The 450,191-nt window shown below is 46.6% G+C and overlaps 3 protein-coding genes, 1 long non-coding RNA gene and 1 pseudogene across 13 annotated transcripts; 2 read left to right on the top strand and 3 right to left on the bottom strand.

The window, feature by feature from the left end:
- Nucleotides 1–2,194: 2,194 nt before the first annotated feature.
- On the bottom strand, nucleotides 2,195–13,228 carry LOC135902482 (uncharacterized). Of its 2 annotated transcripts, none has more exons than XR_010564529.2 (5): nucleotides 11,824–13,228; nucleotides 11,013–11,103; nucleotides 8,077–8,262; nucleotides 6,101–6,262; nucleotides 2,195–2,300 (listed from the first exon to the last, which is right to left on the bottom strand). It is a non-coding gene; the product is annotated as an uncharacterized lncRNA (long non-coding RNA). The 2 variants fall into 2 exon arrangements; XR_010564531.2 differs by having other exon boundaries at nucleotides 2,195–2,297.
- A 6,874-nt stretch (nucleotides 13,229–20,102) lies between these two features.
- LOC139059860 (uncharacterized) lies at nucleotides 20,103–438,900 on the bottom strand. Of its 9 annotated transcripts, XM_070538324.1 has the most exons (13): nucleotides 438,794–438,900; nucleotides 435,414–435,511; nucleotides 428,290–428,387; nucleotides 426,447–426,544; nucleotides 425,291–425,388; nucleotides 368,105–368,207; nucleotides 352,941–353,060; nucleotides 286,919–287,019; nucleotides 214,131–214,332; nucleotides 116,670–116,876; nucleotides 115,324–115,439; nucleotides 56,640–56,874; nucleotides 20,103–20,278 (listed from the first exon to the last, which is right to left on the bottom strand). In XM_070538324.1, the coding sequence occupies exons 7-13, from the start codon at nucleotides 353,040–353,042 to the stop codon at nucleotides 20,243–20,245; spliced, it is 999 nt and encodes a 332-aa protein (XP_070394425.1). In that variant the 5' UTR covers nucleotides 353,043–353,060; nucleotides 368,105–368,207; nucleotides 425,291–425,388; nucleotides 426,447–426,544; nucleotides 428,290–428,387; nucleotides 435,414–435,511; nucleotides 438,794–438,900; the 3' UTR covers nucleotides 20,103–20,242. The 9 variants fall into 9 exon arrangements, with proteins under 9 accessions (XP_070394425.1, XP_070394426.1, XP_070394431.1 ...); XM_070538325.1 differs by lacking the exon at nucleotides 426,447–426,544; XM_070538330.1 differs by lacking the exons at nucleotides 425,291–425,388; nucleotides 426,447–426,544.
- On the top strand, nucleotides 152,541–158,356 carry LOC139059859 (putative nuclease HARBI1). The gene is made up of 3 exons (XM_070538323.1): nucleotides 152,541–153,006; nucleotides 154,027–154,238; nucleotides 154,578–158,356. The coding sequence occupies exons 1-3, from the start codon at nucleotides 152,554–152,556 to the stop codon at nucleotides 154,891–154,893; spliced, it is 981 nt and encodes a 326-aa protein (XP_070394424.1). The 5' UTR covers nucleotides 152,541–152,553; the 3' UTR covers nucleotides 154,894–158,356.
- LOC139060408 (MAP7 domain-containing protein 1-like) lies at nucleotides 161,286–164,342 on the bottom strand. Its single transcript, XM_070539518.1, has 2 exons — nucleotides 164,212–164,342; nucleotides 161,286–163,022 (listed from the first exon to the last, which is right to left on the bottom strand). The coding sequence occupies exons 1-2, from the start codon at nucleotides 164,330–164,332 to the stop codon at nucleotides 162,538–162,540; spliced, it is 606 nt and encodes a 201-aa protein (XP_070395619.1). The 5' UTR covers nucleotides 164,333–164,342; the 3' UTR covers nucleotides 161,286–162,537.
- On the top strand, nucleotides 393,242–397,368 carry LOC135916470 (uncharacterized; annotated as a pseudogene).
- Nucleotides 438,901–450,191: the final 11,291 nt, after the last annotated feature.

Raw genomic sequence — 450,191 nt, 5'->3', positions numbered from 1 at the left:
CTAGGCAATGAATCTTTGGAACGTTTGAGCTGCGTTGCTTATCCCAAAGGGCAGGAGCATACTCGATCAGGTCGAAGGGTGTAGTAATGATCTTCGGGATATCGGTAGGCTCAACGGGGATTTGGTGACAGCCTTTATCAACGCCCGCTTTACTAAAGATTTTGCATCCTTCAATGTGGCCTGTGAAATCATCGATGTGTGGAAGGGGATAGCTACCCAGGACCATGTGAGCATTAAACGCTTGGTAGTCGCCGCACGGACGCCAGTAACCCGATTCTTTCTTGGCCCCACGTTGAGAGGGGAAGCAAAGTACTGGACGAAGGACGAATGAATGCCAACCTGGAGCATGTGATTGATTTCCAGTTTACAAATGGTCAGACGCTCATCGAAGCGGTGGCATGGACGAGCTGTGACGGGTGGACCAAGTGTGAAAATGTGGTGGGTTACGTTGTACTTAGGTGGCTTAGGTGGCTGGAGTCACAGAACTCCAAGAATGGGGAGTCGCGTCTTGCTGTCAATCAGGTGACGGCGGCGCGTGCCGGCTGAAGTCAAGAGTGAGGGACCGTAGACCATATGTGCCGCTAGAATTTGCGGCTCGTAGTGTAATGTCAGGTGACTTAGAAGCGCGGTCGCACTTGAAGGATGGCAGCTCGTTGACCTAGGCCCCAGCGTGTTTAACGTAGCGAAGACCTGAAATATGATTCCTGGCGATAAAAAGGCGGCCATGTTTAGAAGGCGCTGTTTCGTGCCGTGGTTAGTGTCCATTGGACCATAAATATCTTTCGGACATCCCGACTGGAACCTAACATCCAAGTCCCGGTTAGGACGTCCAGTGGATGACATGAGGATATTATTTCAGGACGTCCTAATCAAGACATCCTTCGGACATTCACATGACTGAGGTCCTGGGATCTAAACAAATTCCAATACATCAACCCTATGGATGTCCGAATGGTGTTTTGAACTGGATTTTCCATACCGGGCACATGTGGGAGCAACACACAGAATCCAATACGTACTACAAAATCATATTGACACGTGGACTTGTTTATCTTTATCAGGTGACCAAGTTTCACCGCCTAACAAATGTCATCGCATAGCACAGAGTGCGCCAGTATGTATCGGACGTTTCCGGAATCCACCAATACCTTGGTTTGGGCGAGTTGGTTCATCTTCACAGTTTTCATAAAGAAGCGCTAAAGACGAAGACGGAGTGGAAGCATCGTCTGGCGTTTGCGTTTGCTTTTCGATTGCAAGAGTAATCGGAAAACCACGTAAGGCTCGAATAACGGAACTTTTGTAGGCGTTTGTTTCTCAGTCGCAGCACCTCTTACACATGGGATGGCCAATCGAGCTGCTTGAGTTTTATTTCACATTGCATTTGCTATCATTTCGCCAGCATACGTCCTGACATGTGTGCGGCGTACTGCACAAGATTACGGGATCGCTGCACCCCCATATTGAAAATGTATCCTTAGTGAAGCTATAGTGGACATTCGCCAGATGTTTTTTTTTAGTGTGATAGAAATTGTTGGGACAATCCAGGCGAAATTCTGCTGATGCGTCGTACGCACACTGTAAAAAAAATTTGCCTTACTTTACAGAAAATTTGCTGGTAATTTGTGACCGAACACTCTTCCGTAAATTAAGAACGGTCATTTCCGTAGAACGGACAACTGTAAAAAAGGAGACCGTAATACAAGATACGAGTGCTTCTGTATCTAGAAAACGGAAGATTCTGTATTCTGAATCTGTACTATAACCGTTAAAGTACAGATGCTTCCCGTATTTCATCTTGCAGAGCATATCCATTCGAAGAATGTGCCATCGGGCACAAAATTGCCCAGGACGTGCGAGAGTCGACCGAATTTCATTGGTGTGCTATTTGCTGGGATCAGCCGTGCCACCATCTGCGTTCAGCATGTGCATACGTGACCCACTGTTTTCAGCGGTCTTGAGCAGAAATGCAATTTGGTCAACGCTCGCACTTCCAGGGTACTTTTGTCCACGATAGTACATCTCCTTTAATGCAAATGTCATGAAGGCAGCTCATAGTCAAAGCAGCAGGTCACCATTGAGAAAATTGTCTTGCCAACACACTGACATGGCTGCAGAGATAAAACACTTTGCACTTTGTGATATGAATGCACTGCATAGCATATACACAAAAAGGTGCAACATTTCAGTCCTCAAGTTCTTAGATCACAGAAGCAACTTTATTTTCTTCAATCACTCGTCTTGCACTTCTTCCTGGTGAAAGTTGTTCTTGACTCCAAACACTTGCAAGGATAAACTTGCTGCTGTTAGGAGAAACAAATAGTCTTCGTGAATATCCATCCTAAAGAAAGCGGCAAAAAAGTTTAATCACAGAACACGAGAAAGCAGTAACTTCTGTGTTAGAAAAACATGTAAGTAGATCAACATTGCTGGCACAAGGGATGTTGCTGTAGCCAACATTTCGACATAGGTGCTTGTCATTAGGGTAGCAAATGTTTTCCTTGGCTGTGTTGTGGGATTGTGCATATCTCACTGGCCCCTAGCCTCATTGGGGGAGAAGTAACTGGTGCATATAATAGGTCAAGAGAAGCCAAAGTGTTGAAATAAAGGAAGGAAGGGTGTGCTTAGCAGTGGTGATCGTGATGGAGCGGGTATGAGCAATGCTGTCAGTACTTGCCAAGAGTAGGGGTGACCAAAACAGAAAACGATGTACACATGTATGCAGTCATTAATCCAGTAGAACCAATCTTCCCAGAAGACAAAATAGGTATCAAGATAAACAGTTTGCACTTTTGAAAAAGGAAAACGAAGAATTAAGGAAAATAAATTTTGTATCAAGATGCATCTGGTTAAGATCACTGCAAATGGTAAATGAAGGCACATTATGAATATATATTTTGTTGCAAGCCGATGAAGAAAGTATATATTAACCAAATATTAAAAAATAGGGACATTAAAATTAAACTGGATATGACCATAAAACAGTAAAGAACAGCCTGTGGAAAAAAATGGGATGGATAATATAACCAGGTGCAAGATTGCAAAACGTCGAGTGCTGTTTATATTCATGCTGCTGTTGACGGCTTCAAGTTTCTGTCTTCCTGTGGAACCTTTGTCTTACTTGAACAAGGAAATGGGTCATTTTTTAAACAAGCCAGTTCAAATGCAGTTCAAAGCTTCAGCGGTGTTATAATGAAAGAAAATATTATGGTCAGTTCTCCTGCTCATCTTGAAACTTATTGTGCGCAACAAACAGGGACGAAGAATAGAAGAAACACAATGTTAAGCGCTCGTCCTTGTGTTTCTTCTAATCTTCGTCCCTGTTTGTTGCGCACAATAAGTTTCAAGATGAATTTGTTCCAACTAGGCCGACTCGCAGTCTTGCTTCAGTTCTCCTGGGTGTGCTTTCATTCACCAGTTATTTCCACCGGTGTAAGTTCAAAATTTAATGGTCTAAATGGACCTTAGCTCCTGGCAAACCATTAGCTGGTCTTTTTTTCAACACAGATGCCTGCACATTATATGTGTTGGCAGGAGTGCTAGCGAACTACATTATACTTGTTGCCACAACCAAAGTGAAACTAGGTAACAGTGATTGAAAAAAAAACCAGCATTCCACAATACTGATTCAAGTCGTCTGGAAAAGTTGCTTAAGTTAACGTACACCCCCTACTCCACCAGACAATTATTCACCACACTGACTCTCATGGTGTCAACCATGCTATTACAACACTAGGCATCAAGTGAGGAGAATTAGGGGATAAGAGGGCACAATGCTTTTTGTTAGAACATCAAATGTGCTTTACATAAATGCTACATTCCAACTAACAAAGGAGCAACCGGTTTGTGAGATAGTGACCAATGCATACAAAAGCTAATGACATTCTGTGCAGCAGAATGTTGACGATGAGGTGTTATGCGCACAAGTGTACTCTTTCACACAAAATGACATCCTGCACTCAAACCTTGTGCCAATATTAGAGTTTGAAAAACACCGTAGTGGAAAGCAAAGAGTGCTAAATTTGTTGAAAATTACTAAAAATTATTCGATTATTCATTATCGTTACTGTTCGTTAAAGATTCACAGATTGTTCCCTATGGGTGCTGTAAACAGGCACCCTGCTTTTACAGTGGTAGCAACAATGATCTGTGGCACAGACGAGAATAAATGCTCATTAAGTTTATGCAAGAGTATATCCTACAAATTACACCCCATTTCACATTCCAATATGGTAGAAGAGGAAGACGAAAAAAACTACTTTCTGGTGGAGGATGCATACCCCAGAATAGAAGAAACAAGTGTACTCTAACCATTGCTGCTGCCTATGCCTGTGCACTAGCAGTTACATATAATATGGCAGTTACAATTGTTTTTCCACAAGCACTGCAAGCTGCGGCCAGTTTACCAGTACACAGCTGTAATAAATTTAGGGCAAGCTAAAGCTCTCTAATGGATTTATCTCATATGACACAATTGGAATGCAATATTCTGCAAATAAGTGAAGCGCGATGTGCCATCCCATACAATGAAACACCTTTGAAGAATCTGAATCACCACCTGCACTCTTAGGCAAAGTTACACCCTTTGGAGTGCCGCTTCTGCCACACAACAATAATCGTTATTTGCCTCGATGCGTTTCCTTTCTTGAAGACGCCACGCCCGCTACTTTGTTGTCGGGAATGCTATCATGCTGATAACGCGCATGCCGTTCGTTACTGGAAAGCACAGGGCTCGCAGCGTTAAAGAAAGAAAATGCATAAAGGCAGATGACAATTATCGTTGTGTGGAAGAAGGGGCACTTCAAAGGGTGTAACTCTGCCTAAGAGTGTGAGCTGTGACGAGGGAAAAGAGTGTGTTCTGTGTAAAGTAGTGCACCTGTATAACCTAAAGCTTTGGAGAATGCATTTAGTATGAGCTGGGAAGGTTCCTAATTTTATATGCACACAGTGAAAACCTCCATGCAGTTTTGCAAAATGCAAACCCCCAACCTTTTTGTTGTTCAAACGTAATGACACGTAGGGCCATAACATGTACATTATGGGTTTCGTTCCCAAACAATCAAAGTGAATAGCACCACCCTAAGTGTTATGTGCCTTCTTGTTAGTGTCGAATGCTGCGATCGGCAGAGAAACGGATTTCTGGAGCAATATAAAGTATTAGGTACTGTGATATCAGTTCTTTCACTGCTGTTTTAGCATTATCGGGTCCTAAAGTAAAGAAACGAGAAATAAATACATGCATATTTTACGCTACAACCCTCATAAGTATTTAGTAGTCTGGATTATAAAGGATTCCAGATTTGCAATGCAGGACAGATTTTATTCCACTGAAAGAATGGCATCATGCCAATGATTCTGCATTTGGTGCTATATTTATTTGCATTTAGTTCAGTTGGAATGTGTGTGTGTATCGCCAGCGATATCGCTTGACATTTTTTATATTGGCTGTTTTCTAAATTTAGGCACATTCGTATTCGCAAATAACCTTGTATGACACCAAGAACTTGCTTAGCAGGAGTATTTCTAACATTTGCAAGATATGAGGCCCTTGAAAGCGGCCTGGGGTACACACCGCCCCCTAATCTCATCAGCAAGTTTCTGGAACTCATCTACGAGGTTTCTTATGATCAATGTAAAGTTGCTTGAATGGGGGAAATAGGGAATTTATAACAGGTGAATTATGCAGCATAAGAATGATGTCAGCAAGAAGCAAGTATCAAGAACTATAAAATGAAGACTATAAAATGCAAGAATTATTTGGGATGATTTAAAATTCTGGCATTGGAACGAAATGTCTTTCAATCTGTATATAAACTCTGATTATTCACTCTACTACCACTGCCTTCATTAGAAACATTCATAATCATTATCCTATCTATGCCACATCATCCTAGCTAATATTCAAGCCTTCATAAGCTGCTTTTTTTACTGCTAATTCTCTGTGGGAAAGAGGTGTCCGTATGAAGACCATATCATATACTTATTACCCGTTTTTTTGATAAATGATAAGGGAAAAACTTCACACCAAAAATGCATTGAGCTTGAGCAAGTTCTGCGTTTGATGCTGTTGATTCTTTTTTTCCCTTTGCCATCATTGACCCACCTGGTTAGCTAAGTAGACAGAAAAGCTGCAGGAGAAAGGTGGGGGTGCCAAACCAGACTTGTGCCCCAGGGGACCTTTTCACGGTCACTGGAGGAACTGCCTGTGGCCTCGGCATCTTCCTTGAGGGCCACGGCCATGTCTAAGAAACCTTGTCTCCACAGGCTGCACAAAGAAAGATAATTTGCTGAGCTAAGTCTTTTTCTTAAAAGAACCCATTTAAGTTGTATTCGTTGCTTTGCACCACAAAACTGACACATGACTGGCCACTCAAGACACTTTATGTGTATTCGCAGGCTTATTCCTTGGAAAAACACTTTTATGTAGCACACAATGAGTAACAGTAACAAAAAAGTGTATCAGGAGGCTTTCATATTGCTCTACAACTTTTCATTGACACATTTCATTTATTTATTTGAGATATTTAATAAATAATTAAGAATTATGTAATTAGGCAGAATGCACAATATAATCAGAGTATTTCCAGGCGATGGCAAACATTACCTTCATTTTGTCTAGTTACATCGCATTTACATATTTCTGAATCTTGGTGCACGATAGTTAAGACACCCTGTAGATCAAAAAACAATATTAAAATTTTCATAATCATCTCTTGCGTGTTATTGGTGGCTATGGCTGCTTCAAGTTATTCTTTCAGTGTGGTACAAGCAGTTTTGAAGTGAAATTGTTTTGCATCGAGGGCATGTAATCTAGGCAATCAAGCAAAAGGTCAAGTTGTGTTCACTATTCAGATGTTTAACTAAGAAGCTGCAGGAAAAGGAAACAAGACACAACACCTAATAAACAATGCAAAATTCGAAAATTTAAACTGAACAAGAAACCAGTTTTTGAAAACACAGAAAAAAAGCCAGCAGCTTACATTGAATACACCCTTGCTATGTACTCCAAGTGAAGTTGTTACCGCAATGCTTGGGCACCATATGAACGTAACAATCAACAACTTCGAGCAGAATATTAACACCACTAAATGAACTGGCCTTTGAAGATTCTTGATCTGAAATCCTCAACGACTTGTTCTGGCGTTTAATCTGTCAAGCTCAATCTGTATTCTCAAAAGCTGGCTCTCGGCCATAATTTCTCTAAACGCAACATCAGCTTAAATCTCAAGATAGGGTTGACCTGTAAATAAACTGGATAATGCATGGCAAACATCATGAACTCTCTTACATGTTAACCAGAGGGTTCACTCATGCAGCCATGAAATTGTGATGCAGACACGATATATTGAAGCTGGTTTTGTGAAGTGTTTCATGCTTCCAAGGCTTCTTCAGTTGTGAAAGCTGTCTCCGTTAGCTAAATAAGCGATGAGAATAAAAAAAGAACTTCAACATGCTCACAATACGTTGGCCATTTGCAAGTAAACAGTAGCCTTTTTGGGAACCCAGGTTGCCTGGTGCAAATCTACTATGCCACAGTACTTGCGTTACCCAGTACCAGCCACTTTAAAATGCAATGTGTTCAGAACCCTTTCCTTCTGTTTGTCTGCTTTGGAAACAGTTTAACATGTGTTCAGTAGGCGTCGAGAAAGGGGACAGAAAACACTGTGCACCACTGATTTCTAACATGTTTCGCTGGGTGCAGCACACCGCACCGGATGCAGGTGAAGCCAGTGGAAATGCGATGTCATGCAGTCGCTTGTCCTGGAAGCAGGGCATATGGTGGACTAACTAGTGCGTGCGATCAGATAATATTGCTGCCGAAAAACTTTTCTTTGTGGTTTTTCACATTTTAGGAGGTCTCTACATGTCTGGTAAGCACTTTTATGACAATCTGAACCCGTATACGATAGTGTTCTTTTACATCAAGTTTTTTCTGATTTACCAGTGTTTCCATTGCACGCCACTTATGTTAGCGACACTGTAGACACTACAATGGAAAAATTCTGGACACCTCGAAACACTGCTTGGGTAGTTTATGGCACATCAGGCAGGCATGTTAGGGGAAGAAATGCTACACACCCGTGCAACAAAGTGCTGCCGCAAAGTTGTCAAGCACCAACTTCCGGGACAAGGCCGGCTTCAGTCGAGGGCGCTCGATGTGCTGTTCATCCCCTGTAGTAGAGATCAGTGGCGTGGACCCTTTTATACTGGCTGTCTTTTCTGGTCGGAACCTTGGCAACAGCTTCCACCATACTTTTTTTTAACCTGCAACATGTGCAGAGAAAGTCACATCACTGTGCGTTGATTGTATGGCTTTATTGTGCTACACATTCTATCAAATCATTAAAAAATACAGTTCACACATTTTTACTTCTGTATATAGACAGTCTAGTTGCTATACACGCGAAACATTATCATTCCTCTGACAGAATACAACAATAGAAGCGTACACTGTAAAGCTACACTAAAATTTAAATTGATGTGACACCATATGAGCATACAGTATGCTTACTGTATGCTTTAGCCCTGTGTCAAGTAAAAGTTAATTGTCAATCATTTATGGTGTATTCCTACTTATTCTGGGTCATCAAACTGTACAATCAATGTTCCAAGTTTACACAATGTTGGCTTTTGATTGCCTATGTGATCCGTTTCCTACTTACGCATGCAGTAATCCCACTGTATTAAGGAAAAAGAGAATAGGAAATGCCGTGATAATCTTCTACATTTGATGAGGGCAGGAGCAATGACCAATAGCATGTGGTTGAAGCTACATATATACTCAGTTTTCACACAGCTTAATTATTCAGCAAGTAATAAAGAGCTATCCTGTGTACCTCTGCATGACCAATAAAATCTGACTACTTGACACTGCACTAAGGCTGCCGCTTGGTACTGTTCGGCAGTTCAGCTTTGGTTTTCTGATATACAGATCTGTTTAGGTACCAGTAGTTTACTTGCGATAAAATGGAGCTCGGAGCACTGGTCATTTGCACATAAATAATGCGACAGCAAATACAACACAAGGATAGGAATATGGGTCTCTTGGAAAAAGTACATACACATTATGATTATAATGTGATGTCATGCCACAATGAAACAGAAAGCAACGCATAGAAGTGGACGGCGCTTCTATGCCACCAAGGTTATTGGACAGACAGTACTTCAGAAGTGCCCGCAACACAATGTGTTGGCGGGCTAGTTGGTGTGAATCCATAAATACTTTGTTAAGTGCAAAACAATGGACACAAGAAAGACGACCAGCACAAGGCGCTACACTCAACTGACATCACTTTATTGCGTCGCTCCTTTATAAATAGTAGAATCTAGAAGAACATCCGCAGTTAGCACCATGTGCAGAGACCACCAACAACCAATCACAAGAGCGTACTCATGCGACGGGATCCAAAAAACCATATTGAGCACTGCACAAGGTTAAAGAAGGCACACTAATGCACTGTGACCCCAATGACTGTATGAAGAAAGCTTCCGATAACTCTCAGGCGGTGGTATCACAGCACTTTTTCAAAATCGTAGTATCACGAAACATGGCTTTGCACTTCCATATTTTACAATGTTGAGCCAAATGGGAACCTGTGCCTGTTGGTATGGATCGCTTAGGTTCGCAATGTTTCGTGATGCTACGATTTTGAAAAAAGGGCCGTGATACCACCGCCAGAGAGTTATCAGAAGTTTTCTTCATACAGTCACTGGGGTCACAGTGCATTAGTGTGCTTTCTTTAACCTTGTAAAGTGCTCAATATGTTTCTTTTTTGGATTCTGTCGCATGAGTGTGCTTTTTTGATCAGATGTTGGTGGTTCCTGCACTTGGTGTTCACAGCAAATGTTCTTCTAGATTCTGCTGTCTACAAAGGAGGGATGCAATATAGTGATGTCAGTTGAGAGTAGCGCCTTGTTCTGTCGTCTTTCTTGTGTCCGTTATTTTGTGCTAAAAAGCAATGATGTATTCCTTGTGTGTGTTTGAAGACAGCTCCACACGCAGTAGCGTATCCAGTATTGCTGCCCAGTGGTTTAGCTCGCCGCAGTTTGAAGTGCCACAAAACATAAGGAGAGAAACCTGCATTTATAGTCTTGTTGCAAACAAGAATATAACGTGAAGTGCATTCTGAGGCCAGAAACTATAAAAAAAAATTTCACGATGCACCGCTGTGCAAGGTTTTATAGCAAAGTCAAATACATTTAGTGTAAATATGACACTATGATGGTGCACAATGGTGGTAATCTGTAATAATATAAAAGGTGCCTTAATGTTACAACAAAAGCTGACATTACTTAATAATAGCCCTGTAAAATTTAGCATGCAGGGGCACCGCTTGGTTAAACAATAGTGATGTATTGTCTATGTACACAAGTATTACCCACGCATTTCTGCCATTGTCTAAATGGCATAAATGAATGGGTAATACTTGTATACATAGATATTACATCTCTATTGTTTAACCAAATGGGTAAACTATGTCTGCCTGACACAAGACTAGAATTAAACCATAAATTATATATAGTCACCCTAACAGTAACACCTCACTTGAACTTCACAGTAAGTAGACGCCTGTTGATGCCAGCCTCCCCCAATGCTAAACTGTGCTGCATGCTCTACAGAGAAATTATAGTGGTATCACTCAACTCTGAAGCCATTCAGGACTGCAGCACTGTAGAAGACATCTACAAATGTCCCATTTCATGTATAACAGCCTGAATTGCTTGCACATCTTACCAAGTGCAAATTAAAATTTCTTTTTGTTTAGCATTTTTGCCTGCTAGACCACAATCCAATGTCATCAATATATTAACATATTACCTCAAAGAACCTAATTTGGCTTGTAGATTAACACCTTTGCATACTGCCACAGCTGCACTCTGTCATATGCGTTGCAATCATAAAGGAGTGCTGGTCCACCAGCACTCCAATGTCACTAACAGTGATCACCTACACAGCTAAGTAAACGGTCCTGATTCAGGTGGCAAATAGCTATGAGAAAAAAAAATCCACTCACCTTGAGAGCTATAATACTGCAATAACTTGAGAGAGATGGACCCATTGCAGGCAGCAGACCTCTTCTCAGCTCCAGCACAACAGCAACTTGCCTTTCAGTAAAAGAAAAGGATTGATTAGTAATGATAAGTTACCTTGTTTTTGCTTAGTATCAATACAATCTGACTTTCATGCATATCCACTCTCCGCTTTAGTAATACAACTGAATTATTCGTCAAATAAAAGAGTCTATGGTGATACCATTCGCTTCTCTTGTATGTCCAAATGTTTTCGCACTGATACCCCGTTTACTGCTTGCTTAGTGGCACGAATGCCTTGACTGCCCAGACATCATTCGAAGGAACACGTCTTGCTGCACCGCAAACGGTGCAGCAAGACGTTTTTTTCCGGTCACAATTAAAACGTGCACCCAAGCAAGAAAGTAACGATCACAGGTAGTGAGCGACTGCTATTGCCTCGAACGTTTATTTCCGTATTTTAACAGAAGTTCTTGTATCGGATACAGTATGCTCTCAAGCCAATACAAGCGTCAATACAAGAGCTCAACTGAACGCAGTTTTATTCTACGCTTTTAACGCGAGTGAACAAAAGGTTAGAAGTACCTCACGGAAATTGCGATCGAGCCAATCGCGCTACGACTGGAATCGATCTGAAGAGATAGGTTTTATCCTTTCCCCATTCATGCGTGATTTTTGCCCTAAGACGTTGCATAGTGGTCTTTTGAAACAATATTTCTGTTCGCGACACCGGCTTGCCACACATCGTTTTAGCACCTACGTTATGCAAACCAAATAAGATTAAAATAGGCTTACCTCATGTGCAAGTTACGAGCGCGCGTAGACTGTTGAACACCCGTTGAGAGCAAGCAGGCTATCCGTGTCCAAGCGCATACGTGCACCCAAACACAGGACAACTTCTTCGATGCCGCAGCGAGCAGAGTTTTGTACACGAAGTGAAAGACATCCAGCGCAAATATCTCCGCGCGATGACGGCAAATGACGAGCGCACAAGCGTACACAACACAGCGACAAATTCGGAACTTTGCCAATTCGAACGTGCCGAGACCCAAGCAGCGTAGCCATCCATCGTTTCTGTTCTTCGCTCCCGATGCGTCAATCTCTCTTCCTTGGGGTCTTGCGCCACCCTTGAGTACAAATCAAGAGATATTTACGGCGAATTAACAACATTTAAAACACGACTCGAAAAATGCCGGCTGACTAGACATGTGCATCTCCGTCTGCCACTCCAACGGACGCGCAGCGCGCCCTGCCCCCTGGTGCCGCACTCTGAGCGCGGAGAACCGAAGAGAATCGGTTTCGTTTTCGCATTTGTGCTCTAGTTACTGGAACTGCAATATAATTGCTTGACAATTAATTGAATTCTAAAAGAGGAGAATGCTTTCTCTCCCACAAGTTAGTGCGTTTTATACAAAGGGAGAGAGAATTCAAAAGGAAGAAAGGCAGGGAGGTCAACCAAAGCATTCGCTACTGGCGATAGCAAACCCCTGTGCTACAATGAAGTGCAAAGCAGTGCACTGCGATGCGTCCATAAGCTCGAGTACAGTGATAATTTGGGCGGGTTGGTGCATGTAATGAACGGTTAAATAATGAGTTGTGTCATAACATTACCCATGCATAAAGCACGTGGAACTAGTGGTGTTGCATTCTATAGGTCAAAAAGAAATAAAGCTTGAATCGTTACATCTCGACACTGGGCATTCTTTCTTTCCGAAATATTTTTTTCTTCTTTTTGACAGTATACACAGTACTAGCACGGTAATAGGTCCTTCATCTTCAGTCACCTTCCAGTAGTTTACATACATGTCGGTGCATGTTCGCGTTCTTGATTCTACCGTACAAGAACGAGCGCGCTTACCGGTCTTGTTTCAAGATGAAGCACCAAATGTTTGCGATTACATCTTACCGCAAGAATTAACACATGAACAGTGAAGATTATGCGTAATCGATTTGTCTCAATGAATGGGCAGTTATTGTCAGAGACGAGATATTTTGTAAATATCATGGGAATGAGTTCAACCAACTACATTGCAGTTCAGCAGTGCTCTTTGACACTTGGGTTAATTGCTTGCCGCATTCGAAAATTTCCTCCGACCGTTGTACTTGGATCTATAGGCCGCCAGTCCCCTTCGAGACCATTTATTGCCAAATGTAAACGCAGTTACGGTCATTATACCACTCCCTGCGTTTCGGTACTGATTTAGAGTGCGCACAATTTTTGGCGTATACAGAGCACCAATGTCATTCCCAGTGTACCAGCACCTGAGTGCCGCAAGCTTGTTTACGTATGCACGTATGTCCCCGGCTCTTCATTCACTTAAACATATATGCTGCGTTATTAACTACAAAGCGCTTAATTTGAGAACATTGCGAGAACACGCATATATTTGCGCATATGATCAGCGTTACTAAGCCCATATGCATATGCTATGCCCGAAAGAAAAATACAGGTGTACAGAAAAGACGACGAGCAACAAACCGAAAAACGAGTTGTGGCCGCGCTATTGATGATCGTGAACGACCACGGATGTTCCATTGATGAAAAGAGTGAGATCGCGCCTTCAATGTTGGACCATCGCTTTGAATCGAGACGTTGAAATAATTAATTTTGGCCGCCCGATCCACAAAGACGCTCGCCTGGTGTTGATGAGCACACACACACACACACACACACACACACACACACACACACACACACACACACACACACACACACACACACACACACACATATATATATATATATATATATATATATATATATATATATATATATATATATATATATATATATATATATATATATATATATATATATGCACATACAGCGCCGATGTCATTGTCAGCGCACCATGCAGCAGCTGAGCGGTGCAAGTTTGTTTTCATTGGAGATTGGAACGTGTATCCACACTTCGTCCACTTACACATATATGTTGTATTATAATCTGCACAGCGTTTACACCGAATAATATATATATATATATATGGAGAGAGAGAGAGTGCGCGTCAATGTATATCTATACGATCTGTTATTGAAGCTTTCGGTAGAAGGCTGAGTCTGCACGTGTCTTCATAATGTGTACAGTTCGCCTGTTCAATAAATTGTTCTTGGATGGAACTCTGCGAGTACAAGTGCATGCTCATTTAGACAGCATGCGGGTATAGTTTTCGTCGCGAAAATACGGATGTTCGCATAATAATAATACGGAATTCCGTCTGTTTCGTGCAAAACAGGGCAGTTACCGTAATAATACGTGCAAAATGTCCGTTAAGCTGAAAACGGAGAGCACTTTCCGTATTTTAACGGCAGTTTTTGCAGTTTTTTGTGACAATGACCGATTTTCCGTTTTTTTACTTGCAGTCCTCCGTATAATGACGGAAATCCCCCGTATAATTACGGAAATTTTTTACAGTGCAGGGTACGTGCACCGCAGTGCACTGTTCCCCCCTTAGCACTGCTTCCGCGCAGGTATATTGTCCAAGTTCGCGTAAACCTAGCTCAGCGAGGTCCGCAAACGCATTTTGGCTCAAAGCTGCAAGAAACGATCGCGTGTCGCTGCTCCTTCGCTTCAGCACACCAGCGCTCCGACAGCGAATTTCGCCTGTCGTTGAGTGAGATGTGTTCATGATTGTTTTTGCGCACGACATCAAGGTTGTTAATTTATTATGTAAGGGAAGGTTTGCTATAATAAATGCGGCAACAACCCATACAGGTGACTAATTTACTTAATATAGCTGTCTGCTGATTTTTTATCGCAATCACTGCATCGTAATTCGGGAGATATTGCGCTATTATTACTGTTATCAGCTAGTTTGACAAAGCCATGCTGATGTAGAGGCATTAGAATAATTCATTTTTTCTTTGCACAGAGTTAGAATGATTACTTATTTTCTGGTGACTGTGAGTACAGCTAGTTTGTATAGAACCACAAGGAAAGGAAGTTGCTTTCAGAAAGGCTTTTAGGAACAAAAAATAGTACGCGGACAACAGAATAAAAGTATTGCTGCATAACGGAAAGTTTGGGGACCAGTACATCAGCGTTCCGTCATTGTGTCTTGACGAGAATGAGGTTAGTTTCCTGGCTGAGAGAATATGATTAGGTTTGGTTGTTTATCTAATGTGATCTCAACCGTGTATGCTCCTGTTCGCATGCCTGAGGGTATATAAGGGAAGCATTGAAGAAAATAAAATGAGTTACGAGTGTCGCTGGCCCATCACTTTTATTATGTTTTCCGCGTCTTATCTTTTGCGCCTAAAACCACTTCTAAAAGCCATGTACCAACTAGTCCGGAGCCGATGTTACTAAAAGGAAAGTTGCTGTCAGAACCAGCATATTGCTGTTCTATTACTATAAATGCTGTATTTTTAATGAGATTGTCAAATGATTAGGAGCCTGCAGAACATAGATATGTAGCTCCGTTTCGCTTAAAATAAAAAAGTGTAGTTCGCTTCTCCTGACTGATTGTAGGTTATGCTATATGTTTCGATTTATTGCATCCTAATCAAGTTCTATGTAATGTATTACCGCAGCATATAATTATATGCACAATGCTTAGCTACACTGCAGCCTTCTTTAGAATGCATATTGAGATGCGATGGGCTGTATTCCTGGCCTGTCTCCTGGTACTTCAGCTTCTAGATGACAAAAATGTTTGGTCGCCTTATTCGACTGCTGGGATGGATCTTCAAGAGCCACATAGTTCTTTTTAATCATTAAATGTAACACAAAACCAGGAGAAGCTTACCTTTTTAATGGTATGTTAAAAGCAGCAGGCTTGCTGCTCTGCTAGGGCGTATTCTGAGAAACGTCCCTATATATAATCAATATGACACCCTGTGGATACCGTAATTCTACAACCAAGTGTCCAAAAACGTCCTTTGGACCCGTGGTAACACAAGATGTCCTAAAAGCGTCGTACATCCTGACAAAAAGCTAATTAGGATGTAGCTGCGATGATGCATAAGAATAACCCATATTTAGATGTCTAAACATTGAATATGGACGTCCGAATATGGACGTCCGAATATCCTATTGTCGCGTTCGTGGGACGTTTCTAGGAACTTCAGTTCACGTGCGTGGGACGATCCCATGGGCATCCAAAAATGATCAACATGATTTTTGAATATGTCCTAGGGACGTTTGAATGTCTCGTTCCGGACATCTGTTGGACATCTATAGGACTTTGATGGTCCAATGGGTGAGCTCGCATGCATTGCATTTCCAGACCACTGCTGTTTGGGACATGGAATAGCGGACGCAGTGCTGAAAACTATGATGGTACCAGGAAATAGGACAACATAGAAGAGTGCGGGAGTGGGGATTGCTCGGGGAAGCGGGACGGCAGCTGGGGCACGAGGAGGAGTCACGCTAATCATGAGAAGACGTCTGAAGTGCGTCGTAGGAGACGGCGAGTTCATCGATCCGCAACTCTAAGCGGGCCATAATAGAGGACTCTGGTGTTGAAGAGAGAGTGGCGACAGCAAAGTCCCGTCATGTACTCAATCAGCGAGCTGCGCGAGGAGGCCGAGGGCCAAGTCTACTGCAGCGGCCAAGGCGGGTGGATGGTGGCAAGCGCTGCAGGAAGATCTCCTTGAACAGTTCACCGTTCGCGTCAACATCCATTGAGTTCAGGAGCCGTCACATGCTGTTGAGCAGCTGGTAAGGGTAGTGATCTGCAAGCATCTCAGAGGTGAGCAGGTGCTGGAGGCGCGATCTCAGACATCGTAGTGTGGTACAAATTACTCTGCTTCACTTGCTGGTACGGGGCATACCAAATAGGGGCAGCGAGAACATCCGCCATCTCGTTCGCAACCTTATGAGACAGGTTGGCAAGTAAGTGGTGATACTGAGAAGTCTCCGAGGCATGCACAACCAAGGGAAACCGAACCAAACCAGTGTGTCCTTGCACCAGAACGTGGGCGGGCGAAGCCGTAGAGCTGCGACGCTCTGTGGCCGCGAGGTAACGTCAGGCGGAAGGTTGGCTGAGGGTGGTAGGTAGCTAGGGTCCGTCATCTCGTAGTCCGGAATCGCCACTGTCGCGCATCAAGTGGTCGCAGTGAAGCGCCAGAATCACAGGACCATCCTAGCAGGCTGTTATAACGGGCTAGCGCGTGCCGTAAGCGCCACGAGCACACGCCGCCCGCCATTATTTTCCTTCTTTCTTGCAGTGTCGACCGCAAGTGCCGACCTTTAGCGTCCGCGCGTTGCGGCGTTGGTGTGTCTACAGAGTAAAACGTTGCGTAGCAGAAGTGGCCGGGTAACGAAGTATACCAAAAGGACACTGCTACTAGCTGCCGCATCAAGAATTAGGCAAGCACAGCGCAAGAGAATTTATAGGAGACGATCAAGGATATTTATGTGTGGTAAGGAAGCCTATAAGGACAGGGAATGTCGTGAGAATACACAATGGTCGCCTACATCAAAGCCGGTCAACATACAATGAAAGACATCGTGCTGCCAATGTGGGCGACTGCTACCAAGCCGATTGTACACCGCAATTCTCCCAAGCACCACATAACTTTTAATCGGTGCCTATCGGTTCATACTTTTAAACAAACGAAACAATTCAACTGTGCCGTTAACATGCCGGCAGGAGGCGAACGCCAATCTCAACAGAGACACACGCTCCTTTTGCCCGAAGTAGCATCCGTAAGCGGTGTTCTTTTCCCGCCTTTACCACGCCGAAGCCCCGCCTCTATTATTTTCTCCTATTCCTTTTTGTGAGCAACGCATTTAGAGAGGCGGCACTGCGAACTGAAGTAACGTGTCAAGGTGTTGGAGTCACTTTTATTTCACCGCATTCGTGTGCACCAACTTGAATCTCTTGCTCGGAACGAAGTTTCGTCGAGAGCGAGAGCATGCGGTGTTTTATTTATTTTTTTAATTTCCGCCGTTTTCAGTGGCGTCACGTAGCGCTTTAATACTTAGGAGCCACGAGCACCAGTCCGTAATGCATACGCTGAGCTTGTCTCTTTAACACACACAATCCTAGTAAGACGCTGTATTCGGGTTTTTAAAGATCGGCGTAGGCCTTGTGCAACGTACCATCGACCCAAACTGATGTCATAGAGGTTCAGTGAAGAGGACATTTACCGTATTTTCGCGATTCTAAGCACCCCCCGATTCTAAGCACCCCCCTCTATTTTCGCGAAAGAATTGAGGAAAAAGTTTGAATGCGAATCTAAGCACCCCCATATTTTTTTAGGAAGCGCGCGTAGCCAAGGCAGCAGGGCGCTTGCTCACTCTGTCATCGAGCCGGAGCCGTTGGAGTCCCGAGGTGGCACGGCGTCCGCGGCGCGAGTACGCCTTACAGCCTGACTATATATGGATGTATGGCAAAAGCTACAGAAAGCGTCCCCATCAACTATCGCAAAGAGTGTTTCGGACGCTTGGAAACGGGTCCAAGTGGACTTTGTGGTCAAATCATTTTGGAACTGCTCGATCACAAACCACTTCGACGGAACGGAAGACGACCTGCTGTGGGATACTGAGAGCGGCGGTTCAAGCAGTGCGACGAACTCGAGTGGCAGTGATAGTAACTGAGCATCCGACACAAGCGGTGGGTTCACTGTGTGCACCGATTTGTCTTTTGAATGTTTGCAAAATAAGATGTTGTTTCTCGCACCCGTGTCGTCGTGATGTCACAGCGGAAAGAGGGAGGGGGGGGTCATTCTATATTTTTCGAATCTGAGCCCCCCCCCCTCACTTTGGGCATCGCGATCGTAAAAAAAAGGGGGTGCTTAGAATCGAGTAAATACGGTACATAACTGCACATACCTAGTTACACATACCTGCGACTTATGCTGGCGTCAAAGAGATTCATTGAAGATGGTGCCTATCCAGTAGCACATACCTTGGGACCCAAGCTGACGTCAAGGACATTTATTGGAGACAGCACGTACGCACTGGCAAATACGCAGTGACCAAAGTTAGTCCAAAAGTTGTTTCTGAACCCTCTTCCCTCGTAGCGTTTTCTGCACCAGCGTTATTATGGCAGTGGAACAGCTGGCTTAAAGCAATAGAGGGCACACCGGTTCAGGAAAAATCACTTGACGATTTCATGATGTAGAGGGAAACGCATCATTTGTTAAACATGCCACAAGCTGTACTGCTTTGGCGGAACCGTCTACTAGGGACCTTGGCTGAAAAACCAACACACAATCTGTGAACAGGTGCACCGTATTCAACGATTGAAATGAACAGAGTCAACAGCGTGGTATAAGAAAAAAGAATTGCGACGGTTTACGTGCCAAAAGCACGATATTATTATGAGGCTCGCCTCAGTCCACGAGTTCGGTTGATCTTGATCCCGTCGAGTTCCTTAGCATACACTCCTAGCAGTGTACACACCAGTTTTGGCATTTCACCTCTACAGAAATTCTGCCGCCGTGGCCTGGATTTGATCTCGCGTCCTGGTGCATAGCAGAACAAGAAGAAAACGAGTGCACAATCGCGGTGAGTTGCGCGAGTTATCCGCAATGTAGAGAAAAGCACGGGCCGTGATAATGTACAGCTATGTTTTATGTACCAGGAATAGGGCTGGTGGTGCAATGCAATTAGTCGTAAACCTTGACACACGAAGCGTATGAGTGGTGCCGCGTCCAGGCAAATGCGTACCCACGCGTACGGTTAAAAAATGCCGTACACCCCATCGCACGCGTCGGCACTTGGCCGTGGTGCGCAGGCCACGCCCAACTCTCGCCCACATTACGTTGGAATGCGAGCTCAGGCCATCAAAAATATTTATGCCTCCGATTCCGGCACAAAAATTCTGAACGGAGGATTGGAAAATCAGGCTCGTCAGCGAGGAAAAGGAGACCCAAGAGGCATTCCTCCGCCAAGCGCGGCGTGCTGCTTAGGCCAATGGAACCCTGGACTGGGGGCCCCACCCACCTGCTTCCACAGCCCTGCCTCTATATAATGAATGTTTTTCAATTGAATTCAACTCCCTTTCGTCCCGCTGCGAAAAACGCAGGCACTCTGCGCCTGGCATTTAAATCGTGACATACATCGCCGCAATAAAAAAAAAAAACTAATACTTCAGGAAAATGACACACAAAATATGAACACATGTGCTTTGGTCCCTGCAATGCAGTGAGGATATGAAATTACGTTTTATTAGTAATGAGGCAGAGTATCTGGGATAACAGGCGTTTAACCAGTTGTTTATGAAAGTTGCTCTGGTGCAGCTCGTTGCACCAAAGTCATGTCGTTTACGGGGCGCTTTCAAAAATCTCACCCATTGTTTCCTGAAACAGGAGAAAAAGAAGGTAATAATCAGGCACATACAGCCAGAACATGCCGATATACTGTATTTACGCGTTACTGTAACATGACCTTCCAGCTTTGTTCTAAAAACTAAAAAATAACTTCTACGCCTCTGCATGTTAAAAGAACCATCTGATTTTAATGCATACAGTGGCAGGGGGATCCAGATAAATTTGAACCTCCTGTGGTTCTTTAACATGCAGAGAATGTGCTGTATTGGAACATTTTTTTCTAAAATTCGCACCCATCGAAATGCAGCCGCCATGGCTGGGATTGAATGATAATCAATTTGGTGTTCTGTGCCATAGGCGCCATGTAAGGTTAGTAAGTAAACATGAGGTCAGTGTTATTGAGTTTACAACGGAGCAATTATATGAGAGTCAGATGCGTAGTCAGTGCAAATGAACCTGAAACAGTCGCCGCAGAGCTCGCAACATGTATGTAATAAAATATGGCTATGGCCAATGGTGTTCACTATGAACACAAAAGCTACATTGCGAAATGATGATGTCTTAAAACATGGCAGTGGTAAAATTCATGGAAAAACTAAAAGGGGGTTGTCTAAGGATGCGTAGGCATTGTGCCTCTTGCTCACCTCCACGAAGCCTGGATTCATTATCAACGTTGTCAAACTTGATCGGATCAGTATAAACACTTATCAACTCTTATTTTATTTATTATTATTTATTTATTCATTTATTTTGTGATACTGTCAATCCCATCAGGGATTTTTACAGGAGTGGGTTAGAAGGGTTTGTAGACATTGTAGTACAAGTATTTACATAAAAATACAAAAGGGTACTTGGTAAGTGTAGAGTTTCATGGACCTATGTTAACAGCAATAAGAATGGCAAGAACATAACGCACAAAGAGCTTATTTCAATTACATATGATGTTTTGCAAAGAGACAAAAAGGAAGAAGGATAAGCATATGGTTATACAATTGATAGCATCATACATCATTTCATATCACACATTTCCAAAAACATGCGGTAATTAATACAATGATAAAGACAATGTTGATAACGTCATTTATTTGTGATTGACAGTACTGTTGTGTTGTGGTCATTACTAACCTTATCGGACTAGATCCCATCCTCATGAAGCCTTATCGGCTGTGCTGCCTCGCGTCCATTTCAAGTTTCCCGCCCGGGCGCCGCCTCCGCCTGCGAACATTGGACTCCTCTCCCGTGCCTTGTTCTTCCTTCTCAACGTGCGCCCTCACTCTCGCTTTCTCCCTCTCGGAGTGCCTTGTTTACGCGACCTGCGCCTTCTTTGTTCTTTCGCGCTGCACGACTGTGGCAGCACCGCGTTTTTACGAGTATGTAAATACACAGGATAAAGTTTTAATTTTCTTGGTGTTTGCGACTCGTTAACTATCTGAGGAGTGGCCGCAGCCCCAACGCGCGCCACGGAATCAGAACAGTAAAAAGGCGATGAACGCCGAGTCGGCGTCTCACGCGTATCTCCAAAGCACCTAGGCTTAGGCGGCTCGGCTCGCTGGCTCCGCGCTTCGAAGCTCCATTTTCGCCTCGCAGCCACACACGGCATGGCGTCGCAAGACCGCAAGTCGCCTGCTGCTCAAGTGAGTCTGGACCAATCTCGTCTCGCATGCTCTGAGAAAATGGCAAGCTCTGTGCAGTCACGGTATTCGTCGCGCTCAGCCCGTTCGGAGCGTTCGACCGCCTCGACAACGTCAAGCATGCTCGCCGCCAGAGCAAGAGCGGAGGCCGCCGCGGCGCGAGTTTATGAAGAAGCCGCGGCGAAACTGGAAAAGGCCAAACTCGAAGAACAAGAGCAAAATGTGGCCGCGGAGATCGAACGCAAGAAAGTCGAGCTAGACACTGAGTTACATGTGTTGCAGTTGGATAGAGAAGCGGCCGCCGCGGAAGCGCAAGCAGAGATCCTGGAGGCTGCCGTAGATCAGCACGGCGGGGAGCATCACATCGGTCGGACTGTCGAGGAGGCATCCGAAGACCGCGCTCAACGTACCTTTGACTACGTGCTTGACCAGGCTCACGTGCGTATTGGCCCGCGCCAGCAATCGCAGCGGCATGACGGCGGAGAGCATTACGTCTTTCAGAACGTTCATGAAGCACCTGAAGACCACGGTCCATGCCCTCCTAGCGCTCACAACCAAGGAATCGCCCAGAACATTGCTCGTCAGCAGGGAGATGAAGCTAACGCCCCAGAACTGACCGCCATGGCAAAGTATCTGATTCGACGCGACCTTGTGAGTACCTCACTTACGAAGTTTGATGAGTGCCCTGAGAACTACCGGGCGTGGAAATCTACATTCAAGGGAATGACACGGACTCTCGAGGTCACGGCAAGCGACGAACTTGACCTTCTCGTAAAATCGCTTGGTACCGAGTCGTCGAGCTATGCAAAGCAGCTGCGTTCCGTGCACGTCGACAGCCCCGAAGCCGGGTTAGAGGTTGTTTGGGAAAGACTTGAGGAATGCTATGGTCGTCCGGAAATTATAGAAGAGGCCATCTTCAGGAGAATCGCAAGTTTCCCCAGACTGTCCGACAAGGACACCGAGAAACTGAGAGAGCTGGGAGACCTGCTTCTTGAAGTTGAGGCTGCAAAATGTGACCCTCACCTGACTGGGCTTTCCTATCTGGACACGGCAAGAGGGGTAAACCCCATTGTAGAAAAACTGCCGCAGCGCTTGCAAGACATGTGGATAGCGAATGGCTCGAAGTACAAACAAGATAATCGGGTCGCATTTCCCCCTTTTTCGTTCTATGCCAGCTTTTTCAGGGACCAAGCAAAAACGAGAAACGATCCTAGCTTCAAACTGAACACCGCAAGTGGCACCCCTTCAAGGCTCCCAAGAGCAGACAGATAGGCAGCGAATGACGGCACGAGAAGAACGCCCATCTCAGTGCAACTGACGGACGTGGAGGCAGGCACCGACCATCCGCCCTCGAACGCACCAAAGTGGCAATATACAACCAAGTATTGTCCTCTGCACAGGAAGCCTCACCCCCTCCGGAAGTGTCGTACTTTCAGAGAAAAACCGCTGGATGAACAAAAATCTCTGCTGAAAAATTATGGGATATGCTTCAGGTGCTGCACTTCAACAGGCCACTTTGCAAGAGGCTGCAAAACAGTTCTCAAATGTGACGATTGTGGTAGCGAGAGGCATGCCACAGCACTTCATGCCGGAAATGTCAACCATAAGTCTACTGTGGCTCATCACTACTCTGAAGATGTAAGCCTAGACGAAGATTCCGCACTTGAGGTGTCATCCAAGTGTACAGAGGTCTGCGGTCAAAGCAGCGGTGGCAAATCCTCCTTTAAGATCTGCTTGGTGAAAGTTAGTCACTCGGCTCAGCCTCACAACACTGAAAAAATGTATGCCATCTTAGACGACCAGAGCAACAGGTCTCTTGCAAGAACAGAGTTCTTCGACATTTTCGGGCTCAATGGTGACAGTTCCCCCTACACACTAAGGACATGTGCTGGGACTACAGAGGCGATAGGTAGAAGAGCATCCGGCTTTCTCATTGAGGACATTCATGGCTCCGTGAAGCTACCCTTGCCAACACTCATCGAGTGCAACGAGATGCCTAACAACAGGAACGAGATTCCAACACTGGAAGTGGCATCGCATCATCCTCATTTCAGAGCTGTAGCTAAATTCATTCCTTGTTTGGACACAGAGGCCAAGATTCTGCTTCTCATCGGGAGAGACATCCTCAGAGTACACAAGGTTCGACAACAGCGCAACGGACCGGCTGATGCTCCATTTCCTCAGAGACTGGATCTGGGATGGGTCATCGTGGGGAATGTCTGCATAAGTCGAAGTCGCACACCGGACTCTGTGAGCAACCTCAAAACAAACGTCCTTGAAAATGGACGTCCTTCCCTTTTCGAGCCATGCCAGAATCATTTTCTGGTCAAGGAGAAGCTCGCTGACACGCAAGGGTCGACACAATGCTTCCAACCAGCTCAGAACGCTGCTAGGAATGACCACTGTGACGATAGGGTCGCTGAAACGCTGTTCCAACAACGAAGGATGACAACAGACCTTCCCTTTCCGTCGAGGACAGGAAGTTCTTGAAGCTGATGGACGACAAGTTCTCAAGGGACGAATCCAACAGTTGGGTAGCACCTCTTCCCTTTCGTTCTCCAAGACCTTGGCTTCCGAATAACAAGTGCTTGGCCGAGTCACGCCTCACTGCTGTCCAATGGACCTTGAAGAGAAAGCCAGAACTGAGGGAACAATTCGCGAGCTTCATGGACAAGATGTTCAAGAACGGCCACGCCGAGGAAGCTCCATCGGTTCGAGAAGGAGAAGAATGTTGGTACCTCCCCATCTTTGGTGTTTGCCACCCACGAAAGCCCAGGGAAATGCGAGTCGTGTTCGACTCCAGTGCACAGTTTAAGGGCGTGTCTCTAAACAGTGTGCTGCTTACCGGTCCAGACATGATCAACAGCCTGCTGGGAGTGCTCATCCGATTCCGGAAAGAGCCCGTGGCCATTACTGTGGACATTAGGCACATGTTCTACTGCTTCCAGGTACGAGACGACCACCGAAATTATCTGAGATTACTGTGGTTCCGCAACAACAACATGTATAGTGACGTGGTGGAGTACCGAATGAAGGTACATGTGTTTGGAAACAGCCCTTCACCAGCAGTCGCAACGTACGGGCTGCCGAGAACAGCACGAGAAGGAGAGGAAGAATTTGGCAGTGACGTCAGGCAGTTCATCGAGGGGGATTTCTATGTCGATGATGGCTTGAAGTCTCCACAACGACAAGAACGCCATCAGCCTAATACGCCGCACGCAACAGATGTTGGCCGCATCAAACCTCAAGCTCCACAAGATATCCTCTAACTGCCCTACAGTGTTGGAAGCCTTTCCAGAAGAAGACCGTACCAAGGATTTGAAGAATCTTGACTTGAGCAATGGCTCACAGCCGATCCAACGCAGTCTGGGAGTTTCTTGGAATCTGAAGAAGGATGTCTTCACATTTACGACTCCAATCCAAGAAAAGCCATTCACTCGGCGCGGTGTCTTGTCAGTGGTGAACAGCCTGTATGACCCACTTGGGTTTGTTGCTCCAGTCATCGTTCAAGGAAAGTCCCTCCTCGGAGAGCTAGTCGCTGAGACATGCGACTGGGACTGCCCACTTCCTGACGAAAAGAAAGCCGCCTGGGAGGCGTGGAAAGACTTCTTGCAAGGACTCGAGGAGCTGGACATACCTCGCACCTATGCCCCTGCCTCACTTACTACCGCAGAGAAGAAGGAACTGCACATATTCTCCGACGCATCCACCAAAGCTGTGGCTGCAGTGGCGTACCTCAGAGTGACATATCCAGATGGTGCGTGTCATGTCGGGTTCGTCATAGGAAAGGCTAAGCTAGCACCGCATCCGTTACACACCATCCCAAGGCTTGAACTGTGCGGCGCGGTGTTGGCAGTGGAGCTAGCAGAGCTTATAAGTCGTGATATAGATATGGAACTTGATGCTGTGAACTTCTATACTGACAGCAAGGTCGTCCTAGGCTACATACATAATGAGACGCGAAGGTTTTTTGTGTATGTCAGTAACAGGGTGGAACGCATAAGGAGCTCTACACGGCCAGACCAATGGCACTATGTTCCTTCTGACATCAACCCTGCGGATCTCAGAACCAGGTCTGTGCCAGCAGCCCAAATGGCAGGATCGACCTGGCTGACAGGCCCGGACATTTTGTATCTTCAAGAACGTTGCTCGCAGGTATTGAAGGGCAAGTTCGACTTGGTCGATGCGTATTCCGACACGGAGGTGCGGCCCCAGGCAAATGTTCTCGCAACCAGTGAGTGTGGACGTGAAACAACTCGGCAGCAAGTGGTTCGAGCGCTTCTCAAGTTAGATTACGCTGACTCGCGCAGTTAATAATATAATATAATATTTGGGGTTTTACGTGGCAAAACCACTTTCTGATTATGAGGCACGCCGTAGTGGAGGACTCCGGAAATTTTGACCACCTGGGGTTCTTTAACGTGCACCTAAATCTAAGCACACGGGTGCTTTCGCATGCGCCCCCATCGAAATGCGGCCGCCGTGGCCGGGATTCGATCCCACCACCTCGTGCTCAGCAGCCCAACACCATAGCCACTGAGCAACCACGGCGGGTTCACTCGCGCAGTTGCAACGCTTGTACGGCTAGTGGACAAAATTCGGGGCACTTCTGAAAACGTGTCAAACTGCCCACATAACAGCTCATCTCACCAACTGCGACCTTCTGCAGAACACCTAGCCCGAGCAAAGGCAGTCGTCATTCTATCTGTCCAGAAGGAAGCCTTTTCAGAGGAGTTGAAAAGCTTGTAACGAGGAAAGCGACTACCGAAGTCAAGCCTTCTGTGGAGACTGGATCCATGGGTTGATTCCGACGGTCTTTTGAGAATCGGTGGCCGACTAGGCAGGGCCAACCATTTCGACCAGCAAGAGCAGAAGCCCATCATCATGCCAGGGCGACATCATGTCACCACCCTGGCTGTGCGGCACTATCACGAACAGGTCAAACATCGAGGACGCCGCTACACTGAGGGAGCAGTCAGGGCAGCTGGGTTCTGGATCGTTGGAGTTGCGCGTAGCATCGCCTCATATATACACAGTTGTGTTACATGTCGCAAGCTCAGAGGAAGGCAGCTACAGCAGATGATGGCAGACCTGCCCGCATAAAGACTAAGCACCGAGCCACCTTTCACTTATGTCGGACTAGATGTATTCGGCCCGTGGCAAGTCACGTCTCGTCGAACCAGAGGCGGTGAGGCCAACAGTAAACGGTGGGCCGTGCTCTTCACTTGCATGAGTATCCGTGCTGTTAATATGGAAGTAATCGAGAGCATGGATACCTCAAGTTTTATTAATGCGCTCCGCAGATTCTTTGCCAAAAGAGGCCCGGCAAAGCAAATGTACCGAACTAAAGGTGAGCACCAGTGGCCCAGACCGCGAGAAGCTAGGAACATTCCTGTCAGACCATGAATGCACTTGGGTGTTCAATCCCCCTCATGCTTCTCACATGGGAGGAGTGTGGGAAAGGATGATAGGAGTCACACGGCGAATTTTGGACTCCATGCTTCTTGAGAATACCTCTCGTCACCTTACTCACGAAGTCTTGGTAACCCTCTTGGCAGAAGTCTCAGGGATCGTAAATTCGCGACCCCTCGTTCCTGTTTCAACGGACCCCGAGTGCTGGGCAGTGCTGACTCCGGCAACGCTTCTGACCCAGAAGGTCGGCGGCAACACAGTGCCACCAGTCTTTAATGACAAAGATATATGTCGGCGACAGTGGCGGCAGGTTCAGTGGCTGGCCGACGCCTTTTGGTGCCGCTGGCGACGCGAGTTTCTTACCACCCTGCAGAGTCGTCGCAAGTGGCAGGGCCCAACGCGGAGTCTCAAGGCAGGTGACCTCGTCCTCCTGAGAGACAGCCATGTTCACCGCAACGAGTGGCCCATGGGACTCATTGTGAACGTTATTGCGAGTGGGGACGGCAAGGTGGGAAAGGTGGAAATCAAGACGGCAACACGGGGAGTGATCAAGACGATTCTCCGTCCTGTGACTGAGACAGTCCTGTTTATTCCTTGTGAGGACTGAAAACATCATATAGTGGTTATATGTGTAACCAGACGGGGAGTGTGCTGCCACGCGTCCATTTCAAGTTTCCCGCCCGGGCGCCGCCTTCGCATGCCAACATTGGACTCCTCTCCTGTCCCTTATTCTTCCTTCGCCCCGTGCGCCCTCGCTCTCGCTTTCTCCCTCTCGGAGTGCCTTGTTTACGCGACCTGCGCCTTTTTTGTTCTTTCGCGCTGCACTACTGTGGCAGCACCGCGTTTTTACGAGTATGTTAATGCACAGGATAAAGTTTTAATTTTCTTGGTGTTTGCGACTCGTTAACTATCTGAGGAGTGGCCGCAGCCCCAACGCGTGCCACGGAATCAGAACATCGGCTGTTATCAACTTCATCGCGCTTTATCCGACACTTATGAGCCCTTGTTGGTCGGTATCAAGCTTATCGCAATCGATAGGATCCTAATCAACCTTATCAAATATTATCCGACACTTATCAGCGCTTATCAATACTTATTAACCATATCAGAATTGATACGACTATTATGAGCCCTTATTGTTTTTAGAGCGCAGTCCTGCCTTGAGTGACGGCGGAGTTATACGTCGTAACCGAGCAAAAGCGTAGCGCAGCCTTAGATGAAAAAAGAGCGAGGAGAAAAGTGGAGGAAGAGCGAAAGAACAACGGCCTCTGCATGCGCTGCATCGCCACCACCACACCTGCAGCCGCATGGGCGATCTCGTCTGCGCTTCGGGGGAGGGGTGGAGTGAGGTAGAGTGGGCTACGCCAAAGCCACCTAGAAAAAAATCTAAGGCCTCCGCATCACCTCCTCTCCCCTGTCAATACGTCACGAGAGTCGGATGGTAGCCGTGGATGGGGGAGCACCGCGTTTCTAGAACGCGCGCGCGTTCTGAAAACAAATTTTCTCTGTGGCTGCAACGCTACAGTGGCAACGCGTGGAGCATTTGCTTGGTGGCTTGGGTGGGGCATGCTGCACCGTAAACGCGATTGCTTTTCTTCGATTGTGCGTGGTTCGTCGTACACGGAAGCGCAACGATGCCTGGCTGTTGTTGCGCACCAAACTGCAAGTCCAATTATGACGGAGGACAAAGTGTCCGAGTGCACAAGTTCCCATCTGACCGAGCCACTCGGGAAGCATGGACGAGAGCAGTTCCTCGGAAGGACTTCTCGCCGACGAAGTACACAGTGGTAAGTATTTCTTCTCTCTGTGGTTATTCTGGGTTTCCAGACGAATGGGTTTCGTCAGCATAGTGCGCGATGTATTCGTGCACGCGTGCACAATAGATGGGTCTCTGCACCTGTCGACGCGCTTGTAAATTCAACATTTTCTTCGAGCTTCATACCTTTAACGGCTTGTTTTTTTTTATTTCAGCTCTGTGAAAAGCATTTCTTGCCATCGGATTACTTGAAGACGACATCTTACACGGACGTCAAGACAGGAAAAGTGTCGAAGTTGCCACGAAAAACATCCGTCTGAAGAAAACTGCAGTTCCGAGCTTGTTTCCCAATTGCCCTGCCTATTTATCGCGTCCGCAAGTGTGCGTTAGAGAAGCGCCGGCTGCCAAAAGAGCGCGCTTGGAAGCCATATATTTGCAAAAAGCAATGATGCTTTCTCAGCAAACCCAAGCAGAAGAGGACGGCAAAAATCTGGTTGGTAGCTTTGCGGACTTGCTGAAGGCCTTGCCAAGCTTTCAGTGTTCGGACTTCTGGACAGTTTTGAACAAGGGCTCCAAGGTTTTCTTTTTGGACTTGTCACTCAATCTGCTCCTGCAGTCCGTACTTCGGTGATCGTGTCCACAGACCTGCGCGTCGAAGTATTTTTTGGTGAAAGGCGTGTGAGGAAGTGTGGTAATGTGTTAGTTCCTGAAAAGCTGTGCGACTTGAGAGATTTGAAAAGTGTGTTACACATGATCGAACATACACATAAGGATATCAGCACTGAGCGTTCCGAAAAGGCCCGTCACCTACTGACACTGGTTTCGATATTGCTTGAGGAAGTAAGTGGAAAACATTTTTCACGCGAGTTGCAAGAATGGTATTTGGAAGTGCTTAAATTCTTGAAGAGTCAAGTTGATATTGTTTTGAATAATGCTAGCTGATATCCCCCCGATTTATTGGTTTTTGCTAGCCTTTTGTTCACAAATTCACCTCATGCATACAGATTCCTGAGAAGTTCGATGAAGCTTAAAATGCCGCATCCTGATACGATCAGAAGACTGTGTTCATCGTACGATGTACGCCCTGAAACGGAGCAGCAAGAATGTAGCTTTCTTTCCTGTGCATAGCGTATTGTAAGCACATATAAAGAGCATGCAAAGACTGTAACGTTAATGATTGATGAGATTCACCTTCAATAATTTTTTTATTACAAGGCTGGCTTTGTTACTGGTTCTGCGGTAAATTCATCGACTGCAGGAAAAACTGCCCACGTATTTATGATACAGAGCCTGCTTTCTTCAAACAAGGATGTTGTACACATTCTTCCTGTGGCACAAATCGATGCTAAGGCGCTGCACGACTTCCCTCGGAAGATTGTTCTTGAGCTAGAGGCACCTGGTTTTAGAATAATCGCAGTGATCTCGGACAATAACTCTATAATCAGAAAAGCCATGTCCTACTTCGCTAAGACGGCAAGTGTCAGCATTGTTTACCAGCATCCTGCTGACCCATCACGACCCCTGTTTTTCGTGGTGGACCCAGTTCACATAATAAAGTGTATAAGAAATAACTGACTGATCAAAGAAACATTGGCAATGCATGTACTTTCCTGAACCAAAGAGTGATGAGGCTGAACCAAAGGTACTTACAGCATCTTTCTAGGTATTATGCCAGTTGCACGAAGCTGAAAAGCATGAGCTCATGAAGCTAGCGCCAACGCTCACTTTGAAGGCACTGAACCCCTCGAGCATAAAACGGCAGAACGTTAAACTGGCCTTAAAGATTGTAAAGTCACCTACTGTTGCTGCTCTGAGTGTCGCAACGTTCCAGCATGCAAAGGAAACATCTCAATATGTCGACACCATTTTGACTTGGTGGATATTAACGTCAAGACGCAAAAAAAAGGACAGCGGTTGCGAGATCAGTTGCAAGGTCTAATAGTTTCATCGTCATGTCCTCAACTAGAATTCTTAGAGAGAATAGTTCAGTGGCTTGATCACTGGGGAAGCCTCAAACATGACAATGGCCGCCTGACACGTGAAACGCACACAGCTTTCAGCCACACTACCCACGCCTTGCACGAACTTGCCATATACTGTCTCGAAGACCTTCATTTAGAGTATGTTCTTTTGGGCAAATTTCAAACTGATAGCTTGGAGGATCGCTTTGGAAAGTATCGGTGCCAATTACCACGTGTCTATAAGGCAGATATATGAAGCTGAAAACAAATAGCGTTTGCAGAAGGTTCTGGACCTGCCAGATTTGGACATGCTACTACCACCGAGCGCGAGCACGTTGGACACAAGTGTAAATTCAGGAAACGGCCAGTTTCACGTCACTGTGACTGACTCTGACATTGATAAAAAAACGTCAAGGCTACCGGCACTAACATATGTTGCCGGCTATTGTGCCCATGCAGCTCTAAAAAAGTTGACATGCGCATCTTGCAGTGAAAGCCTTGTGATGTAAGACGTCGATCTAGATGACCCTGAGAATGCATTAATCGCGAAGATGACGAGGGGTGGCCTGAAGTTTCCACGAGCAGTTGTAGTTAATGCTGTACTCTTTACTAAAATTATATTGGACAAGCTCAGGACACCAGAATATGCCGTACGATTTTTCTGCCTTCTTAGACAGAAAGATATTCTTGTCGGCCTCGTGTTCGCTACGCTTCATGACTTTGAGGATGTAGATGCGTGTGATTTCGGTCATCCTGCAAAGGAGGTGCAGAACGACCGAAAATTGCAGACCTTGAAGGCCTGAGATATGTTTCTCATTATTTATTTTTTATTCATTTAGCTCTGTTTTGTTGAACATCTACGTATGTTTGTGTTGACATCTACATTGTTTGGTTAAAAAGAAACCTGTGGCGTAGCTAGGACTCATTTGCCTACATTATCAAAATTTAAACCCCGCATTTTGGCGAGTTCAAATGTTAGCGTTTGAGTGTATTGTGCTACCTGTTTATGATTCCAACTCCCCATGCTACCGCAATCCGTTAATTGTATGTTTTCCTTCAGGACTGAGGGTAGGCCTCTCGTTTTGTACTTACTTTTCACCATTATCTCAGTATTTTATGAAGACCAATAAGGCCTGCAAACAAGGCGGGTGGAAATAAAAGAACCGCAAGAAATGGTACGACAAAGACGGAAGTTTGTTCTATGTGACAATTAGTTGTGCGTGACCGTACAATAATAAAATTTTCACACTAAAATGAACCTGGATATACGTGTGTCCAGCGAGGAGTGTTTTACGCAATGCAAGAGTGTGAATGATAATTGTATAAGGAAGATTTAAAATGTTTGTTTCTGAATGCAGTTCTTATCATTTGTGAATAAAGTATATTCTGTGTCTTCAATATGCAGTTTTCCTCTTTCTTGCTTTCCGTCTAAGGTTAAAGTGACTAAGCAGCATGCAGTTTGCTTGTCTTAGTCTCGACCAAACATCACAAGCACAATAAGGCCGGTCGTGTTGCGATACACGCAAAAAGAAAAAAAATGTCGCCAGTCAAGTAATAAAAGGAAAGTATGAAATAATGTTGCTTTCTATGGTGGTGTTGACTGCAGTGAACCAGCGGCTCCCCCTTATTTTCGCGTGTCTTGCTTTGAAACCGAAGCATATGCATTTATAGGTTGCTGTCACTTTAAGCACAGCGCTAATTTTCCCATGCCATAGTATCCGCGACGCGCAAAGAGACGCCCTGCAAGCGCAACGAACCTAGGTGCGGAGACGCCGACGGCGTCGACTGTCCGGCCCATCCGACTAGCGTGACGTCACACCGGCGTGCGGAGGCCTCACATTTTTTTTCTAGGTGGCTTTGGCTACGCTCGCCCGCGGCGTCAGCTGCTGAGGTCAGTCCACGGCGCCAGCGTGTGCGACGGGAATCACTGCTCCTGCAAGGGGCGATGGCGAGCGGCTACTAGTGAGGCTCGGTGCGACAGTCCTTTGGATGTTGTCGCAGCTGACATTGGAGGCACGATCAGCCGTTTTCTACCACTGGCCTATGCCAAGGAGGAAAGAGAATTCGCTGGAGCCATTAGGTGATGTTCGAGCAATGGGTCGTCCATTTACTAGCCAAATCCCCTAACACGCAGCGAGGAGGGCTGTCCCACTGAGGTTCGGTTATCGAATAGAGAAGCACAAGTCAATTATTAGCGGTTGAATAACAATGATACTGACGGCTAGAGCCTACTTTCAGGACATGTGGGTAGGCATTCAGGCTACTTGCAGGTGGACTGACCAGTCATTACCTAGAGGCTTTGTATAGGCTGGTGCTAAAAGTACCCTAGGCAGGCATGAGTGACCGGCGGAATCCAGAACCACCAAGGCGCTCGGAGTAGCCGAGTGATAAACTATTTAAGTGCTAACGTATGAGGCTCATGTTCACGTTAATGATGCTCTTGTCACTGCCCCATGGTGTGTATGAAATGCGTTTCAGCAGGTTTATCAATATTACAAATTTACCTTGGGGTGCCTAATGTGAGGAATGAATCTCGGTTTTGAACCTAGAATGACGCCAGAAAGCTTGTGCTCCGTAATCCAATGAATTAGTGGTTCATGCAGTTCGACATTTGGATTGGGAACCACTCCTGTCTTTCTTAGGAAAAGAAAAAGAGCTTTTTATTTGTTGAGCTTGAAGTGTTCGTGTAGTCCCATTTAGACACATTCTTCTAACAGCGCTGTGCTCGTCGCTCGCAGTCTACAATTCTACTTGATTTGAAAGCTAGTTTCTTTATTAGGATAAAAACTTTTCTTAAGTGACGTAATACAAATTGTCTATTTGGACACTGAAAGTCCGAATGCACAAGCAATATTACGTTACGTTTAGCACGTTTCCAAGGGTGCCCAGTCCCAATATGTCTCGCAAGATGCCATAGGCGACGTTGTGTCGTTGGCCCTTTTTCTATCAAAGAATATAGATTAAAAAACGATTTTTAGACAACCGTGTCGAGGATCTAAATGCAGATGAGGTGTTTTGTTCTGGGTGGCTCCCTCTGAGGCTACAATGATATAGATCAAGGTCTTTTTTTTTAATTGCAGGAAGTGTAAAAAGCGATGGTCTGTCACTTTTAATATTGTTTTGAGAGACAAGTTCTGAGTGCTGTTTGGCGGTAACTTATTACTAATGAGGATTTTGACCGTGTTTCAAAACCAGAAAGAAAATAGCTTTTTTCGGTGGGGATGAAAAATATCCAGCTAAATAGATATTCTTCAAATGAGCGAGTAGCATGATTTCTGTGTCTGCGTGACGGTGCTTAATCGTGCCGTACATGATAGTATCAAGTTCCGGTGCACAGCTCTGACAAGCGGTCAAGAAAGCTCTTTGCTTGGTCATACTCCAATGACAATTATAAGTTTGTTGCGGTCTATATTTATGATTGAGTGCCTTCAGTTCTGCTAATTTCTTGTAACGCATAAATGACCACGAATAATGGATGGAGCTCAACAAGCGCTTAGCGTTCACCTGGGGCGTAAGCATGATCTCCCAAACTATTTCCTTGACCGTTACCAACAGGAAACGTATATATTTGCTGCCCCAGCCTTCTGAAGCTGTTCCGCAAGTTTGTTTCTTGCGTATATGAGTGTACTCCATAAAAGAACCTCTCCTGGCTTGTTCTCCTAGCCTGCCGTTGTGTCTACCTGCCCTCCGATTCGGAGTGTTTATATTTAAGAATATCTTTTTTTTGCAGTCGGCGACCAACGCAGTCTGCCTTATACATTTGTTTGTTTGTTTGTTTTTACGCCTGTCTGCGCTCTTCACTCATCGACGGTTCCCGTATTTTACATGAGCGACTAGTTCTTTTGGAATAACTTTTTCTGTTGCCTTAACAAAAAAGCTGAAAAATACTTTAATGCATAATCTATAATAATCTCTTGGATAAAACCACGTGATAGCAAAGTTGGTTGCTTAAATCCCTTTCAGTCAGTGGATGCTAGCTTCCGTTCAGGGATTTCTATTCCGGATCCTTGCCCGGACCCCTGCTATGTCAGGTCAAGAGAAACCTGGCGTTCATAAAGCAGCACTGGTGCTGCTGTTGTCTATTTGCCACCTGGGAGGCACTGGGTGCCCGATCCTGCCGACGGTTTCGCTGCGTTTTAAGTAGTTTCTCCTCGTTCTCCAGCGACTCCTGGGCTGGACGACCCACGAGTCGCCGGGCTTTGTTGCACAGCTGGTGGAGCAGTCTCCCTTACTAGCACCATGGAGGCAGGAGCCACAACCGACGGCTCAGTGCACGTGGGCTGGGCAAGAGGCGGAGGACGATGCAGCGCCGCACGTTTGCACGCTGCATTAACGGAAGTTCAACTGGGAAAGGCCAAACTCCGTCGTCGTGCTTCGTTAGATGAGATATTTTGAGTCTCTTTCAGCATGGTATTCTCATTTTCCTTTTTTCTGCTCGGCCAAGACCACGAATATGCTATCTAGGCCCCATCACAGTAGGCACAGTCATGTGCTGCTGCCCATTTCTCGGAGCAACGGTCTTCGTCTCCGCACTTTGCACATTCAGCCGGCTTCACCAGGATTACGAGCCGTGGCCTCTGCTCTGCCAATTGAAACATAGTCCTTGGTTTAGAATGTATTGTCTAGCGCGAGGTTCGTTGTAGCTTGTCGCGAGGCATTCCGATAATTCACTGGTGATCAGATGACTGTTTGGTGTTTCACTGCAGCCTCTTGTTTTTCTTGTCGCTGTTGTATGCTGTCGCTCTTCAATAACATTGTCAGATTTGACTGATTTATAGATGTTATTTTACTGCAAACAATGCACAAAATAAAATTGCATATAAAATATGGCTGGAAAAGAGGGAAAAAAGCTACATACGTGCAGCGTGACTGGCCCCACCTCCCAGTAACCAACTGCAGACACTTTAGCAGAAGTTAATAATAGAATTACACAGAGACTGTGAGAGAGCAAACATGCCCCGCGTCGGTTCCGTCATTTTGAATGATGCTGGACGGACTCGTGGCAACACCATGCACTAAAGCACATCCTCGGATTCGTGAGGTTAACGCGAATCGGTGGATACTTTTCGACACGGTGGGCCAGCGTATTTTGGAATTTAATCACCTTTTAAGGCTGGACATCTAGAGACCCAAGGAGAGGATGAGGAATATATATTCACTCAGAAGCCGAAAGCGCTACAACACTCCCTCGAGTGGTAGGTGGTACTTTCAACAGAACAGTGACAGGAGGTAGCAAGTCAGGGGGTAACGGCAATAATAATGGATAGCAGAAAGAGACTTAATGTGTGGTAGTGGAACTGCAGACGATTTTAACAAAAAAGAGCGTCACTCCACAGATAATAAAAATGATTGAAAATAGGCCCAAAATAATAATGCTGCAGGAAACTCTAGCCGAGGGGATCGGCCGTTCTGGCTTCAACTCGGTCTGGAAAGGCAAGCAATCCGGCAGAGGAATTGCTATCATAATTGACGAGAAAATTCCCTACAAAGAGCATGATTTCAAATAAGGGGCGACTAAAATTGAATACATATTGATAGAAATGGCACTAAAACGGCACAGAGGCAAAGCGCAAAGCTTGTTCTGCCGCCACATATATTGCAGTCCCAGAGAGATGAGACAGAGCTTCAGAGCAATTTTTATAAGGCCATGTCAGTGGGGACAACGTCGAAACGATGATCAGGTCAGAGAAACTGGCGTGCGGGGGGAACAGATTATCCTTGAACTTTTTCACGTTGGCAGGGTGCGCATGCACGAACACAGTCGCGTGCAGCGGCGTCCACCCGGGGCCGTACGCAGCGCAGTGGGATAAGGGGTTGTGTGGCACGGACACCGAGGTGAGTGAGCAGGTGCAGTGTCTCCCAGAGCTGCTTGCTTAACATGCTGGGGACAAACAAACGCAATGTTCCTGTTGAAGTGTCGTAGACGAATGTCACACCATCAAGGAGGATATCGCCCCACCGCAGTGCTGTTTCGCATGTGCGCAGTTGAAGGAGCTCGGGATCATTAACGTGATGATGTGTTGCGCGTGTCTGTGCATCGAGTGACGCAGAACGTGCTGGTGGTCTCACAGCGTTCAGGTACCTTCTGCTACCACCCCGCTCATGGCATCGCCTGACTTTCTCTTCTTTCCAAGGGAGATCGCCTCCATATCACTGGCACCACATTCTATCAGTCTAATAAAGCGTCTTCCGTCGTTGCCGTAGCTTCAGAGCAGCGAGCACACGCTTCTTCTTCTTTCTTGTAACTCACCTTATAAGAGCGTGTTCTAAGGCTCCCTGCTCTCGCTTCGGAAAATAAAGAGCTTCCTGTTGAGTTATCAATTGTTTCTCGTCTGATTTGGTTTTTACCTCTTAGGTAGTTACGCTATAGAGGTTTCAATTTTTTACCGCATACACATTCGCACAGGCGGCTCCACTAATTGCAACAGCTCTATCGGACCAGGGGTTTTTCCATCGAACTCTGTCTCTTTGCAATTCAAATACTCTAACAATACCACACCGACAACAGCAAAACTTGTGCCTCTTGAAGGAGCACTCAATTACGTGTTCCAGTAGGTGCCAAATCGTCAGGTCATTTTCTGTGATTCGAACGAAAGCCTACAAACACTGCAGTTTGCCCTACGTCATGGGTCACCCGAGCTGCTAGTGTACAAATTAGGGCAGATTCATCACCACGCGCTCGAGAAAGGACACCATATTTTTTTTTGTTGTTTCCGAGCCACAGCGGAATTATCGTCAACGGCATCGCAGATCAAGTTGCTCGCTCGGCATATGAAGAAAATCAGCGGGTGCCTTCACCCCTCTCAAAAACGAATTCTGCGCGGCAATTTCAATCAGTTGCTCGCTACATCACACTTCTACGATGGAATCAATCAGGTTTCGCCAACTCACTCGCGACTCTAGCTCGTGAATTCGGCTGCCACCTGAACCCTACCGCCGCGAAACAACTTTACTGCATCGCGTATGCTTGGGCATCGCATTTACAAAATCCTACAGATCTTTAATATTAATGACCACCAGTTCGGTGTGGAATTTCTGCGGGTGTGATGAGACTCTAGCACACCTTCTGTGTCACTGCCCATCCTTTGGCACTCAACGACGTGCTCTACAAACTAAACTCTGCTTGCTTGTAACACAGAGCTCTCGGAGCATAACATCATGGGACCATGGCCCATGCATTATTGCATGCGAAAGATCACAAAAGCTCTTCTGCAGTTCTTGAAGGCAGAATAGCTGTACGAGTGATTCGGACAGTGGACATTCCTCCGCGACTGACTCTGAGAATGACTGAGTATTATTTTTACTTCCTCTCCTTTTTATCTGTTCTTGCCCTTTGCCCTTCCCGAAGTATAGGATATATAGGCAGTCGGGCACGTCCTTATATAACCTCCCTACCTTTCCTTTTTTTATCTCTCTAACTCCAGTTTTTTTGTCATTGCCCCAACTCAAGAAATTATTTCAGCCTATATGAGTTTGGTTTTGGGTTGCTTCTTAGGATGTTGCTTAATACATCGGCCGCATACTTGCTGGTAAGTTTCCCAGTTGTTTTCCTCCAAGGTGCGTCAATATTGTCACAGCACTGCGCGATTGATGCAGAGAAAGAAGTAGAGTGCGAGCGCGTGATCTCGGGGTACTCTGCATTGGCCAGGCCTTGCCTGTGGCTTCCTCCAGGACCTCGTTTCACCCTTTAAATAAACATTATTCGTAACATATTTATTGGAGGTGCGGGGTACACGTCTTTCTTTGTGACGGTGTTTAGGCGTAGATAGTCCAAGCAGAATGTCCTTGAGTTATCTTTTTCATTGACTAGGGTCACAGGAGCAGCCCAGGGGCTACATGATTCCTGGATCACTTCTTTCCGTAACATTTCTTCGACCTGCTAAGAGATGACTTTTCTATCAGAAAGTGAAACGCGAAAAGGCTTCTGACGAATTGGCGTCGCTTGCCCTGTATGGATGCGTTGTGACATACGATACGCCGGTGGTATATGGGACGTTCGTTGGTCTTGAGCAAAGTCGAACACTGCGGCGCAGCGAGCGAGCACTCGTTGAAGCAAACACTGCTCACAAAAAGACAGCGACTTGTTAATCACGCGCTTAAAGTCAGCACAATTACCATTGCTGCACTCTGGGTTGTATTTTTTCCGGCAGTTGACATTTCGACCGTTCCGACGCTGACAATGGCTAGTTCGTCAAAACTTGCCAGGTTAAGTCCTAGCGGCAATGTTATGGATTGGGTTGAAACGTTTTCTGTCCGCAAAAAAGCACAACCATCATTGGTGACAACGAGAGAGCGGGGGTCTATCGCATTTTTCTTGAGCACGTTGTTATAATCGGGCTCGGCTAAAGCACAAGAGTACGTACGAGGGAAGTTATGACAGGTACAAACATTGAAGTCTGAGGAGGGAAACACATGTCTTGCGACACTTGCGACACAGAGAGAACGTCCGCGACATCATTGGTGTTATATGTTACTGAAGTTCGTGCGTCATGGCGAAGAGAAATCGTGCCGGTGCCACAATCCAAAGTTGCCCCCGCCCCCACTCACGCAAGAAATTAATTCCTAAAATAATTTGAGGCGTTGTACGTGCAAGGACAGTAAATTCAATTCGAAATGTCTCGTCCCCTATCATAACTGGAACAGAACAGACCCCAAGTGAGCATAACATTTCGCCGCCAATTCCGCGAAAGGTAGCGTTCCGATCGCGAGAAAACATAACTTATGTCTAGAACAAATTTTGAAGGGCAGGCTCACAGCAGAAAGTGCAGCCCCGGTATCCACTAAAGCAAAAGCACTCACATTGTCAACTGAAAAACTACTTTCTTTTTAAACAAGTTTGCACAAGGGGGGGCTTGCTGAAGCTGAATATATTGCGCCCTCCCCCCGTCGGTCGCACCAGCTAGTTTCCCAGTGGTGGTGGTGAAAACGAGCGACGACGAGGTGTCGGAGGGCGCCGTTGTCAGGTGGTGGTGTAAGGCTGCGCTCAGAAACGGGGAGTCACTGCGATCCGCGCGTCACTGCTGCAGCCGGTGGAAAGAACTGGGAAACGGCCAGGGCTCGTCAGCGGGCACGTGGCGTGTATAGGCACTAAATCGCGGTGCACACTGCCGGCAGCGGTGGCATTACCTAGCAATCTGTCCAGGCACACCGCAGCTGTAGCAAATGCGGGAGTCACGGCTTGTCGCGGGCGACACCGGTGATATAGGTGTCGGGAATAGAAACGAACTCTCAGGCTGGTTGTAGGAGGCAAGAGCACGCGGAAGAAATCGTTGTGGTGCATCTTGCCGGCGCCCTATACTTGTCGGTTGCGGTGGGAAGTTGCTGCGCTGCAAACGATCTGGATATGCCCTGCGAAGCTCTGGGTAACTGTGACGTGCTCAGGTGGCCGGTGGCACACGAGAGCGATCATCAAACGCACACTGATGACACACATGAGCGTCTTCAGGAACCTTAAGGCACTCAATCTCTTCTTTAACCACTCGTCGAATTACCGAGGAGATGTCGTCATGGGCTGGGAAGGACAGACTTGCAATAGTAGTGACATTGTTCAAGCGTCTGAGCTTTTGTCCAACGCCCGGCAGTGTTTCTTCAGATCAGACGGAGCACTAAGATCTTCTGTTGTTGTAAGAAAATTATAAACATACCTTGAGCGGTTCCCTTAAGCAGATGTCCTACTTTGTCTTCGTCTGTCATGGTGACGCTCACGATACCACATATTTTCAAAACAGCCTCTATGTACGTTGTATAAGTTTCGCCAGGTAACTTAGCTCATCCGGAAAGCGTCTGCTCAGTCTTTTTTTTCTTAGAGATCGGGTACCCGAAGCACCTGGTGAATTCTTGTACAAGATCATTCCAGCTTGTCAGAACGTTCTCATAGTTTTCAAACCAGAGGAGTGCGGTTGCAGCGAGAGAGAAAAAAAAACACGTTATCTAGCTGCTTCGTAGTGCTCCAGTGATTGTGGCGACTCACTGTGTTGTAGTGTTTCAGCCAGTCGTCGACATCTTCGTTCACCTTCCCCGAAAATGTGGGTGGCTCTCGCAGCGGTGTCCAGTAGCCAGCCTGCCTTGTGTGTGATTGCTGTCTGGTTCGCCTCAAGTGGGGTCGTCATTGCTTTATCCGGAATCGGCCAGGTCCGCTGCTTGTCATGGTAAGCCGGCCATGCGTCCTATCCATCGGACAGTTTTGGTAGAGCTGGGTCAATCAGAGTCGTCCAGGATTTCCCCGCGCTTCCACCAAAGATGCTACGAACTATGTTTATTTGCAGAGTGAAACTAGGTTCAGGAGGAATCCACAGGCAAGGCCCATCCGGCGCACAGTGCCCAAAGATCACGCGCGCGCACTCTACATCTTTCTCTACCTGAGTCGTGCTGTGCTGCGACATTCTTCCCGGGGGCAGTCGAAAATTTTTCAACTAAAAATAATTCAACAATGTCGCAATTCATCTTTTTTGTCATATTCCTCAGCCTTTCTTTGAAATTAATTATATTCCAAGCTTCATCCACTACAAAACTTGCCCAATCCATATCACTTTGTTCAACTTCGTTGGTAGACTTTCTTCAGCGCCCAATGCGAGGCGTCCCACTCACCATTGGTTGCCATCGAGTCCTGATTATAGCCGTCATTTTAAACAAGCAATCTCATTCGCAAATGTAAGTCCTGGAAACATTAAACCTTTCCAGAAACCTCGGAGAACCTTAAACCTATTGTACCCCCATAGAGCTGCGTGTTTCATTACGGCAGCATTTCTCTTCCCCATTCCTGCTATTATTTTTCCAGTGTCCCCACATATCTATTGCCTACGTTTATCCAGATACCAAGGTATTTGTATTCTTTTACATAAAGTAATTCCGGCACTGTATTCACACTGTCTATTGTTTTCATTGAACACCATAATAGTTGACTTTTTAACGCTAAACATCAGTCTTAAATTTTCACCTTTCTGTGGACAGATATTGGCCTGACATTGGATATCGCTTTGCTTGTTAGCAAGCAACACAATTTTCTCCGCATAAAAGAAACCTAGAAGCTACTGGTCTACTTTTGTGCCCGCCTGTTCTTATGAGGGATTAAACCCGATATTGCTTCTCTTTGGCATTTTTTGCATCCTTACCGTGTATGTCATACACCGCAGCGGGGATAAAGGGCATTTACTAAATGATGATGATGATGATGATTTACTGGCATGCCCTTTGACAGGCAGGCCAGTTGACATAAATCAACTGGCCTGCTTGATCTAATCAGGTGAGTGAGTGAGGGAGTCAATAAACTTTTATTTGGTCTAGCAAGGCGCGATAAAACGCGCACCCGGCTAATCCCACGACGGGACTGACAGATCTAGTGTCCCGGCCCGATCGCGGGCGTGCTGCACGGCCAGGATTTGGTCCTGAAAGACGGGACTTCACAGGAGCGCGTCCCATTCTTCCTTGGTGAACTTCGGGCCCAGGGACCCGCACTCCCAGAGCATATGAGGCAACGTAGCTACCTCACCAAAGGCCAGGCAAGAACAATTCGGATACATCTCGGGATATATACTATTAAGGGACGCCGGATTTGGGTAGGGGTTCGTTTGCAGAAGTCTTAGTGTGACCACCTGCGGTCTGCTTAGCTTGGAGTGAGGCGGGGGGAAAACCCTTGTCTCTAAGTAAAGGAATTTAGTGATTTCGTTGTGTGTGAGAGGAGCGTCTCTGTGTCCGGGGAGAGAGCCGCCCGATCCGAGGGCAGCGCGGTCGTAAAGCCACGCGCAGCCTCGTGGGCAGACTTGTTGAGGTTCAGAGGAACCCCCTCAATCGCCCCGTAGTGTACAGGGAACCCAAGGGTCGAGTGTATGGAGTTGTTGCCGTGTTTGGCACCTTTCAGAATTTGAACTACCTGCCGGATAACCCGGCCTTTCTGGAATGCCCTGATGGCGGCTTTCGAATCGCTATACACCCTGTCACTCCGACCGTCTTGCATGGCGAGTGCAATGGCCACTTGCTCGGCCACCTCTGGGTTCGTCGTCCGGACGGGAGCACAGTTGATGACTTTGCCGAGTGTGTCAACGACGGAAACCGCAAAAGCCTTGCCGTCTCGGTATCGAGCTTCGTCCACGAAGCTTGCTGCGATTTTGTCTTTGTTTGTTTGCTTTAGTATATTCAATGCTCTGTCCTTGCGACGACCTGCCTTGTGAACGGGATGAACGTTGTGGGGCAAAGGGGCGACCACGATCTTCTCCCCTATTTCTCTGGGGATTTGGGTGTCTTCAGCCAAGTTCTTGGTGGGTGCGAGTCCAATCTCCTCGATGATACGCCTGTCGGCCTGCGTGGTGGACAGCCGAGTTAGCTGGGCCCGTTCCTGAGCCTCGGCTATCTCCTCCATAGTGTTGTGTATGCCGAGCCGAAGGAGGTCCTGTGTATGCGTTCTGACCGGCAGCCTGATGGCTCTCTTGAAGAATTTTTTAATGAGGGCTCTTCCCGAATTTTCTAATGAAGCTTTTCCCGCTCGGCTCTGAGCCAGTTGTGCATGGCCACCGTGTAGGGGAAGTAACACAGCACAAAGGCGTTGATGAGCCGAAGCAGGTTGTCCTCCTTGAGGCCACGATGTCTGTTCGTGACCCTTCGGACGAGGCGAAAAGCATTGTCGGTTTTCGCAATTATCTTGCGTAACGCAGTGCTGTTGCCGCCGCGTGATTCTATGAACATACCCAGGACTCTGATGGTGTGGACCCTGGGTATCGGGTCACCGCTCCGACTGAACAGGTGAATGTCACTTTCCGAGACCGGTTTCCAGCCCTTGGGTCTGCGGCCTTTTTCTTTTCTATAAAGCAGAAGCTCAGATTTGGTCCGGGAGCATCCGAGTCCTGTGGGTAGGAGGTACTGCTCCGTGACGTCTACTGCCTCTTGCATGGCACTTTCCACTTGCCCTTCGCTACCGCCGGTGCACCAGATGGTGATGACGTCTGCATAGGTGGTGTGTTTGATACCTTCAGCTTGGGCCAGATTCCTCGAGAGGCCGATCATGCAGATGTTGAAGAGAGCAGGCGAAATGACTGAGCCTCGCGGCCTGCACCGTGGGCCCAGGAGCACCTCGTCAGAGACAAAGTCGCCGATCCTCAGCTTCGCTTTCCTCCCCGTCAGGAACGAACGGACGTAGTTATATATTCTGGGGCCCAGCTCGAGCTCTGCCACGGAGGCCAGAATGTATTCGTGGAGAACGTTGTCATACGCTTTCTCGAGGTCCAGTCCGAGCAGGGCCCTGGTTTCTCTGATACTGCCGTCGATGGTTTGATGTTTGATCATCTTCATGGCGTCCTGCGACAAGAGGCCGGCACGAAAGCCAGTCATGTTGTGAGTATAGATGTTGTTCTCTTCGAGATATCTGTTTAGTCTGTTGAGGACGACGTGCTCCGCCACTTTTCCGACGCAGGAGGTGAGAGAGATCGGTCGGAGGTTGTCCACGTTCGGAGCCTTGCCGGGTTTGGGGATCAGGACGACGTTGTCGGTCTTCCATTGCTCTGGGACGCTGCCGTTTTTCGACGTCTCGTTGATCTTCTCGATGAGGTATGCGATCAAATTGTCGTCAAGGTTCCGCAGCATCTTGTTGGTGATTCTATCGGCACCTGGCGCACACTTCCCATTGAGCGCGAAAATGGCTTGCCTAGTTTCCCCCATGGTGAAGTTGAACCACGTTCAAGCTAGTCTTCCTCGTCTCCGTGCTTTATGGGAAGGTGTTTCTCCATGAGCTTGGCAACCAGCTCGTCCCCGGAACAGGATGTGGTAGCTTCGTGAAGGGCTCTGGCGAGCGTGTGTCTCTGACTGGATCTGGTGCTGCCCTCGTGGAGGAAATCTTTTAGCATGCCCCAGGACTTGCCGTTACGCATCTGCCCGTTGATCGAGTCACAGACCTCGTCCCAGTGCTGCTTTCCGAGGGTCCGACAGTGATCTTCAATGGCCTTGTTAAGCTCGGAGATCTTTTTCCTCAATCTTCGGTTAAACCTTTGTCCCTTGCATCTTCGAAGCAGCGCCTGCTTGGCCTCGATCAGATGGGCCAGTCTACTGTCCATCTTTTCTACCTCCAGGTCGCTGACGTCTTCTTAGTGGATGTCTCGGCGTCACCCATGATTCGCTCGCACCAATATTCGAGGTCTTTGGGGACGGGTGCGCTGTCGTTGCCGCGGAGCATGTGAAAAAGGTCCCAGTCCGTGACAGTGAATTCTCTGGATTTACATCGGGTGACTTCAAAGCGGGTCTCGATCACATAATGGTCGCTACCAAAATTTATTGCGGTGTTACTCCACTCGGCTCCCTCGAAGTTCTTCACGAACGCCAGATCGTTGGTGGTGTCCCAGCTCACCGAGTTGCCGATTCGGGTGGGGAACGCCTCGTCCGTGATGAGTGTGAGGTCCATTTCGTTGGCATTCTGCCACAGACCCCGGCCCTTGCTCGTGTCGTAGACGTACCCCCACACGCCGTTGGGTGCGTTGAAATCTCCGACGAAGACCAGGGGATGGGTGCCGGCCAGGTCGACGGACGTCTTGAGTATCGTTTTGAACTGCCTTTGCGAGTTCCTAGGATTGCTGTAGATGTTGAGTTTAAACACGCTGTTTCTCCGCTGGTTGCGTTGTCTCGTGTTGAGCAGAACCTCCGCCATGACGTATTCGACCTTGCAACTCGAAAGCTTCAGGTCGTGAGACAAGTGTGTAAGCCTCCTGTTAATTAACGTGCACACTCCCCGACCTTCGGCCTGCACGGAAGCGGCACGATAACCAGAGAGGGATGCGGCAGAGATGAGGGCTTCCTGTAATGCTATTACTTGTGGTTTGTTGGGTAGCGATCTTAAATATTGCTGCAACGGAGCCCTCTTATTGGAGTACCCCCTGCTGTTCCACTGCGAAATTTTTAACTCCTCTTTGGAACTATACATGATTATATAAATTGTCTGGGGTACCCGCTGTAAGCACAGGTGCACGCAAGAAGTTCCCCCCACTCTGACGTGCCGATGTGCTCGTAGCCCTGATTTAGTCCCCGACGCGTTCGGAACAACGACCTGCATAGGAGTTACGGACGTATTATTTGGGATCACCAGATGCTCGAGGGCGTCCATGCGATTGGCCAGCACACCTAGGCCTCTCCTCGGGCCTCCTAGGGCGACTTGCAGCTGTGCTAGGCCTTGTTGTAACTGCTGCACGCTCTTAGACAGCGTGGCCAGCATGCCTTTGATCTCAGAAGTTTGCGAATCTGAATTGTCGTTACTGGAAACTGCCCAACGCTTGGCGGCCCCGGCCGAGTAGCAGGCCGGAACTGGTGCTTCTGTGGCGGTCGGTGTCGAGGCGTTGGATGTAGCACTTTTACTGATTACCAATTTCTTAATCTCTATCATTTCGCTAGCCATCTTTCTGATCATTTCCTTTAAGTCCGCGTTTTCCTTCATGAGGCGCGCTACCTCCTCGGCGTCCCTTGCTTGCTCTGGAAGCGGGTTGCGTGGGCCCCGGGTACGCAATACGTTTTTTGCGCACTACTTTTGTATACATCTCCTTAATTGTTTTTCTTCAAAATTTACCTGGTACAGCTACCTATGCCTGTAACGTGTCAGGTCGTGTCAATCTCTTCCCTGCTTTCTTTATCTGCCAATGCTCTACACGTCTGTTGCTTATCACCGCTGTTAGCCGTTTGATGCTTCCGGCTATATTAAACCTAAGCGCTTCTGGAAGGTGTACATTACCTATGGGTCTCACTGGCTGAATCTCTTTGCATTCAATTAGGATGTGCTGAGTGGCCTCCAGATTTTCGCTGCCATCATACGCATGCTTATTCTATTTCCAAACATTTGTTCAGCTATTTTCTTGTCCTTAGGCGGCCGCTCGAGCCTCAAATTGCTAGTGCACAGAGATTGCCGCGTGCGTATGCCAGCAGGTTCAATTCTTCGTAGCATTGGATAAATTTAAACGTTGATACTCGCTGTCGAGCGGCTCAAATCCAGTGGCGCATTGTTAATTATACGATTTAGCGTCAAGGTGGTTCACTAAGGAGTGGCCGAAACCTCCTGGCACGTACCCAGTTAGTCAAGTTGGTATAAAGCGATTATTTGAAGAGCTGCAGAAAATTACTGCAAGATACTCGGTGGTCGAAGTCGACGTCCGTGAGCTTCGCTGAACAGTGGTAGATAGCGAATATCACATGCAATGCACCACATCGCCAGTGACTCATTTCTGCGGCGGAGAAGTTAGTTCAAAGGGACCCACTGGTAGGGCGCGACGCATACTCTACGACCCATGTTTGTCTAACGGTTCATTTGGAACCCTCTTTCTTCAGTATCGCCTCCCCATGCACTACCCATTGGACCAAAGACCACACAATGAACCTCATCGCGGGGGAAATGGTTAGAGACATAGATTGATAGACAAGCAGCCACCGGAAAGTGCGACACGTAGCCTATGGAAGCAAATCGAATTAATAATCATTGTAAAAAATGTAACAACGACAATTACCCATCGACCATAAGATTAGAAGAACTTCTTACTGGGTAAGTTGATACATGGCTGTATTAGGAAGAGTTGCACATATGAAAGCACGAACACACAAAAAATAAGGTAGGCATACTTCGTTTTTTTTCCTGTATTCGTCCTTTCATAGCGCAACCCTTCCTAACATATACATGAGATAAGTTCCTAATAGCATTACTGTCGCCGACCATCTCTAATGGATCGATGCACAGCCAACTTTGACGAGATTGGCGATATTAGGCTACTTAAGAAACACTCCTGGTGCTATCTATCTATCTATCTATCTATCTATCTATCTATCTATCTATCTATCTATCTATCTATCTATCTATCTATCTATCTATCTATCTATCTATCTATCTATCTATCTATCTATCTATCTATCTATCTATCTATCTATCTATCTATCTATCTATCTATCTATCTATCTATCTATCTATCTATCTATCTATCTATCTATCTATCTAACCCTGTTTTCGCTAACTTTATTCCCTGTATAGTCCAGTGAACAAGGTTCAAAACCAACCATCGGAACAACACGGCAGATTTGGTGAGTGATAACGGGCATGTGCCGCCATTCACGAAGCTCTTTGACTGCAACTTGGCAAGTGGCAGCAATGCGCAACTATTTTTGTGTCAAATCCGAACGAACCTCTTTGACGTTAATTATCGCCACTAGGTGCGTGTAACACGGTATATGTCATTCAACATCTTTGATGCCAACTTCGGCCAATGGGTGTGTGCCACTGGTTATGTGTCGCTCTTCTGTGAACCTCGTCCACGTGAACTTGGTTTACTGGGTATGTGCCACTTTTCAATAACCATCCTTGATGCCAACATGGGTTGCTTCGGGCCCTATAACGTAAAACTTGTCCAATTTGTTCTTATTCAGATCTCATGACCAGTGGCGTAGCTAGGTCGTCTGGCACCCGGGTCCATAGGTCTTCTGTCACCCCCCCCCCCCACCCCTGATGTAGTCGAGGAAGGCGAGGATATCGACAATTTCCGGGTCTCAGCTCCAGAACAGCCACCTTGGATACCGCGCACGTTCCCCGGGTCCCCCTCTCCTTCGCTTTCTTTCCGAGAGATCGCGAATGCAGCAAATATACACGCTGTTTTTCCTGCGCCAAATAACACAGGGTGCTGGACTGATAACGTGTGATAAGCCCATGTGCCCATCTTCTGTCAGACTGTAAGGCTTGGCAGCCAATACAATAGCGGCATCGTGGAAAATATGGCTCACGTCACGAGTAAAAAAAAATATCTTTATAATAATATTTTAATTACCAATTTTAGCGGCAATATTGCTTTTGGAAGATTGAAGCCCGACATTCCTATCTTTCCCAACAACAACTTCACAAAAATCATATTAGGTACTATGGCACGCAGTATTTTGTCTGTGGGCAGCCCTGAACGAAAACGAAAATTAAATTGCTTGTCAGGGACGCTGATCTCCCCACCCTATTAGAAAACGCTACCTGCCTCCCCACTGCGCGGGCGCCGATGCTAGGACAATTACGAGTTCTCTTCATTCTGATCAATAAAGCCTTGTTTTCATTTGCTGCTATACGGACAAACGCGATTATCCGAGCTGCGGTACCACCGCAAGATTGGGAACAGAATAGAGCACGCTTCGCGTCGAATTTTGGCGTCACCATAAAAAAAGAAAGAAAAAGCCGCGATGAAGCCCGTGCCAGCGAAAGTTTGCACTAATGTTGGTCTGCACTCGCAGTGGAGAGGACTAAGGGATCAACGTCACCGGTCCACTATTTCATATTTCTTTCGCTGCTGCCATATACTGGGCGCCGTCCGCAGTGCCAAAGTACTGTAGGTTGTAGAACCCAAAACGATATTGTTTCAGAAGTTTTGGTTGAATTAATAATATGACTTTGAGTCCTAAATTCTCCAATTGAAGTGCTTCCTCTATAAGTACTAATTACGGGATTATTAAGGATATGGTTATTACTTATCTGCCATATTTTTCGTGCTACCGAGTTCCTAGTAATCACAAAAAGACATAACTTCATAGAATCTCGATCGGGAAATATCCTTACAAAATTCACCTTTTCTTTTGTAAAATTCTGTGGAGCTGATACAAACACTGTACTTGTGACATGAAGTCACACAACAACAGTTTTCTGAAACTTTTGAGGGTAAGAAGGAAAGCGTGAAACATAACGGCAGGTTTCGCAGCGGCTTCTCGGAGCGAGCGGAAGAGGGGAAGTAAAAGCGAGCCGGACATCGCGGCGGGCCCGTGACTACAGCCTGTCGAGTCATTCGCCGCCAAACTCTGCGGCCGAACCGAGCCTGAAGACGATCCAGAGAATCCCATTCGCGACTTTTGGCGGCCCCACTCATGGAACGTCGCTTTCAACAAACGCTTCGCCGTAAACGCGAAGCGTTTACGGCGAAGCGGTTGTTGAACACCCTCTTGCTGCTGTCTTTGTTCGTCTTCACTGCGCGTTCTGAACGGAAGAGGGACCCAAGTGCCCCATGCCTTACAACGCCTCACTGTATGTTTAGCGACTCCTGCTCCCAGCATAAACGCACAGCGCGAGCGCACCCCACATGAAACGTTCCGCTAAGGCGAGTAGTTTAGCGACCACTTCACGAATAAATTTTTTTAGCCCTCACATTTGTAAAATTATTTCGGGGGGTGTTCATAGAGCTGCAGCCGACAATTCTGCGGCGGAACGCATCGGGTGCATGAGCTCGGGCTACTGGATGCCGGAGCATTCTTTGCAATTTGCGCTCAGTCAAGCCGGCGGAAAGAGGGGTGTCTTCAGGCGTATATGACACCCCCCCCTCCCCCCCATTGGCACCTTGCACCCGGGGCCCACGGCCCCCCGGCCTCCCCTGTTGCTACGCCACTGCTCGTGACGTCAATCTTACGTAACGTCCTACGTATGCATCGTGCGGTGACCCGCCCAGGGTTGTCTCAACAGCCCTATCAAAATCTGACCTGGTTTATATGAGGTCACTTTTGTTTGCTTTCAGAATGAAGGAAATTGCCTACATTGAATGGTTTTTCTTAAGTGGCTGACAAGAGGAGACGAGCATGCCTAAGTGGAGATGGTTTTGATGGAGCCGAGCCAGCGCCGTCAAAATAGATAACCGGATGAGGATGGTGGTGTCCGCCTCTGCGATTGGTCCGCTTCCCATTCCTTAGGTTGGGCTGGCTTGTCAAAAATCACAGCGGCGTTTAGAGGAGGGTAAGAACGCCGCTGAAACTATTGCTCAGCGCTGAAGATTTGGCCAAGTGATGTCACATACGTGCCGAAAGGGCTCGATAATGTTATACTGCCACGCTAGACGGTTATTATCCGCAAATAAATCAATGCTCTCCAGCAGTTGCGAATAGCCAGTGCCTGAGCGATCGGCAGGCAGTAATATTCTATTACTTTCGGAACGGGTCAATCTCGGGCTATACAGAAAAAAAAATTGAGTTTTGTTCGGCATATTAATGCATCTTTAAAGTGTACACGTCGCTTTGACGTGGTGAGTTTTCGCGGTTTTGTGACATCCAGCGGCAGACACGTGAACTAAGCGCAGCCCAAAAGCTTTTGACCAGTTGCAGATAGCTAATGGCCAATCAGCGCGAGTCAATCTTTTCTCTTTTTGGTCTGTTCATGCATAATCAGTGCGTACACGTCATATCAGATGGGGAGTGGTCGCGTGACAGGCCGGCGAAGTGGGGGTGGCCCAAAATTATTTTTACCAATATTGGAGCACTGGTTGCAGAATTGGAATAAAACAGTTTGCGGCAATTTGACGTTTTAATGAAATCTCCAAACATTGCTATCTGGACATAAGAAGCTTTCCACCACCACATAAAAAGCTCCCAAGCCCTGAAGATATAACCCTTAGGATGCTTCAGACTAGCTCTTACGTTAGCCTGGCCTTCATGCACTGTTTGTTTCCGGACGTTTTTAGCTCACAGTGCCCTTGTTGAGGGGGGAAATGCAATTTAGAAGACATGCCCTGGCATTGTGCCTCCTTACGAGATGATAAGAACATCACTGAACAGACGTGGAACTCAGCCATCAAGAGCTCGGAATAATATGGCAGCTCTGGGCTGTCTCGAGAGCCTGCGATGCAGCAGTTAGGTTAGGCCTAATTTTCCCCACGTGGAAGCGGCCCGCGGTGTTGCCCTAAGGGGCGATGCTTCTCAGGATCCATTTAATAAAGTTTTTCGTATCCGTATCCGTATAGCACCCTTGTTACGTGCCACTGTGTATATTGCGGTCTTTAGTGACAAAAAAAAACATCTAGAATTTATCTAATGTCGGGGGAATCCAACCCCCGTCATATATACAGTATTACGATAATTTTTTTCTGAATATATCATAATACAGTGGCGGTGCCGCCACTTGGCACATGTTAAGAGAAGCACGCGAGAGGAGGCAGGCTGCACAAACGCATGACACAAGACGCGTTCTAGCGGTGATATTACAGTGCGTGGGTACGTAGCTCTAGTACTCATCGTTACTTTCTTTTGTCCGTGTCTGTGCGATTTGTTTATTTAGTATTTTCTTTCCTATTTCTTGATTTCCTATCTTCGTCGTCTCGCGTCTTTTCATTCCCTCCTTCCGAAAGAGTACGCAGGCGTTGTGCCTCTCTCGGTGGCACTTGTCAGCTTGCTCCCCACCCCTGTTTCCTTTGTGTGCTTGTATGTTTCAGTAATAATAATAATAATAATAATAATAATAATTGTATTGACGTCATTATCAGGAGATGGGTTATGTCAGAATTTTTGAACGATATTAGCACGCGATGGCAGCTTGACTTCATGTAATTTATTTGTATGTATGTATGTATGTATGTATGTATGTATGTATGTATGTATGTATGTATGTATGTATGTATGTGTGTGTGTGTGTGTGTGTGTATGTATGTATGTATGTATGTATGTATGTATGTATGTATGTATGTATGTATGTATGTATGTATGTATGTATGTATGTATGTATGTATGCATGCAATTCCATGCGCAACCTTTTTCTGACCTATTTGGGTCGTGGGTGTCCATTATTAAACGCTGGAAGCATCGGGCTGCTCTTCTGATACAAGCACGTTCAAAACATACTGTTGAAACATAGTAAGACCTGGTGCGCGCTGCTCTCCAGTGAACCTCGTTGCATCAACGTAGATAACTGGATATGTGCCACTAAGCACGTCCCATTTTTACGGACATTTTTTCGCGCCCGGTTCCATGGCAGGGTTTCTGCCGCTTTACATACGAATCATTATAAATAACACACTAATCATCAATAAGCACTATTGATTTGATACTTTCTGCCAATTCCAGCATAGTGCAGGATGTAGAAGTGATAGGTACAGTGCAGTGACCATAGGTTAGTGAGGAGTAGGATGCACCTCGATTTGAAGAAGTATAGTGTAAAATTTGTCAAGAAGAAACTGGTCAAGCTAGAGGCAGCAAGGATAAAAGCAGACAAATGCATGCTGGTACTTGCAAACAAATATTCAGCCTTAGAACATAAAGATGTTCTAAGGCTGAATACATAGAGGTAATGAATGAAACCGGAACTAGGCTGGCCTGAGAGGCAGGAATTGAAGTGCGAGGAAAGGTGCCAGGAGCAACCAGTAGGAAAGCTCTCCCAAGTAACTAAGGACCTAATAAAAAAGGAGAAAGAATGAAAGTGCCCAACTCAAGAAATGAGGTTGAATTCGGGGAACTGTCAGAATTGATAAACAAGGCAAAAATAAGTGACATTCAAAACTATAACGTGAGAAAGACTGAAGAAGCTGTAAAAATGATTACAGCCTGAAATCAGTGGGAAGGAAATTGGGCATACGACAAGCCAAGACGTGTGCACTGAAAAATAAGCGGGGTATTATCATCACCAATCTCGAAGATATAGTATAAGCAGGGGAAGAATTCTACACTGACCTGTACAGTACCCAACGGACTCAGGATACCTCAGTTAGAAACAGTAATGAACAAGATACAGAAACTCTTAGCTTAATAAGAAACCCATTAAGTTACTCCCAGTATTATATAAAATATTTATCAAGACGTTTTCCAATAAAATAGGGGCAACAGTGGCGTTTAACCAAACAAGGGAACAGGCTGGCTTCAGGAAGCAATACTCTACAAGGGATCACATTCATGTCATTATTCAGGCAATCGAGAAATTCGCAGAGCAGAATAAGCCTCTCTAAATGGCTTTCATATATCACCAAAAGGCATTTGATTCAGTAGAGATACCAGCAGTCATAGAGGCATTACGTAATCAAGGAGCACAGATCGCTTACGTATATATGTTGGAAAATATTTACAGGGATTCTACAGCTACTTCAATTCTACACAAGAAAAGTCGGAAGATACCTACAAAGAAAAGGGTGATACAAAGAGACACAATCTCTCCAATGATATTCATTGTGTGCTTGGAAGAAGTATTCAAGCTATTGAACTGGGAAGGCTTAGGAGTAAAGATCAAGGGCGAATATCTCAGCAACCATCGGTTTGCCGATGACGTTGTTCTGTTGAGCGCTACTGTAGACCAGTTACAACAAATGATTGAGGACCTTAACAGAGAGAGCACAAGAGTGTGGTTGAAGGTTGATATGCTGAAGACAACGATAATGATTAATAGCATGGCAAGGGAACAGGAGTTTAGGATCGCCAGTCAGCGTCTACAGTCTGTCTACAGCCTCTACATTGTGGGGTTTCTGGCTCTCGCGGAGTTTTTCGGGCTCTCGCGGTGGTTGTGTAAAGCTGTTCCGTTGTGTTGCCGGGGGCTCCGTGTCCCTCTCCTCCTTCTCTGGATGGGGTGGCAGCGGGTCATAAAACAGTGTCACTCTGCTGTCATCCCGCCCCCGCCCATGGGAAGGTCAACAGGCTTTCCCCTTTGGCCGACATTTTGGCGGGATTCGGGCCCTGCTTGCGTGCACTCCGGGTAAGCGCGCGCAAGACGGGGCCCGGAGAGACCACATCGGGGCGTCGGAAGGTGCGTAAGTGTTCGTCTCTGCCGGCGGCGGCCCCCTTTGTTCACCGCCGGCCGATTTAAGCCTGTTTCACATGCAAGCGGAAATGCTCGCCAATCCTGCCGCCGCGCCGCAGAAATCTGTTTCGAGCGGCGGCGGCGGCGGCACTAGCAGCGGGAGCGACGAGGTTCGGACAAGTTGGAATTTCATCGCAGCGGCAGAGCGGCAGCACCGCTTCCGAACGGCCCGCCTCGACACGTGACCAGTGGAGGACTAGTGCGGGAAAGCCTGCGCATAGGACGATGTTTATTTACTTGCTACACGGGGTACGGGCAACATGTCCAGAGAGCGTTTCAACGAATTGTTCATTGCAAAGCGCCGGATATATCTTCATAAAATAAAAATTTGTGAGACGGACAAAGCAATGCTTATGTTGGTAGTCGCAAACTACCTAAACTGACTGAAAGTCCCGTGTTTTTTGCCAGCAACATTGCTATTCGCTGCGGCGGAAAACGCGCGGCGGCAATGCATGTGAAACGACACCTCGCGAAAAGCTTCGCAGTGCCGCGCCGCTGTTCGCTCCGTTCGCTCAATCGCTTGCATGTGAAACAGGCTGGCTCGGCGGGGTCCTGGCCTCGGCGGGCGCGCGCACTCTTCCGTTGTCTCGATGTCCTGAGGCAGCGTCTGCCGATCGTGCCCCCGTCTGTTCGTCTGTCGTTTCTTTCTATTTCCCTTTTCTCTGCTGTGGGGCGCGCGATGGCAGGCGCTGACCGAATGATAGGCAACTTCTTACAGCTGGGGTTCTTTGTTCCTTGTTCCTTTGTTCTCTCTCTGTCGCGATGCGCCGTTAATGGCCACCGGCAACCATTCGACCATGTTTTGCGTAACTAGCTTTAGATTCACGCGTGACGTTAAAACTGATGTTTGTATTGAGTCCCAGTTTAATAAATGTACTTTCTGGCTTCTCGAGAGCTTTGCCTAGGGTCTCCCTTGCTGCGCGCGCGGTCTCGCCTTCCCCTAAGCTGGGGGTCGGCGGGGCGCACACGCGCGCAGCTGCATGTCGGCACACGGAGCGGGCCGGAGCAGGCGCGGACGCGCGGTGCCCTGCACGCGTGGCGGCTCGGAGTGCTCGAACCCGCGGTGGTCGTCCGTCGCGCGCGTAATCGGAGCGTGCGCGCCGTGAGCGTCGCGGGGGAGACCACAACATTTACCAAGCTCAATTATTCATACGTAACCCTGATCATAAATTCATAGAAGAATAAAAATGGGCTGGATCGCATACGGCAGTCATTGCCAGCTCCTGACTGGAAGCTTAACATCATCATTGAAAGGGAAGGTGTACAATCAGCGCATTTTGCCTCTGCTGGCACAGGGGGCAGAGACTTGGAGACTGACAAAGAATCTTGAGAACAAGTTAAGGAGCGCGCAGAGAGCGATAGAACGAACAATGCTTAGCATTACTGTTAACAGAGAGAAAGAGAGCGGTTTGGATCATAGAGGAAATTGGTATAGCCGATACTCTAATTCACATTAGGAGAAAAAAATGAAGCTGGGCAGGTCATGCAATGTGCGGGATGGATAACCATTGGGCAATTGGGGTTACTGAATGGGTACCATGAGAGCGGAAGCGTTGTGGAGGACTGAAAAGCGTAGGTGAGGCGATGAAATTATAAAAATCGCGAGTACTATATTTGGAAGCGGTCGGTGCAGGACAGGGGTAGTTGGAGGTCGCAGGGAGAGGCTTTCGTCCTGGCAGTGGACATAAAGTAGGCCGATTATTATTATTATTATTATTATTATTATTATTATTATTATCATCAACAACAATTACGCTCTAATTATTTGTGGATGGCTAATGCATTAATGTCGCCAATTTTCTGAATGATAGATCAATACGCCGGAGACATATTCTATTTCACATTTTGTTTTATTTTCTATGTTGCAACAGATAACTTATTTTTTGTAAGCTTGCCTGCGTTTCATTTTGTGTGGGCTTTAGATGTCAGTGAACGGCAAAATTGGGGCGCCAGTTATCCTCTTAGGTCATATGCCAAATTAAGTTATTTATCTCCTGCGCAGTGTTATTTGGTGTTTGTAGTAACCAGGCAATTGGTTAACTTTCCTGCGGCAAATTACAAATGTTATATCCTTGAAATAGAACAGTTACCTTCTTTTTATGTGCGTTTGCCAACAATGGCTACTTACTATGTAAACACGTATGGGCTTCACATTATTCATAACAAAATAGACACTTCCTTTCGAAGTGCCGCTTGCGAACGGGCCATTTGACATTTCTCTCACTATTGATTTCCAAAATGCAACTGCAGTCCTCTCCATAATATTCAGCCGAAATGTATAAACGGCTGACGGGTCATTGCATTCTGGGAAGTTCAGAACTTTGTACGTGCTTTCGCTTTGTAGACCCACGCCTAAATGGACACTGAAAAAAAGAATTATTTGGAATTAGTAGGGTGCAACTGCACGAAACGGCATAGTGGATTATAAGAGACGCCATACACGCGCGTCCGACTGGTTTATGCAACGCTCTGCTCTTTAACGTGCACCAAATATGAGCAGGCAAACATTCTTGCACCTCGCTTGCATCACCAAGTGTTCACGGCCGCGATGAACCACACCGACGTTCTTAGCATGGACAGTGCGATACCAATAGCGACTATGCCCCGCTTCTGTTCGAGCAAAAAGATTAACATTCTTTATTTAAAGTTCTTAAGAAATCGCTCTCCTGCTTAAAAACATTTCACCTGTTTAGAATAGCTGTGTGCATGCAGACTCAAGGCATTGCCTAAAACCATGAAATCATACTGTATTTCTTCAATGTGTGGCGCCTGGTAACACTTGCTTGTTTGTGGAAAACATCGACATTCTTGAAACACGGGTGTCCCCGTACTAAACATAATCTAATAGTACGCATGAACAATGCGGTTTTTGAACCTAATATATAATAATAATGCCAATGGTGTCAATTCTATTGGTGAAGAACCCAGGTTTAAAAATTTAGCAACCTGGTTTGTATAGAATAGTTAAAAGCGCAGAGAAATAAATTCGCATATTTCTTAAACCTCTACTGTCTTTGGGCTTTTGCAGACGTTGATTAAACCTCGGCCTCAGTGTCCTCCCGCTGCAGCCGCGTTATGATTATAACGCAGCAAGTCGCTCACGCACGTAGGTATGCGTGCGTGCAAAAAATTTGAGGGGGTAATTCAGTGCAGTGGTCCGACTTGACGCACCTTGTTAATGTTGCTAAAGCAGGATGATTTATCGAGAATCTTGGAACATCACAAACACTTAACCTAAAAAAACGACCCTATAACAGACTCACTGCATTTAAATTTCTAGTTCAAACGATAGAAATACAGCGACAAATAATGCCTAACACTGTTACCACTTAGCAGAGTAGGCATTGTTGCTTTACTACACACTTAGGATGGCCTCTCCTAATGGCTCTAGAGTGGAATAGTTAGGATAAATTATAACGGTCGCCAAGCAAAAAATAGAAGCCTACTGGCTTGTCATCAAATCACTTTCATACTGTTCGCATTTGACAGCAGAAAAAAAAAGCCTACCAGCCTTTGAACCCTGTCGTCAACTTGAATTATTCGACCTACGAATCTGGGACTAGAAATTCTCTGTTAAACGCGAATAGTCGTCTTTGGCTCTTTCCACCACTTTCATGGCTAGTGACCGCATTTCCCTTACTGATAGAATGAGTGGGATCGGCACCATAAGGTGGAGGATGGAGCCGACGCGGAGGCGGGGTCAGTGGACATAGAGTAGGCCACCAAGAGAAATAAAATGTTCCCGCGTCTCAGGCGGTGTCTCCCACCAAACAACGAGGTTGGTCAGAGAGGTGCTTGCTTCACACCAGGGGCTGGTAGACATCGTGGACGGCCGAAGCCACGTCCCATTGTGACGCTGCAATGACTGTGAGAGAAAAATAGTGCAAGCTGGAAAAGCGCTTCCTCTCATGTGATTTTGTTCGATTTGATGTAAGACGTGAGAAGGACAGGCCTGTGCAAGCTCCACCAACTTGAATACAAACACGCTATCGTTAATCCATCTAAATTCTGGAGCGTTATGAAACCCAAACAGCGAAATGTCATTCAACTTTCAGATAACGCCGGAAATACTATGAACCTATAAATACTATAAATCGTTTTCTGATTGTTTATTTCATGTGGCCCCATAAGTGTTTAAGCGTGATTTTTTCGCCGTGGATCCCATTGTCGTCGATTTCACAGGTATTGTGACGTTAATACAGGGTCTGAAATTATCCTCATGTTGCGGTGTTGACCACATTATTTCAAAGTTTCAAAATACTGCTGTTTATTCCAGTGTATACTTAGCACACCTTTTCGCCCAGTCCGTTGAACGCTCCCCACCCGACATGTATTCTCAGTAGCTATGGTGTTGGGCTGCTGAGCACGAGGTCGCGGGATCGAATCCGGGCCACGGCGCCCGCATTTTGATAGGGGCGACAACACCCGTGTACTAATATTTAGGTGCACGTCAAAGAGCCCAAAGTTATTAAAATTTCCTCAGTCCTCCACTACGGCGTGCCTGATAATCAGAAAGTGGTTTTGGCACGTAAAACCCCAAAATTTAATTTTTTAAATGAATGTGGACACTCCACAATGCCGGCTCATCTGAAGGTAGTGAGGGTGGTTCCACTCTTCAAACAAGGTAATTCGAATGCTCTTCTTAACTACTGACCTATTTCATTAACAAGCATTCCCTGTAAACTTCTAGAGGAAAATACATTCTAATCTCGTTTCTTTTCTTGAAAGCAACTCGTTCTTCTCTTCTTGTCAAGATGGTTTTTGAAAGAATTTTTCATGGGCGACTCAACTCTTGTTTTTCACTAATATTTTTAGCGTCGTCATTAGCGGTTTGCTAACCGACTGTATCTCGCTAGACCTTGCTAAGGCTTTGTGATAAGGTTTCACATCCATTACTCCTCCTTAAACTAAGTTCCCTGAATATTAACCGTAATCTTTTCAAATAAATTAAATGTTTCTTTACTAACCGCTTTCACTTTGTATCAGCTAACGGCTGGTTATCATCACCATGTGCCGCAGCATCTGCTGTTCCCGAAGGTTTTGTTTTGCATCCACTACTCTTTCTAATTTATATTAATAACCTTCCGACTGCAATAAACTATTCTCCTAAGTTTTTTCTGATGACTGGGTTCTTTCTTGTGCAATAAATGATCCTAACTACAGTCGCGTCCTTCAGTGTGATCTAGAAAACGCATTTAATTGCTGTGAGCGACGGTGTATGGTTTGTAACCCGTCTAAGTGTAAAGTTATGTCCATCTCACGCCAACCTTATCTGTCCAAACCGTTCGATTACGAGAATAACGGAGTTCCACTATAGAGTGTGCTATCTTATTACTGTATTGGTGTTCACAGTAATAACAACACATCATGTACAACGAATATGCCACTAACTATGCGAACCACGCCCTTAGCTTAATGCGGAGAAACTTCTCTCAGGCTCCATCTCATCTAAAGTTACTTATTAATCTATTTATTTAAAAATACCTTACAGGTCCCTAGAGACATTCTCTAAGCGGGGAAAGCACACTCAAAGATTATACAATAATTAAAATACATATGTGAATACATATACCAAGAATACAGCGTACCAAATATTAATATGGCCTAAGCAGTAATATGCATCATCCATATGGCACCGCCTAAACACACTTCAATCGAAGCTATAAAATCTGTTCAGAATAGCTCAACTGGCTTCATTCTTTTAAATAATTCTCGCACAGCTAGTGTCTATTTAATAAAATCAAAACTTCTTCTAACAATTCTTACAGTTCGTAGAGAAATAACACGCCTTCGTTTTTTCCACAACATTTTCTTTCCCAACCAGATAAGAAAACGATTTTTTTCTTCAATCCCATCATATTTATGATCACGTGTAGTTCCTTCCACGGAGCTCCATGTCTCATTAAGGTGCCTGGTGTAGTCTCGTGCGGACGCAATCCTCTCGGTAAGCGCGGAGATTGTCCCATATTCCCCCATCTTTTAACATGTTCAATACTTAGAAGCATTTCTCTAGGAAACAATACTGAGTTCATGGGGATTTTCCATGTCTCATTTCTCTGGTCGTATTCGAGTGCTGATGGCTATGTTATCTATTGATAAGGTAACGTTTTCTCAAGTCTCTAAATTTATTAAGGGAATTTTTCGCCTGCGTACCATGGCCACGCACGCTTATATCTCCTTCCGTTTCTCTACCGCGGGTGCGCTATAGAACCACGGCGCTGCATATATGCTTCAGTAATTATCCTTTTCCTTTCTTTTTTTTCTCCCTTATAATCGCGCTTAACTTCCACACGCAGAAAGAATTCGCTTGCATTCGATCTCATAAATGCGAAATAATGCGCTCTCATAAATGCGAATATATATATATATATATATATATATATATATATATATATATATATATATATATATATATATATATATATATATATATATATATATATATATAGTAATAATACTTTATTGATGACTTGAGAATCATACAGTGGAAGAATCGGGCCTGCCAAAGCCGCAGTGGGCTTGAACGGCAGTGCCTGGCAGACAGCGACAGAGCCATCAGTAACACGTTATTAGACAACAGTGAGAAAAAAACACACGCACACACATGACAGGCTTCCCATCGCGCATTAATGTGTCTGATACCCCTGACACACGGGCACTCTAAAGTCCTTTAAGTAAGGGGACATCTACAGGAAAGGCGTTCAACTGCAGTGACACACGACAAAGGAGTATCTCCTTTACGGCAAAGTTCCTTTTCGGGAAAGGAGATCGTGCAACTACTTTTCGAGCGGAAAAGGGGTTACTCTCGCACACAGCGTGCACAACTCGTCAATAGAAGGAAACCTGCCACACAACTACGGCGCCCATAGGTATTTTTTTTACCTTGCTAACATGTTTTAATTGTTAGCGGTAATACAATTTGTCGAATAGTGGAGATTTCCTCTAGCTATACTCTCAAACGCTCGCATAACGTCGCTAGTGCCGCCATGTTGAATTCCGGCAGTGTCGTCGTCGTTTGCTGCCGCGTGTGGTGTGTTCGCGTCGCGAGATGGAGACTCCACAATCAGCGCGCGCAGGGAATAACCAGAAGAAACCACGCGTCCAGTGGTCCGAAAAGGCGACCTGGATGCTTATAAAGCTGTGGGAGGACCACCTGGACGCTTTACGAGGTGAGAAACACAACGACGGGGTGTATGACAAGATTGCCGAAAGCCTCAGCAGCATGGGCCTTCCCCGCACGCGGGCACAAGTCCACAGCAAAATAAATAACTTGACTCAGACATACAGGTAAGACGTCGATTTATTGTTCTTCTCGCTGTGTATGGTCGCGAGCGCTGTGCTATGTTTAGCGTGTGTTCGTGCTTGACAGAGAACTTTATATTTTATCGCTAAAGTCAAATTTCGAGATCGGTGCCCTACGTGGTGTATGGTAGAGCCATGTTGCGCAATTGAATCAGCTGTGAACGAAAGCGTGCCGACGACAGACATCGGGCAGTAGTGTCAGAACAGCTATGTTCGCATATGAAGTGTACGGCCGCAATGGTGCCGCCAACGCGGCGGCTTCGTACCGTGTGTCTCGTGGTGCTTCTCTTTAGGTCAGCCGGGTGTACTCGAGGTTTACAATTTCCACGTGTCTGATGTCTTGGGAACTGTAACCTTAAATACGCTTTAGTCTACACGAAAAAAAAAAGATTCAAGCCTCGTGAGGTGAAAAATTGTGCCGTCAATGAAAAGGTACGTTGTTGCCTCCTGTGCAAACAATAGCTAGGGATGTTTCCGTCTAGCATTTAATTGGCACGACTTTTATTTACTATGATTCATTACCAAAAAAAGCTGCCGTGGTCAAAAGTACTCGTTTAGTTTGTCATACAGGTGAACTTGCTTTCAGGCAGCAATAAAATTCTGATAAGCTAGCATAGTTTTTTATGTATTTATACGCTGCTCATTGTAATGTCCTTGCTTTTGGTGCTTCACAACTGAAATCGACTGTGATGTTCTTTGTTTTAGAAAACATGAACGAGAGCTAACAACTGGGTCTTCGCCACCGACGTGGCCGTACTTCAATGAAATCAAGAGATTTATTGGTTGTTTACCCATAAACGACTCATCACTCATGGAGGAGAGCTGCTGCAACAGCAGCAGTGACACTGTCGAAAAGGTATGCAATGAATAAAGCACCATTGTGCAACTTCCCTGCAATCAGTAAATGCTCATGCATTTACTTATGTAAATGCATGAGCATTTACGCTTATGTTGTACCACAATTTGACTAACAGAAGTTCACATTTCTTTTGAGAGACTTGTGAAACGTTGTCTCCTCGATTTGGCTGCGCTTTCTTCACAAGTGAAGTCGCTTTCGGCACTGCCAAATTGAAGAGACCTTTGCTTTGCATGATAAATTTGGTTTTGTTACTTTAAGCTTCTTTTTTTTTTGAAGGATGCCCCTAGATTCCCAGAAAGGCTGTCGTGTTTGGTGCAATATTGTACTGCATCATAAAAAATTCTATCCCCATTTGTGCAGTTCATTTCTTCAATGTAATTATCAACAGGTGTGATTGTGGCTATAACGAAGCGGCCGTGTCTGTTACACTTAAGAGGCTGCTATGCGCTTCCTCTAGTGAAATATTTTGCTTGCAATCTGTGTAGCAGTTTTTTCTTAAATGTTTACAGCTGATCTCTGACATGGAGAGCGGTCACACATCAGACATGACCGACAGTGAAGGCACATCGGCGCTAGGAACGCCGGCAGAAGAGCCACCACCACCTTCACCCACTGTGCAGTCTGCTCTGAGATCCGAAGCGAGCACAGCAACGCGCATAAAGAGGAAGCGACGGCGGACCGTGACAACAGCGACGGAAATTCAAGGTGCCATACTTGCCGAACAGAGAATGCTGCGAGAGCAACTTGAATGGGCACAACAAACTGAATTCGAGCTGCGAAGCAAACACCTGCAGCTGCAAGAAAAGCTCGTGAATGCAGTTGTTGGTTTTTTAAATAAAACTTGAGGCAGAAAAATGGTCACTTTGTTTTATTCACGAGTGTGAGCACGTGAATAAAACTTGCATGCAGGCTCCGGTGGCAGCAATTGGAGGAGTTGCCGTCCCACCTCTGATATTGTGCGACCAAGCATTCCGACTAACACCAAATCTCATTGATCCATTTGGACACAACGGTCCACTGAATGAAGACCAGAGAACATGCTGCACTTACATGTTGGGGCCCAATTTCTAGAAGTGAGCTACCAAGGTCTACACCCTCTGTCTGAAGTAGTCCACGAGTGCAGAACGCACACTGGCTGCATTTCCAATTTCAGAATCGCTACTACGCACTGGTTGGGGCAGTTGGTTGTTAGTCTGTTGTACTTCCTGGAGCCACTGAAACTGAACTGCATCATTGAAATGCTCACAAATGTTGTTGAGCACGCAGCATGCGCGAATCACCAGGCGGGCATTGTCAACATCACATTCCATTCTCTTCGACGTGAAGCGAAATCTTGCTTTAAGTCTCCAAAAAGCGTTTTCTACTATATGTCTCACTCGGCTGATGTGGTAATTGAATGTTCTCTGGTCTTCATTCAGTGGACCGTTGTGTCCAAATGGCTTAATGAGATTTGGTGTTAGTGGGAGTGCTTGGTCGCACAATATCAGAGGTGGGACGGCAACTCCTCCAATTGCTGCCACCGGAGCCTTAAAAAGGGGACTTTCAACCATCTGGGAGAGGCTCGACATTCGGTAAACATGAGAGTCGTGGCTTCTTCCAGGGGCACCCACGTTTATATACCTGAAACGGTACTTGTGGTCCACGAGAGCCAGAAGAATAATGCTGTGCCTGCAAAAATGAACATATACACAATAGTCGAGTCAATAAGAATATCTTATTTAATAGCGGTTGCAATATTGATGTTAATAGATTAAGAACAATTCAGGAACGCGTTGACAAGACGTTGGGATGGAAAACTGGACATGTTGGTTTGGCATATTGTGAGGTGAAAGGCACTAGACAATACACATACTATATCTCTTGTTTGTGTCTATGCTCCTTTCACCTCAGAACATTGACATCGGCCTCATATTCAAGTAATTTCCTAACATTAGCCCTATATGTACAATCTCCTAAAGCTCTCCTGATCATATCTTCACTGTGTATCACGCCAAGGAAATAAATTTGAGGCTATGTTCGTCTTGGTTGCCACGACGCTTCGTAGCATTTGACGGCTCCTGCAAGCTACCACTGCCAATTTTTTCAATGGAAACTTTCTCTCGTGATAATGCCTTTAGCTGCTTCAAAGCCTCGAAAGTGAATTGCAACATACTCCTCGTTCTCGTATACTATAGTTACGTAAACACTTATTAAACTTATTTTCTCGGTAGGCTTTGTTTTTGGTAAGCTTGTAGCGAGGATTTTCTTTTGAATCGCTGTAATTGCAAAAAATACGCTTGGTAGTAGTACATCCTAGGAAAACAAGTTGCCGGCCTCCATTTGTGAGGACAATTACGGTGGTTATTCAAGCTAAATGCGGTGCTGTTAAAATGCGCTTCTAATTTGTAACCCGCCCATGCTAAAAGGCACTATAAGCGTATTTGTAAGGTGCATCGAGTACAATGTCTTAGGCACGAAGGTTAATTACTCAAACAGGCGAAATCAACTTACCATCCCTTATAGTTATATTAGTCAGTGGCATGTTCTGGCGGCGATACGGGAAAGTGGCAGCCGTCGAGGGCTCCTACGGCTTTGGGAAAGTCACAGACGGCCATGAATTCGCGAATGTGTTCGTCCATGTCCGCTGGACGCAGCATCTTGAGCCAGTCCTTTTCCAAGACGAAAATGACGGCTTCGCAAAACTCTCGATAAATGCCATTCACCATTGATCGTCCGACGCCAAAGACAGTGGCCACGACTCGGTCCTCTGCCACGGAGCACAGTTTGAATAAGCCGATGGCCACCACTTTTTCCACCGCAATGCACTCGCGCATATTCGTTGTAACCCTCTCCAGCGAAGGGCGCAGACAGTCCACAAGATAACGGAAGGTGGCTGGGCTCACTCGAAAACTTTGCTCAAAGTGGCCGTCACCAAGGCAGGGCACTGTGTCTTCAAACCATCGTTCGTTGCGCACGTAGGTCCACCTTTCGCGGTTGGCGGCTCGAAGGGACAGTGCCGATGCTGTCAACATGAAGCTGTTCATGATGAGTCGACGTTTGATGGTTTCTACTTTCGCCTTTGCGGCGTTTATCTCATCTTCAAGGGATCCGAGAGCGACAAGCATCAGAGCGACCTCAACTCTTGCTTCGTCGCTAGCGCTTCGCTGAGCCATGTTGCAACTGCGCAGTTCTGTCACGCGATCACAGTTGTTGGAATAACATATTGAATAAAACGCGTTACGCCCGCGCGCAAGAAGTAAGGGACGACAGAGACGTGAAAAAGGACGACAGAAACGTGGGCATCACCAGAATGAACAGCACGCACAGCAAAACACCGGCTGCTCATAGTTGCTGGACCAAGTTAAATGGCTGCTAACAACGCAAAAACACACAAAAACACGACTATAAGCATTATTAGCCATCAACAATGAAAAAATATATTTTTAGGTTCTACAGTAGCTAAGTGTAATTAAATACGCAGCTTTTTAAGAATGTTTTCTCTCTTGCGGCTTTAACAGCCGGCGCTATTTTTCTTGCGGCGTTCATCTGAGGAATTACAAAAAGGAAGATTATGTCTCAATTAATAAGGAGCTTGAACTATTCTTGGATGGCTGCATTCCAACATTTTTCGATCGTACAATGGAAGAAAACTGGATTTCCTTTAAAAATACAGTTACAAGTCTCATTAACAAACACATACCATTACAAAAAATTTCAGGTAAACAACGGGCACCTTGGTTTAACACAACCTTAAAGAGGCTACTGTACAAGAAAAAGCGTCTTTTTCGTTTAGCGAAGTCTACAAACAGTCTTGCTCGCTGGCGTGTACATCGTGATAGTCTGTGCTCCTATCGCATTGCTATCAAACAGGCAAAAGATTTTTTTCTAGAGAGCACACTCCCTTCTCTTCTTTCTACCAACCCTTCCAAGTTCTGGAACTTTGTTAAACCTGCACAAAGCCGTGCCATTTCTCTTGTTGACTCTGCTGGGCACGTGCTGCGCAATGAGGAGTGTTGTACGGTCTTGAATGACGTCTTCGCGGGTGTGTTTACAAAGTCACCTGCCGTTGTCACGCCGCAGCTGCATAATCGCGATTTCTTTCCCATGGATGCAATTATAGTGAACTTTGAGGGAATAGCTAAATTAATTGAGAAACTAAAGCTTTCGTCTTCATGTGGTGACGATGAAATTAATGCAAAGTTTCTGAAGAACACGAAAGTTTACTCTTCAGTTTTCCTGTCATACCTCTTCACACAGTCCATTGAATCAGGTATGCTGCCATCAGATTGGAAGGTCGGGAAAGTGGTGCCACTTTTTAAATCCGGGAACACGCATTCTCCTCTTAATTATCGACCAATTTCATTAACTAGTATCCCGTGCAAACTTTTAGAACTTGTAATTTACTCTAATTTAGTCTCATGTCTTGAATCTAATGACTTTTTTAGCTCCTGCCAACATGGATTCCGGAAATACTATTCCTGTGAAACACAGCTTCTCTTATTTACTAATCACATCGCCGCAGCTCTAGACCGAGGCTCGTTTCTTCATAGTGTTTTTCTTGACTTTTCTAAGGCTTTCGACAAAGTACCTCATCAACTACTTCTACTAAAAATCAGCACTTTGAAAATTGACCCAAACATTCTCAAATGGATCGAATGCTTTTTATCTAACCGAACCCAGTATGTTATCGCTAATAATCACGCTTCCTCTCCTTGTCCTGTTGAATCTGGCGTCCCTCAAGGTTCCGTTTTAGGTCCAATACTATTCCTGATCTACATAAATGATCTTCCAGATAACATTAACTCTAGTATAGGGCTATTTGCAGACGACTGCGTTATCTATCGCGAAATAAATAACCCTAATGATACACTTGTCCTTCAATCTGACCTAAATAAAGTATCTGAATGGTGCAATAAATGGTTAATTACCCTTAACATCAGTAAATGCAAGCATATGACATTTTCGCGAAGCACTAACGCCTCAATGTCTTCAGAATACAGAATTAATGACATCGGACTGGAGCGCGTGTCTGCCTACAAGTATCTCGGTGTCTACATATCTGATGACTTGTCATGGCATACTCACATTGACTACATCATAGGTAATGCAAATCGCACTCTCGGTTATTTCCGACGCAATTTTTTCCAAGCTCCACAGCGCCTAAAATTAATGCTTTATCAAACTTTCGTTCGTCCGAAACTCGAATACGCGTGTGCAGTTTGGGATCCGGCACACCGCACTCTCATTCCATCCATAGAATCCCTTCAAAATCGATCAGCTCGTTTTATTATGTCTAACTATTCACGTATCGCTAGTGTCTCGCAGATGAAATCGTCACTTACCCTTCCTGACCTTCAAACTCGGCGCAACATCTCGCGCCTTTGTTTATTCCACAAAGTGTTCCATCAGCATTCATTGAATCAGCAACTCATTTCGCAGCCAGTGTACTTGTCCTCCCGTATCGATCATAGCAATAAGGTAGCTGTTCCTCTTTGTCGCACTGACATGTTCCTGCATTCTTTTATGCCGAAAACATGTTCTGAGTGGAACCGCCTTCCCTCTTCTATCGCCACCTTAGCCGATGCGTCATCATTCAAGACCGCTGTGACAGATCATCTTTTAAAATGACTGGAATTTTGCGGTTTTTTTTTCATTTTTCTGCTCTTACTGTCTATTTATCTTGTCCTTGTGTTATACGCTTGAATGCTTTTTGTTTGTAAGCCATGTACCCACCCCCTCTGTAATGCCCATTGGGCCGTGAGGGTATTATAATAAATAAACTACCTAAAGTAGTTTAGTGCGGTGCCGTGTGTCATCGGCGCAACTCCTTTCTGCAAAGGGTCCTTCAGAGTAGCAAAAGGGGTTTACTGGAAAGGACTTTAGTTTTGCCCGTGTGTCAGGGGTATAAGAGCCTTCCTAAGACTATATTTCGTTTTCATATCTTGTATGCTTTGACGAAGTAAATTAAACATTGCTGGCACATAATAGTTATGGAGTATTCGAACATATCTCCTCTTACAGCGGGGTGTAACGTAAGGATTCTTTGGTCTCAGGGAACGAACAGGCACATAAGGAATTTTGTACTGACTTATCCAAAAATGGTTTAAGATAACAGTTTCTAGCAGGAAAGAATTGAAATCAGGTAAAGGACAAAGTTTTGAACACATCAGATTTGGGGGAGACATCATAAGCAACATGCTTCAGAATGCCACGAAGGACGGAGTTGACCCGGTTTACCAAATATTGAGCGCCATGACCATATGTAGATATCCCATACCAGATTACACTGTAGCATAAGGCATGTACTACAAGCTTTCTCACAGACAATGGCATGTAAAATTTTATATTATACAAAACACAAGACACTGCGCGAAGTTTTTGACAAATATATGCGAAATGAGAGTTCCAGGATAAATCACTGTCAAAAAAGACACCAAAGTATTTAATTGAACGAGCGTATTGCACAGGGGCACACGAACAGGGATTGCAATGTGATGTGTGCAAATATAATGGGGACGATAGGGTAACTTGCTTGACGGGGTTGTGGAAACAGATTAGTTGAGTTTTGGACGTATTGATATGGACTACATTACTCTGAAACCAGTCCATCACTTTTGTTGCCATTTGTAAAGAAGAGATGGCGTCAGTGTAACATCGAGCATGTGAAACAAGCACAGTGTCATCAGCATACTGATATAATTTGACGTTCACAACATTAGATAAATCGTTAAGGTATAAATTAAATAATAACGGACTTCATATTGAACCTTGGGAGACGCCAGCTTTAATTTCGGTCAGGTTGCTACGAAATTTTCCAATATACACAAGTTGGTGCCTATGAGATAAGAAGTTTTTCAGAAGCCTCGAAAACGCACCCCGAAAGCCTAGCAAAGAAAGTTTAGTTAGCAGTATACGATGGCAGACGCTGTCAAACGCTTTGCGGATGTCTAGAAACAGTGCACAAGCAATCTGATTGTGTTCAAACTCAGAGTTTAGTGTATCGGAAAAATCTTCAAGCAGCAAATGCGTACCCCGATTCGGCACAAAACCATACTGACTAGGAGATAACACGCCATGATTGCTTAAAAAGCTGCTCATTGTCTTGAGCAGATGTTTTTCCAATATCTGCCCAATGCATGAAATGATTGAAATAGGCCGGTAGTATTCCATATTGTTGCGCGCGCTACTTTTAAAAAGAGGAATGACCAGCGCATTTTTCACATTATCGGGAATGATAGCAGTGGTAATAATATTGTTCAAAATGAGTAGTAGCACATCTTTTATTTCTTCGAAAGTTCTGCGCAGCTCTAATTTTGAAATACCATCAATTCCTGGAGACTTACTTGGTTTTAGACTGAAAAGGATTGATTTGAGGTCACGTTCCGAAAACATGGGAAGAAGGGCGCATTCTGAAATACTAGCTTGCAATGTGCAAATATCTGGATGAGGTCTGGCTACATCAGGCACTTTTGAAAACTTTTGACATTAGATATTAAAAGGCTAGGCAGGTCCTGTAATGCGAAGATTAGATAACCGTTGATAACCGTTAGGGTGACAGAATGGGTACCAAGACAAGGGAAGCGCAGTAGAGGACGGCAGATGACTAGGTGGTGAGATGGAATTAAGAAATTTGCGGGTGCTAGTTGAAATCGGTTGGCACTGGACAGCGGCAATCGGAGATCGCAGGGAGAGGCCTTCGTCCTCAAGTGGACATAAAATAGGATGATGGTGATGATGATGATGAAGATGATGCGCTCGTACTCCTCGAGCCAGTCTTCTGCATCCTCGTAGGCGTTGTCGTGAAAGCTCCCGGGAGATCGAGGAGTGAAAAAAGTCCCCTGTGCAGTGGCTTGGTCTGCCATGGCTTGCGCACTCGTGGTAACAGGCAGACTTCCTGGTAGGAGAGACTTCCTTCTGGGCTTAGGTCAAGTAGGCAACGGCTGGCGTGGTGAACGGGTCTTTTGACACGCGGAATACGTCGTGGGCTTGATGTCGGGCTGTTGACAGGCGCCTCTTGCATTTGCCTAGCACCTCCACAGTGTCACGATTCACAAGCAGCAGGAACTGATCAAGCAGGACAGGCCACTGTAAATGCAGGCGAACTGAAAAATGATCGCTCAGGGTGATGTCTGCTCCTCCGCAATGCGTGAGGTCTCCGTATCCTTTTACGTGCCACTATATATATATATATATATATATATATATATATATATATATATATATATATATATATATATATATATATATATATTCTGACGAATATATGTTTTTTCTGACGAAGGCCGTGCCACGGCCGAAACGTAACGAACATTAAAGATGCAATTTTCGTAAGTGTGCACCTTCATTTCTAAATCTACTTATGCACCGGACCTACAGAACTTCTCATTGAAATATATATATATATATATATATATATATATATATATATATATATATATATATATATATATATATATATATAAATATATATATATATATATATATATATATATATATATATATATATATATATATATATATATATATATATATATATATATATATATAAAATATATACACGTAAAAGGATACATACGTATCCTTTTACGTGTATATATATATACACGTAAAAGTATACACGTATACACCTTTTATATCTCTATTTTATATATTTTATATCTCTATGGTGGTTATGGTGGAATTCATCGTGGGTATAATGGGTGGATGGTGGGTACAGTGGTAGATGGTGGGATGTATTGGTGGGATACATACTGGGTGACTTGTCTCAATGGTGGGCGGGCTGGGTGAATGATGGGTGTAGTGGGTGGATGGTGGGATGACTGCTGGTGACGTGTGTAAATGGTGGGTGAATGCTGGGCATGCTGGGAGGATGGTGGGTACATACTGGGTGAACTGTGGGAATGGTGGGTGAATGATGGATGTGCTGGGTGAATACTGCATGTACGTAATGGGTGAAATGTAAATGGTGGGTAAATGGTGTGCATGCTGGGTGAATGGTGGGTGTACTCGGTGGTTCGTGAAACACGTAGTGGAAGAAAAATAAGCGAATATATGTGACAGCCAGAACATGACAGGTGTTAGTAAGGTCTTGATGAGGGCTAGTTGGTTCATACTTAGAACTGAGGTGAAACAGCGCGAAAAAGACGAGGACACAAGGAACCAAATACCACAGACAAGCGCTGACTGCCAACTGGAAGTTTATTTGAAAATCACCGGACATTTGTAGCTTTCATCAGCATAGGCATGCGCACATCATTCACAAAAACATCTGCAAATCATCATTTTAATCTAGCTTCCAAAAATGTTGTTTCTTTTCCCGACAAGGCAAGAGAGGGAGTGCTCACACATTTATCGCCTTCCTTTCTTATATGAAAGGCCTCTATTATCTCCCTTTCCTTCTTGCTCTTTCCTTTCCCTATGAATTTAGTCTTTTCAAATATGGGGGTGCATTGACACTTGTTACAGTGTCCAGCTAAATGACTCCCATAGCCATTCTTTAGGTTAGTGCTGTGCTGACGAGCTCTTTCATTGAAGCACTGTCCCGTTTGACCTATATAAGATTTCCCACAGCTTAGCGGTATTTGATAGATGACATTGCTCCTGCCCTCAGTGAAACGTGTCTTATGATTAGTGGTGCACAAGTGCCTTTCGCGCTTGTTCATGCGATTGCATATCGAAGACAACTTGCACGGGGCACTGAAAACCAAATTAATATTATGTCTATTAGAAACTTTCTTCAGATTGTGAGACAGCTTGTGTAGGTATGGCACCACTTGCACTAGTCTTTTGTCTTTGTTTTTTTCTTGGGAAGCATCGGAACTTCTTTTCTCTTTCTGCAAAATGGCTTCGCATACTGAAGTGATCACAGAACTGGGAAAGCCTGCGTTCTGTAGTCGCGATATCTGATTTAAAAAACTATGATCGCCCTCATGCTCACATGACTTACTTAGTGCTGCCTTAATGCACGTTGTCGCTAAGCCTCTCTTAATCAATTTAGAGTGTGCGCTGTCGTACCGCAACAAAGTTTTCTTAGATCTGGGATGATATCGCCAGCATACGTGCTCGTCCAAAGAAAAACAGAGGTTAATATCTAGAAACTGAATACGGTTGTTAATTGGCAATTCATACGTGAACTTAAGTCCTCCCGATGAGTTGATGAACAGGTTCAAAATTTCTTCGACCGCGTCATGAAAATGCATACAGGAATCTTTCTTCATAACAATTAAGTAGTCGTCAACATATCTAAACACTCGCGTTACAGGCATGTCAAACAACTTAGCAGAAATTACATTGTCAACCGAGGATAAAAAAATGTCACATAAAATGGGGGCGATGGCTGATCCTATACAGATGCCAGTGCGTTGGATGTAAAATTGGCCATCATAATTAACAGCAGTCGAATGAAGATAAAAGTCTAAAAGCGCTAAAAAATTGTCGCTGTTGACACATACAGAATTCTGAAAATTAACTTCCCCGAAATCTTCTATCCTTTCGCGCACAGCGCACATCAAACCATCTCGCGGCACAGAATAATACAAGTCCTCTACATCTACTGAAAATGCGGTTAGTGCGGTTCCCTGGTCTTCATTTATGGCCGAGATAACTTCTTCCGAGCTTCTTACCAGGAAAGGGTCATTTATCTGCAACATCTTGAGATGGCCTTGCAGAACTTTTCCTACATGACATTGCCATGACGTCTTCTCGGACACAATAACCCTGAAAGGGTATTCAGGCTTGTGTGTCTTGCAAGTGAAGAAAACATCAAGGAAATCCGTCTCCGCTTTGTTCACAAGCTGCCGTAGCGAGTCTAGGTGCAAGTCTTTGAGTAACTTCAGGGCGGCCTTCTTTTGCTTTTTCGGGTCGAAGGGAACAGCTTTGAAATTCTTAATAATAGCTTGCATGGATTTCTGGTTCATAAGGGTTTTAGGCAGAACAACAAAACCGCCTTCTTTATCTGCCTTTAGTATTTCAAGCTCATCATTCTTTAGCTTCTTTACAATTTTCTCTATGGGAGGCGTACCTGATTTTCCACACGGTGCGTGTTTTAGGACGCAGTCCACGGCTTCACCGACAACTCGTTCACGGTCTTGATCCTCAACCCGGTCTCCTATGCTTCTACCCATGGCTAGGAGCTGTGGAGCAGTAAGTTTTGGCTCAAAACTATATTTCGGGCCTTTTTCCAGGGTCCTCCTAACTTGGTCTGGAATTGTAGCCTCCCCAAGCGTGGTGACTACGTTGGCATTGGTGATCCTGGTGCACGGCTTCGGTAAAGAGATCCTGGTGCGTTGCCACAGGAATTCTGTGGATTGCCCGGCAAGTCTCTTGTAGTCGCGCAGCGTTCGGTCCTTTTTGCAGGGGTCTTTTCTTTCTTCAACGAGTACTTTCAGCCAATCATTGTATAATCGTATTTGGCGCCATTTTTCAGACTTCAGTAATTTGCACATCCTTCTTGCGTGTCCCCAAGAAGGTTCTACGAGGCCAAAAAGGGCTGTGATTTCAGGTGGCGTGATGCGTCTTCTCAGGTAGTAACTCAAGGAACGTGACTGGCAAGTGGTTATGGCGATGAGGTTGGCACATATGTATGCTGGGTCTTGCAAGGCCGGTGATGAGAGGAAGGAGCCCATTGTAGAAGAAATTTGCATTAGTAAGATCTTGATGAGGGCTAGTTGGTTCATACTTAGAACTGAGGTGAAACAGCGCGAAAAAGACGAGGACACAAGGAACCAAATACCACAGACAAGCGCTGACTGCCAACTGGAAGTTTATTTGAAAATCACCGGACATTTGTAGCTTTTATCAGCATAGGCATAACCACTTGCCAGTCACGTTCCTTGAGTTACTACCTGAGAAGACGCATCACGCCACCTGAAATCACAGCCCTTTTTGGCCTCGTAGAACCTTCTTGGGGACACGCAAGAAGGATGTGCAAATTACTGAAGTCTGAAAAATGGCGCCAAATACGATTATACAATGATTGGCTGAAAGTACTCGTTGAAGAAAGAAAAGACCCCTGCAAAAAGGACCGAACGCTGCGCGACTACAAGAGACTTGCCGGGCAATCCACAGAATTCCTGTGGCAACGCACCAGGATCTCTTTAACGAAGCCGTGCACCAGGATCACCAATGCCAACGTAGTCACCACGCTTGGGGAGGCTACAATTCCAGACCAAGTTAGGAGGACCCTGGAAAAAGGCCCGAAATATAGTTTTGAGCCAAAACTTACTGCTCCACAGCTCCTAGCCATGGGTAGAAGCATAGGAGACCGGGTTGAGGATCAAGACCGTGAACGAGTTGTCGGTGAAGCCGTGGACTGCGTCCTAAAACACGCACCGTGTGGAAAATCAGGTACGCCTCCCATAGAGAAAATTGTAAAGAAGCTAAAGAATGATGAGCTTGAAATACTACAGGCAGATAAAGAAGGCGGTTTTGTTGTTCTGCCTAAAACCCTTATGAACCAGAAATCCATGCAAGCTATTATTAAGAATTTCAAAGCTGTTCCCTTCGACCCGAAAAAGCAAAAGAAGGCCGCCCTGAAGTTACTCAAAGACTTGCACCTAGACTCGCTACGGCAGCTTGTGAACAAAGCGGAGACGGATTTCCTTGATGTTTTCTTCACTTGCAAGACACACAAGCCTGAATACCCTTTCAGGGTTATTGTGTCCGAGAAGACGTCATGGCAATGTCATGTAGGAAAAGTTCTGCAAGGCCATCTCAAGATGTTGCAGATAAATGACCCTTTCCTGGTAAGAAGCTCGGAAGAAGTTATCTCGGCCATAAATGAAGACCAGGGAACCGCACTAACCGCATTTTCAGTAGATGTAGAGGACTTGTATTATTCTGTGCCGCGAGATGGTTTGATGTGCGCTGTGCGCGAAAGGATAGAAGATTTCGGGGAAGTTAATTTTCAGAATTCTGTATGTGTCAACAGCGACAATTTTTTAGCGCTTTTAGACTTTTATCTTCATTCGACTGCTGTTAATTATGATGGCCAATTTTACATCCAACGCACTGGCATCTGTATAGGATCAGCCATCGCCCCCATTTTATGTGACATTTTTTTATCCTCGGTTGACAATGTAATTTCTGCTAAGTTGTTTGACATGCCTGTAACGCGAGTGTTTAGATATGTTGACGACTACTTAATTGTTATGAAGAAAGATTCCTGTATGCATTTTCATGACGCGGTCGAAGAAATTTTGAACCTGTTCATCAACTCATCGGGAGGACTTAAGTTCACGTATGAATTGCCAATTAACAACCGTATTCAGTTTCTAGATATTAACCTCTGTTTTTCTTTGGACGAGCACGTATGCTGGCGATATCATCCCAGATCTAAGAAAACTTTGTTGCGGTACGACAGCGCACACTCTAAATTGATTAAGAGAGGCTTAGCGACAACGTGCATTAAGGCAGCACTAAGTAAGTCATGTGAGCATGAGGGCGATCATAGTTTTTTAAATCAGATATCGCGACTACAGAACGCAGGCTTTCCCAGTTCTGTGATCACTTCAGTATGCGAAGCCATTTTGCAGAAAGAGAAAAGAAGTTCCGATGCTTCCCAAGAAAAAAACAAAGACAAAAGACTAGTGCAAGTGGTGCCATACCTACACAAGCTGTCTCACAATCTGAAGAAAGTTTCTAATAGACATAATATTAATTTGGTTTTCAGTGCCTCGTGCAAGTTGTCTTCGATATGCAATCGCATGAACAAGCGCGAAAGGCACTTGTGCACCACTAATCATAAGACACGTTTCACTGAGTGCAGGAGCAATGTCATCTATCAAATACCGCTAAGCTGTGGGAAATCTTATATAGGTCAAACGGGACAGTGCTTCAATGAAAGAGCTCGTCAGCACAGCACTAACCTAAAGAATGGCTATGGGAGTCATTTAGCTGGACACTGTAACAAGTGTCAATGCACCCCCATATTTGAAAAGACTAAATTCATAGGGAAAGGAAAGAGCAAGAAGGAAAGGGAGATAATAGAGGCCTTTCATATAAGAAAGGAAGGCGATAAATGTGTGAGCACTCCCTCTCTTGCCTTGTCGGGAAAAGAAACAACATTTTTGGAAGATAGATTAAAATGATGATTTGCAGATGTTTTTGTGAATGATGTGCGCATGCCTATGCTGATGAAAGCTACAAATGTCCGGTGATTTTCAAATAAACTTCCAGTTGGCAGTCAGCGCTTGTCTGTGGTATTTGGTTCCTTGTGTCCTCGTCTTTTTCGCGCTGTTTCACCTCAGTTCTAAGTATGACAGGTGTGTGTGTCAGTGGTTGTAACATTTATAGTGATAATGGTGGGTGCCTAATGTGTACATGATTATTTGATTTGCCAAAGGGTACCAATGCATGTAGTCCCATTTTTTACGTATATAAACACACATGCACATGTACTTTGCTATTATAACATTTATTCTAATATTTCAGCATATTATTTTATAATGCATGCCTAATATATAATACAAGTAGTTTAAAATATCTTGATGTAATGACTAATGAATGCGTACCGATCCTACACTTCGTAGAAAGGCATGAGAGGAAGTGGTTATGATAATGAAAGGTTCTGCTTGTAGCTTTCATAAAATCAACTTTGAGTGTTGTGCTGAAAGCCAGTAGTTGTGCCTAAAATTTGTGTTACATAATGCTTGATTCTACTTATGTTAAACTATACTAAACATTCCATGAGAACCAGAAAAGAATTCCACATTCTGTTGGGAAGAAAGGATATTTGCTAAACACAAACGCTGTGCTTACAGATGGCTTGGCAGTTCTGTAACTTAGAAAAGCAGACACGTTCGCTCAGTAAATCTGTCATTTTAGCAGTAGCGTGACATAGGAGCTTATTATTTAGGTAGCACATTGTTGCTCTTATCATCTTCTGTGCCGTTGTTCAGACCAATGCATATAAACACCCTACATGCATAACAATTTGGTGGCAAAGTCAATTACCAAATTAACAATATAGTGTAGAATCATACTTGAGCACAAGATGAAATTAATTTCTTGTTTGCTGCATGACATACCAACTACAGGTGATGGTGGAATGAGATCTTGGGTACTGGTATAAAGAAATATATATATATATATATATATATATATATATATATATATATATATATATATATATATATATATATACATACATACATACACTTGAATGGAGTAACTATGGACAGCACAACCTATATTACTGCTGACTTCATGTCGACACAATGTAACAAATAGTGTTGCATAATATCTCCAAATGTCTTCTTAACTCGAAAGGCAACAGTGCACAGATGAGAATTTTGTACTTGGAGCTAATGATATGAAGAAATAACATACACTACTCCAGACAAATAAACAAATATATTTGCTTTAATGTGGTGGAAGGGCGCCAGCACTGGGGACATGCTGAAATTTTGATAAACCAAACTGAGATTCACGTACTGCAACAAGTTTAGATAATTTTGCTTTGTAGTACGATTTCTACAGCTGGATTGCTATGATATTTCAACCCCACTGGAGGCATTTTACTGTCAAGCAGGAACATCTTTAAAAGGGCACTTATTGAAGAAGGCGAACAAGACAAAATTAGTCACAATGAGATGTCATGTCCCACTTTAAAAACACAACCTGATCAATATTTAATTAAACATTGAGTGACATCTTTACGGATATGTAAATTTATTAGTACAAAAAAAACCTTCTCAACCGGGATTCGAACTTGGGACCTAAGGATCACGAGCCTAGCATCTTACCACTGCACCACAGCTTTTTTTTTCTTTATAGCCTGTTCACAAACGCAAACAAAAAGATCAAATACACGACATGTACATATTCTAAAAACACCTGCCACAGCTCGGCCAGTGTAAGGTGTTTAAAAGGGCTTCACAGAAGCCAATTGGTCTAGTACAGGAAGCCATTCCGGGGGTTCACATAGTGCTCTGGACAAGTCTCATGTGTATATAATGCTCTCAACAAAATAGTGTCTTGCTGAGTGAGCCTGCATATGACCATGCCTGATGTCCATTCTCGTCTTCCATACGCTGTGCATGCAAAGCAGCATTAGCATATCACTCGGCGCTTCCCCTGTTTCTGCACGTGGAAGAAACCGGATTCCAAAAGGGCTTATCGGCAATTCTTTTTTAAGTGTTCTTTGTAGGACGTCCCACAGAAATACGGCGTCATGGCAGTCAATAAAGATATGCTCAATTGATTCTGGCTTATTACAGATTAAGCAGTTTACCGACCCAGGTACAAAAAGACCTTTGCTTTGTAACCATATGGCTTTACAGGGAGAGTGTCGGCATGTAATTGAAAAAAGAACGTTTTAGCAGAGGGTCTCGCTGGCATTTTTTTAACGCGCTTTAGCACATCGCGCTGTAGGCAGCTCGGTAAACCGGTAATGGTAAAAATACATCGAGAATATCAGAATACAAACGCTTTTTCGTGAAATCACACAAGTATTCATATGAGAACCTTGCCTTGAGCAGGCGTACAGAAGTAACCACTTCACGCAAATAAGGACTGAGCGGTCCAGCTCCGACAGAAACAGATGACACGACAAAGTCAGATAGATAATCCTGCAATCGTGCTTGGATCACAGTTCTCAAAAACACATCAGTCTGGTCCCGCACAAAGAAGAATCTGCTTACCAGCTGCTTGAAAAACAGGTGTGAGAGCCCTAGCCCACCATTTTTCACCTTGTGAAACAAATTGCGCCGGCTTGTGCGCTCCCATTGCGATCCCTAAATAAAGGTCGCAAACACTCAGTGGATTTTTTGAACCGAAGTTCTTGCCATGGCCATCACTTGCAACACGTAGAACACTTTTGCAATTAAAAACATATTACAAACGGAAGCTCTTGCGAACATTGAAAAGTTATGGCCACCCCATTTATCGGTAGCATTTTTGAGGCGTTTATTTTCCTCAGACCAATATTCATCAGCATTGAGGTAGTTATTTAGCGGGACACCGAGGTACTTTCCGGGGGAGACGGTCCAATTCATATTACAGTACACCTCGGGTGTGCTCTGCCAGTTGCCATGCCAAAATCCAAGGCATTTCGGCCAACTGATCACGCTACCAGTTGCTGTGCAGAACGCCTTAGCAACACTGACAACTTCCTGCACGCTTCCAGCATCAGTGCAAAACACGGCTATGTCGTCCGTGTACGCTAACCTTAACTTCACTGCTGAAAAAAGTGAAGCCTCGAATACATGGTGTTGCAAGGAAACGTAAACAAAACGGCTCCAAGTATATCGCAAAAAGTAAAGGGGACAACGCACATCCTTTTTTCACACTCGACCGCACAGGAATTGACATCTTAATTCTTTGTTGATCACTAATTTGGCTGTGCAATCATGATACACCATTTTAACACCTTCAGTAATTACAGATCCAACATTTACGTGCTCCAGCAATAAAAACAGAACTTCATGTACCACTTCGTCGAACGCTGTATGTAAATCTAGCTGAATCATAGCTACGCGGTCATGCATTGCGTCACAACATTCCAGAATACTCCTTGCTATGTGTATGTTTGTAAAAATTGTTCTACCTTTAATGCCACAGGTTTGATGCGGGCCAACGAGGGACTTAAGAACGTTTTGGAGCCTTCTAGCTAACACTCATGTATATTTTATAATCTGTATAGGTCAAACTAATGGGACGGTAGGACTCAACTGAAAGTAATTTTGCAGGATCGTCAAGTTTTGGGGATCATTACTACGTGCGCTGTCCTGAACGAGAGAGGCGCTTGCTTTTTTTCATAGCATTCAGCGATCACTTGGTGTAAAGCCACTGCCATTTCTGCCTTAAAAAATTTGTATATGGCTGCACCCAGTCCATCTGGCCCAGGTGACTTGCCATTACCCAAGTCTTCGATTGCCGCTTAAATTTCGGCCATGGTAATTTCAGATTCCAGTGATTCTCTAACCGTGTCCTCTAACCTTGGCATAAGAGTTAGAAAGTGGGCTTTGAAGTATTCGGGGTCATAAATTCTTCCTCCAAGAAGTTCGGTATAAAATTCAACAAATGCACGTTTTATCTCTTCGGTTTCTCGTGTAATTTTGTTGTAATATAGAATTTCATTTATCTCCTTATTTGCAGCATGCTTCTTTTCTTCACTTAGCACACGCGTAGTGGGCGTTTCGCCCAGCCACAACTTTTCAGTGCGCGCTCTTATCATTGCGCCGCGGTACTTATCTTCGTCGATCAACTCGAGTTTCGCTTTCACCTCTCCTATTTCTTTTTAACGCGATAGCGTTAAGGAGCTCGTGTCGCAGAAAAGCCGGTGTCGTCGGCGTCGGGTGTCGGCGTCGGCGGCGTTGACCGTGAGCGATAAATCACGGCAGGCGCTTCATAAATAAAAAGCAACTTCCAAGATTGGCCCGGTGGGAATCGAACCCAGGTCTCCGGAGTGTGAGACGGAGACGCTACCACTCAGCCACGAGTTCGATGCTTTCAAGCGGTGCAAACGCGCCTCTAGTGAATGCGGTGTTGCCTTCGAAACGAGCCGTGGAAAGTTATACTGCGGTGTATATCGGTAATTATGAACATGTAACGTACAGAAGTCACAATTGCACGAGTTGCGAAGTGCGTTTCCGCTGCATTTCTTCTGCGCTTTCCGCACACGCAGAGCCATCTTGCGGCAAACACAGAAGACCCCCTCCTCTCAATGTACGGCGCTGCCCCGACAGGAGGCGCGCCGCGCGCGCATTGGGACCGCTGCCAGGCGCGTCGCGGGACTCCCTCTCCCCTGACGACGCTTCGCCGTGCTTCCGGTTTAGATTACTATCTATCTCTCTGCCCGTGCCGATCACGACGTTTGGCTGGCGTAGATCGTTTCCCCTCCGAGACACCGAGTTCTTTGGTTCGTTTCGTTCGCTCAGGCGCACGTTTCGTTGCCGCGCCCAACGCTGCGTTGCTCGACGCTCACCGCGTGATAGGTGGGCGCTAAGTCCGATGCGGGGCGCATCGTAAGTGATTGCTGTGCCGTAGCGCATTGTCTTATACCCCTTGGCGGGTCGACGGGAACGCTGTCGCGTCCCACTCTTGAAGGCGAAGCTTAAGCGTCCTCCAATTTTTTAAACGCTCCAGGCACTTCATGTTCTACCCCTAACATGTACACCAGTTCACTGTGTAACTGTTTCTCTTGTTGCCTTTCCTTGTGACGCAAACGCATGCTCTATCGATGGCAGCAATTTTAATGTCGCATTTAAACTGCTCCCACACTGATATGAAACAGATGGTTTCCGTATGCAGGGCATTTGAAAGATACTCCTTGGCTCTCGTGACAAACAATTCATCTTGCAGCAGTGTTTCATTGAACTTCCACAGGAACCAATTAAACTTGACACTCTTTCGTTTTTCGCCAATCGTAATCGAGACCAAACTATGATCGCTAAAACTGAGATATTGTGTTTCATAAGAGGAACACAGTGGTACAAACTTCGCCGGTACGTATATTCTATCAAGCATCGCCTGGGAATCACCTTGAAAGTGCGTATACCGTGCTTGGCCATCTCGCGTCATTGCATAACCAATGTCCTCAAGCTCTCTCTCAATTACTATCGCGTTCAACAGCTCAGCGCTTCTATCACGTACTTTGAGGCTCGTCGTTTTATCGTCAGCTGTACAGACGCAGTTGAAATCCCCAAGAAACACAACATGTCGTTCTGTTTTCAAAAATCCTTCAGCATACTTAGAAAAAATTTCGCGTTCATGAATTTTGTTCGGTGCGTAGATGCACACAGCGCGCCACAGTAGACCAGCAAAAATAACATCACATGCGACAAGTCTCCCACTTTCGCAGGTGGACACTTTTTCTACAACCGATCACTGCTCTTCCGGCGTACATTTGGCTATGTCAACAGTAAAAATCGATGTCTGCGTTGCTATTTACATTTGTATTTTAAAACCCAAGATGTGCGTTCTCTCCACTACGTCAGCTGCCGCATCTCTAGAAGAGCACAAGTGTTGTTACCATCGACAGGTACATCGTGGAGTGACAGAACATCGATTTTGCTGTACGATATGCATATTAAATAAGAAATTCAGAAATAGACAATGGTGACCGGGAACACTGTTAGGGTTGTTACTGCTAATTTGGATAGTTGTCTCTCGCTCTTTATACTTTTGAGCGCGCACATAATTCGTGTGCTCAACGCAAAATAGCTACATAAACACTCGTGGATGAGTCTTCATTCTGACAGCATACTGGCTTCTCACGGGAGCGCTGTACCAGATTAATGAGACCCGACTGAAACAGGTTTTCAGGCAACCTTGTGCAACAACCCAAAACTTCTTTTCCGCTTCGCATAAGCTTGTGCAATAATTCTGGGAAATTAACTAATGTGTCAGTGTAACCGTACATGTAAGTCCACAGGCTTGTGTGCCACATCTTACCAAATAAAACAAAACGGATACGCAGCCATTCCCGCAGATGGTATGATTTTCATCAGCGGCCGATCTTGCGGAGGCGCGGGTAGGGCGTTGCTGGTGCCTCATCATCACGGCACAATTATAACAATTGGCCACGTCGACTTTAATACCGGTGTCGGTGCTATCAGCATTGCCGGCTTGAGAGAAGCACGATTGAATAACGCGCAAGAGAAAAGTACAGTGCACACCATCGATGCGAAACTGATAAACAATTTTAAAGGGCCGCGACGGAAAGCACTTCTGTTGCGACTTCAGAACTCTTGGCCGTCGCGACCGAATGCTTCTGTTGCGACGTCAGAATGGCTGTCGTAACGTCAGAGTCGCTGTCATGATAGAAAGCTGTTGTTCCGATTTCTGAACTCTTGTTGTCGCGACATAACGTTTCTGTTGCGACTTCAGAGATCTTGGTCTTCGCGACAGAATGCTTCTGTTGCGACATCAGAATTTCTGTCGTAACGTCAGGAATTTCTGTCAACTACGGAAACTTCAGGAACTTCTGTCGTACAACAGAAATTTCTCTAGTTGCGACATGAATTCCTGTTGTCTTTTTCAACTAGGGTACCTTGTGGATTCTATCGCAGACGCAAGTAAATCATAAAGCTAATGAATAAACACTGAATAAAACCGCGCATTAGTAGCCGTGTCTATTCCCTGGAATGCACGGTAGCACTTGGCTGCGAACACATTGTACACCGCCGCACATTTCTGGCACCCACCACATAGGGCACATTCACGCGGCAGAGACGTGCGGTTTTTTCGAGGAATATTTGTGGGCCACACGATAAATAAGAAGGCACCGAAGACAGGAGCGCAATACGCACACATTCACCACACCAACACGAAAGCAATGCGGATGACACGGGTGTAACCCGCGCCACACGAGCGATTAGTCCTCGTAGATTTGATGCTTTCTGACTGAATAAGTTACAATGCGCACGGAAACATCGCGCACTGGACGTGTACCTCCGAGATCATGTCAACAATTCTAATGCTACAGTAGAGGGTGACGACAGCAACAAGTCGTTCAAAACGAAGTGACGGCGCAGGCCGAACGGGCCAATGCGCGGGCAGTAGCGCAAGGCGTCGTGGGTAGGCATGGATGGGCTTCAAAACAGCTGAAGGTAGGCGGCAAACTTTCCGGAAGGGAGCAATGGGAGACTTGGCTCGCCAGCGTCGACCAGGCACGGCGGACCGCACAAGCCAGTGGAGTTCTGGGCTAGGGGCTCCACCCCCTCACTTTCCACACCTATCTTTTTTTCTTTTTTACTAAACCTTTTTATATATATTTGTTCAAATCACAGCCCAGAGAAAGCTTCCTAAGAATGGCATCTGCAAATCTCGAAGGCCATCTTTTTACTGCCCGCATGCGGCGGAAGCTACCGGAAATCGAAAACACGTCATACAATTTCTTTCTGCGCTAAAGTACAGCGCATAATACAAATTGTGCGATGGTTGTTTATGTATTGCAACATCTATATGTAGTTGGGCGCAACAAGGCACAAGGTGCGTGTGTGCTGGTTATTATTTTAGTCATCGCGGAGGCCAAACTCACTCCCAAATTTACAAGTGGTGCCACCCACCGCCCCATTTCAATGAAGTTGCTCATAGTATCCATCCAGCAATCTTGTTCCCTTGTTTACATGTGCTGTCGGTCATACGAGTTGGTACGATGTGTTTGTTTGATCGTGTTTTTGCGTTTGCTGTAATGAATTGTGACTTAGTTCGCGTGCACAAAAGTGCCAGAAGATAGCTTGTGTCTCGCTGCAAACTTGCGGTATAGGTGGTGCGCCAGGCAAACGTGGACCAACGATTTTCATGCCATGGAGTGCGTTCCCTTTGTCCCTGGTTGTTGTGGAGAGTTCGGTGGACGCCGCAAAGAAATGCTGCGCATTATTAGCGTTCCGCAGGTCGTCCACTACGCAACGGCATGTATGCGGGAATAACTTTGCACCTCCGGCAACTTGGAGGGCGCTTTTCGACCACATCGTACCATTTAAAAGGTGAGTACACGCATGCTGTGCTTGCTTCTCGTGTGTGCATAGAGTGCCTTGCGAGCGTAGGAAATCGAACTCCCACGGCGACATTGAGTGTGCCGATGCTTGCTGAGCGTTAGTTGACATATTTTGCTTGCGCAAGTTTATTGGCTTAATGCTAAATTGAAAATCTTGGTGAGCGTTTCCTTCCGGTGAGAGGGATTAGGTTCGGCAACAGTCCTCAATTGCGCGAGCTGCCACTTTTCTGCTGAAGTTGGATAATAAATTCTCATCTGCCTCTTTACCTATTCTTACTGCAATGACGTTTCCTCTCTTACTTATGCTTCGAGGTTGTAAATAATCTCTGTTTACGCGGTTGTCGCTTTGCAAGCAGTTATTGGAAAAAAGTATAAACACCATGCAAGTGATCTTGCGCGCGACGGCGACGCGATGTAGATGGCTGTCGCGCTCGCTTAAGCCCGGAATACATGGAGCGTTTTTGAGGCGATTTTCGCCTCACGGCGCCGATTTGACGCCCGGCGTCGCGAAAAACGCCCGCCGCCGCCGATCAGGACCGGCTAGATTTTGACGCGGCGCGCACGCGTCTGACGCTACCGGAAGTGCTTGTCGGAGTCACTTCCGTCTGTTTACGGCGGGAGCGGCCAGCCGTCTCGCCGTTCCTTGCCGTCCCTTGAACACTTCGTGCGCGTGCGCTGGGCAGCACCATGGCTACGTCGGCGAAAGCATCACGCGTGGAGTTTAACGACAAACTACAGACATGTTAGTGCGGTATTTATTGCATGATTTATTAATTAGAACACAAGCAAACAACATATAAGCATTGTTCGTTCATTTAATGGTAGCCAAAACATTTTTGCCTTGTCTGGCCACACTGCGGCGGCGTTCGCCGCTCGTACACCTCATGTAGCCTGGCCGGCGTCCCGCCAGCGCGTTTATTTTTTGGCGCGCGATAATCGCAGGAGAAAAAATTGGAGGACGCCTAAGCTTCGCCTTCAAGAGTGGGACGCGACAGCGTTCCCGTCGACCCGCCAAGGGGTCGACAATGCGCTACGGCACAGCGATCACTTACGATGCGCCCCGCATCGGACTTAGCGCCCACCTATCACGCGGTGAGCGTCGAGCAACGCAGCGTTCGGCGCGGCAACGAAACGTGCGCCTGAGCGAACGGAACGAACCAAAGAACTCGGTGTCTCGGAGGGGAAACGATCTATGCCAGCCAAACGTCGTGATCGGCACGGGCAGAGAGATAGATAGTGATCTAAACCGGGAGCACGGCGAAGCGTCGTCAGGGGAGAGGGAGTCCCGCGACGCGCCTGGCAGCGGTCCCAATGCGCGCGCGGCGCGCCTCCTGTCGGGGCAGCGCCGTACATTGAGAGGAGGGGGTCTTCTGTGTTTGCCGCAAGATGGCTCTGCGTGTGCGGAAAGCGCAGAAGAAATGCAGCGGAAACGCACTTCGCAACTCGTGTAATTGTGACTTCTGTACGTTACATGTTCATAATTACCGATATACACCGCAGTATAACTTTCCACGGCTCGTTTCGAAGGCAACACCGCATTCACTAGAGGCGCGTTTGCACCGCTTGGAAGCATCGAACTCGTGGCTGAGTGGTAGCGTCTCCGTCTCACACTCCGGAGACCCTGGTTCGATTCCCACCGGGCCAATCTTGGAAGTTGCTTTTTATTTATGAAGCGCCTGCCCTGATTTATCGCTCACGGTCAACGCCGCAAACGCCGACACCGACGCCGACACCCGACGCCGACGACACCGGCTTTTCTGCGACACGAGCTCCTTAACGCTATCGCGTTAAAACGCCCCATGTAGCCCCCGCTTTATTCCCTACATGTCGTACCCCATGCGAGCGATCTTGCGCGTGACAGAGACGCAATGGAGATGGCTGTCGCACTAGCTCGTTACGTACAAGTCGTACCCTATGCCAGCGGCGACATTGAGAGCCGTCTCTCCGGTGTTGCCGGTATGAGGGCAGCAAATACGCGCCAAAAGTGTGCTTTATTAATTTAGGTTGCTGTGTTTTACTCAAAGGAGCAGCGTAAAACATTTCTTTAAAGTCTTGCAGTAGGTTCTTAACCTTGCACGTATCGAAATAGTCGTTTGCTTGTTCCGTGCAACAAGCGGTAGTACTCGACTGATGGACATCCAGTTCCGGTTTTGCGCTATTGTCTGTTCGCTCATAGCACTTCTGGGCGACGAGCGACGAATTCTAGATTTCCAGAACCAGGGGACAAGAACGAGCGATATGTTCGCGCGACGCCCCGTTTTCTCGCTCAAAGCCGTCGCGCACAAAATCTCCCTCATAGGCTTCGGGGAAAAAAAATTTAAGCAATTATGGCTTGCTACTACTACAGCTTACGTTTTGAGACAAGGTGTTTTGACATAACTTTGACATAACTAGACATGATAAGGTAAAGTTGCTTTAACTAAGTGATAGAAAAAAATGAATTGTTACGTAAACAAACATTTGTTTGTAATAGCATTTATAAATGTAATAACAATTGTTTGTAAGAAATGTAAAACAAGTGTAATAACATTTGTTTGCATTTGTACTGTAGCTGTATGTCTTAAAAATTTTATTCGCATGAAGAGATCCCTATTATCACAGTATTCATCAGTAACTTCGACCTTGTGCTCTGTTCCCACCCTGCAGTGGTGCAAACATTGTTTTTGAGACTTTTTAGGTGCTCCTTGCAAGTGTTCACAATGTGACTTCTTTAAAGTTCCACTGCTATAAGTTAATACAGAAGCTATATTGCAGTGGCAAGGCCGTGACCAACAACAGTGTCCACGTCAGGGAGGAGCTATGGCTGCAGCAGCACTGTGTGTAATCGGATGGTCTGGTCAAGTATGACTGAAGTGTATGTGTTTGCAAAAGTAGGATCTCGGTATCATTCGTCAATAAGTTTATGGACATATTACTCAGCAGTGCTTACTAAATAGGGCTAAATATCTGCTGAACTTTATTCAACTTGCTGCTTATTTGTGCTTGTAGACATTGTGTACACATTACCTTGTTCACTTTGAAACAAGACCCAACATGTCTTGAGGTTTATTTTTTCTTGCATCAATCACTTGGCTGCGCGTTACATTTTATTTTACTTAGTACACATTATATCTACCTCTTGTTATTTTGTGTTATTGATTTGAAACTTTCCTGTCTTATACCTTTTATATCCACTTTTTTTTCGTTTAGGCTACACGCTTGTGCAGTTTCTGCACACGTAAGGATTAAAAGTGTAATGGGCCAAGTATGTCACAGGTCCAAGCATGCAGCATGCTTACCATTGTTTAACATTGGTATTTACAATTATTGTCATGGTTACTTGCACGAACAAGACTAACTGAAAAAAGTGGGACAAGACAGTGCACTAGACTTCGACTTACAAGCTTTATTCAGAAAACACGAAATGAGGCCCACCACATGCTCAAAAATATCTGCAGACAGACGCATAAATAAATGTGCCACGTGGGAGGAAACCAAATGCGCAACGAAGCCAATACTGCCCACAATACGCCATTACAAAGCATTCAGCAGGATCTTCTCAAGGTACAACAAACACTCCTTTATCAGTGATTTCCAGTGAAGGAGTGCTTACACGTTCATCAGCAGCCTTTGAAATGCCAAACACCAAATATTTCCTCATCTAACTGCCTGGCAAACCATCTGAGCAATTGCTTGTTGTGAAAGCACAGGTAGCATTTACGAGCACATCTTCGGCAGTGGTCAGCCAAATGGACAGTGCCTGCTAGAGCTTTTACAGCGATCCGGTGCTCCCTAAGCCTCTCATTCAAGAACCCGCCCTTTTGTCCAATAGAGCACTTTCTACAGGAAAGTGAAATCTTGTATACCACCCCCACATTGCAGTTAAAAAAATGGCTGACATGCTCCTTAGTGCATGTACCCTGATTCCCGGCGTTGCTTACTGACCTACACATTCTTGCGAGCTCTAGTGGCGCTGAAGAAAACACCTACACTGCACTAGTTTGCCACTTTGTTTAGGTGGTGGGACACCCCATGTACATATGGCACAGCCACAGGGCGCCCACTGGGACGTGCGTTATTGGACCGAGCAGCTGCCAGATCTGTTTTTACATCTTTAATGAGGCTCCCAGTAATTGACACCGAGGTGTTATCGAGATACCCGGCCCTAAATAAATAGCTCGCTTGTTGCTGAGCGCTGCAGGAAACCTGGTGCACAAGATTTAACCAGAACAGCTCTCGGGAAGCTAAGAGCTATGCATCTTTTTACATGGAGTATGCCAAACGGTAGTCGAGCAAGAGCTTCTTTTCCTAAGAGAGTATATATAATAAACGAAAGTAAGATTTAATATTACACTAGAATATCGAATGATTGCAGGTGATCATCTTCTGGCAACTCATGTGCGAACTTGAGTCCTACTGAACACTGTTCTAAATCACCCACAATGTTTTAACAGGAAAGCTAGCACAACAAGAAAGTCATTGGCACTACCACATTGCCCACTGGACGTGCAGTAACGCATGTCCCAGTGGTAGCTGTGCACCTTTGCCATACATACACAGGGTGTCCCACCGCCCAGAAGAAAGGTGGCGAACAAGTTTGGTGTAGGCATTTTTTCAGCACCGCTAACGCTCACAAGAATATGCTAGTTAGTAAACAATGCCGAGCGTCAAGGTACATGAACTAAGGAGCATGTCAGCCGCTTTGTTAGCTGAAATGTAGTGGTGGTATACTACATTGCACTTCCCTGTGGAAAGTGGTATATTGAACAAACAGGTGCCTGAATGAGTGGCTTGGGGAGTACCGGAACGCTGTAAATGTTCTCACAGGCGCTGGCTACTTGGCTGATCACTGCTGAAGTACCCATAAATGCTCCCCATGTTTTTATAACACACAAGTGCTCAGTCAGTTTGCCAGGCAGTTATATAGGGAAATGTTTGAGGTGTTTTGCATTTCGAAAGCTGCTGATGAATGCATAAGCACTCCATCACTGGTACTACATGATAAATAAGTGTTGTGTCTTCAGAAAAATCTGGTGAATGCTTTGTAATGGCTTCTGGTGGATGCTTATCAGCTTCTGTGAGCATTTGGTTATCCCCTATGTGGCACATTCGTTTATGCATCTGTCTGCACATTAACTGAGGATGTGGTGGCCTGTTGCATGTTTCTTCTGAATAAAGCTTGTCAGTTGAAGTCTACCGCTTTGGCTAGTCCGACCTTTATTCCGTTCGCCTTGTTTGCGCTAGTAACTATGTCACAGGTGCTGTGTCAACGCCAACTAGCCAAACCTTCTGCATTAATTTCACAATTATTTCTCAAGTTGCCAGAACAATGGACACGAGCTTGAATTTCTTTAAATGGTACATGAAGGCCAGTATTCACTGTGCTGTAAGTACTACAGCAGTGAGGAGTTTTCTAGTAAGCTTGCTTTCTTTCTCTACATTTTTTTATATTCTTCTTAAGCTATGCCCATTCATGCAAGTAGGCATTGTGGCAGAGTCTGTGTCCAGTTGCTTCCTTTTTGGCTTTCTGTCTATACTGCATAGACCACATAGTTGGTACATAGTTCAGTCTATTGATGCACTATCAATAAATAAGCATGCAATTTTGCACATGCAAGATTGCCTGCTCGCTATTGCTAAAGCATTTGCTGGTTATTGCTATGTTGCTAATCAAGTGAACTTGATTTGAACAGCACCACACAGAACATCTGCTTGGCAGTGGTGTAATTTTAATAGTGATTATCAGCCAACAAGCTCTAAGTCTACAGCTGTCCAGAAATAATTCTATTACTTTGGGTTTCTCCACATATTTGGTCAGCACAGTGGGCAGTTTTCTATTTATTCTGCTTAGTGCTGTTCAGGTGTGAATATTTTCAACTAGCAAATACAAAGTGTAATGATGTCAAAAGCCTTTGATTACTGGGCAAATGAATTGAAAGCAGTTTACGTAATCCAAAAAGTATTTTTCACAAAATACTAGTGTCAAGAATAAGCATCATATGCACTGCAACTCATGTTTTTATGTCGGTATGGAGGTATCTCAAGCTAAGGGTGCTTGTGCATGTATTTTCCACATATTAGCTAATGCTTTAGCTACATGAAACTGCCTATGTTGTGGCTGCTGAAGTCAAATTTGTGGTTGATAACCATGCTTGTTTTTGCTGTGCACTTAAATTTCTGTTGTGTCTTAAGGTTTGTAGCCATGTGACAACTGATGTATTGCAGCAATGTTAAAGGTAGCTTGCACCCATTATTGCTAAAGTATGCCAACAGACACCTGTCGCTGTATTTGTGCCTTTTCTGAGAACCAGCCGTATCCTCTAGGTGAAATTTGTAGTGTCGCTTTGGTTTGCCAGTCAGTTCATATAAATCTTGGACAAAATTTACGCAGTGAAGGAAGGGAGACCATAAAACATGACCAGTGATGACTGAATATTTTGACAGAAGGAATAAAAATAACACTTAATATGTGCTTATATTGTGCACAAGTTCCTTCAGAATGAAAATGCGAGTTGTAATACAAAGGCAAAAAATCACAATAAAGAGTATTTGCGTAAAAAATGTGAATAGTCAAAGACTAATTTCTATCCCCTGTCATCTAGAAAGGACGCCTTTTTTCATGCATTCATAATAGGGGCTTGCTGACACGTCTTATCTTGTGGTATGCCTCTGATTTCTCTTGTCAATTTTTCACCGTGGGTGGAAACAGATAAACTAATTTAATCTGGCCTAAAGCCCTATCGCGGCAATGCACGGCCAAGTCAGACGAGCATGCTGGTCTTCTCAGTAAAATGTGGTGATTTCTTTGTTACATATTTGGTTTCTGGCCTGTCAGCTTCCTAACATTGGAATGCAGTACACTGCCCCTTACACGCACTAGACATATTCGGTGGTATGTTTAACCAAGCGAACCTCGCTTGCCTGCTTGCTTTTCTCAGTTCACTTGTGGACTGTGCTGCATACCTGCCTACTTTATTTTTTCGCTGCAATTATGTGTGCATAGCATTCCACAAGCACATCGAGAAAGACATCCAGGCAAGAGAGATTTGCATAAATTACCACTAAATATGTCTTGTGTCGGTCATTAGTAGTGTAGTCTATGCCTCTGTTCATGTGTATCTTTGGTCAAATGTACAGGGTCGTCAACTCTTGGCACGAACATGACTCAGCGTGACCACGCCCCGCGGAGTGCCAGCGTGCATGGTGCAGGGGGGGTGTGGAGCTTCGTGTCATTTGTTAAAGTGCAGGAGCACGCCATGCTTTAGCGGATGACACTCGACATGAAGTCCCACCTCTAAGCCTCTGTGCGCCTGCGCCGCTTAGCTCCGTTGCACAGCCATGCCATGCGCGCTGGCAATCAGTGGAGTTCGGCCACTCTGCACCATCTTCGTACTAAGAATGGACGGTTTTCTACATGGGGCAGACTGGCCGGTGCATCAGCATGTACCCAGGATAGCACCGTTATCCACTCAAGGGACAACAAGCATGCTCGTCCCACTTGACAATGCATTGACACAACTGGTGATGCACGCCAGATTTAGATTGTTCATCTGTTTTGTTTACTTAAGGCGTCCGATTGATCAACAATATCACTGAGGCATACCATTTAAAAGAGAGGGACATCTGTCAGCCAGTGCTCATTATAGCATTACAAAGACGAATACTCTCTAAATGACACGGAATAGTGATCACTCCGTGCTTATTTGTTCTATTTTTATGCAAGTATTGTTTATCATGATTTTGTACATTTGTATTGCAACTTGTGCCCTTTGTCTTAAAAGATCGCTTGTGCAGTGCAAGGGCACACGCAGTATAAATATTATCTTTAATTTTTGCATCAAAATTAATGTTGAATTGGAAGCTTTTGTGTGTTGTTGTCTTCTTTCTGTCCCTTGTATCATTCAAAACGTAAACATTAACCTACACCAGCTTTCTTAATTACTTGCCCGTCAGTGTTGATAAATATGAAATGTTCTTTTGATCCAGAATATTCTTACCATTTCTCATTTCCGGTCAGCATAGTGCTACTCCTTTGGCTTTTTATAAAGCGTGCTAATATGTACTTCTGATTAATGCAAAAGTTAGTTCTAGTTGGTGGTAGCTGAACTTGGACATCATGACAAGTGCAAGGGCACACACACACACACACACACACACAAAGAGACACAGACTGAACGGGCACTAGACATCAACTGAAGGGCTTAATGACAAAAAAACAGCAACGCACATATTGCGCAAAAACCTGCAAAAAGATGTAGAAGGTGCAATTGTCGCTAAAGAGAATTCCACTGCCGCTGTACTAGCGCTGCACTGTTACAACAAACATTTCAAACCTGGTCGCAGTGAAAGGGGTATGCACACCGAGTTCTGAAGTTCGAAGTTGTGACGGGACTTGGTGCATTCGTCGCTGCAGTTTAGTCATGACGAAAATATAACTTCTGAGATGAGTGAGTGGTGCGAGTGGTTTTCAGAGACCACAAGGGAATTCACTTGTTTTCAACCATGCAAGGGCAATCATACTTTCAAGGCATGTCTCCAGTGTTCTTTAGAACAAGGCCATGTAGTGAGTGATGGTGGTGGCCTTTGGAGACTGGCGTGCGTAGGTCTCTAGGTAACATGTGCTGCACTGTTCTCCGTGTGACACTGCAATCTTGGAGGCCTTGAAGTCACTCGTTCTTGCAGGGCGTCACCTTCTCTGCATGGCGGTGTGCCTATTTGAATCAGTTGTTTCGCTTTCTCTGTTAATTTCATTATTGCAAGGTTAGACTGTACGAAATATGAGTGTTTGTTGCCCTTAAAATGGGAAAAAGTTTATTAGTTTAATCCTTTACACAAAAATGAATTTCTTGGTGAGGTTGGGTTTATCCCCCTTTTTTTAAACTTGTTTGAGGGGCAGAAATTGGAAATTATAGAGTTGCATCAGAAATTGACGGACCTAATTAACCTATATCATATTGTTTTATACAAGTGTGTTTTAGTGTTAAGAATACTGCTCAGGAAAAAAACACTTCATATCTATTGCAGGTAAAGATTGGTGTGGGATTTGTGATGCCACTCACCAAGTGGCATTACATATTCAAGTCTGCTTCCGACGGAAAGTGCACATTAGAGGTAGCATGGCAGCTGTGGACACCAGTGCAAGCAGGTGAAAGCAGCCTGACTGGTCAGGCCTGCCAGACAATGTGCCGCACATCTGGGAAGCTTCCGGCAACACCGGAGAAAGTGGCTGCTTTGAAGAGTAAGTCAACAGTCACCTCATTTAAGAAACATAACTGCATATGTACAAGTTATCTGAATGAGTTAGCATTGCATGATGTATACAGCGCGACAAGAAATGCCAAAGCAAGAATGAGGCAAGTGCCTATATGTATGTCTTTTTCTTTTGTTGTATATGCACCGTCTCGGCGCACAATTTAGATGTCTCTGTGGGTATGAAAAGCAGCACAAGATAATTTCGGGATATGGGTTTCCGGCGAAAACCGCCCACAAAGTTTCCCCTATAATCAGTTTGAATTAAAAAACAATCAAGAAAGTCGGGTGGCTACACGAGCGGTTAGTTTGACAGGACCTTGATAGCTTGCATGCACCTGCTGCTCATTATCTTAACAGAAGCGAATATTTAAGCACCTCATTGTCTTTGAAATTTTTAATGTAGACTTGGCATGCGTTATTGTAGCTCTTCATGCCGCAGCTTTCATTTCACTTTTTTGAAATAATGCTTCTCAAGAAAATTGGGTTCCGACACAGCTTGGCAAATTGTATGGTGTAAAAGAAGCTTTTTAAACCACTGCCTTCCAAAGTGTTGACTGTGGTCACCTGATGTGCTGCTTTACAATCTGCAGCGTTCACAGCCATGCAATTTCAAAACACTATTCTGATTATTGTGATGTAAAAGATATAAATAGGGATAATGTGCCTCAGAAAGGGTGGCCAACGTTTCGTTAGGCGGACCTGTCTTCTCAAAGGCTGCCTCGTCATCCTCGGCATGTTAGTTTTAAAGCGTTAGTAGAGTAACGTCACATGCGGTTGTCGGGAGTGGCTGGTTGTGAAGGGAGAGACTTGAAGGAGAATGAGCGCGGTCACCTGATGTCTGTAAGCATTATTCCTAAGACGTGGGAACTAGAGTGGGAGTGGGAAGGCGGAGAGAAAAGGAGAAAGAAAGAGACAATGAGAGGGAAAGAAAGAACAAGAAAAAAAAAGAAGGGCATAGGAGAGTGTTGGGGGAGCAAGAGGTTAGGGAGCATTCACGGGTGCCTTTGGCAGCATGTTCTTGTGGCTTTAAAGGAGCCGTTGAGGCGGTCAGTGCTCGAGTAACAAAAAAACCCCAAAAAGACATTAGTTGAAAGAATGACTTGAGTAGCATAGCAGCAATGCGTCGGATAGTTTAGAAGGAGTTAGGATGGCAACAAAGAGTCCGAAATGCAGTGCATAGGGTAGCTGGAAGGCAGTGGCACGGTCTTTCTAGGGACGTTAGTCTTAGTAGCGCAACGTAAGTGTCGTCACAGCGGTATACAGAAGTGGCAATACCCTGTGTGGCTGAGGCACCGAAGAAGGTATCCTGGCGCCTGGGACTTTGAAATGTGTTGCTGAGGGTGTTTCGAAAAAATATAATAAAGAACACACAAATATGGGGGTGAACTGAAACTGGAATAATAAGACGGTGGCATGAGCAAAAGCGGGCGGAAGCAGATGTACATTGGAAAACATATTTATGCGAACATATTTATGGGGATTCTACAGACTTCCTATTGCGCTGCACTGACAGGCCTCACACATACCTACGATACATAGACGACATATTCATAATATGGAGACATGGTCAAGACAGCCTTGATAAATATGGAGGATTTCTAAATTCTTTTCACCCAACAATAAAATTCACATCAAAATCTTCAATGGAGCGCATAAACGTTTTGGACACAACAATACACATTGACACTGGGGCACTAATGACAATGCTGTATGGAAACCTTTTGACAAACAACAGTACCTAGAATATACAAGCCACCGTCAAGCCACATTGCAAAGACGGCATCTTTAAAGGCCAAGCACATGGCTACGTCGCATGTGTCTTGAAAACCAAGACTATACATAGATAGACTTGATCACCTTAAAGAAACCCTATCAAACGGGAACCACCCAAGGAGTGCCCTTCAAAAAGCCTGCACCGATGCAACCAAACTTGACTGAGCCGAGGTGCTGGAGCCCCGCCCTAGGATCACAAGAACAGCGCCTCTTCTTACTACTAAATTCTCAAACACACTCCCAAACATGAACAACATCCTCAATAAGTACTACCCAATTCTCACCATCAACCAGAAACAAGATTTTTCCTACCCTGCCCAGTGTAGTCTTGAGATGCAACACTATAATCTTAAGGATATTCTTGTACGTGCCAAACTAAAAACAAAAACGAAGTTAGGAACCAGTCCCTGTGGCTGCCCGGGTGATCTACATGCAAACATATTTAATCTGCTACTACGGTAATAAGTACAGCATCAAATTACTCCAACAAAGTAACTTCGAGTTTCATCTGCACATCAATCAATGTAGCCTACTGTCTAAAATGCGCCACTTGGAGCAAATAATACATAGGTGAGACAGGACAAAAAATTTATAAAAGACTCAACGATCACCGCGCAGATACAAAACAATTTACCTAAAGCAGTAGCCAGCCACTTCAATGAACATGTCATATATGTGACAAAGCAAGTCTCTGTAGACTACGAATTTCCGCTCACCTCGCTAGAGGAAATATATGATATCACACCTCCTACACAAGTTTAAATGCCTACATCCAATGGGAATCAATTTAACACATAGCAACTTAGAATCTTTAAAAACGTTAAAGCTGTAACTTAAATCGGAAAGCCTCATGTCATCAACCAAGGCAGAAAACACATTTTGCCGCCAGCTAAACTTCATTCTTAACCGCACCTATTCCACCGTTTCCAATTTTTACCTGCTTACTACTCAATTTAATATCTTCTTTCATGCTTCAACGTATATATCAACTGTATGACCCCTTGTCCCATGTACACCTGCGTCCACCCGCTTTTACTCATGTCACCCTCCTATACGTTATTCCACTTTCAGTTCCCCCTTTTTTGTCTGTTTTCTATTATATTTTTTTAACACCCTCACCAACAAAATCCAAAGTCCCAGATGCTAGGATACCTTTTTCTGCGCATCAATCACACGGTATCACCAGCTCTATATACCACCGTGACGACACCTACGTTGAGCTACTGAGGCTGACATCCCTAAAACACCATGCCTCTGCCTGCCAGCTACCACATTCATTGCATTCCAGACTCCTTGTCACCATCTTAACTTCTTCAAAATTACCCGACGCGTTGCTGCTACGCTACTCAAGTCATTCTTTCAACTGATGTCTTTTGGGGTCGTTTTAGAGCGCAGCTCTTTGGCGTCCGTTCCTGGGTTTCGCGTCGTCGTCGTCGTCGGCGTTGTCGTCGTCGTCGTCGGCGTTGTCGTCGGCCTCGTAACCAGCTCGCCGACGAATCTGCTGCTCCGCCGCCGCGCATGCGCGCTGTCGGCTCTCCGGGCGAGGGAGGATGATGGAAGGGAGGAGGAGAGACTGTGGAGGAGGGCTGGCTACACAAATGGCTCTTTGGCGTCCGTTCCTGGGTTTCGCGTCGTCGTCGGCGTCGTCGTCGGCGTTGTCGTCGGCCTCGTAACCAGCTCGCCGACGAATCTGCTCCGCCGCCGCGCATGCGCGCTGTCGGCTCTCCGGGCGAGGGAGGATGATGGAAGGGAGGAGGAGAGACTGTGGAGGAGGGCTGGCTACACAAATGGCTCTTTGGCGTCCGTTCCTGGGTTTCGCGTCGTCGTCGGCGTTATCGTCGGCCTCGTAACCAGCTCCGCCCCCCTTTCATCCCCCCAGCGCTAGCAGCGACCGACTGATACCGCTTTCGTGAGTCCGCTACCGCACTCACGAAAGACGTCGTGCACTTCCTGCAACTCGCATTAACCGTCCATCGATCCACACCGATGTTAGTAGTGGGGGACTTTAATGTTGACATAAAGACAAACAGCAATTTCCTAACACTTATGCGGGAGAACATCCCGTTCCTCTCGCTCGTAACGCGTCCCACGGCTGTGACAACCTCGCGAGGCACTTGTATAGATCTCGTCTTTGAGAATCAAGCATTGGTGTACCAAGTCGAACATATATCAGTCTATTTCTCCGACCACAAAGCTTCCTTCATGACTGTCAAGAACTGTTAGTGGAGTCTTTGTTAAAGGAATACGTGTGAAAAATAAAAAAAAAATTCTGTGATAGCGCATACATGTGTTGCTCGATTTCTTTGCCTCAATCTATCGAAAACGTGAAACAGCTTATTTGCTGCGCTCAAATTTCGCATTAGGAAGTAACGTAATCGTCGGTAATTTTTTGTTACTCGCGCGCTGACCGCCTGACCTGCAGCTCTTCTAAAACGGCAGGAAAATGCCGCCAATGACACTCCTGAATGCTCCCTAACCCCTCACCTTCCCAACACGCTCCCATGCCCTTCTTTTCCTTGTCTTTCTTTTTTTGCCTCTTGGCATCTCTTTTTTTCTCCTTTTCTTTCGTTTCTTTTCTCGCCGCCTTCCTATTCTCACGGTCTTGTGCCCTCGTCTTAGGAACCATGCTTACACACGTCAGACGACAGCACTCATTCTCTTTAAAGTCTCTCGCTTTACAACCAGCTGCCACTGACAACAACCGCGCGTGACGTCACCCTACTAGCCCTTTAAAACTAACATGCCGAGGCTGACCAGGCCGCTTTTGACGAAGATAGCTCCTATCGAAACGTTGGCCAGTCTTTTTGAGGCACCTCATCCATGTTTATAACCTTTATACCACAGTGTGCTATTGCATCTGTCAGCCCCTTTCTTGATTTTGGATGTTCTGATTATTGAAGTTTGTAAGATATGGCCTATCACCACTTTCGGCATACTTTCAGTGGTCTCATTTTATTTAAGCATAAGAATGAGGAAAGAACTGCTACACAAAGAAAGCACCTCGTACATTAGTCGCATGTACGCTCTTATCTGGATAGCTGATCTTGTTCTATGCAAAGCATCCTAAAATTGTCATGCCTCTCGTCGGTGCTAAGAAAAGCAAGGTGCTGGGCATCATGCGGAATTCCAGCGCTTTCTGCCAGCCTGGATTAGAAAGGACAATATAGCGTGGCTGTAACTGGCATTCTTCTGCCAAAATTCAATTCTTTCATGGATCAAAGTACCAGTTACTCTTGTAGTCGCATCAACACGCTGCCGCAGATTTCATTTCCTACAGAAATATGTTTTTTTTTAAACAGACGAGCATGAAAGATTGCTCTGTATTACGTTAACATGCTTCTTTAGGCTTTTTTTTTTATATTGAAGATGTAGGTTAGCTTCGCAAAGTCGCAATACGGAGATTGAAAAGTAGAACACAAAAAAATGGCAGATCCCATGCACTGTGAGAATCGATGTACACGAAGCACACATTGTTTGCTTTGATTGACAATAATTAACGGTGATGCTAGTGGCAAGTTTGTAATTGTTTCAGCGTTTAGTCCAATACGAAAGTGGTGAGTTGACGTTAAGCGTTACCTTGCATGCACCACTTCTGTTTGTCTGCATAGTCCACAGAACACACAGGGAGATGTTTGCTTGAGGCATTGTTGCGAGTCATTGTTCATAATCTCTGAGAGGGAATTGAGCGTTGTCATTGCCTCACATGGCGCACCGCATCAAGGCAGAAATATTAAACTTTAATTGAATTATGAGGCTGTGCATACTTGAATCAGGTATTGTAATTGTATGTATACAATGTATACATAAGTTCGCGGTCTGCACTACATTTCACTGCGTAGCGAAGACGCTCCTGTTCTGTGCTACGCTTCTTTCAAGTCTGGGTGTCCTCGACGTCGAGTGCACGCCTTGCTGGCGCGTGTTAATGGACTCCTTCTACATACATGGCCAACACACTGTTGAGATGCCAGCTTAAAGCGTTCTCTTCACACTAAGGACGATTCTAATGTTTACACTATCACAGCCCAGCATCTGCATTTTTCTCGCATAGAAATTAAAACCAGCACAGCACGTGCAATACACACTAATGGTGAAATGTTGGGGCAGCAGCGCCGGTAAGGATGTGCAGAGGTGAGCGCCATCTGGTAATGTTGCAAGAAATCCAACGGCACGCATGACAAGACCATAGCAGCTGCAGCGCCCGTAATGCTGGGAGAAGAGGCAAGAAAAGCTTCACATTAAAACTTCGGTTGCCATCATTTGCAGCTAAATAAAGCTTGCAAGCCAGCCATTATACAGCTTTTACATGAAATCTTTTATGCCTATATGGCAAATGCTAAAGTTACGACTTCATCACCAACTGCATGAGCAACAAGTAAAGCTAACAAATGATAGAATGGACTAACCAGACAGCTTGCACCTTGCAGCTCTCCTGCATGCATTGGAGGCAGTGTAGCCAAATTGTGGCTCTCCGAATTTGACAGGAATTTGGGTGGTCGAAGAGCAGACAAATTATGCAAAATCAGAAGCCAAATATCCACCCCATAAGGCTTTGAGTACAGCTCCCATGTGTCTAAATTTTGCAGTAAAGCCAACCTCCTGATGAGAAGAGGCGTGGCTTTGGCTTTGGCAAAAAACATACAAAAATTCCATGTAAATCTGCAAAGCAATGTGATGCATGTGTATGTATTCTCACTGCAAATAAACCTGTGCTGGCTTGCGCCCTGGGTAGCATGTTTGTGTGTAACATTTGCTGCATTTTGTTATCTGAAACTTTTGTTGAATTGATCTTTCACTTGAAGTGATTAGAGCAGATTTCCTTCATTCACTCATTGATAGAAATCATTGGAAAAACAATTTACTTATATATTTATTGCACTGTCCTTTTAGACTGCCTGGAGAAATACATAGGTGAACATCCAATGATGCCACCTGCACCACATCCGGAGAACCACCTTGCTTCTCTGCGAAAGCACCTTTGGAGCTTTCTTTTACACAAGCAGGACGCCAGGGCAAGCGAGGGGAAAAGTAAATACAGTACAAGTCTATTGATGCTTTTTCAATAAAGTGTGATGATATGCTACGTAGTACGTTGCTTTACAGATTGATTCTTTATGGCGTGAAAATAGCCACATCTTGGCCACATGTATATACAGAATGTACACTTCACAAGAGTCAACATCACATAAAGATAGCCTGTCATGAGCTTCCGAATAGCAATGGCTGCTCCTTCAATTCATCACACAACTTGCCTTTGACGTGCTGCGCCCACGATGATATCCAACCCAGTGCCCACCGTGCCACCGATCGCCCACTGTGCCACCCAGCACCCACTGTGCCCAGCAACCACCATGCCGCCCAGCACTAGGCGGCAATATGGCCGAAATTTCAGGACGGCCCACACTAGAGCGAGACATTCTTTTTCTGTAGTGGAGTAGTTAGCCTCCGTCCTGGATAGCGTCCTGCTGGCGTAAGCAATCACTCTTTCGGTGCCGTCCTGTCATGAAGAATCGTAGGAGCATCTTCATCAGAGTGCGCGAGGACGGGAGGCGCCTGCAGCCGTTGCCGTAGGTCATCAAAAGCCCGTTGCTGGTCTTCACGCCACACAAAGGGGACATCTTCTCTGGTAAGATGGGTCAATGGCCATGCGATGCGTGAAAATTCTGCAATAAACCAAATAGACCAGACAGGTTTGCCATTTGAGGCCTGAGAGTACAGTGTCCATTAGTCGTTGAAACGTTGCCGGCGCAGAACACAAACCGAAGGGGAGCACCTGAAATTCATAAAGTCCGTCGGGCGTAACAAAAGCGGTCTTCTCACGGTCTCTTTCGTCAACTTCTATTTGCCAGTAGCCGCTTTTCAAATCCATCGACGAAAAGTAACGTGCGTTTCATAGCCTGTTTAGTGAATCGTCGATACGCGGTAGCGGATAAACGTCTTTCTTTGTGATCAGGTTGAGTTTTCGGTAGTCGACGCAGAAGCGCAGGCTACCATCCTTCTTTTTCACCAATACGACAGGCGATGCCCAAGGACTCTTAGATAGCCGAATAACGCCGTCGTCAAGCATCGTCTTCACTTGTGTCTGGATTGCCTCGCGCTCTTTTGGTGCTACACGATAAGGATTCTGCCGAATTGGTCTAGCGTCAGTTTCGGTGACAATACGGTGCTTAGTGAGCGGCGTCTGGTTAACTCGTGACGTGGATGAGAAGCAGCTCTTAAACTCATCGACGAGCTCAAGAAGGCTGCTGCGTTCGACGGGCGATAAGGTGGGACTGATATCGACCACAGGGGCAGGCATAGCCCCGGTGAACGTCGCGTGCTCCACTGAGAGGCAGTCCTGTATTGATGTAAATTCGTCGAAGTAAGCAACAGCCGTGCCTTTAACAATGTGTCGACGTTCCCCGGTAAAATTCGTCAGCAGGAGTTCAGCACGTCCGTCGTGTAAGTTAATTACGGCCCTGGCGATGGAAACACCTTGACTCAGTACCAGTGCGTCGATGTGTTCAGCGACGCCAGTGCCAGTGTTGAAGTTGTCGCAGACTACAGGCACGAGGGAACAGCTTCGCGGCGGAAGCGTGATGTCGTCGTCGGTGATACGTAAGCGGGGTCGCTGGTGCTCCGCGGGGTCGACATCGTCTGAGTTCGTAGAAAATGTGACGACGAGGTCACGGACATTAATCACTGCACCGTACTCTCTCAAGAAATCCATATCCAATATAAGTTCCTTGCAGCACTCAAACAGAATGACGAGGGTGGCGACGAAGGTTTCACCGGCGATTACTATCCTGGCTGTGCATTTTCCGATCGGCGTCATCAACTGGCCGCCGGCAGTTCTGATGTTGGGCCCGGTCCACGGCGTCTTCACTTTTCGCAGCCTGTCGGCCAGCTTTTGACTGATTATCGAAAAATGCGAACCAGTATCGACGAGAGCGGCCACTTGGTGGCCGTCAATGCAAACGACAAGATCGGCGCTGACGGCGTCGGTTACAGGAGGTGTGGTAGGATTCATCGGAGTTGTAGAGTCGTCGATCGTCGGAGATGGGGGCTCTTGGGTAGCTAGCTGGTTTGCCGCCTAACCCCCGGAGGTCGCTGCGTCTAGTTTCCCCGGCGCGGGCTAGGGGACCTGCCCCTAGAGGCGTCAGAAAAATCGCGACGGGTCGGTGGGGTGTAACGAGCTGAATAGGGGGAACGCGATCGAGGCGTCATTGAACCTTCTGGCCGAAAGTTTGTAGAATTTCTGTCGCGGCTACGTGCAGCATCAGACACAGGGTAACTGCAGCTGGAAAATTTTGGATACCCAGCCGCGCGGTAGTGGCACGCGCGGTAAACATGTCCTGCTTCGCCACAATGAAAGCATAGCGGCCGGCGGTCAGTGGTGCGCCACAAATCGGTCTTTCGAAGCGGGTAGCCGGCAGAGGATTCACTGTAGAAACGAGGCGCAGCGATCGACTGGCGGCAATACGGCATAGTTGGCGGCGGCTGTGACTGTCGGAAATAGGGCGTCGAGGGTGGCGGAGCTGGCTGCGTCGTAGTGGTCGACGGTGTCAGTAGCATCGAAGTGGCAGGAGGTGGACGGCAGACAGCTTCCGCGTAGGTCAATCGTCGTGGCACCGCCTGCCAGTCGGGCGACAAAAAGGCCTCTCGAACTTCCTCCCGAACGATATCAGCGACAGAAGCCACCGCTGGTGCCATGGGAGAGATCCCGAGCTGCCGGATCTCCTCTCGCACAATCTCTCTGATGACTTCACGTACAGACGTGCTGCAGCTCTCATGTAGAATGGAAGCATTCACCGGTGAGCTCTTGCGATCATATTGGCGGTACCGTTGCTGTAGTGCCCGTTCTATAGCGGTAGCCTCCTTGGTAAATTCGGCCACTGTCGTCTGTGGGTTCCTCACGAGCCCGGTAAAGAGTTCCTCCTTCACTCCGCGCAAGAGATAGCGCAACTTCTTTTCTTCGGCCATCTCAGGGTCGGCTCTGCAGAAAAGGCGGGCCATATCTTCTGCAAACATGGCAACGCTCTCGTTTGGTTTTTGAATACGGGATTCAAGTAGGCGCTGCGCGTTGTCTCTTCTGTCGCTACTAGTGAACGTGTCTAGCAGCTGGGTGTGGAAGGCATCCCACGTGGTCAAATTTCTCTCCCGGTTCACAAACCACGTCCGCGCACTGTCTTGAAGCGCAAAATAGACATTAGACAGCTTTTGCTGGGAGCCCCAGTCATTATAACTAGCGACACGCTCAAATTGGTCAAGCCAATCTTGGACATCCTCAAAAGCGTCGCCGTGAAAACTTTCTGGTATCTTAGGATTCTGCAGCGTCACCTGCGATGCAGTTGCAGTAGCCATGGCGGAAGTACGTTGACGCGTTCCAGCAGGGTCATGCAAAGTGTTGAACTCGGGCGTCAGGCCTAGCAGGCGGCGACTGTACCGGTGAACAGGAGTTTCGATGAACGAAGGTGATTCCGCTTTCGAGGTATGGCTGCGCGAAGGGGTGCCGAGCATGAGACAATCCTACCCAGCACCTGCACCAGTGTCGCAGCCTATTAGGAGACGGGAAAGCCGGCGTAGAGGACGTGTAAAAGCACTTTTATGAGAGCAGTCAACGCGACGTCGTTGTCGTCTCTGTTTTTTCACTAGCGCCACTTCAGCGTCGTTCTCATCGCCTGGCACATACCCGCGGTGACCATATATGATGTGGCAATATATATATATCGTACTCTAGGTAGGGACACTGCACGGCATCTTCTCGGGGAGCGATCAACCGGACCAGATAATGTAGCAACAGGCCGCGCCCAACCATCCCCTCCTAGAAGGCTTGCGTGTGCACTCTGCTTCATGCCGTCTTGCTACTTCACCCAAAATTTGCACTTTAATTCCAGGCGTGATTAAAACGGTGACTTAAGAATGCCCGCGGCTTGCTAGGGAGCATCCCCGTTAGACCCTATGCCAGTCGGGCAAGGTGGCATGGAGTCATTGATCGAAATGCACAGGCCTTGTGCTATGTAGGAGTCGTTGGCCCATCTCTCCTTTGACAGCATCGGCAATCTATCGATAGGACAACGGAACGCCAAGATCAAAAAACATTTTATCTCTCGTTGCTGTGGCAGCCGCCACTTCGCGGAAAAATTGGAATAATTGAGCCGCGTGGTGAAAGTAGGTTACTAGGGGAGATAAAAAGGCGTCCATGTGACCAGCTAGAGAACCCGTCCAAAGAGAAAAACATTAAAGAAGAGCGGGAACGTGTCTCCTCTTCAATGTCCGCTCTTCTATGCTTGGCTCTATAGGAGTAGCCAAGCGGCCGCAGTGACTGTAGCGCACCAAGCGGCTGGCATTAAAACCTGAACCACATTTCCTGTTTCGTTTCTGGCCCTGAGCCCAAAATTCGGTGGCGGGAGCTGGTTCGTTCGAAGCCCACCACTGCGCTCCCGCCGGAATACAAATAGCGCACAAGCGGCCCCCTACCAGACGCCCGGCTTTCCTTATGGGTGCTTGTTTGGAGAAGCACCGCTACATACGTTGTTCCCATCAGCGGATTAGTTTCGAACAACCCCACAGCCTCCAAGAGTGGTACCCCCGCTCTCCACGGCTCAGATTCGAGTAAGGCATCGATGCGTTGCTAACAGCATGCGCATTCTGGCACGCTGGTTCCCTTCCGAGGGGCCACAGCTCTCGCGCCTGCACAAGGCGCCTCAGCCTTGTTTTGGCCCCAGCTGACGCGATGGTACGCCAACTACATAGAGTTGGCGACAACACAGGCTCCAACCCATGCTAGAGGCCCGCATTTCAAGAAAAATGCTTTGGTGCAAAGCCCGTTTCCAGCCATTCAGAAGACGGAGTATTTAACTTACCAAGTTCCTCGTTTTACTGAGATAACAGTTATATGGACACAAGAGGCTCATTTCTGCCGTTGCCGTGATGTTCGGTATAAAGTACCAACGCCTCCTAGGCGTTGAAAGTACAATGGCGATAGCACCGTCGCCCTATGCGGCTTGTGCGAGTCAAAACCCGCGAGAGAAGCCGATGATCCCGGCTTACCTGGCACGCGAAAAGTAGGAAAGCGGGTAGGCAGGGCGAGAGGGAGGGGGGCGGCTCCGACCTTGTCAACAAGCGTGCACTTTGCACGGCCGCGGGCGCCGCATCGTGAAAGGTATCTTCAGACGGTTCATACGTTTGTGCGCACTGTGCTCTCGCTGCTCCTGCGTTAAAGCAATAAACCGCACGAAGGTGTCTTCACTTGCTGCTGCTGCCGCGCTTGCTCACGCCAACGTTTTCACACCGACTGTCCGCGGTCATCGAGTACGATGTGTTCATGTTCGCTTGTGCGCGCTGACACCGTGCTTGTTAGTTCACTTTGCAAGCGAATTTTCCAAAGTCTATAAAGCCGCCTAAAGTACTATGCTTAGCTCAAATGGCTGTTTTATAATTTGCTTTTGCAATCGATGCTTGACCTTTCGGGCGAATTTGCGAATTTGCGAGCTTCTCGGCGTTATCTTTAGCGTTATCTAGAGGCGGAAGCAACATACGCATATTTTATCACTATTGATAATGATTGCTCCTCTCTTCGAACAGCGCGAATACTGAAAAGGGGTATGCATTGTTGGGAAGGGGGGGGGGGGCTTAAAAAGCTTTACCAACTTGGCCCCGTAATATTCAGTCAACGCAAGTCTAACTGCTTCAAAACGGCCGAGCTGCTTTTCGCTACCTGCGTCTCCACTGCGGATGCGACCAACGCGCCTCAATGGTGCCCCAAAATGTAACATTACTCAAAATAGTATTGAGGCCCAGAGAAAACGTGGCAAACATGTTCTTGTACGATTCAGTGAACGCCAAGACAACTGCGCCACAACGCCCGAGCTGTTTCTGCGGCAAGCCTCATAACGCTTCGTGCCGTGCCGCAAGCCTAAGTTCTTTGAAATCCAGCGCAGGCTAAAACATAATTTACCACCTTCCTTTAGTCTAATAGTGCAGTGGTGCCATGCTGAATTGCAGAAGAACGCAAGAAAAGGCCGAGAGCCTAAAAAACGAGTCTAAATGTAAAGAAAAAAAAAAGGAGACGGATCACAGAACACGCAGACGCGCACATGCGCAGCGGCCCTGGCTCGCTTCCGCGGCTTGTCTGGTGCATGGCGCATTAACATATGCAGCTGCTGCGCGTGGTGTATACCATTTGCTTGTCACTAGGTAACGCAGGAAAAATAAGTCGCAAATTGTTATTTCATGAATACGCAAAACCTTTTTTAGTTTTAGCGTGGAAGAATAAGAAAAAGGCTTCTCTATTAGCTTCATGCGCTTTTTTTTCCGATGCTCGGGCCAGCTGACGGCTGGAATCAATGTTGCGTCACGTAATTCGTGTTTCGAGTTTTGGCCGAGTGTCTGTCCTCATTGAATTTCTTTCTTTATGTGCGGTCAGCCGCTAAATTGGAAGTTTCGTCGCTGCCCTCGTGGCGAATGCTCACGCCGGTGGAGCAGGTCTTCATCGACCGTCGCAGCTCGTGTTAATCCCAGTTCTGCCGTCGATGGCTGCGGACGAGCGCGCACCCTGCTCTATGAATTATGACTGCTGCACAAGCCTGCGGACTGGCGGTTTTTCCTCATCGCGCTCTTGGAGTGGCTCTCCCGCACCTGAGCACATCGGCCAAGGGGTTGGTCAGTGCAGTCATCACCTCGGCGCTCGCTGCCTGCGGACACTTTCCCTTGGCAACCTGGCTTCCTTGGCCAAGATTGTGGTGTTGTGGCCCTTGCCGTATGTAAATCGCAGCCGGACTAGCCTCAGGAAAGAACTGAGCGGTTTTTCAGATGGCCGGTTTGGTAACAACTTTTATTTCATGGCAGCAGCGTACATATATAGAAAACAGTGGTGTGACAAGGAACCTGACTTACAGGCAACGTTTCTGACATCAGGGCCACACTGCCAAAAAACGTGGGCACATGACACGCAACATAGGTGCTATTACCGCAATGATGGCTTCGGCAACGGCTCATTCCCATCGGCTGCCGTGTCTCGCGTCAAAATGCTGAGGCGAGACGTGGCAGCCGATGAGCAAATTTGTTCTTTCGCCTCCCAACGTCGGCACCCAATCGCTTTATATTTATCTGAGTGGGTCCTCCACATATCCCAACGAAAATGTTCGATCACACATCGGCTCTGCAATTGGCTTCCGTATAGCTGAGCACATCGGCCCAGGAACCACACAGAGTTTGCAACACCTCAGTGTTCGCTTGTTTGAGAGTACCCCTCGCCTTGCAGTGTACCCTGTTCCTCTGGCACAGTGTGGGATACCACTGCTCCCTTTCATTCTAACTGTCTTTGAATCCTTACTCCTCTTCGCCTACAGCCGTTGAGCCGTGCCCCCATGCGGGCAACATAAAATAGCGCCAGTTTCCTCTTTCCTGCACCAGAGGATGCATATTGATTTAAGATTTCCAGCGAAGCGACGGTTGCTATAGCAATATGGTATGAAATCATCTGTTTCTTGAAGTTGCGTCCTGCCGCCGAAATATACTAGCTGCCCTCAATGGGCTCACGGCTGCGAGTCGTCAACCTATCTGGTGCATCGCGCCTCTAGAGTTAAAAAACATTATGGAGTTTTACGTGCCAAAATCACGATCTGATTGTGAGGCCCACAGTTGGGGGGGACTCCGGAAATTTAGACGACCTGGGGTTCTTTACCATGCACCAAAATCAAAGTATACAAGTGTTTTCGCATTTCGCCCCACTCGAAATGACGCCACCACGTTCGCGATTTGATACCATGACCTCGTGCTTGACAGACCAAGGCCATAGCCACTAATCATTACGCACTTCGTAAGGCGTAATACCTGCCCGACGACCGTATTACGGTCGTCGGGCTTGTCTTCCACCTAGCGCCGTCGAAGTCTCTAATGTCGGTTCTCAGACATTTAATGTTCTTGATGGCAGGTGGCGGAACTGTCGTGCTGCTTTGACACACAAGAGCTAGGCGGCGACACCAAGATTCTATCCGTAGCTCACTGTAAGCAGCATGGCGTCTAGTGTCGCCACCGGGTTCCTTCCGTAAACCAGCTTGAACGGCATCATGCCAGTTATCTTCTTCACTGTTGTGTTGTAGGCGAAGGTTACTTAAAAAAGGACGTCATCCCACGGTCTTGTGTTCGACACGAACGTACGTTTCTAACATGTCGGTAAGCGACTTGTTCAGGCATTCCGCAAGACCATCCGTCTGCAGGTAGTAGGTCGATATCCGGCGACATGTTTCACTGTATTGCTGAACGGTTTGGGTTTGGGTTTGGGTTTGGGCACAGCACCACCTTTGGGCAGGCATTTCATTTCGGCGTGATGGGGAAGGTGGTCGATAATAATGACATTTCACTTATTGCCGGGGGCTGACCTCTGAAAGCGCCCTACATCTCCATTCCTATATGTTGGAACAGGCGGCAGAGAGACTCGCTTGACTGAAACATTTGCGGTGGTCTTGTGGCTGGCGTCTTGCGTTGCCGACAGTGTCGGCGTGTCTTCACTTAATGGGTGATGTCGACTTTCACGCCACGCCGCCACTAATACTGCTCCAGAATCATTGTGAGCGTAAGGGAGAACACGAGGTGTACTGCCGTTGGATCATCATGAAGGGCCAGCAGTTCCTCTGGTCACATGTCTGAATCCTCTATGGTTTGGGATTGGGCGAGTTGGTGTTACATTCTAAAACTGGTGCATCTCAACACATAAAGGAAAAGACAAGCCCAGCCGGCCAGACGGAAGAACAGAGCGCTGACTTCCAAATGGTTTATTTTAAAGTTGCAGAAAGCATACAGCCACAAGAAAGCATGAGGACATGTGGTCACGACACTTCACGAAAGCTCGCACCAATAGAAGGCTACACCACCATGAGTCACAGAACGTGCAATTCAGTCATGCACGGTTAAACTGATCAAGAAATCTTACCTTCTTTTAAGGCAGGCACAAAGATGGCGCGCAGACACAGGTGCTACACGCCCTTACTATGAGATCAGCTTCAATAATCTCCCGCGTAAGTTGTGATTGGTGCTTTTTTAGCTAAACCGAGCTATACAGGGAGACATAGGAGTTCACTGTCGCGACTGTGAATGTAAGTCGAATATTTATCGGTGTTAATTGCTAAAAAAGCACCGATCACAATCTGATGATGGTGTAGTCTTCTATCGCTGTGACGTTCTGCGAAGTGTCGTGAGGACAAGTCCTGATGCTTTCTTGTAGCCATATATTTTGTGCAATTTGCCAGTAAATCAGTTTTAATTCAGTGCTCTGTTCTTTCATCTGGCTGGCCCGGCTAGTTCCTTTCTTTCTGTGTTGCACTGTACCAGTTTTAGGAGGTCTGAATTCACAAAGAGAAATTATTTGTTATGGACTAGTTAGAAGTTCATTGTGTGTACGTTGTTTTTCAACAAAAACGTAGATAATGTACACCTAAATATTTTAAGGACAAAGTCGACTTTAGCTTCCCCACTGGACAAGGCTTCGTAACTTCTCGTCTGCTCATTGCTGTTCGGCAAAGTTGTCTGCTTATATTGCACGCAGAATGGTGTCCCTATCCTTTTCGTTTTATCGTGGTGTGTGAATAGGGGCTCGGGATTGGCAGTCGGCATCAGAGTCTTCCATCTGGTTTTGGAACGTTGAATGAGAGAAACACACGATGTCCAAGCCTTGCAATCTGAGGCTTCACCGAGCAATGTGATTAGAAGTTACCCTTAAAGCTTCGAGTCAACACAATGCGTAATATACGCTTAACACTTTGAAAGGACTGGCATGCCAGCAAGGGCAAAATCTTGGGGTTGATCAAATGTGTACAAGAAACACTTTTTTCCGTCCTTCAGTTATTGGCTTCCAATTTCAATAGCGACCGGCTAACAAAATTTATGACCCTTTCAAGTGAATCTTTCCTGTTGCCTCGCACGGCACCGAGGTCTACGCTAGTAGCATATGCGTGGATTTTGGTGCCAGCGTCTTCACTGAAGGGGTCGAACTCTGGTGGTGACTGCAGGCTTTGTTTGAGTTTTCCGAATGCTTCGTGCGGCCGCGTTTCGCGTTTAAACTAGAGGTGTGATATTGAGTTGAGTAGGCACACAAACCTAGCAACTACAAAGTGCCTTTTCGTCGACAGGCTGCAAATATTTTGCTATGGTTACTGTCTTCGGGTTGGTACTGACCCTACAATTCTTTGATGACGTGGACTATGAATGGGACATCTTCATGTGTGGAGCAGCACTTTTCGGCTTCAGGGTCAGTTTGGATTACTTGATCGCCTCGAGGACATTTCCACGTTCCCTCTTGTCAATGTCCAAATTTGTCCAAATCACCGTGCGTCCGTGTAGACGAGACATGTCTGCCAATTCAGGCCAGCCAGCATATCGTCCATCAAGCGCTGGAATGTTCCAGGCGCCGAGCGAAGGCCGAATGACATTATTGGGAATTCAAGGACGCTGCTTGGCGTTATAAAGACGTTCTTTTAAAGTACAGCTTTCTTTTTGGCTACCCTTGCATGGTATCGCCTGGGTCGGTTGATCGGTGGTAGTCGCATACTTCTCTTCTGTCAACACCAGTAGTTCTTTGAAATGGTCACCACTGGTTGAATAGGGTGGTGATATCTATGTTATGGCGCATACCCACAACAGTGGATTAGCCAAGAAGCTGGCATTACATTTCGCGCTACCGACTAGATCTATAAGAAGATCGCTACTTATTGATAATGATTATGATTCTTATACTATTCCACGTATCCAGTGTGGGGAATCGGCCAAGGAGTCTTTGAGCGTGCTCATTTTGATTATAATTTCCTTACTATAGCACATACCAGAAACGTCTGGTCAATAAAGAAAATGAAAATGCAATTGAAAAAGTAACGATTGGAGAGAACCAAAAAGCGTGGCCAATGGTAATGGTTAGATGAATGACTGGATGGATGGAAAAGTTTTATTGACATCCATCGGACTAGGGCGTTGCACGCCGCTCTCATGTCGGGATAGACAGACCTGGCCTATCCACCAGGTCACGGGTCCGTTTGACTGCCCCTAGTTAGGCTTCAAAACCAGGATGGCTGGTTGAACCAAAATAATTTCCATGGAATGGCACATACCCACAACGGGTAATCTGCACAGAAGCGGCCCCTAAATTTAAAGAGAGTAAGAAGAAATAAAGCATTAAAAGCCAATATAACATTTTTCACAATGCATTGTACCGCTGCGTGAGAGCTGATGCCCGCGCCATTTTTGTTCACGCCAAAGGCGCAGGAACGAATTGGGAAGATTGATAGGATTTTATGAACCGTTTTAGAAATGCTTCGTTTCAGATGGGTTCCAAAGGGTCCGTGGGATCTAGAAAATTTTTCTCGGTCCCTTTTCTCGACTTCGATTTGCCAGTGGCTAGTCTTGAGATCCAACGACCAAAGAATGTTTTGCAATGCAGAGTGGGTCCGGTACGTCAATAACAATGGGAGGGAATAGACGATCTTCTCAGCCTTTTTAGGCGGCTTGAGGCAAGACAGGCAGAGTTGCAGTTTATTTTTCACTAACACTAGGTGAGGCCCGCACGGGCTTATCGAAGGCTGAAAACTTTCACCGTGCATCATTTCACAGGATAGGATTTTTGCTATTTAGTCTTCGCTCTCTTGTCGAAACTCGGTAGGAGCTCTGCGGCAGTGTTTGAGAGCATTCTTATGTTGTTACGACATTCTTGGTATTATTTTTTCTCGAATCCTAAATGCCGCCAAAAACCAGCAGGGAGACTTCGAAGCTGCTCCTTTTTTTATGCAGAGGAAGATTTTAATGAATGCGACAATTTCTTTCGGGTAATAGGGTCTTCGACGTAGGCGTGGCAGAATCACAGAGAAAAATACACTGACCTGCATCGTCGTGCGTTTCTCAAGGTGTTTGTACTTCCCCCTCAAGTTAGTCAGCAGAACCTTCGCTTTGCCTCGGTACCATGGATTGATTCCATCGGCGCCGCAAATCTGGCCGTCAAGTACCAAAGATTGCTCGACCTGGATGACGCCTTCTACGTCTGCGGATGTTTCGGTGATGGCAGGAATCAGGACACTGGAGCCTGACGTGATGCTGACGACCTTCGAAATCATTCAAGGTGTGGCAACAGCGATTCCTGTCCAGCACCATGGCTTGGTTCATGGACAGTGCTTTTGACTTGCATTTTAGGTCGAGAACGGCCCCGTGATGGCTTAGGAAGTACAACCGAAGATAACGTCCCGTACACAATGCTGCAGGGCGACAATGCTCGCAAGGCACATACGGTTATGAACTGCGACTCCTCTCCACATTACACACGACATTCTTGGGCGGGCACTAGCTGTGAGTATTTCATGGCCGTCACACACAGTCCTAACGACCTTCAGCTTGGCGCCAAACGGCCCACTGACGATCGCGTAGGGGCTCTTGTGCTGGTTAGGGCAGTGAGGTTTGGGTCCTCAATAAATACGGTGAAGTCTGTGGTTCCTCCTTTTTATCATTAAAGTTAGGTCATGGCGTCAGGTGGCGGCTGCGTCGCGTTGTCCCGCAGCTGTTTCGACGCGTTGTCAAATCTTCTTGAGTTGCTTGTTTCTTTGCTTCGAGACGTCGTCTGAATAGCTGCGTTTCACTCCTGTGTATTGCGGAAGGTTTTCGGGTGACGGAAGGTCTTCGGCATTTCGACGAACAGCAATCGCGTCTCCATCAATTGCTGCTTTCTGTTTGCAGGATAAGAGATAACGGACCGGCCACTGTTTGGGCCAGTGCACAATCGGTGCTGCGGTGAGAGGTACCGGTGTGGCAATGGCGAACGGGATGGTTGTCGAGGTTCCCATTGTGTTGCCGCAAAGTAACAATGGTGGGCAGTATCTTAGTACTATCTGAGGTACGCTTTGGTCAACTTGTATCTCTATCATGATACGTCTGGCAAGACGTGTGTCAGTATCTGTATTTCCGGTACATCAATAAGTGTATCGTATGTGTTAAGATACAAGTCAGTGGTATAGCAACATCACCGTGCGAAACCATAAACATTGGCGTAACTCCGCCTGTAAACCTGATACTGGTGGCACTAAGCCACCTCAATTTTCACAGGCACTAAATTTTCTACTGTATGACGTTAGCAGCTACGTTGACAATACTTCATGCTTAAATAGGGACAGTATCGTGCAATGTTTGGTGCCAGTACAATACGTATAAAACTTTATTGGGCTGCATAAATTTCCTTGTAGCAAAAAATCGCTAAAGGATGCACGTAAATATTACGTTACTAACGAACGCTTTACGACAGCAGACATGTAGACTATGAAAGGGCATTGCAACTTTATGATCTCGGTATTCACGATGCCTAAAAAAATGTCGCTACCAGCGTTGTTGCTGCTGTGCGACATGTGTGCTGCTGCTGTAACCCGGTATTGCATAAGTGGTAATACGCTTACGGACAAGAAAAAAACACAACAGCAGTAGTTGCGCCATCGTGCAGATGCTCCTGATGGAAGTTTATGTAATTAGGAGGCGACCCGCTAGCTGTTCGGCAAGCATAGCAGTGACTCCCATCAATTAAAACAGCAAAGAACAAAAACCGCTGACAGCGCAGCGTGTAAAGAGGTTTCATGTTAAGCAGGTAAAGCAAACCCTAAGAATTGTTTCGGAATGAAAATATACTTTGAGCAAGAAAAGAAACATTTTGAGATACTACCAGACATTTCATTCAAAGGAAGAAAGGTTGGCCGGAGTTAAAAAGTTTCCAAGCAAGCGTTTTTGTGAATGCGCATTTGCTGCTTCATATATACATATATAATAGGACATTTGCGAATGTGTCGAAGTATCTTAAGATACAAATTGAAAGTATCATATCGAATACAATAATTGCTGTATTATCTTCTATGTGTATCTCAAATACTTCTTTCTCGAATGTCTTGTGTCATATCATGAAACAATTGCAAGGTATCTTTGCCCAGCTCTGCCAGGTAGTCGGCAATGTGGCGTTGTATTTCACCTTGTGGGAAATTCGGGGCGTTGACGGTGAATCCTCGCAGCCCCGTATCGCGCTATCGGCACCGGCGGTAAATGGGGGCGACACCACGAGATGTTTGGGGGCGCCTCGCTTATTAAGGAGCGACACACAGTAGCAACAAATAACCCTTATACGGGATGCTACAGGATGTGTGGTATTGGAACATGGCAATAAACCATGAACTCTTCACTGTTCGGGCAGTTTCTCCAGTGAATTGCTGCGGCCAGCACTTCAGCCCCTACTGAACTTACCAATTACAGGATGCAGAGATTCTCCTGTCTGGCTGAGTGTTCTGTTGGAACTTCGTAACTATTGTAATCACGCATCCATTTCTTCCGTGAAAGATGTCCATCCACTGGTAGTGGTACTGGAAAGTAAATACAGACTTCATATATGGTATTATCGCGCTGATATTGTGCGGGTTAAAATTCGGCACCCCATTGTGTGGAAAAATAAGAAGTTTCAGATTAGCGTCAGCGATACAGCAAGCCTTGCGACTATCTTATTTTCTATAAATATATATGTACTTATAATTGCATCGCCCCTGTGTAAATAATGGAATGCTCATACAAGTTCATTTCAGTGAAAGATAGAGTTCCTGATTTCAATAATTTGGTCGTCTTGCAGTTACTGGGCAGTATGATAGAAGTAATTTTTTTTTACATCAACAAATAGGGAACACCATCTGTTTTGTTCATCTCTAGCATGCTCTCAGGTTTGAAGAGAAAGTGTTCCTGGGCTCCCTCGAGCGAACAGAGGAGCAAACAAACGGGCCAGCAATTTCAATACTTCTCTACTTCGTAATCTATTAGCAAAATTAGTGCCACATACCGCAATATGCGTACACGTTTTATTGACAGTAATAGTATTACGCTGCATTGAAAAACCAACAATGAAAATCATTTAGCACCATCGCCAGTGAAACGCAGTGTTCACTTGTGTGTGACTGTGGCTCATTGCAGCAGTGTCATAAAACCTGTAACGCCAGGAAGTAATCATTTTTGTCGATTGCATTTTATATGGTAATCCTGACTCGGTACTTCTGCGTTAAATTAAGTAGCTGAGAGGTAGAAATATAGTAGCAAACTAGTCAACCACATACTTCAAACTGAGGAAAGCGCGGTAATGTACGCGTTTCCTTAAAAGTAAAAGACAATCAATGGCCAGTCGGGCGTTGGTGTCACCATTAGCACTGGTCTTTATGAGAGAGCACCTGAATTGCAGATTCCTTCCAAGGTGCACATATTGGTATTGCTGCACAACACATCCAAATGTAAAGGAATGCCTGCTTACCAACTGTAGGCAGTCCTGTACGCGAACTGGCCGGATATGAAGGAAGCATTTCTATTCTCGATGCAAGGCCAGTAAATGTTATTACGTTGTTTATATCGTTAGGCTTTACTCCAATATTCCGACCTGACACTGTCATGTGGTATGCTATTTAGAGTAGAATAGGAGCGAAGCCGCCTAAAGGTTGAATGCTTGGCGCCATGTCAAAGAACAGTGTGGTCAGAGACATTTCTTATAACCGACGTTCATTATTTAGTAAATGAATAAGGAAAAACAGTAGTACGGAGAATGGGAACTTCGCATTTACCTCGCCCCACATATACGGAACAAACAACTTGTCCAACAGGTTGGGGTTCGAACTTCTATTCTCGACGCTGCTCCAGACCACCCAGTGGATTTCCAGGTTCTCTGCTTCGTGATATCCACCCTCGCCGAAAAGTATGTCCGCTGAAGCCTTGTTCACCTCGTACGGATTTGCATTGTCGGATTTCAGGTAGAGATTATTAATAAACCCCTGCAAAGCGGCAATACTGTAAATCTGGTGTGCAAAAAAAAGGAAACTAGCACAAACTGTAGAACTTTCAGAAATTACGAAAATGTACGAATTATGTAAACAGAAAAACTTGTTGCTTTGCGCAACTCTCCACTCCTAGTTCAAGATGTCAGTACTACAGCTTCTGTGTAATGAACATAATCATGCCAAATGTTAAATGTTAATGCCGAATATGGGTACAGTGTAGCGTCTCGTATCGTGTTGCGTTTGCGTGAGTGTGCGGACACAAGAGATTATTCATCAGAGACCGGGCACAAACAGCCTCCACCGTTCCACCCTGTGAAACTGGAGGATGAGCGAAGCTGTTGGCGACGTTAGACAATCACAAACTACTGATATATTGCACGCCGCCATCTATAGGTGCACTCTGTCTAGTGGCGTCAACCCATATACCCCTTACTCCAACAGCCGTTCGAGGTCAGTTTGAGCTGCCGCGCCCGCTAGGCGGCAGTACTGTTTTTGAACAGTGTCAGGCATAATGTCGATTACGCCTGCCACAAGCAAAGGGCAGAGGGCCCATCCAACTAGGATCGATATTGTGTGTGGACAGGTACAAGGGTGGTCAAACGGTTCCAGGCTACAGCTTGCGCGAACGAGTTGACTTCGTGCCTTTGATGTGTCATGTATCAGACTATAAGAGCCGCAAGGCTTTCGTGAAGAAGGTAAGGGACACTTTCTCACCACCCACAGCTTGTGACTGCCACATTACTCCAGGAGCCTTGCCACATGCTCTAAAGTGAACATTGCTGAACGTGTTGTTGCCTGAGAACATTTGATAGGGGACTGAAGGTCACGCGCACAGGCATGTGTGTGGAAGTGCCGTGGAGGTCCTCATTCTTCTAGGCCCACCGCAAAACGCAAGTGCCTTATTGAAATAATTGACTTTTTTCAAAGATAACTGCGCCAGAACATCCCTAAAGTACAACTTACACAGAAGCTGCAGACATGATAGCTTAGGAGTGTAATTCCAAATAACCACAAAACATAATTCCGTTGCGTGGAAACGTAGAGACAAAGTGTTTTTGCAGCTGCCGCTTAAGGTCTGTCTGAGTCGCCGTGGCCACTAGGTGGTGGCACTGTTTTTTGTATGAGCACTAGCCGAAGAAAAATTGCGACCAACCAGACGTTAACAGCTTCGCTGTTAAACAGCGAAACAGGCATATGTACATTGTACGTGCGCTACACTGGTTTAGTTATGCCATGCGGCACATTGCCAAAAGACATTCCAATGGTCTCTGACAACATAATTTGATGACTCAGCAAAAAGTACGCCTCTTTATGCAATTAATGCGGAGGCAAACTTTAGGGCTTCCGTCAGTACACGGCAGGAATATATAAATTATTTTAGCAAATTCTGTTTGATGTGACATCCACCAATCCCCCCCCCCCCCCCACTTCATGCATAAAATTTCCCACACGAAAAAGCAAATGGCCCGATGGGAATCCTGAATCAGTTCCGTAGAATATATGTCGAGAAGTTATACACACCAATCTTATACACACCAATAAACTATCCCGACGTCCACGTGATCCTGCAAGACAATCTTAACATTACCACTAACAAGTGCAACTCGTGGTTGATGACCCTTACTAATAACAAATGTAAAGTTTTTTTGGGGGCTTAAGCATGACGTTTTTAATTTTCGCTATCACATTTGAGGCGACAAGCACTACCGGGCACCATCACATAAATATCTTGTCGTTTACTTTACACCAGGCCTCTCCTAGTTTGATCAAGCCACTGCAGCCTGCGCTAAAGCCTCAAGAATATTAGAATATTTAGGGCGCAACCTCGGTCATTGTCCCTGTAATGTTCGAAAATTATCGTATCCTTTGTGCAACCACAACTTGAATGTGCATCACTCATCTCTTTGCTCCCATTCATATTATGAAATTAACATGCTTGAAGCAGTTCAGAGCAAAGTCGGCCGGTACATTTCAAGGAACTATGACAATCATTGATGTATGGCTAGGCTTAAACTCGATAATTCTCTTCATCCATTAGCCGTTAACCGCCAAATGTCTCTCCTATGCCTGTTTCAGGAATACGTCTGGCGCAATAAAATATCCGGTTGATACCTTGATCCCCCGCTTTACGGTTCAGAGCGGCTACCCAATCCCCTTATCTTCATTCGCATGTTTCCTGAAACGAACACTTTTAACGCATCCGCACTTATAGAAGCCATCCGCACGTGGAATGATCTACCCATTGATGATGATGAAAAACTTTATTTATCTCTCTTTAAAAAAAAAGGGGGGGGCAATGGAATAGAGGGTGGGGGGAGGAACTACTTGAAGTAGGCCTCCTTTATCATCTCGGCCCACTGCAGGATGGCCTCCTGAAGATCGGGCCTGGAGCTGCGCAAGGCAGCCTCCCACTGCTCCTCACTAGATAATAATTGCTTGAGGGAAGAGGGAAGGGGGCGCTTAGGGCACCCCCACATGATGTGGTTTAAGTCTGCTTTGCGAGAGACACAGAATTTACAAGCGGGAGAAACGTAAATGGCGGGATGAATGCGGTGCAGGAGGTAAGGGGACGGAAAGGTGTGAGTCTGCAGCTGTCGCCACAGAACTTCACACCTACGCGGGAATTAACCTATGAGTGGCGGAAAGGTTAAGCGGTCTAAACAGTAGTGTGTGCAGATGTCGTGGTAAGTAATAAGTCAATCCCGCGCTGTAAACGGCGCCTCCTCCGTGGTGAGGTCCGACACATCTGATGCCTGAGCCCGGACTAAATCCTCGGGCACTGGCATGAGCCGCCTCGTTTCCGGCAAAGCCCGCATGCGCGGGAGTCCAGATTAATGCCACAGTTTGATGAAAAGGATGGGCGAAGAGGAGAAAAAGGGCTGGCTTAGAGACCCTACCCGCTCCGAAGTTATGTATGGCTGCTTTCGAGTCGCTAACGATAACTGATGAATTTGGGATTGGGAGGGCCCGGGCTATGGCCGCTTCCTCCGCCTCCTCCGAGAAAGAGCCAGGAATGGAGGCGGCCGCAGCGACCTGGCCGTGAGAGTTAATGACCGATATTGCGTAATGATTTCTGTTCCCATATTTGGCGGCATCAACATAGAGCACGTCGTTTGAGCTGGAGAATGGTTTTTGGAGAGCTTTTGCTCGCTGCCTCCTGCGCTGTTTGTGGTGCACAGGGTGTATGTTTTTAGGAAGGGGGGGATGCAGAGGTTCTCGTGTATGTGATGTGCAATGGTGTATTTAGTCTTGATGATGGGTGCCGGAGTGATACAAAGAGTTTGCAGAATCTGTCCACCTGTTGCGGTGTTAGAAAGACTGCTATATTGGGATGTTAGGTGGCCTTCTGTGAGTTCAGTAAGTGTGTTGAAAGTTCCAGTAAGCATTAGCCTTTCAGTGGAGGTACGTATGGGGACCCCCAGAGCGAATTTAGATATTTTGCGTAAAGAGTGTCGATATTATCTGATTCTGATTTAAGGAAATGTAGATGTGGTGTTGCGAATGTAACCTTACTTATAACGAAGGCCTGGATCAAGCGGAGAATTTCGGCCTCCTTAAGCCCGCCATGTTTATTGGAGACTCGCCCTAGAAGGGGCAGGGTGTGATCGACTGTGGTGTGGAGTGTATGTAGGGTATATGTGTTGAGCCGGTTGCTTTGAATGTGTAATCCGAGCACCCGGAGTCTGTCCACTCTAGTAACAGGGATGTGGTTTAGGAGGATCTGTATACTAGACATGTGTTTTCCAGCGCGCCGGTGGGATGGCAGAAGAAGTAGCTCGGATTTTTGAGGGGAGCATGTAAGATTCATAGCCCCGGCATGAGCCACGACGGCGTCTGCTGCGGCCTGTAGAATGTCTTGAATCTCTCCATCGGAGCCGCCAGTCGTACAAAGAGTGACGTCATCAGCGTAGAGTGAAAACTTGAGATCGGGAATAGACCGCAATGCTTGCGCCATCGGCATCATAGAAAGATTAAAAAGAAAAAGGGACAGCACTGAGCCTCGGGGCGTGCCGTAGCTACCTAAAGCGTACGAAAGGGATTGCTCTGTGCCTATGTGTATCGTTGCGGTACGGTTGGATAAGAAGGTACATATGTAGTCATATGTCTTTCTGCCAAACCCAATGAGATTAAGCTCACGGAGGATGGCGGAATGTGAAACGTTATTGAAGGCTTCGTGTAGATGCAGACTGAGAATTGCTTGCGTATCTAGACTGCTATTGGGTGAAATCATGTCATGCTTCATTCGAAGCATGATGTCTTGGCATGAGAGAGATTTTCAAAAACCTACCATTTCTGATGGATAAAGATTGTTGTCTTCCACGTATTTATTGAGTCAGTTGATGATGACGTGTTCAAGTGTTTTACCTAGACAAGAGGTTAGTGATATAGGCCTGAGATTAGAAGTATTGGGTGGTTTGTTTGGCTTTGGGATAAAAATTACCCTGGCATCTTTCCACGAACTAGGGAGGGTGAAAGTGTCAAAGCAGTGATTGAAGTACGCCGTGACGGCTGTGACAGAGTTGTCGTCTACGTTGCGGAGTATTTTATTGTTAATAAGATCGAGGCCTGGTGCTGACATTGTGCGCAGGGTGGCGAGGGCATGGCGTTCCTCTGTTTCCGTGATAGCGGCGCTAAGTAGCTCGTTGGGTTCGCCAGTATATGTTGGCATATCATACTTCTGAGCGAGAGGCAGATCTTTATGGCGGAGGTCATCGAAGAATCCATTGAGATTGTTTTTGTGTGCATGTAGCAGTTTGTTTATGCTATGGTTCTGGTGTGTGCGCGATGTGGTAGGGTCTAATAAGTGTCGCAAGAGTTGCCATGTGCGCTTGTTATCGATGTTGTCATGCATGCTTTCACATACCTGGCCCCACTGCTGACAGGCCAGTTGTGTGGCGTACTCCTGGATCTGGAGGTCTAATTTGGCAATTCTGGGTCTAAGTTTCCGGTTGAACTGTTTCCTCTTCCACCGTTTGAGAAGAGACTGTTTGGCTTCCCACATGTGTAGAAGCTTGGAATCAATCGTAGTGAGAGCGGTTTCGGTGGCCAGAGTGGTAGTGTGCGTCTGGGCGTCTGAGTGTAGTAGCTGAACCCATTTTTAAATATATTGAATGTTTCTGGGAGCTGATATTTGGCGGGCCTCTCGAAAATTGTCCTAATTGGTAAGGCTGAGGCGTTTGGGGCAAAGGGTTTGTGTTTGAATTGTAGTGTGATGGCAAAGATGTAATGGTCGCGAGTTGCCATGTGACGTGTTGGATTCTGTGTGTAAGCGTAAGATCGGGGGAGGTGTCCTTAGCTGCGCTGCTGCCTAGGCTGGTCGGTGCATTGATGTCGTTATGTAATGTGAGTCTGTGGTCTTGTATGTGGATCCATAGGGCTCTGCCCTTAGGAGTAGAAGCGGAGTGACCCCACAAATGGTTGGGTGCGTTGAAATCTCTAAGAATTAGGAGGGGGTGGTGGCTGGCAGCGGCAATAACTTGAGCGAAAAGGGAGTCAAAGCGATGATGTTTGCCTTGTGGACGACTATACATATTGAGAATGTAAAGGCCAGATGCATTATTCTTGCGAGGAATAATTTCTAGAAAATCGTGCTCTATATCGACGCTGTCGAATTGGGAGTGATTGGCAGTGAGGTGCTTTTGCATAAGAATTGCCGTATGGGGCCGGGAGACCTTATTGGCTTGATAGACATTATAACCTGGGAAGCTGATTAGTCCGTGAGTTTCCTGAAGCGCAATGACAGCTGGGAGATTAGAAGAGGAGGCTAGAAACTGCTGGAGGTGTGCTTTCTTTTTTTGAAACGCCCAACAGTTCCACTGCCACACTTCAAACTCGGAGCATGTCGGGTTCTTGGCCATTGTTAAGCGGAGCTGGTGGGGAGGCGGATCGATCAGCTGCAACTGCCGATCAGAGCAGGATGTTAGGATGGTTCGCGGTGACTCCAGCTATCCAAATTGCAGTTTGTTGGATGTTTGCTTGTATGAATTCAATAAATTTGTTGAGCTTTTCATTCCTGGCTGTGTAATCTGTATTGAGTATTCTCAACTGCAGTGAGTATATTATGGAATTTAGTCTCCAAAGCGGTTAGCCTGTCATTATAATTTAAGGTTCTCTCGTCCAGGGTGTCCTCTGATCGCGGAGTGCTCGGAGTTTTACGTTTGCTGGGGAGAGGGTGAAGCAGTTCCCGTTCCATGGAGGGGCTAGTGTCCATGGGGCGGTGTGAAGAGGTTTCAGGTAGGGCTGATGGATTGTGTGAAAGGGTCGTGTTAGAGAGAGGGGCTTCAGAGGTTGAAGTAGAGGGGTGACGATATTGGAGTTCTAGTTTAAATCTTTGAATTTCAGCTTTTGGAATTGTATTTTCTTCAAGGAGGGATTCATTATTAGCAGTCTGGTTTGAGGAGCAGCTGGAAGAGGCTACCTTAGCCCAGCTTACCTGGGGTGGGTTGCGCGCGGAGTTGACGAGAGTAGGGCTTGATGATAGAGCTGGCCAGGCGACGTCTTGGGTTGCATAGCCAGGCGCGCGGTCCTAGCTTTTGCTGCGACTTCTTCGCCGGCGTGAGTCGCGAGTGCGGCCGAGACTGGGAGTTCAGTTCGTGGGTGACGTGTCTTCTTTATGCCCGGGACGTGTAGGTTGCGGTTTGAACCTTCGTTTGCACAGTGAGGAGCCGGTTTGATGGTTTGCGTTGCACACAACACATATCGGGTCACATTCGTTGTCCATGGGTGCGTCTTTCATTTCACACTTGGGGCAGAGTGTGTCGGTGGCATTAGTGCAGACGTCCTGGCGATGACCAATCCAGCGGCATCGGGTGCAGGCTTCTACCTTCTGCCTGATGGGGCGGAATCGAAGTGAACAGCCGTCGTAGTTGACGTGGAAAGGGATGAGTTTGCCTTGGAATATGACCATGATGGTTTCAGTATTGCCCAGGCGTCGTGCACTCCCAATAATCAATGTTGTGTTGCATGTGCCGAAAGTTGAGACGATGCCATCTTCTGAGTAATATGGGGGCAAGTGAATGCATCCTCTGCAGGTACGGATGGAATCGGTCACATGGGTGGCGACTTAAGGGTTACCATTGCATTTCAGACTCTGGATGTTGTGGTAGAGATCTGCACGTCCCATGTCTGGTGTGCTCATTAGAACGGTATTGTTGATGGTGTTGACACGAATTTGGTCAGAACTGGTGCGGTCGGTGATGGGGAGCCCCGCAGCCTTGAGGAGGACTTGTCTGAGGATGCATGCATGGATTCCAGCGCAGTTGAGGCCCCCACGAACTCAGGATGATTTTATAATCGCTGCGCGGCAGCGGCGGGGGCTTCGGTTATGGTCCTGATTGAGTCCTATGAGCCACTGTGAGGTATGCTGGTGGCGAAGGATGCTGACGCTGTATTGAGAGGTTATCGTGGATCTCGCGCCAGGTGCGCGTGCCATCGATGCCAGCGGCATCGCGCTCCGTTCCTGCGCCCATGCTAGGCGGAGCAAGGCCCAGCAGCGAGACGGTCAGCCGAGAGCCCTAAAAAGGGCTGCGGCTCGCGTAAGGGACGTCGGAGTTGCTAAAAGAACTGCCAAGAAGTGACAGTAACACTCACATAGGTCCAGGCAGGAAATGAGGCGCTTGAAGTTGATATGACTGTTTATAATAACCCGAATACGTGCCTCCACAAGCTCTAGGGGCATTTTAGCTCGCAGTATTTAGGCACCTGTTCCTGCAGCGAGCGACGGCGTCGTGCTTTGTAAGCGATCCAATGAGCACAGCAAAGGATGAGAGCGAACGCGGAGCTGCTGTGAATCACACCCACGCCTTACCCACGCGCTGCCTCTCACGATCTCCGGATTAGCGAGGCAGTCGCGCCAGACTTCTGTCCAACTGGAACGTGCCGCACGATACGATTGTAGGCGCCAGCCAATATATCACCAAACAAAAACACGTTTAACGCGGCGCTCCAATTGTTGCATCAGTATCGCAACCACCCGCAATTGTTTAAGAAGGACGCCTTTAATGGCCCATTGTCAAGGTCACCTGCCGTTAGCAGGAACTGTCACAGCTTTCCAGACTCCTAATTGGTCTCCTCTGTGTCGTGATGGCACTGCCACTAGGCACAGGTGTTCGCCTCCTGATTGGCTCACGTACTTGACGTCACTCGTCAAGTGCGGGTGTCAGGGTGGATCGGCGCCGCGCGGCATGCCTCGTCACATCGGCAGGCGTGGCGGCCATGTGTTCGACGTAGCGCCCTGACGTCACTGTCATCAGGCGTTTTAGGTGGCCTTCCGATTGGGCACTGTGTGGCGTGACGTCACTGTCGCGAGGCGCGCGTGGCGACCGTCTGCTTGGGTATGGTGTGGCGGCGGCGGTGGCGGTCGTGTGCGGTATCATGTGGGAAGGATGCCTCGTCTCGCCAAACCAGTGTATCCCAACAGGCGTCGTGCGGCACTCGCTGAACGCAAGCGGCGCTCAAGAGAGGCTGAGCGTATACGTCGCATGAATCAGGGCCGCGAGGCGCGTCCGACACCACAGAGTCCAGGGACGCGACGGGCCAGCGCAAGAGAGTCAATGTGTTTGAAGCGACTCACTGCATCTCCGGGCACGAAGGCAAATGATGCTCGGAAGCGCCGTGACCGCTGTCTGGCCGCGGCAAGCCGAACAAGTACAAGTTAATCGAGCGAAGTGGATAATGAGGATGGCCAACTACACCCCGGCACCACCACTGAAGATGCGTCTCCGCCTGATCCACAAACGGTGCTGCCACAGTTCCAGGCGGTCACAAACTACTTTGCAAGCTAACATCCTCCCAGGTGGCAGCTTTAAAATGAAGAACTCACAAGATATCGAAAAGATAGATATAGCCGGAAACGACGTTGCAAGCATTTATTAAACAAGCAAACATTCACATAACAGTGTACGTGTTGTGTGCCTCCGTAGTGTTTCGGACGCAACAAATCTACTTTGGCAATGGCGTCAGGCTTCCGCTGTTTCACCCTTTAGTCTAGAGAAAATGTCTTCCGTCTTTCTTTTTTTGCAATGGCGCTGTAACATGCTTCATCATTTAAAATGTTCCTTTGTTTATGTTACGATGTATTGCGTTTCCTTCTTCGCTTGCACTCAAACTCTCTTTTAATGCATAACTGGCAAACGTATTCTGTTGTGTTGCGTCTTTTGTTCACGTGTGTTTGAACCTTCTTGTTTCGTTGTTGGTATTGCAAAATATTTTATTGCTATTTATATTGCTCCATTGCCTGTCATTGTTCACTTGTTTTGCAACCCTGTTACTTGAGGGTTTGCTTCTAATTTTATTGCAAATACCTCTAACCCACTTACTCAGTGCTTTTTGGGCCTGTATGATATTTTTAAATAAAATTAAATAAGAAGAGGCGTTATGCCGCGTGACAATCCAAGCGTTTTAAAAAAATCGTAGTTGCGCCCGAAAGGCGAAGCACCGATGGTGATCGCAAATTAGTAGGTAGCTGCACGAAGTAAGGATAATATTTTCTTAGCCGTATAAACTTGTAAACTTTCGCTTACTAAATAAATTAACAATGATAGGATGTGCAAGCGTGGCTCAGTGAGGACGTAGAAACAGACACAACGAAACAGCGCTATCTTTGTGTGTCTGCCTCTTTCTACGTCCTTGTTCAGTTGCACTTACACAATCTATTATGAATTCAAAGCAACAAGCCTGCCAACGTGTTTGAACTAAACTAACCAGCACTGTTTCAGACGCGCACAGGTAAACAAGAACACATCTCGCTCGATGAGCGCGGAAACATGCTGTAAAAATTCTGGAGTGAGGAATGGTGCCAGCAGCAAGCGAGTTGACCTTCATGCATCTCTCGCTTCACTGCGTACGAAACCTCGAACGCACAGCGCATACGAAGCTACCGGCACTACGCTCACTCTGCAAACATCACAGATCGCCTTGAAGATGGGCCCCGCGCTGGTGCGCACTTTGGCCACGTCGCAGATTGCTTTGAAAGCAGACGAACGCCTGCAACGCGTGCCCAATGTGTCGCCCAACGGCGTCTACTAGGGATTCCGCGATTCGCGTGGCCATCGCAGTAGTAGGCGCGGCGGTCATCTCCACTCTGTACGGAGCGACGGCACAGAAGGACACTGAAGCGCCCTGGCAGCTGGTAGAGAAGGACTCTCCTCCTCCGTCGCCTAACTGCGCTGCCTCCAGCGTGGCAGGAGGCGTCACGCAGAAAGATCGACATAGGAATCGGCCCTCGCTATTCCCGCTTTCAATTACGCAATGGAATAGTCTAGGTGTCTCCAAAGCCAGCATTAAATCATCGCTATAGTTAAGAGGGAAAATATATTTTATAAGAGAAGGAACCTACTACATTCAGGTAAAGGGTCCACGAAGATTGAAATTCTCGAATAGGGTGAAATGCCAAAACCGAATATTGAATATTCGATTTCGATTCAATTATGATGTTTGCGCAGAATTTATTGCGTATGAGAAGCAACAAGGGTCATATACATTGCAACATTTATGTATTACCGTTCACATCTAAGCTTCCGAATATAAGAAGACACTTTAAATTCTAGACAACCGACTACATTATGAGGGTAACGATGTGTTGCACATTACTGAAACAAGAGCACAGCGTGTTGTCAGACCTGCGTGCAACGTTTTCTTCGCTAAAGGAGAAGACTGTGATACTACCGCACCGTACATTGTTCGAGTATGATGCAACTATGGTGACAATGAACAGTTGGCAGAAATTTGTACATACGCTACCTAAAATTGAGCTGTCGCACTTCGAAGTGGTGAATCCGTACGTAGAGTACCATACTGCTGCATTCTTTACAGCACAACAAATACTAAGTACCTACAACCACTGCAGAAGGAAAACAGTAGGCGCAGCTGAGGCTTGGAGCGTGTTTGGTAAAGCGGATTGTACGGTGAGTGGTGGCTTTTCACGGCATGCAGCCTGCTTATATCTGCTGCCGCTATCATTTGGTTCTCAAGCCACTGCCCTGAGCAAACGGTTTCCTCATACGAAGTCCAGGCAGCTGTAGGACTGGCGATTTGTAATTGTGCGTTTTGCCTCAGGTACATACGTGTCGACCGTGGCCAGTCGAAATTTTCCTTCACTTATTTCTTTAGGCTGCTCGTCTTTTTTGCTCTCTTACTAAATACCGTCTTAAAAACGCACATACCGCGGAAAGATACCGTGGAAATTAGATCAAAAGACAAGAAACAAGGAATGTAGATGAGAAAGATAAAAAGTAGATCAAAAGATATAGCTTGGGGCATGTTTGATAGATTGGTTCATTTGGCAAGCAGTGGCTTCTTCATGACATATAGCCTGCTTATATCTGCTGCCGTTATCTAAGTCGGTGGCGTGCGGAGGTGTGGAAGATGTGCCTTGATGGACTTATGATGATGAAAGAAAGGTCTCCAGAGAGTTATGCACGCAGTTCTGGCGATATTGTATCGCCACATAACCCTCCTACCGTGTATAGAGATTTAATGGTTGATAGAAGCCAACAAGCCGCACACGATGTCTAGAGCAGGCTGTGTGTGATGAGGGTGGGCACGTCCACGGTTGGTGGACTGTTGGAGGGGCACCGCGTGTTGGTGGTTAGTCAGAAAAAATATGGGCTTCAGTCTGTCGATGGAGACGCGGACGTTCTTCTCTGTGTTGCGTGTAGGAAAAGTTTTCTGATCGTGATGGATAACATAGTAGGATGCGTTGTACACTGGCTTGAAAGAAGCTCGGAGAGTAGGATGACGAAGAAAGACATGCGTACATGTTGCGAGCACCATGAAGACAAACAGCGTTGGCTGGGAATGGTGCACGGAGTGCGCTCATGTGTGAGCCTTCGCCGCTTAAGAAAATTGGAGGGATCTGAAGTGCCGCATCCCGCGACGTCGAGAGGAATTCGCCTGGAAGGCCCAGTGACGCCCGGCAGAGGAACTCCGCAGGTATCACCCGATAATCAGGTTTCAACGTCACTAAAAGACCCAGAGAGCTTCAAGCACGGCTCAGTGGGGATGGCACATGAAGCTGCGTTGACGTGTCCGCGAAAGAGTTCGATCATATTGTTCGCCCAGGTGGGGTTATTTGTGGTCCTTGGTTGCCCAAAACATTTAGTGAGGCTGGGGGATATTATAATACCATAGCAATCCTGACAGCTGCAGCATGAGCCAGTCCAGATGCACAAGCTTTACTTCATGCAAATCATCGATGAGCAAACCACATAAAGTACCATTTCGTGAGATTGCCAGTGACGCCCCAGCACATCTCAGCCACATTACTTCAGCAGGTGTCAGCGCTGTCATACGCCCGATTCACCTGGCCATCGAGAAGAATCCCCTGCAAGGATAACTGATGTCATCAGTTGATTCTAAAATCATTCACCAGAGCAAGCGATCTCATCATAGTAATTCCAGGTGGCTGTCGGGAGGACCAGTCCCTAATCTTACGTCTTGCTTCAGGCGCAGACGTGTTGAAAATGGCCACATTAAAATGCTTTTCATTTTTAATTACGGCTCCTGAGCCTCCCTGTGAACATATTCCCGTATGGCTGACAAACAACCCCGAACAGTTAGAGCTGGCGAAGCTTTCGCTGACTTAGCGGTTCAAGTTGATGCTATGCCGACCTAAAAAGGAATGGCAGCAATAATTTGAGCAAAATATTCACCCCCTCTAAAAAGAGGGAACACACTTAATGAATGACGACTTGATAGAGTTCACAGCAGAAGCGATTACCTTAAATCACGGGAATGCCGTGGTCAGGGCAGATAATGCTGAAACTAAAAAAATTATGAGTCATTCCACTCTGTGAAGGTGGGTGTCCAGCGAAGCTGTCTAGCGCAAGACACAGAGGTGACCTATAGTATTGAACTAAGGTACGGACATATTTATTCGCCTAATCTGTCGTCATCTCGGCAATCTAGGTACGCACACATATTGGCGTTCACCTCTGTTATTAAATGTATCCCTTATGTGAGGCAATGAATGGCTCACACCCCATTAAAGAATGGGCCATACCCCCGTAGACGCGTGTCTCCCAATTACCCCGGGTCTCCCAATTACGATGACAGAAGAATGTGAATTCTAGGCTGGAATGACGAGCAGCAACAGATCCACTGGTAGCCGACGACGCTTGCGCCATTGCTGCTGATGAAAGTTTTTTGCACAACGGAGCCAGCTGTGGAAGAACACGATGACAAGGAACGCGCGAGGAGTGGCACTAGCGCGCTCGTGCGCATGGCGGCGAGAATTTTCAAGTCCTTGAAAAATTTGTATGAAAATTCTTTTTAAAAAAGGATATGTTCTTATTTGTGTGCCTGGGTCCTCTTTGGGTCACACGTGTGCAAGAATAGTTCAAGGGTGCGCCTCAGGTTCCCAAGCATGGGACCCTTGAGCGTGGGCCCTTTCTGCACTATCACCAGGAACGCGATATTTCCATTTCCAGATGCCGAAAAAACTACGGAAGGTTAGCCACATACAGATTTCGCTGTAAAAATTAGCGGCACCTACCTGTACGCGAATCATCCATGATAAGCGCAGCGTCGCACTCGGATTTGGCTCGGTTCTGCTGCTTTTGAGCCTGTTTTGTGTGCCTGTTGTTCGAAGAGTTTCTGTATGGTGTAACTGAAGACAACTATATATATATATATATATACACTCATGAAGTCTTATTTCCGAATCAACATGCCTTACACATACATACTTGTCTCTTCCTCTTGTGTCGTCTTGTACTGTCGCCCCAGTATACAGAGTACTGATTTGTGACTAAAAAATTATGGAGCTTTATGTGCCATAACCAGCATCCAGCTATTAAGGGCACCGTAGTGGGACCAGCAGAAATTTGGACCACCTGCGGTCCTTTAACGTGCCCGTTATTCTAAGTACATGGGTATTTTCGCGTTTCACCCACAGACACCATAGCCACTAAGCAACCACGGCGGGTTGCTTTTTGTGTGCTTAAGTATAACATCCAGTTTGGTGTTTTCAGTTGATGGATGACATGTACGGATGCGTAATCATTGACTCTTGCTTGTCTTGTGGTAAGCGCGTCGTCTTCCGCACAGGGTGTTAAACTGACGCGTAGACTGTTTTGCACCAATGCATCTAACACTTGTGCCGATAATGAGTCGTTATCACACCACACCTTCCGGCTGTTGTCAAACGCACGCGAAATCTGCTTAAACAGCGCCTTCTTTGCCAGTATTCGGAAAGAGTTCAATACAAGGCCACGGGCGGCCTTTCATTGCACTCTCTGCGGGATCGGCTTCAAGATACTCCAAGACCGAGTTCTCGTATACTGCTACGCAGTAAAAAAAAAAAGGACCACCTTCCGAAAGAGGTGAAAGAAGTCAAGAAACGCCTGACTGATTTTGGCCAGAACAGTGGTAGCAATAACATAGAGAATACAGGAATCCTAATCACATCGGACGAGAAGCTCATTTTAACTATGAAACCAATCTCTAGCTGTCTTCAACCCCATTAGCGGAAACGGATGTTCGAATGATTCTCTGCGTCTACTCTAGACATGCACAGACGCAAGACATTGTGGTAAAATTTGCTTCAAAGGCAGTTATGAATAAAGTTTTGAATGCCAGAACAGCGAATACAGTAAACACTTCTTGCCTAGATTTCAAAAGTGTGAGCAGCCCTATGTTATTTAAAGGAACACTCAAAGCAAATATTAAATCAAGCTAAAGCGATAGATTGGTCCTCTAGAATCCCTAAGGCGCCAATATTATTGCTAAAAGGGCCTCGATAACCGACAAATTGAGATAAATGCAGGACTAGATTACAGACTCCCGTGGGACATTCAAGTATTCTTGCCTGATGACGAAATCACTTCTCAGTTAAATTCTGTCACTTGTATTCAACCACTCGTTGCAAAAAACATCCTTCTATTATATTACAAGACAAAATAAAATGCTACTTGTCCAGTTCTATTTGATTCTTGGAAAAAACACCTAAACGAAATTACCCTTGACAATGGCGCGGGCGGTCGAATGGTTTCCTTTTTGCTCGACTCCGCGCCACCCAAGCTTTCGCGTTTCTGTAGTTTCGTTGTCGCGTAGGCTGCGCTGGTTTTGCTGGCTCCCGAAACTCACACAAACTGCGAGTAGCAGACATTTCAACTTCCATGTGATGTCGCGGGTAGGCCGAACGGTCTACGCCACTTGATCAAAAAGCAGATGCAGCGCCGAATCCACCGCTCTGTCTTAAAGGGATGTACGGTAGCGTGAATAAAAGACGGGACAAAAAAAGATACGCAGGGACACACACAGCGCTACTTTTGTCCCGTCTCTCCATCGCGCTGACGTACACCCGTTCAAGATGCATTACCAACAAGCCAACATTACAACCCTCGTGAGCTCTGTCTTGGCTCGGTACCGCCGTAAGTCGGCTGCCCTTTTACTCACCGACGGCAGCAAATGGTGGTGATGGCGTATGCAACGTAACCACACCCCCGTTTGGGTAGCGGGTGATTTGAATTTCGAAAGGGTATTCAGGCACTTCAGATGCAATTTTCTCTCAAACTAAGTCTTTTCTTGGCTGAAACAAGCTTTGCGAGGTTTCTAGAGCGCTTTGTAAACAGTCCATGTCGACTTAATGTTTGCCTTTCAAGATCATCAGCCTGGCTACGCCCACTGCAGGGCAAAGGCCTCTCCTGTACTTCTCCAACAACCCCGGTCATTTGCTAATTGTGGTCACGTTGTTCCTTCAAACCTTTTAATTTCATCCGCCCACCCAACTTTCTGCCGCCCCCTGCTACGCTTCTCTTCTCTTGGAATCCAGTCGGTAACCCTTAATGACCGTCGCTTATTTTCCCTTCTCATTACAAGCCTTGCCCAAGCCCATTTCTTTTTCTTCACTTTGACTAAGATGTCATTAACTCGCGTTTATTCCCTTATCCAATCTGAACTTTTCTTATCCCCTAACGTTACACCCACATTCTTCTTTACATCGCTCGTTGCGTCGTCCTCAATTTAAGTAGACCCTTTTTCGTAAGCCTCCAAGTTTCTGCCCCGTACGTAAAAACTGGTAAGACACAGCTGTTATACACTTTTCTGCTGAGGGATAATGCCAACCTGCTGTTCTTGATCTGAGAATTTCTGCCAAACGCACTCCAGCCCATTCATATTCTGCTGATTATTTCAGTCTCATGATCCGGATCTGCGGTCCCTACCTGTCCTATGTAGATGTATTCCTTTACCCCTTCCAGAGCCTCGCTACCTATCCTAAACTGCTGTTCTCTTCCCAGACTGTTAAACATTACTTTAGTTTTTTGCCTATTAAATTTGAGACCCACCCTTCTGCTTTGCCTACCCAGGTCAGTGCGCATGCGTCGCAATTGGTCCCCTGAGTTACTAAGCAAGGCATTATCGTCAGCGAATCGCAAGTTACTAAGGTATTCTTCATTAACTCTTATCCCCAAATCTTTCGAGTCCTGGGGTGGTATTCTGGAAGAGTCCACCTAGTGGACTGTCCATTTCGGCCGCCGCTGATTGGATGCAGCTGCGCCAGCAAGGCGGAGACGAGCGGCCCTAGCCAATCAGGAACGGCCGAAATGGACAGTCCACTAGGTGGACTCTTCTAGAATACCTCCACAGGTCTCTGAATACCTCATGTAAACACGCTTGAAATAGCATAGGAGTGATCGTATCTCCCTGCCTGACGCCTTTGTTTATTGGGATTTTGTTGCTTCGTTTATGGAGGACTGCGGTGGCTGTGGAACCGCTATATATATCTTTCACTATTTTTACAAAATGGCTCGTCTACACCCTGATTCCGTAATACCTTCATGACTGCTGAGGTTTGACTGATTCAAACGCCATTGGCGTTCCGTTTCTTTTGGATTAAGATTATGTTGAGGTTCTTCGAAGATTCCGGTATGCTCGATGTCATGAGGCATTGCGTATACAGGGTGGCCAGTTTGTCTATAACAACCTTCCCACCATCCTTCAAGAAATGTGCTGTTACCTGATCCTCCCCAGCTGCCTTCCCCCTTTCCATAGCTCCGGAGGTTTTCTTTACTTCCATCGGTGTTTCTTGTGGAATGTCAAATTCCTCTAGATTATTCTCTCTTCTACTATCTTGGTGGGGGCCACTGGTACTGTATAAATCTCTATAGAACTCCTCAGACACTTGAACTATCTCATGCACATTAGTAATGATATTGCCAGCTTTGTCCCTTAACGCATACATCTGATTCTTGCCTATTCCTAGTTTCTTCTTCACTGCTTTTAGGCTCTTCCATTCCTGAGAACACATTCAATTGTATCCATATTATACTTCCTTATTACAGCTGTCTTACGCTTGTTGATTAACTTCGAAAGTTCAGCCAGTTCTAGCTGTAGGGTTAGAGGCTTTCATACATTGACGTTTCTTAATCAGATCTTTCGTCTCCTGCGATAGCTTGCCGGTATCCAGTCTAACGAAGTTACCCACGACTTGTATTGCAGACACCTTAATGCTGCCCATAAGATTGCCGTTCATTGATTCAACAGTAAGGTCCTCTTCCTGAGTTAAAGCCGAATACCTGTTCTGTAGCTTGATCCGGAATTGCTCTTTTATCCCTCATACTGCTAACTCATTGATCGGCTTCTTATGTACCAGTTTCTTCCGTTTTCTCCTCAAGTCTAGGCTAATTCCAGTTGTTACGATCCTATGGTCACTGCAGCGCACCTTGCCGAGCACGTCCACGTCTTGTATGATGCCAGGGTTAGAGCAGAGTATGAAGTCTATTTCATTTCTTGTCTCGCCATTCTAAGTACAATTAGCACAGGACCGGGAAAGATGGAGAAGTATGGGAGAGGCCTTTGCTCTGCAGTGGGTGTAGCCAGGCTGATGATGGTTATTATTATTATTATAGTTATGATGAAGTGCCTCTGGGATGGCTATGAAGGTAAAGCTAGCAAAAAAAGTCACTTTGATCTCGAAAAGAAAATTTTGTGGGGGAAAGTTATAAATTCGTAAGTGAATCATGCATCCTATACAAGTTAGCTTGCTCATGTGGTACAGTAATTAGCGTTGACTTTCAGATAATCATACACGAAATTATGCGCAATATTTCTTTCTTTTCTCAAACTGACAATGCATGGCGAGAATAATGTCATTTCTCTGTATGATATAAACTTTCGCAGCACTAGAAAGAAATTAGATAACCTGACTAATCAATTTCCCAACATAAACTCACATATCACGTAAAAGGCGTAACAGATTTTGTGTTGAGAGAACGTGGAACCGTAAATTTACCTGGATGCACTATGAAGTCTACGTTTCCACAGTGTTTTTCTTGAGGCGATGGAGCACCGCTATTTACTAAAAATGAAACTGATTTTGACCTTCTCAGGGGCTCTCAAAGTTGGCTTTCAGCTGAATGAATATTTTTTTTATTTTATTGAACCCTCAAGGCCAAAGGCATTAAAGAGGGGAGTGGTTACAAAACAGAAATACATAAATAAATACAATGCATATTACAGAACAAGTATTATCATCTTCCTGTTATACAATGTTAGCTAGTGCAGAACGAAAATGCTGGTTATCAGTTATGTCGACTATATCTGCGGGAAGGCGGTTCCATTCGCGTGATGTGCGAGGCAAGAAAGACTGAAATGCAGTTTTAGTGTTACATGTTTCAATGCCAACTTTGTGACGATGGTCAATGCGATTTGACACGTATCTGGGGAATGAAATGAGGGAATCGCGTAGCATGGGGTGATGGTATAGTTTATGAAAAAGGCTCAAACGAATTGTCTGCCGGCGGGATGCTAGAAGAGGTAAAGAAAGATTAGCTTTCATGCTTGTTACACTTGCGGTACGGTTAAAGTTGGACAGTATAAAACGAGCAGCGTTATTTTGAACCAGCTCAAGTAAAGTTATCAGTTTTTCATCGTGCGGATCCCATATCGCGGCGGCATATTCCAAATTAGAACGTATTAGTGTTTTATAAAGCAGTAATTTCAAAGAACATGGAGTTTTGGAAAAGTTACGGCGCACGTAGCCCAACATGCGGTTAGCTTTGTTAGTAATGTATTCAATATGGCGCGTCCAGTTAAGGTCAGTAGAAATATGAACACCCAGGTATTTATATGAAGTAACCGCTTCTAACGCAACGTTATTTAGGTAGTATACAGGCGGAGAGTTGGCACTTCTTGATATTCGCATAATTTTGCACTTATTAGTATTAAGTTCCATAAGCCATTCATTACTCCAACGAGAAATGTCAGAGAGGTCACGCTGAAGAATGTTAGCATCGTAGGGGGATTTTATTTCGCGGAAAACAACACAGTCATCAGCAAAGAAAAGAATGTTAGATGATACAATGGAAGGGAGATCATTGATGTAAATAAGAAATAAAAGGGGTCCAAGCACTGACCCAATTGTGGCACGCCCGAGTAAACTTCGCTGAAAGTGGAGTTAAAATTATTAGCGTAAACGAACTGCGATCGGTTAAGAAGAAAGTATTCAATCCATTTCAGAACATTGTAGTCGATATTCAGTTGGGTTAGCTTTAAAAATAATAAGCGGTGACATACCTTGTCGAATGCTTTCGAGTAATCTAGGAAAATGCAGTCAGCTTCTGATGCGCGATCTAAAATATGGTGAAGTTTGATAGTGAAACTGGCAAGTTGTGTTTCGCAAGAAAATGACTTACGGAAACCATGCTGTGCGGGTGTAAAAAATGAATTAGACTCGAGAAAGTTCACAAGGTTAGTGAAGATTACATGTTCTAATAGCTTGCAACAAGTACTAGTGAGCGAGATGGGGCGATAATTTATAGGGGATGTTCTACTTCCTGACTTGAATAATGGAACCACCTTCCCGACTTTCCATTGTGTTGGCAGAGTGGAACTATCGAGAGTCTGCTGAAATAACTTTGTTAGTATTAAGGAACTGTAGACAATTGTATTTTTTAAAAATTTAGCATGTATGCAGTCAAAACCGGGCGATGAACGAAATTTAAGGGCATCAATAAGTTTAGCAACACCAGATGAATCGATGAAAATTTGAGGCATAGTTGGGAAATTATACCGGAGTGGAACGGGATGTTTGGTGTTTGATGTGCGCGAGAAGTTGAGAGCAAAGGTTTTGTTAAGTTCTGATGCGCATAAATGAGCCGGAATAGGGTCACCCGACGCGTCAGTTAGGTTAATAGATTCTTCGGTATGCGGGTTGATGACGCGCCAAAATTTTTTAATGTTGGTAGATAGCATCGATGGTAAAGTGTTAGAGAGGAAGTTATCTTTTGCTTGCTTAAGCGCAGTTATATACGCATCAGCGGCAGTCTTGTATGCGTCCCAGTGTGCGTTACATTGTGATAGCCTGGCTGTACGATAACGGCGCTTTTTTCTGTTAGATAGGCGTCTTATATGGGCGGTATACCATGGGGCTTGAGGATTAGAAGTGATGGTGCGTCTTGGAACATATTTTTGAGTTAGTTCGTGAACTTTGGCCGTGAACATATCCCAGTTAGTTTGCACAGAGCGTTCGTTAAAGTTTCTGAAGAAGGTTTGAGTGAAAACTGATAATTCATTGTTAATGGCATTGAAGTCTGCTCTAATATAATCTAGTATGGTCTTTTTCTTTCTTGCAGGTTTAGGACAGGCAGTGTTAATGTTGAAAATGAGCAAAGAGTGATCACTTATGTTAGGTAAATAGGTGATGGCTGAAGCAAAGTCAGCTCGATTGGTTAGGATCAAATCTAAAGTGTTGGCTGTGTTGACAGAGATTCTGGTAGCATTAGTGACTAATTGGGTAAGTGAAAAAACAGAGCATAAATCAAGAAAATCGCTGGCATCGGATGAAAATGGAGATAGGGTGCGAGGCTGGGTAACCCAAGAAATACTCGGAAAGTTAAAATCACCTAGTAAAAACAAGGAAGCCGATGGAAATCTGGTGTGTATTATGTTAAGTTCGTCATGAAGGTCGTTAATAAACGAGCATGGAGAAGAAGGAGGACGATAGCATACGCCGAATATTATTTTCTGATGGTCAAGAGTAACTGATGCCCAGACAGTTTCCAAGACGCTATTAGTGTAGATGCATGATGACGGTAAGTCCTTCGAAATAGCAAGGAGTACGCCACCTCCCCGTTGATTAGTTCGGTCATTGCGATATACTGCGAAGCGGTGTGCGTTGTGAAAGAGTTCATTATCGTGAATTTGAGATGATAGCCAAGTTTCAGTAAGTGCGATGATATGCGTAGAACAGGTGTCGATTGCCGATGAAAGAGAAAGAGAAGTTTTCTTATTCAAGATACTTCTGATGTTAGTATACAGAATCGTAACATCAGATGGCGATGATGAATGACCACTGCCCCTCTCGCGCCCCTAGGACGCCCCATGTGACGAAGCGCTTGATCCTTGGGGCGCGTGTTCGGATGGCTGCTCGATTTCATCGATTGTGTCGTTAGAAGGATTGTACATGAAGCATTTGCCGCGTATGTATAGCTTATTGTAGCGAAGGCGAAATTTGGGTGATCCCGGATGGCCAATTCACAATTCCGTAAGTTTCCGTCTCGCAGTTCGAGTGGCGGGTGAAAAATCTTCGCTTATTGAAATTTTTTGTTCCTTGAAATTATTGCGATGTGATAGGATTAGTTCTTTTACTTTGTAGTTGGTAAACTTCGCAATGATGGGTCTGCATTTATTAGGGGAAAATATCCCTAAACGATGAACACGCTCAAATGGGTCGTTTGGTAGCGAGTTAAGAACCTTTGTTAGTGCATTGGTCAGTGTTCTTTCAGTTTCTTGCCAAGTTTCAGATGAATCTGTTAGTCCATGGAAAATCAAATTATCGCGGCGTGACCTGTCCTCCATATCATCTAGACGCTTTCGTAAAAATTTATTTTGTACAGTTAGGTTTTCAATACATTCTTGCATGCCTGAAAACTTATGGCTGAAGGTATCAAGAACTTTCCCTTTCTCTTCTAGTTCATCCAGACGCTTCTGAACGTTAGTTATTTTTGTTTCGATGCTTTTCTGCCTAGCCCTAATGGATTTAATGTCTGTCGTCAGCTCATGTTGTGCCTTCGAACTTTGTAATGAGCGGGAGTGAACATCTTTGAGCAGTTGAAAATTACGGTCATCTGTTCTGCAGGGTCTTCAGGTAGTGATTCAATTTCTAATAGGGATTCGGATCGAGTGGTGGGGCCAGGGTTCGTTTCTATGTCGCCGGAACACAAGAGTAGGAAAGCCATAGAAAAGCAATCATGCACAGTTTCACACAGCACCCCTGGGCACGGGAACAGCAATAAGCAGATGTCATCGCTTTTTTTAGCGTACAAGGAAAACGTACACACCTGCATCGGAGCAAAGCGAAAATCAGGAGCCATGCTTCTTGCAATGTTCCCGTGCCCACTGAATCCGAGGACGGAGTGGCCACAGCTTAAATTCCCTGCAGGCGATGATGCAGTCGTCGATGGGGTTGAACGGCCGAAGGCGAGCGATTCCATCGGGTGCGCAGGGATTAAATACTTGTTGAAGTGGCCACAGTCAGGCAGTGGCGGTGGTAGCATCTGAGCTGATGGGCATGAGGGAGATAGCGATTCCGGTATCAGCCAGGTGAAGAAGAGCGTCAGCGCAACCTGCATCGGAGCAAAGCGAAAATCAGGAGCCATGCTTCTTGCAATGTTCCCGTGCCCACTGAATCCGAGGACGGAGTGGCCACAGCTTAAATTCCCTGCGGGCGATGATGCAGTCGTCGATGGGGTTGAACGGCCGAAGGCGAGCGATTCCATCGGGTGCGCAGGGATGAAATATTTGTTGAAGTGGCCACAGTCAGGCAGTGGCGGTGGTAGCATCTGAGCTGATGGGCATGAGGGAGATAGCGATTCCGGTATCAGCCAGGTGAAGAAGAGCGTCAGCGCAACCTGCATCGGAGCAAAGCGAAAATCAGGAGCCATGCTTCTTGCAATGTTCCCGTGCCCACTCAAATCCCGCAATGTTCCCGCAATGTTGCCCTGCCCACCTATTTATTTATAGGTTAGGTGTGGCATCATAGTGGATGCTCTCTATCAGCAGTCCTCTTCAAATATTGTTGATTCAGTCTAAACCATTAAATATCTCATGGCACTTCTTACATCCTCTGTTCTATTGATTGATGCAGTGGTTTCGGTATTAATGGATGAAAAAACCTATTTCGGAGTATTTGTGTTCTTGAGTAACCTAACTTTAAAATTTGCATTTCCACTGCGGCCGTGACACTAGCCAATGAAAATTCACCATTGACAGCATGCTATGCAGCGTCGAGTAGCTAGTGCGTGTAGGTCTCTATAAAGTGACTGTCAGTAATGCTAATTAAATAATTCAGTTTTTTTCCTAAATACATAAAACTATTTAGCGTTATATCAGTAAAATGCTAAGTATATGTGTGGATTAAAGTTAATCAAGCCAACTTTTCAACGATGGTAACTTTGCAGTTATGTACGACATTGAAAAGAGTTAATTGTTGGGCTGGTTGGTATTGTCGCGTTGTAGTGATGGTACAGAACACTGTAGCAATACTGTGAATGAAAAAACTAACATTTATTGGGCTAACCTGTGCATACAATAGCCGGCTACAATTAAAGCAGAACGAAAGCTGCGAACATAGTCGGCGATGGTCGAAAATTTGACAAGTGGGTCAAGCGCGTCGGCTTTTTACATGAGTCATCAAAGGTTCCAGAGTAATCGCTCATGACTGACTTGAGGACCATCCACAGCAATCGCTGGTGATTTAGAGATGAGGAGCATCTTGAAATAACGCGCAAAGGGACGGCACGGCAGAAAGAAAGACGAACACAGGCGCCAACCAACGAATGATTTTATTGACGCCAGCCCCACAGGTGCATATATGAATATATATGCACCTGTGTTGATGTGAATACCATAACGGAATACGGTTATACCAAATTGTGAAACCCATCACAGGCTTCAGCCACACTAAATGCGCTGTTCCTGATAGCCTCTCTTCAGATGTTGCTGATGTCATAAATAAGTACTTGACGAGTAGTGCGTATCACCTTGTCAGTAGGTTCCTATATTATTATCTACATATGTTTTCTCCAGGATACCTGACAATGATTTCAACCTTGAAGAAATGCAGCTGCTGAAATGAAATCCAGTCTAGCTAATATGTTCGCAATTAAGGCCACTGGTGACGATGGAATATTAGCTAAACTACTTAGGTTAATACTCTCCGTGCCGGCGTACCAATATGCCTTTTATTTAGCCATGCATTTGTATCTCGTTCTTAAACACCAATTCGGGAAATGGCAAAAGTGTAGCCATTATACAAATGAGAAGATTCAAATAATAGCCCATCTCGGTTTTTAACGCGCTCAACACGATTTCAAGAAGCTCATTGCTGTAGTATTGAAGCGCTTTTTAATGAAGATAATATAATCTGGCCATGGCAGCACGGTTCTGTTGCAGCCTCACCTACAAGCACACTTTTTCGAACCCTCTCGCAAGCCATAAACTCCACACTTCATAATGGCAAAGTATTGTTACGGCGCAACCAAGACTGTCGCCAACGAAAAGGAAGACCATTAAACGAGTATACGTGGAATCGGTGTCGACAGTCATCTTGTTTATGCACCCTTGTCTCTCTTGGGAATATTGCAAATACATCATTATATGTGACTTCCGCAACGTAACAAATTGGCGAGAGGGGCGGGGAACCCACGAGAAACAACAACGGAGCTCCGCAGTGGTCGTCATTTCGGACTGGACAAGATGATGGACCCGATGATGGACCCGATGGACAACATGAAGTAGGACCCGATATCGCGCGGCCCGCATCAACGCCTACAACCCCGACGGTTGGGCTTGGTTCAGCCGCGGGATCCAGGAACGCTCCGCGGCACCGACGACCTCAACGTGGAAGACGGGATCACCACGTATTAGCGTATACGTGCCCACGGCAAGTGGGATCCAACAATTATGTTGGCTATCTTGACTTTCTACTTACAAGGCAGGGCGAAGGTGTGGTATGACAACCACGACGAAGACCTTGACAGGACAGGTGCAATCAGAAGGGGAGGGTCTAGGTCGGCCATCCCTCCGACAGGAAGAGAATTCCTACAAAAGAACTAGCGACCCACGCCCTGATGTCCACGGAATCATACGTCGTTTACGCCCAGGACGTGCTGGTACTGTGCCCTAAGGCCCATAGCGGTATAGCAGAGTCAGACAAGGTTGGGCATGTACTGAAGGTGATCGCTGGCGATCCTTGGAACCTGCTGACGTGCAAACATTGTGAAATAGTAAAGCACAGAACTTCATAAAAGAGTGTCGACTACTTCAGCAGGCCAAAAGTCCCCTCATTGCAACGCCATTCGCACGTCTGCCGAACACAGCTGCAGCATCCTCTTGCGACGACAGGCCAGGAGTGCAGCAACCATCATTATCACATGACCTGACGCGGATAGTGCGGCGAGAACTCGAAGACATCGCTCCTGCAAGGCCTTTTTTCCCGTCCCAACGAGTTGAGCAACTTCCCTACAACATCCTTTGTGCAGGCAATAGAGTTTTACACTTGGGGACGCAAGTGGCTTGGGGCCCGAAAAAAATGCGGGCCGCAAATGCGCATGCGTATAATCCAAGCCAGTTGTGGGTTCTTGCGTTCGTGTTGACCCAAGAACGCAAAACGAAAACTAGCTTGGGTCCCCGAGCCGTCTTGGATCTTCAAACAGCATACTCAGCTCGCAGCACTAACACAGTAATTACTTTTATTGCATCGTATTGTTTGCCCTTTTGGCTGAAAAATGCATTCAGTTTGTGTTCACTGGTAAGAAAAGCTTTTCTTCTTTTTTTTGCTTTCAAGCGCTTTCTTATTTTGCACACTGCGGTGTCCTGAGCGCTCGACCCAACGCTCTCTGCGTGTGAACCCATTCTCAAAGTCTCCTGCTCCTTTAAGCCCGAGAGCAGCTTATGCAACGCGGCTTAGGTGCCCAGAGTTTTCGGTCCCCAATTCAAAAACTGTCTGATAGTCCGCGAAGATCTAGCTAATCTTGGAGTTCATTCTGTGCGTACTGTTGCGCTTCACAGCTGTCTTGTGCTCCAGGTCAAATGGACTGGTCCGCGGTATCCTGCACCCTACGGAAAGCGAGCCGAGTGGTGAACCGAAGACGATTGGCCAATCTGATTTGCCTGACGGCGTATCGGTCACGTTGCTCGCCCTCGTAAGCGTACTGTCTCCTCCACTCTGCGACCGCAATTCACCAGTTACTATCGCCTAGAACAGAGCAAGCGTCATTACCAGCCTCCATTGGCACTACAACAACCAAGGACGCTCGTGCTCCTTGGAACAGTCCTTCGTCCTGTTTCCGATGTCACCAGTCCCGTTATTCACCAGACCATAGACCATCGTCCCTGTCGCCGCATGCCCGTCGCTCATCGTCTCCGATACAGCTCCGGCGCCTGTCTCCGCAAAACTAGGTGATGCAGCTCCCAGAGGTGAGGCTGCATTCACGACTCGACGGGAAAACCCTCTGGTCACCTTGCCGACCAAACAGAACTTCATGGACATTTTAGTCAATGGCGTCAGTGCCTCAGCACTGGTTGACACTGGCGTGTACATATCCGTGATTAGCGCCCAATCGCGCCGACGCCTGAACAATGCTCTCGCAAGCGTTGGGTCACTCCGCCTCCACGTCGGCGATAGAAAAGCGCCAACCGCACTTGGTATATTCAGTGTTCGCATTGAATATACCCCTTCAGCCCTCTTCGGTTGCGCTTCTAGCGTCATTCAGCTTCACAATTCCTACATCTGCTACGGTTCACAAGCCGCATAAGTACGGTTGTGCTCTCCCGAAGGCATCCGCCTATCGTCTCAAACCGTGACTCTACTGTCGTTCCCACTTGTTCCCGACGGCATCTGGGCACTATGCCCCATCGCTGACATACTGTTTGAAAGAAATTTGGCCGTTTCCCATAGCGTGCTCACTGTTATCGGCAATTAGGCTTCGTTGATTCTCCTTGAATTGAACTGCTTGACTCAAATTCTTTCCAGAGGCATGTCTTTTTGGCGACATCTCGCCTGTGAACGGTTACGACATATCGGCTCTTGACAGCGAAATTCCTTCGCCCTCTCCGACTCCGCGACTCTCAAAGACAAACTAAGAAAGATCATTGCACACAGTATTTTATTAATTTATTTATTGAGTACTGCTAGTCTAAATTCCAGGTCTCAAGCAAGAGCGGGTGACAATTTCGGTACAAATGTACCTGAACAACAAAAAGAGCACACATAAAACAAGCGGAACTGGAGAAAAGCGACTGGTGTGTCAAGTACGGCACTGAGTAATATAATTTCAAATGGCAAAATAGTAGATATATGAGCCGACGACATATCGCAATAGCAGATATAAGAACACACATCAAGACGCATTAGACAAGAGCTTTGCTCAACAATTGGCAATGGGAAAAAAAGTATTTGGTTAGAAGCGTTAGACATGTCAATGCGATGAAGAGTACAAAGAAAACATAACTCTGAAACATCAAAATAAAGAACAGCAGGACGAACAACAGGAAGTGCGACGCTTCCATGGAACGTTTTCGGACCATTGGTGATAAGACACTATCATTTCACAGTTTGAAGTGCGGCAGTGAACGCGGCAACAGAAGAGCTCTCGATTACTTTTCTGGCCAAACGATTTCAATCACGGATGGTACGAGCGAAGAAAGTATACATGTAAGTGTTAGTTCTGCAAGAATTTTCGCTAACTTTTTTTAATGGAAAGAACGAGCGGGACGTTGCGTAGGAGGTTTCAAGTATGCGCTTTTGACGTTTCGAAGGTTACCATTGTACATCACGTAGAATGTTTTTAGCCTTTCCCGGTACCGTCTTGTTTGTAGGGATTCTATATTTGCAGAAATTTATAGAGCAGTTGGCGATGTTTTGCTGCTATACGAATTAAAAATGAATCTAGCTACCTTTCGCTGAATATACTTTAGCTTCCTTGTACATTTATTTGTGTGTGGAACCCATACTGCCACAGCGTATTCGAGTGTTGTCCTTATATACGTTTTACAGGCCACAAGTTTCGCATCGCTCGAAGCATTGGGAAGCGTTCGCCGTAAGTAGCCTTGTTGTCTCATGGCTTTCTTGGGTTCGTAGGTGAGGTGATCATTCCATCGAAGATCAGATGTGATAATTACCCCTAGGTATTTGTAACTTGAAACTACAGCCAGATTGTTACCGCTGGTAATATAAGTGAAAGTGAGTGGATTCGTCTTACTCGTAAGTGTCATTATTACCGTTTTGCTGTTGTTTATTTGCATCTGCCACGAAGCACACCAATTTTTTATGCGGGCTAAAGATTAGTTTAGAGAAACCTGGTCATCAGAACTGTGGATTTCGCTATACATGCTGCAAAGGTCTGTAAATAAGCGTATTTTTACCGGTATGTCTTGAGCAATTTCGTTTATGAAGATCAAAAAGAATAACGGCCTAAGAAAAGAAACTTGAGGGATAGCTGAGTGAACGTAGACATAATATGAACTGACATCGTCGATGGGCACTGATTGCTGCCTAAAAAACAAGTATGCTGCGATCCATGCAAGGAGGCAATCGTTTTTAAGTAGAGGTCTTAGTTTCAAATAAAGTTTAGGATGAGATACTCGGTCAAAAGCTTTCTCGAAATCGAGGAATACATCAACCTGACCAGATTTATCCAACGCTACGGCAAAGTTGTTAATGATCTTCTTGCCGCACAAGCTGCTCACCTCCACCGTCTCTTGGAAATTTACAGCGTCATTTTCGGCCTTTACGGCCAAACATGAGCCCAGACACCGGCGGTCACCCATCGTATTTACAACGGAGACGCCCATCCGATACGCTGCCGGCCGTACCGTGTTTAACGTGCTTAGCGACAAGTGATACAAGATGTCGAGCAGGTGTTGACTAAAGTCGTCATCAAGCCATCATGCAGTCCGTTGGCGTCCCCTGTTGTCCTTGTCAAGACGAGGGAAGGCAGTTCGCGCTTTTGTGTGGATTACAGGCAACTCAACAAAATCGCACGCAAGGCTGTCTGCCCCTTGCCACGTATTGAGGACGCCTTCAACTGCTCGCATGGAGCCGCGTACGTTTCATAGGTACCCGATAAGGTTTGTTGGAAAATCTCAGTGGAATAAATGCACCGCGACAAAACTGCTTTCGTACCACCTGACGGCCTCCACTAGTTCAAGAGTACGTAGTTCAGCCTTCGTAATGTCCCGACAACTTTCGAAAGAATGATGAAATCCTTCCTTACTTCGCGGCCATAAATGGACCACATATCTTATCTAGAGGATGTCATAGTCTTTTCACCAACTTTCGCGAGTCACTTACCTTTTGCATCGGCAATTCCTGCAGTTTACGGACGAGCCGGCCTGTGATTGAACTAAAGCAAGTGCCGCTTTGGACATCGTAAAATTACCATTCTTTGCCAAAAGGTCAGTGCCACTGATGTTCAAGCCGACCCCTGAGAAGATTCCTGCTGTCCAGAACTTTCCTGTTCAGTCTTCCGCCGCCTACGTAAGAAGCTTTCTTGGCCTATGCTCCGAATTTCCGAAGCCCGCTGCTGATATGTGCCTACTGAGATGCCCCAATATTGTGATCGACCGAGCGCGTCGTGCACGTTAATATTATATTAAAATCGAGTAGCGGTATGAGCTGCATGTCGCAGATAACCCAGTGGCGGAGTCTTCCCGTTCGTTCGGGAGAGAAAGTTTCCGCGTATATATACGTATGTGCACATATATATACGTATATATATACCGTGTATGTATGTATGCATATTCGTTTTTGCGGGTTTCCGTTTGTACTACTGTAGATCACGGGCATGTATTCGCAACTGCCAAATTGCATGTATTGCAAGTGCGGCGGAAAAAGTGCATGTCAATAGGTTTCCCGCACGAAGTGTATGTACAAACAATGTCTAACTGATCGCAGACGCTTAAGCTGTAGCTTAAAGGAGGCGGCGTATAAGCACTCTCCAAACACAGAGCAAGGTCGCTTCCAAGGTAGCCTCTTTTAGGCGCGGCTCACCACTATCATTTTGAGGCCTGTCACGTCACTGAGGATTTGCCTTTGAGGGAAGGTCTTTGTCTATGCACGCTCCTCTTATCCGACGTCTCAGCCTTACGCGGCACATCAATACCACTTGCGTCTCGTTTGGAAAGACTTCTGCGATGCATGAGACAGGCAGTCGAGACCATGAACTGTTTGGGGTTCCTCCCTCAATACGCGACTAGTGAATTTGCGGTAAGCGCTGCAAGTTTTCTTGGTTTTCTTATTTTATTTTTTTCCACACTACTTCTAAGCGTGGTTCCCATTCGCCAAAAATATATCCTATATCTAGCCGCTTTCATGGCCGCTTGTGTAAAGGAGACTCCGAAACCACTATGTTAGAACCATTGAGAAATACTATGTCGTGCCACCTGCCACGATCAGTAAAGTACGTGTACAGCGGATAATTTAAGCATGTTTCAGGCATTTGAGATATATTAAATTGACTTAAACTTTTTCGACCGACATGCTTCGCGTAGACTTTTCTAAAGGGAGCCCCCCCCCCCCCCCCGCCCCGTCACCCCCACAAACAAATATATACTGTCGCGCTCAAGGAAGAGGAAAAAGTGATGAGAGTGTTTGCATTATCGCGCAAAGAAAGGAAAATCCCTTAACGACAACAGTTGCAATGTTCAAATACAGATTTTCATCAAATAAAGAAAAAGGAAAAGTCCTAGTTTGCGATTACTTATTTTTTCTACGTTTGCACTTACCTTCGTTTTCGCGGGTTTACGTTTGTACTCCTGTAGATCACGAAAATTCATTCGCAATGGCGAGAGATCATCGGTAAGCGACCTCGAAATTCACCTCTTTCACTGCACAACATCTGCAGGTTTTGAGTGACGCCTGCCAATGGCAAAAAATGCCGAGAGCGAGTGGGGCTATTCTAATGCAGGTACACCAAATTACGAAGGCCCACTAAGCTTCAACAAAGACACGCTCTCACCAGAACAGGAATTGGTCTCCTGGTGCAGCATTCGGCCACTACCTCCCAAATGGATCACTCACTTACCCAATGGCCTTCAGTCCCCCGCAGCTGCGGAGCGCCTGACCAAGGCGGCGGTCAGACCTGTAACGCAGCACAGGGTGCTAAGAATATCTGGGTTAGAACAGGCCGCCAGTGCAAACTGACCCTTGCAATGTTTAACACCTGAACCCTCTCGAGTGAGGCTAAGCGTAGGACTCTTTGAGGGACTATCAGGCATTGTTTGGGATATCATCGGCCTTAGCGAGGTTAAAAGAACTGGCGAGGCTTACGCATTGCTGAATAACGGTCATGTCTTCTCTTATAGAGGTCTCCGAGATAAGAAGCAATAGGGGTAGGATTCCTAATCCATAAAAACATTGCGGGCTACACTGACGAATTCTACAGCATTACTGAGAGGGCAGCTGCCGTCGTAACCAAACTTAACACGAGGTATAGATTAAAGGTAGCACAAGCCTACGCTCCAACATCCATTGGCGATGATGAGGAAGTAGATCAGTTTTATGAAGATGTTGAATAATCGATGAGAAAAGTGCAAACTAAGTACACTGTAGTAATGGGCGACTTCAATGCAAAAGTGCGGAAAATGCGGGCTGGTGAACAATCAATTGCCTACTACGGCGTTGAATCTTGGAACGCTAGAGGAGAGATCCGGGTAGAATTCGCAGAAAGGATTAAGATTCGGATAGTAAAAATTTTTCAGGAAGCGTAGCAACAGAAAGTGGATCTACAAAAGCACTAGTGGTTAAACAACAAATGAAATTGATTTTATAATTTCTGACGATCCCAGCATAGCGCAGTATGTAGAAGTCTTAGGTAGGGTAAATTGCAGTGATCAAAGGTTAGTGAGGATTAGGATTCACCACAATTTCAAGAGATAAATAGTAAAGTTGGTAAAGAGAAAATAGGTCAATCTAGTGGCAGTGAGGGTGAAAGCAGACAAATTCAGGGGGGTACATGCAAAGAAAGATGCAGCCTTAGAACAGAGAGATAAAGATGACATAGAGGTAATGAATGAAACCGTAATTAGGCTAGCTTCAGAGGCAGCAGTTGAAGTGCGAGGCAAGGCACCAAGGCAACCAGTAGGCAAGCTCTCCCAAGTAGCTGAGCACCTAATAAAAAAACGACAAAGAATGAAAGTGTCTAACTCAAGAGATAACATAGAATTCGGGGAAGTGTCAAAACTGATCAACAAGGCGAAAACAAGTGATATTCGAAACTGCAACGTGACAAAGACTGTAGAAGCCGTAAAAATGAACGCAGCCTGATATCAGTGAGACGGAAACTTGGCATAGCACAAACCAAAATTTATGCATTAAAGATAAGCAGGGTAATATCATCGGCAATCTCGAAGATTTAGTAAAAGGAGTGGAAGAATTCTATACTGACCTGAACAGTACCCAGGGGAGTCAAGATACCTCAATCAGAAACAGTAATGAAACTGGGATGCAAAAGCTCCTGCTACACCTAGCGATGAGAGCAGAAGGGCCCTACAATACATGAAACGAAGAAGAGCGGCAGGAGAAGATGTAATCACAGTCAATTTAATTAAAGATGGAGGAGACTAATGCTCGGAAAACAGGCGGCTTTTTATACGAAGTGTCTATTGACTGCAAGAGTCCCAGAAAACTGGAAGAATGCAAACATTATACTGATCCACAAAACGAGAGACATTAAAGAATTAAAGAATAATAATAGGCCCATTAGTTTACTCCCAGAATTATACGAAATATTTACCAAAATTATCTCCAATAGAATAAAAGCGACACTGGACTTTAGACAACCCATTGGGCAGGCTGGCATCACAAGGAGATACTCTACAATGGATCACATCCATGTCATTATTGACGTTATCGATAAATCCGCAGAGTGTCAATAAGCCTCTCTATATGGTTTTCATAGATTACGAAAAGGCATTTGATTCAGTTGAAATTCCAGCAGTCATAGATGATTTACGTAAACAAGGAGTACAAAATGCTTACGTAAACTCCAACGAAAATTTCTACAGAGGTTCCACATCTACTTCAATTATACTTACGAAAAGCAGGAAGATACCTCTAAAGAGAGGGGTCTGAAAGGAACACACAATCTCTCCAGTGCTATTTACTGCGTGCTTGGGAGAAGTATTCAAGCTATTAAACTGGGAGGTTTGCGAGTAAGGATCGACGGCGAATATTTCAGCAACCTTCGGTTTGCCGATGGTATTGTTCTATTCAGCAACAATGCAGACGAATTACAACAAATGATTGAGTACCTTAACAGAGAGAGAGTGACAGTGGGATTGAAGAGTAATATGCAGAAGTCAAAGATAACGATGAATAGCCGGGCAAGATAACAAGAGTTCGATATCGCTACTCAGCTTCTAGAGTCGTTGAAGGAGTACGTTTACCAACGTGAATTATTCACACGGAACCCTGACCATGAGAAGGAAATTCATAGAAAAATAAAATGGGTTGGATCACATGCGGCAGACATTGTCCGCTATTGACTAGAAGCTTACCATTATCACTGAAAAGGAAGGAAGCATTTTACAAGTGTTGACTAATGGGGAAGAGACTTGGAGACTGACAAAGAACCTTGAGAAGAAATTAAGGATCAGGCAAAGATTGTGGAACGAAGATTGCTAGGCATAACGTTAACAGACAGAAAAAGAGCGGTTTGGATCAGAGAGGACACGGGTATAGCCGATATTCTAATTGACATTAAGAGAAAAAAAATTGAGCTGGGCAGGTCATGTAATGCCCCGATTAGATAACAGTCGGACCATTAGGGTTACAGAATTGGTACCAAGAGGAGGGAAACGCAGTCGAGGAAGGCAGAATACAAGGTGGAGCGACGAAATTAGGAAATTCGCGGGCACTATTTGGAATGGGTTGGCACAGGACAGGATTGGACAGCACAGGAATTGGGGAAAGCAGGGAGAGGTTTTTGTCTCTTAGTGGACATAAGATAGGCTCATGATAATGATGATGATAAAGATGATGATGATGATGATGATTCTCGTATTTCTGTCATTTTATCGAGGATTTCGCCAAATCCGCTCACCTACTTACCGACTTACTTAAGAAGGACATTGCTTTCACATGGGGCCTTGCTCAAACCAAAGCCTTCTCCGCCCTCGTATGATTCCTCGCAAGTCCGCTTTGCTGGTGCATTATGGTCCATCTGTCGCAACTTCGTACGGAAGACAGGGGCCATGGAATTGGGGCTGTACTTGTTCAATGACAGCGTAACTCAGAGTGCATAATTAGATATGCCAGGCGCCTCCTGTCACCCGCCGAGGGGAATTTTTCAATTACCGAACGGGGGTGCCTGGCCTTAGTTGGTGCAGTCGTCAAATTGCACCCCTACTTGTACGGCCGCCTGTTTTCCGTGGTTACCGATCACCATGCCTTGTGCTGGCTCTTCTCACACAAAGAAAGACCCCACCGGGAAATTTGGTAGATGGGCGGTACGGCTCCGACAATGTTGATTTGATGTTTTCTAGAAGTCAGGCTCTTTGCAGAAGGATGCCGACTACCTCTCCCGTAATCCTGTCGACCCCCTTGAATATTACGCACATGCCGCCGACCCTTGTATCGTGGTGATTTATGATCTGCACGATATCCGCATTGCACTATGGCGTGATAATGATTACGTGTTCTCATCGATTGGGTCAATTCTTGACATTCGGAGCTTACGCTGCGCATGTTCAGGTTCCGCGACGACGTTCTCTACCGTCTAAGCTTACGCCCTCATGGACCAGAACTTTGATTCATCCTGCTACGCCGATACCAGACATCAGTTCTTGAGCAGTTGCGTGGCGCGCCTACTGCAAGCCACCTCGGCGTTTCGTATTCTTACGGCTTCGTACGGCGCCGGTTCTACTTTCCAGGCATGTACCGCTCTCTGCACGGCTACGTTGCAGCCTGTGCGTTCCCTCAGGGCCGTAAAAAACCTGCAGTGCAGCCCTTCGACCTGCCCTCAGAGCCATTCTTTCGCGTCCGTCTCCATCTGCTCGGTAATTTTCCGACGTCAAAATCTGGCAAAAGAGGGTCGTTGTCGCGACGGATTACGGGACCCGCTACGCGATTACGCGAGCTTTGCGCACAAGCTGTGCAACTGAGGTGGCAGATTTCCTTTTACGTGACGTCATCCTCCATCACGGTGCATCCCGGCACCTCCTCACTGATCGCGGCCGCAGCTTCTTGTGCTGAGTAGTTGAAGACCTACTTCACTCCTGTTCTGCGGAGCACAAGCTTTGCACCACCTACCACCCGCAGGCAAGCGGACTGACGGAGCGGCTCAATGACACGTTGGCAGAAATGCTGCATATGTACTTTTCTGACAACCCAACCGATTGGGACAACATGTTACCCTTACCGCCGTATTCACAAACCAAACTTATACTTATGCTTATGACTTAAGTCAGTGAACAGCCCTTAACGCGTTTCAAGAACCAACCTTGTACTTATCGCAGAACTTTTCTCGTACTTATGGTCGTGATAAGTAAGGCTCGGTTAAGGTAGCCTCTGACCTACCTTAACGCTCCCTTGTAAACAAACAAAATGGCGGCGATGGACGACTTCGAGGAGTTTGTGGGCTACCTGGATCGCCACGAAGAAATATCGACTGGAGCAGCCTACGAATACGCATCGCCGCCACGTCGAGTAGTCAGGGATCGTTTAAATCCGATGGAGCTTTACAACGACGACGAGTTTTTGTGCCGATTCCGCTTCAGCAAAAGTGCCGTGCAGCAGCTGCTCGCAATGCTGCCTCTGCGGGAACGCACCGACGGACGTGGGTTCCCTGTGCCGCCTCTCCTGCAGCTCCTTATAACACTGCGGTTCTATGGAGCAGGCACATTTCAAATTGTGACCGGGGACCTCGTAAATGTTTCGCAGCCAACGGTCTCTCGGGTCATCGAGCGCGTATCCACCATGATCGCGAGAAGCCTGTTCACCGCGCTCGTGAAGTTCCCTGCCGCTTCAGAAGTGAGCGGTGTGATGAGCGAATTTTATAAGTTAGGAAAGTTTCCCGGTGTCAGCGGGTGCATTGACTGCACCCATGTGCCGATTAAGAGCCCTGGTGGTGACCACGCCGAGGTTTATCGCAACCGGAAAGGATACTTTTCGATAAATGTTCAGGTGAGTGCCCATTTCAAATACCGTAACGCAAACAGAAGCGGTACAGAATGCCGCTGGTAGTACGACTCTGTATGTAACAGACGTAACACCAAGTAAACCACCAGAATCATTTACGACGCGGTTTCACACCGCCAGTGCAACGACAGTTGTCGATGTTTCGAATTTGCTAACCCGAATCTGCACCAACGTTTTGCCCCTCATTAAAATGCAAGTGCCGTGACCAGCACTTTGAACCGGCAACGTTTTCCTCAGCGTCGTGCCGATGAAATCACAGCGCCGCCAGTATATAACCCTTTACGTTTTCACCCAGTATAATCTCGATTGTGTGTGTATTTTTAGGGACATAAAAAATATCAGTAGGTTATTAACCCCAATGTAACGGAACGTAATGAGAACAAACACGCCTGAAAATTCGGCAAGGGTACATATAATTGCTAAAGTCACCTTTGTCGGAATACAGTGCTGTTATGCGGCGAAGATTGCGTCATGAAATTTGGGGAAGCATATGCACGCGTTCGTTAATTATTCACGCTGCACGCGTTCGTTAATTATTCACGCTCGCACGTACTACCGCAGATCACACGACGACTCGGCTCTTCGGATCACCAAGCGCGTTACAAGCGGTTCGCAAAATCGGAAATTTAGCACGTTGTTAAGCTAATGTACTTGGGCCGGGATGACTCAAAAATTCGTATCGAACATGATCATGTAATCAGATTCCACTGCATAACTCTATCACAGAGCTACACTATTACGAGAACAGGATTATTGGAGCACCCGCTTTTGTTTTACCACTCTGGTTTCAACAAGTGTATTCGCGCATTTTGCACAATCAATATAACCATTACTGTGGGGCTTTACAGTAATGCTCATACTTAACTAATGACAAAAAAAGTCAACCAGTCTGTCGGTTATGAATGTGACGCCACCATAAAATGCTTACCTGTACAGAATTTCCTCTATGTGCAAGTACATTTTGGATACCTACCGCCCTTATTAATGAAAGTTGCTGTTTTGCAGGGCATCACGGGCCCTGACCTACAATTTTATGATGTAGTGGCCAGCTGGCCAGGGTCTGCCCATGATAGCAGAATTTTCGACAGCAGCCGTGCAAGAGTGCTCTACGAGACTGGTGTCGTCCCCGGGATTCTTCTCGGAGATATGGGCTATGCCTGCAGGCCATACCTCATGACTCCACTCAAGGATCCTGACCAAGGCAGCCCAGAGTACAGGCAAGCTAGCTAATTTCTATGAGGCAGTGCTGCAGATTATCACAATTATTTTCAAGAAGAAAGTGTCCTGCAAAAATGGTCGAAAAGCTTCTTGCATGCAAAGCAACATATTTGAACATGCAAGACTAGACAAAAGCCAACACAGAATTGAAACACTTTTTATTTGCTCATTTTCAATAATGTTCCCGCAATTCATTTCAAGAGCTCATCGCCGAAAGGCAAAATGCATCAAACAAAGAAAGACAAAGCACTGTTCATAATACATCAAGAGCAATTGATCGCCTCTGTTTCTGTTAATGTTTTCACGGCAAAGAAAAATAATGCAGCTATTTTTTTCAGGTACAACAAGTCACAAGCAAAAACACGAAACAGTGTGGAACGTGTGTTCGGGATATGGAAGAGGAGATTTCCATGCCTTCAGATGAAGCTGCAACTTCAAACAAACACTACACTTGTAGTTATCACTGCATGTGCGGCACTTCACAACCTCAGCAGAATTCTGCGTGACCCATGCCCTCCCGATGTACAGCCCCTCACTGCACCCAGTGTTCACCAGCCTGGACCAACATTGCCGAATGGACAGCCACAGACCGCAGTACAAGATTCCAGTGGATTTAGAACCCGTGCTCGTATTATTGCCGATTATTTCTCGTAAATCCATATTCATTCACTCCATATGCATTCACTTTAGATTACTCTTTAATTAAAAAGGACAAAAATAGGCAGGTAGGTAGGTTGAACTGGTGGTGCATTCAGCGATTCAGTACGTTCATTTCCGGGCAAACAACTGTAGTGTTATGTTCTTGCATGCCTCCTCGTGGAACGTAAGCGGGGATGCGCTCTTTGTGTGCTGCCCCAAATATATCAGCAATCTACGCAGACGGTTTAAACGGGGGAAAAGTTTCCCGGCTCTTGTAGCATGTGTAGTGAACTTCATCAGCGCAGCATATGCACGCTACTCGTAACCGGACGATCCGTTTCTCTCTGTCCGCGAGAGAAGGGGGAGTGCAGCGTCCTGGCGTGCGCCAGCTTTCCAACACATGCATACTTTAAACTTGCACTGTGTTATGGTGGCTGCATGCAGGCTGTTTCACAACACATGTGCGAATAGAAAATTCATGGTGCTTTGCGACGAAACTGGCATCAAGGGTGGGAGATAAACATGCACCTTCCATTCAGCGTGCTAACACGAAGGAGCTAGCAGTAAATCAAAATCCAGGTTTGGGCAACTTCATGTATTCATACCGTCTTCCAAGACCAGTTACCATCTGTCTATCTGCACCCGTCCCGTCTATGTGTGTTCGTTGCCCCGACCTTCTCGCGCTGCATTTAGAAAGCCTGCTAGCAGCAAGTCATCCTCTCACTCATTCTGTGGCCATATACAGTAACTACGTAGGCCAAACTGCAGGGCTGGCTGTAGCACACGTGCTGCACGCCTATAATATGTATCAAGCTAACCTGCACTTGGTACAGTTGACGACAGGTTTTTTGAACGCTCAAGGGACCGCGAAAATGTTAGAAAAATCAGGCAGTCCGAAAAAACAAATGTGCCCCCCAAAAACTCAATTTATTGCTTACTATTGAGTTAGAGGCTGGAAAAAGTGATTGATCTTCTGAACCATGCTTCGCTTGCGTGCAAGCAGGTCCGCCTGAATTTTGGCAAGAGCTGTCGTGTCGCCATAAGCCGACGAAAGAGTTGCGACCGCTTGCATCAGCTAAGCTTAGGTCGACTGCGCTGCTGTATGCGAGTCATCATCGCTCTCGGACTCTGCAAGCACTTGGCGAATGATTTATTCATCCGTGAGCCCGGCGCACAGTTCCAACTCGCTGTCCACGTCCGTGAACTCCGAAAACGAAACGGTCGAGGGAATTTTGACGCCTGCAGTGCGAAAGTTGTCGATGAGGTGCTCACTGCCAGACAGCTGCTCGACGACACTATCCTCGTCCAAGAAAGCCGAGTTGCCATTCAACACAAATCCCGCGTGGTGGAAGCAGTTGCACAGCGTTGTGGGTGGCCACCGACTTCCACGCATCAGCGAGCATGCTGAGTGCTCCAAACAAATCAACAGAGTAGGCTTTTCCACTGTCGAGGCACAACGCCACACACGAAAGCAAGCGTGACCGATACTTCACCTTCAGGTTACGTATCACGCCTTGGTTCATCGGCTGTAGGATACTTGTCGTGTTTGGGGGTAAGAACTCGACTCACACAGACTTCGAGAGAGAAAAAAAAAATGATTTTTTTTCTCGATATCTCCCACAGACTTTTGTTCTACTAAAACTACGCAAGTTGTTTATGTGCCCGTGTGCAGCCCAGTTGTCGACAAACAACAAAACTTTGCGGCCTTCTAGATCAAATTTATGATCTAGTTTTCTCACATAGCTTTCAAAAAACAGCTGTATTATCCATGCCTTCTTGTTCGCCTCATACAAGACAGACAGGTACTTTACACCTTTAAAGCACCTCGGAACTTTCGACTTGCCGATGATGAGCATTGGCAGCTTTTCTGTCCCTGACATATTGCTGCCGACCAAAATAGTAACTCGTTCCTTACTGTGTTTTCCACCATGGAAAGGGTCTTCTCTGGCATAAGCTTAAAAAAAAAGTCCGGTCTCACCGCAATTGAGTATGTCGTCTGGCGAGTACTCCCGTAAGAACGACTGCAGCTTTTCACAGCGGTAGTTCGCAACAACGCTCAGGTCAACAGCTGCACTTTCGCCACACAGTTTCATAAAACTGAGATCAGCACGCTTTTTGAAGTTTCAGCCAGCGATCGCTGACCTTAAATCCCTCAATGCTCATCTGAAGCGCCATCGTCTTGGCTTTCTGTTTGAGGAGGGCACCGGAGACGGATTTGCTTGCTACTGTTGACTTCAGCCAAACAAGGAGGGCCTCCTCGAGCTTTCGATAGGTGCCTTGGCTTACATTTTTCTGCCAACACCCAGTAGACTTTCCCGCTGCCTCCAAAATCTTTTGCTTGTTTTTCATGTAGTCCGAAAGAGCATGTTTGGAAATTTTAAACTCTTTTGCGACATCTGCCTGTGATCGGCCACCTTCGATGAACTTGGTGATTGCCACTTTCTTCATCGGCATTGTGGCGTACTTGCCTCAGTTCATCGGAATTCTCGAGGCCAACAACATAGATTTCTTCTCCATTGTGAATTAGCATGCTTGGCTAAGCAGTACACACAGCGCAGTTGTCGGGAAGTTGTCACACCGACTTTGTTGAGTGCTGCCACGTTGTACGAAAAAATAAAGTTCCGGAAACAGCGTCTTGAAGCACTGAAGCCGATTCAGTCAAATGCGAGCCACAGTAGCTTGCTACTGCTAAGCTTGTCAACACCCTGCAAACACAAACAGGCAATCGAAGGAACAAAGGAAGAAAAAAAAAGCATTGCGTTACGGCAGTGACGCTGTTGCGGAAGCTGCTAGCATATAGCCTCAACCCAGCATCCGAGTAGCAGAGGAACCGCCATGCAAGACCGGCACCGGTTTCGAGACTACAGGATGAAAATATAAACAAACAAGATGGCGGCGACACAGCTCAAGATGCGCGGCAGTTGGCCTGGCTGACGCTTGGAAAGTCCAAAAAGATCGAACAGCCCTCCCTAGAGTGTCTGAAATTTTAAGCCACGTAATACACTGACTTTGTGAGGTATGTCCTGGGGCTGGGAAAAAGTCAGAAAAATCAAGCATGTCCAAAAAATTAGGCGTCCGAAAAATCAGTCGTCGACTGTGATTTGTTACTATTTCTTTGCATGTGTTCATGAATGCAAAAGCTTTTTTGGCAGATCAGCAATGCCATTGTAAACACACTTCACTTTTAATAGGTTTTCCTGCCATCACTGTTTTCCAAGCACTGTTGTTCTCGAGCGCTTGAATTTATTTCGCTTCACAGCAGACAACATTGTCGCGGCCACTGGTGTTCGTGCAAGCGTAGGCTGCACAGAACGCCGGCATGATTGGCCCACCACTTCAATTGATGCTGCGCACGTTGACTACCGCTCTACATACAAACAAAGGAATGCGGGGTCGAGCGAAGCAGATTATGACGCCACGCACGCAGAAACAAGCACGGTCAGGCATGGTCGCGGTGACTGTGAAGGAACGAAACACTAGTGTTGACATCACTATGCCGCGGTTTCCCGTCTCCGCTGACGTCAGCGTGCAGTTATTGATGGGGGGGGGGGGGGGGGGCGACAGCGCAATTTTAGCCGACAATTACGTCACTCTTAAGTGAAAAGTCCCCCCCCCCCCCAAATTTTACCTGCATGGTTTATAAGGTTCCCGCATCCGTATATGAGCGTCTTATTGAATTCGGCACTCTTCAGCTTCCCTTTAATATGCGGTTGGCAGTTGTGCACCGATTATCATCAGCAACACAGCTTTGCTAGTTGTCGTATGCCTTTTCAACAATCTCCATCAATAGCACCTAACCGTTGCCAAATTCAAGACTGTTTACAACTTTTAAATATGCTGCTTCCCCACAAAGTGATCCTATGCACTTTGGCTGTTACGAATTCAAGGCCAGGAGCAGGAGCTACCTAACGTTGCTTTGTTTTTTACATGTGCAATGACATTCAAATTCCACAATAGAACATTTCAGCGATAAGTTGTCTTGTCCAATGGATTCAATGCAGTGAGACATGGTTATCGCATACAGAGCCTTTGAAATTGGTGGTACAAAACATCATGCCTGTGTTTCTCAGGAGACTAGCATTAAAAATGTGATTGTTTGCACATGCGTGCACATAGCACAACAGAAATGTTATCAGCATGCTCTGCACAGAATGAAATAAACAGTACTCATTCTTGTTTCACATATTTCTCGACATGGTGGCTTCTGCTGCATTGAGATTCATGTATATGTCAAGCTCTATCTAGCAGAAGATTTTGCCGTGACGTGTTACATGAACTACATCTAGATGCCGCTTTCATCCCTCGGCAGAATGCTTCTTGTTGAAGCCTCTTTCAAAAACATGCAACAAACAATGTGTCAAACAGATATGAATTAGATGAATTGTGTAAGGGCCTGTACTTGCTCAATCTGCCTTTTGCAGGTGGTCGGATGAGGATGGATGGCTGGCCAAATGCCTTGAAAAATGTGCTGACTTTTTGAGAAGTCTGACAAGGCAAGGCACGTGGAACACTAGTCAAAACATACACATGTGCTTTTCAAGGCGTCTAGCCAGCTGTCTACCCTTGTCTGCCTGCGTGCAGAGGATGGCGCAATGAGCAATTACAGGGCCTAAAATCCATGAAGTTTACCCGTGATGACCATGAGCTTCACATGAACTTTACCATTTCTGAATGGCTGTGAAAGGCACCAACGTCTACAACTGCCATTTTTCAATACAATCATTTGTTGATGCTGCAAATACAGAGTGAGGATCACAAGAGAGACAGAGAAAGAGTACAAAGCTACAATGTACAAAATATGAAAACACCCATGTACTTAGGCGCACTTTAAAGAACCCCAGGTGGTCCATATTCCCGGAGTGGCCCACTACGGCGTGCCTCGTAATCAGATTGTGGTTTTGGCACGTAAAGCCCCAGAATTTAATTTAATTTTCAGCTACAATGTAGGCAAACTGGCACTAATGCAGAGGCTATATGTTGGGCAGCTGTCTACCCTTGTCTGCCTGCGTGCAGAGGATGGCGCAATGAGCAATTACAGGGCCTAAAATCCATGAAGTTTACCCGTGATGACCATGAGCTTCACATGAACTTTACCATTTCTGAATGGCTGTGAAAGGCACCAACGTCTACAACTGCCATTTTTCAATACAATCATTTGTTGATGCTGCAAATACAGAGTGAGGATCACAAGAGAGACAGAGAAAGAGTACAAAGCTACAATGTACAAAATATGAAAACACCCATGTACTTAGGCGCACTTTAAAGAACCCCAGGTGGTCCATATTCCCGGAGTGGCCCACTACGGCGTGCCTCGTAATCAGATTGTGGTTTTGGCACGTAAAGCCCCAGAATTTAATTTAATTTTCAGCTACAATGTAGGCAAACTGGCACTAATGCAGAGGCTATATGTTGGGCAGCTGTCTACCCTTGTCTGCCTGCGTGCAGAGGATGGCGCAATGAGCAATTACAGGGCCTAAAATCCATGAAGTTTACCCGTGATGACCATGAGCTTCACATGAACTTTACCATTTCTGAATGGCTGTGAAAGGCACCAACGTCTACAACTGCCATTTTTCAATACAATCATTTGTTGATGCTGCAAATACAGAGTGAGGATCACAAGAGAGACAGAGAAAGAGTACAAAGCTACAATGTACAAAATATGAAAACACCCATGTACTTAGGCGCACTTTAAAGAACCCCAGGTGGTCCATATTCCCGGAGTGGCCCACTACGGCGTGCCTCGTAATCAGATTGTGGTTTTGGCACGTAAAGCCCCAGAATTTAATTTAATTTTCAGCTACAATGTAGGCAAACTGGCACTAATGCAGAGGCTATATGTTGGGCAGCTGTCTACCCTTGTCTGCCTGCGTGCAGAGGATGGCGCAATGAGCAATTACAGGGCCTAAAATCCATGAAGTTTACCCGTGATGACCATGAGCTTCACATGAACTTTACCATTTCTGAATGGCTGTGAAAGGCACCAACGTCTACAACTGCCATTTTTCAATACAATCATTTGTTGATGCTGCAAATACAGTGTGAGGATCACAAGAGAGACAGAGAAAGAGTACAAAGCTACAATGTACACGGTCGTCCACTTCCAATTTGAACACGGCTCCGGGCGGCCGGCGCTCCGCGGAGCGCCGCTCGTGGGCGCCGGGGTAACTAACGCGCCGGCGCACTGGCCGCCACAAGCGTGGCCGGAGCCGCGTCGTCTGCTACAGCGCGTCTGCACTAGTGTGTGCTGGCGGCTGAGGCCAGACCTGTGGCTGCCAGTGCGCCGGCGCGTTAGTTACCCCGGAGCCCACGAGCGGCGCTCCGCGGAGCGCCGGCCTCGCCGGCAACCCGGAGCCGTGTTCAAATTGGAAGTGGACGACCGTGTACAAAATCTGAAAACACCCATGTACTTAGGCGCACTTTAAAGAACCCCAGGTGGTCCATATTCCCGGAGTGGCCCACTACGGCGTGCCTCGTAATCAGATTGTGGTTTTGGCACGTAAAGCCCCAGAATTTAATTTAATTTTCAGCTACAATGTAGGCAAACTGGCACTAATGCAGAGGCTATATGTTGGGCTGCTGAGCTCGAGGTTACACGTTTGATCCAAGCTGCGGTAGCTGATACATTCTGATGGTGGCAGAATTGCACAATGCCCATGTACTTTGATATACACGAAACATATATTACAAGACATACCGTATTTACTCGCATAATGATTGCACTCGCATAATGATCGCACCCCTGAATTTTGTCGTCAAAATTCAACTTTTTCTTTCCTGTGTAATGACCGCACCCTGAACTTGTCGCAGCGATATGTCGTGTGCCAAGTCTAGCTAATGATGATCGCACTTACCTTCTGTCAAATGCTACGCAAACGATTCTTGAAAACATACCAAGAGGTCTGCATGCACCGAACATTCTTAAGCAGATGCGATCACTTTCTGCACTTCCATGAAAAAAAAAAAAAAAAAAACTACAACCAAGCTTGCCTCGGCTTTGTTTGTAGGCATCATAATGGATTTGGTCAACAGCAACAACATAAAGGGTGCCTTTTGATTCCTCTCGTCTGCACTCATGGGCACGCAACAAATCGCGGGCGGCAACAATAGTGGCCACGTTTACGCTGATAAGTTACAAATGTACCCTATTCATACGCCCATGCTTGTAACGCAGCTAAGATATTCGCCCACCCTTAGTGGAAACGTGCCATATTAGGATAACAGTGAAGACATATGTCGCAGTTTCCACAGCATGCCCGCTATGTGTTTCTGTGTCACTGGCAGCTAAGCGTGCCCATCTCTGTTTCTGTCTCCTCAAAGTAGACATGGCTATGTCGCAAACGTGCCGATATTAACATTATTCATTACTGATACGGAAGGAACTGTTTCAATGCATGTAATGTACTCACAAGAAGAACAATAATCGCGTTCGGCTTGCTCCGCCGGCCGTCATTTTTGTTTCGGTGTCCCACACTGACAACGGCAGCCGCCTGCTTGTCACCGTGCTGCAAATGCGGGATCAAAAAAAAGTTTCTTTTCGTGGGAAATTTAACTCGTACAATGATCGCACCCCTGGATTTGCACCAATTTTTTTGACAAAGAAGTGTGATTATGCGAGTAAATACGGCATATGATCATACACGAAAACTTTCTTCTGCCTCACTCATTCTGTTTTTGCAGAACCTTCATTTTTAGGTCAATAAGGGCCTTCTTTGCTTTAAGATTTTCCATTATTTGTGCATGTTCTGCCTGCCTTTTCTCAAGTCTATCCTTGTGATCCTCACGAGCGAGTTCCATGCGAAGTGCATGGTCTTCACGCGTTAGCTTCATCTTGAGCAAGTGCTCTTTCCTTTTTCTCTGAGCATCTTTTGTGAGTGAAGAAAGCCGAGCACCAAGTTCACTCCTCACAGCATCATCCCTTGTGCAGGATGACCGGCTTGCGTTTATCCGCCGGCGGGCTGTCGGCACTGGCGGCACAGCAGCTGGCGGGGCTGGAGCTGGTGGGCATGTAGCTAGGGCTGCTGCTGGCTCTGGTACACGCTGAGCAGTTTCAGCATTTGGTGGCGCTGCACACTGCGAAGCCGCTGCTTCGTCCTGGTTTTCGATGTCCCACTGCCAGGAGTCGTCATAGTCCATGTCGGCATCTGCAAAGTTATTGCAATCAGAGTTGACATTAGTGTCGTTTCCACAGTGCTTGTACCTTTTACAATCCACTTTTACGAGTGCGCTGTGAGCTATACAGACATTTTTGCCTTGCTACATAATGCACCGATGTTGAACAAAAAACAGCACTGTACTTACTATTAGGACATACTAAAGAACTTGACACAATGTAAGCCCGTGAGCACACAACAATACAGCATGTTCCTGCTGGTGCATCCAGCTGAAGCAGGTTGAATGAAACGGTGACAGTAATAACTATGCGGTTGCATTCAAACTTTTGCATACAAGCCGCTCATCCTCATATTAGGACTCATTCTCTGTTTCATGGGCCACGAAAATAACTAAACCAATGGTGTCTATGCTGACAGTTATTTGCATCACAGGTAGGCTTTCTGTGTATATTGCTTGTTGACGGTACATAATAAACAGGAAATTATGGGCACTATTGCATGGGAAAAAGAGGCGCTTTGGAAACGCTGGAGAGGTTTGCCCAATAGCAAGTGTACCTGCTATTCCACACGCATGTGGCAACAAATGAAACACATGTATGACCACAAACACACAGCATAGGCACCCATGAACATACACAGCTAATCATATATCGAGTACACGACACAACATGGTCAATTTACAGTTATCTCCACAAGGCATGGTGCCTCTCGTATGTTCAGAGCAGATAACATTATGACATCTCCTCTGGATCCAGACAGTGCAAGAGCATATCGATCCATGTGTACTGTACATTGCACACGTACAACTTTGGCGATGTAACCACTCCACTGTAAAAAATAAGGGATTTCCGTTTGCAACACTGACATGAAAACAATGAAATAATGCACAAATGCAACTCCAAAAACCAGTTTTGGAAGCCTTTGAGACAGAACCAATGACTGCATCATTCCTCGTTATAGTGTCCATTATACGAAACCATAAATAAAACCCTTGCTGCACTGCTCCAACCTCATCACCATGATGCCCAAAAGTAATGTCAGCACTTCGACATTAAAAAGTAGCTTAGTTTCTTGCAATACTGCTGTGTCAAATGCGTAATACAGAACGAGTTGTTCATTAGCCACCTGCAATGCCTCATTAGGTGCCTTTCTGTATTAGCAAATCTAGTTTCCTAAATAATTAGTCCAGATATAACATTGCACATAAACTCATACTCACCATCTGCATCAGTGCTTCGTCCCGGCTGTGAGGAAGTCAGCAGTGCTGCTACAGCTGGCGTTGGCTCTGTGCCAGGGCCAGTGCAGTCGCTGTCAAATGGATTGACAAGGCGTGTGGCCATGTGAGTTGCCACTGCACCGACCCTGAGCAACTCGTCATTCATGTGGCATCCTGCCGGGGCGCCACCACCTTTGAAAAGCAAATATCAACGTTAGCAAAATAACGATACCTCTTCAGTTTCACCACTTCGAAAATACTGGCAGAAACATATGAACACATCATGATGTAGCTTAAGTCATTTTGAAGCCCTGCTAGCTGAGCACAAGGGAAATACAGACACAGGTCGCCGTGCTCACACGCACATAGCACCAGGCATATGCTAATGAACTGCAACTGTGCCCAAGTTTTCCTTGCCCCTGGTATTTCATTACAGCACACGACAAGCCTACACACAAAGCTAGTTGATGGCGTTCGCCCAAGGACTGCATTAGCACGCTTTGCAAACAAATAAGGTAGCGTTTCTTTCACAGCAAGACGTCCTTTGAGGTAGCAAACGACGCCTTCAAGAAACCAAAACATGAGCAAATTTGCCGATCGTGCAAGTGTGTCGCGGAAAACAAACATGCGTAGGCACGTCCTTTGTTTGCCTGCATGTTACGATCAAGCAAGTTTACTGCAACGTTATTTTTGGCGATGAATTTATTATGTCCTCGCCACTGTTCCGTATGCACACGCACAAGCTGTTGCAGAGTGCGCTAGAAATCAGCTGTAGCGATGGCTTCCCGTGCTTTCATCAAATATATATACAAGCAAGAAGCAGAAATTTCGGCACATGAGGAATAATGCTCACCTGTTTTGAATATCTCCCGCGTGTCTTCGGCTTTGGCACGGCGCCACTTTTCTTTCAGGTTGTCCCAGCACTTCTTTAATTGCTTGGACGTTCGTGGCCGGACGTTGTGGCGACTGTTGAATTCTTCGGCCAACTTTTCCCACGTCTTCTTCTTTGCGTTGACCGACACCGCGTCAGTCCGTTTGCACTCGAGCACATCGCGGTGCCTCTCCATCAGGTCCATCAGGATGGTGCGCTCTTCGTCCGTGAAGTTAATTTTGCGCCGCTCCATTCTCAACGCGGTTTACGAAAAAAAAGATAATACTAGACTATTTAAACAACTAAACTGATAAAAAATGAGTAAAATAATGCACAGCTAATTATAAATAAGCAAGAAAAAGCGAAGGAAGTAATAACAGGGCAAAACAACACGGACGAACGAAATACCAACACAACACGGACAAAACCAATCTGGAGAAGACTGTACAAAAACGTGCGCTGCGTCGAGTGGATTAGACCAACGTGGCCAGACGTAAATAGCGGACTCACCAAAAACGGCGAGCGTTTCATCAAGTTTTATCAAGCGTTTATACATTATTTATGTACAGATGCTTGTGTGCATGCCATTATTGCTTTCTTATAATAAAAGCAGTTTAAACGTCGTCAAAGTATCTATTTCGTAGCAAAAAATTCTCTAGCCTCGCTCCCAGGTGAAACACTTAACGAGTGAAGGGTGCCTTTCATAAGGCACACTTATGGCGCGTTAAGGTGCGTTTTCGAAACGCACCTTGTTCTTTCCTTATACTTATACTTTTCTCGTCCTTTCATAAGTGACCTTATCGCGATAAGTTAAGTTTGGTTTGTGAATACGGGGGTTAGTGACCTTCGCCTATAATTCGTCCCGTCACGAGACCATTGGATTTTCACCCTTTAACCTTCTGTTCGGACGCCAGCCTTGTTTGCTCTTTGACACACTGCTTCTTCATCGACGAGCACTGTCACTGACTATGCTCAAGACGTCTTCGCCCGGGCTCACATGGAATGCCAGATTGCCGGCTCCCGGCTCACTGAGTGTCAGGCCGCGCAAATAATCTGGTACGACAACATGGTTGTGCAGAATGGGGAGAACGCAATTTAGCGCATGTCGCTCACTTTAGCTGCTTGCTAAGAGCAATATGCGCGTTCGTCCTTTGTCGTGGCTGGAATGCTTTATTTACACTATGTGTGTGCCTACCGAGTGTATACATATTAACTTGGGATAAACTTTGGTGCTAGTAATGCCAGTAAACATCGAGTGCACTGCTGGAACTTCAAAGATCGGACACATTCGCAAGTCGTTCACTATCTCGTATGAGTTATGCACATGTGAAGCGTTTGGTATAGGATACTCTGCTTTCTGTAGTAAATCATCGACACCTAGTTTTATAGCATTAGAAACGATAGCTGGGCATGTTGGTTTAGCATGGTCTGATGTGAAAGGCGTCAAGATGCCGCCGGTAGAAGAGAGATCCACACGGCGCGCCTTTTTTACTTTCAACAATGCTGAATTAGGTAAAACGCCACTGTTTTATACAGGGAGCACTCTCGAAATTGATCTGTGCACAATAGCATTCAGGTAACACAGTTCTTGCGATAACGAGATTGATGCAACACTCACAGACCTATAACATGCGCCAATGATCCTTTCAGCCTGAATTACTCATCTAACCCATTTGTCACAGCTTCTGGACACCGCAGCGCAGGCCCTGAAATTAGGCTTACATTTTCGATCTCTACAAAGGATTGCCTGGTGGCCCCCTCCCCCATTTCTAACATTGTTTCGATGTTGCCCCGGCGTATCATTCAGCGACTGCTCGGTTTGGCCCCCGTACTTTCTATCACACAAAAAAGAAATTTCATTGGCGACTCCTGCCTTACAATCTACGTATGAAGGACTCTTGCATCACAATCTACCTATTTAATTTCGTGATTTGTGAACCAAGCCGGTGACTCGCGAAAAAAGGGTTGGTCATTCGGCAGAGCCTTGAAAACTTGCACGGAGTAGAAAACTACGTCTTTAGGTTAGCTCGCTCCGCAATCTTCGTCAAGTTATCCGAAATCCAGCATTTGCAAGGTATGACGTCTGGCTTTTCTTTTTCGCAAGGTGACTCCTGGGCCAGTTGGCGGATTCGCGACTTCTTCAGGATTTTTTCTGCTACAGAAACTGGCACGAATTGTGAATAGCCTGCCTCTTCAAGTCGTTCCTTAAGAAAGCTTTCCGCAGCTCGACGCAGACAGGACTTCTTGCATATCTTCGCAGGCACGTGTTAGCAATGCTGCGTTTGACCAGCTTCACTAGGTTAACTAGACTAGATTGTCCATCGTCGTGTTTGCGCCACATCAAATCAATTTGATAATGCTCACATGTGCTCTTTGAGGAAGAAAGATTGCAAGACAAGCAGGTTAGCCAGTGCAAGCAGAAGCGACCTGCTTTGTGCCGGGGAAAGGATATAAAGCGACTTAAAGGAACATGAGAGCCGAGATTTAAAATCAAAATCAAAAGAATGTGTATACATCAATCAATGCAGCGCACTAAAGCCACAACCTACATGCCAAATAGCAAGCCACTGCAGCTTTAACAATAGTTCTCTCCCCCAACATGGTGCCATTATGTGCAATCATGTGTGGGTTTCTAGCCACCCCACAATGAGGGCAGTCACCTAAAAGACGTAGGAAACTTATGTCGCAACCTGAAATGTTTGCGGTAAACACCGAGACCTGTTCCGTGCAAGATCACTACTGTACTGTTGTGAACAATTATTGAACAAAACATAGCCCTAACACAGTCGAGGTGAAACAGTTTCTGGAATTGTCTCGCATGAATTACAATTTCTTTTTCCTTGCACGTCCCACAATCGCCTAGAGGTCCAGGAATCATCAGGACAAATAATTTTGGACGTATGCGTAGAATATCTGATGTGTTTGTGCTGACGAAGCAATTGTTTCAAAATGAAATACATATCTGAAAAGGCTTTTTTTTTCTTATTGGCAGGGTGTAGACCAAAACTTCAGTTGAACCACTCTGCCTTCACCCAAACACTGCTCTCCATGGTTAAAGATTGCTTATCTTGCTTTGCTCCAAAAAGAATTCATCAAATAAGTACATTTTCTTGTAGAAGCTTCATTCTTTCTTTTAATTAACCGCGAGCACATCGCTGTCTAAACTTCTCATTAGATAACCTATATATTGACACGTGTACTTTACTTTATCGGGCGACCACGTTTCGCCGCCTAACAAATGTTATCGCACAGCGCGGGATGCGCTTACATTTATCCGAAATTTCTGCAAAGTTATTGATGCTTCTATCCGCTGTCTGTTGTCGCCGGACCTTGTGTTATCTGATTTCATCGCGTGACTCGAATGGTGTAGAACTTTGTGGAAGGCATGCGGCTCCCAACGATTAGTCTGGAAGATTCGTCGACTGCTGTAGAAAAGCCGACGCGCTTGACCCGCTGATCAGAATTTCGACGATCGCCGACCGTGTTCGCTGCTATCGGTGTGCTATAAGTGTAGCCTGTTTTTGTGGGCACAGGTTCACGCAATAAAAGTTAGTTTTGTCTTTTTACAGTATTGCTATTGTGTTCGTCAACGCCATCACCACGTGACAATATAGAAAATGGGACATTATAGTAAGTATTGGGCGCATGTGTGTTCTGTTTCTGATGTTGTACTTGAGTGCTATTTTACACAATTTCGGTTACGCACAAAACTTCTTTTACTAACGAGAAAGTGACGAACTGAGATTCCCAGACATTCCTTGGTCGCAATCACATTAGGTCTGTTCGAGTTTATGCATTATGCTTGTTTCACCTTCAACAAGCTGTAGCTGCAAACACTGCCTATGGGCTTTTGTATTTCCTGTTGCAGAGTGTCTTTTACGTTTTACTGTCACAGCTTTGTATATAAGTCCTCATTCTGCGTTAAGAACTTGCAGTGAAACTATGCTGCGTACTTTGATCTACTGGAAATAAATCATTCTCCTTTAAAAAATTTGTTGTTTGTCTAAATCTGCATGACCATAAACATGATCTGCATGACACCATAAACACACGTTACCATCCATATTTATTGTCAACATTAATCGCATCCCACCACACCCGATGGCGTCTCTAGAGTCCCTACTTCGATCGGTGCACCGGCTGGCAGGAAAGCACCCCTGTTAGTCGGCGGAGACTTCAACAGTCAACATACAGACTGGGGATACAAAACAACCACACACCGAGGTCGCAGGCTCTGGCTGCTCCTCCAGAACATCCACCTCACCGTACAGAATAACTTCCTGACGCCCATTCGGATCGGAAATAGCGACAGCCCGGACCTGGTGCTGACCCACTCCCTCCGAGGCGTCACCTGGACCAGAACACAATACAAACTAGGCAGAGATCATTACATTATACAGTTCACTGTCCCACACAAACAACCCCGTCGCACTTACATGAGACAAACTCATAAACTGGGACTCTCTCCGCACCACTCGGCCGGCCCGCTCTGACGCCCCTATTTCCGATATCGACACCTGGGTGAAATCACTCCAGGATGACGTCCAATGCAACACAAAACTCATTGAAACCTCTACAGAAACCCCTACATTAGACAGCCGACTGGCCCACCTCTGAGAGGCCTATCACAGCCTCCTAGGACGATGGAAGAGGAATAAGCTAAACAGGACACTTAAAAAGCGGCTGGCCGCGCTGTAAACCCCAATCCAACAACATACTGAGGAGCTCTGCTGGTCAGATATGCGTCAGGGTCAGATATGCGACGGCATTGGTGGGAACCTGGCCACCAAGCGGGCCCGGCAACTCCTCCGCCACCTTATAGATCCGACGCAGACAAAAACAGCAACACAACACCATGTAACAAGACTCATCCACGCACACATAGACAACCCTGACAGCCTTATAGGCACACTTCAAAAAACCTACACCTCCCCAGGCACACCGACTCGCTTGCCTCCCTACAAAGGGCAGCCCAACCCCACACTCGACACGGACATAACGGAGACGGAAGTCAGAGCGGCCCTCCCGACTCTTCGTACCAGCTCCGCACCTGGCGCCGACCAGGTAACCAAATCTAAGCTTCGTAATCTGGATGATCAATCCATCACACAGATTACCGACTACTTCAACCAGTGTTGGAGGGAGGGCACTCGCCCCCAGTCCTGGCGTCATGCGAAGGTCTTTTTCATACCCAAACACAACAAACCACTTACACTCCAAAGCCTTCGCCCGATCTCGCTAACCTCAAGCCTCGGAAAACTTTTCGAGCATGTAGTTTTATCGAGACTCGCACAACAAGTGGCGGAAAACGACCTTTACCCTCACAGCTAGGTGGGCTTCCGCCCCCATTTATCCGCGCAGGATGCCATGCTACAACTTATGCACGACATTTTCGACTCCCTTATCCCGGGTCACACAAAGGCAGTCTTGGCTTTGGACCTCTCCAAATCCTTTGATCGCGTAGAACACCATTCGATCATGACTGCCCTCTCGCCACTGAATGTAGGTGCACGTACGTAGACCTACATTCATGCATTCCTGACCGAGCGCATGGCTCAGATACACTTTGGCCCACTCACCTCGCTTTCATTTACTTTACGGAGTGTTAGCACCCCGCAAGGGTCCGTTCTGTCCCCATTTCTATTTAACATCACCCTAATTCTCCTGGCCCGACAATTGGCAATCATACGCCATCTAAAACACACCCTCTATGCCGACAACATCACGCTGTGGACTACCCACGGCAGTGACGGCGGCATAGAGGACACACTCCAGCATGCAGCCACCCTGACCCAAAATTATGCTGCCAGTATCGGTTTTTCTTGCTCCCCAGAAAAATTCGAACTACTACTCATCAGACCTCGTAATCGCTGCTCCCCATGCTCCCCCATCACGATCGAGCTGGACTGACGTCCAGTGCCGGAGGTTGAAATCCTCCGAATACTGGGACTCCATATCCAGAGTGATGGTAAAAACACCACCACCCTGAAGAAACTCAAGCAGATTGCAGGTGCGATTTCGCACCTCATTCACCGGGTTTCAACCCACCACAAAGGCATGAAGGAGCGCCACCTATGTCGCCTCATCCATGCCTTCGCCCTCAGCCATGTGCTTTACACAACCCCATATTTACACTTATCCCGTCACGATACTAATGCCCTAGAAGCATTAATACGCAAGGCGTGCAAAGTAGCACTAAAACTATCCATTAAAACACCCAGAGACAGACTACTCGGCCTGGGCTTCCACAACACTATCGGGGAACTTGTAGAAGCCCACCGACAGACGCAATACATTCGCCTGACACGAACATCCACTGGGCGGCACATCCTGGACTCCCTCCGGATCCGGATACCGGCCAACGACCCTACACAACTCGCCACCCCACGCCACAGCCGCCGGGAGCTGCTTATTAAGCCGCTCCCGAGGAACATGCATCCACAACACCACGAGGCGTGCCGCCGAGCTCGAGCTAAGGCGCTCCATCACTATTACGGCCCCGAACAGGACGCCGTATGGGTGGACGTCGCATGCATAGGAGAGCAAGCGGTTGCCGCCGTGGTGGACTCCTCCCTCTCCCCACTCATCACAATACCCCTCCCCCCACACACTTCCTCAGAAGCTGCAGAGGAAGCTGCGATTTCCATTGCCATCACCCATACCGAAGCCCGGCACTTAATAACAGATTCAAAAACAGCTATACTAAAGTTTGCACGAGGCCGAGTCCATGTTCCTGCTTCTTTCATACTGGACTCACCCGTTACACTTCCACCTCGCCATGTGGAGCTGATACGGGTGCCTGCGCACTCCGGGAATCCCGGAAACGAGGCACCCAAACTTTTAGCCTGAGGTTCTATTAACCGGGCTCATGTGGCCTCCGATCCGGGATTCACGAAGGAGCGCATGAACTCTTTCAGCGATCAGACACAGGCTGATAGAGCAGCACGTCAGATCTACCCCCCACCTCACCCATCTCTAGACAGACATGCGACACTTTGGAGGTGGCTCCAGACCCACACACTCCCCTCGCCTGTCACCCTATCCAATTACCATCCCTCTTTCCCCACCCCCGCCTGCGCCCTCTGTCCCGAACCGTTCGCATCTGCCTTCTACATCCTCTCGCTTTGCCCGGCGGACCCTCCCCCGCGGGGCCTGGAGCACCTGACATCGTGGCAGGACTGGGAGACCGTGCTCCGCTTTGAGGACTCGGCAACACAGACGATCGCGACCAGCTGGGCTGCCAGTGTTATGGACCTACGGAACATAAACACTTGAGTGGACTACGGTCCTGCGGGGGTCCAAGGGCCTACGTGGCCCGAAAACCTCTGTTTAAATAAAGTTTTTAACAACAACTTTCAGATTGCGTACACAGATGAAGTGGACATTCCTCCAAAGCATACTTCAGGGGTTAAGAGAAAAGATGACGCCTATAATCGCTGTACATGTAGGGCGTAGTTATATAATGAAGGCAAAGGTGCTCAGCTAATGCACATGCAAATTCAGAGATAATTATGTATGAAAGCAAGCATTCCATCTCACCTGCTTGCAACCGCTTCCTGGCATACCTTACTTTGCATGACACACAACACAAGTGCATCGTACCCACTTAATACAGCGCGTGTACTTTAATGCAGTCGGCATTTTCTTTGTTTTTAATATTGCCACGCAGTAGTTACAATATAAAAAGTTGCTCAGCTTGCACTAGTGGTGCACGGCTGGAGTGAACAGTGGAGCTTGGGATCACCTAGCTTTTACGTGACTTGCCTAAGTGGCGTGTAGGTTTTGCGAGGTTATGTTACGTGTTCCTAAGTAGTTGGTAGGCTTGGCTAAGTCGTTTCTAGGTTTTCCTAAGTGGTTAGCAGGCTTGGTTAAGTCATTTCTAGGTTTTGCGAGGTTATGCTAGGTTTTGCAATGTCGTATTTAGGCTTGGCTAAGTTCTGCGCGGCTGGGCTTAGTCTTATCATTCCGGTCGGTTCCCCACACATTACAGCGGTCATCACAGCTGGAAGTTTTCGAGGAGTCGCTGGCGGCGGTCGCTTTCTCAGCGACGTCGAGCGTTCAGGCGCCGACTCGCGTTGCCTGGACTTGAACTCGGAATCCTCGACTTGACGTCACCTCTTCTCAGCCCCAGCTTCGGTGTGGCGCTCCTGATCATCTCGGCGGCGACGCATCCCTTCTCGCTTGTCAGTACGGCGCTCTTCCTGATAAGCGGCTTCTTTTTCTGGCGTCCGGACTTTCTTCAATCTTCCCATGGCAGCAGCACGTACGCACAGAGTAGAGGAGGCGAGAGGTGTGTCTCGCTGTACCGCGCGTCCGGCTTTGAACTCACCCTATTGTCCCGCGGAATTTGCATTCCTTGGCGCGTCCGTGTCGACGTGCATCTCTTCGCCGTTCAGTCGCTCGTGTTTTGCCTGTTGATGTGAGTGTTTCCATGCCTGCGAGCTTTAGAAATGTGAAAGGATGCTGAAATGCCGTGCAAATGGCTGTGTACCGCGATGCCGCGGCAACTACACCGGGGTCGTGAAGGTACACGTGTTCAAACTGCCGAGGTCACCGAAAATTCCAGGGTAAGTTTAATTTTTGGTATAACATTGTTATTTCTAGCAGCACCAACGAGACAACACAACGAAATATAGGACAGAGCTGCCACCAGCGCCGTGCGCATTCCATCTGCGTTTCTCCGCATTCACTGTGAACGCGTGCAGTGCCCGTAACTACTGCCAGCGTCTCTTAAGGCGGGTCAGCAAGTTTAGATAGTAGAATCATAGTTGGGCTCAGTCGTCGTGTAGCGTAGGAAGTGGCTGCTTCTTCTACATCGCGAAACGTTTCTAATAAAACAGGTTCCTGTTGTCGATCTGTGTTTACGTGTGTTTACGCAATTGCATCTCGTAAACTGCGCGAGTTCGGCGTGAACACGGGAAAACGTGGACTGCGTCGGCTCTATCCCATCTTTCGGTGCTCTGCCTCGTTCGTTCTGCTACAATTCCAGCGAAAGAAGATAAACATACTCGTGTAAACGTCTAACACAAGCCGCGCTTTTGTATGACAAGTACGCGTGGGTTTGTTTATTGCAGGTAAAACTTATTTCTAGGTATGCAGACTTCATGGAGGAGGACATCCGGGTAGCCTAGCATACCGATCAAGCAACTGGCCGCACGATAACAGTGCAGCTATATCATGTGTGCCTTCTTCCGGACGCTGGACCATCGAAGTTCCCTAACTGTACGAGCTACATGTCTAGGAAAGCTGCAAAAAGGGAAGACCCTGACTCCAGGCGCGCGCGCATAGAGCATGCAGCCCTCCTGAATGGATGGATGGATGGAATAACTTTAATGAATGGTCCTGCTAGCTAACAGGCGCGAGGCGCCATAGAGCGGGATACTCCCATATTGGGACCGGGAGTTGATTCTTGTTTGCGTGGGTCCGTCTAGTGTGCTATGTACGTCTAGTGTGCTATGGCAATTTTCGCAAAATGATGTTGTGCACAGCTGAGGCATGTAGCGATGTCTGTTCTGCGTGGGGTACGTTGTTGGTTCGAAGCAGTCTGAACGCGATGGCTTGAGGCCTGGTGAGCTTATTGTGAGGTGTGCAGTATATTCTGCGGTCTAGGAAAAAGTGCTTTGTGATTTCGTTGTGTGTGGAGGGAGGGTCGCGATTCTCGCTGGGATGTTCACGACCAGAAAAGGCGGCTTCGCGGAGGGTTAGGTTTCGCGCGCTCCTGTGAGCCATACCATCTCGATCTCTCCGAGGTGTGCCGGGAACCAGCAGATGGTGCAATGCTGCAGCAGTGCGGATTTATTGATTATTTGTAGTGCTTGGCTTGCAATGGCTCCTTTATGAAATGCTTTGACGGCCGAGCATGAATCGCTGTAGACGAGGGTGGTGGCCGGGTCTGTGAGCGCGAGTGCGATGGTGACCTGTTCTGCTGTCTGGGACTTGTGGGTCTTGACTGTGAGAGTGTTTATGACTTCACCTTCCTTATTTACCGTGGTGGCAACAAAGGCCTTCCTGGGTGGGTACTGTGCCGCGTCTACGAAACAGGCTAGGATCTTCTTATCAAGTATTTTGCGCAGGATGAATGATCCGCTTGCAGCCTTCTGGGTTGATGGTGCGCTAGGTTCATGTTCCGTGAGAGTGGGCGAACCATGTACGAGTTGCCTGTGTCCGTCGGAACACTTTGGTATAGGTTCTCGATTGATGTGGTGTCATGGCCTGGTTTGGCTAGGATGAAAGCCATCGCTGAACCCAACAACGCGTTTAACAGAGCATGCGGGGAGGATGAAGTCAATTCTTTGAGCGATCTTACCAGACACTTGAGCAACCAGCAGATGAAGTTCTGGGACGTAATCGCAAAAAATGAAAGGTTTCCTCTCATTCACATCGCCGACGACGAAGCACCGTGGTGGAAATGCGCTGTTTGCGTGAAAGAAGACTTGAGAGTAACGCAACAATGTCATGAAAGTGGATGCAAAAAGCTAGGCGCAAATGTGTGCGTTGCCGAAATTGCTAACTGTAAAAGGTGTGTCGTGGAACGCCTCGAAGCATCGAGAGTGGGACGGTGACCTGATGTCAAATTCAGTCGCGGAAATTTGCGAGGCTGTTTGTGCACAGCTCGACCAGCTTTCCACGTCCCAAGCAGAAGATGACTGCATTCAAGTTTAGAAAGAGCAAGTCACCTTGCTCAGCCCCATGCGTACGCTCTTACATACGTAGCCACAGAGGCATTACCTTGCCGCATCCTATGACTATCCGATCAGTGTGCTCGTCTTAGATTATGGACGCTCAACAAGAGCATCAGATCGAAGCATTCCTCAGCTACATGGCGAGAGGAATTTCTCACCTGAAAGATGACCAGCGCTTTGCCACCGTTATGGTAGATGAAGTACACATAAAACCCTACTTTGAGTACAAACGGGGTAATATTACCAGCACCTTGCTTAACACAAATTAAACAACAAACTGCGCGCTCGTTTTCATAATGCGCAGCCTGACGTGCAAATTCAATGTTGCGCACATGCACAGAGCCCATGCCCATGCACAGAACAGAGGCGGAGTTCCTGAACAAGACGCCTAAATATGTGATTTGTGGGCTGGAAACGATTTGGTACCGGGTTGTGTGCGTCATGAGCGACAACAACTCTGGGAACAGAGAAGCGACGTCCCTCTTCGAATCAGCTTCTTCTAATAGAATTTTGTACTAACACCCGTCAGACCCTACAGGACCGCTGTTCTTCGTTATAGACCCGGTACACATACTAAAATGCATACCAAATAACTGGATCAACCATAAGAATGACCACGTTTGTTTCTACTTCCCTGAGATCCGAACAGACGCGCCACAGTGAGAGCGAATGCAAAGAGCGTCGCTTGTGACAATCAGAGACCATGACAGCAAAGAGTGTGACCAGCTGTTGAAACATGGCTACGGGCTGTCGAGAAAAGCCATCTACCCTTCGAATCTTGAAAGGCAGAACGTAAAGCTTGCCTTACCAATCTTCAATGATTTCTTACTTGAGGCGTTACGTGCTCTTGCAGCAAAGCACGACCTATTCTTTTTCAGGCCACTGCTACATTAATGGATAATTATTCTAGAGTGGTGGAAAATTTAAATGTGAAAGCTCCGTGGAAGGCAAAAAGGCTGAGAGACCAGTTCCAAGAACCAGTGTCTTCCGTTGATAACGATCCCAAAATCGACTTCTGGCTCATGCTTTTGAAATGGCTGGATGAGGTGAAAAACAAAGGCATTGACAAGGGTATTATGACAAGGGAGACTCACGCTGCTCTCGAACACACAACCTGTGCGTTTGTTGAGCTCGCTAGGTACAGCTTAGAAAAGCTTGGGATGTGTTATGTCCTGTTTGGGAAAATACAGACTGACTGCCTAGAAGATCGGTTTGGATAGCGTAGGCAACTGGCAGGTGCGCAGCATCACGTTTCCATCAGGCAAATTTATGAAGTCAAAAACAAGCTGCGCCAGCAGAGCACCTTGCCGACTATTTCCACTGTCCAGCAGTGGGAATGTGTATGCAAGCACGTAGAGGCGTTACACCTCAGCTGCAACGTTGTTGTAAACAGCGAGACCATGTCGAAGATGCAGAACGTCCTTACGATCCTGGTCTACGTTGCAGGATATGCAGTGTAGAGAACGCTGAAAAAGTTGAACTGCGCGAAATGCAGGGACGCGTTGACTCTGCATAAGACGATCACTGTCTCTGCCACTCATGAACACTACGATCTCGTGAATCATTTGGACCGAGAAGGTTTAGTCTAACCATCGATGTTTGCAGTTAACGCTGATGCTCACAGCTACGTTGTCATAGAGGAACTCGCTGCGCAGCCAGAACTGCTAGTAATGCCCGACCAACGCCAGGTCGTCACGAAGGTGACACTGCAATTGCTGGCTAATGAAGAGCAATTTGACTTCCCCGCCTGTGAGAATCGACGCATGAGCGCTAAAACACACCCTGTGGTGCAGCTCGAACGTTTTGCTGGAGATGTTTGTGGGAAGCTAAATGACAAACTTGTCGATGCTACCGATAAATAAACAAAGGAAAGCCACAACACTCCAGAACAAATAGGTGTATTGTTCCTGATATAGCGCAACTACAACAAGAAACTACATTGTGTAAATAAATGTTTTGCTCGTATGACGTTTTGCGGTCAAATTTCTTTTAAAATACGTGCATGCTCGTTCTTGCAAGAAAAAAATGTTTCCGTGCGGTGCATCTGCGAGACAACCTCTCTTGAACAGCGCTCCGTATATTTAGGAATACGCCCCCTCATGTGACGTCACGGGCAGAGAGCTAAGACGCTGAGGCCTGAAGTTTTTCTGCAGTGTGTTGCCTACGCGCGTGGGGTGAAGTAGGTTGCGTGGATCGGTGCTCTCGCAGCTGCCAGCTGCGAGAGCACTGCTGGCAGCGCACAGCTGGGCTTTTTCTGGCAATGCTCCGCGGCGGAAGTGAAAGCTGTTAAAAAATAGTTCCGCTGTTAAAAAATACAGCAGCGCAACTATCAATAGCTTGACTAACTTTTTGTTGTGCGAACCTGTGCCCTCAAAAGCAAGTTACTTTGGATGAACTACGGCAGCGGCGAACACAGTCATCGATCGTCGAAAATATGAAGTGCGGCTCAGGCGCGTCGGCTTTTGTACTTGAATCATCGGAGTTTCCGGAATAATAGGCCGCGTCCGCCTGTCTTCCCGAAAGTACTACACAACTCATGTCACTCGTAAATTCAGATTATACACGCTTTGGGGGCAACAGACAACCGATATCGTCATCGATACCATTCCAGTAGGTTCCAATAACGCAGGTGCGGCTAGTGCTCAGTGATAACTTGAAGCTGTTATTGGGTGAATTGCAATCACCAAGAAAAGGAAAAAAAAAGATACACATGCCCATATTTAAATAAGTAAAGGTAGTTGAACGTAATTGTTCTGCGGAATCCCACGAGGTGGAGAGAAATAATTAATAATAGGGTGGATGGCTCATTTGCCCATTATTAACAGTAGTTCGTGCATCAATACGCCGGTCTTCTGTACGGATCACTGTTTGCATTCCATGATTACAGAAAGTGCTGATTGCGATGGTGCTTCTCATAGAAATGTAACACAATATACAATAGTCAAATCGTGGTCATTCGAAGTTCATATTGGGTCGGAGCCGTCGTTTTCCAAGGCTAGGAATGTAACCGTTCTGAGCATCGATACGACGGCAAAATCGTGCCCACTTATACATTTTCAAACAGCTGCATCGTTCTTTTGACGACAGTCGCGGCGGTAGCCGGGTGCCTTTAGCGCTACCGTACCGCTTGTCGCATTTCGTCGGATATGCAACAACGCTTGTATCATCCTTTGGGTTCGCGTGAAATAACCGCAGGTGGTCGTGGTTAATCCGAAGCTTTCCATTACTGCGTCCCTCGCAATCCGGAGCGTTTGAAGGCTATGTCCCACAATGTAAGTTCTTTAACCACATCTTGATTTCTTTCCTCCCTTCCTTCTTTTAACCCCGGTAGCGCTGCAGGTATCGCCATGGTAGCTAGTCATAACGCCACATGTGCCCCGTGAAGAGGTGAAACCAAGCTAGCTTGTGCAAAGCAGTGAAGCTTTCGATATTTGCAATACAGTTACGGTAGGCTCACGAACGGGGGTACTGTGCCACCTTGCTGCTTCAAAATAAAGTTTGTATCAGTAACTAGAAACGACCGGCATAAAAGACACGTTTCGAGGCATTTTTATCGTACTAACAAAAGCTATGTCTTTCAGTTTTACGAACGGGGCATCCCTGTTGCCGCCAGCGGAAGTGAATAGAAATATTTGCCGGTTCAACAAACTCAGACGTGTCGTCAAATCCCGACCGCCTATTCGACGTCTCAGAATAGCGGACCCGTATTGTGGTCATACGGTCGAGGCAGCGGTACTTTGAAGCAATTACAGCTATTTATAGTTGCAGGAGCGCATGTTGCAGGCGGGTCATATTTGAATGAGTCTTATGAACGAGAGTGCAAGTTTCTCAGACAAAGCCAAGTTCCCGGGTAAACAGCGACTGCAGCGAACAATCCGCAGCATACAACACAAATTGAAAAACAAGACAGTGAAGAAAAACATTCGCCTTGCGAAGCAGTTTCCTTTCCGCGCAGCTCCCGTGCTCGATAATCTCACCCATATTAGCCATTACGCCGCATTTAAGAGCTATTGAAAGCGGTAGTTGTATACCACTAGTTATTTGAACACATCGTTACTATCAGCAACCCCATAAGCATCGATACAGTTACACAAAATATGTTTTATGTCGACATAAAAGGACAGCCTCCAAAGAACAAATGTATGTACAAATAGCTGTACGAATCCTCCGTGCAAGCGTACTAATGTGGTGTAGTGGTTAGAGTGGTCCGTTGTCTCGCTGTGTACCAGGGTTTGACTCTCAATGTGTCCATGTTTGTGTGTGTCAATGTTTGCGCGATGAGTGTTACAAATTTCCTAAAATGTGGTTAAAGGAATGTGAAGGAAACCGCATGCAAAGAAACTCTGGGCGGCACCTCCGTGCAAAAACATATTGTTTCATAAACAAAGCCCATCGGGCCGCACAAATTTCAGCCCTTTAGTGAGCCGCACAGATTTGGCCGAATGACGATTTGGCGCTATACATGGCGTTTTCCAAACGGCCATTCTCCGCAACGGATGGGGCCTTGTAAAGGCGGACCGCATAATATACGTCACAGACAGCGTGGGCCGCTGAGAGTGAGCAATTTTTAAGCGTAGAAATTTTGATCTACTTTCCGCATTGTATGGTTTTCTAAGCCGGTATTTAGTAAGAGTGCAGAGAAGACGAACAGCTTAAATAAATAAATGAAGAGAACTTTCGACTGCCCGCAGTCAGCACGTATGTGTCTGAAGCAAAGCGCACAATTACGAATCGGGCAGTCCTACAGCTGCTTGGGCTGCAGCAGTGGCGTAGAGGTAGAGCATCCGCCTCGCATTCAAGAGGACCGTAGTTCGAATCTCGGTGCCACGCAATTTTCCACTGGCTGAAAAAAAATACTCGTATTGATAAAATTGCATACACAGGCCTGGAGTGCGGCCTGATCCCGATGACCAGAACCGGTAACGCACTACCTTACGAGAGCAGGATTGTCTACCCTGGTGCAGTACTTGGCCACGTCCTCCTGTATGAATACAACAATAAAACGCCTGCCCTCAGTCCTCAGCAGCTGCGAAGCAACTGACCGCGGCGGCGGTCAGACCTGTGACGCATCAGAGGGTGCTAAGAATCTCTGGGTCCAGACAGGCCGCCATTGGAATCCGAACCTAGCAACGTTTAATGCTAGGATGTTTAGTGAGGCGAGTCTCGCAGTCCTATTGGAGGAATGAGTGGGCAGCAAATGGGATATAATGGGACTCAGTGAGGTTAGGAGAACTAATGAAGCATATACAATGCTAAAAAAGGGCACGTCGTGTGCTCCCGGGGCTTAGCGGAGAGACGATAACTAGGAGTCGGATTCCTGATTAATAAGGATACAGCTGGTAACATACATGAGTTCTCAAACATAAACGAGAAGGTGGCAGGTGTTGTTGCGAGACCTAATATCAGGCAGAAATTGAAGGTCGTACAGGTCTACGCCCCTACATCCAGTCATGATAATAATCAGGAAGTCGAACGCTTCTATGAAGACATGGAATCGGCGATGGGTAAAGTCAAAAGTGAATACACTATACTTATGGGCGACTTCAATGCCAGCGTAGCAAGAAGCAGGCTGGAGACAAGTCAGTGGGTGAATATGGCATAGGTTCGAGGAATAGCAGGGGAGAGTTATTAGTAGAGTTTGCAGAACGGAATAATATGCGGATAATGACTACCTTCTTTCGCAAGCGGGATAGCCGAAAGTGGACGTGGAAAAGACCGAATGGCGAGACAACAAATGAAATAGACCTCATATTTCCTCAGACCTCAATAATTGAAAAATTATTAAGTGGATTCAGGCCTACTTACACAACAGACAACAGTTTGTTGAAATAGATGGCGAATGCTCCTTTTTCCTTCCTGTATCATGAGGTGTACCTCAGGGCTCGGTCTTGGGTCGAATTTTGTTCCTAATGTTCCTAACGATAATGCAAGAGAGAATGGTGTGGAGGAATTCGGCATCCCACCAGTAAGGCCGGACGAAGTAAAAAAAGGCTTGGGAGCTATGCAAAGGGGGAAGGCAGCGGTGGAGGATCAGGTTACAGCAGATTTGTTGAAGGATGTTGGGCAGATTGTTTTAGGAAAAGTGGCCATCCTGTATACGCAATGACTCATGACCTCGAGCGTACAGGAATCTTGGAAGAACGCCAACATAATGTTAATCCGTAAGAAAAGGGATGCCAAAGACTTGAAAAATTATATACCGAATAGCTTACTGTGCGTTGCCTACAATGTATTTACTAAGGTAATCGCAAATAGAATGAGGAACTCCTTAGACTTCAGTCAACCAAAAGACCAGGCAGGATTCCGTGAAGGGTACTCAACAATAGACTATATTCACGCGATCAATCAGGTGATAGAGAAATGTGCGGAATATAATGAACCTTTATATATAGCTTTCATTGATTACGAAAAAGCGTTTGATTCAGTAGAAACCTCAGCAGTCATACAGGCATAGGGAATCAGGGTGCAGACGAGCCGTAGGTAAAAATACTGAAAGATATGTATAGCGGCTCCACAGCCACGGTAGTCCTCTATAATGAAAGCAACAAAATCCCAATAAAGAAGAGGCGTCAGGCCGGCAGATACGATCTCTCCAATGCAATTCCCAGCGTGTTTACTGGAGGTATTCAGAGACCTCGATTGGGGAGAACTGGGGATAAGAGTTAATGGAAAATACCTTAACAACTTGCGATTCGCTGATGACAGTGTCTTGCTTAGTAACTCAGGGGACAAATTGCAATGCATGCTCACTGACCTGGAGAGGTAAAGCAGAAGGGTGGGTCTAAAGATTAATCGACAGAAAACTAAAGTAATCTTTAAGAGTCTCGGAAGAAAACAGCAGTTTACGATAGGTGGCGAGGCATTGGAAGTGGTAAGGGAATACATCTACTTAGGCCAGGTAGTGACCACACATCGGGATCATCAGACTAAAATAAAGAGAATATTAATGGATTGGGGTGCGTTTGGCAGGCATTCTCAGATCATGAACAGCAGGTTGCCATTATCCCTAAAAAAAAAATTAGCAGCTGTTTCTCACCAGTACTCACCTACGGGGCAGAAACCTAGGGGTTTACGAAAAGGGTTCTGCTTAAATTGAGGACGACGCCACTAGCTATGGAAAGAAGAATGATGGGTGTAACATTAAGGGATAAGACAAGAGCAGATTTGGTGAGGGAACAAATGCGAGTTAATGACATATTTGGAACAAAAAAAAAAACTGGGTATGGTCAGGACATATAATGAGGAGGGAAGATAACCGATAGTCATTAAGGGTTACGGACTGGAATCCAAGAGAAGGGAAGTGTAGCTGGGGTGGCAGAAAGTTAGGTGGGTGGATGAGATTAAGAAGCTTGCAGGGACAACATGGTCACAATGAGCACATGACCGGAGTAGTTGGAGAAGTATGAGAGATGTCTTTGCCCTGCAGTGGGCGCAGCCAGGCTGATGGTGATGATGATGATGATGATGACAGCTGCCTGGACTTGGTATGAGGAGAATGTTTGCAAGGGCAGTGGTTTTGAAACGAAATAATAACGGCAGCAGATATAAACAGGCTGCGTGCCATGCAGGATTCTGGACAGCAGCGCATGCAGGATGTTCAACTGTTGCCTATTTTTCACACAGTGTCTGCCTTTCCTCGCTGTAGTCGTCGCAGAGTTCATCGTGCCCTGTCCTTTTGACAAACCACCGCCCACCGTTATGACAGCTGTCTCGCACATGATTGCGTGGCACCAGGCCGCCTCGCTCGCGGACTGCTCTATCTCCCACGTGGAGGATAGTTCTGGCTCGTCCGCTATCGCACTACTGGCCCCTACGCAAGAGAGCACCTTCGTCGTTTGGTTACATCCACCAATCTTACTGGATGTTTCTTCAGTGATGTCAACGGCCGAAGCTACAAAGGCAACACCGGTGCCTCGAAGCTTCAGTGGTCGTCTGGAGTGCAGCGCATGCACGATGTTCAGGCGTTGCGTATTTTAACGCGATAGCGTTAAGGAGCTCGTGTCGCAGAAAAGCCGGTGTCGTCGGCGTCGGGTGTCGGCGTCGGCGGAGTTGACCGTGAGCGATAAATCACGGCAGGCGCTTCATAAATAAAAAGCAACTTCCAAGATTGGCCCGGCGGGAATCGAACCCAGGTCTCCGGAGTGTGAGACGGAGACGCTACCACTCAGCCACGAGTTCGATGCTTCCAAGCGGTGCAAACGCGCCTCTAGTGAATGCGGTGTAGCCTTCGAAACCAGCCGTGGAAAGTTATACTGCGGTGTATATCGGTAATTATGAACATGTAACGTACAGAAGTCACAATTACACGAGTTGCGAAGTGCGTTTCCGCTGCATTTCTTTTGCGCTTTCCGCACACGCAGAGCCATCTTGCGGCAAACACAGAAGACCCCCTCCTCTCAATGTACGGCGCTGCCCCGACAGGAGGCGCGCCGCGCGCGCATTGGGACCGCTGCCAGGCGCGTCGCGGGACTCCCTCTCCCCTGACGACGCTTCGCCGGGCTCCCGGTTTAGATTACTATCTATCTCTCTGCCCGTGCCGATCACGACGTTTGGCTGGCGTAGATCGTTTCCCCTCCGAGACACCGAGTTCTTTGGTTCGTTTCGTTCGCTCAGGCGCACGTTTCGTTGTCGCGCCGAACGCTGCGTTGCTCGACGTTCACCGCGTGATAGGTGGGCGCTAAGTCCGATGCGGGGCGCATCGTAAGTGATTGCTGTGCCGTAGCGCATTGTCTTATACCCCTTGGCGGGTCGACGGGAACGCTGTCGCGTCCCACTCTTGAAGGCGAAGCTTAAGCGTCCTCCAATTTTTTGTTCACGCATTAATGCTTCGTTGAAAGCGCACGATCTTTTCGTTCCGATTACCGCTTTTTTCTGGTGTTTCCACGCCCGCATCGTCACGGCTTTTTCTTGCTGTCTTTGTATTCTCGATTTTTGTATTGTGTTATTAGTCCGTATTTAAGCGGGGACGTTCAACTGAACCCTGGCTTCAAGAATAAAGCACATGGGGCCAGACCAGCTACCCTATTAGCCGGTAATTCTTCCTTAGACGAAACTTCGGAAAATAACAATGACGAGCCCTCAGTTGCCAGAATGTTAAATAAACTGCAGTCAGGACAGAAAAAATGGCTCTTGACATCTATGTCCTCCGTCAGACTGTCACTTCTCGCTTTCAAAACTTAGGATTTCGGGTTGCTGCTCTCGAATCCTCGTCATCTAACCCACATGCCGCTGCAGATTTTCGATCTAAAATACCATCGTTTACTGAGATGGTCGATTCTCTGTTGGGAGAAGTGGCCGCCTTGGCAACAACTTTATCGAGTAATAAGTCAAGGTGACTGCCCTTGTTACTAAGATGACTTCCCTTGAATATTCTTTTTCTTCTAAACCCAGTGATGTTATTACTCCCCCGGCCTCTAGAAAACGTTTCTCAATATAAGTATCTTGGCATTCTCTTCACACACAATTTATCCTGGACCAAACATATTGAAGTAACCAGTTCCAAAGTTCTAGCACATTTAGTTTACCTGAAGCGTTCTCTGCGCTCAGCCCCTATATGAACACAATTGCTCACTTATAAAAGCCTAGTTCGGCCCATCTTGGATTACGGGTCTGCCATTTGGAATCCATCCCTGAAATTTAACATAAAAGAAGCTCTAATCCGGCCAAAAAAAGCTATTCGATTTACATGCCGGCGTTACGAGATGGACTCCTCCCCCTCTTCTAACTTTCCCTCTTTGAACCTTTCTTCTCTGATAGTGCAGCATAATGTAGAGAGTGTTTGAACTGTTTTACACCACTGTTAAATCTGAACCTTTGTCATCCTTGGAATACATTGTCCGCTAAAGCCTCCAGCACAGGGAATTTTCACCCTCTATATTTAACATCCTTGTGCGCCCACACTGACAAATTCAAATACAGTATTTCCCTGATTCATTGAATTGTGAAACCAACTTCCCCCTAACATACGAAAGTTGACATTTGATTATTTTGTTACAGCAGTCATTGTTTGAGTCCCGTGATTCCAATAACCACGTGTTATTCACTATATTGATATGAATATATGTATGTGCTGAGACAATTTTTTATTAACATACTCCTTTTACGAGTGCTTTGCTTTGTACCTTTTATTTCTGTGCCCCCTTTGGCTGTGTGTGGCCCCCTTGATTTTGGAGCCCACTCCTGCGATAACCCTCTTAGCGTTGCATTATATATAAATAAATTTTTAAAAATCAGAAAGCCACCACTCGCCGTACAAACCGCTTTACCAAACATGTTGCAATCCTCAGCTGCGGCTACCGTTTTCCTTCTGCAGTGGTTGCACGCACTTAGTGTGTGTGTTGTAAAGAATGCACCAGTATGGTACTCTATATACGGATTCGTCACTTCGAAATCCCACAGCTCACTTTTAGGTAGCCTATGTACAAATTTCTGCCAGCTTGTCGTTCTCACCATCCTTGCATCCATCTCAATATACGGTGCTGTAGTATCACACTTTTCTCCTTTAGCTAAGAAAACGTTGTACGTGGGTCTGACAACACGCTGTGCTCTTATTTCAGTAATTGCAATAAATTGTTACCCCTGATAATTAAGTCGGTTGTCTAGCATTTAGAGTGTTTTCATATATTTGAAAGTTTAGATGTGAACGCTAATACATAGTTGTTGGAATCTATATAAACTTTGTTTCTTCTCATGTGAAATAAATTCTGCACAAGCTTCGTACTCGATGTCCCTTTGCAGATGAACAAATACTCAATATTTTGATTCGGCATTTTACCCTGTTCGAAAATTCAATACTTGTAGACCACATGCCTCAATAGATTAGGTTCCTTCTGTTATAATATATATTTTCCTTGTAAACTTTACCAATGAATTAATACTGGCTTTGGAGATACCTAGATGATTCCATTATTTAATTGCAAGAATGAGTAGTGAATGCCGATTCGTGTGTCTATCTTTCTTACGCAAAAAAGAGTGGGGCTTTGCCCTAGTTGCGAACGTGGCAATGCCTGAAGACGCTAGCAGAGAGAAGGGTGAATCATTAGGTCTGTTCAATCTATTCAGCGCCTGCTTGGAGCACTCAGTATGCGTCACGGGGTATATGCCGCTTTTTAATGAACCTTGCAATCGCAACTGACCTAACGAGGTTCGCACTATCGGGTGTGTACCCCACTTCAAGGAATCTCATCGACGCCATTTTGTTTAACCATGTTCCACGTGCTGTGGGACAGTCTTAAATGATAAAAAATCACTTAAAATGTGTTTGCTGTTTTGGCAAAATCAAGCATACGTCACGTGTATACAAACTTGTTTGAATGATTATTCACATCAGCGCGACGCGCGGTCTTCGTGGCAGCCACACTGAATGACGCCGCGTGTATATTGGCAAGGTGGAGACAGAAACCTGGCTGCGCACACACCTCAACAATAACATATCTTCGCAATGGAAATACGGTGCGTTGATACATAGCTTTAATGCTGATCCCGTCAACATCGACATAGATCATGTCACTGGATCTGTCGCAATCCTTCTGGTTCAAGTTTTCTGAATAGCTATACAGCAGTGACCAAGAAGAGGTCTGCAAAGATATTGCTGCTGAGCAGTATTTTTGATTTCCTGTGAGGAAGTGCGAAGAGGACGACAACAATTAGCCGCTAGCGCGAGCTGCTGCCTTTGGCCAAATGCAGCATATTGATCTACAAATATGCATATATATTTGTAGTGGCGTGGCGTCTGCGTCTTCCCACGTAACATACTTAGTAGAGGTGGAGAATCCCTGCACCTCACCACAGGGTTTCGTAGGGGACGCTACATCAAGCCTTCTGTAAAGGCTCCCGAAGTCGACAGCTCAATTCAGCCGGCGCCGACAGCTGCTGCCACGCCGACCACCTACATCGCACACTCCGCTGTCCGTGATCCCGGCGTACCTCTGGAAAAACACGGGGAAGACATTGTGGGCTGGATCAGCCTGTACGAACGCATCAGCGCCAAAAACAGGCGGCACCCTACTGTCATGTTCACCAATGTAGTATTTTAGCTCGGTGGAACACCTCGAGTATGATTTAGGACACATGAAGACGAGGTCACCAGTTGGCATAAGTTTAAACAAAATTATCGAGAGTTGTTCGGCCATCCTTTTGGTCACGAACTTGCCGCAAAGTAGGCGTTATCCAGCCGAGCGCAGATGTCAACAGAGCCTTACGTCACGTAAATTAAAGACGTCTTGGCTCTGTGCCGAGAAGCTGGTGCACACATGACTGAGCTAGAGAAGGTTTTTCACAATCTGAAAGGCATTGCCGATAACACCTTCAGCTTGCTGGTCTTTAACAATGCGGCGAGGGTGGACCCAGTTACCAAGGAGTGCCGCCACCTGGAACTCGCAGAAAGCCGATGTATCGCACAAGGGTTTGCCTGCCTACCAAACACTGTGCCATCTTAATATTCAACACGTTTTCTGCAACCTGCTTGAATGGCACACTGCTGACAAAAAGCCTATTTATTTTCACTGCCGTCGAATTGGGCACATTTCTCGTCACTCTCGTAATGGCTGGAGATCCTGGGCACAGTCCTCTATTGAGGGCGACGACATACGGAGCCGGCATCTGTTGGAAGCGCCTCCCTTGCGTAATATCAGGGATAACGCGCCACGCCCTTCATATGTTTAGTTTACGGCGCTCAATAAAAACACCACGCAGCAGCGCTCCTGGAGATTTGTCTAAGTACTCTCAAAACAGAGGGAATTTTTTTACTGTCAACACAATATTCTCGGGCGAACTAGGAGCACAGAATCATTTAAAGACGCTATCTCTACCAAATACGTACAGTGAACACAACTCCGCGCGGTCGCTGCGATAGAGTCTTCCGAAGGGTCTTCTTGCGTGATAGGTAGGCAAACTTTGAGAGCAACCTATGTGAAATATGTTCTTATATACAGTACCTGTCTAACCGAATGAAGTATAACAGAATGAAGCCTGAATGCAGAGGTCGCACAGATTCGCAGCGACCGACTGCGCGTCTGCGTGCATCTCCGCCCACAAGGTTTCAATCTCGCTGCGAGCGCGTTTTCGCGCCGTGCTGTGTGCATTAGGCCGCAAAATATGAGCATTTGACAGTACACTAGCAACCATTGTTACGTGGAGTCTATCAGAACTATTAAAAATAATTTCGTTATAGAAACTTCGACGACTACGGTGAATGTGATGTGCCGTCGCTACGATTCAACCTTGGTTTCTTCTAAATTCTCCGCCTTTCCAATATTATTTCTCAAGTTCCGTCATAGCGTGTATTTTGAGGTCTTCTCAGCGTGCGATTTCTAGATGCTTCTTTTTTGTAATCCGGTAGATTGATTCATGACGCAAACATGACCATATGTCATGCCTTCTTTGACATGCCAGTCTCTAGCATCAAGAGGATCATAGACCGAAGCCTAATTACATTAGGCGGGCGCTGTCGAGCGTCTCCGAGCTCGTTTTCTGCTACTCACCGAAAATCGCAGACCCGACGCCCTAGCAGAAATCTTGATCGCGTCTGTGCTTGATGCATATCTGAGTGGTAGCCGATGGCTGTTTGCCGGTTGTTTCGCGAGCCAAGTTCCATGCACCTTGTTCTGCGGCTACGTGTGAATAATGCTGACACCGGTATCCGTCGCGTACGTCCAGCACTGCGGCACCGAGCAGTAGCCTACCATGCTGTGCATCTCCAAAGGCAGCAACTGCCTATTATGGTGCTTTCAAATGTTGTCAAGCAGATACCGAAGGCGGGAATGCCTCACCACTTAATCAGCACCGTAGCGTCATCATCATCATCATCAGCCGGGTTACGCCCACTGCAGGGCAAAGGCCTCTCCCATACTTCTCCAACAACTCCGGTTATGTACTGATTGTGGCCATGCCGTCCCTGCAAACTTCTTAATCTCATCCGCCCACCTAACTTTCTGCCGCCCCCTGCTACGCTTCCCTTCCCTTGGGATCCAGTCCGTAACCCTTAATGACCATCGGTTATCTTCCCTCCTCATTACATGTCCTGCCCATGCCAATTTCTTTTTCTTGATTTCAACTAAGATGTCATTATCTTGCGTTTGCTCCCTCACCCAATCTGCTCTTTTCTTCTCCCTTAACGTTACACCTATCATTCTTCTTTCCATAGCTCGTTGCGTCGTCCTCAATTTGAGTAGAACCCTTTTCGTAAGCCTCCAGGTTTCTGCCCCGTAGGTGAGTACTCGTAAGACACAGCTATTATACACTTTTCTCTTGAGGGATGATGGCAACCTGCTGTTCACCGTAGCGTAGGCGGAACTAAACTTTCGTTTTCAGCTCGCTTCGGCGCTTCTGAAGCAGCCAACGCGGCCTCTTCGTCACGTGATCTCTCACGTGATCTCAGGGTGGCGCCAGCTTTTCCAGTAGTACAGGTCGCCCCCAATACTGGCTCCTCCCTTCTAAACGGCTTTCTCGTTCCAATGCTGCAAGGTGCAGCATTGCCGCCACTGAACCTCCCACACAGAACCGCTCTTATTCGCGGTAGCCTTCACCCCAACGCCGACGATCCACCTCCCCCCAGCCCCGTCGCTCATATTCCGCGACTTCCTATGGACGCTCGCAGTCGCAAACCTAGACGATGCAGCGCTTCCAGGTGACGCTGCATTGTCCCCTACACCGACAAATCCTCTACTGACGCTGCCCACTCATATGAACCTTTTTGACGTGTAAGACTACGGTGTACCTGTAGCTGCTGTTGTAGATACTGGTGCGTATTTCTCCGTGGTGAGCGCAAGCTTTCGTAACCACCTGAAGAAATTAACACAAGCCCCGTCACCTGTTATCCGCGTCGCCGATGGCGGAGCAGCTCTCGTTCTTGATATGCGTGCCGCCCAAGCCTCCTTCACCGATCGCTCTACTATCGCTCTCTTCAACGCCATCGCCCACTCCACCCATGACATTATTCTCGGCCTAGACTTCCAATCCGTGCATTCTGCTCTGATAGAGTGTACTGCCCGAATTCTCCGCCTTGACCTGCTTGTTCTGGGCTCCACTCAGCCACCTTCAAATCACCTGAGTCCCGTAGACTTTGTTCACTTGCCATTTTCGGTATTGACTTATATTGACTTTGTGTCAACCGCGCCTATGCCTGACGGTCTCTACCTAGCGACTCCCATACAAGGCGTTATCCTTGCACTGGGTATCACAGTACCTCATACAGTTTCATCTATTACGACGAATTGCGTCTGTCTGGCAGCTCTCGATTTTGGCTTGACGACACAAGTACTGCCACCGGGGGATGTCTCTGCCCCAGCTGTGCACCTTCAAGGATCACACAGTAGCATCTATTATAGTAGACAACAGTTCAAGCGACTCTATCATCGCCGTCTGAAACTCGTACTATCACCTACTTAGAGAGCGATCGCGGCTGTCTTGCCGTCAGAGCACGCTCATGAGCTCTTCCGAGTTCTGTGATCGCCCAAACAACAGCTGTTGGACATCGCATGAACACCGGCAATGTCTCTCCTATTCATCGCCGCCCGTACCGAGTATTGCCGTTTCAGTGCCAAGTTATCCACGAAGAAGTTCACAAAATGCTTTTCAAGAACACTGTTGACCCATCGTGTAGTTCTTGGACGTCACCTCTTGTACTGGCGAAAAAGGATAATGATTCAGGACTACTTTGCCTGCCTTTCACCATCAAAAATTGTTATCGCTCAGGGCCCGATGTGCCCGCATGTACCGGATGTTTCTTGAATGTTGTCGATAGTTCTATGTGCTGTGTGTTGTAACAAAATCTTGTGTAATCTGACCCCATGTGCGACGAGAATTGTGTAGAACTTTCCGAAGATACGCCGGCACCAGCGATTACTCTGGAACCATCTATGATTCATTTGTAAAAGCCAACGCAGATGACCAGCAGATCAGATTTCGGCTATTGCCGACTTTGTTTGTCGCTATCGTTGGTCTTTAGTGTAGCTTGTTTTTGAGGGCACAAGTTCGCACAATAAAACGCGTTTCCTCATTCAAAGTTTTTCTGCTTCGCCGCCTCTACTACGTGTCATCTGATGGAGGTGCGGGGTACGTTCATGCACCAAACGCCCCCCCCCCCCCCCCCCCGAAAAAAAAAACTGTGATCCAATACCGAACCCCGAAGGCACCACCACCGTCACCCCGTACCACCGAACAAGCCGCATACTAGAAAACTTGCCCCCGCAGCCTGGTCTTCTAATTGAGCAGAGCAGATAGATCAATGCCAAGCCATTAACAGCAATGACAACGCCATCGCAATCATGGGCGGCGCTGCTGCAGCCGAGGGACCTACCTACCTAACGCGGAGTTTAATCGGAAGAGCCAGAGACATGGCTGGAAACATTTGATAGGGTGTCAGCCTACAACGAGTTGAACCCTGAAGAGAAGTTGCGTAACGTCTATTTCTCATAGGGAGACTCCGCCAGGACTTTGTTCGAAAACCGGGAGTCCTCGGTAACGACATGGGACTTTTCCTGGAGCGAGTCCCCGCAGTCTTTTACAAGTGTCGTCAGAGCGGAAGGGGCCGAACTTCTATTACTGCTACTACTAGCCCGAGTGCAGCTACCTCACTACAATGTCACCATGTTCACGGAAGACATGGCTTGCTTGTTCTATCACGTCGACCTCAAATGTATGAGGAGAAGAAAGGACGTCTTCTCAAGTGCGGTGTAAAACCAGAACTCGTGGCCGGAAGATGTGCAACCCGCCCACGTCCGTGGCAGAATTTCTGTCAAAAACAACGACAATTGAGAAGGCATCGGAATTGTGCGGGAGGCAATCCAATCACCGTTCAATGTTCGGCTCTAGAGAAGTTTAAGCCCTCTGCTCCGACGGCTGGCGAGAGACAATCAGACATAATTTGCGCGAAGAGCACCGGCAGATGTTCCCAGCATCGCAGTCCTAAGTTAATTCGATTGATGACAGAGGTATCTAGGTATCTAGGTAACTCCAAGGTATCTCTCTTGTAACCCTAGCTCCACCCTCCGAATATCATATTTCCGCTTTAACTGAGCTTGTTGCACCGCCTCCTGCTGATGTGCATTCGAACTCCCTGATATTAACGAACATAACGAAGATGATCACCACTGACCTTCCGGCCGAACACGTACACTAGCTTCGGGGCCTGCTCATCTCGATGACCAACCACTGTGCCAACCAACAGTTGTCAACCACCGCATTCGCACCGGCGACGCCAAACCCATAGACCGACTTCCCTATCGTGCCTCCTCCACTGAGCGCCAACTTATACAAAATGAAGTTAACAACATGCCTGCCCATGATACCACTGAACCTTCTTCAAGCCCATGGGCAACTCCTGTTGTACTCCTTAGAAAGAAAGACAACTGATGGCACTTCTGTACCGACTACCGGAATATTAACCAAGTAACAAAAAAGGCGGGTAGTCCTTACTTCGAATAGATGACGCCCTTTAGTGTTTCCATGGTTCCAAGAACTTTTCATCGATAGACCCTCGTTCCGGGTATTGGCAGATTGCAGATGACCACATGGATTGTGAAAAGACTGCGTTTATTACGCCTGATTGTCTCTATCAGTTTAAGGCGCTGCAATGCAGGCTACGCAAAGCTCTCGCCACATTCGAAAGAATGATGGATGCCATTCTTCAGGGATTAAAGTGGTCAATCTGCTTGTACTACCTCGATGATGTCATTGTGGTTTCGCAGACTTTGACATACACCTCAAGCGTCTCTCGACAGTTTTTTCAGTGTTCCGCAAGGCGAGACTTTAGCTCAATTCGATGAAATATCACTTCGGCCGCCAGCAACCGCCAACTGGTGTTCATCCCAATCGGGAGAAAAGTTGCGTGGTCAAGGATTTACCTGTGCCCACCTACGCATCCGACATTCGTCGCTTTGTAGGCTTCTGCTCCTACTTCCGCAGATTCGTGCAAAATATTGCTGACATCGCACGCTCTCTAACAGAACTTGATAAGAAAGACGCGAGTTTGTTTGGGGTCCCGCCAAGCTAGTGCATTCGCTGAGCTGACGACGCGACTTACGTCGCCACCGATTCTCGGTCACTTTGATGTCTCTGCCCTACGGAAGTACGCACCGACGCCAGCAGCGACGGTATCGCCGCTGTTTTGGCACAACGACAGCATGGTTGTGACCATGTCATTGCGTACGCTAGCCGCCTTCTGTCACCAGCCGAACGCAGTTACTCCATCACCGAACATTAATGCTTCAGCCTCGTTTCGGCAGTAGGTGAATTTCGCCCCTACATCTACGGAGAGTCTTTCATGGTCTTTCATGTTTCCTTTCGTCTTTAAAAGACCAGCTGAAGGTGTCGTTCGGAGGGCTGTATGGCTCCAAGAGTACTCTTCCACAGCGGTGTATAGGACAGGCCGACTGCAGGAAGATGCTGATTCCTTGTCGCGTCATCCAGTAGACCCACCAGACCAGCCTGAGACAGGCCAGTCAACTTGCGTCCTCACGCTTACAGCGTTTTGTGACATCGCCGACGAGCAAAGACGCGACCCTTACCTGCAAAACATTATTCTCAGTCTGACGGACCTGCCAACTGCACCCTATTCGCGTATGCTTGTAGCGTAAGATGACATATTGTACCGTTACAACATGCTCCCTGATGGCTCTGAACTACTCGTGGTCATTCCCAAGCATATATGTGAGAATGTGCTCACACAGTTGCATGATGGCCCAACTGCTGGTCACCTGGGAGCCACAAATAAATATGACCGTGTTAGGCGTCGTTTCTTCGGCCCGGTATTTACCGTTCCGGTTGCTGTTACGTCACGTACTATCCATCTTGTCAGCAAACCAAAAAACCCACAGACCTATGAGCTGACCGTCTTCAGCTGATTATATTACAATCTTCACCATTCTTTCGAGATAGTCTTCATCTCCTTGGCCCTATTCCTCTATCGCTTAGTGGGAGCAAGTGTATAGCAGTTGCTATAGACTACACCACCCAGTACGCGATCAGGCGGGCTCTCCGTACCAGTTGTGCAAACGACATCAGCGACCTCAACGATCTCAGCGACATCCTCGTCGCGAGTCCCAATCCACAAGATCGTGAGCGCCACCTCCGGGAACTCTTTCAACGCCTTCAACAACTTGGCCTGGTTGTCAACCCCCAGCAATGCGCCTGTGTGTCTTCCGAGCTCGAGTTTCTGGGTCACCACATTTCGGCATTGGGAATCCGTTCGTTGCCCTTCCAGGCCAGGCCATGCAAGACATTCCAGCAACCACTACCCTACACCAGCTGCGTGAGTTCTTGGGCGTAGTGAATTTCTCCCGAAGCTTTATTCCACACTGCGCTGATCTTCTGCACCCATTGAATGAATTTATTCGCACGACCAAGAACTCAAATGCTATTTCTTGGTCTCCCGAAGCTCAAGCTGCTTTCCGGGCTGCTGAAAAAGCCGGCGCCGAACCTAACCTGCCTACTCGTATCATGGTGCATGCTTCCGGTGTCGCCTTCGGCGAGGTTCTGCAGCAGCAAATTTGCTCCGAGTGGCGTCCACTGGGCTTCTCTCAGAAGCTCCGACCTGCCGAGACTCGCTACAGCATTTCTGGCCCCAAGCTCCTTGCTTTCTACTCTTCCAGTTCTGGAAGGGCGGCCATTTTATGTTCTAACCGATTATAATCCACTGGCGTATGTCATCTGTACAAGCGCCTTCCTGCACGTTGCACGTTAACTTCATCAACAGGTCCATATATCGGAGTTTCCCACAGGTATCCGGCAAATCAAACGCACCGAAAACGAGGCAGCTGATGCAATCTGTCACATCAGCTACCTTGCCAGTTACAAATCAACTGTGGACTGGGCACTTCTACCTAAAGCGCAGATGGAAGACCGTGAGCTGCAAGCGCAGCGTCACCATCCTCGTCATTCTCAAGCATATATGTGAGAATGTGCTCACACAGTTGCATGATGTCCCAACTGCTGGTCATCTGGGAGCCCCGAACACATATTGACACGTGTACTTATATTTGTCGCGCGACCACGTTTTGCCGCCTAAGAAATGTTATCGCACAGCACGGGACGCGCTTGCATGTATCTGAAGTTCCTGGAAAGTTATCGATGCTTCTATCCGCAGTCTGTTGTCGCCGAACCTTCTGTTATCTGATTTATTCGCTTGACGCGCAAGGTGTAGAACTTTGTGGATGGCATGGGGGTCCCGACGATTAGTCTGGAAAATTCGATGACTACTGTATAAAAGCCGACGCGCTTGACCCGCCGATCTGATTTTCTACGATCGCCGAGCGTTTTCGCCGCTATCGTTGTGCTATAAGTGTAGCCTGTTTTGTGGGCACAGGTTCGCCCAATAAAAGTTAGTTTTCTTGTTCACAGTATTGCTACTGTGTTATTGAACGTCACCACCACGTGACATCTGGTGGAGGTGCTTTTGGTTCATGTACCGGCCGCCCCCGACAAGCCGAGATCCAAGCCCGGAACGCAAAGACAACACCAACGTAGTCCCGGTCCATCGAGCAAGCCGCCGTCTTTAACAACTGCCCCCGGAGCATGGACTTTTGCCTGAGACGACCAGGAAGATCGCCGCCAAGTCCACCCCAATGGCAGCCCCATCATCCCCCATCGTTCTGCAGCAGCCCAGGGAGCCTCCGACGTTCCGTGGTTCAACGTTCGAGGACCCGGAAAGCTGGCTTGAGACATACGAGATGGTCGCTGCTTTTAACAACTGGAACAGCGACGACAAACTGCGACATGTCTTCTTCGCATTAGAAGACGCTGCCAGGACGTGGTTCAAGAACCGAGAAGCCACCTTAACGACCTGGGAGCTGTTCCGAAGCGGCTTCCTGCAGACATTCGCAAGCGTCGTACGCCGAGAACGAGTCCAAGCGCTATTAGAAACCCGCGTGCAACTACCAAATGAGACCACAGCGATTTTTACCGAAGAAATGAGCCGCCTATACCGCCACGCGGACCCGGAAATGTCCGAGGAGAAGAAAGTCCGCCTACTGATGTGTGGTGTGAAGGAGGAACTTTTTGCCGGAATGGTACGAAGCCCACCGAAGACCGTCGACGAGTTTCTTTGCGAAGCCACCAGCATCGAGAAGACACTGGAAATGCGGAACCGGCAACTCAACCGCCGCTCTAACTCGACAAACTACGCCGGAGTTCAGTCACTGGCCACCGACGACCTGCGCGAGACTATCCGAGTGGTCGTGCAGGAGGAGCTGCAAAAACTGTTCCCGTCATCACAGCCTCAAGTGGCATCGATTGCCAACGCCGTACGTGAGTAGGTCCAACAACAACTCGGAGTAGCCCCTGAATTGCCGCAACCTCAGCCGCAAGCGATGACATACGCCGCTGTAGCCCGCCGTCACGTACCCCTCCGCGTCCACGCCAGGGCCCAGTGACGACACAGTTCCGTCATCCGCCACCACCCCCGCCGCCAGCACGCCAAGCCGTCCCCTCACGCGGCGTTCCAAGGAAGACTGACGTTTGGCGCGCCCCCGACCATCGTCCGCTTTGCTATCACTGCGGAGAAGCCGGGCACATCTACCGCCGATGCCCATACCGGGATATGGGACTCCGAGGGTTCGCTGTTAACGCGCCGCGACCACGAATTGGCGAACAACCTCGCGATATCGCCGACTACCTCGCCGCCACTCAGTGGAACCCTCGACGACCGTCCCGTTCGTCGTCACCAGGCCGCTACCTGTCGCCGCAGCACTGACCATACACCGGCCCAGCCCGGAGCCGCTCTGCGAGCCCATATCCGGAAAACTAAAAGCAGCAACCGATGGAGGTGCGGTTGCTGTTCGTCGAACAGACGAAGATCCTCAGCCAGCCGACGAAGACGACGAAGAAACCATCTCGACGAGCTGATCACGACACGCCGCCGTCCCGTAGAAGTCGGGAAGCCAAGACTACACCGACGAAAGACGACTTGACAACGCGACGTTCCAGCTTCAGTTCAACACGACGCAGCCGTGATCCGACGCCAAGACCCAGCTGCAACGCCAGACAAAGAACCACCGACCTCGACGTGCTTCTCGACGGCCATGCAGTCACTGCCTTAGTCGACACAGGGGCTGATTACTCCGTAATGAGTGGACACATCGCCGCCCATTTGAAGAAAGTTAAAACTGCATGGGAAGGCCCTCAAATTCGAACCGCTGGAGGACACCTCATTCCGCCAACTGGAGTCTGCGCGGCAAGAATTACCGTTCATGACCGGACTTACCCTGCCACCTTCGTTATCCTCCAACAGTGTTCATGAGACGTCATTATCGGCATGGATTCCTGAACCAACACGGCGCAATCATCGACCTGCAGTCGAAGTCAATAACGCTGTCGGAAGATCAAGCGATACCACCGGAGAGCCCTCGTAGTCACCACGCCTTGAGGGTGCTCGAAGATCAAGTGAGCATCCCGCCTCGCTCCAGCATTGTCGTTTCGGTCGGCACCGAAACACCCGCTGACGTAGAAGGCGCCATCGAAGGCGACCAACGTCTACTGCTCGACCGTGAAATTTGCGTCGGAAGAGGCATCGCTCGACTGCACGGAGGAAACACGAAGGTGTTGCTGACAAACTTCAGCGAGGAGTTCAAGCACATCAACAAGGGCACGACGATCGCATACATCGAGGAAATTCAGGAAACCAGCGATGCGTTTGTCCACTCGGATTCTGTCGCATCTACCCCGACGACTGTAGTTCCCGAGCCAGACTTCGACATAAATCCAAGTCTCCCTGTGATTAAGAAGCAACAGCTCAGAAGTCTGCTTCGAAGATACAAAGACTGCTTTTCGACGTCATCGGGGATTCGACAAACCCCAGTCGTAAAGCATCGCATAATAACCGAAGAGTGCGCTCGACCACTCCGCCAAAGCCCTTACCTACTTTCGACGCGAGAACGCGAAGCTATAAGACACCAAGTCGACGAAATGCTGCGCGACGACATCATCCAGCCGTCGAAAAGCCGGTGGGCGTCTCCAGTAGTTTTAGTTAAGAAAAAGGACGGAACCCTACGTTTCTGCGTCGATTATCGTCGATTGAACAAAATCACGAAGAAAGGCGTATACCCCCTCCCACGGATAGACGACGCATTGGATCGGCTCTGCAATGCTAAATACTTCTCATTGATGGACCTCAAGTCTGGCTACTGGCAAATGGAAGTCGACGAAAGGGATCGCGGAAAGACCACCTTCATCACGCCAGACGGCCTCTACGAGTTCAAGGTTATGCCATTCGGACTGTGCTCGGCGCCTGCAACGTTCCAGTGCGTCATGGGCACTGTATTAGCAGGATTGAAGTGGCACACCTGTCTCGTTTACTTGGGTGACGTCGTCGTCTTGGCCGGAAATTTCGACGATCACCTCAAGTGGCTTGCGACAATACTAGAAGCCATCAAGTCGTCAGGGCTTACTCTGAAGCCGGAAAAATGCCGCTTCGCTTACGATTAGCTTCTGTTCCTAGGCCACGTAATCAGCAAATCTGGTGTCCGTCCAGACCCGGAAAAGACGGCTGCAATCGCACAGTTCCCGCTACCCATCAACAAGGCAGTGCGTAGATTCCTTGGCATGTGCGCCTACTACAGGCGCTTTGTCAAGGACTTTTCACGCATCGCCGAGCCGTTGACATGTCTAGCTAAATGTGATGTTGAGTTCAAGTGGGAAACGCCGCAGGCCGACGCATTTGAAGAACTCAAACGACGCATGCAGTCGCCGCCGGTACTTGCGCACTTCGACGAGTACGCCGATACAGAAATCCATACTGACGCCAGTAGCCTAGGCCTCGGTGCCGTTCTAGTCCAGAGGAGAAACGGAGCCGAACAGGTGATAGCTTGCGCTATCCGGTCGCTGTCAAAAGCGGAAGACAACTATTCTACGTCCGAAAAGGAATGCCTCGCCATCGTTTGGGCTACAGCTAAATTTCGCCCTTATCTTTATGGCAGGCCATTCAAAGTCGTCAGTGACCATCACGCGTTGTGTTGGCTAGCGAATATAAAGGATCCTTCAGGACGACTAGCGCGGTGGAGCCTCAGACTACAAGAATACGACATCACTGTCACCTAATAGTCCGGACGAAAACACTCCAATGCCGATTGCCTATCACGCGCCCCGATTGACCCGCCGCCGCAAGACGACGAGAATGACGATGCCTTCCTTGGAATGATAAGCGCGGAAGACTTCGCTGCACAGCAACGGGCAGACGCGGAGCTAAAATGCCTCGTCGAATATTTGAAAGGGCACACCGACGTCTCCAGGGCATTTAAGTGCGGATTATCTTCCTTCACGCTTCAAAACAATCTACTCGTGAAGAACTTTTCACCAGTCCGCGCCAACTACCTTCATGTTGTCCCGTCAGGACTTCGTCCAGAAGTATTGCACGCCCTACATGACGATCCGACCGCTGGACACCTAGGATTTTCCCGGACACTATCGAGGATACAAGAAAAGTATTATTGGCCGCACCTGACCGCCGACGTCGTCCGTTATGTCAGAACATGCCGAGACTGTCAGCGACGCAAGACACCGCCGACAAGGCCAGCCGGATTACTACAGCCAATCGAGCCTCTTTGCCGACCATTAAATGTTTTTTTTTTTCGCTAGGTTTAGTTGCCGCACGGAAACGGCTGCGCTCATATCGGGCTACGCATGTTTGGTTTTTCGGCGGACCACCTTCTGGGACCGGCCCGAAACGATCACTACCATCTCCAAGAAGTAGTCCGGCGCCTGTGGAGACCAACTGCAGGTCAGTCGGACCATATTTCGGCATCTTACGGCCGATTTTCCACCTTCAGAACGTGGCGAGCTGCTAACCCTACCTTCAGTTAAAGAGCGGCGCCGGCGGGCGCGCGCACATTTGAACATGGCGGCCTTAAGAACTCCGGCTGCGACATCGAACCCGCGACTTATTACAACGTCGCGCCTTGAAGACCAGATGGATATCACTGCATCTCAGGTCGGTGATGCTACACCGCACCACGAATGCAATGAGGCAGCCACCATCAACAACAACATGCAAAGCGCTACCGTGGTCAACGAAACGACCGCAGAAGCCGGATGGGAGCGCGTTCTTTCCCTGAAGGAAAAGAAAAATCTCGCTCAGTAGCGCCGCTCCGCGCAAGGAAGCGCACTGCCATCAGGTCCGACTACCAACTCGTCTAAACCCATGGCGCATCGCGGGCACCCACGACTCAAGCGTCTTCCGCCGCTACCGAAGAGTGACCTGAAGGTGGTCATCAGACCACACCAAGGGCTACCACTCAAGAATGTTACCAGTCAGGCACTGGCAAGAGCCGTCATAGAGGCGTGCGAGGACAGAACCACTGACAACGATTTTATTCTAAGAATCAAGTCAGGCTCGAACATTGCAGTGATATCCACCCCGAATCGGGATACGGCCAAGGTCATGCAAGCCATCAAATCCTTGAACATCAACGGACGACAACACCCGGTCATTGCTTACGTTACGGCAGGAGAAGACACGACGCGGGGAGTAATACACGGGATAGAAGCACACACCCCTTCTGACGTGTTGCGATCGAACCTACGTATCCGAACGCAGGGACTGGAGTTGATCGACGCAAGAATGATGGGCGACTCACAAAGTGCCTTGCTCACCTTCTACGGCAGCCGAGTGCCAAGGTGTGTTTATTACTTCGGGGGAGAGAAACTCTGCACACCCTACCGAAACGCGGTACAATTCTGCCGTACCTGTGGCACCGTGGGACACCGCACCGACGTATGTCAACAGCCCGACGCGCAGGTGTGCCGCTCGTACGGGGTGCGGGAGCCTGCCGATGGACACACGTGCACCCCCAAATGCGCCATTTGTGGTAGTGATCATCCAACGGGTGACCGCCGATGTCCCAAAAGACTAAAGCCAGTCAGGCAGATATCAAGACCACGGCCAAAGAAACCAACGAAGACCCAGCTACGGTGGTTCGCCACCGAAGACGAGAACTCCGAGCTGGAGTTCCTTCCGGCCATGGATCGTCGCAGCCGCTCCAGAACCCGCTCGCCGTCGAGGAGCCGATCTTGTTCCGGGCAGCCGGGCCAGAGGAGACGTTCGGCATCCCGACCCAAGGTTCCTCAGCAGGAAGATCAGACGAAAAAGAAAGAGGCCCCAAGAAGCAAGTCACCAGGGATCCTACTGGCATGCAGCACCCCACAAAATAATCAGGTGAGCTGGGCGCAAGTCGCATCTCCCACTGCCAATTCTAAGAATACACCTACACCAATCACACAAAACCCAGAGTACAAGAAAATAGTAGCAGAAAACAAAATACTTCGAAACAGTTTAGCCGAGCTACGAGCCGAGTTTAAAGCTTTTAAGCGCATGGCAAACAACAGCACATCACAGCAACCCACACCAATTGCGGACCACACTTCCAAATCACCACCGCAGACATCACTGCAACAAAGTACCGCCTCCAGCGCTCCTTCGTTAACGCTGGAACAGTTAGCACAAAACATGCAACTAATGTTTGCAGAGCTACACAAACTCAAACGAATGGTAGAGGATGTGCAAACAAAAGCCGCGGCCGTCCCCCGAAAGAGGGTCAGTCAAAGTCCGGGAGCTCCTACCAGGACACCGAAAGCTATAGAGCACACTGATAGCGACAGTAATATCCATGGATAATATGGCAAACAACACAAAGACCGGACACATTGAAATCTGCCAATGGAATTGCTGCACGCTACGGACTAAATTGGCTAATTTCACGCACTACATAGAATTGGCGCCAATCCCTCCCGACGTTATCTGTCTTCAGGAAATGGGGAAACAAAATCCAAAACTCAAAAGGTACGAGCTTTATGCTCACCCTGACTACCCTCAAGTAGCCACCTTTGCCAAGAAGGATGTCACGATTAGCGTAAATTATTCTTTTCGGGAACCTATTCAGCACCAGATAATCACGATTTGGCCGAAGAAAAGGGGCAAACCTAAAACAATTATTGTCAACGTTTACAGTTCTCCCAGAGAAAAACAGGCTGATTTTGAAAACGTGGTGGCCACCGCGGTGCGACTCGCTCAAGGTATGGACAAATTAATATTGTTAAGCGACATTAACGCACAACACTCAAACTGTTGCTACACTAGAGACAATCTAAGGGCATATTGTTAGCAGATGTTGTAGAGCGCTACGGACTTTTCCAGCTAACTCAACCAGATCTCCCAACGCGAATCGGGAACAGCGTGTCCCACGACACTTCCCCCGACCTCACGTTCACCAACAACGAAAGTGAGACGCGATGGACGAACCTAGGTGAAAACCTAGGAAGCGATCACTATATCTTAAGCATATCGGTTAATGCAGCCAGGATTCGAAGAGCTATTGGCAAGGCAAGGCTATCCGACTGGACCAAATTTCGGGAAAAACAGAAAGCAATCGGCAGCATAACAGAGGTAGGAGAATGGGCCGAGCGGATCCGAGTTCTTCACTCTAGGGTCACAAAAACAATTGAAACGACAACGGAGGCTCCAGCCGTGGATCGTCACCTCTTGCATCTCTGGGAAGCCCGGAGAGGCCTCACAAAAGGTGGAAAAGGCAGAAGCTTAATCGCAAACTCCGGATACGGATAGCTCAGCTAGCGCAGGAAGCTAACGAATACGCACAAAAGTTAAGCGACAGCAATTGGCGTCAGTTCAGTGACTCGCTTCGGGGAACGTTGACTACAAAGAAAACATGGCGCATTCTTCGAAGTATGATTGGCCCGGGAGGAACAAAAACAGTCGCGAATCGCACACTCAAGCTACTTGAAAACGAGTTTGAAGGTCGGGAAGCTGACATGATAGACAAAATTAAAGAGATATACGTAGGAACTGTACCGACCGGGCAATCCACCAAACCCGTTTACGAAGGTCAGGACCAACCGGAACTGGACGCCCCCATAACCTTTGAAGAGGTTTACGCAGCGGCACACTCCTTCAAGAAAAACACGACCCCAGGGGTAGATCAGGTCACGAACGCAATGATTCGCAATCTAAGTGACGACACGCTAAAGAGCTTGACCAAATTCTTTAACGACGCGGTCTGGACAGAGGACGGCGTCCTTCCAAAAGAATGGAAGGAAGCAAAAATTATTCTTATTCCAAAACCAGGTAAGCCTCGTAACATCAACAACCTTCGACCCATCTCCCTAACGTCGTCCGCGGGGAAACTCTTTGAAAAGGTTGTGCAGGTCCGGCTCTCGAACCACATTGAGCTAAACAACATGTTCCCCTCCAACATGTTCGGTTTCCGAACCCACGTGTCAGCGCAGGACGTTTTTCTACTACTAAAACACGAGGTCCTGCACCCCAACAGAGGGTCGGAAGATAAATTTGTACTGGCATTGGACATCAAAAAGGCCTTCGACAGCATCTCCCACCACGCTATTCTGGAGGGACTGGAAGCGGTGAACTGCGGAACGCGAATTTATAACTACGTGCGCTCGTTCCTCAGCCACCGCACGGCCACAATCGGATTAGGCTCGACGAGGTCCGACACCTTCAACCGTCCCGACAGAGGTACCCCTCAGGGAGCTATACTCTCTCCACTGCTTTTCAATGTAGGGATGAGAAAGCTAGCCCTGGAGCTAGATAAACACCCGAATCTCGGTTGTGCGATATATGCCGATGATATTACGTTCTGGGCTCACCAGGGGTCCTACGGGGACAAGCAAGAAACGCTTCAAAAGGCCACAGACGCAGTCGTGGAATACGCGAGGGCGGCGGACATGGTATGCGCACCCGAAAAATCGGAATTCATTCGGCTGCGTGCGACATACGCAAGAAAGAAGGACTGGGTGCCGCTCACTCTGACTCTCGACGGACCCGCCGTGGTTGCTCAGTGGCTATGGTGTTGGGCTGCTGAGCACGAGGTCGCGGGATCGAATCCCGGCCACGGCGGCCGCATTTCGATGGGGACGAAATGCGAAAACACCCGTGTGCTTAGATTTAGGTGCACGTTAAAGAACCCCAGGTGGTCAAAATTTCCGGAGTCCTCCACTACGGCGTGCCTCATAATCAGAAAGTGGTTTTGGCACGTAAAACCCCAAATATTATTATTATTATTATGACTCTCGACGGGGCGCCAATTCGTGAAGTGGAGACACTCAGAATATTGGGTATGTGGATACAGCAGAATGCTGGAACATCTCACACCCTACAAAAACTAAAGGCGGTCACAGGAAACGTGGCCAGAATGATAAGGAGAGTGGCAAGAAGCAGAGACAGCCTAACTGAGGGAGAGACCATCAGCCTGGTTCACGCATTCGTAATTAGCCGACTCACATACGCCCTTCCATATCAGGCCTTGACAAACCAAGAGATTAAACAGGCAAACGCAATAATAAGAAAAGCCTTCAAAGGCGCCCTTGGTCTTCCCGAATGCGCTAGCACAGAGAGATTCGAGGGACTGGGCCTGCACAATACTTTTGACGAGTACGCAGTCGCGACGTTATATGCCCAGAAAGAACGACTTTGTTCTTCAACTCAGGGCAGGGAAGTATTGGCGAGGTTAGGCTTTCCCCTGAGACCCCAGTATTGCGGAGAGGAAACGGCACAGATAGACCGCAATGTTCGATCGCACATCGTGGTGGCCCCAATTCCCAAAAACATGCACCCCAAGTACCATCCCGGACGACGCAGAGCAAGGGCAAAGACCCTTCACAAACGTTTCGGCATAGGGCCGGGGGTGTATTATACGGATGCCAGTCGAGCCAGCTCAGACACTTTCACCATAGTTTCTACATGCAACAACAACATAACAAGGGCATCCTTCAAAACCACCTCGGCATGCGTGGCAGAGGCTGCAGCCATCGCCTTAGCCATTCAGGACGCCGAGCGCCAAACCAATTCGGCTGTCATATTATCCGACTCACAAGCGGCTTGCCGCCTGTTTTTACAAGGAACGGCACCCAAATCAGTAATCAAAATTTGAGGCACTCAACTAGAGGGGCACCACACTATCGTCTGGTGTCCGGCACACGAGCGACTAGCAGGAAACGCTAGGGCAGACCGTATTGCTCGAGGTTTGAACGTCCGAGCAACGGCATGGCCTAGCGATGACCTTCCACCGAATTCTCGTGACATCCTCCTTCAGCAAAGGCAGGAGCGGAGACGTTTTGGACATCCTCACTCCGATTTAAACAGCCAACAGGAGAGGGACTGGCGTCGTATTCAGACGAATACATACCCCAACCTGCACCACCTACACAGAATACACCCCACGAGGTTCACTGACGAGTGCCCGTGGTGCACAGACACACCCACACTAAAACACATCACATGGGAGTGTCCCAGGAGGCCTCCGCACATAGACAGTCCCATATTACACGAACATCCACTAATGAGAAATAGGCAGTGGGAGGCATGGCTTGCGGACGTGGGTCGGGAGAGCCAGTTGGCTCTTCTGGACCAAGCCCAGCGAGCCGCTCGTGCCAGTGGGGCCCTGGAATAGGGGCTCCAACCATCGTGCCTTGTTTTATTTACATTAATAAAGTTTTACTCTCTCACTCTCTCTAGTTGCCGCACCTCGTTGTTTTCTTCTACTTTTTTGCTCACCGACGCAAAGTGAGCGTTCGGACTGAAGACGACGCAATGATGCACGAGAAAGAAAGACTGCAGTGGCCTACAGCATGGATGTTTCTTTGTGACCCCTGTCATTACTATACTCGCGACGGCCGTGATTTGTGGCAAAGGAGGAAACACCTTTCATTTCGCCTGAACAGTGATGAAGCGGACGTTTCCTTTTGGCGTAACCCATCGTGAATGTCGTTCATCCACTACCTAGAGGACATGACTTGCCCAGAGTACACATCATGCAGTGCTTCGTCTTCAAACTGAGGGCCCTTTTCAAGGCGTCTGGACTGCTCATATAAAATTTCGTACGCAGTCAGGCTGAGCGTCTATATGAGTGTCTATATAATTTATTTAGCAATAGAAACATTTTTTTCTCTCCCGATGTTTGTTCCCTCCTCACATAGGCGCTTTTCAATCGCTTCTCCCATAATCACTCTTGCTGATGCCATTGATAATTTGTTTTGAACCGCTTTTAGGCCAAAGCTTCACCACCTACTTGGATCTACCTTGGTCCGCCGAGCCGGCTGCAAAGACGTTTAGCGCGCATTAAGCGCTGGACGGGATACATCTTAGCAAAAGTGTAGCAACACCGGTTTTACGCCGATTCAAGGCCCAGGCAACACCTTCCTGTAAGTGAGCCTCAGGGAATCAGGATAGCTGAATAATTATTGAATATAAAGACACACCAGCAATAAGCAGAATTATTCGACAAAGAGTAAAGAACGGACGTGCAAAGAATAAGTATAGAGAGGGTAAAATTTGGTACGCAAACATGCAGGCTGGTCGCAAGCATAGAAATAGGATTGTAATTGAAACGCAGATGAATGATGAAGCTATTCGCGGGCACGCCTTGACCGGAGATCATCTACGACATATGGAGCAGCCGCCTGTTATCGTCAATTTTCTATGGGAGCGGTGCACCGTAATGACTGGATCAGGAAAGGATGGAGCCGTAGGCATGTTAATTAGGCGAGGTATGAAGTAGCGAATGGTAGAAGAAACGTGTAAGACGCACTGCTGGATTAGCGGCACATAGGAAGTCAAAAAGTTTACAGGACGCTTCAGTTTCGCATTTAAGAGTGGAACGCGAGCAGGAGGAAACAGGAATGGACGGAAAGATCGGGCTGTTGAAAGAAACGGAGCGGGACGCGGCGGCCCTGCTAATGCAGCAACTGGACAGACTGTGTTTTAGATTGTGGGTAACATAATTATGTTTTCTCGTATATTATAATTACAATCCGACAATCTCGTCTCTGTAGGTTGTGTATAAGTCAGACTTTACAAATTTTCTAACGTATTTCGAGAAACTCACTATGCCTTAGCACCACGCGTATGGCCTGCCTGGTTCGCGATGCGTTGTTCGGGATGATTTTTCGCATACGGACAATGTCGCCTACACTGAGTAGCTTACCTATGCACAGGGAGGTTTAGCAGAGATAAAAATAAAGAATGCATTGGCTGCATTAGAAACGATATTAGTGTGTTCTAGAAATCGGGCCAGGTGGTATTAACAAGAGATTTAAATGCGCACTTCGAGGATTTAGATGGATATATTGATTGCAACGATTACCTGTATTGTGGGATATGCGCTATGAACAGCGCATATCCCACAATACAGATAATCGTCGCAATCAATATATGGACCTTAAATGGACAAGAAAACCGGTACATGCATAACATTCGCAAAATAGACAAACGAGACCCAAAAAGATTCTGGAACCGTGTAAAAGCGCTTGGAACTTCAACTTAAAACTCGCAAATGACTATAAGGTATGAAGACTGTAATATCTCCAAACGACATCTATCGTTGATTTCTTGGATAAAGTCTAATTGCTTTGAAAAAAAAATTATTTTGAAGATAAGCAAGTCCTAAATGTCGGTGATATTAACATCAATTTACTAGATGTCGACAATGGAAGTAACAGCTTATCCAGACTGTTTTGCTGGTTTCCGACTGGAAGGAATAATTATTTATCCTACTAGGTATTTTGCTTATGTTACCAGCACGCTACTTAACCATGCTCTAACTATTATCATGCCTACTCCAAACTCTTGTGTCATAGATACTCATATCACTTGAAACTTATTATAGATACTCAGATTACCTCATCGTATCATATTTCGGCATCAGCTTAGACTCTAACTTAATATTTTCTTAACACATTGCCTTCATTAAGCAAAAGTGAACCTTGGGAATTTGGGCATTATTCATATCACGAGCATATTTCTCGAAAGACACATTATTACCATTATATGTTGCTTTTATTCCAAGTTGCATTCATCACGGCACTGTTTCCCAGGAATACACATACATCTGCCATATCTCTTCTCTTCAGCACTTACAAAGCTAATCAATACGCATTATCACTAACAACGTGTTTTTCACGAGTGCTACTTTATTACTTCGTGCAAATAACATTCTTCTTTTAACGAATTTGCTCAATCAATTATCATCCAATAACTGTGTTTTATAAATTACTTACTAAACAGCTTTCATACCAATTCATTGACTACATGCACTTCATCAATAATAATGTTACCAAGTTTGCCCGTAACTCCAATTTTCTAGTTCCGATGGTTCATTCTAATTTTGGAAAACTGATATCATCATTCGCTAATATAAATTTGTGCAATAGTTTACCCAATACCAATAAATCGCAGCACTGCCATTTTTTGGGCGTGTTGGTAAACTGAAAGCATATTTAGCGCCAGCAAACCAGGATGGAAGGGAGACGACAACAATGTGCTACACAGCGCATTGTGTTGTCGTTTTCCTTCCGTCCTTGTTCGCTGGCGCTAAATATGCAACCAATAAATCTTCATCCTTTCATGCATCTAATCATGGCATTAAGCTTTTTTATACGTATAACTAAGTTTATGCCATTCCCTACACTACATTTGCGATTTGTATCTATAGATAATTTTTATGCATTACAGACTTCTCTACAGACAATTTGTTCTCGTTATTTTAATTTTTGTATGTTCCATTTGCGTGATTGTGTTTGTTTATTTTAGTTAGCTTGCTCATCTTTAATACATCCCTCCATTGTCATTATTAACCTAGGCTCCCATTGCAGTCTTTGACTGTGGAACTCTCGTCTGTATATTGCCTTTTACCGATTCACTGTATTTAAAGAATAATACGCTGAAACTGAAACTCAAACTGTGACACGATGCTCTGGGTAACATCACGAACGTTATAAGGGATAACTTCGGGACAGAAGGAAGCCTAGGTTATATAGGAACATATAGAGAGGTGAAAATTCAGCAAAAAAAAAACATTTATTGTAAGAAAAAGCTGAATAAAATGTCCCTAATAACAAGGCAGAAGCACCCGATGAATATCCAACAGAGCTTATCAGATGTTTTTGTCCATAGTAAGGCATTGCTGACTAATGCCACGGAGCAAATGATTAGAACGAAAAAATAACTCGGAGCGGCGTGAAAGCAAGGTGAGCCTTATCGAATGGTAATAAGTAAAAGACAAGCTCGTACAGGCAAGTTACAGTAGCGTCGGCTATGCATGTAATGAGAATGCAAGTCGTGAAGTTAGAAAGAAGAGGCTAGAGAAAAATGATGTACTGCCAGAACTACACGTCGGGTACAGACCACGCAGATGCTTACAGGTTACGCTTTAACTCAGTGCCAAGAGATTTCAGTAGCTCAAAATATATGCTTATGGACAGCTATCAAGGCATATGAAAGGATTTCCTATATATGAAGGGAGACTAGGAAAGCGTAGACAGGGAATCGTTATGGGGTATTTTTAAGCACGAAGGCGCATAGGATAATTTTGTGGAGCTGCGGAGGTAGATATATTGAGACAACTGTGCACAGCTCATACGGAAAGCCGAAAATGTAATGAGTTTGCGAAATTCACCAAGTAATGAAGCAAGGATGCTCTTGGTTCATATTGTTGTTCATGCTTTATGACAACGGCATAAAAAGCTAACTGCAAAAGCGTTATTTCAGGAGTGATTGATCACACATGCCTATAGGCAAACGGTACAACAGAAGGTCTCCGGCCTGATGACATAGTACCGGCCTGATGACATAGTGCTACTAGGGGACCATGCAAGAGCTTTAGAGGCACTTGTGAATAGGTATGGCAACGCAGCGACAAACCTAGCCCTTATGTTTAGAACAGAGAAATTGGAAGATATGATCTTTATTAAAGAGTCGATTGACGTCGTGTCAATTCAACAGCAGGCCATACCCGCAGTAAAGATATATAGGCGCCTCGACGTATACACACACGATGGCAGGACCTACTCAAGCAACCGCTATGATAATCTGAAAATAAAGGTGAAGCGGAATGTACCAATAAAGAAACATAGAGCACATTGGGCCTTGTACGAGCTAGCGCGTGCAATATGGAAAGGAGTAATGGGGCCAGCACTAAGGTTCTCAAATGTCATTATATGCTTAAAATCGGTTGCCTTGTCGTGGTTAGGAGCTAACCAAATACCGGTAGGCCTCTTTGCTTTGGTAGGGCATTGTAAACCCACAAATTATGCAGTGCATGGTGACATGGGTGGGCCTTATTCAATGCCATATAAAGCCCAGAGCAAAATTAGTTTTGTTAAAAGACTCAACAACACAGATAAAAATAAATGGGTGGCTACAGTGCACGTAGATTTACCTGAAAAGCGTGCATACATAATGGAGTAAGAGATAAAGAAAGTAGGCAAGCAAGTCTAGGGTAATTGAAAGTGCAGATAGACAACCAAGTGGCATCCAAAAGCAAATGACAGTTATCACAACGATTTTGATGCAAGGAAGAAAATGAGGAGATCACGGAGTTTTACAAGAAAAATTAGAAGGGACGATCCGTTCCATCACGCAAAGGGCAGTGCAGAAAGCAGGGCGCCCAAGAAAAAACATTCGAAACAAGGTGAGGCTGTAAGCTGCAGTGAAAATCCGGAGACCACTGAACACAACTAAACCATGATAACCTTGCTGCCTTTCACCTCTTCTTTTCCTTCCCTCTCTTCAAGCGCAATGCGAATAGATAACGATAGCAAATTAGCAGAAAACTATACGAAGCAAGGATAGTACTTTTATTGGCCGTATAAACTTGTAAACATTCGCTTACTAACTAAATTAACAATAATCTAATGTGTAAGTTCGACTGAAAGAAGACGTAGATAGAAACAGACGCACAGATACAGTGTTTTCTCTATGTGTCTCTTTCTTTCTACATCCTCGTACAGTCGCGCTCTCACGTTGTCACATCGATTCAAACACATCTTGCTAGATGAGCGCGGAAACTCGCTGTCAGAATGCTGGAGGGAGGAATCGCGCCGGCAGCAGTGATGGAACTGACCTTCTTGCATCTTTCGCTGCAGCGGGAACGAAGCGTCGAAAGCACTGCGCATACGAAGCAATCGGCACTACGCGCACTCTGCAAATGCTGCAGAACGCTTTGACGATGACGTCCGTGCGGGCACGCGATTGGGCTACAGTAGTCTAGACACTGTACTTGGGCCATGTCGCAGATCGCTTTCAAGATAGAATGGCCGCGCCGTGTGCAGCATCCGCCTGAGGAGAACCCGCCCATTCTCATCCCCAACCCTCCCTCACCTAACTCCCGTGCGACAGGAGAGGGCGCGCATCCGGCCTGCCGTCTCCACTCGTACACGCGAGAATGAGCTGCGTTCGCCGACTCACCCTCACAAGCTTTCACTCGCAAATGCGGCATCGGCGCGCGATGATGATTTTACCGCTCTTCGAATTTACATGGAAGTTCACGGCGGCGCCGACGCGGACGGCACGAATGCTCCTGCAGTGTCCACGCCATTGCTATCGCAATAAAACGTTGCAATTTCGGCGAAAAAAAAAACGAAGCGGCGATTGGGATAGCAAATTAGTGGATAGCTATACATAGTAGGGAGAGCAGTCTTACGGGCCGTTTAAACTGAAAAACATTTGCTTACTAACTGAATGTACAAAGATGGTGCCAGAGTGCACAAGCAAAGATGAACACACCCAACTCAATGAGCGCGGACATTCGCTGTGAAAACGCAAGTGTGGCAGCAGCAGCCAGCAAAATGACCTTCGTGCGGTATATCGCTTCAACACACGAGCGGCGACACAACAGGGCGCACAAAGGTATGAGCCGTCTGCAGATCCCTTTCAAGATACGGCGCCCGACCACGCACGTCCGTGCAAAGTACACGCCTGTTGGTGGAGTCGAAGCCTCCTGCCCGCGCTGCCTCCCCGCTTTCCTCCATGTATGGCGCGCGATATATAGCCGAGATCATCAGCCCCTTGCCCCCGGTCGCGAAATACGCAGTTTCTGGAAGGCGATGCACAATCATAACGCCGCCCTCCTCCCTCCCTCCCATCCCCCCAATACGACCTTTCGCGTGAAGGAGGAGGATGTGTTTTCTCTCCGTCTTCTTCCTTCGCGCGCGCCAGATCTTGCCGCGATCGCCGGCGCACCCTCGCGCGCTTTCGCAACATAAGCCGTGCGGCGAGGCGAAGCTTTTGTCGCTGTTGGACTTAATATGGAACCTCACAGCGACACCAACGCCGACGAGAGAAATGCGCCTGGAGGGCCCGCATAATTGCTATCGTAAAAAAAATTTCATCCATCATAACGAGCGCAGCAGAGGATAAAGAAGACAATTACGAATAGAGCGCAATGAAAGAAGTGGAGGAGGAGGGTACAGCGAAAGCATGGAATCAAAATGGAGGAGAGTATGGGGAAATGGTGAGAAGCAAACCGGAGTGCCGCACTAGATGTGCTCCATGAAGGCGGCCGGCTACCAGATGGCACTATAGTAGCTTGCGCCGTCACCCGTTGCCGACGATGTCATTCCTTAGGCATAATGCAAGCGCCTCCACCGAAACCATATCAGGAAACAAAGTGCGGGCGCGTGCTTCGGTCCCACTGCGGATGCGGTACTTCGTTTGCACCACTACCGCTAGAGAACAGCGTGGATCCAGAGGTGTGCACCGCCGAAGCAGAAGCTAACCGCCTAACTTGCATCTGTCAATTTAGCCGACCAAAAAGCTTTCTTCAGGACCATCAGGGACTGAAAGATGACCGTGTCTTGAAGAAATAGTTTGTGGGGAAAATAAATAGCGATCTGTTAACTGCACATGTGTGTGCGTCTCTCCCAAATTTTTTGCCTCAGTATATCGCGAATTCAAAACACACAAAGAGCTGCGCTTAAATTGCGCACTACGGAGTATGGTAATCATCTATGAATTCTTTCCTCGTACTCTTTCGCCCTGTAATCGTAAGAAAGACTCGCGCTGTCTGTCATTCAAGTTTGCTGATCTCGTTTAGCCAGAAACTGTGTATACCGAGAACCATACTTCATCAAGAAGAAACTTTGTTTTGCTTTCTTTTCTGTACGCAACAATGGCGCCTAAAGGGTTAAACACGCCTTATCACAAAAAAGTCAAGCTATCCAGCTCATACAACGTAACCGGCCAGTCTACACGGGTCTGTGGGGAAATTACCACGACCAAAGTTTGTAAAATAGTTGTATATTATGCGCATGTCTCTGCAAAGTTCTTTCTGAAAGTTAGAGCAAAGCGTGCGATGTAGTGTTCCTTAAGAAAGCTGTGTATCCGGCCGAAATTCGGATGTTTATCTTCGACACCACCACTTGCGACAGGGACGAGCAGGAAAGAACAGAGTAGATGTCTTGCGTTCTCCATACGGGTTCTTGTCGTAAATGGTGCTGGTAAAAGGGAATGAAACCGACCTAAAATTCGTAGCCTATAAACTAATAAATCTTGCGACTAAGGATTCATTGCTGCATTTCAGGTCCGAGTTACTATTTTCACGCAATGGGAAAGCCACTATTGACAAAGCCCAACTCACGTGTAGCGTGTTGTGGTTGATGAAGTAGAAACAAGAGTAGTAGTATCCGGCTGGAAAACCAGGGTGATCCGGATCCTTATAGCCGACCCAGTTGTAGCCGCCTGTATTGGCAATGGAAATAAGCCCAAATGCGCGGTTTTTTCTTTGAGGTGCGTATCCAACCTGGTAGCAATGAGGCCTTTTTCCAATCTGCGGGCAGAACCTGCAGCAGAGAGTGTGTGAGCTTTAAGCGAATAGGGAGCCAAATAGCACGAACGCGATTGCAATGCGTGCATTTGGGTTTGCGCGCATTCGAGCTGCGGTTGAATTAAAGGTTAGTGCTTAAATTTGGTTTACGCATAGCGCACAACTTGTACAAGTGCTCTGTAATTTTTTAGTGACATCAAGGGTATAATATTGCGTCAGTGGAAACGGTTATCTTTTCCAGAAGAACAGCTCACCCAGAACACAATTCATAGCATGCTTTGAACTGAATGAATCGGGCAAGAACGGTGTATGTATTCTACGAAAATAAGATCTAATGGTTGTACACAACGTTCTGCACCAGTAATGCACCTACATTGATACAAGTGGAATTGAATACATTCGTACAATTTTTTACGTCAACATTGCAAATCTGGAAGAAGCGGCATTCATAAGCAAATACGCTAAAATTAAATATTATTGGTGTAGCTTTGCCCACGTATAACTTTTTTTGCAGGGTCGATGGCACAGGTATCAGGATGGTGTATAATAACTTTCTCGATAATTCCAATTACCCACGCCAAATATACAGAAAAAAACTTGATTTCTCGAATCATATTTAGCACAAAACGCAGTCCATTATGACAGGGTTTAACCGTTCTCTTAGTACCTGTCAAAATAGCATGTCACGTTCTCTTTTTTGCTGAACGGTGGAATGAAACAGAAGCACCATTACGTATTAGTGTATTCCAAGTCGCAGGCTTGTATCGCCATAACCGATAGCGTTTTCATGACATGTTAGCGCAACTAAATCAAGCGAAAATTAACACTGGGAGGAGGGTTGATCTACACTACACACGGCATATAATTACAATTGTCTGCCATGCATTGTAAAGGCAAACGTTTTCATAACATGATTTCGCCAAAGCCTGGCTTATGCAGTTGCAGTCTATTGTCAATATTTTACAATTTACAAATTTCAAGCCGGTTTTAGCGAAACACTCTCCTTTGTAAAGAAGAAACTAGGAATATATAATTATGTTCTATAATATTTTGGGAATAATAACAATTTTCAGCAAACATTTGCTACGGATCAGGCACTCAATTTCTTTGTTTGTAGGAAAACTCCTGGAACGACGGTGCTTCGCATGTGTGCTTTGAGTGCTTGCCCAATACGATGCTTCTTCCTCTTAAACATTTAAAAATTTTAAATTCTTAAAAATTGGGCATCGTATCTTCCCGTGGTATGCGGGAGTCGACCGACATTGATGGGGACTGAGAGAAGCGGTGATTCATTTATAATATCCACAGGAATAGAACAAAGCGAAATTACAGTAAACAGTCATCGACGGTCGGCAGGGAATTTTAGGCTGCGGTCCGCGGCAAGATGAACGTCCCCTGTCTTCCTGACGGTTTCCTGGCTTATAACCTGTTCGGTCCATCAGGGCAAGGTAATTTTCATCCAATCGGCCACCCGCACAGGTGTCATCTTCATCCCATCGTCCCGCCCGCGCAAATGGCACCATGTTCGGTCGCAGGGGACGCTTCGGGGACTAGATGAATGTATGAGTGGATGGCCTTTGGAACGGAGCGGTGGGTTCCGCCACCAAGCTCTTGTTATTATATGACCTAATGCCCTACCTATGCTAAAGAAAAGAAAAGAAAAAGACAAGGAGAAAAAGAACATGAACTATTTTCATCAACAAACTTTGCGAACCCCTATTGAGAACTTGGTTATTGTCCGCCTCCGTTTTTTGTGGATACCCTAGTTTTCGTCTACCAATCTTCCGATCGCATCGTACTAATCTCTACTGTGAACATGTGTAATTTCCACATGCTCTCCCTGAACCCAAGGGCTTCAACGAGGCCAGAGGTGTCTGAATCCACCACTGGACAGATATCTTCCCATTGCAATAAAACATGCTCCATTGTTTCCCTAGCTTTACCGCAGCAAGCAAATGCTGCTTCTTGCTTATTGTAACTCGCCATATAAGTGCGTGTTCTAAGGCATCCTGATCTTGCTTTTAAAAGTAATGGCCTTCTTAAGTTATCCTAAGTGATTTCTTTCCTGATTTCGCTTTTCGTCCTAAGTCGCTACTCATAGCAGGTTTCATTTCCCACAAGCCAGGGAATTATCTCAGCCTCTCTGGTTTTCCGCTTGACGTTCTTTTTAGCCATGTTGCTAACCGTAGCGGTCGCACACTTGCTGGTAAACTCCCTAGCTCTTTTCCTCCCCTGTGAATTAATTTCTTTTGTGTACAAATATCCGAACCATCTCCGAGCCCATTTACCTTCGTCAATATTCCTCACTCGTTCTTCATAATCAATTTTACTGAGAGCTTCCCTCACTACAAATGGTGTCCAGCTTATATCACCCCGCTCAGCTTCAATTGTAGTCCTCCCGTGTGCGCTCAATGCGAGGTGCCTTACGCACTTTTGGTTGCCATTGAGTCATAATTTTATCCCGGACTTCAAGCAAAGAACCACATTCGAAAATGCATGTCCTTCAACAATTAAAAATTTCGCCATGCCCTTGAAAACCTCGTACCTATTGTATCCCGATGTTTCATTATCGTCGCAGTTCTCTTCCACTTTGCTGTTATTGTATTTTCCCATGTTTCCTGTTTCATTGAGGAGATCAAGGAGCGTTTTGCCGACGTAGATGATAAGAAAAAATGAGAGCAATTTACGTTAGCTCAGAGGGCTCACGTCCCCGGAAAGACATGCACCACATTCATCGAGGAAGTTCTAAAGCTGTGCAAGACCGTAAACCATCGAATGTCAAAAGATACGGGGGACACCTTTTAAAGGAAATCACGGAAGACGTGTATAACTTCCTCATTGCAAGACAACTAGGACACCGTAGCAGACGTGATACGGCACTGCCGCACCTTGGAAACACTCAAGACTCGTTGAATTAGACCGAAACTGACGAAGCTAAGACGAAGCTAACGTGACAACTGTGGCCACTGTGGACACGAGTTCTCCAACAGACTTATCGTTGACAATAAGCCTGATTGTCCGTGAGGAGCTCCTTGGAAGGGAAGAAAAAGCACGTTGTGAGCGCCGTTTGTGCAACCCCTTCGACTCCTTGGCAGCACTGTATAAACGCTGCGGGTTTTGGCCGCTTTAGAGACGGCCCGCATTATGACTTGAGTGAACCATCTTATAACGATTCTTTTGACCGAAGCCGTGATCAGCGCCCACGTTACGTTCGTTCTCCACGACCAGCCCCTACCTATGACTTAGAAGGCGAGAATATTCGTCACTCTCCACGCACTGCCGTAGCAGAACATTCTCATCAGCATTCCGAAGTTCGCCCTATGCCAGTGTGCTACAGCTGTGGCACACCAGGTAACATAGCCATATACTGCAACCAATGCCGACAATCGGGCTTTGGACAGTCGATGCCGCCTACGTGGCACCGTGCTCGCCGCTTGGACACACAGCGGCCATGGAACTGCGCTCTAGGAGGTCCCTTCCGAGAAGACAGGCCATGTAATTCCACCCTGGGGAGCTAATTGGCAGAAGGAAGAACCCGCAACCGTACAGATGCGGGGTACAGATGTAGTGTTCTTTTTAAGTAATCAAGCGACCTTGAGGTATAAGTTACAACATTCGAGATATGCTCTGACCATGTCAGTTTGCTGTTAATGAGGACGCCTAGATATCGGTAAGAGCTAGCATGTGATAAAGCTGTCGAATTAAGGAAATACTGAAAGATCAGATTAGTTTTTTGCGTTAAACAACTATGCAATTGCACTTTGAAGCATTAGGCTCCATCAACCAGTGCGAGCACCACATCTGAATTAAGTTTAGGTCGCTTTGTAGTAATCATTGTTCATTACTGCTTGAGATTCGACGATAGACAACGCAATCATCAGCAAAGAGGGGAATAGATGACGTTATTCCAGATGGGAAGTCATTTATGAAGATAAGAAAGAGAAGCGGGCCAAGAACTGATCCCTGAGGGACGCCGGATACTACTTGTGCTGCTGTTGAAAGCTTACCGCCAATGACTGTGAACTGAGATCGTGCTGTTAGGAAGCTTTCGATCTATGACAAGGTAAGCGGGTCAAGATTAAGACAACTGAGTTTGGCTTTGAGACGACGATGAGCAACACGATCAAATGCCTTTGAAAAATCGATGTAAATGACGTCGATCTGAAAAGACGAATACAAGTTCAAGTTAAGGTCTGTAGTGAATTCGAATAATTGTGTTTCACATGATAACCCGGGGCGAAAGCTGTGCTGCTTGCGGAAAAAGAAATAATTATTATCGAGATGACAGGCGACGTGGGAATATATGATGTGTTCCATTAGTTTACATGCAACGCATGTCAGCGATGTAGGCCGATAATTCGACGGGTCAGAGCGGGTGCCCTTTTTGAAAACCGGGTTTACTTTCGCAGTCTGGCAGTCATGCGGAATTTCACCTTCTAAAAGGGACTGCGCAAAAACTATCTGCAAGATGCGACTAGACACATCCTCAGTACTTTTAAGGAACTTTGCAGGAATATTGTCAGGTCCCGGAGCACTCGAAATTTTTAATTTCTTAATCAAGCACGTAATACCTTCAACTGTGATTACGACCCGCGTCATTCCACAAAAATTTGGTCTAGGTAGCGCCGGTACATCATGAACAGGTTCGGAGCTGAAAACAGACGAGAAATAGGAGTGCATGACATTAGCCCGCTGATCAAGTGGAACGTCAGAGCCGTCTGGATAAACAAGCTCAATTTTATGGGATTGATTCTTTGGCTTTAAGATGCTCCAAAATTTTTTAGGGTTAACACTAATGATATTTTTTAGGTCCCCATGATGAAATTTGCGTTTTGAGTGCCTCAAAAGACGGTCACATTTGCGCAGGCAATCGGAGTATTTCTTCCATTTAGATGCTGAGTACGATTTCTGATCGACACGATACAATCTTTTTTTCTTGCGCGATAGTCTTTTTAGCGAGTTAGAATACCAGGGCTGGCCTGCATCGCCTCGAATGCGAATCAGAGGGGCGTGTTTGTCAATTAAATTTTGAATTTTCCGTTTCAACAGCAACCAGTTGTTGTTAACTGATCGTGAAGAAGCAGATTGATGAAAACATTCATAGAAAGATTCAAGCTCGGAGTTAACCGCAGAAAAGTTGGTCTTGTTGTAGCGTCTGATCTATTTTTTTATTGGCTGTTTCTTTAATGGGTAAAGACAGGTGTAATGTTACGGCTTTGTGATCACTTAGTTCCATGGGAAGGGACAGTGATGAAATTAAGTCAGGGTTTGAGACCAAAACGAGATCAAGTATGTTAGAGCCCCGAGTGGGCGTGTGGACAGTGTGAGTAGGGTTGAACAATAGGGTTAACTAAAGGAAGTTTTAGGATAATCGTGAGGATGCGGTTGAGTTCTTCCAGTCAATACCAGGGAAATTGAAATCACCACAAAGAATGTAATCGGCCTTGGAGAACCGGGAAGTCAAATGAACTAGAAACGAGTGTAAGTCATTAGTGAAGATGTGGTCGCAGTCCGCAGGGTAATAACATGCTATAAGTATGTTTGTATATGTTTTGAGGGACAGTTTAACGCAGACAATCTCTAGGCTGCAGGTAATCGCAACGGAACATGAGGCTATACTGGATCGAACACCAATACACCATCGCCCCTGCGTGAAGTCTTATCGTATCTATAAGTAACGAATGAGGTGGCATCCTGCAATAGTCCGTCGCTTTCGATGTCCGGAGTTAGCCATGGTTCGGTAAAAACGGCAAAGTCGGTTTCACTATCCTGAAGAAGAGCTTCCACGATATCCTTTTTTTGGCAAGTAACTACGGACGTTTGAAAGCACGCCCTGCATAAGGTGATAAGTTGCTTCAAAGACAGGAGTGGGAGAGTCAAGGGCGAAGGATGGAAACGGGTGAGTGCAAGCACGTGTTGGTGGCTAGGATTCGAATTCGATAACACAGACAGTCTGAGCATTGTAAGCAAAACGCTTATTGCCTATGATGAGTTTATCGAACGTAATCTTAAAAGGAAGGTTTCTCGCCTGTGCGTAAAGATAAAGTTTTTTCCTAGCCAGGCGCACACATGCGGAATAATCTTCGCCTATAGAAAACGATGTGCCTTTTAACTTCCCGCCACAGGAGAGAAGTTGGGATTTGTCTTTAAACGGGGCAAACTTCACGATAATAGGGCGGTTTTTTTTCTTGGAATTGACCTAGTCTATGGGCCTGTTCAATTTTATTAGTATCGACTGATACGTACAGTTTGTCACGGCAGAATGAAATAACCTGGTCCTCGGACTGCTCCGAATACTCGCCAACCACGTCACGGAGACCAATAAAGACCAAGTCGCCACGCGGAAGTCTATTCTCCGAGTCGTGGCATTTTTCAGTTAACGTTTTCACTTGCGACGAAAGCTTGGAAATTACAGAACCAGCCTCAGTGCACTGGATAGAATGGCAAGCTTTATTTGCTTCAACGGTTTGCTCTAACTTGTCAACGAGAGCGGCAAGGCGTCCAACTAAGCTATCTGTATTTGATTGCGCAGCAGGTATGAACGCGTGTTCACTCATGACGGAATTCTGGGTTATTTCGAGGCGCGAAATAGCGTTATATATTGTTTAGAGGGTGGGAGCAGGGTTAACGTCACCGGGATTAGGACCGGGGTTTGCCTCAATGTCTCCAGATAACATAAGTAATAAGCACACAACATGAGCATTAATAGCAATTGAACACAATAGCTCGGCAAGTGCAATACGCCAACGGTCAAGCATGTCGGGGAAGGGGGGCATGACACCGCAAACAAGAAGCGACCGCTACAACAGCAAGATGCGTAGAGACAGGTAACTAACCTGCTCGAAAAAGGGCATTTGCGTGACCGTGTTCCTTGCAGTGTGGTGCCCCAAACTGGCGTCCGGTGAGGGTGGTATTTGTAGATACGTGTTTGCTCCCGCGCTAATTGTTCCTTGTGGCCAGGCAAGAGAGAGGTTGACGGCTGTCGTTGGTGGTAGCAGGAAAACTGCGCAGTGAAGATTTTCGCCAACTTGAAATTCTTGTGGCAGCTCGTAGATGTCGTCCTCGATGAAGACACCGACAGCGCCAGCAAGGGCTGAGGCCGCCGTCACCCAAAGAAGGGCAGCCTGCACGAAAAAGGGAATTTGGGCGACCGTGTTCCTCGCGGTGTGGTGCCCTAAACTGGCGTCCGGCGAGGGCGGCATTTGTAGATACGGGTTTGCTCCCGCGCTGATTGTTCCTTGTGGCCAGCCGAGAGAGAGGTTGACGGCTGTCGTTGGTGGTAGCAGGAAAACTGCGCAGTGAAGATTTTTGCCAACTTGAAGTTCTTGTGGCAGCTCGTAGATGCCGTCCTCGATGAAGACACCGACAGTGTCAGCAAGTGCTGAGGCCGCAGTGGCCCAAAGAAGGACATCCTGCACGAAAAATGGCATTTTCGTGACCGTGTTCCTTGCGCCAATGTTGACTGCCGAACCGGAGAATTCAGTGTAGGCGGGAGAGTTACATCCGTGATCTCGGAAGACTCGCCCAGCCAAGAAAGTGCGTTTTGTGTTTCTGAGGATAGAGTTGTGCACGCTTAATCCACGATGCGTCTTTCTGTTGTTTGTTCAACTTGCAAGCCATTTCATGCTGCAGTGGATCCTCTACATGTCAACTGCCTAAAGAAAAATGTGTCGGTTCCATATTGAATAGTATTGGTGCTGAATGAACGTACAGGGCTGTGGGTGATAAACAGTTCTACTGAAGCGACGGTGGTGCCTAAAGGCTTAAAGCATGCCACATTTCAAGAAGAGTCGCCGATACCCATGAAAATGCTGACAGTACTTCTGGGCACACGAGAAGCCGGTAACATGCCCTCTGTTGACTCAAAAATCCTTTGCATGGTCGCCAAATCGCTCGGCGACCATAAGCGTGAGGAGTTGGTGGCCCTCATTCGAAAACACTTTTTAGTAATCCACTTCGCTTCTCATAAAAATAGCCAGGCATCGATCCCTGCGTCTAGAACTCGTCATCACATCAAAATAAAGAAGTCTGCCCAACATATTCGACAAAAATCCCATCGCGTGTCGCCCACAGAGCGCAAGATAATGAGCAATCAAGGCGAAGAAATTCTATAAGCAAGGAATTGATTCAAGAATCGTCTAGCCCTTGGGGAGCACCAGATATATTCGTGAAAAAGCAAGACGGTACATGGCGATTGTGAGCTGATTACCGATAAAGACGGAATACGACCAGATTTACAAAATACTGCGGCTGTAGAGGCATTTAAGGAACCTCACGGTGTCAAGCAGCGACGAAGCCTTTTTGGCTTACGCTCCTAATTTCGCCGATTCATTTGTAGATGTGCCGACATGGCCCGCCATTTTACGCGCCTTCTCCAGAAAGGCGTTTCTTCTGGGTGTACCACTGAGGGCGGGTCTTCGTTTTGTCAGATAAGCTTCCTCTTGACGTCGCAGCCTATTGTTCGCCCCTTTGATCACTGAGCACCAACAGAAGTTCACATCGACGCGAGTCGTGTTAGCATCGGTGATGTGCTTAATTGTTCAGCACATCGGCGGAAGTGAGCACGTGATCTCGTAGGCTAGCCGCTCCTTGAGTCTCTCCGAGCGCAATAATACAGTTACCGAGTAAGAATGCTTGACGCTCATCTTCGAGGTGCAACAGTTTTCACCTTACCTCTACGGGCACCCCTTTATGGTGGTCACGGATCATCATTCAGTGTGCTGGCCCATGATTCATCCAGACCCTTCTGTTCGGCTTGCGCATTGACCTCTACGTCTACAAGAGTACGATTTTTGTTGCTTCGTAGGAGCGGTCGACGATTGGCTGGTGCTGACTGCCTCACACATATGCCTCTTTGAACGACTGAATGCGACGCTTACAACTTCGATCAATACATCGCCTTTGTATCTCCGGAATTTCCTGATACGGGTGAATTCATATCCGAACAGCAGAAGGACGACAGCTTGCAACCACTCTTCGCAACCGCACACGAGCCTTCAAAAGATAGCCGCTTTCGCCTACTTGACGGAGTCCTGTATAAGGAGAACTACTCGACCACTGGCAGGCACTGCCCCCAAGGCAGGTGCCCCCAAGAGCCTCCGTATTCACGTACTAGGCGCCATGAAGGACGATTAGACATCTTGCCATGTTGGCTCTACAAGAACGTTCTACCGTGCTCAAGAGCGCTTTTGCTGGCCTAAGATGCGTCACGATACCTAGTTGTACGTCGTCCGCTGAACTGAATGCTAGCGTTACAAGCGACCTCCAACCAAAACGCGTGGTGAACTTCAGCGAGTTCCGATATTCAGCACCCTTTTCGAACAGGTTGGTGTAGATCTCCCGGGCTCCTTTCCGAGATCGTCCAACGGCAATCGTTGGATTATTATGTGTTTAGACCACCTAACCCATTATTGTGAGATGGCAGCGCTGTCATCGGCAACAGCAGCAGAAGTCTCTAGTTTTTTATTATACTCCATCATTCTCCGATATGTACCTCCTCGAATTATTGTCAGCTATCGTGGGAGACAATTTACCACAGGCGTTGTTGAAGAGACCCTCCGTCTGTGTTCATTTAGCTTCAGGCATTCAACGCCATACCATCCACAAACTAATGTTCTAGTTCAACTTACAAACAGGACGCTTACCAGCATGCTATCGACGTATGTCGATGCCGCAGATAAGAAATGGGACAGCGTCTTGCTTTTTGTCACATGTGCATTCAATGCCGTCAGACACGAGACTACCGGTTACACAGCGCACTTTCTTATTTATGCTTGTCCACCTCGCTACCCGGTCGACAGAATGTTTCCTTCCTTCGCTCATGAGAATGACTCTATTATCAATACCCCCTGTCGAGCTGACGAACCTCGACGCCTTGCTCGGCTACGAGCCTGGCTTCACAGAACCGGCCAAAGATATCTTATGGCGGCCGTAGCCTACATGCATGTTGTTACGTGTAGTTTATGTACAAGTCTATTTACAATATATTTACACGTAGACCAACAGTGGCAAAGATGGCCACGCTATCTCAAGCGGAGCCACGTCGTCTTCTTTCTCCTCAGTGCAGCCACACTGTGGTGGCTGTTCCGTAGCATCACCCCCGGCTGTAGAAGCACCGTCCCGGTGCTTAATCTACACGTCCGGGCGATAGGTGGGTGGTATGGCATTAGTCTCGCCACGTGAACGATGTCACTAGCAGCCGACGATGATGCTGAGAGGTTGGCGGGGATGACTTCATACGTGACATCGGTCACTTGTCGCACCACATGGTATGGGCCAGTGTAGCGCGACAGCAGCTTTTCGGAAAGGCCCACACGTCGAATGGGGCACCAAAGAAGCACCAGAGAACCCGAAGGAAATTATACGTCGTGATGGTGGCAATCGTAGAGGCGTCTCTGATGCTCCTGCCAGGCCTCGAGATGGGTGCGGGTGAGCTGGCGTGCGTGGTCGGCGTGTGCGATAGCGTCACGGGCGTATTCAGTGGCTGAACCTGTGGCCGAGGGCAACAAAGTGTCTAAGGGCAACGCTGGTTCTCGGCCATATAGGAGATAGATAGTGAATAGCCGGCGGCGTCATGACGCGATGAATTGTACGCGAACGTCACATATGTAAGTGAAAATTCCAGTCGTGGTGATCGGTCCCGACGTACTTGGATAGCATGCCGGTGGTGGTCCGGTTGAGGCGCTCCGTGAGGCCGTTGGTCTGTGGGTGGTAGGACGTGCTGAACGTGTGCTTAGTCGAGCAGGGGCGGAGGATGTCCTCGATGACTGCCGACAGAAAGCTGCGGCCATGGTCAGTGAGTAATTGGCGCGGAGCACCGTGCACTAAAATGATGTCATACAGCAGAAAGTCAGCAACGTCAGTAGCACAACTTGTCGGGAGGGCTCTGGTGATTGCGTACCGCGTAGCATAATCAGTAGCGACGGCGACCCATTTATTTCTGGAGCCCGACAGAGGAAATGGTCTAAGAAGGTCTAGACCAACACGGAAAAAGGGTTCCGGTGGGATGTCGATCGGCTGGAGACAGCCAGCTGGAGGTGTGGAGGGCGTCTTCTGCCGCTGACAGGGCTCACAAGCGGCAACGTTGCGCCGCACGGAGCGGGCGAGACCCGGCCAAAAGAATCGACGGCGTACACGGTCGTATGTGCGCGAGACGCCCAAGTGTCCAGTCACGGGAGCGTCGTGAAGTTGTTGGAGGACAGTCGAACGCAGGTGTGATAGAATTACGAGCAGAAGGTCATGGCCGTGTGGATCGATATTGCGGCGGTATAGTGTCCCCTACTTAAGGAGAAACATCCGGAGAGAGGCGTCGCCAGGCGTTGACTCCAGATGGCCGATGAGGGCTCGTAATGAAGGATCGCGGCGTTGGTCATTGCCGATTTCAAGCAACTGTGACACAAAGAAAACGCAAGCGATGGTCGTCAACGGGGTAGCGGGACGAACAGTCGGCATCCTGGTGCAAGCGTCCCGTCTTGTATACAATGGAGAAAATATATTCTTACAGGCGTAACGCCCAGCGAGCGAGTCGTCCCGTGGGGTCCTTGAGAGAGGATAGCCAGCAGAGCGCGCGCAGTGATCAGTGATGACACAGAAGGGGCGTCCGTACAAGTATGGACGAAACTTGGCAACAGCCCACACAAGAGCGCGGCACTCGCGCTCTGTGATTGAATAATTACGCTCAGCGGGTGATAGAAGTCGGCTGGCGTAGGCTATAACGCGATCATGTCCACGCTGGAGTTGTGCTAACACTGCTCCTATAACGTGACCACTGGCATCAGTTCGAACTTCCGTTGAGGCAGACGGGTCAAACTGAGTCAGAATTGGAGGTGTGGTAAGGAGAGTAGTGAGCTGCGAAAAAGACGCGTCATGGTTAGGTCCCCAAGAAAATAGGGCGTCTTTCTTCAAGAGGTCGGTAAGGGGACGGGCGATGGTCGCAAAATTCTTCCCAAAGCGTCGGAAATACGAGCACAGCACTACGAAACTACGAACGTCCTTGGTAGACTTTGCAACAGGAAAGTTCGTAATGGCGCGAATTTTGTCCAGATCAGGTCGCACGCCTCTGGCGTCCACGAGGTGTCCAAGGACGGTAATTTGGCAGCGAGCGAAGTGACATTCTGACGAGTTCAACTGGAGACCGGCACGACGGAACACGTCAAGAATCGCTGAAAGACGGTCTAGATGCTTGTGAAATGTGGGTGAATAAACGATGACGTCGTCCAGATAGCACAAATAGGTGTACCACTTGAACCCCTGAAGCAAAGAGTCCATCATTCGTTCGAAGGTGGCGGGCGCGTTACACAGACCGAAAGGCATCACCTTGAACTGATAAAGGCCGTCAGGGGTAACAAATGCCATCTTCTCTCGGTCCATGTCGTCGACGGATATCTGCCAGTAGCCGGATCGTAAGTCGACCGAAGAAAAATAGGTGGCACCGTACAGGCAGTCGAGATCGTCATCAATACATGGCAGAGGGTACACGTCCTTTTTTGTGATTTTGTTCAGGTGGCGCTAATTTACACAAAAATGCCACGTGCCATCCTTCTTTTTGACAAGTACGACGGGAGAAGCCCAGAGACTACAAGAAGGCTCGATAATGTCCTTTGCAAGCATCTTTTTGACTTCCTGTTAGATGACAGCTCGTTCGGATGCAGAAACACGATATGGACGTCGGTGAATAGGGTTCGCATCGCCAGTCTTTATGCGATGGGTCACGACGGACGTTTGACCTAAGGGTCGATTGTCAATGTCAAAAATGTCGCGATAACCTTCAAGAACGCGGCAAAGAGCTTCAGCTTGAAGAGGTGTAAGGTCAGAGGAAACCATCTTCTCAATGTGGACGTCTGTACCGTGCGATGTCGTCACGGTAAGGGCTGAGCTGTGACGATCTTCCACTGTGAATGGCTCGATCTCACCTTCCTGCAAAGCGCTACTTATAGCCAATGAAATCCCCTCAGGCAGAACTTGCACGGTTAGCGCGAAATTGACAAGGGGAAGGCAGGTGCGGTTACCAGTAATTATCAGCACAGTGTGTGGCACGGTAACACCGTGGGTAAGTAAAATTGCCGGAATTCGTGCGACCACGTAATTACCGTCAGGTACAGCTGCTGAGGACAACACGTCGACGTGTGTCACAGATTGAGGCGGTATGCGAATAAAATCCATGCAGCTCAAACGGCTTGGAGGCGGGTCCACATGGTCGGCAAGAAGAGGCAAGTCAAGGCGAAGTGAGCTGGCCGAACAATCAATGAGGGCAGAATGATTGGCAAGGAAATCCAGACCGAGAATGAGTTCGTGAGGGCAATGCTCGATGACGGTGAAGAGAACGACGGTTTGTCTCTCAGCAATGGTGAGGCGGGCAGAGCACATGCCAACAATAGCGACAGTCCCTCCGTCGCTGACTTGTACAACTCGGTCCGGGGCGGGCGTGAGAACTTTCTTGAGCCGACGGCGAATAGCAGCACTTATAATGGACACATGCGCCCCGGTGTCAATCAACGCACCCACAGGAACATTGTCGACGAGAACGTCCAAAAGATTCTTGTTCGTGGGTAAAGTGAAGCGAGGATTTCGTGCCAATTTCGTCATTGCAGCTTCACCTCCAGAAGTTGCAGTGTCTAGTTTTCCGGTCGGGGTTGCGGCGAGTAGGTCGGAGAAGGAGAAGGGCGTGATGGGGGCGAACGAGATTGACGACGGGAAGGAGAAGGCGAGCGGGTGTAGCGGGATCGTGTCAAAGGTGTCGCAGGGTCAGATGATGGAGCGGGCTTAGAAGGGGTGAAAGGAAAGGACGCGCTAGAGGGGCGAGGATGGTAATCAGGAGAATAGCGCACCGGAGAAGTCCAGCGGCTGCGGCAGTGGCGAGCGACATGTCCTATGCGTCGGCAGTTAAAACAGATCGGCTTGTCATCCACAGTTCGCCATTCGGAGGGGTTGCGCTGTCCATAAGAGGAGTAAGAAGGGCGCGGTGGGGACGTGCGTAGAGAAAGAGGTTCCGAGCCTAAGGAACGAATGGATTACAGGCGTACATTAGATAACTATTGATGGACGACAGCCTGGATCAAGGAGATTGTCACCGGAGAATGATCAGGTGACGGGAATGAAGGGGCCGCTGGTTGTGCAGCTTCGACTTCACGACGAATGATGCGGGTCAAGTTGTCACATCGCGACGGCTGGTAGAAGAGGTCGTTACAGGATGATGTAGCAGCTGTGTTGGGAAGTCGCGTGATGTGCTGGTATACCCGGCGGCTTTTAGCATGCTCAAGACGGTGGCACTCCTTGAGGATCGTATCGATGCTGGTGACGTTAGTAAACACCAGTAAATTGAAGGTGTCGTCAGCAATGCCTTTGAGGACGTGATTAACCTTATCGTCCTCAGACATGGTCGGGTCAGCCTTTGCTCAAAGTGCCAAGAGGTCGAGAATGTAGGACACGTAGGACTCGGTCGACGTCCGTACACGTGTGGCAAGGGCTTTCTTGGCATTGACTTGACGACCGAAGGGATTGCCAAAATGGTCGCGGAGTTTCTCTTTGAAAAGATCCCAGCTCGAGATCTCCTCTTCGTGAGTATTGAACCATGCAAGTGGAGCTCCGTCGAGGTAGAAAAGAACGTTCGCAAGCATAATAGTCGAATCCCACCTGTGACTGGTGCTGACACGTTCGTATAAGCGGAGCCAGTCGTCAACACCAGGACTGCCGACTCCGTTGAAAACACCAGGATCCCGAGGGGGGGAAACGGCGACATAGGTCGGGGCTGCAGGCGGAGACGGTTGCGTAGATGAAGTGCCGCCAGCAAGGGCCGAAGTTGCACTGTCACCGTTGCGACCGCTGCGAAGCTCCATGACGGGTACGGGGAACGTCCACCTCAACCAAATTAATGTTACATGTAGCTTATGTACAAGTCTATTTACAATATATTTACACGTAGACCAACGGTGGCAAAGATGGCGACGCTATCTCAAGCGGGGCCACGTCGTCTTCTTTCTCCTCAGTGCAGCCACACTGTGGCGGCTGTTCCGTAGTAATATTTCAATCCAGGCGAACCTGTGTGGCTCTGGACGCCACTACGGAAGCGCACTTCTGCCACAAGTTCTTGGCCCCCTATGTTGGACCTTACGTTATATTAGAACGCCTCAGCGAGGTCAGCTGTCGCATTGCACGCCTCACAAACAGTAGACCACACTCGGCCAAACCGAAGTCCCGTACATTGCCCACCTGAAGTCTTACAATGCAGGAAAAACTGACTGACTTGCCCATTGGGCTTAGTCTGCCATCGTTGAATAAGAACGAATGACAAAAAAAGGCGGATGGCGGAAGAGGACGATGTTCGGCGGGCTACGCAGAGCTACACATTCGTTGTCTGCGACGGGCGTGCACCCTGCCTGATCCGGTCCTCATCCCGGTTTGTTTACAAGTAGCTGGAGGTCACCTTTATTTTCTTAACTTTAATAAACCTTCCTTATTCCTTTGTTGAAAGTGGTGGTTATTGACAAGGTGACATCTGTTTCACTGCCGGGCCAGAGGGCTACCCTCTGGTCTGCTTCCATTCCCCCGCAGGACGTACCAGTGGGATTTTTCCTTCGTGGTGGAACCAGTAGCGTTCTTGTGGCTTTGGTACCTACGAATGGAGGAGCTATTCGTATGAAGAACCCAAGGCATCAAATCATACCTTCGCGCAATCTCGTCGCACTTCCTGCACATAACCGAGGTCCGACAGTTTGGACGCGGTGGAACACTGTTCACCAGAACAGGCCTGTGTACAGGATCTACTGAAATGCTCTATCTTTGTCCCGTAGACGATGAGCTCCTTCATCCCCCCTCACCTAGCTTGCCGCAAAGGCCTAGTCCGCGGAGGGGACATAAGCTTAAGTCCATTAGTAATCCAAGAGACATTTTTGTGCGGCAGGTGGAGTTTCCGTATGCCACTGTACGAGGCTTCTAGATAATAACAGGGTTCCTAGAGCGAAAAACACCAACATTCATAGGGATGGTTCGTATCAAAGATAAAGGCATGGCCATTCATCTACAAAGCAGATTACTACAAAGTGCTGGCAATACGGACACAGAAACTAATTGCTGCCGATCAAGTACTCGTTGCCGTTTATGAGAGGAAGGACACCTTGCCACTGATTGCACGTCTCAGTCTCAGCCATGCTGTTTGCGCGGTGCTAATACTGCTGCCCACTACTCCAACTGCGCTGCAAGGTCGACAGAGATCCAAGTAAACGCCCGCGCAGAAGTTCAGAGCAGGACCAAGGGTTAGGCTGGTGTAACACCCAGTCAGGCACTTTGCATGGACTGGTCAATTTCCCATATAATTAAATTGCAACAGTCGCAGAAAAAAACGATGAAAAAAGCATTAGAAAAGATCACATTATACCTATCTGACTCTGCCTAGAGTAATATCCACGGAATTGTCTGGTGTTTCTCAGACAATAACAGGCAGCGTACAAAATTTGGCCGCCTTATTTAGAAAGTCATCTGAGTGTCCGACTGATCTTACAACTAACAATGTGAATTTAGCAAGACCTTCCACTTCATAACAAGCTGATAATGAATTCCATTATGACTGAGACTCTCTAGGAAGTCGAGATGTGGGTATGGACACTAGAGTTCCTAAATGCACAAGAACACCTAAGAACAAACCTGCCTAATTCTCGTAAATCTAAAACAAAAACTTGGAGGACGCTTAAGCTTCGCCTTCAAGAGTGGAACGTGATAGCGTTATCGCACCCCGTTCGCACCGCCCCCTCATTCACTCGGCATGCTTTTGAGTCACACAAAGCCGAAATGTGCACCTGACTAAGCGGAACGAACCAAAGAAATTGGTGTTTCGGAGGGAGAAACGATCTACGCGACCCAAACGTAGTGATCGGCCATGGACAGCCGGGCCGCGAGGCGCCATGAAGGCGGACGCGATCATGGGGCTGACGCCTCAGTGGGATCATCCTCTATCTTGCTTGGGAGCACCGCGCAGACACATGACTCCTCGCCAGCAGCACGGCACGCATCGCAGGGGACGCTTTCCCACCAAACGCACTACGGCGCAGTGATCACGTCAGAGGCGTCCCGGAACGGACGCTGCACCTAGGAATCGCGCTGTGAGCGGAAAGAGGAGCCGTGTCGCCTAAACACGAGGATTCGAGTGACGCACGCTGAAAGTTGGAAGGGGAGAGAGCGAGAAAACTTATTAAATGCAAGGGTATTGGGGCATCCTCGCACCGGTCCCTGCACGGCCCCAATGCGCTCAAACGAGACGAAGGGGAGAAGCGGGCGAGTGGCACGCCACGTACGTTGCGAAGAGGGGGTCTTCTGCGTTTGCCGCAACATGGCTCTGTGTGTGCGCCAAGCGGAGAAGAAATGTAGCGGAAACGTACTTCTCTACGCGTTTAACTCCGACTTCTGTAATTTACATGCTCATAATTACCGATATACACCGCAGTATAACTTGCTACGGCACATTTCTGAGGCAACGCCGCATTAACTAGAGGCACTTTTGTCTCACTTTGAATCATCGAACTCATGGCTGAGTGGTAGCGTCTCACGACGAAGACGCCCTTTAAGAAACTAAACTTCTTCCATATAGAACCCACATTCACCCCATCATCGAATATGGCTGCGTTGTATGTAACCCATACAAACAATGTCACGTCAAAAAACTAGAATCAGTGCAAAAAAAGGGCAGTGTGTTTTGCTTGTAGAAGATATGATACGAAATTTTCGCCAACTCTCTTTCCCTACTTGGTCTCACGCCTCTTGCAGAGCGTCGCAAACTTGAATGGCTAAAATTATTTCTCACATTAATCAATTCCCCTCGCCTCTCGTCTCTAGATAACTTTTTCGAAACCCCATTTACGAGGAGTGACCATGCTCAAAACACCTCAACGTCTTTTGCCAGCACTGATTCCTCTAGACACAGTTCTTTCCATCAAGAATTGAAATTTGGAATTCATTACCGGGCAACATCCATTCGCTTCCACTGAAAGAATTCATGCAGGCTTCTTTGTTGTATGTTTGTTGTTCACCCCACTCCTGAAATAGCCTCATTGAGGCTGCAGTATGTATAACTAAACATATATGTAAATACACAAGCAAGCAAGTAAACCGCTCCTGGAAAACGCCAGCCATCTGCCTTGATCTGCTTTTATATTTAAGTAAACAGTTCGCGCATGCCAATATATATATATTGCTTTCCTTCATATTCATATTCTTTTACCTGATATGTTTCTCAGCCCTAAATTCACATTGTCTATCCACGGTTTTCATTGAATAGCAAAGCACCTGATATTATAACGCTGTATTTCTAAGCTAAATTGCCGCCTTTCTTTTCAGAGATATTGACCAGACGTTCTATATCGCTTTGCCTGTTAGCTAGCAGCACAATACCGTCCGCTTTAAACAAACCTAAAAGTTACTGCCAAACCACTGCACCCACCCGTTTGTATGACAGAATTAACCCGATTTCGCTTCCCTCTAGCGCCCTTTTCATCTTTGCCATATGCATGATAAACAGCAGTAAGATTAAGGGCACCGCTTCCTCAATCGCTTGTTGATATCAACTTTCTATTCGATCCTCATCACTTACCACTCAACGCAAACAGTATTTTTTTTTGTAAATCACTCACAAAAGCCGCATACAATCGTCTCCAAAGCCTTCCGCCTCCAGAATATACCACAAAATGTAACGGTCTACGTTGTCATATGCTACTGTAATGTCTAAAAAAAAGCCACTATAGCCATCTTCTTTCTTCTTTACACATTTAAAGACACCGAGTAAGGACAAATGAGTTATCATCCAGACACCTAACAGTTCTAAATGCATTCTGAAGTTTTCCCCAATATGCCATTTTCTGCTTGTAGCTTTAATTTTATCGCCTGCATTGCTAATCGGTATACTACCTATGCAATGGTGAGTGGTCTGTATGGGTGAATTCTGTATTTTCCTTCCTTATGTTCATAAATAAATCCGATCTACTCTGTCGGTAATTGCCTGATATTCGGCTATATTTTAAGGTATTTTGTACTGCTTTCAATAGAGCTTCCTTACCTTTTGGTCCTAGTTCATGAACAAGCTCAAAGGGAACCTCGTCTAGCCCTGTGGCTGTGTGCTTAGGAATTTTTTCTTCAGCTTTGTTCCAGCTTAAATTTCTCAGCGCCAGCTTCTTTACTATTTGGTTCTCTTTCATGGCTTTTTTTTTCTCAAGTACAACATTCTCATTGCCTAGGAAGGAATCGGCTATTATTTTTCTGACGCTGCTTAATGTCGTTTCCCCGTCTAGTTTGTTTACATATTCGTCTAGCATGTGCTGCTATGTTGTTTTAGACTTCCTGCCGAAAAAGTTGATGTCGTTCGAAAATAGTCTAAGCATGACCTTCTCTTTCGGCCGTATTTCTGACACCCAACGCCGCACAACCCCAGGTGGTCGAAATTTGCGGAGTCTCCCACTACGGCATGCTTCATAATCAGAATGTGGTTTTGGCACGGAAAACCCCATAATAAAAAAAATGATACTCTCTTGTACACCTTTCCCCAACATATTCATGTTTGCCCACGCATTGCAGACTGCCAAGCTTTATTGGCATGCCAGGTTAGCACAACAGGGAAGGCTAAACGTTTGTGCAGTTGGACAAGTCTGCCATTGCCCCAACTTGCGTCATCACTCGTTGCCTATTTAAAAAGCATTATTGAATGCTATCTCAGACCCTCCTGCTTTGAATACACTTAACTGCAATAAATGAAAGCAATGGAATTTCACAATTTCTTCCTCCATTTCTGTATTTATTGCAACTCTAGCATTTCCGCATCGTGAGCTCCATCCTCTTGTTCGTTAGCTTGCTGGTATCTTCAGTAATATTGTTATGTTGTAGAACTCACATACCGTTGTATTTAGAATATTTACAAGAGAGACAACGATGCATAAACAAGATTGCTGTCGAGATGGATTCCACCTACACACGTTATATAGTGCTCTTCTGAGTGGTGCCACTCTTGGTTGCGCCGTAACATAACCCACGCCTGTAATGGCGTCGTCTCGGCACTAACTAAAAAGTAGGTGAAGTCGCGAGAAAGTAAGGCTTCAGCTGGTACACATGCAAGACGTCCGTGTTCACCCACTTCAAGGGAATGGTTAATAATTCGAGTGGTTTGAAAAGTTTGCGCTGTGGCATGTGGAGCGGGGATTAAGAAGAGATGCAATATGTGAGGTGCGAGAAGAATGGCGGGCCCCCTTCTTCTAGCACTTGTTGCATTAAACTCGTCTCGCTTGTCATTGTTTCTTTGACGTTTCCAAAACTCCAGCTGGCAAAGATTATCTTCGGACGCATTCTTCTAAAACGGATACATCAGAAAAAATATTGCTACGCAAACGATAGATTAAGGACTGGAGACTGTTTACAAAGTGCATATACAGCGCTGGCCAGTTCAGCCGACAGCTCGAGGGCCAGAGCGCGTTCATCTTCTAGGTCTGGGCACCAGCGTGCATCGTCCACGAGAAACACGTAATATGCATGTATAACCCAGGCGGCAGAACCACCGTCGCGGGGCGTCTAGATATCGGTGATACAAGGCGAGTAATATGATTTGTGATGTGCGTCATGCACAACGTCAGGGGAATTCGGGGTAGGTGAGGCACCCGTGTTGAGTGGGTCGATTTTGAATGTAACAGTAATCACGGCAGGCAGTACTCGGTATGGGCCTGTGTACCGAGACAAGTGTTTTTGTTAAAGGTCAATGTGACAAGTCGGGCACCACAGGAGCACCAGAGATCCAACCGAAAGCGGACGTCTTTGTGTTGGCAATCGTACAAACGCATTGCTTATCTTAGGATATCAGCAGGCGACCGCGGGCTATTTCGCGTGCTTGGGCAGCCCTGGTTATGGCCTCAAGTGCACACTCGCTGGTCTCTGCTGCGGCAGATGGGAGATGCGTCCGTTGGCAATGTTGGTTCTCAGCCGAACAACAGAAAGAACGGGGAATAACCGACAGTGCCATGAAGCGATGAACTATATGTAAAAGTGACATAGGGTAGGGCAAGGTCCCACTCAGTAAGGTCAGCCGAGACGTACTTTGCAAGCATGTCTGTTACAGTGCGATTCAGACGCTCGGTGAGGCCATTAGTCTGTGGATGGTAAGACGCAGTCAGCTTGTGCTTGGTTGAGCATGACTGCAGGATGTCGGCGATGATTTTAAACAGAAATGTCCGACCACTGTCAGTGAGCAGTTGCTGTGGAGCATCATGCTGCAGAATCACGTCGTGTAAAAAAAAAAGAATCGGCGACATCAGCGTCCGACTTGTTGCCAGAGGTGGATAGAAGGAAGGGGCCCAGTAAGTCCAAGCCAACGCGAAAGAACGCTTCCGAAGGAATGTCGAGTGGTTGAAGGCACCCGGCAGGTAACGTGGACGGTTTTTTTCAGCACTGTCGTTTTCTCCACGCTGCAACATATTTCCGGATGGCAAGGCCTCGCCAAGAGAAGCGTCGGCGAATCCGGTCATAGGGGCGCGAGACACTACAGTGACCTGCCGTTGGCAAATCGTGATGTTCTTGGAGAACAGCTCACCGGAGGTGCTTAAGAATGACGAGGAGCAGGCCAGGACCGTCGGGGCATACATTGTGGTGGCATAATACATAATCCCGGAGAACAAACAGGTGAAGTGAGGAACCAGAATGCGAAGATCGCAAGCCATCAATGATGGCGCGCAAAGTGGTATCACGGCGTACTCGTCGGCAACGTGTAGCAGCTGAGAAACGGAGAAAACGCAAGCGTTAGTATCAGGGTCAGGGTCGGTGGGTGGTTCGTCCACTGGATAGCGTGATAAACAGTCTGTGTCTTGATGTAATCAGCCCAACTTGTACACTACTGCATATGAATATTCTTGCAACCCAACAGAGCCCAACGAACTAGCCGGTCTGTAGGTTTCTTGAGTGAGGAAAGCCAGCAAAGTGGGTGGTGGTCCGCGATTACAGAGAAGTGCATGCCATAAAAGCACGGGCAGAATTTGAAAACCGCCCAGAGGAGAGCCAGGAATTCACTATCTCCACTCGAATAGTTGCACTCCGCTGCTGTGAGGAGGCGGCTAGCGTATGCGGTAACACGATCTTAACCCTGTTGGCACTGGGCTAAGACGGCTCTGATACATTGACCTCGGGCATCCGTACGTACCTCTTTAGGAGAGGACGGGTTGAAGCGGGCTAGTATAGGTAGTTTGGTGAGAATGTTGGTGAGGTGGCAAAACGCGTAAGATTGAACGGGGCCCAGGTAAACGGCGCGCTCTTCTTTAGAAGATCAGTAAGAGGTCGGGCACTTGCTGCAAAGTCTTTAACGAAGCTTCGGAAGTAGAAGCAGAGTCCTGCGTAACTTCGGACGTCATATACAGACTGAAGTACAGCAAAAGACGTGACAACACTCAATTTCTCCGGGTCTGGTTGAATACCTGAAGTATCGACGAGGTGGCCCAGCACTGTAATCTGCCGATGACCGAAGTGACACTTCGATGAATTTGGTGCCCGGCCTAGCGGAAGACATGAACAACAGCTGATAAGCGCTCAATGTGTGTCTGAACTGTAGGGGAAAATACGGGAACGTCATGTGGTTAGCAGAGGCATGTCGAACATTTGATGCCTTGAAGCAAATATTCCATCATACCTTCGAACGTTGCTGGGGCGTTGCATAGACGAAATGCCATAACTTTGAATGGATATAGATCATCAGGGGTGACGAACGCGCTCTTGGTCCTTTTCATCCACAAAAAAATTCGCATAACCAGACCGAAGGTCAATTGATAAAAAGTAATTGGCACCGTGGAGACAATCGAGGGTTTCGTCAATAGGAGGCAAGGGGTAGACGTCTGTCTTGGTATTGTGGTTTAGACGACGATAGTCGACACAGAAACGCCATGTACCATCTTTTTTTTCAAAAAGCACCACGGGTGACGCACAAGGGATCGACGACGATTCAACAATGCCTTTGGCAAGCATATTGTTCACTTTATCTTGAATAACCCTACGCTCTGAAGCAGAAACTCGATATGGCGGGCCATGAATAGGACAGGTATCACTAGTATTTGTGTGATGCTTAACAATTGAAGCCTGTCCCAGGTGGAGATTTTTGAGGTCGACAGAGAGAAAACAAGGATAGGAAAGGCAGGGAGGTCAACCAAAAGAGCACCCGGTTGGCTACGCTGCATTGTGGGTGGGGGAAAGGGGAATAGGAAGAGTAAAAAGGACAGAGTAAGCACTGAGTACGTGTGGGAGGGACACTATAGACAGGGACACTATAAACGGTCTCTTGAACAGGTGCCCTTCAAGTACTGCAATAGTGCACGAATCGCTTTTCGCGCCAGTGACGGGTGTGGCCACGGTCCGCGTATCTTCGACTCGGTGAGCGGTCTTGAGTTCAGTCGGTGTAAAGTTGCCCGCAGAGAGAGGCGTTGTACATCGTAGCGAGGGCAGATACACAATAGGTGCTTGATGCTTTCCTCGCACCCACAGGAATCGCACATCGGGCTGTCGGCCATTCTGAAACGTAGGAGTATGCGTTCGTGAACGCCACTCCCAACCACAAGCGGCACAGCAAGGTTGTTTCGCCGCGGGAAAGGCTAGATGGCAGTTGTAACCGTAGCGTGGGGTTCCGTTTATGTAATCGGCAATTGAAGGCACTTGAAATGCAGAGTTCTTGTGACTTTTTGCATGCAAGTAGATGAAGTTCCCTGGCAGCGCCCGACCTCGCGAAAGGTTTTGGACTCCTCTGGGTATCTTTGTGGGCAGACTGGGCAGCCTCGTCAGCTAGGTTGTCGCCGACGATGCAACAGTCAGCATGAATCCATTGAAATATAATGTTTTGCCCTCTTTCCAGACAATGATGGTGCACTTTTCTCCTGTCAGATATCATCTGCTCTTAAGTCCTGTGATATATAGCAGACTCGATACTGTGAAGGGCTGCCTTAGACTCACAAAATACGACCGATTTCTATGTTGGCTCTTCGGTGATGTACTTCATAGGGGCATGGAGAGCTGCAAGTTCTGCCGACGTAAATGTAGTCATGTGTGACAGCTTGAATCTAATTGTAACCTACTTAGCTGGAAAAACGAATGCGGCAGTTGAGCTGGTAGGTGAAGTCGAACCATCAGTATATATTATATGTGTAGGTAGCCATGATACGCCTGGTGCAGTAATAGAAGCGTAAGTTGCTTAAAAGCCGGCGATTGATGATTGGACTTTTTTTGTAATTACAGGAATATCAAAATTCACATGAGGCTGTCGCAGCCATCACAGGGGAGATGAAGGCTTCGCCACCGGTGTAATAGATTGCTGTATGCACTATTGATGACGGCTAATCACTCTTGAAAAGGTCGCTTGAGGTCTCTCGGCTGGTAGGGAGTACAAATGATGGTCGGGGATCCCTGACAGATGGCGAATGTGTGCTCTGAGAGAGTCGACAGCTACGTGTGTCAGGATCAGATGGTCTCCCATGATGGCAATTGTTGCTGCTGTTGAGGTGCACCGAAGCAGCCCTAAACACGTGCGTAGGGCTTTACCTTGTAAGCTATGCAAATCATGAAAGTTTGCCTTGCATGCATTTGACAATACTGGTAAACTATAGCGTAGCAGTCCGAGAAACAGTACCCTGCACAGCTGCATCATAGAATGGACAGGTGTACCACAGTTTTCCCGCACATAAATTTGAAGACCTGAGCAATGGCAGCTGACTTCAGATAGACGCACTGAGGGCTCCACGAGAGGTTGCGGTCAATGATTACGCCCATAAAGCTATGCGTCTTAACATAGGATACAGCTTGACCATTGACTGAAACAGGATACAATGACATTTGTTTGCGCGTAAAGCCACGAATGCGCACTTTTCAGTAGACACACTGAGGCCTTGTTCTCGGAGATAAGACGCCGTCATGGTTGTCGCCCGCTGTAGCCTGGCTGGTCCCTGAGGGCGAGTCACCGTAGAGGCCCAGATGCAAATGATGTCGACGTATATTGAGACGTGAACTGCCTGCGGTGGGTACTCCGCTAGTTCTACCAGGACGAGGTTGAACAAAATAGAGCTCAACACTCCACCCGGCGGCACACCACGGTAGATATAATTTTCTGAAGTTGGGCCGTCTTCGGTCTGTAAGAAAAAGGACCTCTCGGTGAAATAGTCACGGATCCATTGATACATCCGGCCACCAAACCCAACAGCCTCAAGTGAGTTCTGTATGGCCTCATGGGCGACGTTGTCGTATGCTCCTTTTATATATAGAAAAAAGTGCCACCGATAGGTGCTTGAGGCTTTTTGATTTTGGACCGAGGTTATGATGTGAATGACATTTTCGATGAACGAGCTACCTCGACGAAAACCCGTCATGGCGTCCGGATAGATGTTCAATCGCCCTAGGTGCCGTTCCAAGCAAGCAAGAATCATTGGTTCCATCACTTTGCCGACGCAGGTCGAAAGCGCAATCGGACGATATGATGAGTGCTCAAACGGAGACTTTCGAGGTTTCAGAACGGGGATCAAGCGGCTCTATTTCCATTATTTAGGAATTGCGCCATTATGCGAAGACTAATTGCAGTAGTTGAGCTGCTCTTCACGTGCGTCACGTCCAAGGTGGCATAGGGCAGCCTACGTGATGCTTGAGGTCGAAGGTGTCGTTGTAGAAAACCAAACGACGGCACAGAGCTGCTGCTTGTTCAGGCAATAAGTCCGCAGCAATCACGGGACGAAATGTTGCATCAGGGCCATTAGCATTCTGTGGACGTGGTGATGAATATGAGCAGACGTCTATGGCAAATTTCGTGACGTGGTCATCTCCGATAGCACGCAGCGTAGCAACCGGTATGCCGGGGGGTAGAACTTTTTGTAAGCCCAACATTGACAACGGGGAGGCATGTCCAGTTATCAGCGAGAGTGACGACGGAGTGCGGCAGTCATATTGTACATCAAAAGGACATCATGTGCAGGTGCGGTGACGTAATCACAATCGGGCACAGGAAGAGATGATAGCCGAAAAGACGAAAGGTAAGGTTTTAGGCGGCAGGCGGACGAAGGCGTTCGTACTAAAGTTGTTCGGCAGTTCACCGCGAATATGCACGAATAGAGGAAGTTCGAGGCAAAGGGTACCGGCTGAACAGTCGACCAAAGCTGAATGCGCCGTAAGAAAGACGAGTCCGAGGATTAGGTCATGGGGACAATTGGTTATCACTGTAAATAAACGTGGCGGTTGACGATGCTTATAAGGGAAGTACACATTCCAGTGACGTAAACTGTGCTGGGATCGGCCACGGGTATGGCTCCTATAGTCGCAGGTGTGAGAACCTTCCTCAATCGACGACGGAGGTTACCACTGATTATGGAAACCTGGGCTCCTGCATCTTTAACGCCGTCAGACAACGTTGCCGTGAACATCAAGTAAGTTCAGGTTCGTTGGGAGCGTCATTGGAGGGTTAACAAAGATAACTACCTCTAGAAGCTGCATGGCCTAGTTTTTCATCCGGGAGGGTCCATAATTGGTCGGCGACGAATATTGGCGTGGCATAGGTGACGGGGACTGACGTCGCTGAAGGGACGGCGAACTAGCAGGACGGCTGTCATCGACGGATGGAGGCATACGGCGAGGCGTGTAACGGCGCTGGTAGGCATATAGGCGAGGAGACGGCGAATAGGAACTGGATACTGGAATACCGCGACGTCCAGGAGGTGCGGCAGTGCCGAGGGACGTAGCCAATGCGGAGGCAATGGAAGCAAATGAGCTTGTCGTCCGGAGTTCTCCACTCGTTAGGGTCGCGGTATCTGGGAGGGGAATACAGATAGCTCTGAGGCAGTAGGAGGCAGCAAAACCTAGGTTTGCGAATTCTTGCCGCCCAACTGCCTGAATGAGAGATCGCTCGCGCTGGTTGGTAAATGGTGGGGTCAGGTGAGCGTGGATGGAACGGCGCAGGACGTGTAACCTCGAGCTCGCGGCGAACAATACAGGTGACGTGCTCATTTAAGAGTGGTGAAGCGGTAAGGTCGACGCAAGACGACGTCACAGCCGTTTTAGAGAGCTAGGAGAACTGTGGAATGACGCGGCGGCATTTTTGAAGACCAACAAGTCCAACGCATCGTCCGCGATACATTTATGTACGTGGCCAACTTGGCCAAGCTCGGACATTTTCTTGTCGGCTTTCCGGCAAAGAGCGCGCACGTCTCGTATGTACGAAACCTACGAGTCAGTAGTAGACTGAACTCGGGTAGCAAGCTGTTTTATAGCATCCAGCTGCCGACCTGTAGGATTTCCATAGTCGTTGCTAAGCTTCTCCTTGAAAGCATCCCAGCTAGACAGCTCGTCCTCATGCGTCCGGAACCAGACACCAGGAGTTCCGCCCAAGTAGAATAGGACATTCGCTAGCATAATGGTAGGGTCCCAGCGGTTGCTTCGGCTAGCACGCTCATACAAGCTCAGCCAGTCTTCAACGTCCACGTTATCTTGGCCGGAAAATATGCCAGGATCGCGGGGATTGGTAACCGTAACGTACGTCGTTGTCGGGGTCGCACGAGTAGAAGGGCACGAGGTGTCGTCACCGGGAGCCATGACGGAAAGCAGAACGGTGCGGCTGCTGCGGAGCTCCTTGATGAGGACGGCGAACGTGCTCTTCGCCGTCTTCACCGCCAGCGACTAAAATGCTACGCGAACGAAGGAACAAGAACTCGAGAATATTTACAAAGTATATTTACAAAGGATAACTGCAACGCTGGCCTGTTCAACCGGCAGGTCGAGAGATAGAGAGCGTTCGTGGACTTCGTCGGGGTTACCGCGCGCATCGTCCACAAGAAGCATTTAATATGCATCTATCATTATGTATTGATACCTATGATGTCTCGACAAAACCGTGAATGACTTTTCTGTACGTATACAGTGCTGATACATCTGACGCTTTGCCGCTGTGAATGTTGCGAGCTACGATATAAAATATTGTGGCGTTCTCGTTCTTACGCCGTTGTTACAGGAACACTGCAAATGCTTTTGATGTCATTTGATAACCGCCGGATTCTTAGCGCATTCACCATTCTGTGTATGTGCTGTGTTTCAGGCTCAATAAAGCATGTGGCGAGCAAGTACCTTGGATTTAGGAACAATATGCATGTCTTGACTATAAAAATACGCATAAAGAATTCCACACGCATACACAGCACATATGTTTCATCACGAGCTTTCTGTCTGTCTGTCTGTCTGTCTGTCTGTCTGTCTGTCTGTCTGTCTGTCTGTCTGTCTGTCTGTCTGTCTGTCTGTCTGTCTGTCTGTCTGTCTGTCTGTCTGTCTGTCTGTCTGTCTGTCTGTCTGTCTGTCTGTCTGTCTGTCTGTCTGTCTGTCTGTCTGTCTGTCTGTCTGTCTGTCTGTCTGTCTGTCTGTCTGTCTGTCTGTCCGTCCGTCCGTCCGTCCGTCCGTCCGTCCGTCCGTCCGTCCGTCCGTCCGTCCGTCCGTCCGTCCGTCCGTCCGTCCGTCCGTCCGTCCGTCCGTCCGTCCGTCCGTCCGTCCGTCCGTCCGTCCGTCTGTCTGTCTGTCTGTCTGTCTGTCTGTCTGTCTGTCTGTCTGTCTGTCTGTCTGTCTGTCTGTCTGTCTGTCTGTCTGTCTGTCTGTAATCTCTCTATAATGAAACGGGATATAACAAAATAATGAATATAATGAAGTAAATGATATTCCAGTTAAAATCCTCATAGAGAAATGCGCATTAACAAACGCGTTTTAAGGAATTAAAATTGTTCTCCCAGTGGTCATAACAAACAAGACCCTACTCCGAAAAAATAAAAAAATTCCCGACCGCAGGGAGCCGAGTATATCGCCTTCCACGGGGCTCAGTTTTTCTTCTTCGTGGCAGTTTAAAACTACTGGGTGCGAGTGTCGAATACACCGTCGAACAATATTAGTCTTCCCAACGAGCGTGCGCAGTTTCACACAAGCTTCTCAAGCAGCAGCTCAATATCGCATTTCTGCAACGACCCCTCTCTCTTGCGCGTGCCTGGCAGCGCGGCTATGGGCGACGTCGCCACACATTAGCGCGTTGACTTCTACTTCAAAGGGCGCCACGCACGTAGGCTTCGCTGGGTGTGTCCTATTGTGTCCTGCAGATGTTGGTATTGTTGGGGTCCAGTCCCAAATCCAAAATCCTCGACCGAACCTGAAAGTCCCGGCTGTCCCTGGGGAAATCCGCCGAGTGTAGGGTTCGGCTATTCCTGCTACACCTTCTGCTGTTGGGGCTTCTGCTCTTCGTGCTGATCCTTAGCTGCCGCGCGGAGAGCAGAGGTCGCATGGGGTGACCAGACGCTTAGAGTGGCGCTGGTGAGAGACACCTAGACAGGACCCTGAACCAAGTGACCAATATGGGCGCCGCTGAGTTGTGGCGGTCGCACTTGGACGGCGTTAGACTCCGATAGCGTTGGACTTAGGCCTTCGAATCCGACGTCCGGGGTTCGCGCTACCATGCTTCCGCATCCATTGTCTTCATCTGCCCGCCACGCCGCTACCACTGCCAACACAGGTACCATTGATGTAAACGTACCGCCATCCGAGTAATTAAGACTTCTGGTCACTGAGTTGTTTTACTTGTTCTCGACAGAGAATGACTTGAACTACCCCTACGGAGTGACGTGGTTAACTGTACTTTTGTTGTTCTGTGCTTTCTGTGGACAGTTCGGTATTCTGTTGCTTTTTGAGGCGAGAGCCTGGGCGGCTCACAGGATGAAAAATTTGATGTCCGGCGGTTTGGTACCAAAGTTTATAGGGAGTTGAACTCATTGCCTTTGGTTGGAATCCAAACCGCTTGCAGATAATGTCAAACCAGCCATAACACCAAATTAGACTCCAATTGCCATTGCGAATATCGAGAGTCGATACCATGACCTTGGGTGGGAGTCGAAACCACTTAGATACATGGGCGAACCAACCGTATCTTTAAGTTGCATTCGAGATGAGAACGTGAAGATCGAGAGTCGAACTCACGACCTTTAGTGTTCATTAGGCCGAAGTTAATTCAGGCGCTCGAACTCATTGCCCAACATGGATATATGGGTGAACCGGCCTCTCCAAGTTGGATTCTTGTTGACATCTTGAAGGTGAATAGTCGAACCCACTACCTTTAGCTGTAATTAAGACACTCGAGCCCACGGCCTTTGGTGGGAGTTGGACTCGCATGGAGAGTACATGGGCCGAACTGCCGATGTGTTAATGAATGCCTGAGGAAGAACAAGCTTTCGCTGAAAAATGGTTATTGCTGAAAGTTGCCGCCTCATTGCAAGACCTGCGGGAATGAGAATGAGCGAGTATGTGAAGCAAGGATTCACAATACAACAATAATGCTTAAAAGCAAAGGTACTGTGGTGGGTGGACTGTTGAAGGCCAACCAGATTAAGAAAAGAAGGGACACCTGTGTCAGCACTTCGTCTCTGAATATTTACACAAATTAAAGCAGGTTTTAGATAAGCTTTAGATTGCGGTTAATCTTGCGATTCCCTTTATATACATATTCTGCATTCTCGCGCGTGCGCATTCACATAATCAGTGCTCCCTGTTTTTTTCTTCCCTCTCTCCCCATGGCTATACCGAATTTGGCCTCAGTAAACAGTTGCGAGTAGCGCCTTGTCTTGTCTTTGTTCCTTCTAAGTGTGCTGTCACTGTTGGCGCTTCATCTGTTCAAAGCCAATACAGTCGGCGTAAATCCTGGACTCACAGCCCCAAGGAAAGACCGTATACGATTTCTTTTATGCATTACGTCAAACTGTTTTATGCTTGTTCAGTTACTGTTTTGCACCCGCCTCAAAAGTCAACGAGACCCCATCGCGAAGCACCGTAATGTATCAGACGTGATCGAACAAGTTGCTGTGCGCCAGCACGCCTGCCTTGTGTCACAAAAGGAGCAAAAGGCGATTCGCTGTCAAATGAAGCAAATGCTCGACAATGACGGGATTCAACCTCAACCAGTCCGTGGCCATACCCGGTTGTACTTGTGAAAAAGAGGGACGGCACTCTTAGGTTTTGTGTGGGTTATCGCAAACTGAAGATGGTGACGAAAAAAAGATGTATGCCCTATTCCCCGCATAGATGACTCTTTAGACCGCAGTCAACATGCTCGATACTTCTCTTCAGTTGATTTGCCAAGCGGATATTGGCAGATTCTAGTTGATTAACGCGATCGTGAAAAGACTGCGTGCATAAGTCCTGACGGCCTGCACGAATTTGAGGTTGGTGGTACCCGGCAAATTACGCTCAGCTGCTTCGACATTTCAATAGAAGATGGACAATGTGCTGCCAGGTCATAAGAGGCAATCATGTCTCGTCTATTTAAATCATGTCGGTGTTCTTTCTCGGGCACTTGAGGAACACTTGCAGTGACTTCATTCCGTGTACCTTGCGAGTCGCTCTGCAGGCCTATCAATAAAACCTGAGAAATGTCATTTTGATTATAAGAAGCTGAAGCTTCTCTGCCACATTGTGTGTCACGATGGTGTTCAGCCAGACCCAGAAAGAAGCATGGCTGTTGCCATGTTTCCGCCACAAGCCAACAAACGTGACGTTCGGCACCTCTTAGCTCTAAGCGCATACTACAGACGCTTTGCAGAAAATTTTTCCAAAAATGCAGAACCTCTGACTCGTTTGACAAAAAAGGATATCTCGCTTGTTCAGGGTCCGGAGCAGAGAGACACATTCTCCGACCTTTAGCGGCGGCAACAGACACCGCCCTTACTTGGAGACTTTGATTCAGACGCCGATACTGAACTGCCCACCAATGCTGAAAAAATCGGCGTTGCTGCGGTTCTCGTGCAGTGGCAAGAAGGCGTTGAACGTGCTATTGCTTACGCTAGCCGCACTTTAACTTCTGCAGAAACGAATTACTCTACCACTGAAAAGGAAGGCCTAGCCGCCGTCTGGGTGATAGTTAATTTTCGCCTATATTTATGCGGCCGCCCGTTCACAGTGGTTACTGACTATCATGCCCTTTGTTTGCTAGCCAATATCAAAGACCCTTCAGGGCGTCTTGCCAGGTAGGGCCTTTGTCGTCAAGAATATCATGTAATAAACGTCTACAAGTCTCACCGGAGGCATACTGACGCTGATTGCCTTTAGCACGCTCCACTTGCAATGGTGGCAAGCGATGCTCATGATGACGATCCGTTCCTTTGTGTTGTCAATACATCTGAATTCGCTCAGCAACAGCGGGACGATCTGAACTCGGGGAACTTATCGACTATCTTGAAGGCCGAAGTTCACATCCTCCACGGACATTCACACGTTCAATATCTTTGTTCAGTTTCCTCAGCAATGTCTTCTAGAAAAAGAATTTCTACCCATCAGCGACTGGACATCACCTCGTCGTTCCGTCTGCGCTGCGTGCCGACATTCTGTCCGCCTTCACCGATGAGCCCTCTCCAGGCCATTTAAGAATCACGCGTACCTTGGCCCGAATTCTTCGACGTTACTACTGGCCCAAGCTTGCGAAGGAGGTCAAGATTTACGCAACGACTTACCGCGACTGCCAGCGTCGAAAGGCTCTACCTCAGCGCACAGCCGGTTTCCTGAAACCTGTTATACCACCAACACCATGATTTCGACAAATTAGCAAGGATCTACTCGGGCCCTTCCCTAAGTCATTTGCTGGCACCTGCCGGATCGGGGTTGTGACTGATTGCCTGACACAATACTGCGAAAATGGAGCCTCTGAGCGTGCCACATTGCGCACCTTTTCATCCGCAACATCGTGCCACGTCGTGGTGCGCCAGCATTAGTCATAACAGATCGGGCTACAGCTTTCACAACACAGATGATGCAAGCCGTCATGACGTTTAGTGGAACAGTTCAACGACGAGCCACAGCATACCATCTTCAGGCAAACGCTCTTAGAGAGACGTTAAATAAAACAATCGCTGATATGCTTTCCTTGTATGTCTACAGCAAAAACAAGACCTGGGACGAAGTTTTGCGTTACGTTACATTCGCATACAAAACTGCTGTTCAAGGAACTACTGGGTTAACTCATTTCCCTTTGGTCCACGGCCTTGAAGCCACCTCCATGTTGGACGCCACACTCGTTCGTCCCCGAACAATGCGACATTATCATTGACGCGGAGGAATTTTCCCGGCTCGCAGGCGCAGCTCGCCAGCTTGTGCGGGAGCGAATACAGAGTCTGCAATCCATAAACTGCCGGAGATATAACAGTCGCCATCGCGAAGTCGTCTACCAAGCCCGCGGTGAAGTTTGGGTATGGACCCCGATTCGCGAACCTGCCGCCGTCGGGAAAGCTACTGCGTCGCTAATTTGACCCCTACTGAGTCCTCCATCGCCTCGGCGAAGTCAACTACGAAGTGCTCCCTGAAAACACGCGTTGCGGATTCCACAGTGTGCAGCTGACGGACATTCTCCTGCTTCCAAGATAAAACCGTACCACTCACGTTCACGCAGCTATTCTCCTTTCCACTAACCTTCATTCCGCTTGTGTGATGCTTTCCTCTTCACAAACGCTATTAGTGTCGCCCTGTTTATGCTTCGTATTTTTCTCCTCACTTTCGTGTTCGAAGCATCGAGACGATGGTTTCTGGAAGAGGGTAATGCTACGTGCATACCAGGTGGCTACGTTGTGGCACTACCCCTTCTGCGGATGCTGAGGACGACGAAGTGAGCTCTATGTCGACGACGACGAAGACGCGCTCTCCGTGAAAGTGTCGGACTGAAACAGGGATCCTTTTAGAGTAAAGTCAATAGTTCCTAATGCCGTTCAGGCTCACGTGACTATATGTCATAGTTACATCGCGATTTAATACCGAAATTATGACATGTATGTCTTTGTCCGCCATTATATATCCACAAATATATTTGTATAAGCAGCAGCGATGATGAGAAAATGTATAAGAAGGTTCGCAAAAAAGATTTCCCTAGAAAGATTACCATGTCTCCCGTGAACTTGTGGATGTCTGTATTCCGCAGAGTATCCGCAGATGATAATGCAAATGTTTGTGTCGGACTTGTTTTAGGCCCGTGCACGATTGCATGCGATTCATTGCTTTAGTTTTTTCCTCGCTCTGTATACCAATAGAAGCGCGCGCACGCACTCACGACACTCACACAGGATCGCAGAGAGAGGCACACGTTCGGCATGTCGCAATCCCAAAGCAATGACGAAGGCGCTGCTCCTTTTTGCGCCCGCTTACTTTCGAAGTTTGGTGGCTGTAGCAACACGGCACTCACGCCATTTCTCGCACTATTCTTCAACTACACCGTGGGCGGCGAATAGCTACACGGGGAAGCCAGATTATAGGAGACGCGAAAGCCATGCGGACAAAATGACATCTGGGAACGCACGAGAGTCGAGTGTTACCGCATACAACACCTCACATCTCAATGTTCTCCTGCGAAACATATCATGCGGTCTTACATCAAAGCATGGTTTGTCAAGAAGAGGCAGTAAATGAGGCAATGGCAGTGCCGAGGAAGTGAACATATCACTCGCACTGACAATGTCTCTGAAGTGCACCGCCACCGTTCGCTGCTCAGAGCAGCAACTCTGCAGACGATAGACCTCGATAGCACAAGTACGGACCAGCATTCCGGAATCAGTGACGTGGTGGTCGGCAAGATCGGCACAGTGGTCGCCCTCAGTACCAGACTTTGTCAGAACACCTGTTGCGAAGCCTCAATACTAATCGGCTCGTAGCGGCACCCATGGCCCGTGGCCACATGGCTCCCGGAGCCAAAACACCCAAAGTGTGATATGGAAGAAACTATTTACATGGGCAACATTTACATGGGCAACATTTACATGAGCAACATTTACATTTACAGAAGGCTAGCGCTTGCTTCCAGCAAGCGCTAGCCTTTTATAATCACTCACTTTAGGCTTGCCAGGGTTGCACGGGCGCTAGGCCTCGCTCTCGCAGCATGTAGACCGTGTGACACTTGTACCAATGAATATTATCCAACTTCGGGAAGGCTTAGCATGTCGAAAAGTTCAAACACTGAGCAACCATCGCCTCACTCTCAAGAAAGCACCCCGCCTACGATCGCGATCGACGTCTACGTTAGGCCTACGCGTCGCTTTAAACAAAGCTTGCTTTGAAGTGAACAAAACTCTCAAAATATCCTATGTCCGAAGGGCTCCACATTAGGCAGCCATTTGCGGTGTCTCAAGCGCGATCCTGGAATTAAGGAATGAATGCACAGTATTGGGAACAATCAAAAAGGTATCTGTTGCGCATTGTATCCACTGATGTCAGCTATCCGAATAACAACGAATGAAACGTGCCAATTGGCACTAACGAACTGTGGAAGTCCGATTCACCACACTAGCATATAGAGTGAATATGTTTGCCCCCATGCTGCACACCAACGTTCGCGGTGAACTGTGGTGCGTTCGAACGATCGTGCTCGTTCATCCCAGTGCCCCGCTCCGATGCTACTCGCAGGGTGGTCTCGCGAAGCATGCTGGAGGGTGCGCGAAACGTCCGTGCCCGCAGCCGAACCCGAGCCGAAGAGGTAGCGGCTACAAGGCAGGGTTTCCACATGGCCCCAACAAAACATTGCGAAATTAGCCCAACATGTAGGCAAAAGATATCCAGACCCAAAGTTTTAGTGATCCAAAAGTAGACAAAAAGATAGCCAGAACCTTTGATGATGTTCTGAAGGTGTCTAATAGATGGCGTCCAAATCTAGCCACGTATTTCTGACTCCAAAATTACTTCCGGTGCATAGAACCAGCACACCACTGGCCTAAACATCTCCGTAAAGAATTATAGTGCGACTTGCCACTCAGACAAGGATTTGGACACCACTTATTTTGACAGTGAGTCAAAGGATTTCTTTTGGAATTTCCTCATGACATTTGGTATTTACTGAGCCACGTTCTGAGCTAAATGTAGGTCGCGCCCTCACCTGACACGAGATATTTTTCTATAAGGGTCGGGCAAAATATTGCAAGCTGCAATATCCAGGATAAGCTTCGGCTGGTCACGATCGAGTGCCCAAGAGGCGGCTTGAGCTCAAGACATTTTGGAATAGTGATTATTTTCCTAAGCTTGATTGCTAAAATAAACGTGTTATTTTTCTCCCGCTCTCTTTCTCCTTCTAGCACAACCTTGCGTTTTTTACTCGAAAGCAGCTCGACGCGGAGTGAGCAAATGCTACCGCCGGGAGGCACACGGGTTTCCTGAAACTTAAAGATGTCCTAGTACAATGAAGCGGAAGTTGGGACTGCAATTTGCCTTTGAGTGGCAACAAACAGAACGACGTGCTGGCCTATAACATAAGACGTGAAATAAAGTTTATCGTCTTAACGGCCAGCTGAATTACGGTGCTGGCAATAATCCAGGTGGTATTAGTATCGAAAGGAGTCAAACTGCGCAATATTTAAACAGAGATTTAGTGGCAATTTTCGCGTAATACTTATTTATGTGTTTAGCATTGTTTCAGACACACTGAAGGTCTAGGATCAAAAGGCCAATTGAAGAACACTGTCTGACTAAGGCTTTCTCACCCATACATTGCTCAACGGTAAGGTAGCATATCATAATGTCACGTGGTAGTAACGGTAAAGAAAACAGCCCAACTGGGAAAGACGAAACTAACGTGTTATTGGGCGAACCTGTGCCCTAAAAAACAGGCTAAACTTAAAGAACGGCGACAACGGCGAATACCGTCGGCGATCGTAAAAAATCTGATCAGTGGGTCAAGCGCGTGGGCTTTTATGCAGCAGTCGTCGAATGTTCCAGACTAATCCCTGGGGTCCGCGTGTCTTCCGCAGAATTCTACACCATCCGCGTAACGCGATAAAATCAGATAACGCAAGGTTCGGCGACAACCGACAGTGGATAGAAGCATCGACAACTTTTCAGAAACTTCCGATACATGCAGGCACGTTCCGCGCTGTACGATAACATTTGTTAGGTGGCGAAACGTGGTCGGCCGATAAAGACAAGTACACGGGTCAATACACCCCTCTTAAAAAGCATCGACCCGATGCTGCAAACAAACGAAATAAAAAAGCACTAGAATAGCAAATAGAACAACAAAATGAGAAAGTTCGCCAGCGTCCGTAAAATGATTTAAGACGCACCACGTGGACCACTTCAGATCGTGCACGGCGCCGCTGTGAATGAAAAATGCCGTCTGGCACGACCTCATAGTCCAGTGCGCCAATACGTCTAATGACCTTGTAGGGTCCGAAATAGCGTCGAAATAGTTGCTCACTCAATCCTCGTCGGCGTATCGGGATCCGAACCCAAACACGGTCGCCGGGCTGGTACTCGACGAAGCCTCGTCGGAGGTTGTAGTGTCCGGCTGTCGGTACGCTGTTGGTTCTTGATCCGTAGGCGGGCGAGCTGTCCGGCTTCCTCGTCGCGCTGGAGATAGGCAGCGACGTCAAGATTCTCTTCATCAGTGACGTGTGGCAGCATGGCGTCGAACGTTGTCGTCGGGTTCCTGCCGTAAACGAGCTTAAACGGCGTGATCTGTGTTGTTTCTTGCGCCACCGTGTTGTAAGCAAAAGTTACGTACAGCAGGACCGCGTCCCACATCTTGTGCTCTACGTCGACGTACATTGCTAGCATGTCGGCGAGGATCCTGTTCAGGCGCTCCGTGAGACCATTCGTTCACGGATGGTAGGCAGCTGTCCTCCTGTAGCTTGTCTGGCTGTATTGCAGAATGGCTTGGGTGAGCTCTGCTGTAAAAGCCGTTCCTGTGTCGGTGAAGAGGATTTCTGGGGCACCATGTCGCAGCAGGATGTTCTCGACGAAAAATTTCGCCACTTCGGCTGCGCTGCCTGTTGGTAGAGCTTTAGTTTCAGGGTAATGGGTGAGATAGTCCGTCGCCACGACGATCCGCTTATTCCCGGATGTTGACGTCAGAAACGGCCCCAACAAATCCATCCCAGTCTGCTCAAATGGTCGGCGAGGAGGTTCGATCGGCTGTAGTAATCCTGCTGGCCTTGTCTGTGGTGTCTTGCGTCGCTGACAGCCTCGGCATGTCTTGACGTAAAGGGCGACGTCCGCGGTCAGACGCGGCCATTAATACCTTTCCTGTATTCTCGACAGCGTCCGTGAGAATCCGAGGAGCTAAGTTGTTGGATCGTCGTATAGGACGTGCAATACTTCTGGACGAAGTCCAGACGCTACAACAAGAAGGTAGCTGGTGCGGACTGGTGGGAAGTTTTTCTTCACGAGCAGGTGGTTTTGTAGCGTGAAGGAAGACAACCAGCGCTTAAATGCCCTAGGGACAACGTTGATGTTCCCTTCCAAATACTCGACGAGGCCTTTTAGCTCCGGGTCTGCTCGTTGCTGTTTAGTGAATTCTTCCGCGCCTATTATTCCAAGGAAGGCGTCGTCGTCCTCGTCTTGCGGCCGGGGATCGATGGGGGTACGTGATAAGCAGTCGGCCTCAGAGTGTTTTCTTCGGGACTTGTACACTACGATGACGTCATATTCTTCTACTCTGAGGCTCCACCGCGCCAGTCGTCCTGAAGGGTTCTTTAAGTTAGCTAACCAACAAAACTCGTGATGGTCGCTGACGACTTTGAATGGCCTGCCATATAGGTGAGGGTGGAATTTTCATCATCATCATCATCATCAGCCTGGTTACGCCCACTGCAGGGCAAAGGCCTCTCCCATACTTCTCCATCAACCCCAGCCATGTAATAATTTAACCTAACTTTCTGGCGCCCCCTGCTACGCTTCCCTTCGCTTGGGATCCAGTCCGTAACCCTTAATGACCATCGGTTATCTTCCCTCCTCATTACATGTCCTGCCCATGCCCATTTCTTTTTCTTGATTTCAACTGAGATCTCATTGACTCGCGTTTGTTCCCTCACCCATTCTGCTCTTTTCTTATCCCTTAACGTTACACCTATCATTCTTCTTTCCATAGCTCGTTGCGTCGTCCTCAGTTTGAGTAGAACCCTTTTTGTAAGCCTCCAGGTTTCTGCCCCGTAGGTGAGTACTGGTAAGACACAACTATTATATGCTTTTCTCTTGAGGGATAATGGCAACCTGCTGTTCATGATCTGAGAATGCCTGCCAAACGCACCGCAGCCCATTCTTATTCTTCTGATTATTTACGTCTCATGATCCGGATCCGCCGTCACTACCTGTCCTAAGTAGATGTAATGCCTTACGACTTCCAGTGCCTCACTGCCTATTGTAAATTGCTGTTCTCTTCCGAGACTGTTAAACATTACTTTAGTTTTCTGCAGATTAATTTTTAGACCCACTCTTCTGCTTTGCCTCTCCAGGTCAGTGAGAATGCATTGCAATTGGTCCCCTGAGTTACTAAGCAAGGCAATATCATCAGCGAATCGCAAGTTACTAAGGTAATCTCCATTAACTTTTACCCCCAATTCTTCCCAATCCAGGTCTCTGAATACCTCCTGTAAACACGCTGTGAACAGCATTGTAAAGATCGGATCTCCCTGCCTGACGCCTTTCTTTATTGGGATTTTGTTGCTTGCTTTATGGAGGACTACGGTGGCTGTGCAGCCGCTTTAGATATCTCTCAGTATTTTTACATACGGCTCGTCTACACCCTGATTCCGTAATGCCTCCATGACTGCTGAGGTTTCGACAGAATCAAACGCTTTCTCGTAATCAACGAAAGCTATATATAAGGGTTGGTTATATTCCGCGCATTTCTCTATCACCTGATTGACAGTGTGAATATGATCTATTGTTGAGTAGCCTTTACGGAATCCTGCCTGGTCTTTTGCTTGACAGAAGTCTAAGGTGTTCCTGATTCTATTTGCGATTAACTTAGTAAATAGATTGTAGGCAACGGACAGTAAGCTGATCGGTCTATAATTTTTCAAGTCTTTGGAGTCCCCTTTCTTATGGATTAGGATTACGTTAGCGTTCTTGCAAGATTCCGGTACGCTCGAGGTTATGAGGCATTGCGTATACAGGGTGGCCAGTTTCTCTAGAACAATCTGACCACCATCCTTCAACAAATCTGCTGTTACCTGATGCTCATTAGCTGCCTTCCCCCTTTGCATAGCTCCTAAGGCTTTCTTTACTTCTGGCGTTACCTGTGGGATTTCGAATTCCTCTAGGCTATTCTCTCTTCCACTATCGTCGTGGGTGCCACTGGCACTGCATAAATCTCTATAGAACTCCTCAGCCACTTGAACTGTCTCATCCATATTAGTAACGATATCGCCGGCTTTGTCTCTTAACGCACACATCTGATTCTTGCCTATTCCTAGTTTCTTCTTCACTGTTTCAGGCTTCCTCCGTTACTGAGAGCCTGTTCAATTCTATCAATATTATAGTTACTGACGTCCGCTGTCTTACGCTTCTTGATTAACTTCGAACGTTCTGCCAGTTCTATTCTAGCTGTAGGGTTAGAGGCTTTCATAGATTGGCGTTTCTTGATCATATCTTTCGTCTCCTGCGATAGCTTACTGGTTTCCTGTCTAACGACATTACCACCGACTTCCATTGCACACTCCTTAATGATGCCCACAAGATTGTCGTTCATTGTTTCAACACTAAGGTCCTCTTCCTTAGTTAAAGCCGAATACCTGTTCTGTAGCTTGATCCGGAATTCCTCTAGTTTCCCTCTTACCGCTCACTCATTGGTTGGCTTCTTGTGTACCAATTTCTTCCATTCCCTCCTCAAGTATAGGCTAATTCGAGTTCTTACCATCCTATGGTCACTGCAGCTTACCTTGCCGAGCACGTTTATATCTTGTACGAAGCCAGGGTTCGCGCAGAGTATGAAGTCGATTTAATTTCTAGTCTCACCGTTCGGGCTCCTCCACGTCCACTTTCGACTAACCCGTTTGCGGGAAAACGGTATTCATTATCCGCATATTATTCTGTTCTGCAAACTCTACTAATAATTCTCCTCTGCTATTCCTAGAGCCTATGCCATATTCCCCCACTGACTTGTCTCCAGCCTGCTTCTTGCCTACCCTGGCATTGAAGTCGCCCATCAGTATAGTGTATTTTGTTTTGACTCTACCCGTCGCCGATTCCACGTCTTCATAAAAGCTTTCGACTTCCTGGTCATCATGACTGCATGTAGGGGCATAGACTTGTACCACCTTCAATTTGTACCTCTTATTGAGTTTCACAACAAGACCAGCCACCCTCTCGTTGATGTTATAGAATTCCTGTATGTTACCATCTATTTCCTTATTAATCAGGAATCCGACTCCTAGTTCTCGTCTCCCCGCTAAGCCCCGGTAACACAGTACATGCCCGCTTTTTAATACTTTATATGCTTCTTTTGTCCTCCTAACCTCACTGAGCCCTGTTATATCCCATTTACTACCCTCTGATTCGTCCAATACCACTGCCAGACTCGCCTCACTAGATAGCCTTCTAACGTTAAACGTTGCCAGGTTCCGATTCCAATGGCGGCCTGTCCGGAGCCAGGTATTCTTGGCACCCTCTGCAGCGTCACAGATCTGACCGCCGCCGTGGTCAGTTGCTTCGGGGCTGCTGGGGACTGAGGGCCGGGATTTGATTGTTGTATTCATATAGGAGGTTGCGGCCAAGTACTGCACCAGGGTGGCCAATCCTGCTCTGGTGAGAGAGTGCGTTACCGGTTCTGGTCACCGGGATCAGGCCGCACTCCAGGCCTGTTTGTGCAATTTTCTCAACACACGGTTTTTTGTATTTTCCGGTGGAGAATTGCGCGGCACCGGGATTTGAATCACGGTCCTCTTGCACTGGAGATGGATACTCTACCGTCCCCGCAGGAGTTAAATTAAATATTAAATTATGGGGTTTTACGTGACAAAACCACTTTCTGATTATGCACGCCGTAGTGGAGGACACCGAAAATTTTGACTACCAGAGGGTCTTTAACGTGTACCTGATTCTAAGTACACGGGTGTTTTCGCATTTCGCCCCCATCGAAATGCGGCCGCCGTGGCCGGGGTCCGATCCCGTGACCTCGTGCTCAGCAGTCTAACACCATAACCACTGAGCAACCACGGCGGGTCCCGCAGGAGTTTTACGCCTCATTTAACCTACAGTGGTGCCCTATTTGATCAGTCAAGGTGGACCAATCTGAGCTCGGTTATACTGCATGGATGGCACTCGGCTAGAGAACTTGGTATTTATGACCTGCACATGTGTGGCCATACATAATTGAGGATATATATATTTTAGGAGGGTTTCCGTACAATGATAAAATGAAGGAAAAGACATTAAAAAGAAAGAAAAAAAAGGAACATAACATGTGACTTGAGCTCGTGACCCTTCAATGTTGCCCGGAAAGGTAGCTCAGTCGGTTGGTTCGTCAAGCCACAGGTTACTTTCAAGCGCCATTGCTCCTGCTCCGAGCCTCATACTTATTTGGAAAGGGACTGATGTTGTCCGCAACAGTTGAGTGGTTGGAAGGCATAATTTCTTGGAAAAATGGCTGCCAGAGGAGCAGCGTGAACTCGAGCGGCTTTAGAGACTAGGCAAACTGCCTTAAAATATTTAGACTTGAGGGGAAGCTTCGTTAACACACTATAACACGGAAATCAGCACTCGAATATAATTATAACGCTAATAATAACTGTAAATATTCATCTCATCTATAGGATCTAATGCGCGCGCTGTTGCTTTGTCTCTGCGTGCAGCAGTTAAGAGAGCCAGTTTAAAGGCGGAGAAGAGGGAAGGAAAGGAAAGCCTCTGAAGCAAACTTGCAGCGCCGTGGTTTTAAAGCGCAACCGTGGTAGAGAAACGGGAGGCGCTATAAGCGTGCGTGGCCATGATACGCACACGACAAACTGCCTTAAAAAATTTAGACTACAGGGAAATCTTCGTTAACAAACTATAATACGGAAATGAGCACTCGAATACGACGAGAGAAATTATTGAGACGTGGAAAATTCCCTTGAAATAAATCCGGTTTGCGAGACAAATGCTCGTATGTATTGAACCTCTTAGAAGATGAGGGGGGAAATATGCGCTCACCAAGAGGGCATCGTCAGCAGGAGACCACCACCAGCCACCTTACTGAGATGTGGAGACCTTCGCGGCCGGAACGAAGCCTCCCCTCTCCGCCGGCCAAGAGGGGAAAACGCGCTTTCCGATCGCTCAAGGTTGCGCGGACATAGCATAAGCTTTTCCTAGACGCCAGAGCTAAACAGGTGCGAGGGCGGCACGCATAGCGTGGGAAGCTAGCCGCCAGAATAGCTTCAAGTGCTGCTGCTGACGAGGGCGAAATACCTTCCTGTAATTATAATAACCCTAATAGAACTTCTTTCAAAGAAAAAAAACAAAAAAAGGAAACGGCTCAGAGGGCTATACTACGAGAGCTATGACTGATACTTTTCTATATAAATGTATTCATCTCATCTATGGGATCGCATGCGCGCGCCGTTGCTTTGTCTCTGAGTGTATTAGTTAAGAGACCCAGTTTAAGGGCGGAGAAGAAGGAAGGATAGGAAAGCTATATTGCAGCGCCGTGGTTTTAAAGCGCAACCGTGGTAGGGAAACGGAAGGTGATATAAGCATGCGTGGCTATGATACGCACACGACAAACTGCCTTACAATATTTAGACTTGTGGGGAAGCTTTGTTAACAAACTATAACACGGCGATCAGCACTCGAATATAATTATAACCCTAATAATAATTGTAAATATTCATCTCATCTATAGGATCTAATGCGCGCGCTGCTGCTTTGTCTCTGCGTGTAGTAGTTAAGAGAGCCAGTTTAAGGGCGGAGAACAGGGAAGGAAAGGAAAGTCTCTGAAGCAAACTTGCAGCGCCGTGGTTTTAAAGCGCAACAGTGGTAGAGAAACGGAAGGCGATACAAGCATGCGTGGCCATTATACGCACACGACAAACTGCCTTACAATATTTAGACATGAGGGCAAGCTTCGTTAACAAACTATAACACGGCAATCAGCACTCGAATATAATTATAACCCTAATATTAATTGTAAATATTTATCTCATCTATAGGATCTAATGCGCGCGCTGTTGCTTTGTCTCTGCGTGTAGTAGTTAAGAGAGCCAGTTTAAGGGCGGAGAAGAGGGAAGGAAAGGAAAGTCTCTGAAGCAAACTTGCAGAGCCGTGTTTTTAAAGCGCAACCATAGTGGAGAAACGGAAGGCGATATAAGCATGCGTGGCCATGATACGCACACGACAAACTACCTTACAATATTTAGACTTGAGGGAAAGTTTCGTTAACAAACTATAACACGGCAATCAGCACTCGAATATAATTATAACCCTAATAATAATTGTAAATATTCATCTCATCTATAGGATCTAGTGCGCGCGCTGTTGCTTTGTCTCTGCGTGTAGTAGTTAAGAGAGCCAGTTTAAGGCCGGAGAAGAGGGAAGGAAAGGAAAGTCTCTGAAGCAAACCTGCAGCGCCGTGGTTTTAAAGCTCAACCGTGGTAGAGAAACGGCATGCGATATAAGCGTGCGTGGCCATAATACGCACACGACAAACTGCCTTAAAAAATTTAGACTACAGGGAAATCTTCGTTAACAAACTATAATACGGCAATGAGCACTCGAATACGACGAGAGAAATTATTGAGACGTGGAAAATCCCCTTGAAATAAATGTGGTTTGCGAGACAAATGCTTGTATGTCTTGAACCTCTTAGAAGATGAGGGGGTAAATATGCGCCCACCGAGAGGGCATCCTCAGCACGAGACTACCACCAGGCACCTTAGTGAGATGTGGAGAGCTTGGCAGCCGGAACGAAGCCTCCCCTCTCCGCCGGCCAAGAGGGGAAAACGCGCTTTCCGATCACTCAAGGTTGTGCGGACAAGCTTTTCCTAGACGCTAGAGCTAAACAGGTGCGAGGGCGGCACGCATAGCGTGGGAAGCTAGCCGCCAGATTAGCTATCTCAAATACTGCTGCTGACGAGGGCGAAAAACCTTCGTGTAATTATAATAACCCTAATAGGACTTCTTTCAAAGAAAAAAAAAGAAAAAAAGGAAACGGCTCAGAAGGCTATACTACGAGAGCTACGACTGATACTTTTCTATATATATGTATTCATCTCATCTATGGGATCGCATGCGCGCGCTGTTGCTTTGTCTCTGCGTGTAGTAGTTAAGAGAGCCAGTTTAAGGGCAGAGAAGGAAGGAGAGGAAAGCAATATTGCAGCGCCGTGGTTTTAAAGCGCAACCGTAGTAGGGAAACGGAAGGCGATATAAGCACGCGTGGCCATGATACGCACACGACAAACTGCCTTACAATATTTAGACTTGCGGGGAAGCTTCGTTAACAAACTATAACATGGCGATCAGCGCTCGAATATAATTATAACCCTAATAATAATTGTAAATATTCATCTCTTCTATAGGATCTAATGCGCGCGCTGTTGCTTTGTCTCTGCGAGTAGTAGTTTAGAGAGCTAGTTTAAGGGCGGAGAAGAGGGAAGGAAACGATAGTCTCTGAAGCAAACTTGCAGCGCCGTGGTTTTAAAGCGCAACCGTGGTAGGGAAACGGAAGGCGATATAAGCATGCGTGGCCATGATACGCACACGACAAACTGCCTTACAGTATTTAGACTTGAGGGGAAGCTTCGTTAACAAACTATAACACGGCAATCAGCACTCGAAGATAATTATAACCGTAATAATAATTGTAAATATTCATCTCATCTATAGGATCTAATGCGCGCGCTGTTGCTTTGTCTCTGCGTGTAGTATTTAAGAGAGCCAGTTTAAGGGCGGAGAAGAGGGAAGGAAAGGAAGTCTCTGAAGCAAACTTGTAGTGCCGTGGTTTTAAAGCTCAACCTTGGTAGAGAAACGGAAGGCGATATAAGCGTGCGTGGCCATGATACGCACACGACAAACTGCCTTAAAATATTTAGACTTGAGGGAAAGCTTCGTAACGAACTATAATACGGCAATCAGCGCTCGAATACGACGAGAGAAATTATTGAGACGTGGAAAATTTCCTTGAAATAAATGTGGTTTGCGAGACAAATGCTTGTATGTATTGAACCTCTTATAAGATGAGGGGGGAAATATGCGCTCACCGAGAGGGCATCGTCAGCACGAGACCACCACCAGGCACCTTACTGAGTTGTGGAGAGCTTCGCGGCCGGAACGAAGGCTCCCCTCTCCGCCGGGAAAAAGGTGAAAATGCGCTTTCTGATCGCTCAAGGTTGCGCGGACATAGTATAAGCTTTTCCTAGACGCTAGAGCTAAAGAGGTGCGAAGGCGGCACGCATAGCGTGGGAAGCTAGCCGCTAGAATAGCTATCTCTAGTACTGCTGCTGACGAGGGCGAAAAACCTTCGTGTAATTATAATAACCCTAATAGGACTTCTTTCAAAGAAAAAAAAAGAAAAAAAGGAAACGGCTCAGAAGGCTATACTACGAGAGCTACGACTGATACTTTTCTATATATATGTATTCATCTCATCTATGGGATCGCATGCGCGCGCTGTTGCTTTGTCTCTGCGTGTAGTAGTTAAGAGAGCCAGTTTAAGGGCAGAGAAGGAAGGAGAGGAAAGCAATATTGCAGCGCCGTGGTTTTAAAGCGCAACCGTAGTAGGGAAACGGAAGGCGATATAAGCACGCGTGGCCATGATACGCACACGACAAACTGCCTTACAATATTTAGACTTGCGGGGAAGCTTCGTTAACAAACTATAACATGGCGATCAGCGCTCGAATATAATTATAACCCTAATAATAATTGTAAATATTCATCTCATCTATAGGATCTAATGCGCGCGCTGTTGCTTTGTCTCTGCGTGTAGTAGTTTAGAGAGCTAGTTTAAGGGCGGAGAAGAGGGAAGGAAACGATAGTCTCTGAAGCAAACTTGCAGCGCCGTGGTTTTAAAGCGCAACCGTGGTAGGGAAACGGAAGGCGATATAAGCATGCGTGGCCATGATACGCACACGACAAACTGCCTTACAATATTTAGACTTGAGGGGAAGCTTCGTTTACAAACTATAACACGGCAATCAGCACTCGAAGATAATTATAACCGTAATAATAATTGTAAATATTCATCTCATCTATAGGATCTAATGCGCGCGCTGTTGCTTTGTCTCTGCGTGTAGTATTTAAGAGAGCCAGTTTAAGGGCGGAGAAGAGGGAAGGAAAGGAAGTCTCTGAAGCAAACTTGTAGTGCCGTGGTTTTAAAGCTCAACCGTGGTAGAGAAACGGAAGGCGATATAAGCGTGCGTGGCCATGATACGCACACGACAAACTGCCTTAAAATATTTAGACTTGAGGGAAAGCTTCGTAACGAACTATAATACGGCAATCAGCGCTCGAATACGACGAGAGAAATTATTGAGACGTGGAAAATTTCCTTGAAATAAATGTGGTTTGCGAGACAAATGCTTGTATGTATTGAACCTCTTATAAGATGAGGGGGGAAATATGCGCTCACCGAGAGGGCATCGTCAGCACGAGACCACCACCAGGCACCTTACTGAGATGTGGAGAGCTTCGCGGCCGGAACGAAGCCTCCCCTCTCCGCCGGGAAAAAGGTGAAAATGCGCTTTCTGATCGCTCAAGGTTGCGCGGACATAGTATAAGCTTTTCCTAGACGCAAGAGCTAAAGAGGTGCGAAGGCGGCACGCATAGCGTGGGAAGCTAGCCGCTAGAATAGCTATCTCAAGTACTGCTGCTGACGAGGGCGAAAAACCTTCGTGTAATTATAATAACCCTAATAGGACTTCTTTCAAAGAAAAAAAAGAAAAAAAAGGAAACGGCTCAGAAGGCTATACTACGAGAGCTACGACTTATACTTTTCTATATATATGTATTCATCTCATCTATGGGATCGCATGCGCGCGCTGTTGCTTTGTCTCTGCGTGTAGTAGTTAAGAGAGCCAGTTTAAGGGCAGAGAAGGAAGGAGAGGACAGCGATGTTGTAGCGCTGTGGTTTTAAAGCGCAACCGTGGTAGTGAAGCGGAAGGCGATATAAGCATGCGTGGCCATGATACGCACACGCAAACTGCCTTACAATAGTTGGATTTGAGGGTAAGTTTCATCATACAGTACGTATATATAAACGGTAAGCTATATTTGCAATTACTCGCACGCACATAGTTTAAAGGAAAAAAGAAATGTCACAGGAGTGCGGTATGAAAACCGACGAGTTATCACCCTGGCGTTGGCAAGGCAATCGCTGGGCGACCTTTGGTAAGCAATTGTTTTACCACTTTCACTGTGGAAGAACATAGTTTTTCATATATTTACAGAGCTTATCATTGTAAAAATAAGTAATGTTCAATTATTGTAATGAAATAATCGATACTTTAAGGTAGTAGAAAGCTGCTTGACGAAGAAAAAAAAAACACCTCGTAGAGTGCCAATTATACTTCTCAGACTGGGAATTTACGCAAATGGATTGAATATACACTCTAATCCTATTTGAATTAACTGCCACGGCCATTTGGGCTATATACAGTTGCAGAGTTGAAACACGACAGCAACTGTTCATCTGGTTCAAAATCTTTGCAGCAGTCCCCGATTTCTGCCACATCAAACTTAACATCAAGGGGAGCTTGTGGTGTCTCATTCGACATGCAATTTCTCAAGTCATCCTTTGTCAACGAAACCTGGCTGAATACGCGTTCGACGACTGCTTCCGAATGAAGCAGCTCAAGTACGGAAAAGGCAAGCTCAGACAGGAGGGGGAACATTTCTCGTTTAAAGCGACTTGCAGATTTTTCAGTGAAGTTTCTGGGTAAACAAATAACACGGTTACTTGAGGAAAAACGAAGTGATTGGATTTGAGGAACCTCTGACAAACAGTGAAGGACCATGGGCGACACTACCACATGCATGCGAATACTTGAGCTTTTGTGCAAGTCCGCATAATAGTTTGCTGTATGGTAGCCGGCACGAAACACGTACTCCAGAGCTGTGAGCTCCGCCCTTTTCCTTACTGTAAAACGCGTGAGCTGACAGCAGATGGCATCAAAACAAAAGCAAAAGCAAGAGAGCTTAGTGCTGTAATGATGTATAAACATGGCAGCCGCGACATAACGCCATCCTCCAAGCGCCGGCATTGCCTAAAGACACAGCTTTCGAGACTGCCTACATATATTTCTAGCAACAATGAGCATTGGGTTTTCATAAACCGATGTTCCTGAATTTTGTCAGTGTTGGCGTTATCCTCGGGTCTCAGAAGTTCCTAAGGCGAAAATAGCCAAAACACAGCTGTTTAGCCAACTCGTATTTTCAACGCCAGCCTACATCAAAAGTAGCCCAAGTTGGCTGTTAATAGCCCAATGTGGGAACCTTACTACAAAGTTTTGCGCCACAGTAATCTCACCGTCAGTTGGCTTTAGCAGTGCAGCATACACGCCTTCTCTCGTACTCCAATTACACTGACCGGTGGCGATGTATAGCTACACGGTGAAGCCAGATTGCAGGCGACGCAAGTGCCATGCTGGTGAAACAACATGAGGGCACACGTGAGATTTGAGCGTCCCCGAAATGTATGTATGTATGTATGTATGTATGTATGTATGTATGTATGTATGTATGTATGTATGTATGTATGTATGTATGTATGTATGTATGTATGTATGTATGTATGTATGTATGTATGTATACAACAACATACAAATTTTAGAAACGTTGCTTAGCGAATTTGAGATGATATCAAGGCTTGAGTCGGTTGAACAGCTTTGGAAACGTTTTAAGAAAATTATGCAGTACTGTTCAGATAACTACGTACCTACTCGCACTAAAAACACAAAACGAAGAAACCCATGGATAAGCCGAAAAATAATTCAGCTGAAGCGCAGAATAAGATGATTGCGCAAAAATAAAAGGTTCCCGATGGAAATATCGCGTGCGAAAGAACACTTGAAGGCAGAGATGGTGCAGTCTAAAAAACAATTTTTTTTAATAACACCCTCACTAACTTTCTGAAGAGCTCACCACGAAAGTTCTGGCTGTTTTTTAAGGAAACGTATAAAGGAATTGAACAATTTGTAGAAGGAACGGAAGTAATTACGGCAAAGCCTGATATCGCTGAGAGATTCAATCGATATTTCCAGTCAGTGTTCTGTACGGACCAGGATGACAACAAAGAATATGAATCGGCTCCTACATTGCCACTTCAAGCAGGTAATATTAATATTAATCAAGAAGGCATATTTGATCAGCTGCTCCTTCTGGACACGAAAATATCATGTGGGCCTGACGGTATATCCCGAATGAATTTTTGCGACGATTCGCGGAGTGGTTGTAGTATTACCTAGTAATTATATTTCAGAAGTCTTTAAAATGCCACTCGCTACCTCAAGATTGGCGTAGAGCAATCGTGGTCACAATTTTCAAAAGCGGCAATAGAACAATGTTTAGCAATTATAGGCCTGTGTCTCTCACATCGGTGTGTTGTAACATATTTGAGCATATAGTGGCAAAAAGATCAGACGATTTCTTGAACAAAATGACTTATTATGTCCGTTTCAGCATGGATTCCGCAGTGGCCTTTCAACTGTAACGCAGTTGATCGAAACGATTCATGATTTCTGTGTTGCTATAGATACCTGCGTACAAGTCGATGTTATATGCGTAGATTTTGCGGATTCTTTTAACAAAGTTTCGCACCGTAAACTGCTCTTCAAGCTTCGCAATGTCGGTCTTAGTGGGGATGTTCTCGATTGGATAGGAGCGTATTTAACTGATCGCCAACAAGCATTCAGAGTGGCAGATACTGTTTCAGGAAATTGTGTGGTGTATTCGGGCGTGCCGCAGGGTTCCATACTAGGGCCACTACTTTTTCTGCTATACATTGATGATATCTCAGCGGTTATCCAATCTCCTGTAAAAATTAAGGTTTTCGCAGATGATTGCCTAATTTATTGCCTGGTAACATGCAGGGAAGATGAATTTAAAATCAACCAGTGCCTTCAAAACTTAAGCTCATGGTGTCAAAAATGGGGTATGGAAATTAACTTAAAAAAAACACTTACACACACATAACAAAAAGAAAGGAAGTGATCTCGTTCACATATAATATTGCTGATAATATACTGGTAAAAGTATGTAGCTTCAGATATTTGGGTATAACCATAACAGATAAATTAAACTGGCGTCCTCATGTTGAAAATATTTGTCAATCAACATACAGGAAGTGGTGCTACTTGCAAAGGAAATTAGGCCAGGCGACGAAAGAAGTCAAGTTGATTGCGTAAAAGACATATATCCGTCCGAGCCTAGAATACGCTGGTGCTGTGTGGAGCCCCCATCAAAAAGTTTTAGAACATAATCTAGAACGAATTCAAAGAATGCCAGTTCGCTTTATCTGCTCTAAATATCGACGACATGACTCGGTAACTGAAATGTTAAAAATATGTACCTTGGAACCACTGGAAACAAGAAGGCAGAAGCAGCGATTGAAATTGCTTTTTGAAATACTACACGCAGATGTGCAAATAAACAAGGATGATTATCTGAAGCTCTTTCACAAAAGGTTACCACGAACAACACGCAGTACATTCCTGCAACCAATAATAGCTCAAACAGACGTATTCCGCTTTTCTTTCTTTCCTGACGCTATTAAAATGTGGAATGAATTACAGAATGATGCGGTACAAAAAATGCTGTGAGTGGTTTTGATGTTGGCCTTGATAAGTATTTCGCTCACACTGTATAGCTTATAATTGTTCCTTGCATGTAGCTGTGTGTTTTTTTTCTACAAATGTTCTATGTATTACAAATGTTCTCCTACAAATAATCCTCAATGTTAGTTCTATGTACAATTCAATTGATGACCCTCCCTGTAATGACCCTCATGTGAGGGTTAACAGTATGACCAAATTAATAAAATTAATAAATGTATTTAGATTCATCTACCTGGTTTGTCTCATATACAGGGTGTCCCAGCAAGATTTCAAAAATATGCGAATGCCATGTTGGCGGAGAGAACTAAGGTAATGCTGTTTGCTGCTGCTTGGAGATAGACTTAATGTTTTTTTTCATTCACCGTGATAAGATAATTAGTGTTACATAATTAACTTGGCAAATATTATATTTTGTTTAGAAGTGGCATCGAGGAAATTGTACAGTGACATGAAAAACTCTCGATAGAGCTTACTGTTGCTGAATACGTGCTGCATAAAGTTTTTTTTTTTTCGTGTGTGAAACAAGCCCGCGAATGCACCCAAAGTGCATCGAGAGGCCAGTTCTCTTTGTAATCGAACGCAAAGTATAATATTTTGTGAAAAGTCGAGGTGTCGCCTTAATGGGAAGACTGATTGAGATAGGAAATGAATATATAGCTGTACAAAGTAAAAATAGTAGTTTTATCGGCCATCTAAGCTTGTAAACATTCGCTTACTAAATTTAATGATAAAATACGTAAGCGCAGCTGAACGAGGACGTAGAAAGAAACAGATGCACAGAGACAGCACTCTGTGTGTGTGTGTGTGTGTGTGTGTGTGTGTGTGTGTGTGTGTGCGTGCGTGCGTGTGTGTGTGTGTGTGTGTGTGTGTGTGTGTGTGTGTGTGTGTGTGTGTGTGCGTATGTGTGTGTGTGTGTGCGTGCGCGCGTGTGTTTGTGTGTGTTTCTTTCTACGTCCTCGTTCAGTCACACACATTCTAACATGAGTTGAAACCAACTAGCCGGCCAAGGTGTTTTAGCGCAATTAACATGCCCGGTGGCACGCCCACGCAGATAAACATGAACACATCTCCGTCGATCAGCGAGATGTGTTCGCGATCATCGCTAGCTGTTAAAATGCCGGAGTGAGGAACCGCGGCAACAGCAGCGAGCGAATTTACCTTCGAGCATATCTCGCCTCAACTCGAAGAAAACGCCGAAAGCACAGGTTATCATATTCGACGGGTTATACGTGCCATAATTTGTGAGCTATTGTGCATCGCTTCTTCGTTGCGCGCTTTACAAAAGTCCGTTCGACGTATGTTACGAATACGGCAGACTTGGCCATAGATCGGATATGTGTCCCAATACCAGTGACAAATTCTGCCGTAGATGTGGAAAGACAAGCCATGAGTACGTAATAGAGCACCAGCTGCTTGGAAAGGACCATCCAACGGGAGACCACTGGTGTACGGCCAGATAAAGAATTCCGTACCTATTCAAGAGACCAAGACGGGAAAGACGAACAGAAGAGGTGGAAGAGAAAGCAAAAGATGAATATTACAATAGAAAAAGAAGACGGAATCAAGTGATCTAACCCAGTTGAAAAATGCACCAGACCAGTTTGATGTGTTCTGATGTTTTCTAGTGTAAACACCAGCATGGTCTGGTGTTACCTGGTGTGCATGCCCTAGTAGCTTGGTGTATTCTGGTATGCACACCAGAGTGACTTGTAGTGTTCTGATCTGCACGCAAGAGTGGATTGGTGTGTTCTGGTGTGCACACCACCGTGGATTGGTGTGTTTTGCTATATGCATGAAAAGAGCCCCATGTCATCTCATGTGCACACCAGGATGGTTTATTGCTATTTCATATGCACACCAGGGTTTTCTGGTGTGCACACTACAGTATACCATGGTGTTACTTCTGCACATCACTGTTCGGCGGTGCTGTCTGGCGTACAGGCTAGTATTTTGTGATGGAAATTTAGCTTTTGTACGCTTGCCGCGTTTTATAGTTTCCTGAGGTTTGTGTAGGATTAAGGTTTTCTACTTGCTAAATTGGCTGCTTTTAAGTTACCACAACCATCAGATTGAAATTTATTTCCGTTATTTATTTCATCACACTATAACCCCGAGACGGGAAGATGAAGCCGGAGTATGCGGACGCATTCATGTAGGCTCGTGTTTGTACCATTGTTTTCGTGACGATTTCTTAAGATTTCGGGGGAACTTTTGTGAACAATAGCTTCGTGAAGTTTCGAGGACTCTGTGGACACTTTCCTAGACACTGTGAGTTTCCTGAACGCTGTGAGCGATTTTACTATCGTCGCTCGGCCACCGCTTCGTCGGCCCTAATTAGAGGAGCCTCTATTACGACGTGGCGAGCCCACGCTAGTGCGGCGCCGCTTCTGGCACGTCGTTCTCTCTTCCACGTCGCCGTCACCGCCGCTTCGGCAGCAATTTTTCTCCTCAGATATGGAATACCGAGCGACTGGGGAGGACATTGCCCTGGAGGAAATCACCCCGGACAAAGGCTAGCAGTCTGCCACGTGTCGCAGCAACGCAGCCAAACGTGAGAGCGTTAACCCTACTCCGCCATATGGTGTGTCGAAATGCGGACGAACTGAGATCCGCGGCCGTGAAAACGTTAGAAACACCATTATCCGTGCGAGCAGAATGCCGCCATTGCAAAAAGATGATATCCGTATCATTATAAGGCCTCGTGGGGGACTGAACATAGCAAGGGTTGGCCCTGCGGTGGTTGCCGGCGCTATTGCCGCCTCGGCCGGCCTCGGCCGGGCACGACAACACGCCGACACGCTATGCCCCAACAACAAGCAGAATATCTTAGTGGCAAACACTCCGCTCAGAGAAAATGTAAGCCGCTACGTGCGAATGAAGCAAATTTGCATCGTAAGCGTTACCCACGAGATCAGCGCCTACGAAGAAGCGCCGCATTCCAGTTGCAAGGGTGTCATCTGCGGGGCTTTCCTGCAAGACGGGCCAATGGACATCAGCTCGAAAATCGTCAATCACAGCAATGGACTGACACTGGCCGCCAAACGTATATGCACAACCATCGCAGTAATCCTGACATTCGACGGCCAATGAGTGCCTATATTTGGGTGCTACGGATCGGTTCTCACGCACCGCACGCTATACCACAGGCAGGTCGATATACTTGCGCCTAGTCAGCTCGGTCACCGTGCAGACGTATGCCTCAACCCAGGGGACGTTCACTGCCGACGTTGTGGTGCCCGGAACCCCACAAGGGAGCACCACTGTGCACGAAAATGTAAGCTATGAGGCGTCCCCATCTCACCGCCGACAAAGCCTGCAAGGAACACTACCACATTCCATACGTGCTGTGACGACGGCGATGGGCGAGAGCACGCTCGACGAGGAACGGTGACGACTGTACTACAATGCCCATGAGTGCCGTCGCTGCCACCGACGATGTTTGCCCGCACTTCTTTGGAGGTGCCCGGAACATTGACAACAACCGATCCCGGTCCAGACCCAGGGGCGGATCCCGGAGGCGCGCCAGATGGGCATCGATATCGCGGCGCCGACACCGGGCACGCTCCCGTGCTGCACAGCGCGGCGCATCTCGGGGCCCATTCGGTTCTCACTCCAGGTGCACGTAGGGTCGGGCTCTCTTTCAGAGGACGATACACACACTAATACATCTGAAATAGCATTATTTGACCGCGAAAATGTCGCTGTGAAAGAAACAGTCCTCGGACTTACGGCCACCAGTGCCGGACTATAAAAGGACCACAGCACGTGTGCAGCCATTACGCCCACTGCCGACAACGTCGACAAGGCAATAGCCCCGTCGCCACCGCCGCAACCTGTTAGCGCTGGTCTCACCGACGGCGACAGTGCGCCCAAAAAAAAACGCTCTGTCGCTCGCGCCCGACCAGTACTGAAACAGGAGTTAGACGATATTAAAAGTACGCTATAAGCAATTAAAGATAGCCTCCGCTTTCTCGGAGAGAATGTGGCCCACTTACACTCCACCCTCAAGGCCCACGGTAATCGATTGGGGACCGTCGAAAATTATCAGAAACGTCGTAGCCCCCACCATTGCCACGGGTAAGCTGGTCCCGCCACAACACCCCACACGCGGCCCCATTTCAACCGTCGGCCGCCCGGGCTGACCTCCACAAGCGTCAAGATGGCCAGGCCAGATGAAGTGTTCCGCGTCTGGCAGTGAAACTGGAGGAGTTTCGCTGCACGGAAAGCCTCCCTGCAACAATACCTACGCAGCCATAACGCTAAGCCTCACGTAATCGTACTGCAAAAAAAAACTCACACAGACCGCCACGTTCAGCGGTTACCAGTTGCTACCCAGCCTCGTGGAAGGACGCGGTACTGCCCTGCTGGTCTCTAAAAAGCTCACCTGCCCTACGCACGACGTCGCCACGTTCGACCTGGACAACTTCATGTCGGAGATTCTCCCAAGCGACGCGTCCCGTCAAAGTGTGTACATCCTCAAAGTGTACAGCAGCCCCAGACACAAGAGTTAATCTTTCCGACGCCTATCGCAGATAACCATGCGTCTTGCAGGATAAAACGGGCTCGTGATAGTTGGCGACTTTAACGCTGTGCATCGCACCTGGGGGTTACGTGTATGACACCCCCAAGGGTACCGCGCTATGACAGCATGCGGACGACCTGGATCTCACCTTAGTGACGGACAAGGCGTTCCATATCCACATCGGCACGTCCACGCACAGACACCGCCCCGCATCTCTGCTTCTTGAAGAACACTGCCGAGGTCCGCTGGTTCAATCTTGCGGAGGATCTCATACTGGCGGTGCAGTTACCCACCATCGTCAAAAAGCCAAAGTCGTACACGTGGGTCGACTGGGACCTCTTTCGCAAGACTCGCGCTTAACTGCTCCCTCCTTACACTGCCCCGAACCCTGAGACGTGTACTGCTCAGCTCAAGGCCGAAGTCATTACGGCCACGAAAACAGTCAGCCCGGACTTGTGCACAGAGAAGATGGACAGCCACCTGGCCCACTTGGTCATAGCCAAAAAGTCTCTACTGACACGATGGAAGAGCCAGCGTCTCAACCCGTTGGCTGTGTAAACGTTTTGCAGAACTGAACAAGACCATAACGGAACATTACAGCACCCTATCCAAACAGCAGTGGGACGAGGTCTGTAACTCGGTCGACGGACAGGTTCACATCGGGAAGACGTGGAAGCTCCTCAAACACCTGCTCGACGACGCCAAAACCCGCACAAACCAACGCCACTTGCTTACCAAAGCCCTTGACCAGGCCAAAGGCACCGCTTCGCCGTCACGTCGTATAGAACCTTGTGCATTAGTACCTGCCGACCCTACATCCAGACAAGACAGGTAGCGACAACACTCTCCTCACCATCGAATTTTCTGTTGAATAGGTGCACCGGGCTCTCCAAGAACTGATGGCCATTCCGCACCGGACCCCGATGGCATAACCAAGAAGCTACTGCGAAACTTAGACAAACACTCAGTCGTGTACCTCACTACCTCACGGGCGACCTCAATGACGTGTGGGTGCGGGGCGGGTTACCTGACACCTGCAAACTCGTCCAGACGATCCTCATTCGAAAACCGGGAAGGCGCCTGACGTCGATAACCTTCGCCCCATCCCGTTCACTTCGTGCGTGGGTAAAGTGGCTGAGCATGTTGTACTTAGCAGAATCGGCCGGTGTCTCGAAAACCAAGACTGTTTCACGCCCCACATGATCGGCTTCCGACCCGAGCTCTCGACGCAGGATACGACGCTTCTCGTAAACACCAGATCGTAGACGCCGGGGCCACTTGGGGCACCCGCGCCATACTCGGCCTCGACCTGGAGTACGCGTTCGATAACATCGAGCACTCGACATTACTTAAGGCAATCGCAGACCTAGGGCTCGGTTCTACGAATACGTCCGCTCCTTTCTAACCCATCACAAGGCCGTGCTTCGTGCCGGAGACTTGACGTCAGAAGAAGTCGATCTCGGACAGCATGGCACCACCCAGGGCTGCGTCCTCTCGCCGCCACTTTTCAACCTGGACATGGTCGGGCTCTCCGAACAACTCTCGAACATACAAGGCCTCAACCATACGGTATACACAGACGACATCACAATCTGGTGCTCCGCGGGGTCGGACGGCTTTATCGAATCGGCTCTGCAAGAGGCTGTCGAAACCGCCGAATCCTACCTCGACCACACGGGCCTCAAGTGCTCCTCCGCCAAATCGGAGCTGCTGCTGTACTGTCCAAAATGACAAAGCAAAAGGCCTAAGAGGTGGAAACCGCTGTCTGAGCGCAACATCAGTGTCCGCACCAGGGACGGTCGCCCCATACCCAGGGTCAACTCCATCCGAGTACTGGGAAAGATAATCGAGGCGGGCGGATCTAACATCTAGACGGCGCACAAGCTGACGACAAAAGCGGACAACGCAGTACGGATCGTACGCACAGTGACCAACCGTCACCACGGCCTCAACGAACGCAATCTGCTATGTCTCATGCACGGGTTCGTCCTATGTCACTTCACCTGCGTCGCAGCAGTGCACAAGTGGAAACAATCAGAGCGTGACCAGCTCAACAGCCTCATCCGAAGGGTAGTGATGCGGGCCCTCTGGCCCCCGCTCACCAAGCCGACGTATCGACTCCTCGAGCTCGGGGCACACAATACGCACAAAGCGATCGCTGAGACTCAGGAGAGAGCGCAGATTACGACTCACTCCGACCAAGACGGGTCATCACATCTTGCGCGAGCTCGGCTACTTCGCACCTAACACCCAGGATCCACCGGAGTTTACGCCGGTTCCCCGCGAGCTCCGCAACCTGATCCCGCTCGCACCCATTTTGCGAAGCGTGCATCCGGAGTACAATCGAGGCAGGCGCCTAGCCCAAGCGACCGCATTCTTCAAACGCTTAGACAAGAAAGCAGACGACGATGCTTTCGTGGAAGCTACCGCCTACCGATGCAACGGAGCCTTCACTGCGGTAGCGGTCTCCTCCTCGCAGCGGACCCTAAACGCCACTACGGTACACACACGCTACCCTGAGGTGGCAGAGCAAGTGACCATATCCCTGGCAATGCCCGACGAGAAGCGAAAGATAACAGTCAGTGTATCGAGACCGGCCAACAGAGAAGTCGTCTCCGACCAGGAGGTACGCGTCTTCCGCGGTGCTGATCCGGTGCTGATCCTAGGCGCCCCGCCGAACCTCAGCGAGACAGCCTACGACGCTGCACGCGCGCTTACTGACAACGTCGTCACCCCTGGGTAACCAGGTCTCGTTGACTTGAATGCGAAGACGGATGCCCCAGTAACATACAATGAAATCACTAAAGATTTTTGCTTGGAACGACGTCTCTTTACGCCCCAGCACCCCAAGCTAAATAGCGCGCAAGCGCTCACGCTACACTTGTTACAAACACATACCTAATCCAACCCCACCACGTTACACATCACCTACCAGGACGTCTACCCAGACGATGCGCGCCCCTCGTGGGAGATCACGGCAACACTCGCACACATGCTCTGGGAGTATAGAAACGCTCCGCCCGACTCTACGTCCGAGAAGTGGGAGAAGATCCTATGAAGCCCGCTCCTACAAGACCAGCAATAGGCCGTGCAGCTTGCTCGCTCAGCGTGGGAGACACTCAGTGCGCGCTGACGTGCGTCCTGCGAAGCCTTTATTAATGTTTCTCCAACCACCTATAGCGCCAACGGCCATTGCAGGAATGGAGAGTAAATAGAACACATTTAGCAAAGAATAAAGAAGCGATAACAAAAAGAAAACAACATGCAATGCAAGTTCCCTGGTTAACATAAAGTTGATTGAAGAATTCAGCATGGTGACAAAGAACAAACATTACCGGCTCAAGCATTACACTCTTCTGTAATAAGGAGTGAACAATATTTCAATGTCTCAGTATGGTGATGGGGCGACACATTCACTCAGGATGGTGTAAAGTGTATGTAAGTGCACCGGTTTTGATGAAGCTCCTATGTAAATGAAATTGTAGAGAGATAATCATAGCATGGAAAAACTTCAATGACTCATTGTGGCCTTAGGAGGAGAGAGTGGTAAGCTCAATATTTCAAATATGGGAGCCGTTACAATGAAAGCCATCGCACGAGACCTGTGCCTCCGACTTATGACAATAAGATCAGCTGAAATATAACAATGTGTACATGAACACAAAAGTTTAATGACCATGAAGTTGTGCATTTGGTTGCTGAAGTGCAAGATGCATGACAAAGCTGCTTTATAATATGATGATACCATTGTACATATTAAATATATCTGAAAGAAGAAATGAAGTTAACCGAGGGACCCGATTTTTATCAATCATATCATAAGAAGCCGACAAACAAGGACACTGAGGACAACACAGAGGAAGTTTCTTGTTCATACTAATTAAAATAAAGAAAAATTATTGGAATTGAAAGTGGATGACCTGCAGAAAGTGGATGATCCACTTGCAGCAAGTTGTTTCTTCATCCACTTTAAATGCCATTAGGTTACAACTTTATTTCAATTAGTATTTGCAAGTAATTTCTTCTGTCATGTCCTTTGTGCATTTGTTAATTGGCGTCTTATGATATGATTACATTGTAACGCTGCACGACACCGCGGAAGGAAGAGAAAGTAGAGTTGTGTGCGAGGACCTGGCTGCTGCCCCTTGCCTTGTGCTAGCCATCTATCATCTTACAAGTAAACCCATCCCAACCGTAAAAAAATTTGGCGGAGGTGCGGGATAGATCACACTGGACGAGCGAGCTATACTGCCCCATCGACACAGCATATGGTTGGTCGAGCTACCACCGGGAGACGCCCACATGAGTGATTCGGAGCAAGAGTTTGGGGGCGCAACTCACCGCCCCGTTCCAAAGGGGACGCTCATAACATCCATCCAACCATTTATCTGAAGGAGGGCGTTTTGGCGACGAAACCGCGGAAGAAGGTATTCGCCGAATGCAAGCAGCAAGTACATTGAAGCACATGCAAGCACATGCATTCAAGTACATGCCCATTGCAGGCACATGCAATGCAAGCACATTATAGGCAATGAAAACGACGACGTCGAAGGCTGCTTCAGACACTACGAGAGGATGAGCCGTCACAACGAATGCAGTGCGTCTGGTCAGCTTTCTAACGTTGTCTTTTGCCTTGCCGGAAGTGCCTTTGTGTTTTTCCACAATAACGATGGCTCGCTCACAACTTGGGACAGCTCCGTCAAGGAAATAACGAAATACTTTGGTGATTCGCTTTCTCCCGCCGTGGTTGCTCAGTGGCTATGGTGTTGGGCTGCTGAGCACGAGGTCGCGGGATCGAATCCCGGCCACGGCGGCCGCATTTCGATGGAGGCGAAATGCGAAAACACCCGTGTGCTTAGATTTAGGTGCACGTTAAAGAACCCCAGGTGGTCGAAATTTCCGGAGTCCTCCACTACGGCGTGCCTCATAATCCGAAAGTGGTTTTGGCACGTAAAACCCCAAATATTATTATTATTCGCTTTCGAAGAGGGGCGGAGCAAAGACTTTCACGACGAGCGCAGCTACAGCGATAGCCATGCACTACGTACATTGAGGAAATCCTGAAGCTTTTCGGAAGTGTGAACGAAAGTATGTCGGACGAGTACAAGGTTTTACACGTACTCAAGGGAATTGGCGAAGGTGCATACAATTTATTTTATATTTAAGGATGGCCTCACTACGCCTTCCGACTTAGGGCGCCATTGTCGTACGTTCGAGGCTCTTAAAACACACCGCCTTCTTCCGAAGTTTGGACGGCTGGACAACGTGACCAACATTGCATGTGTGGACGTATCTGCCTGTACGCCGAGTTATCAGGGATGAGCTGGCTCATTTTCAAGGCTTAGATGCCAACCGCGTGTGCCACCAACGTAGCGTGTGCCACCAACGCAATGGCGCTCCGTTGAAGAGCGCTACTACGAGGCACCGGCAGCCTGGTTACGAACTACCTACTGCGATCGTCCCATTCACAACACCCATGCCCAGAGCATCGTGGTCAAGCTACAGCGTACGAGTTTTGAACATCGACACGACAGACAGCCACGAGGTGAGTTTCCCTTCAACAACTCGCCTTGGAGATCTGTGCCCAACTTCAATTAAAATTACAGGCGGCCTTCTTGGTACAGCTGCTGGGCTCAGCCACACATCGCGAAGTATAGCAGCCGTCGCCTAGCCTGCAGCGTGCCGGGCAAGATCGTGCATATTCACCCCGCATGCAACAATCTGCATCCTGGCAACCATTTATCCCTTTTCATCAGCTACCTCGGCAGTACCCGGGAAGGAATGATTCCCCAGTATCGGACCGCAGCCTAAATATATATATATATATATATATATATATATATACAAATAAATGTACCTTTATTTAAACATCACGGATATATATAACAGTGGCGTAGTCCCAAATTTCGTTCGGGGGGGGGGGGGGGGGCGGGTTCTCACAATGGAGCTCGGCCTCCTCCTCAAAGGAAACGACACATTAGGTCTGATGCTCCTCTCTAAATACATATAGAAGGAGACTTCGTTTTTCTCGGCAACCACTTCACCAAATTTGATAAGGTTTGTTGCATTTAAAAGAAAAACCTAAATTCTAGTGATTGTTTTTTTTTTCAATTTTCGATTTACGTCGTCAATATTTTATTGAAAGTGGCAAAAATAAAAAAAATCAGAAAATGAAAATGGTTTACAACTCTGTGCGTCAGCAATGAAAATTGATATCACAATTCTGTGAATTGCACATAATAGTACATCTAGAGCGGACAAAATTGATGTTACACATGTATCTCAAGAAATAAAGTAATATGGAAATACGGCTTTTGTAGAACTTTTGTACATTACATAACCGATTCCCATGAGATACAAATGCACATATCCAATCTGTCCGCTTTAAATGGTGTAATGGATGCCGTTTACAGAGCCAACATATCTGTTCTTGATGCAGAGCTATTAATTTGTAAACTTCATGCTTCTATTTTTTTCGAAGTTTCGAATTTTTCAAAGTATTTAAAAAAAAGTTCCGGCCCTAAATCGAAATTCCGCTTCCAACAGACACTACAATTTAACTCACTCTCTCAAATGCAACAAATTTCATTAAAAGGGATTCAGGAGTTATCTCAGAAAAGCGTTTCTGAGTTTTACATGTATCACAATAGGCCGCGTCGGAGTTGGGCCCGAGCTAAAGCTTCCTCCTAAACAATTTGCCTAGGGATCAAATACATGAATAATAACTGCATTGTTATTGCCAAAGATGCTGCAAACGAATTCTTGAACGCTACGCACTGTCAATACAAGTAAAATATGTATTTTGTCATAAAATAATATGCTCGTATGTGCCAAAATTTGTGCCAAACATAACTGATGTCAATGCTTCCATATTTTGTCTATTTAGTAAGTAAAGAAAATATCAGATGAACTTTAGAACTACATCAGTTCGAAACCAGCAAAGCAGTGCATGTCCTTCACATAAAATTGTAATGTCCGTGAAATGAACAAGTTGAGGACAAATATGTTAATGAAACTGCTAATGAAAATATATCATTCAAGATCCTTGTTTACAGTCTTGTACATACGCAACAGTCAGTAAGAAATCTCAATAACGCTGTCATTTGTTCCATTGTATTACGCAGGAGCAGCTGTCACCAGCCGTGTATCATGAGCATCGCGAGGTTACGTTTCATTGAAATTATGGTCGCAACAGAGAGCACGTATAAAGAGCAGGAGTTCTGCATAATATACGAGGGTGAGTCAAATGAAAGAGAGCCAATGGGAATATATGACAAACGGGGTAATTTATTTAAAAGTAGTCTCCATGAGCATTTAAACATGTCTCCCATTGAGTAACGAGTCGCGCGATCCCCGTGAGTTGCCGCATTAAAACGTCTCCAACGGACTCTTTCAAGTCATCGTGCGGCACGAATCTGGTTCCCTTGAGCTGTTTCTTCAGGAGACCCAAAATGTGGAAGTCACAAGGCGACAGGTCTGAAGTGTATGACGGATGTTGCAGCGTTTCCCACTTGAACTTTGCAGTTTTGTATTAACCACCTCCGCGACGTGGGGACGGGCATTGTCGTGGAACAACATGAGCGCATTCGTCAATTTTTCACGTAGTTCGTTCTTGATTGTGACACGCAGCCGATCCGGCGTTTCACAACATCGGAAACAATTGATAGTCTCTCAAGATTTAGCAATTTCTATCAGTAATGGCCCCAGGTGAGCGAAAGATAAAAGTGAACTTTTCAGGCGGAAATGACGGTCTTTGCTTTCTTTGGGGGTGGTGAAGTCTTATGTTTCCATTGTCAGCTTTGCCATCGTGTTTCAGGCTCGTGGTAGTGACATGATTGTTGATCTCCGATCACAATTGCAGACAAGAAATCGTCACTGTTATTGTGATACCGGATCAGACGAGTAAAGGCAGCGCCAAATTTCTCCGTATTCTGGCGGTGGTTCAAAATATTGGGCATCCATTCCTCACACAAGAGCCGATAAGCGAGATGTTCATGAATTATAACGTGAACGGTGACGGTGAACCGAACCGTGACTGATGTTCACGCGCCCTGGCAGTTCATCAATGCTTACCTTCGTTCTTGTGTCATCAGATCATCAACCTTTGCAATTTTGTTAGGGGTGATTGCACCATGGCTTTGGCCCTATCTGGGATGGTCATTGCAACTTTCACGTCCTTCTTTAAACCGTTTGTTCTAGCGCTTCAGAGTGGCCAATGAAATGAAATGTTCAATGTGCACGGCCGCCATACCTTGACTAATTTCTTTTTGGGAAACACCTTCATCCGTCAAAAATCTCACGGCATCACGCTGCTCAACTTCGCAAGCGTCCATTACGTCACGCTACCATGTTCAACCCAGTGTATGAGCGCATTAAAGAACAGTTATCCTCACACCTCAGTGTCACTTTTGTAAATGAGAGATGCCTGTGTGCTACGCGCAGGCTTGCCGATAAGGAACAGAACCATAATTGCGCAGGGTGCATAGGCTCACTTTCGTTTCACTCGCCCTCGTACATTAGAAATGCGAAGATACAGCTTTATAAAGGGCAAAAAAAGTGCCACTGGAAACAATGTTCACTGCACGTATGCAAAAAACCTCGCAACAAAATATCTAAACATACGTATCAGTCTCCAATAAATCTAGGCATCTAAGAAAAAGTCACGGCATATAATGGGTCAATCAAGCCAAATAAACATGTTGCGCTATCACAGACTCACAGAATCCTAGATCCCGCTCCCATTCCATCCACTGCCCCCGATGCGGCGCGCTTGCTCCTCACTTTTCTCCCTTGCGCACACAAGACTTAGCCACCATCGTCGGCCCACCCACGTCATCCCCCACCTACGCTTTCACTCGCAATGCGGCGCGCGGTAACGATGTCATCGCCCTTGGACTTTATGCGGAACATGAAGGCAACGGCGACGACAGGAATGCACCTAGAGTGTCCATATAATTGCTATCGCAATAATATAATAAGAGTATCCGGCAGCTGAAGCGTTCCATGACTCATTACTTTCCGCAAAAGAAGTAACAAAATACAATTTTTCACATTAGACAATTCGCTGCGCCACAACAACGTTTTTTTTGTTTTCTCTTGTTGGGCGGGGGGCACCGTAAGGAAAAAAAGAATGCAAAGGAAAGTATGTTGGTCACAATCGAATGCCTACTTTGGGCAACTAATGTGGCTAATAAAGGAATATCGAAGAAAACACGAGACGCTTGGTCCACCAAGAACCATGCGCATACTGCTCGGTATCCTACACCGGCGAGACAAGACTTTCTGGAGAGGTTGCGCTCAAGCAAACGCGGTGAAATCCGTTGAGTCCCCATAGCGATGGCTGCGAGCGACCATTATTTCCTTTTCTCATCTGCTAGCTAGAAAGCGTCCAAAACTATGCCAGGCGAAAATGTACTCGGCCAGAGAAAACCGAACGCGCACCGAAGTGCACCGTGCGGTGGTCAGGGGAACACGAGAAAAACGCATGCGCATCCCCTACCCGCTGGCCATGGCAGCCCGCGGGTAGGGGAGCAAGAACAAAAAAATTGAAGAGGCCCATATTACTCATATCATAAGAAGTAACTTCCTCTATATTGCCCTTGGTGTCAGTGTTTGTTGGCTTCTTATGATATGACTAATGAAAATCGGGCCCCTCGGTTAACCCCGTCTCTTCTCGATCATTACATAACGAGGGTCTCGAATCCGGCTACATTGATGCCTTCAGGTAGCATATGTGGGTTTATTGACCAGTTGCCTTCACCCAAAAAGATCAGGTTCTCGTGACGCCTGCGGCAAAAAGGACGTTCCACGTCCGCCGCCAAGGTCTGTGAGTGGTGGCGCTGGCTAACACTCCCAGGGTTCTACTAAGACACATAAATACCCAAGAAAGTGGATGGGGAAACAGCACCCAGGTAGCTCAGTTGGTAGAGAATCGCAGGCGAAATGCGAAGGTTGTTGGTCCGGTTCCCACCTGCGGCAAGTTGCTTTTTCATTCACTTTCATTTCCATGAATTTATCGCTTCTTTATTTCATTTATTAGGCACAAGTACCTTCCCCTATGTTGTCCTTGGTGTCAATCTTTGTTGGCTTCTTATGATATGACTAATGAAAATCGGGCACCTCGGTTAACCCCTTCTCTTCTCGTTCAAACTAATGCGAGAGAATATTAAGATTTTATGTATTCATATGAATACTAGTATGGAGTAACTATGCACGGCACAATATATTATACTCCTGACTTCCGGTCGCGTCATAGCAACGCAAGCTGTTTAATATTTTCTCAAAGTCTCTTTTAACACGAAAAGCCAGCAGTGCACCCATAAGGATATTGTGGTTGTAACAAATTATATGAAGTGACATACAGTACTTCACATGAGAAGAGAACATTTCCCTTTTGCATACTGCAAGGCCGTCAGCACTGAGAACATGCTGAGATACTTGCGCGTCATAGTAAGATTCACGCTCTGCAACAAGATTACATATTTTGCTTTATAGCTCGATGTGCATGGCTGGATCGCTAAGGACTTGGAAGTTTCATACTCACTACAATTCTCATGGAATAAAGAGATTCACCCCCTTTACAAGTATTTCCGCTTTCAAGCAAGCACATTTTTAAAAGCACACTCATTCAATAAGGTGAGCAACGCAGAAAAATACACATTCACAATGCAACATCTTGGAAGCGCATTGTGGTTTCAACTGTGGTTGCAGGTACATCACCAAGATAATGAAGAAACACAAAAACTGCATGTAACTGACTGAAGCTACTCGTTGGAATGCGCTGCAGAACTTGGCTGCAAACACATCGTACACCGCGGCACATTTGTGGAGCACAGCACGTGAGACACGTGGGACACATGCGCACTGCAGAGACATGTGTTTTTTAGGAGGGGGAGGTTCTTTGGCAGCGCGATAAACACACAAGGCACGGAGGACAGGAGCACAACCCACGCACATTCAACACACCGAAACGATTGGAAATATGGATGACGCGGGTGCAACATGCGCCTCACGAGTGAGGAACCCTCATAGATTATATGCTTTCGAACTAAAATAGCTAAAATGCGCCCAATAACATCGCACACTGCGCATGTGTACGTCTGAGGTCATGCTAACAATTTCAGAGCCTGATGGTGATGACAGCTGCAACAAGTCATTTGAAACGAACGGATGGCGCAGGTATCACAGGCTGGAGCGCAAAACATCACGAAGGGGCTTCAAAACAAACATTTCCTCTCTACCGAAGACAAATCGTTGAAATCATGGCCCGGCAACGGCTTCTTAAGAGCAACATTACCAGATCTCGAAGGCCATCCTTTTGCTGGGTGTATTCGGCAGAAGTTACTGCAAAACATAAGTACCTCATAGAATTTCTTTCTGCGCTAAGCTATTGCGGGCCATATAAGCAGTTTGATGGTTATTTTGTATCGTAGCAGCATACGTATTTGGCCACGACGCGGCAATAAACGAGAGTGTACCAGGTAATATTACAGGCAGAACAACAGCACCCGTCTACGCTCGCCCCATGTGACCTGCGGACAGCGCCATCCACCGCCCCGTTTCAAAGTAGACGAGCATAGCATTAATTGATCTATCCTGTTCTTTAGTTTCAAAGTGCCGATTACTTGTGCGTTATACGAGCTGCTGCGATGTGTTTGTCCAATCGTGTGGTTTTGTGTTTTTTACTAATGAAATGTGACCTCGTTCGTGCCCACAACTGCCTCAATATAGCTTGTGTCTCTCTGGAAACTCGCCGCATGCGTGGCGCGCCAAAAAATGTGTGGCAACGATTTTCATGCCGTGGGCCTGTTCTCAAGGAAAGTTGGTTTTACGTCGCAAATAAATGCGTATTATCAACGTGTCTCAGCTCGTATATTACACAGCGGCATGTATGCTTGTGGCGACGGGAGAGCCCCAGAAATGCAGGGACCCCATGGCTGCAGCACCACGGCGCATAATCTGGATGGTCAGGTAAGGGATGTATGAAGTGTGCGTGCAGTAGAGTCACGGTATCACTTGTGGATAAGATTATTGGCCACTTTCTCAACCCACCTAAGTAGGCTAAATAGATATGCAACTCTGTTCAACTTGCAGCTTGTTTGTGTTCTTAGACGTTATGCCCGAATTGTGGTGTTCCATATAAAAGCAGGCCCTCTCCAATACTTCTCCAACAACCCCAGTCATGTACTAATTCTGGCCATGTCGTCCCTGCAAACTTCTTAATCTCATCCGCCCATCTAACTTTCTGCCACCCCCTGCTACGCTTCCCTTCCTTTGGAATCCAGTCCGTAACCCTTAATGACCATCGGTTATCTTCCCTCCTCATTACGTGTCCTGTCCATGCCCATTTCTTCTTCTTGATTTCAACTAAGGTGTCATTAACTCGCGTTTGTTCCCTCACCCAATCTGCTGTTTTCTTATCCCTTAACGTTATACCCATCATTCTTCTTTCCATAGCTCGTTGCGTCGTCCTCAATTTAAGTAGAACACTTTTCGTGAGCCTCCAGGTTTCTGCCCCGTAGCTGAGTACTGGTAAGACTTAGCTATTATACACTTTTCTCTTGAGGGATAATGGCAACCTGCTGTTCATGATCTGAGAATGCCTGCCAAACGCACCCCAGCCCATTCTTATCCTTCTGATTATTTCCGTCTCATAATCCACATCCGCCGTCACTACCTGCCCTAAGTAGATGTATTCCCTTACGACTTCCAGTGCCTCACTGCCTATTGTAAATTGCTGTTCTCTTCCGATACTTTTAAACATTACTTTAGCTTTCTGCAGATTTATTTTTACACCCACTCTTCTGCTTTGCCTCTCCAGGTCAGAGAGCATGCATTGCAATGGGTCCCCTGAGTTACTAAGCAAGGCAATATCATCAGCGAATCGCAAATTACTATGGTATTCCCCATTACCTTTTATTCCCAATTCTTCCCAATGCAGGTCTCTGAATACATCCTGTACACACGCTGTGAATAGCATTGGAGAGATTGCATTTCTCTGCCTGACCCCTTTCTTTGTTGGGATTTTGTTGCTGTGGTTATGGAGGACTACGGTGGCTGTGGAGCCGCTATAGATATCTTTCAGTATTTTTACATACGGCACGTCTACACCCTGATTCGGTAATGCCTCCACGACTGCTGAGGTTACGACAGAATCGAACGCTTTCTCGTAACCAAAGCAAGCTATATATAAGGGTTGGTTATATTCCGCACATTTCTCTATCACCTGATTGACAGTGTGAATATGATCTATTGTTGAGTAGCCTTTACGGAATCCTGCCTGGTCCTTTGCTTGACAGAAGTCTAAGATGTTCCTGATTCTATTTGCGATTACCTAAGTAAATAGTTTGTAGGCAACTGACAGTTAGCTGATCGGTCTATAATTTTTCAAGTCTTTGGCGTCCCCTTTCTTATGGATTAGGATTATGTTAGCGTTCTTCCAAGATTCCGGTACGCTCGGGGTCATGATGCATTGCGTATACAGGGTGGCCAGTTTCTCTAGAACAATCTGTCCACTATCCTTGAACAAATCTGCTGTTACCTGATCCTCCCCAGCTGCCTTCCCCCTCTGCATATCTCCCAAGGCTTTCTTTACTTCTTCCGGCGTTACCTTTGGGATTTCGAATTCCTCTAGACCATTTTCTCTTCCATTATCGTCGCTGGTGCCACTGGTACTTTGTGAATTTCTATAGAACTCCTCAGCCACTTGAACGATCTCATCCATATTAGTAATGATATTTCCGGCTTTGTCTCTTAACGTACATGTCTGATTTTGTCTATTCCTAGTTTCTTCTTCACTGCTTTGAGGCTTCCTCCGTTCCTGAGAGCATGTTCAATTCTATCCATATTACACTTCCCTATGTCAGCTGTCTTACGCTTGTTGATTAACTTCGAAAGTTCTGCCAGTTCTATTCTAGCTGTAGGGTTACAGGCTTCCATACATTGGCGTTTCTTGATCAGATCTTTCGTCTCCCTCGATAGCTTACTGGTATCCTGTCTAACGGAGTTACCACCGACTTCTGTTGCACACTCCTTAATGATGCCCACAAGATTGTCGTTCATTGCTTCAACACTAAGGTCCTATTACTGAGTTAAAGCCGAATACCTATTCTGTAGCTATATCACTTTTTAAAAGAATAATTGTTCTGAAGCTCTTTCCTATGCTGTACGGTTCTTGCAGCATTTTTTTTCTGTTTGTACTGCATGTTCAGGTAAGAATTCAAAGTGTAGGGGGCTATATATGTCACAGGTCGAAGCGTACTTCATGCTCACCATTTTGTAATATCATCGATACTCACAATTATTCCGGTATTGTTCCAAGACTAACTGCCACTGGCCGTGGCGCATTTGATGAGCACGAATTCTTTGAAATGATATACGAAGGTTCGTATTCACTGCGCTGCAGTTACTGCACTAGTGAGGTGTTTTCTAGTAGGCCCTCATTTTTTCTGTTTCTTTTCTTCGCATGCTGTCCTCATTCATGCAAGAAGATAATGCAGGAGTTGCGCGTCTGTGCAGTTGCACTATTCTTCACTTCAAGTTAATACAGCATAAACCACATCGTTAACTAGTAGATGTATCGTTAAAGAAACACGCCATTTGTTCCATAGGGCATAACTGTCTGCTTGTTTTTGCTATGGCAATTTCTGGTTATTGAAGTGTTGCTCATCAAATGAATTTGATCTCAACAGCACCTGGTAGAACATTCTGCTTGGCACTGGCACTAATTCTACAGCTGTTGAAAATTATTTCTAATGCGTTGGGTCTCGTTCTATATGTTATGTTTGATGCTATGCATATGCTCAGCACAGTGAGAAGTCTTTGCTCTGCTTGGTGGTGTTCATGTCAGAATATTGACACGTGTACTTGTCTTTATAGGGCGACCACGTTTCGCCGCCTAACAGATGTTATCGCACAGCGCTGGACGCGCCTGCATGCACCGAAAGTTTCTGGAAAGTTATCGAGGCTTCTTGAACATTGAACTGGCGTCCTCATGTTGAAAATATTTGTCAATCAACATAGAGGAAGTTGTGCTACTTGCAAAGGAAATTACGCCAGGCGACGAAAGAAGTGAAGTTGATAGCATGCAAGACATATATCCGTCCGAGCCTAGAATACGCTGGTGCTTTGTGGAGCCCCCATCAAAAGGTTTTAAAACATAAACTAGAACGAATTCAAAGAATGTCAGTTCGCTTTATCTGCTCTAAATATCGACGACGTGACTCGGTGACTGAAATGTTAAAGATATGTAACTTGGAGTCACTGGAATCAAGAAGGCAGAAGCAGCGATTGAAATTGCTTTTTCAAATACTACACGCAGATGTGCAAATAAACAAGGATGATTATCTGACGCTCTTTCACAAAAGGTTACCACGCACAACACGCAGTACATTCATGCCACCAATAGTAGCTCGAACAGACTTATTGCGCTTTTCTTTCTTTCCTGACGCTATTAAAATGTGGAATGAATTACCGAATGAAGTGGCACAAAAAAATGCTATGAGTGATGTTGTGGTTGGCCTTAATAAGTATTTCGCTCACACCGTATAGCTTAAATTTGTTCCTTGCATGTAGCTGTGTGTTTTTTTTTCTACAAATGTTCTATGTATTACAAGTGTTCTCCTACAAATGATTTTCAATGTTTGTTCTATGCACAATTCAATTACTGACCCTCCCTGTAATGACCCTCAAGTGAGGGTTAACAGTATAACTAAATAAAATAAATAAAAATCCGCTTTCTGTTGTCGCCGAACCTTATGTTATCTGATTTCATCGCCTGACGCGAACGGTGTAAAACTTTGTAGAAGGCACGCGGGTCCCAAAGATTAGTCTGGAGCATTCGACGATTGATGTATAAAAGTCGACGCACTTGACCTGTTGATCAGATTTTCGACAATCGCCGACCGTGTTCGCCGCTATCGTTGTGCTATAAGTGTAGCCTGTCTTGAGGGCACAGGTTCGCCCAATAAAAGTTAGTTTTGTCGTTCACAGTACTGCTACTGTGTTCTTCAACGTAATCACCACGTGACAATATGTTCAAGCAGCAAGTCCAAATTATAATGGTAGGAGCGAGACTTCGATTACTGGGCATGCAGATTGAAAGCAGTGTATGTAATCCTACAGGTATTTTTGACAAAAATGCTTGTGTCTAAAGCTACCATCATATGCACTGCAACTCTTATGGTTTTAAGTTTGGTATGCCAGTATCTACAGCCAAACAAGTGTTTTAGCTACATAAAACAGCCTATGATGTGACTGCTGAAGTGAAATGTGTGGTTGATGTGCTTGCTTCTTTTTGTTGTTGTGTACTTAGACTTCTGTGGTGTTTAGGCACTGTCACACCAAGTGCGATAGCCTCTCTCCTTCTTTACATCTATATAAAACATTAAAGTAGAGTGCAATAATGTTTATTGCCTGTAAATGAGAATGCGATTGTTATCTTAATTTTTATCATTCTTGTTACACATATCACTTAGTTCATTCGTTTTTCATAAAAACGCTTTTTTTTCATAGTGAAAATAATTGCTTCACTTTTCGAAACATATTATATGACATAGTTTACTCACATTTTGTGGTCTTCTCGAATAAGTACCAGGAAAGCGACGCAAAGACCAGCAAATGGTGCTAAAGGACCCTTCTTCTCGACGTTAGCTAAGTTCTTAGGAGCCTGCGAGGAAGCATTGGTAGGCAAAGGTTAAGCTATTTTGGCGCTCATAGCTAGTCTTACAGTTTCGAGTACTTACATCGCATGCAAACTTATTAGGGTCTTTTCTAAAGTATCAAGAAGCCATAGCCTAATCCCTTATAATAAAAACCAGCTCGAAATAAAATACATTGAAAAAATAAATTATGGCGTTTTGCGTACCAAAACTATGATCTGATTATAAGGCATCCGTAGTGATAGACTGCGGAAATTTGGACCACCCGGGCTTTCCTAAAGTGCACCTAAATATAAGTGCTCGGGTGTTTTTGAATTCGCCCGCCATCGAAATGCGGCCGAGGGCGTCAGCTTATATATGCCGCTATTGTGTTTGATGTTGGCCTAAGCATGAGCGATGTATATTTATATATCGCAAATACCACTTCAAATTTTTAACCCCAATTTGTAGAGTTGTTTGAGTGCATCAGCAATAATCTGTGTACATGTTGCAGCAGTTTGTAAGAGGTAAGGGGCTGCAAAAACATACAGGCTAGACTTGTAAAATGTAGCATGTACGTGCACTTTAGCAATATCTGGAGCTCGGCACGTATACAGGCACATGAAGCCAAACAAGGCACAAGTGAAATACGTTCAGTACAACTGCGAAAATAATGAGGAAATACGAAACAAAAGTGGCCGAATGGACACATTGCTGCTGATGGGAGCAATGCCTGCATCGTGCCCTTTACAGTATTCCTCACCATGAGAGTGGGTATTGCTCACTGTGTACTTGTCCTATAACCTACAGCATTATCGTATTAATAGTAGCATGATTATCATCTTAGAGTTTACGAAGCAATACTGTGTTATTACTATGCCTTTTGTCTATAGAAAGATTAGAGATATCCGTGCATAAATTGGGCTGCCTGTACAGCACGTTCAACTTATTAGCTTGCCTAATGAATACCTCTCTTGTAACATGCCATAATATTGACAGCTAAGCCAATGCCTATTAGCTCATTTTTTCTATGAAGAAAAACTGCAGGTTACTTTCAGTTTTTTACCTAAATGCATCCACAAAAGGCAAAAAAAATTCCCCTCGCAAATGTGTATTTCAGAAGATGCAGAATGTCCGCTTAATTTGACATGAGCACCAGCTCTCGGAAGTGTAAGTATGACAGTTTAGTCTTGCCCCAATAGGGGCCCTCCAACGTAAAGCTATTCCGAACTGTTTTTATTCCACTGTCCTGACGTCAAATTTGCGTAACCACCGACGCAAGATTCGGGCGGTCACACGCAGGGTTGTCTGAACAGACCAATCAAACACTCTTCTCGTTCAGAGGAGGTCACTTTTGTTTGCTTGAAAAACGAATAACATTGCCTACACTGAGCGGCTTGTCTTATCTAATTAGCGGACAAGAGGCAAGACGCACGCTCAAGTGGAGAGAGATTTGATGGGGCCGAACCACTGCACTGAAAATCGATAACCGGACAAAGAGCGTGGTGCCGGCGTCTGCGATTGGTCTGCTTTTCCTTATTTACCTCGCGGCGGCTGATCGAATATCGCGGCGTTATGCAACGGAAGCTTAAGAATGACGCTAAAATGGATCCTCAGCAAAGAAGAGCTGGCAGAACGAGGTCGTAAACGTGCCGAAAGTGCTCGAAAATGTTAAGTGGCCACGCATAAAGCTTTATTATACGCAAATAAACCAATGGTTTCCGGCAGGTGCGAGTACCCACTGCCTGGGCGATCAGCGGCAGCCATCATTTATTCTTTTCGGAATGAGGCAGCCTGTGTCTCTTTAGAAGAAAACTCCGTTTTGTTCGGCATATTAATGCATCTTTAACGCGTACTCGTGACTTTGAAGCGTGAGTTCTTGCGGTTTTGTGACGTCGCGTGATAGGAGGATGAAGTGGGTGCAGCCCTAAAGCTTTTGAACAATAGCCGAGGGCTAATGGCAAAAAGGCGTCGAATCAAAAATAACTCTGTTGCTTTTGTTCGGTAAAATTACGCATAACCAGTGTGCACACGTCATATCAGATGGAGAGCTATGGCGGTTTTCGTGACGTCGCGTGACAGCCAATGGAAGCGGGAGTGGTCCGAAAAAGTTTTTAATCAATTGCGTAGGGCTGATTGCAGAATCTGAATAGAAAAGTTTGGAATATCTTTACGTTATGGCTCGCCAGGAGAGGTTATTTCCTCTAAATTACTCCACCTAAGCTTAATACAAAGGTTTTAATTTGGCATAAGGTATTTTGCCTTATAGAAAAAGCCGGCGCGCTTGACCAGCTGATCAGATTTTCGACGATCGCCGAGCGTGTTCGCCGCTATCGTTGTGCTATAAGTGTAGCCTGTTTTGTGGGCACACGTTCGCCCAATAAAACTTTGTTTTGTCGTTCACAGTATTGCTACTGTGTTATTCAACGTCATCACCACGTGATAATACGAGGAAAATCTTTTTTTACATAACAATACGACGCGCAAATAAACAAAAATACAGCAGAAGTCATCCCTCGGTGACTGTGGGAGGTAATGCGATTAACCTTCGAGCAACGTAGTGACACACCAGATCTTTAGCTGTCATTCTGAGATTTCCGTTGCTTCATCTATATGCAACATAGTTCGGCATCGGTCCGCGTTGATGTGGCACTCGCTCGCCAAAGTTGCTCATGAACATGGCGAGGTGACGGCGGCTGCATGGTGCGGACGCAGTGAGAATGATGACGTGAGAACGAATGACGTCGATGGAAAGACAAAGGCCGTATGACGACAACGGCATGACGACAAATATATGATGATCTTTAAATGACGATATTACAACGGCGACAGCATGAAGATTGTGGGATGACGACGAGTTTATAGTGGTGATATAGCCACGATGACGGTACATCGAAGCTAGAATGACGCCGACGAGACGACGGTGCTGGCATCACGACAAAGGTATGACAACGGATGCATGACAGCGACTCTCTCATTAGGTTGCATTGACGTTGATGGCATGACAATGAGCCATAATCGGGATTGAATGACAACAGAATGATTACGACAGAATGACGAAGGAATGTCGTGTAAGTGTCGACAAGACAAAGGCGGTATGACGACCATGGCATGAAGACAATGCGATGACGTTACGAAGTGATTACTGTGGAAAAACAGCATCGTCACGAAGGCGCGACAGCAATGTTACGACGACAGAGTTAGATCACGACGTACGAATGGCGGCGATGAAACAACCGCGACGCATTTGCGAGGACAGTATGAAAGCAAATGCTTGATGACGACGCATTCGCAACGATGGCATAACAATGGTGTAAAGAGAATAAAGTGACAAAGAGTGTACTGTGACAACGGCGAGGCGACGACTGTATTGCGGTGCCTTTATAGATAGAATGGCATGACGAGAGCCGGATGACGAAGCTGGAGTAGTGGAAATGCAACAATGACATAACGACGACAATATAAAAACGGATGCGGTATTGCGGCTGCCTGTTGACTATGTAATGGCGACGATGGCATGACAACGGCAGCATGAAAAGATCAGCGAATACAACGAGGGATTGCGACAGCGTGGTAACGATAGAATGACGACGAATGACAGACGTCGTTGAAATGACAGAGGCCATGTGAAAACGACGGCATGACGACAATGGTGTAAATGTTTCTGAATTGATGAGGGTGGTAATACGACAGCGTGATGACAACGGCATGACGACACTTATATGACGATGATCGCCTGACAAGAATTGGGTCATGAAACAATAATGACGACGACAGAAGGACCTCTACAGGATCACGGCAACGATATGATAGCATTGATCCATTACGACGGCGGCATGACGAGAATTGCATGACCCCCATGAAGCGATCATCAGCGTATCACAATGACTTGATGATCGCAAGCGCACGATGATTTCATGACGACGATGCCGCCATGACGAGGACAGGACGAGAGTTGTGTGACAAAGATCAAATAAAGACGATGAAACGACAACGACGTCCTCACGGTCATGAGCGCATACCTAAGGACCCAATCTATACGGCAATCCAATGCATTGTGTCGGCGTTGAAGGTGTGATGACGAAGGCAATACGAGATTCAAGCGAAAAACTGAAATGAGAAAGATCGAATGACCACGACGGCATTTCGACCACGCGCATGATAGAAAGGTGTGATGAATAATGTGTGACTACAATGGCGTACCGCTGTTGCATCTGGGTTGCAAGCCCCAAGGGTAGCGTTGGCCTGGCGGCCTGGGGCTCAGCTGGATGCATCCGAAGGTCCTGGCAAAGCATGAGTCGTCTGCTAACAGAACAACTTGTTTATTCTAGCATCGCAAAAGAGCGGCCGGTCAGGTCGACCGAAGTAGAGAGACGGGAGCGCACGTTACTCGACGGCAGAAATCGGAGCCTCCTTCGGCGTCCGGGGGCAGCTGCTTTTATACTCTCGGAGTCGAGGGCAAGAAGGAACGGCTTGCGAGAGGCGCCCGTGACGGCGGGGCACGGACAAGTTGAGACAAGAAGTGACGCATCCGCCCGGGCGGCGCCGTTCAGACCTCGCTTCACAGTTGGGGAGCTCCTCTCCCCGGCTGCCGCGCTTTGACAAGCGTGGGCACCAACATGCACACATACTCACACACACACACGAAGACATGTGGCATTGAAACATGCCTGGACGCGCTTGGCAGGAAGCGTTACGGCAGCGCTGAGCGGGCCAAAATGTCCGCCGCTTTGCAGCCACGCCGGCTATACCGCGCGTCGTAGGCGAAACGTAACACCACCGACATCATGCCGAGAGCCAAATTACTAAGTTAGAAACGCTACGATGAGAACACGGGCGATATGAGAACTAATGTATGACGGCTGTATGACGACGATGACGCGATGATGATGGCATAGCGAGGGTCCGATGACGAAGGTGATATGACGACAACGTAACTACGAAGGCGTCGAGACCACTAGCAAGTACCTAGTGGCCCAAGATATTAGATAACTTAAGGCATTTCGTTGGCGTAGAAGGCGGCTCGATGATGGTATGACGAGGAGAAGATCCCGAATCTAGAATGACAACTGTGAAAATACTACGTCGGCATCACAATGAGAAGTACACACCATCTGGCCCAATTAGGCAGAAAACTTGAGTCACGGGTCAGCGTAATAAGCTAGATAGGCTCAAAACTACTGAAGCAGGCAAAGAATGTTGCTCACATTATTATTCCTGTAGCTTGAATGATGACGTTGGAAAGGTCACGAAGGCATCACGACCGTCATAACATACCGAGTCGCCCTAGCTGGAAGACAATTTGGGCTCACAAGCTGGCGTAAAGGCTAAATCGAAAGATAAATAGACAGACAGATAGACAGGCAGATAGATAGTCCTAAAATGACTGAAGTGGGCAAGAAATTATAATTGAATTGAAAGAAAATTAGCGGGAGGACTCAAGTCACGAGGACTGTCGATGATAATACGAATAACATTTGAGCTGTGCAACTACGCACCGTATTTCTGAGGTCATGTTTATTATTGCGAATCGCAGTATTTGCCTACTTCAGCTGTTTCGCGCATTTCTTTCTCTCTATCTTTCTGTATTAAACTGTCGCTCCGGACACTCTCGGCTTAAATCCGGTTACTATCCAACGCGTACATCGTCTAGGAAGAGCCGAACGGAACAAGAATAGGCCAGTAATTTTCGAGCTGCTAGATTTCAGGCAGAAATCAGCTATACTCAATAAAGATTATAAACTGAAAAACACGAATTTCTCAGTCGGAGAAGTTTTTTCACCCAGAGTTAGAGACATTAGAAGGAAGCTGTGGAATAGCGCCAAAGAAAACCGCAAGAAGAACGATAACGTATCGCTAGCATTTGATAAAGTGTTCATTAACAATCGAGCCTTCTTTTGGGACGGTGAAAACAACGACAAAGTCCCTCTCCAAAAAAAGGACGAGGTACTACTAAGGCCTCAAACCAGCCAAACTCGTCAACAACTAAAATTAAAGCCCTAACAATTTTAAATGTTAACGCAAGAAGCGTTCTGAACAAAATAGAAGCTCTGGAAAGTCTTCTACTGGAACATGGTCCTGATATAGTAGGGGTTACGGAAACATGGCTTTCTCCCGAAATATTTGATCATGAGCTTGTTCCTCCCAACTATGTCATTATTCGCAAAGACCGACCTTCCCGTGGTGGTGGAGTCGCTTTACTCATTAAAATATGCCTTTCATATGTATGCCTTCCCGTTGTGACAGAGCCGAGGTCGTTTTCTGCCGGCTTCTATGTGATGGCATCCCCATATTTGTGGGATGCATTTACCGAGGCCCGTCATCAGGTTACGAATGCATCACCTAAATTCAAGACTTCATGCAATATCACGTACGCAGCTCTCGTGTCCTGCTAATGGGATACTTTAACATTCCAGACATTGATTGGACTACACTTAACCACACATCGGTTGCCGCGGACGCACTAATAGACCTAATGTTGAACTTTAACCTTCATCAAATTGTATCATCTCCAACGCGCACACATAATACGACTAAAAATATACTTGACTTGATACTTATTAGTCAGCACTTTCCAATAGACCAGGTTCAAACAGATGTAGTTCAGGGCATATCTGACCATAGCATATCTATCTGCTTGCTGCCACTCGGCTTAGGCTTTGCAGATCAACAGCGTGGATCAACTATATCGATTTTAAAAGGGCGGACGATAGCAGTGTGCTAAGCTATCTCGCACATGAGTTTGAATTTTTTTTACAGCTAGCTTCGGATTCAGCCAGTGATACTAACCTACTGTGGCTGAGGTTCAAATCTGCTCTTATCCACTGTATTACTAACTTCATACCAACGAAACTGAGGAAATCAACAGTGAATAATCCTTGGATAATACGTGAAGCGATACCGGCAAAGCGAAGAATAAGAAGACTGCGCAGGGCGGCGAAAAACATAAACTGTGACCCTTCCAATCGGCACAAACTACACTGCGCCAAAGCTAAGTTCAGACAGAAAACAAGAAATGCCAAACAATGCTACTTCAGTGTCACCCTTCCTAGCTATATTAAGAGCAATGCTAACAGGTTTTGGAGGCACCTTCGCACTAATAATTCCATGGCGTCACACACGGGTCCCGAGGAAAGAGAGGAAAAAGGTAATGCTTAAAACAATTTTTTCGGCTCAGTTTTCACCACAAATAACGGTATCATCCTTCCCATTTTATCCTTTGGTCCATCAAGCACCGATTGCCTCGAAGTCTCAACTGCAGGAAAAACTCAACCCACTTCTTAACTTTGATCCTAAAAAATCCAGCGGCCCAGACGATATTCCAAACGAGTTCCTCAGAAAATTTGCGGAATGGTGTAGTAAGTATTTTGGGCTAATTTCCGCAAATCACTTACTTTGTCTCAACTACCAGACGACTGGAAAATTGCAAAAATAACACCCATTTACAAATCTGGAGATAAGTCTTCAGTACCAAATTACCCTGCGATATCTCTTACTAGCACCTCGTGTATGTTATTCGAAGACATCATCTTAAAACATATAACCGTTTATTTTAAGCAACTAAATTTCTTGTCCGCTAATCAGCATGGATTTTGTAGTGGTTTGTCCCCTAACACCTAGCTAACCGAGTTAGTTCATGACCTCGCACTTAACATCAATAATAGCGGCCAAATGGACAGGATTTTACTTGATTTATCGAAGACCCTTGATTGCGTATGTCACAGTAAATTAATCGCAAAACTAAGAAGTGTAATTGGAGAGGGATCTGTTCTTTCATGTAAAAAAGATTTCTTAACAAACCGCTCACAGTTCGTGTTTTTCGAAGGTGGTAAATCAGAAACAGTTCCTGTAAGTTCTGGAGTTCCTCAAGGTTCCCTCCAGGGACCACTGTCATTTTTAATATTTATAAATGATATTACAGAAAGCATTGACTGTAGTATCAAGCTCTTCGCAGACGACTGCGTTAATTATAAAGAAATTCACAGCATCCCAGACAACCTTAAACTCAGTGCATCCCTTGATAATTTAGTAGACTGGTGCGCTAAATGGCTAATGTCCATTAATGTAAACAAATCCGTAACCATTGCAGTAACACGTAAACAGAACCCGTTCCAATTCACTTACACTAATAATGGTAAACCACTGGCAAATGTGGAACAACATAAGTATTTAGGTGTTACGTTGACGTCTGACCTCAGATGGGACACACACGTTGCCAACATTACGGCTGCCGCACTACGCAAGCTGTTCTACGTAACAAGATGTTTAAGAATGGCACCGACGTTGGCAAAGCTACTAGCATACGCTACATTTGTTAGACCAGTGTTAGAATATGCTAACACAGTTTGGTTCCCTATTTCCCTAACTAGTAATACAAAATTGGAGTCAGTACATCGCAAAGCCATGAGATTTGTGTATAACAAGTGTAAACGCACGGACTCTCCCACTAGCCTTCTAGCTTCTTCAGGCATTAGGACTCTATCCACAAGGGCAAAACATGCACGTCTCAAGTTTTTGTACCAACAGCTGCATGACATCTATAAGATATAAGTGTCTAAGTATATCGCATTTTCACAGTGGCGCCCGACTCGTCCTAAGCATAAATACACATTAACTGAATAGTCTTTCAACAATGACTCGTTTGGGCAATCGTTTTTTGCACTTACGATACGCGAATGGAATCGGTTAAATGCCGATGTCACGGACGACGAAACAGTGTCCGCTTTCATTGCAAAGTTAGAACATATGCCTAACCTCTAATACCAACGTCATTGGCGCGCACTCGCTCTCATTTGAGCGCTAGTTCCCTTTTCTTGGATTCCTGCACATCTATAATGTATTTCCTTTCTTAACGTTTGCTGGTGATGACCGTTGAAACGTGTGCCGGTTGTCTTGGTGTAAGAGATTGCTTATGCTTTTTCACATAATTATGTTCTTGTACTATCACTTGCTTGCTTATTTATTCCATTTCCATTTTGGTAACCGATTGCAATCCTGTGCCTGGTGTTCTTTGATTCCTTATTTGCAATCTTATTTTGTGGTGTTTGCCCATTGCGCAAGATCGATACGGCGTTGATTCTCTTTGCTTGGCAAACTGGCTGTACACCATTCTGGAGGCTGTGCTTCATTTCGTGCGTACAGGACGCACGTTTTCGAAATTTAATTTGAATTTGGGAGGGATCTTCGCCTTAAATGCTCTGTATAGAAGCTTGCTTTCTTCTCTTTTTTGTCAAATAATAATCTGAATTTGTAATTTTTTTCACAATGTACTTGATTGTGCACAGTTAAACTTTATTGTAATATAGATGTTTTTACTTTAAAAACTGATTATCCCACGTTTATTGCTTTAATGCTACCCTGGTGGCTGTGCTTCGGTATTGCCTTGTCGATTCTGTTTTTGTTTTTTTTTTCTTTTTCTTTTCATACATGATTGCCTTTGTAATGCCCACCTGTTATGCTCTCAACTGAGAGTGGCAGTATTGAAAATGAATGGATGAATGAATGAATGAATGAATGAATGAATGAATGAATGAATAATTAAATAAATAAACAAATAAATAAATAAATAAATAAATAAATCCCCTAACTCCAATGCAGTGGCCCAAACTGTCTGTTTGCTTGAGCCGCTAATCATGTGCTCCAGGCCGTGATGCCGTGGTGGTCGTCCCGTCGTCATCATTGCAGCTCCGTGAGCTTGCACTTGTCATGGCTTCGCCGTCACCCATTCAACCCTGGTCCATCGGCGCAAGTTGTCTTACAGCTTGCGCTACGGGGCATGAGCTCGTGGTTGTGATACCGTCGTAGACGTTGCATGGCCTACATTACAGCATTATCATCCAACTCTTGTCATGCCATAGTGATCATGTCATCATGGTGACACAGTCTTCGCCATGCTATCGTTATCACGCTATCATTTTATAATCGTCATCACTTCAGGAGGGGCTGCCCAGAGCCGTAACACCCTCTTCGTGATACCACGTACGTTCTTCCACCGACGTAAATTTTTCCTAATTATATTGTAATCATGCTGTAGTAACTGATATGCGATTACGTGGTCCACCAATTCGCACTTACGTGGTACTTGTCATGCGGTCATCATCAGAATCGCGACCCTGCATACATTGTCAGGCCCAGTTGTAGCGCCATCGTCGTCGCACCAGCTTCGTCATCCGACTGATCAGGCCATCATTGTCACACCGTTCTCAGACTACAGATTTTATGAAACAGTCATCGCTATGTCATTGGCAGCGATCACGCCCCATAATACTATTGTCTTTATTACGTTTCCATGTCGCCGTCATATCTAGTACGTCGTCGTACCATCCTCGTTAAACAGTCGCGGTCTTTACATTGTTGTTATTCTAACTGCAGCATCCTACTTCCGTCATGCCGTCATCCTAAGCTACCGTCGTCACGCGGTTGCCGTCACACCAATGTCATCATGTCATTGTCGTCGTGGTACCACTTCACTGACTTCATCACTTCATTAACGTCAGGCCATTGTTGTAATCCTGTCGCCATTATTCCACCTTCGTCGATTCAACGACATCATTCCTCGTTCGTCATTGTATAGTAATCGTTCCGTCCTTCATGAAATTCGGAATATTTCGCCGTCGCCATGCCTTCATCGTCATTGTATGGTCAGCAGACAGAGGTTATTGTGAATCTGATGCCACATAGTTGTCGTGCAACCGAGGTCCTGTCACCTTCGTCATTTCATCTTCTTCGTACAATTATCTTCTTATCGTCGTCGTCATGCTATCGGCTTCTGTGAGACTAGCTACTGACTGACTGACGGACTGACTAGCTTCGGTGGGATTCCCGGAACACATTATAGTCAGAGCGGCCGAAAAGGTAATAAAAATAGTAAAGGGGTGTACAACCGACACATTCAAGGAAAAGCCTTAGCACGAACAAAAAACGCCTTGCAGTTGTACCTTACGTACATTATTTTTCCCATGGGCCTAAGAATGTTGCCAGCCGGTATGGCATTGAAGTGGTTTTCAGCGCTCCTAACAAGGTGCAAAAACTGTGCTAAGCTATTTTCAATAAATTAGAAAACAGGGTAAAAAAATGCAGCTGTGGTCTAAACGACGATCAAAAATTCACAAAATGCAGAATAGGTGTTGTGTACCGGCTCCCTTTGACCTGTGGTAACATGTACATAGGACAAACCGGTCGGTGCATAAACACCCGTCTAAAAGAACATGAACGTTCTCTTGGTAAAGGAAATCATTCGCACTTGTCGAACCACTGCAATCTAGGTCATTGTGATCCGATATTTTTTAACACTGACATTTTGTTTTCAGATAAAAATATTCTAACACGTGAAATCACAGAAGCATTTCATATCAAAAAGTGCGCTGAAAGATGCATAAGCGAACCATCGGTTGTAATCACTGAAAATGAATTCGCTTTTTTAAATACTGGTTGAACCTTAATCTGTTTTTAATGTGTTTCTGTTTTACCGACCACTCTTGTTGCACATGCTCAGCGCTGATAGCTGGGGTATTTAGTTCTGTACCTTTACGAAAATAAAATAGTTGTGAGTAAGCGCTCGTGTGTCCCCCTTCACTGTGTTCTTGCCAATTGTGCGCGCAAAAATATTTTACTATGAATTCATACCAACTCGCCCAACTATCAGTTCTGCTGAGGTAACAGCAGATTTGTTGAAGTATGGTCGGCAGATTGTTCTAGAAAAACTGGTCATCCTGTACACGTAATGTCTGAAGACCTCAAGCGTACCAGAATCTTGGAAGAACGCCAAGAAATTTTAATCCCTAAGAAAGGGGACACCAAAGACATGAAAAATTAAAGACCGATCATCTTACTGCCGTTGTCTACAAAGTATTTACTAAGGTAATCGCAAATAGCATCAGGAACACCTTAGACTACTGTCAACCAAAAGACAACGCAGGATTTCGTAAAGGCTACTCAACAACAAATGTATGGAATATAAGCAACTCCTATATATAGCGTTCATTGATTACTAGAAAGCGTTTGATTCACTCAGCCGAAACCTCAGCAGTCATGCAGGCATGACGCAATCAGGGTATGGACAAGCCGTATGTAAAAAATACTGAGATCTATGGCAGCTCCAGAGCCACCGTAGCCCTCCATAAAAAAAATCCCGATGAAGAAGGGCGTCAGGCAGGGAGATGCAATCTCTCCAATGCTATTCACAGCGTTTGGCAGAATGTATTCAGAGACGTCGATTGGGAAGAATTTGGGATAAGCGTTAATGAAGAATACCTTAGAAATTGCGATTGGCTGACCATATTGGCTTGGTTAGTAACTGAGCGCCCAAATTTCAATGTATGCTCACTGATTTGGAGAGGCAAATCAGAAACGTGGGTCTAAAAATTAATCTGAAGAAAACTAAAGTAATGTTTAACAGTTTCGGAAGAGAACAGCAGTTTACGATAGGCAGTGAGGCGCTGGAATTGGTCAGGGAATACATATACTTATAGCAGGTATTTGACTGCGGATCCGGATCATGAGACTGAAATGATCAGAAGAGTAAAAATGGGATGGAGTGCGTTTGGCAGGCATTCTGAGATCTTGAACAGCAGGTTGCCATTATCCCCAAGAGAAAAGTGTATAACAGCTGTGTCTTACCAGTACTCACCTACCGGGCAGAAACCTGGAAGCTTGCAAAAAGAGGTCAACTTAAACTGAGCACAAGGCAACCAGATTTGGAAGGAATAATGATGGGTGTAACGTTAAGGGATAAGAAGAAAGTATATTGGGTGAGGGAACAAACGCTAGCTAATGGCGCCGTCACGATCGTGTGACGGCGCCAGCATGACCGGAGTGGAACATCGGAGTTGGAACGACAACGATGGAATCGCCATAATGCTATGACAACGAACGCGTGAGGATGACTGTACAACGAGACGCAATGCTGACGATGCCATAACAATGGTATGAGGACAATGTGGTGCCGACCAGTGCATGATGACAATAGCGTGACGACGACTGCATCACGAAGCCCGTCTGACGACTGCGACAGCATGACGAATCAGATGACAAAGCTGGAATGACGACGGTGGAATGACTACGGGAGAATAGCAAGAAATGCATGACAACCGTTGTGGGACGACGGGATGGGAACAGTCAGATCACGAAGCTGGAATCACGACAATGCAGCTTCCACGACCGCATCAGAGATACGAGCACATACCTAGTGGGCCAAGCTTGTACATAACTAAGACCGCGGTGTTAGCGTAAGATGCTTAATAGATAGAAACGCATAGGTTTATAGGCACATAGACTAAGCCTCCTAAATTAAGCGAAAAAGTTGTTGTCGCGTTAAAAAAAAATAATGACGCTACTCATCTCAGAATGGGTGTCGATGGTAATTGCGTTGCAGCTACGTAGCCCCACACCGTATTTCCGAAGTCATGATTAAGATCTGTAGTGGACATTCTAGACTTACGTGTCAGTGTCTATATGCGACATACTCCGGCACCGCCCCCTTGCTATTGTGCTCGCTTGCCAAAGTCGCCCATGAGCATGGTGGCATGCCGACGACTGCATGCCACTGACGTTCGGACGACGATGGAACGACAAAGGAGGTATTGTAACGAGGGCTTTGCAACAATGATTGAGAACTCGCGAATGATGATGATGATACAACTTCGAAAGTGCGACTATGACGGCATGATGAGAATGGTATGACGCCGAGTGTGCGACAGCGATGAAAACCAGATGACGGAGGTGACCGCGACAGCACGACCACGACGGTATGATGACTGGAACATGACAATCGATGCATGATAGAGACCGTTGTCCTTGACGCGATCATGCCGATGGCATGGTCCCTCTGGCTTAATCACGAGCGAATGGTGAACGAGACCTTGGCAGTTCAATGAAGGCGGCATGAGTACCATGGCGTGAGGGTGCTGAAAATCGAGAGCTTGACGATGACAACCCGACAACGGTAGAATGAGAACCATGGGGTGATAATGGCGTGACGACGCCGGCATGATGGCAGTCGGTGTTGAAGTTAGAATGGCGACGACGTAGAGACCGCGACGGGACAATCACGAATGTATGACTATGAATGCGTGACGACGACTGTATGACGACGACACAATGCTGACGATGGCATGGCAACGGTATGAGAAGAATAGGATGACGAGAACTTCATTATTACAATGGTGTGACGATGGCTCCATCATGACGCTCGTATGACGGCGGTAGCGTGATGACTACAGCATGATGAGAGTAACGTGACAAAATTGGTGTGACGACGATGGAATAACCAGGACGGCATGAGAATCTTGAGCACATATCTAGCGCCTCAAGCTCGTAGACAGGTTGGGCAACTGGTGACGTATGTTCTCGATAGATAAGAAGGCTCAAACCAGCTGAAGTCGGCAACGAATGATAATGCTAAGCAAATGCAGTTGGACGTGCAAGGAGCGAGGACGACACTGTGCAGAAAATGTTCCCAGGCACATGCTGCCATGCCTGGTGTCCAATATAATGGATATATTAAAAATCGTGTTGTGAATAAACAACTTGGCATCACTCAGCCACAACTTTTACAGCTCTTGCTGGCGAAGGCTTCTTATATCATTAGCATATTATTTTATGTACTGAACCACGCTGTCACTAAATTACAAGCACACTTTCATTTGATTCTGGCTGCGGTGCTGCCTGATCCCGCGTCATTCCGAGGAACCGCACTTATTCTGACTATTCTAGGTCAAGCGTCGTTTCCAGCAAGCGGAAGCGGCAGTATTTTTTTCTCTTTCCGTGTGAAAACTGGCTATTTTTGCTAGCACTTCGTGAAGTAACCACATAGATTTCGCATGTAAAATTTTGCACGGAAACGGCATGTACCTACACTATTTGAAACTAGTCCTTTTAGGCTGTAATGAGTTCGCGGCAGTTGGCCTTAATTCTAAAATGCCACATTGACTAGGTGTGTTGGATAAAATTGTGGTCTTTCTAAGACGGACAGATTATGTGCATTTTGTGTTTATGTTCTAAATGTGGTCTGCAAAAGCTGGCCCACATGGAGCGATATTCTGGCGGAAAAGCGGCGGCCCGCTGCCGGACGCCGTCCTCCAGGAGGCCGTCGGCCAAAACGTAGCTGTTCGCTTGTCTAGCCGGGCTTGGCATTGTCAGCCGCTGCCTGCCACCCGCTGCAGGCGCTGAAGGCAGGTGGGCAGCGTGGACCAATTAGGGCCAGACTGCATCAGACATCCAGCCGCAAGAAAAAGAAAATTATGGAATCTAGGCCACGAGACTGACAAGGAGGATAACCAACAGACACGTGAGCGTGAAGGAAGAAAACGTCATTCGACTGATCCACTCCTTCGTTGTTAACCACATTGCCTACGTCGCCGCTTGCACGACGGGTACGTCAAGGAAAAGAGCAAGATCAACGCTTTCATCAGGAAAACGTACAAGATAGCCCTGGGCCTCCCAGAATTGACGAGCTCCGAGCTCCGGGCCCTGCTGCGCATGAACAACGCCCTAGATGAAATAGCTGAAGCAGAACGCATCTCGCAGCCCGAACGCCTGTCGACCCCCATGACGGGAAGGCACATTATGAACAAGCTCGCCATAGGCTACCACAATTAGCACGGCCAGAAAATGCAAATGCCCATCAAAATCAAGGACGCCGTTACGGTGGCAAACATCCAGAGAAACGCGCGTCCCGAGTACAACCGAGGTAGAAGAAAAATGCAAGAGCCGAGGCTCTGCTTTGTTCGCTCGGCAGGTAGAGAAATGCGCGTTTTATCGACGCAGCCGAATATCCGAAGGGCCAGAAATACACAACCGTAGCCACAGACAAAGACTGCATATTCAGAATCACATGCAGCATATGCACCAAACCAGGCACGTACCCAGGATTTTTTTTCGGGGGGGGGCCCACCACCTCCATCATCATCATCATCATCATCAGTCTGTTTTATGTCCACTGCAGGACGAAGGCCTCTCCCTGCGATCTCCAATTACCCCTGTCCTGCGCCAACCGATTCCATGTAGCGCCCGCGCATTTCCTAATTTCATCGCTCCACCTAGTGTTTTGTCGTCCTCGATTGCGTTTCCCTTCTCTTGGTACCCATTCTGTAACCCTTATGGTCCAACGGTTATGTAACCGGCGCTATACATGACCTGCCCAGCTACATTTTTTCCTCTTGATGTTAATTAGAATATCGTCTATACCCGTTCGCTCTCTGATCCAAACCACTCTCTCTCTTAACGTTATGCCTAGCAATCTTCGTTCGATCACTCTTTGCGTGGTCCTTAACTTGTTCTCAAGTCTCTGCCCCATATGCACTGGCAAAATGCACTGGGAAATGCACTGGCAAATGCATTGGCACTGGACATATTGCACTGGCAAAATGCACTGATTGCACACCTTAATTTTCAATAATAATGGTAAGCTTCCAGTCAGGAGCTGGCAATGTCTGCCGTATGCGATCCAACGTATTTTTATTCTTTTGTGAATTTCCTTCTCATGATCAGGGTTCCCTCTGATTATTTAACCTAGGTAAACGTACTCCTTAAAAGTCTCTAATGGCCGACTGGCCATCGTGATCTCTTGTTCCTTTGCCGGGCTAATTATCATTATCTTCATCTTCTGCATAATAATATTCAACCCCACTCTTACACTCTCTCTGTTAAGGTCTCCAATCATTTGCTGTAACTCGTCTGCATTGTTGTTGAATAGAACAATGTCATCGGCAAACCAAAGTTTGCTGAGATATTTGCCGTCGATCTTTACTCCTAAGCCTTCCCAGTTTAATAGCTTGAATTCTTCAAAGCACGTAGAAAATAGCTTTGGAGAAATTGTGTCTCCCTGTCTGACCCCTTTCTCTATAGGTATCTCCCTGCTTTTCTTGTGTAGAATTAAGGTAGCTGTAGATCGATATTCTAACGCGAAAGACGAGTCAGTAAGACGAGAAACTATTTACAGATTATATTTACAGCGGTTGATGCGCTGACCGGTTAGATTCACAGCGCGAGCCCAGTTCGTTCTTCCTCCTCTTTTCTGGAATGATGGCGCCAACGCGCCTCGTACAAACAAACAAATACCTCACGCATGTAGCAATATTTTCCAAGCTTTTTACGTAAGCGTTCTGTACTCCTTGATTACGTAGTGCCTCTACGATTGCTGGTATCTCTGCTGAATCAAATGCCTTTTCGTAATCTATATAAGCCACATAGAGAGGCCTATTGTACTCTGCAGATTTCGCGATAACCTGATTGATGACATGGATGTGATCCATTGTAAGGTATCTCTTCCTGAAGCCATGGAGCCTGTTCCCTTGGTTGACAAAATCCAATGTCAACCTTATTCTATTGGAGATTATTTTGGTAAATATTTTATATAATACTGGGAGCAAGTTATTGGTCCCATAATTGTTCAATTCTTTAACGTCTCCTTTTTTTGTGAATTAGTATAATGTCTACATTCTTCCAGTTTTCTGGGACCCTTGCAGTCGATAGACACTTCGTATAAAGAGCCGCCAGTTTTCGAAGCATTATGTCTCCTCCATCTTTGATTAAATCGACTGTTATCCCACCTTATCCTCCCGCTCTTCATCGTTTCATGTCTTGCAGGGCCCTTCTGACCTCATCGCTAGTTATAGGAGAGTTTCTGTATCCTGTTCATTACTGTTTCTATGTAAACTATCGTGACTCCTCTGGGTACTGTATACAGGTCAGCTTAGAATTTTTCCACTGCTTTTACTGTATCTTCGAGATTGCTGATGATATTATCCTTCTTATCTTTTAGTGCATACATCATGGTTTGTCCTATGCCATGTTTCTTTCTTACTGATTTCAGGCTGCGTTCATTTTTTACGGCTTCTTCAGTCTTTCTCATGTTATAGTTTCGAATATCAGTTATTTTCGCCTTGTTGATCAGTTTTGACAGTTCCACGAATTGCGTAACGCTGTGCGGCCGCCAGTCCCATACAACCGCGTAGAGCGCAGGACTCTACGATGCTAGACGTACTACGCTCACCGCGAAAGGTTAGAAAAACACCTACATAAGCACAGCAGAGAAGTGGCTGCGTGAGGCAGTTCGACCGATAGCTGTAGAAGCGTCATTCAAAACATTTCTTCTCCACTTCCGGCGGCGTTTTTTCTCTGCTTCCTTTTTAAATAAAAAGATGTTGATCCATAAATATTCTCATAAACATCGGTTAACTTTTTTTATTATTCGCTTTTGCTTGCAGTTTGGTTGTTGCCTTGGCTCTCTCCCTTAGTAGATCGCTTAATTTCTCAACTCCTTGCGATTTTTGTTTCCAGTTGCCAATTTTGCAGGAAAAGTGCTATACAGTTAGGGAAAAACAGACGAGGTAACGGGCGACAGTCATCTTGCTTATGGGTTTAAGAGTTATTGCAGGGTTCCATGATGGACGCTCTTTCACATTATTTTATTTCCCACCTTATCTAACCCATATCACGTCTGTATGGTTCCGGACATCTGCAAGCGTCGCGGCGAGCCGTAACTCAAGGAAATAATGAAGCAAAGGGATAAGTTAAACGAAATTGGCGTTTTCTCCGGCCGCAACTCGTTTCATGAGAGTACAGGCCAGCTGAGTAACAGCCGCATCACTCTCCTGGTCCCAGGATGAGCCTAAACAAAGAAGGTTGAACTAACAAAAGCAACAGCTATGCGCGTGGCGGTTGAATAGATGGTGACAACTGAACGCATCTCGCGTTAATCACGCGGGTGCGGAATCTACGAGAAAACTGTCCTTCACATTACAAGAGATGGCGATAACTACCGCCATCTAAAAGGGGTGAAAAAGGCAGCATAATGCTGACCGATGATCAGCTGCGAAGTCTCAACATTGATCTGGCGGCGCTTTAGGAATGTGTGAGGAGTGGTGGCGTGGGTGGGGAGGGGGGGGGGGGGGGTATGCCACATTATTTCGGGGGGGGGGCCGGGCCCCCCCGGGCCCCCCCCTGGGTACGTGCCTGCACCAAACACTCGGAAATAACGGAGAAAGTTGCGATCGCACTGGCCCTCACAGACCAGGAATGCAAAGTCGTCCTAAGCGACTCGCAAACGGCAGTAAAGAACTACTCCAAAGGTAGCATTCTCAAGGAAAGCCTGGCCATTCAACCCAAAGTGGGCCGGTTGAAAACACCAGTACGAGGATCGTATGGTTTCCCACACACGTCACGAGGCAAGGCGACTCGCTCCCGAACCTAAACGAGACGGCGCACCGGGCAACGCGTGATGTGACCCGCCGCGCCGAACAGGAAAACACCTCTCGCACAATAGCGAATACTCCTCGTGCAGAACGGGACAGGCTCACTAGAGAGAACGGCATAACAAGTGCACATCTAAAGCTAGAAGGATATACTCCCCGCCGAGTCCCGAATCGAACAGGAGACAGGCCGTCGCCTGGAGACAGCTTCGGATGAATACCTTTCTTAACTTACTCCATCGGAAACGTATGTCACAGATAAACATCAGCACGGCTGGTGCAAATTCCGGCAAATTGTGCCAGGATGGACCAGCAATATTCAAACGCATGCGGTGGGAGTGCAATGCATTTATACGAAGGATGGGGGTTGCTCCAGTAGTCTGTTGTCGAGGTGGGCCTCTGCTCTGCGCAGCTCAGACCTCGGCATCCGCACGCGGGCAGCCCAGCAAGCCCGTGAGGTGTCATTGAGGCAGGGCCTCGACGTTCCGCCGTGAAAGACCTAAGCGCGGGTCGCGTTAAACCTTGCCCGACGTTCAATACCGCTGTATCCATCCATCTATCGAGGTCTTAATGAAGAAGAGTTGAAATTGTCACATTAACAGGAACCTAAATAAGAAGTACTTCTCTATATTGTCAATACATATTAAATAGTGTGCCTGTGAACACAAAACAGCTTTTGTTTTTATTTTACTGTATAAATAACCACGGCGCTTCCAGCAACACTGAAATCAATGCGGCAGCTGCCTGGCGGCGGTCACCTATTTCTCGTTGCATGTAGGACGACGAAGGGACGCTGTCGTGAGCCGCACGGGCACTTACTGCCGATGGCTCATCGGGAAAATTTGGTCCACGTATGTTGCTTTTAGACACCTACTAGCAAATATGTACTATATGTTGTGATATTCTTACGTGTAGCTCAAGCCCAACGCTATATAATATTTATTTACAGGGAAGATAACGGAAGGCCAGAATGGCGATGCTATATCAAGCCGGAACACGTCGTCTTCTTCTTCCTCCTCAATGCAGCGACAATGTGGCGGCTCTTCCGTAGCATCACCCCCGGCTGTAGAAGCACCGTCCCGGTGCTGAATCCACACATACGTGGTGAAAGGTGCGTGGTATGGCGTTAATCTTGCCACGTGAACGATGTCACTTGCAGCCGATGATGACGCTGAGAGGTCGGCGGGGATTACTTCATACGTGACATTGGTCACTTGTCGCACCACATGGTATGGGTCGGTGTAGCGCAACAGCAGCTTATTGGAAAGGCCCACACGTCGAACGGGCGACCCGAGAGGCACCAGAGAACCCGGAGTAAAGTGCACGTCGCGATGGTAGCAATCATAGACGCGTCTCTGATGCTCCTGCGAAGCCTCGAGACGGGTGCGGGTGAGCTGGCGCGCGTGGTCGGCGTGTGCGATAGCATCACGGGCGTATTCAGTGGCTGAACGTGTGGCCGAGGGCAACAAAGTGTCTAAGGGCAACGCGGCTTCTCGGCCATGTACGAGATAGATAGTGAATACCCGGCGGCGTCATGACGCGATGAATTGTACGCGAACGTCACATATGTAAGTGACGATCCCAGTCGTGGTGATCGGTCCCGACGTACTTGGATAGCATGTCGGTGATGGTCCGGCTGAGGCGCTCCGTGAGGTCGTTGGTCTGTGGGTGGTAGGACGTGTTTAACTTGTGCTTAGTCGAGCAGGAGCGGAGGATCTCCTCGACGACTCCCGACAGAAAGCTGCGGCCACGGTCAGTGAGTAATTGGCGCCGAGCACTGTGCACTAAAATGATGTCATACAGCAGAAAGTCAGCAACATCAGTAGCACAACTTGTCGGGAGGGCTCTGGTGATTACGTACCGCGTAGCATAATCAGTAGCGACGGCGACCCATTTATTTTCGCCGCCCGACAGAGGAAACGGTCTAAGAAGGTCTAGACCAACACGGAAAAAGGGTTCCGGTGGGATGTCGATCGGCTGGAGACATCCAGCTGGAGGTGTGGAGGGCGTCTTGCGCCGCTGACAGGGCTCACAAGCGGCGACGTTGCGCCGCACGGAGCGGGCGAGACCCGGCCAAAAGAATCGACGGCGTACACAGTCGTATGTGCGCGAGAGGCCCAAGTGTCCAGTCACGGGAGCGTCGTGAAGTTGTTGGAGGACAGTCGAACGCAGGTGTGATGGAATTACGAGCAGAAGGTCATGGCCGTGTGGATCGATATTGCGGCGGTATAGTGTCCCCTCCTTAAGGAGAAACGTCCGGAGAGAGGCGTCGCCAGGCGTTGACTCCAGATGGTCGGTGAGGGCTCGTAATGAAGGATCGTGGCATTGCTGGTTGCCGATTTCAAGCAACTGGGACAAAGAGAAAACGGAAGCTATGGCGTCGTCCGCATCAGCCGGTTCGTCGTCGGGGTATATTCTTGCAGGTGGAACGCCCAGCGAGCGAGTCGTCCCGTGGAGTCCTTGAGCGAGGATAGCCAGCAGAGAGCGTGGTAATCAGTGATGACACAGAAGAGGCGTCCGTACAAGTATTGAGGAAATTTCGCAGCAGCGCACACAAGAGCGAAGCACTCGCGCTCTGTGATTGAATAATTGCGCTCGGCGGGTGATACAAGTCGACTGGCATAGGCTATAACGTGATCATGTCCCCGCTGGCGTTGTGCTAACACTGCTCCTATGCCGTGGCCAGTGGCACCTGTTCGAACTTCCGTTGAGGCAGACGGGTCAAAGTGGGCCAGAATTGGAGGCGTGGTAAGGAGAGTAGTGAGCTGCGAAAAAGATGCGGCATGGTCAGGTTCCCAAGAAAATGGGGCGCCTTTATTCAAGAGGTCGGTAATGGGACGTGCGATGGTCGCAAAATCATTCACGAAGCGTCGGAAATAAGAGCACAGCCCTACGAAACTACGAACGTCCTTGGAAGACTTCGGAAAAGGGAAGTTCATAACGGTGCGAATTTTATCCGGATCAGGTCTCACGCCTCCGGCGTCCACGAGGTGTCCAAGGATGGTGATTTGGTGGCGAGCGAAGTGGCATTTTGACGAGTTCATCTGGAGACCGGCATGGCGAAACACGTCAAGAATCGCTGAAAGACGGTCTAGATGCGTGTCAAATGTGGGCGAATAAATGATGACGTCGTCCAGATCGCAAAAACACGTGGACCACTTGAACCCATGAAGCAAGGAGTCCACCATTCGTTAGAAGGTGGCGGGCGCATTGCAGAGGCCGAATGGCATCACCTTTAACTGATAAAGGCCGTCAGGGGTAACAAATGCCGTCTTCTCTCGGTCCTTGTCGTCGACGGATATCTGCCAGTAGCCGGACTGTAAGTTAATAGAAGAAAAATAGGTGGCGCCATACAGGCTGTCTAGAGCGTCATCAGTAGGTGGCAAAGGTACACGTCTTTTTTTTTATTTTGTACAGGTGGTGATAATCTACACAAAAACGCCACGTTTCATCCTTCTTTTTGACAAGTACGACGGGAGAAGCCCAGGGACTACAAGAACGCTCAATAATGTCCTTTGCAAGCATCTTTTGGACTTCCTGTTGGATAACGGCTCGATCGGACGCAGAAACACGTTATGGACGTCGGTCAATAGGGTTGGCACCACAAGCGTTTATGCGATGGGTCACGACGGACGTGTGACCTAAGGGTCGATTGTCAAAGTAAAAATAAAGAACGCGACAAAGAGCTTCAGCTTAAGCAGGTGTAATATCAGAGGAAACCATCTTCTCAATGTCGACGTCCGTAGCATGCGATGACGTCACGGTATGGGCTGACCTGTGACCATCTTCTACTGTGAATGGGTCGACCTCATCATGCTGCAAAGCGCTAATTATAGCTAATGAAATCCCCTGAGGCAGAACTTGAGCAGTTAGCGTGGAATTGACAAGGGGAAGGCAGGTGCGGTTGCCAGTAACTGTCAGCACTGTGTGCGGCACGGTAACACCACGTGTACGCACAACTGCCGGAATCGGTGCGACCACGTAACTACCGTCAGCTGCAGCTGGTGAGGACAACAAGTCGGCGTTAAGGTCCCTCTATAGCAGGTTGCGACATCTGCCGCGCGCGCCACCTAGGAAGTTCCTGTAGCAGACGCCGCCCAAGCTAAACCGCGGCGCCGCGGCATTCGTGAGGTGAAAAATATCTGCACACGCGCGGAAATAAAACGCTACTGGTGCCTGACTGTGGTGAAAACGAAAGAAGGGACCGAACTGCTAAATCTAGTGCTTCAATTTCAAGTGAGCGCTGAAAGCAAAACGCTCAAGAGAGGGGAATGAGTGCTTGATCGCCTCGCGATTCCGCATGTTCACCTTTCGTTCGTTTGCGCTCAATCAGCGCGCGAGCCTTGGTGATTGCTTCCGCTTAATCCTGTTTGATCTGTGAATTATTTTGCTTGTAAGTGTGCTGCGTACACATAGCGGTTACTTTGAAAGAAGAAATCGGGTAAAAAAAGAAGGCTGATGCCCCGTTCACACTGAGACATTCGGCGTCTGGAGCGGCGCCCAGTTCGGCGGAACCCAGTTCGGCGGCGGCGGGATCCGCCGGAAAAGCCCCTTCCGCGCCGATCGCTCCCGTACCGATTTTTGCGGCAGCTGCCGCCGGATTGCCTCGCCGCCGCGCGGCGCTGACCAATCGGGGAGCGCGAAACAGAACTTCCAAAGATGGCGGCCGAGTCTCACGTCATGTCGCAGTCGTCGCAGTCATCAAAGTCCGCCGCGACATCCACATCCGAAATGCTGATCGAACTGGTGCGCAACCACCCAGTCCTCTACGATAAGCGCCACTTGCAGCACAAAGACAACGTGCAGAAGGACGACTTGTGGCACAACATCGGTCGCGAGATTGGTGGGCGAACCCACCAACGCCGCTGCCGCCGTCTCATCGGCGAATGCTTCGCGCGTCATGCATCGCCAGAAAGGTGCTTGCCAACAGGCCGAGCAGTACTCCCTCTTCTTGCTCGGGGTTCATCGTTGTCTTTCCAAGCAATGGTGGAGACGCGCAACATAAACACACGAACTGGACGCGAGCGGAGACAACTGCTGCGCAATTTCGAGCCGCGCGAACATCCGGGACATCCCGCGCTTGATTGGAGGTTAGCATTTTATGGGGCAGATGGCGCTGTATGTCTTTCCGGCGGCGCGGTCCGCAAGCAGTGTGAACTACGCGATTTTCGGCGGCAGGAGAATTCCATTCGCTGTAGACGCCGGATTCCTCAGTGTGAACGTACCATGACAGTGGCTTGGACAGAAAAGTTTCGACATAACGTCGCTGAAACGTGCGACCCTCACGGCAACTAAACAATATCCTGCATGTGTGTGGAAACGAGTGCACCAGCAGTCTTCTTGCCGCTGAGTGTGTTTGTAGTGAAGCGATTACACGACGACTGTTTTGTTTTCTGGTTCAGTGCTAGGAGCCAGTGCAACTGTCGTGACATTCTAAAGCGGCGTTGTGGATTATGTCAGCGAGTCCCCTCGATCGTGTTCGGGCTGCCAGCGCGATCTAATGTCGCGGCACACCAACATCGAGCGTAGTGTGTGCACGTGTGCGAATGCGGTTGACTGTTCTCGTGAACCGTGCGACGTCGCCACGTAAACTTGAATCATGACTTGCATTGTTGTGTTTATGCCTTTTCGCCTCCGTGCACCGCTAAAGCCCCGTAAGAATTAGGGCGCCCTTTTACGAAACGCAAGCGGATTGGCCTAGCTATTACTGCACTGTGTTTTGCTGGCGATCCGTATATGGCTTCTGGCGTTTTTCTTATGCTAATTTGCAGTTGTGTGTTTTTCATCAGTAAAATGGCATCGCCGATTACTGAAACTTCTTCGAGTGTAAGGGAAACTTGGAAGGAACGAGCTCGCAGCTGTATGTAATGTACTTTGATAAATTGTATTGTACTACTACACTTTATTATTTGGTGGCCAGTAGCAGTGTCTATGCAGTATTTGTTCTTAAGAGTAAGGCAGGCACTTCGGAATATATTTATCCACTTATGCGATGCACAAAAAACGATTAGGATATGCACCGTTGGAAATGACTTTTTGGACACATTGTAAATCGCAGTTAACAACGCGCGCAAACACAGGAAAATTTGAAAGTAGAATTCGCTGCTGAAATTTATTTTTTATCGCACGTAACGCAATGCGGATATTTGTCACCGAGTTAATGCGTTTCTGCCCCACTATTTACTTGCATGCTAGGTCATACTGCACTTGCTAAGTCAACGGGCTCATAATGCACTAAAATCGATAATCTCCACAAACTTCGGCCGTCAACATTCATGCGCGTAAATGAAATACTATCGCAGCTCTGCACACACGCGTGTATACATTCTCTCGCACCTTCGTATCGCTCTACGTAACTTTCCTCGCATAGCCGTGCAGTTACCGACGGTTCTGTCTTTCCGTCCGATTCTATGCGACGACATTTATCTTCTGGTTAGGTTTTGTTTGCCGCGCGGAATCCAATATAACTTCTTGCCGTCCTCCGCCTGATCTCGGCCCTCACCCGCACAGCAACAAGGCATTTCGGTCCTTTGCATCCTAGGTCATACTGAGCTATTCAGCGGGCTCATAACGAACTAAAATAAATAATATCCACAAACTTCGGCCATCAACATTCATGCGCGCGAGTGAAATACTATCACAGCTCGACGCACGCACGTGTATGCTTTCTTTTGTACCTTTGTATCGTTCTGTGTTTCTTGCGTCGCATAACCGTGCAGTTACCGGTAGTTCAAAGTCCTTCCCTCAATTCTGCGCAAGCATGCTTCTGGTTAGGTTCTGGTTGCCGCGCGGGATGCAAAATAACTTCTTGCCATCGTTCGTCCAGTTTAGGCATCCAACCGAAAAGCAACAAGGCCATTCGGCCCTCCCGGAACAAAATTATCGCGGCAATGTGCATAGAAGAGCAGGCGAAACGCGCGCACTTCGCCCGGCACGCAGGAACTTTCATGGCGGCAAAGGGGCGGAAGCAAGGTCACATGTCACGACTCAGCCTGTCACTGGCGTCATCAGCTGGATCAAAGCCTGTCTGTACTTTGGAATTATTGAGGGATTTAAGTCGACGTGTGTCACAGAGTGAGGCGGTAGGCGAATAAACTCAATGCAGCTCAAACGGCTTGGAGGGGGGTCCACAGGGTCGGCCAGAAGGGGCAAGTCAAGGCGATGTGGGCCGCGCGAACAGTCAATGAGGGCAGAATGATTGGCTAAGAAATCCAGAGCGAGAATGAGTTCGTGAGGGCAATGCTCGATGACGTGAAGAGAACGACGGTGTCTCTCTCAGCAATGGTGAGTCGGGCAGAGCAAACCCCACCAATAGCGACAGCAAGCTATTTAGGTGATGATCCCGTATGTAGATAGAAAGAGAGAGAGAGAGAGAGAGAAAGCAAGGACAGGAAAGGTAGGGAGGTTTAACCAGATGAGTATCCGGTTTGCTACCCTACACTGGGGGTGGGGGAAAGGGGAATAGAAAGAAGAAGAAAGGGAGAGAGTAAGCACAGATTACGTGTGGGAGGGACACTACGCACAGGGACACTATAAACGGTCTCTTAAACCGGTGTACCTCAAGTATTGCAGTAATGCACGATTCGCTTTTCGTGCCAGTGACGGGTGTGGCCGCGGTCCGAGTATCTTTGACTCGGTGAAAGGTCGTAAGTCTAGTCGGTGTAAAGTTTCCTGCAGAGAGAGGCGTTGTACATCATAGTGGGGGCAAGTACACAATAGGTGCTCGATGGTCTCCTCGCACCCACAGTAATCGCACATCGGGCTCTCGGCCATTCCCAAACGAAAGGAATATGAGTTTGTAAATGCTACTCCCAGCCACAAGCGGCACAGCAAGGTTGCTTCACCGCGCGAAAGGCTAGATGGCACTTGTAGCTGTAGCATGGGGTCCAGTTTATATAATCGGCAGTTGAAGGCACCTGAACTCCAGAGTTCCTGCGAGTTTTTGCGTGCATGTAGGCGAAGTTCCCTGGCAGCGTCAGACCTCGCCGATGGTATGGAACGCGTCTGGGTATCTTCGTGGGCAGACCGGGCAGCCTTGTCTGCTAGGTTGTTGCCGACAATGCCACAGTGAGCAGGAATCCACTGAAATGTAATGGTGTGCCCTCTTTCCAGAGCATGGTGGTGTACTTCCCTGATGTCAGATATCATCTGCTCGTATACTCTGTGACGTAATGCAGACTTGATGCTGTGAAGGGCTGCCTTAGAGTCACAAAATACGACCCATTTCTCTGTGGGCTCTTCGGTGACGTACATCATAGCGGCATGGAGAGCAGCAAGCTCTGCTGATGTCGATGTAGTCGTGTGCGACAATTTGAATTGAACTGTAACCTTCTTGGCTGGAACGACGAATGCGGCAGTTGAGCTGGAACGTGAGGTCGAACCATCGGTATATATATGTATGCGGTCATGATACGTCTGGTGTAGTAATAGGAGCGTAAGTTGCTTCAGAGCCGGCGATGGATGATTGGACTTTTTTGTAATTCCAGGAATATCAAAATTCACTTGAGGCTGTCGTAGGCACCACAGGGGAGATGAAGGCTTTGTCGCCGGTGTAAAAGATGACGGTATGCACTCTTGATGAGCGCTAATCACTCGTGAAAAGGTCGCTTGAGGTCTTTCGGCTGGTAGGGAGGTCAAATGATGGTCGGGGATTCTTGACAGATGGCGAATGTGCGCTCTGAGAGAGTCGACAACTACGTGTGTCGATGGCAGCGATGGCAATTGTTGCTGCTGTTGACGTGCACCGAGGCAGCCCTAAACACGTGCGTAGGGCTTGACCTTGTATGCTCTCCAAGGCGCGAAAGTTCGTCTGGCATGCATTTGACAACACTGGTAGACTGTAACGTAGGAGTCCGAGAAACAGCACCCTGTAGAGCTGCATCATAGAACGGACTGGTGTACCCCAGTTTTTGCCGCAGAGAAACTTAAAGACCTGAGCAATGGCAACCAATTTCTTCTTTAGATAGACACAGTGAGGGCTCCACGAGAGGTTGCGGTCAATGATTACACCCAGAAAGCGATGTGTCTTAGAATAGGATACCGCTTGACCATTAATTGAAACAGGATATGATGACATTTGTTTGCGCGTAAAGCCAACCAATGCGCACTTTTCAGTAGACAGGCTGAGGCCTTGTTCTCGTAGATAAGATGCCGTCATGGTTGCCGCCCGCTGGAGCCTGGCTCGTACCTGAGGTCGTGTCACCGCAGAAGCCCAGATGCAAATGTCGTCGGCGTATATTGAGACGTGAACTGACCGCGGTAGGTACTCCGCTGGTCCTACCAAGATGAGGTTGAACAGAATGGGGCTCAACACTCCACCCTGCGGCACACCATGCCTGATGTAATGTTCCGAAGTTGGGCCGTCTTCAGTCTGTAAGAAAAAGCACCTCTCAGTTAAATAGTCCCGAATCCATTGATACATCCGGCCACAAACTCCAACAGCCTCAAGCGAGTTCAGTATGGCCTCATGGGCGACGTTGTCGTATGCTCCTTTAATATCTAGAAAAAGTGCCACTGATAGGCGCTTGAGGCTTTTTTGATTTTGGACCCAGGTTACGAGGTCAATGACGTTGTCGATGGACGAGCGACCTCGACGAAAGCCCGTCATGGCGTCCGGATAGATGTTGAATCGCTCTAGGTACCATTCCAAGCGAGCAAGAATCATTCTTTCCATCAGTTTACCGACGCAGCTCGAAAGCGCAATCGGACGGTATGATGAGAGCTCAAGGGGAGACTTTCCAGGTTTCAGTATGGGGATCAAGCGGCTCGATTTCCATTGTCTAGGAACGGCGCCATTCTGCCAAGACTCATTGTAGTAGCTGAGCAGCTCATCACGTGCGTCATGTCCAAGGTGGCATAGGGCAGCATACGTGATGCCATCAGGTCCTGGTGACGACGAACGTCTGCAGGTCGACAACGCAGCATCGAGCTCTTCTAGTGAAAAGAGCACGTTCATTTCTGGTACACGTGCCTCAGGGATGTCATTCAATGCTGCGTCAGTAATGGTGGCCGCGGACCCAGCAACCCGTGCACAGAACTCTTCAGCCACTTGAAGTTCCGAGCGGAGTTGGTATAGGGCCAGAGCAGCAAAGGGCTTCCTTTGATGCGGAGATGAGCGAAGTCCCCTAATAGTTCTCCATATGTGCGAGAGCGATTTTCTGGGATCAAGCGACTGACAGAAAGTTTTCCATCGCTTGTCATCCAGTTTATCTATACGACGCTGTACTTTCTTCTGTATGCGTCGTGAAGCCCTCAGATCCAAGACGGACTTCGTGCGCCGATACCTCCTCTCCGCCCGTCGGCGTTCCGCACGAAGCCTCTCCAGTTCCATATCTGAGTCTGTTCGCCTTGCTGACCTTGTGAGCGAGCAGATGGATGTTTTCAATGTCTCTGCGATTGCATCTTCGATGGTGTGTGAAAGGCCTTCTCGACATGCGTCATCCATATCCTTCTTAAACTTTGTTCAATCAACTGTACGCAAGACAGTAGAGGAGCGTTGCTCAACTCCTCTAATCTTTATGTAGGTTGGAATATGGTCACTTCCATGTGTTTCAATGTCCGTGAACCAGTCGACGCTCGAGGCAAAGCGCCGTGACACCAAAGTTAAGTCCAAGCAGCTACTATAGGTGGTGCCTCGCAAAAACGTAGGGCTGCCGTCATTCACACAGCACAAATCATGGTCGGCAGCAAAGGAGGCGAGACTCCTGCCTCTGGAATCAATTTTAGTGCTTCCCCATAGCTGGTGATGCGCGTTGAAGTCACCTGTGATAACCCAGGGGCCATTGTTCATCAGTAATATTTTCTTGAGTCGGTCGCCGTCAAAGTGACCCGCTGGGGATATATAGGCTCCAATTAGTGTGAATGACACATCTTTCTTTTGGATAGTCAGGCAGACATATTGGTTGTCGTCGTGAGGCTCTACCGCGTTAGCGAAATACGTAAAGTCCGTGCGGATGTAGATGATTACTTTCGTGCTCGCGCCGCATGTGGACGAGACGAAAGATTCGTAACCGGACAGTCTGAGTGGTGTTGACGTATTTGGCTCGCAAATGACCAGTATGGGAAAGCGATGTCTAAAAATGAATTGGCGAAAGTCTGCTATGCGGGTCCTTAGACCCCTAGCATTCCACTGAAAGATCGACGCACCTTTAACTTCAGTGCGGAAGGGGACTATTGTTCGAGCCATGATGCTTAAACGATGCTAGCAAGCGCTGGATTTAGTGCATCCAGTATTTGCAGAGCACTTCGAGCTGCTGGGGTTTGCAGCTTGTTCAGTATGATGCGCATTGTATTAATTAGCGATTGCAGCATATCAGCCACCTGCTTGTCTTGGTCGCACAAATCACGGACAGTAGCCTTCGGGGGTTGTCCAGCAAAATTTTGCTGTGATTCTGTCGGTGGATGCTGTCGTTTCGGTAGAGCCGGCCAAGATTCTGCAGGTGTGGTCTTCTCAGTTGCCTTGTTCTTCGCGGTCCTTTCGACAGTGTCTGGCCCGGGCGGCAGAGGTGGAGGAGGTGTTGTAGGCAGTGGCATGCGCGTCGCAGAGACAACAGCCTTCCTTGAGGGGCGCCGGCGACGGGAACGTCGCTTCCTGACTTTTTTGGCGGCTTCGCGATGAGATGAATGATCTCTCGCCATCTCTTTCAAGATAGCCATTTCCTTCCTAATAAGCGGGCATTTCCTCGAGGAAGCTTCGTGTGACCCTCCGCAGTTGGAACACTTCATCATAGTCGCGCCACATTTATCTGCAGCGTGGGGCTCGGCGCAACGGTGTCATGCTGCCTGATTTTCGCAGACGCTGCTCACGTGTCCCAGTCTCATGCATTTGCGGCACTGAAGAGGTTTCGCAATGAAAGGCCGCACTGCATGTCTGAAGTGTCCCACCTTAACATGCGAGGGTATATATTTACCCTTGAATGCAATCTTCACGCAGCGTGAACTGCCTAGCCGCTTAACATCAACAATGACCTCACCACTGGCTGGCTTGATAAGAATCGGCAAGTCGTTATTAAGGATGGCGACGTCTACGTCGTAGATAACGCCACTGACTACGTCAGATCCCAGAGGGATGTAAGGGCGCACCTGAATGCCATCGATGTCCGTTACGCTGCGTAGAGTGCTCAGAGCAGCCGCATGTTGGACATCAACCGCCAGTAGATTTTTCCGAGTGTTGACTCGGATGTCCGATATTTCATTTGGCACCAGGGCTTCCAGTGACATCGACACAGATTGCCTGTTGAGTAGCTTCATGTTGACGGTGGGAAGCAAGGGCACAAATAAGATGGTATTGGTGTCCGGCCTCTGCGTGTGTCTTACTGTTTGCGTGCTTGACGATGAGGACGTCCTGGTGTTTCTTCTCTTCGCTCTGCGGCTCTGCACCAGCTGGAAGTCGTCATCGGAAGTGTCCTCACTGCTGAGAGAGTAGACATGAGTGTCCTCACTGTCGCTGTCGCTCTGCTGACCGTTCCGCTTCCTGGAGGCGGCCGCCGCTGACGCCGCCGTCGCCGGCAGACGTGCGGGGTCGTCCACTTCCATCACGACCGAGCAGGGAGCGAGGACCAGCGGATGAACTTAGAATTTCACAGAAATAAACTGGAGCAAGGAAGAACAACTCTGTCAGCTATTTAGAAAAAGAAAGCTTTCCCGTAGGGTGGCGTGAAAGCAAGATGAACCTCATATCTATGCAAAGGCACAGGTGATAATGGTAAGACGACCCCTTACAGGCCAGTTTCAGTAAATTCGGTGATATACTGGGTCTTCCAGCTAACTTTAGCCCGTTTAAATGTATGCCGAAGCACTCTAAGACGATAAGACCAAATGCATATATTGCTGAATATTGTATGTAGTAAGTCACAGTAGTTTTCGTATTCACCTAATTTGCATAATTAGTCATGATTATTTAACCAAATTCTAAAGACACGAAATTAGGCAAAAAACTTCCAATGAAAAAGTTGTAGAGTGCTTTGCGAAACATCCGGATAAACAGTTTCCAACATTTTATCGTTTAGTTATTCGTATTATGGCGCTTTTTGCAGATGTCCGTGAAAATACAAAAAAAAGAAACGTGACATACCCGCTCGCACGTCGTGATAGTAGTGCTCTAAAACGTTTCTCGTACAAAAGATGGTAGCATCTAGCAGGGTTTGCTGTCACTTAAAAGGCGACAGGGCAGTGACACAGGCGTTGGCTGTGCGATTCACGCAGTGGAGGTGCTTCCGTCACGGCGTTCATGATAGTGATAAGCAGGCGCCGCGGCAGAACATCCGTCTAAATATTATGCTGGTTTGTACGCAAGACGTTTGGCAGGGCTGTAATCACCACGCTCAAGAAGACGTCTCACGTGCTAATGTTTCGTATTTCACTGGCATCTGCGATAAGGGAAAGAGCACTAACCACTAGTAGATAGATAGTGAGAAATTCTTTAATCGGACGTGTTGCTAAGCACTCTGCAGCTTTCGAATAGGAATTTCGCACAACTTCGTTGCTTCCAAAGCTATAACCTCGGATAGCTCTCGTAGTCACCCTGCCTTGAATGTGCTAGAAGATCAAGTGAGCATCTCGCCTCACTCTAGCACTGTTATTTCCATCGGCACAGAAACATCCGCAGACGTACAAGGAGTCATAGAAGGTGATCACCGGCTACTGCTCTATCGCCAAATTTGTGTCGAAAGGGGTATGGCTCGACTGCATGGGGGAAAAGCGAAAGCGATGCTGACCAACTCCAGTCAGGAGTTCGGGCACCTGAACAAGGGCACCACGATAGGTTACATGGACAAAATTGAAGAAACCAGCAATTCGTTTGTCCCCTCGGATTTTGCTGCATCTACCCCGACTACCATAGCTCAAGAAACAGATGTCGACTTAAATCCAAATCTCCTCGTCAGTAAGCAGCATAACCTCAGAAATCTTCGACATTTGACACACTGCTTTTCGATGACATTGAAGGTTTGTTCGTCGTCAGTAAGCAGCATAACCTCAGAAATCTTCGACATTTGACACACTGCTTTTCGATGACATTGAAGGTTTGACGAACACCAGTTGCAAAGCATACGAATAATAAACGAAGAGTGCACTCGATTACTCTGCCAGAGCCCGTAACGAGTTTCGACTCAAGAACCTGAAGCTATACGGCAAAAAGTCGACGAACTTCTGCGCGACGATGTCATCCAGGCGTGAAAAAGCCCGTGGGCACCTCCTGTAGCCCTGGTGAAGGAAAAGGATGGAACCCTGCGTTTTTGTATCCATTATCGTCGACTGAGCAAGTTCACAAAGAGAGACGTATACTCCCTCCCACGGATAGACGAGGTAATTGATCAGCTCTGGAACACTAAATACTTCTTGTCTATAGATCTCAATTCTGGCTACTGGCAAATAGAAGTCCACGCGAGGGATCGGAGAAGTACCACCTTCATCACGCCTATGGCCTCTATGCGTTGAACGCTGCCAGGGGGTGCCGACTAGTGAGGTCGGGCTCACATGTTCTCGGTAAATTTTGCTCTGTTTCTGATGGAAAATGACGAGTGAGGTCAGATTTCTGGGGTATGTGACGTCTGTGAAGTAGTCCCGCGTCGTTAAATACTAACCACAGGTGTGAGTGTCCGAAAAGTTTCGTTTTATGAGCCAAAACGCCGATTCACGACGTCGGAGCTCGCTAAACCTACCGTAGCCGCCACGCCGCGAACCCCCCCTCCCCCACAGATGCCCGGACGGCCCGAGCATCGACTTCTATGTCTCGAAGGCCCGCGACTCAGAGACGCATGAAGACTGAGCTGCTCTGACCGGTGTTCCGGTGCACTACAAAGATACGGATGAAGGATCGCAAATGCTCCTCACGTTTCGGCAGAAGAAAAGCCCATCGAAGGACAAGAATGATCTAGTCCCAGACCACCCGGGCCCCCAAGAGCACCGACAGACCTCCTGAGTAAATCCGGGAGGGAAAGCCAAAACCAAATCCAAGCACAAAAACCTACCCCCCTCCCCCCCTGCCCAAAGACAACTATAAAATCGCGGTGAAACCTCATTAGGGATTTCCGATCAAAAATATAACCAGTCCACAGCATGCGACTACAAAGCAGCATGCGACTACAAAGACTCAGGATTACAGCATGCGACTACGAAGACTCAGGTACGCAATTACTGCAAAGAAACAAGTCGGGTCGCAACATATTTGTGTTAGGCCGCAGACTTGATTCGCCGAATCACAAGCCTGAGCACGAACGACCACCTTCACCCGGTCAAAGCATACGTGGTGTCAAGAGAAGATAACACCCAGATGGTAGTAAACCGGTCAGAAACGAATACAACCCTACATGAACTAAACGCAAACCTCCGCATATGAGCAAAAGCGTTGCAAATTCTACAAGCTCGGATGTTCGAAACGACAAAAACAGTGGTCACAACCTTTTTCGATGGACTCATTTCGCGCTTTGTCTACTACAGAGGGGGCGAACTACCCTGCTATCCCTACAAAGTGACCACAAAATTGTGCATCATCATCATCAGCAGCAGCAGCAGCATCAACATCCTATTTATGACTACTGCAGGATGAAGGCCTCTCCCTCATATCTCCAATTACCCCTGTCCTGTGCCAACTGACTCAAACTAGCACCAGCAAATTTCCTAATTTCGTCGCCCTACCTAGTCTTTTTCCGTCCTCTACTTCGCATCTCTTCTCTTGGTACTCATTCTGTCACTCTAATGGTCGAACGGTTATCTAATATGCGTATTACATGACCTGCCCAGCGCCATTTATGTCTATTAGAATATGGTCTATACGCGATTGCTCTCTGATCCAAACCGTTCTCCATCTCTTAAAGTTATGCCTAGCATTCTTCGTTCCATCCCTCTTTGCACGTTCTTTAACTTGTTCTCAAGTATCTTTGTCAGCCTCCAAGTCTCTGCCCCATATGTCAACACCGGTAAAAGGCACTGATTGTATATTTTCCTTTTCAATGATGACGGTAAGCTCCCAGTCAGGAGCTCACGATGTCTGCCATATGCGATCTAACCCATTTTTATTCTTCAGGGAATTTCCTTCTTATGGCCAGGGTTCCGTATGATTAGTTGACCTAGGTAAACGTACTCATTCAATAACTCTAGAGGCTGACTTGCGATCGAGAGCTCTTCTTTCCTTGCCCGGTTGTTTATCATTATCTTTGTCTTTTGCATATTAATCTTCAGCCCCATTCTTACACTCTCCCAGTTAAATTCGCCTGCAGTGTTACTGAATAAAGCAATGTCATTGGCAAACAGAAGGTTGCTGACGTTTTCGCCATCGATCCTCACTCCTAAACCTGCCCAGTTTAACAACTTGAATACTTAGAAGGAGAAAGTTGGCAAGGTATGTCACCAAATGGGACACCGTTCCTACGTATGCCGGCAACCGAAAACAATTGTATGCCACAACTGTGGGCAAGCGGACCTTATGGTCGGTCATAAATGTAATTCAACATGCGCCACCTGTGGAGAAGGACAGCTTACGGAGATAGTGCCTGCAAAAAGCGCCACAAACATCATGCTAGCAAGAAATCGCATGCCAGACAAGAACACCTTAGCAGGAAATACTCCGCACTGAGGGAGAAAAGGAGACCTCACTGGTTCAGCTCGGAGAGACTGTTCGCGCTACCCATTGCCACCACCACCAAGACTCCAGTCATCGTCAAGTTCGAGGGCCTGGTCAAGAACAAGCCTCGAAGGCTCACCAAATGCAAAACCCTCAATAACCTCCTTACCCCAAACCCCAAAGACCAGAGCCCAAGGTGAACATGCCCCGACTAAACACTCGACTGAGACAAACAAGGCAAGCTGGGCAAGCGTCGTTACCCCCCCTCCCCCCTTCTCCCATATCTTCCAATGCAGAATATCTGAAAATCGTTAATGCAAAAACACTGCTCCGTGAAACCCTAGAAGAAATCTAACGAGAGTTTGCCTCCTCTAAAGCAGGACCACGGATCTCTACGCCGGCTGCCACCCCGAATGAAACCAAACATTTCTTGGCGGCACCTACACCAGCTGCCATCACCTCCGCTTCGGTATTTGGAAAGATTGGATGCGCTTTGCAGACAATCACAAGGAAGTATACGGGACGCGTGCCTCGGTAGAGGCAAAAACTGGTGCATCAAGTGTAGAGTGTGCAACACTTCGAAAACGAACACTTCCAAAGAGAACGGGACAGGCACCTCAGTAGAGACAAAAATTGGTGCAAGTGTAGTGTGTGCAACTCTTCCTGAAAGAACTCTTTTCAGAATTTCAAAATTTCAAGGGCTACGTTGTTTAATCCATCGCCAGGGTTAAGAGCGCGACCAGGAGGAGGGCAAACCCTGGCTCGGCAATATCCCAAAACGTCGTCCGCAGCCTCTGGACACGACAGACAACAATGATACCATACTTGGCGAATAACTCCAGCGCAGTCCCCGAGCAGCTCGAAATCTGGCAATGGCACTGCCGTACCTTTCACAAACGCTCCGCCGCGGTACAAAATTATGTTAGAGCAGCGCCAATTGAACCGGATATCATCTGCTTACTGAAGATTGGCACCCGACCCGCTAAGCTGATTGGCTAGTACAACATATTTATTCCAGACTATCCCAGAGTCGCAAAGCTGGTGGTCAAGATGTAGCACCGAGCGTACACTATATCTTGGATAGCAGCATTCAGCGTCAATTAGAGGGCTGACATGAAATCGGAGCAAGCTGAAATCCACTAAAATATATGTATACATCGCGCTCGAAGAAGAGGACGTAAATTTTGATATCTTGATTAACAAACATGCAGGGCCAACTTGTGCTGCTGCGCTGTAATAATGCACCACACGCGAGTTGTGGTTACAAAAAGGCTTCTCTCAAAGAAAAGGCTTTTGAACGAGCTACTGAGAAGCATTATCTCCAGCTAGTAACACAGCCGATGTCGTCTACGAGGCTGGGTAATAGTGTCGGCAATGACACTTTTGCTGACATTACTTTCACATACAACATAGGGAAAGTGATCTGGACGAACGTGGACGAAAACCTTGGTAGTGATCACTTTATCATCAGCATGTCGAGAGCCTCCCCGAAATTGAAACGATCGATAGGCCAGGTAGAGAGTACGGATTGGATTAATTACAAGAAATGTTCTATACCCCATAGCACCCCAAACAACACCTGTGAATGGGCGACCATCATCAGCGGAGCACATAAGAACATCTCTAAGCATCTAAAGCCAATGACCGATACGCCAATTGTCAATCGCCCCCTTCTACATATGTAGGAAAGCAGGCTAGTGCTTGCGAAAAGATGTAAAAAACGAAAGCGCAAATGTAAGCTCCATAGGAGAGTGGCGGTCATTTCAGAGCAAGCCAAGAGTAAGGGGGGAAGGTCGAGGTGGAGAGCTGGGCACATTTTTGCGACTCCCTTAGACATACACCAAATTTGTCTAAGACCTGAGCTATACTACGCAGCATGATAGAACCAGATCGAACCAAGATAGCTACCAAACGCACCTTACAGAAACTTAGCAGTGATTTCGGGAGAACGGACCCTTTGTGCCCTTCGTGCAGCTTCTTCCTTCGTGCAAGCTCGAATAGAACGGACCTGAAATAAAGCGGCCGGGAAGGCGGAGCTTTTCGCGGCAGCGCAGGCAGCAAAGCGGAATACGGCTCCGAGGCCGGATCAAATAACAAATGCGATGCTGAGAAACATGAGTGTTATAGTCTTATACCAACTCGTCAATTTCTTTTATGAGGTAGTCTGAGAGAACGGGACAGTCCCACAGAGCTGAACAGAGGCTAAATCAGTCATAATTCCGAAACCAGGCAAAGCCCCTACCCTACAATCTCTGCGACCAGTATCTCTAACGTCATGCATGAGAAAACTCTACGAAAAAGTAATTCGTTTGCGACTATGCGCCCTCACGAGCAAAACAAATCTCTTTCACCAAAACATGTTTGGTTTCACTCATGGCCCGTCCACCCAATATGTTTTCCTCTTACTAAATGAAGAGGTCATGAAGGAGGAGAGCACTTATTCCTTGCACTAGATCTGAAAAGCACTTTTGACGCAATGGCGAATGACACCATCCTATCTGAATTTAACGAGATTAATTGTGGAATGATTATCTACAACTACATCAAGTTTGTTCTGGCCAATCGCACAGACACTATCGGCGTCGGTCAGACGAGACCTAACACAGTCGATAGGCCGAACAAAGGCACACCACAAGGCGCAGTACTATCACCACCCCTAGATACAGATATGAGAGAACTTACTAAACCTTTAGACCAAATACCTAACTCATGATATGATATATACCACGATGGCATTGCCTTGTGGGCAACATCCGCTCCCTCAGTCAAAAAAGCAGGCAGTGCAAAAGGCAGCCGACGTAGTCTCGCTCTTCGGCCGGAACAGCGGCATGAAATGCGCCCCGTACATGTCCGAGCTTATCAGACTACATGAACGGAGATACAAAAGTAACGGCACCGTAGACCTTTCTCTGCATAGTCAATGCATGAACGAAGTCCAGAACGCTAGGATTATCGGCTCCCGGTTACAGAGCCGATACCTACAGATACGCACTAGCGGCAGTAGGTAACGAGAGCGAAGCTGATCTCATAACCTGCACAACTCCAACAACACACTCGCCGGACACGGCAGAGGCAAAGGCGATCGCCCTGGCTTTCCATGCCAAACACATATTAGGCTCACGCTATTAGAGACCTGCGCAATGAGATCCGAGAACTGATGGTGCAACACAAAAATCGTACTCAGAGCATTGAGTTCGGTCATGCCTCAGTTGAAGAACTGAAGGCAAAAATAAGAGCTGTGGAATCCGCAAGACAGAAACTAGAAAATGAAAATAAAATGTTTAACGAAAAATGCGAGGCCCTTGAATTCTGGACCCGAGAGCTTGAAGAGAGGTTTGTTCGTTCACCAAAACAGTACTCACGAAACAAGAACCTTGGTATACAAGGTGTTGTTAGGACTGATGATGAAATTATGCATAAAATTGTTCGCAAAGTTGGGGTAGCAGTCAATGAAGAAATTATAGAGACTCACATTGAAGTATGTCATCATGTTCCAACTCGAGACCCGAAAAAATGAACATTATTGTACAGCTTAGGTCGCGAACGAAGCATGACGCTGTGCTGAAGAAAGCCAGGAAGGTGCGTCAACAAAGACAGTGGTGTTGATAGCTCTCAGAAGATATATGTGGACGAGCACCTATGCCGCACCCTAAACGGATGCTTGCAACTGCTATCGGTAAAAAACGTGATCACGAATGGAAATCCGTCTACTTGTAAAATGGCAAGGTTCTCGCTATACAGTTTGACGACACACCAATCATAAGGATACGGCCACATGAAGATCTGTCTACGCTAAGCTCAATGTTGCGTTACATCTTGAACCTTCTCTTCAAATAAAATTTCAGGATTTTGTCTTACTGCAAAGTGTTCATTTGCAAGATACTACTCATAGTGCTGTTTAGCATTTCAATTCCCGTTCCGCTGTTGGCAAAGGCAAGAGAATTACTTGTTTTCTCAATCAATTTTTGTTTCAATTTGACGCCACAATAATATCTGGAACTTGATCTTAAAGCTGCTATGATGTTTTTCATCTCAAAGGCTATATATAGCCCATTTTACATGAACCATTGGAATAGGCGAGGAGGTGGTGTGGCCCCTAATGCTAAATTGTGATTACGAAGTGGAGCCCGATTTTTCATTAATAAGTCATGACTACTTAGTCGGAAACGCTCATTTTTTGCTGTGGTTGTGGTTTTAACATAATTATTTTGGAGGATAAGAACATGATTTAAACTCCCTAATACGTTCATCTGGTTCACTAATCTGATTACTACACCAACCAGACTTACTCATTCTACGTCATCTGCCCTCCACTTTCTATTTACCAATATAGATAGACCTGTATGTACTGCTGCCACAATTTCCTATGATATTAGTGATCATTGTCCATTTTTTATAGTGCATTCATTGAGTAACAAACAACCCAATGAATTAGTTACTTATGAACACATTTGCAATGACGCGCTTTATTTATTTAGCCAGGCTGTAATGGCGCACGGTTGGAATTTTGTGTTAAGAAAAAAGAAAGTAAACGAAGCATACAACGAGTTTCTTGAAGCTTCTGTGCGCATTTCATTGCACATTTTGCATGCAGACAGGTCAGACGTCCAAAAAAGATACGATAACAGTGGATCTCGAACGAGCAGGCAAAGCTTATAAAAAGTAAAAACCGCCTTTATCATACGTTAATGCATTCGAGATGAGAAATTAAACTTACGGAATTTAAGACAGAAAGAAATAGATTGAATAAAATACTAAGGCAAACAAAAATAGGTTACTATCAACGTGTGTTTTCTGAAATTAAAAAGCGTCCGGAAACGGTTTGGAAAGTAATAGCGTCCTAGGTCGTGAAACAAAAGTAAAATACCCAAATCGATGACTGATATTACTTGCGAACTTAGCGGCAAAGCGCTGGCTGACCACTTCAATACTTATTTTGTGAACAAAGGCATAGCCCACAGCCATGACCCCCGAGTTGCTCAGTCACTGAACACAATATATATGAAACCAACTAATGAACACAAGGCGTTTACAACAGTTATGAATTTAAATAAGAGCAAAGCATGAGATATCGATAGTATGTTACGGATAGTAATTTACGGACTCGATATCGATGAGATATCGAGTCCGTAAAATACGTTTTATAACACTTCGCCTTCATTCGAGCGTTGGTTCACATATTCAGTTTACCACTAGAGTCAGTGACTTGTACGGATCGTATATCGGTGTCGTTCAAACACGGTGATGCAAATAAAGTATCCAACTACCAGCCAATATCTGTACCACCAATGTTTTCCAAAGCGCTACAAAAATTTTTTCTACAGGCCTAACAAAATTTCTAGATGAACATGACGTCATAACAAATTAACAATTTGGCTTTCGGAAAAGAACATCTACGAAGACAGCTCTCTTGTACTTGAAGGAAGCATTGTGTTAGCTATAGACCTTGCGGGAATTTCGCCTTAGGCACTTTCATTGACTTCAGCAAGGCGTTTCATTTCCTTAATCATGATATTCTTACATCCAAGCTTTTTGTATACGATGTTCACGGCAGTTCGCTCGCCTTGTTCAAACCATACATGAAATATAGGATACAATGTGTGTGTATTGATAACGTCATATCTACTTTCTTGTCAAATAAAAACGAAGTGTCACAAGGAAGTGTTTTGGGCCCACTATTATTTAGCTTATAGGTTAATGACTTGGCAGATATTGATGCTACAGTTGATTTCTTTGTATATGCCAATGATAGCACTTTGGTCTTGACAGGAAAGGATGCGGACGAAGTAATTAATAATTGTGATGCACTGCTACGAAAACTGTCTGAGTGGTGACAGTTAAATTGGATCAGAATTATGCCTGCTCAGAGGAAAGCTGTTCTTTCTGGAGCAAGAAACAAAAGTTTTAAACTGCAACACTGAATAAATTACTTAGATAAAGATATTGAGCTAGTTAACGAACATAAAATGCTTGGTATAACTTTTTCGGGTCATTTAAACTGGGATGCTTATTTTAATGAATTTCGCAACAAGTTTTTTGTAGTAGGTCCGGTCGCTGCCTCGCTGTTGACCTGTCATGCCGGTAAAAACCAAGCTACAAATTTATCATGCATTGTTTAATTCCAAATTCAATTACTCTATTTTTGTATGGGGGACCACAACGCAAGTGAACATGAATATAATAATTACATTGCAAAAGGCGCTTCTCCGGCACATTTCCAATACCGATCTCCTACTGAGAGAAAAGCTTCGTCACAGAAATACCAATTAAATAGGCAGATCGATACCACAAATATTGTGTTCTACAGATGTTCTATTTTGCAAAGGAAGGGTTAAGAAATTGCCTTACGTCCACAGCAACCCTGCAGCTCCACGAAACACCAATACACCTCAGAAACACTGATCCTCGGTATGTACGTGGCTTTCGCACTGAATACAAATAACAATCCATTAAACAAAATGTGCTAAAAATTCCTAATATATAAGTTGACACTATTAACTTTTGTGGCGGGCAATTGAAGATGTGCTTTGTTCACTTGGGAAGACATAATTATAATCTTATATAACAATTTTAATTGCATGACGCCCCTTGAATTTTTTTCTGTATCTTACACGACATGCTTCAATGTTGCCTGTTTCTGTATCGCAACAAATTATACAGTCAATAGGCATACCTACGGAAATGGTAAAATTGATTTTGTACGGGTTAAGTTACTGTTGCACTGTTTTTTTAGTGGTTACAAACAATGGTTTCTAGTGTATAGTAGAATAATTAATAAAGATGTAGTTGAAGGTTAATAATCACATACTCTCAGGTAGTAAACATGCTCTTCATATGCGGTGAGTCCCAGGCTGCGTTCAAAAAATCGTAGGTTATAGCCCACCACCGCAAGTTAATTTGGTGCCCGGGTCATGATGGCATGTCGGGTAATGAAAACGTAGCTCACGATCTTAACAACCGAGTGGCTACTGCGTCTCAACCCCAATCCCAATATCAGTTTGCCGGCATACCGCCTCACATCCTAGCACACCAGCGACGCCAGCGACTGGAATGCGCGCTCCCCTATGCGGATGTGGATGGGGGGGACTCCGACGATTTGCGAAGACTACAGATAGACACGTATGGAAATCTACGCCGACTCCACGCCATGTCCAAAAAGGCCTACACGAACATGTGTCCCTGATGCGGAGGCAGGCACACTCTCACCAACATGTCGTGGGAATGCGAATCTTGGCCCCCCAAAATCAACGAACTGGGAAATATTTTTCATCGGGAGCAATGGGTGACTGCGCTCACCAGCGAGAACAGAGAGGCGTGACTAGCACTTCTAGGCCAGGTCAGGCGGGCAGCGAAAGCCAGAAGAGCCAGGAACTGAGGTTACTACCCACCTGCTCCTTCTACTCCCCTTCATTTGAATAAAGATTCTATACAATTATGTGAGTTCAACGTGATGCAACTCGGACTCTCCTCGGCGCTTGCAACGTTCCAGTAGATCATGTACACGGCTTTAATAGGCATGAGGTGGCAGACCTGTTTTGTTTAGATGGATGCAGTCATCGTCTTTGCCGGAAATTTCTACGATCACCCGAGGGGCTTGCGACAGTACTAGCGACCATCAAATCATCAAATCTCACTCTGAAGCTGGTAAATTGGCGCAGCACTTACGATGAACTTTTATTTCTTGGCCACGTCACCAACACATCTCGAGCCCACCCCGACTTGCAGAATACAGCTGTCATCGCAAAGTTGCACCAGTCTATAATCAAGAAGGCAGTGCGTAGATTCCTTGACATGTGTGCCTAATATAGGCGCTTTCTCAAGGAATTTTCACGCATCGTTAAGTCGCTGACACATGTAACTAAATGTGGCTTTGAATTCAAATGGGAAACACCTCAGGCTGACGCATTTCAAGAACTCAAATGGCACATGCAGTCGCTACCTGTACTTGCGCACTTCGACGAAGACGCCGATACGGACATCCACACTGACGCCAGTAGCCTAGGCGTCGGAGCCATCCTAGACCTTACGCTAGACCAATGTCTTACGCTATTCGGTGGCTGTCAAAAGCGGAAGCAAATGTTCTACAACCGAAAAGGAACGCCCCGCCATCGTTTGTGCTACACCGAAATTGCACCCTTACCTATATGGTAAGACGTTCAATCTCGTCAGCAACCATCACTGTTGGGTAGGGATTTCAAAGAGCCCTTCAGGACGCCCGAGGCGGTGGAGCCCCATACTGCAAGAATAGGACATCACTGTAATCTACAAATCTGGACGAAAGCAATCTGATGTTGGTTGTCTATCACGCATCCCATTGACCCGCCGCCAAAAGATGACGACGGTGACTACGCCTTCCTTGAAATAATAAGCGCGGAGGATTCTTCTCGATCGCGACGAGCAAACCCGGAGCTAAAAAACCTCACGCAGTATTTCAAAGTGAACATTGACATCGTCCCTAGGGTATTTACGTCAGGATTGTCTTCCTTTTTGTTCGAAAGCTACTTACTAGTAAAAAGGTTCACACCAGTCCGGCCAAACTACCTACTTGTTGTTCCATCAGCACTGCGTCCAGAAGTACTGCACACCCTACCTATTGATCTGACCGTCGGGCACCTCTGGTTCTCCAGGATGCTATCAGGAAAAGTATTACTGGCCGGGCCTGACCGCCGACGTCACTCGTTACGTAGAGACATGCCGAGAGTGCCAGCTACAAAGACACTAAAGACAAAGCAAGCGGGATTACTACAGCCGATCGTGGCTCCTTTCCGAGTATATCAGCAGATTGGGATGGATTTGTTGGGACCCTTTCCAACGTCAACATCCGGAAATCAGTGGATCGTCGTGGCGACGGACTACCTCACCCACTTCGCTCAAACCAAAGATCTGCCGAGGGATCACGCAGCCGAAGTGGCAAAATTATTCTTCCACAACATCCTGCTGCGACATTGTGCCGCATAAGTCCTCATTACAGCTACAGGAACCGCTTTCCCAGCAGAGCTCACCCAAGCCATTCTCAAATACAGCGAGACAAGCCACAAGAGGGCAACTGCCTATCCCCCGCAGCCGAATGGTCTTACGGAGCGCCCGAAGAAGAGCCTCACCGACACGTCAGTAACGTACGTCGGCGTCGAGCACCAGATGTGGGACGCGGTCTTTCCGTACGTAGCCTTCGTTTACATACCGGCAGGGCAACAAACAGAAATGACGTCGTTCAAGCTGGTTTACGGAAAGAACTGAATGACGACTCTTGACGACATGATGGCACTCGTTACCAACGATGAGAATCTCGACGTCGAGCACCAGATGTGGCACGCGGTCTTTCCATACGTAGCTTTTGCTTGCAACACAGGAGGGCAACAAACAACACAAATGACGTCGTTCAAGCTGCTTTACGGAAATAACCGAATGACGACTCTTGACGCCATGATGGCGCACGTTACCAACGATGAGAATCTCGACGTCGAGCACCAGATGTGGGACGCGGTCTTTCCATACGTAGCCTTCACTTGCAACACGGCAGTGCAACAAACATCACAAATAACACCATTCAAGCTTGTTTACGGAAGGAACACGACGACGACTCTTTACGCCATGGTGGCGCACGTCACCGACGACGAGAATCGCCACGTCACCGCTTATCACCAGCATACCGAAGTAGCCCTTCACCTCGCACGCCTGCGAACCAAGAAACAGAAGAGGACCGATAGCTGGCACTGTGATCTTCGACGGCGATACGTGTAAAACGAGCCTGTTGATCGTGTTGGAGTTTGGACCGCGATGCGACGACGAGGACTTCGTGAAAAGCTTTTACGCCGCTACTTCCGACCCTAAAAGATCATCTGACGCATTGGAGCACTTGACTATGAGGTCGCACCATACGGCATTTCGCAGCCACAGCGGCGCCGCTCACAACCTGAAATAATCCTTTTTGTGCGACTTGGATCGATGGATGGAAGGAAGTAGCGTCCCCTTTGAAACGGGGTGATGGCAGTTGCCACCATGCAGACATTTTCATTTCTCTTTAACTGTATTGCAAGATATTAAAATTCGCCATTTTATTTACATACGTCTTCCTACATTTTTAAATATGTCGTCTCTCTGCTTTTGAGCCACCAATCTTGCAATCGTTTTTTGCTAATTTCCACCGCATATTTGTTTACGTGACTATTGTTATCTCTAAACCCTAGCGCCTCAAGAAGCGTGACTGTGCCCGCATCGACATCGGGATGGATACCATAACATTTTAGTATGAGGTGGTCTATTGTTTCTTCAGATTTACCACACACAGTACATGTGTCTTCTTCTTTGTTAAATTTCTCCTCATAGCTGCGCGTTCTAAGACATCATGTCCTAGCTTCAAAGAGTAGGACACTGCCTTTTGAGTTTTCATAAAACGCTTCCTTTCTGATCTGCTGTTTCCTGCATCGATATAGTTGAACACTATGCTTCTTTTCCATTGAATTTATCCAATTTTTACCTTCCGCCTTTATGATCTGTCGTTTAATGCTCTGTTTTTCTCCGTCCACGTGTATGCCATACTTACTGGTTACCTTCCTAGTTCTTTTCCGCCATTGACAGTCAATACTCTTTCTGTATAGGTATTTAAATACCTTAGCTGCCCACCTGTTATCGCCGAATTTCCTCGGGCGTTTTTCGTATAGGATTTTACTTTGAGCTTTCCGTGTCTCAAACGATGCCCAGCCGATATCCCCCTGTACTGCCTCGTTTGTAGTTTTCCCGTGGGCACCTAGTGCTAATCTTTCAACAGCTCTCTGATTTACTTCTTTTGAGCTTTCCGTGTCTCGAACGATGCCCAGCCGATATCCCCCTGTACTGCCTCGTTTGTAGTTTTCCCGTGGGCACCTAGTGCTACTCTTTCAACAGCTCTCTGATTTACTTCTAGTCTCGACTGAGCTGCCCTTAAGCACAGCACCACATTCCCGAAAGTAAGCCACAGCACCTTTATGCCTTTCCATATACCTCTCAGTACTTCATACCTGTTGTACCCCCCAATGCCCTATGTTTCATTATCCCGGCATCTCTTAGCCCTCTTGCTATGAGAGACTGTTCGTGCTTTTCCATGTACATGTGCCCTTTGTTTAACCATACCCCGATATATTTGTATTCGGCCACTCGGGGTATTTCATGGCCTTGTATTGCAAGCTCCTGATCAGTTGTATCGTTGAAAAGCATCCCACTGGACTTAGCTGCGCTAAAACTAAAACGCGGAGTGTCTCCTTCGTCTCCACAATAATTAACCAGAGTTTGCAAATCTTCCTAGCTAATTGCTAACAGTGCAATATCGTCCGCATACATTAAACATGGTAGTCATTGCTCAACAACCTTTGCGCCTAATCTGTACGACAGATTATACCACAGATTGCTTCCTTGTAGCCTTCTTTCCATACTTATCATATAAAGCATGAACAGCAGCGGTGATGGAGGACAACCTTGCCTAATCCTTTGTGCAACTCGACAGTTGTCATGCTCTTAATTCTTTCCCATGTTATTTCAACATTATTTTCTCGATATAGTTATTGTAGGAAATCAATTACCTCATGACCTATACCCTCATCTTTTAATATGTTCCATAGGAGTTCCCTGTTCACGTTCTCGTATGCACCGTTTATTTACAGGAAAGCTAAATACAAAGGTCTATTTTCCGCCTTAGCTATTTCTATGCACTGGGTAAGCACGAACAGGCTATTATCTAAGCGCCTACCACTCCTGAACCCGTTCTGAAGTTATCCGAGCATTCTATTACTTTCTACCCATGAATGGATGTTTAATTTCACCGCCTGCATCGTCAGCTTTTATATAACTGATGTTATCGTAATTGGTAGGAAGGATTTTATGTTCCATTTATCACATTTTTCTTTATAAATCCAATTCCTTTTACTCTGTTTGCAACCGTGCAGAATTTGCTTATTCGTTATGACTTCCGCCAATGCTTTTATAAGCGTTTCCTTGCTTCTTTGGTCAAGTTCATTAATTAACTTGATTGGAATTTTTTCCATCCCTGCGGACGTGCATTTTGAAACTTTTGCTTCCGCCTTTTTCCAGTTAGGATTGGACAGTTCTAAGCTGTTTTCTATTGTGCTATCCTGTGTTGCTCCCTCATTTGGGGCGATTACCCTATTGCCTTTCCTAAATGACTCAGCTATACCTTAACCAATGTAGTTCCCAGCGTCATCTCCCTTTAAATATTTTTCCTCGGCGCTGTGAATCTGTTCCTGCTTCCTGTGATTCGCTTTACCGAGCCCGCTTATATGGTTCCAGAATTTTCTTGACGTCCCTTTAGTTGCATCGCCAACTTCAATCAGCCAGGGATCAGAGGACTGCCTTATTTTAGCCTGGACGAGGACCTGCACTTGTTTCTTTTGTCGATGAGATTCCTATTTTTGGCCTATTTCGTCTTTAGATAACTGCGCCCTCTTTGCTTCTATGTGCTCCCGTAATGCCAACCGTCGTTGTTTGATGGCCTCCCTAATTCTCTTATTCCACCAACTTCAGGGCTTCCTCTTTGCTCTCCAGTGTCTTACTCCTTTTGCTTCTTTTATTTTTGTACTAATGAGTAGTTCTCACTGATTATAATCCCGCTTTTCCAAGGGATATTTCTCTATCGCTTCCTCAATGCCGGCCGCTATTTGCGCTGTTTGTTCGAAATCTAATTTTGCGTACTCTTCTTCACTTCCCTGCACTTCTCTTTTGAGCAGGGTTCCCAGCTCTAGACTAATACGCTTATAATCACTTTCGAGGCTGTACTTCCCTTCTTTGTCTCTTTCTATTATTGCGAGCTTGCTAATGCATTCCCTGCGACATTAAGCAATAGTCCATGGTCGTTTGCCTGTTACGGGATTCCCACATGATTTGTCCCTGACACTTATTTCTCTATTTACTGTAACTAGGTTGTGTCACCCACAAAAGTCTAGAATCAAATTCCCGTTACAATCTGTGGTTGCATCTAGATCTTCAATGTGGCCATTCATTTCACCCAGAAGAGTAATATCGGCACCTTTTCCAAACCGTTATATATCGTCATTGAGACACTACACCAGATCCTTGTTCTCTGGCCTGCATTTATCCCCTGTCCCTAAATAAACTACTCCTAGCTATGTCTTTTTACCGGCAAGTCTACCTGATACCCAGACATGTTCTTTGCAAGTTGAGTTTATTCCATGCCAATTTGTTCCTTGACGTATCAGCATAGCTAGTCCTCCTCTCTTCCTCTCCATTGTTGCTCTGTTGCTCCCTTCCCAGACGTAGCCCTGAATAAACGGCAGGTCTTCTAAATTCCTGAGATATGTTTCGCACAGCGCGTGTACACCTACTTATTTGTCCTTCACCTGCAGTTCTATTTCTGACCACTTCGCTCTCTTTCTACCGCCTTGCATGTGTATGCACCTGATCCTGGTGTTAAATTTATTTTTAGTAGTTTTCTTCCTGCACCTCCAAGCGGCCATTTTATTAGCGTCAGCCTGTATTGTTCAACTTTATACGTTGCTTCTACCTACCCCTACGCCCTGGGCCGCAGTGGACTGCCTAAAAAAGCCACAGCCTGGCCTGCCAGGCGCCTGCCGATCGCGGCTTCCAGCCTTCCATTACAGTGGATTCCATGCCGTGTAAAGCCTCCGCCAAAGCCTGCTTTATGCACGTCTCTGTTTATCTTTGCCACTTCAAAGCCTTTCTCCTGGCTTAGCTTTCTTATGTCCCGATTAACAGCCACAACGCCCTTGGTAATTTCTCCGTTCCGTCCTTGCACCTCCGGCACTGTGCATACCACGATCTGGGCTTGCTGTGCTACCGCCCTTAAATCGTCACCTCCCTCGGCTAATCTTTCCACTACTTTTGCGGCTTCACCGTTCAGGACATCATTTAGCCCCGCCGTTACCACTGCCAAATTGCGCTGTTCAACGTTCTTAGAAAGTTCGCTTTTTGTTTCTCTCAGTACTGCGTCCATTGTCCTGCCTGGGAATGCCCCTACTGCTACCCGCTTATCAGCCTTTCCACGCTCCATTATAGTTTTTTTTGCACCTACTCATAGTCGAGCCACCACCTATAAGCACCAGGTTATTCCCTTCCTCCCTCCTGACGTCCAGATTATGCTGACTCTTATCATTGGCTGCGACCTCATTCCTTGGGGTTAGCTTGTTCCCCTACTCTTCATCGACTCCTGACTTCCTAGTTGCCACGTGTGCGTAGCTATTCCTGTCTGAACCTGCCTGACCTTCTTTCCTATCGCTGTCCATGCCAGTGCAGGCCCCATACACGTGGCTGGCGCTGGAAAGTCTGCCAGTGTGACTTAAAATGGCGGTGTCTACCATTTTTTCGTCCAATTCACTAAACTGCTCTTGGAGTTTGCGCTTATCTGCCCTCTCTAGCTGCAGCTCCTTCTTTAAAGCATCCATACGTAACGCTAGGCTGGCGTTCGCTTCGTCAGCCCTGTCCAGGCGTGCACTAATTACGCAGCATTTGCACATGAAATCGGCGCCTTCGGTCTCCTCTACAGATTCGAACTGTGTTCCCTTCAAGCTCACCGACGCCTCACAGTCCTTGGATTTAACCTTCAGTTGCTTGACCACCTAGCAGCACTCTATTATCGATACCACAAAAACTAGAAAGAAAAACACTTGCAACCACGTGCTCAAATAAAATTCTGCCTACCGCGAAAAAGCCGATCACCTAAAAAAGAAACACTAACTACCTGTCTAAACTAGTTACATCACAAATGAGCCCTGCAAATTTATAGCAGCCGGCCGGAAAAGGCCCGGCCGTTAGGTAACTAAGCTGCTCTTTCGTGAGCACTTTACCTGACAAGCCAAGATATAAAAACTAGCCTAAATCTAAATTCTCAACATACTATTTGTCGTAGTCGCGGCGCTCTCGCAGTCGTCCGTACATCGGGTCGCGGTCACCATGCGTAATCCTCCTTAATCCACACTACCAGCTAACGAACTTTGGGTCATTGCGTAGCTCAACTTCGGACTTTCTTTTTTTTTCGTACTTCGTTATTTTGGACTTTGTTGCTTGCTTATTTTGCTACTTTTCTTTTAAAGTGTGCTTTTGTTTTTCGCTCTCCTGTTGGGTTTGCAGCATCGGTAGGATACTTCTCGAGAGGGGGTCATTGAGAGATTAACTTCTTTTTTCGGGTGAGTGGATTTCATCGTCTAAAGAATGTTATCGCTCAACACGGGACGCGCGCGCATGTATGAGCAGTTTCTCGAATGTTATCCACGGGCCTTTTGCCGCCGAAGCTTGTGCAAACTGATTTCATGTAAACTGATCATGTCCAACTTTCTAGAAGACACGCGGGCACCTCCAAGTACTCTGGAACGATGCCTTGTGTATAAAAATCGACGTGCTTGGTCAGAAGATTAAACTTTCCACGATCACCGGCTATGTTCGCCGCAATCGCCATTCTTTCAGTGTAGCCTGCTAAATACTTCGCCCAGTAAAACGCTAGTTTCGTGATTTCCAGTTTTGCTGCTTCTTCCCTAATACGCGACAATATGAAATTCCGTACATGCGTGTCATGTTAGTTACGAAATGGCCGCGTACGGACTGTTGCTCTCATGGTCGTTTCGTTAACTTGGTAGGCTCAGCGTGCCAGGAATGGAAAGGACGCTAGGAAAATCAATATCCGGTTTAATCTCTCCTGAAAACAGGTGGGCTTAGTAGTAAAGTAGCAAACTTTAAGTTTGTTTTATGGGGACGAGATTGTGGTGCTTGGTAACAGGCAAGTTTATCTGCAACATCTGGCTAATATTTGTTGACAGGAAGCTGAGAATTTAGGCATAAAATCGAGCGCTAAGAAGTCAGCACTTATGATACTCAACGAATACAATGAACGGATTGTCAACAGAGGGACAGGAAATACCGCAGGTAAATGAATACAAATAAAAAAATGCTAAATACAAATTCATCGGAGGATGAACAGACGAAAAGAATCGATATATAGAAACACAGGAGAAAACAATGGTAACACAGAGGAAGAGAAGTATGACCACAATGAAGCAGAGAGCGCTATGAGGATACAATAGGTGCGAAGCAGTCTGTGGCACGTGGACAGGCGTAACGGTTCCAGGACCTACATTCGCGAAGGCGGTGACAGCCTGGAAGTCAGAAGTGCAATCAGGACTCGATGGCCACCGGAGGTCAGTGTGGCGTCTTGCACTGGGTGGGAGCTCACGGGAAGACTAGAAATGACGCCATGCAGGGGTTAGTGGGCTGGACAAGTTTGTAAGGAAGGAAACGTCAGAGTAAACTTTATTTGAAAGAACGACTGAAGAATACGAAAGAAAGTAACTGAATTGCTAGTGTTCAAGCATATGTACAGAAAAAGATATCGACTCACACGAAAGTAAAAAAAAATAGGACGCTTATCAACAAGTATGCTGGCGGTATACTTAGCAACACGGCAGCGAAGAGCGTTCAACGCAATATCAGAAAGACTGGGATGACTTGCTGGGTGGCGGCCGATGTAAAAGAAGCCGGCTCCGAGTAACCATCTAACAAGTAAAAAAAAACAATCAGGAAACCATGAATTTATGATAACTCAAAGGGAAACAAATTTTCGAGGTGAGATCAGGGTGCCTTAGAAGTCGCATATATAAAGCGAGGTATACAAAAGACGAAGAAGCATGTACGACCTGCAATAAAGGGATCGGAGAGCGAAAGTAAGCATGTCCGGAAAAGAGATTAGTAAAAGGCGATAGAAGGTATGGCGGCATAAAAATAGGGAGACAAAGCACAACAGGTTTACACCAGTCCCAATAATGGTTCAGGAAGTTTCATGGATGCCATTTTTTAATCAAAAATACTGTCACGTGGTCGTGACGTCAAAGAACACAGTAGCAATACTGTGAAACAGAAAACTAACTTTTATTGGGCGAACCTGCACCCACAAAAGAGGCTACACTTATAGCACAACGATAGCGGCGAACACGGTCGGCGATCGTCGAGAATCTGATCAGCGGGTCAAGCGCGTCGGCTTTTATACAGCAGTCATCGAATGTTCCAGATTAATCGTTGGGACCCGCATGCTTTCTACAAAGTTCTACACCATTCGTGCGAAGCGATAAAATCAGATAACACAAGGTTCGGCGACAACAGACAGCGGATAGAAGCATCGATAACTTTCCAGAAACTTCGGATACATGCAGGCGCCTCCTGCGCTGTGCGATAACATTTGTTAGGAGGCAAAACGTGCCGCCCGATAAAGACAAGTACACGTGTCAATACCCCCCTCTTAAAGGGAAGCTGAAGAGTCTGTCGAATTCAATAAGACGCTCATATACGGATGCGGGAACCTTATAAACCATGTAGGTAAAATTTGGGTTTTTTTCAATTAGGGGTGACGTAATCGTCGGTTGAAATTGCGCTGTAGCACCGCCCCCCTTTGAGTGAGCGAGCGGAGCGGAGACCGGAAACCGCGGTGTTGTGACGTGAACACTGCTTCGTTCCTTCGCAGCGTCCGTGACAGCGCCTGGCCGCGCTTGTTTCTGCGTGCGCGCCATCGTAATCTGCTTCGATCGACCCTGCATTCCTTTGTTGGTGCGTCTGCGTGTATGTAGAGTGGTAGACAACGTGCGTGGTAATCAACGTGAGTGGTAATCAACGTGAGTGGTAATCAACGTGAGTGGTAATCAACGTGAGTGGTAATCAACGTGAGTGGTAGTCAACAGATGAAGGTCGCTACACGTACTGCATGAACCGGGAAGCTTTTCACGCGTTTAAACCATCTTTGTAGATTGCCGACAGCTTTGGACAGCGCACAAATGCCGACGATCGCATCCCCGCTTACGTTCCCCGAGGAGGCATGCAGGAACACAACACTACAGTTGTTTGACCGGAAACGAGCTCACTAGATCGGCGAAAGATCGACGAGATCACTAGATCGCTTTGCAAAAAACATACTGACCAAAGAGCATTTCCAACACGAGGAGATCCCAAGACTTTGCTTTCATTCGCGTCGAAAGCACCGCTCGCACCAGCATCGTTTGCTTCTTCGAGAGGCCGGCTTTTCGCAATCGGCTCGTACATGTAGGGAGTAACGCCGAACTCCCCAGAAAAACGCAGTCTCTCTAAATTTTCCATCACCGTCTCAGAAAAACAGCACCAAACTACCTGGCACCGCGCTTCATCTCTAGCGGCAGCGGTCGGCAGCGGCAGAGTTGACGTCATGAGGCGCACCGACCAATCACAGGCGGAAACGAGACGCGCGAGCTGGGTGTGTCCGCTGCTGCACTTTTCGTCGAAATAAAATATATTTGCGCTTTCTTTCGCTCAATTTCGATACGATATACGAATTCGGAGGGTTGAAAACCATTATGTACAGATGTTCACTCACTTTTTTCTGGAAAACCTTCCAGCTTCCCTTTAAAAAGCATCGACCCGATGCTGCAAACAAACGAAAGTAATAAATAAGCACTCGTAGCAAAGAAAAAAAAAACAAAATAAGGAAAGTTTGTTAGCGTCCGTAAAATGGTTTAAGACGCACCACGTGGACCACTTCAGGTCGTGCGCGACGTCGCTGTGAATGCGAAATGTCGTCTGGCACGACCTCATAGTCCAGTGCGCCAATACGTCCGATGACATTGTAGGGTCCGAAATAGCGTCGCAATAGTTTCTCACTCAGTCCTCGTCGACGTATCGGGGTCCATACCCAAACACGGTCGCCGGGCTGGTACTCGACAAAGCTTCGTTGGAGGTTGTACTGTCGGCTGCCGGTCTTCTGCTGGTTCTTGATTTGCAGGCGGGCGAGCTGTCGGGCTTCTTCGGTGCGCTGGAGATAGGTAGCGACGTCAAGATTCTCTTCGTCAGTTACGTGCGGCAGCATGGCGTCGAGCGTCGTCGTCGGGTTCCTGCTGAAAACCAACTTGAACGGCTTGATCTGCGTTGTTTCTGGCACCGCCGTGTTGTAAGCGAATGTTACGTGCGGCAGGACGGCATCCCAGGTCTTGTGTTCAACGTCGACGTACATTGCTAGCATGTCGGCGAGGGTCTTATTCAGCCGCTCCGTAAGAACATTCGTCTGTGGGTGGTAGGCAGTTGTCCTCCTGTGCCTTGTCTGACTGTATTGCAGAATGGCCTGGGTGAGCTCCGCTGTAAAGGCCGTTCCTCTGTCGGTGATGAGGACTTCTAGGGCACCATGTCGCAGCAGGATGTTTTCCACAAAGAATTTCGCTACTTCGGCGGCGCTACCTTTCGTCAGTGGTTTAGTTTCAGCGAAGCGGGTGAGGTAGTCCATCGCCACGACGATCCACTTAATTCCGGTTGCTGACGTCGGAAAGGGTCCCAACAAGTCCATGCCGATCTGCTGGAATGGTCGGTAAGGAGGCTCGATTGGCTGTAGTAATCCGGCTGGTCTTGTCGGTGGTGTCTTGCGTCACTGACAGTCTCGGCATGTTCTGACATAACGGGCGACGTCGGCGGTCAGGCGCAGCCAATAATACCTTTCCTGTATCCTCGACAGCGTCCGGGAGAATCCAAGGTGCCCAGTGGTTGGATCGTCGTGCAGGGCGTGCAATACTTCTGGACGCAGTCCTGACGGGACAACAAGAAGCTAGTTGCCGCGCACTGGTGAGAAGTTGTTCTTTACGAGTAGGTTGTTTTGAAGCGAGGACGAAGGTAATCTTCGCTTAAATGCCCTAGGGACAACGTCGGGGCTCCCTTCCAAATACTCGACGAGGCCTTTTAGCTCCGGGTCTGCTCGTTGCTGTTTAGTGAAGTCTTGCGCGCTTATTATTCCAAGGAAGGCGTCATCGTCCTCGTCTTGCGGCGGGGGATCGATGGGGGCGCGTGATAAGCAGTCGGCGTCAGAGTGTTTTCTTCGGGACTTGTACACTACGATGACGTCATATTCTTGCACTTTGAGGCTCCACCGCGCCAGCCGTCCTGAAGGGTCCTTTAAGTTAGCTAGCCAACACAACTCGTGATGGTGGCTGACGACTTTGAATGGCCTGCCATAGAGGTGAGGGTGGAATTTTGCTGTAGCCCAAATGATTGCGAGGCATTCCTTTTCAGTCGTAGAATAATTGCCTTCCGTTTGGCAATGACCGGCTAGCGTAAGCTATCACGTGTTCATATCCATCTTTCTCTGGACTAGGACGGCACCGTGGCCTAGGCTACTGGCGTCACTGGGGATTTCGGTATCGGCATCCTCGTCGAAGTGCGCAAGTACGGGCAGCGACTGCATGCGTCGTTTGAGTTTTTGAAATGCGTCGGCCTGAGGTGTTTCCCACTTGAACTCGACGTCACATTTAGTTAGCTGTGTCAGCGGCTCAGCGATACGTGAAAAATACTTGACAAATCATCTGTAGTAGGCACACATGCCAAGAAATCTACGCACTGCCTTCTTGTCGATGGGCTGCGGGAACTTTGCAATGGTAGCTGTCTTCTGCGGGTCGGGGCGAACTCCAGACTTGCTGATGACGTGGCCTAGGAACAGAAGCTCATCGTAAGCGAAGCGGCACTTTTCTGGCTTCAGAGTGAGCCCTGATGACTTGATGGCCTCTAGTACTGTCGCAAGCCGCCTAAGGTGATCGTCGAAATTTTCGGCGAAGACGACGACGTCATCCAAGTAAACAAGGCAGGTCTGCCGCTTCAATCCTGCTAACACCGTTTCCATGACGCGCTGGAAAGTTGCGGGCTCCGAGCAGAGTCCCAATGGCATGACCCTGAACTCGTAGAGGCCGTCTGGCGTGATGAAGGCGGTCTTTTCGCGATCTCTCTCGTCGACTTCTATTTGCCAGTAGCCAGAGTTGAGATCCATCGACGAGAAGTATTGTGCGTTGCAGAGCCGATCTAATGCGTCGTCTATCCGTGGTAGGGGGTATACATCCTTCTTTGTGATTTTGTTCAGTCGACGATAATCGACGCAGAAACGTAAGGTGCCGTCCTTTTTCTTCACCAAGACAACAGGGGATGCCCATGGGCTTTTCGACGGCTGGATGATGTCGTCGCGCAGCATTTCGTCGACTTGTCTTATAGCTTCACGTTCTCGCGGCGAAACTCGGTAAGGGCTCTGCCGGAGTGGTCGAGCGCTCTCCTCGGCTATTATGTGATGCTTGGCGACTGGTGTTTGTCGAATCCTCGATGACGTCGAAAAGCAGCCTTTGTATCGTTGGAGCAGACTTCGGACCTGCTGTTGCTTAATCACGGGAAGACTTGGATTAATGTCGTAGTCTGGTTCGGGAACCATGGTCGTCGGGGTAGATGCGGTGGAATCCGAAAGGAGAAACGCATTACTGGTTTCCAGAATTTCCTCGATGTACGCGATCGTCGTGCCCTTGTTGATGTGCTTGAACTCCTGGCTCAAGTTTGTCAGCAACACTTCAATTTTCCCTCCATGCAGTCGAGCGATCCCTCTTGCGACGCCAATTTCACGGTCTAGCAGTAGACGTTGGTCACCCTCGATGACGCCTTCTACGTCGGCAGGCGTTTTGGTGCCTACGGATATGACAATGCTGGAGTGAGGTGGGATGCTGACTTGAGTTTCGAGCACACTTAAGGCATCGTGACTGCTAGAGTTCTCAGGCAGTATCGCTTGATCTTCCGACAGCGTTATGGACTTCGACTTCAGGTCAATGATTGCGCCGTGTTGGTTCAGGAAGTCCATGCCGAGAATGACATCTCGCGAACACTGTTGGAGGATAACGAAGGTGGCAGGGTAAGTCCGGTCATGAACGGTAATTCTTGCCGTGCAGATTCCAGTTGGCGTAATGAGGTGTCCTCCAGCGGTCCGAATTTGGTTACCCTTCCATGCAGTCTTAACCTTCTTCAGCTGGGCGGCGATGTGTCCACTCATTACAGAGTAATCGGTCCCTGTGTCGACTAAGGCAGTGACAGCGTGGCCGTCGAGAAGCACGTCGAGGTCGGTGGTTCTTTGTCTGGCGTTGCAGTTGGGTCTTGGCGTCGGGTCACGGCTGCGTCGTGTTGAACTGAAGCGGGAACGTTGCGTCGTAAAGTCGTCTTTCGTCGGTATAGTCTTGGCTTCCCGACTTCTTCGGGGCGGCGGCGTGTCGTCATTATTTCGTCGAGGTGGTTTCCTCGTCGTCTTCGCCGGCGGCGGAAGATCTTCGTCAGTTTGACGAACAGCAACCACACCTCCATCGGTTGCTGCTTTTAGTTTTCCGAATATGGGCTCGCAGAGCGGCCCCGGGCTGTGTTGGTGTATAGTCGGTGCTGCGGCGACAGGTAGCGGCCTGGTGACGGCGAACGGGACGGTCGTCGAGGGCTCCATTGAGTAGCGGAGAGGTAGTCGGCGATGTCACGTGGGCGCTCTCCAAGCTGTGGACGCGGCGTGTTGACGGCAAACCCTCTCAGTCCCATGTCCTGGTATGGGCATCGGCGATACACAAGGCCGGTTCTCCGCAGTGTGATAGCAGAGCGGGCGGTGGTCGGGGGCTCGCCAAATGTCTGTCTTTCTCGGGTAACGGCGCTGGGTGATGGGTGGGCGTGATGGCGGTGGCGGCGGTGGTCGACGGAATTGCGGCGTTGCAGGGCCCTGGCGCGGTCCTGGAGGGGGACCTTGACGGCGGGCGACGGCGGCGTAGGTCATCGCTTCTGTCTGGGGCTGCGATGATTGTGGTTGTAACTCGAGAACTCCGAGCGATCGCTGAACTTCTTCTTTGACAATTTCGGCGACTGTGGCCACTTGAGGTTGCGATGAAGGGAAGATCCTTTGAAGCTCCTATCCTACGACTGCCCAGATGGTCTCGCGCAGGTCTTCGGTGGCCAGTGACTGAACTCCGGCGTAGTCTGTCGAGCTCGTGCGGCGGTTGAATTGCCGGTTCCGCAATTCGAGTGTCTTCTCAATGCTCGTGGCCTCGCGAAGGAACTCTTCTACGGTCGTCGGTGGGTTTCGTATCATTGCGCCGAAAAGTTCCCCCTTTACACCACGCATCAGCAGGCAGACTTTCTTTTCCTCGGACATTTCCGGGTCGGCGTGGCGGAACAGACGGCTCATTTCCTCAGTGAAGATCGCAATCGTCTCATTCGGCAGCTGCGCTCTGGTCTCCAGTAGAGCTTGGGCTCGCTCTTTTCGCATGACGTTTGTAAATGTTTGCAGGAAGCCGCTACGGAAAAGTTCCCAGGTCGTTAAGGTGGCTTCTCGGTTCTCGAACCACGTCCTGGCCGCGTCTTCCAATGCGAAGAAGACATACCGCAGTTTGTCGTCGCTGTTCCAGTTGTTAAACGTAGTGACCCTCTCGGACGTCTCAAGCCAGCTTTCCGGGTCCTCTAAAGTTGAACCGCGGAACGTCGGAGGCTCCCTGGGCTGCTGCAGCACGATGGGGGACGTTGGGGCTACCATTGGGGTGGACTTGGTGGCAATCTTCCTGCTCGTCTCAGGTAGAAGTCCGTGCTCTGGGGGCAGTCCTTGCAGTCGGCGGCTAGCACGCTGGTCTTGGGCGACGTTGGTTTTGTCGTCGGTCTTCGGGCATGGATCGCGGCTTTGTGGGGGCGTTCGGTACATGAACGCACAAGTACCTCCACCAGATGTCACGAGGTTGTGACGTCAAAGAACACAGTAGCAATACTGTGAAACACAAAACTAACTTTTATTGGGCGAACCTGTGCCCACAAAAGAGGCTACACTTATAGCACAACGATAGCGGCTAACACGGTCGGCGATCGTCGTAAATCTGATCAGCGGGTCAAGCGCATCGGCTTTTATACAGCAGTCATCAAATGTTCCAGATTAATCGTTGGGACCCGCATGCCTTCTACAAAGTTCTACACCATTCATGTCAAGCGATGAAATCAGATAACACATGGTTCGGCGACAACAGACAGCGGATAGAAGCATCGATAACTTTCCAGAAACTTCGGATACATGCAGACGCGTCCCGCGCTGTCCGATAACATTTGTTAGGCGGCAAAACGTGTCGCCCGATAAAGACAAGTACACGTGTCAATACGATAGATAACACATTAGGTAAGATAACGAAAGAAGAGCTTGGTGGCTGAACCGCACTCCTGTTTCGAGGGGAACGTTCATAGTATAGATCCAGCCATGCATCGTACTTCAGCACAAAAGTATGTGACTCTGTGGCGCGATCGCCGCGAGTTTCCACAAAGCAAACAAACTGAGCTCGAAAAAACGGAGCAATCTGTGCTCGTTATGTTGAATGCGATTTCTTTTTTTTTACTTTGTCCGCTTAAGTGAATACTGCGGAGTCACAAATAAATAATTTGTGAAAGACCACGGTTTAGAGCTTTCGGCTACGGCTTCAGTAGTCGCACGCGGGACGAAGCACACAAATGCAGCTTCTGAGCTACTCATGATAACTGTCGCAAATTGGCTCGTTGGCTTGCGCTTCTCATTGCTAGTCACATGATGCGTATGCTGTTTTTTAATGAGAAACTTCTTGCAACGCTGAACGGTGAGAGTGCACATGCGGACCAGCGGCGTATAATCACATTACTAAATCGCACAGATTGATCCAATGCATTGACCGGAGGTATAAAAGAGCAACTGCATGCCGGGGCTCTAACTTGCGCGCACAAGGCGCATGACCGCAGCTGACCGTGAGCAGCGATGTTTGCGGCTAGCATGCTTGCTGACAGCGCACGTTGCTGCTAATCGCGCAGGTTAATTGCAATAGTTATTGCTATCTAAGGTATCATGCAAGTTGCTCTATTCTAGTCCTTTATTTACGCCGGGTACTGTCAACCTAGTCGATCAAATGCTAAGGCGGCACCTTGGGGCACGAGTAAAGGAAAGGGGAAAGTACACGACTGTACAGACATTTCCCAACGGGAAGTATAAACGTCAGCATTATGCACGAGATAGCTATAGTTCGTGACCAAATCAATCTGTAATAAGGCGCTGTACTCACAAATGAGAAAATCCGGAGGACCGCGTACATCGAAAGAAAAATCTGCGCATGGCGTGGATCACTCAGTATATCTGAATGGCTGCCTGCACGCTAACGCATAAGCGAGGCTACGGTGCAGCAATTTTCACCTGAGACATCACACAAGCGAAACTCGGCAAGCACACGCGGAAAACTTGCTGAAAAGCACCAATTAAGACGTTCTGCGTAGAGGGATAATCGCACTGCAAATCACTATCCAAGAGTGAGTTCGGTAGGTAGTTTCTAGTTGGATATTGTGTAAACAGAGTGTAAAGACTGTCACAGTGCAACCCGAAGTTTGCCCACGAGTGTTCAATATGTGTAATTTTTCACACGACTGCACGCTTGCGGGGTAGCTTGCGGCAATGAACGGCTCGAGCGTAATTGCCCCTCAGATGATAGGAGCTGCTGCCATGCATCACCGAAGACCCTCACCGCCATTTTGGGCGTGATTTCGCGTGGGGAATGCATGTCGTTTTATACATAGCCTCTCACACACAGTACCTTACATTTAGTCTATTTGGCATCCCTTCTCAACGTGTATCACGCATATATTGCAAGTCCGTCTACAAAGGCAAACATTACCTCTTGTCCCAAACCTCTTTAGGGAGGCGCTACCGTTACGCAACATATTTTGTTCTCTGCAGCCTCCGAGACCCGACGCCTGGTAGCTTTTTACTAACGCATCGAGTAGCCGTTTGGAAACATACTTATTTCCAAAAACTTCACGTGCATAAGGAATGCTAAGGCACTGGAATGATGATCACGCGTCCGTTTTAATAGCTTCGTTTACATAATTGTTTTCTCATACAGCGAGGTTAAGCATAAAATTATATTTCAATTTCAGGCTTCCCAGTCCAGGGAGCCGTACGTGCTTGAGAATTTTCCATCATGGCGGTAGCACGCACCTTCATCGTATTCTATTCAAGATTTCTTCGGGTATATAATTTTATGCTTAACCTCGCTGTATGAGAGAACAATTATGTAAACGAAGCTATTAAAACGGACGCGTGATCATCATTCCAGTGCATTAGCATTCCTTATGCACGTGAATATTTGTAATTCATGTTAGTAACCGTATAGTAACATGGCGCTATAGTGGGGAACATTCGACCAGATTTGGTCAGAGGTAATAGGTTTCCCCTTTCTTTGCATTGCTGGCAGTCTCTTAGCTACAGACACTCTGTATGCTACATGTGATTGTAGCAATCAGAAATGCAGGCACGAACTGTTTTAGTAGCGTGCCTGCTCGCACGAGAACTAGGCACTTGCACTTGTGTTTGTGATCGCTTGGTAACAAAGCGCGTTAGAGGTTCTAATGTTCGTGCTTCTAAAATGTTGCACTTTGGCTCACCGATATCTTAAGAAACGTACTTATGTTTTTTGTATGCGTTAAGCATTATCTGACAGCTTACCCCGAGGACAAAGCGGTATAGCAGGGTCTACACGGATCCCGTAGGTGGAAGACAACCATGCAGTACTATTTCAAGCACCATTTCTTCACGGACCAGTTAGGAACCCCATTCAGCGTCTGCCACTAAACGAATAAATAGTCCATCTGCCTAACTCCACCTACAAAGTCCATAGCATTCCCTATAACGCATAATGCAATGTGGTACAAACAGACAAATCTGAAAGCATTGTAAACGCATTCTTCGATATCTATTGGAATTGGTTCTTCATAAATTTTTATAGCTAAATGCCGGAGTTTGCTACAAACGGCCATCGGTACGCGTTCAGTGAATGCCTGCTGACAATGACGAGCATACATTTACTCTACACTATGGTGCGAGGCTCCCAAATAGTAACATACCTATTTCTCGTTTGTTTCTAAAATAGACGAATACCTTTTTACACAACGGCCTATAGCTGGTTCATTAAGCACAATGGGCTGGCAATACTTTTTTTTCATTTATTTTGCCAATATAGGCTACCATAGAGGCTTAAACATAGTACCAGAAGTCAACTTTATTTGAGACAACCAAGAAACCAAACCCATTGATGCTTTGTAAAAGGCATTGCACAAATTTAAAAAAAAGAATGCTGTCGTTGAAGTTTCAGTTGTTTTACTTCCGAACGTGTTCTGAGAATACACAACTTCAAATAATTATGAAACTCGATATTGTTTAACCCATGCCATTTTTATGTTTGGCCATTAGTGCCGTAGAAGGGTTGTGACCACAACGGGACATAAGAAGTCAATCTTTATAGGGTGTAGGAATACGGTAAATAGACAGTGTTTGTTTGAGAAATGTGGAAAGCTTAGTTACTAGTGTGAATTTTCAACAATTCAGTACAATATCAGTGAAACTGGGCCAGATGCGGCAGTATGGTGTGCTGCGAAAATCTTTACAATTGCTTGGGTGCTAAGTCTATGGTTAGCGCGGTTGCCTGTAATTGCCTTCAAATAAGTGACTATCACAGAAACCGCCTGTGTCCTTATAACCTCTAACCATTAATTGTCCTCTAGTTGTATGCATCATCTGTGTCCACTTTATTCATACAATAGTAACTTCCGGGAAACTAAAAAGGGCATGTCGCCCACTGTATGTATTCTCATTTCCTCGGTGTTGTCATACTTAGCTGGGGCGCTTTGTTCGCTACGCTGCGATGAGTTCATATACACTATTGCACTCATTAGCGCATGAGTGGCAAAAACAAAAACCGACGGATGGCACGCCCTCTGGGAATCGATATTATGCGAAGCAGTGTGAACCAAGTTAATGAAACGACCATGAGAGCACCAGGACGTAGACGGCTGTTTCATGACCTACATGACACACATGTCATGATAGTCATATCATGGCCGATCATTTATGTCCCTCATACACTCTTGTTCTACTATGACAATTTGAGTACATACCAAATTAACGAAATGGCCAAGACAGCGCCAAGACGTAAGCCACTAGATATATAATGTCAAAGCGGCAAATGTTCGCCAAGGCACGCTTTGCATCTGAAAGCTACGGAGGTACCTATGTAATTATTATAATCTATAAATGCGAGCACACGACATATTGCTGAGTGTGGCGCTGAGTTATGTCGTTGAGTTTAGTGCTGCTGCGTTAGGTTTACGGCTGTAATAATGCTGTTTATCAGGTCGCAACAACGCAAGATGACAAACCGGCCACATAGCGATCCCTTATCTGAGTCTTATTTGTGAAGTTCTCATTAATGTGGGGTTCCACGGCTGTAGCCTTAAGTTTTCTTTCTCGATGACGTCACTTTGCTGAGCGATGAGGTAGGTTCCGAGCGGCGCCATGGTGTTGACGCTTCATGTATTCATCGGGTTCACAGGCCAAATCCACAACATAATCTGGGGGGATGTTCGGCTGGTGCCTCGAGTTCGTTGCGTCTTGTTTGTCCTCGTCATCCGATGGCTTCGCCGACGGCGTCTGTGGGTCGCCGGCAGCAGCGAAATGCACAGCAAGTGCCTTCAGCTCGCCTTGCTCGCTCCGCAGCCACTCGCTTTGCCATACAGGGAATCTCCCGCCAAGCAGAGCCCAACCACCCGCACAGGCTCGAACATATTCATCACTGTCGCCTCTTGCAATGGTGGTTTAATGCGCCGTTTCAGTGCTTAAAGCATAGGTAAAATTCTGGCATATGCAGAGAACATCGCTTTTTCTTTTGTGCGGACAACTTCAGTATCAGAACTCTGGTGTCCAAGATGGAGCAATTCGGTGCCATCTCTGGCGCACGAAAGAACTGTGCTGAAGGTTTGTGGCTGTGGTTTGGCTCATGGATTCTTAAGCCAAAACAACTTGCTGGTATTGAATGGCCTTGTGAACCACCAACCAAAACCTGGACGTTAAATTGGATACATATCAGTCCAGTGCACATTACTGAATAACGTTTACCAGCACTAAGGCGTTATGTGTAAACATTCGAGCTGCATAACCTCTCAATCTTTGGTACAGCTAAAACGTGCAATTTATTTTTGGCAACAAATCTCTTCTATGTGCTGCAAATAATTCATTGTTTGCAATTCACTGTATCTGGAATCTTTATTTGGTCATGCGCTTATGCGCCAACGAGGCACGGCAACATTTTCCCACAAGTTTCTGCAGGCGGATTTGGCGTGGTTCATAATAATGTTAAAAATATTAGTGTCTCGTTTCTTCTCATTTTCGAGATTGTTTTCACCCATTACTTAGGGCATTATTCCGAGCTATTCTCGTCAACGCTTTACCAAATTTAGTATTTTCCGCAAGTCTTGTTTGACGTCTATATTTGCAGGGTTTGAACCGTGAAGGGTAGCTCTCAGTGCGCCTGCTGTCAGTCCGATTCTGAGATGAATACTTATTCTCTATTTCACTGAAGAACCTCTCCGTGTTATTTTAAACCTCCGGTATGCCTATCGCTGTACGTCTGCTCACCTGCACACGACTTGCTTGCACGACTCTGAAAAACGCCTATTTTTTCCACACTGCAAAGCATTCTTCTAGAAAGTGCATACTGAAACCGTACCTATTAAATCCTGGTAAAGTAGGAAACACATTTTTGTATTTTCGATTTATTGTCGTAATTGTAACGTATCACAAATTTGACGACACTGCTTTATCGACGGCAAGGACCCCATATTCTTTTGTGGGGTTCTCTAGCGGACTTTTCTAAAGGATGTTGATTTAAATCCTCAAAAGATACAATAATTAATGCCACCTGACGGTGAACGTGTGCCTTTGTAGACGCTGCTACATATGGCATTGCACATTTTCTGACAAACTCGCGTGCTAGATCGGAATGCAGAACCAATTCTATCTTCAGTCACATTAAAGTCAGCTGCGTACATCGCAGAACGATCTTTAGTATAAAATATACTTCCAACCACACTGGTATCCACTGTTGTAACAGTGTATCCGTCTGCCTCCATTTTAGAGAACTGTTTACTGTAGCAACTGTATTGTGAAGTGTTTGTTTTCCGCTTGTAGACGCGGCTAGGCCGGTTTTTGCCGCTATGTAAATGTCTTACGCAAGTACGTGTTATAGTCGTAACACCATGAAGAAAAAAAACAACGGTTGCGCATTGGTTAGCGCGCTCACAGCAGTTGCTGTCGAGTGGGAGATCGACTCTGCACTGTGACCTCTTATTTGTTTTTGCAGTTTGATAAAGGTGGTGTAATTTGTGTGTCGTTTTTCTACTATGGCTTTCTCCCACGGATTTCTGATGACGGCTGCGTAGCACAATGAGCCAAACAGTGCTCCCGCATTAAAAGCCAGAATTTATTGATGAATGAGTGCTTTATTTCAATGGATTGCACAATGGTCTAATACGAAGAACGGGAACATTTTTATTAAACAACAAGCTTCGTCTACTACAATAATTTGGTGGTACTCACGTTCAAGATTAAATGATATCCTTCGGCATCCCAAAATTTTTTACGGAGAGCGAGTACTTCAGTTGACATGGGTGGGAGGTCATCATACAGGGTCTGGAACATCTTGCACTCTCGTTTAACCTGTGAAAAGAAGTATACCATAGAGCGCTACCTAGGCCGTTTTTCCCGCCCCGAGCTGGTTCGATCGTTAAAGTTCAAGGCGTTGGCCAACCTAAGCCCGCATTGTGGATGTCAAACCTGACCCGCGGCCGGTCTAGGCTCTTAAGATTCAGTCCCGGCCACGTTCGGCCCGACCGGATTTGGTTCGACCGGTAAGCCTTTGGGCTAAACGAAGCTAGGTGGAGTTCTCGTTTATTGTGAAAATACTGCAATATGATTAACGGGGGTCGGGTGACATTTAATATAAGTTATTCAAGATGCATCGAGCACATTCTTCTCCAGTCCTTTCTTTCTGGCTACCCTGTAACTGTGAGACAAGTAAACATTTCATTTCATTTCTAGCTGATGACGTATTAAATATTATTCGATTATTCGATATAAAAACGCACCTGCGCATTGGACCGAAAGGAAGATAGGGAGGGATCAGTCTGGCAGCATCACCACTGAGAATGGAACAATTCCTGCTTATTCTTTAAGAAGGAGGGTGCAGAAAAAGTGAAAGATTATTTTCACGGCGTCAGAATACCTGCAAAGCTTGTGGCTAAAAATCACATCAGTTTAACCCCTTGCTCCCGATTTAAAGTCTGATATTAGCGACCGTAGCAGATTTTCTAAATAATTCATAACGAAGGCATGGTTGAACACTTCCGTAAACACCTATAGCCATTGCATATCACCTTTAGTTCCTACATATTCATTAGGATGGAACTTGAGTGAATAACTTTGACTGGAATGTAAAATTATATACGCTGGCTAACTAAAGGACTTCCAGAAATACCATTATGCACGACACTAGAAGTGTTTGTCTTAATAAACTTGATTTCCAATGGTAACGCTCAGGTGCAATCATATTGTCGCACGGAACATGACGTTTTCATTGCTTCATTCGGCTTCATATTGATTTTTACTTTTAAGTCAAGAATTCAGGCAACCGTATTCGGCATTATGAGAAACTTTAAACTCTCTCTCATTCTGGTATCAGCACTGAGGGTGCACAGAGTAGGCAACGTAGCCCCTCGCAAAATTGGGATATGATGTGGTTGTTTGCGCACACAATTTATCAGAAACCGCAGCTGGTGCTATAAAGACATGTAAATGGCTGCGAACATGAAGATTGAGCTGCTTGAAGTGTGAAAATAGCAGTAAAAATGCACTCACAGAACATATATTTTTCTGTGTTTTGTTTTCTTTTTCACATCTCTCTCACAAACGTTGCAAAAGTTTATAGTATCCGCGTAGACCTAAAGAATTTGTCTAAGAACAATAGGCATTTCAAAGTGAAAATTTCAATTTTTGGACTAGCTGTGCGATAAACTACGCAGACTGAAACTCGCTCAAACACATTGAACAAAAATCATGGAAGCCAAGTGCAAGGTAAACTATTATTTAGGAAACAAATTAATTTGCGAATGAATATTCCGGAACGTATTTACTGCTACTCTTTGTCAAGATGCTCAAAAACTATTTCATTCTTATTTTTTCATTGGAATAGCCACGCACAAAGCATTGCAACGTGTCAAATTGATGACCTATGTGGATATTCTACATAATCTTGTGTAGCAACAAAAGGTTGTAAAGGACTCTGCCTTTGAATTTCACTATTGAAAAATGTAACCTGCTGTACTGAAACTCCTTTCATTATTTATTATTCTGGCTGCTATAGAATGAGACTTTGGACAAGTTAAGACAGTCTAGGAAGCTTTTCTTGGCACGAATCTCGCACCATTCAGATAGTTGCCGATCTCTATAACGCCGTGGGGAAGCAAGTATTTTTCTAGCTCTAAGTCATTTCAACCCTTCCCTTTAATGTCCCTTTGAAATTCATCCTTGACCGCCAATCATAACCGCGCTAACGTGCTTACCTTTATCAGCAGGCGGAGCCACTGTCAAAGTCAAAGCAGTGCCTGTATTTCAAAATTGCATCGTCATTCTCTGGCCCGAGCCCACTCACCTCTAGGAATCAGAGGTCTTAATAAGCTAGGAACAATTCCGAACAGAGCTTATTAGTGCTGCGAAGATGAAATAATTCCAGCAGAACTCAGCTGAACATCAGTATCGGTGTTAATGCGATTAGCATTCAAGCAATGCAGCGACCAAATCGTATGGTCGAAGGCACCTTTGGGCAGGCATAACTTCGCGTTGCCCCTTTTCACTGGTAAAAAGGGGCATCGCCAAGTTATGCCTGTCCAATTCTTTAAAGCAAGTCTTGCCGGGAGCTCATGGCCATCAGCTTCTCTGAACAGGCACTTCACCTTAGGTACGCGGGGTACCCCACACTCGTACACGTCCTCGTTAGCGTTGCTGAAGACACGTTGAAGCGTATGTCACCACACAGGACTAAGGCCTCTCAGTCTTCCACGCTTTAAAGAATGTCGCCGCTATTCCATATATCGATGGCATATAGCATCGGCCGAAAAGAATTGGCCAGCGGGCCAATGTAAAAGTGTTTTTTTCCGCTCCCGACCAACTGCAATCTTTGTGCAGATTGACAACTGCGTGTGCCGCCAAAGAACCTGCTGCCAAAACGAGACATCAGTCGAAGTTCGTTGAATGTTCAGAAGGAATAGTTTATAATCTGTCTTTGAACAGTGAATGCATATGTGTTGGTCAGAGTGGACGATGCCTAAGTGACAGGTTGCGGGAGCGTCGCTACGATGTGACAGAAATTAAAGGGGGCTTTGTGGATGCCGAGTGCTGAAATTGTACGCGTAATTAGGCAGACGCCATAAATACAGTCACATGTAAACCGGCGTATAGTGCATGCTCAATCACCAGCAGAAATCGTAGTCAGTCAACTCGAGAGATCATCCAAGCGGAATTGATTGACAGGTGTGGTGATACGTGTGCGCCAAAACCAGCCATCACCTTTTCCAGCAAGTAGCTATCCTTCTTGCGCAGAGACAGGAATTTTCTGCGAGCGGCGCACGGGTGATTTGTCACAGATTCTGCTATATACGTGGTCACTTTCTTTAAATAAAACAAACTTGTAAGTCTACGCTCGTGTGTCTAAGCCTCTTCTTTGTCCCCGTCTAGTGCGCAAAAAGCTGCATTCAGGACCTACCAACATGCCCAAACATTCACCTTAATGGTATGACAACAAACGCATAATAATTACCGTATGTCGATGATGAAATGACGACGAATGACAAGTGAACGATGGTGTAATCACGATTGAATAATGACTCCAAGATTACTATGGAATGGCGTCGATGGAAGTGTGAATGTGGTATGACTCGGATGGCATGACGACAAGTTTTGGTTGAGCGTTGCGTTGAGCGTTGCGTAAGAGCGTTGCGTAAATGACGTGCCTACAACGGCATGGCTATGACTGTATGACCATGATAGAACAGTACACCACGCATAATGGCTAAAGTAAGTACACAGCTCTGGTCAAATGGCATGTTAGGATACATAGCTGGATAGATAGGTAAACACATTGATGGATTCATAGATAAAGGGTATCTTAAGTGTGCAAATACTAATCACATTGAACAACGGGGCATATACTTGGCACGGCTGATCACTGGTAAAGTTTACCGAATGATTTAAGAGCGCTGCTAATATATACTAATCATTGCAGTGTGTCACTTTTGTGTCGTGGCCTGCCTGCCTCGACTTTCCCATAAACAGACGGAGACCCACAATTTGCATAGAGCTGCAGTTTTTACCGCCTTCAGTTGCTCGAGCTGGTACTGCATGCAGGGCCGTATCCGGGCACAACTAAGGCCAGGGATTGACCCGAGCCCGAAGTTCGTAGGCTCAAGTCCGTGCCGGAGCCCAGTATCGCTTACACGAGCTGAGCCCGTGCAGTGCTCTGGATAACAGGTTGCTGATTGATTGATTGATCTGTAGAGTTTATTGGCGCAAGGGCCAGATATGGCCAAAGAGCACCAAGTCGATGATCCGTGCTTCTCAATGATATGTGACTGTTAATAGTGGGGTGTACATGATACACGGCTGTATAGTGGCCTAAAAATATTCGCTATGTAAGGAGGTGCACACCACTGGCGTCTGTGTGCACCTTAGTTGCGGCCGTAGGATCATAGTGGCGCAGTATAGGTGCTGACGTCAGGAGACGGCGAAGGGTGGAGAAGGCTTGGTCACACTCAGAAGACCATGACGAAAGATTGGAGGCGCTGCTTAGAAGTTGGGTCAAAGGCGCAATTATAGAGGCGAAGTTGCGCACAAACCGACGAAAGTAGGAGCATAACCCTAAGAAGCTTCGTAACTGCTTTAGAGTCGTCGGTTTGGGGAAGTCGGTCACGGCACGTAGTTTAGCCGGGTCCGGAAGCACACCGTCTTTTGATACGACGTGACCGAGAATTGTAAGTTCTCGCGAAGCAAAGCGGTACTTCTTGAGATTTAGTTGCAGCTGAGCCGTCTTGAGATACGTCAGGACATGGTTGAGGCGTTTCAGATGGGTTGTGAAATCTGGCGCAAAGACAACAATGTCGTCGAGGTAGCAGAGACATATGTGCCACTTCAAACCCCGCAGAACCAAGTCCATCATGGGCTCGAAGGTGGCAGGCGCATTGCAGAGGCCGAAGGGCATGCCATTGAATTCATATACACCGTCAGGCGTGACGAAGGCTGTCTTTGAACGGTCGGCCTCTGCTAAAGGCACCTCCCAATGCCCGGAACGCAAATCTAACGTTGAAAAAAACTCGGCACCTTGTGGGCAATCAAGGGCATCGTCAATTCTGGGTAACGGGTACACGTCTTTTCGAGTGACCTTGTTTGGGCGCCGGTAATCCACGCAGAAGCGAATTGATCCATCCTTTTTTTTAACGAGAACCACAGGTGATGCCCATGGACTTTGTGAAGGGCGAATAACGGCGCGTTTAGGCATGTCAACCTGGTCGGTAATAACTTGACGTTCCGCGGTGGAGACACGGTAAGGGCGTAGTCGCAATGGTGAGTTGGAGCCGGTGTCGATGTAGTGAACAATAGTAGAAGTTCGGCCAAGGGCACGTTGGGCAACATCGAAAGAGTCGCGGAACTTGTAGAGCAGCTGGAGAAGAGCAGAGTGTTCAAATGGTGACAGTGCGTCTGCGATCGACGAATCGAATAGGATGGCAGCTGGTACATCAGAAGGATTAAGAGTACTGACGACGTCGAAGTCGCGTGGAGCTGAATCTTGCTGCACGGAAAACATTTGGCCGATATCAATGGGTTGCACGCATCCAAGGAATTCACCTTTAAGCAGTTTGATGGGATACGGAAGAGGATTTGTGAGGCAGAGAGCGCTTGTTCCATTTGAAATAGAGAGGGTCGAATAAGGCAGAAGACGTGGTTTCCGATTTAGAAGGAGGCGTGATGGTTCAAAGAATGCAGCTTCATCACATATGCTGTTGCAGAACACGGGGAGCAAAACAGCTGCTACCGGCGGAATTTGTGTGTCTTCTGCTACGACTAGTTTGTGTGCGGCTTGATGAACCGGGTTGTAGGACTGGTCACACAACGGGAAGAGCTCAAGTTCCGATCTGGCACAATCAATAACGGCGTGATTATGCGATAGAAAGTCCCAGCCAAGTATGATGTCATGCGAGCAGGATGAAAGGACGATAAACTCAAAAGTGTAGTGCTCTTTAGCGATAATAAGTCGAGCAGTGCAGGCAGCTATAGGCTGAACAGGGTCTCCATTCACTATACGTAAGGGCATCATCTCAAGAGGCATGGTCACCTTCCGAAGCTTGCGGCAAAATGTGGCATCTATAACAGAAGCGGCAGCACCGGTATCGACAAGAGCATATGCACGGGTGCCTTCTACAAAAACTTCGACAATATTCAACGGCAAAGTTCGAGGACTTAAGCATTTAGAAAGTGCAGTTCTTGCCTCACGAACTGCAGGGGCTAGTTTCCCTCATTTCCACGGGCTGGTCGACGACGCATGGGCGCCAAGAATCGGCGATGGGGTGAAGGTGAGCCAGGAGACGTGGGTTGCGGATAGTCACGTGAAGACGCGCTTGTTTGCGGACCCGGATTCTCATAACGAGAGCGAGGACGATCCATGTAGTTCTGCGAATGGGCGTCTGAGTATCCTGGCGCGCGACGGTGGCTGAATCGGGCGATATGACCAGGGCCGCCGCATGCAAAACAGATCGGCCGGTTGTCGCGTGTTCGCCAGGGATTCGCAGCGATAGGAGCAGCCCATGTCACGGACGGCTGAATCGGGGCTGCAGCATACGACACACCATGGGATGGTGAGGGCTGTTGAAGCTGCTGCCGCTTTACTACGTCAGCATAACTAAGAGGCACAGTGACAGGTTGCTGCTGAATGGGCACCGGCATGGCCTCGGAAATCTGTTGTTGGATGACGTGTCGAAGCACGGGAGCCGACGGGATAGGCCGCTGCAGTTGCCGCTGCTGTGGGAGCTCCTGACGCTGAGCAAACGACAGAAGAGACAACTGTCGGGCCACCTCCTCACGCACAATTTTTTTTCATTTGTGCGAGAAGGTGTGACTGGTCAGGCACGATGTCCAGTGCAGCGAGTGGTTGACTGTAGGTGTGAGATAAACGCCGGGTGAGAGCCCGCTGCCTTCTCAATTCGTCATAGCTGTGGCACAGAGTTACCACTTCAGACACTGTGCCAGGAGACTTCGCAAGAAGCATTTGAAACATATCGTCGTCGACACCCTTCATAATATGCCGTATTTTGGTACTTTCGCTCATTGAAGCATCAGCGCGACTGCAGAGATCAATTATGTCCTCAATATAGGCGGTAAAAGCTTCGTTTGGTTCCTGTGCCCGTGTGCGCAGCCGTTGCTCGGCGCGTAACTTCCGCACGGCAGGGCGACAGAAAACGGCAGATATTGCCTCTTTAAAAGCGGACCAGTTCTCAAATTCTGATTCGTGGTTCGTATACCAAAGCTTCGCCATGCCAGCTAGATAAAAGTTCGCGGTACTCAGCTTAGCAGCGTCATCACACTTGTTGGGTCCACTAACATTTTCGTAGGCCGACAGCAAGTCCTCGACGTCCTGGTCTTCCGTATCCGAAAATACCGGGGCGTCTCGCTGGCGAACCGGGCCGGGGCAAACAGCGGCCGGGAGAGATAGCGGCCATTGGGCAGCGTCAGCTTGCATGGTCGAGTGCAACGTACGGGATCGGAGTTCCAGGGTGTTGGCGATGTGCGTACCCAGCATGATCCACCAAATGTAAGGAGGTTTATTGGACGAGTCCAAGAAACAGGCGGTAGCTCAGAACAGTAGGTCGGGAGAACAAGATGGTGCTGTTCGAGCACCGATCTCGTGCCCTCCGCTCTTGATGATGATCGAGATGTCATTTCTTCCTTTCGTCATTACAGCTAAAATGTGCGGAATATACATATGGCGCAATGTCGCTGTAAAAGGGCCTAAAATTTATTCGCTCTGAAGTGAGTAAAATACAAGTATAAAAATGACAGTGATTGATCGTTTCTGTGAGAGACAATAGATGTTTCTCGGGATGAGGAATGATAAGTAAAAGACGTAGTGTTTCTAGCACTAGTGCCTCAGCAGGGTCTTGAAGGCAAGGGCTGGGAGGCACGTGCTTTAATAAGTGTTTTCATTGCAGCTACGACTTCCAGGTGGAGGCCGTGCTACAAGTAGCGTGGCCAAATGACATTTAGGGTGTCAGTTTCAAATAAAAAGTTTATACTGATTGAAAAGTAAAAAGGGGATCATTGCTGAGAAAAAACGATGCGTGTAACGGTATATGTTCGAGATAAGCGGAGGGAAAGTACTTTTTTCTTTCTGCCTCTATTTCAGCGCATTGGATAAGGACATGGATAACTGTAGGCCTCTTGCCACATTTGGTACATGTCGGAGGTTCACTTCCTGTCAAAAGGTAGGAGTGAGTGCCGTAAGTATGTCCTATCCTTAATCTGCAAAGAAGCACTTCCTTATGCCTTGCTGTTCTTTCAGATATTCAGTTGCCTAATTTGGGTTTGATAACGTGTAGCTTATTGCCTTCTGCTTTATCTCATTGATCCTGCCAGTACTTCCTCAGTTTATGGCGTGAGAAGGGCTTAAGTTCTGTTGCTGGTAGGGGCTTATTTACATTCGTTTCATTAAAGGCGACTGACGTTACGCTTTCGTCAGCAGCTACATTACCTTTTATGCCCCTATGGCCAGGTACCCAACATAGGACACTATTTTGGTTTTATATTAAGGCTAAACATAGTTGTGTGTATAGTTCATTAAGAACAGGGTTCGTATGTTTCCGAAAACTCATTACCGCCCTTATTACGCTTAGTGAGTCTGTGAAGATGATGGTCTTATTGAGATTTCTTTGTCTGATGTGTTTTACTGCTGAGAGTATCGCGTACGCTTCAGCCGTGAAAATACTTGTGTTAGGATTTAGAGTACCGGAGGTGGAAAAAAATGGTCCAAGCGCTGCATACGCAACACCAGCAGATGATTTGGAAGCATCTGTATAAAACTCGGTGCAGCAGTACTTCGCTTGGAGTTCGAGGAAGTGTGATCGTGTGTGTGCCTCAGGCGCATGTTTTTATTTCGACAAAAGAGATATCGCAATGCATGGTCTGCCATTCTCAAGGCGTTGGTAGGCGAGTGGCAGGCATTCGAATATTTTCTGGGATATGGATATCGGTTTCTTCTGCCATTGCTTCCAAGCGCAGGCTCAAAGGAGTTCTAATAAGTGGGCGGTTACCGCAAAGTGTGGCAGCGGACAGGTCGCTAACGATGGAATGGCTTGGATGTTCGGTGTCAGATTTTGCCTTAGTGTAGTATGAAAAACTTAAGACTATTCTTCGTAGGTGTAAGGAACATTCGTTGGAGTCAACGTAGAGATTTTCAACAAGGCTCGTTCTAAAGGCGCCTGTTGCCAGTCGTATACTGAGGTTGTGAACTGGGTCTAGAATCGTAAGCGCGCTCTCAGTTGCGGAGTGGTTTACCACGGCTCCGTAGTCGAGGCGTGATTCTACGAGACTCTCATATAAGGTAAGCAGACACTTCCTGTCACTGCCCCAAGTTGTTCGAGAAAGCAGCTTCAGGAGGCTCATGGTCTTCAGGCACTTTTAAGTGCCTAAAGACCATGAAGATATTTTAAGTGGTGAATGAAATTGAGTTTTGTGTCCAGGATAACACCTAAGAATTTGTGTTCAAGGCTGACAGTTAGTCTTTCTTCCTTAAGGTTAATATCTGGTTCTGGAAGTACACCTCTCTTGTTTGAGAACAAGACACATGTGCTTTTTTGGGGGTTCAATCTAAAACCATTCTCATCCGCCCACTTTGAGAATCTATTCAAGCCAAGCTGTAGCTGCCTCTCGCAAATGCTCAGGTTTCACTACCTGAACCCTATCTGTAGATCGTCCACATAGACGGAGTAGAAGAGTGTGCAAGGTAATACAGTGTGGAGGGAGTTCATTTTAACAATAAATAGCATACAGCTCAGTACTCCACCCTGCGGTACACCTGTCTCCTGTATGAATGGTCGAGACTGCACGTTGCCAACTCTAACACGAAATGTCCTGTCAGAGAGATCACTTTCAATAATTATCCGCAGAGTGCCGCAAATACCCATTGCAGAAAGATCCCGAAGGATCCCGAAGCGCCACGTAGTATCATACGCCTTCTCCATGTCAAGAAACACTGATAATACAAGCTGTTTGTGGACAAAGGCATCCCTGATGTACATTTCCATGCGCACAAGCTGATCTGTCGTCGATCTGCCTTCTCTGAAACCACACTGATATGGGTCTAATTTCTTGTTTATTTCTAGATAGTGGACCAAGCGACTGTTTACCATTTTCTCAAGAACTTTGCATAAGCAGCTCGTCAATGCTATAGTCCTATAACTATTTGCCAAAGAAGGGTCCTTACTCTGTTTCAAAATAGGAATTATGATGGCCTCTTTCCAAGCAGAGGGAATGTGGCCGGACGACCATATAGAATTGTAAAGACAAAGAAGTTTTTTTTGTGTTTCAGGCGGCAGGTGTTTTAGCATTTCATATAGGATGCGGTCAGAACCCGGGGGAAGATTTGTTGCAGCTGTTTAGGGCTGCCTGAAGCTCTGCCATGCAAAAAGGTCTATTGTATGCCTCGTATTTTGTGCTTTTCTGGTCTAGTGGTTTTCCTTCTATTTGGCTTTTGTACCTTTGGAATCTTTCAGAGTAGTGCGACGAGCTGGATATCTGTTCGAAATGTGCGCCAAGAAAGTTCGCCTGATCTTCCATGCTGTCGCCTTGAGTATTCACTAAAGGCAGAGAGTAAGACTGTCGAGCCTTTATTCTATTAGCTCTATTCCAAACCTTTGCTTCGTCAGTGCAAGAGTTAATGCCTGATATATACTTTCTCTAACTCTCTCTTCTAGCTTGTCGCCATGTTGTCCGACCCTGGGATTTGACCTGCTTGCATTTGACAAGATTTTCTGCTATCGGAAAATCCCGAAGTAAACCCCATGCCTTGGTTTGCTTCTTTCGCGCTATTCGACATTCATCGTTCCACAACGGAAGACGGCGTTTTGTGGACAATCCACTTGTTACAGGGATATATTTGGATGAGGTGTCAAGGAGAAAAAACCATAAAATATTCAACCGCAGCGTCTATGCTTAGAGCACACACGTCGTCCCAGGATAAAGATGCAAGATTTTTGAACTTTTCTCAGTCAGCTGAGTCAGTTCTCTAGCGAGGTAATTGTGGAAGGCATTCATTACACATTGGTGTGCTTAGAACTACAGGGAAATGGTCACTTCCGTATGGGTTTTTAATAACTTTCCAATTAAAGTAAGGTAGAAGAGTAGTGGATGCAATGCTGAGATCTATTGAGGAGCGCGTTTTGTTTGCCAGATTGTGATACGTGGGCTCCTTCCCATTCAAAAGACATGCACCTGAAGAAAAAAGGGACTGTTCAGTCAGGCGACCTCTCGCGTCGCATCGCGAGTCACCCGATAGGTTGCGGTGCGCATTTAAATCTCCAAGCACAAGATATGGTTCAGGTAACTGATCTATTAGTGCTTGTAATTCTTGATTGTGGAGCTGAAAATGCGGCGGTATATATAGGGAGCAGATGGTTATCAGTTTATTTAAAAGTACAGCTCGAATGGCCACTGCCTCAAGGGGTGTTTGTAGCTGTAAGTGTTGACAGGCTATAGATTGGTCAGCTATGATGGCTACGCCGCCTGATGATGTGAGGGCATCATCGCGATCTTTCCGAAAAATAACATAGTAACGATGGAAGTGTATATGTTTAGATTTCAAATGAGTCTCTTGGGCACACAGCACTTTTGGAGTTAGTTCATTAAGAATTTCTTGGACATCATCGAGTTTGCAAAGCAGGCCTCTGATATTCCAGTGAATAATTAGTGTAACCATGTTAAAATAAATGTTGTGCTATGTGTCAAAGAGAATGTACATCGTTTAGCTTACAGTGCCCTTTTGGGGTCCTGTAATTGTAATTTTGTTATTCCTGGAGTGGTCCAGAAGATCGCGCTGCTCCTTAGACGTCAACTGCGCCTTCTGACTCGGTGTTGTGTCCATGGCCTCTTGAGAGGTACTGGACACGTGCTCTTGCGAGCGGTGTGTTTTCCGTGGAGGTCTTGTCACGGAAGACAAGGCCTTGGAGCCCACCGGGCTCGTGGTTGATGGGCTTGTGTTGACCTCTGAGCTGTGCTGACTGGTGCCAGCACTAGCAGAGGCCTCCACTGGTATCAAATTCGGGAAAGGTGGGGCAGCCTTCGTGGCTCCCACCGTCCGGGCGGGTGGCGTTGCCACACGCTCGCTATGCGTGGCGCCGGCGTCCGCCAAGTGCCGTTGTGGTACTGCCCCCAGACGTACCACTTCGGCGAAAGATGTGCTCTGTGCAAATGCTGGTGAGATGCGTTGTCTTGCTTCTCTGAAATTTATGTTTTCTTTTACTTGTATCGTAATTATTTCTGTTTCGTTTTTCCAGACTGCGCATGATCGAGGATATGCAGGGTGGCCACCGTTACAATTGCTACAACGGGGCTCAGCCTTACAGTCATCTGCAAAGTGGTCATTGATGCCGCATTTCGCACATGTTAGCCGCCCTCGGCAGCTCTGGGAAGCGTGGCCAAACCTCTGGCATTTAAAACAGCGTCGCGGGTTGGGGATGTACGGTCCTACTCTGATTTTGACATATCCAGTTTCTAATGGCTCTGGCAACGTGCTAGAGCCAAAAGTAACTCTCAGGTGTTTAGTTGGCAGCTCCTTGTTGTCCCGCCTGATCTTTATTCATTGTACGTTTATTACATTTTCACCCTTCCATCCTTCCAGGAGTTTTTCTTCGGTCAAATCCATCAAGTCAATGTCAGAAATTACTCCTTTGGCCGTATTCATGGTTCGGTGTGCTGTTCTACAAAGTTCTACAAGGTTCATTAGCTTGTCTTGTTGCGCTTTGTCTTTCAATTCGAGTAACAAGTCGCCACTGGCCGGCTTGGTGATTTTATAACCGCCTCCAATATCGAAGTATCTCACAGCGTCTCTGTGAGATACTTCGCCACAATGAATGGTGAGATCATTTTTGCCTTCTCATCAGGTTTATTCCTTTGTACAACGGGAAATTTCAGGAAAGTCTCAGTGGCTTTGAAAGAATACTGAAATGGAGCATCGGTGCGCCTCCTTTTAGAGGGACGATCGGTTGAGAAAGGGTTGGAAGTTCCCATGAAATATGTTGAGTATTCAGCGACGATGCCAGTCACGCACCACCGAGCCCAACAAGGGGACAAGGCAAGATATGTGGTGAAACAAGCCCTACCATGCCAACTGTACGTCGTCGCTATAACCACATATGTTATAACCAAGGTAGGTCATACCACACCAGGTTATCCCTCGCCGCCGGGAATGTTGGAAGTTATCAGAAGAAAAAGAAGACAGGAAAGACTAAAAGTGAGAGGGAAAGACGAAAATGTGCGAAGAGAGAGACAGGAAAAGGCGACTGCCGATTTCCCCCAGGTGGGTCTGCCTGGAGGTGGCGTCTATGTGAAGCAGAGGCCAAAGAGGTGTGTTGCCTCCGCCGGGGGGCCTTAAAGGTCCAGACACCCAGCATTGGCTCAACCACCAGGATCCCCTTTTCCCCAGACATGGCTAAGCTGCGCACGGCTACACGCGGGAGGGTTCAACCCTCCTGTGCTCGGGTACGTGGTGTCGAAACACACCAAACGTCTGCTGACGCAGACGCCCCTGCGGGGTATAACAGGTTGTTGTGCACATGATCACTTACGCTTCCGCGAACCTGAAAGCTAGAAGCGATACGCATGGTAGAGTATGTCAAGAATGTAGCCCTGTGTTCACAACGGCTACAATTTGGTAGGGGTGCCTGAATGCCGTCCCAAGTAGATTAGATGGCATCCAAGCCGCACACCTGTGCTGTTATCCCCTATGTTTGTGCACGTGCTTTTTGCGTGATTCAAACATTGTGCCTTTAATTTCTTCCCTCAAGAAAGCGAGTAATGTCTCGGAGTCAGTATATAGTGCAGCAAGCTTTACCATCTTTTGTGATATGTAAAACTCGGATTGTTGTATGGCAGCTGAAGAAGCGAGGCTCTGCTCATAGCTCTAAAGGCAGCTGGTTTTTGTCATATTCCACGCTAGCCTAGCTGATAATAATTTTCAAAGGTAGAAGCAGGTATTGTTAAAAAAATGGGGGAGCGTAGAACGTTTGGAAGTAATTGGAGGCATTAGAGAGTTTTAGAATAGGGGCCCCAAACGTTTCGGGGCCCCAAAGAAATAGCGTCGAAGCCACTGCGCATGCGCACGACGCTAACTGCGTTTGGGTTTTCCGTTGGGAACGCTATTTCACCGATTTAACGGGAGCCCAAATAGCGGCCCCAAAATCTTTGCGTCGGCAGACATGGCGGCAGCCATCGAAGCGACGGCTCTAACCTAGCACAAAACTGGGTTCGATTCGCGGTAACGCGCCAAGTTCGCAAGCTAGCAGAAGTGACTGCGGTTATCGCTTTCTCTCAACTAGCGTGTGTTACGAAGATTGACTCATTAGACGCCGCTGATTTTGAATTCGATTGTGGATTTTACAGCTCGTAGGCGTAACACGGCTAAGCTTGACTGGTGAAGGCTAGTAAAGTTGGTTTGCTCAAAACCAAGCGCAACTAGTTATTTGCTGCTTACAGAATAACCTCTAAATTGCAATTAAACGCGAATACACGCAAGTCAGAATTATTATTCCTATATAAAATGATATAGTTTATTTAATTATTTCTAATAGCTTATCTTTGACGCCATGTAGTGGCGCTGTCAGTGCAAGACGCCATCCGCAAACGTAAAACCCTATTCTAAAACTCTTCACTCTTATGTGCCCCAACGCTAACACCCGCAAAGCTGTTTGGGGCCCCTAACTATTGGGACCCCTATTCTAAAGCTCTCTATTAATACGATTTGCAATCTTTCATGTGAGGGCTGTGTAATTGGTGACGATTTGTTTTATATGTCAGGGAGATTATTATAGTTCTTCGTCTCGGCGTTGCGGCGATTGTGCTTGGTCGCGCACATTTGTTCCAAGCGAGCGGCGTGATGCTCCGCTGCCGAGCGGCAATCGTGCTTGCTTTCTTCGAACTGAATGACTTTCAATATACCCGCCGGTTTATATTAGACGCATACACGAGCCTTCAGTCCAGACGTCCAGCGCTCCAGGGTTTAATTGCTGTTTAGTGGTTCCCATAGAACACTGATCTTGTTGTTATAAAGCACAAACAAATAACGCATGTACCATTAATATCTTGAAAAAGAAATCACTTCACTTATGTATTCCACACGCGATCAGAAAAAAAGGACGCTGAAGATATAGAGTATGGTCTTTGTAATCGTGCCTGGGACAAAGCAATGGCGCCTTTGCAAATTCCGTAACATTTTTATAGAAAAGCTTAGCTAATAAAGGTTCTTTTTCTTACGCAAATAAATTATCAGGTGGCCACCATTAAATAGCTTCAAAGAAAACAATTCTCGTCTTTAAAAAGTCAGCTGTGCAGTTCGCCTGTGTGAGGATGATGAAGGTAGAGAAGAATATTAGAGCAAAAAACATTATACGCACCGGTTATTTTCTGGTATGATATCTGAACCTTCGGATGTAGGCTGTGTGCACCAGCCACTTGTACTTCCTGTCTTTTGGAGTGCAGATGCTTCAAAGAAAGAATCTAGAAGAACCAAAGAGAACACACAAGGCGTAAATACCGCAGAAAATATACATGTGCGCACATTGTTGACAATTACAATCTTTTTATCAAGAATGTGCCTCCTTCGAATGCTTGACGACAAACAATTCTCTGCGAACGAAAAACGAATATGTTGTTTTCTTCTTGCAAGGAGATATCCTATTCCCGAACGAAGTAAATGAAGAGAAGCAGAGAAGTAAATGCAGAGAAGAAAAATTTAAAGTTCAATTGAAAACACCGTACACTGCTTTATTCTACGGTGAGCGAAGAAAATGAGTCTCAACTTCGAGCGCATTTTTTAGAAAAATCCTTAATACTAAAGAATCTTTAACCTTGCATATTTAGTTGTGAACGTGACAACCAGATGCTGCCACATGGGGATATAGCTGCATACAGAGGGTTCGTTTGTTCCAGGAATGACTCCCATATAAACATGCCCTATCATGCGGCGTTCAATAAAACACACATGAATATACATACAGCGCTATAGTAACCACGGTCTTCAAATAATAACTAAACTGGTAATACTTATACAACAACTACGAAAATATCCCAGTTTCGCATGAAAGGTGAATCTTCGATAGCGATAGCAATGTGAAATGCAATTACACGAAGCGGGGTTGGTAGTTTTATCGAACGTGTTATTTGTAGTAAGAATTCTCTTATTGATTATGTCAACAAGTATTAAGGTACGCGTACACGCACAAAAATGAACGGATCTCACTCGATGACAACAAGCACTCGTCACTGTGACAACGCTGGCGTGATGAAGAGCTGCTACAGCGGCGAGTGAATTGCATGTTACCTCTCTCACCAATGCGAACTAGGCGTGCACGACAACATTGCTCCCGAATCCATTAGTGCATAGGGCACTTGGCGGCCTTGGCAGCCTTGGCGGCCATGACTGAAGGAGATGCGTGTTAACGTGACCCCTTCGTCCCCATTCCTAGCAAGCGTTCACCTACCGGATCTCCAGATAGCGCACGCGATTACACGTCGCCGCATCAAGACGCCATCCCTCTGTGCTCACAATCGGACGTTCTTCCTCGCACCGACAGCATAGGCGCGCAAGCGAGTACTTATCGCACTTGCACTTTGCACGGAACATCGCGGCCACGTCAACACCAAGGGCACAAATTCACCTGCAGCAGCCATGCAATCGCTATCTGACAGAATTATCTGAGGAAATGGTTATCACTATCAAAGTAGAAGCAGCATACAAATTTGTTTTGTTTTATTTATTCGACGATATTGAAAATTAAATATTGAAAGAGTTCCCGCAGCTCAAGGTTGATTTAGAACTTGTAATCGGTACATAAACTGCTGCAGGAGGAACTGCAGATCACTTAGCAGTGTAATAGCAGAAAATCGTACAGTACCAAGTTCATTCCATCTACCTTCTTTAAAGATAACATCACTTCAACTCAATAGTTTTGTGAATAAACACGCAAAATAAATGTGAAACCGAAAGGAAGGAGAACGAAAATAAGATCAGCACAGGGTGAAATTCATTTTAATAGCACAAAGGAAAAGGTGTATTTAGAATGCAGCACTTCTAAAGAACAAAACGAATTATAGAATGATAAGAGGACTGAAATAACCCATGCAAATAATGTGATGACGGAGCACATACAACAATATTACTGCAAAATCTGACGAAACATAACATACATTAGATGAAATTAGTGGGATATGTGCCACCGCAAGTAATTCATAAGGGGCCCTGACACATATTTATAAGCATAGAATGACATCACCTGAAAAATACTATGCTTCACATATATCCCACCACTGAAGGTTTTTGAATGCGTCAAGCGCAAGGGAAAGTATCGTACATATGAGAGGCTTTCTCTCTCGTTTCCTTACAGCCAGCGTGCTCGAAGCTGCGCAGGGTAGGCGGCGAGGGAGCAATGCGAATTCGACGCCGTTCAAAAGTTGAATGCCTAGGCTGCGAGAGGGCTAGTGGTAGCAATTTGTGGCAGCCATTGGATCTAAGCTACGCTTTTCACCTCGGAGTCCACTAACAGTAGACGAAGCAGCGTGCAACTAGCGTGTGTAGACCAGCAGTTGAATAATGAAAAGCTTTTTTTTTCTTTTGAAAGCCCACACGTGTATATTTTAGATTTCGTTAACACAATTGGGCAATAATTGTGTTACAGTGAATGGTCGTATGATCACGAAATTAGTCCAGCTGCTTTGATTACTCTGCATGACGACATTGTAGAATCAAGAGCAAGTTTTTCTATTAACAGCATTATCTTTCGAGGGAAGCGGTAGCGGCCATTGCCGGTTTACTGACTTACTGACTTGATACACCTTGCGCATCAATGGAAGCTGGTTCTTGTTTGCAGAGTGGCCACCCAACAACTGACTCCACCGGTGCAGGAGTTGTGGTGGTCGCTGCTTGCCAAGTTCCTTGGAGAGTTTCTGTTGTAGTATGAATTTTTGCGATGGCTCGAGGCGCTACAGAACCTTGCGCGTCAGATCGTCGTATGCTATGGCCGAAGGCGCATATGCTAGCAAGTCCTCTATGGTATCGACGATATCGGAGGGTAGCGGGGTAACGACGTACAGGCACCTTGCTGTTTGAGACGTGATGCTCCGGAGTTGCAAACGGCCCTCTACATCCATATACCATATTAGAGGATTCTCGTGCAAAAAGCCGGGAAGCTGAAGCTCTGCAACGATGACAACAGAAGACGTAATTGTGGCATCCTCTCTGTCTTCAGGTGTAGGAGCAGCGTTATCCATGGCAGTGTTCGAAACAGAAAACGTAAATGTCCTTGGGCATCACTTGTTAGGAGCTCTGTTTACTGGAGGGGAGTATTATACGTGTTGAGAGGTTGAGAATGCAAAGTCGACTGGCGTTAGTCCACAGTAAAATAGGTTTCCCGAGTGCCAGTGCTGGCACCACTGTCGGGCAGCTACTTGACTTGCAAGAAAGAGCAAAGGGCAATGACACCCATGTGGAGGCTAGGCGAGGTAAAAGAATTTTCCAGAAGCGGGGACAACCTATAGTGACGGAGAGTCTCTACAGAGTCCCCTTAAGCTGTTCTCCATGCACGCTTTCGCATTTAAGAGAGCATCGCGAGTCCCATGGGACATTTGGAACATCATGAAGAGCGCTCAATTTGCATCGTTGCTCTTGACGCATCGCACAGAGTGGATGTTCATAATGCCAGGTGCGTCTTGGTGCGGTGCCTGGTGGGAGCGATTAATCCCATCAGTCATCTTTACGCACAGTGCTAGAAAAGAACAAGCTCAACAGTGAACAATCTGATGCTGTGCTGCTAAGAGTTGAAGCGGTTGTAAAGACCCCTAAGCTCTACGTAACCCGACGCTATAGAGCCTTCTTCACTATGTCATGGTCATTTTATGGTCGGACGTTGGTTCTTTGCCTCTCCAGAGCAAACCAACAGTGACTACGAAGGTGAAAGTGCTCTGTCTATTGAACGTGACCTTAGCAAGAAATTGCGATACCGTCACAAGCTCGTTGACCACCTGTGGATCCAATGGAAGAAATAGTGACTCCCCGAACTGCGGGCACTTCGCCTCTACCCAACGCATCCTAGTCGCACTCTACAAGTAGTTGATGTCATCCTCATCGAGGACCCTCACATCTCTAGAAATACTTGGTCACTGGGGGAGTCGTGGACATCTTCTCTGGTCAAGATGAAATAATCCGAACCTGCCTTTGAAAGCTCAAGATAGCAAGATTAGAAAAAGGTCAGTGAAGAAATTGTACAAGCTCAAGTTGGACAATGCTGCTGGTGGGCGGAAGTATGTAGAAAAAGAGCAACAAATGGGGGCAGGCGAGCACTGCAAGAGAAGAAAAAGTTGAAACGAAGAGTAGCTCTCTGCCTGATCTCTTCGCGTCTCGTTAGTATTCTACACCGAGTAAGCTTTCCTAGGTGTTAGTCGCTCAGGTTCCGGATCATAAAATTTCTGCGGTGATCTGGTCCTGGAGCAGTAGTCTGCGCAGCTTGTGCTGCCGCAAAGATATCTGCCTTGGTTATTGAGGTGTCGATCACTGTATTTTGTTGCCCTTGGTTTCGCAGGACGCATGACGGAGTGGTCACCGGCCACACGTACTTCCCTTTGAGCTTAGTAATGCTATCGTCGGCTGGTCGTGTCTGAGCGCTCTGGAGTGTTCTCGCGAGCGGCGTTGTCTTCGGCTGGTTGAAAGAGGGTGCGCGCCCTGCGTTCGGCTGGTTCTTCTCGATTGCGCTCCTCCATCTTGGAGCGCTCTGAGGCGCTCCGAGCCCTGTCGTCGGAGCAGTCATCGAGATTGAACCGTCATCGCAGCGCCGCGTCGCTGCTGTTGGCGACAGCCCACCGTAGCCTTGGCAACCTAGGCCACTGCATGCTGACGTCTCGAAGAACGCTCGTCCCGCCGGCACGTCCGCCGGTTTTCCGGCAGCGCTGGGAGCTTTGGATAGGCGAAACATCGGGCGTTGGCAGTAGTCACGTGGTTTCGCATCGGCAATTTTTTCCTCCGAGAGCGAGTCGCACGTTCGGCTTGCGCGCTTCTCCTCCACCTTTGAGCTCGGGAAACGCCCGATCTACCCGACTCTGCTTCAGGGCATACAGGCGACCAGTCGAAGATACCATAAGAATGCCCTCATCTGTTCCTGTAAATCCTCCGGCATGCTTTTGAAAGATGCGGTTCGAGGCAGTTCCGGTTTTTCCTAGTTCGGTTATGCTTCCAAGTATTGGTCATGTCTTGGAGGTCTGTAACATTTCGCGAAGTGAGTGGCAGAAAGTCGCCCAACTCATTGCCTCTAACTGCTGTTGGATTTGGAGTTTATTTCACGACAGTGTTTCAATCTTTCCATATTCATACATGAGGCAAAGATACAATGTGTGGTGTGGAATGCGGGAAAAAAGCTGCGACATAAACGCAGCTTGACTGGCCCCAAATCCCAGCAATACAAGGCAGAAAAGTGACAGGATTCCTAGTCATGAAAACAAGTAAATAGGCACATAAATACATAATGAAATTGGTACAATAAGGAATGTAATTAAACAAAGCGAAAAATGCAGAAAGATTTGCACTCCTCCAGAAGGCAAAAAAAATAAAAATCGTAAAAATGCAGCATCTCATGCCGCATTCTTTTGCACCAAGAAAACACAACAAGAAATACATCATGTCAGTAAAAAAGATTGGACATATCCTGTCGCGAAAGAAGGCGCAATCGCTCTAACGAAAAATTGAACATCTTTAGTATGTGGGGGAGTGAATGTTTCAGCATCTGGAGACCATAGTTTGTTCGGCATCGAGGAACCTTCCAGTAATCGCTCTGTCTATTAGGTCGAGACGAGGTGCTGTGCTCTAAGCATCCTACGGAGGTAAGATTAATATTTCTTTTGTTCAATGCAGTTTTCAAGGACACTAAGACCTAGTTGTAATGGTCATAAAAATTGGCAAGAAGGTAGGCGTTCCGCTTGCTGCGATTGATATCGGACGAAACACCGAGTTCCAACGGCACACAACACAAGCAAACAATTGTAGTGCAGTTCTAGAAGAGACAAAGGCGGGATGCCTTTTTGAGGAGTGCGCGCGCAGTAGGCTTGAAGTGCTCTGATCAGTACTCTCGGTCAGCGGTGTTCGTAAAATAACATCTGTGCCCAGAATTGCAACGACTTCTTGGTCAACCTACGGCGCGCAAGCGCGAGACCGGTTAGAAGTATTTCCGGGTGCGCGATGGAAAAATCTTATCGCGGCAGACTGATAACGTGCCAAAGATGAAAATTGAAAACAGTGATGACGTAAACAAAATGACCGGTTCTTCCTGATATCGGTGCAGCTAAAGAGGTGGTTTGTGTTATGGGCACAAATATTACGGCGCTGCTGCAAAAGTAAACATCGGTGACTTATTTCATGCTTATTTTATGTTGCCAAGTAAGTCAAGTACCGCGCATGCTCATGACATTACATCTCTGTTGGTTCATGAAATCTTTGCTTTACCAACGCCTCCTATAGCTATATGCCTGGAACGTCGATCTCTTTTCCATAAGGAGCTCTCTGCCGAGTGTTGCGACCATGCGCCGCAGGATGGCGCGCGCCACCGTACCGGTCCCCATGGCAACCACTGCCGCCGCCGCCGAAAGCTCACGACGCGCCATCCACTTGGCTGCCGACGTCGCTCCCGGCTGGCTCCCGGTAGCCACCGTACTCCCGGTAGCCGCGCCACCGGCGTGTTTACAAGGGCTGGCCGCAAGAGGCGCTCGCCACCGTACCAAAAGGAGGAGAGTACAGGCGAGGGAAGGGCAGCGCGTTTGCGGCTCATGTTCCAGCCATAGTATATTATAGGAGGCGTTGGCTTTACCATGTAGAAACAGCATTTTCGCGTATAAATTGTTTGGGAAAATTTATTTTGCTCATTTCTATTTTCTTAGGATGTACCAAGGCTCGTGGTGCTGTAGCTTGTTTTGGTTACAAGTTTTCATTTGTGCAGCCTATTCTGTTCGGGGTTGTAAAATTGGTTCAACAAGGATAGCTGTCGCTGTTTTTGTCGTTGCACTGTTGTTCAAAAGCAAAATTACTTTGGAAATAAACTCGGATTTTACAATGCACGATTTTCTGTAGACCTCTCAGAAACTAAAATGAGCACTTGTAGCATTAGTCCGTCAGTGTTAAGGTATGAAAAGGTCGAGAAATGCGATTCACCTCTAACTTTTATTCATCTTAGTATGCAGTCAGCGCGTGGCAAACAGAGTGAATTCTGTATGTTTATTAGTGATTTCGGTTTTGCTTTTTCTGTAATTATGTTGACAGAAACGTGGTTTTCGGCAAATGATGATATGCATCTAGAAGGTTATAACGGAGTTTTCCTGAACAAATCGCTTAGAAGAGGTGGAGGCGTATGTATGCTTATTAAATAAGGCATAAATTATGAACTGCTTGATGACCTATCTTCATGTACGTCAGATATTGAGGTAATATGCTTGAAGTGCGGAAAGTTTCTTTTCGCTGTGGTGTACCGTCCATCCGACGGCAATTTAAATGGTTTTTTCAGCAGCTAGATGGGATATTCTCTTATGCTGTTATAAATCAGTACAATTTAATTCTACGTGGGGATCTAAGCATTGACATGCTTTCTAATACATCAAGACAAGCGGAATTTTACATACTTCTTAATTCGTATTTCTTGTCAAATGTGGTACTGGAACAAACTCGCATTTCAGCAACTAGCGCCACGTTATTGGACGTTTCTATTACAAATTTACCACGTGAAAGCCTCTTTTCTGGGACAATTTACATTACACTTAGTGATCATTTGCCGATATATGTAGTTATTGATAAGTGCCACATTGAATCAAAGCCAACCTATAAATTTCGGTGCTAGAACATAACTGAAAACTCTCTTTCGCAGTTTCGAGACGAAATCTCCAGAACTAATTGGGAAGCAGTGCTCTCGTGCTCATCAGCAAACGCCGCATATAACTATTCTATGGAGATAATTTCCCGTATTTACAAGCGATATTTTCCCTATAAAGAAATAAAGTCGAAACGTTCACGGAAACCATGGGTCACAAAGAAGCTGTAAAAAATGATTAATGAGAAAAATGGCATGTATCAGCTCTTCTTGAAAAATTGCGATCCAGGCACATTGGATTCGTTTAGGAAGTATAGTAATAATTTAAGTAAACTTATAAAAATAGCGAAGCGCAATTATTATTCTTGCATGTTCGAGCGTGTTGCAGGGGTTAAGGAGATGTGGAGCAAATTAAATTCAATTACCACATTACATAAAACTAATTTTACTGTAGAAGAGATAAGTAAAGGGGATCAAACATACAGGGGCAAAGCATTGGCTGAGAAATTTAATAATCACCTTACTTGATTGGTAGACAGCGTCAGTGACACCACTGCACTACATTACATCTCCGCCCCCAAGTAGTTTCGTCGGTTTATCTTTCCCCAACAGCTGAATATGAGGTTATGTGCGTTTTGAAAAAACTCAAGAAAAGTAAATCGGAAGATATGGACGGTTTAAAGAGCGCTCCAATCTGTTTTGTTATAGATATATTAGTCGTCCCTGTAATATACATTCATAACCTCATTTTAGGCACAGGTATTTTTCCACAACGTATGAAGCATGCAAAAGTTACAGTACTGTTTAAGGGGGAAGACAAAAATGATTTAAAGAACTATAGGCTCATATCGGTTCTACCATTGTTTTCAAAGCCCATAGAAAAACTAATATTTATGAGATTATCGAATTTCTTTACAAAACACTCGGTAATTACGCCGGCTCAGTATGGTTTTAGGTCAGGTCTGTCGACAGAGGTAGCATTGCTACGACAAAAGGAAATTATATTAGGCAATATAGAGGACAGGAAATTTACACTAAGTATATTTGTTCACTTTTCTAAAGCCTCTGACCGGATAAATCACAATACCCTTTTACAAAAATTACCCTATTACTGCATCCGCGGCACTGCACTAAATTTAATTGTCGGTTATTTGAGCAATAGACTACAGTGTGTAAGCATAAACGCAGAACCATCGTCCTTGCAAAAAAGTTGCTCAAGGTGTACCTCAAGGTAGTATATTGGGGCCACTACTTTTCATTACTTATATCAACGACATCATAAACATAAACCAGGCAATCCAATATATCATATATGCGGATGACACTGCCTTCTTTTTTACAGGTGTGGACGTAAATTACATTATTTCAGCAGCAAACGCGACACTAGGTGACTTGTATGCATGGTCGACCGTAAACTCCCTACAAATCAACTGCTTAAAAACCAAAGCTGTGTCCATATCTTACATCTGTGCGTAAGAGTTTGCCCGCTCAGATATTTCGGCAATTGTATGGCGCAGTTTGCTGTTAAGTCGGTGTTTTTTCCATCGCTTTCTTAGCCCCATTCTGCCTTCCCACATATGTAGCAGATTATTGTAGATATTATGTAGGAGATCATACCAGCATTTCCACTGCGAGCGCTATCCACTTAGATTTCGTTTATGAGCATGTAATATGTGCTTGGCCCAGTCTTCAGTGTTCTCACCTAATATAGCCCGGATGGGTACTTGGCGATAGTTTACCCAGTCCGCGATTAGTACGTGCCCACAGGGTCATCGAATTTCTGGAGAGCCTACCGATATGCTGAGGATGTAATGGTCCCTACCTAGATTCTACTTAAGGTTGTTCCAGAAACCTAGTAGACATTACTTGTGAATGCAAAATCAGCAAAGGCGTCTGCGCTGCCGCTGTTAGCTATACATGTCGGGTTCTGGGGAAGAATAGCGAATTGGAGGTGATATGTTTTGACGGTTTGCTCGAGGTCCCGGCTTTTGGGCATGTCTCTTCGGTAACTCCAGCAGGTGGTACAAAATAGCACATACTAAAGCAGCAGACACGCGTGCCAAGGTTATATCAATGCGGAATTCCATGGAGGGCACAACAAATAGCATCAGCAAATAGCAAATAGTGCATCAACTACAAGCTTTGCAAAATGTTCGGCAGCAGATGTACGCAGAATTACGAAGCCTGAAAACATACATCGATGAATGCGTGGCCATTGTAAGGAGCGCAGTTCGTAAGCGAGCGAGCAATAGTCTGGGTGCTGCATCTAGCCGCCGTCCGAATCACATACCAGCTTCGGAAAGCAGAAGCACTATTCAATGTGAGTAGAAGGCGAGCACACCACGCATATCTGTAAATTTGGCAGTGAAACTGCCTCACCTTTCACAAACGGGTGACCACTCTACAGCTATAGATTAACACGGCGCCAGTCAAACGTGATGGCATTTGTTTAAAAGAAATCAGCAGCAAACCAGTCAAATTTATACCCTAGTACACAATGCCCCACTCAGACTACCCTGAGGTCGTGACGACGGTACTCAAGGATATAGCAACCAATATATAATATCTGGCAACTAGCAGCATCAACCACCAAATCCTAACAATACTACCGCAGAAACGTCGCAAAGCAAAAATCATTATCACGAACGTGTATACCTCACCTAAAGAAAGGAGGGTCGATTGTGAGGCACTCATTCCGAAAGTCAAATTTCCCTCCGGTACCCAGGATTGATTGCTGCTTTTCGCGGACCTCAATGCCGCTCCCACCAGCTGGAGTTACCGATCAGACACTCCCAAAGGTCGGAAGCTCCAGCGAGTGGTAGAAGCATACGACCTCCAACTCATCGTTCTCCTCCAACTAGCCTAGTTCAGAGCCTAAAAAATGTACGTTACCTAATGTGGCAGATTCTGCCAGTAAAGCGGCGTCGTTACCTGTAACGTCACACTGCTGTTCCCATATATACCAGCGTTCCACCGGCAAAAAGAGCTGTTCACCGACGACTGGCTTGCTTATATGGCGGCAGTGGTCCCTAGTCGGCAAGTCGACGCCAGTGTCCCTTCTTCCACCGCCAAAGCCATTGCACACACCAGGTAACGCTTGGCTTGGATGGCAAACTTAGAAAAGTGAGTTTACCTTTTTTCTACTGCAACTCAGCTGAGGAAGCAGAAAAAAAGATGTGCAGGCAGCCACGTTGCTAGTAACTATTTGTGAGGTGGCTATAAAGGCGCACAGCACGTTCAAGTTTGAAGCACGAGAAGACAAAAATGACGTCGACATTTTGTTACAGAAATTTGAGGATTTCTACAAGCCTGAAACGAATATAACCTTGCAGGAATTCTGTTTCGGATCAAGAAACCAAAAGGAAAGAGAGAGCTTCAGTGAATGGTTGACCGAATTACGTATACTAGCTAAAAACTGTGAATTTGGAGCGCTAGAAGATCTCATTATGTGCAGCTGCATTATTCTGGGCATTCGAGACAAGAATTTGCAGGAAACGTTGATCGCTGAAAACCCTTCGTATCAGAAGACTCGATATCTGTCGCGCACATGAGCAAGGGAAAGAGCAGTTTCGTGAGATAATCGAAGCAACCGCAACCGCTCAGAGAACCAGAGTTCATGCGATAGCATGTGACAGAAACGCTTGCAGTAAATGCGGCTACCAGACACATCGCAGCGGAATATGCCTGCGAACGGGAACACCTGCAAAAAAAGCGGCAGGCGGAACCAATTTGCCCAAGTATGCAAGACGCCGCGGCCATCACGAGACGCGGTTCAGATACGCAGAGATTTGCGTGAGCTGCGTCTAGAAGCTGACAAAGACTATTTCTAGGAGAGATTTACAGTGCATACCATAACAACACATAAGTGGAATGCGACGCTTCTTATTGAAGCCACACCAATGGCGTGCAAATTAGACACGGGCGCAAACTGCTGCGTTATTTCAAAACGAGACATAGAGAAGCTACCAGATAAGACAACAGAAGCCTGTCGGGTCACGCTTGCGGCATTTTTCTGACACAAAACTTCATCGCAGAAAAAAGTACGGCTGTTACTTTCAGCTAATAAAAATTTCATGAATAAACACTTTCATTGTAGAGCAGAACGAGCAGGTAACACTGAGTGGCTCAGCGGCGGCACGTCTGGGGTTCATCAGCCGCTTGCGGAGCATTGAACACGAGCATATTAACCCCCCAGCACAGCCTTTTGCAGAAGTCTTCAAAGGGCTCGGCCAGCTAAGGGACTCCGAGTACAAAATGAAGCTCAACCAGGTGCCGTGGGTATCGTCGTGCCCGCTAGAAGAGTCGCTGTGTTCCTTCAAAACAAGGTCAAGGCGAACTACAGCGCATGGAAGACCATAGAGTGATAACAAAGGTAACTGAACCTACGGAATGGTCCAGTCGCACAATCACGGTAGTGAAAAAGGACAAAGTTTGCATTTGCCTGGATCCAACAGAGCTGAACAAGTCACTGTTGCGCGAGAGCTATCCTATGGCAACAATAGAGGTCATAGTTCTGCGACATTCCGAGGCAGGTTTTTTTTTCTACTTTAGATGCGGCATCTGGATTTTGGCAGATTAAAGTGCACGATTCAAGCTCAAATCTCTGCACTATGAGCACGCCATATGGTCGCTATCGGTTTCTTCAAATGCCGTGTGGCATCGCCTCGGCCCCAGAGATTTTCCAAGCAGCAATGCACCGCCTGTTAGAAGGGTAACCATGCGTTGCAGTAGCCATGGACGACATACTGCTTTGGGGAAGGACTAAAGAAGAGCACGATTACCACTTGAAACTCTTGTTGACACTCTGCAAAGAACAAAATCTTAGGTTGAACTTCAAGAAATGCGCATTCTTGCAGCCCCATGTGCGTTACGTGGGTTACATATTCAGTGCAGAGGGCCTGCGAGTAGACCCGCAACGAGTGCAAGACATCCTACAAATGCCGGCACCCGAGAACAGGAAGGAGCTACTAGTGTTCGTTGGTATGAATTATTTCTTACAGCGATTCATTCCGAGCACGTATGATGTTACTGCCCCGCTGCGAAACTTACGGCGCAAATGCATTGCATGGATGTAGACAGAACAGCAAGACGAAAGTTTCGAAAACTTGCGGCAGTCCTTGGGGCAAGCGCCTGCGCTATCCTACTTCGACCCGAAAAAAATTTCACCCTCTCAGTCGACGCGAGCCAATTCGGTATTGGTGCGGTGCTTCTTCATGAATGCCGCCCTGCCACTTTTCCATCTCGGTCCCTCACGGACGTACAACAGCGCTATGCGCATGTTGAAAAAGAAACGCTCGCGATTGTGCACGGTTGCGCGAACTTCCACAATTACATTTACGGTCAGCCAGAAGTAATGGTCGAAACCGGTCATCGCCATTTGGTGCCGATTTTCAAGAAGCAGCGGCACCAGTGCCCCCTTCGTTTGCAACACATGAGGCTCGTCTTGCAGCGGTATCCCATCAGTATTCTCGACAAACCGGGCAAGGAGCTCTTTCTTGCGGGTGCTTTGTCACGATTGCCGAGCAGAGTGTGTATGGCTGAAGAGACCGAGCAGTTTAAAGTAAATGTGCTCGAATTTGTTTCTGCTTCCAAAGCATGCATCGAAGACTTCCTTGCAACAACCGATAGCGATCCAACCTGCTCAAGCTACGAGGATATGCGGAAACAAGCCGGGCGGACGATAAACTCGATATCCCGGAAGCCGTGCGCCCCTACTAGTCATACCGCGGGCACATACACACCCAGGCTAGCTTACTGTTCCGCAGCAATAAGGTAACCGTACCACTCTTGAAGAGAGCAGTAATATTGGGTCTCCTTCACGCCGCACATTCGGGAGCAGACAAAATCAAAGAACGAGCGAGAAGCGTTATGTTCTGACCCAGTATGTCCGCGGATATCGAACAGTACTGTAGAGTTTGTAAGATCTGCCAAGCGTATCAATCACGGAACCCGAAGATGCCACTTGTGTGTCACGAAGTGCCTAGTTTACCCTGGGAAACTGTACAAATGGAAATGTTCTCTTACGGCGGCCGACAGTTTGCCATAATCGTAGACTTCCATTCCTTCTTTCTTGAGATACGTGAATTGCATAACGTCACAGCACAACTGCTGAAATCACGGTTTGCGGATATTTTTGCTGTTCGTGGACTTCCCTTAATGCTGTGCAGTCATAACGGCCCACCGTTCCACAGCGCGGAATTCAAAGAGTTTCTGAGCACATTGGTTATCGCAGACGTAACTAGAAGCCCGTATTACCCGCGCTCTAAGGGAATGGCTGAGAGGGCTGTCCAAGAGGCTAAGAAACTACTAAAGAAGTGCTCGCATAGGACACCCGACTTCCAAATGGCTTTACTTGAGTGGCGCAATACCCCCAGGGAGGCGGTGGTGAAGTTCCCTGCGCAGAGACTGATGGGACGACTGACGAGAACCCTGCTCCCAGTACCCAAAACGCACCTGGTACCAGAGACTGTGCCCTGCAAAGCCATTCACCGCCGTCTGCAGGAAATACGTCAGCGTCAGAAAGTCTACTACAACCGCGTCTCCAGACAGCAGCCCCCCCCCCCCCCCCCCTTTGTAGGGGCAACAGGTAACAGCGTACGACACTCTTCACTGGACCTGGGCACCTTCTGTGTTCCTAAGGCCAGCGGAACTACCACGTTTAGCGATCCTGAGAACGGAAGATGGCTGGGAGATCAGGCGGACCCGAGAGCATCTACGTGACGTCGGCCCACAAACGCACGATCCTCTAGAGTCTGATGTCCCAGACGTCGAACCCCCTTTCCCAGAGCTACGATGAAGCGCACGGCAAGGTCGCAAGCCCTTTCTGTACCAATTGCCTGAGAGACGTTGAACTAATTGTTTAAAAAAAGGGAAGATGTGGCAGAGCAGCCAGACGCGCGGCATCATGACCTGTGACGTCACACTCCTGTTCCTATATATACCACCGCCCCACCAACAATAAACGCTGTTATTCACCGACAACCGGCTTGCTTAAAACTAATAGATGACATCAACTTATTCTTACTACGAATTATAGGAATATTAATGATGCACTTGGCCGGTGAGTTGAAAATCACGTATGTTTTACGCAGCCTTATGAAATCGTATATTTGTATCCTCCGGAGGACCACCAATGGAAGATTTGTCCAATATATTGGACAACCAAACACAGCGCGCCATGGCTGTCGAAACAAAGCTTTTCGAGCTGCTACTGACACCCGTGCTGTCATCTCTTGACTACAGTCGAAGTCATTCTGTTTCCCACGTTTCTACGAGAGTTGAAAATAGCGGGACCGAGCACGAGCGCCTTTGGCGACTGCCGCCCAAGAAGCGAGTAAATTTGCGTTTTTTCTCGCATGTAATAAAGCATATATAAGCCTTGGTTTGGGTTGGTTAGAACTCAAGAAAGACAGACAAACGCGTATTTGAGCTATGAATGCGGTAGGTTTCGTGAGTGCGTGATGTATTTTACAATGCCCAATATATTGGACATTGGGTTTCAATTAGAGCAAAAATATCACAGTACGCACATGTAGTCTGTTGGCGCTATTTAGCAAATACCAGATATTTGGCTGCAATTACTTGCAATTCTTAGGAACGGAGGAAGCCTAAAAGCAGTGAAGAAGAAACTAGGAATAGACAAGAATCAGATATATGCGTTAAGAGACAAAGCTGGCAACATCATTACTAATATGGATGAGATAGTTGAAGTGGCTGAGGAGTTCTATGGAGATTTATACAGTACCAGTGGCACCCACGAAGATAATCGACGAGAGAATAGTCTAGAGGAATTTCGAATCCCACAAGTAACGACGGAAGAATCAAATAAAGCCTTGGGAGATATGCAAAGGCGAAGGCGGCTGGGAAGGATCAGGTAACAGTAGATTTGTTCAAGGATGGCGGGCAGATTGTTCTAGAAAAACTGGCCACCCTGTATACGCAGTGCCTCATCACTTCGAGTGTACCGGAATCTTGGAAGAACGCTAATATAATCCTAATCCATAAGGAAGAGGACGCCAAAGACTTGAAAAATTATAGACCGATCAGCTTACTGTCAGCTGCCTACAAACTGTTTACTAAGGTAATCGCAAATAGAATCAGGAACACCTTAGACTTCTGTGAAGCAAAGGACCAGGCAGCATTCCGTAAAGGCTACTCAAGAATAGACCATATTCACACTATCAATCAGGAGATAGATAAATGTGCGGAATATAACCAACTCTTATATACAGCTTTCATTGATTACGAGAAAGCGTTTGATTCAGTCGAAACCTCAGCAGCCATGGAGGCATTAAGAAATCATGGTGTAGACGAGCCGTATGTAAAAACACTGAAAGATATCTATAGCGGCTCCACAGCAACCATAGTAATCCATAAAGAAAGCAACAAAATCCCAATAAAGAAAGGCGTCCAGCAGGGAGATATGATCTCTCCAATGCTGTTCACAGCGTGTTTACAGGAGGTATTCAGAGACCTGGATTGGGAAGAATTGGGGGTAAAAGTTAATGGAGAATACCTTAGTAACTTGCGAATCGCTGATGATATTGACTTGCTTAATAACTCAGTGGGAAAATTGCAATGCATGCTCACTGACTTGGAGAGGAAAAGCAGAAGGGTGGGTTAAAGATTGATCGGCAGAAAACTAAAATAATGCTCAACAGTCTCGGAAGAGAACAGCAGTTCACGATAGGAAGCGAAGCACTGGAAGTAATAAGGGAATACATCTACTTAGGACAGGTAGTGACCGCGGATCCGGATCATGAGATTGAAATAATCAGAAGAATAAGAATTGGCTGGGGTGCGTTTGGCAGGCTTTTTCAGATGATGAACAGCAGGTTGCCATTATCCCTCAAGAGAAAAGTGTTTAACAGCTGTGTCTTACCAGTACTCACGTACTGGGCAGAAACCTGGAGGCTTACGAAAAGGGTTCTACTTAAATTGAGGACGACGCAACGAGCTATGGAAAGAAGAATGATGGGTGTAACGTTAAGGGATAAGAAAACAGCAGATTGGGTGAGGGAACAAACGCGTGTTAATGACATCTTAGTTGAAATCAAGAAAAAAATGGGTATGGACAGGACATGTAATAAGGAGGGAGGATAACCGATGGCCATTAATGGTTACGTACTGGATTCCAAGGGAAGGAAAGCGCAGCAGAGGGCGGAACTTTAGGAACTTTAGGAACTTTAGGAACTTTGTAGGGACAACATGGCCACAATTGACTTGACCGGGGTAGTTGGAGAAGTATGGGAGAGGCCCCTGCCCTGTAGTGGGTGTAAGCAGGCTGATGATGATCATTATGATGACCTGCAATTACGAGCTGTCTCAACACAGTTGAGACAATGCGTGCCTCGAAAACCTAACTCCGATGGCTTAAAGAGTGTTGTGCTTGTGGCGCCAAGTGTCCTTTTGCATTTTGAAGGGACCTTATGCCAAAGAACTTTTGGAATTGGAGCGTCAGCTGTCCTCAGGTTGGCAACCAATCTCGCTCCTTTAAGACACCTTTTTTTCATAGTTACTTCACGGCTGGTCCGTTACTTGATAAGTTGGCTGTGAAGGACACATCGGGTGCCAGATCAGTGAAGAACAATAGGATTCCAAAAGGTGCGAACCTGTCTAGCGAAAGTGGGCTTAAAGCTAAAGGACGAGGAATATCGCAAATGATTTGCAGAGATGATGGCCAAAAAATTATGTTTAGATGGCACGACGACAAAGCCATAACACTAACGTCATTTGTTCTCAGAAAGCATGACACGTCTCATAGTTGGTCCAGCAAGGAGAAAAAAAATGTGAATCTTTCTAAGTCAAGCATACTATATTTGTACAAGAATATGGGAGTTGTCTAGATGGCCGACCGCATGATCAGCTATTACCGAATGAAATCGTTATGGTCAACACCTTATGGCCAAGAAATGACCATCAGGTGCTTTTTGCACTTGACGGGCGGGACCTTGGGACCAAGGGACCAAGCAACTTATGGTTACAGTACAGAAGAGATATGCGCGACCAACAAACGAACCACGGAGGTATTCTAGTTTTTGGATTTTGCATCTCTGTGGCAGAGGCACTGGTCACTGAAACACTGCTAATTCCCACAAACAACGACAGTGATTCACACTGGCACGCTCCACCGCCTCCTTTCATGTCCGATCAAAAACATTCGGTGATTTGCGGCGACTTTTCGAAGCTCCGAACGCAGCTCCCAGAAGACTGGAAGATTGCAGCATGGAAACCAAGTTTTTATGCGAAGCATATTACGAGAGCTCAACCCAGCTCCTCAGGCGCGGCGGTGTCGCCATGAAATCACGTGACACCGTGACGTCACGACAGAGGAGAAGTGGCTTTGGCTCAACTCTTGCAAGACGGGCTGGGTGGGAATCGAACCAGGGTCTCCGGAGTGTGGGACGGAGACGCTACCACTGAGCCACGAGTACGATGCTTCAAAGCGGTACAAAAGCGCCTCTAGTGAATGCGGTGTTGCCTTAGAAACGAGCTGTCTCTAAGGCGTGCGTCTCTTGCTCAGGCGCACATTTCGTTGCCGCGCCGAACGCTGCTTTGCTCGACGCTCACCGCGTCCAATGCGGGGCGCGTAGTCGCTGCCGTGTAGCCCATTGTCTTACACCCCTTAGCGGGTCGACGGGAACGCTGTCGCGTTCCACTCTTGAAGGCGAAGAAGTAATGCATGAGTTGTTTCTTCGTCTAGCCGAACCAAATATAGCCAAGCAACAGCAGTTCACCAGGCTAAACAGTGGTTCAACAACTAAAATAAAGGCTAGTATGCTTCGCATCCTGGGCTTAACCTTACCTAAGCCACAGCCATTTTTTTTTTGCACTAACTGTCCACTTTTAAATTGCGTGACAGAGGAGCGACGATGCTTTGAGAAAGCCCATTCCTCCTAATCAAAGAGATTCATAGCTGGGATCTTCTTTTACATTGTTGGCTTGTACTTTTGTATTTGTGGCAACGGCAAATAAAAGTTAATTTTTGTTGCAAAAACCTTTGTTTTGGCCACTCGCCCCAACTACGCCATTTCGTCTCTTGACGGAAAAAAACCCTTAGAGGCCCAATTAGCAATATATTGGAAATAGTGCTGAGTCGAAACAACGCGTCAGACAGCAAATCTGCTTAACACTTTTCAATTATCCATCCCAAAAACTCATTTCACATAATTTAACAAAAATCCGGCAACCTAAATTAACTCTGGGCTTCAGGAGTTATCTCGACAACCAGTCATATCGCTTCATGCATATTGGGTGTTTCTTTTTGACTATGCGCGCGGGTGTACCGACAGAGAAGAAGAACTGTTCCTTGAACTCCACCTGCCGGCTGAACCAATCAGTGCTTCAGCTGTTTAGAAAATAAATCTTGTAAATTGTTTTGAGTATAATTATTCACTCCATCACATAACACTTTGCTGAAGGTTGGCGTCACTCGTTCTTAGCACAGTGCTTCGAAGTGGCGCATTATCCAGCTTTCTTTCATAGCTCCCGGTGAGACAATCCACTTGTATCTACACATGCGACTCCAACTACAGCGTACGTCACGCTTACTGATCTCTGCGATGCTGGCATTATCGACGAAGATAACATTAGCGTCGAAGACAGAACCAGCATGTATGAGCGGGTTAGGCAGAAAATTCACTGGGATTATAGTATTGCGCTAGAAAGTGCAGTATGATCACGTTAGATTTCGTAGGGCACTTCACGTACTTTCCTGGGGGCAACATTCTATCTAGCTGTGCATGCTTATATTTACCCATCTTATCCGCCTACCGGCTCACTACATAGTCAGTGGTCGAGTGTGCAACATCACCACAGCATCGCATAACTCTGCAGTACTGGCTGCACCACTGAGCAGGCGCTCGACCTGAGCAGTCGTGCTGTCGGCTGCTCAGGTCAAGCGCCTGTTCTATTCTCGCGCTAGCTGCACGCGAGCCAAGCTTCTTTTTCGCCTGCTTTGTAGGCGATAGTAACTCCGCTACACAACCCCCCACCCTCTCACTGCGAAGCTCGATTGAAATAAAGTCCAGTGGTAAAGTCCAGGTAAAGTGCGCAGATGGGGCCGCCGTTTGTAGTGTCGGGTCCATGCAATCCGAGATAGCTGTACCAGGCAGCACCGGCAGCGAGGTTGTGAGCTGAGGCGCCACTGTGATCTATAGATGGATGGATTGATGAAAAACTTTATTAGGGTCCTTTAGGGCGCGCACTAGCACGCAGTGGGCCACTCCTACGTCGGGACAGAGAGGCTGAGCCTCTCCGCCGCGTCGTGGGCCCGTTGGACAGCCCATAACTGTTCTTCGAGGATGGGGCTTTGTAGGACCGCATCCCGCGGTGAAGAAGTGTTGCTTTCATCGCCGCGTAACGCGGGACATCGCCAGAGCATGTGAGGTAAGTTCGCTAAGTCATTGCATAGTGCACATGCATTTGTTGTCTGAATTACGGGGTCTGAATTACGGGCTTGTGAAGAACAAGAGGGTTTCGGTATGCCCCCGTCTGTTGAAGCCTTAGTGTCAAAGCCTGCGGTGCACTGAGTTTGCAACGTGGGAGGGGGCAGATCCTCCGAGCCAAGTAGAAGTGCTTAAAAATTTGGCTGTACGAGGAAAGAGAGTGCCGATTGTCAGTACCCCCAGCGTCACGCTGCTCGGTAGCTACGCGGTTGACGATCCCTCACGCAGCTCCGTGTGCTGACTCACTAAAGTTGGGCGGGGCACCCTCGATCTGTCCCATGTAGGCTGGAAACCAGATCAGTGTGTGTGGCTTGATCTCCTTGCTTCCTAGTATCCCAAGGGCGAGCTCGGATATGGTTCCTTTGACAAATGCCCTAACACCTGGTATCGAGTCGCTGTATATTCATGTACTCTTGTCGTCCAACAAGGCCATCGCTATTGCAGCCTCCTCTGCGATCTCAGAAGACGTCGTCCGAATCCAGATTGCGTTCGTTATTTGCCTTTCATGATCTATGCTAACTAGAGCGAACGCCTGTCCGTCGGCGTAGCGCGCTGCGTCTACGAAACTGTTCTCCGAAGCCCGTTCACGAGCCTTTCCCAAGAGAGCCAAGATATAATAGTGCATTGTGAAATCGTCATCTGCCGCAGATTCTCTTAGATTGCCTGGACTATAAAAGTTGGAGCTCCACAAATAGACCGTCTGATGGCTAGGGACTTCTATGGCGATAGCACAAGAATTTTTCACTCATGTTGTTGCAGTATAAGTGATTCTAGAGCTGAACAAACCAAATCGCAGAACTGCTAGTGCAAAACTTCGATAGGCCATGCATCCGCGGTAGGTGTGACCACAGAACATCGGAAGGCTGGTCTGCTGCTGCTTGCGGTGAAATCTCGAATGCTGATAGCATCAGGGTTCTGGTGATCGCTGAATGCAACGGCGAAGTTGTCGTTGTGGTATCGTCGTGCCTACGAGAGTGAAATTTGCGCCTAATGGAGCCCGTGGGCGAGCCGCTGTATCGGTGATGAGTCAGGTGCTGCTGAACGGAAAGCGGGTAGCTTGCGGGAACGCTCAAGGAAGGAGAACGGCTGGCCATAGAGAAGCTGAAAGCGCTCGAATTCGGCCCAGTGAATTACTTGGATATAGTCGTCACACAGCTGCCGTTGAGGCAGGGAGGGGGCTTACGAGACGACTGGAGGTTTGATGATGGGGTCGGCATGGGCTGACGATCAGCAGTGGGGGACGCAGGCGATGTGGGATTTCAATCGACAGAATAACATGATGGTTCAGCTGGCGAGAGCTGTTTTGGTGGAGCGCCATTTGGAGGAGGCTGAGCGCTCGAGATGACGTAGTGAGCAAGGATGGCTGCCCGCAAATCCTCGTAAAATTCGGGGCCGGGAGGTGGCAACCGGTGCCTGAAACACTGTCGGAGCTTGCATCCTTGTTAAAAAGGAAGTGCCTGTCCAGGTGTATGCACCAGACGTGCGGCATGTCGATGTAGAATTCTCGCAGACCCTACAACCACGGGAAATGTGGGAAATGGGGAAATGTGCCACGTCAATCGCCTTGGCAGAGTCGTTGCGCTGGCGCTAGCATGGCTGGGCTCTGTCGTCCGGGTCACCAATTTGTGAGTTGACGCCGGCATTACTCAACTCATTTGTTCAAGTCACCAGTTTGTGATAGGTGGCGCAAACAGGTAGCCGCCTTGCTCTGCGCACCAGCCGTTTCTGGTCCTCAGAGTCAGCGCCGGCCAGCAGGTTCCCCCACTGCTCTCCAGATGGTGCACTGTTTTCTGGCTTCTCCGTGACACCATTGCACTGCCAAACCACACAATAATGCACATTGGATTTTCCGCACAACTCACTGCTCTATTTGTGTAGTTTGCAATGTATCTTGTCTAATAATATGGTGCATGAGAAGGAATTTGGAGTCGTCGTAGGTTCACACTTTCTCCTTATTATGCGTGGAGCGAGGTAGTGGTTATTTTCTTCTGAGCAATTTGTAATATTTTAAAATGTCCACGTATCGTTTTGGGATTGGCGTAGGAGTATGATCGCCTCTCAGGGATGCCCGGTTGGTATAACCTTGGGTTGCAGCATCGGCGGCCATGTTCCCCACAAAGAAATCGTGCCCATGCGTCCAAACTATATAGAAGTGCCACTGTGGAGAGTTGGCCTTCCTGAAAATTTCTGCAGGCTGTTTGGGAGTCTTTAAAAATTGTTATTTTTCCATGACAGCTGGTTGTCGCGAGCACAATCGCTGCATCTTCTGCCTAAAAACAATATTATCGCTAGCCGCATCTTGCCATCCACCGCAGAGGAGGCCAGCGAACGTGCTCTCGACGCTATCACCCGGCCGTACCAAGCATCCGAAATTCCACACGCTTGCTTCCTCACGTCGCAAGAGAACCAGTAGCGTTTCTACGACCGACAACAAAGAGCTGTGACTTGTTGCTTGGTTCGCTAGTACTGCTTTCGTCCGGGAACTGTCCCGTTCGGCTGAAATGAAATCTGTAATCCATACCACGCGCCGCATACCGCGATTCTAGATATGTATAACATTGTTTCAGTCACTACCAGTTCCTCATCGGCCTGGCAGTCCAGTGACGGTGTGCATGTGACTCTCAGCAAACCTGAATATTGAAACCTGAACATAAAATTCTAGACACACGCTTGCACTATCGTGGATAATGCTACAAGCATATTGCATGTTTCGTTTGGAAGATGCGCATGTGTGCTCCGACGAAGACGACGAACTGCTCGTTGGGGTCCAGCTGTCGGTTGAACTGGTCAGCGCTGCAGTTTCCTTATATAAATATATCGTGTAATTATTCCTCAATATAGATGGAACACTATGAAGACCCCAGATAAGTAGATCAGCCAATTCGTGAACGTTCTCGCACAAGCAAGAAAGCAGTGGTGTCATCAGTGCATAGTAGACTTAGTTGCGGGAGTTATGCCGTCAAGTAAATTAATAAACAACCGTAAGAGCTGGTGGCCTCATATTGAACTTTGATAATAAGTTCTAGTGTCCGATGAGGTATAAAAAATTTTCAGAAACTTATCTCACCGTGACTGTCCATGATAATAGGAATAGCATTCGAACAGTGCAGTGAGAGATCACATTGCTGACGTCACATTTGTTTAACGGGTGTATTGGCAATTATAACAATTTTGTTGCTTAGGCTCTATGCCACATAATCCGATATCGTTGCACTTTGCTATGGCACTCTCTTGTCTAGGTGGTCCATGAGTATGGAGGATGGACGACCCCTGTGTGCCGCCCATGCAGTGCCGATGCAATGACACAGAACAGTTGATATTGACACCGAACGACAAAGACGTATACTTACGACTTATCACAACAATGAATTGTCCTTATTGACCACCTGAGGACAATTAGATAACGAAGACGGTAGGCGATGATGGCGTGACGACAACGATATAAGGAAAGCTGAATTAAGAAGCGGGAATGGCAACGATGGCACCGCCAAGATGGCCTCAAAACAACGCTATGACAACCGATCTATGGTGGCGTCTTTGTGAAGAAGACGTAATTGTGAGGCTGACATGACACCGGTGATGGTTCATCATATTCATCACCATGTTTTTATTATTAACTTCAGATAAGCAAGGAGAAAAAGGGAGCATCGAAAAATAATAATGCACCCTTCTACTCTGTAACGAACGATGACCAGTGAAGCTGTGTATGTGGGTCTCTTAACGTCGAACTTGGACTTTCGGCCACGGTCATACCGGCATAGCATTGTCTTCGGGATCGGCTCGCGTGTGGGGAGAGCTTCACGCCTGCTTTACCTACGCCGCGGGTCGGCCCGGCATAGCACAATCTTCGGGATTTTGTTTGCACACACGGGCATGATCCTGGGGGAACTAGCTCTTTATAGCTTCGCTATGAAAGCTGGGACTTTTTCTACTTGACGAAGCTCCAGTTTCCCAAGCAGGCACTGGAGAGGCTACAAAAATGTACTGGGTGTTAACATAAATGCATCTTAATAGAGGTACATGTACACACTTTCATATTATTGTTTGAAAGGTGGTTACAATACATTTGTGTAAAATATCACTTAGTATGCCAGTAGAATGTTGTCTGTTGCATATTTTCATCCGAAATCCTTATATGCCCAAGTTCACGAAAATCGGCCGGTGGCATGACAAAAACCAGGTACCAAAAATGGCCGACGGCACAAAGAGTAAAGACGGGTCCACAAGTTCCCCTATTGACGTCAGATTTATCAGTGTCCCACGCAACCCTGCGTCGCATCTTCCCTATATACAAAAGCTCGCCCAACACTTTTTATGTTGTGCGGGTTACCGTCGTCATCATTTTCTATCACGCGATAGCGCTCCTTCACTGCGGAATGGCGCCGCCGCGTTCTGCGCATCCATTTTTCGGCCAATGAGTTATAGTGTGTAAGACGCAGATACGTGACAGAAGAAAAACAGAACAAAGCAACGTTCGCGGCACCAAAACCTGGGTGTATAAAATGAAGTGTGCCACCACCAAAAGGAATGCCGTGCAAGTTTACAGCGTGCACGACGACATGTGGTCGAATACCCAGGTTAAAAAGTTTAACCAAAGTGATTGGAATGCTTTCGCATTGCCACACCTAAGCAGTCTTAGGGATCTATGGCAATTTTTAATTTTTTTATGCAATTTTAATTTCACGTAACCTATGAATGCAGAAAATACAAAATTAATTTCACGCAGAAGGGACAATGAAAGCAAGTTACAATCGGGAAAAGTTCTCCCGTTTTTTCTGGAAATTATTTTTCACACTGGCAAGCATATACGCGCATCCACACAGAAAAAGAAAATAGAAATAGAACACACCGCTGATTACTATACTCCGTAATGCAAAATTTGAGCGCAGCTCTATACGACTTTTCATTTCGCGTGTCAATATAAGGCGGAAGCTTTAAGTGGCTTGTCGTAATGACTCAGAGCCGGAAAAAGCAGTTTCTATTGTGGAGTGGTTCACAAATATCGTCATCCAGTCGAGTGGTTTAAAAGAATCGACGAGTGGTACAAAAAAAAAATCATCATGAGCAATAGCTTATACCCGAAAAGGCAACATATTCCGTAATCGCTCATACCCTCGTAAGCAACCACATGTTATTGAATAGAATTTATTGACAGCAAGGACAGAGAGGTCGACCATAGCTAGGACACTCTATTCTGCTACTCTGCACTAGGGAACACGGAAGGGGAGTGAAAGCACTCGTTTGGATTGTGATGATACGAGAAGTGGTGAGTGCGCATGTATATGAGATAGTTGTCCTGCTAGCGCCACTCGTATAGCTTCGTGTGCTGCAGAAATTCAACAGCGCTTAGTTGCTGCATTGAAGATGCAGCGTCAGGACATGGGGCCAGGATAGCGTCTTCTGACAGTGGTTGCTTGCCAGTGCTGGCTAGGGAACTTTCTAACGTCAGTAACTCCAGAATACATGCCAGGCAATCGCACAGCGTCTGTTCCAGCGTTTCAGGCTGCTAGCAGTGTTCCCAATCAGACCTGTGCGACCGGCCAATGAGGTGCACGTAGCGACGGGTGAAAGCAATGTCCAGCCGAATACTGTGTAGCAATGACGTTTTGCTCCCCGTAACCTTCGGGGGCAAACAGAATTTACCGTCTAGGTAGATAATATACGGACACCTGTTCATGCTCTCACCGTGGCCTCTGTGTGCCTTTGTAACGTCCTGCATGAGTTTCTTGATCATAGAGTTCGTGTCAGGTGCCGAGTAGGCAATCCGTACTTTATCAGAGAAACCGAAAGCAGACCTTTCCTCACTGTCAGCGAGTTCATTACTAGTAACACCATAATGACTAGGCAGCCATTTCAAAGTGATCACGTGCCACCTAACTCGGCACTGTGAAGAATTTCGGTGATTTCCAGCACAAGCACACGCGTAAGCAGGTCCTTTCTTTAAAAAGCATTTTAGCGCCAGTAGTGCTGATTTGGCATCGCAGAACACCATTCATTGAAGAGGAGTCTGCGTTTTCATAAAACGTACAGCCTCCTGTTTTCCCGCAAGTTCAGCATCCGTAGATGTCGATTTGTGGTTTAATTGAAATCGTCGAGTAATTCCAAGTTGTAGGATGACAAATGCTGCCGTTGGGGCAGATGTTGTAACCGGACCATCGGTATATATTTGTACAGTCCCACCATATAATATAAATATATGGTACAGGGCGAGCTATTTCAAGCCAATGGAAGGAATGTGGGATGTCTTCATAATTCCGGGTATCTGAAGCCTCACTAGTGGCCTCAGCAACGTCCATGGAGGTGCCTCAGTGATGTTGGTGGCCTGCAACCTTGTGGGTTTAATGCTTGCATGACATCCAATAGTTTTAGAAAAAGCACAGTCAAGGTTGGTTCTTTGAAGTGTTGAGAGAGAATGATGTGAGTGTCTGGTCAGCAGGCGAACATAGGTTCGCACAGGTTCACAGGACCTGTATACATAATTGTACAAGCCCGTGCTTCCGCTATTGTGCCCTTAGGTAACGTGCAGTGGGGCAAACGAAGGCATATCCGAAGTGATTGTACCTGAAGACTCTGCAGCGTACGCATACAAGGTGATCCCATGTTAGATAACACAGGCATGCTGTAGCTTGTGTAACCCACAAAAACTTCCTCGTACACTTGAAGCAAAAATTTTTCAGAGTGGCCCACCTCAGTCTAAATATCGCATAAAAAGCGTGTATGAAGTTTGCCAGTTTACCCCAAAGTGCAGTAACATGTTTGGTCCAAGAAAGATTGCGGTCTATTATGACACCAAAAAATCTGTGGTCAAATATCATCAAAAGGGAGCGCCGTTTCGTCAACAACGATTGTACGTAAATGCCAACACTGCCCATTTAGTTACTGACAGTAGCAAGCATCTACGGCGCAAGTACTTCGCCCTGACGGTAGCCGCACGTTTAAGGCTTGCACGCACTTGTGGGCGTGTTACCCTAGATGACCAGATACAGCTATCCGCGTGCGTGCTAATATGCGTTCTTTCAGGTAGCTAGTCGGCAAGGCCAACCAATACGACATTCAACAATATTGGGCTAAGGACTCCATCCTGCGGAACACCCATGCGAACGTCATGTTCATCAGTCTCGCCATCCGAAGTGGACATTAAAATGGTGTGGGCACTGAGGTAACTGTGCAGCCATGCGTACTTCCGGCCACCAACTCAAATATCATCAAGCGCACGAAGAATAGAGTGGTGGAAGAATGGTGGAATCGAATGGTTGTCGTGGGCACCTATTATATCGAGAAATATTGCACATGCCAGAAGACGGCGTCTCTTTTCCTGTTGAACAGAAGATACTAGGTCGATCACACCGTCAATAGACGATCGGCTTCATCGGAATACATTGATAAAATCAGGAAATCGACCACTTTTCTCGAGCAGCCATTCCAGTCTGCTCAATACCATCCACTCCATCCGTTCACCCACGCATCTTGCCAATGCTTTTGGGCGATAATGCGAAAGATCACTTGGGCATTTCCCGGCTATTAGCCGAGCCGCAAGACGACTGCACTTCCAGTGACCAGGAACCGTTGTAGTGTCCTACGTAGAGTTGTAGAGCGTATGGAGAATTTCTCGCGCTTCAACTCCAAGATGACTAATTGCGGAGTATGCAACTCCATCTGATCCTGGACACGATGACCGGCCGGAAGTAGGTATCGCAGCGTCGAGCTCGTGCAATGAAAACGGCGCATCCAGACGGTGAGGACTAGATACTAGGAAGAGACAAGCATGATTGCCTTGGTATACCGTTAGAGGTACTCACAAGTAAATAACAGAAGTCATCGGTGACCTCAACTTCACGCTGGTTTGCCGTATGGCCACAGCGGCGAACGAATGCAGCTGTTGTGGAGGCAATGGAAGGCTTTGCACTGCTTTCCAGATTTTAGAGAGAGGTTTTCTCGGATCCAAAGAGCCACAGAATGATCTCCAGTGTTGTTTTTCAAGCTTGTCAAGTTGGCGCAGGACATACCACTGAGTGCAGCGAGATGCATCGACGTCTAATTGTGATGTGGTTCTGTATTTCTGTTCTGCGCGATGCCGTATCGCGTGAAGTCCCTCGTACTGGACGGAGGTGTGGGCTGGACGGAGGGGCAGTCATCCAACCGCTTCAAAACCCGTTCTTGTTTGTTGTACAGATTCTGGCGTTCCTCGGCACGTGGCATCCCTTGGATTCCTTTTGCGAAGCTATCGTCCTGCCTCTATCACCATGTTACGTCAGAGCTCAACACTATGGCGGAAACGCCACATCATCAACCCTTGACACGGCGTACATCGTGCCCCGACTTGGCTGGCCATTCCCATCGCCTACGACACCAGTCAGCCGGACGTACTTAAGAGCGACGCTTTCATCGGGCCACTTCAGTGGGCTGGACGGAGCGGCAGCCATGCAACCGCTTCAAAACCCGTTCTTGTTTGTTGTACAGGTTGGTAAACACCCGTCGTTGCACGCTAAGCGATCGAGTAATATCTGTCTGCTGCTCTTCCTAGGCACACTGGTGATTCTTTGTGATTTTTTGAGTCTATATATGTTGTCAAATTGCTTATGTTAGCTGGGGATGTGGAACAGAACCGTGGTCCTCAAAAGGAGATTCTAGACGCCATTGCGGCCTTGTCGGCTAAAAGTGACGCATGCCATACCGAGGTAATAGGGATGCTGCCAGAGGTCCGAGCTAATCAGCAAAAACTTGAGGAAAAAGTTTCCAGCTTAGCCAGTAGGCTCGCAACAGTTGAATCCCTGGTGAAATCATATGAAGCAAATCAGAATGTTGATCTACTGAGAGTAGTCGATGAAGCTGTGCGAGACCAAACTGCAGCAATAACTTCTCGGTTGGACGAGCTGGAAGACCGCTCTCGCCGTGACAACCTTATATTCTACGGAATTCCTGACGTCCCAGCTGAGAATTGGTCCAAATGTGAAACTAAAATTCGAAACTGCCTTACTAGTTTACTACAGATAACTTTAATAGACGAAGCCATTTCCCGCGCCCAGACGCTGGGTTCCTATCCAGTAAATAAACACCGGCCCATAATCGTAAAATTCTCGTCCTCAAAACTTAAGCAAAAGGTTTTCATTGAGCGAAAAAAAATTCAAAGGTTCTGGCATTTCTGTTAGCGAAGACTTCTGCCACGCCACACGCTTGTCACAGAAAAAATTGATTGAATTCGGAAAGGGTAGCGGACAGAAATATGCGCTACGGCTCAACCGTCTACAAATTGACAAAAAAACTTATGTTTACTCTCCGGTAACTGATCGTGTGTGCGAAATCCACACAAACGAGCTTCGTTCAACAAATTCTGTCCCAAATGCACCTTCTGATGGCCCTAGCAATTCGCAAACATAGCGGAGTCATGGTCGGGTGGCAAAAAATATTTCTCATTTGTATTCAAATATTCGCAGCGTATGCAACAAGCGGGATGCTTTATCTTCTGTCGTTGACACGTGCAGTGCCGATATTGTTATCCTGACAGAGACATGGCTTTCTAGCAAAACTGAAGACCGTGAAATTTTGGAATGCGAGGGTGTATACCGTTTCTATCGACGTGACCGCGATGTGCGGTGTGGTGGCGGTGTACTTATCGGTGTTCGTGATTCGATTACCGCTGCTGCAATTGAGCTTGCCTCACCATTGAAGCTAGTGTGCACGCGCGTAGGCTTCAAACGCAAAAATTTTATCATTTGCGTCGATTACAGGCCCCCTTCCTCACCTAACACATTTTGTTCAGACCTTCAAGATGCCTTAAATAGTCTAATTTTACGGTTCCCTTCCACGCCACTAATACTCCTTGGGGACTTTAACTTTCCTGGTGGCGTGCCTCATAATCAGAAAGTGGTTTTGGCACGTAAAACCCCATAATTTAATTTTTAACTTTCCTGGCAATAACTGGCATACTGATCCCCCTTCAACCCAAGAGTGCTGTTCTGAATATTCCGTTTGGCTTGATTTTAACCTGCACCAGCTTGTTCTGAAGCCTACTCGATGTTCTGCACACTCGGCTAATATCCTAGATTTAATCCTTACTACATCCCCGGAATTTCTTTCGCCCCTAACTTACCTACCGGGTATTAGCGCCCATTGTATAATCCAGTGTAATTTGCAGTCAACCATGCGATCTGTTACCTCGTCGAAAGTTATACGTGATTACAAAAATGCTGATTTTGCCGCAAATAATAACGAACTAGAAACTTTCATCACTGTCTACATTCCAAGTTTCCACACTCGATCGGTTGAAGAAAACTGGTCAATATTCAAAGAAAAAGCCAACTCCTTAATTAACCGGTACATCCCGCAAAAACGTATTTATTCTAATTCTCGCGCACCCTGGTTCAACTCGCGTCTTAAACGTTTACTGAACAAAAAGAAAAGGAGTTTCCGACGAGCAAAATTAACTGGCAATCATGATCGTTGGAATGCTTACACAATAGCACTGAGCGACTACAAGAATGCTGTAGCAGAGTCCAAAACAACATTTTATGACCACACGTCGCCTTCTTTTTTGAAAGACTACCCACAGAAAGTTTGGAGTGTGGTCAACGGTAAAAAATCTAGTGCCATTGAACTGTGTGATCCTAACAACGAACCTGTCGATCGGAGTGTCTGTTGTGAAGTATTGAATGACGCGTTCATATCTGTATTTTTGGAGTCTGTGCTGTGCGCAAGCGCTGTTTTTTCTGATGTGCATTATTTTCCAATGCTCCCCATTACCATTGACCTTGATGGCGTTGTAAAGTTGATACAGACCTCAAACGTTTCTGCATGCAGTGGAGTAGATGGTATCAACACGAAATTTCTTAAGGGAACTATTATTTTTTCATCTATAATTCTTAGCGAAATCTTTGCTCAGTCACTTCAAACTACCATCCTTCCGAATGATTGGAAGGCAGGGATGGTGATTCCCGTACATAAGTCTGGCAGTCGGTACTCCCCACTTAATTACAGACCTATATCCCTAACTAGCGTTCCCTGCAAATTAATGGAGCACATAGTTTACTCACACCTGGTTTCATTTCTCGAGTCAAACTTATTTTTCACCCACTACCAACACTGATTTAGAAAACACTATTCCTGCGAAACACAGCTTTTGTCATTCACTAATGATTTATTCCAGGCGATGGATGCTAACTTTATTATTGACTGGATTTTTTTAGACTTCGCCAAAGCATTCGATACTGTTTCACACTAATTACTTTTAACTAAATTAAGTAACCTCAACATTGATCCTAACGTGCTTGCTTGGATCAAGTGTTTCTTGTCTAACCGTTCCCAATTCGTTTATGCTAACGAATACTTCTCTTCCACTGGTCGAGTAACCTCCGGTGTACCGCAAGGCTCGGTTCTAGGACCATTATTATTTTTAATTTATAATAATGACCTCCCCGACCAAATAAATCATCAATCAAGTTATTCGCCGATGGCTGTGTTCTCTATCGTGTCATTTCTAACCCTGGCGACTGCGATACTCTTCAATCAGACATTGGCATAGTAACATGATGGTGTGCCAGATCCCAAATGAAGCTCAATTGTAATAAATGTAAGGCGATGCGTGTGTCCCGTGTTGTAAGAAATACCACCCTTCCTACATACAATATTAACAACATACCTGTAGAAAATGTATCATCATATAAATATCTTGGTATCTACATTACACACAATCTTACATGGAACATTATTATAAATTACATTTACGGTAACGCTAATCGCATGCTTGGGCTTTTACGGCGTAATTTTTCATCGGCAACTGCAGCTGTCAAGTTATTTCTGTACAAATCTTTAGTGAGGCCTAAACCTAATATGCATGCTCCATTTTCCACCCTTCTACTCTAAAGCTAAAAAACACCATCGAATCCATTCAAAACCGAGCTGCTCGTTTTATTCTTTCGAATTATTCTCGTCATGCAAGTGTCTCATCAATGAAACTAACCCTTGACTTGTCTAAACTAGAGTTACGTCGTAAATACTTTCGCCTATGCCTTTTTCACAAGATTTATTACTCTAACGAAACACTTAAGGATGAACTAATCTCCCCGCCATCATACATATCGTCACGCACGGATCATCGTTTTAAGGTTGAAGTTCCAACTTGTCGCACCAACGTTTATTTTGATTCCTTTATACCAAGAACGACGAATGACTGGAACCGCCTCCCTGCCTCCATCACTGCCATTTCTGAAGCCACCAACTTCAAGAACATTGTTAATGAATTTGTTTTCCGTAATCACCACTCCTCTCTGTAATGCCTCCGGGCCTTGAGAGTATGACAATAAATAAATAAATAAATAGGTGATTGAGGCGTAGTTAAGCTGCGGTGTTTTGTTGTGTTGCATAATGTTGGCGCGATGACGTCTTCAATATTGGATAGTGATTGGATGGCTTGACAGATAGTGTCCACAGATTCTCGATATGTTGGCCAATTGATGGACCTCACAGTGTGCAGAGCTGGGGGATTAACCATTTCAACTGAATTCATGTATATGCTTTTAGATGGTCATTCTATGGGTGTCGATATCAGTACACCATCATGTAACAGACAGAAGACTTCTTGAAACAAACGCAATGTCAAGACACCTGCCGTAGTAAGAGCATCGAAGGTATGTTGGCGACCCATCATTGATCACCACCAAGCCTTCACTGAGCGTAACGTCAGCCAAGTCTCGACCGCGGGCGTTCGCCGAAGCAGATCCCCACATGGGATGGTGGGCATTAAAGCCGCCGATGGCGTTATGGGGACCTGGACAAATTTGCAGTATGGAGAGCAAATATGAACAGTCTATGCTCAATGTTGGGGGTATATTTCCTGCAATTACGGAGAATATGCGCCGCTTGTAGTTGAGTGCTGTGCACACGTACTCGTTGGAAGCATGTGGAGGAATGTCTTTACGAAGGCACGTTAAATTCCGATGAACAAAAGTGAGCACATTGCTAAAATTGTGGTCGTTCCTCTACCACAATGACACCTATCCGGATATTCGCAGTAAGGACACCATGTTTGGTTCACATAATACAGCCACGGGAAACTTGCACTTGAACATCCATTTCCGAAAGTGCGTAAGGTGGTCTCGCAGGCCTCTGGCATTCCACTACATTATTGCGGATCTTCGTAAGTGGTTTTCAAAAGAGAGCGTCATGATGCCTTTTGTAGAGCCGCTAGGAGCAGTTTCGAATGCCTCTAGCACATGTAGCACGGTCTTAGTAACCGGCGTCTGTGGTCCGCAGAGAAGTTTACAAGTCTTAGTTATGAGGTGTTTCAGCGTATTTCATAGATTTTTGTTTTTTTTTCTTATCATTCTCAGCCACCTTTGCAGACACATCATGCGACGCATTCATGCTTGAGCGTTTGGATGGAAGCGACGACCATTCAATGTCGCTGTCGGTCGGTGGGAACCTCATTTTATGCTGCGCATCAGTTCGACGTACTGGTGCCGAAGAAGGTATATCGGGCTCGTATCTTCATCGCAGAAGGAAACTTGGCAAGTGAGGAGCTCGGCATGCGTCCGATGGTCCATATGTTCGGTAAATACTCTTGTCTTACAGTCGTCTGTCTCGCGATCGGCACTTGCGGCGGCGTATCGATGTAGCAGCCTGTCTGTCAGTGGAGTTGTCACGCACCATCGTTCGAAGCCTTGAAAATTGTTCCTTGATTTTCATGCAGTCGTTTGATGTCGCTTCATGCGGCGCGGTTTGGACATTTTAGGTCAGTGGCTTTGCAGCTATCATTTTTATGGGCCCCTCCACACCGTTGGCATGTTACGTCGCCCTTGCCGCGCTTACGTCTCCTATTTGAAACACTAGCGACACTGCACCAGCTCTGGCACGTAGGAGTACACACGGTGTCTTACGCATCCAACTTTTACATGGCCAGGTAATGTTTCAAAGTCAAAGACTAGTTTAACGCACGGAGATTGACCGAAGTGGTCAATCTGCATCATCCGTGTGGTAGAATTCAAAAGCCTCTTGAGGTAAGTGTCTGTGATTTCTTTGCCCACGTAAGTGATAACGCGAGTCGAGGTTCCCTTTTTACGCACAGAAAAGGAACGCAATGGGACAGTAGTAACGTGGCAGCTTTTGGCGTATCTATAATTGACTTGTTGTTTCCTCCAACCGAGAGGATGTGCCGTGGTGGGGTAATTCTGATCTCGCTTAGTTGGCCTGGAGCAGTTCGGTTACAATACTATGTTAAGCTTTGCCTGTTCTAGGTGTTAAGATCGTTGGTTGCTGTGGTAGGGAACTAAGCAACAGTGAATTATTGCTCACGAGTGTTTTGCTTGGGTAACGATTCACTATATGTTGACATCCTCCTGAGTTTTTCTTAAAGCGACGACCAGTGAGAAATGTGAAATCGTTGTCCGATTCCATTTCTTCAACCGTTGCGCTGTCGGAAGATGCAAGGGTGATAGTGAAAGGGCCAGTGCGGTAACTTGTCTTCGATGTAGTCAGCCGTGGGCGACCAGGGTTAAACGCTTGGTTGGATCGCCATGCCGGAGGACGGCGGTGTTCCCTTTGCACAAACTCTGATGTAGAAAAACGTTCGGGACACAGGAAAATGAAGAGATTACACGTATAGGCGCCCTTCATCCAAGGCACTTCTTGTTGCAAACATGCAATGGCGGAATATGAATGAAGACGCGAAAGAAAAAGAGAACGAAGGAAAAAAAGAAAGGAAACATCAATATCTGCAATCGCTCATACCCACTTAAGGAGGCAAATATGCAATGGCTGAATATGACAGAAGAAACGAAAAAAAAGAATGACAGAAGGAACGTAATGAAGAAAGAACGGAGGAAAGAAGAAAGAAAGAAAGACGGAAAAAGTGACAGAAAGGAAAAAGGCGGCTCAATACTACCCACATGGCCCGACACCGCAACTCCATGCTTATGTGTGGCATGCAGAGCTCACTTGAAACACTAAATCTGCGCATTGCGCGGCCATCCAGGGAAAAGTGTGTGTGGGGAAAAGTGTGGGGAAAGTGTGTGTGTTTCTCTGTATGAGTGCATGAGCTCGTGTGCCTCCTGCACCCTGCGAATTCCTCCGCCAGATGGCTGGCTATCAGACGCTCCAGCATGCGGTACTGGTACTCAGCCTTCCTGTTTATTCTTGCGAGATGTCTAGCGTCATGTTTCCATTAAGATTATGATGGTTGACATTATATGTAATATTACTGTTAGCCCTTGCACCAATTCACTTCAACAACAACAACAACAACAACAACAACAATAATAATAATAATAATAATAATAATATTAATATTATTATTATTATTATTATTATTATTATTATTATTATTATTATTATTATTATTATTATTATTATTAATATTATTATTATTATTATTATTATTATTATTATTATTATTATTATTATTATTGTAACCGTAACGATCACATTGAACACGTTGAAGTGAGCATGGCATGTTTAGCGTCAGCAAAAAAGGACAGAAAGAGAGAAGATAACGCATTGCGCTAACTTCAACAGCTTTATTCTCAGGAAATAAACACCTATATAAGCCACGCACAGTGGCACCCCAGTATTCGAATTTATCTTCCAAAAAGACCATCTCTATCTAACAAGTCGACCAAAGGGGCACTAGCACACGCTTTTCTACTTTAACAGATAACCTGAGCCTCAACTATCATTCCCACAACTTTATCTTTGTGCTTCGAAGAGCTAGGCGGGACCTGAAAAACGTTGCGCTGTCGCATTTCTGACAGTGAGCATACAAATGACCATCGTGCACATTCTTCGCGCTTGAAGTTAGCGCATTGCGTTGTCGTCTCCCTCTCTGCCCTTATCCGCTGCCACTAAACGTGCTATCCAAGCCCGTTTACCAACGCGCCCAACAAGCTGCAATGTATGTCTTGTTTATGAAAATGGCAATGTTGTCCTAAAGGCTGCTGAACTGCTTAAATTTTCTGCTGCCTTTGCAGAATATTTGCTTTTTGAAGATGGTGTGAAAGGTGCTTCTGCCTCAAGAAGCCTTCCTTCTGCGACTTGTACGGTGTGTATGATATGAGTAAATGAAATCCTTGTTTTCAACTGTACAAAGTGCCTCATGCCATCCTTTGTGGCAATGATGGTACCCTACGCGCACTGCTTAAGACGATGAGGATTGCTATAGGGGCTATTTTGTACGGCATATCTTATTTTGTTGTAGCGCAAGCTGAAGAAGGACAACAGAAAGGCACGTCTGACACACACAGCGCTGTGCTTAAGACGTATGGAAGCATACATGGCCCTGTACTCGCAACTTTCTTCAATGGTTCCCAAAAGTCTAGTAGGTTTCCTAGCACTTGGACGGCACCAAAGCTAGTGCTCGTACATAAATGAAGTGCTAGAAGTGAGGTTAATAAGTACTGGTCTATATGGATGCTGTGCCCTGTATCAAAAGTGTTTGAATCTATTAAATTATCTGCTTTCTCTTATTCGTAAGAACGTGTTAGCACAAGAGCAGCATGGCTTTGTATTACCGCGCTCCGAAACAAACTTGGGCACGTTTATGTCCAATGCTTCCAGTGTCGTACATACTAGGGGATAATTAGATGTTGTTTACTCAACTAAAGTAAAGCATTTGATGTAGTTTGCCAGCAGCTCATTACGAATCTCCCGCGAATCTCTCACACCATACATACCTACTTCCATTCCTGCCTTGGTATCAAATTAAGCTGTAGGCAGTAGGCTACATTGGCATTAATGGACGCAGTTCACTCAGGTACGAGGGCACTCGCGGATTATCTCAATAATCAGTGGTTGGCTCTATTCTCTTCCTGCTGTTTATAAATTACATTTCGTCAGCGGTTCAACGCTCATTTCTTTGATATGCTCATGACGTGGAGCTATGCCAATCTCTCAGTAGTGTTCACGACTGCATCCAGCACTAAAAAGAGATTTTTTCGGTCTCATACTGGTACAGAAACATTGAGCTACTATAAAATGCTTCCAAATAAATAATATGGTATAGGTGGAAGACCTATGATGTACAATTTCCATACACCCTTGGGAATGCTCCACTGCCCAGGGTCGATTAAACTATATATCTTCTTGTCTACTTCAACAAAGCGCTAAGCGTGTCTTCTTACGTTATATATGCTACACAACATTTTCTTCCTGCTCTTCCGATTGTTGGTCGTATACTGCGTGATTTTCTCCCACCTGTAGCCTTTCTGAAATTGTATTCTACCGTGTACCTTCCATAACTATCAAAGCTTTAGCTTGGTGTAAAACGCGCATATCTAATTCTGGCTTCATTGAACGCGTCCACTACAAATTGATATCTATTTTCAAGCATCCCCTTTGCCACTCTGTCAGTCACATTCAAGCACCCTCAAAGACACTTCAACTCACACCTATAAAATGAAGACCCATAAAATCAGACCCTTTGTGCCTCTATAAAGTGGTGCGTGGCATTACACATTGCCCAAAGCCTCTTGATAATGCGCAACTTTTCGGGCCCCAAAATATACCATACAAAATCTGCACCCTCTGTCTGGCCTTTTTGCATTAAAAACTGTAGTAAACAGGGCTCGATACTCCCCCCCCCCCCCCCGAAAAAAAAAGACATGTAGTAAGTAGTCTTCCTCCACCGACATATTTCCGAGTTCATTTCTTCTGCATTGTATATCTGTAGGTAATGACGTTGTATGAATAGCTAACTTTTAAGTTTTCGTGTTTTTCTTTCCCTATTTGTTTCTCTATCTCACATTGTTTGATTTGCGATATTTTACTTCTGCGTCATCTTGTCTTGTATATTATTTTTGCGTGCGGCAGCATGAAAGCTCTCTAGCTGTTGCTGGGTGGTATAATAAATGTTTGTTTGATTGATTGATTGAATGATTATTATTATTACTCTTTAAATCATGATGTTTTAAGTATGTAATAATGTATTCTTTTGTTGCTATATTGTTATAGAATGACAACTTTGAAAGCAATAATTAGGAAACAGATATGAAATATTGTGGGCATAGCAATGTGCATTGTGCTATTTATTATCTCTACGGTTTTGTAACGGCTAGCTACCCTGTCCAACGCCGTTCAATAAAACAGTAAGGCACAAAAATGCGCAAATAATATATATATATATATATATATATATATATATATATATATATATATGTAACATATGCAGGAAAGAGATGACGCATCTTTTGGAATTGCGCCGCGTTTACATAACGTTATCGGCTGCTGGAGAAGCCTTCGTCACAGTACAGTTACTGTACTCACACGGAGACAGATCAACCAGCCCAGAACGTTAAGTACGTGCCTCTTACTTCCAAAACGTTCGTGGTCGGTATATTATATATTTTATATATATTTTTATATATTTTATATAATTTATTATTTTTTTATTATATATTTTACTCCCTTCTGCAGAAGGAATCCTCAAAGAAATCTTAACAGCACGTCGTCGTACATGGAACACTTTCGTGCAGCCGATTCTTCCTTGTTCATTTTTCAATGCGTAATGCAAGAAAGCAAATATTCGGTGATAGTGTTGCGACTTGCCCGTTTTCACAGACTTATGCACAAACTAGAAGTATCCGATGTAAGCAGTTTGTACGAGGATAGTATAGCCTGGCCCTCCTGCGCAGAAAGGCAATGTGCCTAACGCAAGCATCCAAAAAATCAAGAACTAGACGGAATGGCATGAACATCAGTTGAACACACTGAAACCCTTCAGTCATCAAAGTAGCCCTTATGACCTCTCTTCCCACAATCCTGCTCCCATGGTGATTGTTTATCAATAATTTTTTACCAAGGGTGGCAAAAGAAAGTACCAGGATTTAAGCGTCTATATGCTATGTATTCGAGGCCTACACTTAGTAATTTTCGCATTACAGTTTTTAGGCATTAAGAACGTCAGATAACATAAGGCGGCCTCAAATGACCACGAAGTTGTCGCAACAGTCATCATCGTCATCATCATCAGCCTGGTTACGGCCACTGCAGGGCAAAGGCCTCTCCCATATTTCTCCAACTACCCTGGTCATGTACTAATTGCGGCCATGCCGCCCCTGCAAACTTCTTAATCTCATCTCCCCACCTAACTTTCTGCCGCCGCCTGCTAAGCTTCCCTTCCCTTGGAATCCAGTCCGTAACCCTTAATGACCATCGGTTATCTTCCCTCCTCATTACATGTCCTGCCCATGCCCATTTCTTTTTCTTGATTTCAACTAAGATGTCATTAACTCGCGTTCGTTCCCTCACCCAATCTGCTCTTTTCTTATCCCTTAACGTTACACCCATCATTCTTCTTTCCATAGCGCGTTGCGTCGTCCTCAATTTGAGTAGAACCCTTTTCGTAAGCCTCCAGGTTTCTTCCCCGTAGGTGAGTACTGGTAAGACACAGCTATTATAGACTTTTCTCTTGAGGGATAATGGAAACCTGCGGTTCATGATCTGAGAATGCCTGCCAAACGCACCCCAGCCCATTCTGATTCTTCTGATTATTTCCGTCTCATGATCCGGATCCGCCGTGACTACCTGCCCTAAGCAGATGTATTCCCTTACCACTTCCAGCGCCTCACTACCAATTGTAAATTGCTGTTCTCTTCCGAGACTGTTAAACATTACTTTAGTTTTCTCCAGACTAATTTTTAGACCCACACTACTGCTTTGCCTCTCCAGGTCATTGAGCATGCATTGCAGTTGGTCCCCTCAGTTACTAAGCAAGGCAATATCATCAGCGAATCGCAAGTTACTAAGGTATTCTCCATTAATTTTATCCCCAATTCTTCCCAATCCAGGTCTCTGAATACCTCCTGTAAACACGCTGTGAATAGCATTGGAGAGATCGTATCTCCCTGCCTGACGCCTTTCTTTATTGGGATTTTGTTGCTTTATTTATGGAGGACTATGGTGGCTGTGGAGCCGCTATAGATATCTTTCAGTATTTTTACATACGCCTCATCTACACCCTGGTTCCGTAATGCCTCCATGACGGCTGAAGTTTCAACAGAATCAAACGCTTTCTCGTAATCAATGAAAGCTTTATATAAGGGCTGGTTATATTCCGCACATTTCTCTATCACCTGATTGACAGTGTGAATATGATCTATTGTTCAGTAGCCTTTACGGAATCCTGCCTGGTCCTTTGCTTGACAGAAGTCTAAGGTGTTCCTGATTCTATTTGTGATTACCTTAGTAAATAGTCTGTAGGCAACGGACATTAAGCTGATCGGTCTATAATTTTTCAAGTCTTTGGCGTCCCCTTTGTTATGGATTAGGATTATGTTAGCGTTTTTCCAAGATTCCGGTATGCTCGACGTCATGAGGCATTGCGTATACAGGGTGGCCAGTTTCTCTACACCAATCTGCCCACCATCCTCAACAAATCTGCTGTTACCTGATCCTCCCCAGCTGCCTTCCCCCTTTGCATAGCTCCCAAGGCTTTCTTTACTTCTTCCGGCGTTACCTGTGGGATTTCGAATTCCTCTAGACAATTTTCTCTTCCATTATCGTCGTGGGTGCCACTGGTACTGTATAAAGCTCTATAGAACTCCTCAGCCACTTGAACTATCTCATCCATATTAGTAATGATATTGCCGGCTTTGTCTCTTAACGCATACATCTGATTCTTGCCAATTCCTAGTTTCTTCTTCACTGTTTTTAGGCTTCCTCCGTTCCTGAGAGCGTGTTCATTTCTATCCGTATTATACTTCCTTATGTCAGCTGTCTTACGCTTGTTGATTAACTTCGAAAGTTCTGCCAGTTCTATTCTAGCTGTAGGGTTAGAGGCTTTCATATATTGGCGTTTCTTGATCAGATCTTTCGTTTCCGACTTCCATTGCACACTCCTTAATGATGCCCACAAGATTGTCGTTCATTGCTTCAACACTAAGGACCTCTTCCCGAGTTAAAGCCGAATACCTGTTCTGTAGCTTGATCTGGAATTCCTCTGTTTTTCAGCTTACCGCTAACTCAATCCGCTTCTTAGGTACCAGTTTCTTCCGTTCCCTCCTCAGGTCTAGGCTAATTCGAGTTCTTACCATCCTGTGGTCACTGCAGCGCACCTTGCCGAGCACGTCCACATCTTGTATGATACCAGGGTTAGCGCAGAGTATGAAGTCTATTTCATTTCTAGTCTCGCCGTTCGGGCTTCAACAGCAGACCCATAGAGTCGCAACAGTAGACCCATACAAAATTTTGCAGAATATTTTTGCCAAGCATATGTTTGTTAATCAGTGGTCTTTGTATTTGCCGGGATTAATTTCCAAATACAGAAAAAAATGCTTTATCCGCACCCTTATATATATTTTTTTCAACTCTTGAATTACACAAAACCTGCAGGAGCACTTCTCAGCAGTGCAGACCAATGTTGCTATGAAGATCGTTCTTTACAAGGCAAATGCATTTTCCAGCGTTTTCGCAGGTAATTTCCTTGCAATTGTTCTCGGCGCATAAAATATAAGAAATGAGTGATTGTATTGTACGGATACTTTCAGTTTGGTAATAACACTGTATGATTCAAGCGGCTGCCTAAAATTGGTGCATTTCTGTGTAATTGATTGATTGTTTGCTGATAAACTATACATCGTTAGTTTTAAACAGCAGCAAACAACAAGGACAAACATCAGCACAGGACCGCTGCTGACTGCCAACATGGTTTTGATATCCGCATTAATATATACTACCAGCAGCAACAGGATAAAAGAGAGAAAAGGGAAAAAGGAAGGCGAGTCACCATCAATCAAATATTGCTGCGCATGCGTGACGAACGTAATGCTGTACAAATGACAGACACAAGATATTGTTACGGTGAAAAAGAGGACAAGCTCGTCGATGGTAAAGAGGACGAAGTGGCAACAGCGTCTCGGGATTCTAGGCTGCTGTTTATATATGCCTTGTAAATACATCTTGTAAATAATTCTATACCTTTGACATTTGGTGGGCGTGCGGTGTACGCCTCTTCACCACGGAGCTCCACAGCGGACGTCTCACCCAGCCTGGGACCATGCATCCAGTGCAAGGCACTGCATCTGCAGCTGCACTACCGACTACGTATACCCACCACGTTGCCCTACCTCAGCCGCAAGACCCTAGCAAGTTCATTGGCCTGGATGGTGCTGACGTTGAAGAATGGGTAATGATGTATGAGCGCGCGATCAAGGTGAGCCGGTGGGATCTGACAATATTGCTGGCCAATGTCGTGTTCTACCTCGACGGAACACCGCGAACGTGGTTTTACACACACGAGGCAGAGCTAACCAGCTGAGACTTGTTCAAAGAAAAGCTGTCCGACGTTCTTGGCAATCCGACCAGTCGACAACTAGCCACAAAGCAACAACATCCACGCGTGTCCAAACTGCTACTGAGACGTATGTCTCCTACATTCAGGATGACCTAGCCCTCTCTCATATAATCAACAGGTCCATGCCCGAGGCGGACAAGGTTGGGCGCATTATCAAAGGCATCGCGGACGACGCATTCAACATTCTGGTCTTTAGAAACTTGTCGACTGTCGATCCAATCATGAAGGAATGCCGCCGCTTCAAGCAGGTGAAGAGTCTTCATCGAATATACAATCAGTTTACACGGATTCTCAATACTGCAGCGACCACTTCCTGTGCCGACCCGGCCCACCAGTCTAGCGCCCCACCACCAACCGATAATGTGACCCGAGTTGTACGCCGCGAACCCGAAGCAGCGTTTCCTGCCTCGCCTCAATAGACGTCGTGGAACAATACCGCGAAAACGATATCGCTCATCCAGCGCGTCGTTCGCACGGAAATCGCTAATATGGGTATTCCCAGCGCCTGCTCCTTGAGCCACCCTGACACCCGCCCTGCTCCTATGCCTCGGTCCTATGGCAGTCCACCTCACAGCGTCCGTTATTCCTACGCTGCCAGGAATCCATCGGACTGGCCTACACCTGAAGACACGCCGATCTGTTTCTGCTGTGGTCGAATCGGCCACGTTTCCCCATTACTGCTGAAGCCGTTGGCCGTCCCCTCCTCGGAGCTCCTTCAGGAATTCAAGTTCGCCCCGAAGTTCATAACCCCGTCACTTCTACGACGCTTCCGACGCCACTACCTCGACTCACCGCGATGCTCGCTCACCCTCCCCTCAATGTCGCCAGCCACGTCCGCCCCAGCTTCACCGGTCGCCGTCGCCGACCTACCCAGGACTGTCCCAGCAGGAAAACTAGGCAATGCTGCACTTCGAGGTGCTGCAATGTCGGTTTGACCTCCTTTGACTCTGTTTACGAGAAATAACTTCCTTGAAGTCCAAGTTGATGGCACACCCGTCACAGCCCTCATAGATACCGGAGCACACATATTGATTATGACCAGCCGCCTACGCCGCCACTTAAAGAAAATTTTTACGCCTGCCGTTACTCGGATCGTACGAATTGTCGACGGTAGTGCGCTGACCGTGGTCGGAATGTGTACTGCATGTGTGAGCATTTCCGGCCACCATGCTATCGTCCTTTTCACTGTACTTGAGCCATGCCCCCATGACCTCATCCTAGGCCTAGACTTCCTCCCCACCCATTCAGCGCCCAACGATTGTTCCTCAACACTATGGGCCAGACAATGAAATCTTCCTTACCTCAGTAAGGAAGCCTTCATTGCAGTGAGGCTACCTTATGTCACTCTGAAAGCTTCCTTACTGAGGCACCCTCGGTGAAGGCTTCCTTGGTACTTCCTCAGCCAAACAATGAAATCTTCCTTACCACACTAAGGAAGCCTTCATTGCGGTGAGGCTACCTTATGTCACTCTGAAAGCTTCCTTACTGAGGGGCCCTCGGAGAAGGCTTCCTTGGTGCTTCCTCAGCATAAGGTAGCTCCAAAGCTACCTTCATGCGTCCTTACGCCGCTCCTGGCCCTGAACGAGCGCTTCACCTCACTGCTTAACCACGTGGCATTCGCTTGCGCATGCGCACTGTCTCCCACCTGCGGAGAAGCGCGAGCACGGTACGTCTTACCAGGCATGTTCGTTTCAGTCACGCGTGCGGCATGAAAGCATTGCTAGGCGTTGCTAGGCGTTGCAAGACGCCGGCGTGCCAGCGTTGCTGGAGCACATCAAGTTTTGCACTGCAATGCGCAACTTTTTTTAACTTTAGTAAACAAAACTAGAAGAAAGCGTCCACGCTTCTCTGTATTAGCTATTCAATTTAAAGATTGTGCGACGATACAACATTTTTTAATAGAATAATGGTGTTCGCGGAAAGATTTGAAGAAATATTCTCGAACCCAGGCAGGCGGCAACCGCTCCTTAGGTGAGGATGGGTGAAGGGAGCTTTCAGAGTACGCTTGCTTCCTCCATCGGTCCTTCGCTGTAAGGAGGCCTCACGTAAGGTGAGGAAGCGCTCGAAGGAAAGGAACGTTTTATTGTTTGGACCAAGCTACCTTCATGCGTCCTTACGCCGCTCCTGGCTCTGAACGAGCGCTTCGCCTCAGTACTTAACCACGTGACGTTTGCTTGCGCATGCGCGCTGTCGCCCACCTTCGGAGAAGCGCGAGCACGGTACGTTTTGCCAGGCACGTTCGTTTCAGTCACGCGTGCGGCATGGAAGCGTTGCTAGGCGTTGCACGACGCCGGCGTACCAGCGTTGCTGGAGCACATCAAGTTTTGCACCGTAATGCGCTACTTCTTTAGGTTTAGTAAACAAAATTAGAAAAAAGCGTCCACGCTTCTCTATATTAGCTCATCAACTTAAAGATTGTGCGACGATACAACCTTTTTTTATTGAATAGTGGTGTTCTGGTGTTCACCTAAAGCTTTTAAGAGATAATCTCGAACCCAGGCGTGGCGGCAACCGCTGCTTACGTGAGGACGGGTGAAGGGAGCTTTCAGAGTATGCTTGCTTCCTCCATCGGTCCTTTGCTGTAAGGAGGCCTCACGTAAGGTTAGGAAGCGCTCGAAGGAAAGGAACGTTTTATTGTTTGGGCCTATGCGTCTTAATCTGCCTCTACTGGACGTTACTCCAGCACCACATAAGATTCGCCTAAGACCGACTGATTTTGTTCACGTTCCACCACACGTCTTGACATACATCGAAATGTCGCCTTCTGCGCCAGTTCCCGATGGTGATTACACCTCCGCTCCCATAACTGCCATCGTTCTCACCCACAGCGTTACTGTCCGGCATACAATACTGAGGGTCACAGACAATCTCACGTACCTCCCTTTGGTGAATTTCGGGCTCGCTAAGCAAAGTCTGCCTAAATATATCCCCCTGGCTAGAATCAATGCTTTAGAAGTTAGTTGCGTTGAGGCTTTTGCCGTCAACGCTTCCTGTGAGCCTTTCCGGTCTGCCAAATGTACTGACAACGACATTAGGAAAATGATCACCGCGAATTTCACTCCTGCCGAGACTGAAAAGCTGTGCAGCCTACCAACCTACAAGGACATATTCGCCTGAATAACCATCCCTTAGGCCAGACATCACTTGTGAAACATCGTTTACATAGAGGTGATAATCCATCCATCCATACGAGATCCTACCGAGTGTCAGCTACGGAGCGACACGTCATCAAAACGGAAGTAGGCAAGATGCCAGCGAAAGACATCATAGAGCCATCTTCAAGTCCCTGGGTGTCCCCAGTTGTGCTGGTCAAAACGAAGGACGGCTCATGCAGATTCTGCCTCGACTACCGCCACCTCAACCGCATCACGAAGGGCGTCTACCCCCTATCTCGTATCGATAAAGCCTTCGATAGCCTATACGGTGCACAGTATTTTTCGTCCATCAACCAATGGTCCGGCTATTGGCAAATCGGTGTCGATGATCTAGATCGTGAAAAGATCGCCTTTACAGCGCCTGATGGTCTTTACCACGTCAAAGTTATGTATTTTGGGCTATGCAACGCTCCGGCTACCTTTGAGCGTACGTTGGGCTTATTACTTCAAGGATTCAAGTGGTTGACTTGTCTCGGCTACCTAGATGATGTTATTGTGTTTTCGCCCTCATTCAGCCCACACATTGGGCGCATTTCAGCTGTACTTGCCATTTTTCGCAAGGCCGGTCTACAGCTTAACTCCAAGAAATGTAACTTCGCTGATCGTAAGACTACTGTTCTTGGACATGTCGTCAATGCAACTGGCATCCGACCGGACCCTAAAAGAATTCGCGCCATGAAAGAGTTTCCTGTTCCACTGTCTGCAAAAGATGTCCGAAGTTTCGTGGGCCCTTGCTCTTACTTCGGCCGCTGTGATAAAGCTTTCGCTACCATAGCATGGCCTCTCACAGATCTTCTGAAGAAAAGTGTGCCGTTTTCATGGGGATCCTCTCAGGCCACCGCCTTTTCTCGCCTTACCAGCAAGCTCACCACCCCGCCGATTCTAAGACACTTCGCTACTGCAGCCCCTACAGAGGTGCGCACCAATGCCAGCGGCCCTGGAATCGGTGTCATCGCGTACGGTAGCCATCTTTTACCATCTGCGGAGCGCAACTACTCTATTACCGAGCGCGAATGCTTGGCCGTTGCGTGGGCAGTGGAGAAATTTCACCCCTATTTATACGGCAGGCGCTTTTCTATTGTAACGGACCACCACGCCCTGTTGGCTTTCGTCCTTAGATCTCACAGGGAGGCTTGGACGATGGGTTTTGCGGCTACAAGAGTATTCTTATTCGGTAATGTATAGACCTGGTCACCTACACAGGGACGCCGACTGTTTGTCCCGTTACCCTGTACACACGCCCGCCAATGCCGACATGGACGCTTCCTCAATTGTTCTTTCCATTTCCCAGCTTTTGGACATGGCCAACGAGCAACGCCATGACACTAGTTTGAGGACCATCATTGACGGAATCGAATCTGCTCCAACTGATTCATCGTTACGGTGGTTCGTTCTCAACGACGGGATATTGTACCGACGCAGTTTTCATCCTAACGGTCCTCCCCTTCTCCTTGTCGTTCCTGAACACCTCCGCTCAACCATGCTTCAGGAGCTCCATGACGCCCCAACTGTCGGACACCTCGGCTTTGCTCACACTTGGGACTGCGTGCGCCGCCACTTCTAGTGGCCCGGACTCGCACGCTGCTTGTAGCGTGCGAGTCCTGTAGCTGCTTGCAAGCCCTGTCAAAATCGCAAAACCAGCAACACTTCCTCGCAACAGTCTTGGTTATGTCCTTTACCACTTCACAAGTTTTCTTGAGCTAACACACCTCTTGCAAGGAAACTTCCGCCGACGATGACGCCAGTTATACAAGTTAGTCACACCTTTTCAGCTGATTGGTTGGCGAAGCTGCTGGACATAAATGGGGGGGGGGGGGGGGTCAAGAGCGAACGACAACATTTTTTCTAGTCCCTAGGGCCATGCAGGCCTTCCCCACTTTTTAACGATTTGAAGTGTAGGGCAGAACGTGTGTCTTGCAACTCGGGGCATGCAATTAACACGTGCTCCTCCCCTCGAGGTGCAGAGTAAGGTCAAGGAAGCAGATACGACCGTATTAAGGAACTTGCTTTGTAAATATCAAACCTCAAAAACATTTTTGAAGCTTGCGAACACTTGGTCGAACGCAGCTGAAGCTTCATCTGTGTGGGCAGAAAGGTCACTAAAAATGTTCAACGCAACGGAGCACCTTCATAGCAACTGCTTTGCCGAGATAATCCTGGAGGAAAGTATTGTAGTGCACAAACAACAAGTCATTCGCTATGGACGCAAGAGTGCTCCGATCCCGTGTGTACTCTGTGTGTCTCACTCTATCAAGAAAGCTACAAGGCGGGCTGGTGTTAAAAAAAGACAGCGAACTGGCCAGAATTTGATGTCAGACGTTGATGAAAATGAAATGACCATGATTTATTGTGCTGGAATCTAGTACGCTCTTCGCGATTTACGTAGGTAATATAATTTTACATTGTCAAAGAAAATCTCAAAAACAGTGAGTGGCGAGCCCTGGCGGTGAAATATTGCTACTTCGCATGTAGCCTATTAGCTGCACGTAAGGGGACTGTTAGAACTAATGAATAATTATGGCTTAAAATTGCAATTATTGTGTTATTTTACACTCGCGTATTATGCTATGTTTCCAAAATCAAAATCACATGCTTGGCTACGGTAGCATGCAGAAAACCGTGTCACGTGTAATGGCATCGTTTCTTTGTTGATCCAATTGGTTTCATTTTGACTGCTTGAATTCCAAAGCAGTTGGACAGAAAACCACGAAAACACGTAGCCATTATCGCAGAAATATTACAATTCGGAAAACATGGATTGCAGGACGCCGACTTGATAAACAAATTCATACTTTGTCAGAGCTATGGCCCCACGTGTCGTCTTGCTCCCACTAATGCGGGCGTATAATCCCTATCGCGGTCAGCTTCACAGTTTTCGGCATGCTTCCAGTGAACGACTGTATCCTCACTGCAGATCGAAAAATTCTGACATAAATGTTCCACGCCGCTTTGCGCGTTAGAACTTCATTACACGCTCTGAGCTTTACATTGTACAAAAAATGACTACCATAAAAAATGCATGTCAGTCTCATTACGGGCGTGTTTACTGCACCTAACAAATTGGGTAGTTTATGCAACAGAGTGTGTGAAAGCCGTCAAACCTCTGTATTGCGCAGTGAGCGACATGGCACTAAGCCTGTATATTACAAAACCTATGTCTCTTTAGGGCCGTGTTCCACCTTCCCTCGTCTTGTGCTCTGTAAATATTGCACTGTCCCCGTACTTTCGCACCATGAGCCGACAAGCCCAAGCCACAACCCTACCTAGTTTACGTTATTCTGCCTCTTGCGGCTGCACTTAAAGAGGGCAAACTGGACGCTGTATAAACAAGCGTTTGCTTGGCCATGAGCGTAGTTTCAAGATTAAGACTAGTAGTAATCTGGCTGTTCATTGTGCAAAATGCGGCTGTTCAGTGCGCATAGAAGACAGACTTGTCTTGAGAAAGTACAGCGATGAGATGACCCGGTAAATGTTTAAGTGCTTTTCAGTGTGGCATTTAGGGACCGCTTGTTACCCGCCATCGTTGCTTGCTTGTTTTGGTGTTGCACTGCGAAGCGAGATCGAATCCCGGCCACAGCGGCGACATTTCTCACCATGAGCTAAACTTTCATTCTTAGCCAGTTCGTAACTGGCCGTGTCATAGCTCTTTGCAATAAGAGACATCATTTCCATAGAAGTTAATCAGCCAAGAATGCATCCATGTAATGATTGGTAGGTCTGTGTTGTTTTACCTTTGTGGTGCAAGTGCAGGAAGAGTTCATTGACAATGTCTCAACTTCGCTTTCTTCCACTCACTTTTTCAGCCCTTGGCGAATAGTAGATATTTCCGCAGGCTTCAATTAAAAGGTTGATGGCAGTCGGCGCTTGTCCCGTGCTCTTCCTTTTACATGTTTTGGTCGTGGTTTAAAATGAATAATCTGTACCAACTAGCTGACGACCGAACTTTTCTGGAGCTATGCATCTTAATGTGCAACATCGTGAACGGCGTGTTAGTCATACTGTGCTCTCACATTCTCTCAATGATCGTTTACAAACACCAGTTACTGCTAAAACACGCGGTATAACGATAAAAATAGGATTTGTAAATGGTTTGTTGGCTCAAACTTGTTTTTTGTAGAGATGTGAGAAGCTACAAAGACGCGTTTTATCCAGACCGACAGACGATAGAAGCAGCCTTGTTCCCTCCTACACAGTAGCAAATTGCCTAAGGGGAGGAATCAGGAAGTGACATAATAGCCCGAAATATCATAAACATCCGCCAAACCCATTACCATCTTATCGATTCAACGTAATATTTATGGCATCCTTTCAGGATAACCTTCGCTGAAGCTCATTGTTATGTCTGCGGTTCTTTTTAGCAAGGGTGCCATATACACTAGGTAAAAGCACTAAGTTAGAAAATTTATGCATTTGCATATGCTATAATTCAGACGATAGACAATAGAAGCAGCCCCTTTTCCCCGTGAGCAGTAGCAGAGTGCCTACGACAAGGATCGGGGAAATGATTTGCCCGTCCTGAATGGCATAAATACCTGCCAAGCCTATTCAACATTTTACAGCTTGAGCGCCGTGCTTATGGCCTGCCTTCATGATACGATTCACCCAAGGCCATTGTTATGTCATTGGTTCTTCTTACGAAAGCGGCACATTGTGACGTCAGCCTGCAGATAAAACACCAGCACACTTCTTTGGCTGTCATCCCGCACTTATCACAAAAGTTATGTGACTAGCGCTTCTGTATATATTGCACATCATCGGAATAAACGGGTATTCCCTTTATCACCACCCTCCCATGCGTGTCTGACATGGTGTCAGAAGTGGGTTGGGCCGCTCCCGAAATAGACCGTCAGGCGCGTATGCAGTCCGACGGAGCGGAGCAGTAGCTTGCAAGTGGTGCAAGTCTTCACGGAAGGCACGGCAGCAACGAGCGTCCAGCAACGAGCAACAATGGCTGGGATAAAGCCTCCGCAGCCATTTGATTTCCACAACGCAGCAGACTGGCCCTCTTGGATTGAGGAATTCGAAGACTACAGCTTCGCATCCGGTCTCAGCGAGAAAACAGAAGAAATTCAAGTAAGAACCCTTTTTTACACAATGGGCCGGAAGGCAAGAGAGATTCTTCGCTCGTTAGCGGTAAAAAACGAAGCCCTGAAGACATTCAAGGTCTTAAAGGCAAAGTTTGAAGCCTATTTCGTTCACACGAAGAACACAGTGTATGAGAGCGCCCGTTTTAACAGACGTCGTCAACAGCCAGGGGAAACTGTAGACGAATTTGCAACCGACCTCCACAAGTTAGCAGAGCGATGCGACTTCGATAACTTGAAGGACCGTTTAATAAGGGATCGCTTTGTAGTTGGCCTTCTAGACGATGCGCTGTCGGAAGAGCTTCAAATAGACCCTAAGCTAACATTGGCCACCGCACTAGCAAGGGCCCGAACAAGCGAAACGATAAAGCAGCAGCAAGCAGACTTGAAACAGCGGGAAGGTACGAGCGCCGAAACATATGTTGCAGCGGTAAAGAACAAGAAAACAGAACAGAAGAGAGAATGGAATGCTACACTTGCGCGTCGCAAGGAGACCGCTTCTGGAAAAAGCTGCACTTATTGCGCAGGTTTGATGCACCCGCGAACTAGTTGCCCAGCGAAGCAGGAAAGTGCTTTTACTGCCAGAAGCTAGGGCATTTCGAAAAGGCTTGTCGAATTAAAAACAGAGAAAGAAAACTTGACGGGGTAACGGCACCGGGCTGCCCAGCTAACGGCTGCCCAGATAACGAGCGCCAATTGCTCGGCACAGTTACACCGTGACAAAGCAAGTTGTCTGCGCACTTCATGACGGTACAGATAAACGGCCATGAAGTAAAAATGATAGTCGATACTGGAGCAGAAGTCAAGGTCGTGCGGGAAAATTTCCCAGGAATGCCAAGCTATCTTGAGAAAGCAGGAAATCTAAGGGGACCAAGTGACGCAAGCATTGATACGTGCGGAAAGTTTCAAGCCGAAATTGCATGGAAGGACAATCGCTGCGAGCAGACAGTGTATGTCGTAAAAAACTTACACATGCCTTTACTAGGGCTACCTTCAATAAATGCCCTTGGGGTAGTTCGATTTTTAGACGAACTAGAAACGTCCGACTTGGTCGCGAGACAGTACCCAGGGCTATTTCAAGGAATCGGATCTCTAGCAGGAGAGCACACGATACGGTTGGCAGAAAATGCACTCCCCTACTCAGTGTCAACCCCGCGCAGGATTCCTATCCCGATGAAGCAAGCGGTTAAGGAGGAACTTGACAGGCTTGAGCGGGAAGGCATGATTAGGAAGGTCGAGGATCCGACGGAATGGTGTGCGCCAATTGTGGCGGTTTTGAAGCCATCCGGCTCAGTCAGGATTTGCGTCGACCTCACTCAACTAAATAACTTCGTAAGAAGAGAGCGCCTCCAATTGCCAACCGTGGAGCAGATCATGGGAAGCTTTCAGGAAGCCTCTGTGTTCTCGAAACTAGGCGCAAGCTCAGGATTTTACCAAATCCAACTGGCGGAGTCGGGCCAAACACTCACCACTTTCATAACAGCATACGGTAGGTAGTGCTATCGCAGACTACCGTTTGGTATAACCTCGGCACCAGAAGTTTTTCAGAGGAAGTTCACGCAAGTCTTGGAAGGATGAGACGGTGTTTTGAACTACATGGACGATATTCTTGTGTTCGGCGCAAATAAGTCAGAGCACGACTCTCGCTTACACAAGGTGCTCGGAAAACTACAGCGGAAAGGAGTGACGCTGAGCAAAGAAAAATGCTGTTTTTCAGTGCAAGAAGTATCCTTCCTTGGCATGATCTTTGGCGCTGGGGGCGTGCGGCCGCATCCTGAAAAAGTGCGGGCCATCACAGAATTTCCGAGGCCGCAGGACATAACGGAAGTTCGCTCTCTTCTGGGAATGATGAACCATCTTGCTAGGTTTCTTCAAGATGCAGCGTCTATGAGCGCGCCTCTACGCAGCCTTCTGTGCAAGGACAATGAGTGGTCGTGGGGACCGCTACAGGAACAAGCGTTTTGCAAAATCAAGGAAACCATCAGCTCGGACAGGTGCCTCGCCATGTACCACCCTCTCTACGAGACAATAGTCTCGGCTGATGCTTCATCGTAGGGTCTTGGTGCTGTATTATTTCAGATCCAACCATCCGGGGAACGACGACCGGTTGCTTATGCCTCGAGATCGCTGACAAAGACGGAACAAAAATATTCTCAAATAGAGCAGGCGTTAGCTCTGACGTGGGCAGCTGAACGTTTTGATGAATTTTAAGAGGTATGAAATTTTTGTTTGAAACAGATCACAAGCCTCTACTTCCGTTGCTCGGTCGTGATCCTCTGGACGCTATGCCGCCTCGCATCCAAAGATTCAGAATGCGTTTGATGAGGTACTGCTTCACACTAACGCACGTTCCCGACAAAAGCATTGCGACAGCCGGCACCTTATCAAGAGTACGAGCGAACGCTACTAAACAAACTCTAGGCGCCTTGACAGACTCGGACGTATCGGCTTTCGTCGATGGAATCGTTCAGGGCCTACCGGCTACAGAAAGCATGCTTAATCTCATACGAGCTGAGCAACAAAAAGACCAGGAATGCTTGTCATTGCTCAAAGCCTGCCACCACGGGTGGCCAAGAAAAGAAAGGCTCCCAGACGTTTTGAGGCAATTTTGGCCCGTCTGTGCTAACATTTCAGTTAGCAAGAACCTGTTGCTGAAAGACGCTCGCATTATTGTTCCGTGAAGTCTGCGGAAGGAAATGATCGAATGACTACACGAAGGGCACCAAGGTATCGTTCGCTGCAGAGCAAAAGCAAAGGAATCTGTTTGGTGGCCGGGGCTCAGCAAAGAGATAGCAAAAACTGTAGCTGATTGCCATGTGTGTGCGAGTGAACGTGTTCAGTTCGTGGAACTAATGATTCCCTCGGAAACGACAGAGCTACCATGGCAAAAAGTCGGCGTGGACTTATTTGAAATAAAACGCGCCGTGTATCTTGTTGTTGTGGATTATCATTCCAGATATCCAGAGCTGGCCTTGCTGAAAGGCGATACCTCATCAAAAGCGGTTATCATCCATCTGAAGAGCATCTTCACCATGCACGGCATCCCAAACACCGTGGTATCCGATAACGGACCACAATTTGTCTCGTTTGCTTTCAAGTATTTTTCAAGCGTGTACGGGTTCAAGCACGTCACAACTAGCCCGCTCTTCCCGCAAGCCAACGGCGAAGCTGAGCGCATGGCCAGAACGATAAAGGTACTTTTGAAAAAAGCAGAGGACCCCTACATTTCTTTGCTGAACTACCGGAACTCGCCGGGTCCCACAAGTTACAGTCCAGCATAACTTTTGATGAGCCGTCGATTGCGCTCAAGAATACGATGCGTTCAATCACTTCTAAAACCCTGTGTCGTTAGCTCTTCGTGGCAGAAAATGGATAAGAATACAGAGACAGGCAGAAAAGATACTTTGACAAGTGTCATGCTGCCAGGTCTTTCCCCAGACTTTTTGCAGGAAATCAAGTGTGGCTGAAAGACAAGGGTGCTCCCGGAACTATCCTGCGGCTGTCCGAAACGCCACGGTCCTACTGGGTGGGGATCGACAAAGGCACCGTTCGCCGGAACAGACGCCATCTCCTCCTACTGCCAGAGACGGGAGACGATGACAGTGTTCCATCGGCGGTTCAACGGGATCACCATCAAGAAGAGATCGACGTAACACCGAAGCCACAAGTTCCCGAACTGCCCTCCAAATTACCGGCTACAACGCCAGTGAAGTATGCCGGTGTGCAGCAGCCGTCGGATGGACACGCCAGCGAAACAACCGGACATCGTAGAACCACCCGCTGCAGTCGCATAATCAAGACGCCGATACGACTTGGAGTTAATGATTAACTATGAACTGTGTTGTTGAGTTATTGTGAATGTACTTAGCTTCCAAAAAGGGAAAGATGTGACGTCAGCCTGCAGATAAAACACGAGCACAATTCTTTGGCTGTCATCCCGCACTTACCACAAAAGTCATGTGACTAGCGCTTCTGTATATATTGCACATCATCGGAATAACCGGGGATTCCCTTTATCACCGCCCTACGATGCGTGTCTGACACACATGACAAGGCAAAAAATTTAATCATTCGCACATGCTATAGTTCGATGAAACGGGAGTGTATATGAGGGTTTTTTTTGGCATTGATAGCATATGATGAAGCTGAGGGCGGCTTCTCACGACGAGGGTCGTGCCATAGTAATCTAAATATAAAGCCGTTGACTGATTACATTACGGATTACTGTTAAAGGAGAAGAAATTGGGGGCGTGTAATTTACTCTCGTGGAATTTTCTTTCGTCCCGCTACTCTCGTTCTTCCAAATGTTTTTGTTCATTTTTGAATAGAGAATACAATGAAGAAAGCGTATATTCGCGAAGGAATCGTTAGTTGCACCTGGCTGTTTTGACTAGCACATGCACAAACTACATAAAACCTGACGTACACAGTGCGACAGAAGTTTCTGTAGCCTCACCCTCTTCCTCAAAACGCAAAGTGCCTGATGTAGGCGTCCTGAAAAGTCATATACGACTCGGGAATAACATACATATTTGTTGAACAAACTGAACTTCCACAGGCCTAAACGTAGCGTTTATGATTTGCGATCACGTAATCATTCGTGCCAGTCAATATTTCTATGTTCTTATTTTTTATGAGTGGACTCAAGGGTCAAAAGACAGCAAAGTGGCGCCAGGTAAAAGCATAAGGGCGATTTACAGGAGAATTTACCACGTAATATTCACATGAAAAGGTTTAAAGCATAAAGAACATCAAACCAACTAGCTGATGACCGAACTCTTCTGGAGCTATGCATCTTAACGTGCGACATCGTGAAAGACGCGTTAGTCAAACCGTTGCCTCACATTCTCTCAAAGATCGTTTACAAATGCCAATTACTGCTAAAACACGCGATATAATGATAAAAATAGGATTTGTAAAAAGTGTGTTGGCTCAAGCTTACTTGTTTTTTGTAGAGATGTGAGAAGCTACAAAGACGCGTTTTCTACAAACCGACAGACGATAGAAGCAGCCTTGTTCCCTCCTACACAGTAGCAGATTGCCTAAGGGGAGGAATCGGGAAACAACATAATAGCCCGAAATATCATAAATATCTGCCAAACCCATTAACATCTTATAGATTCAACGTAATATTTATGGCATCCTTTCAGGATATCCTTCGCTCAAGCCCATTGTTATGTCTGCGGTTCTTCTTACCAAGGGTGGTATATACACTAGGTAAAAGCACTAAGTTAGAAAATTTATGCATTTGCATACGCTATAATTCAGACGATGGACAAGAGAACCAGCCTCTTTTCCCCGTGCGCAGTAGCAGAGTGCCCAAGACAAGGATCGAGGAAATGATTTGCCCGTCCTGAATGGCATAAATACCTGCCAAGCCTATTCAACATCTTACACCTTGAGCGCCATGCTTATGGCCTGCCTTCATGATATGATTCGCCCAAGGCCATCGTTATGTCGGGGGTTCTTCTTACGAAAGCGGCACATGAGAAGGCAAAAAATTTATGCATTGGGACATGCTATAGTTCAATGAAACAGGAATGTATATGAGGGTTTTTTGGCATTGATAACATACGATGAAGCTGAGGGCGGCTTCTCACGACAAGGGTCGTGACATAGTAATCTGAATATAAAGCCGTAGACTGATTACATTACGGATTACTGTTAAACGAGAAGAAATTGGGGGCGTGTATTTGACTCTCGTGGAATTTTCATTCGTCCCGCTACTCTCGTTCTTCCAATTCTTCTTCTTCATTTTTGAATAGAGAATACAATGAAGAAAGCGTATATTGGGCGAAGAATCGTTAGTTGCACCTCGCTGTTTTGACTAGCACATGCACAGACTACATAAAACCTGAGGTACACAGTGCGACAGAAGTTCCAGTAGCCTCACCCTCTTCCGCAAAACGCAAAGTGCCGGATGTAGGCTTCCTGAAAAGTCATATACGACCCGTGAATAACATACATATTATTTGAACAAATTGAACTTTCACAGGCCTAAACGTAGCGCTTTTGATTTGCGATCACGCAATCGTTCGCACAATTCAATATTTCTATGTTCTTATTCTTTATGAGTGGACTCAAGGGTCAAAAGACAGCAAAGTGGCGCCAGGTAAAAGCATAAAGGCGAATTACAGGAGAATTTACCAGGTAATAATCACATGAAAAGGTATAAAGCATAAAGAACATCAAAACACATAGGGCGGCCTTAAATGACCGCGGAGTTGTAGTAGTACAAGAGCCACACAAAATTGTTCGAAATCTTTGTGGCAAGCAAAGAATTGTGAATTAAGGTTCATCGTATGTTCAGCAACTACTTCCAAAAATAGATGAAATACATTATACGCGCCATTTTGTAGTATGTTCAGCTCTTCAATTACCGAAAGACGATAGGAAAACTTCCCAGCCGTAAAATAAATGCTGGTACAATAAATCTTCCCCAGAAAATTTAGATGCACTTCGGCGCGTTCTGGAGGGCCATTTTCTTGTAAGTTGTTCTAGTAGCAGTACATTTCCAAATCTGGGGTTGTATTATGTGGAGAACTTCATTTTGAAAATTAAAGTGTTTTCCTCTACTGAGTGCCTGATATTTGAGAATTTCAGGTAATCCATTTACAACTGGCAGATAACTTCGCGCCTTAAAGCTCAACACAGTCAAAAACGTTTTAGTAAATGTATGCGTTTCATCAGTTTTTGAAGTTTTAGGCATGCAAGGTATTGGTAATATCATCCATTGTAATGTAGAATGTTCCATTTGCAAAAAGCTATGTTGGCTCGAAACTACTTACGTGTTCTTTAGAGGAGGGAGACGCTACAAAGAACTGCTCTGGACAGTTCGACAGATGATAGAAGCAGCCTCTTTTTCCCGTGCGCAGTAGCAGGCGGCCTGAGAAAGGGATTGAGGAAATGATCTGCACATCCTGAATGGCATAAATAACTGCCAGGCCTATTCAACATCTTGCAGCTTGAGCGCCATGTTTATGGCCTGCCTTCATGATATGATTCACCCAAGGCCATTGTTATGTCTGGGGTTCTTTTTACGAAAGCGGCACATGACAAGCCCAAAAATTTATGCATTGGCACATACTATAGTTCAATGAAATACAAGTGTATATGGGGGTTTTTTTGCATTGATAACATATGAAGCTCAGGGCGGCTTCTCATGACAAGGGTCGTGACATGGTAATCTAAATATAAAGCCGTTGACTGATTACATTGCGGATTACTGTTAAAGGAAAAGAAATTGGGGGCGTGTAATTTACTCTCGTGGAATTTTCGTTCGTCCCGCTACTCTCGTTCTTCCAATTCTTCTTGTTCATTTTTGAATAGAGAATACAATGAAGAAAGCGTATATTCGACGAAGGAATCCTTAGTTGCACCTGGCTGTTTTGAAAAGCACATGCACAAACTACATAAAAGCTGACGTACACAGTGCGACAGAAGTTTCAGTAGCCTCACCCTCTTCCGCAAAACGCAAAGTGCCTGATGTAGGTGTCCTGAAAAGTCATATACGACTCGGTAAAAACATACATATTTGTTGAACAAATTTAACTTCCACAGGCCTATACGTAGCGTTTATGATTTGCGATCACGTAATCATTCGCACAAGTCAATATTTCTATGTTCTTATTTTTTATGAGTGGACTCAAGGGTCAAAAGACAGCAAAGTGGCACCAGGTAAAAGCATAAAGGCGAATTACAGGAGAATTTACCACGTAATAATCGCATGAAAAGGTATAAAGCATAAGGAACATCAAACCAACTAGCTGACGACCGAACTCTTCTGCAGCTATGCATCTTAACGTGCAACATCGTGAAAGACATGTTAGTCAAACTGTTCTCTCACATTCTCTCAATGATCGTTTACAAATGCCAGTTACTGCTAAAACACGCGATATAATGATAAAAATAGGATTTGTAAAAAGTGTGTTGGCTCAAGCTTACTTCTTTTTTTGAGATGTGAGAAGCTACAAAGACGCGTTTTATCCAGACCGACAGACGATAGAAGCAGCCTTGTTCCCTCCTACACAGTAGCAGATTGCCTATGGGGAGGAATCGGGAAACAACATAATAGCCCGAAATATCATAAATATCTGCCAAACCCATTACCATCTTATAGATTCAACGTAATATTTATGGCATCCTTTCAGGATATCCTTCGCTCAAGCCCATTGTTATGTCTGCGGTTCCTCTTACCAAGGGTGGTATATACACTAGGTAAAAGCCCTAAGTTAGAAAATTTATGCATTTGCATACGCTATAATTCAGACGATGGACAAGAGAAGCAGCCTCTTTTCCCCGTGCGCAGTAGCAGAGTGCCTAAGACAAGGATCGAGGAAATGATTTGCCCGTCCTGAATGGCATAAATACCTGCCAAGCCAATTCAACATTTTGCACCTTGAGGGCCGTGCTTATGGCCTGCCTTCATGATATGATTCACCCAAGGCCATTGTTATGTCGGGGGTTCTTACGGAAGCGGCACATGACAAGGCAAAAATTTTATGCATTGGCACATGCTATAGTTCAATGAAACGGGAGTGTATATGAGGGTTTTTTTTGGCATTGATAGCATATGATGAAGCTGAGGGCGGCTTCTCACAACAAGGGTCGTGAAATAGTAATCTAAATATAAAGCCGTTGACTGCTTACATTGCGGATTACTGTTAAATGAGAAGACATTGGTAGCGTGTGATTGACTCTCGTGGAATTTTCGTTCGTCCCGCTACTCTAGTTGTTCCGATTCTTCTTGTTCATTTTTGAATAGAGAATACAATGAAGAAAGCGTATATTTGGCGAAGAATCTTTACTTGCACCTGGCTGTTTTGACTAGCACATGCACAAACTACAAAAACCTGACGTACACAGTGCGACAGAAGTTTCTGTAGCCTCACCCTCCTCCGGAAAACCCAAAGTGCCTGCTGTAGGCGTCCTGAAAAGTTATATACGACTCGGGAATAACATACATAGTTGTTGAACAAATTGAACTTCCACAGGCCTAAACGTAGCGTATATGATTTGCGATCACGCAATCATTCGCACAAGTCAATATTTCTATGTTCTTATTTTTTATGAGTGGACTCAAGGGTCAAAAGACAGCAAGGTGGCGCCAGGTAAAATCATAAAGGCGAATTAAGGGAGAATTTACCAGGTAAAAATCACATGAAAAGGTATGAAGAATAAAGAACGTCAAAACACATGAGGCGGCCTTAAATGACCGCGGAGTTGTAATAGTACAAGAGCCACACAATATTCTTCAAAGTATTTGTGGCAAGCAAAGAATTGTGCATTAAGGTTCATCGTATTTTCAGCAGCTACTTCCAAAAATAGATGAAATACATTATATACGCCCTTTTATAGTATTTTCAGCTCTTCAATTACCGAAAGACGATAGGAAAACTTCCTAGCTGTAAAATAAATGCTGGTATAATAAATCTTCCACATAAAATTTAAATGCATTTCGGCGCGTTTTCGAGGGCCATTTTCTTGTAAGTTGTTCTAGTAGCAGTACATTTCCAAATGTGTGGCACTATTATGTAGAGAACTTCATTTTGAAAATTAAAGTGTTTTCCTCTACTGAGTGCCTGATATTTGAGAATTTCTGGTAATCCATTTACAACTGGCAGATAACTTCACGCCTTAACGCTCAACACGGTCAAAAACGTTTTAATAAATGTATGCGTTGCATCATATTTTTGAAGTTTGAGGCCTGGAAGGTATTGGTAATATCATCCATTGTAATGTAGAGTATTCCATTTGCAAAAAGCTATGTTGGCTCGAAACTACTTACGTGTTCTTTAGAGGAGAGAGACGCTACAAAGAACTGCTCTGGACAGTTCGACAGATGATAGAAGCAGCCTCTTTTTCCCGTGCACAGTAGGAGAGTGCCTAAGACAAGGATCGAGGAAATGATTTGCCCGTCCTGAATGGCATAAATGACTGCCAAGCCTATTCAACATCTTACAGCTTGGGCGCCGTGTTTATGGCTTACCTTCATGATATGATTCACCCAAGGCCATTGTTATGTCTGGGGTTCTTTTACGAAAGCGGTACATGACAAGTCCAAAAATTTATGCATTGGCATATAGTATAGTTCAGTGAAATTCGAGTGTATATGAGGGTTTTTTTGCATCGATAACATATGATGAAGCTCAGGGCGGCTTCTCATGACAAGGGTCGTGACTTAATAATCTAAATATTAAGCCCTTTACTGATTGCACAACCGATTACGGTTAAGCGAGAAGAACTAAGGGGCGTGTAATTGACTCTCGTGGATGTTTCCTTCGTGCCACTACTCTCGTTCTTCCAATTCTTCTTGTTCATTTTTGAATAGAGAATACAATGAAGAAAGCGTATATTCGGCGAAGGCATCGTTAGTTGCACCTGCCTGTTTTGACTAGCACATGCACAAACTACAAAAAACCTGACGACAGAAGTTTGTTTTGCCTGGCCCTCTTCCGCAAAACGCAACGTGCCCTATGTAGGCATCCTGAAAAATCATATGTGACTCAGGAGTAACATACATATTTGTTGAACAAATTGAACTTCCACAGGCCTAAAATTAGCGTTTATGATTTGCGATCATGTAATCATTCGCTGAAGTCAATATTGCTGTAGTCCTATTTTTCATGGGTGAACTCAAGAGTCAAAAGACAGCAAAGTGACCCCAGGTAAAACCATAAATGCGATTTACTGGAGACCTTTACCAGGTATTGTTCACATGAAAAGGTGTAAAGCATAAAGAACGTCAAGACACACAAGGCGACTTTAAGTGAACGCGGAGTGTTCGTAGTACTAGAGCCACACAATATCATTCAATATATTTGTGGCAAGCAAACAATTGTGAATTGAGGTTCATCGTATTTTCAGCAACTATTTCCTAAAATGGATGAAATACTTCATACGCGCAACATTATAGTTTTTTCAGCTTTCAATTACCGAAAGATGATCGGAAAACTTTCCAGCCCTGAAGATAAGTGTTGGTATAGTAAGTCTTCCCAAGAAAAGGTAGACGCATACTGGCGCGTTTTCGAGGGCCATTTTCTTTCAGCTGATGGATATTGTTTCTTGGCGCAACTGCCAGAAATGGCCAAAGAGTGCCATGACATTTCGTGATGAATGACAACGAGTATTGATGACTATGGCGGTAATCGAGTGGCTGCATATTGGCCTAAAATATTGGCTGTAAATGGTTTAAAATAAAAACAAATTACGGGGTTTTACGTGCCAAAAGCACTCTCTGATTATGAGGCACGCCGTAGTGGAGGACTCCGGAAATTTCGACCACCTGGGGTTCTTTAACGTGCACCTAAAGCTAAGTACACGGGTGTTTTCGCATTTCGCCCCCATCGAAATGCGGCCGCCGTGGCCGGGATTCGATCCCACGACCTCGTGCTCAGCAGCCTAACACCATAGCCACTGAGCAACCGCGGCGGGTTGGTGTAAAATATGTGTCGATTAAAATAATGTCTATGAAAAGTAAGTCCGATGGCTGTAAAAGTACGCTGTGAAGGGTTAGATGCTAAAACATGTTTATTTATAGCAGCACCAGCGCCTCTGCAGGGCCCTTCAGCGCAAGGGCTGCGAGGCATGTGCTCTGTAAGTGGTTTCATTGCAGCTACAGCCTCTAAGCTGAGGCTGTGCTGTGAAAATGCTGGTGTTCGGATTTAATGCCCCGGACATTTAAAATGAAGGTGCGAGCGCTGCATAAGCTACACCATAAGTAGAATTTGAAGCGTCCGTATAAAACTCCGCGCAGGAGTACTTCGCCTGGAGTTCAAGAAAGTGTGAATGTATATGCAAGGCGCATGCTTTCTTATTGCGAGGAAAGACATATCATACAGGATAGTCTGCCATGTTTAAGGTGGTGCAAGGTTAGTGGGAGTCATTAGGACTCTTTCTCGATGTTGAATACCGGTTTCATTAGACAGTTGTTCTAAGCTCAGACAGAGGAGCTCGGACAGATGGGTGCTTACGACGAAGTCTTGCAGAAGACAAGTCAAGTACAGTTGAGTAACACGGATGTTCGTTACTCGATTTACATTTTAAAAAGTAGCAGAAGCTTAGATATGTACTGCGTAGGTGTAAGCACCATTCGTTTGCTTCGACATAGAGACTTTCCACAAGGCTTGTCCTAAATGCGCCTGTAGCCAGCCGTACACCTAGATTGTGGACTGGGTCGAGAATTTCGAGAGCACTGTCCGATGCGGATTGATACACCACAGCTCCGTAGTCGAGGCGTGATCGTACAAGGCTTATAAAGGCTAAGCAAACACCTCCTGTCACAGCCCCAGTTTGTTCGAAGTAGCTTCAGAAGGTTCAGTCTTCAGGCACTTCGCTTTAAGATATTTCAAGTGGGGAAGGAAATTAAGTTTTGTCTCCAAAATAATACCTAAAAATTTATGTTCAAGGCTGACCGATAGTCGTTCTCCGTTAAGGTCAATGGCGTGTTCTGGTGATAGGCTGCTCTTGTCTGAGAAGAGAAGACATGTGCTTTTTTGAGGGTTAAGTTTAAAACCATTTTCTTCTGACCGCTTTGAGAGTTTCTTTAGGCCAAGCAGTAGCTGTTTCTCGCAGATGCTAAGATTGCACAACCTGAAAGCTATCTGTTCATCGTCCGCATAGACCGAGTAAAAGAGTGTGCCAGGTATGATGGTATGTGAGGAGTTCATTTTCACAATAAAGAGTGTACAGCTCAGCACTCCACCCTGCGGTACACTGTCTCCTGTGAGAATGAACGAGACTGCACATTGCCAACTCTAACGCGAAATGTTCTGTCGGACAGGTAGCTTTCAATAATGGTCAGCAAGTTGCCGCGTATACCCATTCCAGTAAATTCCCAAAGGATCCCAAAGCGCCACGCAGTGTCATATGCCTTTTCCATATCAAGGAATACAGACACGACAAGCTGTTTGTGGATAAAGGCTTCAGGGATATACATTTCCATGCGGACAAGCTGGTCTGTCGTCGACCTACCTTCCCTGAAACCGCATTGGTATGGGTCTGTAAAGCAGTGATTTGGGCTTGTTGGTCCTTGTCCTTGTCCTCGTCCTTGTCTTTTTAACGCGCTATAAGCCTCACGGTATGGGTCTAACGTTTTGTTGGTTTCAAGATAGTAGAGCAAGCGCTTATTCACGATCTTTTCAAAGAGTTTGCAAAGGCAGCTGGTCAACGCTATCGGTCTATAACTGTTTCCCAAGGAAGGGTCCTAACCCTGTTTCAGAATGGGAATTATAATGACCTCTTTCCAGACAGAGGGAATCTGGCCGGAAGACCATATACCATTGTAAAGAAAAAGTTTTTTTGTGTGTGTTTCAGATAGCCGGTGCTTTAACATTTCATATATTATGCAGTCAGAGCCTGGGGCAGATTTGTTGCAGCTGTTTAGTGCTGCTTGAAGATCTGCTATGCCAAATGGTCTATTTTATACCTCACATTTGGCACTTTTTCGTACTAATTGCTGCCGTTCAATTCGTGTTTTTTGTGTTTGAAATGTGTCAGAGTAGTGCGAGGAACTGGATGTGCGTTCAAAATGTGCGCCTAGAAAGTTCACCTGGTCTTCCATACTATCTCCCTGTGTATTTACTAAGGGTAGCGAGTAAGGTTGTCGACCTATTATTCTGTGCACTCTATTCCAGACCTTTGTCTCATCCGTGTAAAAGTTAATAGCTGATATATATTTTTGCCAACTAGCTCTTCTAACTTGTCGGCGCGTTCTTCTTCCCTGAGATTTGACATGCTTGAAATTAACAAGGTTTTCTGCAGTCGGAGAATCGCGGAGCAACCCCCATGCTTTGTTTTGCTTTTTACGCGCGTTACGACACCCCTCGTTCCACCACGGAACACGGTGCTTTTTAGATGATCCCTTTGTTTCTGGGATACATTTCGTCGCGGCATCAATCCGAAAGTATTCAACCGCAGCGTCCAGGCTTAGAGCAGAAATGTCAGCCCACGATATGTGAGTAATTTTTTTGGAAATGTTCCCAGTCGGCTGAATAAGTTTTCCATCGAGGAAACTGTGGGGGACATTCATTCATCTCCGGTGTAGACAGAACTATCGGGAAATGGTCGCTCCCGTCTGGATTTCTAATAACTTTCCATTTAAGATCAGGTAAAAGGGTGGGAGATGCAATTCTGAGGTCTGTAGAGGAATACATCTTATGTGCAGTGTTATAATATGCAGGTGCTTTACTATTCAAAAGACATGCACCAGAACAAAAGAGAAACTGTTCCATCAGTCGACCTCGCACATCGCAATGACAGTAACCCCATAGGTTGCTGTGTGCATTTATATCTCCTATAACCAAATGGGGTTGGGGTAACTGATCTATAATGTATGCCGTTTATGTTAATGAAGCTGATAATGCGGGGGTATGTACAGGGAGCAGATGGTAATAAGTTTGTTTAGAGGCGCATGATGGCCTTAGTTGCTTATGCGCCATTAAACTCAACATCAACATCAAGTTTGTTTAGAAGTATGGCTCGAACGGCCACTGCCTCTAGGAGTATTTAGTTCTATATGTTGAGACGCTATACCTTTGTCGAGTATAGTGGCTACACCGCCAGATGACGCGATGGCATCATCACGACCTTGAGGAAAAAGAACATAATGACGAAGAAAGTTAGTGTGTTTCGATTTAAGTTGGGTTTCTTGTACAAGCAGCACTTTTGGAGTGAGTTCGCAGAGAAGTTCTCGAACATCATCAAGGTTTCTAAGACCTCTGACATTCCATTCAATAATTTGTGTATCCATATTTAAAGAAAATTGGTACTGTGTGTACGGAAACACAAGTGATGCCTTAGATTGCAGAGCTCTTTCGAGGACCTGTAATCGGGGTTTTGTCCTTCCTGAAGTGTTCGAGGGAGCCTCGCCGCTCCTTAGGCGTTTGCTGCGCCTTGAGAACAGGTGTAGTGTCCATTGCCTCTAGTGATGCTCCGGACACGTGCTCTTGCGAGCGAGAAGTTACCAGAGTCCCGCATTGGAGGGCAAGAGCGCTGCGCCCACCAGCCCGGAGGTCGATGGGGCTCCCTGAGGGATTTGGCTGCGCCAGCTGTTGCCAGCGCTGGAAGGGGCCCGGGAGGCTGGGGCAGCCTCAGCTGCGCCCACCTTCGGGGTCGATGGCCCCATCTGCTCGGTTGGCGGAGCAGCGCTAGCTGCAACCGCCGCGGGGGCTGATGGCGTAACTGCCGACTCACTGCTTGTGGGTCGGGCAGCCGCCGGAGGCCGTTGTGAGCTACCCTCGGACGCGCCACTTCGGCAAAGCTTTTCTTTGGCAGGTATTCTACCCGCCTGCGTGCCTCCTTGAACGATATATTCGCTTTTACTTCGATCGTGACAATTTATTTTTCCTTCTTCCAGGAGGGGCATGACCGCGAGTACGCGGCGTGCTCCCCATCACTGTTTACACAGTGGAGAGCGTTCTCACAAGTTTCAGTGGTGTGTTCATGGGCACTGCATTTCGCACATATTTGGCGGCCGCAACAGCTCTTCGAACTGTGGCCGAAACGCTGGCATTTGAAACATCGAAGCGTATTTGGCACGTACGGCCTAACACGGAGCTTGATGTACGCGGCCTCGATTGATTCGGGCAGGACCCTTGAACCAAAGGTGATAATTAATTGCTTCGTTTGAATCTCTTTACCATCTCGCCTTATCTTAACTCTTCTGACATTGATCACATATTGTTCGCCGAAGCCCTCCAGGTGTTCCGCTTCAGTCAGCTCAAGGAAATCATCATCCGGCAGAACACCGCGGGTGGTGTTTATTGTACGGTGCGGGGTTACCGGTATGTGGGTCTCCCCAAATGACGCTAGTTTGAGTAGTTTACATATACTTTCGAATCGCGGAGCTCCAAGAGGAGGTCACCGCTTGCCATCCTCGACAACTTGTAACCTGGACCAAAAACATCAGTCAAGGACTTCGACACAAGGAATGGGGAAATGGTTCACACTGCTTTGTTTGGCTTTTCAGAGTGAATAACATGAAAGTGGGGAAGATTCTGGATTTGGTGTCCGAAAAACGGAAATAAACCTTCGGTGCGCCCTCGTTTCCGAGGGCGATCAGGAAGTTGGGGCAAAGAAGTTTCCATGAAAATACAAAAAATTCGGCAACAGCGCTGACCGCCCACCGCGGAGCCCAACGAGGAGACGCGGCAGAGCTTGCGTACAAGTCTGCACCACGCCAGTCGTACGCTATCACTGTAACCAAATATGGTGCACCCAAGGTAAGATAGCCACACAAGGTTAACCCTTGCCGCCAAGGAGAAGGAAGTAAATAGAAGAGAGAAGGAGACAGGAAAGGTGGAAAGTAAGCGAAAGACGAAGGCTGTAGGAAGAGAGAGACAGGAAAAGGTGACTGCCGATTTCCCCCGGGTGGGTCAGTCCGGGGGTGCCGTCTAGGTGAAGCAGAGGCCAAAGAGGTGTGTTGCCACCGCCGGGGGGCCTTAAATGTCCAAACACCCGGCACCGGCTAAACCTCCAGGATCCCCCTTTCCCCGGACAAAACTAAGCCGCGCACGGCTACACGCGAGAGGGTCCAACCCTCGTGTGTTCGGGTACGTGGTGTCACAACACACCAAACGCCTGCTACCGCAGATGCCTCTGTGGGGTTTTCTTGTAAGTTGTTCTAGCAGCAATGCATTTCCAAATGTGTGGCTGTATTATGTGGAGAACTTCATTTCGAAAATTAGTGTTTTCGTCTTCTCAGCATCTGATATTTCAGAATTTCAGGTAATCGATTTACTACTGGCAGGTAACTTCGCGCCTTAACGCTCAACATGGTCAAGAATGTTTTAGAAAATCTATACTTTCCATCACCTTTTGGAAATTTTACAAATGCAAAGTATTGCGAAAATCATCCATTCTAACGTAAAGTATTCCATTTGCAAAAAGCTATGTTGGCTCGAAACTACTTACGTCTTCTTTAGAGGTGAGAGACGCTACAAAGATGTGATGCGGACAGTTCGACAGACGATAGAAGCAGCCTCTTTTCCCCGTGCGCAATAGCAGAGTGCCTAAGACAAGGATCGAGGAAATGATTTGCACATCCTGAATGGCATAAATAACTGCCAAGCCTATTCAACATCTTACAGCTTCAGCGCAGTGTTTATTGCCTGTCTTCATGATATTCTACACAAAGGCTATTGTTATGTCTGCGGTTCTTTCTACGAAAGCGGCACATGACAAGCCAAAAAATTAATGCATTGGCACATGCTATAGTTCAATGAAATACGAGTGTATATGAGGGTTTTCGGCATTGATAACATATGATAAAGCTGAGGGCGACTTCTCATGAGAGGGGTCGCGACATAGTAATCGAAATATTAAGCCCTTTACTGATTACATTACGGATTAATGTTAAGCGAGAAGAACTTGGGGGCGTGTAAACGACTCTCGTGGAACTTTCGTTTGTGCCACTACTCTCGTTCTTGCAATTCTTCTTGCTCATTTTTGAATATAAATTCCAATGAAGAAAGCGCATATCAAAAATAAAGTGTTTTGCTCTACTGATTGCCCGATATTTCAGAATTTGAGGTAATCGATTTACTACTGGCATCTAACTTCGCGCCTTAACGCTTAAAGGGATACGGACACAAAAGCAGAGCATTTTACGAAAATAATGAAAATAAGTCCTCATGTGTGAGTACACCGAAAACAAGTAGTCACTTAGCTCATTTTTAAGCCGATTTTTCGCGTTCTTGTGAGCGCGCGCAACGCCGCCCGGCCCAAGCAAGATGGAAGGCGTGACGTCACGACACCTTCCTCGGATAGCTAGCCGGCCGGCCGCGGTCATTCAAAGCGTGCCGCCGGCGCCACCGCGAGCATGGATTCGGATTCCGATACCTCTACCATCGATGAGTACACGTCTGAAGACGAGGACCGTTCCAACTTGGCAAGAAGTATAACAGCTTAGGGTTACGAGCCTTCCACGTCAAGCGACGAAGAAAAGCAGGCGGCCGTGGACGTGCCGGTCAGGCAGCCCGGGCCAGCAACATGGTAACCTTTTTTTTCTTGTAATGTTGACCTGCAGCAGCATCAGCAGTTCGTAAAGTATGTTACGTAGGGTGTAAAATGCTTAGATTCGTGGCCCACGTTGAGGCAGAAAGGCGGCTATTACGGCTGAATCGTAGGTAGCGCCGTAGCTCGTCGCTTTGTGCTTACCTATGCTGTCGGCTTTCACCGCTGCGCACTTCATTTTTACGCGATGAGGCACGGCATGTGTAGAATTTTCCAGCCGTTTTATAGCCAATTGTTTAAGGCTACTGTCATATTCACGCTATTAGAAGCCATTTACTGGTTGCACTCGTTAAGATGGGCGGCTGCACTAGGGACCCGTCGACCGGATCACTTAGCTACATCGATTATGTGACCATAGAGAAAGGAAATACTTTGGCTGTGACATTCACTAGGGAAATGCTGCGCGAACAACCAATTCGGGAAATCCGACGCATGATCATGCAGAGACCCATGAAAATACGAAATTTCTTGCTTCACGTTGAAAAGCAAGGTGTGAAAAGGCAATGTAAATAAATGCGCTGTGGATTTTAGAATACTACACATGCCTGCTATTGTCTGGCATTCGTTCACTGGCTATGTTTTGCATATTTAATCAATTAAAGCAGTGCTCATGAGCTGTCATTCAATATTAGACGCGGCGAACGTGTACAAAACATGACTATTTTAATTTGTGACAAAAGCATGCATCGCAGGGTGAACAATTTCTGTCACAAACCGAGAATATCTGCAATTGCACAGCCAATGAAAGGGCAATTTCTCTTCTTTCAGCAGGTGCTCCTGTGGTCACCACTGCGGCTACATGCCTACAGAAAGAGAGATCTGTTGCACAGAGCAACAAAAAGGTGGCGAGCACAGCTGAGAGTTACGAAGGTATCACTAAGCACCCGCTCTTCGAATTGTATTGCCTTTACAGGAGCCTTTTGCGTGGCATGCCAACGCTTTTAGCGCAGTCGGACTGGTCGCGTAGTCATCGTCGACAAAGTGGTCCGTGCAAAGGCAGCCATTTTCCAGAAGTCTCCATTGTGGGCGTGATAGCTGACTGGCACGTACCCAATGTTTACGCACCTTCTCGTCTCTGGGAAACGTGTGCGACGGCGTGTCACCACCGACGATGCTGTTATAACAGCCACGAGCGCAGTAATGTCCGGGCATTTTCTTCTGCCGCGACGAATGCGTCAATACCCATCGCCTACCGTGATAACACGCGTGTAAGACGCACCACCTGCCTGGAGCGCTAACGGGGATAATGTTTCAGACGAACCACGTGCGAACATCGCCGACGGCGATAAATAAACGCTGCAAGGGACGGACACTCTTGAAAGACTACGACGGCTGTGGCTGACCTTGGCCGCGCGCGCCCGGGGGCGTCATGACGTCAAATTTCAGCTTCTCCCGGCGGCCGCTTGGAGGCAAGGCGCAGCAAAAAATCGGAAAATAAAGATGTTTCTCGTTGTTTATTTCAAAGCAGCTTGTTGTATCCGTCATTTTTCACAATTCAACATTTGTTCTGAAGCAAAAAACCACCCACCAACTTTTGTGTCCGTATCCCTTTAACGCTGAACATGGTCAGAAATGTTTTTGAAAATGTGTTTTTTGCATCCTCTTCTTGAAGTTTTCGGAATGCAACGTATTGGTGAAATCATTCATTGTATTGTAAAGCATTCCATTTGCAAAATGGTATGTTCGCGCGAACTTACGTTTTTTTTAGAGGTGAGAGACGCTACAAAAATCCGCTGTGGACAGCCCGACAGACGATAGAAGCCGCGTCTTTTTCCCATTCACAGTATCAAAGTGCCTAAGACAAGGACCCAGGAAATTATTTCCCAGCCAACTTCCCAGGTGTGAAATAAATGTTGGTATAGTAACTCGTACCCAGAAAGTTTAGATGCATTTTGGCGGGTTTTCAAGGGCCATTTTCTTGTAAGTTGTTCTAGTAGCAATACATTTCCACATGTGTGGCTGTATTACGTAGAGGACTTCATTTCGCAAAATAAGTGTTTTCTTCTACTGATTGCCTGATATTTGAGAATTTTTAGGTAATCGATTTACTACTGGCAGATAACTTCGCTCCTTAACGCTCAACATGGTCAACGACGTCTTAGAAAATGTTTACTTTGCAACCACTTTTTGAAGTTTTAGAAATGCAATGTATTGGTAAAATCATGTATTGTAATGTAAAGTATTCCATTTGCAAAACGTTATGTTGGTGGTGGTGGTGGAGGTGGTGTTGAAGCAGGCGGGGTTAGCCTGGCATACATAGCCGGCTCGAACTTACTTACGTGTTCTTTAGAGGTAAGAGACGCTACAAAGATCCGCTGTGGACAGTTCGACAGACGATAGAAGCAGCCTCTTATCCCTGTGCACAGTAGCAGAGTGCGTAAGACAGGGATCCAGGAAATGATTTGCACATCGTGAATGACATAAATAACAGCCAAGCCTCAACTACTTAGAGCTCAGGCGCAGTGTTTATGGCCTATCTTTATGGTGTGCTTCACCCAAGGCCATTGTTACGTCTGCAGATGTTTTTACGAAAGCGGCACATGACAAGCCAAAGTAATTATGCATTGGCGCATGCTGTAGTTCAATGAAATACCAGGTTATGGAGAGTTTTTTTGGCATTGATAACATATTACAAAGCTGAGGGCGGCTTCTCGTGACAAGGGTCGTGACATAGTAACCTAAATATTAAGCCCTTTACTGATTACATTATGGATTACTGTTAAGTGAGAACAACTTGATGGCGCGTAATCGACTCTCGTGCAGTTTTTGTTCATGCCACTACTCTCGTTCTTTCAATTCTTGTTCATATTGGAATACAGAATCCAATAAAGCGAGCATATATTGGGCAAAGGCACCGTTAGTTGCATCTGCCTGTTTTCCTCAGCTCCTGCAGAAACTACAAGAAGCCGATGTGGGCTGTACGTCAGAAGTTTGTGTATCCCAGCCCTCTCCCACGAAGAGCAAAATGCCCTGCGGAGGCATCCTGAAATACCTACATTCATGCAATCCTTCACCCAGGTCAATTGCCCTCTAAATCGTCTTTTTTATAGGACTCTATGGGTGGAAAGACAGCAAAGGTTCACCACTTAGGCGCCTATAGACTATTCATTCGAGACGTGCACCTGGTGATATTTCCACGAAGGTTTTTAAGCATGAAGAACATCGGGATACATCAGGCGGCTTTAATTTATCACGGAGTTGTCGAAGCACTAGAGCCGTTGAAGATCTCACAGGTTATTTGTGCCAAATAAATAACGGATATTAGGGTTCATCGAATTTGCAGTAAATACTTTCAAAAGTGAAAAAAAAGCTTTATCCCCTCCATTTTATGTTTCTATTAGCACTTGCTTTGAGCAAAATAATGGGTACGCTTGCCATCTTTCCAGACAAATGTTGCTATGGTAATTATTCTGTAGAAGAGAAATGCATTTGGCTGGCTATCCGAGAGCGCTTTTCTTGCAATTCGTAATTTTTTGTCGCTGACTTCACAGAAATGCCTTCTGATTGTGCTGCTTGCTCTAAGCCGTTACCTTTGGACATGAAATTTTTAACATGTTCGGCTTGGCAAGGTTTCCACCTTGGAAAACGATGCTGTACAGTAGTTGAAAATAGCTACGCAAATATGAGTACAGTTAAACGTGAAACCTGACTGTGCCAAAGATGTAGACCGGATAAAGGCACACAATGAGACTTGGCACAAACAGCAAAAGGAGAATCGTTTGCACAGCAATTTATTGCTGTAAATGAAAAAAAAACTGGACCGACTTGCATTCTAGTGAAGAAATACTCGCCACGAAGGTACAGGAACTTCTAACATTTGAGGACTCGGTTGGAAAGATCGAGAACCCGATACAGGAAGTGCAGACTTCAATAGGATTCCTTTCCAGAAAATGTGACTCGGCATTGGAGACGGTCAACAAAAATCAGACGGAGGTGGCGGAATAACGTTCCAAGGTTGACTCGCTGTCTTCTACCGTCGAGTTCCAGTCAGACCTGATTGACAAAATAAGTGAGCAAATGAATGAAATGGAGCAGTACCGTGGGAGAAAGAATTTTGAGATCCACGGGTTTCCCAGAAAGCCAAAGGAGAACTTGCAATCCTTTCTGAGTGATCTTGCGCAACAACTGGAGGTACCTAATTTTACAGCAACTAAAGTCTCTGCTATTCACCCTCTACCCAGTAAGGGCAATACTGCACCAGCCATTCTTATCCAGACGTGCTCCGTTGAAGCGAAGGAACAATGGCTTCGATCACGTAAAAAATGGCCAGGATTAGTTCACAATGATTTTCCACGGTTGTGTTTCAATGACAACCTCACACGTGTTTATCGTGAACTGTTCTGGCTAGCTCGCACCAAAGCAAAGGTAATGTCCTTCAAGTACGTCTGGACAAGAAAAGGCAAGGTGTTTGCAAGGAAAGCAGACGGTGCTCCACTCGTTGCAATTAACAGAAAATTGGACATTGAGAGGCTTATCTAGTCATGGGTAGTACTTTCAAGGTTTGCAATGACCTTTTAGATGTTTCTCGGTTTTTTTGTTATCCGGGTAACGACGCTTTTCATGTTACTCACGTAAACATCAGAAACATTCGTAAGCACTGGGACCATTTAGTAGCCATTCTATCTACTGTTCCACTACTTTTTGATGTCATCGTACTCACTGAGATAAATATTTCGCCAGGTCTATTTTCTAGTTTCGCGCTACCGGGCTATCAGTAATTCTCCTCTTTTCGTCCGGTCCGGAAGGGTGGAGGCGTGGCTGTCTTCGTAAAAAAACGCTTGGTCAGTCTCCAAACTCAAGTTGCCTTTCGACCATGCCGAAACTACTACTCCCCGATTATGAAATCCTCGATTTTCATTGGCCTTGCTTTCTTTCAATCGTCCCTCATGTGGTAGCAGGCGCCTTTTTTTTGGCTGAGCTCGACTCTACGTTTTCACGTCAAGGAACCGATGAATGTATTTGCCTCACAGGTGACATCAATATAGATACGTTACATCCAACAGTAGGAATAGTTGCTGATTATTTAGATCCACTATCTAGATGGGAAATTGAAATGACAATCCATGCGGCATCCCGCGAGGAATTCCCATTTCAACGTCTTGTTTCATCCTGCATTGATCATGTAAATGTTAGAGCCCATAATCTGGAAGTAAAATCTACCATAGCACAGGTTAAGCTTTCTGACCGCTACATCGTCTGCTGTTCACTGAAACAGACTGTGGATCCTTTGTTACCAGAGACTATTAACTCTATCAAACAAATTCGTATAATTGATCCAAGGCTTTTCGATAAACTAGTCCAGACAAATGTTAGGGATAATTTTTTAAGTACTGTGTCACCGGAAAACATGTACCGCGAATTCGTAGCTGCGTTTGCTGCTTTTAGGCATGCGGCAACACGCGTTGTCAAAATCAGGCAACGTGATCTGAGCCAGAAATGGATGAGCAGCGAAATCCTAGCAGCTGTAAAGGAAAAAGACTTGTTGTGGACTAAGGCCAAGTGGGCGTCAAATTGCAGTGACACGCGCTTAAGATATAAATGTGCCAGAAACAAGGTGAATGCATTGATCATACTTGCGAAGCGCGTTTACTTTAGAAAGAAATTTCAAGAAGCTCGATCTGACACAGAAAATATGGTCCCTAATCAATTATCTTAGAGGCGGCAATATTTCAACGCCTAAACAACGCCTTTAATCTTATCTTTCTGCAGACGACGAAACTGTGGCAAACTTATTTAACCAGTTCTTTTCAAGCGTCTAAGTTTCGAGGACACGGCAACTATCGGTGTATACTTTAACAGATAGCATATCTTCCTTTACTATCGCTTGATGAATTAAAGTCCATTGTCTTCAATCTTAAGACGAACAAATCACCTGGCTTCGACAATATCTCTGTCAGTGAACTCCAGAGAAGTTTTGACGCAAATAAACATGTATTGCTATGAAATGATCTCATGAAATGATCTTATTTAAACCTTGTCTTGGATGGTGGTGTGATTCCAGTTGATATGAAAACCGCAATTGTAATTCCACTTCATAAGCAAGGTGCATGCAATAGTATTTAAAATTACAGCCCTATTTCGATAATTTCCTGTGTAGCTCAAATATTAGAAAAACATATGGCTCTTACGGTAACATAGTTTCTAGATAAGCATAGTGTATTATCACCACATCAGTATAGATTTGTACAGGGGAAGCGTACACAAACACTGTTAGAAACTTTCTCTGATCTTTTAAACTTAACACTAGACCGTAACCGGGTAGCATTTGCCCTCTTTATGGATGCCTCTAAGGCATTTGACAGTGTTTGTCATCATATTTTGTTACAGAAAGTGTCTCTCCTAGGCCTTCGTGGATCATTCTTGAAATTATTAACTAACTTTCTGCAGGATAGAAGACAATGTGTAAAGGTGGGAAATAGTTTAGGTGTTTTTACCAATATTCATTCTGGAGTCCCTCAGGGCTTAGTATTAAGCCTCCTGCTTTTTAACATTTATGTGAATGATTTGTCCAGTGTAGTGAGTAATTATATGTATCAATATGCCGATGATACTGTTCTTGTATTCTGTGTAACTAATTACTCTGATGCAATCAGCTCCTTACAGAATGAGACAACTAAATCTGTGGACCGGTTTGTGGCTAATTTAATAAACATATCAACCCTTCTAAAACACGACTTGTCGGTTTCCATAACCCAATGAAAAAAATCCTGCCTACGACATCATTATCCCTACACACATCGGACCGTTATGAATGTACATGTCAACCTATTAAAAGTGCATCTTCTGTTAAGTATCTTGGATAGTTTTCGACTGTGATCTTTTATGGAACTCGCAATTATCCCATGTCTGTAAAATGCTGCGTGTGCTCTCCTGTGTGTTATACAATATACGATGTCTTATGCCAATCTCCGTTCGAAAAATTATTGTCCATGGTTCAGTCTACAGTGTGCTATGTTATGGCTTGACTGTGTATGGCCATAGTACTCTTAGGTGGAGCTCAAGAATTAATTCAATTTTACGTTCACTGCTGTCAACAGTGGCTTACGATTTGTGTCCAAAGCAAAATGCAGTCGTTTGTAGGTTGTTGAATTTGCCAAACTTCACTTCCCTGATTGTAGAAAGGGTTGTAATTAAACACTTCTGGAATAATGATCTTAAAACGCGATATAGGCCTATCCTCTCCTTAAGACCGATGGAACCCTACGTCATCCCCAAGACTCCGACAATGTACGGATGACAACGCGGCAATACTATGTTCCAGCCATATTTATTAAATTGCCAACTCCTGTGTTAAAGGTAAACACAATACGTGATACTAAGAAACTACTTAGAATTATTACAAAAACGGCGCCGAATAAAACAAACACACGAAGAAGGGAAACACGAGACAGCACGTAGGCGCACTAACAACTGAGTGTTTTATTTCCCGACATAGCAATATATAGCTGCTGTCAAAAAACAACAAGAACTAAACAGGGCAGTCATCTGCATCGCACAAGGAAGCGAAGATACAGAATAACATTTCAAGAGTCACTCTCAAGATATGCCAGTTCCTTTGTCGAAAGCGAAACTGAGGCTTCACTGATACATTCTAGACCGCGCTTTTTAATCTCAAGCGCTTCCAATATCTCCCTAGTGAGTTGATGGTCAGATCTGTACAGAACACTGGTTCTATCGAAATCAGGGATGCACTTGTGCGCCTTACAATGCGCACTTATATGACCGGAGAGCTCGTTTTCCACCTTATATCTATGCTCATGTAATCTGTCATTCAGACATCTGCCCGTTTGGCCTACATATGTTGAACCGCACGACAAGGGGACCGAATAAACGACTAGCCAACAACGACCGAACCAACTAGCCCACCAACACATGCTCAGTTACTTAGAATTGTCGATGTTTAATATAACATTTTGTGTAACTGTTCAACATTTTGCTCCGACCCACTAATAGCTAACTCCGCTATGAACCCTGTGCAATTTTCTGTGAACTGACTGTCAGGCACTGCCAATCAAGCCCTCCGAGACTTTGGTAAGCCTGCTATGTGTACTTTGTTTTCTTTATGCACAAGAACGATTGTATTGTATTGTATTGATTGTAATAACAATGCATGTGGAACTGCCTGGTTGTACTAAGCGGATAGCTTCAGTTCATAAATTACAGTGCATTCCTCCAGTGATATCCTAAAATTGGTGCATTCTGGTTAATCGGGTCGTTATTGGTAGATAACCATACGTCTCAACGCTTAACATAGAGAAGCACAATTTCAGAAAAGTGTACTTTGCGTTCCCTCTTTAATGTTCTAGAAACGCCAGGTATTGATAAATGCATCCGAAATTATGAAAAGGTATTGGAGTTGAAAACGTTATGTTGGCTTGAACTTACGTGTTCTTTAGAGGTGAGAGACTCTACAAAGATCCGCTGTGGACAGTTTGGCAGACGATAGAAGCAGCCTTGTTTCCCCGTGAGCAGTAGCAGAGCGCCTAAGATAAGGATTCAGGAAAAAATTTGCACGTCCTAAATGACATAAAAAGCTGACAAGCCTATTCAACATCTTGCCGCTTCAGTGCAGTGTTTATGGCCGGTCTTTATGATATTCTTCACCCAAGGCTATTGTTATGTGTACGGTTCTTTTTACGAATGGCGGCACGCGATAAGCCAGGTAATTTATGTATTGGCACATCCTACAGTTCAATGAAATATCAGGTTATATGAGAGTTTATTTAGCATTGATAACATATGAAGCTGAGGGCAGCTTCACATCACAAGCGTGGTGATATAGTAATCTATATATTAAGCCCTTTATTGATTACATTACGGATTACTGTTAAGCGAGAAGATGTTGGGGCGTATAATTGACTCTCGTGGAAATTACGTTCGTGCTACTACTCTCGTTCTTCCAATTCTTCTTGTTCTTTTTCGAATACAGAATCCAATGAAGAAAGCGTATATTCAGCGAAGGCATCGTTAGTGGCACCTGCCTGTTTTGACTAGCACATGCACAAACTACCAAAACCTGACGCACGCATTGTGACAGAAGTTGGTGTCGCCTTGCCCTTCTATGCCGAAAGGCAAAGTGCCTTATGTAGGCATCCTGAAAAATCATATGTGACTCAGGAATGATATACATTGTTTTTTTGAACAAATTGAACTTCCACAGGCCTAAAAGTAGTGTTTATGATTTGTGATCAATATAATCACTCGCACTACTCAATATTTCTATAGTCGTATTTTCCATTGGTGGACTCAAGTGTAAAAACACAGCAAAGTGGCCCCATTTAAAAGCCTAAAGGCGATTTACTGGATACCTTTACGAAGTAATTTTCAAATCAAAAGGTATGAAGCATAAAGAACACGGAAACACATAACGTGGTCTTAAGTGACCGCGGAGGTGTCGTAGCACTAAAGTCATACAAAATCTTTCAGAATATTTGTGGCAAGCACATATTTGTGAATGAATCTTCGTCGTCTTTCTAGTAAATACTTCCAAAAATAAATGAAATATTTTATACGCACCATTTTACAGTTTTTTTTAGCACTTAAATCACTGAAAGACTATAGGACTACTTCCCGGCTGTGAAATAAATGCTGGTATGATAAATCTTCGCTAGAAATCATGTGCATTTTGACGCGTTTTCGAGGGTGCTTTTCATGGAAGGTTTTCTGGTAGCAATTAATTTCTAACTGCGGGGCTGTAAAATGCCGATCGATTCATTTCGTAAATTAAAGCTTTTTCCACTACTGATTGCCTGATATTTGAGAATTTCGGGTAATCGATTCATTATTGGCAAGTAACTATGCGTCTTCACGTTCGACATGGTGAAAGACGTGCTAGAAAATGTGTACTTCACATCCATTTTTTGAACCTTTAGAAATGCCAGGTATTGGTAAAATCATCCGGTATAATTTCAAAATATTCCATTTCCAAAAATTTATGTTGGCTCGAACTTACGAGCTCTTTAGAGGTGAGAGAGGCTACAAAGATCCGATGTGGACAGTCCGGCAGACGATAGAAGCAGGGTTGTTCCCTCGTGCGCAGTAGCAGATGGCCTACGAGCTGGACGTGCAAATCCAGTAAATCATTTGTACTTCCGAAATGAGGTAAATATCAGCCAACGCTATTCAACATCCTGTAGCCTTAGCGAAATGTTCATGGCCTGTCTTCATGATCTTCTTCACCCAAGGCCATTGTTATGTCTACAGTTCTTTTTACCAAGGGTGGCATATACGACAGCTAAAAACACTAAGACGGAAAATTTATGCTATAGTTGAATGAACTGCCAGGTTTTATCAAAGCCTTACTGCATTGATACCATCAGATGAAGCTGAGGGTGGCTTCATTAACAAAGGTCGTGGCATGGTACTCTAAATGTTAAGCGTCTTACCTATTAGATTACGGATTACTGTTCAGTAAGGACAGAGACCCTGTAGTTGAGCCTCGCGGTATTTTCGTTCGCGCCACAACTCTCGTTCAGGCAATCCTTCTTCTTTATCTTTGTATGCGTAATTCAATGAAGAAATAACATAATCTGTGAAGTCGTCTTAATTGTACCTGCTCGTTCCCCTCAGCACAAGCATAAACTACAAGAACCCAATGTACTCAATGCGACAGAAAGTTGTGTAGCTTGGCCCTCTTATTCAGAAACGCGAAATGCATTACGCAGGCATCGAGAAAAATCACGTGTTACACAGAAATGACATACATATGAGTTGAAGGCATTGTACTTCCTCATGCCTCAACGCAGCGTTGATGATCTGTCTGCATGCAACCCTTCACCCAAGTCAACTGTTCCATGAATAGCCTTTTTTTTCCCATAGGCGCAGTCAAAACTCAAAAGACAGCTAAGTGGCACCATTTATGCACCTATACGCGATTTATTGTAGAAGTGCACCAGGTAATATTCAATGGACAGGATACTAAGCACTAAGGACCTCAAGATAGAAAAGGCGGCCTGAAATGACCGCACAGTTGTAGAAGTACTGATGCCATAAAAATTGATACTATTTGCCAAACAAAGATTTATGTAGGGCTCATCAAAATTTTCGTAAATAATTCCACAAATAGAAAAAAAACAGCTTTTCTGCCCATTCTTTCATATTTTCTCTTACCTCTTCATTTGCACGAAATCTACAGCCACACTTGCCAGCTTTGTAGATAAATGTTGGTATTGTAATTATTCACTAGAAGAGAAATGCATTTATCCACGTCTTGGAGGGCCGTTTTCTGTAAAGGTCTTCCAGTAGCAATAGATTTGCAACTGCGTGGTTGAATTATGCGATTAACTTCAGTTCATAAATTACAGTGTTTCTATAGTGATCGCCTAAAACTGGTGGCAGATGACTCCACGTGTTAACGCTCAATATCATGATAGACATGCGAGAAAAAGTGTACTTCGCATTCTTTGTGTGATGTTTTAGAAATGAAAGCTACTGATAGAAGCATCCGCCAAAATGAAAAAGTGTTCCACTTGCAAAAAGCAATCTTTGCTTGAACTTACGTGTTCTTTAGAGGTGGGAGAGCTACAAAGATCCGATGTGGGCAGTGTGACACACGAAAGAAGAAGCCTTGTTCCCTCGCGGGCAGTAGCAGAGTGCCTGAGAGAAGAATCGAAGCAATTATATGCACGTCGGAACTTACACGAATTTCTGCTAAGCCTATTCAACATCCAATAGGTTCAGCGCATTGTTTGTGACCTGTCTTCATTATATGCTGCTCATAAGACCATTGTTATGCCTGCGGCTCTTTTTACCAAGTGTGCAATAGGATACCTAAAAGCACTAAGCCACGAAATTTATGCATTGGCAGATGGCATAGTTCAATGAAATACCAGGTTATATGACAGTTCTTTTACGCATTGATATCATTTGTGATGCTTTGGGCGGTTTAAAATGTCAATGGTCGTGACATGGTAAGCTAAACAGTAAGCCTTTCTCATTACATTTCGGATTACTAAGATCAGCGTGGCATTCTTCAATTGTGCCCGAAGTGCATTTGTTTTTAGAGAAGGGAGGGGAAGGGATTTGCGGTTACACCTCGATGTGCGGGAGTATTAGATCGGGGTGCTATGTCGGGCAGAGGAAATAGGGGATCAAGGGAGCGTGTTAGAAGGATCGTGAGTCGAGTTACTTTCGTACACAGTGCCCAGAGTTCCTGGTTGTGGGGATTTGGGATTGACGGGATGTGACTTGTGGGTAGTGGAGTCATGTTGGTTGTCTCGAGCCGGTCGTCCCATGTCGATCAGTTCGAGTTCTTGGAGCCTTCTCGTCGTTGTCCGGCAACATGTGATTTCGTGCGCTTGCTCCCTGCACTGCGTGTTCGATGTTGTTCTGCGGGTCGCCGGGATCATGATTAGCACTCAGGGGTGGCCTTGGTTCTCCTACGTGGGTGTTGGCACTTTCATTCCCGGGTCCCGGACATGTGCTGGCCTTCATAGATGATGCAGACCGCTGCCAATGACGGGGCAGGCTGCTTCAAGTGTGACTGGTCACTTCAGGAGCACTTCTGAGTTGGAGCTTGGACACAAACATCCGGGAGACCTCGCATGTTTAGGGCGTATGAAGGTGCAGTACTCCGAAATAAAAAAATTTTTGATTAGGCTTTGTCTTGGCCTATCGTAATAAGTGCGTATCGCGTGAGTAGCCTCCATTGAGCGTCTAGTACAGTTTAGTGGGGGTTGCGGGCGATTAAGTGTGTTAGCAGGTGTTGTGGGGATTCCTTCCAGTAAGCGTTCGTAGTAACCCCCTTGACTGAGTGATGGGGGGCTGCAGTACATGCTGTCGTGGCATACTCATGCTAGTCGCAATTGATTTGCTGTGACTTTACTAGCCTGAGGGCGTCATTACGTTTCTCCGCAAAGACATTTGACGTGTTATTGAAGGCGTGAATCCGGAGTTGCAGCGTAAATAGTTCAGTCAGTGCAGCGGCCAGCAAGATATCGGTGAGGCGGTAGCGTGGCTGGAGCGGCGTCAGGTCAAATCTTCCCCCCGGGAGCACAATATCACTTTACATCCGCTGGCTTGGTTCCTTGGTGTCTTTTTGCAGCTGTACAGAGTGCAGTGCAGCTGCGTCGAGGAGCTAAGTAATGCGGGAGTCGCTTTCACGCGTTTCTCGCAGAGCAGTATCAGCGTTTGCACCTTGCGGCCTTGTTTTGGGTTTCCCGGTGGGTCTCCTGGGCTCTCAGAACTTGTGTCCCATCCTTAGGGTCATACTGGCGTGTGGTCACGTCCATGCAGTGCACCTGAACCTCCATGTTGATCACAGTAAGGCTGCTTGAGGCACGATGCGGCGCCAGGCGTAGCGCGGCGGCCGCCCCGTGGGGCCAGGTTTCTGGGCCTCCTGGCCCCCCTCCGGCTCGCTCAAACCTCGAGAGGTCATCTGCGAGCGCTCAGCATTTGAAGACGTTGGTGTTATTTTGGGTGCTCCAGATATGAACGATTGGTAATTGTCGCTGTCGCATTGCAGCTCTGAAGAGAAGTGCAACCACCTTCCGGGGCCCCTAGCGCCTATAGTCCTAAAGGCGTGTACCGTCATTTTGGCACACACTTAGCTGCCTGTACTTCTTTGTGAACATTAATCTTTTATTCCTCTTTTTATTACTGTCCGTTTGATGTCACATAATAACGCATTATGCAAATATAGCTTTCGTGGCAATGAGTTTCTTATATTACACGGTTTAC

Source organism: Dermacentor albipictus, chromosome 5 (assembly GCF_038994185.2).
Source record: "Dermacentor albipictus isolate Rhodes 1998 colony chromosome 5, USDA_Dalb.pri_finalv2, whole genome shotgun sequence".
Classification (NCBI taxonomy): domain Eukaryota; kingdom Metazoa; phylum Arthropoda; class Arachnida; order Ixodida; family Ixodidae; genus Dermacentor; species Dermacentor albipictus.
The sequence above is the reverse complement of the archived record's forward strand: the minus strand, read 5'-3'. Positions and strand labels throughout refer to the sequence as shown.

What these genes read in the sequence shown, in the direction of transcription:
- LOC139060408 (XM_070539518.1), bottom strand. Translation starts at nt 164,332, where the DNA reads ATGGCCACACGCCTTGTCAATCCATTTGACAGCGACTGCACTGGCCCT. An exon ending in ACGAAGCACTGATGCAGATG is followed by an intron (nt 163,023 to 164,211) that starts GTGAGTATGAGT and finishes ATAACTTTGCAG; the next exon opens with ATGCCGACATGGACTATGAC.
- LOC139059859 (XM_070538323.1), top strand. Translation starts at nt 152,554, where the DNA reads ATGGAGCTTTACAACGACGACGAGTTTTTGTGCCGATTCCGCTTCAGC. An exon ending in ACTTTTCGATAAATGTTCAG is followed by an intron (nt 153,007 to 154,026) that starts GTGAGTGCCCAT and finishes GCTGTTTTGCAG; the next exon opens with GGCATCACGGGCCCTGACCT. An exon ending in CAAGGCAGCCCAGAGTACAG is followed by an intron (nt 154,239 to 154,577) that starts GCAAGCTAGCTA and finishes TATTTTTTTCAG; the next exon opens with GTACAACAAGTCACAAGCAA.
- LOC139059860 (XM_070538324.1), bottom strand. Translation starts at nt 353,042, where the DNA reads ATGTTCCAGACCCTGTATGATGACCTCCCACCCATGTCAACTGAAGTA. An exon ending in ATCTCTGCATCCTGTAATTG is followed by an intron (nt 56,875 to 115,323) that starts GTAAGTTCAGTA and finishes TCTTTTTTTCAG; the next exon opens with TGTCCATTTAGGCGTGGGTC. An exon ending in AGCCCATACGTGTTTACATA is followed by an intron (nt 20,279 to 56,639) that starts GTAAGTAGCCAT and finishes CTCCTGTTTCAG; the next exon opens with GAAACAATGGGTGAGATTTT.